At 38.5% G+C, this 576,716-nt stretch overlaps 3 protein-coding genes and 2 pseudogenes across 3 annotated transcripts; 3 read left to right on the forward strand and 2 right to left on the reverse strand.

Annotated features, from left to right (window-relative positions):
- The first annotated feature begins 31,798 nt into the window (after window positions 1–31,798).
- Window positions 31,799–326,257, forward strand: HS3ST5 (heparan sulfate-glucosamine 3-sulfotransferase 5). The gene is made up of 5 exons (XM_061131516.1): window positions 31,799–31,908; window positions 144,092–144,280; window positions 204,955–205,067; window positions 320,662–320,800; window positions 324,425–326,257. The coding sequence occupies exons 4-5, from the start codon at window positions 320,694–320,696 to the stop codon at window positions 325,353–325,355; spliced, it is 1,038 nt and encodes a 345-aa protein (XP_060987499.1). The 5' UTR covers window positions 31,799–31,908; window positions 144,092–144,280; window positions 204,955–205,067; window positions 320,662–320,693; the 3' UTR covers window positions 325,356–326,257.
- Window positions 326,258–398,602: 72,345 nt separating this feature from the next.
- On the forward strand, window positions 398,603–431,159 carry HDAC2 (histone deacetylase 2). The gene is made up of 14 exons (XM_061132022.1): window positions 398,603–398,867; window positions 409,960–410,072; window positions 411,195–411,312; window positions 413,375–413,449; window positions 413,953–414,091; window positions 416,302–416,443; window positions 419,940–420,032; window positions 420,114–420,222; window positions 425,349–425,489; window positions 425,719–425,827; window positions 426,468–426,598; window positions 427,319–427,474; window positions 430,003–430,060; window positions 430,781–431,159. Exons 1-14 carry the CDS (start codon window positions 398,816–398,818, stop codon window positions 430,809–430,811), a joined length of 1,467 nt encoding a protein of 488 aa, XP_060988005.1. The 5' UTR covers window positions 398,603–398,815; the 3' UTR covers window positions 430,812–431,159.
- LOC133048309 (large ribosomal subunit protein eL21-like) lies at window positions 423,534–425,340 on the forward strand (annotated as a pseudogene).
- A 70,772-nt stretch (window positions 431,160–501,931) lies between the features above and the next one.
- On the reverse strand, window positions 501,932–506,376 carry MARCKS (myristoylated alanine rich protein kinase C substrate). Its single transcript, XM_061132018.1, has 2 exons — window positions 505,853–506,376; window positions 501,932–504,039 (listed from the first exon to the last, which is right to left on the reverse strand). The coding sequence occupies exons 1-2, from the start codon at window positions 505,952–505,954 to the stop codon at window positions 503,140–503,142; spliced, it is 1,002 nt and encodes a 333-aa protein (XP_060988001.1). The 5' UTR covers window positions 505,955–506,376; the 3' UTR covers window positions 501,932–503,139.
- Window positions 506,377–537,633: 31,257 nt separating this feature from the next.
- LOC133048000 (cytochrome c oxidase subunit 7C, mitochondrial-like) lies at window positions 537,634–538,381 on the reverse strand (annotated as a pseudogene).
- Window positions 538,382–576,716: the final 38,335 nt, after the last annotated feature.

The raw sequence follows: 576,716 nt of genomic DNA on the forward strand, positions 1-576,716 counted from the left end.
TGTGTTGTGTTAGGCACTCAGTCATGTCCGACTCATTGTGAGCAGAGTAGACTGTATGGACCGCAGTCTACTCTGCCCATGGAATTCTCTAAGCAAGAATAGTGGAGTGGGTTGCCATTTCCTTCTCTGTGAATATGTGCTGGTAAAGAGCTCCTACCTACTCTGTCATTGCTTTCCTTAATTACACAATTACTACAAAACTAAACTGTAGCAAGCTACTGATTGCTTTTATATTTCTATTTATTTTTAAAGCAATATATGGCATTACATACAAGAACTTTTACTGATGCTGTAATTACCTAAATAATACATAACTGCAAAAAAATCTATAAAAGAATAATATGGAAGTTAACTTTGAAAAATAATGTATGGATCTAATGTGTTATATACCCCAAGAACTCTACCTTCCTCCCTAAAAGTAACTACTGTTAACAGTTGCATATTATTCAAGAAGTTTTCAGTGTATCTTATAAATATATGTATGACATACAAACATGATTTTGTCATATTGTAGCCTATTTCATTTGTCTTGACTTAATAACCTATGTTGGAGCTCTTTTCCTTTTTGGGGGGGGTGGTGTTATTTGCTATCAATTACTTCACGTCCCTTTTGTATGTAGTTGATGGAGATGGGCATGAAGCAGCAGGACAGCAGGCTGGTATCTCGGCTTAGAGAAATTTCACAAGTGAAATATCAGAAGTGGGCTGGGACAGCCATCCCTCCCTGGGGCCCATTGGTGTGGGGAGAAAGGGGAAGTTTAAGCTGGGCTTCAGGGAGTGGGGGACGAGGGGCACAGATAGAGGCAGGTGGCCTGGGAGAGATGGGGCACTGACTGTCCCAGCTGGAGCTCTTGGTATTGGGACACTCATATTCTCATTCTTTATTCTTTAATAGTTTGCCATGATACGGATACTCCACATGTTAGTTTTCCATTCTACAGTGAATAGACGTCAAGTTACTCTATGGGTTCCTTAACTTTTCTCTGAAGCACATATCATGTACTCCACCCGGTTACCTACTGGAAATCTCTGTTTAGATGCCTAACAAGGGATTCAGCTTCCCCATGTCCAAAATGAAGTGTACCGCCATCCTTCACATTGCTAATCCCTATGTACTCAGTGCTATTAAGAACATGAACCATGGACCAGCGATGGTCTGGGGATTATCTGAACTGGTCCATGAAATAAGTACAAAAACTCAGAGCAAGGGTTTGAAAATTTTCATAGCAGTTTGTCAAAGCGGGAACATCTAACTGCATGAGCATGCTTCTAGTAATTCATTTTTACTGCACATCACTGACTGAAAGGCAGACCTATTCAATGAGTCACGTAAGCCAGACATGTGAGCATCATCCTTCCTATTTCTCTAGGAACACATGGACAGATGAGCAGAAAAAGATTCCCAGAGCAAAGGGATTATTATGAAACTCTTGCTTTTAATGGGCCGTTTCCCATTAGGATTAAAAGATGATGATTTTCTTTAATCTCTTAAAATCACTCTCTTGATTCCACTATAAAACGACTATCCAACTATTATTACCCTATCTCTTTCCTCCCCTTTATAGTAACACTTTTGTTAAAAGATTTTGGGAAACACCATGATCCCTTCCATGATCCTGTTGGTTTTGATCACTGAAACACTGTAATTTTCCCCAACTCCTCTGTTGAAAGTCTTAACAGAAGTAAACAATGATGGCCTTATTTCTAAATCCACAGTTGAGTACTTATCTTCTTTGACCTCTGTGCAACATTTAATACCATGGACCAGCCTCTCCTTGATACCTAGTATGGCTGATGGTTTCAATTTCAAAACTGTGAAATAAGAGGTGAGGTCATCTGCCAATAGGTGTAGAAGATTTAAAAATTGCTCTTACAGAGATTAATAAAGGGCAATGTCTATAGAAAATTAAAAAAAAAAAAAAAACAACCAGGCAGTGTTGATGGCCTGGATCAGTCTAGAGATCACAAACATGGTGGAGCACCAACTGCTTCTTTCTTTAATTTTCTCTAATGATTGTAGCTCTGGTGTAGGGACAGAGAACATGGGTGGTTGAATTGATTCAGTTTGTCATTTTAAAGGTTTTTGATGGTGGCTGAATACCACTGAAGTGGATAAGAGCCCCTAAATAAAACATGTTGAAGGAGAAGCAAGGAGTACCAAAGACAAAAGTCCCAAACAACGTTGACATTTAAAGAGCTGAAAGAGAAGGTGCTTACTGGTGCTACCGAGGAAGAGTTGTAGCTAGATAAAAGGACAACATAAAAAAGTAAGGTTGAAAAATTAGAGAGTGTTTTAAAAGGTGTCTATCATCAATAGTAGCAACTATAAACATATTATGCAGGATGTGGCAAGAAAATATAGGATTGGAAGTGAAAATTAATGACATGCATGATTTTTATCAACAGAAGTTTCAGAAATACAGCAACAGCTTCTGCTGAATCAGACACAAACACTGCTTCTTGGAGCACTGGGACTTATACTAGTGGCCACGGTATTCCCAAAGCCATAAAATATATGACCACAATTAGTGGGCAGAAGCAAATCTCCCTGGAAAAATCCTTCTACGCACATTGCCATCCCTAAGGCCTTGAACTAAGAGTGTTATCTGTCATCATCTACTGTACTGCATAAACCACCCAGGCCCCTCTATGGAAGCCATGCAATCAAGACAAAACTCTCCTTACTCTGATGAAGAGAAAGATCAAACTAAAAAGCCGATACCTCATTTTAGCAGCACTCCCAAGCTCTGTCTGAATTGACTTCTATGCCTGGGCTGATTTTTCATAATGATTTTCTTCTCTCTTTACCAAGACTCATTCTTCCTGTCTTAAAAAAAAAAAAAGACACATGACACCAAAACCTTCTAAATCAATAAGAAAGCTATTGTTAGAAAAGATATCTTCTTTAGCGTTTTCTCTCATTTTCCATTTATATTTATTATTCTAAAGGGTATTCTAAGAGCATCCATGCTTTGACACGTGTGACATGTAAATTCCAGTCAATTTTTCCCACTAACAAGTCACTCAATGGAGAGGGAACAGTTTTCTCACCATTACACTTGAGTGATAAGGGTTTGAGAATTTGGAACTTCCTGATGTGTTAAAAACCCAAGAGAAGTCTTAGAACTACCCTACAACATCAAGGATCATTCAGAAAAGAGGAAAAATCTCCAGCTCCATCAGAAGTTACAGAAAGACAAATAAATGAAATTGAGGCCCAATAAGTCTGTGTGACATGCTCAAAACCATGAAATTCAAGAAGTGCAGAGTCTAGAATGTAAGTCTCCTGACTGTTCCACTGCTCTCCCATTGATAACAAAGATTATAATCTAAGACACTAGAACAATAATGACAAATATACTAATAATGACAAATATACTAATAGCATGCTTTTATCAATATTTTAGAAAAGTAGCCACATTTAAATACATGTGCACAATAAATATATGGTATTAAACATATGTGTCTACATAAATACAGAAGTATATGAGTGACAGTTACAGCTATGAGAAGGCCAACTCCTTCTTGACTTTGTAGCCACCATTACACGACATGTTAGAACTTGGCACCACTCCTCTTGATAAACATTTGTGTAATCATACTGTTGTTCATACCAGGATATGTCTTACATATTATATACTGTTTAGTTTCCCCTTTGATATTGATACATGAGGAAACTGAAGCCTGGGAAGTAAAACAGTCCTTCAAGTACATACTATCATTTGGTGACAGAGGCAGAGTAGGAATTATGCCCCTTTGCATCCCACCAGATGTTTCATGTTGCATTTCAGTTTCTCACCTCTCAAGTTGAAGAAGTAATCAAAAGTTGAGATATGTGCTTAAATATGAGGAAGGAAAGAACAGTTCCTTCAACAAAAAGGGTAGGTCCAGGAGAGTGTTCACAACTGGGGAGATGGAGTTTTGAGGGGGTGGAATAAGGAGACTATCCTGATGAGAAATGAACAGATAAGTATGGGGGTAAGATCAAATAAGCTGGTCTTTGAGTATTCATGAGTTCACAGGATCTGGGGGAGAATAATTTTTGAGAAGAGAATAAGTTAGTCATCTTTGGGAATTTTTTATTACTACTATCTACCAGGGTCAGGATCAAAGCAAAATAATGTGAAGAGAATTGCCTCCCATTACGTAAGACTGGGGCAGTTTCTTGAATTCCTCAGGGGAAAAATGTGATGAAAATAATGTCATTCTAACTCATGTTTTCCCTTGTGGTCAAACAAGTCATTATGATAAATAATCTCCCACCTTTTGTGCCCACATTATGTCTTTGAACAAGGCTTTCCTTTTTGTGCTGTTTTAGTCTCTTTTCTCAGATACATACTAATGTCCTAGGTTCAAATGACTGTCCTGAACTTCAACTGACTCTGGTCTGTAGGTGAGGCTGTGAGGTCTCTGCTAGATATCTATTTGACTTGTAATGATCAAAGAGCAATGAAATGCCTTCTGACAGCCTGCTTGAAGGATACTATTGCAAACAACATCATGTTTATGAAATATTTTTCACTAGAATGAAGAATATACATATATATATATATATATATATATATAATATATAAATCCAACAACCATCTTCCATGGTAGGGGCTGAGTATAAAAGATAAAAAACCTATGATCCTATTCTCAGTAACCAGACCTACAGAGCTTCCAATTTTATTCTGTTAATTTGCTTTAACCTTATCTCCATTGGTCAACCAGTAGAGGCTTTTTGGAAAGTATTACATCCAACTGAAAGCAAATAGGGATCTTGGGGACCATGTACTTACTCAGGCAGAACATCCTTATTTCCATCTTAAGAATTGCCTGTTTGTCTACTAAGAAAATCACCTCAGCATTAAATAACAGGAAGGTTAAAAAGGCAGCAACACTAGTAATCTCTCCATTGACAAAATTCTGCATACAACATTGTCTCCCACCAGTTAGCAATAATCATACCCTCTTCTGTGCTTCCATAGTACTTTGAACACATGTTAATTATACACTGTTTTACTTTGATTTATTAAAATTCATTTGTATAATTCTGTCCTATTAAACTATAAGGGCTTTAAGATAAGGAATTGCTTTGTGTATATCTATCATCCCCAACAGACATGAAAGTTCAAGTGCAGGTTTTGTGTCAATAAATAAATAAATAAATGAATTTCTATGGAAGCAATGCCTGAGGGTAGGGGAAAGGATCCTACAAATGTAAGTAAATGACATGGAATAGAAGGTAAGAAACCCAGAAGCAAAAAATGAGTCTGACTTTGCTGTCCACAAGCTCTATATCTGTCCATCTTTCAAGGGGTTCAGGTTCTCATGTGGCCTTCCTCATTCTAGAAGGAATACTTTTCCAGACACATGAAAATACCCCTTCTTGACTTGGGGAACAGAAACAAAACCCAGACCCTGTGTAGAAATCATAAGCTAGAGCGGGATCCAAAAGATGGCAGCTGATAAATTCTGTTCTCTAACAATAAAGAAGAAAATGCCCTTTCCTTGGACTCACCATGTCTTCAATAGGTGGAAATATAGCAAGCAGAGAGAGAAAGGAGGGGATTATTCTGGAGTATAGGATTTGCCTCAATCCTGAGCAGAGAGAAAATAGAAAGGCATTGGAAGTGAACATCAGGAAGCTGGACCGATCCTGACAACAGCATCCGGTGGGACCTCCCCTAGCTTGACAGCTAGTTAAGTGCTAATGAGAATCCTGGGAGTCCCCCCAAGTACCATTTGCAAGACTTCCAGGTCTGGCAAGACTTCTCTGCTCTCCATTTCTCAAGCTGAGCATCTTCATACCACAGACTTATTCACAAGGGCGGGTAACAGAGTGTTTGTAATATGGCTTAAAAACCCTAGATGAAAGCAACTTTCTAAAGACAAACCTGTGATGATATATCTATCCTCCTCAGGCTTCCTGTAACTTGCAGTGTTTCTTAAAACTCAGTTCTCTGGGTTGACCTTGCTTAGCTTGAATTATATTTTAGATAAGCCCATCTATTAATAATTTACTCATTTCTCATTTACATTATGTTATGTTTGTTTTCTTAAGGAAGTAAGAGTATTGATTTTAATTCCTATATCATGAAGCAAATTATTTCTGACCTCCGTATGTACAGAAGATATGCACTTAAGCTGCAACTCTTGCAAGCCATAAAATACCCTGCTGAATCATGAATATTAAAGCAAATAACTTACCAACTTGAGGCCAAGAGTGTATACTTCCATGAGAAAAAATGAGGACATTTAATTTTAGGTTAAAAAATTAATTGAATCATGTAGGAGTTGAAGAAAGTTTCAAGGGGAATATAAGACTTTATATTAAAAATCTAAATGTTATTGCCACAATTGTAATGATGTGAGAGAAAGCATATTTGGAGTTGTATCATTCCAATCTAATTAAAACAACTGTATTTTCCTCAGGAAGTGAGTTGCTTCTTTAGTGATCACTAATCATTACCTTCCTTTGCCAGAATATTAATTTTTCCTTTGTCTAGTCACCCCCTTGAGGTGTGTGAGATCATGGCTTTGGAATGACACTTCCCAAACACACATACACAAAATAATAAATATCTATGATTAAATCAAAATTTCTTAAAACTAATTGTTCTCAGTTCACCATAAAATTATCTTTTAAGACTTTCTATATATGATATTACTACTCTTTCCTTCCAAAATCCAAGATTTTTCTGAATTTTGAGAAATTGACCCAACCGGAAATGTTTAAGCTAGATGTGGAAAGAAATATTAGATGCATTCCTGGGGAAAAAGCAAGGAAAGATATAGTTGGGGAAAGGTTTCTCACCCCAGGTCTGTAAAAATAAAAATTACAGGATAATTACAGAGTTGATTTTCAATAGAGTTCAACTCTTAGCATTTATTTGACTCTTTGTTCATATTATGATGACACAAGACAAAGCATATTCAAAGTTGTAACATTCAGACATATATTGATTCCAGAAGAGCTCTTTAGGACTAGAATCTTCATTAACCTCACCACTGCTTCCTCTAGTGTTACACCACACTGCCCTCCACTTCTGTGTTCACCTCCTCTTATAGTCTATTCCAAACAATGTACCAAGTTGCTTATACATAATCATATTTCCAATTGTTTTCTTGTCTTCCCCAATAATACTGTAAACTCCATAAGCACATAGTGTATTTTTTCATGCATCCAAAAATTCAGTCCTATGTGTGCCTCTTTACATTCCTAGCTTCTACAAAGTGCCTGGTACATAGCAAGTGTTAAACAAGTTTATATTTATATTTAAATATATTTTACATAGCTAATACTTATAACTATCAATAGTTAATCCAAAATACACCTAAAAAATGATGTATAGTATTTATCTAGTACCTAAAGATGGTATTTGCATTTCAATAAGCAGATATTAAGAACACAATTTTGTTTTTGATCTTCTTTAATGAAATTACAATAGATGTTCAGAAGGGAAAGTAGTCTATTCCATGCAGTTTCCCAATAAATTAACACATAAAGGATCATCTAAACCTCTGGGCAGGTGGGAGGTATTATGGCTTCCCTCCTGCTTTAGCACTACTCAGCAACTGCAAAGTACAGTGAACATCAGAATATTAGGATTTGGGATTTCTTGGCATATTTCTCTAATGTTCAGTTTTACACATTCATCCAGTTGGTTGCTAAGGTAATTTCTGTGGTAGCAAATTGCTTTTATCATTATTTATATCTGCCATATAGTCATTACATTCTTATATCCTTAAAAAATTGAGATAAAGCATTGGTGAACATAATTCTAAATCTTATAGTTATTTAAAAAAACTTAATTTCATAGGTGTATGAGAAAAAAATCAATATGTAGTTAGGCACGCCATTAATTAAATGGGCTTCCCAGGTGGCATTAGTGGTAAAGAACCTGCCTGCCAACGCAGGAGACAATTCCTGGGTCAGGAAGATCCCTTGGAGGAGGGCATGGCAACCCACTCCATTATTCTTCTTGAAACAACTTAGCACACATGCACACCATTAATATTTAGACACAACAAGTTGTATTTTCCCAGTACCAAAACACTTGGCAAGATGGCTCATTTTATATTATCAATATTAAGGTTCTTTATTTCCTGGAGGTGAAACTATACAGAGAATTATGTTATAATCAATCAAGCAAGATAAGGAAAATATATTAAGTGTGGGCTGCAAAGGAAAATCTTTTATGTGCTTGTGATCCACCTCCACTTAGATTTATTGATATATAATAGATATCAAGTAACTCTAAATGGTTGTCTAGTGATAATAATTACGTTTTGGGGCCACATTTTATCAAGTTGATTCTATACATAAGGATTTTACTACCCAGAAGACAATGCTATAATGGGCTCTTCTCTTTTTAGCTAATGACAGTCTATTAAAAAGCATGATCAAAGCCTATGCACTTCTTGAAATTAGGTTAAAGACATCTTGCAACATTCACATTTCACATGTATTTAGAGTTTCAGTGATGGAATAATGTTTAGTAGTTGTTTTTCTTTCAATCTATCAAGTTTTCCAGATAAACACAACACTGACCTGAAGAAGTAAATTTCCCTACAATTTTTGTAATCTGTAATATCTTGTTCCATGTGTATATTTATGTCGGTTCTAACTTCCTATGTAGGCATAAAAGTTGATGTTCAGCAGTCTCTCTTCTATTCCTTGCATTGGATTCACAGTCCATGCCTCCACCAGCTTTTGCGTAATTAAACTTGGTATTCTTGACACTCTAGTAAAAGCCATTGAAAATGTGATGGTAACTTGTGTGTGGATGAAAAAATCTTATTTGTCACCATTTGTTATGCCAATTCAGCCATGACAAATGAACAGAAATGGAGTGTTCTCCATATTTCTAGTGTGACTCCCCTTCAGCCTGATGGTCTGAATTGCTGAGAGAGGGGCCCTGTGAAGAAAAGGCATGCATAAATGCTGGAAGACTTAACAGCACTTTGCAGTCTGGAGCCCAAATGGCCCTGATCTGACTCATCTCCATGTCAAACTTGTTTAGCATTTGGCTAATGGGTAATTTTGTTTTGACATGAGTCATTAAAACTTAAACGTGTTAAACTAAATATTGAAGCTCCACATAAACCTTTATTAAAAATCTAAAGTATATATTTGAATCCTTTTAAAAAGCACCTTAGTTAAATATAAAATAAATATACATAATAATCTCAAAGATTCCCAACTTTTCTCTTTTGAAGGTGTAGACTATTCTGGAGATACTGATGTTTTGCTTGCAATGAAAGGGAAATTATTATGAATTTGTCTCTTCAGAATGAGGTGATGTGAAAGGTCAGCCTTCAGCAGGTAAGCTAGAAATTTAGAGGATCTGGGGTCCAGAAACATCAGAGGGCAAATCTCTGTATTATCTGAGTAAATACTGCCTTTCTCATTAGGTCATTTAAAATTGAATAGAGGCAATTCCTTGGTGGTTCAGTGGTTAGGACTCAGCACTTCCACTGCTAGGAGCCAGGTTTGATCCCTGGTTAGATACTAAGGGGCTTCCCAGGTAGCTCAGATGGTAAAGAATCTGACTGCAATGCAGGAGACCAGAGTTCGATCCCTGGGTTGGGAAGATCTCCTGGAGAAGGAAATGGCAACCCACTCTAGTATTCTTGCCTGGAGAAGTCCAAAGACAGAGGAGCTTGGTGGGCTACAGCCCATGGGGTAGCAAAGAGTCAGACATGACTGAGTGACCAACACACACATGCACACTCTGGGAACTAAGATCCTACAAGCCATGAGCCAGGGCTGGAAAAACAAGTTTCTTTAAAAATTTAATAAATTAATAAAATTGAACAGAGAAACAGGAAAGCTAAAAGATAAAGTAGTGAGCTTTTTAAAGAAGTTTTTTTTTTTTTTAAATAGCTAAACATATTTTTCAGACATTACCAACATTTGCATTTGATGAACTAGACAGTAGTTACTAAAACTTAGGTTCAGCGTATATATTTCACTGGGCATTAAAGGTTAGAAACCAACTCTGAGTGGAGTCTTTCTTGGTCTAGCTAAAAAAACAGCATTTCAGTCTAGTCCAACAAGTCTTTCACCCAGAATAGGCATTTTGAAACTTCCAAATATTGTAAAAGACCACACCTTACTTTTTGCACTTTAGAAGAGTATATTATAGCTACTCTTGGAGACTTACAGTATTGAGATCAAAATTGTATCCCTTATAACCTGACCCTAACATGCCTCTCCTTTTGGATGGATTTCCTGGAAATGTCTCTGACTCAAATTTGGGAAGAGTAAAAGAGGTTTTTTTTTTTTTTTATGACAACCAAATGTTGAAGAAAGTTCAACAAATAAAGCTAACTGAACTATAAAAGACAATATTGGAATATTTGTACAGACAATAAAGTGAAAGTGTCAGTCACTAAATCGTGTCTGACTCTTTGCAATCCCATGGACAGTTGCCTGACAGGTTCCTCTGTTCATGGCATTCTTCAAGCAAGGATACTAGAGTGGGTTGACATTCCCTTCTCCAGGGGATCTTCCTGACCCAGGGATTGAACTTGGGTCTCCAGCATTGCAGGCAGATACTTTACCGTCTGAGCTACCTGGGAAGCCCTAAAAACCACTCCTAAAATAGTGCTTCAAGTTGTAATAAAATGAAATGCTCTCAGTCTTTATTTGGATACTGCATTAATATAGGAAATACAGGAATACTTGAATTTCTAATATGCACTAGTAACAAAAGGAGATAAAAGTAACCTCCTAATAATGTTCCCAAAGGCAGAATTGTGGTCCTTTGGTTATGAGCAGGAGATGGATGGGCTCTGGGATGAGCAGATGGAGTGCATCTCCTATGGACAGAAACTCTGTAACAACAGGGTAATTGGAGAGGCTAAGCCCTGGCCAGATCAGAGATAAAAGACCACATATTCCTCATTCTCAAAGTCAAGGAGACCTTCCCAAATAAAAAGTTCCTTCTAAGTGGAAAGGGGAGTAATATCCATCTACCCATAGTCCCCTTCGCTGGAATCCAATGAGGCTAAGAGATGTACATGCACACATGGGAGGTTCCTGAGATATACCAAATATAGTCTCAGAACCAGGCAAACCAAAATGATTGGTCAAAGGAAACCCAGAAGAAGAAATTCAGACTACCATGAGGGCATGACTCTATCTCTTGAGTCTACCGGCACATACAGTACTCTTTTTCCTCCTAATAAATACCTTGCTTTTTTCACTATTTTCCATCTTTGTGGGAATTCTCTTCTGAAAACCTAAAGGGCCAGGGCCTTGTCACTGTCACAGTCACCCAGTGGATAGGCTTCAGTGCTTACTGCCTTGGCCTGACCTCAGTCTCTGGCCAGGCACCAAAACCCGGCTTCAAGCTGCTGTGGGCCAAGACCACCTGAGACCAGTTAAAGCCATGGGCTCAGCAAGTGGAAGGGTGTGAAAGGATGAACCCGTTTCTCCCCTGACATCTGCTCAATTCTCTCCAGCAGAACTGATTATTTAAATGCCCTTCTGCACTAAATTGACCTTTTCCATGAATAGGTCAGCCAGGTGAAAGCTTCCAGATGTGACTTTCCATGGTTTCTAAGCCTCAGGAGGCCATTTACCTCTTCTATTACTACCATCTCTTCTATTAGATAGGACTCAATGTTAACAAGACACGTGGTGAGGAGCATTTTACTAATATATATAGATTCGACAAAACTACATGTTATCCAATAGGAAAAGCACTTCAAATGTGTTGTTTCCTTTCATTATATTATGATTAGATCATGAAAACAAACATCTCAGTGTTTGGGGACTAACATGGAGAAACTTATAAAGCTATTTCTGATAACTCACATAACCTAATACTCCTATAAAATGCCCTTCTTGGCCACTTTATTTTGAATATATTTTTAATGGCTCAAAAACATGTTGAATGACATATGCAAAAGACTTCAGGAAACTTGGACAGTTGAAAAAGCTCAATTATCTAACTGGGCTTTATCAGAGGGCCTTAAACCACTGAAAATAGGTTCTTCTATACCCACTACTTTCCTTAGGTTACCCTCCACACCCAAGACCAGACCCCATCTCATGCTTTGTGGCTCTTTTCCTAACAAATAGCACATGCTATCCCTCCGCCACAAGCAAGGGTTTGAAGATTTCCAATCCCCATCTTTTCATGTCTGAGACTCAGCTAACCTTATTAGATAAACTAAACTCAGCTGATATTTAAAGGCCTTCTCGGAATAACATGTATTTAACATTCCCCAACCTATTCTTTTTAATCTAACTCAGTGGCTACCTAAATCTGGACAGCTCCTCAAAAATACAGATTCTTAAACTCTAACCCAGCTTCCTATTCTGCAAGTCTAAGGAGAAATTCCCAAATGACATAGGGCAGCCATGTTTGGGAACCATTTGATCAGTTCACTAATGGTCACTGTGGGAAATGTGAGACCCTATAATGATTGGGACACTCTCTCCAGGCAAGAAAAAAATCCTCCATCTTTGGAAATACCTGGCCTGGGTTCAGATCGCCAGCCAGTCACCCATTTGTGGTATGGCCTCTTTGAGCCTCAGCTTTCTCGCTTAAAAAACAAGGAGGGAATGATACTTGCCCAGGTTGTTATGTGAATGAATGAGATAATTTTGCTGAAGATATCAATATGAGGCAAGAAAACAAAAATTGAAAGAAGGGAGATAAAACACATGGTAGTGCAGAAACGATGGTTAGGTAATATAGTCCTGGAAGAAGTAGTTAATTATACTGCTTTCCTTATGAGGAAATCATGTCCTTACACTCTCCTGGGTGTGGCATGGAATTATACTGGGTGGTACTTAAGAACTGAATGGAAAGTTGTCCCTTGTCTGCTGAAGCTTATGTTTTAGTGGGAACAAAGCTGAAAATATGCAGAGACAAGTGAGCAGTAAGTGAATAAGAGTGACTAGGCAGAGACTTTCAGCTGGATGGGAGAAGAGAACATCTCCCAAAAAGTGACATTTAGCCTGAAATCTGAAAGGCAAGAAGGAGCCAGTCATGAGAAGTTTGGAAGTAAGCATTCTCGGCCAGGTCACAGCTAGTAAAAAATGTTCTAAGATGACAAGCTTGGCACATTCAAGAAACAAGAAGAAGGCCAATGTGTCTGAGGCACGGTGATGACGAGGAAAGGGTAGGACAAGAGGTCAGAAAGGCAGGGGTGGTTAGAGCATCCAATGCTTTGTATTCCAGAGTCAAGCTTTGTATCCCAGATTTGATTCTAAGGATGCTGAGAAGCCCCTGGAAGGATTTTAATAAGAGAAGCATCATGGTTAGATACATGTTTTACCAGGATCAGCCTGGGATCTCAATGGAAAATGGATTTTAAGTAAGAATAGTACCAAGCATGGATGGATGATTCCCAAGATCAGCTTGGGCTGTCAGTGGAGAATGAATCTTATGAGTAAAAGAGTAAAAAGCAAGCACACCATTTAGGAAGCTGCTGCAAATAGTTCAGCCAAGAGGTAGAGGGAGACTGGGAGGCAACGATAATCCTGCAGAGAAGCAAATGGAGTTAAGACATGTTTTAGAAGCAACATCTATAGTTCTTGTGATAGAATGGAAATGGGATATGAGGTCAAGGAGAGGAACCAAGGAGAAACCAAGGCTTTGGGGCTTGAACCAGTGGGCAGGGGGACGGCTGGCAAAAAGAGGGGCAGATTCAAGAGCTCTCCTGGGATATTTCAGCTGTCATAAAATGAAGAACAAAAAGTAAGTTCATGAAAGTCATCCAGTGCTTGTTCTATCCTCAGAAAAGCAATCTCTGAAGTGAAATCCTAACCCTACAATACTTGAATCTTAGTAGATGGTTTTTTTCTAAGGAGTTTTTAAAATGCATTTTTACAATGCATTTATACAAAGAACAACTTTAAAAAATCCCCTCCTGGGTGAGATATACACAAACCATTAAATGTTGTGGCAAAGTATAAGTACATTTGAGTTAATCATCTAAATTAGAACTTGATTAACTTGTTGCTATGAGGTTAAGGGTGGGTAAACTTCCACTGGGTAAGCTATAGTGACAGTGTAATGTATGACAGTTTACGGTACACCAAGCACTGTTAAATGCTCGTTTTTCATTAACCCTATGAGAGAAATTTCATAACCATCTTTGTTTCACAAATTCACTAAAGTAAGTTCCCAACTGTCACAGAGCCTATAAAGGGGGAGCAGGGTTTAAATTTAGGCAGCCTGCGGCTCTTAAATTATGCTAGGAAATCAGCACTTCACACTAGATATTTCTTGACCTCCAGCTTCAGTGGAAAGAGTTAACAGCTCTACACTCCTGGCATTCCCTTGATAGAATTCTGTCCATGAACAACTAAAGATAAATGAGACCAAAGCCCTAGGTGTTTGAAAGCTATGATATAAGAAAAGATAATTAGATTGTTTATTTTATGAGTATGTTGCTTTAACACGTATCATGCAATAAAACCCCATTAATTCACACTTTACTAATCTCATTTTTATAGCTAACCAGCTAAATTATAGGTAATTAATATTAAGAAATACTATTCTTTCTTCAAAGAATTTCTTAGAATCTTGTTTGTAACCTAGAAAAATCTAGGGTTTTTTTTAAGTCATTTATTTTTGGTTCTACTAATTAAATTTATTATGTTACCAAAGTATCTTATACTTACAATGCAGTATGAAACAATCAAGGATTTTTGAGAAGTAGAGTTTTTACAAACTTAGTGTTATTACTTATTCATAACCACTTATATCTTAGCTTAAAATATCAACTTTCCTTGAGATTACTACAACTGCATGTCTTCCCAAATATTTTCTGAGGCCAGATTTCTCACTATTTTCCCTCATTATTCTCAATGAATGAGGTTTAAAGTGTTCACATTTATGGGACTACATACAAAAATTATAATAAACATAAATTTTCAAAATTATGCTATTTTTAATTTTGTGGAAACCGTTTAAAGAACTGAAGATGTAAATGATACAAATTTACAGTCCTTGATTCAGGGAGTAATCCTTCCCATGCTAATAGAAGAAGCCCGGAAGTGCCCTAGCCACTTAAGACTTTTAAACAGGTATTTCAAACACCACCAGTTTTTTGTCACTTATTTTTAGGAGGCAAATTTCTTGTGCTGAACAATAGGAAATGATGAATTGCAGTTTTAATTCAGGCCTATTTTTCATTTTTTAAAAAATGATAATTATAGGTTGGAGAACTCACTAAAACTTAACACAAGAAAAACAATGTTAATTTTTGAGAGGGAGAAAGACAGCTTGCCACAAAAGGCTAATATTTACTGCGAAGTTTCTACAGACAATCCCTATATTAAGTACTTCACATGAACTATCGCCTCTAACATTCACAATCATCTGCAAGATGCCTTCTATGATTATGGCCCGGCAGAGAAGAAAGTGGCATTCCAAGAGGTTACAATAATAAGGATGACACTGGTGTTGGAATCAAGCCCACCTCTTGATCACTCTGCTCTACAGATGCAGATCTGTGTCCTGAAAATGCCTAAGGAACATGATCAACACTTCATCTCTTTTCACCTCCCTGCAGCAGCAGTGGCCCTGGGTTATATTTACAGCCACTTGGTGGGAGGGGGCATGCTTAGCCAGTCCATGCCCTTGAGTAATAGAGAGTGTCAGACCACAGAGCTGAAGCCAGAGAGGACCGCTCCGGGACCACAGGGAAAGCTTTCGGTTCTGTCTAAACAGGCTATTCATTTCACTGCAGCAAAAACATCATCTAAACTCCTTGACAGACTTATTCCTTCTCTGACCTTGATTTTTTTCGGGAGAAACTTTAAAACAAAATCTTTAATATGTTCTTTTTTCTAAACTTTAAATCTACCAGAGGCATTATTATATGTTCATGACTAAGACTTCCCTACACACTAATCTCCTCTGTTCTCTTCCGCCTTCTCTTCGTCAATTTCTGTTTTCTTTTTTTCCCTCTGTTCCCTTCTTTCTTTGTATTTCTCACACTTGCCTCCATCTGTTTGGAAAAAGGAGGAGGGGAAGAAGGACAGAAAAGGGAAAGAAGAGGTGAAGTTGTAGTGAAGCCATCACGCTCAGTATTTATTTTCTACGTAGAGTATTTTTGCGCCCATATCAATTCCTGGATATTTGCTTCCTGGCTTTAAAAGTTTATCTTTATAATAAAATTCTTTAGAACCATACATTTTTATGTGGGTAACCTTCTTTACATTTTTTGTGCCTTAAGCAGAGAATGTGAATTCTTCTTTCTAGATGTGTGACTTACTCAATATGAGAATTAGGACAAGAAATAGCTTCTTACGTTTTCAGCTTCGTCATCTGTCAAGCAAGGAACAATACTTGTTTTGCAAACTGGACGAAGTTCATCTGTGAAGAAGAAATGAAACATCAAGAAGAATGTACTTAGAAAAAACTGATACTCAGGAAGTAGCTCTGACAGCATGATATTTCTGCTGCTTTCTCATTCTTTTCTCCCTTTCCTTTTTCCTCTCTTTTGCCTTTCTCATCTGCCATTTTAGCAATGCCTCGTTTATTTGACAGACCAAGGGATAAGATGTTCTTCTAGAAGTTAATGAGTTTTCTACCAAACTAAACCGTGGAAATTTATTTTTTTAGCTCTAATCATTTTAAATGGAAAATTTTCAAAACAAGATTATTCATATCCTGTTCCTTTAAACATAGCTTATTAAACACAATTTTTGTTTCCTTAATGATTCAGGACTACCATCACTATATATATGATGCCTCCCCCCAGTAAATCATTGTCATCCACCCCATGCTTCCACTAGTACTCAATTACTTGTTTTCGAACTGTGGTGCTGGAGAAGACTCTTGAAAGTCCCTTGGACAGCAAGGAGATCAAACCAGTCAATCCTAAAGGAAATCAACCCTGAATATTCACTAGAGGGAATAATGCTGAAGCTGAAGCTCCAATACTTTGGCCATCTGATGTGAAGAGCTGACTCACTGGAAAAGACCCTGATGCTGGGAAGGATTGAGGGCAGGAGGAGAAGGGGGTGACAGAGGATGAAATGGTTAGATGACATCACGGACTCAATGGACATGAGTTTGAGCAAACTCCAGGAGATAGTGAAGGACAGGGAAACCTGGCATGCTGCAGTCCATGGGATTGCAAAGAATCAGACACAACTTAGGGACTGAACAACAGCAATTACTTGTTCCTGATTCTATTGGTGCACATTTGTGTTCAATCACTTTATTCACCATTTAACTTGTGTTTTACTGTCTTTCACCCCAGGTAACTCTCAGTTCCTTGATGGCATGGACTATAACTCTATTTCCCAGTACCTAGTAGGATGGGTTATACAATCTACAACGTAGCCTGAGTTTAATAAGCACCATCTGAAGTTATAAAATTCAGTGATAACCCAAGAACCTATTCATCTCTGATACCAAAGGGAGGAAAAAGATAAGTCCCTCAAACCTGTTGTTTCTTATATATTTAACCTTCATAATAATTGAATATGAAGGTAACATTAGTATTTCTATTTTAGAAATTAAAACCCCGAGGCTCAGATAACACAAATACCTGCCCAGGATCACATAGCTACCAGCAGAAGAGCTATAACTAGCACCTGGACTTGTTTTATGCCAAAGACCAGCCACTTCCTGCCAAATGACATACACTCACTCAGACATGGAATCGACCACCCGCTTTTCACTATGAGATGAAATGCTTGGGCTTTCACAATGTTTCTTTCCCAACCTCAAAGTTACCTGTCACTTCTTTGGCAATTGCCTTCTTCTACCTGATTTTGTTGTTCTGGTTTGCAATCAGCATAGAAAATACCAACCATGCTTGTCAGACTTATTTAGCAATATGAATAAAGTATTCTTAATAACAACATAAGGAAAGGATGACAAATGGTATTCAAGCCGACTGCTTGACCCTGATGGCACAGTAGTAGCTGACCAGTGGGCTGGAGTAGCGAAGTCTGGCATAGTTAAGACAAGAGAAAGTGGTGCTATGCTTCCGGAGCCTGGGTAGTTTTCAATGAGTAAATTCCATGAAGGTTACTGTGTGGTCTTGGCACAATCTATCTAGATTTTCAGATGTATTTTTGATTACTTCTTTGTTCTTAGCTAGATTATGCATAGTTAAGAGGCTAGATAAATGACTTCTGGATAACTAAAATATTTATGATAGTTTTTTTCTTTCTCTTTCTTCTTACTTTGTGTTTCTTGACCAATGGTCTATGGGTTTAGGCCTTAAGTTTGACAGCATCATTCATAGCATCCACCAACTTTATCTAAGTCATTGAGAGAATGTAAACCTCTGGTACAGATTAGATAACCACAGTGAAGTGAGTTAACAAAAAAAAAAAAATGATTACAGTTGGCATAAGAGACTTTTTTCCCCAGAAATATTAAATGGGTAAAGATTTAAGTACACATGGCACCCTGACCCCCACTGGGCTACTCCATTACTGCATCACTCTTTCCATTGCCCACAAGAGCTGATGACATTTGTCAGCCTCCTTTGCTACTAAAAGTGAAAGTTGCTCAGTTGCATCCAACTCTGCAACCCCATGGACTGTAGCTCACCAGATTCCTCTGTCTATGGAATTCTCCAGGCAAGAATACTGGAATGGGTTGCCATTCCCTTCTCCAGGGGATCTTCCCAACTCATGGATCAAACCCAGGTCTCCTGCATTGCAGGTGGATTATTTGCCATCTGAACCACCAGGGGAAGCCTGTTTGCTACTGCTTCTGTCTTGGTTACCACCACTTGGAGTCCATATACAATCTATTGCTTGCTTTCCACTTCTCTCTTCCTCTTTTATTTCTTATCTTGTTAGATCCCTGTCATGTTGTGTGAGCTTACTGTCTCCTACATGTAAAGACTGACCTTTTATATACATTACCATCAAGTCAAAAGATGTTTTCCCTCCTGGTGGAAAATTAATCAATCACAGTTCATTTGCTATAACCTTCATGTCTTTGGCTCTTCTTAACTCACTCAAAATCCTCAAATGTCACAATTTCTTTCTTATAAGATACACGATTTTTTTCCTTTTGTATCTGACACCATTCTTGGTGCTTGAACATTACACTGGAAAACTGAGGCTATGCTATACTCTATAAAGCCCAGCTACTGAAAGTCACTTTTCTATCATCCTACACATGACAGTCAATGTGCACATCCATAACCCTTGCAGGGAGTATCCAGTTTAGGTTCAATTTCCAAGTGGCTAGCTCTAATAGTCCTCTATTCTCTCCTACTTTTCAACATACGTCTCTAAGAAGGGAAGACTGTCATCATTAGAGGGGTAACCTTGACTTTACTAGAAGTGATTCTCCTCAAATCATTTGCACAAAAAATTATTTAACCAATTCCTTGTGGTAACTGATGACAACACAGAGTGGGTTTTGGTCCTGATATTAACAAGTCCTGATAGCTAGGGGCTCAATTTGCTAGAGGATCATTCTAAAAATGGATTGCTTATGTTGATCACCACACAGAGACCCAATTTATCAAATGGTATCCTGAAGGATATCATTCTGTCATCATTCCAAGAACAGAGTTACCTGATTGCAACTTCAATTAAATAGAGTTGTGAAGGGAAGAAAAACAATAGAGAAATCACTTCTGGGAAGTAAGAAATGAAACAGGGTTTTATTGTTTTGTTGTTGTGGTAGTGGAAGATTCAGAGTTTTATCTACGTTTATCTATTAAAGAAAAGCAAGAGGAGAGGGCGAGATGGAAAATATAAGGGTGAGAGGAGGCTATTCATGATATAAAACTGTGTTGCCCCATATGGTGGTCACATGTGGCTTTGAGCACTTTAAATGCGGTTAATCTAAATTAAGATGTGCTATCCCTAGTGGCTCAGATGGTAAAGGATTTGCCTGCAATGAGGGAGACCCAGGTTTGATCCCTGGGTCAGGAAGATCCCCTGGAGAAGAGCATGGCAACCCACTCCAGTATTCTTAACTGGAGAATTCCATGAATAAGAGGAGCCTGACTGACTACAGTCCATGGGGTTGCAAGGAGTCAGACACGAATGAGCGACTAATGAGCACATAAGTGAAAACATACACATGGGATTTTTAAGATTTGATGTGAAACATAAGCATTAACATTTTTACATTAATAAACATAACCATTAATATTTTCTATACTGATTACATATTCAAAAGATAATATTTTGGACACAATTATTTAAATACATTATTAAAATTAATTTCACCTATTCCTTTTTACATTTTTAAATGGCTACTAGAACATGTAATACTACATATGTGCTTGCATTTGTGGCTCACATTATATCAGTTTTAGGCAACTTTGGTATAAGGTCTTATCTATTGGGATTGGGTTCAACCACATGAACAGAAAACTCCAAAATAACACAGGAGTATTCAAGATGGTGTGAAAGCTCTAACCAGTGTAACCAGATTCCAGCCAGCAAGAAGGAGAAAGAGACCCATTAAAGATACAAAGAAAACAATTTTATGGTTACCAAAGGGGAAGGCAGAGGGCTGGGGGAGGGGATAAATTGGGAGTTTGGGATTAACAGATACACTCTACTATATATAAAAGAGATAAACAAATAATAATAATAAAAAAAAATAATAATAATAATAAAAATTAAAAAAGAAAAAAAGAAAAAAAAAAAAAAGAGATAAACAATAATGACCTACTGTGTAGCATGGGAAACTATAATATATATACCTAAAAGTAACCTATAATGGAAAAGAATCTGAAAAGCACCTTTCAGATAATATATAACATATATAATATTATATTACATATATCATATATATATATATATAAAACTGAATCACTTTGCTATATACCAGAAACCAACACAACTTTGTATATCAACTATACTTCAATAAAGATACATTCCATGTGCCAACTTCTGAAAACATCTTCTACCATATTCTTTGATAAGTGAGAAGCCAAATTGGTCAAGATATAGGCACCTCTGTAAAAATTTGGGGGGAAAATTAACCACTGTGATCAAGTAACATTTTAGTCACACTGCTACCCACATAGACAAGAGAGGTTGGACAAGGCAGTCTCTATTTTTAACAGTCAAGTGTTCAACTAAAAATCAGGAGTTATTTTTAGGATGACCATTTGTCCCAGTTTGTCTGAAAGTCTATTTTATGTGTATTGTCCTGGCATGATTATTAATAGTTCCCCCTTTCTTTTTCTCAGGTGTCCTAGTTCAAGTGATAAATTATATGGCTACTCTTGTTATATTACCAAAAAAAAAAAAAGAGAGAGAGAGAGAGAAAGATGATGGCAGAGACAATTTAATCTCTGCCAGAGAAATCCTTCACAGGTGGATGCCTCCTCCAACCCACCTCACCAATATTCTGAAACCATTTTTGGAGGTTACTTGTGACTTTCATATTGACAAGTTAAAGGACTTTTCTTAAATATTCTCTTTTTATTGATTCACTCAACAAATATTTAGTGTGCCTCCATTTACCAAGCACTGTGCATTTGGGAGACATGGGGGTAATACAGAATTCAGTGCTATTAATTTCCCTACTATTAAACCCATCTCTTGAAACAGTGAAATAATAAGCATCTGAACTGTCAGAATAATCTGAATTCTGGACTACTGTTTCTCCCCTGGACATTTCTCTAAGTCTCTTTCTGTCTTTTTTTTGGATCTATTTTTGGATCTATGTTTTTGGATCTAAATAATTCTAGCCCATTGTTTCCCAAAATGTCTTTAATATAGCACTCGTTTTTCAAGAAAATTCCATAGTCAAATGATATTTGGAAGAGCAGTCTAATCAGAGCTTCATAATACAAATTAGCATATTAAAAACTCTGAGAACTACTACAATAGAAATTCTTATTTAACTTTTCTAATCTGAGCTGGTATTAACCTATTGAGAACTAATGCAATACGCCTTCTGTACTGTTTTTTTAGCCCCAGAAGTATGAGGCTATTACAAGAGAATCTGTCCATAGTTTCCCCTTCTACATTCAGCCTCCTGAAGCTCACACTTGTTCTCTACTTTTACCTCTACACAGATGACACCTAGGCAACCTTCTCCAGCCTTTGCCTCATTCCCCAGACTAAATGAGCATCTCTACTTGGGATTAAACATCATAATCTCAAACCTGACAATCTAAAATTAGCTTTGCTTTTTGTACTAAATCGAGCTGCAACCCCTCCACCCCATCCCACCCCCCTAACTCACATGTCAATGTTTTGATTCATACTACCTGTGGTAGACATTTTGTTTCCTGAACTGGTTGTTTTGGGGTTCTTTGGTTGTGTTTCATTTTGGTCTGATTTTGACAAGGGTAGGGTGAGGAGTTTGGAGGCAGGCTGAGCAGCCTTGCATCTGCATTCCTGCTTTTGAAAAAAGTTCCTTTGTGTGCAGAGCTGGTGAGAAGTTGTGCATAGTCAGTGGCTCCTGGTAGCCTAGGCTGGAGCATGTGATCTGGGCTCAGCTAGTCAGCCTCCCACTGGGGACTCTGAATTTGAATTTTTGGAACAGAGATGCAGGAATGGTTGTATAATTCATTCATGGTGTGAGGGGTGATATTAGCAGTGTTTCATGACAATAGTGGTTTTGCCCTGGTTACTGAGAAGATTCTGATGCATTCTATAGTTTGAGAACCCCTGTATCAGGTCTTTCTCATACATCCATTCTACCAGGAAGATTTACTAGTTATCCCACCCAAGACTAACTCTTCCTTTTCTGGAATCTTATAAACTTTAATATATGTATCAGTCATGCTGAAACTATGTTATGTTATTTTGCCATTATTTATGTAAGTATCTTATCTCTGTAACTAGTTTTTAAGCTTCTAGAAGGCAGACTGTAAGTCACCATGATTTACATAGGGTAATTAATAAATAAATGAATATTTGCCAGTGACAAATTAATTGCACTTGATACATAAACTTCTCCATTTTCTACAAAATAAAGTTTAAATTAGTTCACCTCTATTCAAGAGCTTCTAAAACAGTGGTTCTCAATTGTGCAATATGTTAAAATCACCTGCTAGAGAGCTATAACAAATATTTATCTTCAGCTCACAACTTCAGAGATCCCTTTAATTAATTTGGGGTACAGCAATCTGGTCATTATGATTTTTAAAAAAAATTCTTAAATGGTTCTATATTGCAGGTGAAATTGTAAAACATTATTGTGATATTCAAAGTGTGACCCAAGAACCATGGCAGCAGTTTACCTGGGAGTTTCTAAAGTGCATTTTAACAAGATTCCACAGTGATTCATATATACATTAAAGTATGAGAAGCACTTAGTCTACAGCAATGATGGCCAGTAGAAGTAAAATGCAAGCTACATATGTAATTTAAAATCTTCTAGAAGCTCTATCTAAAAAGCTTTTTCAATGGTAAAAGTAATTTAATAACATAAATTATGTAACCCTATGTATCTAAAAGGTTATCATTTCAACAATTAATGTAAAATTATTAATAAAATATTTACAAGCTCTTTTTGTTGTTGTTTTTGGCACTGAGACTTTGAAATTCAATATTTATTTTATACTCACAGACCAATCACATTTCAACAGCTTCATGGCCACATGCACTTTGCTTTCATTGTTCAGTTGCTCAGTCAAGTCTGACTCTTTGCAAGCCTGGCAACATGCCAGGTTACCCTGTCCTTCACTATCTCCCGGAGTTTGTTCAAACTCAGGTCCTCTGAGTCGGTGATGCCATCCAACCATCTCATCCTCTGTTACCCCCTTCACCTCAGTCTTTCCCAGCATCAGGGTCTTTTCCAATGCACTTGGCCACCACGTTGAACAGAGCAGATCTAGAGCTAATTAACCTTTCCCTCTTTAACATTAGCTATAGCTTTCCTTACAAAAAATTTTTGGTATAGTCAAAGGACCTTTTAATCAGCCAGTCAACTCACCAGTCACTTTCTGGTCTTTGCATTGGTACCCCCACTGCTCCCTGCAGTCTGGAGCCCTCCGCCCCCCCCACTTCTACTCGCTCATGGTCTATGTTCTATTTTTAAAGCTGGTCCAGGTCTACAGCTGTGTGCCAAAACCATCCTAAAATTGTCCCAGATTACAGTGGTTAGTTCCTGCTCTAGATTTCATAGGGTAAGAATTTATATTCTTATTTATTAAGGAAGATAATAAATGATGATTGCACAAAGCTAAACATGGAATGCCATTTGAATTAGAAAACATGCTGCCTTTCTTAATAAAAATAACATATAGGCCTCTAAAGATTGATATTGAAAACAGTTTCTCTGGTAGGAAAGAACCACCTTCCTAGGACTGTTAAATCAATCCACATAATTCCTCTTCTCCTAGGACAGTTTCATGAGTATCCTTGACTACTGTCTCCCACCCCACTACAGGAACTAAATGATGCTTTACCTTAAGTATTAAGTCAAGTGGAAGCAACAACTCTTCTGTTGACTGCTTCAAAACTTAACTGAAACAAAAATGGAGTATTCAAAAGACTTTATTAGTAGCCTCAAGGTAGTAAAAGCAAAAATATAGGAATGCAGTGAATTCTGACAGTCTCACTTGTAAGACAGTCTCACTTGTGTTATGTATAAGTGAGATTACCCCATTCACATGGGGCAAGGATGGGGGATCACGAGAGGTCTTGCCAGTTTCCTCCTTTCCTTGTACATTTTCTCTCTCCTGCTGCTGCTGCTGCTAAGTCACGTCAGTTGTGTCCGACTCTGTGCGACCCCATAGACGGCAGCCCACCAGGCTCCTCCATCCCTGGGATTCTCCAGGCAAGAACACTGGAGTGGGTTGCCATGTCCTTCTCCAATGCATGAAAGTGAAAAGTGAAAGTGAAGTCACTCAGTCGTGTCCAACTCTTCGCGACCCCATGGACTGTAGCCCACCAGGCTCCATGTCCTATGGGATTTCCCAGGCAAGAGTACTGGAGTGGGTCGCCATTGCCTTCTCCCCTTCTCTCTCCAGATGGTGACATATTTAGCCTACAGATCTAGCACTCTCTACACATCTTACTCCTGTTGGTCTAGAATTGCACTGTACAATACAATCACCATTAGCTACTTGTGGCTACTGAACACTTGAGATGTGAATAGTCCAAATTGAGATGAGCTGTATGCTTACAATGGGGGCTTCCCTGGTGGCACAGTAGTAAAGAATCTGCCTGCCAACACAGGAGACGCAGTTTTGATCCCTGAGTTGCGAAGATCCCCTGGAGTAGGAAACGGCAACCCACTCCAGTGTTCTTGCCTGGAAAATCCCATGGACAGAGAAGTCTGATAGGCTACAGTTAATGGGGTCTCAAAGAGTCAGAAACGACTGATCACACATCTGACTGGAAGTGCGCAATACACACCAGATTTTAAGACTCAGTACATGTATGAGCTACTATAAAAATTATAATAAATTTAATGACTTAAAACATTCATTTATTATCACACAGTCCTATAGTCCAGAAGTCCTGGTGCAGATGGCTCATCTGAGCCCTCTGCTTAGTCTCTTAAGGACAAAATCAAGGTGTCAGTAGCACTGCATTCTTCTCTAGGGGTTCTGCAGATGACTGCTTCCGAGATCACTCAGGTTGTTGGCTAAATTCAGTATTTTCTGGCTACAGGGCAAGGGTTTTGTTTCCTTTCTGGCTGTCAGCTAGTAGCTCACTGAGCTCCTAAAGGTCACCTTCACTCCTTGTCCCACTGACCCTGGCTTTGAATCTCTCTAAATTCTCTTTGTACCACATCTCTTCCACTCAGCCCCTGAGCAAATGCTCTACTTTTAAGAACTCATGTGATTAGGTTGAGCCCACTTAACACAATCCAGGATAATCTCCCCATTTTAAGGTCTGTACATTTAATTACATCTGCCAAGTCCATTTTACCAGGTAATGGAACATATTTACAGGTTCTAAGAATTAGGGTGTGGGAGCAATTCTTCCCATCACAGTGTAAAAAATAATGTAAAATGTAAAATATTTCACTAATAATTATATATTGATCATATGTCAAAGTTATAATATCAGATATATTAGGTTAAACAAAATATATTATTAAATTTTACTTGGTTTGTTCTACTTTTTAAATGAACTATAGAATATTTAAAATTGTACATGTAGCTCACATTTATGCTTTGCATGATACTTCTATTAGCCAGCACTGGTCTGGACCTAGAGAGAGTTAAATCCTCATTGTTTCTTTTTTTTTTTTTTCTCATTATTTCTAACATCAGATCTATGGACCCATTTCTTGAATAAGATATAGTTCCCTTATAATCAGCTGTGGCCTTATACTTTTAGGCCTCTGACTGTGCTAAACATTTCCTAACATAATAGAAAGCCAGAATTTTCATACAAGAGACATTCAAATACAGTGATGTAGCATGGAGATGTGGATGAAGAACAAGCTGGAATCAAGACTGCTTGGAGAAACATCAATATCCTTAGATATGCAAATGACACCACCTTTATGGCAGAAAGTAAAGAGGAATTAAAGAGTCTCTTGATGAAGGTGAAAAAGGAGAGTGAAAAAGCTGGCTTAAAACTCAACATTCAAAAAATGAAAATCATGGCATCCGGTCCCATCATTTCATGACAAACAGATGGGGAAACAATGGAAACAGGGAGAGACTTTATTTTCTTGGGCTCCAAAATCACTGTAGATGGTGACTTCAGCCATGAAATTAAAAGACGCTTGCTCGTTGGAAGAAAAACTATGACAAACCTTGACAGCATATTAAAAAACAGAGACATTACTTTACAGATCAATGTCCATCTAGTCAAAGCTACGGTTTTTCCAGTAGTCATGTATGGATGTGAGAGTTTGACCATAAAGAAGGCTGAGCACCGAAGAATTGATGTGTTTGAATTGTGGTGTTGGAGAAGACTCTTGAGAGTCCCTTGGACTACAAGGAGATCCAACCAGTTAATTCTAAAGGAAATCGGTCCTGAATATTCATTGGAAGGACTGATGCTAAAGCTGAACCTCCAATATTTTGGCTACCTGATGCGAAAAGCCTTGGCCAATACTTTGTACAAAGTATTTTTCCAATACTTTGGCCACTTAATGTGAAGACTCATTAGTAAAGACCCTGATGCTGGGAAAGAAAGAAGACAGGAGGAAAAGGGGAAGACAGAGGATGAGATGGTTAGATGGCATCATTGACTCAATGGACATGAGTTTGAGCAAGTCCTGGAAGATGGTGAAGGACAAGGAAGCCTGGAGTGCTGCAGTCCATGGGGTCACAAAGAGTTGGACACACCTGAGTGAACAACAACAACAAAAGATCTAAGACTGCACTGATGCAACAGACATGAACTTGGGCAAACTTTGGGAGATGGTGAGGGACAGGGAGGCCTGGTGTGCTGCAGTCCGCGGAGTCACAAGGAGTTGGACGTGACTGGGTGACTGACCAACAAATACCTGATAATCCTAGTTATTACTGAATCAGCCTATGAGAGCAGAGGCTTCTTTTATTCATCTTTTGGTTTTCAGTGATTGGCACAAAAAGCTCCTTTTCAATAAATGTTTACATAATCAACTGAATCTAAATGTCAGGGATTGGCTCATTTAAAAAAGAAAAGATATAGCTGGAAAACAAATCAAATATCCCCTAATAATGACAAACGTGTATACGTTTCTGAGAGGATGGCCTCTATTTGAAACTGTAAGCTGAAAAATATTTAATGGTTGCATCTTTATGAGACAAGAGCGTGTGATGATGCTCAGAAAAAAACAAAAAATTCTTCACCAAATGAACACTCTAATTGACCAAAGGTTTTCATTACTGTGCACTTTATTTGGCTTTGGTGACTAAATCAAACCAATGAATCTGCAACCATTTTCAAAACTGCATTTTAAAAAGATTTGTTGGCTGTACCTCTTTATCTGGTGTTTAGTTTTATTCATTTAATTTCACACAGGTCTAACATGTTTCTACTATTATTTGAGGAGCAGAAGAGCATCACATAGAGAAGGTTACATACCCTGATCTAATCCTCCAACCAGAGGCTAGGTAGAATCTTTTTTCCAGAGCATTCCTTCATAGTTTCTGGCGTTGTACCTGCTCCCAGCCCCAGGTATGATCTTGCCCAAGCTAGGCAAAATCACTGTGACAATCTCTTAGTCCGTCAGCTACAGAGCTGAGGGTTCTCTGAGGAGAAGGTAGGATTGCTGAGAAAGCACAGGCTGCTCCTTGTTCCTTTCCTGCCAGACATAAACCTGAAACAAGACAGATTCTGAGAAACCAGATTCATCTCACCCCATTGTCCTCCTCAGCAATCTTCCTGGCACAAAAGAAAGAATGAATACCAATAAAAAGATAATTTAAATAAACATTTTAAATAAAGTTGACTAATTGAAAAGACTGATAGACGGAGCGATGCATTCTTCAAAATCTATTGTCATGCCTTTGTAGACTTTATTGCTTATCAGCATTTTTCCCCTCAAGAAAAACAGAACAGCAACATTTGTTCAGAAAAAAGCAAACTGTGTTTCTTCCTTTCTTATTACTTTTATTGTTTGAGGTTTCTTTTAAACTATAATGTGCCATTGTGATTTTGAGATGGGGGAAAAACAATCGCTTGTCTTTCAAACATAAGAATGTGATTGTATGCCATTGTTGCCAACAATGAGCTAAAGAGGTTAATGGATCACATCTCTGGCAAACAGCCATCTTTCCTCCTGCTCAACATATTAAACAATATACATTTTGCTGTTGCTGCTGAGCTTATGATTTTGTCTGAGTAGTTGGTAAATAAGTTTACTTACGTTTAAGTTATCTCTTTCTGGAATTCAACAGCTTTGTCCTTCAAGCTGTATTATCCTGAAATTGAAAAAGTGCAGTTTGAGATCTGAGTTCACCACCTTGGGAAGTGGAGAGAGTGGGTGTGGGGAAGGTGGTGCGGTGGCAGTTGCAATGAGAATCTAGAAATATTGTGCCTTGTGAATTGCATCCAATCTTTCATTTTCAGATTGCCTAAATTAACTAAGTGAAATTACCATAATAAAAAAAGAATGGATCCTGGAGGAAGCACCACAATTCTTTCTAGTGTTGTTGCTAGTGATCATTCTAACAGACCTCTAATTAAATGGACTAGCTCTCTCCAGGATCCCAGGTTGACTCGATTCTGCATTCTGTGACTTTTACTTTTAAATAGACCAGCCCTTCTAAGCAACAACGCTGTGATTCCCGGCCTAAGGGACTTTTCCGTGTACTGCATTTGTAATATGGAATTAGTAAGAGAACTACTACCTCGAGAGAAAAAAAAGAAAAAACAAATTTTTTTTGTTTGCTTTTTAATGAAACTCCAGAGGGGAAAACTTTGTCCATGAGAAAGATATTAGTTTTCTGGGAAATGTTGGTTGGGTGGGGCTAGATGATGAGGGAGGGGACTGGAGTTAGAAAAGAAACAAACACATCAGTTTCCGATGAGATGGGATTTTTTTCAACCAGGTAGAGAGTACAGTAAAGAGCAGGTGGACTCCCCTGCCCACTGCTCTGCTGGGAGCAAGGGATAGGAGGGACGCTGACTGAATTGGGAAGGCTAGTGTGCCTCTCGGTTCGGGATTTGGAACCGGGAAAAAGGCAGAGCCCTGCTCTCCGCTTCCCAGCTAGGCGGTGATCGCCCCCTGTGACTCGGGAGGCATACAGCAGTCTGAGATCCGCCGCTGCCGCAGCCGCCCGACCTCGCACAGCCCCCAGCTCTCCCGCCTGGCCTGCGGGAAGCCTCACTCCAGTTCCCCGGACAGCTGTGTGCCCAAGCTCCAGGTCTAGGCCCCTCTAACCCCGGAGAGACCGGTCTCAGCTCCTCAGAGACTTCTGTGTCCCCGGGTTCTGCCACCCTGGTCACTTTCGGGGGTTCTTCAAGCTGTGCCGGGGAGCCCTGAGCGCCCACTCTGCCTCCCCAGCGCGCTCCTGGCCCACGGCTCCAGCGCCTGGGCGGGACACGCGGTGGCTCAGGACAGGACTGGGGCCTCGGGGTAAATCCTCTCCTCCCCCTTCTCCGCGTACGGCCCTGCCCTCTGCCTGCAGCGGGCGGCTCCCGTGCCTGCGCCCAGCTCTCGGCAGAAGACACCTGCGCTTCCTTCCCCACCCTTCTCCTCCGCCCTTTTCGCTGCGGTTTCTTCCCGGCCTCGGGGAGCTCGGGAGCGGCAGCTGAAGGAGGAGCAGGGGAGGAGGGAGAAGGCGAGGCGGAGTAAGGGCGCGGTGGGTGGGGAGAGAGCCGAGAGGGTGTGGACTGGCAGCCACTCTGCAGCTGGTCGCCGGGGACCCGATCCCTCCCGCGTGCCTGAGTGATGGAGGGGAAGACATTCGCTTAGACACACACATACGTGCGCACACAGCTGGGCACGTCTCCCGGAGGCAGTCGCCGGGGGCCGGGCGGCGGCCTGACAGCAGCAGCCGCGGGGAGCCGGGCGCCCACACAGCTTGGCCCCGGCGGCTCCAAGACCCGAGAAGGGAAGATCCCAGCCGCACTGACTGTCGCTCTTTTAGGCAGATCGGGAGGAAGCAGGCTGCCCGAGGACCTGTCACCGCGGACGCAGGAGGCTCTTCGCTCGGCGCTCAGAGTCCAGGGCCGCGCCGGTGCCGGCGTGGGGAGAGGAGGATGCTCACCTCCGCCCGCAGAGCGTCTGCGGGCCCCGGCTCTGCGCGGACTCCGGCTCCCGCGGCTGCCCCTGCTGTGCCCGCGCCGCGGGAGCGCGCCCTGTCGTACCTGCCTCCTGCCTCTCCGGGAAGTGCAGGAAACGCGCCCTAAACTCCACTACTTCTCCCGCCTCCTCCCCTTCCCGGCTCCCCGCCCCGGACCTCGCAGCCGCCGGCGTGTAGGACCCGCCCGCCTCTTACTCACGCGCGCACGCACTGCCCCGCTCGCTCGCTCCCATTCAAGCAGACTGGTTCTCGGTGCAGCCAAAGCCCCGGGCGTCCGAAACTACTGAACCAACTGCCGCCGGGACTGCGGGAGACGCCCGGTGGCCCGGCGCGACTCGCCGCTGGTCCCTGCGCCCCGGACGCTCGCCCGCGCCGCCGCCGCCGCCGGAGACCTTGGTGAGCAGGGCTTGCTGCCCGCCTCGCGCCAGGGAGGGGCTCTGGGGGCTGAAGGTTCGTAGATTAGTGGGGAATGGGAAGGGAGGAGGTCGCCACGGGGTGACCTGCTGTGATGCCAGCCAAAGCGCTTTGTGGGGCGCGGTTGTCTTGGGCACTGCCTGGAGGAGACTTTTGAGACATTCTCTGGGGCTTGGGGTTAAACGAGTGCCAGATGGAAAACGACAGGGATGATTCTCGGGGTAAATTGACAGTCACTGGTGTCAGTCTGTCTGTCTCCTTGAGCCGGGCGCAGCGCTCTGGGTTCTCTGCGAGGGAGGGAAGACCCGCGTTAACTGCCTTCAGCAGAGTTTGGGGGCCCGCACAGTCACTTCCTGGAGTGGCTGTGGGGCTGTCGCTCGGAGCGCGAGACGGCTCTGGGCGAGTGCGGAGCCGCCAGGAAGGAGGAGAGGGCAAGCAGCAGGCAGGCAAAGGCTCTGCGAACTTGCGGGTGGGGTGCGTTCTCCGCCCCGCAGGCCCCCAGCCCTCAAAGTACCTGTCCCCGCCCCAGGGCAGCCCCAGTTGACGCAGCCTTTCCCACCCACCCCCGACACACACACGCGCGCGCGCCCGCGCGCACACACATTCAGGAGGTGGATGCAATGGAGTGGGTGGGCATACCGTTGTTACTAAAAAGTGCGCGAGGTCGCTGTGGCTACTGACTGAAGCGCAGAGACTTCCGCTTCTGGGACTTGGGCGACCGCCTGCGTTTAGGGGAGGGGGAAGGAGCGCCCAGCCCCCTGCGGAGGCTCTACCTGACGGTTCCAGATACACAGAGAGCAAACCTCTGTCGCAACTCCGGAATCACTTCGCCTCGGCGGACTCCGCTCTCTGGCTTCCCTCTTTGAGTGCTTATGGGTGCCCACCCAAGGGAGCTGCCGCTCAGACCCCGGTCTCCTTAGTACTCACCCGGTGGGTCGGACTCTCTTTCTCTCTCTCTCTTTTTCCCTTCCTCTCCCTCTCCGCATACCAGCTTCTTCATGGAAAACATTGATCCCGTAAGGAGAGGTTTAATATTTGCAAAGTGCTTTATATCATATTACTTTGTGGATACATTTAATTGCACTGTAACTCTTCTCTGATTTATGTAAACTTGGTCGGATAAATAGCGAGCAGGGTCGGGTTGGGGGTGGGAGCAAGAGTGGGTGGGCGTTCTTTAACGGTGCTCTTTTCTAAACTGATTTGCTAGAAGTAATTTAAAGCTGGTGCTTCTGAAAGCTTTTTTTGCTCAGTAGTTTTGACATATTTCAGGGCTTTAGATAAATGTTTCCACAGTACAATTTATTTCAAGTATATTCAGCTTCTATTCCAAGAAAAAGTTGAAAATAATGAAAGGGATTACAAAGTTGAATATCAAAACTATTTGAATGTTTTTATTGGCATCAATTATGTTGTAGCAGGTTTTTTTTTAAGTTACCCTAGTGGTTCTTCCTGGTGAAGCTTTTAAAAGGAGAAATGAAAGCAATGCTACTTACCTCCAAGTGACTGAGCAGCAGGGTAGGTTTCTTTAGGAATGTGGAGTCATTCCCTAGTGAACTGATGAAGACAGAGGAAAACATTATAAGAAACATAATGATGGGAAAGAAACTGTGGCTTAAAACTAACTGCCTCCCATGCAGGGGGTCTTAACAGTGAACAACAACAGCAAACTGCTCTGGCCCCTTCTAGATTACTCTGGGTTATTTAAAAATACTCTTTCCTGGATTCATAACATATTTAGAAACATCATCAATAATGTAATGTTTTCAAATGGATGCCTAAAGCAGATTATATGGGAAATTACCAGCATACTCTTCAGAGTTTTGCAAAAGTACTAGGATCATGGTTTCTAGGTTAAGCCAGACCTCATGCTTACATTTTAATGTGGAAATTACTCCCTTTGACTTCTTTATGAGAAGTTGCTGCCCACAGAGAGTTGACTATGCCTGCATCATTGTTCTTACCATTTTGCAGGCATACGCAGATGTTTTTGAATGAATAATCTTCTTACTCACTGAATTTTCACTCATTCAAAAAGTATTTACTGAGCGCAGGAGTACACACACAAAGCTGAGCTGAGTGTTATTTTAAATAACACGGAAGAGTTTTCAGTGGAAGCAGGGTGCTTACTCCTACGCTGTGTGAAAAGAACAGTAGAACAGTGACTTACTTAAGGAAGCAGCATTTTGCCCAAAGTAGGTGGTCAATCATGAGTTGTTGACTCAAAAATCATATACGATGTTCACTAGCCAGCTTTGCTTTCACCGTAAATCCCAACATTATTCTTAACACACTGTGTCATTTAGCTGTGACTCAACTTCAGAGAATTGATGTTGACTTTAATCCTGTCACTCTTCGTCTGAATACTTTGGGGAAATAGAACTATCCATGCACCACTCTAGCTTTCCCTGTGTGATTTCTGTGGAGCAGTGCTGGATCTGCATATGTCATTAGTATTCATTTATAAGTAAATGCAAATGTTCCTGTTGCATTGAGAAAGCAAACCTGAATTCAGAGGATGCAACAAATTTTATGCTCCTTTTCTCATCCTTTTATTTTTATATTCTCAGAAACAGTAACATCTCTTATGAGTACAATTATATGTACAAGAGCAGATAAGAAAAATGGTTATTCAGGGTCCATTAGAAAGAGGGAAATGTGTTATGGAAATTTTAGTTGAGAAGAATTCTGACTCTTGTGGGAGGTCTGGTGAGGTAGTCTTTTATTTTAGAGATGCTCATTCATGAATGAAGTAACTTTCAAGGTCACTTCCTAGTAAAATGAGATAGCAATCCCTTAGTAAAAGGGACACTTGCTAAAATCGATACTAAAATCTCTGGGTATGAGCAGTAACACTAGTATGCCATTGAAATTATGTGAACACTTGCATATTTTATATGTGCATGATTTTTTAAATTTCTTTTTAGTACTTATTCAAATATTTCATATTCTGAGATTATTGCAATTAAATGAGTTCTTGATTGGTAATGGAATTATAGGGTTTTTTTGTTTTAAGTAAAGGTGAATAGTTTGAAAAGAGAGAACAGGTCAGGTAAAGAAATTATTATTCAAACCTCAGATTTATCTTCATTCAAGTTCTGTCCTTTTTTCACTGGGGAAGTGAAGTGACAGTTGCTTAGTCCCGTCCGACTCTTTGCAACTCCGTGGACTATACAGTCCATGGAATTCTCCAGGCCAGAATACTGGAGTGGTTAGCTGTTTCCTTCCCCAGGGTTTGCTGGGGAGGGGAACCTTAAAACCAAAATAAGCTATGATTTATTTCACTGATTTCACTATGACCTAAATTGTTACTATTGAGAAAAAATCCTACATTGCATTGTAATTTTTCTGTGAATTTAATACAGATTCTTTAAAACCAGCAAAAGTGTAACTTTTTCCTCCCCCTGAAATCCAATTCAACTGTTGACAAATTTTGTTCACTCTGGAATAGATATTTGTTTCTGGGGGTCATGACGTTATCCTAACCTTTGTAGCAGGAGTGCAATTAAAGGAAACTATTAAGACCTGCATTTGAAAATCACTGATCTAACTGAAAACCATTTCAGAGCAGCTAACATTTATCAAAAGTAGAAGTAAAAGATTATGTCTGGAGAATCTTATAATGTATAAAATCCATATAATGTATAGGCAGGATAAATGGACCTCTCTAAATCTCAAATTCAAGTTCCATTATCATGTCTTAATTCACATTTGGTACAGTGGGTTATTTTTCCTCTTCTTCAAAAGTTTTATGAAAGAAAACTCTGTCAATATTAAGAGATGGTTACAGAGTTTGTTTGACTTTAGGCCATTTTACCCATATATTGTGTGGGAAGTAGGTAAGTTACACACACACACACATATATATATACATGTGTACATGTATACATATAAAAGACATCTTTATATTTATGGATTTATTTATATTTAGGTATGTATCTACACTTTGTCTAAAAACTCTTTTTTAAAGATTTTTTTGATGTGGTCCATTTTTAAAGTCTTTATTGAATTTGTTAATGTTGCCTCTGTTTTATGTGTTTTGGTGTTTTGGTCAGGAGGCATGTGGGATCTTAGCTCCACAACCAGGAATTGAACCCACAACCCCCTGCATTAAGGGGAGGTCTTAACCACTGGACAAGTGACAAGTGAAGTTGCTCAGTCATGTGCGACTCTTTGCGATCCCATGGACTGTAGCCTGTCGGGCTCCTCCATCCATGGAATTTTTCCAGGCAAGAGTACTGGAGTGGGTTGCCATTTCCTTCTACAGGGGATCTTCCTGCCCCGGGGATTGAACCCAGGTCTTCCGCACTTCAAGCAGATGCTTTACCCTCTGAGCCACCTTGAAATCCCTTGTCTAATAACTTTGAACAATAGGAAGAGTCCTCTTGGTGGCATAAGTGGTTTGTGAAGTCAGCATTAGCTGGAAAATGGTACTTATTAAATGCTCAACTAGTCTTGATGTTAAAAATTGGGAGGGTACTAAACTTTTTTGAACAAGTTATTTAAAAAACCATATCATTAACTTTAGCATGTGCTTGACACTGTCCAAAGAACTTTGATAATGTAACTCAATTCTGGTAGCCCCCCTGCTCTCCCCAGAGAGAAAATAAGTAGATAAGGCAGGTTTTTCTTTTTATTATTATCGTCATTTAGCAGGTGAGGAAAGTGAGGCTCAGCAAGCCTAAATAGATGGCTAAAGCCCCACAGCTACTAAATGGCAGAGCTGGTATGCGGGCCAGGCAGTCCACTCTGCTGTGCTGCTGCTTCTGAACGGATAAGTTTGTTTGTTTGTTTGTTTGTTTCAGTTTTCTTAAACAGGGAACCAAAGAGGGGCCACGTTAAGTTGTAAAGCAAATGCATTCTAGCAACTGAGATTTATGACAGTTTTCAAGTTAGAGTGAGTTCTTAAGGAATTCATAAGGAAGGCGATTGGCATGAAAAGCAGAAATAACCTGAATTAGGGCAATGCTAGAGCGGTGCTATAGCTTAATGCAGTTTTTAATGGACTCAATAATTTTCTTAGGTTCAACTACTTTTTAAAATTAGGTAACTTAAGAACTGATGCCATATTTAAGTAGTTTTAATAGCTCAGAGGTTGTGATACTGAATGTTTTATGTTTCCTATAATATCCTTATAATATGGACTTTTTGCATAGAGGTCAGTGTTATGTGTTCTTATATGGTACTTGCCAAAGGAACAGAGTTTAATGTGAAGGTGTGAAATGAGACTTATTCTGCTCTGACCCATGTGTCATACAGTAAGCATCCAATTAATGTTTACTGCATGAACTAATGAAGGATTTTCTAGAAGTTGATAGTCCAGAAACTTTACATATCTTTATAATTGCATAGTTTTAAGATTGTGATTTAATATTATATAGACTTTTTTCTTTGTCATGGTGACTTCAGGGCATTATCATCTATGAGACCCTGGAATAACAATCTTTATAAGATTGAGTGACCTGAGATGAAGGAAGAGGGTGGGGAAGGAAAGTAAAATGATAAATTGATTAAAGTGTTTAAATTTAGAAGTTGACAAAAGGAAAACTGCCTCTAATTATACCTTTTATTTTTAAAAGGCAAATAAGACATAATTAATATTAAGTAATAGAATCTTTACAGTGCTAATGGAGTAGCACAACTCTCTTATCATAAATATTAACAATCTTACTATTTGAGTATAGTTTAGGGAACTATTTAGAAATGTATTAAAATGTCACTGTAATGCTCTTTGCCATAGCTAAATCAAGTCAATAAAAAAAATCACAGTAATTCTCAACGTGCTTAAGATAAATAAGGTGTTTATCACAGTATAAGTACAGTACTGGAGTCAGGCAGACCTGGCTGAATTAGAATCCCTGTTTCACGGCTTGTTGACTGTGGGATCTTGGACATTATTAACTAACCTTTCTAGTTCCTAGTAATCCGATCTATTATATGGTTATGGAAATAGCATTATAGATTTCTCTATATCTAGATTTGATAATATATGGAAAATGCCTTGCATATAGTGTCATGTACAGTGAAGATTCAGGAAGTCGTAACTGATGTCACTATTATGATCATCATCTTTAAATTACTGTAACATCATCAGCAGTGGTTAAACATAATGGGTACATGGTTCTCTCTTTATCTATCTATCAGTCTGTCTATGTGTGTGTGTGTGTGTCTGTGTGTATGTGTGTACTGAATTGGCTGTTCTCCAATTGCAAAGCATAGGTTCTGTGGATACTCTTATAGTTGAGAAAAGGATATGAATAGAAGAAATAAGTGTTTCAGACTTAAGCATTACTGGATATAAAGCACAGAAATGGAGAGGAAGCTTTTAGGATAGCTACTTCACAATATTTTTTTTGCAAGGTCCAGCTATGTATGCTCACACAATTCTTTGGAAGATATATCCTCTTATACAAATATAGTAAATGAGGAAGAGCGAAAGGTTTACTAAAAGCAACTGTTTATATTTATCTGTTTATACCTTATGAGTTGAAGTATTAGGATGCACACAGATTTCTTTCTTTTTTATACTTTTGTACCATTTTCATGGATTAAAGTAAAAAAGCTATTAAAGTAAAGTAAAAAAGCTATTTCCTAACTCTAATGATTAAATTTGAGTAACTCAATGTAAAAGTTTAATTTTATTCTTAGATTTTTTTTCTATAACTCATTAATTCCAGTAGCCAGTTGGCTATCCTCAGTTTATAAAGTTTCCACTTATTCCTCCATTTATTTTGTCCTAATGGATATACTTATTTACCTCTTTTTCTCTGTAGAAATAATAGATGATAATAGCTAATTGACATTTACTGATGTACCAGGCTTTGTACAGGTCTTAACACATTACTTTCCCACAATGCATTCAATGGAATATGTGTCATTAGTAGTTCCATTTCACAGATGAGGAAACTGAGGCCCAGAGATGTCCTCTAGCTAGAGGGGTGGAGCCATAACCTAAACCCATGCCATCTGGCCTAGAGCCCACACTTAGCCACACCAACAGACATCTGAGTAGCAATTAGCCCCTACACACCATCCCTGTATTTCTGGGCCTAGAAACCCATGCCTTCCTATTTCCTTGTGTTTTCCCTGCAACAAAAGAGGGATTTATCTTTGATAAAGGTTAATTTCCTGACTTTGTCTTATCACTCTATTTTCCTGTGTATGTATGTCACACTATTCTCCTATGTATGTACAGTGGACACGAGAGCAAAGAATGAAACTAGATTAATTTTTTGTAAACTATTGGATCTTTTTTCAGTAGATTTAAATTGATCGCCAAGATCCTGCTACATAGTTGCATTTATGCTTCCCATGCAGTGGTAGCGGATCACCAGTCCATGCTAGTAGAATTTCTACATCTGGTGAGTCAGCTGCCTGTGACCTGAACTTTTTAACTACCTCACTTCTTTCTGAGCTGAATGAAATAGAATGGGACTAAAGAGCCCTAGGAAGCTTGGAGAAGCAGAAGGCTCACCACAGGGAGCCCTGGGGTTCCTGAAGGATTACTCCCCCCTGAGAGTAGCTGGAGAAGGCCTGAGGACTGTTTCATGGGCCCCCTGACTGAGTGCCTCTCAAGGGGCAGGGTTTGTCCCCTTTTTCTCCATGGTACTTGGGACATGGTTTAATGGGGTAGACTCAGAGATTCTTCCTTCAGGCATCCAGAACCTGGAGAGCAGACCACTGAGGGATCCACAGAAGGAAGGATAGAAGGAGGAAGGCAGAGGCAGAAAACAGGGCAGATAAGGGAGATGTGAGGAGGTGAAAGGCCAGTAGGTGCCTCGGTAACCAGTGGGAGTAGTTAGTTTCATTTTATGTTTATTCAGGTATATTTACAATCCTTCATTCCCAAATCTAGCCTACGTATGCAGTACCCATGTAGCCCTGATATGACTCTTTAAAAGGAAGGACATTATTGCCTATTGTCCTGATCTGGCACACCATAACACTTTAATAAATATTAGCTATAATTATTATTGCTTGATTGCCTATAGACAGAATTACTTTTCTTAATCAGGTATTTATCTTATTCTCATACACCATATACTCTGAAATGGATGACTAGATAGTCAAAGGTTACTTGGCAGCATTTAGTTTTGGAATTTCTGAGTTCTGCAAATACTTGCATCTTTTGTATAACAGACACACAGCTCTGTACTTACCAACAGTGAGATCAAGAGTTCACGGATTTTCATACACCATTACTTTCTTAATGTTACCTCTTCTTGAATACTTTGTTATTTTGCTCTTCTGTACTGGCAGTGCCATCAAAAAAAGTGAGAAAACAGAAAAAAATCACAGTAGCAACACAGGTAACTTGAGATCATCTTGTATTTTTCCTTATCTTCCTCTAGTCTGTCACCTAGACATGACAGTCTGGCCTTTTGAACATCTACCTACCTACCAGCCCCAATTCAACTGCTTTAGTTGAGGCCATAAGAATTTCTCACCTGAATTACTAGCTTCCTTATTAGCTTTATATCTCCATCTTCCTCGGTGCTTCTAAAATTCTTTTCTCAGTGCAAACCTAATGATGTAATTCCCCTGCTTTATAGCCTGTAGCATCCTTTGTCAGCAGGATAAAGTTCAGGCTAGCTCAACCTTCAAAGCCCTTACTGTTTCAATGGCCCAGCCTGGAACTCATCTCCTATCACGTGCTATGTCTCTGCAAGTGAGCAATTCCAAACAAAGAATCTTTTAGGATTTGAAATAGCTCAACTGGAAATCCATCACCTCCACTAGCTTTGTTTAGTGATGCTTCCTAAGACCCACTTGGCTTTGCATTCCAGGATGTCTGGCTCCAGGTGAGTGATCATGCCATCGTGGTTATCTGGGTTATAAAGATCTTTTTTGTGTAGTTTTTCTGTGTATTCTTCCAACCTCTTCTTAATATCTTCTGCTTCTGTTAGGTCCATACTATTTCTGTCCTTTATTGTGGCCACCTTTGCATGAACTCTCCCCTTGGTATCTCTAATTTTCTTGAAGAGATCTTTAGTCTTCCCATTCTATTGTTGTCCTATATTTCTTTGCATTGATCACTGAGGAAGGCTTTCTTATCTCTCCTTGCTATTCTTTGGAACTCTGCATTCAAATATGTATATCTTTCCTTTTCTCCTTTGCCTTTAGCTTCTCTTCTTTTCACAGCTATTTGTAAGGCCTCCTCAGACAACCATTTTGTCCTTTTGCATTTCTTTTTCTTGGGGATGGTCTTGATATCTGCCTCCTATACAATGTCACAAACCTCCGTCCATAGTTCTTCAGGCACAGATGATGCTGTCAAAGTGCTGCACTCAATATGCCAGCAAACTGGAAAACTCAGCAGTGGCCACAGGACTGGAAAAGGTCAGTTTTCATTCCAATCCCAAAGAAAGGCAATGCCAAAGAATGCTCAAACTACCGCACAATTGCACTCATCTCACATGCTAGTAAAGTAATCCTCAAAATTCTCCAAGCCAGTCTTCAACAATATGTGAACCATGAACTTCCAGATGTTCAAGCTGGATTTAGAAAAGGCAGAGTAACCAGAGATCAAATTGCCAACACCCATTGGATCATCGAAAAAGCAAGAGAGTTCCAGAAAACATCTACTTCTGCTTTATTGACTATCCCAAAGCCTTTGACTATGTGGATCACAACAAGCTCTAGAAAATTCTTAAAGAGATGGGACTACCAGGCCACCTGACCTGCCTCTTGAGAAACCTATATGCAGGTCAGGAAGCAATGGTTAGAACTGGACATGGAACAAACTGGAACAGACTGGTTCCAAATTGGGAAAGGAGTACCTCAAGGCTGTATATTGTCACCCTGCTTATTTAACTTATATGCAGAGTACATCATGAGAAATGCTGGGCTGGAGGAAGCACAAGCTGGAATCAAGATTTCTGGGAGAAATATCAATAACTTCAGATACGCAGATGACACCACCCTTATGGCAGAAAGTGAAGAGGAACTAAAAAGCCTCTTGATGAAAGTGAAAGAGGAGAGTGAAAAAGTTGGTTTAAAGCTCAGCATTCAGAAAACGAAGATCCTCGCATCTGGTCCCATCATTTTATGGCAAATAGATGGGGAAACAGTGGAAACAGTGACATAATTTATTTTCTTGGGCTCCAAAACCACTGCAGATGGTGATTGCAGCCATGAAATTAAAAGACATTTGCTCCTTGGAAGAAAAGTTATGACCAACGTAGACAGCATATTAAAAAGCAGAGACATTACTTTGCCAACAAAGGTCCATCTAGTCAAAGCTATGGTTTTTCCAGTAGTCATGTATGGATGTGAGAATTTGACTATAAAGAAAGCTGACCGCTGAAGAATTGATGCTTCTGAACTGTGGTGTTGGAGAAGACTCTTGAGAGTCCCTTGGACTGCAAGGAGATGCAACCAGTCAATCCTAAAGGAAATCAGTCCCGAATATTCATTGGAAGGACTGATGCTGAAGCTGAAACTCCAATACTTTAGTCACCTGATGCGAAGAACTGACTCATTTGAAATGACCTTCATGCTGGGAAAGATTGAAGGCAGGAGGAGAAGGGGACAACAGAGGATGAGATGGTTGTATGGCATCACCGACTCAATGGACATGAGTTTGAGTAAACTCCAGGAGTTTGTGATGGACAGGGAGGCCTGGCGTGCTGTAGTCCATGGGGTCACAAAGAGTTGGACACGACTGAGCAACTGAACTGAACTGAAGCAAAGAATAGCTCACAAGTCCATGACTTTGCACATACCAGCCCCTCTGCTAAGAGGGTTCTCTGCTTGTCTAACTTCTTGTCTTCCTTACCACTTCTCTTGTTTTCTTACTCCTCTCCTTTGCAACTTACTCACCCCCACCTGAGCTAGGATGGGATAGTTTTCTGATCCTTTATTATGTATAGTACAGATCATAGTCTATAGAATTATTTGTTTATTTGTTAATGGCCCCCTAATGTATGCTGGGAGGTGTTGGGGGCAGGAGGAGAAGGGGACGACAGAGGATGAGATGGCTGGATGGCATCACCGACTCGATGGACATGAGTTTGAGTAAACTCCGGGAGCTGGTGATAGACAGGAAGGCCTGGCATGCTGCGATTCATGGGGTTGCAAAGAGTCGGACACGACTGAGCGACTGAACTGGACTGAACTGAATGCACGTATATACATACTCCTCCCAACCTCCACCAGTGCCTGGCCTGCACCGTCATCCCTCGCCCAACACAAAGCTGGTGTAGACATTCTGGTAGCTGTACATCTAGTACAGCCTTCCACATATACATAGTCTTTGTGCCAGGACTCTTTTGGTATTTAAAGTAGGCCTGAGGAGAAGGACACTTCTGTTGTTTGAGAAGAAAAGCAAGTGTGTTTTATAACCTAAGCTGGCAAAAGGGACCCTGATGTAGGAGAGAGTATAGGGCAGAGGAAGGAACTGGACATCTTTGTGTGTTGCCCTCTGGATGCTCATATGAGGAAACAAGGTCTGTGTTCTGCCCACCTCAGTCATCACCGGACCACAGGTGGATAGGATGCCTCTTTGTCCCTGCTGTCTAAACACTTGCCACCAAGTATCACTTGCCAGCTTCAAGCAGCTGGGGTGAGCAGCAGGAAACAATATCATGACCGTAGTTCTAGGTCGTCACTCCTGCATCCAGGCAGCTATTCACAAGCACCTGTTGTCGTCCAGGAGCATCACCTAACTGAGTCAGAAGACTGAGTTTGGCACATGCATGCATGGGTGCTAAGTTGCTTCAGTTGTGTTCAGCTGTTTGCTGCTCCATGGACTATAGCCCGCCAGGCTCCTCTGTCCATGAGATTCTCCAGGCAAGAATACTGGAGTGGGTTACCATCCCCTTCTCAAAGGGATCTTCCTGACCCTGGGATCAAACCTGGTTCTCCTGCATTGCAGGTGGATTCTTTACCATCTGAGCCACTAGGAAACACGAGTTTGGCACATGACAGGCTACCAAAGATGCAGTGAAATTGTGGTTGTAGGAGCCCATAAAAGTCAGAAACTTTGAGAGGTCCCGCACCTATCCATGTTTGTCTTATTGATTTTTTCCTTTGCATTCTTTTTAAGGATCTCAGTGACTATGCTATGTGTTCTGAGATGCTGATCAGTCAGAATTTTTAACATTTTGGTTTTTTAGAACTATCTGGAATAACACATTTTCTCAGTAAAGTAGGTTAACTTTTATTTCATGGAAAGGGAGAATTTATACCATTTCCATTGGACCTTGCATCTCTTACCCAAAAGAAGAGTTCTAGGAAAAGGAATACAAGTTAGTGTCTTTTGCCTGCTATATTTCAAAAATACATTTAAGTAGTTCTACTTTTTTATTATTAATATATTCCCATCTGGATAGCTTTTTTTTTTTTTCACCTGGGATGAACAAATTATTAATTCTATTGAAAAAATGTGCTGTATTCAGAAGAGTAGTTGCCAAATTTGTTGGGACCTATAACAAAATAATTAATTATCCAGCAACATGAGGACTATTGGAGTGTTGGATGTAAAACAGATGGTGGGAGAAGAAGGATGAGGCAGTCAGGATGCTGTGAGGGGTGTGATAAGTCTCTCAGGCTGTGTGGGGTAAAGCCACTTGTGTGCCAAGCCTCCCTCAGACTCCCTGCTGCACATATTTTTCCCCATTGATCCTTCCACCACTCCATCACTTCACTCCTTGAGACCCCGGCTTCCCTGCCCCCCTGCCACCACATTCATTTTAAATGTCAAGGGGAAGTAAGGGGAGGTGAGGGCCAAAGGTCTGCTCCCCTTAGACCCCGGACACAATGCCAGCATCTGTGGCAGCCCCAGCACCTATCCCATGGAGTAAGTTAGGCTGCCATTACCCTTGTCCTGACATTGCTTTTAGTCCTGCAGATGTAAAGCTTTAAAGAGTTTGAGGTTCATTTCAGAATCAGTTAAGATAAATGAATATTACAAATGAACGCAGTGCTTTTTTTTTGTTTGTTTGCAAATTTCAAAGACCTAACCTGAAGTCTAAACATTTCCTGGGAGAAAACCTGGTTGAATATCAGTGAAAAAATGCTTACAGGAAACTGTTACTACCCCCATCTCCCCCTGCCAACCTTTTCACAGTGATCTTCCCCTGTGTTGAATCCAGTTAGTGTGAATTGGAAGGTACATTTATACCAAGATCAACATTTGATGGTAGAGATTATAGTAACTCCCATGTTGATGCTTTTCTTATACGTTACCATCATGATGCATTTTTAACTCTGTGAAAGTCATAGTACTTGGTGGTGGGACAAAGGTGGTGACGTTTAGATTTCAGATATTAAAAAAAAAAAAACTAACTAACTACCAAGTTTTTCACTCTTGCACCAGAAAATACAGAATAATCTAGTTAATGTCTTCACAGGAAAGTTACTCATTCATTATAAAAGAGTGAGTTCCTGATTTGAGGAAGTAGGCAGTCACCTTGCCTACCCCACCCTCTCAATATCAGACCCATCTTTTATCATTTAAAGTAGAGCTCCCTAAAATAGATTACACTGACAAGTAGTAATTACTGACAGCTGCATTTAATTAGCAAAGCAGATTCCTGCTCATGACAATAAAGTATTATTACATGTTTAGCATTAGCACTGGCAGTAAAAGAGGTGACTTTGCTAACACAGAACTAGAAGACCTGTTTTCTTTACTTAAAAACACACAGAATTTGGCTGGAATTGAGCTTATGCTACGTGGGAGTGTCTATGGTTACAAAAAGAAAGAAAAACAGTAACTATAAAAGTGGGTTTTTTAACAGGCAGATTGTACAAAGAATAAGAAATAGTCCAGTGCCAAACATTGGCCCCCAGTGTGGAATTGTGTGTCATTTTTTGTGTATCTGTTTGTGTGTGTTTGTGGGGCAATCAGGGTAGGGGTTATGGAGGTGTTTGGGTGTCAGAGACAGAAACACAATTAACCCATGTAAATTAGTAATTTCTGGTTATATTGACACTCTTGCTCTCCCTCTCTCCCTCTGTCCTTCCTTCTCCTCCCTTCCTCTCTTTTTTCCTTCTTTCCTTTTTTTTGTACTTTACCGTATACACAGCTCCGGTGGGACTCCAAAATCACAATAGGTGGTCAGTATTTTGAGCAACATTACCACCTTCCTAACATCATCAATCTGCAGAGCAGAGAGCTACTACTAACTTTAAGAAGGGCTGTGAAGAACGCTCAAACTAGCAGTCCTTGACTTACATGACGTTTGCTATTTTCATTACTTAAGGGTTTCACTCGAGATATATAAACAGATAAGCTTATTGGGGCATTATCAGTAGAATGATAGTCCAAGAACCTAATGTATTTCCTCACACTCATAGAACCCAATTCAAAAATAGTTACTAGAGGTCTAAAAACATGAATCAAAAATTATGATGTTGCATGTCTGGAAGTTGTTTTCACCAAGAAAGCTTAGTGTGGTTTCAGGGTGCTGCTTTAAGTTATCTGGACAGCATTTATTTTTTGAGTTGTAAAAATAGACTCAGTATAAGATACTGCCATCTTGTAACTTGCCACTTATAAATGCTGTATTCATAAAAATCAACTTATGTATCCATGGCAATAAGAAGCAAGATGAATATGAATAAAGAAATCCTAAATTGATCCTCAAAAAAATTTCCATCATGAAACTGTTCAGCAGACTTGCTAAACTTCTTTTGTTTTTCGGTTTTTTCCCTCTCTCCCACTCACCCTCTAGTGGACATAAGCTAAAGAACAAGGGGCCTTCCCAGGCAAGAGCAAGGTAAACAATAGAGATTTCACAAAGGATGTGACCAACACATTAGTTTGGTACTTATCGTTATCTACAAGTATAATATGAGCTTCAACTATGTTCATGACCCCAAACTGGGCAGTGTACTATCTTCTTTCTCAAACACTGGTCATTCTAACAATTTTTTAGAAAAAAAATTCAGGAGCTTATCTGTATTTCAGGGAGATCTTAAAAAAAGTAAATTCTAAGAAACAGCATTCATATGGATGCTAAATATAAATATCTAAGCAGTTATTCAGTTAAAACCATTGGAGTTATTTTGAATATTAAAGTATGAAGCTTCACTAAATTTAAAATCCTACTGAGTCTTATAATATATTGGTATTTAAATTCTATTAAGAATAGAGTTTTATTTTTGTGCTTTAGAAACCAACCAACAATAGACAATTCTTCACTGGAAACATTTTATAGGATTCAAGGACATTGACTAAAAAGAAGTATTGTGATCATTGAAATTGGATATGTTTGACAACTCAATGTTTCAGCTATAAAACTTTCCAAAATTAGATCTGTAAAATTGGAAACTCTGCCACGCAACTGCTCTAATTACTGTGCTAGTTCATAAATTAGTACTGAGGAATAAAAGCTCAAATATTCTCTTTTAAGAATGTCTTTGATTCAATATTGTCATTGCTCAGAATTCCATTTTCAGTCATTAGATAAATACTTGTTGAAGGCCTACTGTGTATACAGAGATGAGCAAAACACAGTCCTCTGGCTTCAAAGAGTCGGGTGAGAAAGTAAACTTTTGCATTACAATTAAATAAAGGATTCATTTGTTTTCACATCTCACCTCCCACCACTAGAATGTGAAATCTACTGAAAGCAAGAATTTTTGTTTACCAATATACCCTACATATGCTAAAATATTGCCTGACATATATATAGTAAGTGCTCAATAAATACTTGTTGAATGAAATCATAGTTATATGGATTATTAAAGAAGAAGAGTAGAGAAACAGAGAAGAGAATTGGGAAGGAAAGGAGTAAGAAAGTACTTCCAGGAGGAAGTAAACCTTGAACTCAGTCTAGAAGCTCCAAATGGAAAATAATTTGAGCAAAGCTTACAGGGGCCACATATACTTGCAAAAAGCTGAGTAGGTTTGTTTTTTCTTTTTCTTTTCTTTTGTTTTCTTTTTGTTTTGAAACATGCCTTAACATTAGGTCAAAGAAACACTACTTTGGCAGTCAAAAATAGTAAGTTGAATCTTAGTTCAGTTCAATTCAGTTCAGTTCAGTTCATTTGCTCAGTCGTGTCCGACTCTTTGCGACCCCATGAATTGCAGCACGCCAGGCCTCTCTATCCATCACCAACTCCCAGAGTTTACTCAAACACAGGCCCATCTAGTCGGTGATGCCATCCAGCCATCTCATCCTCTGTCGTCCCCTTCTCCTCCTGCCCCCAGTCCCTCCCAGCATCAGGGTCTTTTCCAATGAGTCAACTCTTTGCATGAGGTGGCTAAAGTACTGGAGTTTCAGCTTCAGCATCAGTCCGTCCAGTGAACACCCAGGACTGATCTCCTTTAGGATGGACTGGTTGGATCTCCTTGCAGTCCAAGGGACTCTCAAGAGTCTTCTCCAACACCACAGTTCAAAAGCATCAATTCTTGCACTCAGCTTTCTTCACAGTCCAACTCTCACATCCATACATGACCACTGGAAAAACCATAGCCTTGACCAGACAGACCTTTGTTGGCAAAGTAATGTCTCTGCTTTTTAATATGCTTTCTAGGTTGGTCATAACTTTCCTTCCAAGGAGTAAGCATCTTTTAATTTCACAGTTGCAATCACCATCTGCAGTGGTTTTGGAGCCCCCCAAAATAAAGTCAGCCACTGTTTCCACTGTCTCCCCATCTATTTCCCATGAAGTGATGGGACCAGATGCCATGATCTTAGTTTTCTGAATGTTAAGCTGTAAGCCAACTTTTTCACTCTCTTTCACTTTCATCAAGAGACTTTTTAGTTCCTCTTCACTTTCTGCCATAAGGGTAGTGTCATCTGCATATCTGAGGTTATTGATATTTCTCCCAGCAATCTTGATTCCAGCTTGTGCTTCTTCCAGCCCAGCATTTCTCATGATGTACTCTGCATATAAGTTAAATAAGCAGGGTGACAATATACAGCCTTGACATACTCCTTTCCCTATTTGGAATCAGTCTGTTCTTCCATGTCCAGTTCTAACTGTTGCTTCCTGACCTGCATACAGGTTTCTCAAGAGGCAGGTCAGGTGGTCTGGTATTCCCATCTCTTTCAGAATTTTCCACAGTTTATTTTGATCCACACAGCCAAAGGCTTTGGCTCAGTCGATAAAGCAGAAATAGATGTTTTTCTGGAACTCTCTTGCTTTTTCAATGATCCAGTGGATGTTGGCAATTTGATCTCTGGTTCCTCTGCCTTTTCTGAAACCAGCTTGAACATCTGGAAGTTCTCGGTTCACGTATTGCTGAAGCCTGGCTTGGAGAATTTTGAGCATTACTTTACTAGCGTGTGAGATGAGTGCAATTGTGCAGTAGTTTGAGCATTCTTTGGGATTGCCTTTCGTTGGGATTGGAATGAAAATTGATCTTTTGCAGTCCTGTGGCCACTGCTGAGTTTTCCAAAGTTGTTGACATATTGATTCAGCACTTTCACAGCATCATCTTTCAGAATTTGAAATAGCTCAACTGGAATTCCATCACATCCACCAGCTTTGTTCATAGTGTTGCTTTCTAAGGCCCACTTGACTTCACATTCCAGGATGTCTGGCTCTAGGTGAGTGATCACACCATCGTGATTATCTGGGTCGTGAAGATCTTTTTTGTACAGTTCTTCTGTGTATTCTTGCCACCTCTTCTTAATATCTTCTGCTTCTGTTAGGTCCATACCATTTCTGTCCTGTATCAAACCCATCTTTGCCTGAAATTTTCCCTTGATATCTCTAATTTTCTTGAAGAGATCTCTAGTCTTTCTCATTCTGTTGTTTTCCTCTATTTCTTTGCATTGATTGCTGAGGAAGGCTTTCTTATCTCTCCTTGCTATTCGTTGGAACTCTGCATTCAAATGGGAATATCTTTCCTTTTTTCCTTTGCTTTTTGCTTCTCTTCTTTTCACAGCTATTTGTAAGGCCTTCTCAGATGACCATTTTGCCTTTTTTGCATTTCTTTTCCATGGGGATGGTCTTGATCCCTGTCTCCTATACAATGTCTTGATCCTCCGTCCATAGTTCATCAGGCTGTCTGTCTATCAGATCTAGTCCCTTAAATCTATTTCTCATTTCCACTGTATAGTCATAAGGGATTTGATTTAGGTCATACCTAAATGGTCTAGTGGTTTTCCCTACTTTCTTCAGTTTAAGTCTGAATTTGGCAATAAGGAGTTCATAATCCGAGCCACAGTCAGCTCCTGGTCTTGTTTTTGCTGACTATAAAGAATCTTAGGATTGAATCTTAGGATTGACAGTTGAATCTTGGGATGTAGCAAAACTCCTTGAGACACCTCTGTTCATCTATACGTGTGTTTCACATACATAAGAGCTATATCTAGACTCTGCCTTCCTTCTCTACAAACTTTTAATGAAACTATCCCCAAGTTCAACTTATGTTAACAAAGGAACAATACTTTCATCATGTTTCTATCCCACCATGTTTTTGAACCAGTTACCTAATTTTTATTAACATTTGTCTGTAATACACACTTTTAAACTGGAGCAGCCTTTGCCATAAAACCTAGGCCACTTTGTGGTTTAAATACATTCTCATTTTAACCCTTGATCAATTATGCCTAGATAACTAACCCCATCAAGGTGACCTGTAGAAACCACTTAGGTCTCTGTCCTAAGCTAAATACAGAGGAATTCCTACTACAGAGAAAGCATAAATCATCTGCCAAGGCTAAACCTAGCAGTCAGCTTATTCAGAAAGTGGGAGATTAGGCTGAAATAGTCACAGTTCATTTCCTACTGTAAGGCAATCCAAAGAGTTTTTAAAAAATGTTTGTTTAAATGTTTCTTTGTCAGATTATTAGCCTGGAACCTAGGATAAATATCTTCTGCATGTATAGCTATCATTTCCTAGTTTGACAGTATTTCACTGACCTGCCTTATGACTGAAGTCGTCTTATGCTTTAATGTCCCTTAAGTTGAGTGAGCCATATTATCAGCAATTGGAATCACTAGAAAGCATAAGAGTGGCAATTCCATAGACTGGTGTAAGTGAAAGGAAGCTATAATGGGGATTTGCTAGAGTCTGCAGTCCCGTTCCTGGTCCATCTAAATGTGGTTAACTTTGTTGGCTAAAAGTCTTCTTTCAGAACATCACAGTATGAAGAGGTTACTGCTAGACTTCATGCATCGTGGTTGGAGAAAGCAAAGGATTTAAAAACAAGTCAGTAACTAACAAGTGATAGCTAAAGTGCACAAAGATGTAGTTTACCATGAAAATACCCTGTTATTTTTAAGAGAATTTATTTTAATGGCAAATATCTGCAAAAAAAAAACTCAAGAGAATAAATCCTAGCCTACATAATGATTAAATAATTTGGGGGGAAGGGTGTTCATTTTTTAAAATTTGGAGTCAGTCAAATGCAAACTAATGCTGCATCAAAATGTTTTAGGTCCAAGAATTTTGTTCCATTGTACAGTGATTGAATGTCAAAAGCCATGTATAAATGATGAATAAAAGTGATGAGCTGAAACCATAAACCTGCCCATGTCAGAAACGACTAGTCCCTCCAGGGACAAGTTAGAAATGAGTTTTCAGAAGATATTCAGGGGAACACAGGTGTAACTCTCTTCACATGATGCAGAATCTTAGAAACTTTCCAGTTTTTTGGGTGCCCATGAGACATGACAGCCCTGTTGCCTAAAAGGGAATGAGAATGGGGAAGCATTTTCATGCAGTTACATTTGATGTGCAATAATGGCTATAGCAATGCAAAGTAACTCTTCTGTTAGATTGTGTTTATCTCGTACAGATTCCTTCATTTTTTCCTCCCCTTGAATCTCACACTCTCAGGAGTTAAGACTAGATACCAAGAAGTCAGTTCTGCCTCCACCTCCTCTCCATGACCTTCCCACCTTAAGTGTTCCTGCTGGAGACTTCTCAGGATCTTTGTTAAACTTTGCTTTCTGACTCAGCATCCCTCGACAACAACCTTATAGATTTCTTTGGCCCTTAAGTTAAAACTATCTTTTTCTTCAGCAAACCTTGTCCCAAGTTAGGATCCCAAAGTCTGAAACCAATACTCCCTAACCCACTCCAGGCACCATAGCTTTATACCCTTGGATAACTTTGTATACTTTAGCTATTCATTCATTGAGAAGGAAAAGTGTAAGTTAAATATATAGAAATAATAAGATTTGCATTGACAGAGTGGGCCCCGAATGCCACACTGTATTAGACCCTAACATGCACTGTGTTATTTTCATAATAACCCGATGAGGTAGGTTCCATATTCAACTTTTATAGATGAGGAATTGCAACTTAAGTTAAATTGCTCAAAGCTGAAAAGTTAGGAAGAGGTGAAGATGGGAACTGAACTCCTAACTTTCTGATTCCATAAATTCATAACTCCTGCTACCAGTCATAATACCCATTGTAGGTTTTTCTGAGCATAAAATTTGTTATACAGTACTATTAATATTCACCAACAGATTAATGAATTTTACCTGTATCTCCCTGCACAAGTTTAATAGTCATCCATACATGAGTCCTTAATACCTTGATAATTTTACATATCATTAAATATATATCAGATTGTTTACAAATGTTATTTTTCTCTAATGCCATTACAATCCTGATTTATTATTTTGTGCCTTCTAGGTAAAAGAGTTTCCCTTCATTCTAGTGTATGGCTTCTTATCAAGTGTGTTAGGAATGGGCTAGGTTGTGCTAAAGATCCCATCTCAATGGTTTCACACCTCAAAGACTCATGTCTGCCTCCCACCACGTGGCCTTTGCACTTTGGAGGGCTCTGCCCCAAGGAGACCCGTCGCAGCATCTATGGGGAACATTGCTGATCTTAAGGTACAGAGAAGAGACATCACTGTGGAAGGCATACTAGCTGGAAAAACTTCTCTCTGGAAGTGACACAAGTCAGCTGTATCTATTTTATTGATGAAACCATGTTCCTATGGCCAAGTCTGACATCACTGAGGCAAGAAAATATAGTTCTCTCCCAGAGAAGAGCAGCAAGTGTTTGGGAAGTTTAATAATGTCTATAATATTACATATGAATGCTCATTGTATCTCAAAATAGTGGTGTAGCTAATGTTTCTAGTCAGAGAAACCTTCAGAGTTGGGAAGTATTGATGGTAGGGCAGGAATTACGCTGCAAGAAATTTTCTCAAGGGCTGTTTTAGCGGCTTCTACAGAGATGACCTCCAGAATTCTTGTCCTTCACAAGTAGGTTTCTTCACATTTATTACTTTTGCTAAAATGGATTTGAGTCATTATCAAAAGGGAATTTACACGCTGCACTGTTGCCTTTTTGAATGTAGAGTATATATTTAGAATTTGGGATCACTTTCTCTGATGTCAGTCTGCAGCTGATTTTTTTTAGTGTGTTATGTGAGCAAATGTAGATTGTAACTATAAACACAGTGCAAGGGAAAAGCAGGCCCATCTGTCTCTTTCAAACTTGATTAGGGAAGGTTGTGTAGACAGTATTTTTAGCATGCTCTTAACGTTAAGGTTAAGTTGCTTTGAAGCCAGTTGACTACCATAGATTTATTCATTTTCAGGGTTAAAATAAAACAAATTGAAATATATACACATTCCCAAAGATGCATTATGTTACTCCTTTAAGACCACTTCTATTTTTCAGTTGCATGGGAAGTAATATTTGCAAGCATAGAGTGCTTTCCTCCACTGACTTTGGGGACAGAAATCTTGAAATAGCTCACAGTTCTGTTACTTGTAGTTAATACTGCTAACCAGAATTGAACATGCTACCAGGGAAAACTCTGTATACTACTAATACCAAGTACTGTATAAATGACAAAAGTTATACTAATCTAAATGGCATAGGGAAAAGTAAATTCCATACTGAATATAAGAAAAAAGTTGCTTTTCTGTTTGTTCTAAGTCTGATTTTAATAATTAATCTGAATGAATGTTCTATCAAGTCAACATGTTATTAAATTATTTAGTGATCAAATACCAGACTCGCCTTATTTTTCTCCACCTTCCATTACCATGGGAAACAGACAAATGCCAATTAGATAAATAGTCAGATTCTGGGTTAATTGAGAAAGACTCTGGGAAAAGCCATTAGTGGCTCTGATGAGGAAAAATTTTAAAGGACAAGAGAACAAGAAATTCTAGGTGGAGTTAGATTTATGAAACAAATAATTTTTGATATAGACAGATCAATAAACCCAAAGATTAGAATGTTTCAGTTATTATGCTGTGTACTTTATATTTTTAATCTTCACAGTGCTCCTGGGTGGGAGTGGTGGGTTCCACATGTGGGAAAAAAAAGAAGACACTTACAGCAAGCCATTGACTAACTGAAGTTTCAGTTAGAATATCAGTGAAACCAAAATTAATTAAATCCATTCATCTATCTGTTCTTTCAACAAATATTTATTGTTTTCTAGTGTTTTCTACCATTCTAAGTGCTGACCTGACAGTGGTGAACAAGAGGCAAAAACCCTGCTGTCCTGTGGGCCTGATGTTTCTACAGTATTCATGGTTTCTTATTTTTGTTTTTAGAATGTTATGAGTTTCCCCCCCCCCCTCCAAATAAAATATCATATGCCCTGCCCCATGGGTTCGATCCCTGGGTTGGGAAGATCCCCTGGAGAAGTAAATGGCAACCCACTCCAGTATTCTTGCCTGGAGAATCCCAAGGACGGAGGAGCCTGGCGGGCTACAGTCCATGGGGTCATAGAGAGTTGGGCAAGACTGAAGTGACTTAGCACTGCACTGCCCATACTCAGAGCAGATAAAAATAAAGCTGCTCTGTTTAAGGTGAGGATAAGGAGCTGGGAGCTTTACCCAATCAACACCTCCCTGCCTCCTTCCTCATTTCACATTTACCTTCTTAGAGAGTCCCTCCATCCTGAGATTACAACCAAAACAGGAGAGATGTCAGTGTGGGAAATGCAAATGGGTCCAGATGGTGAGGAAGTTGAAAGAGAAAGCTTATGATGTAATTGAATTAGTACTGGAGTGAGGTTATCAGAGAGTGGTGAGCAGGAGAAATTCGAGGGAAATAACAGAAGAAAGGAAAACTCCATAGAAGGCTATTTCGGTACTCTACCTGAACTAGTGAAATAGTAGTCAACCCTGAGTAGATTCAGAAGGATTCCGGAGATACTGTGAGTCAGCACTACATCTATTGTGATGCATTAGAGAGACATTGTAGATTTGAGAGCAGAATAGGGGTTTTAGGATCAGAGAATCCAGGTACATAGCCTGGCCTATGTACTTAACTTTATAACTTTGATCAAATTACAAATTTGACCTGAACCTCAATCTCCTTATCTGAAAAATGGGCATAATAAAACATAATTGTGAGAATTAAAGATAATGCATGTAAAATCCCATGAACAATGCAGTCACCTAAAAAGTACCATCCTATCACCACCAGTTTTTATGTTTTTCTAGGTACTGCCTTATGTGTATTTAAGAACAAGTCCTATTAATTATTATTATTATTATCATTACCATTTCTTCCTCTCTGGTCAAAGATTGGATGCAATAAAAAATTGATTGAATTTAGTGTGGTATCTATTATTATGAAGAAGGGTGAGAGAGAGACTATAAACTTGATTGGGATAAGGTAGAACCATTGGGAAGGAGAAAAGAATCAGGGACTTAAGATGTACTTACACACATATTCAAAGGAACTGAAGTATGTTCATAATAGCAACAAACTGGGAAAAACTTAAATGTCCTCAACAAGAACTGATGAAGTAAATTAAGTTGTACCTATAAAATGGAATACTAGTCAATCAAAAGAAAAAATGAAATAAGCAAGATGTATATTCTCCAGAAAATAACAGTAAGCTTTCCCACATTATATTCAGAGTACCCAAAGAGAAAAAAGAAATAGAATAAAAAATGAGAAAAGGATGTTGTTTTTTAACTAAGTCTTTTGAAGGGGCCTTCACAAAGCATCAACATGGTCATAGCTATGGATAGGCTTTGAACCAGCAGTGACAGCTGGTGACCAGAGGCTATACTACATATGAGTCAAATTTAGAGAAAACTTGAAGATGCAGATCATCCTCTTAAGCTATATTTGTCTGTGGAATCACTCCCAGCAGTAATGTTTTTGAACCCAAAGGAGATGAATTGATCTAAATCACAAGTGTTGCATAATGGTGCATGCAAATTAAATAATCCTAAAGAAATATATTACGTTTAAGAAAATTAAACAGATTGAGTTCTCAGTTTCTCTGTGAGCTTGGAGTATATAACATCTTCAGACACATACAAGGATCACATTTAAAAGAATCCACATAAACATGAAGTTAGATGCATATTTAAAATATATACTGTGGATGGTTATTGGTTTAGCTTTTTTTTTTTTTTTCCCTGCAAACAATTATAGCAAACCGAAACAAAAGCCTGCCGAGGTAATAGAAAATACCTAAATATTGTTTTACTTTGGGCTGATAGGAGCTGATAAAAGTGATGTTTTAGCCATTCTTGGGAAAGGATTGCGGATTTGTAAGAGCTAATAGGTATTGAGCACTTGCTGGGTCCAAGCATGGTGCTGAGTGATTTACATAATAGTTAATTCCCCATAACAACTTGATGAGGTAAGTGCTTCTATTTCCCCAAGTGGTTCATTTACTTGCTCGGGGTCCCACAAGTAGTAAAAGGTCAAGTGGGCATTTGAACCCAGGGCTGCTGACGCCAGAACTCTTATTAGTAGCCAAGATGCTGAATGCTCTAAGCTTAGGGTGTAACCTACAGGAGGGAAATGGAATAGAATCCAGTTAATGATATAAAAGCTACAGGAAAAGCAATTCAAGAGAATGAAGTTGAATATAGAAACAGGGAATAACGGTGTGCAGAGCCTCAGTGGGCTGAACCTATGACCTGTATTTTACTGTTGTAATTTTGCCCAGGCTAGTTTTTTATTATCAATTATTTCTTTAAACTCTGTTTAAGGAGTGTGAGAGATCCCTGGGAATAGGTGAGAGATGGAGGAAAAATAAAAATTTGACCAATCCAGTGATGAGGAAGAGACTGAAGCTGAGTTATATAGCATTGTTAGTAAGAGATTTTGGAAAATATATATAGTATGCTTTTGACTAGTATAGACCATGCAGTTTTCCTAATTGCTCACCTTGTATTATGGGCCAACCATGAAGTGGACAGCATGTAGTTCACTCCCCAGGATGGGGAGCCATGAATGGTGAGCTGTTAAATGGTGGAGATTAATGAGCCTTGGCAGGTCAGGGGAGGAGAGCTTGGATGGCATCTGCTTGCACGGCAGTGGGCTTAACTCTCGCCAGTTATATGTGTAAGAGCTGATAGTTCAGACTTACAAGTGGAGAAAAACTCAATCTAATAAAGTATTCTAATTCGAGTACGTGCATTAACAGTGACATTAATAAGGACATCTGATTTCCTGAAAATATCTTTTTGGTGTGTGTGTGTTTTAATATGTTTCGCTGATATGGAACTCAGATCACCAGCCACTCTATCTAATGTCAGCCCCTGACTTCTCCACATGCTTCAGCCCACCCATGGTCACCCATCATTAGTCTGCAGCTCCTTCATAGCTCTGAGGGCAGTTAGTGAATATTTCACCTGTGTTGGTGTTACCTTCCAATTTAAACAAGTTCTCTGAGAACATGCACCATGTCACTTTTGTTCCCAACTAAGTAGATGCCCAGTCTACCTCTAGAGGTCCCCAACGAATATCTGTTAAGTGAACAGATGGATGCATGACATCTTTCCCATTAAAACTGGAATAATTAACATGGTAATATACAAATCATATATCATATCCATAGATAATGCCCCAAACCTAGAGAAAGAATATTTTTCTTATTGTGATTTTTATGACTGTTACAGAATTCCTTTGCATTTCTGTTTGTACTTTCATTCTTAAGGGAGACTGCATGCTTCTGTGTACTTCAAGCATGTTGAAGTTTGCCCTTGTGAGTAATTCAGGAAGAGAAGTTAACCTGGGGGAGAAGAGGGTACTTCTACATGAGAACGTGACAGATCCTAAGGGCATTTGCCCCAAGATGGACCTATAGAGTTTACAAAAATGAGAAGAAAATTATTTACATTCTCATGATGTACTAGCTTTTACAGAGATATTTGGACATAAATTCCCCATTCTTACATTTTAAAGAAACTGAGAATCAGGAAAATTACTTGCACAAAGTCATCTCACTAATAATTAGAAAATTTCAGATATTAAGTCAGCTTTCTGAATCAAACTTCAGTGAGTTTCCCATTAAAACACAGTAGAATAATTTTCATTTATAAGGAAAATTGGGTTTTACTTCCCAAAGTAGCTAATATAATGTAATTGCTATGCAACAATTTCATTGCCTTAGAACTTAAAAAAACAACAAAAACCCCAACAACTCTATCACAGTATCATCTCTTTCTTATAGTCTAATATAAAACATGAACATATAAGATAATCTAAAAACATTTTATCTTACCTAAAATATAGAAAAAATTTATTATCTTTAAATCCTAGAAAGAAAAATTTGTGCTGATGATTTAATGAACTGGCCCATCTAGGAAACTTTATTTTTTTCTAGCAGCCTTAACTACAGAACACTCAAGTAATATTTATGGAGAATTTCCATTGGCCCAATAATGTAAGTATTTGGCATGTATAATGTGGATTATTCTTCCTCTGAGATCATCTGCCTTTATTAGGTTTTTTTTTTTTTTTTCTTTTTGAATCAAGTTGTCACTTTAATACTTTGGGATATATCTGGAATCTTCTCCCTACTCTGCTCTCTATTTTTTGCTCCCTTGGAATTAAAAAATCATCAGTTTGATTTCAGTGCTCATCTGATATGTGACAGAATAAACAATACTGGATGTGTTCCAGGCCCACATTACATTTAATGCCATCCCTTCTCCAACAGATGGCCAATGTGTGTTCGTTTTATGAGTGTCCTTAGAACGGGACTGCTTCCTGCATCATTGGTTTATTGCAACTGGTAGCGACATGGTTGGAAGAGTTACTTCCAAAAGCAGATGACATTATGGTATAATTTATACCAATAATTATATGTACATAGGCAAACTGCTAAAATACAAAAAATAATTTCTGTCATCTTAAGAAAAGGTGGAATTATGGAAGATCCTTGTTCTCCGATGGCCTGATTCACTTTATATAATAATAAGTTCAATGATTGTTGATAGAAAAAGTCACATGCCTGCTTCCATTTCTCTTAATGGCACTGCAGGGTTAGACTGCAACATGAATGAAAAGATGGTATATTTTCAAAGCCTTGGCAGCCTGTGGTGACCTTCAGGAGAAATGAAATGCTCTGCTAGCTAGAGAAACAATTGAGCTGAAATCAGTGAGGCGCAGAAAACTCAGAGATAGACTTCCCAAATTAAAAGCTGTTAGCAACAGCTCAGATAGGAAGAGGGAGAAAGGGATATTATTCTGCAAGGTGATTTTATACAAGGATTTAAAATTGGAAGAGAAAAAAAAGTTTTGTTAAGAGAAAAATTTATTTTTTGAATCTCCTAAAGAGTTTAGAGTCATATATTATCTAGACTACAGACATACCTAAGTCTATGACCTGTTGGATAGCATGCAGAAAAATAAAAGACCTATTCATAAAACAAGGCATGAAAGAATTAGTAGTAGTCATAAGATTTTGCAGTCAAATTGTTTTCTACGTACCTCTAAGTCACAAAACCGTCAGTGGATCACATATTTGTAGAATCCTCTGACATTTATTATGAAATACTAATACTAAGTATATTTAGTAAATCTATTGATGGTTAAGCTCTTCAGTTATTTGCAGTTGTTTTCTATTTTATGAAAATAATTGAATGGGACAAAAGGTTTCTTGTACCCTCTTCAAGAAACTAAAATGACCCCCTAGATATATGTCTAGGATACAGATCAGATAAAGCATAAAATTGAAAATATACCTCTTTCATATTTGTAAAAGCGAGTTGTAGTGGCCAATGAACAGAGAAATGTGCCATATTCTAATATTATGTGTGCAATTCCATTAAAATGCTTATACATGATGGTAAAATATGAAAGCTAAACATGCTCACATATTCTATACATGAGAATTTATATGCACAAATAAAAATGTTTTTATAGCCACAAATGCTCTATTGTTCATATATTCCCCAAGCCACATAGTGTAGTTATTAATTTTACATTAATATTTGTAGTTTTAATTACATTGGAACCAGAAGTAGTGGGGAAAGTCAGAGGTATAATAGCATTAATACTATCTTAATTTTAACCTTTCTTGAAAAAAATTACATTTCTAGAAAATCTTAAAACTCTCAGAAGATTCAATGTGGAATTCTTATTCATTTCTCTTCACAGTTAGTGACCTATATAAATCTATGCCAAGTCTTAATGTAAAACTTCTTAGTGCTCAACACAAATTTAAAAAAATGAATTTGTAAGCATTCATCTTCTGTTTATCTTTGAAGAAAACACATGTATATTAAAATTGAAAATGAAAAGGATACTCACAGAATTACTTTAGTTCTTCTTAATCTCTTTTGATCATATTCACTTGAAAATTTGCTGAAAACTTGGCCCTTTCTCTACAGAAAAAAAAAAAAGAGCATACACACAAAAATTTGTATTGAATTTCAGAGGATTTGCCAACTGTTTCTGTGAATCTCCAAGGACTCCTTGGGCCCATGAAAGCAAATAGAAAGCTCACTTTTTTTTTTTCCAGGAAATTACTCAAAATACTGTTATTCCCATTAAATTGAAAGGCATATGTATGGACATAAGCTTGCAAACTTGCTCTATATCTTACTGCAACAAGGGTAGCTTGCTGAATTGACCTATCTAATGTCAAAACAGGAATTAGTTCTACCTCTAAAGGCAGTGGTTGTCAAACTGTGCTCTCTTGACCTGCAACATCAGCGTCACCTGAGAACTTGATAAAAATGCATATTCCCAGGGCATCACCCCTGACATGCTGAATCAGAAACTTGGGGTAAAAATCCAACAAAATATTTTAAAGCCTTCCATGGGATTCTAATGCAAGGTAAAGGTTGTGAACCACTAATCTAGGGAATTTTCTTATTTCTAATTCCCATAGCCCAGCATCTATTTTAAATTACTTGATTGATACATAATTCACATACAATAAGATGCATTCATTATTAAGTGTGTATTTAGTGGGCTCTGACAAATCTGTGTATCTATTTAAACACCGCCACAATGAGGATATTGAGCATCTTTTCCATCTCCCTAGGAAGTTCCATGAACGTTTGCAGATAATTCCTGTCACTTTCTACTTTGTAAACTATTGATTTGATTTTTATCACTATTGATTAGTGGTGCCTGTTCTAAAACTTCATATAAGTGATATTGTACAATCTGTGTTGGCTCTACATAATTTGAAAAAATTACCCAGGTTGTTGTGAGTATTGTTAGCTTATTCCTATTTATTGCTGAGTAATATTCCATTGTCTTCAGTATTGTTGCCTGGAGAATCCCATGAACAGAGGAACCCAATGGGCTACAATTCCATAGGGTCACAAAGAATTAGACACAACTGAGCAAGCACACACTCTTCCATTGTATGAATATATCCCAATTGTTTATCCAGTCATCTATTTTGGACATTTGGGTTGTTTCCGGTTAAGGATTATTATGAATAAAAATGTTATGAACATTCTTTTTAAGTCTTTTTGTGGATGTTTTTATATTTTATGTGTAAATAAATACCTGGTATTGGAATTATCAGATGTTATGTATGTTTAACTTTTTTTAAGACTGCCAAACTGTTTTCCAGCATGATTGCACTCCCGTCAGAAACATGTGAGAGTTTCACGTGGTTCTATCACATTCCCGTCAAGAGTTAGCATTGCCTGTTTTTTGTCTTTTTTATTTTGTGTTTGCCCTGCTAATGACTGTCAAGTGGTCTCTCACTGTGGTTTTAAATTTAATTTCCTTAATGATTAATCTTGAACATGTTTTCATGTGTTTATTGGCTATATCTTTGATAAACTAGTCATTTTTAAGTGTGTTGATTTTCTTATTACTCAGTTTTAAGAATTTTTTTTTTTTTTTTTTGCTTCTAGATACAGGTATTTGTTGTTCAGTTCAGTTCAGTTCAGTCAGTCAGTTGTGTCTGACTCATGCAACCCCATGGACTGCAGCACGCCAGGCTTCCCTGTCCATCTCCAACTCCTGAAGCTTGCTCAAACTCATGTCCATCAAGTTGGTGATGCCATCCAACCATCTCATCCTCTGTCATCCTCTTCTTCTGCCTTCAGTCTTTCCTAGCATCAGGGTCTTTTCCAATGAGTCAGTTCTTTGCATCATGTACTACATGTACATGTAATTTGCATCATGTACATGTAATTTGTTGTTGCATGTACAAGAAATATATTTTTTCAATCTGTGGCTTGCCCTTTTATTTTCTAAATGATAGCTTTTGAAGACCAGAAGTTCTGATAAACTTTTGGTAAAGTTTTGGATAAAGTCCAATTTATTTATTTTATTTTCTTAATTTTATATTTATTGTGTCAATCTAAACAATAGTTACCTACCTCAATGGTCATATTCTATGTTTTATTGTAGAAGTTTCATAATTTTAGCTTTTAAATTTATAAATATTTTATATTTTAAATTTAGACCTAAATTCTAAATATGTTTGCATATGGTGTGAGGTAAAGATCAAGGTTCATTTTTTTTTTTTTCTATTTAGCTATCCAGTTGTTTCAGCACATTGTTGAAACCTCAAACAAGCATTTGTTTCTCATTTTTAAATAGTTTACATTAGTGTTCTTTGAAACATTTGAGACTTCATTATTTTTGGATTTTGGCAGAGATTCCATTTAGATAGCATTAGTTTGCAAATATATTAACAAGAAATCCAAATATTCTTAGGCATTTAGTATTAATCTGAATACTAGTTTGGCCCAAATTCAGCTAGAGGGAGGAAAAGACAAGAATACTCTATGTAGAACTCTATCTCATTGAAAAAGTAAATATAAAAGTAGCAGATTATATGTTAATGGAGGACATTACTCAGGTTGCAAAATTAAAACACTATAAACTTTCAAAGCAGAATGCCGAATTGAAAGTACAATGACTTAAATAATGAAATACCTAGTAAATCATTTATATAATAATTTATTTAGTTTTGATCATAGAAAAATAATTTATAGTTTTGTTTTTAATGTTTTAATAGAAACATAAGTTTATTTCTGAAAAATGGGTAATTATAAAAAAATCATAAAGAGTAATTTAAATAAATCATAATTCTTCCACTCAGAAGTTACCATATTGGTGTATGTTCTCCCAAATACATAATCACAAAGATCAAAATGGAAACATAGTCAAGAAATCACTGTTTTCCTTAATACATTGTAGGTCTCTTTATGTCTTAGTAAATGAATGTTAGAATTTTATAGGATTTTATTATTTGAAAGTTATACACCTTGGTTAACCACTTCCCTCAAAATAAACATATGAATTTTTTTATTGTTTTGTTTTTTGTTTTTATCATATGACCGTGCTGTGATTAACAACAGCCTGGTGTGTAAAATTTTGCATTCTTATCTTGCAGTGAGAAATCTGCCTCTACTATCTTCTAAATGGCAGTGTTTGCTTTAAAGAATAGAATTGGGAGTTCTGTTTCTTTGTTTATTTAATGTATTTATTCTTAAGTCTGAGCATTTAGTCTTGATGACTTTGGCTGTATCAGAATAATTCAACCTATTGGAACCTTTACAATCTGGAAGTGAACCAGAATGTTGCCAAACTTTCAAGGGCATTTTAAGGCTTTAAGTGAGTTTATATTTGTGGAAATACATGAAAAATGTACCAAACATTCCTATGATTGAAAACTGTGGGGAATATAATCATATCATTAAATAAACATATATGCAGCAAGTGTTTATTGTGTACAGGGCCCTACTTAGATGGAAGCAGGCTGGGGAAAAAGTACTTTTCCTGGGTGTCTAAGGAGGAGAAAAAACTGGTGATTAAATATGATGGTCTTTTCTATAAAAGGAATGTCAAAAGTTGTTGTCTTTTATAATACAACCAAATTTGAAAGCCTAAACTGTCATTTTAGGAAGAGTTCCTTACTCTAGAGTCATTAAGTAACTTACAGATAAGCTTAATTATTTATCTTTCACGAAAAAAAAAAATCTAAGAGTCCCAAACTTTTTTTGGTACAACTGCTTCTCTCTCATTATTGGTATATAGTAAAGGCAGATTTGTCATTCATTGATTAGCTATAAGAATGTTGTACTGAGTTCCCTAGAGGAGGTTGCCATCTTCCTGTGAATTTAAAACTTGAAAGATATTTTAGATGTAAGAATGTTAGTTTGCATTGAAATCTAAGTCTTCGATAAGCACTAAGACTAATATTTTTTCCCCACCATTCTATCACTGCTTTCTTGTCTAATTGTCATATATGAGAGGGAACAAGTTCACTGCTGTCTTCTATTGACTCATAAGTCTTGTTCTATGCCTGTTACCCTTGAGAACTTACTGAAAGGCATGTTCAAGTATAAATAAAGACCTTTTTCTTTAGATATATTTTATATTTATGAAATAAAAATTGGAGAAGAGCCCTGGCAGGTAATATTTAGTGCAAATAACTTTCTGCTCAAAATGTGAAATAATCTTGGCCCAAAGGGAAATGTAGTAGTATGTCTTTCAATGTTTTAGTCTTCTTATTAAAAAAAAAGTGTTTATCACAAAAAGCTCAGTTAATATTTTCAACCTGACATTACTGTTTAATTTATTACACTGGGTGATATTTTAGAGGGGGTGTATGGGTATGTTTTACTGACAAGTCATCCAAATAGTAAGAAGTTTTCACTTATTATTACTTAAATCTGTATCTTGGACAACTCTATTTGTATTTTAAGTGTATTACAAGTTTCAGTTATTTGAAACATATCACCCTTTTTGGAACTTCATGTCCTCTGGTACTCATACATACTCTGTAAAAGGGTTTCTTTAGTGTGGCCAAAGAAACCACTTTCAGTGGCGTCCCCTAGATTGCTGGTACAAAGCCAGCTTCCTTGGCCTTGTTATTGTTTGGTCACTAAGTTGTGTCCGACTCTTTTGCAACCCCATGGCCTATAGCACACCAGGTTTCTCTGTCCCTGGGATTTCCCAGGCAAGGATATTGGAGTGGGTTTCCATTTCCTTCTCTAGGGTATCTCCTGATCCAGGGATCAAACCTGGGTCTCCTGCATTGGCCGGTGGATTCTTTACCACTGAGCCACCTGGGAAACCTTCCATGGCCTTATCTTTCCTAAATCTGAATCTCTAAAGTGGGACTCTGCATTCCATGTTAACCACATCCCAGGTTAGCATGACACTTTACAGACCAATACGCTTTGTGGGATTGATTCTCATTTTGGCTTCCTGGATGCTTGTTAATATGATTCCTCATCTGAAGGGAAGATCATCCTTTTCTTGTTTCAACCTGCTTGACCCCCAGAACACCCAGTTATCAAGGACAGCTGTGTTCCAGTTCCCAGGGAGCAGGAATATCTCTACATACAGTTTAAGGTTTTGTTGGGATGCAGATGACTAGCAGGAGGCTCACCTCATCAACCTTTCTGTTCACTCACTTCTTCCCTGGGTCTTGCCTCCACATGGAACTGTGTGCTGGGGCAATTTGGAACCTCTGAGATGTTGCACTGAGCTACTCTAGTCAACAGGGAGAGAGCTATAACTTCCTATACTTATACTCAGATATTCATTGAGCCATCTAATTGGTGTGAAACTGGGCTATCTCCTGCTATGGGAGTTAAACAAGGACAAGAATACTAAGTCTAAAAGACTCCTGCTTCAAAGAGATTTTTTTTTTTAATTCAGTGTACTCTTAAGACATGCTTGTTAGTATATAAATTTTCAACTTAAAAATTTTAATAGGCTTTTATTATGATATTTTTTTCTACATTATTCTTGAAATAAAGAATACTCATTTCCTCTCAGTAAGCAATGTCAGTGTATAAAAAGTTCCTTTCCAAATTAATATATTCTTATCTGCTTTCTAAAGCAATCATTTCTAAACATTTGTTATATGACTCAACTCACTAAATCTTTGACTAAAATGAGTCTTAATACTGCACATTGACTAATAACTATAATTAGAGTAATATTATATATATTGTCATACTCTAAACCCCCTATCATTTTATTCAAAACCAATTTGAAAATGGTTAATAAGGATATCTTTGAAGTTAAATTTGAATTTGCTTCACATTGGTATTAATTAAAATAGTATTCTAAATTTTCTTGGATATGTATCTTTGCAGCCAAAGATGGAGAAGCTCTATACAGTCAGCAAAAACAAGACCAGGAGCTGACTGTGGCTCAGATCATGAACTCCTTATTGCCAAAGTCAGACTTAAATTGAAGAAAGTAGGGAAAACCACTAGACCATTCAGGTATGACCTAAATCAAATACCTTATGACTATACAGTGGAAGTGAGAAATAGATTTAAGGGACTAGATCTGATAGACAGAGAGCCTCACGAACTATGGACAGAGGTTCAAGACATTGTACAGGAGACAGGGATCAAGACCATCCCCATGGAAAAGAAATGCAAAAAGGCAAAATGGCTGTCTGAGGAGGCCTTACAAATAGCTGTGAAAAGAAGAGAAGCAAAAAGCAAAGGAAAAAAGGAAAGATATTCCCATTTGAATGCAGAGTTCCAAAGAATAGCAAGGAGAGATAAGAAAGCCTTCCTCAGCGATCAGTGCAAAGAAATAGAGGAAAACAACAGAATGGGAAAGACTAGAGATCTCTTCAAGAAAATTAGAGATACCAAAGGAACATTTCATGCAAAGATGGATTCAGTAAAGGACAGAAATGGTATGGACTTAACAGAAGCAGAAGATATTAAGAAGAGGTGGCAAGAATACACAGAAGAACTGTACAAAAAAGATCTTCACGACCCAGATAATCACGATGGTGTGATCACTCACCTAGAGCCAGACATCCTGGATGTGAAGTCAAGTGGGCCTTAGAAAGCATCAATACGAACAAAGCTAGTGGATGTGATGGAATTCCAGTTGAGCTATTTCAAATTCTGAAAGATGATGCTGTGAAAGTGCTGCACTCAATCTGCCAACAACTTTGGAAAACTCAGCAGTGGCCACAGGACTGGAAAAGGTCAGTTTTCATTCCAATCCCAAAGAAAGGCAATTGCAAAGAATGCTGCAACTTCCACATAATTGTACTCATCTCACACGCTAGTAAAGTAATGCTCAAAATTCTCCAAGCCAGGCTTCAGCAATACGTGAACCGTGAACTTCCAGATGTTCAAGCTGGTTTTAGAAAAGGCAGAGGAACCAGAGATCAAATTGCCAACATACACTGGATCATCAACAAAGCAAGAGAGTTCCAGAAAAACATCTATTTCTGCTTTATCGACTGAGCCAAAGCCTTTGGCTGTGTGGATCAAAATAAACTGTGGAAAATCCTGAAAGAGATGGGAATACCAGACCACCTGACCTGCCTCTTGAGAAACCTGTATGCAGGTCAGGAAGCAACAGTTAGAACTGGACATGGAACAACAGACTGGTTTCAAATAGGGAAAGGAGTATGTCAAGGCTGTATATTGTCACCCTGCTTATTTAACTTATGTGCAGAGTACATCATGATAAACCCTGGGCTGGATGAAGCACAAGCTGGAATCAAGATTGCTGGGAGAAATATCAATAACCTCAGCTATGCAAATGATACCACCCTTATGGCAGAAAGTGAAGAGGAACTAAAAAGCCTCTTGATGAAAGTGAAAGAGGAGAGTGAAAAAGTTGGTTTAAAGCTCAGTATTCAGAAAACGAAGATCATGGCATCTGGTCCCATCACTTCATGGGAAATAAATGGGGAAACAGTGGAAACAGTGGCTGACTTTATTTTGGGGGGCTCCAAAACCACTGTAGATGGTGATTACAGCCATGAAATTAAAAGACACTTACTCCTTGGAAGGAAAGTTATGACCAACCTAGATAGCATATTAAAAAGCAGAGAGATTACTTTGCCAACAAAGATCTGTCTAGTCAAGGCTGTGGTTTTCCCAGTGGTCATGTATGGATGTGAGAATTGGACAGTGAAGAAAGCTGAGCACCAAAGAATTGATGCTTTTGAACTGTGGTGTTGGAGAAGACTCTTGAGAGTCCCTTGGACAGCAAGGAGATCCAACGAGTCCATCCTAAAGGAGATCAGTCCTGGGTGTTCACTGGAAGGACTGATGCTGATGTTGAAACTCCAATACTTTGGCCACCTGATACGAAGAGTTGACTCATTGGAAAAGACCCTGATGCTGGGAGGGACTGGGGGCAAGAGGAGAAGGGGACAACAGAGGATGAGGTAGCTGGATGGCATCACCGACTTGATGGACATAAGTTTGAGTAAACTCCTGGAGTTGGTGATGGATAGGGAGGCCTGGCATGCTGTGATTCATGGGGTCGCAAAGAGGCAGACGCGACTGAGCAACTGACCTGAACTCAAACCCGCAATCATTTTATTCAAAACCAATTTGAAAATGGTCAATATGGATATCTTTGAAGTTAAGTTTGAATTCACTTCACATTGGTATTAATTAAAATAGTATTCTGAATTTTCTTGGATATGTTGCTATTAGTATTTCATTGTCTATTAAAAGGAAGCAAATTACATCTCACTAGTAAATGCCAATCCATCTGCTTTTTAAATTTAAATGCAAATTCTTTCCACCCCTTACCTTTACAAAGTAGAAATTGCATATGTTATGCATTGCTTTACACAGGCTTCATTACCAAAGTTACTTTTTATCACTATTCTCCAAAAACTTATTTTAGACCAGCATCAATGAATCCAATTTTTATCCTAGTTTCTATATTAAAATTTAATATAATGAAATTCTTAGACATTTATAAAAAGAGTTTTATCATAGTTCGTAGCAATCTCTTTGTAATTTAGCAGAGTACTATGTGAAAAAAAAAGTAAGGGTACTTGTGCTACACATGTTTCAAATGCAGCATCCTGTGTTAGTCTCATAAGAGAAAGAGAAATTATTTTTATATTATTCAACCACTGGTAGAATGAGTTATGACTCAGAGAATGTCCTTGTAGATCTACCCTAGTTAATCTCATGGACCATAGTATAATAAGGCTTTAAGAATCAAAGTTTCCTAAAGGAAATCAACCCTGAATATTCATTGGAAGTAATGTTGCTGAAGCTCCAATACTTTGGCCACCTGATCTGAAGAGCCAGCTCATTGGAAAAGACCCTGATGTTGGAAAAAGTTGAAGTCAAAGGAAAACGGAGTGGCAGCAGATGAGATAGTTAGATAGCATCACTGAATCGATGGACATGAATTTGAGCAAACTCTGGCAGATGGTGGAAGATAGAGAAGTCTGTCTTGCTGCAGTCCATGCAGTCACAAAGAGGCAGACACTATTTGGTGGCTGAACAACAATAACAAAATTAAAGTTTGAAATTTCCTCTCCATGTTCACAAAGTCAGGAAACTGTAGTTTGACAGCATGTGACTTTGAACCTTCTCTAGCAACGATAAAGGAAGCCCAGTCCACATGTTCACAAATGACTTGGGAGTTCTTGCCTGACAGGAAAGTAAAGCGATGTTCATGTTGTTCTTACTACTGCAGTTATGTGTATTTCCCCATGAGTCTCCTCTGGTTGCTGCTATCACCTATACTATTGTGATCAGAGCAGAGTTTTGAGAGGAATAGGAGATATTGAAATGAAAAATTGCCAAAGAAGTGATCTTATGTCATAATGTGTTTTCCTTAAATTTAGAGCTTTTATTTTCTTGATAACTGAGATATCTATTAAACTCACCGGGTTCCTGGATTATAAAGCATTTAATACCATTTTATTATATTTGGGTACCCAAATGCATGTGTGCATGCTCAGTTGTGTCCAACTCTGTAGCCCGCCAGACTCCTCTGTCCATGGGATTTTCCAGGCAAGAATGCTGGAGTGGGTTGCATTTACTTGATTGAACCCACGTCTCCTGTGTCTCCTGCATTGCAGGTGGATTCTTTACCACTTGAGCCATTGGGGAAGCCCAAAGGTTTGGAACTCCCACAGTGGGAGTCAAACCTGGGCCGCCCGGGTGAAACCCAGGAATCCTAACTGCTAGACCCAAGTAGAGTTTTTCAAATAATAGATATTTTTATAGCAACTATGTGCATTCATGCTCACTCAGTCTTGTCTTCTGACTCTTTGTGGCCCCATGGACTTCTGACTTTGTAGCCCACCAGGCTCCTCTGTCCCTGGGATTTTCCAGGCAAGAATACTGGAGTGGGTTGCCATTTCCTCCTCCAGGGGACCTTCCTGACCCAGGGATTGATCCCGTATCCCTTGTGGCTCCTGCATGAGCAGGCAGATTCTTTATCACTAAGCTACTTGGGAAGCCCATAGCAACTATATCTGTAACTAAAGGAACATTGTATGTGTTTTCTTTTTTTCCTAATCTGTGGAATGATGAGAATATTTTTAGTCTATTATCATATTGATGGATAACAATTTGCAGCTAGAATATAGCTGTTGAAACATTCTGTTGAAAAATTATTATAAACAATATCAGGCACTAAAGCACCAACATCTCTCAGTAATGTTGTAATACAAAATTGGTCCTGAGATGTATTCTAGGTTGAAATTTATACTGCTTATAATCTCATGATAAACTCTTTGCTTTTGAATAATCTGTATATCAATACTATTCATGAAAAGTTTTGTCTTAAACAGTCCCTGAATAAACCAAAATTAAAATATTAAAGAAAATTTAGACCCTTAAAGAAGAAAGGAGGACTTTCTTGAACATTTTTAATAGTCATAATTGTTCAAAAAATGTGTACAGACTAAAAGAGTCTCAAAATTTAAGGTACTTTCATGGAGACAGAATGCAATGCAAATTGCATAGGAACTGTGTGGCCTTGAGTGGGTCACTTGGACATCCTAAGCTGTTTATTTCTACTAATTTAAGAAGCCAACCAGCTGCTCTTTCCTTTCCAACATTACAGTCCACTGTATCATATAAACTCTGGTTCTCAAGATGTAATCTATGGACTCCCATGATCCCTGAATCGCTGTCAAGGAGTCTGTGAAATCAAAACGATTCACATAATAATATGAAGGTTTTGGGGTTTTTTTTTTTGTCCTTTTCATTATATGAATGGTGCAACAATCAATGGTGAGAAACACTTCTGAAACCTTAGGACAAATCACAGCAGCACCACCAAACTGATTATATTCTCCTCTGCCACACACTCACATTTGGAAGAGAGGGGAAGGGGGAGGAAGATGCAGCTTTCCTTAAGAATGGCCTTGATAAAGCAGTAAAAATTAATTAATTATATGAAATCTCAACTATTGAATATGATATTTTAAGTAGGCCATGTGATGAAATGGTAAGTATGCATTAAGCACTTCTGCATATCAGAGTATAAAGGTTGTCTTGAGAAAAAGCTCATGTGGATTGTATGAGTTGCTGAATAAACTAGCCACATTTTTCATGGAACATTTTTACTTGAAAGAATGGTGGACAAAATGCAGTTATTCATTCCTGGATATTTTCTCAAAAGTGAGCAAGGTAGGCTGTCATTTCAAGAACAACTGACAATCTTTTTTTGGCAGTGATAAAATTGTAGCTTTCAAAATAGAAGTACTAGAAAACATGTATACACCCCTATTATTTTGAGAGCTTCACAATAGGTAAAGACTTTTTGAATTAGATGGGTGGTAGATTTTTTTGATAGTGAAATGTGTCAACATTTGGAAGATACGTAGAGTTCAGAAGATTTTAATGTTTTCCAAGTGACTAGGGTTAAAATTTATCCTTGGTGAAAAGATCCATTCAAAGTGAAAGATGGAACTATTTTGATATGATAGAGTACAAAAGTTCACTGATACAGTTTCAGATTCTACAATGCAGCCAAACTTCAAGAAAATATTACTTGTCAAGTGTTGGTGTAGTATTAAAGAAAAATAACCATGATTATCTGAAAATGCTTCTGAATTAGTCTTTTCCAACACACATCTATGTGGAACGTGATATGTATGTTACAACAAAACAACATATTGGAGCATATTTAATGCAGAGGCATTTATGAGAATTCAGGAGTTTTCAGTTAGGCATTAAAGGGATTTGTAAAAATGTAAACCAGTAAATCCCTTTTTGTAATTTTTTGGAAAGTGCATTTATTTTCTTTATAAAATGTTATTTGTGTTAACATGTAATAGGTTTATTATTGGTATTTTTAAATGAATTAATAATTTTTAACATCACCTTTGATCCCTAATGTGGTAAATAGTGATAGATATCACCTATAAAAACTAAAGAATCTGAGACCTAAGAGATTGATAATTGTTAATATCATTAGGCTGGAGTGAGGGAAGCTATTCAAATCTAAAGTTAAAAGAGTGCTTTTTAGCCACTAGAGGGAGCTTTTATTTTATGTAAATGTATAGTGTAGAGGCATTAAGAATTTATATGAAAAATAAATGCAAAAATTCTAGACTCACAGCATTTAATATATAAAACACAGAACTTTGTGAGAGCCCCCAGCTCTTTGTGCTTTATTTCTGTGTAGCCCTTTAAACACATGGAAAGTTTTTTTTTATAGCCTTAAGTTTGTGTGTGACTAGTATGCTTAAGAAAATTATGTTTACATTAAAGTAGACATTTAAGAAAACATCATGAAGCCTTACTATATGACACCATATGATAAGGAGTCATTAATTCTTTTGTTCTATTTCTAATTGCTTCCATATAAATAGCAGGAGTTGATGTAGTTCTTTCTGCTTACTGACCTTTTAGTAATTGCTAGTTGAGTATAGGTCACTCTGAAATACTTCTGACATCTTGTATTTCTTCCAGAGACATGTGTATCAGTTACAGGGAAATGACAGTGCATATGAAATCAATGACTGAGTTCTGAATGATTTATTTCTTTTCTGCTCTAAGGTTCACGTAGAATCACACTGCTACTGCAGCCGATCATTCCTGTGGTTTTATGAACTCTCCCTCAATGACATCCATATTATTATAATAAAATTTATTATCTTTGCCTTCCTGAAGGCTTAGTATGGAGAACCACATCCTAATTCTTAAAAGATGGGTACAGAATCAATAGTTAAAGCTGTTAGATTACTTTTGCGGGTATTTTAGAAATAATTGCCTGCATTATTATTTGTATCTTAAAAATTATCTTAGGCAGTCAGTGTTATGGTAAAACTACAGCTTCGTACATCCAAATTTACAGCTGGTATATTTTTCTAGATTCTTTAGGATGTTTGTTCCTCGGTAACATGTGATGTGCCCTGATAAGGACAAAGATGAGAAAGTCCCCTACAAGAGAAATTGTTTTCTCTAAGTACTTTCTTCTCCGGACAGAACTTCTTGTGCTTTCTCAAAGCAGTGGTCCTTAACATGTTGAAATAAAAAAGAAAGAAAAGAAAACTTTTAAAATCAGATGAAAGCCATGATTCCTCTGCCCAGAAAAATATATAAGTACAATATGCTAAATTTTTCATGCAATTTTGAAGGTTTTCAGATTTCCTAAAGTTCACAAGAATTCCAATTGAGAATTCTTGTTTAAATCAATAAAAAACCAGTGAAGATAGAACATGGTAGGGTTTTTGTTTGTGGGGAAAAAGACAAGTATCTGGGATAAGTATGCATTAATCATCTTATTTATGTTGGAATCACTAAAAATATCTTTGGGCATCCTGAAATTCTTTTAGTAAAAGCCTCATAACCCATTTTTGTTAAAAATTTTATAAAAGCTAGAGCTGAAAACTTTGATTGAACTGAGGTCAGAATTGGTGAAACCTGCTAACTCCTCAATGCTGAAAGTCCATTCAACCTGCCAATTTTTTAAAATAAATTTGAGAAAGTGATGCATTTTAAAAAGCCTTATTGAGTCGATCTCAGTTTAAACAAATTAAACTTTCTTGAGTGATTTAGAGCACTGAATCTCCAGGAGCCAAATTGGTCTCAAGAATTCATCAGTAATAGCTACACAAGTTTACATCATATAAAATAAGCTAAGATTTTAACTATAGGCAGACCTAAATAATAACAATAATAGTATGTTGATCCATACTCAGCTTGTAACATTTTTACTCTTAATTGAGAAACGATTGGAATAATATATTTAAACTGCAAATAATATAGACATAAAATGATTACACTAAGTTATAAAGATTGAAGGACTAAAAATGCCCTCTAAGAATCCTATAGGAAAGAAAAAGATAAGAGAGATGGTTGGAAAATTGCTTTTGTTCAATAATTCCTGGCAGGTGTTGTAGTTGAAGCTTACCCGAAAATAGCATTTTCTTCTTCCAAGATAGATATTGTGCCCCAAATCCCTGCCCCCTAGAATTTTTTATAAGGAATTTTCATTATTCTACATTGCTTTTCAGATGCCTTAGCTTCTTTTAACCACACATCTATATATCTGAATTATTGTCATTGGTTTTATTTAAGTAGTAGGTGATTGATGGTTTAATTTTTCTTATGTGCTTCGGTATAGCTATAGTGAAGAAATAAAATTTGGTAAATTCTATCATTAATAAACTTAAGCATAACCTTCTCATAGTATTTCACATGTGCTATGTTCCAGTAATTATGAAATAATAATTTTCTATGACTTTCAGTAAGTCTAGATTATTCTTACCTGATTCTCCTTTTTGAAGGTTGTAGTGATTGAAGTGAGTGAGTTTTCTGTCTCTGTCATGATCTAATTGAGCCTAAGAATATATCTTTAGGGGCATCAAGGATGATCACATGTAAACTGAATGCATACCTCCTAGATACCTGAAGTATAGTTTGTAGTCTGCCCCTATGGCAAGAATAATTCCACACCTTCCTTAGTAACTTCAAATATTTGCCAATCTTGGAGAGAAAAGGAGCAGATAGTATGATCTGCTACTTGAACAAGTGTAGTGAGTCATCAGTGATGTTCAAAGGCAGCAAAGATCTAATGAATACATGCTGTAGTTTTAACACTGGAAATAACGTTTAATTATCCAAAAGGCTATTTTATCCTTAAAAAGCTTCTTTAAAGCCCTTGGTTGCCCTTTCATTCCTCTAAACTTGGCAGGTATATATATATATATTTTTTTTCCATTTATTTTTATTAGTTGGAGGCTAATTACTTTACATTATTGTAGTGGTTTTTGCCATACACTGACATGAATCAGCCATGGATTTACATGTGTTCCCCATCCCGATCCCCCCTCCCACCTCCCTCTCTACCCGATGCCTCTGGGTCTTCCCAGTGCACCAGCCGAGCACTTGTCTCATGCATCCAACCTGGGCTGGTGATCTGTTTCACCATAGATAATATACATGTTTCGATGCTGTTTTCTCAGAACATCCTACCCTTGCCTTCTCCCACAGAGTCCAAAAGTCTGTTCTGTACATCTGTGTCTCTTTTTCTGTTTTGCATATAGGGTCATCGTTACCATCTTTCTAAATTCCATATATATGCGTTAGTATACTGTATTGGTCTTTATCTTTCTGGCTTACTTCACTCTGTATAATGGGCTGCAGTTTTATCCATCTCATTAGAACTGATTCAAATGAATCCTTTTTAATGGCTGAGTAATATTCCATGGTTCGATCCTTGGCAGCTATATTTAATTGATGATGATGGCATATGGCAGGGCTGTTTGATGGTCATGGGAGACCAATCCTATTCTAAAGAGAAACTCATGAAGTAGCGAAGGGTTCAGCCGTGTGTCCAACCCCTCCAGGGGATGGATGATAAGATCTAAGGAAGAGTTTCCATGTTCCTGAAATTGAGTTCACATCAAGGAACCAAGCTCCAAGTGTAGATATTAGGAAACCAAAGATTTGCCATATTTGGGAGCGTGTGGAGTGGGGACGTCCTGGTGCTGCGACAATATGGAAGTTGCCACCCTTGCCATAGGAATGATCTATACAATCCCTTTCAGTTCTAAAGTTTAGATTATAAAATTTCATGCTTCAGCCTGCATTTACTTGTAACAGAGAAAGTTTATTTGCACTGCCTTATCCTCTTGAGTATCTTTCTTTTCGGTTCTTTCTACCTGGTAATGCCTATGGGTCACAGGTTCTTGCTGTTGACTCTGCACTTCACTTCAACAGAGGTGATTGTATTCAATATGTATTTGTATCTTCTCCCTACATACTTTTATGAGCAACATGCAAGTGGACTCTCATTGTGATAAAGATAAACTGTTACAGTGAAAAAAAATCTTTAGTAATATATATGTAAATTTTAGAAATGAAGTGAAATGAAAGTTGCTCAGTCATGCCCAATTCTTTGTGATCACCATGGACTGTAGCCTGCCAGGCTCCTCTGCCAATGGAATTCTCCAGGCAAGAATACTAGAGTGGGTTGCCATTTCCTTCTTCAGGGGTTCTTCCCAACCTAGGGATCAAACCTGGGTTTCCTGCATTGCAGGTAGATTCTTTACCGTCTGAGCCACCAGAGAAGCCCCTGTGAATTTTAGAAGTTCCTTGTTATTCATTTGATATGAATGTATTTATATTTCTTTCTATAGGTTACACTCATCATTGTGTTGATTAGAAATGTATGAATATATTTCAATTCTGAATTTAAAAGCAATATATGTACGTGGGTATACATTTCAACATATAGGCATATTAAGGGTTTTGTTTTTTTTTCTTTAGGATAAAGACAAATATAAAAATACTGTAAAATTCTCATTGAATCTGTTGCAGGATGTCTGACTTCCTCCATGAGGTGTCATTCTGTAAATGTTATTACTTAGTGGAATGAAGTATATTTGACATGGACCCATATTTACTTTTGAACTGTGGTGCTGGAGAAGACTCTTGAGAGTCCCTTGGACAACAAGGAGATCAGACCAGTCACTCCTAAAGGAAATCAGTCCTTCAATGCTGGAAGGACTGATGCTGAAGCTGAAGCTCCAATACTTCAGCCACCAGACATGAAGAGCCAACGCGTTGGAAAAGACCCTGATGCTGGGATAGACTGAGGGCAGGAGGAGAAGGGGACAACAGAGGATGAGGTGGTTGGATGAAATCATCGACTCAATGGAGATGAGTTTAAGCAAACTCTGGGAGATAGTGAAGGTCAGGGAAGCCTGGCATGCTGCAGTCCATAGGGTCACAAAGAGTCAGATGCCACTGAGTGACTGAACAACATATTTACTAACAGTTGAGTGAAACATAACAGGCTCTGCTGAGTAAAGATGTTAATGTAACAGAGTAGATTATGAAAAGTTAGATGAACTACTTTTAGTTTTACTCTCAAAAAACTATGTATAAGAAATTTAAATTTTGTGAGTGTATTTTATGTGCTGAGCAGAGTGGCAGCCACATGAAAAATATGTGACTGGCTCACTGGTGCTGCTGATTTTAGGGCTCATTCTGAGTGGTTAGTTACTTGCAGCATAGATTCACAATAGAAGCAACTTTGAATTGTAATAGAAGCTTGTGAGACATGCACATGGGACTGTTCAAATAATTAAACTCCCTTCCACTTTAGACAATCTTATTTGCCACTTGGTGCAGGTCTGAAGATTGTGCAAACTGTGAAGTCACTTGGTATGGTCTGGCAGCCCCTGAGCAATCATTTCAGCTTTGTCACAGTAGTCCTAGTTTATAGGGCTTCCCTGGTAGCTCAGACGGTAAAGCACCTGCCTGCAATGTGGGAAACCCGGGTTCGATCCCTGAGTCAGGAAGATCCTCTGGAGAAGGAAATGGCAACCCACTCCAGTACTCTTGCCTGGATGGAGGAACCTGGTGGGCTACAGTCCATGGGGTTGCAAAGAGTCGGACATGGCCGAGTGACTTCACTTTCACTTCACTTTCAGGGGGCGCTGCCCTTAAGAATAGGAAGTAGTTGCTCAGACATGAGTTCTAAGTAGTTCCTTTCCTTCTGTATATTTTCCATGCTTTTCCACTGCTGTTCTCAACACGGTTATCTCAGATATTCGGGTAGAAGTGGCTACAGGCTAAAGATGACCTTATTCTATAATAGTTTGATGTCTGATGCAGCACTAGCTAGATATATCAGCTTCCTATATATGGCCTTGAATGTGTGTTTCTACTTTAGGAGATGTTCTTCCTACCCGATATGTCTGCAAATGTAGCAATATTAAAAATTACAATAGTCAATACAGTTGTTCTCCACATTTGGCAAAATTCCTTTTGTCTTAAATCAAGTACTTAATCTCTTTTTGGAGAAGGGAACTTAAGTTTTTGAGGATTTATTCTGAGCCTGACATTGTGTTCGCCATAGATTCACTTTCACTTAAGAACTCATTTATTATTACTTTTTAGATAAAATTTTGTTGAATAATAAAAACATTATCAGATTTAATTAAGGGGCATTGGAAAAGCATTTCCATTTCTCCATTCCTCTTCTGTTAATACATTTTACCTATTCCCTTACACTTACCTATTCCCTTAAGTATATGCGTGTGTGTGTGAAAAGAAGAGAGGGAAAGAGAGAATGAAGTGTGACTGGGTACACAACTCCCTCAGAATAAAATCTTGTTCTTGGTTGTAATTAGTTCTGATTCCAGGTACTTGGGTTTGGAAAACGAGACTCTAGCACCTTATAAAATAGTATGCACATAATTATCTGTGTTCACCATTAGGATGTAAATAATTATCTGTGGGATTAAGCTTCCCTATCCAATAAGAGAACTGTAATCCTCAAATACACAGACATGCTCACCTTCAGGTCTTAGTTAAAATTGAGAGAAAAAGAAAGATAAATAGAAGAATCAGACAAATGATATTTGTAAAGATTTTCAAAAGCCCCTTTTATATATTTCAGTCAATATTACTGAAACATAATCAGTGACTTAATACTGCTTAATACTAAAAGTATTGATGAAGAAAGTACATCTCTTTAAATAGATTAGATGTGATGAAGAAGTTTATGACTTCACACTTAGCAAGATTAGTTTTAGGAGTTCAAAGGGACACCTCTAAAACCATTTTATCCAACTTTCTACTTACAGTCAGAATGCCTACTCTTCAGTCTGGCCAAACATGTAATGAGGCTCTGCCTAAAGACTAGAAATTTGTAATCTAGTGAAATAAAAGCATTGCATTGTTGGATAACTCTAATTCTGCAGTTTTTTCTGTGTTGCCTTCCATGTATCAGCTCTCTTTCCTCTAATGCTGTCTCCTGGACACAAGCAAACTTTGTCACATCTTTAGATTCAAAACTTCCTGCAACTGCCTCTCCTTCAGTTGTTTCTCTGTGATATGCTATTGAGACCCAGTAAAAGCCTGCTCCCCTTGAAGACTGCCATCTAGCTATTTTCCATCGCTTACAATCTGTCCTTGATTTAATGTCAAGTTTCTTGATAGAGATGTCTGCCTTTATTTTTCTTGCTTCCTCACTTTTAGTTCACTCCAGAAAGTGTCACAGACTAGTTTCTCCTTTGGTCTTAAATCTGCCTCTACGATGTTATTGATGATCTCCTGAGCACCAAATCCTGCGTATAATGGTCTTTCTGCAGCATCTAATCCTATTGATTCCTGAAGACTCTTTCCTCTTTTATGGGCCTAAAACTTCTTTCTCCTTCTTTTCTTCCTGGTTCTGACTGCTTCACCTCCAACTCCTTCAAGAGTTCACCTTTTGAAGGCTGGAGTGATTTTCTAAGGTAGCATCCTTCATCTTTTTACATACTACACATAATTACTAAGTAGTTTTATATGTTATGTTTTATGGCCCATATTCCAATGAGTCACAAAAATGTCACCAATCCGGATCTCTTTTCTAACTTCTGTAATTCAGTTTCCCCATAAACTGTTTTCATTTGGTACCTCCTCATTTCCCGCCTGTTTTACTATACCCATCTCCTGATTGGTCTTTATGTCCAATCCATGTTGTCAGTTAGTGAGGGTGAGCTTTTTGAAATGAGAATCAATCATTATTCTTGCCTTCAGGGAGTCTCCTTTGTCTAGCAAATACTTTTCAGACTCCTTAGTTTAGGGTATGAGGCTCTTCACAACTTGAGACTTCTCCAACCTCAGCTAAAGCCATTTTCCACCTTAAATTCTCAGCTGTAGCCCTAGAGAGCTCACTTCTGTTTCCTAGACACTTGGAACTCTCTCTCACATCTGAACCCTAGACCACTTCTGCCTGAAGCCCTCTTCCCCCCTCTCTATGCTATCTTCATTGGGCTGCTCCCCATCTATCTCAGAGATGCCACTCCACCTCCTACCTGTGGCTCGTTCTTCCCCAGAAGTCAGTTAAGAGCCTCTCCGGGATGTTTTTGGAGCCCCACTCCAGCTGTCTCTTTTAGCGCTTGGCACGCTGCGATTGTTCATGGACCTGTCTCTCTCCTCACCAGACCATGAACAGCTTGAACAAGGACTATGCTTTCTCATGTATGTATGTATGCTTTCCAATACTTTATAAAAATGACCTTGCACCTCAATTAGGGCCATATACATCATTCACTCAGTGAACTTTTGTGAATCTACTAAGCTCTGTAGTCAATGCTGAGGATATACTACTAAACAAGATGAGCTGGCCTTCATGAAACTTGTAAACAACGGCTTTATTCCTTTTGTGTGCTAAATCACTTCAGTTGCATCCGACTCTGCGACCCTATGGACCATAGCCCGCCAGGCTCCTCTGTCAGTGGAATTCTCCAGGCAAGAATACTGGAGTGGGTTGCCATGCCCTCCTCTAGGGGATCTTCCAGCTCAGGGATTGAACCCACATCTCCTGCATTGGCACACAGGTTCTTTACCACTAGTGCCACCTGGAAACCCCCTTTAAAGGGTCATTTTTCAATCTTGATCTTGCTGGAAGCCACATTAACTAGCCTTCTTGAGTGTGTCCTGTGCAGATTTGTTCTTTAGGACATACCTGGAGGTACTAGGTGTGCATTTAGTGCTACCTTTTGTCTCTTCATTCTCAGAGCAATTCTATGATATCAGGACTGTTATTCTCTTTTAACATGTGAAGAAACAGAAGCTTGCAGAATTTAAATCCTGGGTTTGTAAATGTCAAAGCAGTTTCAAACCCAGAGCCCAGAACTTTATGCTAAATCGATCAAGAGGCTGTTTGTATATTCACTGAAGTCACTGATAACAAATGTTGAATAAAAAAAGAGCTGAACTTTGAGCTGCCTGGGGCTGATATTACAGATCTCCTTCTTGGTGACACCAGACATTTATCAAACATTTCTATCAATCTCCCTACTAGGCAGCCCACCTTTCTTCATCCTGTCCTTAGGACATTATAGAAGGCTTATTAAATGCCATAGAGAAATCAGTGTCCACCTTATCCACACACTGCCTTTATCTGCAAATCCAGCACTCCCATCCAGTGGGGAAATGGGCCCAACACTAGACCTCATAAATATCTGTCCAATGAATGACTGACTTGACTTTCTTCCCTGTTCTTTCCATTCCACCCACTAACTTGCAGCTGCGTAAATGCTTAGTGCAATTACCCTTTAAGTCCTTAGGTGTGCTGCCTCAGTGGCAGTGTGCAAAGCTCTCTTCAGAGGTTGCATGGCTCGCTCCCACAAAATTATACAATTGTGTATCTGTTTGAATCAACCTGCTGCTTGCTCCAAAGAAGAGATCTCTGAAATCATACATTTCCCAACCATTATATTGAAGTGCTGAGTGGCAGGGCAGGTGGGGCTGAACCCAGCTTTGTTAAGACTTGTTTCATCTCCAGAGAGAAGCCTTATCAGTCAGCCTTGCCTTGGACAGTGGGTGGAGGAGGAGAGCCCATTTGACAGTGGACAGAAAAAGTTGCACCTGGAGAGAGACTTGAGTGTATCTGACTCTTCAAAATAAGACACAATTAGGTTCTAATTCCTTAATTTTTTTCTCATTTTTCACTTGCTGCTTGATAATATAATCAGTGGGAGGGACAGTGGGAATAATTTTTTAGGTAATTATTTAAACATAGTCTTGACAGTTTTTCTCCGTGAGGATTAATGGCTTCTCATTAAAAAAAAAAAAAAAAGATTAAAGAAATGAGTCACACAGCTCTTGTTAAAACAAAACAAAACTATCTCTTTTTTTTTTTCTTTTTTAGGCTACTATGACAGTACCAATACAAATGGCACCTATTAATTGTTAAGTTGTAATTTTAGAAATCAAAGTGCATTCCCAATGAGGCTATTTCAAAAGAAAAATTTAGCATCAACTCTGATATACCATCTGGTATTCAAATCACTTTGAAAAAAGTGTTCATAGTAATATGAATTCTCCTAGGACAAAGCTGGTGAGCAACAGGAGACTGTGGAATTAAACAACCTTGAAGAAACTAAAATCCCTTTGGCATTGCCTCTTTCTGTGTGATCTTCTCTGTCAGGAGTCCAATTTTAGTTTGATCTCAATCAGAGGGGCATAATTTATAGAAAAAATTTCAGAACGGGTGTTCTAGTTACTCTTTTTACCATTATATCTTTAAAGAAGCTCTGAATTCTCCCTTTAAATCTAACTGACTACTGATGATTCTGAAACTCCAAGAACAAACAATGGGTTGGATCCTTTGTCTTCTTCTGCTTATGCTATTGAGAACAACAGCCATCAAGTTTAAAGCAGGGCACACTTTTAACCGCTGATTCATATTGTGCTATTAGGTCTTTCGGAAGTCGTCTTTGGCATGTTAATTAGAATCTAAAAATGTAATGACAGTTAAAATTTATTAATTTTTTTTAATTGGAGTATAATTTCTCTATATTTATTTGATCATTTCAAACAGTCCACAAGTAAGAAACTTACAGAAAAAAACGCCATCTATAATTGTGCTGCGTTTCAGTGACTATCAAGGACAGAGAACTTATGTAATAAGTTGATGATGTAAACTTTTTGGCTCTTCACAGCTTATATAATTGTTGTTATAAAAAAAGGTATTACTTTTGTTTTCTATTTGAGGAACTCACTACTGTGTTACCCATGGTACATTTTTGCTTCATTAAGAATTTCAGTCAAGAGAGTTACTTGAATGTAAACTATTTGATTTCAAAGTTCATAAAGATATTTTGAAAACCTGAAAGTATATCTTGCTTGCTCTTTCTAACTTCAATTCTGTTCATCATTTAGGTGATGATACAAAGTATAAAATTTGTATTTGCAGAACATGTTTGGAAAGGAATTTAGCTGGTGAGTTCTAGAAAGTGTTGTTCTCAGAGTCTTCCCAAGAAGGAGATACCATTACAAGTATTAATGTCCTCAGCTAACAAACTGAAACACAGGTTAGGATTGACTTGAGGTCTTACCATCTGCCCTTGTGGCTCAGCTGGTAAAGAATCCGCCCACAATGCGGGAGACCTGGGTTCAATCCCTGGGTTGGGAAGATCCCCTGGAGAAAGAATTCCATGGACTGTATAGTCCATGCGATCACAAAGAGTCGGACATGACTGAGTGACTCTCACTTTCACTTTACCATCTGCAGAGTTATAAGGAAACCAGCCTTCTGGAGTTGTTTCTCTGCATCCTACCTAAAATGGGAACAAGATACTAAGCAAGGGAGAATGTTTGGTAAATTAGGTCCATCAGGGCTGGCTTACTGGCTGGGGGTGGGGGGACTTAAAAATAATAAGGAGGAAGACAATTGATGCAGTGTCTTTCCATTTTATGTCTTTAATTTAAAAATAAAAATATCTACAGTTTCTGTTCTTGTAGAACATAAAATGTCTTCATATTTCTTGGACTTATTGGCTGTACATTTTGCTGATTTGGAAGCAGCTGCAGTATTGCTTTTCCTACCCAAAAGAGAATTTATAAATAATACTGGTCAGTATCCAAAATGTGTGATTTTTTTAAACTGGTGACTGAATTGTCTTTAGGAAGTATATTTTTAGTGTAAAAACTACAATGCTGTATTATGGTAGTTCTATGAAATAGATTTTAAAATATGTATATTCCATACTGAAATGTATAAAATGATATTAAAAAGAGAAACTCAGTCAATGATTAAATATATTCATTCAACCCTTTAAATATTCCACCACCCAGCATTTACTGAGGACCTACTCTGTGTCGGGCACTGTTCCAATAAGGATATTTTGAATGTCTTCTCTGTTCCAGGAACTGTCCCAGGCATTTGGAGTACAAAATTCAAAATGTACAATCTGTTTTCTTAGGGAACTAAGGATCATACTATTGTGGGAAGAAGGGATGATCAGTTAGTAGCTGACTAGGTCGGGGAAAAGCCTCAAGGTTATGGGGCAATGGTCCCCATCACCATTGGACTGAAATATTTTATTTAACTTTTTAGTACAGATTACATCTAACATCCTGGTTGTTTTGGAGGATGGCTACAATAGACACAGGTAAGAGATTCTGGAACAGTGGGGATAGTTGTTGTTCAGTCGCTCAGTCATATCCAGCTCTTTGTGACCCTATGGACTATAGCATGCCAGGCTTCCCTGTCCTTCACCATCTTCTGGAGCTTGCTCAGACTCATGTCCATCAAGTCAGTGATGCCATCCAACCATCTCGTCCTCTGTCATCCCCTTCTCCTCCTGCCTTCATCTTTCCCAGCATCAGGGCCTTTTCTAATGAGTTGGCTCTTCACATCAGGTGGCCAAAGTATTGGGCCTTCAGCATCAGTCCTTCTAATGAATATTCAGGATTGATTTCCTTTGTGATTGACTGGCTTGATCTCCTTGCAGTCCAAGGGACTCAAGAGGCTTCTCCAACACCACAGTTCAAAAACATCAATTTTTTGGCTCTCAGCCTTCTTTATGGTCCAACTCTCACATCCATACACGACTACTGGAAAAACCACAGCTTTGACTATACAGACCCTTGTTGGCAAAGTAATGACTCTACTTTTTAATATGCTATCTAGGTTTGTCATAGTGTAAATACCTTCTCCTCCATGAAACCTCTAGTAATCTGTCCAGCCAAACATAACTATTTAGTCAAACTCACAATGCTTTTGTTCTTATGTCATATATCTATGTTTCTATATCTGTATGTCTCTATATCTGTCTGTCTGTCTCTGCATGGCAGCTCTGGGGTCTAAGGGCAAGTGTTCCAAGAGTCAGGAAATGGAAGATACCAGCCTTTTAAGTCCTCTTTCATTCGAGAAAGGCAAGATTTCAGAGAAGAATTTTTTTTCAAGCTGTCTTTAAAATGTACCTGTCAGCCTGGCTACCAGACAAATATACTTAGTGATATTTTTAGAACTACATTAAATTCCAAATGTTATATATATATAATAATATATATAATATATATATATTAGCAGTATATATAAAATATAATAAAATGTATGATTGCATTGATTTTCTGATTTGCACTATGGAGAAACACACACAATGAATTTTGCCACTCAATAATTGCCCTTTGGTTACCTCCCTTAAAGAGTATATTTTACTTCCCTTAAAGAGTATATTTTACAATACATTGTTAATAGAGGAAAAACCATTTTATCAGATGCTCTTTACCTGTTGCTTTTGCTGGTGTTGTACATTACCTCACAATATTTTCTTATAATTGTAGCAGATTAATTATGTGTAATCTATGTGTTATTTATTTATGGAAATAGCTATGGTAATTTCTGACTTTCTTAATAGATCAGGAGTAACTCATTTCTTCACATTAATAGTACATATGTGAGTGTATGTGTTTGTGTTAAAATAACATCTTCACATGTTACTAGTTTCAGTAGGATAAAATTTCAAGGATTATTCCCTCTGAAGCTTTTAGGTAGAAGATGAGAAACTGGGCAAAGGGGAAAATTTCATCTTACTGCAGTGTATCACACAATCAGGTACTTTATGGGGAATTTTATGTCTTCTACTAAAATAGCCAGCATTGGACGTTTTTAGAAATAGGATATTGGACTGATCAGATCATTGGTCAGTTCTGCTATGGTTATTTCTGTTTGCCTAAAGAGGGTGTTTTTTGCTTGATTTGAATACACGTTAGAAAATAGTCAATGTTCTTTGTTTAGATTTCTTGAATCATACCATGCTAGAAATGGCCATACTACAAGATTTCTTACTTGTCAAAGAGCTTCTTTTTCAAGTGTTATGGTAGGAGAATCATTTAATGGTGTGAGAAGAGATTCATAGTATGTTAATGGATAAAAACATTATAGAAAAAATATAAACTACAGTTCCTTTTTATATTATATACAGAAAGGAAAGGCTTTGGTAGTAGAGTTGTGGTTATGACCACAGTCTTTGGCGTAATTCAGAGGGTTCAGTTTCAAATCCTAGCTTCTCACCTTATTAAATATGTGACCTTTGAAACCTAGAGCAAATTACTAAACATCTCTGTGCCTTAATTTCCTCATTTTCACAATGGAGATAGTGGGTTCTTACACTAAAGATTATTTATATTATCTGTCTAAATTATTTATATATAATAGAGAACAGAGATCAGTACAGAGTAAGTACTCAATATTGTTAAAATGATACTGTTATTATTAATGCATAATATTAATAATGCTTACCTTGGATAATTTGGCTTACAAGTAATTTTTATTTCTTCTTTATAATTGTTTGTATTTTCTAGATTGTCTACAATTGCCATGAATAAAGGTTAAATTATTTTAAATAAGAGAATAAAAGGCTAATATTCTAATTTATATTAGAAATTTTTAAACACAACTCCAGCCGTCTTTAAGTCTTCTAAGCAGATACTACTCTACATGACTTTAGCTTTTATTTCGTTCTTCTTAATGGATTAAAATTGGAATATTACTGAGTTATTAAGATCTTAACAGTTCCACAGAAGTAAGGTTAGCAGACAAAAATGTAAGTAGCTTTTCATCTCAAAATATTATTTATAATAATAAATATTAAGACAGACTTTTTCACCCTTGATAATATACTTGTTTCGATGCTGTTCTCTCAAAACATCCCACCCTTGCCTTCTCCCACAGAGTCCAAGGGCCTGGTGCACTAGGAAGACCCAGAGGGATGGGGTGGGGAGGGAGGTGGGAGAGGGGATCAGGATGGGTAACACATGTAAATCCATGGCTAATTCATGTCAATGTATGGCAAAAACCACTACAATATTGTAAAGTAATTAGCCTCCAACTAATAAAAATAAATGGAAAAAAAAGACAGACTTTTTATCACTCATTAAAACTTTTTAAGTTTTTAAAGTTACTTTAAACAAAAGTGGATCACAAAAAAATGTGAAAAGCAAAATTATATGCTTGAAGGAAAAAGAATTTAGTAAGTCACTGCTTGTTAATTCAAGGTTAGTTCATAAAAAGAAAGAATAAAAACTGACAATTATATATCTAATTGGGAAGAAAATGAAGGCTTTTCCCACTAGAGCATAAATATGTCTATTTTCTTCTTTTTATTTTATTAAACAAATTAATCAATATAATAAGATATACTTCAATAATCATTCAGATCTTTACTCGACAATATATCTTACTTTGTAAAACTAGCTATGTATAAAAATGGTGTGCAAGTAGAATATTCTTGCACTTTAGAGAATGAGTCATATAATAATGTATATAGATGGGATTGGGAATACATGTAAATCCATGGCTGATTCATATCAATGTATGACAAAACCCACTGGAAAAAAAAATAATAATAAAAAAAAAAAAAAAAAAAAAGATTAATGAGCTACAGACCGACCAATTTGAATTTTAGTCTTATGGATATTTTCTTTCTCTTCCTCCCCCCAATTTAATTTTATCAAATTTAGTATCTTTTTCTCTAAAATATACTGTTCTACTCTGATCTGAATATACAATAATATACATATATGTGTATGTATATTCAGGTATTCATATACACTGACATATATACATATATGTGTGTATGTGTATGTGTGTGTATTGCAAAAAGACAGATTGAGGATATACTTTTTAGCTCTATAGCATACATTCATTCTGGCTATAAACTCTTAGCTTGTAGTAATTTTACTTCCCACAAATTATTATGGAAAATATTCTAAAGATTTGTAACAATGAATGTAAAGGAGTTTTAGCCCTTTTTTCCCCTAGCTCCTATATTCATAGACCCAGGCTTTTAGAAGCTGAGAGATTCAGTGCTTTTTGGCATGTAGTTAGGAAACCCACTGTAAAAATTATCACAGATTTTTCCAGGTCCAAGTTGTGACTAAGACTAGATCTTCCGTCTCAGGCTGGCTTCCTAATTCACAGCAAAATTCTTCAAAAGTGACTGATTTCACAACTGGTTTCTCAGTGTAAAAAAGGACACATTTAAAGAAAAAAAAAAACACTTTAAAAATATATGACTTGTGACAACTTTGCAGTTAGCACCAAAAATACTGCCCCTGTAAAATAGTGGTTCAACGTAGTACAAAAAGCCTTCAGGTCTGTGCACTGTGAATGGGTTTGTCAATGAAGAATACATTGTTAATGTGAAAAATGAAGCCAATATAGATTTGGTACTAAACTTTAAAATTCTTTAATGACTTTTAAGTTCTTCCTAGACAGTGGCTCGAATATTTTATTTTCTAAATAATGATATATGAACCCAGAGCCATTTTATTATCACTTTTAAAGTCACTTGATTATCACCTTTGTTTTGTTTTTCTTGACACTGAATGCTTAAGACCAGATTCTTGGTCAATGACAAGGCAGATATATAGTTACCACCCAATGATTAGACCTGTACAGAGATAGAAATAACCTCTAGCTGGTAGACTTGGCTGAGTCCTTCATTAGTTTTTCCAATCCCAGAGATACATGCAGTGTTATTTTAAAGAAGTTCTTTCTGTCTGTATTTTTTGCCTAAATACTCTACCCGCTGCTGAAAAAGATTTGAGGTTCTTTTAGGAGATATGTTATTTTTTGATACCCCGAAACAGTTTTTAAGAGCATTTCTCAATATAGGCAATGACTTTCACAACTTCTCTAGTTTCTTAGGTAGAAGACTTGGACAGCTCTTTAGGGGTTTGCAGGAAATACGTTTTTCTTCCCTACCTTTTTCTTTCCCTCTGAAATAGCATACTCAACGTGTAGGAAAGGAAGAGAACCCCACAGTCTGCATTGTGATCTCAGTCCTTTCTTTTTGTAACTGGATATAGAAGAAACACTTCCAAAACATTTTAATTTAAATGAATGTGTTGGAGTATAAACCAAAGATGATGCTTCTTTTGTGACATTAAAAATAATAATATCAAAGGCATCTTAGTTTATATATTACTCTAAAATTTTGAAAAGAAACTTTCCTGAATATAATCCTATTTGATTTTTCTCAGGTTCTAGATAGTGTTTGTATTGTTATTCCTACCTTGTAGATGAGAAAACTAAGCCTCTGAGAGGCCTTGCAGGTGGTGAATGTCAAACCAAGTCTAGAAATCATAGTAACCCTTAAGCCAAGGATACCACATATTATCTTGACGATGACTTTGGTTCTAAAGAAGTCACAGTGACAACTCAAAACTAGACTAGCAATTAGAAAAGGAAAATTAGGGCTGATATCTTAAACAAAGCCTAAAAACTGAAAAAAAAAAAAAAAAGACTGAAATCTGGAATTTAGTATTAAAACAGGATTTATCTGTATCAGCTCTGTGTAGCTTAAATAGGAAAGATTAATAATTTTCCTGTTGATACTACTTTAGGAGCAAATTAACAGCTTGGATTTGGGAGAAATAGATTTAAAAGTCCTGAAATTCTGGATACCGAAGTACAGAAGTTGTATTACTTTATGTAAAAAAAAAAAAGGTTTAGGAAATAAAGCTTTATACTTGAGGGATTTTTAGTTGAGAGATTATTTTTCTTGTGATTGCACATGAATAGTCTATGAGATTAGCTGTGCCAAATTCCATGGGTCTCTCTGTGCTCAGTGTTCCTTGGTTCTTGCCTTTAATAATAGGATCGAAGGGGATGAGAAAAGATAGGAACAGGAGGGAGGGAGATGGAGAGAGAGGCAAAGAAAGAAATCGAATCTGTGGAAACAGAACAGTTCCAGGTGCACCTCAGTGGGCCAAACAGAGCATTCAGTACAGTGTATTAACATGGGCTTGAATAATTCAAACTTTCAAACCGCAGGAAGAGGCTTTCCAGTGGGAGGAAAAGTCCCCATAATTAAAGCTTCCCTGGCACATGGAGGCAGCTGTATCCTCCGACAGACCGAGAAAATTGGACATGGCCTAATAGCCTAAGAGAACAGGGATGCTGGGGTGCAGCATTGTTAGAGAAGTGTTAGGTTTATTTTGGTGTTCTCCAATTATAAAGTCAATTCTCTCGATACCAGCTTCTTTTACATATTAATGGCCTAACCCTTGGCATATGGCAAGAATGCAGGATTCAACTCTGAGACTGCTTGAAAAATGGAATAGTGAGTTCAAAGATGCCAGTGGCAGCATATTACATTTTTGAAAGGTAGCTTTCAAAATAAACAAGAAGATGGGAATTTTTTTACATCAATATGCCAGTCATTTTAGAAAGAAAAATATTTCCTCACTTAATGTCTCCACACAAGGTGCTTAAGGGGTTCAAACTATTATGTGTATTTAATAGATATATGTATTCATACAGTTTCTGAATGTTGTCTTAAAGATTATTTCTGTATGTACATTCCATCCATAGCAAATTTAAACTACGACTTCAATTTACTCCTTTCAAGTGTTCAAAAATCTTACTTGATTTTTGTTGATCCAAGTGCCAAGTTTCCCCAGCACCTTGTTTTTTTGTAGAAGGTGCTGGTTTTTCCCCTCTGGTGCACTTCCTATTTGTAATTTCCTGCCATCTCCCAACGTCTTCAGCAAGGAGGCTAACTGTCACGCTTGTTTTCTGGGGCCTGAATGCAGCAAAGGGTGTATCTGAAATAAACAATTCAGTGTATTCCTGGAGGCTTCGCCAGACTGTGAAAAGCTAAAACATGTTGTGGTGTTCCCTCGGGGACTTCACAGCATGCCTAGGCTGAAGACAGTGGAAAAAGAGGGTAACCACAGTATCTTCTACTTCCCCTTCCCTTTACTGATTTCTGAGTTAAAAGCTTACCTCTCTCTTCACATTTGATTCCCCTCCCACCCCGACATCCAGAACATCAGTGCAGCCAGTGAGCTGTGTTCCAGGTGGCCGCAGGGGATGGGAAAATAGACACGGAAGGCAAGGAATCTGAAGGCTGCTGCTCCAGGGAGAAAAGAAGTTTATTTTTATCAGTCTCTTTAAAAGCTGGCCAAAAAGCGTCTCTGGCCTTTCAAAGGAATTCTATTACATTCAGGACAAGCTTTTAAAACTTTCATGATAAAACTGTCTTATACAGAACCATCATTCCAAGAGTTAGAGCTAACATTGTAAGGCTACACTGGCATACTTCATAAAGTCTAACTCATTTAAAATCATGTACTTTTAATTAAGGGGTCGTGTTACCCTTATTAGCACCCATATATGTTGTACTGCTGACTAAACATGCTGCTTTGTTGGTCAGTCGTGTCTGACTCTTTGCCAACTCATGGACTGTAGCCCACCAGGCTCCTCTGTCCATGGAATTCTGAAGGCAAGAATACTGGAGTGGGTTGCCATTCCCTTCTCCAGAGGATCTTTCTGACCCAGGGGTTGAACATGGGTCTCTCACATTGCAGGAAGATTCTTTACCATCTGAGCCACCAGGGAAGCCCAGCTGACTAAAGATGCAGTAAGATAAAATATGTGAAACACTGAGATATTTTGGAAGGGACCATTGAGACAAAGGTGTGATGTGTTATTAGGGAAATAGTCAGACATATCCCAGAGTACATTTCTTATTCTACATTCCCAATTAAATAATACCTGAACTCTCATTTTCATGCTCAAAATCTGTTCCTAACAAGAACTTTGCCAAACTTATTAGACTATTGCCTTAAAAAAGTAGAATGAGTGGCCTCCATGTGTAACCACAAATCCATTGACCGACGCTGTCACGTTTACAGATTGCATTGTTAGCCTGATGATGATGAGAGGGTTTATGACTTCATTACTTACTAGTTTTTATGATTCTTAAAGGCTCTGTCTATAGCTGAAAGTGCCCTACTTTGGTTTAATGGTAAATTGTGAATAAGCAGGTCAGATTATCTTCAAAGGCATACAAATGGAAACTGAATCTCTGAAGGCTCATCCAAAACGGAAGAGATGAGTGTAATATTTTTTCTGCCTTCAAAAATATCATACTTTTGAACTTGCTGAATGTCACTGTAATGAAATAAACTTTAGAGACACCATTTGCCTCGTAAAAGACAGAAAATTTTGGAAATAATTTCATAATTCAATATTCAGAAGACTCAGCTATAATCAACTATGTGATTGGGGCAAGTCTGATTTTGAGTCCCATTTTATTAACTGGCTTTGGATAACTGGTTCTGATCCCCCTTCCCAGTAGTATGTCCAGGGTTCCCTCCCCACTGCCTGATGGGAGGGGAGTCTACCTCCCAAATTTCAGCCTGTGGCCAGAATTCTCATTTTATCTATTGAAAGGCTCTATAATATAGCCCAGAGTGTCCTTTCAGACTCAGCTCACCATGTCCCTTTTAAGTCTTTTTTAACTCCATTGCCTGCCAAATGTTGGCCTATATGATCACCTGTGTCCTGAAATATAGCATCCTATTGTCCTCAGGAACAAGTAAAGAATCCTGAATCTGGCCTAAAAAGGCCCTTCCTTAAGTTGACGTTGGCCTGAGTCACCTCAACTTCCCACTCCATGCTCCAGTCACCCTGAACGACTTTCACCTTCCCACGTTCTTCATGATTTTTTTTTCCCTCTATGTGGAATACTTTTACCAACATCTTCCTGATCCTCTCTCTGTCTCTGTGTCTGTACTCTCTCTCTGTAACCCACACACATAACTGCAAGCATCCCTGTCCTGGAAAACCTCCCTCTCTTCAGGGTTCACGTAGATAGCGTCTCTCTGAGAAGCCCTCCTGGGCTGGTTTGGCTGCCTTTGTGGATCCTTCTCTGCTTCCCAGGCCATGGACTTCTGCTTTGGTCCTGTTTATCATTCTGGATTATAAGTGCCTTCCCTTTCCTGTTCTTTGTAGGAATTCTTTCCTTGCTGTTCCCTAAGCTATTTGAGGCTAGGGACCAGGGCTTATTTACCATAGTGTTCCTATTACTTGCCCTAGTGTCTGCTACATAATAGTTTCTCAGTAAGTATTTGTTGACTGGATCAGCAAACTAGAGCCAGTGCGTCCAAACTCTCTCCCAGCTTCTGAAAGCCTCTTCCACCCAGCAGACCATGGCCACCTGCAGAAGACAGTCCCTCTGTCTGATTCTCCTGCCCTGCCCCATCCCTTTGAGGTAAATCCCACCATACTGGATCATGTCCTGACTATAACAAGGGCATTCTCAGGAAGCACTGAGATGAGGACAGTCTTCAGGAGCCAATACAAATGTGGATGCTTCCAGAATGGAGAGCACCCTTTGTTGGTGTTTTCATCATTTAAATCTCACTGCAATTGCAATAAAAATATGGGACAGCTTTGTTATACTCCATCACTGCATAATCTACATTCCCAACTTTGTAAAACATACCGAGCACAGATTCCACCTATTTTTCCCTAAACAGAAAAAACAAGTTAAAGTTGAAATAGACTTCCACTGCAGAAGCCAACAGTGCAGTTTGCTGCTCTTCATGCCTCTTATCCTATGCTAAGAACAAGCACAATTTACAGGGCATTCCCTTAAGCAGTACTTTCACATTTCAGGATCATTTGCATATACATTCTTGCTTTAGTTCAACGCTGATAAACACCCAAGCACACACATCTAAACATTGACTGAAGGTACTGTGATCAAGGAATAATCCTGAAGTTTTAATATCCTTACATAGTTTCAGGTTTCTTTGCCTAATTCTTAACTTTTAAATAGATGATTTATTGTCATTAAAGTTCTCCAGTATTGATCAGCAAACCTATAGTGCAGTGCCTATTTCTCCAAATGGAATTGATGCAATAAAGTAGAAGCAGAATGAAAATAACATATTATTGTTGTCATGCTTGATTCTTTACTAAGCTTTGGAGTTTTTCCTGAGCGGTGAATTACTGATAACCTGATCTTGTTAGCTGCACTCTGTCATTTACTGTGGAGAACGCATTTCCATCTGTTTTCAAAAGGAATCTTTTGAGATCGGCATGTGTGCATGAAATTTTATGCGAAGAAAAAAATGTGTTTCCCTAGACTTGGTCTTTTTTCATGTAAATTCACTTAGAGGTTCTTATCACTCCCTGTTCATTTCATCTCTACCTCAACCTCAAGCATGTACTTTCTTCTCTACTCTCCCAGCCACCAGCCTTCAGCTTCTAGTGGAAATTGGTATTCAAGGAATCTGAATACACTGATGAACAATTAAAACCTTGGAGATTTGTAATAAGAGTTTATAGTCTTACACTTTATTGGATTTTTAAAAGAATACTGAAATATCACTGCTTTTTTAGTGAATGAAAAAGGCCTGACATTCCTCCCAAGTTGTTAAATTCATCTCAGTTTTCATTTTATTGCATTTTATTTTACTGTTAATTGGGGAGAATTTTTCTGTTCATCTGGACTCAGTTCCTATAAGACTGGTAAATCTGCAAGCAAGATTATACAAAAAACACCACCCTCCAGGCAGAGAAATTAGTAATAATGACAAGAAAAAGAATAACATTTTAAATGGCCTACACTCAAATTCAAGAGGTAAAAGAATTAAAAGAATTTCTATTGATTTTGATGTATTTTTTTATTATAGCATGGTGTTCATTTATGGAGCTATATAAATCTCATAAGAATAATTGAGGAGCACGTGTAAACCTGCTCCCTTGTCCCTTTTGGGTTTCTTCCCTCATGACTCAACCCAAATGTCAGGAAGCAGCTGTCACTCATGGGTGGCTGTGCTTAATCATCTATTGTTTCTCACACTAACCAAACCCCCAGAAGCCCATCCCAGGTGGCCTTTACCAAAAGTAAGAAATGAGAGCCATGGTCCTCTCTCATCAGGGATAATTAGGGTGACCTTTTCATGTTTAGGGAATTTTAAAATATATTTTAAAATATCAGAGTAAAACAAAGTCAGTCATCGTTTTTTCCTTTATAATTAAAACTATAACCTAGACAAGGCAGCCTTTAATGAAAGCATTTCTGCTCAGCAAGGGATATAGGAATACATCTCTGGAACTAAACCTTTTAAAACATCCTTGAATATCTGCATATGGCATTTCCTGAAGTCATTGAAATATCTATGTGTGTACTCAGGCATAGAGCTGTTTAGAATGAATTCCTTTATCAGGAACTGTTCCCTGCTTTCCTTTGCCTATGAAATGTTTTGTGTAACAAACATCATAACCCAGAAATGTATCTGTTTATTCAGCAGATGGAAGTGATAAATTTGCAACATGAAAAAAGAGAAGGGGAAAAAACTAAGACTTGCATTTATACAACAGAGTTTTATTATGTTAAAATTATTGTTACTGCTTATTTAACTGCTCTTATAAGCAACTTCATATTTCCTGTTGTGAAGAAGCAAAAGAAATGTAATTAATGTTCTTTTATCCAGCATGGTTTATTACTTATCCATCATTGGCAGTTAATACCCTGTTGATACTGTAATAATCAGGGAGAGCCACCACTGAATAGAATGAAAGAGAATTAAGATTTTTTTAGAAAATAAACATTTAATAATGTATCAGTCTTATTAGGGATAAAAGTGATTCTCCTAATATTTGAAACTTTCAGTTGAAAAACTATGACTCTTCTGGATTTCTTTATATCTTTCTGCTTCATTTTAAAACACAATGCCAAAAGCATTCTGATTATAGATTTTCCTTTAATGTAAAGGAGAGTCAGCCTGGTAAAGCTAACATGGGTCTGATGGTGTTCATTCTTTGCCAGATGCACCGTTCCCTTCTTTAGCTAGAGAGTTGTCCTCATGCAGCCAAAGGATCATAATGTCTTCCAACAGTGTCTAAAATAACCCCATTCTTCGAACATCATTCCATTTCATTATGTCCTTATATAAACAGAGGGATACAGGAGACAGCAAGTACTTCATCAAAGGTGAGTCAAGTGGATCAAGTAGAAAAGAGGGAACACATGCATGTGTTTGGAAAATAGGCCTTTTTGTGCCCATTAGACTCCAATCTTAGCTGTAGGAATTGCCCTGTATTTTATGAAATTTGGGCTATGGAGAGGAAACTTGAAAATGCAGGGCTGAGGTCATTTAATGTATTTCACCTGGAAATTTTCACCTGTCGGAGACTTGGGGTTTTTTTTTTTTTCTCCTTCTCTCTATTGTCACAACTTTTGGAGATTTAGCTATGGCAGATCATGGGCTAATTTACTCAAATGGAATTTGTACTAGTTCAGAAAGAGTGCTTTTTGCTTTTTAATAGCTGGTTAGTAGAGTACCCTTGCCTTGCATAAAACCCTAAGTTACCCCACTAATTAAGATGGCACCGAACACTTACTCTCTCACCATGCCAATATTTAAATGTGAGTTAATTTATTCAAATAATAAATACATACAGAACATTCTGTGTGCATGGCAGATGAAGTGTTATGAGCATATTCAGAGCAAGGCATTAATTAATCCTTAGCATGACTTAGCATTGTATTGTAGGGTGGCCAAGGGAATGAGGACCAGATAAGTCCACAGTTCTCACCCAGCTCTGTTAGTTGAAAAAGTCACTTAATATCTCTAGTCTTTGCTTTTGTAAAAGAACTAACATAGACATGATAGAGTCTTCAGTTTCCCAAACTTGCCTTCTGTATTTGTTACCTTTTCTTTCTTTTTGGCATCTACCAACCCTGTGAATTTTGATGAGCTAACAAAGAGTTTTCAGGAAATACTTTTCAGATGGTTATGGGATTATATCAAAAACCCTAGGGCGAGAGGCATGAGAACAAGAACAATGACCAACCTGAGTTTCTATCAACGCTGAAAACTGCTGCCTAAGCCAAAAACGTGAGGACTTTTCTCTGTCCCAGAAGTCAGCAAACTGTATATATAGCCTTTGGGTCAAAGACCTGTCACTAGTTTTTGTACTGCCTGGGACCATTTACACTTTTAAATGGTTGAAAAACATCAAAGAAGGATATATTGTGACACATGATAGCTATGTGATATTCAAATTTCAGTATTTGTAAGTAAAGTTTTACGGGAACATAGCCACCCTTGTTCCTTTATGGATTGTCTGTGGCTGATTTCATTCTACAATGGCAGAGTTGACTAGTTGCTACAAAGACCATATGGCCACTAAAATTATATTTACTCTCTGGCCTTTTATAGAAAAAGTTTGCTGGTACTCTGTTGTTCAGTCTCTCAGTCGTGTCTGAATCTTTGCCACCCCATGGACTGCACGCCCTGTCCTTCACTATCTCCCAGCTCAAACTAGTATCCATTGACTCGGTGATGCCATCCAACCATCTCATCCTCTGTCGCCCCTTCTCCTCCTGCCTTCAGTCTTTCCCAGGATCAGGGTCTTTTCCAATGAGTTGGCTCTTCACATCAAGTGGCCAAAGTATTGGAGCTTCAGCCTCAGCATCAGAACTTCCAATGAATATTCAGGACTGATCTCCTTTAGGACTGACTGGTTTGATCTCCTTGCAGTCCAAGGGACTCTCAAGAGTCTTCTCCAGCACCACAGTTCCAAAGCATCAATTCTTCAGTGCTCAGCCTTTTTTATTGTCCAGCTCTCACATCAGAACATGACTACTGGAAAAACCATAGCTTTGACTATATGGACCTTTGTAGGCAAAGTAATGTCTCTGCTTTTTAATACATTGTCTAGATTTGTCATTGCTTTTCTTCCAAGGAGCAAGCGTCTTTTAATTTCATTTGCCTACCCTACTCTATAAAATCCCTGACCTTCAGCCGGAAGCCCCCTGCCTGTCACATGCATTGATGCACATCCCCTGACTACAGTCTTATCATGTGAGTCAGTTAAATCATTCTCTTCTCACAGTTACTGTACATGTATTATAAGCATCATATATCTGCAGGAGGGTGTTAAAGTTTAGTAACATTATATAAAGCATGTAGGAGAATGCTTGGCACAGACAGACAGTGTTAGCTACTACTGTTGTTGTTTACATATATGTCTGTTCATTTAACAAATATATATATTATGCTTTTATTGCATGTAGTTGTGCAGTCAGGGAATCATTAGATGCTAAGGGACTTGAAGATAACTGGCACATTCCCAAACTTCAAGGAGCTTATACTCTAAAATGTACCTATTGAATAACAATACAAAGTAGAGTTGAGTCACAAACAATTGCAGATGAAGTATGATGAGACTTCAAAGCCAAGAGGAAAGGAAAGGTGAATTCAGGGGAAGCTTCTGCAGAAGAAAATATCTGAGCTTATCTTGCCCTTACTTTGCCACGACCACCCCTGAGGTCTTAGTCTGATCTTCGAATTGCCAACAATTGCATTCCTTTCCTAATCCCATTTGCATCCCCAACTACTACTTCCCATTTTGCTCCCTTTATTATTTATTATTACTCCAATTCAGGCAATGCCAAGGAACCTACAATCCATTGATCCCACCACCTTCTCACTGCTTTCACCCCATCACCTCTTTAATTCCCTCCTATCAGCTTAATTATGTGGTTCTTCATCAAAATTACTCCTTGACTTATACCCTCAATTCCATTGGTAACTAAATCCAACCCTCTGTCTATGCAGGATCCCTTGCAATCTAACATTTCTAGAGAAAAACATATACCATGATAATGCCCTCACTTTCAGTTCATGACCATTAACTGAAAGGGGTCATTAGCACTGCCCAGCAGCTGTGTTATATGTCCGTCATTCGTCCATCACCCTCTCTTCTTGGACCTCCGCACATCCTCTTTTTTGTCTCTGAACTGATCTCTTTCTTTCTTATTTCATTTAAGCAATAGTGATCAAAAGAGAACTTCTGAAGAGTCCATCAACAGAACCACCTGGCCCTAGCCTCTGTGCCCACATTATTGAGGTGACCCACCCATGCTCTTGTTGGTCACTGGACCACCTTCCCCCGTACTTACTCATGAATACTGCTCTACCAGTTTCTCCTCTTCACTCCATATCATCAGAATTACCCTTCTCTACAAGATCGCTCCCACAGTGTGCAAACCTATTATTTCTCCCATCTTTAATTTGACTTTTTCTTTGCCCTGCCTTCCCCTCCAGCTGCACCCCAGTTTTTCTGCTCCCCTTTAGAGCAGAACTTCTCTAAACAATCATCAGTACTCCGGCTCTGGTTCCTCTTCTCGCCTCTGATGGGCTGCCTTCCATCAGTCTTTCACCCTATTGCTCCCGGAAACTGCTCTTTCAGGGATCAGTTCTTTCACCAATACCTTCATGTTGCACATACCATGATTAATTTTTATACATCATCCAACTTGATGTTTTGGTCATTGCTAATTATTACAAACGAAGGATAAACACTATGTCTTTGTGATATTTTAGAGGAAATTTCTATCATGAATTGTATTAAGTGATGGCCTCTAAGAGTTCCTTCTGGTTCTAGGATTCTAGAATCAGAATCTAATAATAAACTGTTTTATGGAACTTTTTTTGTTTAAATACAGGACCTCAACCAAAATACATTGATTTAATTATTTCAATCTCCACTTTCTTTGTGATCTTTGGTAATTATTACAATTCATTTTTAGTAGCCTAATTAAATGCTGTTTGCATGGTTTCTTGACTTCATATCTAGGGATAAAATAGTATGATAAAATCATAGACGTAAAACTTTATAGAGTTGGAGTAAGCTTTAAAAATAACGCAGAATTCAGTGTTTGTAGGAAGAAATGCAAAGGTCTAGAAAGGCCAATGATTTGCCCAGGTTCACAGTGAATAGAACTTCCTTGAACTTTCGAGAACTGTCTGCTATACAGCGGCCTCTTGCCTATTTAATTTAAATGAATATTTCTGTGGCCTTTTTATTTCAAATATCTAATTTATTTCAGTACCAATGGAGCATATTCAATGACCAGGAGCATACATCAAATGGAACCAATATGAAATTTATAGTGCAGTCTGAAACTGCAATTTATTTTAGCAGTTTTTTCTTAACACAAAGATTTTAAAACGGACTTTTGAAAAAAAAGTTTCTTACATTTTTACTGAGAAGAAAATCAATAGAATCATAATGCATTCAAATAATAGTGTAGATAGAATATTTTCATTTCCAACAAACTAATTAAATTACTGATTTTATCATTATAACTTGGCTTTTATTAGCAAAATTGGCACAGTCTGCCGCATTAAGCTGCAATCAAGACGTGCATCTTCTTTTTTCTGGTTTACTAATTTGGATTACAAGAATCCTCAGCCTCATGTCAACTTTTCCTGACATCGTCTGCAGACCGTACTGGTGCCAGACAGCTGTGGTGTCACCGTACAAATCTGATTAGAACTCAAAAACTAAATAGTATCTAGTTATGCTAGATCAATATTAGAACTGGAAGAGGCAGTTTGAATATGAGCACAGTGTTTTCTCCTTCCTTCAGCTAACCATGGAGGCACAGATGATGGCCAAAAGTGACTGATTGCTGGGTAAATATTAAGTCCATTATCAAGCCAGTGAAAGGATATATGACAATCTGTGAGTCACTCTAGCCCTCTAGGTCTTGGTTTTATCATCTATAAACTAAGGGCATTGGACTCTATGATCTCAAAGGATCTTCTAGCCTAAAAGTATATTAATGAACCTGCAATAGCCCCTGGGGTGTACTGATAACCAGAAATTATATGGGCAGCTGCCAAACAGCACACATAGCTAAATGGACTCTTGTATATTTCATTATTATTTAATCTCCTTCTTCTTTCTAAGGTTTCCAGCCTTGCTCCTATCTCTGGAGAATTGAGTATATCGGGAATAAACTCAGCATGCCATATGGTGGGACTGAAGGAGAATATGGCTGTTAGTTTCTAAATACACTGAGTGCGGTGGTTCTTCAAATTTTATGGCTTAACCCTTTGGGAATTTGATGAAAATTATAAATTGTCCCTTCCCAAAAAATCGCACAACCACTCAGATTTGGTTTAATTTCAGAATGCTGATGTACTTCTCTAAAGCCATCTATGTCCCCTTTGAAATGTCTTTCTTTTGTGGGTGATATATGTGGTGAGTTTTTCATAACAGTATCATGATATGATAGAAAGCGCATGGGCTTTGGGATTAGACTTTAGAGCTTTGTTGCATGGAGTTCTGAGGTACTAGGTAAAATGGCTATCTCTGTGAGTCTATTTTCACCTATCAAATAAGAAGGTAACTCTTTTCTCACAAGATTTGGGTGACACCATGCTTCCTTTCAAAAGTGTGACTGGTTTATACATTAGGTAAAAGTTTAGGAAGAGCAGCTAATGAAATTTTAGAATCATAAACTGTTAAATGTCGAAAGGTAGTGTCTTATAGCCCATAAAATTCTTAACTCTTAGACCATAATTTCTGCAACTTGAGACACTGGAGAACTGGAGTGAGGCCTGAGGGGCATCTTCAGAGTCCCACCACCTCCTGTTTAGCATTTTCAGTGACCTAGTGTGGTCTACTCCTTGGAAGAAAAGTTATGACCAACCTAGACAACATCTTAAAAAGCAGAGACATTACTTTGCTAACAAAGGTCCATCTAGTTCAGGCTATGGTTTTTCCAGTAGTCACGTACGGATATGAGAGTTGGACTATAAAGAAAGCTAAGTGCCAAAAAATTGATGCTTTTGAACTGTGGTGTTGGAGAAGACTCTTGAGAGTCCCTTGGACTGCAGGGAGATCCAACCAGTCCATCCTAAAGGAAATCAGTCCTGAATATTCATTGGAAGGACTGATGCTGAAGCTGAAACTCCAATACTTTGGCCACCTGATGGGAATAACTGACTCATTGGAAAAGACCCTGATGCTGGGAAAGATTGAAGGCAGGAGGAGAAGGGGTGACAGAGGATGAGATGACTGGATGGCATCAGTGGCTCAGTGGACATGAGTTTGAGTAAGCTCCGGGAGTTGGTGATGAACAGGGAGGCCTGGCGTGCTGCAGTCCATGGGGTTGCAAAGAGTCAGACATGACTGAGTGACTGAACTGAACTGAACTGAACTTCTGTGGTCAGGTCTGTCACTGGTGTGGGACCTCATCCAGACCACACACTACCTTAAGCACCAGCTTAGTTTCTCTTACTCATTAAAACTCACACCACCCTTAATGCCCTACGCCCTCCTTATCTGAGTTAAAGTGTTAATAGTGGATAATAAAATATTCCTTACCACACCTCCAAGTTTTTAACCACTGCCTTCAGTACTTGTTGCCCAAAGAAGTGACTGATTGCATAACATGGCTCAAGTCCTCATTTCCAAATTACCCTTTGGCAAGCAACTCTCTTTAAGTTCCCCATAGTTCTTGCTTTGAGAAATGGAAAATGAGAATTGGTCAGAGCAGATTTCATACTGTTTCAGACATATCTTTTCATGTCTCAGCTACCCATGTAGTTGAGTTAGAATGAAAAGTGTTAAAGAAACAGTTTTAACTGTTGTTTATAAATATATTAGGGAAGTGCTCAGGGAATGTATACCGTTCCCATGCTTCCTATTTATTTTCTGTTCCTCTAAGTCATGAGAACCAGAGCAATTTTTTCTTAGAAACTGGGACAGATCTGATTAAGCATCTCTCTTATAATTTTATCTGTTAGTATTTCTTACTCCAAGAATAAGAATATATTCTATGTCATATCCTCCTTTAGAGAGTTGAGTGAGCCACACACCTGGATTGTAGAGGAGTGGAAAGCTACGTGCATGGTGGAATTGAAGGCTACCCAAGAACTCAGGATAGGGTGTGAGTGTCTGTACCAAGGGAACATACAAGGTCAAGGAATCAGGAAAGAGAGGTTCCCTGGACCAATCAGAGTGTCTGTGATTGAGGAAAATGGACGTTTATGATTGACTGCCCAGTGGAAAGCTCAGGACCCATATGTAGTTATAAACTTAATACTCTGTATCTGTACCCAGGGACATAGAATAAAGTTGTATAAATTGATATGTTTTTCTCTATTCCATAAATGTGTTCATAGAAACTTGTATCATGAGAACTAGAGGAAGGAAGTGCAGAAACACAAATTTTCCCAGGAAAGATGTCCAAGAAAGCCACATTTTCTGAAAGCTATGACCTGGAACTTGTGAAAGAGTATAGTGATGTTGTGAATATTGCACAAAAAAGAAACTGCATGTTCTACCTGGCTTCTGTTCCTCATGGCTCTGTCTCCCAGGCACTGGGGAATTCTAAAGTCTAAGTGGCCTGGCCTAATTGGCTGTTTGGTCCATCTTGTTCCCTGGATCTAGCAAGTTGTTCCTTTGATCAAACCCCTGCCTTATAAAACTAAATAAATAAGTAAATAGCTCATTTCCAGAAGCTAGACGTATATCTGCTACCCTGATTCTAAGAAAAGGGACTCTCTCTTGTCTTCTCTGAATCTATATCTCTGCTTTGTCCTGTGGGATCTGGTGTCTGCTTCACCATCCCTCACATCAAGGCCTAGAACCACTTTCTAACACCATACACAAAAATAAACTCAAAATGGATTAAAGATCTAAATGTAAGACCAGAAACTATAAAACTCCTAGAGGAGAACATAGGCAAAACACTCTCCGACATAAATCACAGCAGGATCCTCTATGACCCACCTCCCAGAATACTGGAAATAAAAGCAAAAATAAACAAATGGGACCTAATGAAACTTAAAAGCTTTTGCACAACAAAGGAAACTATAAGCAAGGTGAAAAGATAGCCCTCAGATTGGGAGAAAATAATAGCAAATGAAGCAACAGACAAAGGATTAATCTCAAAAATATACAAGCAACTCCTGCAGCTCAATTCCAAAAAAATAAATGACCCAGTCAAAAAATGGGCCAAAGAACTAAACAGACATTTCTCCAAAGAAGACATACAGATGGCTAAGAAACACATGAAAAGATGCTCAACATCACTCATTATCAGAGGAATGCAAATCAAAACCACAATGAGGTACCATTACACGCCAGTCAAGATGGCAGCTATCAATAAATGCTGGAGAGGGTGTAGAGAAAAGGGAACCCTCTTACACTGTTGGTGGGAATGCAAACTAATACAGCCACTATGGAGAACAGTGTGGAGATTCCTTAAAAAACTGGAAATAGAACTGCCATATGACCCAGCAATCCCACTCCTGGGCATACACACTGAGGAAACCAGATCTGAAAGAGACACATGCACCCCAATGTTCATCACAGCACTGTTTATAATAGCCAGGACATGGAAGCAACCTAGATGCCCATCAGCAGACGAATGGATAAGGAAGCTATGGTACATATACACCATGGAATATTACTCAGCCATTAAAAAGAATTCATTTGAATCAGTTCTAATGAGATGGATGAAACTGGAGCCCATTATACAGAGCGAAGTAAGCCAGAAAGATAAAGACCAATACAGTATACTAAGGCATATATATGGAATTTAAAAAGATGGTAATGATAACCCTATATGCAAAACAGAAAAAGAGACACAGATGTACAGAACAGACTTTTGGACTCTATGGGAGAAGGCGAGGGTGGGATATTCTGAGAGAATAACATGAAATAAGTATACTATCAAGGGTGAAACAGATCATCAGCCCAGGTTGGATGCATGAGACAAGTGTTCAGGGCTGGTGCACTGGGAAGACCCAGAGGGATTGGGTGGGGAGGGAGGTGGAAGGGGGGATCGGGATGGGGAACACATGTAAATCCATGGCTGATTCATGTCAGTCTATGGCAAAAATCACTACAATATTGTAAAGTAATTAGCCTCCAACTAATAAAAATAAGTGAAAAAAAAAAGGCCTAGAACCCCACCCGGAAGCCAGGGTGAATGAAAACTCTTCTCAATATCCTAATAGTAAGATTTTTAATTGCAAAATAACTTCATCATACTGACTCATTTTTTTAACATCCATTTTTATAGTTATTAAATTATCTACCAAAAACTTTTTAGTTATTTGAGTTTTTCCATGCTTATTATCACATTTGCCACACCTGAGATTTTGTGTCGAGACACACATGACGTGCTTTGAGCCTGTGCTCAGTCATTAAGTCACATCTGACTCTTTGCCACCCCACTGACTGTAGCCTGCCAGACTCCTCTGTCCATGGGATTCTCCAGGCAAGAGTACTGGAGTGGGTTGCCATTCCCTCCTCCAGCAGATCTTCCTGGCCCAGGGATCGAACCCACATCTCCTGTATGTCTTGTGTTAGCAGGCAGATTCTTTACTACTTGTTTAGAGGTAAGACAAAAAACATGCAGTAAAAAGTGGGAGCCACTGTTGTCTGCAAATATGAGAATGACAGATACCAACTTTTGTTAAGTTCAAGTTCTTATGAAATGCTCCCTAATTTTTAAGCCTTATCTCTGAATTCAACCATTTTTCCTTTAGGTAAATTTAGAGCATCAGCAAGCATGAGAGAAGGGATATTTCAGGCAAGGAAACTCACTGATACCCAGACATTAAACTATTGGCTTTCCCTACAGACAGTGCTGATGCTACCCACCTCTGAGCTGGCTTTCTGCCTTTGAAACTAACAATCTGAGCAATAAGGTAGAGCCCAAAGATTCACCTGTAACCTGTCCTCAAGGTACATATCAGAAAGTTCCCAGTATACCTTAGGAACTACCCGATGAGAATACTCAGTTTTCAATTTTGTTATTAATGTCAGGATACCAATAAGTAGCCTTCCTCCTCACTGGCTCCAATGTGGTATCAACATTGTCATTCCTGTTATATTTTCCTACCCAACTTTCTTTTTAGTTCTCCATGAGAATATCAAACCTTCAGTCACCTCCAGCCAGCACAGCACATATTTCTCAACCCTGTCTAAATGGGTAACCTTGCTTCTTTCTTCAAAAAGATCACATCTCCTTTATTTTCAGCCCTTTCCTCTGTAATGATTTCTTCAAGTTAGTAATGAAATATGGTTAAGCCTGGCATATGAGTAGGGAGGGAGAAGAAGTAGAATATGACCAGGGCTTCTGGATATGACAGTTGGTAGTTGACAAGGTCATTAACTGAAAGAATAGAAGATAGAAAGCCAATCTTAGAGTGGTGAGTTCAGATTGGGTTTCTTGAGTTTTTGGTACCCACGGGACAGTTGGGTAAAGGTGTCTCTCAAGCAATTGGATTGAAACTAGGTTGCAAGGGGCCTGCCATTGACATATAAATTATATATTATCCATAAGACTGAAAGAGATCACCTTGGGACACATGTATAATGAGAAGAAGAATGAACAAGAGATGGAATCCTGAAATACACCAAGACTGAGTGGGCAAAGAAGAGATGTCCTCCCCTGTCCCAAAGGTTAGATACATTCAGAAAGGACAGAAGAGAATCAGAAGAGAGGGATGTCATGGAAGTCAAGGAGTAGACGGAATAAGTAGCCAGTGGTGTTAACTGTATTTAATAAAAGGAGAATTGAAAACAGGTCATGAGATTTGGACTGATGGACATTGGTGACATTGGTCAGAGATATTCCAGAAGAGTCAGTCCTTTGTTACAACCAACTGACTCTTGATTTCTTAAAAAATTATCTCCTTTGGTTTTCCCATCATTCTCCTGCAGTGCAGCTGCTCCTCTATTCAATCATATCCATCAAAGTGAACTGATACATTCATACATGACCCAGACCTTCTCTGGCAGCTACCCTATGTTTCTGCTCCTCTCTGACAGCCAAGCTACTTGAAAGAAGTGTTTATGCATGCCACATCTGCTGTTTGGAATCCATTTGACTCATTAGCCCACTCCAGTTTGGCTTCTGCACCATTACCACCCCTGCTTTCTAGTAGAACTCTTTTGATATTAAGATCACCAGTGACTTCAAAGCAGCCAAACCCCGTGGACATTTTTAGGCCTGTTAGCAAAATTACACATCACCAACCCTTTCTCATTGGATGTTCTTTGGAAGGACTGATGCTGAAGCTGAAGCTCCATACTTTGGCCACCTGATGCGAAGAACTGACTCATTGGAAAAGACCCTGATGCTAGAGAAGATTGAAGGCAGGAGGAAAAGGGGACGACAGAGGATGAGATGGTTGGATGGCATCACTGACTTGATGGACATGAGTTTGAGCAAGCTCTGGAAATTGGTGATGGACAGAGAAGCCTGGCGTGCTACAGTCCATGGAGTCACAAAGAGTCGTACATGACTGACTGACTGAACTGAACTGAACCTTTTCTCTATTTTCATATATTCTCTTCTCTTGTTGTGACACCATATCCTTTAGGCATTCTTTCAACCTTATGTAAACAGTTCTTGTTTTGTATCCTTTACTGACTTTTCTTCTTCTACCCAAGTTCTCAGTGAGACGTTTTCCCTGGATTTTGTCCTAGATCCATTTATCCTTGTTTTCTGAACACTCCCCATAGGTGACCACATCTGTTACTGGACTTGAAATGTTTCCCATTGGCTGAAACTCAGATTTACAACACCAGCCCAGGCTTTTCAGTGAATATCTGATAAGTACACATCTATTGAATGGAATGAATATGAAAAACTCTTTCATATCTATAGGAAAAAGAAAGAAGGAAACAGAAATTCCACATTAGGAATCTGAAAAGAAAGGAAAGATGAAAATTGCTATAAACACATGAAAATATCTTCAGCCTCACTAGTAATACAATATAATAAAAAGTAATAATAATTACAAATGATAAACTTTATTCCACTGGGCAATATGAAGATGAATTATAATATTTTTTATAATGAGTAAGATTGAAGAAATGTTCCTATGTAACATTGAAGGGAGAATAATATGGTATACTCAAAGTATAATTTATAAATATGTATAAAAATGATTATACATGCCTTTTGATACAACATTACTACTTCCAGAAATGCATCCTGAAATAGTTCTATAACTGCATGATATGCAGACAGTGTTTTTAGAGTTTATAAAAACAAAGGTCCAGAAGCAATCTAAATGTCAGTCAATAAGGAATGAGTTAAATAAATTATGTGTTATCTATATATGAAGTTGTCATACATATAATGATGTGGCTCTATTTTTATTTTTAGAACAAAAGCAATACTATATTAAGTAAAAAATCAGTTTTCATAATAACATTCATATTATGATCTTTTTAAAAAAATTTTGTTTAGACATACCTAGAAAATAGTTTGGAAAGAGACCCAGTGAAAGATTGATAGTAAGTCTTTCAGGCTGTTATAATTGTAACACTTCATATTTTTCTTCATACTTTATGTATTTCAAATTCTTTCACTATACCATGTTATTAGCTTTTATCTCCTTAATTATAAAAAGCTGTCTTCTTTCAAATGAATATGGGTCTTCTTTTTCTGTTCTTAATTACCATTTTTGAAAAATTATACCTCAATAGCTTTATAAAATTGTGAGATATTTAAAGTATATATTGTGATGTTGTGGTATACATTGTGAAAGGATTCCCCTCATCTATTTAATTAACATATCCATCACCTCATATAGATATCTTTTGGAGGGGGGTGGAGTGGGAACATTTAAGCTCTGCTATCAGCAAATTTCAGTTACACAATACAGCATTATCAACTTTAATCACCATGTTTTATGCCAGATACTCAGACTTTATTTATCTTATGGAGGAAAATTTGTGTCCTTTCACAACCTCTCCTTCTTTACCCCACCCCCAAGCCCCTAGCAACCACAGTTTTACTTTCTGTTTCCATAAGTCTGACTTTTTTTTTTAAAAGATCCCACATATAAGTAGTACCATGCAATATTCATCTTTGTCTGGCTTACTTCACTTAGTTAATTACTGTTGACACTTGATGGCAATGTGATGGGGATGAATCCCTCTCTGAATCTGTTTTCCCTTATGACCAGTTTTGAGAGATGAGGGATTCTGGACCCCACACTCGTTCGTCCTTCCCTAGGGTGATCAGGGTGCTACCGACATAGTTATTCAGAAACACCTAAATGCAAGCTAATTTTCAGGTTTTATTAGCAAGCTTTTGGCACTTTTTTTTTCAGTTAGAAACTAGCGATAGAAACTTTAAAAGAAATGAGATTTCATCTAAAACAAGGTTGGCAGAAAGCTACCTGAAAATAACAAATTTAAAAGCTTTGAAGATTGGGAGATATGTTAGAAGTTCAAATAGCTTTTTTCTTATCTGGAGAATTGGATAATTCACTGTTTAACTAGCTAAGAAGAATTTTCCCCCCCAAATTTAATGAGGAAAGATAGTGTATAAAATAAGAGTTCAAAGCATATTGAGAATCTTTTTTTCCCAAGTCTTTTTATCTGTTTTTGAATATTAAGATGGAGGTTATAATTGTCTGAATGAAAGTAGTTAATGAAGATCTTGAAGTATTTTACTAAAAAGTATGTCTGACATTTTCAGGGCCCTAAAAGAAAATTTTAGTTATTAAATGTTGTCTACTAGAAAAAATAATTTCATTGTTTGAATATTTTGTAAAAATTTCAGTTACCGAGAATCCAACAGAGATGGTCAATTCCTCCTCCCCTGATTTCCAGACCTACACTGATGACAATTATACGAAAGCAAACTTATATAAGGAATTTAATGGAAATAATAGCAACCTGATATAATACTGCTATGTGTTTATTTAGATCTCCTATACTGTCTATATTTTCAAGAATACTACTAATAATATTCTGGTTTCTACTCATAGGGATAGCAAAATCTTCAATTATCAAAAAAGCTTTATTTTTATTTATTATATTTCTAAGGGAGAAAGGTATTTTTGATAGCATTTCTTTCACATAAAGTTATTCAGCATTTCTTTCACACAAAGTTATTCAACAAGAAGAGATTACTGAATCATTATCAATTAATCTAAGAATATAACAAATTCATAGGGCTTCCCCAGTGGTTTAGCAGCAAAGAGTCCACCTGCAGTGCAGGAGATGTGGGTTCAGTCACTGGGTCGGGAAGATCCCCTGGAGAAGGAAATGGCAACTTCCTCCAGTATTCTTGCCTGGGAAATCCCATGGACAGAGGAGCCTGGCAGGATACAGTCTATGAGGTCGCAAAGGAATTGGATACAACTGAGTAATTGAAAAAACAATGACATAATAGTTGATAGTCTCTCATGCAATCCAAGTAATTGAGTTTTTACATTCCTTTGACATTTATCTTTATTGTTAAGTAACATTGCTGTTTTGCTATTTCAGTCACTTTAAGGTATAGAGATATAAACAATATTATTGAAAATTTAATATATTTGCAGTATTTTAATTCTTTTCATTTAAAAGTGAGCGGAACTATGTTGGTACAACTTAATCAAAATACATGTTACAAAACAAAACATTTTTAAAAGACGATGACAGTGTTACTTAGATAAAAGAGAAAATAAATGAGTCTTAGAAAAAAATGTTATACTTTGATTTGTAGATCACATCTCATGAAAACATTCTTTAGGCTATCTGTGGCCTAAATATTTATAGAAATAGTCTGCAAAATAGGAGGATGCAGAATAGAGAAATTTTGCTGCTTTGGCTTCTTATAGGAATCTGTAATACATGACACCCACTTGGAATTTCATTGAAAGCAATACCTATTTTTCTGTTAATAGCAGAGAAATTATGCAAAGATGGGGCTATTGAGAAGAGGGAGGCCAGTAAACAGTAAGTTCCATGAGGTCAGAAACTTTGTCATTTTAGCATCATGCCTATATTGGGATCCTCAAGTCAGTTGAGTGAATATGGAGGCAGAAACTCTCCTGCAGGGTTTTGACAACAATGAACACATTGGGAAAGGGAAGTGGGAAGCTTGGTTCTGCTTGAGTATTCCAAAAAGTAAGTGTTGGAAGACATATCTAATGTAAGTGTATTAACAAATACTGAGCATTTGCATTTATGATTATAACAATAGAATATATTGTAAATAGATTTGGAAAAAAAAATGTCTGTTGTTAAGACATACATGTATGTTTTCCATGCTCTGTTTAAAATAAATATTTTCAAATTCTACTTCCTTCTTCTTGCTTTCTCTGCAAGTTATTACAAAGGTCAACTTCAGTCCTGTCCATATAGACTGACTATTGCCATTCTCTAGTTACTCACACCACACTTAAAAATAGAAGCATATGCTCAACCAGCTTCCCTGTCAGTCATTTAAAATTACCTTCCTGCCTGCTGGTAAACTAGAGATGCTCACTCTTCTGCCTGCTGTTAATTCTTCAACTTTTATGATTGCACCAGGTCCCCCAACTTCCGGTGGCAGCATCCCATCAGTTAGCCCCCTCTTCTTTATCCACAGTTGTTCCTTCTCAGCAATCTCCTTTCCCAATAACTGAACTTTTTTATCCTAAAAAAATAGCTTTCCTTTTATCCTGTTTTTGGCTGTCTCCCTCATTCCATTTACTGACCAATCACTTGAATAAGAGTCAACTCTGCTGAATTGCTCAGGTCGCTACTGTTACTGTTGTTAGCCTCATCATAACAATGGCCGTGTGGCGTCCTTTGCTTTCTCAGCTCCATCTCTCACTGCATCCAGAGTGAGCCATCTAAAATAGTAACGTGATTTTGTTCCTGGGCCAACCCACCAATTAGTGTAGGACATGACTCAGAGTACGTTTTTACCTTCAGATTAAAATAATGTAGAGTCTTATCACTTAGATTACTCTAAATTCTGGAAATGACAATAATGGCTATAGCTACTGAAATACTATAGTCTTTTCTTTAGACATGGAAGCCTGGCGTGCTGCAGTTCATGGGGTCACAGAGTCAGACACGACTATATGACTGAACTGACTTTCCCTATACTTGCCAAAGAACCCTACACATTCTAGTTATAATATCCTTTTCCATTAAAACCCTGCTAGTACCTTTTACTATCTGGCTATAGATATAGATTCTTTAAACCAGTATCTTACTATTCAATGAACAACTTGAAAGAATTTTAAGAAAATGCCTTACAATTATAATTATCTTAAGCATATTTCTTTTAAGTAAACAGAAAAATTTTAATCATTTCATAATTTTTGCACAGTAATTTTTATAATACTTATCTCTGGGGAAAATGTGTGTTAAACATTAGTTTCAAAAGATCTAAAACATTCATAAGTTTTTCATTACAGTTACATTAATTGAAATTGTATATAGTGTGATATATTTGAATAGATGATGTTAAGTTTGTCGCCAAATTATACTCAACTTTGCAATTTCCTCTGTTTTTTTAATGATAAAAGCTTTGTGTTGTGATATTAAAGTTATTAAAGTTCTTAGTATAAAAATACAACTCAATACATGTTAGTTATTTTTGTTACATGAATTGTCATAATTTACCTATATGTGGTGCTTTGGACTACTAATTAGGCTGTGTTCTTTTTTTTTTTTTTTCTTTTTTAATTTTTATTATTATTATTTTTTTTTCCCAGTGGGTTTTGTCATACATTGATATGAATCAGCCATGGATTTACATGTATTCCCAATCCCGATCCCCCCTCCCACCTCCCTCTCCACCCGATTCCTCTGGGTCTTCCCAGTGCACCAGGCCCGAGCACTTGTCTCGTGCATCCCACCTGGGCTGGTGATCTGTTTCACCATAGATAGTATACATGCTGTTCTTTTCAAATATCCCACCCTCACATTCTCCCACAAAGTTCAAAAGTCTGTTCTGTACATCTGTGTCTCTTTTTCTGTTCTGCATATAGGGTTATCGTTATCACCTTTCTAAATTCCATATACATGTGTCAGTATGCTGTAATGTTCTTTATCTTTCTGGCTTACTTCACTCTGTATAATGGGCTCCAGCTTCATCCATCTCATTAGGACTGGTTCAAATGAATTCTTTTTAATGGCTGAGTAATATTCCATGGTGTATATGTACCACAGCTTCCTTATCCATTCATCTGCTGATGGGCATCTAGGTTGCTTCCATGTCCTGGCTATTATAAACAGTGCTGCGATGAACATTGGGGTGCACGTGTCTCTTTCAGGTCTGGTTTCCTCAGTGTGTATGCCCAGAAGTGGGATTGCTGGGTCATATGGCAGTTCTATTTCCAGTTTTTTAAGAAATCTCCACACTGTAGGATATACAATGGAAAAAAGACAACCTCTTTAACAAGTGGTGCTGGGAAAACTGGTCAACCACTTGTAAAAGAATGAAACTAGAACACTTTCTAACACCATACACAAAAATAAACTCAAAATGGATTAAAGATCTAAATGTAAGACCAGAAACTATAAAACTCCTAGAGGAGAACATAGGCAAAACACTCTCCGACATAAATCAAAGCAAGATCCTCTATGACCCACCTCCCAGAATATTGGAAATAAAAGCAAAACTAAACAAATGGGACCTAATGAAACTTAAAAGCTTTTGCACTACAAAGGAAACTATAAGTAAGGTGAAAAGACAGCCCTCAGATTGGGAGAAAATAATAGCAAATGAAGAAACAGACAAAGGATTAATCTCAAAAATATACAAGCAACTCCTGCAGCTCAATTCCAGAAAAATAAATGACCCAATCAAAAAATGGGCCAAAGAACTAAACAGACATTTCTCCAAAGAAGACATACAGATGGCTAACAAACACATGAAAAGATGCTCAACATCACTCATTATTAGAGAAATGCAAATCAAAACCACAATGAGGTACCATTACACGCCAGTCAGGATGGCTGCTATCCAAAAGTCTACAAGCAATAAATGCTGGAGAGGGTGTGGAGAAAAGGGAACCCTCTTACACTGTTGGTGGGAATGCAAACTAGTACAGCCGCTAGGCTGTGTTCTTAAATATGTAATAATTCCTCTTGTTGACAACTGATTTTTGTATTTTTATCTTGACATATCACTAGCAAAAGTGAAGTCTAAATAAGAAGTTCCACTCTTAAAAAATGAAAACAGTTTATTAACTTAATTCTATTACCATCAGTTGCTTTTGTTAAATAGGAATTTTGGCTTGCTTTCTGAGATGTTTGGAGAAGCATGTGCATTCAGACTGATGCTCTAAATCATCCCTCAGACATATATCTATGTCTGTATCTACATCTGTTCTGTATCTTATCTAAATCTAGATCTCTATGTTTAGTGATTCCAGCAAAAAATGTCAAAAAATTTTAATGATATCCTTTTCAATAAATAAAGATATTGAAGTAGCGCAATGCTTTTTTAACTCGAGTGTTCAAAACCTTAACCACTAAAGTGCTATGTTGGCAGAAGAACAACTAAATGTTGTAAAAGACTACCCATTTCACAGTGTGTGGTATGCATGTCCTCTCTCTTACTTAAAAGAACCAGTCAGTCAACAAATTTTAATTGAATTTCTGCCATATACAAAACCAGATGATGTGGGTTGGCACAAAATACCGAGAGACGCATTAACACCAAGAGGCAGTTCTGTTTTGTGTAATCTAGTCTAGGACAGACATGATGGATATTCATAAAAAGTCACTGACATGATGTCACATGAGTATTAAAAGAATTATATAAATATTTATTAAATATAGTATATAGAAATAGAGATTGATGGAAAGGCAATGATATCACAAATTATAAACACAAAGACTTCTTCCCCCAAATCCTCTGTGAAATGATTAATTGCATATGTTTTTACTGGCTATGATAATCTAATCCTAATTAGATTCCTAATCATTGGTGATTACTAATTGGTTAATAGCATATAATAGTTCATCTACAAAGGGTATTAAGGAAGACCTGAGAAAACCAAGGCTAGTCTGAAGGTTCAAATCAACAATAACAACAATATTAATAGCTAACATTAACACAGTGTGATGTGGTATTTACATGGATTGTAAAGTAAGAAAATACTTTTATTATCTCCAGATGATAATCTAAGCCATTAAGGCTTTCCTTGTCCAAAGCCTCACTATAAATATTTGTTTCCTACATCTCCACTTTAGAACTCATATCTTACTATCCTTATTGTCTCTTTAATTTTAAATAACCAAGTGGCAGTTGGAGCCAAAGAACCTTATCAAATGGAAGTCAGCCTTGGTAGAACATATCAGAACTAGGAATATCAAAATTGGGGAAGTCCAGCAGTTAAAGGAATACAGCAAGAGGTCAGGGGAGCCACCAGTTTTTAAATTAGGGGGAAATTGCTGATCGGCAAGGATTGAGAACTAGGCAAGGGGACTGGGTGTAAAGGGCTTCAACTGGGGAAGGAGGCACTATGAAGGGGTGCCCGGCCCCCAAGTGTCCCCCACTGGTAAAGCCTAAGGACAGTCAGCTCACCACCATGCCCTGGGCCACAGCTGCAATGCCTTCCTCGTCTTCCTTTCTTTCCTTGCATCTCCTCCATCGCCCAAAGTCTTACACAGCACTGGACTGCCCCACTAGTGTTTGTCACCCTGCTTCTGATGGTGTGGAGTTAGTACTTTAAATGGAAATGTTTTTTAATCTAAATTCAAATGTCTATGAGAACTAGTTGGTACACAGAATCCCGTCAGGGAATCCTGAGTCTTCAAGAGCTGAAACAGGAGCAGAATTTTCATGTATTTTCCTCAGGGTCAAATCAAAGGAGGGCACACAAGGCTGAAAGAAGTTACCTCACGCACCATCTTTTATTTGTGAATAAGGAAAGGCAGTTGGGAGCCTCCACATTTCATGGCTCAGTTGTTAAATTTATTGGAAGATGGATTCAAGAACATTTGTATTTGGGTTTGAAGTCCATAATAACTTATTATGGAGATACACATATAAGGCATATACAAATAAAGGGGTTAAAGACAGACACAACATATAGACAGAAGGTACTGAGAATCCAGGACCTTGATAAAAAAAAAACAAAACACAGGATTGCCTCAACCAGGTTATTTCTATAAGTTTCCCATTATTGTTGTTTTTCAGTTGCTAAGTTGTGTCCAACTCTTTGGGACCCCATGGACTACAGGACTGCAGGCTTCCCTGTCCTTCACTGCATCCCAGAGTTTGCTCAAGCTCATGTTCATTAAGTTGGTGAAACCAACCAACCACCTCATCCTCTGTTGCCCTCTTCTCCTGCCCTCAATCTTTCCCAGCATCAGTCTTCTCCAATGAGTCAGCTCTTCCATCAGGTGGCCAAAGTATTGGAGCTTCAGCTTTAGCATCAATCCTTCCAATGAATATTCAGGGTTGATTTCCTCTAGGATTGACTGGTTTGATCTCCTTGCAGTCAAAGGGACTCTCAAGAGTCTTCTCTAGCACCACAATTTGAAAGCATCAGTTCTTCGGCGCTCAGCCTTCTTTGTAGGCCAACTCTCACATCCATACATGACTACTGGAAAAACCATCGCTTTGACTATATGGGCCTTTCTTGGCAAAGTAATGTCTCTGCTTTTTAATATATCATCTGGGTTTGTCATAGCTCTTCTTTCAAGGAGCAAGTTTCCAGTTAGTTTTAATAAATTCCTGAGTTTTGTTTAGCCTGTTACCTGATAGTAGTAGAGATATATGAGCCAGACTCGGTTGAAATCCTGCCTCTATTCCATCTCAGCTATGACTTTGAGTAAGTGACTTCAGTTCTCTGAGCCTTGAAGTCCTCATCTGGAAATTGGGGTGATAATAATAGTCACAGGGCTATTATATGGATAAGATGAATTATAGTATTTTTCCAAAGCTTAGAATAGTACCTAGTAGTTTGTAAGTATTTCTGAAATGTAGATGTTTTCAAATTTTTCTCTGTTTTCCTAGGTCAAAAACTTAAGATATGCCTGGATTCCTCCCCCTCCTCAGCCCATTGCCTGTATTCAGCAAACACTGCCAATTCTGCCTTCTAAACAGCACTTGACACCATCTGCTTCTCTCTCTGGAAGGGCAGCTGCCGCACTCAACATCTTTAACTTGACCTACGGTAGCCTTCTCCCTGGGCTGTTCCCTCAGCCTAGCACCCTTTCAATCTGAATCTCAATCACAATTGTGCACACTCAAATGTGCATGATCCTTATGAGTACATGATTTTCCAGAGCCCAATCGAACTCTGTTCTGAAACCATATTGAAACTGCTAGGATGGTAAAAAGTATAAACACACTCATTTGGAAGTTTGGGGTCTTCTGCATTGTCGCATCATCCTGTAGGGCAGAGACAGATGAGAACTTGGTCCTTGGTCCTCGCTGGTGGCCATGAGGCACCCACCACCGCAGGCTGCGCTGTTCTGTTCCACTCTGGCCACGCTTGGGTACAGAACTCGTTTCCCAGTTGCCTGTGGCCTCATCTGTCTCCTTGTAGAACATACTAATTTTCTTCCTGTACCGTTGCCTCCTCTCTGGGTAGACTTTCAAAGGGTACCTGTTTTCCAAGAAAGAAGCTCAAACCCTCTCTGCTCCCTTTTGCTTCTTCTCTTGTCCCTCTTCTCTTTTCTCTAGCCATTCTCCTCCTTGCAAAGAGGACTGCCCTTCTAGCTTTGTGTTTATTTCTAAAACAGTTTCCCTGGACCTCCACATTCTCTTCCTATTACCTACCTCACACAGTCTCTAAATTGCCCTAAGGCAATTTTGGATCAGAAAAGCCAGAGAAAACATTTCTATTTTTCACCTTACCATATTTCTTGCCTGAGGCAATGAGCAAAGGGTCTGCTGTCTGCTTAAATGAAGAAAAGGGAAAAGAATGACAAGGAGAAAAAAATAGATTTCTATCTGAAATATTGTCTCACTACACATTCAGTAGACAGAAGGCAAATAGACTGGCTGAAGACCTAAAACACTAATTAAATCACATCATCTTCCTGTATAAACATTTCTGGAGGCTTCTAATTGTGTTGAGCATCACATGTAAACTTCTGGACCTGATGTGCAAGTTTAGACATGTTACCACAAGCCCACAGCCCTCCCCACTCTTCTTCCTTGTCACTCCCTCCCCCATCCCCAGTGCTGGGCCATCTTAAACTTCTGCCTGTCATAAGACAAGACATGATGGCCCCTCAGATTTAAACTACACTGTTTGATAGTGTGTGCACTTAAGATCTGCCTACCCTGCTGCTGCTGCTATGTCGCTTCAGTCGTGACCGACTCTGTGCGACCCCATAGATGGCAGCCCACCAGGCTCCCCCCTCCCTGGGACTCTCCAGGCTAGAATGCTGGAGTGGGTTGCCATTTCTGCCTACCCTACCCAGCCCCAAAAGAAAGAAAACAAAAACCTGGGAGGAAGCAGCTGTTCCTGAAATCATTGTTGATCGATACAAAGTATATGTGGCTGTTGAGCACTTGAAATGCAACTAAACCGGATTGAAATGTACAATTTCAGATTTCTAAGATTTAGTACCAAAAAATATACATAAAACTTCTCATTAATAGCTTTTTACATTGAGCATCTATTGAAATGATAATAGTTTAGATATAGTGGATTAAATAAAATAGATTATTAAAATTAATTTCACCTTTTTTTTCTGTTTTTTTATGTTTCTACTGGAAAATTTTAAATTGCATATGTGGCTCACTTGCATTATATTTCTATTGAATCTGCTCTGGGTTGCAACTTTGATGGAAACCAACCTAAAATATGAAAGTTTATAAAGAAAGGACAGAGATTCTTCACCCACCCATCCTATCTTCTGAAGCTCCAAAGATGATGGTGCTTTGTCCTCAACCGCAGTCAAGATCAACTTTAAGTTGGAGTGAGATTATAGGTAGATTGCATTTTTACAAAAGAAAGTGTTCCTTTCCGTTTCTCAACATATTCTGTTCACAGGTCCCTAGCATTCTAAAATCTTGATTAAGAATTATAGGCATCCCTGCAATTATCCTCAATAATACAATTTTGTCTTGTAATCATCTAGAATTTATACTCATCTCCCTTCACAGCTGTTCAGGATACCGTAAGCAAATAGTGATAGCCCTGCTTTGATTCCCATGAATTCTACGTTCTCAGTCCTCTGTGTGTACAGATTCTCTTCTGCGGGTCACTGTAATTTCACAATTGGACAGTCAGTGGAGGGAGGAATGAAACCACCTTAACCCACGGGCTAATAAAAATCCTCAGAGAGCTAAACTTGTATGAAACTGATTCAGTGTATTAACTCTCAAGCCTCTGCAGATTGTCTGAGAAGCAGACACATAAGCAAGAATCTGCACGAAGGCATAGTGAGACTCACAGTGTTAGAGGAGAATATGTTTTCAAGAACAGTCTGAGAAATCCTTCTTATTTTACAAATAAAGGAAGAAGATCTGAAAGAGTTGAAGTATCAGTGAGGGCCAAGATGGGAATTAAAACCCATGACTCATTCAGTCAACAAATATTTGCTGAGCTTTTCACTGTGTGCTAGGACTCTTCTAGGTGTTACAACAGAAACCCTAGTTGTTTTAAAGTTTAAAGGAAATTTTTTGTCATCTAGCTGAGAAGTCTGGCTGGCTTCAGGCAACTCTTGACCAGTAGCTCAGAGGCATCTGAGAGGATGACTCTTTCCTTTGTTCTCAGGACCACTTCTTCAGTGTTGGCGCCATTTTGCAATCCTCTTCCATTACTATCACAACACAACAATTCAGCAGCTCCTGGGGTTATGTGCTTTCAGGTACACATCTAGCAGAAAAGAGAGTCCACTTTGCTCCTGGGTGTGTGTGTTAAGTTGGGCCCGACTCTTTGCAACCCTGTGGACTCTGGCCCACCGGGGGGGCTCCTCTGTATATATGATTCTCTAGGTGAGATTACTGGAGTGGGTTGCCATGCCCTTCTCCAGGGGAGTGATCTTCCTGACCCAGGGATCGAATCCGAGTCCTTTATGTCTCCTGCTTTAGCCAGCAGGTTCTTTACCACTAGTGCCACCTGGGAAGCCTCCCCCTGACAACACACCCCCTGCCACTTTGCTCCTAACATAGAAAAAGAAAGACCAACATGGAACCAATTCTTGCAGCTCTCGTTACCTGATATGGATCATGTATTCAACCCTTAATACATCTATTAATTCTATTAGTGTGGCTTGGAGATTGGATATGCTGACTGACTTAAGTCAATTGGGGGCCACTCCCAGAGTTAAGAATGGTTTCAAGTCTATCCAAAATACATGCTGTGAATTCTGAGGTACCAGATAGAATGGGAAAGTGGAAAAATAAATGCTGGAAAGCAACAAAAATTGTAAACACCCACGTGCTCACAGTTGAGAGCTTGTCATTACTCCAGTTGATCTTTACCCTCTGCTCCCTGGAGTCCCAGGAGTTCTCTAGCTGTGTCTCTGGAGTGTGAGGGCCTCTGCATCACAAGTGCTGATCTTAACTTCAGACTAGTCCTGTTTCTTCTGTTTTACATATTGGGCTTCTCTGTAAGATTTTATTTGAAGAGAGTGCTTCGCTGCTGAAAGGCATGTTTAAAGCCACTCCCCCACATCAATGCGACTGCAGTGGCAAAATTACCTATGTTTTATACTTTTTAGACATATCCCTACTGCCATAGGGCCTCCCCAGTGCTAACTGAGTGGAAACACAGAGGCATTTCTTGGAACACGAGTCTTATTGCTGCAGATTCCATTTCACAGGCTCCTTTCTCGTGCTCCTGATATTTTGCTATTAGTCAGCCCTTTCATAGACATTCTTTCCATTCCCTGCTCCATTTACTCACTCAAAACACTTAAGGAGATTAATCCTTTGTCTGTTTCTTCATTTGCTATTATTTTCTCCCAATCTGAGGGCTGTCTTTTCACCTTACTTATAGTTTCCTTTGTAGTGCAAAAGCTTTTAAGTTTCATTAGGTCCCATTTGTTTAGTTTTGCTTTTATTTCCAATATTCTGGGAGGTGGGTCATAGAGGATCTTGCTTTGATTTATGTCGGAGAGTGTTTTGCCTATGTTCTCCTCTAGGAGTTTTATAGTTTCTGGTCTTACATTTAGATCTTTAATCCATTTTGAGTTTATTTTTGTGTATGGTGTTAGAAAGTGTTCTAGTTTCATTCTTTTACAAGTGGTTGACCAGTTTTCCCAGCACCACTTGTTAAAGAGGTTGTCTTTTTTCCATTGTATATCCTTGCCTCCTTTGTCAAAGATAAGGTGTCCATAGGTTCGTGGATTTATCTCTGGGCTTTCTATTCTGTTCCATTGATCTATATTTCTGTCTTTGTGCCAGTACCATACTGTCTTGATGACTGTGGCTTTGTAGTAGAGTCTGAAGTCAGGCAGGTTGATTCCTCCAATTCCATTCTTCTTTCTCAAGATTACTTTGGCTATTCGAGGTTTTTTGTATTTCCATACAAATTGTGAAATTATTTGGTCTAGTTCTGTGAAAAATACCATTGGTAGCTTGATAGGGATTGCATTGAATCTATAGACTGCTTTGGGTAGAATAGCCATTTTGACAATATTAATTCTTCCAATCCATGAACACGGTATGTTTCTCCATCTGTTTGTGTCCTCTTTGATTTCTTTCATCAGTGTTTTATAGTTTTCTATGTATAGGTCCTTTGTTTCTTTAGGTAGATATACTCCTAAGTATTTTATTCTTTTTGTTGCAATGGTGAATGGTATTGTTTCCTTAATTTCTCTGTCTGTTTTTTCATTGTTAGTATATAGGAATGCAAGGGATTTCTGTGTGTTAATTTTATATCCTGCAACTTTACTATATTCATTGATTAGCTCTAGTAATTTCCTCAAAAATATACAAGCAACTCCTGAAGCTCAATTCCAGAAAAATAAATGACCCAATCAAAAAATGGGCCAAAGAACTAAACAGACATTTCTCCAAAGAAGACATACAGATGGCTAACAAACACATGAAAAGATGCTCAACATCACTCATTATTAGAGAAATGCAAATCAAAACCACAATGAGGTACCATTACACACCAGTCAGGATGGCTGCTATCCAAAAGTCTACAAGCAATAAATGCTGGAGAGGGTGTGGAGAAAAGGGAACCCTCTTACACTGTTGGTGGGAATGAAAACTAGTACAGCCGCTATGGAAAACAGTGTGGAGATTTCTTAAAAAACTGGAAATAGAACTTCCATATGAGCCAGCAATCCCACTTCTGGGCATACACACTGAGGAAACCAAATCTGAAAGAGACACGTGCACCCCAATGTTCATCGCAGCACTGTTTATAATAGCCAGGACATGGAAGCAACCTAGATGCCCATCAGCAGATGAATGGATAAGGAAGCTGTGGTACATATACACCATGGAATATTACTCAGCCATTAAAAAGAATTCATTTGAACCAGTCCTAATGAGATGGATGAAGCTGGAGCCCCTTATACAGAGTGAAGTAAGCCAGAAAGATAAAGAACATTACAGCATACTGACACATGTATATGGAATTTAGAAAGGTGATAACGATAACCCTATATGCAGAACAGAAAAAGAGACATAGAAATACAGAACAGACTTTTGAACTTTGTGGGAGAATGTGAGGGTGGGATATTTGAAAAGAACAGCATGTATACTATCTATGGTGAAACAGATCACCAGCCCAGGTGGGATGCATGAGACAAGTGCTCCGGCCTGGTGCACTGGGAAGACCCAGAGGAATCGGGTGGAGAGGGAGGTGGGAGGGGGGATCAGGATTCGGAATACATGTAAATCCATGGCTGATTCATATCAATGTATGACAAAACCCACTGGAAAAAAAAAATAATAATAATAAAAAAAAAAGATAAAAAAATAAAAAATAAAAAAAAAAAGATTAAAAAAAAAAAAAAAACACTTAAGGAAGATGTCTACTTTTCTAGTATTTTCAAATAGTCAACTTTAAGGTCATGACTAAGCAAATGAAATTCTTAACAGAGTGGGGCTGCAGGTGAGATCCAATAATGTAGACACTAAGCAACAGTAATATCGTTGTCCTTCCAGTAATCCACTTGCTTACCTGGACTGAAGTTATATCCTATACTTTGAAAATTAACTTTAAAGTAACAAAAAGTCAAACCACCACAAGAGAAGATAAAGTGTCCCTTACTTCATACAAAAGTTAGCAATATTTTTCTTATGGTCATGTACTTGGTGAATTCTACTCTTTCTCTGCTGAATTTTATCTCCTTTGTATTCTAGTCAATTAAATGTAAAATTGGAAAATATGTAAGATTTTATTGTTAGCTCTGAAAGGATTAAACTCTTAACATTGTATTTATTTGTATTCATTCTACTTCCATCCCATTTCATCGTAATGATGTGTTTGGTCTATAAAAATTTTATCCTTAAAATAAATGTTTGTTGAGAAACATTTAGGGAATTCAAAACATTTCCTAAAATTCAGCCTGAAACAATAAGTAATATTTGAATCATAAATTTTTGTGGAAGCTGGTATTATGTAATATTTCTTCACTTAAAATTTAGTGATAAGAATCAGTAAGGATACATAAAAATAGGTGACAATTAGAAATACTTTGACCTTCTAGTGACAGTTGGTAAAGAATATGCCTGCACTGCTGGAGACCTGGGTTCAATCCCTGGTCAGGAAGAACCCCTGGAGAAGGGAATGGCAAACCACTCCAGTATTCCTGCCTGGAGAATTCCATGGACAGAGAAGCCTGGCCGGCTATAGTCCATGGGGTCATGAAGATTCGGACACAAATGAACAACTAACACTTCAGTACTGGATATACTTCAGATTCATACTGATCTACTTTTATATTAGTTATCTTTGATTTTTATTTGATGCCACATTCTCCTCTGACTTCCCTGGAAACACATTCCAAGGGAAATGTGTATACATACAATTTGGGGAAGTGTTTGGGAATAGCAGCTATAAGGAACTGAGGGAAGCAAGACTGGACAGAGGGAGAAAGTCACCTGTGAGCTTTTACAGCAGAGACCCCAGGTTATCATGGGAGCTTACAACCTTAATGGGACCTCAGAATTGTCTTAAGCTGTGGCAAGAATCCCAGCCTTTGTATCCCATGTTGACTAATCACTGGATATAGACTGCCCCTGGGGAGAAGGCACACGGTGAGTAAGGCAGTTTCCTCCACCAAGCATGATGCCTGGGGAGGGATGCAGCAGTGAACTGCCTACACTCAGTGCTCTTGAACATTGGAGAAATGAATCCTTCAGTTCTGAGGAGGGGCATAACCCCCACCACCACCAGAGAGGAGCTTTGAGGTATGGAGCTAAAGAATGCCAAGGAGGTCTGCTCTGTATCTCATTTGCCACTCAAATTATTCATGTAACTTTGAATGCATGATTAAATAAAGTAAAAGACATTTGTTGATACAATGAAAGTACAAGTAATAGATAGTTGATAAAAGAAAACATGTAAGAGGTTCCCCAGGGTCTAAAAAGCTAATTATTGATTAGCATGTTTGCACTAAAAGAATATTTATAAAGAGTATAAACACAAGGCAATGAATTTCTAGAAGTTGATTTCTTTGTTATGTGATACATTTCTTAAGAAGGGAGAAAGGAAAGGAAATCACAGGAAAATTATTTCACTTATTTCATTGATTAAATGGTCATGCCTTGACCAGACTCTAAAAAGCTAGGTAGCAACCTTGTTATCATCAGGGACCACCAAAAGTATCACAGATGTTCTTCTCAGATAGCATATACACACAAGAAAAATCATACAAACAAATCAGCATAGATACAAGATTGAATAAACAATAACTTCAGCCTGAAAACTCTGCATTGGGAGCTGATAATATGTTACAGACAGTGTTAACTTTGCACAGTACTGAAATTCATACATGTTGAAACTGTGGAAGGTGAGCATTGTCTTAATAAGTTTCATTTTAATTATTGATACTTTTATTCACCTACAAATTTGCCACTCTTTTGAGAATTATTCAGTTGTCTAAATCATAGATTTTAGTCATTTTCTTTGTAAAAGGAGAATTTGTATGGTTTTCCTCAGACTGTTTGGTAAGTATCTGAATTATTTCCTGGGTGAATCTTGAACCTAACAGAACTTTCTGGAGCAAACTGTTAGTGCTTGCTTCTTATTTAGAGATGCATAGTTTTTATAGCAATCTTTATAATATTGTATTTTAGTCAAATGTTAGTTGCTCTTTCAACTATTCACTGTTGTTCCAAAAAGGATCACCATCTACATATATATGAATATATAATTGGTGGAGATCATATTTCATGTTATTGTTTAATGAAAAAAAAAACTAGTTTATCTTTTAAATTCAGTTATTAAAATAATTTTCTTTTGACTTCAAAAAAACAATAAAAGTAAAGTTTCTAACTCTGCTCAAACTCCAGGAGATAGTGAAGGACAGGGAAGTCTGGAGTGCTACAGTCCATGGAGTTGCAAAGGGTAGGACACAACTTAGTGACTGAACAACAATTCTGTTCAATGTTGTTTATGCTCACCAAGACTGATCTATCCAGTATACGTAACAGGAAAAAATATAATATGAAATAAAGGATAGAAATTGCAGTATGAAATATATCAATTTTCAAGGTCACTGGGGAAGTTGAATTCTAACTAGAAAACAAAATGCTTAACCCCAAGGAGTTTCTTAAATTAATTTAAACTATCAAACTTTTAAACATGAGTCAGCAACTTCTTTATAAAACATGTCCTGATATTTTGGAGTCAACAAATTTGTGGATTACAAACTATAGAAGCCCAGTTCTTTCTTGAAAAATCACATTTGTCAGTCATCCTTGTTTCTTTGATAAGACTCAGACCTCAATTTATTTTCCACTTTTCTTAAGTTCATCTCTCCTTCTTGGTTTATCACTCTTATTTCTCATGAAAATACATAGTTTTCTTGTTTTCATCACTAAAGAACAAGTAGAAAACAGCCTAACGTATCAGTGGCCTTTGGGTTAACTCTTATTGCCCAACTGGTGGTACCCCCAATTCAAACTGACACCACTAGAAAATTAGAGCCCTCTCCTCATGGTCCTTTGTGTTAAATTCATTAAAGCTTTAGAACTACTGTGTTGCAACAAGACTACCAAATGTAGAGAGTTCCCCACAGAAAGGTTCTTGCAAAGATGAGAAACAATAACCCACAGTTGAGTGAATTATCAATTCCAAGATGAAGGCTAAGGAAAAAAAAAATTAAGAAAGAGATGGATGAAAATTACTTAATTTCTGTTAAGAACTCTGCTTTTAAAAGAAAATTAGAAGAATTTTTTGTTTAAACTACTATTATTGTTCTTACTCCCATTACCACAGTAAATGAAACCAAGTTGTGATAGATTAGATTTTACTTTTTAATTCAAATTGTTGTTGGTTTGGGAGGGTGTTTTGGGGGGGGAAGAGGGTTCTGTATAGATAAGATAACAGGCTAAAAAAGAAATCCTCTCTCTTTGAAAATGCCGCTGCTACACAAGCAGAACAGAATACAACCTAGGTCCTTTTCAGTAACTACAAATTGGTTAATAGTCCCCAGCCTTATGTTCAGAAGTTGTGTAAAATCCAAACAAACTAGCCAATGTAAAACTTGATTTTTAGTGGGAAGGTGACTTTCTTAGGACTATTAAGACAACAAGAGGATAAGAGTTGGTTTCTTTTTTCTCTTAATAGAAGCACTGCTATAAAAACAGTGCTTAAACTATCATGAAAGCTCTTTACTTGCCTTAGCATAACAGGCTAGCAGACAAACTGTGCTATTGTCTCTTAAAGCTGGGATGAGTAGAAGAGCAAACCGTAATAGGTCTGCTTGGAACACTGTTGCTGAAATTCTCTTGATTGTACTTTAAGGTTTGCAGTATGTGTGTACAGTGCTTGATGGTTTACAAGCTCCACCTGTATCTATCACTGTTCACCACCGCCCCCCCCCCCAAAAAAAAATGCTGTGACTTAAGCAGAGATATCTGACAAATTCAAAACTTGTGTGACTCAGCCCTGCCTGCACGTTTTTAGTAATTCCACCCCTGCCCCCGCCTCACACACACCAGGTAATTTAGTTCATGGAATATTGTTCTGTGGCATGTTTCTTTTTGCCAGTAATCTTGAAAATAATCAGATGCTGGACAAGTCCTCTTTCTCAAAGTTATATTAAGATTTTTTATTAACAGAGGATATAATACAGCACATGTATCATGCTGCACACTGGTTATAGCCACTGAGAATCCCCAGGCTAGATCAGTTTGTAAAAATCCTATTCTATTTGCCTGCATACAAAGCCTGAAGATATGTGATATGTCATCATTTAAGCTGCATCTTCTAGGAGGTCATGAGATTTGACTGAAATATCTTTGCTGGGTCCTTTCCACAAACTCCTACCTTAGATGAGTAAAAACACGTAGTATTTTCCAGATTTGGCTCTACTGTGGCTAACCTCATTTGGACACCTATGTGTACAGTGATTACCTTGTCTGTCTATGATGTGGGCTTTTAGTGATGTGGCCAGAGCCTAGGATTCTGAGCATCTGCTCTTTGCTCCCTGATTGCTATTTGTTGGAGCAGTCTATCAAGTGTTGCTTCCCAGCAGTCCATTACTCTCCGTGGTGTACTCTGAAATTGTGCTTCTGTGTCCTTGCAAGACTGTGTTTATCCTCACAGTCTGTAGCTATCCCCCCCATCAGCTCGCCAAACCACGTCTGCTCAGTTGCCCTGGTACCATCTATTCGTCTCACCTGCGGGGCTCCGAGGTAACACTCTATGCTGGCAGGCAGGCTGCATACCAAGACATTATTGTTGATGATGACCTGACTTGCCATTTCATGGTGAGCCTTATTTACATCTACATGAGAAGAACCAGGTGGATTTTTCTAATTCATCCCTGTCTCAAAGCTGTGGGTTCGACCTAAACCCTCATTTTGTAAATTCAGAAACATGATGCTATTTTGGTGTTTTGCAGCCTCCAGAAAAGCATATTTGTCTTCTGAATCTAATTTTATTCTAATATTCATTCCTTGCAGCCGTTGGGCAAGTTGCTGCTTACAAGCATCAGCTAGCAATTTTGTATTGTAATCTCAAAACATAGATTGCCAATGCCTTTTCTATACAGCTCTATATAGCTTTTCTATTCTGAATAGACTCTAAAACCTAGATCCCACCTTGTGATTCACTGGTTGCATCGCTAGTAAAGAACTAGAATTCTATCAGATCACAGTTGATTCCCATGTAGTAAACAACATATGTTTCCAAATTTCACTACTGAATATAGGACATTATTTTGATCATGAGTATACCTCTACTTCCTTCTCTCAAAGTAACTTAGGATAGTGATGGAATGGCATGTAAAGTGCTCTTTCAAATATTTAATTTAAAAGATGTCTCCGTAATGATCACTTTGTTGAGTTTCCCAGCATGTGCATTCATGCCACTTTGGGAAGTTGCTAATCCATCATGGCTGGTAAGGAGCACAGCTTCTTTCTCCTTCCACAAAAGGAACTTGTAACAAAAACAGCTCTTTTTCAATTACTAATTGCTTGAGCAGTTAGCTGCTACTAACCTTGGAGCATAGCTAGGGGATATAGGTCAACTTTTATAGTGACTACAGACCAAACTTTGAATTTTGTAAAGAAAATACTGTGCCCCAACATTTCAACTAATGTTTGTAAATGTCTAAGTGATGTGCTAGACATTCTGATATTCACTGTCTTACTTAAGCCTGGGAAAAACCTATGACATATGTAGTTTTATCCATGGTATAAATCAAGTCAATGAGCCTTGGAATGGTTCAGTAACTGTCCAGATATGCAACTAATAAGTGATATAGTAAGTCCTATGTTTTCTTCCTTTCTCTTCACCACATTATGACTTTATTTCATACTAAACTTTTTGTACAAGATCATCACTGGCAGAAGCTGTGACCCACAGAAGCTGGTCTCAGAGAGGTGGTCTTATTAAAAAAACATGTAATTATTTTCTACCTACATGTTTTAAATCATGTGAGGAGAATTTAACTAAACTGGTAGGAATGTTTGTTAAAATCTCCTTTCCTTTTCTATCCATGATCCTTTATACCCTCACTTTCTCTGAGTCTTATTTAAAAGTCCTTCACAAAACACTCCACCACCCCTGATCTTCTGTAACTTTTCTGTCTTTTAACAAAGGACACTATTCTCCTAATCTTACCCTCTTACCTTTCTACCCACAATCCCAGTTCTCTTTCATTCTCAACATTCTTATTCGGCATCACAAAAGTCCAAAGAATCTACCACAAGGCAGTAGGAGAAACCTCACGGGAACATGCCGAGGGTAGATCAGGGGCTGACTCTAGTGGACAAAGCCAGTACCATCTTCACCAAGCAGAGGCATAGAACAAAGCTGAGAGTATGCATATAGTAACAGCTTTTCCCCAACAACAATAACAAACTGGAGACCTTCATAAGAAGGATCTTTTTAACAAATCCAATGCTTGCTTGGAAAAATAAGAATCATGCTCTGCTACTCCATTCCTTTTAAGTTTAGCAGCCCTGCTGCTGCTTGCCTTAGAACTCCCCATGATAATCAGTGAGTTATACTTCTAAAATGACTTTGTCCAGCTTCTGCTAGAATCTCTGCCCTAGTTCTCATACATGTCATCATAGCAAAAATATTTTGTCTAAGAAGTTAGCAAGAGAGGTATTTTCAAGTGTGCCTGCACGATTCCTACTGTGAATTCTCTCAGTAAAAAATGAAAGCCCAGCTCTGAAAACTACACGTTTGTATCAGTTAGTTATCGCAGAAGAAGCTGGACAACAAACAAGGACAAATTCTCAGCAGCATGTAATAATAAGCATGTGACTGGCTCATGATTTGTTGGTCATTTGGGATTGGCTAATTTAGGCTGCACTGGGTTGGGTATATGATGATCTCAGCTCTTTACTCATGTGACTGGGGATCAGCTGGGGATCAGGCTGAGTCCACAGAGGCAGCTTAGTTCTGCATGTCTCCCATCCTCCTGCTTCCTGTCCATGTTCTCAAGACAGTAGCAGAAGTGCTGGAGAGCAAACTCAATAGGGCAAGCATTGTTCAGGCCTTTGGTCAAACTGGGCTCTTTAATGTTTCATAGCCCAAAAAGTCCCATGAACAAACCCAAAGAAAAGGAGTAAGGAAAGAGATTACCCATTCTTATTAGGAAAAACTACAAGGCACATGACAATGAGCATGGATCTAGGAAGAGGTAAAGAGTTGGGAACACTGATAGAGTCTACTATAGTCGTTGATCTATTATTCTTGAGTATCATCCTATTAAAAGTTAAGTATGGTTTCTTCTGGTAGTGTCAGCTCTAGATGCAAGCACCTTTCACTCATTCATCCATTCATTCACTTGTTCACTTAACACATAATGTTGAATTCTTTAGACAAGTGCTGCTTAATAGAAATATGTTGAGTCATAGATGGATTTAAATTTTTTCTGGTAGCTACTTTTGAGAAGATAAAAAGCCACAGGTGACCAGTAGCTACCATATTAGACAATGAAGTTAAAGACTATATATTGAACTTAGTGCTGAGGATATGACACCTGCCCCATAGATCTTACAATTTTGAGAGAAAGGAGATTTAAACAGTGAGGCATTATATATCTTTCTGAGAAGCTCATATTTTAGTTTACATTTCTCAGATCTTGTCATACACCAGTGTACCAACTCCATTCCTTATGGTAATAGTTTTCTATTACACATTTCCATACAACCTCTCTAGCCTAGTTTGGTTAGAGATATTTCAACATGCCTTTTCAAAATCTCTTATGAAGAGCTATCACTGTACTCCAAAGTCTGGCAACAAAGGTGTGTTTTTTTTTCCAGAACCAATACAGTAAAGGGACATTATCTGAGATCTTATTACCAGGTGGATAAATTTTCACATTATAGCTTTACCTGATAAGAGTCCAAGATCCTTCATGATAGAAATGTTGAACAGAAAAGTTGAGTTTATCAGTGTTTATCTGCTAAAAAAAAAAAAAGGGTGGTTGTAAGAGAATGCATAATAATAGTAAATAAAAGAATGTTGCTTCAGAAGTAGTACAAAGAATAATAAAAGCAGAGAATGGAGAAAATAAGAAAAAAGGAAACAATAGTCTTTATCTCTTTTTTACCTGATTAAGCTTGTAAGTGCCTAAAAAGAAAGTTTTGCCTTCTCTGCGCTAAACTGTCTAAGCGAGATTTATCAAAAAGGGTGGTTTTTAGAAAGCAATTATTGTCCATTGAAATTGCAGATAAGGGTCTTGACAAGACTAGGGAGATAAGATATTTTCTTTGTAGTCTAAAAAATAAAAAACCTGATATTTCTTTAAATATGTAGGCATAGCTTATAAAACTGAAAAAGGTTTCTTTTAAATGCTGTGAATCACCCTGTGATTTCCTTTCTCTTTTTAAATCCTGTTCTGCTTATTGCATGCCTTTTCTTTGGTGATTCATTGCTTTGATTGTGTAACTCCTTGATATCAAAACCACTTTGGGGAAATGCCCTTGTGCTTCCTTGTTCCTCTGGCAACATGGCAGGTCCCAGTGCTGGCACTTGGATTATGCTCTCAGAGAACCCAGAGCTTCTTTGACTTTCATAACTTGTGTGATCGGTACTCACCTCCAAACAGCAAACAGTTTAGGTAGAGAAAAACATACTGGATTTTAAGCTCTGAGATGCTGTTTTTACAAGATATTACTAAAAACTGCAGTTATGGCTCTATGTTTTCATACAAGACACTTTAGAAAATGACTATAATTACATAGCGAAGAGAGTCCAGATTACATGGTGGGCATTTTTACACATTAAATTACAAAAATATATTTGCGCATCTACTCCAGTTTCTCATGAAGGATTTAAATCAGAACAGCAACATTGGTCTTGTGTTTAGCGACAAAAGATCATTTCAGGCATTTCAAATAATATTTTCCAGCACCAGTGGATACCCACCAAATATCTCCTTTCTGCTCTTCCTCCCCCAACACACAAACACACACACACACACACACATTTGACATTCTTGCTTCTCATAGTAAAATACTTTGAGTCATTTCCTTTTATTAAGATATTTTCAGATGGAGATTAAAAATAAATTGAAGAGTCAAGCAATAACATGAGAACTGACTTAAAACAGTTTAAGCTGAAGTCAGTGAGTATATTGTGTCCTCACAAATTACCTAAGAATCTTTATACCCCAATGGCTTAAAACAAAGAAGGCATACTATAAATCTTTATTAGATGAACAAGTGAATGAATGTTATCTATTTAACATTAAGAAGTTGTAGTGACTGTGGGTCTCCCTTTTTCTGGAAGCAAGTTCCTTCAAGCAGAAAGAAGGATCTATGAATTGGACAGCCTTTTGGATATAGCCATTAGCACTCTGTCTCTGTGTCATATTTCAAGGGCTAGAAGGAGTCCCACCAACTGCAGAAAGAGAGGCCAGGCCTAAATATAAGTGGAAAAATAGGGCCACAGTTCTCAACTCCTATTTTCAAACCATGGCTTCAGCCTCTTAAGTGTGGCCTGAACAGAGAAGTACAAGAATGGCGATGGAGGTCTAACCTTAATATGCTTTTTACTTATGCTCTATCCCTCTCTCCTAAGGAAACCCTATCTCAGTTTCAATTTTAAGATTACGGTCAGAGATACTCTGAATCTTCCTTTAGCAAAGCAAAACCCATTAACATTTTATTAGGGAAGTTCTTTTCCAGTCATCAGATAAACATAGGTCTATATTTAGGATGTGGGAGAATTTCACTCATTCAATAAATAATCATCAAGCATCTTCACTGAAAAAGATTGGTCTCCTTTCGTTAGACAAACTCTCAACATTTCTATTGGAGAAGGCAATGGCACCCCCACTCCAGTACTCTTGCCTGGAAAATCCCATGGACGGAGGAGCCTGGTAGGCTGTAGTCCATGGGGTCACTACGGGTTGGACACGACTGAGCGACTTCACTTTCCCTTTTCACTTTCATGCATTGGAGAAGGAAATGGAAACCCACTCCAGTGTTCTTGCCTGGAGAATCCCAGGGATGGGGGAGCCTGGTGGGCTGCCGTCTATGGGGTCGCACAGAGTCGGACATGACTGAAGCGACTTAGCAGCAGCAGCAGCAACATTTCTATGGTGTTCCCACTATCAGAATTATCATTTTAAAGTTAAGATATGTTTAAAGTAGAGGAATTGCTTAAAACTTAGAATTCTAAAATTCTCTATGTAAAGAAGTACCTTAGCAACACTTTTATTAAATGTTGATGTGCAGGTATACTGTTGCTCTTAGAAAGCTTCTATGCTGACAGCACTTATATTTGGTTTTGCTGCTTCCCTTTCTTCTACCTGCCTTTCATGTGAATTAATACTTCATCTGACTTGCATGCAGGATACAACAGTTTTCATTTGTTAGTGGAAAATCTCGACCTCTCTAGTGACCAGAAATGGGAGTCCAGATTAATGAACAAACTTTGGCTGTGGGGTAGGGGGGAGAGGGAGGAGGGAGAGAGAGAGAGGAACTTTTCCCAGAAATTTCGGAATCATAGACTTTTAGGCAGTCTAAGTGTTCAGAGGACATGCAGTCAATGATTTTCAGTTCAGGTTGAGTATTACAATCACCTGGAGATCTCCTGAGGCTCCATCTTCTCCAGACCAATTGAACCAACATCTTTGCTAACAGAAAGAACCTGGGGATGGGTATTTTCTTAAACCCTGCCTACTCTAAAGTGCAGCCAAGGTTTTCAAACAATTCCTTTAGTCCAGTTCTTTTCATATGGATAGACAAAATAAAAACCTGTCAGAAAGAAATGAAATATAATATTTCAGACCTTTTAGAGCCTGGATTAGAAATCACATTACCTAGCCCCAATCCAGAGCAATTTCCATAACAATGTAGTACTAATATCCTTTGTTAGTCTTGACTCATTTGAACTTTCCCCTGATAAAATCATAACAGGGGCATGGCAGGCACACAGTTGTTAGCAAGTGACCAGGCCCCTCCCCCAAGCTAGCAACCGTTAGCGAGCAACTGTCTACTAGCGACCGTTAGCAATCCCGCTCAGCCATTGGTCGGCATCGTAATAGGCCCCTCCCCCAAGCAAGTGACAGTTAGTGAACAAGGTTAGAGCAACTGTTTAGCATTGCCTGCTCAGCTATTGCTCGGCATCGGGCGGGTAGAGGAGGGGTGTCCGTCCACCAAGCTAGTGACTGTTAGTGAGCAAGGTTGCAAGGTTAGGGAGCAACCATTAGCAGTCCTGGCCTTCCCAGTGGAAGGCACTCAGTGGTAAAGAATCTGCCTGCCAGTGTGGGAGATGCTGGAGACACAGGAGATGCAGGTTCGATCTCTGGGTCAGGAAGATCCCCTGGAGAAGGAAACCGCTACCCAGTCCAGTATTCTTGCCTGGGAAATCCCATGGAGAGCGGGGCTACAGTCCATGGGGTTGCAGAGTTGGACCTGACTGAGCACTGCACATTAGCAGTCCTGCTCAGCCATTTGTTATCATCACAGCAGGGCCTTCTCCTCTCTCTCCCCTTCCTTTGTATTAAAAGGATCCTGAATTCAGACTGAAGGATGAATTTTAAAAATTAATCTTTATTTGATTATAGTTGCTTTACAGACGGCATTAATGGTAAAGATCCACCTGCCAATGCAAAAGAGGTAAGAGACATGGGTTCGATCCCTGGGTTGGGAAGATCTCCTGGAGGAGGGCAGGACACCCCACTCCAGTATTCTTGCGGGGAGAATCCCATGGACAGAGGAGCCTGGCGTTTACAGCCCATAGTGTTGCAGAGAGTCTGACGCGACTTCAGGGACTTAGCGCAGCACATAGTTGCTTTACAAAACCGTGTTAGTTTCTGCTCTACAGCAAAGCAAATCAGCTATATTTATACATATACCCCCCTTTTTTTGGATTTCCTTCCCATTTAGGTCTCCACAGAACATTGAGTGGGATTTTCTGAGCTATACAGTAGGTTCTCATTAGTTGTCTATTTTATACATAGTATCAATAGTGTATATAAGTCAATCCCAATATCCCAATTCATCCTACTACCCACCTTTGCTCACTGGTGTCAATACATTTGTTCTCTATGTGTTTGTGTCTATTTCTGGGAGATGGTTTTTTGAGATGCTAGTCTGCTATCGTCTCAGACTGCCAGCTGATTAAAGTCTTTATTCTTTGCCCCAACAATTCGTTTCCCAGTTTATTGGCCTGTGGTGCAGTGAGCAGAGTGAGCTTGGGCTCAGTAACAAAACTAGCAGAAGAAATCATGATTCTCAAATTTTTCTATCAAATGGCTGCTGCTGCTGCTGCTAAGTCACTTCAGTCGTGTCCGGCTCTGTGTGACCCCATAGACGGCAGCCCACCAGGCTCCCCCGTCCCTGGGATTCTCCAGGCAAGAACACTGGAGTGGGTTGCCATTTCCTTCTCCAATGCATGATGGGCATGAAGGCAGAACCCCACCATGCTGGATAAACACATGAATTTCCTACATTTCTTGGTACTGTTGGCTTCCTTGGCTTCTATCAAAAATAAGTTAGTCTTTGATTGTTGTGAAGAGTTTTTGAACCATATTTATAACTTTCATTTCATATAAGTCAAAAAGATATCTTCAATCACTTTAGCATATGTAGACCCATTTTTAAAGTCATCATACATATAAGAGTAGGTGTAACTCACTTCCTGAGAAACAGTCTGAGAGAAAACAGCACTGATAACATGGGCCCAGTTTGCAGTGTTGAAGATAGAGATAGTTAAACATTTTCCTGTTCTTTTGACATCTATCTCTTTTGTGTGTGTATATCTGTTGAACTCATCAAAGTCTAAAATATTTCAATTCAGCATAAAATTGCAGTACCAATTGTCATATGGCATATATTTTATCTTGTGCTGGGACGGGAAAGCATATCTAAATGCATCATGCCTATGCTCAGAAGTAATGCAAATCTTCTATCTTGCCACTGCCAGAAATAAATGAAAACGATAGTAGATAAAGGCTAGAAACATTTTTCTGTGTTGCACTGATGCAAAATTTTGTGTGTAGTGATCATCATCATGCATTAAGCATCCACTGTAAGCCAGACATTCTAGATGGGCAGAATATTGAAGGCATAATTTCTTCAACTCTCATTAATCAAAAACAAATAAACACAATTTAAAGTAGTTGAGAGTAAAGAATAAACACTGAAATTTTTTTTTTCTGTCTTTAAACTTTAATTCTTCTGTATCATAAAGGAGACTTAAGTGTATCTGTGTAAAATTACATGGAGCATCATTCATATCCCCTCTGCCTGCTGATTTATACCTTATTAAATTCCATATTTCTGAATCTAAATCCCCTGAATGGTATTTAGTGCTGCAGTTTTTACATGATTTTAATATCCATTTTAATTCTTTTTTTTTTCTTTTTTTTTTTTATTATTATTTATTTTTTTTTTTTCCAGTGGGTTTTGTCATACATTGATATGAATCAGCCATAGAATGGATTTACATGTATTCCCAATCCCGATCCCCCCTCCCACCTCCCTCTCCACCCGATTCCTCTGGGTCTTCCCAGTGCACCAGGCCGGAGCACTTGTCTCATGCATCCCACCTGGGCTGGTGATCTGTTTCACCATAGATAGTATACATGCTGTTCTTTTGAAATATCCCACCCTCACATTCTCCCACAAATTTCAAAAGTCTGTTCTGTATTTCTGTGTCTCTTTTTCTGTTTTGCATATAGGGTTATCGTTATCACCTTTCTAAATTCCATATATATGTGTTAGTATGCTGTAATGTTCTTTATCTTTCTGGCTTACTTCACTCTGTATAATGGGCTCCAGCTTCATCCATCTCATTAGGACTGGTTCAAATGAATTCTTTTTAACAGCTGAGTAATATTCCATGGTGTATATGTACCACAGCTTCCTTATCCATTCATCTGCTGATGGGCATCTAGGTTGCTTCCATGTCCTGGCTATTATAAACAGTGCTGCGATGAACATTGGGGTGCACGTGTCTCTTTCAGATCTGGTTTCCTCAGTGTGTATGCCCAGAAGTGGGATTGCTGGGTCATATGGCAGTTCTATTTCCAGTTTTTTAAGAAATCTCCACACTGTTTTCCATAGCGGCTGTACTAGTTTGCATTCCCACCAACAGTGTAAGAGGGTTCCCTTTTCTCCACACCCTCTCCAGCATTTATTGCTTGTAGACTTTTGGATAGCAGCCATCCTGACTGGCGTGTAATGGTACCTCATTGTGGTTTTGATTTGCATTTCTCTAATAATGAGTGATGTTGAGCATCTTTTCATGTGTTTGTTAGCCATCTGTATGTCTTCTTTGGAGAAATGTCTGTTTAGTTCTTTGGCCCATTTTTTGATTGGGTCATTTATTTTTCTGGAATTGAGCTTCAGGAGTTGCTTGTATATTTTTGAGATTAATCCTTTGTCTGTTGCTTCATTTGCTATTATTTTCTCCCAATCTGAGGGCTGTCTTTTCACCTTACTTATAGTTTCCTTTGTAGTGCAAAAGCTTTTAAGTTTCATTAGGTCCCATTTGTTTACCTAATGAAACTTAAAACACTGAAATTTTTAAAACACCTAAATAGATTATATGATTTATAAGCAGAACTATATACATTCACATAGTTTTTTTTAGCCTATTACAAGTCTCCACTAAAGACTTATTTACCTAATTAGATAATTGAACTGTGTCTATGCCTACACATGGTTGTTACCTTATGTGAATTGTGTATGAATTGTATCCATAGTGCACAGAATAGAGAAATTCATGAATAACAGGTGTTTTAATGATTGTTTTTGTTAAAAGCCTGCAGAAATGCCCATGTCAGAACCACAGAGTAAAGAAAGATCAGTGTATTAGAAGGAGCTGGCCCGACGGAGGTCCATAAGAAGGGTCACACTGCCCTGATGGAATTTACTGGTGCTCAGAATATGAGTCCCTGTATTACCAGTGTAAGAATTTGATTCAAGCAGGAGGTCTCATCCTGGTCAGAATCACAAGGACCTGAAGCACCTGAATGAGGTGATCAGTTCACAAATGGAGAGCCACTCCCCTACTGTGTCCAGAATGTTGCTGTCCTTTTTGTCTAGCCCCTCTTTCTGACCTAGCAGTCCCTGGGGGAGCTCATGAATAAATGTGGGTGGTTGTAAGGGATGTGCCAAGTAGACCCAAGGGAAGTGTGAGCAATCTGCTGAAGATGTGACTTCCAGTTTCCAGGAGAACAAAGGATCTCGATCTACACTGGCAGCCCATGATTCCTAGATTTTCTCTTCTTCATTCTCAAAGCTAGTGGTGATCAATCCATGTTTCATAGAACCCTAGGGTTCTGTGCAAGGATTATTTTTTGGGAGATGGATCCTCTTAAAAAGAGAGAATAAAACTTTAACTACTGCTCTCTCTACCCATTCTCTCCCTGTTAACAATACAATTTTAGCTTCTTCAGTCACTTTCCAGTCCTGTCTCCTGGTAATAACATTATTTCCCCTTAGTGGACTATTGGGAGTTCCCAAACTCCCTGTCACTCTTTTACTGAGATAATCACAGAACGTCAGTCATCTAGGGATAATCATAAGTCATAAGTAACTTTTACTTAATTCTCATCATATGGTATTATTTCCTCATTTCCTTAGGAAGTTTTCAAAATTGTAAGTGAGAATTTTACTCTTTACTATTAGGTACTGTTATTTGGTACTCTAGATCTTTGAGCCTGAGGTAGAGTAACAAAACTTTTTATATTTCAATGCAATATTGAGAGAAAAACATACATAAAATATATATAAATAGGCAAGCCTATATTCTTTTTTAGCTCTCTTAAACTCTTTACTCCATGTGTTTTCTAAAATGTCATTACTTGCGTTAGAGATAGCTATGACATCCATTGGCAATCTCATGCTCTTAAAGGAGTCAATTTTTAAAGAAATACAAAAAGTTTTGTACTATAATTATGGAACATATGTCAATTTTCATGCAAAAGGACTAACCCCATGTTGCCATTAGAAACAGAAGTTAACAAAACAGAAAAGTTTAGCCAGAGAAATATCATATACTTGAAAATCACTTTTTCCATTACACAGAAAAGAAGCATGTATAAAGAGGCAGAGTGTAAAGTCCTTTCTTCATGCAGTTCTGCTTATTTTTTATTTATATAAAGAGAAGCAAAATAAACAGTGCCACTTCAGCTTATCCCTTGGAGTTTAAGTTACCAGAGGAAAGAAATCATGACTTTATCCTGGTAGAATTTTCCTTGAAAAGCAGTTGAATATTAAATCATGAATCACTAGTTTCTTAAAATATTTTTTAATATCTTGGGTAAAAATTGTAAAATAGTCTGCTCTCTGATCTTTAAAACAATTATTTGTAGTCATTCTTAAGATGCAATTTGTGCAAGAGTGTTTCTTTTTTGACTTTCTCCTTCCCTTTTACAAAAAAAAAAAATTTAGACTCCCTAACATAGTCAATACTCTGAGAAAACCTGAAAATATTTATAACTGAACAACAAACTTATAGAAGCTCAAAGGCAATTACCTCTTGTATAAATATGCCTTAGGCAGATTTCAACTAGTTTTTAAGAAGCAGAAGTTTAAGCTTGCTCAAGAATTTTATTCATGCAACAAAATTTGCATTATCTACTCTTATTTCCTGCCCTCTTCTCCTCTGGTTCCTCTCACTTCTGTCTACCATTTTTAAACTTAGAAGCATTATCTGGCCACAACTACACAGTCAGAAGTCTTTGAGAAACATGTACCTGTGTCCTCTTGTTTAATTAAATGCTTACAGCCCCACTGTTTCTTTACCTTTAGACTCCAGTGCATGTTCTTATTTTAGATTACTCTAAGAAATCTCTCATTTAGGGTGGGATGTTTCAAAAGAACAGCATCGACACATGTATATTATCTAGGGTGAAACGGATCACCAGCCCAGGTTGGATGCATGAGACAAGTGCTCGGGGCTGGTGCACTGGGAAGACCCAGAGGGAGTGGGTAGAGAGGGAGGTGGGAGGGGGGATCGGGATGGGGAATACATGTAAAACCATGGCTGATTCATGTCAATGTATGGCAAAACCCACTACAATATTGTAAAGTAATTAGCCTCCAACTAATAAAAATAAATGAAAAAAAAAAAAGAAATCTCTCATTTAGGTAATATCAGTATACAACATAGGTTAACATTTCATCCTTACCTTGGGATATCTACAGTTCTTTTTTGCCCCTTTCAGGTAAATATCCAATAACTAGGAATTAATCTGTACTTGGGATAACCGTTTTCCAAACTAACTAGTCTTGGCTCAAAAAAGACTTTAGCTGTAAATTATCTGTTAAAAATTATTGAAGTTTTTGCTTATATTTTTCAAAGGTAAAAGATATCTAAAGATAAATATAAAATATTTGAGACCATAACAGTAAAAGTATAAAACATCATGTTTGAGTGTTTGTTTATGTTATTCAGGACTTATCTGAAGGTTTTCTGTGTCATTCAGAAAAGCAGTTCCTTTGTAACTAATCTATACAGATTGTATAGAATTTGGATCCAGAAACAAGTTTCCTCTTTCTTACTTCCACTTTTGACAGGAAAATAATATATTTCCCCTTGTCCATTTTTAAATCTTATCCTTTTAAGAGGGAATCGGAGTAGAAGAAATATCAGTATCAATAGAAGTGAATGCCTCTGAACCCCTACTAAGTTACGTACTGTTCTTCTGTATAGTACAAAGAAATAAGGCCTAAGGTTACTTATAAGTAATTCAAATAATAACACACAGGAAAAAATAATAACACAAGTGGTTCATGGTTCGAGTTATTGCAAGAACATTCATTCAACAACTATTGAGTTCTGAGAATGTGCTAGGCATTCTACTAAATGCAGGGTATTTTAAAAATGAAGATAATTGTGAACAAAAATGGTTGCTTTCCTCTAGGGAGATGAGGATAAAGAAACAGGGACTGAGTGATATAAGTGCTTATTCTTTATCCTAAGAAAAGTGAGAAGGCATTGAAGGCTTTTCAATGGAGGGTTGACATGACTGGTTGTGTCTATGTTTTGTTTTGTTTTTTTAAATCACCCAAACACCATGAGGAGAATTTAGTGGAGAATTTAAAAATAGAAGATGAGAGACAGAAAAAAGTCATGCACTGTTCCAGGCTATAGATGCAGTCTTAGAGGTGGTGGTGGTACTAGAGGAGAAAAGGAAAGGGTTGTTATTTCCTTCTCCACGGGATCTTCCTGACCCAGGGATCAAACCAGGTCTCCTGCATTGCAGGCAGATTCTTTACCATTTGAGCTATAGGGAAGTCCCAAACTCTTAGTCATGTCTGACTCTTTGCAACCCCATGGAATAGTCCATGGAATTCTCCAGGCCAGAATACTGGAGTGGGTAGCCTTTCCCTTCTCCAGGGGATCTTCCTAACCCAGAGACTGAACCCTGGTCTCCCTCATTGCAGACAGATTCTTTACCAGCTGAGCCACCAGGGAAGCCCAAAAAGGAAAGAGGAAGATAGAAAAAGGAGACAAAGTAAATAGATTTTGAAAAAAGTATTAAGAAATAAAATCAAAAGGATATGATAATCAGAGACTAGGGGGAAAACAAGAATTTAATCTACTCTGATTCCTTGTTTAAAGGTTGAAGGCCAGGCTTTTTGGCTTAATTGATGGCTTATGGTGCTGTTTACAAAAATAGAAAACACTGGAGAAAAGGTGTATTTGAGAGGAAGTTTTTATGAATCCACTTATGGAAAAATTCAGTTTGAGGAGCCTACAAGACATTTAGGTTGAGATGTCAAATATTCAGTTAGAAATAAAAGTCTGGCAATAGAAGAAAATGTTAAACTAAAGATTTGAGTCTTCATCAAATGATAGCATTATACACTTTGATGAGCTCTCTTATCAACATCTACAATGGAAAATAAGGTAATTTAGGATTCTCTCACTATGAATTAGAAAATTCTGGCAACATTTCATGGGAAAGAGGGCTGGATCATGAAAAGACGTAGAGAGAGAAATTAATGAAATGGCAGGAACAAAATAAAAATATAAATAAATAGATTGTAAAGATTTTGGTTACAAGTAAGATAAATACCAACTCAAACTACCTTAATCAAAAAAAAAAAAAAATGGAACCTATAAATTCACACATAACTGAAAGTTTCAGGGTATTCTACCTGCAAGCAGGGGTCTGTCCATGGGTGATACACCAAGATCAGAGCTCAGATTCTTTTTTTTTTTTTCAGTTATTTTTTTGGTGTTTACTTAAGTTCTGTCAAGTTCTCCTCTAATGATCCCAAGATGATTGCTAGTAGTGCCAGATGCTATATGTTCATATGCTCATGTCCAGCAAGAAAAAATCTTGTTTGTTTTTGCATAATAAGGCAATGAAAACCCCAGAATGGAGATCATTGAACTATTAAGATTGTATGCTTATCCCTAACATTGTAGGTAGAGGTTGAGATACACAGATTATTTTTAACTAATCCAGGTATACCTCTGGAGTGAAGATAAATCCTCTCACTAAACTTTTAACTCAAAGTATTAGGAAAGGGGGATAGGAAGCCTAGGTGTTACATTGTAAGAAGTCTTAAATACCAAGTTAAAGACCTTATTCTTAATTTAACATACCAAAAAGAGTTCTTGTATTTTGAACTGAAGCAAGATCCAGTGAAATTATTTCAAAGAATTAAGTCTTGAGGCAACTATAGTACATATGGCAATGTTTAAAACAAAAAAGAAATCTGTTAAAAGAGCCTACAGCAATACTTTAGGAAAGATAAAGTGAAAACCCAAACTGTGATTAAGTAAAAATGTTGATGAAAGGAAGACAGTAATGAAGTAATGGATATGACAGTATTTCAGATGAAGAATCCATAGGACTTAGCAAGATAGTAAGAATAAACTTTATGGTGCAACTTCAAAATCTTCCACTGAGATTGCGAATAAGGTGATAACTTTGGCACAGAGGCAAAAATGGAATCCTTTCTTTGACCATAATACTTGACCCTTTTCTTTTAGTCTTAGCTCTGAGCTAGGCTTTTCTTTCTTTCTTTTTTTAAAATAAATTTATTTATTTTAATTGGAGGCTAATTACTTTACAATATTGTAGTGGTTTTGTCATACATTGACATGAATCTGCCATGGGTGTACATGTGTCCCCCATCCTGAACCCCCCTCCCACATCCCTCCTCATCCCATCGTTCTGGGTCATCCCAGTGCACCAGCTCCAAGCACCTGTTCTTCTAGAAAAAGCAAGAGAATTCCAGAAAAACATCTATTTCTGCTTTGTTGACTATGCCAAAGCCTTTGACTGTGTGGATCACAGTAAGCTGTGGAAAATTCTGAAAGAGATGGGAATACCAGACCACCTGACCTGCCTCTTAAGAAACCTACATTCAGATCAGGAAGCAATAGTTAGAACTGGACATGGAAGAACAGACTGGTTCCAAATAGGTAAAGGAGTATGTCAAGGCTGTATATTGTCACCCTGCTTATTTAACTTATATGCAGAGTACATCATGAGAAACTCTGGGCTGGAAGAAGCACAAGCTGGAATCAAGATTTCTGGGAGAAATATCAATAACCTCAGATATGCAGATGACACCACACTTATGGCAGAAAGTGAAGAGGAACTAAAAAGCCTCTTGATGAAAGTGAAAGAAGAGAGTGAAAAAGTTGGCTTAAAGCTCAACATTCAGAAAATGAAGATCATGGCATCTGGTCCTATCACTTCATGGGAAATAGATGGGAAACAGTGGGAACAGTGTCAGACTTTATTTTCTTGGACTCCAAAATCAGTACAGATGGTGATTTCAGCCATGAAATTAAAAGACACTTACTCCTTGGAAGGAAAGTTATGACCAACATAGATAGCATATTTAAAAACAGAGACATTACTTTGCCAACAAAGGTCTGTCTAGTCAAGGCTATGGTTTTTCCAGTGATCATGTATGGATGTGAGAGTTGGACAGTGAAGAAAGCTGAGTGCCAAAGAATTGATGCTTTTGAACTGTGGTGTTGGAGAAGACTCTTGAGAGTCCCTTGGACTGCAAGGCGATCCAACCAGTCCATCCTAAAGGAGATCAGTCCTGGGTGTTCATTGGAAGGACTGATGTTGAAGCTGAAACTCCAATACTCTGGCCACCTCATGTGAAGAGTTGACTCATTGGAAAATACCCTGATGCTGGGAACGATTGGGGGCAGGAGGAGAAGGGGACGACAGAGGATGAGATGGCTGGATGGCATCACCAACTCAATGGACATTAGTTTGGGCAGACTCCAGGAGTTTGTGATGGACAGGGAGGCCTGACGTGCCGTGATTGGGGTCGCAAAGAGTCGGACACAACTGAGTGACTGAGCTGAACTGAACTGTGACCTATTACTCCCCACACGCACAACTTTCCAAGAAGGCAAGTTCCAAACTCAGAATGAAACCTGCCCTTCACTCCACTGAATGAGAACTTACAGATTACTTGCCTGCTTAGCAAATGTTTTTTATAGCATTTTGTCAACTTACAATGAGTGTTAGTAAGCAACAGAATACCCAGTGGTTTAAACAAGTACAATTTCAAAGGAAGAAGTTAGTAGTGTTGGTTCAGCTGCTTGTCAGTAACAGGGCTGATATCTTTGTATTTCTCTGGATTTTCCTATGTTTTATATCATTGTGACCAGATGACTGCTCTGTCTCCAAGTATTGTGGCCTCATTCAAGGCAAGCAACTGTGTGGTAAAGAGCAGAGGAACAGAAATCTTTCTATTTATCAATAAAGCAAATTACTGCCTGGTTTTCTTTCCCAGTGTACTTCTTATAGTTCATGGGCCAGAACGGGGTCACATGACCACTCTTAGCAGTAAGGGAGACCAGAATGAACATTTGATTTTTTGTTCTCTATTTTGTAAATCATAGCAAGAAAGTTGGGAATGTTTTCTGGGTGACCAAACAGTAATTCTACCATGAAAACCCATCATTCTACAGTGTGCTCTGTGCTTACATATGTATTACACTCTTATCTTGTATTTGACTTTGTATTTCTCCATACATGATGCCTTCTCTACCCTTTCGGACAATATCTGCATAATTAATTTCCAATTTCAAAAATGGATCTTTCACTCTCTTTTTCCATTAGCTACTACTATCATCTGTTTAACTCATGCAGTAAAGAAGCTGGAATTTTGGCTTCCCTAAGTAGGCAACATATATTGACTACAAAGGATATTATTTTTATTTATGTGGAATTATCTTGGGAAGCATTATCCATGTGTAGTAAAATATAGCAAAAGTACTAAATGATTCCATAGGGATTTAGTGAATGTATCATGTCTTATCTTTTATGAGGTGTGATAGAGTCTCGCAAAATAATATATTTTAAAAAGGCCTCATCAGCCTTGACTTAGAAAGAAAATTCAGCACCAAAATGTAGCACCTGCATATCATAAATTAGTAATTATATCACTTGATGCAGTGTTTAGAAAAATAGTCAATTAAAGCAGTATGAATTCAACCAGAATCCTCTGCAGGCAAGAGCATCATGCAATTCTGACTTCACAATGACATGAAATTTTAAATGACAACTGTGCTAAATCAGGGAGCAGCAAACCCAGGCCAAGTTTAAATTTAGTAACACTGCTAGTTTACTGAAAATAACCTTCTCCATAGCAGATTCTCCATGAATTTCAGGTGACCGACTACTTGTTTTTCTATTCTGTTCAGAGATCATCAGGAACCCAGAGGCTTCGGTGTTGTCTCCCCTTCTCAATGGCGTTTCTGGCGTCCACCTCAGGAGTCTCCTTAGCCAGCCTTGATACACTCGGAAATTAAACAGAGGATCCACTGCATATATTCTTGAAAATTTTCATCATATATGTTCCGAACTTACCAAATAAGCATAAGGATTTGAAGGTAAGAGAACTTTGGAAGTAACTCACATTCTTATGTAAATCTTAAATACATCAAAAAGTGCAAATTAAATCTATTTTTTAAAAATATACAAAAGTAAAGGAAATAATTGAATATAAGGAAAAATAGCTAGTTGTGTGTAGTTAGTTCTACAGCAAAAAAAAGAAATAAAATACAAAGTTTAAAAGTTTTATACATCATATAAATATAAATACAAGTATGGCACAGTGGTTATCTTGATATCTGAAATCAGTTTCACACAAAAAAGCATGGCATACAGTGGTTCTCAAATTTTAATATGCATAAGAGTTAAATGAGGGGAGAAGGAAGTTTTTAAAATGCTGATTCCTGGGCATATTTCACAGAAAGATTCACTATGGTCCAGCAATTTGCATTTTTTACAGCTACTCACTCTCAGATGATCCTGATGAAGATGGATCTTAGACCTTTAAGAAACAGAGAAATTAGCATTTAAAACAATGTACTTCTAATTTTCAAACTACATTAAAAGGGATTTTATATTGCTTGTTTCCTACTGGAAATAAGGAAAGCATACTTTAAATTAGTGCTAAATTAGTATTCCTTTTTTGACCCCCCCCCAAATTGAATTATTAATCCTTTCTAATATTCTTTTTTTTTTTTTTTCCAATTTAGTATGATGTGCTAATTCCCAGATGTTCCTATCTCTCCTTTAGAGTGACAGTCCTAGCATTGCTCTCTTCAGCTGTTTCTCTGTTCCACATAATGTTTTGGTTTATTCAGATGTTTATGGATCTAATTCTAAGAAATATCTAGATGATAATGAACCACTGCTGAGGCTGGCTAAATATTTCTTTCTTTTCTTTTTTTGAGGGTTTGTCTTTTTCTCTTCATTTTGAAAACTCAGCCTTAGAATTCAAAAGAACAGATCTGCGTAATATGCCTTTAGCTACTCTTTTTTCCTCTGCGGCTTAAACCTTAAAAAGTATTTGCTGTATTTATAACAGGGTACATGTATGTTTATTGCATATCACTTTATTTCTGTTTCTGTATTTCATTTAGCAACTTCATCTTTATTACTTGCAATTTTAAGTTTATAAAAGATTTGCTTTTTATTTCAGTAAAAGAAGTGATTGGTATGGACGTATTCAGACCTTAAATTGTGATGATTTTTTAAAGATTCAGTATGATATTTTTATAGTGAAGAATGAAGTTTTTAATCAAAATCCATTGAATTTCAGACTTACTGCTATTTTCTGTTAGTCTTTGTGTGAACTTATTCATATTGTATAGATTTTCTTTTCCATAAAATATCAAAAGGCAAGAATAAACTTTAATCAAAAAAAGTGTGCCCCTATAACTCAAGTTAGCTATGCATGTTATTTATTAATATCACACAAAGAAAATTAGTATAGTCATATGCATAAAATAAAGCAAAATAAAAGTTTAAAATATATATATAAAACTGAATCATCTCACTACACACCAAAAGCTGACACAACATTGTAAATTAACTATACTTCAATAAAATTTTTTTAATAATAAAATGAAATAAATTAATACTTAAAGTAACTAAAACAAAAGATTTGCAGAATTGTTTTAACTATAATGATGAATTTTCATGTACATTTTCTGTCAGAACTGTCCTCAATAATAAGATTGCCATCTGATGATAAAGTTCTAAAATTTGTAGTAAACAAGATGATAAAAATTCTTAAATATGTAGTACATAAGTTTAAGGTCAACAGAGTCTCCAATAAGATTTCATGAAGTTTTTAGTGTAGATCTTCTATAATACTTCTGTTTCAAAAAAATAGAAACTATTCTTTCACCCTTTTGTGGAGAAAGAATGGAATTATGTCTTCAAATGAGTCACATTCATTATCATTGGTGTATTTATCTTAAATTGTGACTCCGTAAAGAAAACTTACAATGTAATTTTAGGGAATCTTAGTGAAACAACCTCCATACTCGTGAAGTAAAATAGACAATAAGAGTAAATTACAGAAACTTTAGAGAAGCATAAAGTTTTAGAGCAAAAATGGAGCATTGAGATCTTCTAGCCTAGTCCCTTCGTGTACTGCCAAATTTACTGGTAAAAAGCTTAATACAAAAGAACAGTAAACATCAGTCTGGTCAGGTATGACTTATTAACAAGAAGAAACTAGGCAATATTTTGTAATATTTATTTCTTGTATGAGAAAATGAAGTTTGAAGAAGTGAAGAAAGTACCTGGGTACTTATAATTCAACTTGAAATCATGAATTATTTTAGTTGTCAGTAGATAATCTACCATGACATTAATCTAGAAATGAAAGTAGCAGATGTAGGTTTATTTCAGGCTGGCCTATCTGTATCTGGAAGTCTGATATTGAGAGAGAAAAAGAACTGAAAGAGGCATTGAGCTTTAGAACAGTAGAGCCATCTGAGACCATTCGGTATAGGAGAAAGGAGATTCAAATATATAAGAATCTCTGGGGAGTATTAGTGTTATTATGAAACAGTGTAGTAATGATATTTGTGAGATGTCCAGGATAATTAAAATGTGTTTATTATTCTCAGTTTAAGAAATTGGAAGGTCATTTAAATTTATGTAGCAAAAGTGAAGTTATTAATGTGGCAAAATACTCATATTGTAAATGGAAACAACAAATTATAAACCATGTTGTAATGTGGTTCTCATTTTTATTAAGAAATACTACAATGCATAGGAAGAAAATTGAAATGATCTGCATCATAACATTATTCATGGTTATGATCAATTGATGAAATTATGGTTGCTTTTTATTGCTCCTCAGGATTTATAAAACTTTTTCTAAAGTATATCATACTACAGTAATTTTAGCATATTTTTAAGGTCTGAGAGAATATTTAGTTATCTGGGAAGTTCACTTCTACAGAACTGTAAGATAGCCCTGCTAACGGTTCTCTAAAATAGCCTTTAAACAAGGTGCTTGCATCTTGTAGTATTAAGCTGATTTGAATGTGAGAATATTTACTTCCAATTAGGTCTAAATGAATTTTAGATGTAATTCTTACTTTGTGGAATATTGCAGAAGATAAATTTCTCAAGTTTTTCTTCTCACTAAACACTGAAATTTTTGAATTATGACATTAATTTCTTAAAATAGTCCCTATTTCTGTATCATGTAATTCCAATTTGTTTTCAAGAATTTTCTAACTATAATAGCTTGCTCCATTTGGAAGATAATTTTATATATTTGGTTACATTAGTGTTAATATGTCTTTGTTCTTTAAATCTCCAGTGTAACATACGGTTAGTCTTATTATTATTACTACCAGCTGCAGTTGGCCTATGATTTTGTTCATTCTGTTTGAATCCAAAGTAATTAGCTCTTTAGTTTAATGACAATATTTGTTAATGGGTTTTTAGGGCCAAATTCTGCTGTTAGAGAGTGGGTGGTATATTTAAAGATAGAATCTGGCCCTTATGTTTTAAGCATAAGCTGTGTAATTTAATTTCAAAATGATGGTTTAGAGAGTTTACAGTAGGAAAATGAAATCTGCATTTATCTGAAGTTTGTCAGTTTCAAGAAACAGAAATGAAAGTGAAAATTTATGTAAATGAACAGCAAACCTACTCTAAATTCTCCAATATAGCTATTCTATATATTGTGTCATTTCATGCATAGTTAGAATAAGAAATGAAATATGTCCTGCCACATGAGGGAAATTACCTAATGTCTGCTTGTAATTATCATTTCATATCTTATGAAATATTTTTGATCATTGTATTTTTTCCAGCTGTATAGAAATGTAATTGACATATAACATTGTGTAAGCTTAAGATGCACAATGTGATGATTTGATACTTTTATATAATACAGTTACCATGATACCATGATTACCATGATAAGGTTAGTTAGCACATTCATCACCTCACCTAAGTAAGAGGAGATATCTTAAATGTTCTCACCACACACATGAAAACTGATCATTGTATTTTTGAAAGACTCATGAAATGTGAAGAATGTTTGCTTGGGGTTCACTAGGATTCAAAGTCAGACTCAGTTTCCTGGTAGTGGACTGACCTTGGGAAAATATCTTTACCTCTCCCTGGGCCTGTTTTTTCTTCCTGAAGTGATGCCTTTGTACCAGATGATCCCAGTTGTCGCTCTAAAATAAGTCTGACTTGCTTTAAAAGAGTGTTATGGGGAAGATGCAGCTTCCTAGGTGGGTCAGTGATAAAAAAGCTGTCTGCCAAGGCAGGAGACACAGGAGACGTGAGTTCAATCCCTCAGTCAGGAAGAACCCATGGAGGAGGAAATGGCAACCCACTCCAGTATTCTTGCCTGGAAAATCCCATGGACAGAAGAGCCTGGAGGGTTACAGCCCATGAGGTTGCAAAGAGCTGGACACGACTAAGTGACTGAGCACGAGCATGATGAGGAAGGCACAGAGAAGGCAAGGAAAATGCAATGACTTGAGCTAAGTTAGTAAACAGATTATTAGGTCTGGGACAGGGAGGCCTGGTGTGCTGCAATTCATGGCGTTGCAAAGAGTCAGACATGACAGAGCAACTGAACTGAACTGAACTGAAAAGGTACTCTGGAGAACTTTCCTACAACGACTTGTTACTTTTATTCTGGAAAAGAGAGAGATTGGGAGAGTCTATGTAGAATAAGTTGTAGGTTACTCTGTTAGAAATTTACAAAGAAATCAATTTTGGCAAAACTTAACAACAAAGTGAAACCCACCTAGTAACAATTGAGATATTCAACAGTGAAATAGGGTGCCTTGAGAGATCGTGAATTCACCATCATTACAGGAAAAGAAAAGGGCTACCAAGGATTTTATGATCTGCGAAACTGGCTTCAAGGTGTAAAAGTTAGAGGCACATATTCTGGACATAGTAGAATTCAGCAAATATTGTTGAGCCCTTCTTGAAGCAACTATTAAAGGACAAACTCCATCAAACCAAGAGATTACTATAGACACTGCTGCAAAAGGATTGCTTATGAGCATGGAATGCATTTAATTCTAAAACAAATACGGAGTTTAGGGTGACACAAAATAGAGCAAAAAACTATAATGTCATATAGAACTAAAGTAACTGACAAAATTAGAAGGACACAGCAGAAAGAAATTGGTGCATAAAGTTAGTTGACCGCTTTATTTGCAATATCTATGAATCAGTAGATACTCTTTAAAGCTGACAAGTCATAAAAATATAAGCTAGAAAAAAGACATTAAGAAAAATCATATTAACACTCAACTTTAGGTGGCAAAGAATGAGAGGAGAAATGCTGCTTTTTCTATAGTTATAAATTAGAGGAAAATGTGTACTCTAATAAGTATTCTTAAGAAATTACATGCATATACTAAGCAAAGAAAACATCATAAATTGAAAGTCTTTTAAGACTTTAAAATCTTTGATAGAAGCTTGAAAATATTATGACAACATAGGTTGTCCTATCTTTCATATTGATAAATGGAAAGAAGCACGTGGATTTTTTTTTTAACAAAATATTTTCAGACTGGATCACAGTGCAGAACCAAATTCTATCTATACAGATAGCAGGATACAACAAAAGCAAAGTTTTTCAAAAATTTGAATGTGAAAGGATAGGTGGAGTAAAGGGGATGGACAGGCTGTTAAAGCAATAGTCTGGACAAGCAGTGAGAAGGGAAGTGGAAAGAGAAAGACATAGATGCAGTACATCTTTTGAAGGAAGAATTACCAAAACTTGAACTCTTAACTGGTTAGAGGGGATAATGAAGAAAACAAGGGCCTGGAGACTGACCCTATGTGTTAACGATAAATTGGATTTTTACTATAATACAACAGGGAGCAGATGGAAAGGTGAAGGTAGCAGAGTCACGCAATATCAATTGCTGGTGCTGGGTATTGAGATGAGTCACACTTCACCACACTACACAGAACCCTGCAAATTCCATAAGGAATCTCCTTTCAGAGCTTTATGGTCAGTCTACCATTATGGTAGTTGTTGGCACTTACTACTTTAAGATTGATAAAAATAACATTTTCTCTTCACTTTCACAATTACCCTTTGGATATTCAATTCAAACTTCTATTTCTCCTGATGTTTGATAGTTTTCTGATGGCATGTTTCTAATTGTTTGAAAACAATTGTGGCTAATGGGATTTTTGCTTCAATGAAATACATAGGATATCACAGTCTATCTGTCTATATCAGTAGATTTCAAGTCTTTTTGACACTGGATTGTGTAAAAATAGAAATTGCCTCACAACCCAGTACACATATCCAATTGTTTATCTAGTCCATTAAAATGATACTAAAAAAAATTTAAAGGTGTACTAGACAAATACAATCTAAAGAAATTAGGAAGTAGAATCTTAATATCAGAAACAGTGATGTTTAGGGTGAAAGGTATTAACTAAAACTAAAGAGAAGCTTTCTGTGAATGCTGATGTGTAATACATAATCAGCTCAGTTCAGTTCAGTCGCTCAGTCGTGTCCGACCCTTTGTGACCCCATGAATCGCAGCACGCCAGGCCTTCCTGTCCATCACCAACTCCTGGAGTCTACTCAAACTCATGTCCATCGAGTTGGTGATGCCATCCAGCCATCTCATCCTCTGTCATCCACTTCTCCTCCTGCCCCCAATCCCTCCCAGCATCAGGGTCTTTTCCAATGAGTCAACTCTTCACATGAGGTGGCCAAAGTACTGGAATTTCAGCTTCAGCATCAGTCCTTCCAATGCACACCCAGGACCAATCTCCTTTAGGATGGACTGGTTGGATCTCCTTGCAGTCCAAGGGACTCTCAAGAGTCTTCTCCAACACCACAGTTCAAAAGCATCAATTTTTCGGTGCTCAGCTTTCTTCACAGTCTAACTCTCATATCCATACATGACCACTGGAAAAACCATAGCCTTGACCAGACAGACCTTTTGTGGCAAGGTAATACATAATAAAGACATACAATTAGGAGTAAATAATGACTTTAAGCAAGGGCTACAATAAGAGTTTGTTCAGCAGACAAACTTCTAAAAATATCCCAAGAAATATCAATAGTCCATATTTTAGGTGCTGGACTAAAATGAAAGAATGTCACCTTCTATATTATAATGTAAAACATGTATACTGAAATTTATTTTCAAGAGAAAGTTTTGATATCAAAGATAATTAAAGCTACCTATTAACCAAGAATTAAGTACTTGATTATCTACCATTTTATTCATTTTCAACAAAAAGTGTTACAAGTTGCTTCTCTTTGTGAAAAGAAAGATAGCTTTCACTAAGACTGTAAATGTATACATTATACTTGTTTGATTTGAAGAAAAGTGGGATGTTTGAATTCCCCCCACCCCAACAGGTATTCTTAACAGCAGGGTATAATTTCAGAGTTTTTGCAGTCAAGAGGTTTCTGCTGAGCAAAAATTCTCATTCAATTTAGGAATGTAGATTATAATAATTTTCCTATCCTGCTCACAACAGGTTTCCTGGCTGCATTTTCCAGACTCCTAAGTTGAGTAGAAACAGCTAGGTAACTTCAGTTCCAGGTTAACACATCCTTTAAGCATAGTCCCATTAACTCAACTTAGTTATATTGCAAAGCCACTTAGCTTCTCAGTGAAATGGAATACAGTTGAATTGCTTTCCTACTGTAATACCTATTTATAATAAATGCAATAGTGATTTGTGATGGCAAACTTTGCAGAGCATGAAAAATTATGACGGGAAAAAAGCTTATTTTTTCTGACCTAAAATTTTAAAGAAATGCCATGTGTATGCCAGCATGTGACAGTCCTATTAAAACAAAAGGAGTAAAATATTCAAAAAAAATTTTAATAAGCTATTATATTTTAGAGTAGCATTTTTTTCTAGATGGCACAATTTTTCTAATTTGCATACGTTGTCTCCAATTTAGTTTCTTTCTCACTTGGCTTCTACTTCAACCATATGGCTCAAAATTTCCTTACTTTGAAAAAGTAAAGATTGCTCTATTAGAATCTTTTTTCTGCTAGTATTAGAATAATCATATCTGGAATAAATTCAAAGTAAATTATGTAAACCACATTATTGTAATGTAGGTTACTAAGATATTGGCCTCATCTTTCGAATATGAAAATTTTAGATGGCAGTTTTATCAAGTTGGATTAAGTCAAATAGATTTGATGGGTGTCAGAGTCACTACTTGACAACCATGAGCTCTTCTAACTTCATACAGATACTCAGGGAGTTCACTTTGCTCTTTCATTAATTGCTTTTCTTTAGTGAGTAAGGTACATGTGCACCATCCGATGACAGCTACATTTTCATCGTGCCTGCTCAACACTGCCAGATTCAGTGACTGATTTTTTTATAGCAGAAAAAGTAAATGTCCAGCCAAGTCCAATATGAACTTTGTCAGCTGTATTGGCTTGATGGGGTTTTTTTATGTGTAGCACTGAGATTTTAGCTGAAAATCAAGACCCATATCTAGATGCATTTTATTCTACTACAAACTATTTCTTCATTCATTCAACAAATATTTGGTAATAATGAGTGAGTACCAGGCCATCCTAGGACTTAAGATGCATCAATGAGCAAAATATGGCCTTCTCTTACAACATGTAGACTATAAAAAATAATTATAACAAGTGAATTATGTAGATTCATAGATGATGACTAGGTATAAAAGAAAGAAAACATAGACTAAAGGTAAAAAGAGGAGGGAATAATATAATAGGAGTGGGATCAGATCCAGTACTGTTTGTACCAGCTCTTCTGGCAAGTGTTTTCCTATGTTCATTTTTATTGTCTTAAGACCAGAATATGTGGACGTGGAAGGTGGTGTGTGTTAGTCGCTCAGTCATGTCCATGGAATTCTCCAGACAAGAATACTAGAGTGGGTTGGAGGATGGGGTCCATTATCAAGTGAACACTGCTCACATTTTTTTTTTGTATACCAATAAACTTCTATACATTGACATTCATACTTAAGATACCCACTTTAGAGTGCCCAAAGTATTCAACTGCATGTGTTTATTAATTTTTAGCTTTAGAGCTTGGTTTTATCATAAGTAGTCTAATTAAAAAGTTTTCTCCAAAGGATGCAGTGGAATTTCCAAAAAGGTCAAATAATGAATAAAATGTTACTTTAAATTTAAATTTCTTTCTTTTGTTCTGATAATTTATAATTCATAGAGTAACTTTAAATTATAGTATTAGTATAACCATATTCATCAGTACTGTTACACAGTGCCTAATTAGTTCAAGAAGACTCAAATGTGAAGTTAGAAAATGGTATTAATTTCTGGATTAATCTGGATTTTGAAAGTATCTAGTTTTGGACACTTTAGATTCTTTCTTGATTCCCAGAAAAATAAGGACTGAACTCCAAATTTGAGTCCATATTCTTTTTTAAAAACTCATTAGTCATTTCTAGTTTAGTTCATTTTGCGATGCCATTGTAAGAATTATTTTCATGTTGATGACCATGTACATCACTAGCTGCCAGAGCTATAGAATCAAAATCTGTTTGATCTGGAAGTGATCCCAGAAATTCTAGTCCAACTGCCTTTATTTTACAGGTGTGAAAACTGTGTCCCAAAGAGGATAAGTGATTTGTCCAGGTTAGATGGTGTATGTCGGTCTAGGAAGCCCATTAATAGTAGAACTAGTACAGGAATCTGTTCTTTAAAAATTCCAATCCATAAGTTTTTTTGATAATTCCCTTTACCTGAGATTTCTCAATGCTTATTATTAAAATACTGTTTCCTTTAAATTAGGGCTTCCCTTGTGGTTCAGCTGGTAAAGAATCTGTCTGCAATGGGGGAGACCTGGATTCAATCCCTGGGTTGGGAAGATCTCCTGGAGAAGGGAAAGGATACCCACTCTGGTATTCTGACCTGGAGAATTCCAGGGAGTTTATAGTCCATGGGGTCACAAAGAGTTGGACACAGCTGAGCGACTTTCACTTCACTTCCTTTGAATTAAGGGGAGTTTATCATATCTTTGAATTTCATGAAGTCATCTGATTAGTGAGTATGCCTAGACTCCAGAAATGGCCTGTTATTTGGTAACCTCTTCTGGAAAATCCCATGGACTGCAGAGCCTGGTAGGCTACTGTCCATGGGGTTGCAAAGAGTCGGACACTACTGAGCGACTTCACTTCACTTCACTTCACTTCAGCTCTATCAAAAGTTAACTTGTTTTTTAGAATGATTTTTTAAGATTTTTTTTCCTTTATAAATTAAATGATTTATGAGTCACAAAATTACTTACCTATTAATCACTATATATGGCAAAAGTGTAATATGACATTATTATTTTTCAGTAAATTGTGGAAGGAGACAGTCATATATAGTAAAGTGCTGAGTTTAGAAAACAGCTTAAGTAATATCTGGGCCCTGGGTTGTTCAGTCTTTAGAAAATGATGCAGAGTCATGTGAGAATTCTCTGAATCCTCATAAGGGAAAATTATGTAACTCACTGGAAAATAATGCCAGTAGATTTAATAGAGCAGAGAGGCAATATATTCAAAACACAAAGCAAAGTATGAAAAACTCTGTCTGCTAAGCCTAGGGAATTTCATATGCAAAAAAAATTAAACAATTAAAGCAATATCAATTAATTTTCTGAGACAGTTTTTAGTTTCAGCATTATAATACATCTTAAACTGCTATACATTTTGTTCTTGTAAATGGATTCTAAACTTGCCTGAAATGAAGGATATGACCATGGCTTTATATAATGATAAAACTGGTGTTTCTCATTGCACAGAATAGAATGTTCACATGTATTTCCAGGCATAACATTTATAAAACCAACATAATTTAAATTTTAAGTATATTAAAAAATATATATAGCATTAGGTACATGACTCTAAATGATTGATGAGAATGATTATGGAAAACAGCTGTAAATAACCACGGTCCAAAAGACTTAATGAGTACTTTGTGAACTTAGCAGCATTTTAATGGTTTTGTCTGATAGTGAATGAAGAAAATTCATCCAGTTTTTACTTCTGCTTTTGTACAGTTGTAAATCCTATAAGAGTACCAAGCTAAAACTTGGATCTTCTACCTGTTCCAATATCCATGACACAGTTCAATTATAGTATTCTATAATCAGTAAAAATTAATTGAAAATTATAATTTAAAACTACATCCAGTTCTTATTAATGTGATGACATTATTAGTATTCTAGCATTAGGAATTTTAGATTGTTTCTTATTTTTAAGGGATGTTTAAGAAAATACACAGCTAATATACTTCAGATTACTAATGGAAAAAGAAACTGTGAAAATAACTGATTGATTGAGTTCATTTTGTCAGAAACCCTTAGTAATATCCTTGGAAATTTCTCTTTTCCTCATCCCCCTCCCATAAATATTTATGGTTTAGAAAGCAGGAACATTTTTTGCATATTCTTTTTCCAAAAGTGCATTATTTTTTTCCATTTTTAATCACTTTATGGATGAATTGGTCTCTGATAGCCAAGGGAATTAGTGGGCCAGACTCCCCTTCTACGTAAACCTATGGGTCCAAGAACCTTCATTCGTCTCTTGGGCTGAGGAAATCGAACATACCTTTGCCTTTCACTGTCTTTTCACACATTATGTTAATTAGTAAGAATAAAGGTAATGTGATTGGGGATATGGTTTGACAGACAGTATCAGGTAATATAGCACCCAAATTAATATAAGCTAGAAATAGTGCCTTGGGGCACCACATTTATTGTGAATAAGTATTTGCATTTTATACATTTTTGTCTAGAGTTTAGAGTTGCATAATAAATCATACCATAGAAAGTAGAATTGTTTTCAAAATGGTAACAAAAAAATACCAAATGCAGTTTCTTCCCACAAAGAACTTTTAATCTATTTGGACAAGTAAAGCACAGAGGCATAAGAAGTCAGATGATACCAGAGTTAATAATAAATAAAAAATTTTTATATTTATTGACATTGCCATTATAAATTCTTTTTATATTTCATATATAAACAAATTCAGTGCACACAGAAGCTTAAACAAAAAAGTACAAGAGCATTTATTTGTTTTGTGTTGACAGCAGAACATATTTCCTAATGATTTGTACTGTGTACACAGGAAAGTTAGGTGCTTGACTCTTAACAGAGATCAAATGATACAGCCTAATGTTAGACCAAATCATGGCATTGCATTTCCCATTTTCTCACCATAGACTGTCTAAATCCCAGCTTGATCTTAGCTTGTCAGGAAATAACATCTTTCCTTCAAAATTTTGTATCTCCTAGGAAACTTAGGGGCCTTTCAACCAAGTTTTGTTCTTTCCAAAAGAACCAAAAATTTCAACACTGAGGTATTGTTTACTTTATGAAGAAATGTTTTTATACCAATATATGTTTGGCTAAATATCAAGGATATTTGTTACTGAAACTGGAACTGCTTAGTTGTTCAGGAAACAAACTGGATTATTTCAATTTTATTATGTAATTTGCGATTGAGAACTATCACTGTGGCAAGCAAAATCACCTAAGTACAGATCTTAACTTGATGAGTTTACGTCCCCATTAACCCATTTTAAGTTGAAATTATTCTAAGTAGGACATGTGTTTCAGACACCCGACCTACCACACGTCATAGCTTAGCCTCACTTACCTTAAACGTGCTCAAAATATTTACCTTAGCTTACAGCTGGAGAAAATCATCTAACACAAAGTCTATTTTATAATAAAGTGTTGAATGTTTCATGTAATGTGTTGAGTACTATACTGAAAGTGAAAAGCAGAATGGTTGTTTAGGTACAGGATGGTTGTTAGTGCATCAGTTGTTTACCATTGTGCTTATGTTGCTGACCAGGAGCTCACTGCCTCTGCCTGGCATCAAAAGAGAGTATCCTCGTATTGCTAGCCCCAGAAAAGATCGAAATTCAAAGCATGGTTTCTACTGAGTGCATATTACTGTTGCACCATTGTAAAGTCAAAAAATTGTAAGTTGTGGACCATCGATATGTACATAACTGAATGTTTATTAAAATCACACAGGAAGGTAACAAATATTTAGGCTAATTCTAAACTCATTTTGTTGTTCTTGTTGTTCAGTTACTAAGTCATGTACAGTTCATTGTAATATGAGGATAAAAGTAAGTCCCATTTTTTTTTTTCAGTTTAGTGGTAGAGCTGTCCATGACTGGATTTCCTGATAACATAACAGGAGTGGTAGAGAATAACACTTAAGAAGGTGAATTCTGGAATCATACTGCCCAAGTTCAGATCCCTAGTTCTGCTGCTTACTGTGTGATCTTGGACACTCTCAACTCACTGTCTCAACTTTCTCATATGTAAAATACAGATGGTAACACTGTCAACATCTTAGGGCTATTGGAATTAAAGGAAATGAGTCACATAAAATACTTTGTAAGGTTCAATAATTATAGGCTACTTACACTGCTACTATTCCACATGGCCTCTCTTGTTTTCTCAAAAATGAAATCTTATCATGCATCACTTTGATGTTCCTTCATTGTTGTTCCTTCACTGATGTTCCTGATTGTTCCTTCATTTTCATTGTTTCCATTAACTTGAAAATGAAGAAACTATATATAATTATATAACTATGTGTATATATGGCATATACATATACATAACTACACAGGAATTGCAAAAATCGTCAGGTAAGAGTGTTTAATGGAATGCTTTCATTCTCAGGATAATGATTGCCTTTAAGTCTGCAGCTTGGAACAGGATTTAAATGACAACCTAATGGCTTTGTCATCATAAACACATAAAGGGTGTGGCAAAACGTGTACATTTATGCATATGGGCATGGTTGGTAAGGCTTTGAGTTGAAATTGAACCCACCCAACAAGTTGTTTCATCAAAACAGTGCCTGGAAATGTTTTCATTTGATTGCATGGTGGTTAGCTTTCCCGCTAAACCCTGTAGAGAATGGAGCAGGTGGGCAGTCAGAAGAGTGTGGGGCGGGAGGTTCTATCCCTCCAGATTGTTGAGCAGCGAGAGTGAGTGGTGCTTAACTGACACCCAGCTGTCCATAGCTTTTAATCATCCAGAGAGCTTCCTTGAAGCAGCAGCTGCCTTAAGCACCACAGACCCAAAAGAAAAATAGAACTGCCCGAAGTAGCAAAGCTTCCCTCCCACCCACTACCACTCCGAGAGCTTATACCCACTCTGGGCGGCCATGAAATCGCTCTCCAGCTAAAACCATACAACCTTATGAATCTAGGAAAGGACTCTTCAGGAACACTGAACATTCATTTAAAAAAAAAAAAAGAAATGAAGAGTGGATGTTTCTGGACACTACTCAGGTTTTCTGAGTCAAACTAAAAAGTTCATCAGTAACCATTTTGGCTGAAGAGACTAGCTTGTTTGTGTACTTTAACTCATTCTCTAATTCTCTTCTGTCAGCTGGCTTAGATAAAGAAACAAAGGCTGTGAGATGAGAAGGTGAAATTGTGTCAAGTGTTCCACCATGTTGATGGTGGAAGCTTCCTTCTTGCAGAGATAAAATGTGTCATTGGATTACCTCCTGATCATCATCCGTGAAGGTCTGTTTACTTTTTGAGACCCATGGAGTATGAAAAAGAATAACAGTTTGTGTCGTCACCAAAAGTGCCTGCATTTGTAACGTGCTGGGTTCACTTCTGCATTGTGGCACTGGGCTCTGCCAGACGTTTGAAGAGACTGCTGCAGGTTAATAAGTTGCATGCCTGCATGCATGATTTGATTTACTCTGGGGCCTAGCCACTGCATTCACCTTTATTTGTTAACCTAGCAGAACATTATTTATTAATGAGTTCTTCATGCTTTATTAAGCCTAATGTCAAAACACCTCTGTGGGACCCTACTAGGCATGTTTTCTCTTTGTGATAATGCCTTCCAAAAGAAAATGAAAAATTATTCAGCAGTGCTCCAGTTAAAACCCAACAGACATCAGTTCAATTTCTCTTGAACCTGTCAAATGGTATTTCTCAGTCTTTGTGAAAGATGCAGTATGGAATTGAAATTTAAGAATGCCTTCTTTCAGATGCCAGTAATTGCAGTCCCCACAAAACAAAGCAAATCTTCTGTGGCCCCAGAAGACGGATTCTTCAGCAAGGCAACGCTAACAAGTTTAGCAGGAGGGGAAAAACAGAGTCAGCCTCTACAGTAGTAATGAGGAAGTATAGTTTATGTGGATATCATAGTAATTTGAGATTAGAAACAAAGTGAAATAGCTAAGAACATCTGAGTCACAAGCTGAATGGGCACAATTCTGCAGCGTGCTGAAACTTAGCAAGAGGTGCTGTTAGAAAAAGAGAATGAAACTCCCATGGCTAAGGAAGATAACCAGTGGGTGTGATAGCATGTAAAAGTCATGGACCTGTCAGCTGAGCTTTCTCCCAGCTTCCTGGAAAAGGAGTGGGATTCAATAGGGCCAAACATGTCATAGCAATGGGGAAATTAAGGCAAATGGATATCAGAGAGTAGATGAGTGCTGGCGTCATGGTATGAGACATCAGACACACTGGTCAGCCACTTGTAGGGAAATTCAAAAACAGAACCAGCTGGGGCTCAAGGCCCCAGGCAAGACTAGAGTTCTCTATCCTGAATTTCTTAACAGGAAGCTACTGAATAGAAACCAAGGTGTAAGAGGGAGGGAGTAGTTATTTTAGCTTAGTGGTCTGTGCGAGGACCCACCCCTACCACAGGACAGAGGAAGTCTACTGGTATCGAGATCCAACAGTCATGCTCAGTCCTTGTGTGAGGCTGTGTCTGCCTTTCCTGCTGTCGCTAAGTATCCCTGTACCCTGATCAGCTCACAGGCTGGGAGCTTTGATGATTTCTGCTCAGGGAGGGCTCAGATAATGGACTCAGATATAGTGTTAGTATCTGCAAAGATCGTCTTTTGTCCTACAATTTTACGCTCTTGCTCTCTAACTTTTGTAACTTAAAGAGGATATGGCACACAGCTCAGTTTTTAATTATGCCGATTTTGTAACTATCTTTTCTAATTACTTCTGACATGTAGTTAAGTATTAATTATTGAGCTTCTGTCATGTGCTAGACACTGTTGGGAATAAAAACGTGTCTCAGTGAAAAAAATTTCAAGAAACTTGTAGCAAAGGAAATAAGCATGTACATCTGTAATGATATTATTAGGTGAATTATCAAGGTCATGAAAGATGAGGAAAAGCTCAGACATTGTCACTGTTTGGAGGAGACCAACAAAGCATTACCACAGTGCAGTGTGGGATCCTGAATTGGATCTTGGACCAGAAATATACCTTACTGGAAAACTGGTGAAATCCAAATAAACTCTCCAGTTTAGTTATAAGTAATGTCTCAATGTTAACTCTTTCATTTTGAAAATTGTGCTATGGTTATATGAGACACTTATATTTAAGAGTCTATTATTTGATTCAAGGGTATAATGGGAACTCCTTGCAACATTTCTATAAGCCTAAATTCATTTCAAATTAGAAGTTTAAAAAATGACAAATCCTGTAATGAAGGCACAACTGAACACATTTAGATGTTCAAACTAGGAAAAAAAAATCATCTACTTCTAATTGATGAGATAAGGTAAAGTTTCATAAAGTATCAGCTGGACAGTCAAAAATAAAATAAGGGACATTTCGAGGAAGATAAAATAGGGTGGATAAAGACATGAATCAAGGTTGCTGGGAGAAATATCAATAACCTCAAATATGCAGATGATAGCACGCTTATGGCAGAAAGTGAAGAAGAACTAAAGAGCCTCTTGATGAAAGTAAAAGATGAGGGTGAAAAAGTTAGCTGAAAGCTCAACATTCAGAAAATAAAGATCATGGCATCTGGTCCCATCACTTCATAGCAGATAGATGGGGAAACAGTGGAAGCAGTGGCTGACTTTCTTTTGGGGGGCTCCAAAATCACTGCAGACGGTGACTGCAGCCATGAAATTAAAAGACACTTACTCCTTGGAAGGAAAGTTATGACCAACCTAGACAGCATACTAAAAAGCAGAGACATTACTTTGCCAACAAAGGTCCATCTAGTCAAGGCTATGGTTTTTCCAGTCGTCATCTATGGATGTGAGAGTTGGACTGTAAAGAAAGCTGAACACTGAAGAATTAATGCTTTTGAACTGTGGTGTTGGAGAAGACTCTTGAGAGACTGCAAGGAGATCCAACCAGTCCATCCTAAAGGAGATCAGTCCTGGGTGTTCACTGGAAGGACTGATGTTGAAGCTGAAACTCCAATCCTTTGGCCACCTGATGCAAAGAGCTGACTCATTGGAAAAGACCCTGATGTTGGGAAAGATTGAGGAGAAGGGGATGACAGAGGATGAGATGGTTGGATGGCATCACTGACTTAATGGACATGAGTTTGGGTAAACTCGGAGTTGGTAATGGACAGGGAGGCCTGGTGTGCTGTGGTTCATGGAGTCTCAAGGAGTCGGACACGACTGACTAAGCAACTGAACTGAACTGAAAGTCATAAAACCAGGAAAATGGAGGACCCTTCTGAAAAAGAACAGTAAGTAAAATGAAGAGCATTATGGTTCATGAGGAAGAATTTGGGATTTAGCTTATAGGCAAAGAGAGAGGCAGGAAGGTGTATGGAACCCGGAAAAAGATTCACAAGCAATTTGATTTGCTTGAGTTCACCATATGTGAACTAAGGCTAAATGAGGGACAGAGATGGATTGGAAGGTGATAGAGATAAAATTGTAAATGATTTTGAATGTTAGGCAAGGGTTTTATCTGTCTCTTTTATGCAACAAGATGTCCCTGTACATGTTTGAATTTATTCTCTATGAATCTCTAAGCAGTTTAAAGCTGGAATTGTGTCTTCTATTGAGATATCTAGGAATAGGTGTACAGAGGAGATATCCAAAATTGGAATTTTATGAAGAGAGGAAGCTGCAGAAAAAGTTTGAATCTGCAAGCCAGGAGATAAATACCTGAAAGTAACAATATATTACCTAGAATGAAGGTTACACTGACCTACTGTGGGAGCAAGTTAAGGGTGTTAGAAACACATGGCAATATATTTAGTTAACTGCTTCAGTTTGATGTTTGGGTAGAGATAAAATATATTTCTCTGATGAAATTGAAAAGGTAAACATGTCTAATTTAATTGGAAGACTATTAAAATGTTAAATAATATTGGAATTTCTCTATGCGTAAAAGCATTTTTGATCCAGTTAATGTACTTGTTAGCAGGAAATAATAAACTGCCACTGACACGTTTCCACTGACCTATGGTTTTTCCTACAAGAACTTATAGAATATGAATGTTGATGTCTTGCTTTTTGAGTTCAAGAAGAGTGATAAATTAGAGCGATGCTCATTACTCTGGAACAGTAAATGAGAAAAGAGCCATAAAACATCAACATCACCATGTATCCCTGAATATCCTAATTTAATGGCAGGAGCTCCCCAAGAAAAAATATATCAGGAGTTTGTAATATCTACTGAGACCATGACTACAACTACAGAAGGCCTAGCCTGTCCTCATTTGATATTGAATGGTTTGCCTTAGAAATGAACAGAGATCATTATGTCATTTTTGAGATTGCACCCAAGTATTGCATTTCAGACTCTTGTTGACTGTGAGGGCTACTCCATTTCTTCTAAGGAATTCTTGCCCTCAGTAGTAGATGTAATGGTAATCTGAATTAAATTTGCCCAGTCCAGTTCATTTTAGTTCACTGATTCCTGAAATGTCGATGTTCACTCTTACCATCTCCTGCTTGATCACTTCCAATTTACCTTGGCTCATGTACCTAACATTTCAGGTTCCTATGCACTATTGCTCTTTACAGCATTGGACTTTACTTCCATCACCAGTCACATCAACAACTAGGTGTTGTTTTTCACTTTGGCTCAGTCTCTTCATTATTTCTTGTGTTGTTGGAAGAGGGTGTTTGCTATGACCAGTGTGTTCTCTTGGCAAAACTCTGTTAGCCTTTGCCCTGCTTCATTTTGTACTCCAACGCCAAATTTGCCTATTACTCCAGGCATCTCTTGACTTCCTACTTTTGCATTCTAGTCCCCTATAATGAAAAGAACATCTTTTTTGGGTGTTAGTTCTAGAAGGTCTTGTAGGTCTTCATAGAACCATTCAACTTCAGCTTCTTCAGCATTACTGGTCAGGGCATAGACTTGGATTACTGTGATATTGAATGGTTTGCCTTGGAAACGAACAGAGGTCATTCTGCCATTTTTGAGACTGCGCCCAAGTAATGCATTTCAGACTCTTTTGTTGACTATGAGGGCTACTCCATTTCTTCTAAGGGATTCTTGCCTGCAGTAGTAGATATAATGGTCATCTGAAATAAATTTACCCATTCCAGTCCATTTTAATTCATTGATTCCTAAAATGTTGATGTTCACTCTTGCCATCTCCTATTTGACCACTTCTAATTTACCTTGATTCATGGACCTAACATTCCAGGTTCCTATGCATTATTGCTCTTTACAGCATCAGACTTTACATCCATCACCAGTCATATCCACAACTGGGTGTTGTGGCTTTGGCCTCATCTCTTCATTCTTTCTGGAGTTATTTCTCCACTCTTCTCCAGTAGTATATTGGGCACCTACTGTCCTGGGGAGTTCATCTTTCAGTGTCCTATCTTTTTGCCTTTTCATACTGTTCATGGGATTCTTAAGCAAGAATACTGAAGTGGTTTTCCATTTCCATCTCCAGTAGGCCACATTTTGTCAGAACTCTCCACCATGTCCCATCTGTCTTGGGTGTCCCTACACAGGTATGGCTCATAGTTCCTATGAGTTAGATAAGGCTGTGGTCCATGTGATCAGTTCAATTAGTTTTCTGGTTTCAAATTGGGAAAGGAGTACATCAAGGCTGTATATTGTCACCCTGCTTATTTAACTTATATGCAGAGCACATCATGCAAAATGCTGGGCTGGGTGAAGCAAAAGCTAGAATCAAGATTTCCAGGAGAGATATTAATAACGTCAGATATGCAAATGACACAACCCTTATGGAAGAAAGTGAAGAGGAACTAAAGAGCATCTTGATGAAGGTGAAAGAGGGGAGTGAAAAATCTGGCTTAAAACTCAACATTCAAAAAACTAAGATCATGGCATGCAGTCCCATCACTCCATGGCAAATAGATGGTGAAACAATGGAAACAGTGGCAAACTTTATTTTCTTGGGCTCCAAAATCACTGGGGATGGTGACTGCAGTCATGAAATTAAAAGTCACTGCAGTCATGAAATTAAAAGTCACTTCCTCCTTGGAAGAAAAGCTATGACAAACCTAGACAGCATATTAAAAAGCAGAGACATTACTTTACCAACAAAGGTCTGTCTAGTCAAAGCTATGGTTTTTCCAGTATTCATGTAGTGATGTGAGAGTTTGACAATAAAGAAAGCTGAGCCCCAAAGAATTTATGCTTTTGAACTGTGGTGTTGGAGAAGACTCTTGAGAGTCCCTTGGACAGCAAGGAGATCCAACCAGTCCATCCTAAAGGAGATCAGTCCTGGGTGTTCATTGGAAGCACTGATGCTGAAGCTGAAGCTTCAATACTTTGGCCACCTGATGCAAGGAACTGACTCATTGGGAAAGACCCTGGTACTGGGAAAGATTGAAGGTGAGAGGAGAAGGGGATGACGGAGAATGAGATGGTTGGATGGTATTACCAACTTGATGGCATGAGTTTGCACAAACTCTGAGAGTGGATGATGGACAGGGAAGGCTGGTGTGCTGCAGTACATGGGATCACAAAGAGTTGGACACAACTGAGCTACTGATCTGAACTGAACTTCATTATTTCTAGAGCTGTTTCTCCACTCTTCTCCAGTAGCATATTGGGCACCTTCTGACCCTGGGGAGTTCATCTTAAAGTGTCATATCTTTTTGCCTTGCCATAGTGTTCATGAAGTTCTCAAGGCAAGAATACTAAAGTGTTTGCTCTTCCCTTCTCCAGTGGACCATGTTTTGTCATAACTCTCTACCATGATCCACCCATCTTGGTTGGTCCTACATGGCATGGTCCATAGTTTCATTGAGTTAGACAAGGCTGTGATCCATGTGATCAGTTCGGTTAGTTTTCTGTTATTGTGGTTTTCATTCTATCGACTCTCTGAAGGATAAGAGGCTTGTGGACATTTCCTGATGCAAGGGACTGGCTGTGGTGGAATCTGAGTCTTGCTCTGATATGCAGGGCCATGCTCAGTAAATCTTTAATCCAATTTTCTGTTGATGATGGGGCTCTGTTCCCTCCCAGGCCAAACTATTGCCTGGTAATGGCAATCCCCTTCAAAAGGACTTCTGCCAGCATGCTGCAGCTCCCAGGACTGTTGTATTCAGTGCAGGCCACTGTTGGCCCACGCCTGTGCTGGAGTCTCCTGGGCACTCACAGGCAAGTCTGACCCTTTCTCTTGTGGGGTCACTGCTCCTTTCTCCTGGGTCCTGGTGCACACAAGGTTCTGTTTGTGCCCTCCAAGAGTCTGTTTCCCCAGTCCTGTGTAAGTCGTGTAATCAAATCCCACTGGCCTTCAAAGTCAAATCCCTGGGGCTTCTCAGTCCCTTTGCCAGAAGAAGCTCTGTCTATGTCTCCTGGAGGGGAGATTTTTTAACTCCCAGTCTAACTCCTGCTAAGTCCCAGTAAGCAAACACTTAACCTGCTAACAAGCAGAGACTCCATTAACACAAACCCTATTAATCAGAGATCAGTGAGAGTCAATTACAGGTGATATGCACAGCCATGTCTGAAATAACACATTCTGGTTGCCAGTTCTCACAAAATCACTGCAAAGTGTGACAATATGTCTTTATATCAGTTTCCCTTTGTTGTTGTTCAGTCACTAGGTCATGTCCAAATCTTTGCAGCCCCCATAGACTATAGCCCACCAGGCTCCTCTGTCCATGGGATTTCCCAGGCAAGTATACTAGAGTAGATTGTCATTTCCTTCTCCAGGTGATCTTCGTGACCCGGGTACCAAAAGTGTGTCTTCTGCATTGGCAGGTGAATTCTTTACCACTGAGCCACCAGAGAAGCATGTTTCCCTTAAGGCTGCAAAACGATGTGGGACACATAACATGTGCACATGGCACTTGAGTTTATTTTTTTCTCATTCCTTATGTTTTAGAAATTAGCAACCAACTTACATGGTCTTTAGACAATTCCAAAGGCTCTGAGAATTGAATCTATTAATATTTGGAATTTTATTTGATTCTTCTAGCTCAGTCTGTTATGCCAAGTCTTCTCTGTACCAGTTAGTGTCATAAATGGAAATAATTTTTTGGTCCTTTTTTATAACCCGGGAATTAATTAGTGAAAAAGTTTTAACACTTTTTTCTGACATATATAATCCCACTCGTCTTAGTAAATGAAGTCTTTATTTTAATGGAATACGGCATATATGTAGGAAGTTTATTCATGAGACTCATAAAAAATCCTAAAGTTAATAGAAAGGAAGATTATGCAGACAATGCATAAAATATTTGTATAATTTTATTTTTAATTTTACTATTATAGAGGCATTTCTAGAATGATTTCCAGGAAATCAATGGCATCCTAGAAATCAAATTTGCAGAAGACATGAAACTGAGGAATAACTCATAGCATGGAAGTTAGAACCAAGACTCAGAAAGATCTGTACTGGCTATATCAGTGGAACAAGTCTGGGGAAATAAAATGAAACGGAAAAGAAAAATGAAATGGTAGCAAAAGTAAAGTCCCATCCTCCAGTCAAAACTTTTAGAAGTCCATTGAGAGGAACTTGAAAGAAACACACATGAAAGATTCTGGGCATTCATTTAATTATGAGTTAGAGATGTAATGTAATTGGCTAAAAAAAACCTGATATGACCTTAGATTTGATTTGTAATAACATCTCCAGAACAAAGAGGATGATGGCCTTTTTTATACTATGCTGAACACAGGCACAGTCAGACCCAAAACATCGCATTAGGTTTTCAGAGCTGCCTTGTAGCTGGAACAGAGAAAAAGTGTGTTCAGAGTCGGGCCCCTAGAGCTGTAACAGAAGAAGGAGGACCCTGAAGGAGGTAAGAATGTTTAGCCGGAAGGAGACCAGGTATAGTAGGATAGAGTGAAAGTCTGGAAAACTGTCTTCCATACCTGAAGGCTGCCATGGGTATGGAGTATAGATAGGCATACAGCCGAACAAGGAGAAAAGGGTGGATGACTCTGGTGCGTAAGCCTTGCACAATTTAAGTCAGAGTTTTATTATAACTATAACTGAGATGCCTGGCAGGTAGCAAGTGGCCCCTGATTTGTCAAAAACCTATCACTGTGAGTACTGAGGGAGCGCTACCTAAAAGTGGCTGTTCTGAGTAACCATGGTGTCTGGTGGCTCTGAAAGGCACAGCTCTTGGTGCCTCCTAAGCCTCAATCAGAACTGAATAAAAGTGGCCCAAACCTTCACGGAGCACAGCACGTGTTCTTAGCAATACATCAGAGGTCTGTTTGCCTTTTGAAAATGTAGTGAAACACAGTTTAACTTTTACAGTAAGCCATTTAATGCAGCCTCACATAAGCCAGTTCCTGTTATGTTAGTTGGTATTCACGTTACTACTGCCTAAGCTGGAGAAGTGCTAATGGTTTTCTTGTCTATCATTTTCTCTGAAACCAGAGCAGCTGCTATAATGGAGAAAATAAGCTAAAATCCCTTAAGACATGAATTGTGATCACAGATTTTTTTAATGGTTTTTTGTTCTTGTAATTGAGGTCCAAGACTACAACAGGCTTTTGCTTTCAAATTATGCAATGAAAATGTGGAATATACCTAGAGGGGCACATAAATGAATGAAGCTACAAAATCACTTCTGCCTGTATGGAACTTTTATTTCCTAATTTCAGATTGTAATTACTACTACTAATGAATATTTTATCTAAACATTTTAGCAAATTTTCCATTTTATTTCATCTGATTCATTCACAATAAAATATTTACATATTTGTCACGGATGATGTATCTATCTTTCCACCTTGGCTTTTGCCAGAAAATCAGAGACTGTGAACAACCTGGACCTGATGTAAAATGCTATTAGAATGATAATGTTGGCCTTTTGTGGATGTTAAAGATACATTGAAAGTTCCCTTTATGCTATTACTAGAGAATTTTCTCTCTACAATCCCTTAAAAGGAGAAAAACTTGAACTTTATGCCTCTGCTCACCAACATGCACAGTCATTCATCTGCATTTGTACTTTCTCTCCATCCCTCTCCCTTCCATCTTTTCCTCTTGCCCTCCCCTTTCTCCTCCTGACTCCTAGTCAATCACCCAGGATATTTTGAAGTTATATTCATCAATTGATATAGATGATTTCTATCTTCAACCAACCTAATGCCAGTTCCTACTATAAAATTTTATTTCAGAATAAAGATTGAATAGGAACAAGTAATTTTCATCTTCCACTTAACAGCTTTCTTTTTATTAAAATGAATATCCAGAATTTGAATATCAAATTATTTATTCTAGGACTACTTAGTGAGTTGGCAAAATGAAAAGCAGAGCAAATACAGTATGGGAAAATGTAGGAAGAGGAAGCCTTTTAAAAGGGAGAAAATTGGGTCAGAAGGAGAAAGTATCTTGAAAATTATACTTAGGGAAAGTGTGTTTGAAAAGAAGGCTAAAAAACAGAAGATAGACAAGTTTTTTCTTTTTTTTCCAGTAATAAAAGGGGAACTGGAAATATATATTTTTGAAGCTTTAAAATATATAAACAATTCTCAAAGCAAAAACAGTACCAAAATTTAGCATATGTTTAATAAGACTGCTTGACTGAACTGTATTGACTGTGGAGAATGTGTGGTCTCACTGAAAATATAGAAGATAGGAAAAAACATTATACATTTTAATTTGGCAATAGTGAAGTGATTCTGAACATCTGTACAGCCCACTGACCCTCCTACCCACAACCCGACTTACTCTTACTGAGCTACCGTCTGCCATTAATTACAGGCTCCAGTAATTGCTCTGATCACTTAGGGATTTTAACCTTATCCTCCCTATTTGCCCTTAGCTAGAGCCATTGCATTCACTGCCCAGGAATATTTATTGAACTTATAATGTAGCTGTGTAACCACCATAGTTGAAAATTGAACATATAGTCCACAGCAATCTCTGATCTTTAAAAATAAAAATATATATATATCTTTTTGCATTGTGATTTACAACTTACAAAGCACTTCACATAAAACTGTATAAAGTGGTTAAAACAGGCATTATTGGCCCATTCTCAAAACTGAGAAAGCTAAAGCTCAGAGAAATTAGGAAAAATTCATCTGGAGTCACAGAATAAGTAAAGGAGGTTAAGCTGTTTATTTCCTACAATCCAAAGCTAAGAAACATATCTGTTCTTACCTTGATAAAGTGTGGAGTGGTCAGATTCAGAGTCACCCAGGCAATTTGAGAGCTCTTCCTGGTGGGAGGCAGCCTAGCTTGCACCGATCATTTCTTGAGTTTTTACAAGCCTTATGATTCTCAACACCACCCTCCCTGCACTAGCAAGCGTTTGGCCTTGATCTTTTTGATTATCACAGAGACTGAATGATGCCATTGACATTTAGTATACTGAGGAGTGAGAGACAATAATTGACTAGAAGAGTGCCCAGTGCCCATGATTAAAATGTTTCCAACCCAAAATATGAACAGCGTCCCTGCTGAAAAACACTTTTGCCATTAATTACTAATAGTTATTAATATTTTTAAAACTTGCTATTCATGACCTATAATTAATGATTGTCAGAATTCATCAAGAACTGACCATTGGGCCACACTCAGAAGCCTCCTGAAAACGTATGCACAGCCTTGGAATTTCCCCAGTTTTTGAGAGAAAATGTTATTGATGCCTCAGCAGTGTAGTTTTCAGTTGGTCAGGGTTTTCAGTTGCTGCTATTCCTTATTATATATTACTGTTAGCTTTAATTCATTGTTAAATTGATTTTGCTTATTATGGGCTAATTAATGCTGAAGTTAGCTAAATCAGCTTTTATTATTTTTGGCCTATAATGTATAGTAACTATACTTTATAGTGTAGTTTCAAGGGATTAGATTCAAATAGATTCAAGGCATTAGATCTGATAGGCAGAGTGCCTGAAGAACTATGGACAGAGGTTTGTGACATTGTACAAGAGGCATTGATCAAGACCATCCCCAAGAAAAAGAAGTGCAAAAAGGCAAAGTGGTTGTGTGAGGAGGGCTTACAAATAGCTGAGAAAAGAAGAGAAGCTAAAGGCAAAGGAGGAAAGGAAAGATATACACATTTGAATTCAGAGTTCCAAAAAATAGCAAGGAGAGATAAGCAAGCCTTCCTCAGTGATCAATGCAAAGAAATAGAAGAAAACAATAGAATGGGAAAGACTAGAGATCTCTTCAAGAAAATTAGAGATACCAAGGGAACATTTCATGCAAAGATGGGCACAATAAAGGACAGAAATGGTATGGACCTAAGAGAAGCAGAAGATGTTAAAAAGAGGTGGCAAGAATACACAGAAAAACTATACAGAAAAGATCTTCATGACCCAGAAAACCATGATGTCATGATCACTCACCTAGAGCCAGACATCCTGGAATGTGAAGTCAAGTGGGCCTTAGGAAGCATCACTACGAACAAAGCTAGAGGAGGTGATGGAATTCCAGTTGAGCTATTTCAAATCCTAAAAGATGATGCTATGAAAGTGCTGCACTCAATATGCCAGCAAATTTGGAAAACTCATCAGTGGCCATGGGACTGGAAAAGGTCAGTTTTCATTTCAATCCCAAAGACAGGCAATGCCAAAGAATGTTCACACTACCACACAATCGCACTCATATCACCTGCAAGCATATTAATGCTCAAAATTCTCCAAGTCAGGCTTCAACAGTCCGTGAACCATGAACTTCCAGATGTTCAAGCTGGTTTTAGAAAAGGTAGAGGAACCAGAAATCAACTTGCCAACATCCACTGGATCATTGAAAAAGCAAGCGAGTTCTAGAAAAACATCTACTTCTGTTTTATTGACTACACCAAAGCATTTGACTGTGTGGATAACACCAAACTGTGGAAAATTGTTCAAGAGATAGGAATACCAGACCACCTTACCTGACTCCTGAGAAATCTGTATGCAGTTTAAGAAGCAACAGTTAGAATTGTACATGGAACAACAGACTGGTTTCAAATAGGGAAAGGAGTACATCAAGGTTGTATATTGTCACCTGGCTTATTTAACTTATATCCAGAGTACATCATGTGAAATGCCAAGCTGGATGAAGCATAAACTGGTATCAAGATTGCCAGGAGAAATATGAATAACTTCAGATGAATAACTGCCACTCTATGGCAGAAAGTGAGAAGAACTAAAGAGCCTCTTGATGAAAGTGAAAGAGGAGAGTGAAAAACTTGGCTTAAAACTCAACATTCAAAAAACTAAGATCATGGCATGTGGTCCCATCACTTCATGACAAATAGGTGGAGAAACAATGGAAACAATGAGAGACTTTATTTTCTTGGGCTCCAAAATCACTGGGGATGGTGACTGCAGCCATAAAATTAAAAGACACTTGCTCTTTGTAAGAAAAGCTATGAAAAACCTAGACAGCATATTAAAAAGCAGACATTACTTTGCCAACATAGGTCTGTCTAGTCAAAGCTATGATTTTTCCAGTACTCATGTACGGATGTGAGAGTTTGACAATAAAGAAAGCTGAGCACCAAAGAATTGATGCCTTTGAACAGTGGTGTTGGAGAAACCTCTTGAGAGTCTCTGGGACTGCAAGTAGATCAAACCAGTCAATCCTAAAGGAAATCAGTTCTGAATATTCATTGGAAGGACTGATGCTGAAGCTGAAACTCCAATACTTTGGCCACCTGATGTGAAGAACTGACTCATTGGAAAAGACCCTGATGCTGGGAAAGATTGAAGGTGGGAGGAGACGGGGATGACAGAGGATGAGATGGTTGGGATGGCATCACCGACACAATGGACATGAGTTTGAGCAAGCTCCGGGAATTGGTGATGGACAGGGAAGCCTGGAGTGCTGCAGTCCATGGGGTCGCAAAGAGTCAGACACGACTGAGTGACTGAACTGAACTATACTTTAAGACATGCTATATATTGTGGATCAAAGATGGATTATTCATTCAACTTATTGCTAAAGTACATATATGTCAAACTTTCCTTCAGAAGTTGCACAGTACTGTATAGTGTAAAATGGAACCGCATAGCATATACAGTATAGAAGATTATATTTATACTAAAGTTTCTAAAGGTATAATATAGTAGTACCATATAGTATAATAGTAGTATCATATAATATGATATGGTATAATATTGTTATCACAAAGATTTTTTCCCATTTGAAAGTGGAAACAAGTGATGTAGATGAGTGATAGGGTCTTTTTTCTTACCAAAATGGCTGCCTACAAAAGTCAGTGAAAAATTGATGAAAGCCACTGAATTATAGTTCAGCATCACCTGACAAATCTCAGGTATTTGGATTCTTACTCAGAATTTTTGGCAATAAGCAGGAGGAGTGAGCCATGTTCATGTTACTGTCCTTTGGAGAGGCCCATGAGGCTGCTCTGATGCAGTTCTATGTACTTGTATATTTCTAATGAACTGTTTGGAAACCTGGTGGCAAAGATAGTATTGTTTTTATTTAAATATCAACCCATACCTTTGGTCTACAAGGAAAGATGTCCCATCCATAGTATTTATCACATTGCCTCTAGTTTTCTTGTTGACATTTTATGTTTTTAGCACTTTTTGTTAGGAAAATATTAAGAGAGAAACAATAACATGAAATTGGAGAATTATAAAAAAAAAAAAAAAAAGAGGCTCATACAGCTAAATTTTAAGATACTCTGAGGGACAAAGAAATAAAGCCACTGATGCCAGGTGAGATAAATTTGTGACATTGGAAATATGCAATGTGATTTACTTGGCTGGCCACTGTGTAGGAGAATAAATTCTATAATCTTGCCCAAACTTAAGGGAAACATGAATTGAATAGCAATCAATAACCTTATTGGAAAGGGCTGAATGTGATATACTATATCCTCCAGACTTTATACAGGAAAATTTCCCATTGATTATAGCACCAGACCCAAAGTGGAGTGAAGACTAGGTAATGTGTAACATACTTCACAAAATCCCTTTTATTTTTATGTTGCACCTTTCTCAAACTTGATGAGTTGGAAGTTCAGACTGAGCTATGTATAAAATGCTTTTCAGCATTTTTCAGGAGTAAATAAACTTTGTAGCTAATGTTTTTTTCTATGCATTTCCATTAATACTCTTTTGCTCTTCAGAAGTCAGACTGTGTTTGTTAACATTATGTTTAATAAAACTTCAATTACTCTTACTCGACTAATATTTTAAATTTATAACCACTTTAGTACCTTATTTTGTTTAACTCTCACAATGCTGCTATGTGATAAAAGAGGGCATTATTTTTCCTGTGTTTCGCAGCTGAGAATATTCAGAACTAGAGTCTTTGTGACTTGTTCTGTCATATATAGTGAGTAGTTGGCCATACTGGTGCCAGGTATCAGGGTTTACACATGGTAATATTTAGTTAATAAGAATTTTGTCATAGGAATTATTATAATTGACTATGATGGTTTCATTTCTGCTGAAATCTCATTGTATCCTTTTTTTTTATTACTGTGCAATATTATACACTGCTAAAATGCAATTTGTGTACTCCATTCAGGAAGTCACTACCTTACTAAAACTTTTTGAGTATCCACTTTGTGCATCAGGAGGAAAAAAGAGAAATGGGTAAAAGACTGCCCTCAAGGAGTACATAGTCCAGAAGGGAAAAGAAATAAACATATATGCTCACTATATACTATAACCATTTGTGATATAATAAAAAAAATATATTTGGTCGTTGCTCCCTCCACTCCCATTCTGACCAAAGCTGATAAAACCTTTGCTATTTCCTGACTAATAGGAATGTCTCACTGTCTGCTAATGAGATGACTTATGAGGACAGAGGGGCTTGGAAAAACCAACCAAATGATTAGAAGGCTAGAACTTTCAGCCCCATTCTTCAATGTCTAGGAATGGAGAGGGGCTGGAGAGAAGTCCAATTACCAGTGGCCAATAATTTAATCAAGTGTGCCTTTGATTAAATTGTATTAAATTGTATGAATCTTCAATTTAAAACTCTGAAATAATGAGCTTAAGAGAGCTTCTGGGTTGATGACCACAGTGATGTGCTGGGAGAATGGCATACCAGAGAGAGAGGGCATGGAAGGTCTGTACCACCCCACCACCCCTCGTACCTTACCCTGTCTATGCATCTCTTCTGTTCTACTGTTTCTAAGTTGTTGTTGTTGTTGTTCAATCACTCAGGCATGTCTGACTTTTTGTGGCCACATGGACTGCAGCACTCCAGGCTTCCCTTTCCTTCACCATCTCCTGGAGTTTGCTCAAACTCATGTCCATTGAATCAGTAATGCCGTCCAACCATTTCATCCTCTGTTGTCCTCTTCTCCTCTTGCCTTCAATATTTTCTAGCATCAGAGTCATTTCCAATGAGTCAGCTCTTCACATCAGGTGGCCAAAGAACTGGCACTTCAGCTTCAGCATCAGTCCTTCCAATGAATGTTCAGGACTGATTTCCTTTAGGATTGATTGGTTTGATCTCTTTGCTGTCCAAGGGACTCTCAAGTGTTTTCTCCAGTACCAGTTTGAAAGCATCAATTCTTTGGTGCTCTGCCTTCTTTGTGGTCCAACTCTCACATCCATACATGACTACTGGAGAAACCAAAGCCTTGACTAGACAGACCTCTGTTGGCAAATTGATGTCTCTGATTTTTAATATGCTGTCTAGGTTGGTCACAGCTTTTCTTCCAAGCGGCAAGCATCTTTTAATTTCATGGCTGCAGTCACCATCCCCAGTGATTTTGGAGCCCAAGAGAATAAAGTCTGTCACTGTTTCCATTGTTCCCATCTATTTGCCATGAAGTGGTGGGACCAGTTGCCATGATCTTAGTTTTCTGAATGTTGAGTTTTAAGCCAGCCTTTTCACTCTCCTCTTTTACCTTCATCTAGCTGCTCTTTAGTTCCTCTAAACTTTCTGTCATTAGGGTGGTGTCATCTACATATCTGAGTTTATTGATATTTCTCTTGGCAATCTTGATTCCAGCTAGTGCTTCATCCAGCCTGGCATTTCTCATGATGTACTCTGCATATAAGTTAAATAAGCAGGGTGACAATATACAGATTAATGTACTCCTTTCCCAATTTTGAACCAGTCCATTGTTCCATGTCTAGTTCTAACTGTTGCTTCTTGACCTGCATACAGATTTCTCAGGAGTCAGGTAAGGTGGTCTGGTATTTCCATCTCTTTCAGAATTTTCCACAGTTTGTTGTTATCCACACAGTCAAAGGCTTTAGCATAGTCAATGAAGCAGAAATAGATGTTTTTCTGGAATTCCCTTGCTTTCTCTATGACCCAGCAGATGTTGACAATTTGATCTCTGGTTCCTCTGCCTTTTCTAAATCCAGCTTGGACATCTGGAAGTTCTTGGTTCATGTACTGTTGAAGCCTAGCTTGAAGGATTTTGAGCATTACCTAGATAGCACTTGAAATGAGTGCAATTGTGCCATAGTTTGAACATTCTTTGGGCTTGACTTTCTTTGGGATTAGAATGAAAACTGACCTTTTCCAGTCCTGTGGCCACTGCTGAGTTTTCCAGATTTGCTAGCATATTGAGTGCAGCACTTTTACAGCATCATCTTTCAGGATGTGAAATAGCTCAACTGGAATTCCATCACCTCCACTAGCTTTGTTCATAGTAATGCTTCCTAAGGCCCACTTGACTTTGCACTCCAGAATATCTGGCTCTAGGTAAATGATCATTCCATCGTGGTTATCTTGACACTTCTTTAATACCTTCTGCTTCTGTTAGGTCCAAGTTGTATCCTTTATAATAATCTGATAAATGTAAGTATAGTGTTTTCCTGAGTTCTGTGAGTCACTCTAGTGAATATTGAACCTGGAGTGAAGTGATACTTAATATAAAAGGTCCTTTATAGCCAGGGATGACAGAAATATGGATAGTCTGGGGAACTGGGACTTGAGACTAGCATCTAAAGTAAAGACAATTTTGTTAAACTGAGCCCTTAATTTGGGGAGGGGAAAGGCAATGTCTGTGATAACTCTGGGTAGTTAACTGTCAAAATTCAGTTAAATTATAGTTGGTATCAGATAGTCAGAGAATTGATTATTGCTTATCAAATCCAAACACCAGTGCTCCATGTCCTCTGTAGAATGCTCTGAATGTGGCTCAAGGCATGTGGAGTATGGTACTCCCTAGGTCACTTTGCATTTATATGTCCACCAGTTGTTTTGTGTATTTATCAATAACTAGTAGTGTTTACCCCAAAACTGTCTGTGGTAATTGTATTTTATATAGTTATACACTTTAATCAAATATTTAGTAAACTTAGGACTATAAATGTGAAATTCAAGAGTAGATTCTGTAAAAATATAGCCAAATTTTTTGGAAAGACTTGGTAAGTTGCAAAAAAATTCTGTCAAAGTGGGCTTGGACAAGACCATTGTAAAAGATTGAAGAAAAAAATTAAATCTAGAAAGATTAAAAATAAAATGTATCTATTCCTAAAATACAAAATTACCCATGAAATTACTTCAGAATATACTTTTAGAATCATAAAAAGACTAATTGCATAAATATGAATTATAATATGAAATCTTTAAGTTTAAAAAATAAATCAAGAGATGTCTTCAGTCAAAATTCTTCACAAGTATCTTTAAAGTTTTACTTTAAAGAAATGAAATTTGAAGAGATGAAATGTGGGCATGACTTAGCAAGGAAGAAAATAAACACCAACCAACAGACCTATACTCAAAGAAAAGGCCTTGATCCTTCTTAGAAAGATGATTCATGTATTTTAGGTTAAAATGAAATGTATATAGTGTGTATTACTTGTCAGATTCCCTCCTTAGCCAACTTTTCAATTGGCCAACCAACCACCAGCTGATTACAAAGTGAGACAATTGACCACACCTCAACTCTTCCTTCAGTTTTTTGTTAAGACATTGAAGTTACCACCCATGAGCCTAAGAGTAATATCAAAATTTAGATTATTTGCAACACCACTTTGTCAGGAGTGACTTATGACTCCAGTTTTCATTTTCATTTATGGAGCGATAATTAAGCTCCTAATTAGTAGATTACTCTTAGATTTACTTTATAAGAAAAGCATAGCCCTTGAGTTTTCTTTCTTCCATTGCCTAAAAAATTTATGAAACAGTAGAGCTATCTGAATTTGCCAAAGTCAGCTTCATTACTCTGCCTCCAGGCCAGCTTCCCCCTCACTGTGTTAGACTGTTTAGAAATGTACTCTAGGCTTATGATTTCCTACTAGAGAATTTTGTGACCTTGATCATTAACCTATGCATGATCCTGAGAACCAGCTTGTTAGAATTTTTTTCCTATGCTTCAAATCTTAATCTTACCTGCTGCTGGTTTTAGACACCATTTGATTAATTTGTTCAAGTGTTCATTGTCTACTTGCTGTGTGCCAGGATCTCTCCAGGTGTGTGGAATGCAAAGATACACACCTTGATACCTCTTATATTTTAGAGGGCAGAGAGGAGAGTCAGAAAATATCAATAACCATAAAAGATAGTAAATTACCTAGTATAGCAGAAGGAACTACATATTATGGGGGAGGGGGACAGCAAGTTAAGAGGGATCAGGAGCATCAAAGATTGGGGTATGGTTTGCAATTTTAACCAGTATGGTCAAAATAGACTCACTAAGAAGGTGACATTTGGGTAAAGACTTGAAGTGAAGAATGTGACCCTATGGGAGAATATTCGAGACAGAGGGAAGAGCCATCACAGAGACCCTAAGGTGAGATGCCTAACATGTTTGAACAACAAGGAGAGAATGTGCTGGAATGAGGTCAGAGACATAATGATTGACAAGGCCAACCTGGCTGCCATGCTGAGAATGACCAGATGGGAGAGAGCAGTGTACACAGAATAGTAAAAAGCTATTGTGATAAATAGATAAGAGATGGTGATGTCTCAGTCCTGGGTGGTGGCAATAGTTGTGGTGAGGAGTGGTTATTTCTAGACATATTGAGATGGTAGACCCAACAAAATTTCTTTAGTATAGATAAAAAAAAGGAGTCAAGAATGACTCCAAGATTTTCTTTTACTTGAAAACTTGGAGAATAGAATTGAGATAGAGGAGATATTTCAAAGAGCAGCATTATGATGAAAGATCAAATTTAGTACTAGATGTATTGAGCTGAGATGTTTATCAGACATTTAAATGGAAATGTTGAGCCAGAAATTGCCTTCATGAATCTGAAGTCTAAGGAAAAGTCATCACATGTAGTTTGCTCAGCTCTGAGAGGAGGTGAAGATTAGCCAGCCTTCCTCAACTGGAATTTCAGAGAATTAAGCCTTCTTGACTTAAAGGTTTTTGTGTAATAAATCCTGTTCTCCTAGGTTTCTAGAACAGCATAGATTATATAACATCCTTGAAAGAGTTGAGAAATTGTCCCTTTGTGTCGTATGGTTTGGGTAAGGAAACCCAGATGAGAAAGATTGCTGGGTGCCTAAGGAAAATTAAGTTCTCTGTCTCTGTTTCATTCAAACTTTCTTAATCTTCATTCTTAAGATAATTGACACCTTAAGATATGTGTAGTCATTTTATAAAACTTTAAGTGGAATACTGTAAATCATTGATTCCCAAAATGTGCACATTTTTCATTGGCATTCATAAAAGAATGAAGGTGGTGGGAGATGATAGCTCAGGCATGTATGGTGTTGGGGAAAATTAATTAAAACAAAATCTTATACCAATACAAATATCCTCTCCACAAAAGCAATAGAAAGAGAAAACACTTTTATTACTGAATAAGCGTTAAATGTAAATGTGATGTGCATCATACATAGTCTAATAAGAGACTGCAAAGACAGAAAGAAATTGCATTCCCTCGTATAGGCAAGCAGATACAACCCATTATAGACACAATAACTAGTCCGCAAGTAAGAGGACTGACAGCATCGTTTGTCATATGTAGTTTATCCTAACTTTCCTAGTAATTGGAGTGCCTATTGGTGTTAGCTTATAGGCTTTATCCAAAAGAAAAATATACCTCATATCTTTATGACAATAGCTGGCTTTGCGAATTGGAGCAAGGCAACCCCTGAAGTTAGGCTCCTACCCTCTCATAGAAGAGGGTGAGAGGGATGCTGTCTTCCTTGGTTTTTGCTTTTCAGAAGAATGACTCCTAGATCCATGGGTCATAAAGCCAACAAAAGGCCTATCTAGTTTTCAAATGGATATATATACATTTTAAAGATAAGAAAAAATATTTACAATAAATTTTCTAAAGTAAATGCTCTAGGTATAAGAAGTTGGAGGTGGGAAATAGGGGAATATCTTCCCTAATTGTCAACAGGGAGGGAATAGTGTATTGGGTTAATTTTTATTTGTCCTTTTATGGTGGTGAGCTCTGGGTGTCAAATAAAGATCGTTTCTTTGCAATAGGACTTCTAAAGGCTTTTGATTTACTTGTGTGCATTATGAAATTTCAAAGGAGAAATGTGTTTGCAGCATTTCTCAAACGTGTTTGATCATGTTGTTGTTGTTCGATCTCTAAGTCGTGTCCAACTCTTTGCAACCCCATGAACTGCAGCATGTCAGGCCTCCCTGTCCATCACCAACTCCCAGAGCTTGCTCAAACTCATATCCATTGAGTCAGTGATGCCATCCAACCATCTCATCCTCTGTTGCCCCTTCTCCTCTTGCCCTCAATCTTTCTCAGCATCAGGGTCTTTTCCAGTGAGTCAACTCTTTGCATTAGGTGACCAAAATATTAGAACTTTTTAAATGGAGTGTCTCCTAGGACTGCCTCACACACTGGAAAATGCTGTGCTGACATAATGCAGATCTGACCAATACCAGAAACTGAGTGCTTTTATTTTGCGCTAATGGCTTAACCTGTGCTTGCATCCTTTATGGCCATGGTCACCAAAACTTAGGTCACTTTTGCACTTGAATTTTTAGTTTGTTGCTATTTTCTCCTGTTAATTTTGGTTCATGATATGCTATTTTTGTGTTCCTATTTATATGTTTGGCTAAAATATAAACTTTCTATATTCCCATTTTATTACTTTGGTAACAGTGGTATGAATATTTTATGATTTTAATACTTTTACCCCTTTCACTATTCCTTCATTTCTATTTCTGGACAGTTACCCTAATCTTGGAAGCATGTAGGTATCTATTTGAAATCATATGTGATATTTTAAGTCTGTAAAATGTTTGCTATTCTAAACTCATCCTTTTAAAGGCCAATTCACTGCTTGAGGGCATTAAACATCTGGGTAACTGCTCCTGAGAAATGAGAGTGTGGGTGTATGTCATAGACTGGTGTTTGGCTGTCCTCAGGCATAGGCCATCATGAGAATTAAGTGTACAGCCCATAATTACCTCATTCACACACTTACTTTCTTTTAAACAAAACTTACTAAGTTGAAGGTATTTTCATCAATCTCTAATTCCTCCTAAGTTTATTTCTAAATCTGTGTGATTTACAAAGCAAAGTCCACAATAAGTATAGAATGCTTCCAAATAAGCCCAATTATTTCTTTAATTTACTTAATTGCTCATTGAATTTTGTGCACTTACATTGCCATCCCAAATTTCTTCACACAGCCAACCCAGTCACCTGCTGTAGCAGCACTGCTGATGTGAGGGAAGGAAGGTGCTAATTGCACCTTAAACCTACCCCCTGCCTTTCTCCATTAACCCTGATTGTTCCATGAACTAGGGTAGATCACTTCCTTTCAACCAGAAACGGCTGGTTTTGGCTAGCTGGTGGTAGTTCTGCAACGTTCCTGATATCTACATCCTGCAGCTAAACTGATTTTGTCCTTTCAAAGCAACGACCACCAATAAAAGAACCTTGTACCTTTACTCCTTCACTCTTCAGAGGAACTTTTTTTCCAATTAGTCCTCTCCCCATCTCTTGTTTAATCTCAATTTTTCATTTAAAAAATTGCCAGGAATTTAGTCTCTCCTTTGTAATGATACCAACTCCCTTCTAAAAAAAAAATAAATGTGTATTTCAATACACCATTAAGCAAGTCAACAACTCCAAAACATATAGTAGCATGTTGTCATTGCACATTCTGGTATCCATATCCAGTGACTTTCATTTTATAGACTGACACTCAACTCCCTAGGAATTTGAGGTGTCTCTTTGTAGAACCCCAGTCTGGCAAAAAGGTGCTGGGAAAGATGCTAGTATTTGAGCTTTAGTCTAGGAAGAGAGGAAATTTTTTGAAAGGGCCACTCCCTCCCTCTTAGGCTTTGCCATTGGATTTGGGCAGTGCATTTTCATGTGACATTTTAAAGTAAAGAGTAAATACAAGAAATAATAAGCTGAAAGAAGTTACTTAAGGGATAGAATGTCTTATTCTCTCATTTAGTGGAAAGACTGATTGGGAAAGATCTTTATACTCTTTTTGTTATACCACCTCCACCCCAATTCACAAGCAAACAGAGGAGTTCCTAAGAACAAATTGGCCTGATCTAGGGAACTCGGAAACATTTCCTAACTGTGGAATTTGGTCGGTCCTGCGGAATTTCTGCCCAAGAGAAATAGGTTCACCTAAACCTGCCATGTCATTTAGACAACCATTCCTTAGTGGCTCTTTGAGGTTAATAATGACTTAAACTCTCACATGGGAAGTGGGGGGATGTGGGATGTAAATGTGAAGACTGTGTGTCCTTCTGACTTTCCTTTGAGCTTTCTATAGTATCCATTGCAGTGATTGTACTCACTTAACAGCATTCAGCTAGGAGCCAGCATTTAGAAAATGAGTGTATTCAAGTCTTTCTTCCATTCAAATGTCCAAATTCAGCCAATGGAAGAGTAAATATGTCAAAGTCAAATTCAATTAAAATTAGAATGTTGAGGGACTTCCCTGGCAGTCTGATGGTTAAAACTTCACCTTCCAGTGCTGGGAGCACGGGTTCAATCCCTGTCAGTGAGCTAAGATCCCACATGCCTTGCAGTCAAAAAACCAGAACATAAACACCAGAAACAATATGGTAGCAAATTAAGTAAAGACTTAAAAAAATAATAATAATAATAAATACAAATAATATTAGAGTTGATTTCTGAGTTATCCAAGCTCAAATGTGAACCTGTTCCTCTCAATATCATTCATCTTCCCCACAAAAGATAAACCCTATATACCTTTAAAAAAACATAACCCTTCTAAAATATGTAGTTAAGGTATCTAGTGACAGCATGGGTATTGTCCCTTTAATTTTTGTTCCTATATGTCAAATGAATTTTCAAGTTAGGAGATCAAAATGCTTAGATATAAAACAGCTATTCAGACACCACTGAGAACACTGGAGGTGGGATGCTGCCTTCCAGAAACAGCCTTCTGATTTATAGAAGAAATTACTTTAGACCAAAGAGATCTATAAGCATGATCTAAAGTTACTGACTCTTAATGTGAAGACACGTTTGGAGGACATTTCACCGTTAATAGTAGTATTGATTACTTAAGAATGAGTTGTCTCTTTGGGGTAATAATGATAGTTAACATTTATTGAATGCTTATGTGCCAGGCACTATCAGTATCAGTCAGTATCAGTTCAGTCCCTCAGTCCTGTCCGACTCTTTGCAACCCATGAACTATAGCACGCCAGGCCTCCCTGTGCATCACCAACTCCCGAAGTCCACCCAAACCCATGTCCATTGAGTCGGTGATGCCATCCAACCATCTCATCCTCTGTCATCCCCTTCTCCTCCTGCCCTCAATCTTTCCCAGCATCAGGGTCTTTTCAAATGAGTCAGCTCTTCGCATCAGGTGGCCAAAGGATTGGAGTTTCAGCTTCAGCATCAGTCCTTCCAATGAACACCCAGGACTGATCTCCTTTAGGTTGAACTGGTTGGATCTCCTTGCAGTCCAAGGGACTCTCAAGAGTCTTCTCCAACACCACAGTTCAAACGCATCAATTCTTCTGCGCTCAGCTTTCTTTATGGTCCAACTCTCACATCCATAGATGATGACTGGAAAAACCACAGCCTTGATTAGACGGACCTTTGTTAACAAAGTAATGTCTCTGCTTTTTAGTATGCTGTCTATGTTGGTCATAACTTTCCTTCCAAGGAGTAATTATCTTTTAACTTCATGGCTCCAGTCACCATCTGCATTGATTTTGGAGCCCAAAAAATTAGAGTCAGCCACCGTTTCCCCATCTATTTCCCATGAAGTGATGGGACCACATGCCATGATCTTTGTTTTCTGAATGTTGAGCTTTAAGCTAACTTTTTCACTCTCCTCTTTCACTTTCATCAACAGGCTCTTGAGTTCTTCTTCACTTTCTTCCATAAGTGTGGTGTCATCTGCATATCTGAGATTATTGATATTTCTCCCGGCAATCTTGATTCCAGCTTGTGCTTCCTCCAGCCCAGCATTTCTCATGAGGTACTCTGCATATAAGTTAAATAAGCAGGGTGACAATATACAGCCTTGACGTACTCCTTTTCCTGTTTGGAACCAGTCTGTTGTTCCATGTCCAGTTCTTACTGTTGCCTCCTGCATACAGGTTTCTCAAGAGGCAGGTCAGGTGGTCTGGTATTCCCATCTCTTGAAGAATTTTCCACAGTTTATTGTTATCCACACAGTCGAAGGCTTTGGCTTAGTCAATAAAGCAGAAATAGATGTTTTTCTGGAATTCTTTTGCTTTTTTGATGATCCAGCGGATTTTGGCAATTTGATCTCTGGTTCCTCTGCCTTTTCTAAAACCAGCTTGGACATCTGGAAGTTCACAGTTCATGTATTGCTGAAGCCTGGCTTGGAGAATTTTGAGCATTACTTTACTAGCGTGTGAGATGAATGCAATTGTGTGGTTGTTTGAGCATTCTTTGGCATTGCGTTTCTTTGGGATTGGAATGAAAACTGACCTTTTCCAGTCCTGTGGCCACTGCTGAGTTTTCCAAATTTGCTGGCATATTGAGTGCAGCACTTTCACAGAATCATCTTTTAGGATTTGAAATAGCTCAACTGGAATTCCATCACCTCCTCTAGCTTTGTTCGTAGTGATGCTTCCTAAGGCCCACTTGACTTCACATTCCAGAATGTCTGGCTCTAGGTGAGTGTGAGTGATCACACCATCATGATTATCTGGGTCACGAAGATCTTTTTTGTATAGTTCTTCTGTGTATTCTTGCCACCTCTTTTTAACATCTTCTGCTTCTCTTAGGTCCATACCATTTCTGTCCTTTATTGTACCCATCTTTGCACGAAATGTTCCCTTGGTGTCTCTAATTTTCTTGAAGAGCTCTCTAGTCTTTCCCATTCTATTTTTTTTCCTCTATTTCTTTTTGTTATACTAAGGGCTTTACCATACTATTTTATTTAACTCTCAAAAACCCTACAGTTTGGGTAGGTGCTATTATTTTCCCTATTATTTGAATAAGGAAATTATAACACAGAGAAGTTAATAAGGAAGTTATCCAAGATCACTGCCAGGGGACCAATCTAGTAGTGATGTGAGTCTACCCTCTTAAGCTCCATGTGGCATTACTTCACACATATGCTTGTACTACCTCCATTACATTCCCCAATACACCAAATTCTTTGTGTCCCACAAGGCTGTCCCCTGTACCTTTGCTCATCAGGTTCATTTTGTGACTTGCTACTTCATCTATGAAGACTTATCACACATACACATACACCACAATCTCACTGAACATGTGTATATATATATATATATATATATATATATATATATATTTCCCCTTTGCATATATGCTAAGTCACTTCAGTCATGTCCGACTCTGTGCAACCCTATCCCGCCAGGCCCCTCTGTCTATGGGATTCTCCAGGCAAGAATACTGGAACGGGTTGCCATGCCTTCCTTCAGGAGATCTTCCCAACTCAGGGATCAAATCCACATCCTACGTCTCCTGCATTGGCAGGCAAGTTCTTTACCATTAGCACCACCTGGGAACCCCATTTCTCCTTTAGCCATTACTGTGTTAAATTATCATCATTTTTATGCATATTCCCCCATCAAATATGGTGAAAGTGGGAAGCAGATAGTTTTTATTTTCCATGTCCCACACATCAATAAGTAATGGGAGCTTGCTGATTTAATATATTCCGTGAATGGGCAAACAGGGTCTTAACCAGTTAGTACTGTTCCATAAAGACTGCTGTGAAGTTAGCATGATAAAATCTGAAAATAAAAAAAAGAAGAAAAGCACATTCATGCTGCTATCAAGTTAAACCTTTTAAAAGAGGAGGAAAAAAACAAGACAATAATAGCCTTGTATGGAAACTATGAAGAAAAATAATGTTGTTATATAGCAAAGAAGTTCATGATAGAACTTCTTTAAGAGAAATTGTGGTACCATATATGATTTATTGATGTTGAAATGATTTATTTCTCTTTATAACTCTATGGTAAAAACTGTGACCTGATACTAATAGTTCCCAAATTATGTAATTCTGAAGTCTCTAGCTGAATAATCCGCAACTCTCCCTTCAGATTGCAGGCAGTCTCCTAAATTTTCGAAAATTTTGCTGCTGTGTGTTGCCCTTTTAATTGACGCTTTAAGATTATAAAATAGTAGGAATAGTAGGATCTCGGAGTTCAGTTTTGTATTTATCATTATACAACTACTTCAAAAGTCCAAGAAAGGAAAGAAATGATATGAAAGCAAGAAATAGATAGGCCAAAAAATGTAGAATGTACCATAAATAGACAGGCTTGTGTTATTGTTCCTTAACAGAGTGATACTGGGCAAGATATTAACCTCTCTGTGAGATAGTTTCCACATCTGTAAAAACGGGGTCATGATACATGTCTGTCTCTTAGGGTGATGAGGAGGATTAAGTGAGTTCATCTAAATAAAATGCTTAGAACAGTGTTGGCACATGAGTACATTATGAATACTTGCAGTGATCATCATCAAGTTATTTAGAAATCTATGTGCCTACATTAGATCAACAAAAATGCCTTCAAAAATTGTTATAATACTGTGCCTCCACTTACAGTGATACAAAAATAACCCTGTGAAAAATATTTCTCTGAGTTAAAACCCTTATCCAAAATAATATACATCATGTTATTTAATATTCATCATTTTTTGTCTTACCTAAAGATTACATGGCAGATTTAATTTTGAATTTAGTACCAGTAAAACTTTTCTCTCTCATAGAACAGATATCTGTTTCTATAAGGTTTTGAAAATTATAGACCACTTTTTGCCTTGAGGAAGAATTGGCCAAGAGAGTTAAAGGCTAGAACCTTCAGAAGAATCTGAAGTTTAAGTGCATACGTTGTCAAGATACATATGTTTTATAAGTGACCAAATGAAAATAGAGTTAAATTTTGTTCACGGAAATTAAGGAGTCTAATCAGGATGAATGCCTCAAGAATAGTCACTGGTACATAGAGTAGAGATGATCCAGGGGGACCACAGTGAACAGAGCCAAGATTTTCCTCAGAAAATAGACATCCAGAAACATATCAGAGTAACTGTGATGCCCCAGCTTCTGACACTGCACGGCATTGAGTGTGTGAGTATTTGGTGACACGGGCTGCATGCTGAGGGTTCTCCTCACTCAGCCTAGGGCCACCACAAATATAAAGACAAAGCCTCTTCCATTTAGTCAGCACCCATTGCTTTACTTTCAGAGCCTAGAAACTGCTTGTCTCAAGACTAACTCTCATAGAATTTGATTCTCATGTCATTTTTCTCTGTCTATAACACAGCATTTAGTTCAACATAAAATAAATACAGCTTGTAAGCAGCCTGTTTAAGTTATCTCTCTAATGAAACAAGGAGCCTATTTTCATATGTATAGCATTCTGTGTTAATAAGGCAGGATTGAGTGACAATAATGATCAATTTTAAGTACAGTTTTATTTTATGATGATTATCACCTTGTGATTGAGAATAATTTTGGGAGATGAAGCAAAAGAGAGGACACACAAGTACGTTGAATATACATTTTGAAATACTTTAAGAGGAAGAAAATATCAGGATATATGCAACGGGCTTCTTTTGTGAGTTCTTGGTATTTTCCTTTGTCCTATATTTTCCATATTTAATGTTATTAGGCCAACATTAAATCTGGACCAATAGCATTTGTCCACAGTTGAAGGCATTTTGTCTTGGGTCACAGCTGCAGTTTGAAGTTATTCAAGATGACCTTATACTCAAAGGGTAGCAATAAAGTGACCTTCACCCTCTAAGAATCTATTCAAACAACTAATATACACGTTTAGTGGAAAACAGGACAGATGGTAATATTAGCTACAGAGAAGTTCTTTGTCATTGCTGGCAACTAGTATTCAGCTCTAGTCTAGATAGTACATACGCTCCAAAAAGATATCTTCACAACAGCTATATTCTAAAAGACCAAAGAGCTTCATACATGGTTTTACATTAAGATGGCAAAGAACATTTAAGATCTTAGAATATTCAGAGACATCTGTATAGGACTGATCCAGAGAATTTGCTCAACTGGAAAAGGCTTATTTACATGAGAAGGATGCACATGCTGTCTGATGAGGATGCCATGGTGCACAGGTACATTAACTATCATCTGAACCCCTAATGAAATGACTGAAAATGGACTGTTTTAAAGGCACACACTTATAAGACAAAAACATGGGATAAGAGAAAATAGCAACAAGTCACTTAAACTAGCGAGCAGATGTAGACATGGAAACCCATTTAACAAACCCCAAATGGTGAGTCTTAAAACCAGCAGGGAGCAAGGTTTAGAAGCGATACCATTTTCCACCAAAGCATTCCCAAAATGTTCAAGTATTGACCTCACTGTTTATCCCTGGATTTGGAGAGAAAACATGAGCCTAAAAAGAAGAAGATTGATTAAGAGCAATTAGATACCCTCTAGATCCCCTCATTCACCCATATAGCTGGGAGACTGACATTTTACTCCATAATTAAGGCAAGCAGAGTTAGTGAACTTGGGAACATTGGAGAAAGGAAGAAGTATCACACGAAAAATAATGGGTTTAAGTGAGTTTACATGTGAAATGTTGAGCTTCACAGCTTCTTCCTCATTGGACTCTAAGAATCTTGACAATCAGAATCTTTCAGGGAAGATATTCAGAAAGTCTTTGGGGAATTTGATCAATCCAGAAATGAAGATCCAAATGATACAAAGTTCAGGGATTCCTTAGGGAAACTGCCTGGCCAGATCACCCTGGAGTAAAGAGTACAATGACCCGTTTCTTGCATGCTCACAAGCTCCTTATTCATAAGTATAAGTAGACAAAAGGTCAACACAAGTTTAAGGCAGGCATTTAATTTGACATACAGACCAAAACTGGAAAGTAATATTTTTAGGAAACACAGTCTATATGAACACATAAGGCAAGATTTTGTCTTAGTGGAACTAGAAGAGTGTGCTTTATAAAACAGGTGTATCTAGAGAGCCAAAGGAAAAAAAATGCCTAGAAATTAATATTATAATAGGAGAAATGAAAAACTAAATAAAAAATTTGGATGATAAAGTTGAAGCATTATCCCAGCAAGTAGAGCAAAAAGGTGAAAAGATGGAAAATAGGAGATTTTTAAAAAATTTCTAGTAAGGATTCTTTTTCTGAACAATAAGAATTCCCTAGTATGAGAAAAATTTTTAATGGAGGTGAAAAATATCAAAGGAATATTCTCAGAATTAAAGAATATGAGTTTCCCAACTATGGGGGCCACCAAGTGCCAAATACAATGAATAAAAATAAAACTACATTCATTAGGAGATTTTACAACTCTTGGGACAATGGAAAGACCTAGTTCCAGAGCAAAAATGAGAATTTCACAGATTAGAAAAAGTATCAGAATAGTATCAGAAATATTCTAACTTACATTACTCTTTCTCAAGACACCTTTGAAGGATAGAGTGCTGAAAATTGAACAAGATAATTATTAACTCAGTGGGAGTAAGAATTTGTGCAAAAAGGGACACACTCATAGTATACTACATGACTCAGCTGAGAATGGCACTATGTAACATTATGTATTAATGATAGTCATAATAATCAGTATTGATCTAACTATATTGAGAGAATGGGATGACAGAAAGGTTTATGTTATAAAAATAGTGAGGAAGTAAAAGAGAACTATGGAGAGGGAAATGGCAATTCACTCCAGTATTCTTTCCTGGAGAATTCCACCGACAGAAGACCTGGCGGCCTACAGTCCATGGAGTCACAAAGAGTCAGACATACTATCACTCACTCAAAAGAGACCTAAATAAAGCCTTCTCTTCCAAGAGGGAAGTTAATATTCAATGCCTAAAGTCAAGAATTCAAGCAAAGGTAATACAGGCATGATATTAATATTTTCAAAAATGGTAAAAATGCCAAAATATTCAGTTAGAAAAGTTGAAAGTTGTTGCTTCTAGGTAGCTGAAAATGGTGCTGGAGTGGGCAGGTAGCTGCTGCTTTGCCTACTCAGCCCCACAGCACTGTCTCTTTTTAAGATACATTCTTTTGTTCTCTTGAACAAAATAAAACCTGAATAAAAAAGAAAATACTAGCCTAGTCTTAGTTGTCTTGGAGTTTACACCCTAAAGAAGAAGATCAATGTGACACAATTACATAGATATGTAGCTAACTGCCAATTGTGCTAAATGTTGTGATTGAAATTTCTTGTTTAATTTCATGTAAACCCATATGAAAAGAGTGCTGGCTTAGTGTAGCAGGGGAATCAAGTAAATTTTCCATGAGAGAGTGACATGTTGGCGCCTTCTGTGGTAGATGGCAACTTGGCAAGCAAACAAATAAACTTCAAAGAGTAAGGAGCCCTCAAAATGGCTTCTTTGGGGCTGAGATAATTAACCACAGGATGCCAGTGGGAGCCTTGTGTTTAATGATAGGATGGGCCACAGTGACCACGTGAGGACCAGCATTCACCTGGAATAGTTTTTAAGCCAACTTTTTCACTTTCCTCCTTCACTTTCATCAAGAGGCTCTTTAGTTCTTCTTCACTTTCTGCCATAAGGGTGGTGTCATCTGCATAGCTGAGGTTATTGATATTTCTCCTGGCAATCTTGATTCCAGCTTGTGCTTCCTCCAGCCCAGCGTTTCTCATGATGTAGTCTGCATACAAGTTAAATAAGCAGGGTGACAATATACAGCCTTGACATACACCTTTTCCTGTTTGGAACCAGTCTGTTGTTCCATGTCCAGTTCTAACTATTTTCCTGACCTGCATACAGGTTTCTCAAGAGGCAGGTCAGGTGGTTTGGTATTCCCATCTCTTTTCAGAATTTTCCACAGTTTATTTTGATCCACACAGTCAAAGGCTTTGGCATAGTCAATAAAGCAGAAATAGATGTTTTTCTGGAACTCTCTTGCTTTTTCGATGATCCAACGGATGTTGGCAATTTGATCTCCTGGAATAACCTTTACTGTTTAATCAGTTCATGGGGACTAATGCTATTGGCTTTAGTAATATGAATAACCACCTGGAATCACAGACTGAGAGGGCCTGTAAGGACTTCAGAGCTCATGTATTCTTATCTTATCCTCTCCTTTTGTAGTGAAGAAAACTCAGAAGGTTCAGTAGTCTGCCCAAAGTGTCACAGATATTTTATGCTAGAGCCTAAGCAAGAAATCAGATCTCCAAGTTCCTTACCTGTAACTCTTCACCACAATTATAGAGAAATATGTAGCTTGGTCTTTTGAGCAACTGAAATCAAACTAAACTAATTATCACAGAATTACTGAAAAACTGAAGACTTTATTTTATTTGTTCAATAATGAAGGAAAATGTTGCAAAAGATACTATTTTTTCTATTTGAATTTTCCATTATTGTCTAAATTTAGTACCTGATAGCAACTTAAGGGTGATTAATCTCTTCTTTAAAAAATAAATAGTTTCTGTTAGTTTCATAATTAATTATGTAAAAATCTAGTGGTGATAACTTGTTACAATATTTCTAAGAAATGCCTATAAATTTTGCAATATGTATGACTTACATTCTTATTCTGTTTTAAGTAATCGCTTTGCATTTACAGTGGACACATTTTAATAATAGTTTTGTTGTTGTTGTTGTTCAGTCTCTAAGTCCATTCATGACTCTTAAGTCCATTCAGACTCTAAGTCCAGTCATGTCCAACTCTTTGCAACCCCCATGGATTGCAGTCTCCTCTATCCTCCACTGTCTCCCAGACTTTGCTCAAATTCATGTCCACTGAGTCAGTGATGCCATCCAACCATCTTATCCTGTGTCATCCCCTGCTCCTTTTGTCTTCAATCTTTCCCAGCCTCGGGGTCTTTTCTAATTAGTCAGCTCTTTGCATCAGGTGGCCAATGTGTTGGAACTTCATCTTCAGTATCAGTCCTTCCAACAAATAAATATTCAGAGTTGTTTTCCTTTAGGATTGACTGGTTTGATCTTCTTGCTGTGCAAGGGACTCTCAAAAGTCTTCTCCAGCACCACAATTTGAAAGCATCAGCTCTTCAGCACTCGGCCTTCTTTATGGTCTGACTTTCACATCCAAACATAACTATTGGAAAAACCATAGCTTTGACTATATGAACCTTTGTCAGCAGAGTGATGTCTCTGTTTTTTAATATGCTGTCTGGGTTTATCATAGCTTTCCCTCCAAGGAGCAAGTGTATTTTTAATCATATGTTAAACCCACTATTCTGTCTTAAAATGTGATTATGCTAATGAAACACAGAAACAAATATCTTTCTTCCAGAGGAACTTTGCAATTCAAGACAGCATTTACATCTCTCTGTCTCTGCCTCACACACACAGACACACACACACACAGACACACACACACACACACACTTCCCTGAGTTCCCTGAAGGAAGAACATTTATAAGTCAGGAGGTCTATTTTTGTCAAAATGGGATGCTCACACTGCTGCACCAGGGCTTTCTGATGTTTTGTCAGGTCCACAGTGGTCAGAGCTACATCAGCGTTTTGCGGTTTTGGTGCATTTCAAGATCCCATGTACTTGTACTCTTATTCAAGGTTTACTGCCATCCCAATAGGAAGCTTAATACAAGTTCAGAAAACAAGGCCAATGTAACTAAAAAGAGATTGTCATAGACTTCATTTTTCCCCTGTAGTAGGAAAGCTTTGTAATAACTAGCTCAGAATATGATTTCTGGTACTAAGATCCAACTGGAAAGTTCCAAGAAATATTTACAGTATCTTAAGGAATAATTGAGTCATGTTGACCCTCTGGTCACTGTCCACTCAGAACAAAGATTCTCAAAATTACATATTGGAAAAAGAAAGAAGCACATAGATGTGATGACCACTGGAAACTGTATTAGGCCACATGATACTTATAAAATTTCCCTTGGGTAATCAAGAGGTATCTATGGTTTGATAGATTTTGAACAACAATAATTTTTAAATGTATGTTTTGTGAAGTTCACCATGTTTTCAGGTCCCAGATAGAAATAGTGACTGAATTGTGTTCCCCTATAATTCATATTTTGCAGCCCCAGCATCCAGTGTGACTGTGTTTGAAGATAAGGCTTTTTAGGAGTTAATAAGGTTAAATGAGGATTTCCCAGGTGGCGTTAGTGGTAAAGAACTCTCCTGCCAATGCAGGAGACATAAGAGATGTGGGTTCAATCCCTAGGTCGGGAAGATCTCCTGGAGGAGGACATGGCAACCCACTCCAGTATTCTTGCTTGGAGAATCCCTTGGACAGAGGAGCCTCCTGGGTTACAGTCCATAGGGTTGCAGAGAGTCAGACATGACTGAAGCAACTTAGCACAAAGGTTAAGTAAGGTCATAAGGGTGGGGTCCTAATCCAATAGGATTAGTGGCTTTGTAAGAAGAGAAAGAGAGAGAGGTCTCTCCCCAGGTGCAGGTACCCTGAAAAGTCCATATGAGCATACAGTAAGAAGGTAGCCATCTGCAAGTCAGGAAGAGAGATCTCACCAGAGCTTGACTGTGCTGGCACTATGATCTCAAACTTGTAGCATCCAGAACAGTAAGAAAATAAATTTCTGTAGTTAAAGCCAACAATCTATGGCATTTTGTTATGGCTGCCAAAGCTAAGAAGTACCACCCAGATGAAATGGAGACACTGGAGTGCTATGGAGAAGTTCACATTAGGTAGAGTATATACCCCAAGACTAGAGTTAGAGCAGAATTTGGGTGAGACCAGGGATCAGAATAAAGACAAGACTGAGACAATAGATGGAGCAGTCATCAACTAAATAAGACTGAACCAGGATTTAGCATAGTAAGGAAGAGTTTAGGTTTGGGACTTAAACTAAGGCAACTTTTTTCTCTACCTTCTACATGGTGCAAGAGTTTAAGGTTACTTAACTACCACATTTTAATTCTGGTACTTCAGAACTAATCCTAAAGTGGAGATAATAATGCTTTATCACATAGCCATAGGGAAAAATGATTACTGTAAAATAATAATAAACAGGGCTCAGTGGGTAAAGAATCTGCCTGCACTGCAGGAGATGTGGATTCATTCCCTGGGTCGGGAAGATATCCTGAAGGAGGGGATGGCAACCCACTCCAGTATTCTTGCCTGGAGAATCCCATGGAGAGAGGAGAGACCTCAATTGAACAGAGTTGGGAGATCAGAGGGGGTGCTCTCATGCCTTGCAACCATAGCAGAGCCACAGGAAGAAGAAAATCTCCTTTTCTGACAAGGACTCAGCCCTCCCAACTTCCTTTTCTTCTTTGTATGAGCATTCTTGTTCCCCTGCTGTCAGGAGAACTTGTATGTGACTTGCGATGGTTGCAGACCCTGAGTTGCAGTTTTCTGCTGATCCTGAATAAACCCATCTTTGTTGCAGCCTATTAGTTTCAGGTCAACATTAGTATTTGGCACAGTGTCACAAAAGAGTCAGACACTACTGAGTGACTAAACAATAATAGGCACATTAACACCTCAGAGAACTGTAACCATGTATAGTAACCAAAGTCAGAGAAGTTGGAGTCTGAACTAGTCTACGTTCATTTTTCAAGCCCCAAATGTTAATTGCCGACTTACTATCTGCCAGGCTCTATTACAGGTGCTGGAGGTAAAGCAGTGAGCAAAACAAAAACAAAACAAAATCTACCTTCATGAAGCTTACATCCTAGAGAGACTTAGGAGTCTTAAGTCAAGACAAGATCCTGGGGTTGGTAGACTCCTAAGTCCCCAACCATGTCCCATATCCAAAAAGGTCTTGTTCTGGGCAACTCACACAGTCCTTGGGAATGGCTAAATATATGTTGTTGTTTTTTTAAAGTATGCTGTCAAGTAGCTTGTCACATATATGGTAAATTTTACTCATTTTTTAAGCATGCATGGAGGACTCGTTTGACATAGCATTTTCCATTACTCTTATTCTCTAAGAGCCTTGCTTTTCTTCATCTCTTTCCTCTAGAGAGACAGACTATAAAGACAGCTTTCTTATCCTAAAAAGAAGTATACCTTAATCTATCCATTGTCCCGTAATGATTAATTGATTTTCCTGAATCTTGTGTTGAAAATATTTTACCCTGAAAAAAGGAAAACATATCAAATTGGGAAGTTGACGCTTCACAGCAATACCCTTTTAAAGGGGTCCCTTCCTGTCACCAGCTCTGTTTCTTAGTATTTGTGGACATCTGTTTAGGACAATCTGGTAACCTCCTAGGGTCGGGGGTGGGGGGTGTTCTCACTTTTCCAGTTACCGTTCATCTCCCCCCCGCCCCACCTTGATTCTGAAGGCAACAAAAATGACTGGACTCTTGCTACATAAATAATTGCAGAGTAGATTTTGTTTGGATTGGGGGCCATTTGCCATGTTATCTGTTGTGGTTGTCATTTTATCATCCATTGTCAGGGGTGATCTGTAAATGGACTTGGTTATGATTCATAAACTGTTTTTCACATCTAAACATCCATTCTCCTAGACACATTTCTGCAGTAACAGTGTAACAAAATATGTTGTGCTTTTGTTGCTTTGGAAATATACCTTATTTTCATTTATTATTTTGAGGTAACCTGAGTTCATGCATATACAGTCCAAAATCAAAACAGCTAAAAGCAGTACTGGTATCAGCTGCCTATTGTTGTATGCTTAAATAAAAGAAAGGAAAAAGTAAGAGTTAACTGTTTTGGCAAAATGTCAATAATATGCAGTTGTGGTAAATAAATAACCTCTAGAAACAATGCTGAAAGCAAACTGGACTTATTCCAAAAATTTTTTTCATGTTTAAACAGTTTAGGGTTTCTTTTTTCCTTCCTATAGAAATGCATAAATGCATCAGTTTTGCCCAGATACAGAAAACTACTTACTTCAGTATATTTCCTTCTTTTGGTTTATCATGTGGATCATGGAAAAGCATGATTTTACAGAGTCTGTTGCTTTTAAATTAAGAATGTCAAATAAATGCAGCCTTTCAAAGAGCAAAAAGCTTTACCAAGAGTAGTTCTTCTATTACAAACTAGAACACCTCTCACAGGACTAACTCCTTTGTTAGTAAGATAAATTCTAAAAATGGATTTCAGAGTAAAGACTTCAGTGTTTGTTTTTATTCCTGTGAAACCAATAAAGTGCTGACAAAGAGAGCTATAATGTGCCACCATAGTTTAGAAATAAGGTACATTTCAGAGTGTTCTTTATTGCCTTTTGAGGGTTGAATATTGCTACCTTTAGCTACGCGCCCATACAACACGCTGTTTTACAAAACAGTAGCCTGGATGCTTAGCTCCCATTTGAGCCCCACCTGAATGTTATATACATTCCTTAAAAATGTCAGACATCTGGAGTGGTTATAATACTGTGTCATTATGATCCCACAGGTTTAAGTCTGAAATACACTCAACTTAAAAGAATAAAAGGATATGTTTTTCTGTTTCTTTTTATGCCATTCTATTTCCTATAAAATTGCAACCCTATTCAAAAGGGCTATTTGAAGTGTATTCTTTTAGATAATAACTGCAAACATTATTTTGATACATACTTCCTTGAATCTGAATGTGAACTTCACATTCAAACTATAATAGAATCACATTCCAGTTCTAAGGACAGCAGGGGAAATCGGTAGGAAAATATAGCATAACTTTCAAGCCCTAGTGAAATGCCTCCTTGGTTGTGAGATACACGTAGATGAGCACAGGTGACTGAAACAAGAAATGGGAAGGGAGTTTGTCACTAAATCACTGAGCAGAAGAAGCTTTAGAGCAGGATTCTCAACTCTGGGTGCACAAGGGAGTCCTCAGGATCCATACCAGTTCTTGAGAGTGACTAGCATCTAAGTTAAGACCATAGAGCAGATAGGTATGTAGGGCATAAAAATAAATTTATAACCCAGAGCCTTCCTCTGTGCCTTTTTAAAAACTTATAAATGTTCAACAATTATATCTTCCTTTGTTTTGGGAGGTGGCATGGGATGGGAATGTAGATGTTTTTTCATTTATCCTGGGCAGGCATCCACTAAATGCCCATACAACTCCATTTCTAGCTACAGCCCTTTAGCTTTAGTTGAAGGTGGCAAGCGTGTATGTTAACAGTCTGTGTGAATGCAAAACTCTTATGAAAAGCAAGACTGGCTCTTTCAGAAATGTTCTCTTGGTTCTGATTAAAAATCTGTTTCCACAAATGCTACAAGTGTCTTTTTCTTGCAACATATCCATTTATATTTTCAACAGCAGTTGTTGGTCTTTCTTTAAAAAGTTCTTCATTCAAGGGCCACATTGCAACCAAAGATCTTTTATGTATAATTTTGTAGATGATAGACATTTGAAATTACTGTGGCAGGTGTTTTCACATTGTTTCTGCTGATCTGATAAAAAAGCATAGTGCCAGAAAACAGCATGAAGAGCATAAATTCCTCAGAATCAATTTGAAGCACCCTTTTGAAATAAGAATTGCTATAAAGAAGCATTTTGGAATGAAGTAAGGATGGAGTGAACAGTCTTTGAGGTAAAAATACAGTTCTGTAAAACAAATGTATTTCTTTGATGGAGACTACATACACTGTGTTTTAATTTATTTATCATTATTACTGTTTTTAAGATTTTTTTCCGCCACCATCTACATTATGGCCCCAGGAAGCACAGAAGAGAGCCAGTAGGAACAACTCCATGTGTGTTTCTGGCAAACTGCTTCAATATATTTCATTGCAAGTCTTAGAATAAGAGTTTAATAAAGAGGTGAAGAAACACGGAAGGCTGAAGAATAAAAAATTCAGAGAAAAGAATCTCTTATACCTGATGGCCTATCAGTACCAGCATTAATCTGTAAAACCAGTGGCAGCTGTGTTAAGTAATTTATGTGGAAACAAAAATCATTTTTATATTACTTTTTCTGCAGACAATAACATTCCATAGGCTCATCACATTTTTAATCTTGACTTAAGGAAAGTCCTGCTATGGCAATTTTTAAAAGAAGAGTTCCACTTATATCTTTCCACGTAGCTCCTTGTCTTTCTTCTGTATCCTTCCCCCCATATCCACCCTCCCCAACCCAACTTCACCCACCCTCCCACTTCATAAAGTGGTTTATGAAATATGGAAGCAGTTCTGTCTTGCTGTTGTTCTGAGTATTCTTAATAAATGCCTCCTGTATTTCAGATGGAGAAGGCAATGGCACCCCACTCCAGTACTCTTGCCTGGAAAATCCCATGGATGGAGGAGCCTGGTAGGCTGCGGTCCATGGGGTCACTAAAAGTTGGACACGATTGAGCGACTTCACTTTCACTTTTCACTTTCACGCATTGGAGAAGGAAATGGCAACCCACTCCAGTGTTCTTGCCTGGAGAATCCCAGGGATGGGGGAGCCTGGTGGGCTGACGTCTATGGGGTCGCACAGAGTCGGACATGACTGAAGTGACTTAGCAGCAGCAGCAGTTATTTCAGAAGTGTCTGAGAAGGTCAACTAATACAATATCACTTTGATTGCTTATTTGAATTTTGGCTGAGGAGAACTCTGAACCAATTCCCTGAATTTGTCATAATCATAATTTAGTTATCCACAGCTGTGTCATTAAATTTAAGGCCTTTCAAGAGTATGTTTGTTTTTACAGCTCTTAATATCTAATAACAATGTCCAGAAGATGTCCTCTTCTCCATCTCCACTTTGCTGACTCACTAATGGGTACTGGTCTCAAATTTTCTTCTTTTATTTCCAGTTAAAGATTATACTAACAGAGCAACAGAAAAGCAAGACCTTCACCTTTTTCAGATATTATATATTAATCTTCATAAATCTTTTCTCCCCCTTTTCAGTCTACCATTTTATCATTAGAAGTCTGTATAGTAAACTGAAACCCAAAAATGGCATTTCAGAACTTAATATCCTTCAATGGCTATTATCCACCTTGCACTTTCATAATAGGGAAAGGTGATATGAGAAAATCTTGAAAATGTGAAACTTGTCCCAGCTAAATCAAATAATCAATGGAAACAATAACATTAAGATATATCAACTGAAATGAGTTAATATATTTTGGTAAAAGTGGTTATATTTAATAGTTTGTATTACCACCAAAAGGAAAAAAATCATTGCTTATATGTGAACTTTTCACTCAAATTATTCACTAATCTGTTTAACAAAGTGTTTGAGAGCATTGAGAATATTCCAAGCACTTGTCTAAGAAGTAGAGATTTACTGGTAAATAAGATAGACATAAGATAGATTACAGTAAATAAGCTTCATGGTGCTTACAGTCTGCAAATAAAGAGACAACAGCATCTGTATGACAGGGACTTGGATTGAAGAGAACAGGTTCTACAGGCTCTAGGGAAAGGACATCTCGGGAGCGAACAGTCAGAGAGATCTTCCTGAGGGAAGTGACATCCAAGCTGAGATTGAAAAGAAGAGGAGACATTAATCAAAGTGATTGTGATAGTGATCTAGGCAGAGGATAAAGAACCTAACGTAGTCAAGGAACTGGAAAAAGCCCTGGATGAATGAATGAGCAAGGGTACAGTGGAGTAGAGACAGATGAGCTTGGAGAGCAGCCAGGACCCCACCCTGGGGTCACAGTCAGAGGGACACAGGATGGGAGGCAGTTTGCTGACTGGAGGTACCTCTGGGTATCCAAGTGAGATTGCAATAGACGGAGCCTGAATTTCAAAAAAAAAAAATACAGGATTATTTGGCTTTGAAATTTATAATTTAGTAGATAACTATGAAGAAGTACGGAGAAGGCAATGGCTCCCCACTCCAGTACTCTTGCCTGGAAAATCCCATGGACGGAGGAGCCTGGTAGGCTGCAATCCATGGGGTCGCGGAGAGTCGGACATGACTGAGTGACTTCACTTTCACCTTTCACTTTCATGCATTGGAGAAGGAAATGGCAACCCACTCCAGTGTTCTTGCCTGGAGAATCCCAGGGACGGGGTCGCACAGAGTCGGACACGACTGAAGTGACTTAGCAGTAGCAGTAGCAATGAAGAAGTAGTTAAATTTCTTGAAGTTTCCTGGCTAGTTTTCCAGAAAATTCTTTAACTTCTCTCTTGCTACTTTTATTTCACTGGATTACTATATCTGTAGCTCTGTTTCTCAAAAAATTTCAGTATTCTGTGCTTAAAGCATTTTATTGATGAATTGAAGTTTTCCTTTCTAATTGCTCATCTTTAATTACTTTGCACTTTTTTCAACCATAAATTTATATAACTAAAAGTGTTGTGTCCTTTCATGAAGAAGTACAAAAATAGAAAATATAACAGTCTCTAGTGTTACTCCGAGAGTCAATTCCGTGGAAGTTTAATTCCCCATGCTTGTCAAAAGTTGTTAAAACAGTGCTTGCCTTTTTTGAATATAAAATGTGGGCAGACATGTACTAATATATCAAAAAATGACACTTTGTCAAAGAGGGCTTTCATGAGAAATGTTCTGAATAAAATGTCTTCTTTTTAAAAGAACCCAACCTGTTTAACATTCCAAAGCAAACACAAAAGAACACAAAATGCTTGAACTTACTGCCAGTCACAACAGTCAGCTTCATTTACTCTTTAATACTTTTTTTTTATATTCCAAAAATTGTTCCCCAAAAACTATCAGTTTTATTCCATGATAACCCTGGTTTGAAGTAAAATAAAAGTAGCTCTGACCCTCCTCAAAATGGATTCTTTTCAGAATTACTAGCACTTCTAATAGTATAAAGATGATATGGTTGGCTATGTCTACCGTTAGACTCAGTGTAATTATGTATGAAGCAACAATTCCCTTATCTATTAGGAACACTTGCTGCAGCGAACTGCATTTCACTGTCTGGCAGATGAAATACTGAATTAAAATCTCAAACTAGTTTCTCAAGTTTTTTTCCCCCAGTCATTTGAAAATCTTTTAGCCTAGGGGAAAATGGTAGCCAGAAAATAATGGGAAACAGATGGTGTTTAAAGGTTTGAGCAAGATGAACAAAGCAGATGTGTTAATATCTTCCTGGTCCTCAAATTGTCCCTCTCCATTGTGATTACTTTGAGACAGTTCTAATCCTTTGAACCTCTGAGGATGTTCAGAGTTAAGATAATGGTTGATAGTTGAAATGTTAAATGGTAAATCAATACATAATTGTCTCTGATCACAATCTCATATTATCTTATCTAAACAGGATAGATGTTTTTTGCATGTTACCTACGTTCTTTGCAGAGATGCACCCAAATCTAGCTCTTGAGTAATAATATCTATTATTCATTGTTTAGGGAACCAGAGAGAAGGACTGAAAGAAATAGAAGCAGATGCCAGTTGAGATAATTGAGATACAGTTTAACTTGAAGGAATATTGGAACGCCACATAATAGTATTAGTGTGAAAAGATGAGAAATATTCTATACAATTTTATTTGATGTGTAAGCTGAGTCAGATTTTATAGCCTGCTCTGAATTAAATTCCTAAAAGGTCAGGGTGAGGGAGAAGGATGCAGATGGCTTAAACTAATGTTAGAGAATTGTAGAAACATATTCCCTCCCCCAACTATAAGCATTCATTGGAGAACAGAAGGCCCAGGTTTTAATAAAATATTAGAAAAGTCTGCATATATTGCTATGAGAATATATTAACATTGGGAACAACTGATGTATTTTTGCTTAGGAAGTTAATTATATGTCATATATATAAAAGAAACATCAATGGCATATCAATATTTGATTCTACTGTGTTAGCCATGCCAGAGACCCCCTCAGTCATACCTAATATAAGTGGCTCACTATGGCTTCACAACTGAAACCAACAAAAGATGCAGACTGATTCTGATTTCTTTTGTATCAAAATCTTACAGCACTTTTTGAGCTATTTTATAAATTAATTTCAAAATAGATGAGGCAGTAACACTGAGGTTTAGCTAATTATGTTTACATTAAATATAAGCATTTAGAATAACCATTTTAATTAATACAAGACTTGGGCAACTAATCACTAAAAATGGAATTGGTAACTTGAGATTTATCACTCTAAAACCACTTGCATCACATTTTTAATGAATTCTTTCCTCTACTTCAGTGGAAGATAAAATATTTCTCCCCAAAGTGGCTGCTAATAAAAGATAACCCTTTCTTGGGTCAAGGTTGTCAATTTGATATTGAATCAGAGCAAAAATGTATACTTACGTGCAAAAGTATAGTTACTGTTTGCTAAACCATTTTCAACTTGACTTATATTTTAGTTCTATAAATGCCTAAGAAAATCCCTGATAATTGTAGTAAAATTTATTACTGAAAAAGAAAATGGATATATTTTGGTGTTTGTTTGTTTTTTACCATTTTTATAGATGAAACTCTGATGAAGAAAATTTAAATAATTTTGTGATTTAATTTTTAATTAAAATGGTATATAACAATTTCCATTGCAGTTGGATGTGAGGAATAACACTTTGAATAGCTTCAGTTTGTAAATATTTATACTTCAAAGTTTATATTTGTAAGAATATACAAATGTATTGATATAATCAAATTTGTATATAAAAATGTATATTTAAACAAATCATTAGCTAATTCTTTTTCTTACATTTCAGTCTTTATTTTTCCTTTAATTATAGTTGATTTATAATATTATTGGAGAGGGAAATGGCAACCCACTCCAGTATTCTTGCCTGGAAAATCCCATGGACTGAGGAGCCTGGCAGGCTACAGTCCATGGGGTCGCAAAGAGTCAAACACAGCTGAGCAACTAATACTTTATAATATTATATTAGTTTCAGGAATATAACATAGTGATTCAATATTTTTATAGATCATACTCCATTTAAGGTTATAGTAAAATATTGGCTATATTCTCTGTGCTGTACAATGTATCCTTGTACCATTATTTTATACCTAGTAATTTGCACCTCTTAATCTACCCCCTTCTTGACCCTTTCCCACTAGTAACCACTAGTTTTCTATATCCATAAGTCTGTGTCTGCTTTGCTATATTCATTCATTTTATTTATTTATATTACACATATAAGTGATATCACACAGTATTTATCTTTCTCTGTCTCACTTATTTCACTAAGCATGGATCGACTGCTAGGTCAATCCATGTTATTGCAAATGGCAAATTTTCATTCTTTTTTGTGGTTGAGTAATATTTCATTGTGTGTGTGTGTGTGTGTGTGTGTGTGTGTGTGTGTGTACCACATCTTCTTTATCCATCCGTCTGCTGATGAACACTTAGATTGCTTTTGTATCCTGGCTACTATAAATATATAATGCTGCTATAAACATTAGGGTGCATATATCTTTCCAAATTAGCATTTTTGTCTTCTTCATTTATATATCCAGTAATGGAACTGCTGGATCATGTGGAAGTTCTATTTTTAGTTTTTTGGGGGAGCCTCCCTAATGTTTTCCATAATGGCTGTACAGTTTACATTCCACCAACAGTTTAGGGTTCCCTTTTCTCCACATTGGCTGGTTCTTTCAGTACAATATAACTATCATTTAGCACATTTACCCTGATACATGGTAAGTGCTTAATAAATGTTTGTAAATTGAGTGAATAAATATATTGATATATTTTGGAAAACATCTTTTAGGACTTCCCTAGTGGTCCAGTGATTAAGACTCTGCACTTCCAATGTAGTGCACATAGGTTCAATCCCTGGTTGGGAAACTAGGATCCTACATGCCGTGCAGTGCAGCCAAAAAAAAAATCTACAAGATTCTCTTTTAAATTAGTTTATTGTTATATCTTGCCTTCTTCTTTCACCTACTCAGTTAGAATAACAGATAAAGCTGAAGTGCATCTACTTACATCTTTGAAGGCAGTATGTTTTTCCTATTATCTATTGCTTTTCTGTGTTCTGGAATTAGTACAAATGTTAAGAATCTAAAAGAGAGCAGGGCCTTTACTGACTGAGACGGGGTGATTTAAATGCAAGCTAGCTCATTTTGTTCCTTGTACTAAGTACCTGCAATTACTGATTGTTGCATTTTTCTTCCATTGTGAAAACTGAGCTAATTGAAGGTGCTTCCCTTAGGGGACGAACTCTACAGTGTAACAAATGTTGAGTGCCCTCTTGAGTTTAGCATGTTAATTATTCATAATTATAATGATTTCTGTTTATTTGGGAACTTTAGAAATCTGGTTTATCAAACAAATTTAGAAGCAGCGTAGTTGAGGTTTTGTTTTGTTTTATATTAAGATCTCAGCAGGTGTTTGAACATACAAAGAAGTTCTCATGAGCAATGAAGCCAGTTTTGTTTTTTTGCTTTTTTGCTAATAAATGGATACTAGTGATGTGTGCCATGTCCTTAAATAGCTGAATGAACTTTTTTCTACTCACTTTCTGGTTTCTCCAGAACTATTTGGGTGATATTTGGATTGTGAAGGGAAACATTGACAAGGATTCACGTAGAAAACTGGAAATAATGTATGAAAGTGTGTTAATCAGAGAACTAGAGTAGATTTGGTAGCTGGCTACTAGCCAAGTATATAAAATTTTAAAGTCAAAAAATAAATAAATAAATAAATAAAATTTTAAAGTCTCCCTTTCCTTGAAAGAGGGCTGTGTGTGTGTTTGCTTTGCACTCTAAGTATATTTGCATCCAATGGACCCACATAAAAGATGGATATTCTGGCTATTTTGGACTGAAATAATCTATGTCTACTATTACCAAATACATATTAGTGATAATGATGTATTAGGACTGGGCTCCTACAATCTATTTAAACTTCATACTTATTCTCAATAATAGCCTGAAATGACAATGAACTATTGCTTTTTAAAGAGGAGTTTGGTATCACAAGTCTGTTTCATTGCAATCTTTTTCATTTTCCCATCACTTTCTTTTTTCATTTTTCCAATACAACACTTTAGAGCCAACATGTACTCTGCATGTCTACTCAGGTCTCCTGGTAATCTATCAATATATCCAGCTTAGGAAGAAGCAGCAATTGCTTAATATATTCAAGTAGCAGCAATGGTAAGAATGATTGATGCCTAATCATCATATGGTTGTAAGAAGATCAGTTGAGATATACAATATATAACATTTTTTAAAAGAGTACATTTAACCACCCTCAACCTAAATCCAAAGCAGCCAGATCAGAAACAAGAACATTAAGTGAAAGTACATGTGGGTAGCCCCCAATTTACAAGTCCAGCTCTGATCAAAGAGAACTAGCAATTGCATATTCCAGGGTCAGACTCAAATACAAGCTCTGTTCTTCATCAGTAAATCATTTAATAAAAACACTGGAAGTACTGTTTTTAAAAAATGAAATGTTCTGATCATACCTAATATGCTTCTTCCAACACCAAGTTTTTAACCATCGCTAAGGAGCAGAGAGAGAAAAAAGATTAACTGGAAGATCACTCTGCCTCTGTCTCTACCCTCAGGTACTAACAGAGTGAGGGACAGGCCAAAAGCACAGCAGTAGGTGTGGAGAGGCCATGGAATATCCACCCGCCAGATAATCATCGCTGGAGTAACTGGAAGCATCTGAATGTAGGTATGTGTACCCAGGGCTTCTGCTTGCTCCTACAATCCGTTGGCTAGCTTTCCCATCCATGTTATACACCTGCTGTCTCATCAGCCTTTTGAAAGTACTACTTGGCAGGGCTTGTATGTTCACATATATGCACACAGCCACTCAGAAAAGCGGGGTGGCTCTTCAGGAGGAGGTCCTGTCTCCTCTCTAGGCTTTTAAAACATTCTACAAAATGACTTTCAGCTGCCTCCTGATTCTGTATTCTCAGCGTTCCCATATAGAAACCTTTCTCACTGACACTGAGCCTTGGTTCCTGAGCACAAAAGGCCTTTGTCTTTGCTTATCCCACTATCTGAAATAACTTCCCCCACATCCTCTCTGCTGGTTTTAATTCTGTTTTCTAGGACCTAAGTCAACTCTTACCTACATGGGAACATCTTGATGATTCCCCATCGCAATTATTTCCTTCCTTTCAAACACCTGTAGGCCTAGAAGTCATACCTCTCCTCTGGCTTACAACTTGTATCATGTATTGCTGTTTCTTTCTTCGTGTAATTATTCTCTGTACTCAGTGTAGCTGTTTGTTTCTGGAGAGGCAAAATCTGTTGCATTTTGTACCAGAGACCAGGACTCGGGGAAATGGACTTATAGAGAGCTACTGTGATGGAGTTCAGTTCATTCAGTTCAGTCGCTCAGTCCTGTCCGACTCTTTGTGACCCCATGAATCACAGCACGCCAGGCCTCCCTGTCCATCACCAACTCCCGGAGTTTACTCAAACTCATGCCCATCGAGTCGGTGATGCCATCCAGCCATCTCATCTTCTGTCGTCCCCTTCTCCTCCTGCCTCCAATCCCTCCCAGCATCAGGGTCTTTTCCAATGAGTCAACTCTTCACATGAGGTGGCCAAAGTACTGGAGTTTCAGCTTCAGCATGAGTCCTTCCAATGAACACCCAGGACTGATCTCCTTTAGGATGGACTGGTTGGATCTCCTTGCAGTCCAAGGGACTTTCAAGAGTCTTCTCCAACACCACAGTTCAAAAGCATCAATTCTTCGGTGCTCAGCTTTCTTCACAGTCCAACTCTCACATCCTGTGATGGAGTAAGGTGACAAAAAGTAGTAGTCAAGAGCCCAGACTGCCTGAGCTTGAGTTCCTGCTCAGCCAAATCCTCACTGTGTGACCTTGGCAAGATTTAAAAAAAAAAAAGAAACTTTCTATGGCTTCATTTTCTCATCTCCAAAATAGAAATAATAGTAATACACCCATCTCCTTAAGTTGTAAAGTTTCAATGACCTAATAAAGAAAATCTTAGAATAGTGTCTAATACATGTCAAACACTCAAAAAAGCATTACTTACTTATTAGTATATACAATAATAGTTCATATCATTTAATCTCTCAATAATACTAGCAGATAGATGGCATAATTCATATTCTAAAAACTGGAAACCTTGTGACCCTTAGCAGTCAGGTTACTACCTAAAATTGAGGGAAGAGGTTTGATGAGAACCAAGTGTTAGATCCTAAACCCTTGGCTGTTTTTACTTTCCACCTGTTTCACACAGGTGCCTGGTGACTAGTTCATATTGATAATATGAAATTTATTCTTCTCTATTCTTATAGTTTAAGCCATATTCTACTCAACAAGTTTGTCTAGTCCAAGACACTGAAGAAGAAAGATGAAGAAAATGTGAAGTGGTTATTCCTACTCTAGGATGTTTTACAATTTAGATGATTCAAATGATGAAAGAAAGCAGAAACATCTAACACATTTTTTTAACTTTTCGTCTCTAGATTCCCTATAAAACTGGCTCTTCCATGGTCCCTCCCTCACCCCATGTAATAATGTAGGTTGGATATGGTATCATTGTCTTCAAAAATAACACTTTGGGGTTTGGTGGAATGTGCTACTTAAGAGTAAACTATAAAATTTGTGAATTTTAAAATTGTTTTATTCTAATTGAAATTATTTTGGAGAATTTACACAGAGCTCTGTTAAACTTGGCAGATTAGCCCCTCTTGGAATCTCTCTATTTTCTAGGAAATTATCAAAAATCTTGTTCTTCTCACTGCCAAAATTCCTTGGCGGCTGTTACTTCATTTGTGCTATAGCACTTAGCTCTGTGCTAGGATGTGGTGGATGATTGATAAATCCTGGTTAAGTTGAATCTTGTCACCCTACTGACAAGAAAGCTAAAGTTCAGAGAGTTTAACATATTGTAAAAATCACACAGCTGGCAAGGAAGAATTTCCAACACAAGTCTGATGAACCTAGTAAATGATAGTGTAGTAATGGTGGTGAAGCAAGGGCTCAGTTCAGAGTTGTGAGGCAGGGACTATGTTTTGACACCAAATCTCAGACACATCATAAAAACCTCTTCATGCCTCGGTTTGCTCATCCCATGACACTGTTAGGAGGATCAAAATATTTGAAATGATCACTGACATTATAGACATATAGTTACAGATCTGGTAAAGATAAACACTGAAACAGTGGAGAAATCCCCAATTGATTTGAAATTTCTAGTGGGTGATGGGAGGAAGGTAAAAACACTGAAAGGAAGCAAAGACCGAGCATGAAGAAATAACCATGCGTGTGGAGGGACTCTGGGAGCAGATTTAGAAAAGATGGCTCTGGTACCAATGCTGACCCAATGCTGTTCAGTTACCAGTTACCAAGTGGCAATTGTTGTTTTAGTTCTAAGTCATGTCCGACTCTTTTGCAACCTCATGGGCTGTAACCCACCAGGCTCCTCTGTGCATAGGATTTCCCAGGCAAGGATACTGGAGTGGGTTGCCATTTCCTTTTCCAGGAGCTCTTCCAAATCCAGATATTGAACCCATGTCTCCTGCATTAGCAGAAGTTTCTTTACCACTGAGCCACCAGAGAAGCCCTCCAAGTGGCAGTTATCATGTCCTAAAATGTGGATATAATGGCCATAATCACTAAAGTAAGAACTAGACATCCATATGCAACAGTCTGATTTCTAGTGGCTCTGTGGCAAGCTTCTTCTTTGGAGGATTAAGAGTAATACTGTCCTTAAAATGGAAGCTTCAAAAAGTAAGTGCCCAGCTCCCAAAGTACCTAAAGCATCCTACAGGCCTCAATGGGATCCTGTCTGCCGCTTCTTGAAACAATCCCTTCAAAAGATTATCAGAGGAATTATGGCACTCAAGTTGTACCTGATGTCTGGTTTTGACCTTGAAGATGTTTAAGGAAGTAAATGTATTTGATGAGTTATTAAACATGTGCTTCAGTTACTATGATAATAGAAACAGCTCAGTCTTAGAAGACTGAGGTGCCTTCCATTTCTGAACATTTAATTGCATGCCTGCTGAGTTCAGACAACAAGTCATTAATCTCACATAATACATTTATTTAGATTTAAGAAAGTTACCCACATTTTGTTCTATTATTTTGTTTATATGCTATGTTCCAGAAAGCATCTGCCAGGTTTTTTTTTTATTGCATTTTAACAGGTTAAAATGCAGAACAGCTAACCTAGCTGATACTTTGAATAGTATTCAAGAAGTCAAAGAGAAATTAATAAACCACTTTCATAAGTTGTCTTTTGTGAAAGCCTTCCTAGAGGAGACTTCCAAGATTATTGCTGATATGAAAAAGCTATGATGATAGCTTTCAGTTTAGAAACTATTCAGTTTCATCTGGCCAGTATCAACTGTCAAGTATTACTAAAACTCTAGGCCTATGATGATAACATATTGAACTTTTCTGTAATATCCTTAATGTTTAGCATTATTGTTAATTGTTAAGCATCTTGATGATAGAATGGGTAAAGATAATGATTTCAATAATATAGCAACAAATAGCTAATTTGGGGAATATTTTTAAGGTCTTAAGTTATGAAAGTATTTCATAAACTATAAGTCACCATAAGAATATTATTTTAAAAACAATTACTCATAATTCCAAATTATGTTTTTCTGAAAAGTACCAGAATATAACAGAGAAAAGTTTTTCTACCTCCATTACTTAAAAAATATTCATACACATGGTTTCCTCAATACATAGTAGGATGGTACTCATTTCAGAGAAGACATGTGAATTATATTACCTTCCATTCATAGAGAGCCTACTCTATGCTAGACACTTTAAAATAGATTACTCTCAGTCTTCAGAATGTCCTTGCAAGGACATTTTTTTCCACCATATATCCTTATATAATTGAAAGTTCAGAGAAGTTGATAAAGAGATTAATAAATTAGTAAATGCAAGCTCAAATCTTTTAGACTCCTGTTAGGGAAGCCAGTTGACTCCATAATAGATCAGAGGTAATTAAAAAGAAAATTCTGAAGACAAAATAATAATAATAGCTACCATTTATTGATGTGCCAAGTATTGGGCTATGTGCCCTAGGAACTTTAAATTCATCATACTAATAACCAGCTCAAAAGAGTTCAATCATCTCAGATTTTTCAAACTAAGTGGATATTTTTTGAAGTTATTTTTTAGTTCAAATGTAGTTGAAATACAATGTCATATTAACTTCAGGCTTACTATGTGGTGATTTGACACCTGCAAATATTATGAAATGATCACCACAGTAAGTCTAGTAACCATCTGTCCCCAAAACTATCATTATTGACCACATTCCTTATGCTGTATATTGTATCCGCATAGCTTATTTATTAACTGGAGGTATGTACCTCTTAATCCTCTTTATCTATTTTACCCATTTCTATCGCCTTGCATTCTGGCAACCCAATGGGTGTATCTAAGAATCTTCTTTCATTTTGTTTTGTTGTGCTTGTTTGTTTTGTTTTTTTAGATTCCACGTGTAAGTAAAATCTTATGGTAATTGTCTTTCTCTGTCTTGCTTATTTTACTTTACCATAAAACCCTCCAGATCAACCCATGTTATCACAAATAGCAAGATTTCTTCTTTTTTTAATTGCTGGGTGATATTCCATTGTGTGTGTGTGTGTGTGTCTGTGTGTGTGTGTGTCTATGCAGCATCTTTATTCATTCATCTGTTGATGGATACTTAAGTTACTTCCATATTTGGCTGTTGTAAATAATGCTGCCATGAATATTGGTGTGCATATATTTTTTCACATTAGTGTTTTTGTTTTCTTCAGGTAAATATCCAGAAGTAAAACTGCTAGGTCATATTGCAGTTCTGTTTTTAGTTTTCTGAGGAACCTCCATACTCTTTTTCCATAGTGGCTGCACCAATTTACATTCCCACCGACAGAGAACAAGTGCTTCCTTTTCTCCACATCCTCAGCAACACTTAATATGTGTTGTCTTTTTTGGTAATAACCATACTGGCAGGTGTGAAGTGGCATCTCGATGGTTTTAATTTGCATTTTCCTGATGTTTAGTGATATTGAGCATCTTTTCATGTGTCTGTTGGTCATCTGTATGTCTTCTTTAGAAAAATGTCTATCTGGGTTCTCTGCTCATTTTTCAATTGGGCTGTTTTTTTTATTTTTGTTGTATAATTTCTTTGTATATTTTGGATATTAACCTCTTATCAAATGTATCATTTGCAAATATCTTCTCCCATTCAGTAGGATGCCTTTTCACTTTGATAGTTTCCTTCACTGTGTGAAAGGTTTGTAGTTTGATATGGTCTCGTTTGTTCATTTTGGCTTTTGTTGCCCTTGCCTTAGGGAAAATAATCTAAAAAAAGATATTTTTAAAACCAGTGTCAAAGAGGGTACTCCCTATGTTTTTCTCTAGGAGTTTTATGTTTTCAGTGCTTGCATTTAAGTTTTTAACTTATTTTGAGTTTATTTTTGGGTATAGTATGAGAAAGTTGTCCAGTTTGATTCTTTCATGCAGCCATTCAGTTCTCCCAATGCCATTTATTGAAGAGGCTATCTTTTCTCCTTTGTCAAAATTGATTGACTACATGAGTATGGACTTATTTCTGGACTCTCTATTCTGTTCCATTGATCTATGCATCTTTTTGTGCCAGCACTACACTACTTTGATTATAGTAGCTTTGTAGTATAGTTTGAAATTAGGGCACATGAAATCGCCAGCTTTATTCTTCTTTCTCAAGATTGCTTTGATTATTTGGAGTCTTTTATGTTTCCATACAAAATTTATGATTATTTGTTCTAGTTCTGTGAAAAATGCCTTAGTACTTTGATAGGGATTGCATTTAATCTATAGATGGCCTTGGGGAGTATGGTGATTTTAACAATATTAATTCTTTTAGTCCATAAACATGGTGTACCTTTCTGTTTGTGTTGTCTTCAACTTCTTTGACCATTTTCTTGTAGCTTTCAGAGTACAAGTCTTTTACCTCTTTGGAGAGATTTATTCCTAGATGTTTTATGCTTTTTGATGCAATTGTAAATGGGATTGTTTTCTTAATTTCTCTTTCTGGTAGTTCATTTTAATGTGTAAAAGTGCAAAAAAATCTGTATATTAATTTGTATCATGCCATTTTACTGAATTCATGTATTAGTTCTAATAGTTTTTTTGTGGCATCTTTAGGATTTTCTATACATACTATTATGTCATCTGCAAACAGTGACAGTTTTACTTCTTCCTTTCCAATTTGGGTTCCTTTTATTTCAAATAAATTGAATTTTAATATTACCATTTGCCTTGTGAGAAATTTGAGGTTCAAGACATTGAATTACTGACTCAAGACAGCACCCTTGCTAAGTAGCAGAACCAAGCTGACAACTCAGGTCTTGTCAAGTTCCAAAACCCATGATCTTTCTATAGACTTCCCTTGTGGGTTTCCCTTGTGGCTCAGCTGGTAAAGAATCTGCCTGCAATGTGGGAGACCTGGGTTTGATCCCTGGGTTGGGAAATCCCCTGGAGCATGGAAAGACTACCCACTCCAGTATTCTGGACTAGAGAAGTCCATGGACTGAGTAATCCATGGAGTCACAAAGAGTTGGATACAACTGAGCGAATTACACTTTCGTTTTTTCTACAGACTATTATAAACTACAATATATGTCTGATTTGTATTTGAGGTTATAGGCTGCTGCATTTATCTTTTTCCTCTGAATTTACTCTTCAAGCAATTTTATTTTTGTTTGGAAGTTACTGAGCTTCTGTTAGTAAGAGATCGCCAGAAAATTAGTACTAATTCAATAACTATGCACTAGTCTGTGTTTATTCTAATAGTGCTCATGTTTACATTAAAGTCAGAGTTAACATTAAATATCTCATGTGCCCAGCTTATATTTTATAATCTAGAATTTCACGAAGAACTGAAGAATTGAAACATCTAATAAATTCAGGGAAACTGCCTTATTTACATAAGTTGGTATGCTGGAATACTACAAGTTACAACACAACTGGATAGCTTTCATCCTAATCTTGCAAGAAGCCTAGAACAGTATTGTACATTCACTTGTTAAACAAATGTCTATTGGTTGCCAACTATTTTTATAAGTTTGTGCTAGGGAGATTAGCAGGTAATAAGAACTCTAATGCCCCCTAACCTGAAAAAGCTTTATGAAGTAATCAGAGAGAAAAGACATGATTACTATTAAGCATCCAAACTGAGGTTAAGTAATATTGCAACAGTGAAATAAGTCATATTAAACACCAAAGAATGAATGGTTCAGTTTCATGGCTTGAGGTGCTGACTGCGGGTTAAAGTGGGGGAAAAAAAAAAGCCTTTCTGAAGGAAAGCTACTGGTTAGGGAGAGAGGATGGATGGCGCTGGCTGGGCAGGTGCTTGTGATGGAGGTGCCCAGCCAGCAAATACCTTTATTATCCTGAAGGTTTTTTCATGGAAACTGGAAAAGATGAGATTGGAAAAGGAAGTGAGGCCTGATACCCAAAAGTCTTCTATTCTAACTGAAGACACTGGCCTTTGGCCTCCAGGGAATGGGGAGTCATTGAAAAATTTTGAGCTGGGGAATGATGTAATTAAAATAGTGCCTTACAAAAGATTAATTTGGCAGGATTGGTGGAAAGAGAACAAGAGTAAAGAAGCTACTACAATAATTCAGGTCTTAGGTGATGAGGTTCTGGACAGAATGACAGTGGGACTAGAAGGAGAGAAATAAATGGAAGAGATCATGCAAAAAATAACAACATAAAAGGAGATAGCTAGATATGGGAGACAAAGGCACAAAATTAACTTAAAGTTCTGTTTGGGAACTTTTATTAAGTGCATAAAATACATTGTATATTACATACAATATTCACGATCTAAGATGTCATTGGATTCAAGGAAGATCTTGCTTTTACTCAGTGTAGCATTTCCTTGAGCAAAATCTACAGTGAAGTCCTGCTTTCTAAGAGATAGTAAATAAAATTGTAAAAATGCCTGAGAGAATAGTTCTAACTATGCATCATCATCATCATCATAATAGCCACAGTTACAGAATGGAGGTAAAAATTAGATGATGAAAGAATATTTAGCAAAGCAATGATATTTAATTTATCTCCAAAGTTCCAGTTTATTGGTTTAGCTAATTTTCTACCAAAGTGACTTCTAAAACAGTGAATTGATTGTCTAGAGTACATTGTTTTAATAAATTATCAATATGATTCTCTAGTAATTTGGGGTTTATTTGGTGCCTCCTCTAAGGATTAATTCCACTGTCTTCAAAATGTTTTTGTATAATAATTATTTTACTGTACAAATGGAAAAATCAAGCCATAGTGAAAGTAAGTTCAAATGATTCATCCAAGGTGATGTGAGAACAGAAAAATCTATCTTTCCTGTGGATTCAGTGGACTATGTAGGTAAAATGAAACTAGAAAGAAATCAATATTTTTTTTCAGTTGTTTATGTTGAATAAAAATACCCAGTGCCAAGCAAATGCAACATTCTTCCTTAGAATGAATACACACATACACACAGACACACAGACACACACACACACACACATACACTCTGTTGCCTTGTATATATATATCAATTACTTCAAAAAGCAAGTGTCATTTTAATATTACTTAGACACTGTTTTTAGTGCATCAAGTAAAACTTATTGTGGGTTCTAATATTAAGTCATTCCCCACTTAGCATTGTTAAGAATATTTATGATCTAGTATAGAACAAAACATATTGTTATCCATTTTCCTCAGCTTTGTTATAAAAGCATTCTCCAGTTGTTTTCTAGAGACGGATGTTGTCAAAGTTTGATGGTAATTTATGTTGTCAGTCCATTAAGTTGATTTTATGGCAGCCAACACAACTATTGTCCATTTACGAGAAACCCGAGGACCATGCTAGGTCCTGGCGAAGGCCGTTTGATACCTGCCCTCTCATATGGCTGACCTTGAGGGGAGTTGAGTTTGGTAATTTATGACAAACACCATCTAGGAAGACCTATTTGCAAGATTCACTGTCATTTAGTGCTAAATGATCATTGCTGAGTCCAGAGACAATCTGAGCTCCTGACAGAGCAATCCCATAAAAAATATTACCTACCCACCCAGGTGTCCTTTCCAATTATCTGGAGTAGAAATTAATACTTTTAAAAGCTGCTAGTTTTTGAAAGGTTATTACAATTTATTCCAGTGGTTTCTTTTGCACATTATGATGAATTAGTTTATTACGCCATTATTTTCCATGTCAGCTTTTTAGAAGATTGAACCATAATGTTGAAACATTAGTGTGAATGGCAAACATACTATTTTACAGCTGAGTGATATATTTCTTTGAGAAAAATGTGTTCAGTTTTTAATAACAGGTAATTTTATGTTTATGTTCCCTAATGCTGTTGTCAGGCATTATTTATTTCTGTTTGGTAAGAAGTAGAGAACTTTCTTTTAAAATGTTAATGGTGGTTTAGGCAGATTTTAGAGTCATAGTAAGAATATATTACTTAAAAGTAGAAAATATAAATTGTAAGTGTTTTTCCCTGAAAGCTAATATTTTCTAAGGTTTTCTTGACACCAGTTTAATGTATGATTACTCTCAGGGAGAGTAATACTGCTGTCTCAATTTTTCTCTAAATGTAGTGGATGGGGAGGTGGATTTTTTTCTTTGTTTTTCTAAGGTTCTAAAAAGTTCCAAGTTTTTCTTTAGCAAGAAAGCTTTTATCCTAAATGAGTTGTAGTTTCATAAATCATTTACAGGTACTTTGTAAATAATATTAATTAGTATTTTAATTGAGTTTTTTTCAGTCATTCTTCTCTATTATTGTCTACTAAAATTATAAAGAAGTATAGGTTATTTCCTATTTACCAGGTATTAAAAAAAATACTCATTTTGCCTCTATATGACAAAGATTGATTAGATATATTCTAAAGAGTACTCACTGTGCTCTACTTTTATTCATATAGCAAATATTTGGGGATCCTTGTTACGCCCGGCATTATAAACTATGTGCAGTTGAGACAGAACCAGAGCAACATTTGAGAAATGGATTCTTTATTTCTGTTACAATTATTTTTATTCCTACAGTTTAAAAAATACAACTCCACAAATTCTGAGTCTTGAGTAAACTGAGCTTATAAACAAATTTGGTAACACTTTGGAAGCTTTACATTTGCTACCTCCAATCCCACAAATGCTTGCCAAACGAAATAGTATTTTTTGTATCTCATCAAACACATTTGTTTCTTTAGCAAACTTTTCAATATTGAGGTATTTGTTTTTGTTGATATGACTGAAACAAATGTTAGTTTAAGTAGAATTAAGATTTATAACATTCCATAAATTTTTCTGAGTGTGCTAGAGAATTTCTTGATAACGTAGAGTCTGATAGCAGGAGTGTTAAAGTTTCATTATTCCAGGGAGTGTAATTGTATTGAAGTATGGTATACATACAGGAAAAATGCACACTAATAAGTATACAGCTCAATGCTTGGTCACAAAGTGAGCAGGTCTGTGTAACAGTTTTCAAATCAAAAGACAAAAGTCACCAGTATTCCAGCAAACCCCATGTCTCCTTCCATCTACCACCTCCCACCCCAGCTCCAATAACCATTCTTCTGAATTGTGACATCTTGGATTATACTAGGCTCTCTTTTGAACTTCATATAAATAAAATCATGATAAAATTACAGCCTCTTTTGCTCAGTATAATGTTTTCAAGGTTCATCCACTTGGTTGTATGTAGTTGTACTTCATTATCACTGCCACGTGGTGTATTTCCTCATTTAAATATACCATATTTTATTTACCCAGCCTACATTGATCACTAGATTGATTACAGCTTAGGATGATTGCCAAAAAATGCTTGTATGAACATTAACATATTTATCACTTGATGAAAAGTGAAAGCATTTCTGTTAAAACTATCTTAGAAGTTGAATAGCTGCATCTCAAGATAGGTATTGGTCCAGCCTTCATAGGTGCTGTCAACCAGAGTGCTGATAATCTCTTACACTTACTATTTTCCTTTGGACCCCAAGCTTAAAAACAATTGGAGAGAATTGGAGCAAATAATTTCTACATTTCTTTCAGGCCAAGAATTCTGTAACTCAGTACTTGTTTACAGTGGCGAGCACTGGCATCAATTTCAACAAAAGGCAAATCATGAGAATTTGCTATTTGGTTTTTCATTTTATTTCTCTATTTGCATTTGCATCTGGATTTGACTGTTAATGAACCTGAGCATTCACATTTTATGCTAAATAATGAGATTACACTAATTGCTATAGAAGAGCTGGAAAGTTTTCTGGTTTACTCAATCATATTTTTTCATGTAACACAATACTTTTTGCCAGGCTAATGGTAATAACTAGCTAAATGCAAAACAGTCTCTCCCTTCAATATTCCCGGTTATTTTCACTGGAGTAAATCAGAGATTGTAGGTATACATCTCTTTTGCTATTTTACACAAAACAAGTATTCAGTACATTTTTGTTGAACACGTCCATTTTGTTGAATTGGGTTTTGGAGGGGAGGAGGACTTTGGGGGTTTCATAGAATCCTGGTTCTGCCAACTGAATTTGGCCAAATTATTAATCTCCCTTAGTCTTATTTTCTGCATCTGCAATGTGGAGAAATAATAAACCTTGTCTCATGGATCACTGTAAGAACAAGTAATGTAGCATGTGTGAAACACTTCACACAGTGCCTGCACGTGATACCCAATAAATACCAGGTGGTGTTATTGTTGTCTTTTTAATTTTAAGATGGGTATTCTTCCAACCTCTGTCTAAAATAGTGAAGATTCCATTGTTCATACTTTGTGTATAGGCAGATATGCTATAAAGTCAATCAGAACCTGACAGATTTTATTCTTCTTCCACAAATGTGTATTGAGTATCTACTGTGTGCTATGTACTATGCAAGACCTGACTAATTCACTGTAATCAGTCCAGACACTGCCCTGCATACAGAGCTGATCTGCTTGCAAGTCCTTACATAGTGAATGTGTGGTGGGACGAGGCGTGAAGGGGAAGTCCAGACACGATGGATTCCAGAGAAGGGGCCCTTCACTCCAGGAAGACTTCATGGAATAAGTGACAGGTCAGCTAATAATTGACAGATGCATAAGAGTTAACCAGCTAAGGGAAGGTAGGGAATGTACAGGAGCTAGGGCATACTGGCAGAGGAAACAACATGACCAGACTGGAAGATTTTTCAGGAAGACTGAAATTTAGCAGGCTAGGTATGAGGACAAGAAAATGAAATGTGTTTAGAAGAAAGAGGTGAGGCTAAAAAGGCAAGGAAGGGCCAATCCATTAAGACCACCTGATACGAAGAGCAGACTCATACTCCAATACTTTGGCCACCTGATGCAAAAGTGAAAGTGAAAGTTGCTCAGTCATATCTGACTCTTTGCAACCCCATCGACTATACAGTCCATGGAATTCTTCAGGCCAAAATATTGGAGTGGATAACCTTTGCCTTCTCCAGGGGATCTTCCCAACCCAGGGATATAACCCAGGTCTCCCGCATTGCAAGTGGATTCTTTACCAGCTGAGCCACAAGGGAAGCCCAAGAATCCTGGCGTTGGTAGCCTATCCCTTTTCCAGCAGATCTTTCCAACCCAGGAATCGAACTAGGGTCTCCTGCATTGCAGGCGGATTCTTTACCAACTGAGCTATCAGTTGGGAAAGCTATCTTTTCTTATTGGAAAAGACCCTGATTCTGGGAAAGATAGAAGGCAGGAGGACAAGAGGATGACAGAGGATGAGATGGTTGGATGGCATCACTGATTCAATGGACATGAGTTTGGACAATCTCCAGAAGATGTGACGCATAGGGAAGCCTGGTGTGCTGCAGCCCATGGGGTCACAGAGTCAAACATGACTGAGCAACTAAACAGCAACAATTGAATGGTTTTAAATGTGAGTATCTTGATCAGATTTGTATATTAGAAAGACCATTGTTGGTACAGAGTGAAGACTGGATTAGGTGTGAACAAGACAGGAGGCAGGAAGACAAGATAGGAGGTTGGGACAGTAAAAAGGGTGGGAGGTACCAGCAATCTAGATTTAGGTCTCAACAGTGAAGATGGGGAGAGGAGGATGGATAGAAAGTAGCTCACATCTAGGATGGCACCCATAGTCCTGGCATAGACAATGGGATGGACAGTCATAGTAATCCCTGAAGGAAGAAAACAGAAGGAAGAGGAGGTGGAAGTGGAAGATGGATGCATTCCAGTGGGGCTTGTTTGGTTTGAAGTGCCTGTGTTTATCTAAGGTGCAGACCAGTAAGTGTTGAATAAATAACATGTATTCAGGAGAGAAATCTTAGACGAAGATGTAAATAACATGCTTATTGCAGCAGCCATGTACATAGGACAGGTTGCTTAAGCAGAGTTGAGGGTGAGCAGATGAGACCTAAAACAGTGCCCTGAGGAAAAGGCATAGTTATGATATAGCTGGAAGAAGAGGCGCCTTAACTCTGAGAGGGAATGGCCACAGAGGTGGTAGGAAAATGTAGATTGTGGTTATCGTGCTGGCCAATGGGATAAAATGCTCTCGGAAGAAAAGAATGAATGGCCAGTGCTGGCTGGTGCTGCCAAGTGTGGAATGAGCTGGATATTGAGACATGTAACCACTAGATCGGGTGACAAGAAAATTTGTGGAAACTTCACTAAGAAGAGGTTGTCTTTGAGCAAGTTGAAAAGCAAATAATAAATGGAAACATAACAAAGATTTAATGACATTTGAGGTAAATGTGATGACTAAATAGCATGTTATATAACTAAGTTAGTAAGGTAATTACTCTGAGATCTGTTAAATACATATTTAAAACTTAAATACAATAACTACAAAATACCTACCACTTTAATCATGCTTTATTTTTCCAAAATGGGTTTTCATAACTGGTGTAATATATACCTTTGAATCATAAAAATGTTCTTTAGAAGAATATAGATAAATATATTAATCAAATTGTTAGAAACTCGCCTCTTGATGGAACTCAGCTAAGAATTCTCAAGTAACAGGAATGGGGTGAAGGAGAACATTCCTTTTAGAGAAATTCCTTTTGGAGACTTTTTTGTTAATGTTGGAAAGGATAGCAGGTGGAAAAAGAGCAAAGAGGAATTCTAATAACAAGGAAGCTTCCTGTCCTTTGTTGTTGTTCAGCCACTAAGTCGTATCTGACTCTTGCAACCCCATGTACTGTACCACACCAAGCTTCCCTGTCCTTTGCTATCTCTCAGAGTTTGCTCAGATTCATGTCTATTGAGTCAGTGATACTATCTAACCATCTCATCCTCTGCCACCCTCTTCTCCTTTCGGCTTCAATTTTTCCCAGCATCAGGGTCTTTTCCAATGAGTCAGCTCTTCACATCAGGTGGCCAAATTATTGGAGCTTCAGCTTCAGCATCAGTCCTTCCAATGACTATTTGGGGTTAATTTCCTTTAGGATTGACTGGTTTGATCCCCTTGCAGTCCAAGGAACTCTCAAGAGTCTCCACCATCACAGTTCAGAAGCATCAATTCTTGGGTGCTCAAACTTCTTTATGGTCCAACTCTCACATCTGTACATGACACAGAAAACCATAGCTTTGACTACATGGACCTTTGTTGGCAAAGTGATATCTCTGCTTTGTTACATGCTATCTAGTTTGGTCATGGCTTTTCTTCCAAGGAGCAACTGTCTTTTAACTTCATGGCTGCAGTCATGGTCTGCAGTGATTTTGGAACCCAAGAAAATAAATTCTGTCACTGCTTCCAATTTTTCCTCATCTATTTGTCAGGAAGTGATGGGACTGGATACCATGATCTTAGTTTTTTGAATGCTGAGTTTTAAGCCAGCTTTTCATTCTTCTCTTTTACCCTCATCAAGAGGCTCTTTAAGTTCCTCCTGCTTTCTGCCATTAGGATGGTATCATCTGTGTATCTGAAGTTGTTGATATTTCTGCCAGCAATCTTGATTCCAGCTTGTGATTCATCCCAGCCCAGCATTTCACATTATGTATTCTGAATATAAGTTAAATAAGCAGAGTGATAGTATAGAGCCTTGACAAACTCCTTTCTCAATTTTGAACCAGTCCACTGTTCCATGCCCAGTTCTAACTGTTGCTTCTTGACCTGCATACAGGTTTCTCAAGAAACAAGTAAGATGGTCTGGTATTCCCATCTCTTTAAGAATTTTCCACAGTTTGTTGTAATCCACACAATCAAAGGCTTTAACGTGGTCAATGAAGCATATGTTTTTCTGGAATTCCTTTGCTTTCTCTATGATCCAACAGATGTTGGCAATTTGATCTCTGGTTCCTCTGTCTTTTCTAAACATGGCTTGGACACCTGGAAATTCTTGATTCATGTACTGCTGAAGCCTAGCTTGAAGGATTTTGAGCAAAACCTTACTAGCGTGCTAAATGAGCATGATTATATGATAATTTGTACATTCTTCAGTACTGTCCTTCTGCTGATTTTTCCAAATTTCCTGGCATATTGAGTGCTGCACTTTCACAGCATCTTTTAGGATTTGAAATAGCTTAGCTGGAATTCCATCACCTCCACTAGCTTTGCTCATAGTGATGCTTCCTAAGGCCCACTTGACTTGGCACTCCAGGGTGTATGGCTCTAGGTGAGTGACCACACCATCATGGTTATCCAGGTCATTAAGACCTTTTTTGTATAGTTCTTGTTTGTATTCTTGCCACCTCTTTTTAATGTCTTCTGCTCCTGTTAGACACTTACCATTTCTGTCCTCTATTCTGCCCGTACTTGCATAAAATATTCCCTTGATATCTCCAATTTTCTTAAATAGATCTCTAGTTTTTTCCATTCTATTATTTTCCCATTTCTATTATTTCTATTATTACTTCTTTGCACTGTTCACTTAATAAGGTCTTCTTTTCTCTTCTTTCTATTCTCTGGAACTCTGCACTCAGATAGGTATATTTTTCTCTTTCTCCCCTGCTTTTTCTCTTTTCTTTCCTTAGCTATGTGTAAAGCCTTCTCAGACAACCACATTTGCCTTCTTGCATTTCTTTTTCTTTGAGGTAGTTTGGCCACTGACTCCTATACAGTGTTGCAAACCTCTGTCCATAGTTCTTCAGGCTGTCTGTCTACCAGATCCAATCTCTTTAATCTATTTATCACCTCCAGTGTATAATCATAAGGGATTTGATTTAGGTCATACCTGAATGGCCTAGTGGTTTTCCCTACTTTCTTCAATTTATGCCTGAATTTTGCAATAAGGAGCTGATGATCTGAGCCACAGTCAGCTCCAAGTATTGTTTTTGCTGACTATATAGAGCTTCTCCATCTTTGGCTGCAGAGAATATGATCAATCTGATTTTGGTATTGACCATTTGGTGATGTCCATGTATAAAGTTGTCTCTTGTGTTGTTGGAAAAGGGTGTTTGCTATGACCAGTGTATTGTCAGCGTGTTCTCCTGACAAAACTGTTAGCCTTTGCCTTGCTTCATTTTGTACTCCAAGGCCAAACTTTCCTGTTACTCCAGGTATCTCTTGACTTCCTACTTTTTCATTCCAATCACCTGTGAAGAAAAGTACATCTTTTGGGGGTGTTAGTCCTAGAAGTTTTGTAGGTCTTCATAGAACTGTTCAACTCCAGCTTCTTCAGCATCAGTGGTTGGGGCATAGACTTGGATTGCTGTGATGTTGAATGGTTTGCCTTGGAAATGAACTGAGATCATTCAGTTGTTTTTGAGATTGCACTCAAGTACTGCATTTCAACTCTGTTTTTGACCAAGAAGACTACTCCATTTCTTCTAAGGGATTCTTGCCCACAGTAGTAGATATAATGGTCATCTGAATTAAATTCACCCATTCCAGTCCATTTTAGTTCACTGCTTCCTAAGACATCAGTGTTCACTCTTACCATCTCATGCTTGACCATGTCAAGGTCCTGCTTGATTCATGGACCTAACAGTCCAGGTTTCTATGCAGTATTATTCTTTTTAGCATTGAACTTTACTTTCACCACCAGACACATCCACAACTGAGCATGGTTTCTCCTTTGGCCTAGTAGCTTCATTCTTCCTGGAGCTATTAGTAATTGTCCTCTGCTCTACCCCAGTAGCATATTGGACACATACTGATGTGGGGGACTCATCCTTTAGTGTCATATCTTTTTGCCTTTTCATTCTGATCATGGAGTTCTCGAGACAAGAATACTGGAGTCATTTGCCATTCACCCCTCCAGTGGAACCACGTTTTGTCGGAACTCTCCACTATGACCCATCTGTCTTATGCACAGCATGGCTCATAGCTTCATTGAGTTATGCAAGCCCCTTCGCAGTGACAGGGCTGTGATCCATGTCCTTTCATTTACATATATGCAGAGTCAATCTCAGGGAGAGAATAAACTCCTTGGAGGAAAATTCAGTGATTCATTGTTGTGAGTTAAGAGGACACTTGTTATAAATCGTAAGCCAGAGAAACAAGTTCTGCTTCCCCTGCCCTGTTCCACTGTTGAAAATTAATTTTCCTCAGGGTTTTTTTTCCTGGTGGCTGTTATTTACAGTATCATCCACCCAGACCACTCTTTCATTTCCACCAGAAGCTCCTGTTGGGGAACCAAGGTTAAAGCATAGCAAATTAGTTTTGGAGTGTGTAGGAAGGCTATGTGAAAGCACTGCTTCCAATTCATCTATAAATGTGGGATGTGTTTATCCTCACATTTTGCATCAGGTGCAAGCCCAGTTTAATGTGTGAGATTTGTGTTTAAAAGTGATGGGGAGGGAGGGGGGAGGGGGGATCAGAATGGGGAACACATGTAAATCCATGGCTGATTCATGTCAATGTATGGCAAAAACCACTACAATATTGTAAAGTAATTAGTCTCCAACTAATAAAAATAAATGGAAAAAATAAATGAATTTTAAAAAGTGATTTGAAAAGGATCATTTTTGGGGAATTTTTCCTTTTAAAAATATGTAAAGTCACGTAGGTGGATAGTATGGCTCCTTTCATGGACAGGGCATGTTCCCACAGTTGCTTCAGTGTTCAAGAGCAGAGCTGAGGATCTGGTTGCTCCATGGAGCTGTTGGTCTGTGGCAGGGCTATGCAGGGTACCCCCTCACCCTCGTCTTCCACCTCCTGAGTGAGCACCCCTGCTCTGGGCATGGGACATTCTGTTCTTACTTTATCTCCAGCAAAGCCCTGAGGTTGACACTCCAATTATATTCACTTTACTGAAAGGAAAATTCAGCACTTGAGAAATTAAGTAGTTTGTCCAAGTACACAACTAATAAATAACAAGACCTGGGTTCAATCCCAGGTTTTTCCACAATGACATAATGGAAATGAAGAGTGATGTGCTTGCTTTGTTAGTTTTTGGTTTTGGTTTTTTTGGCTTTTTGCTTTCTTTCCAAGTTATGAATGGAGAACAGAAAACGAATATTGTGTTCTAACACAGGCTTCACTTTTCTTTTTTTCTCCTTTCTTTCAATATTCTTTCTTTTCCTTTATTCTATATGTCTATTTATATTTTATTACTTATCTCTGTTTAGTTCACTCACTCAGTTGTGTCCGACTCTTTGCAACCCCATGAACCACAGCACGCCAGGCCTTCCTGTCCATCACCAACTACTGGAGTCCACCCAAACCCACATCCATTGAGTCGGTGATGTCTTCCAACCATCTCATCATCCCCTTCTCCTCCTGCCCTCAATCTTTCCCAGCATCAGGGTCTTTTCAAATGAGTCAGTTCTCTGCATCAGGTGGCCAAAGTATTGGAGTTTCAGCTTCAACATCAGTCCTTCCAATGAACACCCAGGACTGATCTTCTTTAGGATGGACTGGTTGGATCTCCTTGCAGTCCAAGGGACTCTCAAGAGTCTTTTCCAATACCACAGTTCAAAAACATCAATTCTTTGGCACTCAGCTTTCTTCACAGTCCAACTCTCACATCCATACATGACCACTGGAAAAGCCATAGCCTAGACTAGACGGACCTTTGTTGACAAAGTGATGTCTCTGCTTTTTAATATTCTGTCTAGGTTGGTCATTACTTTCCTTCCAAGGAGTAAGTGCCTTTTAATTTCATGGCTGAAATCACCATCTGCAGTAATTTTGGAGCCCAGAAAAATAAAGTCGGCCACTGTTTCCACTGTTTCCCCATCTATTTGCCATGAAATGATGGGACTGGATGCCATGATCTTAGTTTTCTAAATGTTGAGCTTTAAGCCAACTTTTTCACTTATCTCTGTAGACCACTTAAAATTGAGGAAGAAGAGAGATATTTTATTAAGAGAGAAAGAGATATATCAAAATTTAGTACCATAATCAAACAGGATATTTAATTGAGTCAAACACATTTATGTTAAGCATGAGATATTATTCCACAAAATAATTAGCATAAAGTTATTCAACAAATGCTTCTTTAAAAAAAAAGAAAGTTTATTTTATTTTTATTAGTTATTTGGCTGCTCCAGTTCTTAGTTGCAATATGTGAAATCTGGGTCCCTGACCAGGGATTGAACCTGGGCCCTCTACATTCGGAACACAGTCTTAGCCACCAGACTACCAGGAAAGTCCTAACAAATACTTCTTGAGCACCTATTACTTATACATATAGGGCTCTCCTGTGTGCTGGGTCAAAGGTAGTACACAAACCAGATGGCAGATGGCCTGCCTTCCTGGAGCTGACATTCTAGGTGGGAGTTGAGGATGAAGAAGGTAGACAATAAACACATGTATAACAAGGAGAGTTGTGAAACAGAAGGCAAAGTCAAGTAGAAAGGGAGTGCCAAGGGGATGGGAGGAGAGGGATCGTCAGAGAAGACATGTGATGGAAGACAGTCAGGGAAGATGCTTTAGATGAGTTAAAGGTTGATGGAAACCACAGGGAGCAAACCCTGGGATGCACTGCATCTCAGGAAGAGGAAGCCTGACCAGCAAACCCAGAGTCAGGGACTTGTCAAGTGTTTTGTGTGTTCCTACCTCTGCCTTCTTCCAGGCCAGGAGGCCAGGTGACCAAACTGAATATGTTAGGGGAATGGAGAATGGCTAGGGAGCTACTGAATCAGACAAACATGGTAATAGGGCAGATGCTCTGACGTCATAGGTCCTATAGGCCATGTAAGAACTTTATTCAAATCTAATAAGCAAATCACATTTAGAGTAAATATTGCTTTAATAATGTCCAACCCAAGTTTTATGAGTTTACTCCTCTTTTAGGTTTCCTTTCTGTTAATAAATAGATTCAGTTGGATGATTTGTCTTGAAGCCAAGGAGAGCAGGATCAGAAAATAAGCAAGCTGCCACTCCCCTCTCCTTCCCCAGGGCAGGCTGCAATAAAAGATCACCGATTTCTCTGGTCTCACTGCAAAAGATCAGAGCTCACCTGAGATGAACCACTCCTGGCATATAGCCTTTCACTCGCAGATTTTTCCATCTCTGCTCCCTCACCCACTGCCATTTATTAACACCCTGAAGTTCAGGAACCAAGTCTCCAGCAGCTGAATTTTCTTCTGCTTCTGCCCACTTGCTTGACCTAGGAAATAAAACCTACTGTCATCCTCTGTGCTCCTTACTGAACCCCCTCCTGACCCCATGTGCATTCAATCCACTTGAGTCTCCTAGGTAATTCCTTCCTGCTCACTCTTGCCCACTTGAAGGGACCTGTACAGCAAAAATCTGAAGGTAAAATAATCTTGACCTTTCTGAGTCATGGATTTCCATCTACAAAATGGACCTGATCTTTCCCAGCCAGGAGAATTGTTATATGAGGTAGTAGCTATTAATAAAGTGATTGTGGCTTTCCAGGTGAGTCCTGGATCTAATAGGAGAAAAAGGAAGGCAAAAAGATGATACCAGGAACTTAAAATAGAAGAAACAGGGATGAAAATTCCTTACATTTTTGTACTAGTGTCATAGTCTTACCATACTGCCACTTCTGAGTCCAGAAGAGTTAACTAGAGTGAGGTAACACAAAATATGTTAGTTCAGGACCAAAGCTTCATATCTCCATCAATATGGTGTGATTGGGGTCTGCCTCATTGAAAACATGAATATGAAAGTGGGCATCAGGCAATTCCTGCCCTTAAAGAGAGGCCAGAAGGAAAAGAATATAAATGAAGATACAGAGACAACATTTGGAAAATTAGGAGGTATAACAGAATTCCAATAGAATACATAAATAATCCAACCTCTTGTCACTTAATAGGGGATTGTTGAGCATTATTCTGTTAGCTATGCTAAGGCAGAGCAGACTCGGTGTCAGGGTCTCACATACCCCACCAGCACAGGACATACAAGAGGCTACGTATCAGCTGTAAGTTCTCTGAGGAAGTCTCGACTAAACAACAGAGGCCACTCTGAATGGCAGCAATCATGTTACCACTAACACAGACATGGGGTGATAAAGGGGTGTTTTGATGGACAAGTTAAACAGAGAGACTGGGAATATTCAAGTACATGTGTAGGGCCTCAACCATTCGCTGGGATCAAGACTTCAACTCTTTGTAGGGTCAAGAGGGACCAGAGGATTTGGAAGAGACTAGGACTAACGCGGGCAAACTAAGAGTGTGGAAATTATTAACCAGGTCTTAAGGCAAATTCAGTTAGCAAAATTGAGATCCAATAAATCAAGACAAGGTAGCAAAAGTTACATGATGCCAATCCTGTGACCCTGCATCCCTTCCAGCTGAGGTGGGCCCTGACTGGTGCCTGCGTCTGGAAGGTTAGGCCACAGGAAAAAGAGGCAGAGAACCGAACTAGGGCGCACCCCGTCATCTGAAAAGTTCTTAGCAAAATCCATGGAGCCTCTGGATTTTCTTACCCTGCGAGATGAAATTCTGAGAAAATGAGAAAAGTCAATCTGTAAAGTTGTTTGGGAGTTTCAAATTCTTTATATATACCAATTCTTGCTTAGCTCATATAATTACAGAATTATTTTTAATTATCTAAAGTCTCATCTCCAACTGAATTTTAGTGAATTATGTCCTGAAAACCTTTAAAATTCTGGAGTCACAAGTAAGGACATTTAGAATGCAGGTGTGTTAATAATAGTTAATGAAGCCTAAGAGTGGTGTGTGCTGTGGATATTTGAGTACACTGAGAGAAACACAATTGTGAGCTTGCAAAGATGGGTTTTTTTCCTTTAAAAATAGAAAAAAAAAATGTGTGCTAATATTGAAAATTAAGACTAACATTATCTTTTGAATAAATCAAGGAGCATAAATGGGAACTTGCCAATTTACAATTAACTCAGACACAGAATAGGAGACAAGAGGAGAGCGGAACGTCGTTGAGTTGGAAAAGAACGACCTTATCAAAACTGGCACAAGAACTTATGTTTTCATACTTTAATTTACAGTTTGCAAAGTGTTGATATAATTTTCTACATTTTATATAATTTGATTGTAAGTGTCTTCTTTCAGAGGAGTTTTGAGGATATTGGAATTTATTGGGCAAATGCTTATTCAAAAGCAAATGGTTATTTGTCTGCCTGTTGGCTTCCAGAGAGAGCTTGTGCTGGTTCATTTAGGCAACTGGAATCCTGTCCACCAGAAAGCTAATCAACAAGATGGCTAGTTACATTTATGAGTATTTCTTTTAGAGGCATTTGGTTTCAATCCCACAGATGGTAGCTGCAGTCCATTAGTCTCTGAGCCAAGCTTTTCCATGTCCTGTTGTACTTAGCAAGATTGCTATTGGAGCAACACAATTATTCCAAATTCAGTGAGAATCATCGGGGCTAAAACAACGCTATGTCATAGCAATTTAATCCCAGCTCACCTTCCCCTTTACTGAATAAACAATTGAACACCTGCTGAATTCTTTTCCACATAATGAGAACATCTGAGCAACAAAGATCAAAGAAAAGTGACATTTGATCTTAAGGCCAATACAGTGGAACCCCATTATAGAGCAGATTTTATTACATGGTCTCAGATAGCCATTCTGTGAGGCAAATCATGCTGCCCAGAATAGACAAAACCCCCAAATCCTGACTCAGTATGGTGAGTTTATAAGCCTGTACCTCATCAGGAGCATTTTCAGTGTTTGATTCAATCAAAATTAGCCTTCATTTGAATGACTTGAAAAATGATCATTTAAAGTTTACAGGAGCAAGGAAATAGTTGTTTTCTGGTTTTTAATAATGGTTTACACAAGCAGTAAAATATGTGAGATGAAAAGTTATTAAGGATGTTTATCTTCCCCGTTATACTAGAATTCCCACTTTCAAGAATAAGCAAAACACTTTGAGTTTTGAAAATGTCCAAAACACAAGTTTTCCAATGTAATTCACAGAAAACACCTTGACTGTTCCTTCTGGGTTTTTTCTTGATGCTTATAATGGATAAATAAATATGACCATCAATAACAATGCTTTCTTGTAGGATTTTATTGTAACTACTGAGTATATCTCCTGCAGTCAGGTTTTACCTCCTTATCTAAGCCTTTTAAAAAATACATATTGTGAATTACAAAATCCAGTCCCCCTCACCTTCTCCCACCATACCCAAATAATTTATGAACCCTCATATTCTTCACAAAATCTCTGAAGAATGAAAATGAAGTAGGGCTTTCCCCTCCAGTCCTCCATATTAATGTCTAATTGCAACAGCATGCTACATTCTCTACTCTGTACTTGTGTATTTTCCTATATATGAAATAAATACTTAACTTGATGTACTTAGTCAAAAGGACAGCCAGGTCTATATATGTTTGCTTATGAGATTGCCCATCTTAAAAATTTTTAAGAGGCAAACCCTGAACAACCATTGTTTCATACTATGTCAGACTGGAGCCTGATGGTTCTTGTTGGTATTTTATGTTTATGGCTGTGTAGACTTAGGCTGTGTGACATCTAGATATGTGTGCATATTACAACAGTCTCCATGGGACATCCAAAACAGTTCAACAGATTGGAAGTGTTGTTAAATTAATTCTATTCAGGTGGTAATAGTGAGCAAAGGACTAGTTTTCAACAAAAATACTTCATGGCAGCCAAGAAAAACATAATTATCCATTCCTTATTCCCTATTGAATACAAATTCTCATGTCTAAACACTAAGCCAAGAGTACCAGAGCATCCTCTTGGCAAAAATGGTCATTTGTCATTTAGCTAACATGTTCATCTCACCAGCATAGGGCAGCCTATCAGTTTCTTCTTGATACTGGATGACGCAGAATTACCAAGAGTTTTTGTTCTTCCTGTTGTTTAGTCGTTAAGTCATGTCTGACTCTTTGAGACCACATGGAATATAGCCCACGAGGCTCCACAGTCCATGGGATTTTCCAGGCAATAATACTGGAGTGGTTTGCCATTTCCTTCTTCGGGGGATCTTCCTGACTAGGTATAATAGTACTTTAATTCATTCAAGACTATCTTTCAGTAGCTGATAAAAATGAAAAACTTTATGTGTTTTGTACTTTTTTACATATAATTTCAGAGGGTGTGATATACCCCAGATTCAAAATTTCTGCTGACCTAAGAGTTTATAATATCTAGAAAAATTACTTTGATCATTGGAACTGAAATTTCAAATTATTCTAGAGATGATGCATATATTTGTTCTTTTATAAAATATATGGAATCATTCTGAAATCCTGATTTCATGCATTGGGATAAAGGAGGATATATTTGCTATACCAAAGAGATCCCAAACAACAGATGCTTACATATAATAGAAGTTCATTTCTCACTTTCCTGACTATTTGGAGTGATCAGTTCAGGTTAGAAGGGTGGTTCTGCTCCATTAGATTATTCCAAAACCCAGGTTCCTTCCATGTTGTTTTCCATCATCTTCATCATGGTTGAAGCTGCCAGTGCTCCCACCAATGGAAGAGCAGACATAAAGGGCAATCAATTTTCCTTTAAATAAATGATGTGGAAGTAGCACACAACACTCAGCTCATATGCTATTAGTGAGAATTCAGTCATATGACCACATCCAGTGGCAAGGAAGGCTGGACGCATAGTCTGTGGTGGTCCCCATCCAAGTGTGTGCCTCTGGGTGGCCAGATAGCCAGGAGCTCTTGAAGTCCCACCCAGTCTTTGCATCCAGTCGTGTACCACCTTTCCCATCAGGAGCAGAGATGGCTCCCAATGTGAAATGGTTTACATTTTGTCACCTGTAAACAGTCAATTTGTCTGGCTCTACCCATCTTCCTTCAGTACATAATGTTGGTGGAGGAATAGGACAGCTACAATAAAAGCATTCCTTTAGAAAAGAAATCAAAGGAAATCGATTCCAGTGCCAAAATTCTGATGATCAGGAATTTCTGGGACTCTCTACCCTACCTGGGGACCTGTCCCCTTGAGTAGGCCCTCTGGGAGGTTCTTCTTTGTCCAGTATTCTCCTTAGTCATATCCAAGGTGAGATAGAAAGAATACCTTCTTTGGGGCCTAATTTGAGACTGGATGATCACAGGCTTTTATGGGCCAGACTTCTGCTTTCCTAGCAATGAGTCTCTCAAAATTTAATCAGGTTAGACTAGTCTCTGCTGTAAAAATAAAGCCGATTACATTCTTGCTTTGTTTTAAAATTCCAGTCCCCTTTAATGGCAATCACAGATGATCCTCTCCAACATCCTACTTTGCTGTCTTTGTAATCAATCATCAGAACAAGGCTACCACAGACAGTTTCATGTAGATCTATCATTTAAAGAGAAGAGGCATATGTAGAAGCAGAAGCAACTGGATCAGGTTATTTCTGTGAATATTAATGGAAATGCTGAAGGCAATCTTATTTCCAGATCAGACTAATTTTGTCTGTTAAAAATGATGAGGCTTTGGAACCATTTTGTTAGCCCATCTCCAATAGCAATTCACTTCAGTGCAACCTGAAGAAGACGTATCTGCCTTTCAGCTGCCCGTTGATTTAGAGGCATTGAGGCACAATGGTAACAACTCTTTTAAAGTCACTTTCCACAAATTTGTTAAATTCAGCCGTGGTGCATACAACTCTACAGTCAGATATAGCCAGCCCAGAGCAGAAGATCATGAATTGGTGGCAGATAACCCCTTTCCTTCCATGGTAGAGCCTTCCCATGGCACACTCACACATGCATGCCCTCTCACAAGCAATTCCCCAGATGGCCAAGACTGAACTCCTACTTCTGCATCTGCTGTATGTGTTGGCTTTGGTGCCCCTCACCCTTCCTGATTCACTTCCCTGGTCCATCCCACCCAGCTTCTGCCTTAAACCAGGACCCAGAGAGTCCAGGCTTACTGCTGGAATCATTCCAGATGACACTTGAGATGAAACTGGAAGCATACTGAGAGGTTTTGAGAAGAGATTTTCTGTAATAAAGAAACTCTGTTTCTGAAAAGATGATGAAAATCTATACAAGGTGTTGTTTTGTTTTGCTTTGGTGAGGCAATCTTTGAGCCATGTGTGAGAAAGGACTGGCATGTGCTGTGGGGACCAACGTAGAAGTACAAAGCCACACCTTGAATCTGGAACTTGAAGCAATATGGAGAAAACCCAGAACAAAAGCTGTATAAAAAATATGAGGTCAGGTTCAAAGCCAAGAGTCTCAGGGTAAACCATGAGGAATACTAAAAAGTGAGGGTCCAGTCAGGGACAAAAACCAACAAGGCAGAGAGGAGCTGGGGTGGAGAAGTAGGCGAGTGAGAATGATTTCCAAGAGCATCAGTCGAGCATATTTGAGGGGCTCAGGCTCTATGGGCACAGGTGTGCCTTCACCTGCTAATGGCTCCTGCTGGTCGGGTCCTAAGTAACAGCAGAGCAGTGAGCCAGGGAGACACAGACATCTACAGAATAGCTCTTATATGCCAGGCACTCTCAGAGGATCTACAAAGTTTGCTCATTTAATTCTAGCCATACAACTTTAAGTAAATATCAACTGAACACTTTGCAGATGAGGAAACGGAAACATAGTTCAGATCACACAGCCAGTGAGTGTCAGGACTTAGTGCCCAGATCTACCGATGCCAGAGGCTTTGCATTTGTCACCTAGCAGAGGTGAGAACATGTTTAAAAAGATCCGTGAATTTTCTGGGCACAGTCAATTTCTGTTTCTCTGCTTTTGTCCTATAGACATAATGGGGTAAAAGCTATCTCTGAGCAAGCATTTCTCTCATTAAATGGGCGTGTTTGGTTAGACTGTAGGAATCTTAATATAATTTAATTTTTACTCTTTAAACTAGACCATCCTGTATTTTATCAAAGATAGTCCAAAGGCTGAAACAGACTTTTCTCTGTGATGTAAGCAAAAGACTTCATCAGTCTTTGATTTTCTGAAATTTCAATCTGTGAGCAATGACTGGTGGGGGATTCAGTTAATAATGTAATCATTTCATTAAATGTATTGGTCTTAGGTTATCCAATTGCATCCTGCCAATGTTTGGGAACACAGCATGCTTGCCTTGGTATAGTCCAAATCAGAACAAAAGTCTTTCAGCCTAAAAATACAGAACAGCAGTTTTCCTGATACTCAAATCATCAGTCTTGTCAGGAGCAGTTACCCGCCAGTCAGTTCAGGCATAGAGTGGAGGTGCTGAGCACACTGCCCCTGGGAATGCCTCAAGTGAGTCTGCATTGCCTGCCAAACTCTAGTATTGAAATAGCAACAGAACTATGTACCTAATCACCCCTTATTCTGCCATGTCCGTGAGCAGAGCACCTCAGAGTAACACAAATCTCAAAGAAGAATGGAGCAATGACTGTACACAGTGATCTCTCACTGAATACAACATGGGTGTTGTTAACAATGATAATCACTATTTTTCCACCAGACAGTTATGTACTGCTTATGATGTGCTGGGTATTGTTCTATGTTCTTTATGGATATCAACTCATTTAACTTTTACAACAGTTGCATGAAGGCGGAACTGTTATTATGCCAATGTTAGAGATAAGAAACTAAGGCATAAACTAGTTAAGTAACTTATGCAAAGCCACAGACCTAGTGAAAAGCAATTCCTATAAGCTCCTTGTTGGAAGGGTAATGATGATAAGGCAGGTATGATAATGAGTGACAAGTACTTTGAGATTAGTGAAGGGAGAAGAGAGAGCTTAGTAACCTCACATGTGTTACCTACACCATTTTAAGTCACTATACTGCTCCCTGTAGTCACCATCTTGTATCTCACCTACTTCAAAAAACCTGAAAAATTTTCTCTGTGAATATATTTAGGTGAGGGATCTGTGATAATGAAATAGGAAATGATGAGTAAGATGGAAGAATAACTTTTACCTAAAAAGAGCCCAAAGGCAATGTTTCCCTTCAGTGGAGCACTTGTCCCATCCCCCTGCTTACCTCCCATAGATAGACAGACTTCTAGGAAAGCCTGACATGGTATTATTCCTTGCATAGAGTTTATAAGACTAGATCAATTAAATATGGTTATTTTAGCCCTTCTTCTGAGACTTTGAAATAGTTTTATTATACTGAACACTTTCCTGTAATGGCATTTACTAGTCTGTGATTTTCCTATAAGGCAAAAATGATTATCATGCTTTTTGGTGATATAATTATTCATCTTGACAGTCACATTTCCAAAATTGCCACATTTAAATTCAATTTGGCTCACAAGTTTTACATTTCCCCCAACTACCTTCACAGTTACCACCCCCTCCTTCCTGCCTGCCTTCCTCATCTCCCAGGACACAGGTGCCTGCCTGTCCACATTCAGAGTTTCCTTGTGGAATTCGTTTTTAATGAAAAAGACAGAGAAAGAAGGTTGATGGCATTCCTTCTCTGATATTACTTCATTTTACTAATTCCTTTCATTGGTTTGCCAGACCCAAACTGTAGTTCCTGTTTGAATGAGGCTTGTTTGAGACTTTTTAAACCCTAATCCCAATTGTACAATGTCTATAAAATGACGTGTTTCCCACGTCCTCTTCTGAGGACTCCATACAAAGCAGGGAAATGGTCACATTTGAAATAACTAGGCAATGATGTTCCGAATCAAAATGCTTAATACATAAGAATGATGGAGAAAGAAAGGCAGTTGAAGAACGTTAAAGGATAGGGGTCTCATTTGCGAGAGAGAAAAAGAAGAGACAATACGGAAACCAAGAAATACCATGTGTATTACTGACGACCAGATGAAGGGGATGAAGGGGGAAAGTGGGATGAAAAGTGAAGCAGGGAAGTATTCATTTTATTCAGATTATGTGAGGATCTAAGAACCAATTGATTCCTCGGGCAGTCATCGGCATGGTGAGCCTGGGTACAAAGCAGCAGATGAACAGGCGTCTTCGGGCACAGAGATGGCAGAGCATGAGGCGCTGAGTACCCTGGCTGCCCTACCCGTGATCACCCGACAAGAGCTAGCCGGCAGGAAGGTCAGACTCACCTCCTCTGCCTCACCTTCCGAATATCCTCTGCTGCCTTGTCATATTCCAGCTGAGTTTCATGCATTTGGTGTTGTACATATTGTTAAAATGAAAATTAAAACCGTCAGACTTGGGCGGCCGGGGTACATTTATAATTTATCACCTTCCTTTATAGTTAAAAAGAACAACCAGGGAAATGCAGCTTAGCTCTCACTCACAAACTCTCAGCACTGCGTGAAGCATGCTTGGGCCTCGTAGGACAGATATACTGCACACATTTAGCATATTTATTTCTCCCCTTATGGAACTTTTTCTTATCCTTGGTATGCTTAGCTTTAAATATATTCAGAGGCTATAAATATTACATGGAATTTTGAGATCTGAAAAATAACTTCTTCATCACTGATTTACTGATAGGCTGCAAAGAACAAGTTTAGTATCTATATTTACATGATAAAAATGTTCAGTTAATACACCAGACTGTTTTTAGCCATCCATGACAGTGCTATGATTACATTTTGATCCTTGAGTGAAAAAGGAGAAAAGCGAAGCAATTTAGAATGATCCCAGGTTTCTGTCATCAATTGCTGGTTAAACAGAAATTCACTGAGGTTGGGGAGGTAGGAAGAGATGCTGGTTCCCAGCAGTAAAGTTGTTGAGTACATTTTAATGAAGGTGTGAAGCCAGGTACCCACTTCCTTGTCCTTCTGATATTAGAATCATGTATAGCATATATTTTCAAAAGCTCATTTTGGTCCTCATATGCATACAAATAATAGCTACCACTTATTACTTGATTTGCTCACCTTATCTTATTTAATCCTTATAAGAACCATGTGGGTATTTTTCTCGATTTTACAAATGAGAAAATTGAAACCGAGACATTAAATAACTTACTCAAAAACCACACTGCTGATAAACGCAAAGAGTTGTCTGGTTCCAAAACCCTTGTCTGTTGCACATTTGTAAAATAGAAGATATGCCTTTTTTTTTTTTTTTTTTTTACATGAGTCACACTTCTCCCTGGTGACTCAATCCCAGAGTAGCTCTCTCAAAGCTCCTCTGTCCAAGATGCTCTTCCCTAGGCCCTTGGAGTGATCTGAACTTGCTACTAGTGCCCTGGGTCAGGTGCTCAGCCATGGTGAGAGTGGAGTGGAATCAGTAACATCCAATGCCTTCTAAAGCTTCAGTTTTACAAATGAATCTTAGAACATTGTAACAAGTGAGGGTAGGCCGACCTTGGAGATGTTCTAATGCATCTCAAACATCACAAATTCTAGCCAGTCACACACCACCTTCATTTCAGCTGACCCATCCATCACTTTTACAATTATTTAATACATCGTTTAAATAAACTCTTTAATATTAAATGCATTTATTATAAAAGGAACTTTTACATCACTATTTGAAATGGAAAACCAGTGCACTTTCCATAAATTGAAGTGAGCCATAAAAAATACAGACAAAGCAAAGTAATGTTATTAAATCCTAGCCAGATATGGCCAAAATCCTTTGAAACTGATAGCCAGAGTTTTCTTGTGCTGCATAATTGAAATTGTTTGGGGATATTAAAGACATTGTGGCATCAAACTAAGACTTTTCTCCTTGAATAAACAGGAGGATTAAAAAAGGAATTAGAGGGAAATAACTCTTACCCCAGGTTGTTCAATGTTATTTAATGCCAAGTCCCTGTGTATGGATTACAGTCATCTCTAGCATAACCAGTAGTCTGTATTCATCACTTGGAAAATTCAAGTTTTGTCTATTTCCCACATTTTACCAAAAAAGAAACCAAGATCCAGAAAGGTAAAATGATTTTCCACTGGCACTTAGTGGATGTTCAGTGAATGCATAAATGAACTATTTGGACATATTTGAGGCCTCCTCTGCCTTCCTTGACCATTTTTTCCCCTTTATCCCCCATGCTATTGGAATGAGTTAAAATTCTGAGCTCATCATGGACTCTTCCAACTGCTTTTCCAACTTGCTTCAGTCTCCTCACCCATATTTGCCTGAGACTGGCTGAGATTAAGCGGTTATGATAATGCATCCCAGATGACCTCGCTGTTCAACAGCAAAGCTCAGAGATAGTTGAAAACAAAGCTGAAACAAAATCATTGCAGTAAAGATGAAAGAAGAGTGGGGACAAGATTTGGGCAACATGGCAAAGATATTCCTCTAAAACGGAAGGATGCTGCTCCTGGCAGAGCATGCTCCCCGCTGCCATTTCTGTGGTGCACACAGCCTGGCTCTGCAGTCCAGGAGTGGAGTCTGCAGAAATGTTTCCTTTAGCTCAGCTAGTAAAGAATCTGCCTGCAATGCAGGAGACCCCAGTTCGATTCCAGGGTCAGGAAGATCCTCTGGAGAGGGGATAGGCTACCCAATCCAGCATTCATGGGCTTCCCTAGTGGCTCAGAAAATAAAGAACCCACCTACAATGCAGGAGACCTGGGTTGGGACGATCTCCTGGAGGAGGGCATGGCAGCCCACTCCAGTGCTCTTGCCTGGGTAATCCCGACCGACAGAGGAGCCTGGTGGGCTACAAAGAGTCGGACATGACTGAGCAACTAAGCCCACACTGTACATTTACCAGAAGAGCACTATAGGTGGGTTATACCCAAAGGGCTTTGAAGGGTGGCATTTTCAGTCATTTGATCTCATAAATTAGCTAAGAAAGAAGTTAAAGTACATGTAGTATGCTTGGTCACTCAGTCACGTCCCAACTCTTTGCAACCCCATGGACTATAGTCAGCCAAACTGCTCTGTCCATGAGATTATCCCGGCAAGAATTCTGAAGTCGGGCTGTTTCCTTCTCCAGGGATCTTCCTGACCCAGCGATCAAACCCGTGTCTCCTGCATTGCCGTGTGAATTCTTTACCTCTGAGCCACCTGGGAAGCCCCCGAGTACATGTAAGATGTTCCTAAATGGTTACCTGCTCATTCCAGTCCAGTTTCTCCTGATTCTGGCTTCTGTTTTTAAGTCTCACCTGACTTCTCCTGATGTCATGACCTTCTGCCTTCCCCAAAATCCCATCATTTTAAGCAGCAGCAACCCTAACAGCAATTACAGACAAGATCTCATTAACCCAAATACCTTGCTTCTAACTGTGCCAAGTCACCTTTCTTGGAGAACAAAGGAAATCTGAAAAATGAACTTGTGAAGAGCATATTCTTTTTTAAGCTCAAATTCAGTAGTTAAAACCAGTATACCTCTCACTTCGTGAAGCTGGTGACTCTCTCCTAGCCCCAATACCTAGGAACTACTCTGCATTATAATACTCAGTAAGTACTTGTCGAATGAATGAATGAGTGTACATGTGCACATATAATGGGCTCAGGAATCAGATGTGGGTGTTTATTCTGCTACTTCCACTTACTAGTGGTGTGACTTTAGGCAAGATACCCAGCTCTCTGAGCCTCTATTTTCTCATCTATACAAATGCTACTGCTCTTTTTAGTATTAGAGATAACATATGCAGTGCATCTGGCACAGTACCTGGTCCATAGGAGGAATTTAATAAATGGTAGCTAAGTGCATCTGTACTCTGTCCTTATTATTTGGGGGTATTAAAGAAGTCCAGGGCTTCTCTGATAGCTCAGCAGGTAAAGAATCTGCCTACAATGCAGGAGAGGAGACATGGGTTCGATCACTGGGTCAGGAAGATACCCCGGAAGAGGATATGGCAACCCAGTCTAGTATTCTTGCCTGAAAAATTCCATGGACAGAGGAACCTGGCATACTATGGTCTATTGGCTTGCAAAGAGTCAGACACAACTGAGTGACTAAGCACATATAAAGAAGCCTAAAACTGCTTTTTCCCTCAAAGATCCAACTATCATTTTAGTCAGTGTCACCAGCAGGAAGTAATGCTGGATGCCAAAGGGGACATTAACAGCGAGGAGTGGGAAACATGGGGGAGATAAAAGAGGAAGAAAAGAATTGACTATAAAAGGTAGACAAAGAACAGAAGCCAAGCAGAGAGCAGAGTCAGAGTGACTTGATGACAGTACCTGCCTCATTAGGAGCTGGGACAGAAGGACTTACCTTTCTCACCTCTCCTTTCATTAGAGCATCCTCTCAGCCTACAGGAGAGGCAGAGTTTGGAGATTCTGAGTGCTCACCTGGAAAAAGTCCTAACATTTCCTGCCAGTGTTTTTACTCTCACTCTTTTGTATGCCCAACTTAATAATTTATTAGTTGCTTACTCTAGCAATTTAGCAGAGATTTATGGAGCAATACCAAGTCCAAAACCCAGTTGTTGGCACCTCAGCAGTGAGATACTAAACATATTAGATCTCGAACTATAGCAGATCTTGTCTGTGTATCATCCATAGGTGTGTATTTCTTTTATCACTTTAACTGAAACAAGTGGCTTTCTCATATGCAATATGATGATTTCCTAGTATCCAAGAGTTAAAACTAGCATACTGTTAACTTTTTACTTCAAAATTGTGAAGGAGATACATGAGAAGAAAGGGAGAAATGAGAATTGTTTTCATTAAGATATTTCATCAAAATATCTTTCCCAGATAACCTATTCACAAAGAGATAATTCTCAGGTTTCTACTTGGATACTGCCGTTATCCAAAAAGTCATAGAAATAAGATTGCTACAATACATTATATTGTCATATTCACATACCTATTTAAAAGAAAAAATACTTTGGTGATAGTTCCTCAGCAGAATACATTATGTTCTCTGAATGAATAAGATTAAGAAGGCAAAATATCGAAGAATGATGTTCTTTCCAAAAGTAATTCTTCATAAAAACACCAAGACTTTTGGCACTCCATAAATATCATTTTTATAACTATTATAATTAAAACAACCAAACTGAAAAAAGATGTTGAGCCCAGTATGAAAAACATCCCCATGCCTTCCTCTCTGAAGGTGTCCAGAATGATTGGAAGTACTAGGATTATGCAAATGAAATGAGGAATTGTCTATAGTGACCTCCTCTTGAACTAAACAAAGCTTTTAAATTGCCATAAATTTCTTGAATTGTATTCTCAAGTGAGTCAGTGCCAAAACCATAAAATAAGGGCAGTACATGACAGTCGCCACCAACCAAATAAACTGGCTCCTTCAGGAGAAGCTGAAGGATGTCAAGGTAATGCCTAATTCAGTTCATTATAATAATCGTGTGTGCATGCTCAGTTGCTCGGTCATGTCTGACTCTTTTATAACCCCATGGACTGTAGCCCACCAGACTCCTCTGTCCATGGAATTTCCCAGGCAAGAATACTGGATTGGGTTGTCATTTCCTCCTCCAGGGGATCTTCCCAACCCAGGGTTTGAACCCAGGTCTCCTGCACTGGCAGGCAGCTTCTTTACTGATGTACCACCTGGGAAACCCTCATTATAACGATATATGTAAACTTATGTGTAGGAGGTGCTGTGAGAGATACAAGGGGAATGCAGTGCATTTCCTGTCCTTAGAGATTGATAGTCTAATGAGCTAGACAGACAATTATTCTAACAATTGTAAGGCAAAGTAAGATTCATTCATTCATTCAATATGCATCAAGTATCTATTATGTGTCAGTCTCTATTCTAGATGCTGGAAATAAAGCAAAGAACAAATATCTCTGCCTCCATGGTATAAGGACTGATATGGAGAAAAACAAAGCAGAGAAGGGGGATGCAGTGTTGGCTCAAGTGATAAATAAGGTGTCTGGGGGAGTCTTCACGAAGAAGGCGGCATTTGAATAAAGACCCAGATGGCTCAGTGTTAAAGAACCCACCTGCCAATGCAGGAGATGCAGATGGCTTGGGTTTGATCCCTGGATCAGGAAGATCCCCTGGAAAAGAAAATGGTAACCCACTCCAGTATTCTTGCCTGGAGAATTACATGGACAGAGGAGCCTGGTGGGCTACAGTCCATGGGTTTGAAAAGAGTTGGACAGGACTTAGCAACTGAGCACTCACGAGGGTGCACGCATGAAGAAAGTAAAGGGGTACTTTACTGGGAGATCAGGGAAGATCATTCTAGCAGGGGAAGAGCAGGGCGAAGGAAAGAGTCTGTGAGGAAGGTAGGCAGATGTGTGTAATGCTCAGCCTGAGCAAGGAGCGGTGGGAGAGAGTGAGAGCAGGTGGGGTGTACTGGCATCTGCCCGGCTCTGACAGCCCAGGCTCTGGGTCCCTTACCTCCCTAACAGACCCTGCTGCTTCTTTCTGCCCTTAGTATCCCATCCATTTCTACACTTTTCCCTGTGCGAGAAGGGCTTTGGTCATCCTGTCCCTGACTCTGGGGCACAGTCCCTCTCCACAGCTTACCTATGTATATTCCTACCTGGCTTAACTTTTCTGACATTTTTTTTTTCTTTTTTTTTTTTTTTATTATTAATATTTTTTTTTCCAGTGGGTTTTGTCATACATTGATATGAATCAGCCATGGATTTACATGTATTCCCAATCCCGATCCCCCCTCCCACCTCCCTCTCCACCCGATTCCTCTGGGTCTTCCCAGTGCACCAGGCCGGAGCACTTGTCTCGTGCATCCCACCTGGGCTGGTGATCTGTTTCACCATAGATAGTATACATGCTGTTCTTTTGAAATATCCCACCCTCACATTTTCCCACAAAGTTCAAAAGTCTGTTCTGTATTTCTGTGTCTCTTTTTCTGCTCTGCATATAGGGTTATCGTTATCACCTTTCTAAATTCCATATACATGTGTCAGTATGCTGTAATGTTCTTTATCTTTCTGGCTTACTTCACTCTGTATAAGGGGCTCCAGCTTCATCCATCTCATTAGGACTGGTTCAAATGAATTCTTTTTAACAGCTGAGTAATATTCCATGGTGTATATGTACCACAGCTTCCTTATCCATTCATCTGCTGATAGGCATCTAGGTTGCTTCCATGTCCTGGCTATTATAAACAGTGCTGCGATGAACATTGGGGTGCACGTGTCTCTTTCAGATCTGGTTTCCTCAGTGTGTATGCCCAGAAGTGGGATTGCTGGGTCATATGGCAGTTCTATTTCCAGTTTTTTAAGAAATCTCCACACTGTTTTCCATAGCGGCTGTACTAGTTTGCATTCCCACCAACAGTGTAAGAGGGTTCCCTTTTCTCCACACCCTCTCCAGCATTTATTGCTTGTAGACTTTTGGATAGCAGCCATCCTGACTGGCATGTAATGGTACCTCATTGTGGTTTTGATTTGCATTTCTCTAATAATGAGTGATGTTGAGCATCTTTTCATGTGTTTGTTAGCCACATGAAAAGATTTTCTGACATTTTTTAAAAAATCAAATGAATAGGTTATCTCTCAGGATAGCATCTGAATCACAATCCAGTCTAGAATCTGAGTCCTGTGAATAATGCTGCAAATGATGGAAGGAACAGAAGGGGTGCAGACAGGCTTGCAGTCAGCGCATAGGAGAAACATGAGAGAAGTTTCCTCAGGGGCTCTGAAGAAACAGCCCATGACGCCCTCCCAGTCTTTACCCCTTGGCCAGATGGGTCTTATCTGTCACACCCCTTCCGCCCTGTTTCTGCAGCCTAACCATCACTTATACAGGAAACTCATCAGTCACTGAGTTCATGCATGGACAGGATCCCTTCCCTGTGGGTTTCTGAGTTTTCTTGTCCTGTCCAGCCCTTATATCTTTGATATCTTTTCACCAGGATGGTTTACCTGAGAGTAAGCACAGATAACAGAGGGGTATGCAGTGACTGTGATGTCAGCTTAAAGGGAACCTGAATGGGTGCAAAAATTTTGATATTGGAGGGAAAGAAAGATTGACAGAGAATATGGAGAAAGGGAAATGTGTCCAGGGCATATGTAAGGAGACACACCCCAAGCCCTGCATAGAAGCAGCGGTTTCCAATATCCCTGACTGCTGGTTAGAGTCACCTGAGGATCTTTCGAAACCTACTGCTCAGTTCCCAGTTAAAGAAGAACCTCTGGAGTGAAGCCCGGGCTGGTATTTCCTTGATGACTCTGCCATGCTTCCAGGGCCAAAGGCCACTGACTGGAGCTGCAACAAAGACCTGTTCTCTGCTGATCCTACCTTCCTGCAGCTGTATGCAGAGGACCTGCCTGCCTGGGAAGGACTCCTTCCTGGGCCTCCCTCCCACTTTTGGGGCCTCCCAAACTGGGCTCCACCCAGACAGCCCTATATGGGGGAGGGAAAGGGATGGCTAAGTGATCCAGGGTTTGCATAAGACCCTTGGGTCAGAGCTTGGATCCAGGTCAGCAGTGCAGCCTTGGGCAAGTTACTTAACCTCTCCTGGCCTCGGTTCCTTTACTTGTAAACAGATAATAATAATAACACCCACCTCAGGTGCTTATGCTGATTCCACGAAGTCTAAGTGTAAATTTCCTCATGCAGAGCCCAGCACACAGTAGACGGCTGCTATTTGATGTCAGTCATACATGTCAACCTGGCATGTACAGCCCGGCATGTACCCAGATTCTGGCTTCAAGGTGTGACAGTTTCTTGATTCATTGCATCTTCAAACTTGAACTGTTTTTAATTTCTCTCTTCTTCTCTCTTCTCCATGGTGTCCTTCACATCCCCATCTTGTTCCCTCTGCCTGGCCTAGCCTCTCTCTGTCCTTCATTCAGCCTGCATGATTCCTTTGCATCCTTGAGATTCATCTCATGATCATCCCCGTGAAACTCCCTTCGCCCCTTGCCAGGCAACTCACTTCCTCAGTGCCCCTGAGATGCCCTCTACTATCTCTAGCTCTGCTTTTATCACAGTGTGTTATAACTATCTATGTGCGTACCCCTCGCCCCCACTAGAACTGAGCTCCTCAAAGTACTTTATCTTGTTTATTTGGTGCTTAAGACAATGTCCAGTATACCACAAGTACTCAATATATTTTGAGTGACATAATTGCTCTAAAATATATTTTCTGGTGGCCTGTTAAGATAGACACTCCTGTCTTCCCACCCTAAAATTTCTATCATTGGAATCATTTTCTTGGGTTAAGTTACAAAAATACCACCAAATGGACAGAAACCTAGTTAAAATGTACCTGTGTTTACACATACAACACATAGATACAGGATAGAACAGAGGAGCAAGGACTGTCCTCTGCAGACAACCCCATCCTGTCACTTGGCCTCAGTGTCTTCAGATGAACAGTGGAGTCCTGGGCTAGAGAGGCTCTCAAGTTTCCTCCACTTCAAAAACCCCAAGAATCTAGGCTCAGAGCTTGGGCAGGTTCAGAGAAGCTGACTCTGAGGGAGGAAGATGGAGGAATGGACAGGTCCATGGAGACCAGAACCAGCATCATAATCTGATGGGCAGAAGACTGAATGGGAAATGATGCAATCTGTGTGGGAAGAATAATCCAGAAGGAGCAGGTCTTGATGCAGGGCCAGAGGACCCTAGAGGAGGGGCTGAGAAACGGAATAAGAAATGGGGATACATAGGAGGAGGAGGAGGCCACTGGGGAGCAAGCACAGTGAAAGGGCTCAGGGGAGAGAAATGAAACTGGAGGGTTGGTTGGAGATTCAGTTGACAAGAGCATAATGTGGATAAGAGAACAGTGAGGATGTCACATAAGGTACAGTCTACCTAGCCCTGAAAATCTCCCAGAAGAAAGTCAAAAGTCAAGTCCTCCAAATTCAGAGTGGCCTGAAAGGGAGTCTTTGCCTCAGGTGGTGAATGAGACAAGGGCCCAAAGGTCCAGTGATTAGCCCATCTTTCAGAACTACTACACCCAGCCTTGGTTCACAGGAGACATATGCATGTACTTTGGTGCAGGAGCTGTTTAATATTTACTGCACCTGAAACTATTCATAAGTCTGCTTTCTCCACTGTCCTGGCCAGAACTTCATTTAAATTAGGGCAGGCCACCTCCATTGCTTCAGGCTGTGGAAACTGCGCTGTTTCTGTTGCTCTTATATTACAGGTGGACAGCATGGAAAAAGCTGTTTGTAACTACTAGCACATTTTTGGAAAATGCCTGCCCTGCTGGTATTTGGCTGAATTTTGAACAGCTATCTAACTATGCTGGCTAGCCAGCTGCTGTGAGAATGAGAGGGTGATCTTTATTTGTTTCCAACATTTATATAAAATAACAAGATATGGCAAACTTAACAGTAAACCCTATAAACAAATTAGCATCAAAAATTGATATGGATGTTTGAAAACAAAATTACATTTGCCAATAAATTTTAATTTGTTGCAGCAGGAACGTGATTAAAAAAAAAAGAAGGGTATTTTTCCAAAGTTTTACTGGGAATTCATAACATCATGCAAATATACTGTTTACAAATCAACTGTCTATACCATGCCATGCACATTATGGTCACTGCATGGTCCTTATTTTTCTCATTCTCTCCTTAAAGTGAAAGTTGCTCGGTCAGGTCTGACTCTTTGCAATCCCATGTCCATGGAATTCTCCAGGCCAGAATACTGGAGTGGGTAGCCTTTCCCTTCTCCAGGGGATCTTCCCATCCCAGGGATCCAACCAAGTCTCCCACATTGCAGGAGGTCTATTTACCAGCTGAGCCACAAGGGAAGCCCAAGAATACTGGAGTGGGTAACCTATCCCTTCTCCAGTGCATCTTCCCAACCCAGGAATCCAACCGGAGTCTCCTGCATTGCAGCCAGATTCTTTACCAAGTGAACTATCAGGGAAGCCCCATTCTCTCTTTTGGCAACAGTTAATAGACTGGTGTCTGAGAATGCTTCCCTGAGGATATAAGCTATGAGACTATTAAAAAGGTGAATCATTCAATAATCTATGAGATTATTGAAAAAGGCAATAGGAAATTTAAGACCTAGGATGCAAAATACTTATAAAATAAAACATAGAAAATTTAAGATGAGGGATAAAACACACTATACTGTAGTGGGAAAGGAATTTCCAAATGGAAGCCATACCACAGTCACACACTTGGCATTTAGTTGGAGGGTGCACTGGGATATTGAATACTTACAGGATTAAGGCCAAGCTGGTGGCGAACACTGGTGGGGAGCTATAATAGTCAGAAAGAGAAAGAGAGAGAGAAAAGGGGCAAACGTTTTTCTTACAGATGAAATTTCACTTAAAATTGGAATTTACTTAAATAGTTCATATGTATGTGTATATGTGAATAGAAAGTGAATTGATAAAGAATTTTGGTTCAGTTCAGTTCAGTTCAGTCGCTCAGTTGTGTCCGACTCTTTGCGACACCATGAACCACAGCACGCGAGGCCTCCCTGTCCATCACTAACTCCCGGAGTTTACTCAAACTCATGCCCATCGAGTCGGTGACGCCATCCAGCCATCTCATTCTCTGTCGTCCCCTTCTCCTCCTGCCCCCAATCCCTCCCAGCATCAGGGTCTTTTCCAATGAGTCAACTCTTCACATGAGGTGGCCAAAGTACTGGAGTATCAGCTTCAGCATCAGTCCTTCCAATGAACACCCAGGACTGATCTCCTGTAGGATGGACTGGTTGGATCTCCTTGCAGTCCAAGGGACTCTCGAGAGTCTTCTCCAACACCACAGTTCAAAAGCATCAATTTTTCAGTGCTCAGCTTTCTTTATAGTCCAACTCTCACATCCATACATGACCACTGGAAAAACCATAGCCCTGACCAGACAGACCTTTGTTGGCAAAGTAATGTCTCTGCTTTTTAATATGCTATCTAGGTTGGTCATAACTTTACTTCCAAGGAGTAAGTGTCTTTTAATTTCATGGCTGCAGTCACCATCCACAGTGGTTTTGGAGCCCAAAAACATAAAGTCTGACACTGTTTCCACTGTCTCCCCATCTATTTACCATGAAGTGATGGGACCAGATGCCCTCATCTTAGTTTTCTGAGTGTTGAGCTTTAAGCTAACTTTTTCACTCTCCTCTTTCACGTTCATCAAGAGGCTTTTTAGTTCCTCTTCACTTTCTGCCATAAGGGTGGTGTCATCTGCATATCTGAAGTTATTGATATTTCTCCTGGCAATCTTAATTCCAGCTTGTGCTTCTTCCAGCCCAGCTTTTCTCAGGCATATAAGTTAAATGCATGCATATAAGTTAAATAAGCAGGGTGACAATATACACAAATCTTAAAATAAAATATTCAAGTCTAAGAAGTCAGCTTCCTGAAAGACGTTTAAAGAAATATGTTTTCAATTTCAGTTTAGCTCCCCCTAGTTTCTAATCATTCTATAAAAACTGTGGTCCCTAAGAAGTTTAAGAACATTTTCGCTCCATACGACACACTCTTTTTTTTTTTTTTTTTTTTATTAGTTGGAGGCTAATTACTTCACAACATTTCAGTGGGTTTTGTCATACATTGATATGAATCAGCCATAGAGTTACATGCATTCCCCATCCCGATCCCCCCTCCCACCTCCCTCTCCACCCGATTCCTCTGGGTCTTCCCAGTGCACCAGGCCGGAGCACTTGTCTCGTGCATCCCACCTGGGCTGGTGATCTGTTTCACCATAGATAATATACATGCTGTTCTTTTGAAACATCTCACCCTCACCTCCCACAGAATTCAAAAGTCTGTTCTGTACTTCTGTGTCTCTTTTTCTGTTTTGCATATAGGGTTATCATTACCATTTTCTAAATTCCATATATATGTGTTAGTATGCTGTAATGTTATTTATCTTTCTGGCTTAATTCACTCTGTATAATGGGCTCCAGTTTCATCCATCTCATTAGGACTGGTTCAAATGAATTCTTTTTAACAGCTGAGTAATATTCCATGGTGTATATGTACCACAGCTTCCTTATCCATTCATCTGCTGATAGGCATCTAGGTTGCTTCCATGTCCTGGCTATTATAAACCGTGCTGCGATGAACATTGGGGTGCACCTATCTCTTTCAGATCTGGTTTCCTCAGTGTGTATGCCCAGAAGTGGGATTGCTTGGGTCATATGGCAGTTCTATTTCCAATTTTTTAAGAAATCTCCACACTGTTTTCCATAGTGGCTGTACTAGTTTGCATTCCCACCAACAGTGTAAGAGGGTTCCCTTTTCTCCACACCCTCTCCAGCATTTATTGCTTGTAGACTTTTGGATAGCAGCCATCCTGACTGGCATGTAATGGTACCTCATTGTGGTTTTGATTTGCATTTCTCCGATAATGAGTGATGTTGAGCATCTTTTCATGTGTTTGTTAGCCATCTATATGTCTTCTTTGGAGAAATGTCTGTTTACTTCTTTGGCCCATTTTTTGATTGGGTCATTTATTTTTCTGGAATTGAGCTTCAAGAGTTGCTTGTATATTTTTGAGATTAATCCTTTGTCTGTTTCTTCATTTGCTATTATTTTCTCCCAATCTGAGGGCTGTCTTTTCACCTTACTTATAGTTTCCTTTGTAGTGCAAAAGCTTTTAAGTTTCATTAGGTCCCATTTGTTTAGTTTTGCTTTTATTTCCAATATTCTGGGAGGTGGGTCATAGAGGATCTTGCTTTGATTTATGTCGGAGAGTGTTTTGCCTATGTTCTCCTGTAAGAGTTTTATAGTTTCTGGTCTTACATTTAGATCTTTAATCCATTTTGAGTTTATTTTTGTGTATGGTGTTAGAAAGTGTTCTAGTTTCATTCTTTTACAAGTGGTTGACCAGTTTTCCCAGCACCACTTGTTAAAGAGGTTGTCTTTTTTCCATTGTATATCCTTGCCTCCTTTGTCAAAGATAAGGTGTCCATAGGTTCGTGGATTTATCTCTGGGCTTTCTATTCTGTTCCATTGATCTATATTTCTGTCTTTGTGCCAGTACCATACTGTCTTGATGACTGTGGCTTTGTAGTAGAGTCTGAAGTCAGGCAGGTTGATTCCTCCAATTCCATTCTTCTTTCTCAAGATTACTTTGGCTATTCGAGGTTTTTTGTATTTCCATACAAATTGTGAAATTATTTGTTCTAGTTCTGTGAAAAATACCGTTGGTAGCTTGATAGGGATTGCATTAAATCTATAGATTGCTTTGGGTAGAATAGCCATTTTGACAATATTGATTCTTCCAATCCATGAACACGGTATGTTTCTCCATCTGTTTGTGTCCTCTTTGATTTCTTTCATCAGTGTTTTATAGTTTTCTATGTATAGGTCTTTTGTTTCTTTAGGTAGATATACTCCTAAGTATTTTATTCTTTTTGTTGCAATGGTGAATGGTATTGTTCCCTTAATTTCTCTTTCTGTTTTTTCATTGTTAGTATATAGGAATGCAAGGGATTTCTGTGTGTTAATTTTATATCCTGCAACTTTACTATATTCATTGATTAGCTCTAGTAATTTTCTGGTAGAGTCTTTAGGGTTTTCTATGTAGAGGATCATGTCGTCTGCAAACAGTGAGAGTTTCACTTCTTTTCCTATGTGGATTCCTTTTACTTCTTTTTCTGCTCTGATTGCTGTGGCCAAAACTTCCAACACTATGTTGAATAGTAGTGGTGAGAGTGGGCATCCTTGTCTTGTTCCTGATTTCAGGGGAAATGCTTTCAATTTTTCACCATTGAGGGTGATGCTTGCTGTGGGTTTGTCATATATAGCTTTTATTATGTTGAGGTATGTTCCTTCTATTCCTGCTTTCTGGAGAGTTTTAATCATAAATGAGTGTTGAATTTTGTCAAAGGCTTTCTCTGCATCTATTGAGATAATCATATGGTTTTTATCTTTCAGTTTGTTAATGTGGTGTACTACATTGATTGATTTGCAGATATTAAAGAATCCTTGCATTCCTGGGATAAAGCCCACTTGGTCATGGTGTATGATTTTTTTAATATGTTGTTGGATTCTGTTTGCTAGAATTTTGTTAAGGATTTTTGCATCTATGTTCATCAGTGATATTGGCCTGTAGTTTTCTTTTTTTGTGGCATCTTTGTCTGGTTTTGGAATTACAGTGATGGTGGCCTCATAGAATGAGTTTGGAAGTTTACCTTCATCTGCAATTTTCTGGAAGAGTTTGAGTAAGATAGGTGTTAGCTCTTCTCTAAATTTTTGGTAGAATTCAGCTCTGAAGCCATCTGGTCCTGGGCTTTTGTTTGCTGGAAGAGTTTTGATTACAGTTTCGATTTCCTTGCTTGTGATGGGTCTGTTAGGATCTTCTATTTCTTCCTGGTTCAGTTTTGGAAAGTTATACTTTTCTAAGATATTGTCCATTTCATCCAAGTTGTCCATTTTATTGGCATAGAGCTGCTGGTAGTAGTCTCTTATGATCCTTTGTATTTCAGTGTTGTCTGTTGTGATCTCTCCATTTTCATTTCTAATTTTGTTAATTTGGTTCTTCTCTCTTTGTTTCTTAATGAGTCTTGCTAATGGTTTGTCAATTTTGTTTATTTTTTCAAAAAACCAGCTTTTAGCTTTGTTGATTTTTGCTATGGTCTCTTTAGTTTCTTTTGCATTTATTTCTGCTCTAATTTTTAAGATTTCTTTTCTTCTACTAACCCTGGAGTTCTTCATTTCTTCCTTCTCTAATTGCTTTAGGTGTAGAGTTAGGTTATTTATTTGGCTTTTTTCTTGTTTCTTGATGTAAGCCTGTAATGCTATGAACCTTCTCCTTAGCACTGCTTTTACAGTGTCCCATAGGTTTTGGGTTGTTGTGTTTTCATTTTCATTCATTTCTATACATATTTTGATTTCTTTTTTGATTTCTTCTATGATTTGTTGGTTATTCAGAAGCGTGTTATTTAGCCTCCATATGTTTGAATTTTTAACAATTTTTTTCCTGTAATTGAGATCTAATCTTACTGCACTGTGGTCAGAAAAGATGGCTGGAATGATTTCAATTTTTTTGAATTTTCCAAGACCAGATTTATGGCCCAGGATGTGATCTATTCTGGAGAAGGTTCCGTGTGCACTTGAGAAAAAGGTGAAGTTGATTGTTTTGGGGTGAAATGTCCTATAGATATCAATTAGGTCTAGCTGGTCCATTGTGTCATTTAATGTTTGTGTTTCCTTGTTAATTTTCCGTTTAGTTGATCTATCCATAGTTGTGAGTGGGGTATTAAAGTCTCCCACTATTATTGTGTTACTATTAATTTCCTCTTTCATACTCGTTAGCATTTGCCGTACATATTGCGGTGCTCCTATGTTAGGTGCATATATATTTATAATTGTTGTATCTTCTTCTTGGATTGATCCTTTGATCATTATGTAGTGTCCTTCTTTGTCTCTTTTCACATCCTTTATTTGAAAGTCTATTTTATCTGATATGAGTATTGCAACTCCTGCTTTCTTTTGGTCTCCGTTTGCGTGAAATATTTTTTTCCAGCCCTTCACTTTTAGTCTGTATGTGTCTCTTGTTTTGAGGTGGGTCTCTTGTAGACAGCATATATAGGGGTCTTGTTTTTGTATCCATCAGCCAATCTTTGTCTTTTGGTTGGGGCATTCAACCCATTTACATTTAAGGTAATTATTGATAGGTGTGGTCCCGTTGCCATTTACTTTGTTGTTTTGGGTTCACGTTTATACAACCTTTCTGCATTTCCTGTCTAGAGAAGATTCTTTAGCATTTGTTGAAGAGCTGGTTTGGTGGTGCTGAATTCTCTCAGCTTTTGCTTGGCTGTAAAGCTTTTGAATTCTCCTTCATATCTGAATGAGATCCTTGCTGGATACAGTAATCTAGGTTGTAGGTTATTCTCTTTCATTACTTTCAGTATGTCCTGCCATTCCCTTCTGGCCTGGAGGGTTTCTATTGATAGATCAGCTGTTATCCTTATGGGAATCCCTTTGTGTGTTATTTGTTGTTTCTCCCTTGCTGCTTTTAGTATTTATTCTTTGTGTTTGATCTTTGTTAATTTGATTAATATGTGTCTTGGGGTGTTTCGCCTTGGGTTTATCCTGTTTGGAACTCTCTGGGTTTCTTGGACTTGGGTGGCTATTTCCTTCCCCATTTTAGGGAAGTTTTCAGCTATTATCTCCTCGAGTATTTTCTCATGGCCTTTCTTTCTGTCTTCTTCTTCTGGGACTCCTATGATTCGAATGTTGGGGCATTTCACATTGTCCCAGAGGTCCCTGAGGTTGTCCTCATTTCTTTTGATCCTTTTTTCTTTTTTCCTCTCTGCTTCATTTATTTCCACCATTTTATCTTCTACCTCACTTATCCTATCTTCTGTCTCCGTTATTCTACTCTTGGTTCCCTCCAGAGTGTTTTTGATCTCATTCATTACATTATTCATTTTTAATTGACTCTTTTTTATTTCTTCTAGGTCTTTATTAAACATTTCTTGCATCTTTTCAATCTTTGTCTCCAGGCTATTTATCTGTAACTCCACTTTGTTTTCAAGATTTTGGATCATTTTTATTATCATTATTCTAAATTCTTTTTCAGGTAGATTCCCTATCTCCTCCTCTTTTGTTTGACTTGGTGGGCATTTTTCATGTTCCTTTACCTGTTGGGTATTTCTTTGCCTTTTCATCTTGTTTAGATTGCTGTGTCTGGAATAGGGCTTCTCTCTTTTTTTTTTTTTTGTAAGGTTATAGTGTATTGAAAATGAAAATTAAAGAGTAGTAGAGGAGTACTAGAGGACTTTAAAAGAAATAAGAGAAAAAGAAAAATAGAAAATAGAAGAGAAAAAGAAAAAAAAAAAGAAGAAAAAGAAAGAAAAAAAATTTTTTCCTAATTAAAAAAATCGTAAAAATCTCTTTTTGAAGACAATGGGCTGCTTTTCTGGGTGCCTGATGACCTCAGCTAGCGATCAGAAGTTGTTTTGTGAAGTTTGCTCTGCGTTCAGTTATTCTTTTGATGAATTTGTAGGAGAGAAAGTGGTCTCCCCGTCCTACTCCTCCGCCATCTTGGCTCCTCCCTCGACACACTCTTTTAAAACTGTCTTTTAAGAGCGGTTATATTACTCTCTATTTTTATAGTTGAAAAATTATTGTCAAAGGAGGGAGACTACTTTAAATTTTTTTGCTTCCTGGATATATAGGGAAAGTAGCTAACTTTTTTTATAGTTTACTTTTGCAACATTTTAAGAACAGAACTTTTATTTGCTATTTTGTTTCCTATTTTTTGAATTCTCTCCTCAAATATGGTCTACTTAAATTGCCTTTACCTACTTCTCTTTGACAATCTATGTAGTAGATATTTGCATTAGATTGCTCCTGAAATGTATGACAATTGGAACATTAAAGTAGTTTCCACCCCATTTCCAAAATTATACATCCAAATTTGATGCATGTGTAGAGTCATGCATTCTCTGGTAATATTGCCCAATTTTTCCTGTGAAACATTTGTGTGCTGAGGTAGATTTTTCTGTAGGCTAGCAATTACATAGGTAATTTTAGAAATGCATTTGGAAAATTTGGTCATAATGTGAAATAAGCTCTTTTTTCCTTGTGAAATGCTTTTAATAATAACTGAAAGTTACCTTCCTCTCTCACTTCATAAAACTACCCCAGTGCTGTCCAGTAGAACACTTTAGGGTGATGAAAATCTACATATGTGATATGGAACTTCTAGTTACATTGAGCACATGAAATGTCCTTAGTTGATCTGAGGAACTGAATTCTTAATTTTAAATGTTCATGATAATTTTATTTTACTCATTTTTATTGAAGTATAGTTGATTTACAATACATATTAGTTTCAGATACACAACATAGTAATTCAATATTTTTATAGATTATATGCCATTTAAAGATATTACAAGATAATGGCTTAATTTCCCTGTGCTATAGAACATATCCTTGTTATTTACTTTGTGCATAGTAGTTTGTATCTCTCATATGATCCAGCAATTCCACTGCTGGGGTATAGATCCAAAGAAAACTAAAACACTAATTTAAAAAGATGTGTGTGCCTCAAGTGTTAGTAAGAGTGCTATTTACACTAGGCAAGGCATGGAGGCAAACTAGACATCCGTCAACAGATGAATAAACAAAGCAGATGTGGGGTACATATGCAACTGAATATACTCAGACTTAAAAATAATGAAATTCTGTCATTTGTGACAGTGTGAATGGACCTAGGGACTATTATGCTTAGTGAAATAAGTCAGGCAGAGAACGACAAATACTGTATGTTATTCCTTATAAATGGAACCTAAAAAATAAATGAATGTAAATAACAAAACAGATACAGATTATATGTAGAAAACAAACTAGTGGTTAGCAATGGGGAGAGGAAAGGAGGGACGGGCAAGATACAGGAAGAGAATTAAAAGGCTGTGATTATTTTAAATTTAAAGAGCCATGTGTGATCAGTGGCTACCCTATTAATAGCACAGAATAAACAGGTGTGGATTGTTTCCTGTATACATTTTTCCACTGAGAACTAACCTTTGTGCACCCTCAACTTTCTCATTAGCAAAATGAGAGTGTTGACCATGTGGTTTCTAAATGTTCTTTGCAGCTCAAACTTGTCTGACTCTCTATCCCAAAACATCACACTCTTTACACCCGGCTTTAATTCTATAATAGCCTAAACTTCAAATATAATACTGTGAACCTTTAGTAGCATCAGTGAAAATGACCCTGTACACTTGAATTTCATACAGAATCTTTGCTAATCAGTCACTGTTATCACAACCACTTTTTACACAAATCACAGAAAAAAATTTTTTTTTCCTAAAACTGCCTTTGCACAATTGCAACTACATCAAAAGCCGACACTGGCGAAACATCCTCCTGTGAGGCTCACCTAACTCTCCCACGTCCCTTCGCTCCCCGCCAGAGAACTTCTTTTTCAGTGACATCACTGATCCCTACAATAGCAATTAAAACACTTCTTCCTCTGCTAGATGCTAAGATTCTTGTTGCAGGGGGCTTGTCGCAGCTGTCTACATCTCCAGCTCCTGGAGGACTGCCTTGCCAGTAATGAGACCAATATACCAATGATGATAGTTAACATTTACCAAGAGCTTGCTGTGTCCAGACGTTGTACTAAGGGATTTATATTCTCATTTGCCCTCACAAAATCTAGGCGGTAAATACTGTTACAATCTCAGTTTAATAAATGTATGATAAATGAAAAAGAATCAAGTCAGAAACTTGGCTTTTTCTTTTCCTGGAGTTGGCCTTGCTCATTATAGACAAAAAGAATTTCTCAACAGCCTTTTCTACAATGACAAGGTCTTAGCAGCAGTTTTTCTTCATTGCAGAATGTAATGTGAGTACCTAATATTTGTAGCAACCAAGGGTTGAAAGAGCAATGCTTGGGAGCTATAAAGCGCCCAGATTCACTCACTGACATTCACATCAGACTGAAGCTAATTGCTTACTCTATTTTCCTGCACTTTTTACTCTCCAGCAGTTGTATTAATCATTCAGGGTGCTGCTACAGTCTTGGTTTGGTTCTTTTCAGTTAAATGGTGTGATAAAAATGCAAGTTTGTGATCTACAGGTTTCTTTCTTGTTATTGTTTAATCTCCTGGCAGTTTAGTATATTGACTATGGAGCAGTTTTTATTTTTCATGAAAACCTATATTGGGAGCACAGGCATAATTGGCTTCTCTTTAAGGTTCCCCCTACTGGAGTGCAAACTCCATGGGGGCAGGGATTTGGTCTGGCTTGTTCATCTCTCCATGTATCTGGAGCCCTTAGAATAGTGCCTGACATAATATAAGCACTTGGTCACCATTTATTAGATGAATGATAACCAAAATTTGAAGTATTCACAGGGTTGCACTATGTTCCTCTATCCCATTTTGTGGGGCAGAGGGGTTAAAATTTTGCCCCCTTTGAAAAATATTTTGCTATTTATATATAATACTAAGAAACATGGAATAAAAAGGCATGCACACAAAACTTGATGTGTTTTTTAAATTCTTAAAATATTATTTAGCTATATTAAGATGTGATTGAAGAATATTTCCAGTGCTCAACCTGGAGTGGCGGGAGGTGTGGTATCAGAATTATCTAGAAGAGCTATTCAATGCTGCTGCTAAGTCACTTCAGTCGTGTCCGACTCTGTGCAACCCCATAGACGGCAGTCCACCAGGCTCCCCCATCCCTGGGATTCTCCAGGCAAGAACACTGGAGTGGGTTGCCATTTCCTTCTCCAATGTGTGAAAGTGAAAAGTGAGAGTGAAATCGCTCAATCGTGACCGACTCTTAGCAACCACATGGACCACAGTCTACCAGGCTCCTCCATCTATGGGATTTTCCAGGCAAGAGTACTGGAGTGTGGTGCTATTGCCTTCTCCGTATTCAATGCTACAGAGGCTCAAATACATCAAACTAGTGAATATAACAAAAAAGAAGCAGAATCACAGATATAGAGAACAAACTGTAGTGGTTACCAGTGGGGAGAGGAAAGGAGGGAGGGACAAGGGTGTGTGTGTGTGTGTGTGTGTTCAATTGCTCAGTCATGTCTGATTCTTTGCAACCCCGTGGACTGTAGCCCTCCAGGCTCTTCCATCCATGGGATTCTCCAGGCAAGAATACTGGAGTGGGTTGCCATTTTTTCCTCCAGGAGCTCTTCCTGACCCAGGGATTGAACCCATGTCTCTTGTATCTCCTACATGGGCAGGTGGATTCTTCACCACAAGCATTATCTGGGAAGATGGCATGGGTGTGACAGTAGAGGGCAATTAAGAAGTATAAACTATTGTGGATAAAATAAGCTACAAGGATATAATGTACCACACAGGGAATGTAGCCAATATTTTATAACTATAAATCTAAAAATTTATTTTCTTACAGAGAATCCTAGGTAACCTTTTTTCTTTTAAGTCAACTTTATTTGTGTTTTGGTCAAGGTTCTCTAGAGAAACAGAGCCAACAGGTGGTAGGTGTATAGAGAGAAATTTATTTTAAGGAATTCGCTCACACAGTTGTGGGGGCTAGCAAGTTGAAGTCTGCAGGGCAGGCTGGAACTTGCAGCAAGAACAGATGTTGCAGTCTTGATCAAAATGCAGTCTGGAGGCAGAATTCCTTCCTCTTCTAGGAACTTCAGTCTTTTCTCTTCAGGCATTCAACTGACTGCATGAGGTCCACCACGTTATTGGACAATTTGCTTTACTTGAAGTCTACTAATTTGAATGTTAATCACATCTAAGAAAATAGCTTCACAACATCATCTAGACTGATGTTTGAATGAACAGCTGTGCCATAGCCTATTCAGTTCATTTCAGTCATTAGTCATGTCTGACTCTTTGTGACCCCATGGACTTCAGCATGCCAGGATTCCCTGTCCATCACCAACTCCTGAAGCTTGCTCAGGTTCATGTCCATCAAGTCGGTGATGCCATCCAACTATCTCCTCCTCTCACTTCCTCTTCTCCTCCTGCCTTCAATCTTTTCCAGCATCAGGGTCTTTTCAAATGAGTCAGTTCTTCTCATCAGGTGGCCAAAGTATTGGAGTATCAACGTCAGCATCAGCCCTTCCAATGAATATTCAGGACTGATTTCCTTTAGGATTGACTGGTTGGATCTCCTTGCACTCCAAGGGACTCTCAAGAGTCTTCTCCAACACCACAGTTCAGAAGCATCAATTCTTCAGCACTCAGCTTTCTGTGTAGTCCAACTCTCACATTCATACATGACCACTGGAAAAACCATAGCTTTGACTAGACACACCTTTGTTGGCAAAGTAATGTCTCTGCTCTTTAATATGCTGTCTAAGTTTGCCATAGCTTTTTTCCCAAGGATCAAGCATCTTTTAATTTCATGACTGCAGTCACCATCTGCAGTGATTTTGGAGCCCAAGAAAATAAAGTCAGCCACTGTTTCCATTGTTTCCCCATCTATTTGCCATGAAGTGATGGGACCGCATACCATGATCTTAGTTTTTTGAATGTTGAGTTTTAAGGCAAGTTTTTCACTCTCCTCTTTCACTTTCATCAAGAGGCTCTTTAGTTTCTTCTTCACTTTCTGCCATAAGGGTGGTGTCATCTGCATATCTGAGGTTATTGATATTTCTCCCAGCAATCTTGTTGCCAGCTTGTGCTTCATCCAGCCCAGTGTTTCGTATGATATACTCTGCATATAAGTTAGATAAGCAGAGTGACGATATTCAGCCTTGACATACTCCTTTTCCTATTTGGAACCAGTCTGTTGTTCCATGTCCAGTTATAACTGTTGCTTCTTGACTTGCGTATATATTTCTCAAGAGGCAGGTAAGGTGGTCTGGTATTCCCATCTCTTTAAGAATTTACCATTTCTGGCACAATAAAGGACAGAAATGGTACGGACCTAACAGAAACTGAATATATTTAAGAAGAAGTGGCAAGAATACACAGAAGAACAATACGAAAAAGATCATCACGCAGATAACAACAATGGCGTGATCACTCACCTAAAGCCAGACATCCTGGAATGTGAAGTCAAGTGGGCCTTAGGAAGCATCACTATGAACAAAGCTAGTGGAGGTGATGGAATTCCAGTTGAGCTATTTCAAATCCTAAAAGATGATGCTGTGAAAGTGCTGCACTCAATATGCCAGTTTGGAAAACTCAGCAGTGGCCACAGGACTGGAAAAGGTCCGTTTTCATTCCAATCCTAAAGAAAGGCAATACCAAAGAATGTTCAGACTACCACACAGTTGCACTCATCTCACATGCTAGCCAAGTAATGGTCAAAATTCTCCAAGCCAGGCTTCAACAGTACATGAACCGTGAACTTCCAGATGTTCAAGCTGTATTTAGAAAAGGTAAAGGAACCAGAGATCAAATTGCCAATATCCATTCAATCATCAAAAAAGCAAGAGAGCTCCAGAAAAACATCTACTTCTGCTTTATTGACCACGCCAAAGCCTTTGACTGTGTAGATCACAGCCTATTAAAGTTGACACATAAAATTAATAACAATGAAATACAATTTACATAATAAAATGAACCCACATTAAGTATACAGAGTTTTGAAAATGTTTCATTTCAGTATCTATTACCTCACTCAGGATAAAGCACATTTCCTTCACCCCAGAAAGCCATCTCCTGTGTTTTTGCAACCATTGATCTGTTTCTATTACTATGGATCAGTTTTGTCTGTCCTAGAATTTTCCACAAATTGAGTTATATAATATGTACTATTTGTGCCTGGCTTCTTTTTGTTTTTTACTATGATATTTAAAATACACATGACATAAAATTTACCATCTTCACTACTTTTAATTGTGCAGTTTTGTGGCATTAGGTACATTCACATTGTTGTACAGCCATCACCACCATCCACCTCTAGAACTTTCTCATCTTTCCCAGCTAAAACTCTGTACCCATTAAACACTAACTCCTCATTCTCCCCTCTTCCTAGTCCCTGGAAGCTGCCATGCTACTTTCGGTTTCTGTAAATTTAGGTGCCACATATAAATGGAATCTAGGTACCTCCTGTAACTGGAATCATATATTTGCCATGTGACTGGCTTATCTGACTTATCATAATGTCCTCTAGGCTTCCCAGGTGGTGCAGTGGTAAAGAATCCACTTGCCAATGAAGGAGACACAAGAGACGAGACAAGGGTTCAATCCCCTGAAGAAGGAAATGACAACCCACTCCAGTTCTCTTGCCTGGAAAATTCCATGGACGGAGGAGCCTGGCGGGCTACAGTCCATGGGCTCGCAAAGAGTCAGACACGACTGAGCACACACATGCACACACACAATATCCTCTAGGTTCAGCCACATAATGTGTCAGAATATCCTTCCCTTTTATGACTGAATGATAACTTATTGTATGTATATATTGCAGTTTGTTATCTATTCATCTGCCTGTGTACACTTGTGTGCCTGGATTTTTTCATTTAGCATGTTGCTTTGAGAATGACCCATTTAGTTGCTTATATCATAGTTGTTTCCCAATAATTTTGATGGTTTTCAAATGCTGCTAACCAAATAAACGCTAGAATCAACCTTTCTTCCATCCATCCTTTTTTTCCTCTGGATCATTGTTAGCCAGCCAGATTATTGTGTCTCTCAATGGTAAGACATTTCTGTCACTCTCAGGGCATGTTCCTTGCCAAGGACAAGGAATGGACTGTGGTAATAATTTACAGTTGTATAGCACTGATCATTGACAGCACTTATTTTCATGCCTTGTGTCATATCGTCCTCATAATAACCCTGTGATTTATCATTATCCTTACCTTACCGAAGTGAAAGACTGAGCCATGAAGGATTAAGTAGTGATGTGCCCAAGGTTGCCAAGTGGCAGAACTGTCGTTTGAACCCAGTTCTTCTGGCCTGGGTTCAGTGCTCACTGCTGCCTCTCTGTCTAATTGAAGGTAGAGCAAGGAAGCCTCCCATCACAAAGGTTAACTAACCCACCAGCCTAGCAGGGTGCCTGAAATTCCTGAAGTAAATTGGTGTCTTTGATCCCTGCAGGTCCTTCAGTTCTCTAGAAATCTCTTAAAATGGAATGTCTGAGGGATGAGTTTCATTTACATCATGTTCACCCAATAGAAATCAGTTCCTGATAATAAAAGCTGTGGCCCTTTATTTAACCTGTGCTACATCTCTGACTCTCTGCTAGTCTCCTGCAGTCAGGAGATACCTCACTGAATTCTCAGAATAATCCTGGGAGATGGATATTGTCAGCCTCATATGACAGATGAATAAACGAGCCCCAGAATGCTTGGATGACTTCCCCAAATTTACATAGCAAGTAGCTAGAGAAATTTGTATTTTAATCCCAAATCTGCCTAGCTGTATAAAAGTGCCTTTAATCACTATAGTATACTACGCCTTACATGACCCTCTTCTAATAAGACCAGAACAGGAGGGATGAGAGATAGGGACACTCCCAACAGAAGTAGCTGGAAAAAGGAGTGAAATGGAAATTTTGCCTGTTTGTCTGGGGCTGGCCTGAATTACTATTTATGAGTGACTCATTATGAAAAACTTATAAAGGCTCTCTGATTTATTTTCTTCTTACTTTTTTTTTAAAAACATCTCCCTCTACACTAAATTCTTTGCTTGTCCAGAATGTGTATCTGGCACTTTTTTCTTGGTGTATCCAGGGAGTGTTCTGGAAATGTTGTTTATTACTAAATGCCCTAAGGAACTAATGATATTAATCGTGGTAAAGAAAGAACAAGAATATAAGATCCAAGCTGTTCTTTGATTAAAGTTTCTTAGGTAGAATTTTACCTCAGCGCTTTGTTGTTTTAATGGTCTCCTATGGGTATTTTCTGAAATTTCTCCAAGGACTCTGTCTCCTAGTTCTTTGTAACAGTGCCTGTCAGCTTCCATGCTGCATGTGTTTTATTTCAAAAGAAAACTGTGTTATTTGCCTATTTCTGCATTTTAGTATATCAAACAATGCCAAGTAGGCTATGGTGTATTGACAAGGAGTCAGCAGGAAAGGAAAGTCATGTAGTCATCAAGTTGATATATTTGAGGCTGTGCAGTCATTTCAGCCTTGCATCCACAAAGTACTCTCTCTGCACTGTGGGAATCGATTAATCAGAAGCAGCTCAATTTAGGGTCCCATTTCTGCTGTTTATTGTGTTAGTACCTTAAATGGGAATATGTAGTATAAGGTTCCATTATTGAAATAAAATTCTACCTAATAATCAGTTTCTTGAGAATCACCTTTGGTAGATGATGCCAGACAGACAGTGCCTTTTAATCTTAACCAGTTTCATGAAATGGTAGAAAACTGGCTTTCTGGAATGTAGCTTTTTGCTGAATCCAAATCAAATTTTATGTTTAAATCTATTTTTGATACATCGTCCTAAAATTTAATCTTCTCACTTTTAAATGACCTTTAGAATGCACCTTTAAAACTGTGTGCATTAAGAAGGGCCTTTCTATTGAAAGACATAAATTTTTCAAGTTGTATATACTGTTCTCAGTTGAGGGGCACCCGTTAGCTTGCTCTTGATATGTGGTACTAGAAAAGCTAAAATACTAATTCTTTCTGAATATATTTCAACTTCAGCAGTGTTTTGTATTTTTATTTTTTTAATTTTTATTTTGTGTGTGTGTGTTTTGTATTTTTAAAGGGAAAGAAAATAAAGTAATTTAATTCATTGTTACATTTTAAAAATTTCAGTAGAATATCACATTTTCCAGAGAAAAATCAATTACATTTTATTTACTTTCTCCCGACAGAGTTAAGTGCCAATCTCAGATATATAAGCTTATATCCTGGCTGCCTCTCTTGAGAAAATTCTAGCAAAAGTAGCCAACCTAGCAAATTGCTTCTTGCCACACAACTGGAATCACCCCAAAGAACATGTTTTGAAATATTGCATCTTCCTTGCTCATTTTATAGGACATTTTCCATACTACCATCGAGCAATTTTCTAGACAGACATATGCAAAATGATCCAAAACAATGTAAATCTGAAAATCAATAGTTGATTGTTAATAATATGGACCCTTTAACTTCTGAAGGAGGAGATACATTTCAATTCCATTGTCTCTTTTTATTTATTTATTTATTTTTTGCATTTATTTTTTATTAGTTGGAGGCTAATTACTTTACAATATTGTAGTGGTTTTTGCCATACATTGACATGAATCAGCCATGGATTTACATGTGTTCCCCATCCCGAACCCCCCTTCCACCTCCCTCCCCATCCCATCCCTCTGGGTCTTCCCAGTGGACCAACCCTGAGCACTTGTCTCATGCATCCAACCTGGGCTGGTGATCTATTTCACCCTTGATAGCATACTTGTTTCAATGCTATTCTCTCAGAACATCCCACCTTCGCCTTCTCCCACAGAGTCCAAAAGTCTGTTCTTTACATCTGTGTCTCTTTTGCTGTCTCGCATATAGGGTCATCATTACCATCTTTTTAAATTCCATATATATGCATTAGTATACTGTATTGGTCTTTATCTTTCTGGCTTACTTCACTCTGTATAATGGGCTCCAGTTTCATCCATCTCATTAGAACTGATTCAAATGAATTCTTTTTAATGTTTAAGTAACATTCCATTGTGTATATGTACCATAGCTTCCTTATCCATTCATCTGCTGATGGGCATCTAGGTTGCTTCCATGTCTTGGCTATTATAAACAGTGCTGCGATGAACATTGGGGTGCACGTGTCTCTTTCTGATCTGGTTTCCTCGGTATGTATGCCCAGGAGTGGGATTGCTGGGTCATATGGCAGTTCTATTTCCAGTTTTTTAAGAAATCTCCACACTGTTCTCCATAGTGGCTGTACTAGTTTGCATTCCCACCAACAGTGTAAGAGGGTTCCCTTTTCTCCACACCCTCCCCAGCATTTATTGCTTGTAGACTTTGGATAGCAGCCATCAAATGTACCAAAAAAGAAGGATAATACAGTTAAATACTTTGTGTTGTTTCTCCCCCATTATCAGGATTTAGTTTTCATCAGCAAGTACCACTAGACTTAAAAAAAGAGGGGATAGCTGATTTTGAACAGTTCTGGTTACCAAACAACTGAGCCATAGTAGTGGAAAAATATAAGCCAGAATATTTTCAAAACTCATTAACCCAGACTTCATTATATTAGTCTTGTTGTGTGTGTGTGGGCGCAGCGACTGTGTAAGATTAGTTGAAGTGATGGAAGACTAAGGACTAGAGACTGAGAGAAATGAAATTGATGACTCAACAACCAGAGCTTTCGGCCCGGCCCAGCCAGCATCCTTGATGTCACCTGCACTCTGGGTTTCTCCTTCCCCCCAAGCTGGAGGCAGCTGTCGCTGTGCTGGGGTCTCTGGGGCTGGGACCGTCAGAGGTGGCCAGCCCTAGTTGCACAATCAAGAAGGACAGAGTATAAAGTGTTAGGTCCTCAGTGGCAAAGTCAGTCAGAGAGAGAGCCGAACAAAAAAGCAGGGACAGCAATTGGAAAACTCAAAGCTGGGGAGTTCAGAGAGCCTTCCAGGGGTGACTTGAAGCCAGAAGAGGCAGCCTTTCATGGCAAGTTCCCTCTTCCTGAGAGGAAACTGCTAGGGACACAGCCAGGGTTCACCTCCACTTCAGAAAGTGGATGTGGTGGTGACCACAGTAAAGATAAGAAGGGAGGCAGCTGCTATCCTTCCATAATACTTGAAAACGGAAATCCAGGGAGCAGCAAATTCTCCCTGGTGCATCCTAGTGGTTCACATGGTTGTAAAATCTTGAAGAGAGGAAAAAAAGGTTTGGGGGACACCAAATATCAACAAATGCAAAAAGTTACTGAACTTCCAAAGGAAAAATTTATATTTGGAAGTAAATGTGTTCCTTACAAATTACATGTGAGTAAGGGTCCATGACCAAGAAAAGACCTATTTCTCTAGAGAAATGAGGGTTGGATTTCTGAGCTATGTGTGAGGAAGGTCAAAGCCATACATTAGCATGCCAAATGGTGTAGTGCACCTATATGCTGGTGGTAAAACGTTAATTGTGCTCAAAAATTAATTTAGTTGGAGAGGAGAACTTGTGCTAGTTAGAAACAAAAAATGAAATTTTAATGTCCGTTTCAAAATTTTGGATTTGATAATTGGACAACTATTAATTGATTTTTATTTTCCTCTTCTTGACACCTTTTGAAAAAAAATTTCCCTTGGGTATAAACCTTGTTCTATTCACTTTTTTAAATATTTTCACTTTTAAATCTTTCATTGCTTTTGGTTATTCAAAACTCTACATTGAAGGAACATCAACTCACTTGACTTTAGCTCAGTTTTCTCATCTCTACCATTAAAGTCTTAGGCTAGAATGTTTCTGAGATCTCTTCCAATTTGTAATTGTGAGTATGGGCAGTGTCAAAAAAATTAAAAATTCTGTACAAAACCACTTGACACTGAAATAGGGAAAAAGTGTTTTCACTTGCTTAATGACTCAGTTTCTAAAATTAGATATCCTCACATTGAGAGTTCAGTGAATCAGATGTTACAATCTTGTGTGAATGATGATAAGATTATAACCTGTGAGTCATCCCTGTTTCTTTACTTCTGTGACCCACACCTTATTGTTCAACACACACGCCTGCAAAAGTGGAAAATGTGTAGGTGGTGGAGGCCCACCTGATGGTACGTATGATAATATTCTTATAACATGTTAACAAAAGTGTAATTTAAATATCCTAGGTGATTTTCTTTTCCTTCCAAGCTCATGTTAACAAAGATTATCATGAGTTTAAAAGGGAAAATAATGAAAATCAAGCACATAGAGCTAAAGACATTACAAATATCTAATGCCACAGTCATTTCATACTAAATATGATTGACCATCATATTGAAAACTAAACATAAGCTACCATCCTACTGAAAAATCTCAGAGACTGTTTTCAACTGGATTTAATAAATGCATGCTTTCTCTCTCGCTCCTCAGAATACCCTCCCCAGGACTTGTGAACCATAAACCCACTTTATAAAGTTGGAGATTGCATTGTTCACAGCTATGTCCCAGACCCAGACAATCTTCCCAAAGGCAGGGGCTCTCTAAATGTGTGATGTATGACAGAAAGTTTTTGTGAAATGGTGAAATGTTTAAGCACAACCCCAAAGGTCAGGATGGCCTGGATCCTGCTAAAGTGACTCCTGAAGGCTCCAGATGGGGCTTTCCAGGTGGCACTGATAGTAAAGAACCCGCCTAACAATACAGCAGACATAAGAGATGTAGATTCAATCCCTGGGTTTGGGAAGATCCTTGGAAGAGGGCACAGCAACCCACTCCAGTATTCTTGCCTGGAGTATCCCATGGACAGAGGAGCCTGATGGGCTACAGCCCATGGGGTCTCAGAGAATCAGACACGACTGAAGCGACCAAGGCACGATTCTAAGGGCCGGTGAGACGTTCTGGAAACTGTCGGTAGCAAGGCTAGCTAAGGAGGGTGGCAGAGGATCCCAGCTGGACCCTTCTTTTAGCATTGCACAAACTGGGCTCATCCTTGGGGATAGGGGCTGGTGGCCGGACTGGTCCAGGGGAGAACCCTCACGTCTTTAAGAAGGGAAGCAAGGACAGAGAAAGCAGCCAGCCTTGGCATCTAGTCCCCAGGCTGGGCCCAAGACTAGATCCCAACTGAGAAGAAGATAGGATAAGCTTTCAGAACTAAGATTTAAAGTTAGCAAACTTTTTTTTTTTTTTTTTTGCCAGCTGACTTCTTATTTTCCACCTTCAAAATGTTATTTTTAACATTTGCTGAAAATAAACAAATATACAGGTAAATGGGGTCACAAAGAGTCGACCCAGCTGAGTAACCAATGCTTTCACAGGTAAATAATAACTTTTTAAAAATAAGCATTTGGTTTCTTTCCAAAGATGGTGACAGAGATCTTTAAGGAATGCTACTATAATTAAACCAAATATTGGAGATAGCCTAAATATTTAAATATAGTGCTTGGTTTATTAAAAAAGGTGAAATAACCATACACTAATACTATTGTTGTTTAGCCGCGAGGTCATGTTGGACTTTTTGCAACCTCGTAGACTGTAGCCCTGGAGAAGGAAATGGCAACCCACTCCAGTGTTCTTGCCTGGAGAATCCCAGGGATGGGGTCGCACAGAGTCGGACACGACTGAAGTGACTTAGCAGCAGTAGCAGACTGTAGCCTGCCAGACTTCTCTGTGCATGGAATTTACCAAGCAAGAATACTGGAGTGGGTAGCCATTTCCTTCTGCAGGGTATCTTCCTGACTCAAGGATGAAACCAGTGTCTCCTGCACTGGCAGGCGGATTCTTTACCACTGAGCTACCAGGGAAGCCCACACTAATACTATACAGCTATTTAAAATTATTTGTAAATCTTCTTTAACATGTTAACATGTTATTAAGTGAAAAAAATAAGGTAATAAGTAACTAGTATTGCATTTTTATAGGAAGAAAATTTAGTTTATTTACAAAGAAAATAGTTTAGAAAGATATAAGCCAAGATGTTACCAATAGTTTTTGTTTCATAATTAAATTATATATATATATATATATATTTTTTTTTTTTTTGCTTACCTGGAACTCTTAATTTTTCTGTAATGAACATGTATTACTTTTTAAATCAAAATAAGGAAAAAAAAAGTAAAAGCACCAACAGTAAATTGTTCTTGATGCACAGATTACAGAAAGGTATCTGAGTGAAACGGATCATGTCTTTGTAAGACCTTAGCGGCAGCCCACTGGGGTGTGTGTCTGTGTTTGCTGGAGTGAGCGTTACCACAGAAGCCTCCAATACAGAGCTTTCCGTTTGTGTTGTAGCTGAAAACTTAGAACACTGTTATGCGATACATAAACCGTAGGTCAGAGCAGTAATACAAAAATAAGAGCAGTTTTCCTTCCAGAAATCCAACTTAATTTAAAGTGACTGAATTCCGATTTATAAGCCCAAGGTACATTAGAGTTTGAATGCTTTTTGTTTCCTTTCAAATTTACATTAATATTTGGCTCAAGACTCATAGGGAAGCAATTCAGCACCAGAGGTGCAGCTTTTCTTCCAGAATGCTAAAATCAGTTTAGCTGTTTGGATTGTAGTAAATGGTGAGCTGTAGTCTCAGATGCCAAGTCTTCCTCCAATTATAGATGTCCACTACTGGGATTTCTCAGGCGAGACACTGTGAGAAACTTTCCTGTTGAATTCTTGGAATTTAAATCCTGAAGAAGAACTAAATGCTCCTCAAAGAAGAAAGTTTCTACCCTCAGCTATAAATTTATAAAACCAGCTTAATCATTGCTGATCTCTTTAAAGAACATTTTGTTATTTTAGATCTAAGAGTATTCCTTTTCCTGTGTTAAATTTGACTCCTAGACGCTTTCCTGAAAAGCAATTTAGTAGTTTGCATGTGACTTACTAGAAAGATTTTCAAGATATGGCTTATAAATCATTAATGTGCCATCAGTTTCTAAAATAATCTTCCAGTTGAACTACAAAAAAAAAGAAAAAAGAGATTTAAATGTAATCACATAAAAAGGTAGTTTTTTTCCTGTGAGATGAATCCATTGTCTACTTATAGCACACACACACACACACACACACACACAAATTAACATTTCAAAAATGTAAAGAAGGTGTCACATAATTTTAAAGTTAGGTATGAAAGGCATCAAAACATGGTTGAAAGAATACAGATACTGAAATCACAGAAAGTTTATTTCAAGTCCTATTCTAGTCAATCATTTTTATTTTTTAAATGTTCAGCCAAATTATTGTATCTCCCTGAGCTTCAGGGTCTCCTGTTTAAAAGGATAATAACCCCTATGCAGCAGATTTATAAAAATTAGGGAAAAAAGGATGTTAAGTCCCTGTCATAATCACTAACAAATACTAAGTATGTAATAAATGCTAGCTGGGGGCTTGTTTGTTATCTCTTGTTTCACTACACTGTAAGCTCATTGTGAGCAGAACTATATTCTCTTTTGACTCTCAACATTTTAACACAATTCCTCTCTCCTAGTAGTTGCTCAATAAACATTTGTTGAATTAATTAATGGAGTAATATAATATTCTGCAAGGACTGAGGGTTCCTACTCAGGATTGTGACCTTATTGGAATATAATATTCTAGCTTATGCCAAATTTCCGATTCCTCTTAAATTTTGATTTTGTTATCAAAATTTCTCTAAATCTTTTGTATTCACTTTTCTAGAAGCCGGAGTATATTTCCACGTCCAGTGTTTCCTATTTTCATTGCTATTTTTTTCCCCACGTTTTCCGTTACTTCCTTTACCTTAAGCAATTCTTAGTGAGACAATTTAATTCTAATTTACATTTCTCTCTGCCTCTTCAGCTTTTGAAAAACCAGAATGTTGCTTTTGAAAGGTCATTTTATTTTCTGGATAAGTCAAGAATTTGTCAGATTCTGCCATTTAATCACAACAAATTTTCTTATAGAAGTATAGTTGACTTACAATGTTGTATTAGTTTCAGGTGTACAACATAGTAATTCTGTTGTAGTTTTTTTTTTTCTGGTATTTTTTTTTTACCAATTGTATTCCATTATAGGTTGATACAAGATATTGAGTATAAATCCCTGTATTATACAGTAAATCCTGGTTACATATTTATTTTATGTATAGTGGGTGTATGTTAGTCACTCAGTCATGTCCAACTCTTAGTGACCCCATGGACTGTAGCATGTCAGGCTCCTCTGTCCATTAAATTCTCCAGGCAAAAATACTGCAGTGCTGCCATTTCCTTCTCCAGGGGATATTCCTGACCCAGGGAGTGACCCTGGGTCGCCTGCATTCCAGGCAGACTGTTTACCACCTGAGCCACCAGGGAAGCCCTTTATGTATAGTAGTTTGTTTCTATTAATCCCACACCCCTAATTTGGCTCTCTCCCCCATACCTTTCCCTTTTGGTAACCATAAGTTTCTTTTCTATATCTGTGAGTCTGTTTCGATTTTGTGTAGATCCACTTGTATTATTTTGTAGACTCCACATGTGAGTGATATCATACAGTATTTGTCTTTCTCTGTCTGACATTATGGGCTTCCCCAGTGGCTCAGCAGTAAAGCATCTGCCTGCAATACAGGAGCCTCAGGAGATGCGAATTTTATCCCTGGGGTGGGAAAATCCCCTGGAGGAGGGCATGGCAACCCACTCCAGTATCCTTGCCTGGAGAACCCCCATGGACAGAGGAGCCTGGTGGGCCACAGTCCATGGGATCACAAAGAGTTGGCCATGACGGAAGGAACTTGGCAAGCACACACACACATGTCTGACTTTATCTCACTAAGCGTAATATTCTCTAGGTCCATCCACATTGCTGCAAATGGCAATATCTTATCGTTTTCATGGCTGAGTAATATTCCATTATATTTGTCTTAATCCAATCATTTGTGAATGGGCACTTGGGTTGCTTCCATGTGTTGGCTTTTGTAAACAGTACTGTAATGAACACTAGGATGCATGAAACCTTTTGAATTAAGATTTTTGTTTTTCCTGCATATATTCCCAGGAGTGGAATTGCTAGATCATATGGTAGTTCTATTTTTAGTTTTTTAAGGAACCTCCATACTGTTTTCCACAGTGGCGGCACCAATTTACATTCCCACCAACAGTGTAGGGAGTTATTTTTTCTCTGCATCCTCTACAACATGTGCTCTTTGTAGACTTTTTGATGATAGCCATTCTGACAGGTATGAGTGATAAGTATCTCACTGTGGTTTTGATTTGCATTTCTGTAATAATTAGCAGTGTTGAACATCTTTTCATTTGCCTGATAACCATCTGTGTAACTTCTTCGGAAAAAAGTCTATTCAAGTCTTCTGCCTCTTTTTTGATTGGGTTGTTTGTTTTCTTGCTGTTGAGTTATGTGAGTTGTTTGTATATTTTGGGTATTGACTCCTTGTTGGTTGCATCATTTGCAAATATTTTCTCCACTCAGTAACTTTTTTTGTTTGTTTTGTGATGGTTTCCTTTGCTGTATAAAAGCTTTTAAGTTTATTTAGGTCCCATTTGTTTATTTTTCCTTGTATTTCTTTTGCCTTGGAAAACTGATTCAAGCAAATATTACTATGATTTATGTCAAAGAGTGTTTCGCCTATGTTCTCTTCTAGTTTGCTAGTTTCGTGTCTTACTTTTAAACCATGTAAACTCAAAACCATTTTGAGTTTGTTGTTGTATGTGGTCGGAGGGAATGTTCTAATTTCATTGTTTTACGTATAGTTGTCCAGCTTCCCCAGCATCACTTGTTAAAGAGACCGTCTTTTCTCCATTGTATATGCCTGCCTCCTTTGTTGTAGATTAATTGGCCATAGGTCCATGAATTTATTTCTGGTCTCCCTACAGAACAAACTTTTTGACATGTTGAAATGGGTAAAGCCTCCCAGTGGTGGTCTGACCACCATGCCAGTTTTACCACCTGTTAGGAAGGCATTTGACTGATACATCCAGATAAGGTCACTTCTCTACTCCTCCATTTGCCTTCCCTCAGAGACACGCATTCTACTTTTCACTTTAGTGTGTGGACATCCTTTCCTGTTCCTTGATAATCTGTCATTCCCTTCAGTGTATGTGTTCCTTTTGAACAAGGTGAACTGTATCAGTTAGGACAGTATATATTATGCTTTATTTATAAACAACCCACAAATCTAAGTGGTTTAAAATGAATTTTTTTCTCTCTTAAGATCCATGCTCACCATGGGTTGGCACTCCTCTGTTCCATTGGGCCTCAGTTTAGTACCAGGCAAACAGACAAGACACTACCTGGAACAACAGCTACTGTAGCAAAAAGAGAAAGCTCTGTGACACATCTCACACTAACTCTTAAAGCTTTCACTTCGAAGCAGCATGTGTCATTTCTGCTCATATTTCAATGACCAGGGTAAGCTTTATATCATCCTGTCTTAAAAGGGAATGGGTCAGTACCCTCCTACCCTCTGTCTAAAAGAACTAGAAATTACTGGTAAAGAGATTAATACCTGAGATATATAACTTTCTACCTTTCTGTCTTTCACTTTAGTGTATGGTTAATAAGGTAGGCGAACTTGAAATTTTAAAATATGAAAGTAAATATGAGGTTCCACAGGTGGGATAGGATGCATAACCAAAATGAATTGGTAGAAAGATATAAAAAACAGGAACCAGTGGTCAAGATAATAGTAAATAGTGGTAATAGCCCCATACAATTGCTTTATTATTTTTATTCAGATTGTTTTTAATACAGTTAACTCGCATCCTTAAGAAATCAACTGTTTGAGAACAGTCTGCTAGAAAGAACATCAAACTCTTAAGACAAAACACAAATTTGCACTCCTGTTTTTTTTCTGTATGTCCTGCCTAACTATAAATCAACTTCTTTCTCTATATCATTTTTTCCACTGAAAATTGTGCCTACCTCTTTTGATATATGGGCATGGCTAAGTCAGCACAAAGTGTATACTTGCCTTCTTAGACCTTCAACAGTACCTAAAGGTCATCTGCCTTGAAGACAGGTTAAGTCTGGTCATAATACTGAAACCACAACTAGAGGAGTAAAAGAGTTCTCCTTGCCACAGAGGGAAGGCCCTGTGAATGTTAATGTCAGCATTAATTCCCTCTATGACCTGAGGCAAATCACTTAATTGCTAGCTGTCTTCCTTTTCTAGTCCAAGGATAATATTAACATACTCCTCTAGGTCTTTGTGAGGCATAATATATAGAATTGATTGCAAAGGCATTTTCAGAATATGAGACACTGTAGAGACATTCAATGTGCTCTGAATTCCCATTCTTGCCAGCAGTTCCCCATCGTAGACGTAACTGTCTGGCCAGAGAGAGAAACGTCTGAGACCAGGCATAGTTCTATAGCGCAGAGATGTCACTTTCTGAATTCCAAGTAGCAGAGTCAGGGATCTGTGTTGTGGTTTATATCTGGGCTAATGAATGTACTGATATTCCTCCTTTCTTCAGGCTTTTTTTTTTTCTAGTTTCTATCCTAACCACTTGTCAGAGGAGATAAAATTCAAGTTAGTCCTCTTTTGCCAAATATATTATCTCTAGGAAAAAGTTAGACTGGAGACCTGGTTATAAGTAATGCTGTGCTTTGGGTTTAGAGTGATGATGTGTTTATTTGGCGTTTAATTGTTTGCAAAGTGCTTTCATAGCACATATAATCTTACTTGAGCCTTATCTTAACCACTCTGTGAGATGGGCACCATCCTATATTACAGAAAAGGAGAATGAAGCCCAAAAGATTCAGTCCATTGCCCAAAGTCACCATAAGAATATATAAGCTCAAACCCAGATTTTCTGATTCCATATGGAATTAATCTTTTATTCCATTGTTCCAGGCTGCCTCTGTGCTTTTAGCAGAGATAGGTGACACCCGTCTATAAACCATAATCAGGTGGAACTAAGAAAGGGTAGGAAAAGGGGGATTTATTGAACAAGTGGGGAGGGACTTATCATTTAAAGCCAATTACAATATTCTTTTGCTCAGAAACTAAAAGGAACTAACAGTCACTGTAAGATTAATCTTAATATTTTGATGAATTAACATTAGTTTGGTTAACTAGTCAGTTTTTCTCTACCAGAGCATTCAACCAGAATGAGGAGAGGGGAGATATTTTTAATTTCCAGTAAAAATGATGACTTTATTTCTTAATGATGGTATTAGCCAATGACTCAGCTCCATCTTCCCCTTAAAAAATAGAAATAAGGAGAGTTGATTTTCATTCATTCATTATGCATTCATTTGCTACTATTTGCCAAGAAGTTTTAGTCTAATGGATAGTGAAAGTGGAAGAAAATAAGAAAACAGATAAAGAGAAAATAAGAAAACAATGGATGGTACCAAACCCAGAAGGAAAGGTCGATAAAACTGCTTGAAAGAGGCAGCCATTAAGTTGAAGTAAGCAGTTAGTTAACCTCGTGATGGGAGAGTTGGTCGGGTCAGTGGGGGCGGAAATGGAGTTGTGGCTATCAGAGCAGAAGTTTAAGTAGCTCTGCATGGTAAGAGGGTGGCGGAGGAGGAGGGAAGTAGGCTAAGATGGGCTAGAGAGGGGAGCAAATGTTCAACCGTGAAATACCTGAACAGCTTGCTAAGAAATTTCAACTTTGTGCTTAATACTGTTGGAACCAGTGATGGATCTGACCAAATTAGAAAGGTCTGTGGTGCAGATGGGTTAAGGAACTTGGTAGGTCTGTCAGCCGACTTGGAAACATTCAAAAACGTTGTCAGTGAAATCCAAGCAAGAAACAACCAAGAGAGGTTATGGTCTTTGCTGCGTATCATTTAGCTCATCCATGGGCAAATCAGAGACTAGAACTCATGTCCTAATTCCTAGGCTGCTGTTGTTTTCCCATCCCACAGTGCTTTCCTACCTTCGGCATTTTCTTTCTTTAGAAAATTCTATTCCTTTTGGAATGTGTGCTAGGATGCTAGAATGTTTTTTTAGGTAATCTCATTCTCTGCTAGAACTAAATATTTATCATGGTGATGTTAAGGTTCAGACACTTCTCACTGGCAATTCCATCAATGTGATACTATTTGGTTTTCTTCTGAGAATACTAAAGCTATTTTTACTTCTGTGGGTAAAAGTAAAGATGCCCTAAGTTTCTCCAGCTAAATGCTTCAAACTTTAAGCTTTGAGTTTTCTTTATATTTTAGTTTGGAGAATAAAGTAAAGCAGTTATTTTATTTTATTCTTTAGTATCAAAAAATAGTGGCTCATTGTTAATGAGAATTGTAGGGCTGGTTCAACTGCAGTGATAAGTTCAGAGCATAAAAGATCATATATCAACATGACCTCACTAACCTTCTCTGTACTAAATGACAAACTGCTAGAAATAGCCTTTGGATCAGGTCACGGATACACTAAAATACTTACCCTTCACCACAGAACTCTGTTGAACTCTATCTATCATTTACCACCTTCGATCACAGAAGCCTGCTTCAAGGCTAAACAGAATTTCAAACAAAGTATAAAAGGAGAGATAACTACCTTTGAATAGTTCAACATCTGATTTGATTGAGCATCTCTTTGAACTTTTGAAATAATGTGGGGAAAGATCACAACAGTTCCACTATGGTTTTTGCATTTATAGAAGGATTGTGCTATAAGGGGAAGAACAGGATTTTAGAGTCAGTGGATTCTTCCTGGTGTCTCTACCTCACTTTCCTGTCCCATAAGAGGTTAACATTTTATCTTTGCTATCATGATGGTATTATTCTTTTCTTAGCAGCAGAACCAGTCTCAGCTAATAGTGAATTGGTTAAGCTTTTTATGAGAATAGTGTGATTCAACTGAGGGGTTCTACAATTGCCAGTTTCATGTTATACACACTTATTGCACATACTTCATCCCCATCTTCAAGTAAATGCCATTATTCCTTGTTTTGAATGTGTCTGTAAGTGACTGTCTTCAGGGAAATGATTATACATTTTATCATTCTAATATTCATGTGTTATTTTCATGTATTTTTCATGTGTGAGAGAAATAAATATTTATTTAGGAAGGCATGGAATCCTTAAACAAGTTGGTGTAAATGTTTGTTGCTCAGTCGTATTTGACTCTTTATGTGACCCCATGGGCTCTAGCCCACCAGGTTCCTCTGTTCATGGGATTCTCCAGCAAGAATACTGGTGTGGGTTGCCATTCCCTTCTCCAGGGGATCTTTGCAACCCAGGGCTCGAACCCATGTTTCCCACATTGCAGGCAGATTCTTTACTGCCTGAGTCATCGGGGAAGCCTGTCAATGGGTAATTATGAGATCTCACATTATACACAGCATTTATGCATTTGACTTTCAGACAGGCACTGTGACTAACTGGAGCAACAAATGGAACCATATAGACACCATCCTCACATTTACAAAGCTTACAAGGTAATAGCAAAGATGATTGGCTGCATAAATGAATGATCTTTGTTTTCACATAATCTTTTAACACAAAAAGAGTATATTTTCCTAGGGCAGAGCTAAATTACAATGAAAGAACTAATTAATAGAATTTTATTTTATTTTTTTCTGTACACACTGAATACTTTTATTGTTTTAAACCAGCAACAAAAAGAACTGTCTCATAGTTTTAAATTTAGCTTCCTCCCTAAAGTTTTTGCCATCCCCTTAATGTTAACCACTAATTTATATATTATACTATGATTGATTCAGTCAAGAAAAGCAAAAATCAAAGCACAAATATTGTACCAGTCAGAAAAACACATGTATCACAACAAAATAGACTTATTACCTTCACACAATCAGATTTTTAAAAAGCAATCTTCTAAGTAAGAAAATGTGTAACTTTATACAATGCCAAATGATACATTGAAAGTTTACAGCATTGCTGTTTGTGCAGCCCATGATATAGGAGATCAATTTATTATGGAGTTTCATTGCATCTTCAACAGTTAAGCCTTTGAATGTTCTCACTGGACCTTCAACAGCTAAGCCTCTACTGAAAAGCTTTTAAGAGTTTATGTCATTACCATCAAAGAAACTTCAGTAACATTCTATTTTGTAAATCAGAAAGGGGAATGATTATTCCTTGGCTCATGGCTAACACAACAGCATGATGGATAAGGTAGAATGTGAACATTGTTGTTAGGCATGGAGGAAAGGAAAGTCCCAGGGAGGTAAGTAACATTCCTAACTCCATAGAAAATCCATCAATGGGTCAAACTATTCATAGAGAACCTGCTATGTCCTTGGTACTGTAGTGATTTAAAGAACTATACATTGTTTCTACCATCAAGATTATTCCATTCTAATCTGAGAAGTCAAACTAATGCATAAGCAAAAAATGCAGAGACAGCCCCAAACCGTTCACCACTGCAGTGGGAGAACAAAAATTAAAATACAGGTGCCTCCAGGCATAAGTTGTTCATTTGAGATACATGTTATTGTCATCAACCCAGTCCCAGAATCAACAGGATAAAGGTGGGTGCTGCCACTGCCTGGACTGTTTTCTAATAATGCCAACTTTGGCCAGAACTATCGCAAGTCCCAGGGATGCTATTTTCATACTACTTCCAAGGACAAGTAAATGATCACATGAAAAAGACATTGGCTTGCCCAAATCTTCCTTCCACCAAGTTGACTCTGTAGTGGAATTTAGTATGTAAGAATTAGTCATAAAACTTCATTGAAAGAGTATATGCAGACTCCATTCTGATGGAGCCATGCAGACAGTAAGTGAATAATGGAAGGAATGAGTTTAGGTACTGATACATGCTATAAAGAAAGGTTTTTTTTCTTTTTACCAGCAATGTAACATAACAACCTTAGGTTTGATTGGATAGGGCCATTGAAGCCTTATTAAAAGAGGTGACATCTGAATTGAGACATCAATAAAGAGAAGACAGTTATCCAATCAATGAAGTGGAGGAAGATCAATTCAAGCAAAAGAAAAGGCCCTGAAGTAGGATCAGATTGTTTACTTTGTGAAACAGAAGACAAAAGAGAGGAGAAGGTCTGCATGACTAAAGTAAACAGAAAGAGGAGTTGTAGAAAGTGAGATGGAAAAGTAGACATGTCCAATGATATACATTTTTATAGCCTATAGTAGAGCCTGGAATTTTTACTTTTGAAGTGGAGAGATTTTTGAAGACGGTAAGTCAGGAAGTAGTTAAATCTAAGCTTCACTTTCGAAAACAATCCCTAAGTCTGTAAGTAGTAGAAAGTGAAGACAGGGATGTTATATCCTACATCCAGGTGAGTGATGAAGGGGAAACTGGACTGAGCCTTAACAGTAGAAATGAGAGAAGTCACTGGACTCGGGACATAGAAAAATTACTTGTACATTTGGAAGTAGCATGTGAATGAAAAAAAGTGCAATTAAGACTTCTACATGTTGTTCCTGAGCTGAGTTAATGCTCTTGCCATTAGGGTGGTCCCTGAAAAGTTAAGAGGGAAGGGATCTAGGGCTCAGTAGAAGAGATTAGTTTTGGCTAATTAGAGATTGGCTCACAGACAGTTCATCCACTACATGTGGAAGGCAGGATGCATATGCATTGAGTTGCAATAGCAATGAAAGCAGATTAGAGAAATGGTGGGGAGATGCTGTATTACCCTAACTGTAATCAGTTTTCTATGAAGAAATAAGCACTCAGTTCAGTTCAGTTGCTCAGCCGTGTCCGACTCTTTGCGACCCCATGAATCGCAGCACGCCAGGCCTCCCTGTCCATCACCAACTCCCAGAGTTTACTCAAACTCATGCCCATCGAGTCGGTGATGCCATCCAGCCATCTCATCCTCTGTCGTCCCCTTCTCCTCCTGCCCCCAATCCCTCCCAGCATCAGGGTCTTTTCCAATGAGTCAACTCTTCGCATGAGGTGGCCAAAGTACTGGAGTTTCAGCTTCAACATCAGTCCTTCCAATGAACACCCAGGACTGATCTCCTTTAGGATGGACTGCTTGGATCTCCTTGCAGTCCAAGGGACTCTCGAGAGTCTTCTCCAACACCACAGTTCAAAAGCATCAATTCTTCAGCACTCAGTTTTCTTTATAGTCCAACTCTTACATCCATACATGACCACTGGAAAAACCATAGCCTTGACCAGACGGACCTTTGTTGGGAAAGTAATGTCTCTGCTTTTTAATGCTTCTAGGTTGGTCATAACTTTCCTTCCAAGGAGTAAGCGTCTTTTAATTTCATGGCTGCAGTCACCATCTGCAGTGATTTTGGAGCCCAAAAAAATAAAAGTCTGACACTGTTTCCACTGTCTCCCCATCTATTTCCCATGAAGTGATGGGACGAGATGCCATGATCTTAGTTTTCTGAATGTTGAGCTTTAAGCCAACTTTTTCACTCTCCTCTTTCACTTTCATCAAGAGGCTCTTTAGTTCCTCTTCACTTTCTGCCATAAAGGTGCTGTCATATGCATATCTGGGGTTATTGATTTTTCTCCCAGCAATCTTGATTCCAGCTTGTGCTTCCTCCAGCCCAGGGTTTCTCATGATGTACTCTGCATATGAGTTAAATGAGCAGGGTGACAATGTACAGCCTTGCCGTACTCCTTTCCCCTTGGGAACCAGTCTGTCTCCATGTCCCGCTCTCACCGCGGCTCCCTGCCCCGCACGCAGGTCTCTCAGGAGGCGGGGCAGGCGGTCTGCACTAGCGGAGAGTAGACTGAGGGAAGGCGGTGTCGAGCTCTGAGGAAAGCTAAGGTGAGAGATAATCACCTTGAAAGGGAGAAAGTGAATTTGTGAAAGAGAGACTGTGCTAAGATTGACTGGAAATATCAAGAGGTCAATTTGATTTGTCATCATATTTGAAGGGAGGCCAGTTAGCAAGGGTGTGTAATTGTTCCAGTGATCAGCTCTGCGGTGCCGGCCAGCAGCATGTAGATCATTGGGTTTAACTGTGGGTATTACTTTGCGATTGCTGCTCCAACATACCACAAAAAACACAAAATTATTATCTTATTTTGCTTGAGGTACAAAAATGGATCAAAATGGGTCAAAAATGGGTCTCATTGGGATAAACTTGAGATGTCCACAAGACTGCATGCCTTCTGGAGACTCCAGGGGAGAACCCATTTTCTTTGCCTTTTCCAGCTTCTAGAGTACATTCCTTGGCACACTGCTCCCTTCCATCTTTAAAGCCAACATCCAGCGGGTCTGTTTCTCATGCTCCCAACTCTTTGCTTCTCCCTCTCTGCCTCGGTATGCCCACCCAGATAATGCAGGATGAGCCTCCATCTCAAGTTCCACTATTAGCAGCATTCAATCCATCTGCAACTTTGCCATACACTCTAACATATTCACACCTTCAGGAATTAGGTTGTAGACATCTTTGAGGAGCCATTATTCCACCTAACACTGTATCAGTCTGTTTAGGCTGCCATTATAAAGAACCATAGACTGAATGGCTTAAACAACAGAAATTTACTTCTCACAGTGCTGGAAGCTGAAAGTCTGAGGTCAGGGTGCCAGCATGGTCAGTTTCTGGTGAGAACAATCTTCCTGGCTTACAAACAACTGCCTTCTCACTGTGTTTTCATGTGGCAGATTCAGAGAAAAAGAGAGAAAGCAACAGAGTGGAGTAGAAGGTAGGGAGCTTTGATGTTTCTAATAAAAACACTGATCTGTGGGTTCAGGGCCCCACCCTTATGACCACATTTATCCTTAATTACCTCCTTATAGGCACTGTCTCCAATATAGTCATATTGGGATCAGAACTTCAAAGCATGAATTTTGTATGAGGGGAACACAATTCAGTCTATCACATACTCCATGGTTGGATTTTTGACAGGTGAAGTATAATGAATAAAAGGGAGGTGGTGAGAAACTTGAGTGTTTTCAAGGAATAGTTATAGAGCTGAACCATAGAATCCAAACTGTAAGTATAGAGTGAGAGTGTGAGAACGATGGTTAGAAGGACTCAAAATTGTAATTTCTGGTAATGATGGATCTCAGTAAGTTCAGGAAGTTTCTGGAGTAAGAAGACTAGAATCAGTAGAAGAATAGGAGGTGATGGTTAGAGGTCAGGAGATTTTTAAATGGGGTTTCAGAGGCTTGGGGTTACTGGAAATAGCAAGATTTAAGAGTTTTGAAACTGAAGAACACAAACTAATAACAAGTCATTTTCCTCCAAAGTAAGTCAGATACCTACTGTTGACCTCACAGAGATAGTATGGTTCCAGGGTCTTTTTTTTGTTTTGTTTTAAGAATGAGTGCAATGTATCCATTTTGAAAAGTTTGCCATTCTGTTCCTAGTCCCTTGACCTGTCTGGAGGAAGGCCTTCCTCCAGCCTGAGCTGGGTGAGGTTGAGGAGAGATGTGCATGGACATGGATTTCTATCACCCAGGGAATCAGGACCCAGAAGACATATGTTCTGTGTGGGGAGGATATCCAGTCTATTCAGGGGCTAGTAAATGACTTAGAAAATTATGTGTAACTGACCCCACTAAAGTTGGCAGTGTTATTTGGGATGTCTTCTATGGTACCTAGGGAACATTTTGTACCTAATTTGCTAAGGATATTTCTATTTTGAACTTAAAACTGTTTCATGCTTTATTTTGCAATACAAATATGGGTCATCTCATTGCAGTGTTTGTTCATTGAAAGATTCTCTCTAGTGTACTGTGCCCAGAAAGCATTGAATTAGTTCTGCTCTGTCGAAATCAGTACAAAATTGTCTGAGGAGTGCACAGCTTCCATGTCACATTATTAAAATATTATTTTCTTCCAGGTCTATGCATATAATTTTTTTCTAAAGCATTATAAAATGACAGCTTAGTGAAAACAAGAGGCCAGGTCTGCATGTTCTCTGTAATTGGAGGGTGAATATGAGTTGGATGAGAAATCTACTGGATAAAATTAGAGAATAAATGGAATGGTACATTATGTGTTCTGAGGTCAATAATTAATTAAATGTAATTACTGCAATCATATTATTAGAAAATAAAGACTTGCCTTGTGCCTTTGGAGAGAGTTTAGAAACAAGTTTTTGACTGTTTAACTAGTTAGAAACTAGTAAACATCATGCATCTTTTAAATATATTACTAAAATCACAGATACCAGTACATTATGGAATATACAAATACAAGTTTCAGTTTTAAAAAAACGTGATTATTTTCACGACACTTCTAATAGGCTCACGTCTCATCCTAACTCATGCCCTTTTTTCATTCTCTCATATCCACCCACCCTTCCTCCTTTCCTCCAGCTTTTCAATTTTCTGAACATCCTATGAAGTCCAGCTTTTTCCATAGAGATTTGTTTGACCCCAAGACCCCCACACTGCTCATTTCTGGCTTCCCTTTGACCTGGGGTTAGTACCACTGTTCCCAAGTCAAATTGTCTCTGTTGACTAGTCTTAACATTTTACAATTTAACGTCCATAAGGACAAATTAAATCCTACAAAACCATCCTGGCCCTGGGCACAGAGCCAGGCTCAAAAGCATGTTTATTGATTCAGTGAATAACTGATGCATGCCTCAACTCCCACCCTGTCTCAGCCACTCCAACCGCCAGCTTGAGATTACTTAGTGATGTCTGTGTGACAGGGCAGGGGAAAAAGCAGTGTATAGACTCTAGGCCACAGTTTCAGGTTTCATAAACAATTGTATTTACTTTTAGAGTAGTAAATATTAAAGTAGTCTAGTGGAAAAACAAGCCAGCTATCCAATAAGCACTTAGCTAGCAAGAGGTCATTATGTAACATAGTAAATGTTCTATATGTGTGTGGGTACACATGTAAATGGTATCACTATAGCATACTGTTTCCAAGTCCCTGCCCTCAAGAAGCTGATAATAATTCTGGCTTGATGAAAGACATTGCGTGTTGAGAGAAATTTTTGCTTATGCTTTCTATAATTCCTACTAAAATGTAAACATCATGAGGGCTTAGAATCCTGACTATGTATTGTTCACTGTTGTAGCCTTAACAACTAACAGAAAACCTGTACCCAGTATTCACTAAGTACAGTTAAGTTAATGCCAGATTTCTCTTTAACATACAAGAGACTGGGGGTGAGAGGAAGAGCAGTCAGTACTGTCTAAGACTGCAAAGGCAGCACACGCAGCTCTAACCCAATGTATTATCAAAATTACTGAATCAGCTGCAGCCTTGGATGCTTTCCTCAGAGAGAAGGGAGCTAAAGGTCCAGAGATATCCGGTAAAACCAGGAATCAAGACCTGGATGACAAGGGAGGGGAAGAGAGGTATACCACAGTGGGAGAGTTGATGCCCATTTGAACCAAGTCACAATTAGGCTGGCCCTGGATTTTTTCCAGGGAAGTCTATTTAATCCCTGGACTTCCCTCATGGCTCAGACAGTAAAAACTCTGCCTTGCGATGCAGGAGACCCAGGTTTGATACCTGGGTCTGATCCCTGGGTCGGGAAGATCCCCTGGAGAAGGGAATGACTACCCACTCCAGTATTCTTGCCCGGAGAATTCCATGGACAGAGGAGCCTGGTGGGCTTCAATCCATGGGATCGCAAAGAATTGGACATAACTGAGTAACTAACATACACACATACATTTAATCCCTGGTTCCCCTAGACAGGCAGGTGGAGGTGAGCTTCCTCCATCAAAACTGGCTCCTGAACAGGAGTCAGAGTGGATCTATAGGTACAGCCTCTAGAGGATTCCACTCTGAGTCAAAGAAGGAGCCCTTAATGATCAGCAATTTCATCTCTTGGTGTGAGAAAGTAACATTTACATACAGACAGACAGACATCTTCCACTTAAACATCTAATAGATAAAAGGACCAGTTCACTTAGGAGACAGGTACAGGAATACAGTATACATGATTAGTAGCTTTAATGAAGTATAATTGACATATAATAAACTGCACACATTTTAAGTGTACAATTAGATGTTTCAGTGTATGCCTATACCTGTGAAGGGGCTTCCCTGGTAGCTCAGCAGTAAAGAGTCCGCCTACCAATGCGGGAGACCCGGGTTTGACCCCTGGGTCGGGAAGATCCTCTGAAGAAGGAAATGGCAACCCACTCCAGTATTCTTGCTGGAGAATTCCATGGACAGAGGAGCCTAATGGGATGCAGTCTATGGGGTCACCAAAGAGTCAGACAGGACTTAGCTACTAAAACAACAACAACATCACAGTCAAGAAAGTGAATATACCCAGCGTGCACTGCCACCCCCCCAAAATATATATATATGTGTGTATATATATCCTCCTGTGTCTTTGTGATCCCTTTGTGCCATTTACCTCTCAGCTGCAAATGCATTGCCCGCTAGATGAAAATGAACGTGTCCGTAGAGGACGCTGGAGAGGTGTCACAGAGGGAAAAGGGTTTGCTTCTCTGTTCTGCTGCATGCTGTGGGCAGGCTTCTACAGCACGTGCAAGGCCAGCCTTCCACAGTGCCTAACAGCCACGTGGCCAGAAGCTTCCCCCAGTGCTCCCTCCGGCACTTTCATAGCCGAGTCCTGCAGTGAGACGTTTCTGGGGAAGAGATCCCCGGCACTGTACACGATGGAGCTCTGGCAAGCTGCACCAGCACTCCACTATAGCAACTCGCTTTGTTATCCAGTGAGCCAAAAATGCGCCCTTTCCAAGAAGGTCCGTGTCTCAACCTGGAGGAGGGGAGGTGGCAGTGGGCCTTTACTCAGATGCTCTGTCTCAGCATTTGCAGTGATATGCGCTTGATCGGAGCCAAGAGATAGAGAAGCGGATAGAGATAGCTGCTCTACCTCGCTGTTGCTATAGAGCCCTCCTTAACCTCTTACTAGCCTACTCTTGGTTATTCCAATCTGCTGGTATAATTAATAATTCTGGGCATTAAACTCTCTCTGTCTGAATTACTGTGCTCTTTCCTTCTCTTGATTAGACCCAGACTGAGTATCAGTCTATCTTTCCTGTATATACATGTCTATACCTTCCTGTATATCTATATGTCTATTATCCTCCTAACCACTCCATTTCACTACTCCTCCCTCAACCCGGGCAAATACTGATCTGCTTTCTGTCACTATAGATTAGAATTCATTTTCTAGAATTCTGTATAGGAACCCAAAGATTTTCTCATATGTTTTCTTCTGTAAATTTTGTAATTTTAGATTGTACATTAGGTCTGAGATCCATTTTAAGTTAATATTTGTATATGGTGCAAGATATGGAGCCAAGTTCTTTTTTGAATATAGATATCCAGTTGTTCCAGCTGAAAAATGATTTTTTTTTTACTTACTGAAAAAATGATTATTTTGTCCAGTAAATTGCTTTGTACCTTTGTCAAAAAGCAGTTGTCCATATACATGTGGGTTTATTTCCAGACTCTTCTGTTCTATTGATCTATTTGCCCATCCTTATACCAATGCCACACTGAATTAACATAGCCCTAGGATGAGCCTTGAAATCAGGTATTATTAATCCTCCAACTTGGTTCTTATTTTTCACATTTGCTTTGGTTACTGTAAGCATTGTGAATTTTGGTATAAATTTTAGAATTCCCTTGGAAATTTCTACCCAAACAAAGCATACTGAGATTTTGTTTGGGATTAGGTTGAATTCATAAATCAATTTAAGGAGAATTGGAAGCTTCACAATATTGGGTTTTCCACTGTGAACAAGGTATACCTCCTCATTTGTTACTGAGTCCACTTTAATTTTCTTCTGCATTATAATTTTGGTATATAGGTTTGCGTATCTTTTGTCAAGTTTATTTTCTAAATATTCCATGAGTTTGGTATTATAATGGCATTGAATTTTTTATTGATCATTGCTAGTATAAAGAAATACAATGGATTTTTATAAGTTGAACTTGTGTTCTGCAACCTAAATTCACTTATTCTAGTAGCCTTTTTATAAATTCCATCAATCTTCCTCTGCAGATAATCATGTCATCTGCAAAAAAAGACAGTTTTACCTCTACCTTTTCAATCTGTCTCTTCTTTTCTTGCCTAATTGGAATGGCCAGATTCCTATACAGTGATGAATAGAAATGGTGAGGACAGACATCCTTGTCTTGTTCTTGATTTGGGGGTAAGGAGAAAGCATTAAATATTTCATCATAAACTATAATGTTAGCTGAAGATTTTTCATAGATAAACTTTATCAGGTTGAGAAAATTCCCTTCAGTTCCTTATTTGCTGAGAGTTTGCATCAGAAACAGACATTGGAGTTTTTCAAAATGCCTTTATAGCATCTACTGAGGTAATCATATGTGTTTTCTTTTTTAGTCTATTAATATGTAGTTATATTATTTGATTTTCAAATGTTAAACCAATCTATAATTCTTGGGATAAACCTCATTTGGTTGTGATGCATTTTTAAAATGTTTTTCCATTTTTCTTCTCAAAAAGGCAGGAATTGAAATTCATGGGAAGAAGAAAAAAAAAAAAACTAGGAAAATATAACATTTCCTTCTTAATTCAGTACTCAATTTTAGTCAGTAATTTGAGCATTAGGGAAGATTATAACCTATGTTTGCTTCTCATTACCTCTCAATATAATTTCTAACACAAGTATTTTTGTACAATTTCTAGGATGTGTTTAATAGAATTATTTTTAATATGCCATCTGTTGGTCTTATTTTAACACGACTAACAGAGACTAAGATTTGGTAACACACATAACCTTATAGAATTTATATCTTACTTGGTAACTTTTCTCCAACAGAAATAATGTTAAGTAGTTTTCCCTTATTATTTTCTAGAAATAAATGATTGTATAGTTTCTCAGAACCTTATCTTGATTTACAGTTTTTACATTGTATTTGACATTTTGTCATTACCATGAACAACTGAATTCTTCTATAAGCTTCAGTTGTATTCAGGCATAAACTGCAAGTCTGACTGGCAAGGAATTTTTGTCAAAAGAGAAATGTTTACTCCATCCTGAATATTCTCCTGTATTATTTGGACACCACTTCCAGGCAGTCATTTTACCTGTAGCCATCACAAGTCAGGACATCATTTTTAATATTTTTTATTTATTTATTTTTTATTTTATTTTATTTATTTATTTATTCATTGGAGGGGGGCATGCCATGTGGCAGGCAAGATCCTAGTTCCTGACCAGGGATGTGCGCCTTGCAATGAGAGCACAAAGTCTTAACCACTGGACAACCAGGGAAATCCCAGGACATCACTTTTACATACTGCATACAAGAGGGAGTTCTAGATGATATGTTAAAAAGTATGGATATCTATCTAATATATTAGTTTTACTCTGTGCTGTTATTTATAGAAAATACAAATACAACATATAATGAGTGGTGAGGAGTACATGTCTTTCATTTAAGTCTTTTTATTTTTGTTGTTTATTCAACTGAAAGAGAATTTAAGGAATGCTAGCTCAACACAGAGTTCTTAATAGTATTTCTTAATTTGTTATCCCTCTACTAACTGATGGTGTTTTATCATTTTATTTGATAGGTCTATTTTAACAGAGAGATGGCTACTCTTAGATTAGTCATATGATGAATGATAATGTAATTTGTTTCATTCAAGTAGAGAGAGTTCTTGCATTTCTGGGAATCCCATTATCCTTAAAACTTTGCCCTATTTTCATCTTTTCTTGAAATTATCTCCTTAGCTTAATTACAAGTGTAGTGTTTTCCCACAAGCAATGTAATATCTACTTACCCTAAACACTCCAAAGTCAAGAAAATTTAATGTTAAGTAAAATTGATTCATTCTGTTTGGATCGAAAGCAACATTACAGCTTACTGGTTAATCAATGTAAATTTTGCTAATGTCAGAAGGAATCAAGTCCATTGTAAAATAACATGTGTGCAACCTATTTAATGAAACTGTATCTTCCATGAACTGTTAATTTGACCTCACTGATTTAGTTTTGTGAGACAAAAAGGAATATTTCATCAAAATATTCTACTTGTTTTGCATGAAATGTGTCCAGATAATGAAAGAGTGTGTGCTATATTGTGTAGAAACATTTGTTGACATAGCAAACTGCCTGAGCTATTTGTGTCAAAAGCTGATCAGCTAGTGATTATAACAAATGTATAGAGTTCATCCTAAGCAAAATCAGAACAATAATGATCAAACCAATGGGTCAACACTCTTCACCAAATTTAATTCTTGAAAGTTGTTTCTAAGCTGACAGCAATACTTCTCCACAGGGGGGGTAGTATGTTATTGTGGTTCCATTTCCTGATTGAATGAATATGAATAAAAAATATAAGCAATATTATATCATAATAGCAAAGATACAGCAAATATAAATTTTGTTCAGAAAATGATGCTGCCCTTTGAATACTACAGAACAAATGGACTAATTATGAATCCCTCAAGGAGGTTAAAAGTCATACTTCACAGTACCAAACAGTACGACTCTACTATGTGGTAACTAACCCAAAGTAGGGTCGTGTCTAAGACAAGCTTTAGTTAAAATTTTACTAAAATTTATTTGGCTTAAAATTTAGGAGGACATTTGAGAAATTTTGTGGCTTTGTCAACTCTCCTAAAGCTATCCATTGACATTTAGGGGTCTGCTTTCTTTTTCCTAATGTATTTTCCCCTTTGCTAAGTAAAAGTTTTCATTCGTCATTATTTTGTTGACCTCAAAATCAAAATCATTGGTCTCAACATAACGAGCCACATAATGAGCTATGAGAGTGGTTTATTCTTCACTGAGGCCACAAAAAAAAATTCACCAGGTCATCATCACAATCTTTTTTTTCCCCTTTTTCCATAGAGCTTTGAAAGTGCTCTTAGGAAATGCAAAGATAAGTGGTATTCCTGAGCACAAGTACTTGCTCCAAAATCTATCCAGGTTTTAAGTGAATGGATAAAGGGTGTCCAAAACTTAAGTTTTAATTAAGCCTGAATTGAGGAGCATGATATTCAAGCCACAAGAAGGAGTCTTGTGACATACATTTAGTCTTTGGGTAACCTGAACCAAAGGTATTCTTCTTTTCCTTTGCGTTTTGTCCCATATACTATTTATTTAAAACTTTCTAAGGAGAAGTAAAAAAAAAAAATCAGATCAGCCTTCAGGAAGCTGCATTAACTTTTCAAGACAACCACCTGCATATTTCATGCCTAACAGATAGCTGAACAAAACCTAGTGAAGTGCCAGAATAAAATCAGCTATGCCCATGTGGTGCCAAAAGTAGTTTTTGAGATGAGGTTAAGTGTAGGATTCTGCAAGGTCCAAGAGAGTCTAGGAAACTAGGGCTGGTCGTGGAAAACCTCAAAACTGAATAGATTTGAAAAAAATACAAAGAACAAGATGGCTGCTGGGGACCTGAACAGGGGTACAAAGTACCACTGATATAAACACATACTGATTCTTAGAAAATGTGAATTTGTCTCTCTGGAAATACAACTTTAACCTATAATTAGTCAAGAGGTATGAAAGGTCTTTTGGGAAATCTGAATGCACATAGTCCCCTAGCTCTTGGTATTTTTATCTATACCACACAGTCTAGGTAGCAGAGGAAATGAGTTCAATTCCAAGCTCTGTCACTTGCGTGTCATAGGATTTTTATAGCTTATAAAAATCCCGGTGGTTTAAACACTTTCAAAATGAAAGTCAATACTTTTCCCTTTTGGATCTCAGGATCATTTTAGGTATCAAACGAGATACAATATATGTAGGAGTGCTTTGAAAATTAGAGTGCTAGATAAGATGTTATGAATATAGTCAATCAACAAGTAAGGAATTGCTGACTGTTTTTCAAATTCAGCTGAACTCTTAAGAGCTGTGGTTCTCAAAGTTCAACCATTTGTAGTCAGTTTCCATAAGTTTTCCCATATCTTACCACCTATACTATTATTTACTTAATATTTTTTCAATAAATTAGCTCACATTTTTTTCTTTTGTGTGTACTGAAATCTCATCCTAAAAGTAATATTCATAAAATCAGAGGCTGAAGTGATTCTTATATAATTGTAATACATATTAAATGTATACTTATTAAAATTCTTTAAAGTTCTCTATATCATGCTTCAGTAAATATTGCTAAAGAAGAGTGCCTTAAAATTCAGGCAAGTAGTTGAAACTGAACAGAGTCAGAAATGGAAGACATCAAAGGTTTTGGCAATTATTTTATCCTTTTTCAGATATAATCACTCTTCTCCCAAAATGTGCACTACTGCTTTTTAACTTTAGAGGACTTGAAATTTTATTATAAAATGCCTTTACAATAACTAAAGTCACCTGGAACTATGGAGTCCCAAGAAAAACATGTGTTTGGGGCTTTAAAAACCTGTCTTGCTCCAGTAGCTTCTGTTTACCAGGGCAAATACACACTGGCACATGCTGCAGTTGAGGAAGGGGGACTTTTCTGAAATGCATGTTTGTGAAGCCAGATTTTAAATTTCTTATACAGTCAGAGCTGTAGCTTAACATGTTGGCATTATGATATAATTTTAATGATAGTATTTGAAACAAGGCTATATTGTGTGACTTTTTGGCATAAGCATTCAATCCAATAAATTGAGCATTCTAAAAGGAGAAACAAAGACCATGTAAATCCCTTCAGACCAGAGTGCCTCACTCTTGCTTCCTAGGGCATAATTATTGCCATCAAGGTTTATTACCACTTTTCAAGTTTCCCAGATCTGCCCCCTCCTCCATCACTGCAAGATTCTTCCTAGGCACCTAAGGCAGATGGGACCTATCACGGTCATGTCCAAAACACCTGGAATACCACTTCTCTTGCTCTGAAGGTTTGTGATGGAGAGATGAATAGCAACAGGAGCCTCCAGACCTACAGATTTGCTCCCACTTAAGCACTGAAAGTAGAAATTCTAGGACCAGTCTATGTTCCGGAATGCCAAAGTCCTAAGGTAGAATGGACTGTGTGCAACTATTCCTAAGTCAGGAGTTCAATGACATACACCAGAATGATTAGGCAGAAGAGGAGATGCTATAGTAAATACATAGTCTTCTTTACTGATGTTATTTTTGTATCCTTTTGATACACCTAGAGACTCAAAATCACCAAGATGGGGACTCCATGTGCATCATTCATCAAGTTGATTTTACCACATAATCTTTTTTTTAAGGAGTAACTGAGGAGACTAGTGTCTCAGGGGGCACTGCTCTTAAAAGATAATCTTGCTGTTTGTGGATAAGATAAAATATAATGCAATATAATATAGGAGGTTAGCTTTCCATGTATTTTAAAAATGTTACTTTTGTGCTTTGGAATTGCCCTAGATAACTAAGTTGTCAACTTTTGTAAATCTTTGTTTATTCAGCTTAGTAACTTCTTTGTGATTTCTAAATAATATGAGAATATGATCATTATTTAAAAATCTGAATAACTGCAGTAAATAAAGTAAATATTACACTTAATTGAGACTGCAAAATGCTGCAGAGGTTGCCACTCTCACATGGCACCAGACCTTACTGAATTTTCATGACAGCTTAAAGAAAAGAAAGAAAAAGAATTCACTTTCAAAACGTAGAGAAAACACTTTTGGCCAGTTGCTAGTAACCCTGAACGTGATTTTGTTTATAGAAAGGCACAGATTAACTGTTTTCAATCCAAGTGCTATGACTCTTAGCTAGCACTTTAAATTTAAACAAATCTTATTTTCCTTCTTGTCTGGGAGACCTTACCTACAAAGTGATAAGGCCTGTGATGACTCTCTGGCATGATGTCAACTTTAGAATCATACACTGTATATGTTTTGAAATTAAATATTTCTTTCTCCCATTGACTCTTGACCCCCTTAGAACAACTATCGCCTTCTTCAAACACTTTCACTAAGTAAAAAGTCAATTGGCCGTAAGCGGTGATGAAGAAGTGTCATGTGATTAATGCTACAGTTTAGGCTGTTGTGATTAGTCACAGGAAAAACAGTTAAACTTCCTCCCCAAGAAACATGGTATGTTAACAGCAAATGGCCTGCCTGAGCCTGATAGAAATAAAGAGTTGGGCAGTGTTAAAAGCTGCCTATTGATTTGTGCCCTGACTGAAAGCCATGTGTTGATGTAAATGAAAATGTGTCAAGAGTTGATATTGATTTTTTTTTAAGTCAGACCATCTCTGGGGAAATACTGCTAGCCATACCACTGCTCTTGTCTATGAGTGAAATAAGGTTCCTTTCCACAAGACTACACATGTCCAGACATCAAATTTTCCTCTTTAACTGAGGTGTGGTAGGATGCTAGTCCATCATCTGCAATCTCTGCTGGGGGAAAAAAATGGCCCAGAGTCTCTATATCCAGGAATAAAATGAAAAAGAATATTAAGTTTAAGAGGGACTTGTATGTGGAAAGAAGTAGATCCATGCCACCTACCTACCAACTGGCCTGCCATATATGGGTCACAACACACACATACACATAGGCTAGAAATTTCCAGCCCATGTGTTCAGGAAAAATGATTTCAGAAAGATGTTTATTTTTAGAAAATCCTATTCAAAGATAACCATAACGTAATATAGAAGGTGAAATACATTAGAATATAAACCACAAAGTTGGGGCCTTTCTTCTTCAGCCTGTAGGAGACTAGCCACATTTTCCCATCTTAGCAGTAATTTTCTGAGTTGTGCTTTATTCATAGGCCAGAGTGCTTGTAAATATTGATGAACAATTTAAGAAAAGGCCAACAGTCATAGCAATCATAAAGCTTTGGGTCAAACCTGTGGGGTTTTCAGCTGCCTAAGTAAGGCTGCACTTCACGATTCAGCTGGAATAAGGGATGGACTTTAATATTGGACAATTAGAATGGAAAATTAGTATGGAAAAGGAGAGAGGTCATCACCTGCCAATATAGGTGGATTATTTGGAATCATCTATTGGGATTAGAGAAATCCCTAATAAACTAATAAGCGAAAGGGTCATTCCCTCCATGGTAGTTTAGAGAGCTAAATCCACTTAGCTTGATTCGTTGGCGTTAGGCACAGGCACATGATAAAAACTCCACATTTCAAGTTGATTAGCTTTTTGTTGATTACTTAATGACCTTTGAGATAGTCTAGATTTTATAATCTATACTTTGCCCTTATAATCTATATGACTTTGCCCTTGAGGTTAAATAAGAAGACAATGATCTGAAATATACCTTATGGAAATGGAAATAATTATGATGAGATAATTCTGTACTGCATTAAAATTTAGGAATGTATAGCAAAAGCTGATCTATAGCTCTCAGAGCTTATGGCTGATCCTCCAGAGTTTCCCTGAGGAGGTTACAAGAGCACCCTTTCTTGCAGGCTGGGAAACCAGTGCAGACCCAGAGATGTTTGCCTATGGTGGTTCTAGACCAGCTCTTGACTGTTCTGCCAACTGCCATTCCTTGTATTGTTGGCTTGTATTGTTATTTATCTTAGGATACATGTTGATTAAGTATCTCCAACAGGATAGTAAGTTTAATAAAGTCAGAGATCATGCACTATAGTTCATTGTGTTATCAGCAATGCATGACAGTTTAAGGGGAAAAAATCTATAAACACACATATATACATAAATATACACAGATGCATGTAAAAGTGAAAGTCGCTCAGTTGTGTCCAATTTTTTGCAACCCCATAGACTATACAGTCCATGGAATTATCCAAGCCAGAATACTGGAGTGGGTAGCCTTTTCCTTCTCCAGGGGATCTTTCCAACCCAGGGATCAAACCCAGGTCTCCCATAATGCAGGTGGATTCTTTACCACCCGAGCTATCAAGGAAGCCTAGCTTCCTGTGTATGCAAATATATATTGTGTATGCAAATATATATTAAATATATATATATTTAAATGCAAGGTGAGTTAGTCAGACCTATGACATTGAGTTACTTAGCCACTTTTCACCCTGAAATAAAAAAAAAACACATACCCCCCAATGAATTTACACAGTTATTTATTCTAGGATAAGCTCAAATCAACTCAGAAAATATTATTCAGAATGAAAAATGCTTCTCTTTTCTTCTCATGGTTTATTCAGCTGCTTAATATATACATTCATTAAGTAATTCCTAGAGGCATTTCTCTCATGCTCAAGCATATAAGTATCATTTTCAAATATATTTATACTTAAGACAATGAAATGAAATGATTTGAGAGTAGCCATAAAGTCTGGAAACATGGATAATATTAATTTATAATCTATATGTAATATAATAACAACAAATCATTATACATTTGCTTATGTTTCCTGATTTAGCAGTCACCCAGAATTTTCAAATATGTGTCTAAAGGTATGCATTTAACAAATTAATTGATCTGATTTTTGACTTAAGTTATCAAATTGTACAGTTTTGTGTGGTTGTTAAGTTTCAAGAAAAAAGTTTTAGTGCAAGAATTGTCACAACCCAAATCTTCCAGGTTAAGATTATAGTAACTTTATCTACTACCCTGAATATTTTAGTATGCTCTTCACTTGCTTAGTAAAAATCTGAGTCAGAAAGTATATGTTAATATTTAATTCCCGTCCTTTCCTTTCACAGCCTGTCTTGCTTTTCCTAGACTAGCAAAAGTGGCAGACAAGTAAATGTTGTACAGAAGTTACGCATTTGTCTTTTGTTTGTAGGAAAGAAATAGAAAAAAACTGCACATGTATGAACCTCAAAATAAGAATGAATTGTTTGACAGCCCACAAAATTTTGTTGCTGCTTTTCTTTTTTGTTCATTGGAGATGAAGTTAGTTTACAATCTATATTTCAAATTTTAGTGAAGAATTAAAAGCCTGAAGTGGGAAACAGATAAGAATGAGAATGTATACTATGATAAAAAGAAAAAGAAAGGGAAATAGGGATAGTTTTTCTTCCCTTTTCCATCTCCCACACTTCCCCATAAAACACTTCTGGTTACTTCAAAGGATATTTTCCAGAGCACAAAATACACTTCAAGGATAGTTCTGTGGAATTTTCAGATATCAATGCCACAACATTTGATGAGGATAGAAACAAGTAAGAAATAATGTAATGCAATTCTTCATAATTGGAACATATCTGAAAGTGTCTGGAAACAAACATGAATCCAATATACTATATAAAGGATGCTAAATATCTACTTTTTCCTTTTCTAGTAATAATGCTTTGTATCATAATTATAATTTAATGTTACTGGGAAGAAATTTTTAAATAATTTTGGCATTTTGTATGCCTGGGAACAATAAATCAAATATATCCTAATATATAATAAAAGATACCTTTTCTCTTAAGTATATCTACACAGGACCAAGCCTTTCATAGATTTCTTTAACAGGTAATATATTAGTATTCACAACTTAAAATTTTATTCTGTATATTCTGTTGCATAGAGTTAAGCAATCTAATATACAATTCCATATATACCTATATGTCTATGTCTACAGAGGTATATTTACTTCATATCAATAAATAATGAACTACTGATATGATAGAATAATTCAGGTGATAAAAAAATGTTTCAATATTTTCACTTTTATTACTCAGAAAGAAAAGTAATCATAAAACTAAATGAAGTTCTTTTTTCCCCTTTTATTACACCAAAGAAATTGAGTTCAGTGAAGCACATTATGCCTTTCTCTATCAGGTGCATATTTACATTTGCATTTCTAAATTATTTATCATAAATACATTTTTAACTCTAGCATACCTTAAAATAATAAAGTTCCATTTTCAGGCTTTATACAAACATGCAAATGTTAAGTTACTAAGGAATATACTTTAAATTACAGAGCATTTTTATTCATAATTCTATTACCCTGCTGTGATACTCAGGTCTCCCAACAATTTTGGAATGTTAGGGAGCCCCCTAGTGGCACCTGTATTTCTAATAAATTCACAAACTAAAGAATAAAATTAGTTGTTTCCTTTGTTTTGTTTTACTAATTACTTGGACCAGTTTTGGCACTTAAACATATTTTGTTGAATTTTTTCTCTCAGTTTTTAAAAACTAGTAGATTTCCTTTCATGTTCCACAAATGTTGAGTATGTTTCTGACATCAAAAATATAATCATAATAATTCTTATCTCCAGTTATTCAAATGTCCAATTACTAAAATCTCTTTTCATTCTTTCTCATCTTGTGACCTTTCCTGTCATCTCAGAAACCATCTGAAGACTGACCATGAAAAACATTTTCATGGGGAACAAAATTTCTATATTAAATGGTAAAGACATACATCTACCCAAATAGATATTAGTTTTAAGACTATTTTAGTACAGAAGCATTATCTGTATTCTACTTCCATTTAGCCAAAGGAAGACATATGAAATACAGAGACTGTGCTATCACTGGGATAGCCATATAACATGTTTAGAACTTTCTAACATTACTTTTAAATATAGTAAAGATTTGGTGATAGCTGAAGCATGATGTCCCCTTGGGTCAAGTGAGTGATTTGCAGGTGTTCTGATGCTTTTCCAACCAGCTCCCCACAAAGCCTCTATCCTGGCCTGGGATGATCCTACTTAATAGGTAAGAAAAGGCTTTCTGGGGGATTACAGCATGTCCACAGAATCTAAAAGGATGAGGTGAAATCAGTTTAAGAAATGGTGGAGGAGAGCATTCCTCACAGTGAGAACAAATTAAATCGGAATGTAGAGGTGAAAATAGCATGACTTTGCCTTGGAACCCTTACTGTAAACGGTCAATATCACTGAAACACTGAATAAGAGGTAGGAACATAGGAGACATATCCAGGAAGGCAGCAGGGCCAGCCAGACTATGGAAGGCTTTGGGAGCTACGCCAAGGGGTTTGAATTCATCTTGAACACCAGTGGAAAGTCTGGCGAGACAGGAAGATTTAGGTTTTAAGGAGTGAGTCTAGGAACAAAATAGAGGATAAATTTGAAGGAGAATAAGATCCAAATCAGAGTGAAGATCTGGTCCAGGCAGGAAAGGATGAGAGCAATAGAACAAGTCATAAAAGTGCCTCTGCAGTACAGTGAGGTCGTTTCTGGGCCACTGATGCCCTGGGTGATGGTGGAAGTAACTGAGGTCTGAGAAGAGGCCCTGGCACATGCTGCCTCAACTCAGCACCCTGTCAGTTTTGTCTTTTTGGTTATTTACGCCCTGCTCTTGGTCATACTACCACCTCCCTCCCTCTTTCTGAAAGGGAGCTCATGTGAGCATCCCACAGCCTTCAGCCCTGAAGAACCTTTACTGGTTCTTCATAAAGTATTGGTTTTTTCAGAAGTGGTTCTTTCAGTACTGGTTCTTTGGAAAGACATGGGTCATGTAGCCTAAATCTTAGTGCTTTGGAGGGTGTAAAGCATAGAGGAGGAGAACTGGGTAGGAGTGAGGATCACAGGATGTACAGAATGATTAGATGCTAGACTCTGGGCGTAAGGACTGGGGAGAAGCCCAGAATGACTCCTGGGCTTCTGGAATGGTGACCACTAAGACAGAAGAACTAATCACTGGTTTGTAGATCCAATAAGAGACAAGGAACAAAGTGGACTGCATTAGTTTTCTAGGCCGTGTAAAAAACTCCTACAAACTTTAGCAGCGTCCAACAACACATCATTCCTTTGGGTCAGGATCCTGGGCACAGCTTAGCTAGTCTCTTCCCCTCAGGGTCCCATAAGGCTGCAACCAAGGTGTCAGCCAGAAACATGTGTGACTCCTTGTTTGTGCCGCTGTGGACTACATTCAGTTTCTCTCAGCAGAGAGCCCATAGCAACTTCCTTCTTCAAAGCCACGTACAGAGATCTAAAGCAAGCTCGCTATAAGACACAGTCTTATATAATGTAACAAAATCACAGAAGTGATACCCCATCATCTCTGACATATTCTAAGGGTTAGATGCAAGTCGTAGGTCTTACCCATGTTCAAGGGGAGGCAATTATCTAAAGGTATGAACATCAGGGGCCATGGATCATGAGTGCTACCCTAACTGCCCACTACATGAGCCTTTTAATAAGGTTTTAAAACGTGAAACTTCTGGTTATCTTTACTTTCAACTGTCAATTCAAAGAGATTCCATTATATTGTAACTTGGACCATTATCACACTAACTTAGGACTATTAGAATATTTGTCTGGAAAATATCTACTATGGGGTGGAGGGGGAAGGAAGAGCTCAGTTCTTTCTGATCTTCATTATCCATTCAAGAAAGGTTACATTATAATTTTTTTTATAAAAGTTTCTTCTTCAGAGTCTTAAATGTCTCTGAGAAATCTTTTCATCATTCCAATTATAAAAGAGCAAAATCTAAGAATATTTCATACTAAATGACAATGCAATAAAAACAATGGATTGTTGCTAGTTGCTTTCCTGTCCACTGTGAGGTTTCATTTGACATAAATATTTAGGGAAATATTAGAACTGGCTTTAAATCCTTCCCTTGAGCATCTCTTGTTGACCACTACCACCCCCCCCAAAAAAATGAGAATTTTGAAAACTAGAGACAATCGTAAAACATCATGTATTATATCCAGCCTTTTTCCAAGTCCTAATGACCTTTTCTTCAAAATACCTGTTCTACTCACTCCTTTTTCTCCATTCACACAACCTATACTCCAGGGCAAGCTGTAAGTACCTCATGTCTGGATAAATCAGCATTAGGGCACTAATGCCTACTGTCCTCAACTGTAGTATTTCCTCCTGACTCTGTTGGTCCTATTCAAGGTCAAATGTTTTTCTACATAAACAGCTTTTAACAAATAGTTAACTTTTTCAGTCTTTTGCGCTGCTGCTCTATTTCCTATTCTACCATCTATACACACCCACATCAGGCTTTTTAGAAGATCTATCAGCTCATATATATTCCATTCAATCTCACTTCCATTCTTTAGTACAAACCATATTTTCCTTCTCCACTAATTCCCTCCTACACAAGGTTCCTACACAAGGCAAGCTTTGTGTCTGTTTCCTCACCTCTGCTCATATTATACTTGGATTATCCATGCCCCTTGTCATCATCATGCATGCCCTAAGTCACAACGAACAGACACTGAAGGATGGAGAACCCAGGAAAAGAATGAAAAGAAAGCCAGATTCTATATATATATATATAAAACAGAAGAGGAGAAAGATAAACAAACCTGTAACAAGACTCAGAAGATAGAAGAGAAGGCAGAGCCAGAAGCCTGGAAGAAGGTGGGTGTAATGAGCACTAATGTTATCACATCCCAGAAGTTAAAACCAATCCATAGAGCCAGGTTTGGTTGCTTAGCCTCAACAAATATAAATATCAAGGGGTAAGATAAGCAGAGAAGGGCAGACAGAAAGCATCCAAGGAAAAAAAACCCCAGAGGGCAAGAGAGGTCATGTGTGAGGATCTGCTCAGGCATTATAGGGACAGGTAGGTAATCAAAACAGGCCAGCAGGTGCATATTCACCTGTGTGATGAGAGAAGAGCTTGATAAGAAAGACAGCACTCTGCCTGAGACCTTGGTTCTCCCATGACGCAGTGGACTTTTATCCAGGGAGCTAGATACATGTGGAGGATTGTGAAGGATCGTGGTCTTTAAAGCCAGTCAGTCTTGGGTTCAAATCCCTCTTCTACCATTTGTTGGCTATGTGACTGTGGACCAGTTATTGACATTACCCCAACCTGATCTATAAAATGTGGATAATGGTATCAACCTCATGGTGTCATAAGGATTAAATATGATTACATACATATGAAATGCCTGACATCTCACAAGTAGACACATACTTATTGACTTTTATCATGATTTTTATTTTTCCATCTGCTAAAACTAAAATGGCTATCCAGTCATCCCTGAGAGCTGCATGACCTTCTCTAAGCTCTTGTGATCTGTAGAGTCTGTCTCAGTCTCTGTTGCGCACTGATCACAAAAAATTCTGTGGGTTTGCACAGTTTCAGTTTGTTGTTTAGTCAGTAAGTCATGTCTGACTCTTTGTGACCCCATAGACTGCAGCACATCAGGCTTTCCTGTCCTTCACTGTCTCCTGGAGTTTGCTAAAACAAATGTTCATAGAATTGGTGATACCATCCAACCATCTCATTCTCTGTCATCCCCTTCTCCTCCTACACCCAGTCTTTCCCAGCATCAGGGTCTTTTCCAATGAGTCAGCTCTTTGCATCAGGTGGTCAAATTATTAGAGCTTCATTTTCAGCATCAGTCTTTCCAATGATTATTCAGGGTTGATCTCCTTTAAGATTGACTGGTTTGATCTCCTTGCTGTCCAAGGGACTCTCAACAGTCTTCTCCAGCATCACAATTCAAAACATCAATTCTTTGGCACTCAGGCTTCTTTATGGTCCGACTCTCACATCCATACATGACTACTGGAAAAACCGTAGCTTTGACTATACACTTTTTTGTTGTCAAAGTGATATCTCTTCTTTTTAATACACTGTCTAGGTTTGTCATAGCTTTTCTTCCAAGGAGCAAGTGTCTTTTAATTTCATGGCTGCAGTCACCATCCGCAGTGATTTTGGAGCCTGAGAAAATAAAGTCTGCCACTGTTTCCACTGTTTCCCCATCTATTTGCCATGAAGTGATGGGACTGGATGCCATTTCTGAATGTTGAATTTTAAGCCAGCTTTTTCACCCTCCTCTTTCACCCTCATCAAATTTTAGGTTATGTAAACTAATTGCCCCAATGATATCATGAATTTTGAGGGGAAAGTCTTCCCATTGCTGATCCCGTCATAAACTCAGCTGGCACTTGCTATTACAGTACATTTCAAGGCCCTACTTCATTCATTTCTTCAACAAATTTTCTTGAGTACCCACTAGGTGTGATGCGTGAAAGTGAAAGTGTTAGTCTCTCAGTTGTGTCCGACTCTCTGTGACCCCATGGACTATAGCCCACCAGGCTCCTCTGTCCATGGAATTCTCCAGGCAAGAATACTGGAGTGGGTTGGCATTCCCTTCTCCAGGGGATCTCCCCAACCCAGGGATCGAACCTGGGTCTCCTGCATTGCAGGCAGATTCTTTACCAATCTGAGCCACCAGGGAAGCTCTGTTACAGTGCATTTCAAGGCCCCATTTTATTCACTTCTTCAGTAAATATTTCTTGAGCACCCTACTAGGTGTGATGCATAGGGATGCAAAACCAAAAAATAACAACAGCTTGGCTTCCTGGAGCAAGGCATGGATACCACTCAAGTAAGAGTGTGTGAATTTCAAAAATGGAAGGGCCTAAGAGATTATCTGGCCAGCTCTTTAATTTTATAAAGCTGTAATAGTGGATTTAAGAGATGACTCTGGCTTTTAATTTCTTCATGACTAATCTTTTGGGGAGTAGGCTATTGAATCGTGTCATTTTTTTAAATTTCCAAAGAGAAAATTCCAGGGTGTTTTTAACTGAGAAAGAAATCAGAACTGAATGGTTTTACAACCTGCCATGTCTTTGTGAAACTGAGTCCACTTCTCTCAGAGAACATTGCCAGCAAATGTGCATGGCACAACCTCCTGCAAATCTTTACCAGAAAATTGATAAAAGTTCTCTCTGGTGGCTGTGCTCTGGTCTCATTGCTTCTTCCCCAGCATGAAAAAAGAAAAAAAAAAAAAAAATCTGTCATAGAAACAAAGGTAATTCAGACAGAAAGCAAAGATGTTTTCTACTTTCTTTGTCAGGGAAGGCCAAGATGGTGGTTTCCTCTGATGGTCATTCCAGACCATTGCTTCATACATTTGAAAAGACACATCTAAGCATTTATATAAAGAAATCCACTTGAATCAACAGTTTGAGACTATCATCTGAAGACTCAATGGCTTTAAATAAACTGTTTGCTCAACACCCTTCAATACTTGATCCACAAACTTATCTCAAGATTAGAAGACCAAGGTGAAGATTAACATCTCTAGTTCCAGAACACTAATAGGACATGATTTATTAATCCTACTAGAAAGTCTTAATTAGACACTGGAGCACTGCTTGTTTCATTGTTAAAAACTACCTAATCTCAAAAGAACTGAAAACTAAATAAAGACTAAGATAGAAAGCAGTGTTATAATTAGGCCCCTGAAATGAAAGCAATACTTTTCCCACATGCAGAGAAGAGTATTTCTCACTTGTTTCTCCTAAATAACTCAGTATTAGCACTTACAATGAAAGTTTGATATAAACATTCTTGAAATAGCTAGACATGTGGATATTGAAGAAACAGGAGACTATGATTCAACAAAATTCCACTAAGGCAGTTTTGTTGTGAGTTTTAGCTGCAGCTCTGTTAGTCCCATCCATGTTAATTAGCTAGATGACTTCATTATGATTCTCTTCTTGTTCATTTATTAGGTTCTTTCTATTAAGAAACACTAATTTTTAACACAAGGATTTCATAACACAAGTCTACATATTTTAAAACTGCTTCATTTCATTGGCAGTTTTTTCAATCTACCCGTTATACCCAAAAAGGAAGCAGGGGTGATTGGAGGAGCAAGGCAGCAGCATAAGGGGATGGTAGACATTTCCTCAAGTTTCCTCAAGCTTAAAGGGTGAAACATAGCAAACCCACAATAATGTGTGTGACGAACAGGCTTTCCCAAAATGTGTAATGTTCTAAATTGTGTTTTCATTAGTAGGTTCAGGATACGAACAGAAAAGAAGAAAAGAGGGGAGGGAGAGAATTTTGGAGATATTCACCTATTGTTTCAAAATAAGTCCCCTTGCTAAAATAGAGGTGGGGAAAATATTGTTGGCATTTTACATACAATTAGTCACAAAGTATACTAATAAGCCAGATTGTCAAATTGTGTCAGTCACATCTAAATAACAAGCAAATTGCCTTACACAGATGGAAAATGCATGAGATGCATAGATCTCCTGTGTAAACAACCTCAATTAAGATTTATTAATTTTGCTCTATTTATCTTTTCTATTTTAAATCATAGCCTGCATTCTTTTCAACTTCTTAAAAAATCATTAATGCCTAAATTCATATTTAGAAGTCTTCAAGCTTTTCTAAGTCTCCTAATCTTTATCAGGAGTCAGGAGGATTTCAGCTGCACAGAATTCCCAGGAAAAGGTCAGTTGCTCTCTCCTCATCCCTGGAGTTTCAGAAATGAAGCAGGAGCAACCCCAATATCAAGTTTTGGGGGAGCCATTTTAATAATGGTTTAGTTGTTGTTATATTGGATAAAACTATTTAAAAAGAAAAGCTGTTTTCTTTCCACATATACTAAACCCCCAAAATTGTGTTTTGAAGAGAATATTCTGAAGAATAAAACATTAGCTGGTGAGGCTAAAATCATGAGGTTGATGGCTTCCCTCTGTTCACTGGCCACAAATAATACCTCTTATCCCAGGTATAATGAATGTGTGCTCTTATTCACAAATGATAATGGGAAATAATAGAAGCAAGCATAATATTTGGAAATAATATAGAAAACAGTCAGCTCTTACACTCCTGGTATGATGTGTGGCCAGTTTTAGTTCACTTCCCTAAGTGTTACATTGCAAATCATAATACCTAGTAAATTTGCTTTGAGGATTTTGTGATGTTATATATGGGGGAGAAGTACTCTGTAAAATATCAAGCAACAGATATATGTACAAAAGAGACCAGAACAAGAAGGAAGGGGGAAGACGGAAGGGAGAATCAATGAAATCCATCACTGCTATTTTGAAAATTGCTGAAAGCTCATACTCTCCTCTGCCCAGGTAAAGGGTCACAAGATAAATAAATGCTAACCAACTTGGAGGGAGTTTACCTGAATATGAGGGGAAAGTGTAATTTACTCTTGTATATCCACATATGCCTAGATGCCATTGCCAGGAAAACTATTGAATGAATAACTTCACAGTTAGCTAATAAGAATATTTCAAAGATAGCTCCCCCTTGTTTCCCACATTTCCTTCCTCTTTCTGCATGGCAGAGTAAAAATCATACTACTCTGCAAATCACAAGATATGTTGTGTAGCTTGAGTTCCCTGGGTGTGCTTTGCATTGGTCATATTCACTGGGCCAATGTTTAATGACCCCGGAAGCAGCAGGTCCTGCCCTGAGCACAAGAGGTAGAGTATACTTCACACTGGGCTTCCATCTAGCAGGGATCACTCAGCTTCCCCATCCAGGACTCCTGCACCTACAAGAAAGGGGAAATGGGCATGGCGCTGTCTCCAGTCTCTTCCAGTTCTGATGTCTATTTTTCTGTCTGCAGATTTTCATTCTTCATTCTCATCCAAAGACTCAGAAAATCTTCATGCTAATCTTTACCTAGTCATTAAATTATAAAATAGTTATATGAAATATATATACAAATATTTGAATATCTATAATATATATACACATATACATGTATTTAACCTATAACTTATTTCCTAAATAGCATTACTCTATTCATGTATGCAGCACACTTTGAGAGTCTTTGAGGAAAGTCATGCTACTTGTGGAGGCATATGCAGATTGTTTTTATATGTGCAGATATATTAAATAGTCCCTATCCTTTAAGTACTTGTAATAGAAGAAACAAAAGACTTTCACAAATAATTACACGTCAGAATCCTTTCTTTAGGAAAAAAAATGCTTTCAGTTGATGCGATCAGAGAATGTTTCTTATAGGCTGTGGAGCTAACATGAACTGGAGGAAGGGATAGGATTTTGAGAAGCAACATGGAAGGAGAGATGGTCATATAAGAAATAGTAAGGGCAGAGCAAAAGACTAAGAATAGAATTTCTGAAAAAGTACTGACCATGATGGACACTTCACGTGTGAGACATGAGAGATGAGGCTGTTAAAGGAGATTGAAGTCAAGTGTGAATCACGATGCCAAATGCAGGTGCTGTGACTTTATGTCCTTGGCTAGCACTGTCTTGAGAGTATAATGCAAGCCATAATACATAATTTTAGATGTAAGTGGCCTCATTAAAAAGTTAAAAAGAAACAAGTGAATTAATTTTTGTGATATATTTCCTTTTACCCAGTATAGGCAACATATCATTTCTTTTCAGCATATGACCAATATAATCAATATAAAGCATTTTAATTAAATAGTTTACATTCTCTTTTTCATACTATCTTTCAAATCTGTGGGTATTTAACACTTTCAGCAACGCTGTGCTAATGGCTAGTGACCACTGACTGCTATATCGGACAGAGCAGCTTTAGGCTGTGGACAGACACTGCTGGGTTTTGAGGTAGAGAGTGGTTCAATAAAGGCAATTTTTAGACAGCAGAATGACATTTTGTTATGTAGGTGTGTATCAGATTGTGAGGATATTATGGACACAAGACAGGGAGATGATGCTATGGAAATAATTGGGGCTTTGAAATAATTGGGGATGGACTGTAGTGGTTGACTCATGTATTATAGAAAGTGTGAAAGTGTTAGTCACTCAGTCATGTCCAACTCTGTGCGACCCCGTGGACTGTAGCCCACAGGCTCCTCTGGCCACAGAATTCTCCAGGCAAGAACACTGGGCGGGGGGGGGGGTTTGCCATTTCTCCCTCCAGGGGGTCTTCCTGAGCCAGGGATGGAACCCAGGTCTCTCACACTGTAGTCAGATTCTTTACCATCTGAGCCACCAGGGAAGCCATGTATTACAGAAGTTTAGAGAAATCCCAAGTCTGCACAATCCAATTTGAAGGAGAAAGTAATGAGCAATGTGCCAGTTCATACAGTTAAAGGAAAAGGAGAACTATTTGTTTTATCAACCGATAATCTTGCTTATCTCACCGGATTAAAATCTCAATTCCACAAATATCTACAAGTGAACTATTCCAGGCTTTGAGTGGGTAGTTATAAATGTAAAAATGTGAACAGTTGTTGTTAATGTAACTTAACATTATTGGAAAAGCAGGCATTTACACAACAGAGAGAAAAACGTGATTTTGAATCCTTTAGAAACACAGAAGAGGGAATATACAATTCTGCCTGGAAGAATCTAGAAATTGTTCTTGGAGGAAGTTATCTCAGAACTGAATACTGAAGAATAAGCTCAGTTTCTACAAGTGGACATAGAGAAAGGACATCATGGGTAGAAGGATGGGCATGAAGGAAATTAGCAAGGTATTTGGCGTGTTTTGCAAACTAGATATTGGCCAAATTTAGGGTCTATATGGACATATCATAAGAAAGGAAGTTGAAAGGTGAATAAGGAGAAATTAGGGTAAGGGCAGGTCAACACCTAGTTAAATAAACAGTGTTGCACTTTGTTGCAGAGAGCAGGAAAAGAGGCCCACTTAGAGAGGTGAACATTGGGGAACATGGCTTCAGCTTGAGAAAAAGACACAGAGGGGTTGACTTCTGAGACAGCCATATGAAGATAGTAGCTTGTACATTATAACCCAGAGTACTGACTCGGTGTGAGATATAATGATCTACCTTTCCACTGAAAAGTATCCAACATTTCACTAAATTGACCTTTTCTTGCCAATAGCAAACTCTTGTATTATCCTCTCTGTTCAAAGTTTGCGCATAAGAGCTGACATTGTCAGAGGTACAATTTGTCTCTTGAAGGCAAGCCTTCCCAATTTGGCACTCAGTATTCTATGAGAAGAAAGCTACAGAGAGAAATCACTACTGATTTTTTGTTTTCCTTAATTTACAGATGGTGGGGAAATATACCTGTGTTGGTTTTCTAGTGCTGCATAATAAATGACTGCAAATAGCACAACCTAGCACTCAAACCTAACTATTAGCTCACAGTTCTGTAGGTCAGAAGTCCAGGTGGCCTCAGCTGGATTCTCTCTGGAGAGTCTCACAAGACTGAAATCAAGCTGTCAGCTTAACTGGAATCTTACCTAGAGACTCTGGGGAAGAATCTGCTTTCAAGGACATTCTGTGGTTGACAGAATCTAGTTCTTTGTGGTTGTAGGAATGATGTTCCCATGTTTCTGGCCAGAGGTCATTGTCAGTTCCCAGAAGTTGCTCTCCAAGTCCTTGCACCTTGAGCTCTTGACAGTATGTCAAATCCGTCTCTTGCTTGGAACCTCTCTAATTATCCCTTCTGCTATCTGCTGGAGAAAATACCCAGCTTTTAAAGAGTTCCTCTGATTAGATTAGACCTGCCTGGGTGGTCTCTTTATCTTAAGGTCAACTGATTAGCAACCTTAATTACAATCTGAAAAATCATTTTGCTCTGTCACATAAAATAATTGCAGGAGGAACACCAGGGGCAAAGGTCATGGGGGAAATGAAGAGTTCTTCCACACCCACTATGCCCTTACTATCATATCAAAATACATTTCAAATGGAACTATTTCATTTTTCCTTGGAAGTTGAAAGAAGCTTTTGCCACTTTACAAGAAGAAACAAAGAAAATTCCCTTGTCTATAAAAGGACAAATGTTGTCCTAGCTGAGTGACTAGTTAGATAGATAGGAAAGAAATTTATATGAGTCTAAGGGAAAAAGAATAGAAGAGACTTTCATTTCTGGTTATGTGGTCAAATAAGTTCCCTCTATTAACTCGCTACTGAAATAACTAAAATGTATGGTGAAGTAACTGAACTATATGTCTGTCTCTATAAGTATATATTAATCTGTGAAGCCACTTGAAAGAAAGGAATCAGTGGAGCCCAGAAATGAAATAAAATGAGGAACGATTAGGAAGTAAGTTCCAAGTGAAAATAACTCTCAGAATTTCTGCCACACCTTAGAATACTTTAGCTTTTACTTTGATGATTATGTGGGCTTAGCTTTGAGAAAAAGCATGGGAACTGGTCAGTGCAAGAAATCTAATAAGAGACACTCACGAAAATAGTACTCTAGAAGCCTATACTGTTATTGTAAGAATGAATTAGAAACAGACCCTAATTTCCACAAGGAAATCAATTCTGGCACAGAGTAAGAGGGCAAAATTCCCTGAGGACTCATAATCACAAATTGGTCCTACCTTGAGTTTGACATTCTAATTCATGCTACAGATGTGGTCCAAAAAACCTCAAGCATTATCCCAGAGGATCATGGTACCTTCATGCAACTAGCGGAAGAAAATCTGTAACTCCTTTGAAAGACTCAGCTTAAACCCAAGCTTCCTGCTAAATGGGAAGGAAATCTAAAAAAGAGTAGCTATATGTATATGTATAAATGTCATGTACATGTGTAACTGCCACTTTGCTGTATAGCAGAAACTACACAACATGGTAAAGCAACTAAAATATAATTTAAAAAATCATGTTTTTTATGAGATGATCACCTTACTACTCAGTTTGTGTTTGGATCAGATAGTGTCTGTTTGTAGTAGAAGACATACAGGGATATGTATTGCATTATTCCTGATAATGGAGAAGAATTGAAAGCAAACTTAGATGTCTAATAGTTAAATGTGTACTGCACATATTTGTAAAATTGCTTTATTTAAAAAAAAAAACAGTCTTTCTGGGTTAAATAAGGTTCCTTAGAAAATGAACAATTCAGAGTGAAGAAACACAGAACAAGTAAGGAAATAAGACAACTATGAGTAAAACAGAAACAAAAAAACCTCAACAGTCTCATTTAATGGAAATTTTGATGATATCGATAAATAAACACAAATCTAAACAAGCAATGTTTGATAAAGCAGTAATAACAAAAGTAAAATCTAACTTAGGAGGGGCCGGGGAATCCCCTTAGAATGACTATCCTGACTCAAAATGTACATATGACTGGGAGGAGGTGATTAAAGTTAATGTCCTAAATTCATAATTGGCATAATGATTGTTATCCTCAAGAATTATTCAATTAATTGGTTTATTTCCTCTTTTCCTGTCCTTGATGAACGTGTTGTCATCCTTCTCATCCTATCAGGATATTTTTCTGGGAAGAATGGATGACTCAAACAGAGAGAGACAGAAAGGATATCAACACTTATTAATTCCAGATTACTTTAGACCTTTTTTTCTTCCAAGCTCTATACTTTGACAAAAATCACTGTGGAACTCTCAAAATCTATAGCACCCAAGGACTAGATTTGTACTAATGAGTGAGCATCTAGTCCTGGTTCTAAAATGAATGCCAAATCTTCATAGAAAGAGGATGAATTTTCCCACAAATACTTAAGTCAATACAGCGAGATTCTATCTTGAACTCTGCCAGTCATTAGCTAAGTGGACCTAGTACTAAACAACCAGGCACTTGCTTCCTCATTTAGAGAATAGAGAATAAAATAGTTATATCATATCTTTTCTGTGAAAAATCCAATAAAATAATGTTTAATCTAGAGCTTTAAAAACTGCAAAGTGCTACACAAATAGATAGTAACCTTATGAACACTGTGTTTTCATGATGAAGTGGAAATCTCTCTCTAAAGTTTTTAGGAGGTTGTACCTATATCAATTCACTTAAATTTTACGTTAAACATGTTGAATTTTATGAGTTCAGCTTTGAGATTGTGCATTCACATTTCTGTGTCAACAGTCTGCTAAAGGTTTAATTCTTCACTTTTGTGGCATTGGGGTATTTTTTATATACATCATTTCTTGATCCTAACCAAAAATAAAACAAAATTTGTGAGGTAAGAAATTGGATTTAAAAGTTGGGGGAATCGGGTGGAGAGGGAGGTGGGAGCAGGGATCGGGATGGGGAATACGTGTAAATCCATGGCTGATTCATATCAATGTATGACAAAACCCACTGAAATGTTATGAAGTGATTGGCCTCCAACTAATAAAAAAAATAAAATAAAAAAATAAAAAATTTAAAAAATTTAAAAAAAAAAGTTGACTTTTTGTCTGTTAGTTAATACTACACTTGATTTTGCAATAAATACACTCAAGTGTTACCGAGTGTGACAAATAAAACTGATTACTATCAAACTGACTGATCACTATCAAGCTGATATACAAGGCAGAAGGAAGGGCTTATTCAGTTAACTTGACCTCTTTAATGTCTTGAGACTAAATTACTGGAAAGATCTGTTTGAACCATGTATCTTCATTTAATCACTGTATTATTATTACCTCCCCAACTCACACTTTTCTGTATAAATATATGATTAGAGGAGGAGAGATTCTGCTTCTGAACTTGCCAAGCAGGACAAGTTTACTAAACTCCAGCATCTATTTAATAAAGCAAAAAGAAACTTTAGGAAGGAAAAGATACCACCCTTCTTCTATAAACATTAGTTACATATACCAATGAGATACTGAGATTAAGAGTGATTGGTTTTTCATGCCAAAATAATATTCAATTCCTATCTCTTTCCTTAAAATATCAGTCTACTAAATGAGACCCCTGAAACAGAAACAGAATCAACTGGCTCCTTTTAAGTTGAGTAATTACAAATGCAAAATGAGTATCCTCCTGCAGACAGAGAGCCAGAGGACTACTCAAGCTAAAGCAATAACGGTTGCTGTGATAAATTATGTATGCACGATATCAGAAGCTGAATGGAGGGAAGAAATGGAGAACCCGTTTGAAATTTTGGAATTTGCTCAAAGCTGCTCCTGCAATAACTCCCAGGAGGATAAGCCCTCAGCACGGAGCAGTAATAAACTCCACAGTTGTGTATAATTTATCAACTTTTTTCGTTTTCATTTCTAATGTTGACTCTTCATGGTTAACTGAAGAAACAGATAAATAGCTTCCTTAGCCATTTGATAGAGCAATTATGAGTATACTAACTGATACATTTTCTGCTTAGTCTAACAAATGGTTTTCCTTTTCCCCTTAATCTACACTGGCATCTCTACATTCGACTTGACACGTGCAGGATACCACTTCCCATGCCTTTGTTCTTGAGCCCCTCTTCATTGTTTCTTTCTCATTACAGCTCTCTTGCATGATCATTTTAACAGAAGAAAAGAGAATTCTTTACAACAATTTTCCTCAGCTTCCCTTGGTTAATTTTTTTCAAAATGTGACTCCTGTGGGCTCCCTGACAGTCTGGCAAATTGAAAGCTAATCAGTAGAATCTTTCTTAAGTGTCAGTTTCTTTTCAAAGAAATTTCATGTCTTGAATGAGAGGATCACTTTTCACAGTATTAGGCAGTAGAATGTGATGCAGCCATCTTGAAAGAGTTCAAGACTATTTAAAATGAAACTTAGACGCTGATATTTACCTCAGGCACTAATTCCACCCCCCCACCACCACCACTGCAGTTGTCCTCACTTCCTTACTGTTAATGTTTCATGATAAGATCACTTATTTATTGCTAATCTGATGGAATCCCTTAGTGTATGTGTTTAGACCCAGAAGGGATTGTTAAACTCATCTTTTGCAAGCCCTTTGTTTCTTGGGAGGAAAAATCAGAAGAACAGGGAGGGTAAGTAACTAACCCAAAAATCACAAAGCAGGTGAGCAATATGGTTTGAGCTTCCTGTTTTGTTTTACTTTAAAGGGAGCAGCGAGGGGAGGAGACATTTTTTGCCATCCAATAAGAGCAGATTCTGTAGTTCTGGGTCTCTGTTTTCTCATCTGCATGATCAGGATGATAATACTGCCCTTTTCACTTCACAGGATTTCCTCCCACTTATCTGTTGTAATGGATTCCCTCTGCTGGAGCGTGTGTGTGTGTGTGTGTGTGTGTGTGTGTGACCACATTATTCTTGTGTGTCACACACTAAATCTAGGGACATTGTACTTAGGCTTGTAAGGCTTTGTATATAGCTACCTTGTTTCTGAAGGAAGACACAATTCCCAGGGTTGGGTACCCAAGAAAAAGATGGGCCTCAGGGAGGACCACAGAACTGAGAGAAATAAAGGGAAGTGGAATCCCAATGCTGTAACAAGATGTGAAGGACTGTGTTCCTACGTGATGGTGTTAAGACAGTGTCTCTCTAAAAGCCAAGTGCCTGGAAAAAGGAGGCACCACTGTAAAGAGCCACAGCTTACACACAAGTAATCCATTCTCTGAAGGCCTGAGGGTCTGGTGGCAGGACTGTACACATAATTTGTGGGCCCTACTGCAAAATGAAAGTAGACTTCCTGTTCAAAAATTATTAAGAATTTCAAGACAAAAAAAAGAGAATAATTTCAAGACAGTGACAGCAGAAAATTAATTCAAGCATTGGGCCCTTCTGGACACAGAGCCCTGCAAATACACAGGTCACACGCCCAAGAGGTAGCCCGGTCTAGTGGCAAATCGTTCCCTTGACAAACTGTGGTCTAAACATCCCCAACAAAGTCTTCACTTGAAGGACATCTTGAAGAGAAGAGTCTTGTTAAGAGAAGACTGGTGTATTTTAGAGAGTAGTCTGACTGTGGCTACTTGGGTCGAAGGCAAGGACCATCCAAGAGGAGTGGGTCTTAGGGCCAAGAGATGAGACTCTGAGGTTCAGTAGACCCTCTTCCTGTGAGGATTTCTTCCTTCACTGTCAGTTCAAGAGGATCAGAGCTTGTGTGTAAGGAAAGATACAGTTTCCTTGCACTTGTAAAAGATTTGACTTTGAATACAGGAAGATGATGAGAGGAATGAAGCAGGATATGGGCCCCCACATCATTCCTGGCATCTTCAGTCCCTGGCACGTGGCAGGGACTGAGCAAACATTTGTTGATGAATGGTAATGTAGGCAGTTATCTTGAGGTCAGAATTTGGTAGAGCCCTTCTGGTCCTGAAAGAAAGATCTGCAATTCAGGAAAAAAAAAAAAAAAAAAAAGGAGTCTCAGGTAATAAAAAGAGCAGTGCTTTGAAGCACATTCAGTTCAGTTCAGTTGCTCAGTCGTGTCCAACTCTTTGCGACCCCATGGACTGCAGTACACCAGGATTCCCCGTCCATCACCAACTCCAGGAGTTTAGTCGAACTCATGTCCATTGAGTTGGTGATGCCATCCAACCATCTCATCCTCTGTCATCCCCTTCTCCTCCCACCTTCAATCTTTCCCAGTATCAGGGTCTTTTCAAATGAGTCAGTTCTTCACAGCAGGTGACCAAAGTACTGTAGTTTCAGCTTCAGCATCAGTCCTTCCAATGAATATTCAGGACCGATTTCCTTTAGGATTGACTGATTGGATCTCCTTGCAGTCCAAGGGACTCTCAAGAGTCTTTTCCAACACCACAGTTCAAAAGCATCAAGTCTTTGGTGCTCAGCTTTCTTTATGGTCCAACTCTCACATCCATACATGACTACTGGAAAAACCATAGCTTTGACTAGATGGACTTTTGTTGGCAAAGTAATGTATCTGCTTTTTAATATGCTGTCTAGGTTGGTCATAGCTTTTCTTCCAAGAAGCAAGCATCTTTTAATTTCATGGCTGCAGTCACCATCTGCCATGATTTTAGAGCCCAGGAAAATAAACACGTTAATAATACCATTATTTAAGAAAATGTTAGCCTGCCCAAGAATGAAGGCTTTTAGAATCATCTTGAATGCAAACCAATTATAAATTATTTTACAGATTTATTAAATACTTGGGAGGTTTTTTGAAGATGTGTAGTTGTACTTTTGTTATCAATGCTAAGAGAACCAGCACTGCATTCTTTCTTCTTAAGCTCTGTTATTTAAAGAACATAGCAGCGGATGCAGAGACAAACTGGAAGGAGGCACAGAAAGCTGAGGAGAAAAGACCTAGAAAAGTGAAAATAGAAAAAAGGGATTACTGGGGCCTCCAAATGAATATAGGCCTCTTTAGAAAGGGAGGAGAATGGAGGAGGAGGCTAAAAAAGGAAGGGGAGGAGATGGATAGGTACAGTCTCCTTTTCCCTGACAGCTCTTGGCAGCATACAACACACTCAGTGGGTACTCAGAAAACATGTGATTAATGAATTCATAAAAGGGAAAATGAATGGGACATAATTAGTAGTGTGCAACCTGCTCTTGGGGAGAGGGGATGGTCTGTAGTGTTTGTCAGTATCAGTTGTGTAAATCCTCTCTCCGTGGCTAAGTTTAAACTATCCACATGAATTCACTAAGTGTGGAATTAGGAAGAGACCTAGTTGCACAGAGATACTATTGCACAGTAGTATCTCCACTGTATAATAAACTTAACTTCAAGAGCACAGGTAATAGTAAAAATAGTACAATAATTAGGAAATAATGTTTTTTATATTTATTGCCTTTGTTTCTTAATTTCTTTAACTGTGAATTTCTGTGATGTAGTTCTTAATCAAGGCTTTAACAACTGGCTTGCAAAGTGTGAGCCAGCTCCAGCCCTCCAATGGGTGGGCATCATCAGATGCTGCCACTATACATGTTGTATAAAAAGAACTTTCTCCATTTTTTTTTAAAAAGAATTGAGAAAAGAAAAGTAAAATAGGAGACAGGACCAGAAATCTCCTTAGAAAATTTTCTCATTTGCCACTTTTCCAATTTTTTTTTTGATACCTAAGTCATCAGAATGTACAAGTTGAATGTTTAAGAAAAGATAAATGATATATCTATTTCTACTAATAAACTCTATTATAACATTTTCAACAGTAAATGAACTTAATAGGGAGGTGGAGCTGTAGAGTATTAAAAAGCTCAAAACTAGCAGTTAGCAACTCCAGGCTTAATAGTTTGAGGCTTTGAGCAGATCATTTCACTTCCTGAGACCCAAGAATGCTCACTCTCCCACTTATATCACAAGACTTTGTGTGAATTCAGGTGGGGATCTTCTAGCATCCTGAAATGTTGATAATCTGCCACTTACTCTCAAATGATTTGATAAAAATAATACATGTTTCTATAAAGAAAGATAAAGCAAATGTCAAAATTTAACAACTGGTAAATCTACATGAAGGATTTGTAAGCACTCAAAACTCTTTTTCAAAACAAAAAAGTGGGGGAAATTAGGTTATTATAGGCATATATGAACCTGCAAAGTACTATACAAAGATAAACTACTATTACCTACTTAAAGAGATGTGGTATCTAGATACCGTAGCTGTTAAGATAGAGTTCATTCCATCTAGCTGATTCAGTTGTTTAGTAGTTATTTGCAGAGTATCAATGACCCTTAAAGTGCTGGTGATACAATAATGAACAAGGCACAGTCATTCATCTCATGGAAGTTACATTCTGGTTAGAGGGACACACAATACACAAGCAATTAAAGTTGGGTTTCAATAGAATTTAAAAAAGGATGCTGTTGTGACACACAGAAGGAACCTGTAAGCCAGCCTTCCCAAGGAGCCTAAGATCCAAAAGATAGGAATTGATCTAAGACCTGGAGAGAAGTCAGCATCAGTATATGTGGCTAATGCTTATTGAGTATTTTGCCGTGCCAAACAGTGTTCTAATTACTCTCCATACTCCTGTGCCCCCCACAGAAGTTCTCTGGGGCTATCATTATCCCACTGGGACACTATTGGTTGGTGCCCCAGACCCGATAGTGGGGTCACTGGTAGGAGGCACAGCTGCTGTTTTCAGGCTCTGGAAACCTCCTGTGGAAAGGCCCTGATGCAAACCTGGCCATGATCTATTCAAAAGAACTGCAAGCTGTTTTGTATGCTGAAGTTTGCACATGCCCATACTGGGGAGAGGTCATGTTGGTGAGGAATTGTGGTGGAAAAGGTAAAAGGCCTTTAAAACTCTGTGGATAATAGGGACCCATTAGAGTATTAAGCCTGAAGGTGATATGATCAAATTTCTGTTTGGAGAGACTGTTCTGTCTTCAATATGGAGAATAAATTGAGACAGAAACAAAACTAATAGTGGGGAGACCAGTTAGGAGCCTATAAAATCTGAGAGAGAGTGTGGCCTGTGCCAAGGCAGTCACAGATGACAATGTGAAGTAGGTAGATCCTAATAGTACTTTGGAGATAGAATTTTACTGGTGGGATAGAGCCAAGGATGATGGATTTCAAGGTTTCTGGGCTGGGCAATCCTGTCGGCAGATGAGGCCCCACTCACTGAGTAGGGCTGTGTGGAGAAGAGCAGGGGGAGGAAAGATGAGACAGGGTGATAATGAGAGGACAATAAACAGATCTAACCAAGATCTTACAGAGAACAGAACATGAGAGTCTGAACTGAGTGACAGAACCAGCTCTTTTGATCATCTACTATAAAATCTTTCAAAAGGAGAGTCCGTTTTTGAATTATTGGGAAAATAAGTGGAGTTCCTATGATTCTGGTTGGTTTTAATCATAAACAGTTTACTGAATATGAAAAATACTTTGTGAACTATAAAAATATTACCTTCTTTATCATCATTATTTATTAATATTTTTCTTCCTTTTATTAGATTGAAGCCGCGTAAGTAGCCCTTTTTATTTACCCCTTCATAAAAGCATTTGCCTCTTTTGGTTTTCACCTTCTCATCTTCTACTTCAAGATACAATGGAAGGAAATTTGGGGTGAGTTGAAAGTGCATTTATCTGCTCTCATCAGTCAGTAAACAAGCATTTATTAAGAGTCTCCCAGTGGTGATCATTTCTAAATGTATAGAAATATCAAGTCACTGTGTTGTGCATTACGAACAACATAGTGTTGCAGGTCAATTATGCTTCAAAAAATAAGTATACACACAAACTCATGGAAAGAGAGATCAGATTTGTGGTACCAGAGGCAGGGGTTGTATGTAAGGGGCAGGAATTGGATGAAGAGGGTCAAAAGGTACAAACTTCCAGTTATAACATAAATAAGTACTAGGGGTATAGTGTACAACATGATAAATGTAACTAATACTGTTGTACATTATATATGAAAGTTGTTGCATTCTCATCACAAGGAAAAAATAGTTTTTCTTTTATTTTGTATCTGTGAGATGATGGGTGGTCACTAAATATACTGTGATAATCATTTCATGATGGATGTCAGGCAAATCATTATGTTGTACACCTTAAACTTATGCTATGCTCTATGTCAATTACATCTCAATAAAGCAGGAAGAAAATTTTAATAAAAAACCAAGCAAAAAAAGGAGCCTCTCAGGTGAGCATGCAAAGCTGAGGGAGAGACACTGCAATCAAGGGGTCATGTTCTTTGAGATCAGAGAATTTTGAATTTAAATCCTCCTGTATTTACCAGCCATATGCCCTTGGGTAAATAATTTGTTCATCTCTCTGCTCAGTTTCCATCAGAAAAAAATAGAATGAATAATACTTCACAGGCCTGTTGTATTACATGAGATAATAAATGTGAAAGAAACACAGAGATTAGGGCTCAATAAATGTTGTTCCTTGGACTTAAGGACACAGCAAGGGGAGAGGGTGGGCAGAATTGAGAGTAGCACGGACATATCTACACGACCACGTGTGAACAGGTAGCTGGTGGGAAGTATAGCCTAGGGAGCTCCGCTGGTGCTCTGAGAGGATGCGATGGGGTGTGGGAGGAAGTTCAAGAGGGAGGGGATATATGTATACATATCCCTGGTGACTTAGTGGTAAAGAATCCGCCTGCCAATGCAGGAGACAGGGGTTCAATCCCTGATTCCAGAAGATCCCCTGGAGAGGGAAATGGCAATCCACTCCAGTATTCTTACCTGGAGAACCCCATGGACAAAGAAGCCTGGCATGCTACAGTCTATGGGGTAGCAAAGAGTCGGACATAACTCAGTGACAGAATACACACAAACAGAGCTGATTAACTTCGCTGTACGGCAGAAGCTAACACAACACTGTGGAAAAATTATACTCCAAGAAAGTGAATTAATAAAAAAATACAACTTAATAAAAAGAAAGAATAAATGTGGTTCCTGTCCACCCCATAAGGCTGTTGCCCCGAATAAATGAACTAATACTCCAAAGACAGTTAAAATTTCCTTGAAATAATTCTAGTCTATAAGTTCAGTCGTTTTTAATGAACTTTACTGCTGTTGTTTTTGTTACCATTTTTACTAGCACCAGGGGCTTGCGGTAACTGTGTCTACGAGCCTTTGAACACCACTTGAGCGTATCTTTATTATTACTTTTTTTGAATTCCCTTATTTCTTTGTGTGAGCTTGGGAATCATTTCCTTCTTTGCTTAGTGCTGCTTTGGAGAAACAGCCAGATGTCTCTACAATTTGTCATTTCTGGCCACATACTCTGTTATTTAGGTACTCTTCTTTGTTCAGCTAAGATACCATGTCTATTAAACCATTTGCAGTCTGAAGAAACTATAATTGTGATGTTCTTGGCATGCAAAATGAAAGACACTGGGAGATTGAAAACTGGAGATAAAGAAGTGCTTAAATGTCACTGTAGGTCTTTAACTTTTTTTTTTTTAATAAAAAGAGATAATAAATTTTTTAAAACTTTAATTTTATATAAATTGCCTATTACCAGTGTGAGTGCTCTGATGAAAGATTATTAAACTATCCATTAAGCTGGCATACAGAGCCAAAGGAAAGGGACTTAGGGGATTGGAGAAGCAGTTAACCTTCTCCCCAGTTTAATGGCATTGTCTGTAAGGATCAGGTGGCACATCTTCTCTCTGGCTTGTACTCCTGGACCAAGACCTGCAGCTCCCAGCTTTTAAGACTCCATCATGGCACAGGCTTGAGCACTTCATGATATCATAGAAAACCACAGAGGCATCTTGAATGTTAAATGTACTAAGTATCTGGTTTTTCTTGAACATGGTTTATTCTGAGGCTGCTCTGATACTCTTAGCACATAATCTGAGTGATTACAAAACAGATGGAGAAGGAAATGGCAACCCACTCCAGTATTCTTACCTGGAAAATCCCATGGACAGAGGAGCCTGGCGGGCTACAGTCCATGGGGTTGCAAAAGAGTCAGACACAACTTATCAACTAGACAACAACAACAATGGGTGCTACACTTAGGTAGCAGAGGAGGCCAAGTGACCCCAGACTCCTTCCAAGTTGCTCCTCTGTGCGAGGCTAGTGACCTTTGTTGAGGCCACAGGCAAGCACATTTCACCTTTGCTTTTCTCACCTCTCCCATTTGTAGCCATCCCTCTTCAACCATCTCATAGCTTTTACCCTGTCATACCATTTATAAGCACACAGTAAATTCGTTTACACTAAGCTACAATAACACATGGGCTTCCGCAGTGGCTCAGCAGTAAGGAATCCTCCTGTAATGCAGGAGCCACAGGAGACACAGATTCGATCCCTGGGTCTGCACAGATTCGATCCCTGGAAGAGGGCATGGCAACCCACTCCACAGTAATTCCATGGACAGAGGAGCCTGGTGGGCTACAGTCCACAGGGTCACAAGGAGTCAGACATGACTGAAGGGACTTGGCACGCACGCACGCACAATGACACATAATCCCTTATGTGAGTCTGGCCTTTGTGTAGTGATGTCACCTGTAGAAAACTTATTTCATTCTCATTATAGCCCGAAGGAGTGGGGAAGTTAGAAACTGGTCTCGTTTTGTTGTTGTTGTTGTTCACTTGCCCAGTCATGTCTGACTCTTTGCGACCCCACGGACTGCAGCAGGCCAGGCCTCCCTGTCCCTCACCATCTCTCGGAGTTTGCCCAAGTTCATGTTCATTGCATCAGTGATGCCATCCAGCCATCTCATCCTCTGACACCCTCTTCTCCTTCTGTCCTCAGTCTTTGCCAGCATTAGGTGCTTTTTCAATGAGTCGTCTGTTTACATCAGATGACCAAAATACTGGAGCTTCAGCTTCAGCATCAGTCCTTTCAGTGAAGATACAGGGTTGATCTCCCTTAAGACTGACTGGTTTGATCTCCTTGCTGTCCAAGGGACCCTCAGGAGTCTGTCTTCTCCAGCACCACAGTTCGAAGGCATCAGTTCTTTGGCGTTCTACCTTCTTTACAGTCCAGCTCCCACAACCATACATGACCACTGGGAAGACTACAGCCTTGACTATACGGACATTTGTCAGCAGAGTAATGTCTCTGCTTTTCAACACAGTCTAGGTTTTTTTGTCTCTTTCCTGCCAAGAAGGAGTTGTTGTCTGATCTCATGGCTGCCGTCACCATCCGCAGTGATTTTGGAGTCCAAGAAGAGAAAATCTGTCACTGCTTCCACCTTTTCCCTTTCTGTTTGCCATGCAGTAATGGGGCTGGACGCCATGACTTGGTTTTCTTTAGTATTTAGTCTTAAGACAGCTCTTTCACTCTCCTCCTTCACCCTTATCAAGAGGCTCTTTAACTCCTTTTCGCTTTCTGCCATTAGAGTGGTACCATCCACATATCGGAGGTTGATGTTTCTCCCACCTATCTTGATTCCAGTTTGTGACTCATCCAGCCTGGCATTTCTCCTGATGTGCTCAGAGGACAGGTTAAACAAACAGGGTGACGGCAGACAGCCGTGTCCTGCTCCTTTCTCGATCTCGAACCAGTCAGTTGTTCCATGCAGGGTTCTAACTGTTGCCTCTTGACCCACATACAGATTTCTCAGGAGACAGGTAAGCTGGTCTGGTATTCCCATCTTTCTAAGAGCTTTCCACAGTTTGTCATGTCCACACAGTGAAAGACTTTAGCATAGTTGATGGAACAGAGATAGATGTTTTTTTTCTGAAATTCTCATTTTATAGAGAAGGAACAAAGGTTCAGGGAATATGAGCAGCCACTAGAGTCTCACTCAGGGGAGAACTTAACCAGGAGACTTGAGCACAGGTTTCTTTCCGCCACCCAGTTCCACATATTACCGCAGTATTTGCATTTTGACAGGAATCAGAGTCCTGTGCTGAAAGCAGGTAACCACTTAACTGAGGGCTTCAGACATCAACCCAGAGAGAGAAAACTGATTTTTTCAGTGAAGCCCTGAGTTATGCAACATAAGTTACTGCCTTTGCCTCCACATTGCCTGTCCGTTGTGTGATCACAGGCAAGTTACAGAAAATTGTCTGTGCTTCACTTCTCCTGTTTATGAAATGGAAATAGCTGTATCTGCCTCATAGGATTTTTCTGACAATTTCCTGAAATACCACCTGGATGATATTCTTGTCACATAGCAGGTCTCATCAAACCTCATCTGCTCTTCCCCTTTGCTTCCCCATTTTGCCAACATACAAGGCAGGCCACGCAAAGCCAGAACCCTGAGCTCACCCAGGCCCTGCAAAGACCCTTCTGAACACCTCCTCTTCACTTGTGCCCTCAGCCCTTTCTCCTGTCCCCTCAGTTCCTGTGTCCAGCCACACCAACCTTTCTTCCCTTCTCATTATTTTTCCTCCACACTACATGCTGGGTCCTCCGGCTGAAGCCCACCTCCTTGCCCTCCTGCCCTCCTCTCTCCTCATACTCCAGGTATAAGCCAAGTCCCCTCTTTAGGAAGGACTGAAGTAGCTTCCCCCTGTTGTCCTTCCTCACTGCACTTTTCCTTTCCTTCTGTTATTACAGTCTGAAGGTACTTGCGACTCCTACATTTACTGGTGTGGTTTCTCTCTTCTCCACTAGACTGTCACCTCCCATGTTGGCCACGGCCTCCCGGGCACCCAGGGCAGAATGTAGCTCATAAGTTGTTTCCAATAAATATTTGTGGACTGTGTGTTGGATGAATGTTTCTTTTCCCTCTCCCTCTTGGGATGCCCTCCTACAGCCTCCTCACCACGTCATGCACTTCCTCAAAGGCACATACCTGAACATTCCCTCCATTTTCCCCAACATTTATTCATACATTATTGTGAGTGAGGTGTTTCATGATTCCTTAATCACATTACTAATTTTCCAAGGGCTAAGACTCATTCAAGATCTTTTTTGGAATTCCCCATAAACCTGGTAGAAAAGCTGGGAAGGCTATCAGTGCTCAGTATTTCTTGATGAATGAATAAATCAAGCAGTCAATCCAGGTATAATCCTTTTGCACAAAGAAAATGTTCACTTAGCAAATACAGAGAGACTATTGCAGCAAAACAGTTTCTCACCATGACACATTGCCGTAGCCCTCTTCTGGGGTTACTATTTTGAGTTTCAGTGAGAAGCAAACAATCTTATCTTGAAAAGGGAATTGGATTTATTTTTAATAAGAAAGCCTGAATTGGAAGCTTGAATTTTTCCCCAAAATTTAATAACAGCACTGATAAAGCCTTACTCTCCTCAGCCAGCCCTGTTTCAGATATAAGAAAACAAAGCTTCCATGTAAGCTCCTGTCTTGGTGTTAGAGCAAGACCTGTAAGACCAACCATATTTAAATTCACTGAGAGCTGTGAGGGGGTCACGTAGCAGGGGCTTCTAGTCTGAGCATGATTTTAGAATCTGTCACTCCAACCCAGGTCTGGGCAGAGGCAATGAAGGGAAACATCAAGTTACTTGGAGCCACTGCCCCCAAACATTTGAGGTCCTGACAGTTCCCACTGATAACCTCAGTAAGTAAAGACATAGCTTCTTAAATTTTTTTTTATTTAAAAAAAAATTTTGGCTGTACCACTCAGCCTGTGGGGTCCCAGTTTCCCAACCAGGGATCGAACCTGCACCCCTTGCATTGGAAACACAGAGTCCTGACTGGACTGCCAGGGAAGTCCCAAGACATAGCTTTTGATCTCACCCTCTTCCTCCTTTCACAACTAAAACAAAACAAAAAACATGTTAGTAAAACATGTCATTGTTATGCCCCAAATGATAACTTACTGAGGGAGGATCCCAATTTCCACATTCATCCCACTATACCAAAATAGAAGCTTCAGTTCCCTGGTTGCCCTGCTGCTCAACCTCAGGTTGTTCAGTTGCTCATTTTATCAATATTTTTGAATGATTAACAACAACAACTATATATATATATATATATAGTTATATAGTTATATATATAATATTATATATATATATAATGATTTTTGCATTTTAATTTACTTTGACAATTGCCCAGCAAGTCCTTCTAGTTAGTATCTTGCCTCTAGTTTAGTTTTGATCTTAAAACACAGGCCAAGAGAAGGAAAGTAAGTTTTGCCAAAATACCTGTTGTACCATGAACACTGTTGAGGTTGATGCGGCATCTGTTCTTTGTGTGACATCACTCAATCCCTGTATTCCCACCCCTACAGGGCTTTGTGACAGTCCACAGAGCCAGTAAGAGATGACTTCTGATGAGTCCCCTTCTATCCCCGTCTCTCAGGCTGCAGGAGTCCTGAAGGTTGATGGAGGGCCATGCTATTCAAACAGCAGGCGTGGCTGAGACAGAAGCTCCTGGTGCTGGGAAGCCTTGCCGTTGGAAGTCTCCTGTATCTAGTCGCCAGAGTTGGGAGCTTGGATAGGTAGGTGATTAAACACATACTCAATGCCCATGTGACTTTACATGTCTCTTGATTTAAACTTCCTTAGGACATAATTTTAAATCTATCCATTTGTTTTCCTCTCTCAACATTCCCAAGAAACATATTTTTCTGCAGCATTGATTTTGATTTATTGAGCCTTTCAAAGAAAGAGATCCAAGTTGCTCAAACCAAGGTGTTCATCAAGATTCATTTGTATTCTGTGTGTGTTGGTGTTTGTTTTCAGAGAAGGGATAAAGCCTTGTACAGTAAAAATGTCATTTACTAGAGCTCTATGTGCATCTGGATGTTGACCTCTAGCCATAGCAAAATAGTGATGATGTATTTATGTATCTACATTTTGATATTTATAAGTGGACAATTAATGTGCTACCAAGAGAGTCAAAATTATGTATGAACCTGTAAAGGAGCTCATCAAATTTGGAATCCATTGCCCTGGAAAGATGGCTGCAGGCTTGGGGAGTTTTAACTATGTTAATTAGCTCTGGTTTCTAGGAACTGAACATACTGGACAAGGAGGCTGTCACTCAGAGTAATTCAATTCCCAGAAAGCAATGGAAAATCCATGGAGAGGAAATTTACAGAGCTAGGGTTTGGCTCTAAATAAGTCAACATTGAAAGGCACCAGACCTGCGGAAGTCCCAGCAATGTCAGCTGGCTTCACATTGAATGCTTCTGGATTGTCCCACTTCTGGAATGATTGGAAAGAACACAGAAGTTAATTTCTGAAATGTGAAGCTTCCTTCTTTGCCCTTTAAAATTAATTCTTGCACTTAAAAGACAATTCAGTTCCCATTTCATGTCCAACTCTTTGCGACCCCATGGACTTCTCTAGACCAGAATACTGGAGTGGGTAGCCTTTCCCTTTTCCAGAGGATCTTCCCAACCCAGGGATCGAACCCAAGTCTCCTGCATGGCAGGCAGATTCTTTACCAGCTGAGCCACAAAGGAAACCCTATGAAAGTGCAGCTATGCATTAAAATGAAAACATCTTCCTGACAATTTTTCTTCCCTATAGATCTTATCACACAAATATTTAACAAGTAATATAATAATGGTTTTTTCCTTCAGCCAGTGTTAATTTTGATTGATAAAATGAGCCCTTTGATGTTTTTCAATTCAAAATTCCTGAGTAAACTTCCTATTCACTAGTTGCTAACCATGGGAAATGATATAGCCCAGAGCTTATCACTGACTCCTAGAGTAGTGCTTGTTGTTAGTGAAAAGCCTTGACGGGGTGCCATTGTCCTGTGTCCATAATGGAACTTTTATATCAAGTTCTTCCTAATATTTTAATTTTTTTCTAATCATTTGCTTTTAATAATTGATCTAATGATCATTAGCACGTTAGTTATGTAGTTGATAACTTTTCATTTTTAACCTGGTCTCTAGTCTCTAATGAGGTAGCTTTTATAAGGACTTGGATTGCTTTGCTTTCCCAAAACCTCTCACTTGCGAGTCTGAGCAGAAACTGGCACATGTTGACATAAGTTTATCCTTAGAAACTGAAAAGCCTGCTCTCTTGGTAAGGGGCTGAACTCAGTTACTTCTACTGTCCTTTCCAATCCTAAAATTTCTGATTTTTCAGTCTGGGTTCCATGCCTGCTCTCTAGGAATCAGAAATAATATGATATCTTCTCTTATCTTGAATAAAGGAATCCAAAAAGCAATCGTTCGGTGGGGAATGAGCTCCCAAGATAGAAGGTAAATAAAGGAAAGAAGGAAAATGGCCTTTTCTAGATGTAGGAAAATTTCTTTCCAGCTCAAACAAGGCAGAGAGTGTTTCAGGCTCTCTCAACCTGGGTTCTATGAGAGAATCAAGTCCTACAGGAAAACATTTAATTGACCATTTCCTTACTTCTCCCAAGGACAGCATCATTCAAGATGCCTGGGAGAAAAGTCCATCTATTACATTCAATGGATGGCTTACGGAATTTGGATTTAATTCTCAACTAGAGCCCAGCAAGACCTAAAACATGAATTTGTAACATCCCAATCAATGTCACAATTAAAAACATTCTTTGAGTATATATGTATTGCTACTTTTATATCTTCCACTTAGAGCTCTAGCATATCAACCCTATTAACAGATCTATAAAAACAAAATTCATTTTCTCTAAAATATTAGCTGATAAACCATGTTTTGAATAGTGTGCTATATGTTCATGCTTTACACAATGAGCAAAAGTTGTTTATAAAATTATAAAAAAAACTCACTGAAAAATAAAATATGTTCATAAGCATTAAAACAGAGAGCTGCTTCAACAGCACAGTTGAAGCCCCTTCCCCTCAGTTCTGCAGAATGCCTTGGTATAACCTTAAGGTTTCTCCCTTCTCCTTTTAATTGTAAACATTACAGAAAATAAAAAAGATTCAGTGGGGTCTCTTGGGAAAAGCAAGAGACAGCCTCATTGCCCTACAGAGAGGAGGACATCAACTCCAAATTATTATGGTAACAAGAAGCTTCAGTTGGAGGAATTGGTTTAACAGCCATTTTGACTAACATTATACCCTTTAATAAGAAAGTGAAAATGCCTTCTCAAGTAAACTCAGGAAAATTATAATGAATTTCAGTTCAATTCTAGACTATCCCCAAAAGGAAATTCAATTTACTAACCATATAAATTGGCCACACCAAATTACATAGCCACTCCAGTCTAATATTGTGATTGTTACCACACCTTTCTCTCTGAAAAAAAGCAGCAGTGGTTGTTCCTTGCTTAGGGCAATGTTGAAGTGGAAATCCTCTTTTCTGGCTTCATCCAATGCCTGCCTTCCTTCACAAATTTGAGTCCCTGATTTAAGTGCACTTGGCAATGAGGACCTCAGGTTTCTGGGGCTGCCAAGGACTTGTTGATTTCTGATCCCAGGTGTGATAGGTGATATACAGCACTTGCTGATTGCATTGGATTTGCTCCTACATTCAGCAAAGTAAAAACACAAGCCTGACCTTTTTAGAAAGAAAGAGAGAGAGAGGCAGAAGAAATATGTACTCTGCTAGCTGTCCCCAGGGCCAAAGGCAGAAATTCTCATAGAATGTAAAGCCCAGGAAGTGCCAAGATTGGAATTTTGCAGGTTGATGACGCAAATAGTCAAGGGCAGAAACTGGGACCTCTTTTCAGAGTCTATCTCAAAGATTTTCAGAGTCATTGAGAGCAGCTGAGCTGTAATAAAATAATACCACAGGAAACCCACAGGACGTGGCCTCCTAGCTGCCCTTTAGCCCCCCAGCTGATGATTCTCATCTTCTATCTTTCATATTTTCTAAATGATGGTAACTGGTGAGCTGTTAAAAGGCTATTAGTATGGTTGGTGTCACTTGTCTGTCTTGTATTGTGAATGTCAGTACACGCTGTAGTCAATTAAGTGCTTGCTGAATACAAATTTTAAGAAGCACTAATAAAAATATCCCATCAATTATGTGTGTTCCATTTAATACAGGGTTGCTTAAAATAAAATTTCCCAAACATATGTTGATTATAGATTGCAGCAGGCAGGGAACAGTGGTTTTATTTATGCATTTAAAGTCTTGCTCTGACTGGAGAACCAGAGAAATGAGAAGTTAGTTGCAATGAGCTCCTTAGAGTGTCTCTCTGTTGCTTACAGGCTACAACCCATCTGCCCCATCGAAGGCCGATTCGGAGCCCGTGGCCAGGCTGAATTCCCCCTGCGCGCCCTACAGTTTAAGCGTGGCCTGCTGCACGAGTTCCGGAAGGGCAACTCTTCCAAGGAGCAGGTACACCTTCAGGACCTGGTCCAGCAACTTCCCAAGGCCATTATCATTGGAGTGAGGAAAGGAGGCACCAGGGCCCTGCTTGAGATGCTGAACCTCCATCCCGCAGTGGTCAAAGCCTCTCAAGAAATCCACTTTTTTGACAATGATGAGAATTATGCCAAGGGCATTGAGTGGTATAGGAAAAAGATGCCTTTTTCCTACCCTCAGCAAATCACAATTGAAAAGAGTCCAGCATATTTTATCACGGAGGAGGTTCCGGAAAGGATTTACAAGATGAACTCATCCATCAAGTTGTTGATCATTGTCAGGGAGCCAACCACAAGAGCTATTTCTGATTACACTCAGGTGCTAGAGGGGAAAGAGAGGAAGAATAAAACTTATTACAAGTTTGAGAAGCTGGCCATAGACCCTAATACCTGCGAAGTGAACACGAAATACAAGGCAGTAAGAACCAGCATCTACACCAAACATCTGGAAAGGTGGTTGAAGTACTTTCCAATTGAGCAATTCCACATTGTTGATGGAGATCGCCTCATCACGGAACCCCTACCAGAACTTCAACTTGTGGAGAAGTTCCTAAATCTTCCCCCAAGGATAAGTCAATACAATTTGTATTTCAATGCTACCAGAGGGTTTTACTGCTTGCGATTTAACATTATCTTTAACAAGTGCCTGGCGGGCAGCAAGGGGCGCATTCATCCAGAGGTGGACCCCTCTGTCATTACCAAATTGCGCAAATTCTTTCACCCTTTCAATCAAAAATTTTACCAGATCACTGGGAGGACATTGAACTGGCCCTAAAATAATACATCATACAACACTGTGTGTTGTGCCTGGAGACAGACAGTGTCTCTTCTAGATTAAAATATGCACTTTTCCTAGACACAACTGTCCACGTCATTTTTCCATGTATACTTGTACATATGCAGTGTGTGACCAAATATAAGATCAGCTCTTTTTCTACTGAAAATTTACAAAATCAAAACAAAACAAAGCACCAATTTGCAGTCTACATAGTTGCATCTTTTATGCTATTTACAAAAAGAAGAGGTGGTGATACTGGGAAAAAGTGACTTCAACTATTCTCAAAGAGTTAGTCTTCCTTTGAGTCAGGATTTGTCGCCTGCCATTTTCATAGATTTAAGCCAAAAGATGAACATGTGAAAATGTACCAATGGCTGTGAAGTTTCAGGAAGTAGAGGATTCAGTTATGCATACTTTTCTAAGGGAAAGCTGACTCTTTAATTCAGTTGCTGAATTGATGCCATGAAAACAGAAAATACTATTTTCTTATTATTTAAAAGAATGTCTTAGCTCATAAAATGGACATCATTCCAAAGTTCCCATGGTGATTTTGCACTATTGTTTTCTCGTATGGACCATGGTGTCACTTGTAGCATGTCAATCACACGTCGGAAAGTTGAGTCCTTTGGCTTCCATGTTCTATGTCAACAAAGAGAAATGTCATGTACATATTGTATATAGTTGTATATACTGCTTTCACACTAAGTAATTCTATTTTGTAAACTGAATATGGCTATTTAATTTATTGTGGAAATTAAATTTATTGTGGTATTTAAAAAATGGAATGGATTAAAATTACTCTATGTGCAATTTTTTTTTACTCATTTGTCTTACATGCCCCTTGCTGGCTCCCAAAGTCAAAGCTGTTTATGTACACACAAGAGCACTTGGAAAGATGCCCTTCTCCATTGAGTTTCTGTACCCTTATGACAATGCAGTTATGAAGTGAGGTTGACTATATTTTAAAAAATATCTCAGCCATCCAGAAATCTAGTATAAAAGCCACCACAAAGAGCAGTAGTGCTTCTCTGCTACAACTTTTAACAATTAAAAAAATTGCTTCTGGTGCTGGGAGACAGACAAGAAATACTTTAACATAATCAAAGCATAGAAGAATCACAGTTTTATTTGAACCCAGTCAGACCAATAGAGAAATTAAATTAGATTAGAAAATTTGTGTAGCCTCTATACTGAAAGCTGCCAAAGCTTCAAAAATAAATACGAACTCTCAGAGCTCCCTCTTTAAGATAAAACTGCATCAGCCTGCTCAAAAATGATCAAATTACATAGTGTTGCTATTACTAACATAAACATATGGCTCCGATTTCCATCCAGAGAAGTTAATGCTAAATTGGGTCCTTGCTAACATCAGATACCCTGTCTTATGCTTAAATATAATGCAGAAAACCTTGGAAAGAGGTATCAACCAAAAAAAGAGAGAGAAAGAGATGGATTTTTCACAATCATGGTTGCTTATCCAGTGGAAGATATTTGAAGGAGTTTTGTTCACATTGACAGTGCCTAATAAATTACAATGGATTCCTTTTTGATTGTACTAAGTGTTGATTTGCTCCATGAATTGTTCATCCTGTCCAGTAATTTGATGGTGAACTTTTCTAAATAAATAGCCCTTTCCCCGTCAGTGTTGATATATACTTTTCTCAAGCTACAGCCTTGGTAATCATCTGTACCATTTCAATTAGCAGTGATGTTGTTTTCTCAGCATGGAATAGGCATGACACCAGCACACACTGACAGTCCAGCTTCCCACTCACTGTTCAGTGACTCTGAAAAGAGAGTCTTGTGTCTGAATGTCAGTCACTCTCCTTTAAGGGGTGAATGAAATCAAATATAAGGAACATAGCATCAGATTTCCCTATGCCTCAACTCCCAGCTAACCATCAGAATAAACTGTGTTAATACCACACTCCAGATAATCACACATTATCATTAATTTTATTATAACTCTTCCCAGAGCACTATATAGTTCATACAGTTTTTTTTTGTTGTTTTTTTTTATTAGTTGGAGGCTAATTACTTCACAACATTTCAGTGGGTTTTGTCATACATTGATATGAATCAGCCATGGATTTACACGTATTCCCCATCCCGATCCCCGCTCCCACCTCCTTCTCCACCCGATTCCTCTGGGTCTTCCCAGTGCACCAGGCCGGAGCACTTGTCTCATGCATCCCACCTGGGCTGGTGATCTGTTTCACCATAGATAGTATACATGCTGTTCTTTTGAAATTATACCAGTATGTCAAAGTATGCCCCACTGGAACACTGATATTTCAAAAACTCAGCCTAGGTGTTCCATCAGTAAAATAGGAAAATGGCATTCTTTTCCTGAACTCACAGAAATTTTTTAAAGTAAGGAATAGAAATTTTTCAGTGACAATCTTTTATAGTCCAAATTTGTCCCCAGCTTTGGTGCTGCTACCGACAGTGTATATCAGAGTTGATTATAAGATTCTATTTGACTTGAGCTGACTTTTATAATTTGTTGTTTTTAGCTCAGGAAGCAAGTATTTCTTCATCACACACAGGAAAAAAAGTGCTGCAATTTCCAGTTGTTAAATAACTGAGAATTGTTTTAAACCTGGGAGCCTCATCGCAGAGATCTAAAACAGGAGACTTGGCCTAGAAGGATGTTTTTAGAGGCAGGTTTCATTTCAGTAAAAAAAAAAAGAGAGAGAGAGAGAGAGAGAGAGAGAAACAGCCAGAGCCACTGCTGATTGAACTAGGTAGAAATAAAAATCCTATGACTTAAGAGCACATTTCCACTGGAGGCTTCAAACCTCCATGTTTAAGAAAATGCTTCCTGTTGTCATCAAACTGGCAACCAACCTCTCGGGACATCTACAGCTCATTACAATAGATCTACTAGGATTCTCTTTAATAAGTTATTCCTTTTATATTATGAAAACTTTGCATTTCTTCTGGAGGCTTGGTGGCACCATACAGTTTTGTAAAACAATTCAAACTGCAAAGAGGAAAAAAACTGTTTAAACAATGGTGAAGTCTCTGCTGGATTATAAAGTTAAAACTACATCATTTTGGAAGCCAGGGAATTCCAATTATAATTGTACAAACGGGAACAAGAGTCCCAAGGGAGTGAGAGAGACCAGAGAACAGAGAGAAAAAGAGACATGCAAACCCTTAGACAGACATCAAATTCCTGAAAATCATCTTACAAAACCCCTCAGCTGCTGAAGGCACTAATTTTTTTCTACTCATTGCACTGTAGTATAGAAAAAAATCTAAGACATCGGAGTCTTTAGCTAATCTATGATAAAACAAATCATGTAAACCCATCATAAACCCCTCTGATCTTAGATTTGGTACCTTTTATGGTGATGGACCAGTTTGCCAGAATGCTAAAACTGATGGAGCCTCATGAGAGCACTGCTTGGGGTCCTGCCCTTGGAATGAGGGCCCTCCTGGAGGACAAGCTCCAGGACCAGTGGAGGACTCCTGGGATGCTACTAAGGGAAGGTAAGAGCCAAGGACAAGTGCAGCCCAAGTTTCAACCCTGCCAGTAAGATTGTGCTCTGTCCAATTAGCAGCCTACTAAATTGGATTGCTTTCATAAGCCTAATTTGAGAATTTTCCAGGAATGGAGAATTTCAAATGATCATAAGTACTGTCTTCCTGCTGAAACCATTTGTACTCTTTTTGCACACTCAGCAGCCATGTTCTACTTAGGAGAACCGACTATAGTCTTAAGCAAAAAAGAAAACTTTGCTGAGAACATTCTCCCTAAAAATAACTAAATACAGCAGAAATCTTAGCAATTTGGGCTAGCAAGGTGAAATTATAGGATATTTTAAAGCAAATTCATGGTACTTCCCCAAAGTGCCAAACTATACTAACAATGCATTGATAAATAAATATCTAATGGCACTTGATTTACAAATAAAAGCCTCTTAATTGGCATATTTTTTTTCCTAACTTGGTGTTACTTCCAAGTATTTCAAAAGTCTGTTCTCTTAAGTATTGTAGGTTACTCAGGCCTCCTATCATCTGTTTATCAATTTTTATAACAAGCCTTTCTTTTACAGCTAGTGCAAGGATGAAATTTACACCAAAAAAAAAAAAAAGATCATTTGTTAAAGTCCTAATAAATGACGCCTTATGACACATCTTACAAAAACAATTTCCTTATGTTTTATTCTTTTAAAGATTTCTTTCCAATTACATTTTATCGTGGCTTTAAGGAATAAGAGTGCTATTTCATGGTGATTAGGAGTGGATTGGGGCAGAGAAAAGGCAGAACTGAACTGAGAGCAATATGCATTTGCCATAGAAAGCACTTGATTGGTATTCCAAGAATAACTGTCTGTTATTTAAAGGCAGCTGAGTTGAAAGGCAATAGTCTTTCAATCATATCAAGGAGGCAGCCGCATGCGTGGTACTTATCAGGCTAGTTCCATCACTTCTGAATTTGCAAACCGTATCAGTCTACCAGGTTTCGGGGAGCTGTTGGTGAAAGAGTTCACTGTTCCTAAACATACACGCCATCCCCCTTTAAAAACAGTCCACCAAGAAGGTGAGTCACTCCCAGAAGATTAGTAACATCATTTCAAAGAGCTGGCTCACCTTCAGCCCTTCTAAATGCACACAACTTTGCTTTGCTTTGCATTACCTTTTCTTTAATGGCACCAGGGAACAATCATTAAGACCAACTAGCAAAACTGTCTGTTTCTTTGGTAAGGCCATGCTGATGGCATCCTTCACCTCTGGCTCATTTTTTCCAGGATGGAGGCAAAGGTGTTCTTTCAAAGACAGGTCTCCCTGGATATGCTGACCGTGGAAGAGTCATACTCTTTGTCACCGAGCTTCTGGCTGTAGGTTCACCCATCCATCAGAAGATGCAGGAAGGAGAAGAAAACGGAGCACAACATTCTCCCGCAAGTAAGATACTGTTGCGCTTTCAGAAGTGTTTAAGAAATATCTTTGTTTCATTGAAAACAAAGAATATAAGCTAAATGTAAGTGAAACAGGCAAGTCAATTCATCCCTTTGGGCTTGAGCTTTCTATTAAATAAAACAGGAGCATCAGATTAGGGGATGGTTAAGCTCTTTGAGGATAACATCGTACCATCAGATGAAAATGATTATTGGAGCAGGGTGTTTGCCAGTGAATGAAACAGAGCTGAGGGCATGAAGGTGGAGAGGAAGGAGGGGGTTAGACTCAATGTGTTCAGCTGTTTCTATGGGTAGGATCTCTCCCAAAAGTTCTATGTCTATGATTTGTCTTTAAGGGAGTCTTCACCACAGTTCTCTAGCAACTGAATTTGCTTTCAATTCAACCTTGTTCTTGGTTTTGGCTTGCTTTTTACCTGTCACTCATGCATTAATTAACTTCTGTTACCTAACAGACCACCTCCAAAACATCCTAATTAGCTCACAATTCTATTGCATATCTGGGCAGTCCTGGTCTACTCCAGCTTACCTCCACACTGCTGGCCTTCCTCATGCACCTGAGGTTTCCAGCAGCTCACCTGGTGACTGGATGGTCTAAGGTGACCTCTCTTAAATGTTGGTGGCTTGTGCTATTGATTGATTGGTGCTACTTGCCACTGCTAGCTATTGGCTTGATGACAAAGATGCCTGGGTCACATGTATCTCATCACTCAATAGATTCACTTGGACATCTTCATGGTAGTCAAAGAGCTATTTAAAGAATAGCAAGAGAGGGTAAATCCCAGTGTGCAAGCATCTTTCAAGCATCTGTTTACATCCTGTTTGTTATTTCTCATTGGCCAAACCATGTCACGTGGTCAAACCATGAGTCAGCGTGGGAGGGGATGCCACAAAAGTGTGGCTGTAGGAAAGAGATGATTGTGGCCATTTCTGCAGATACAGACCACACCTCTCAACCATGATCTTGCCATGATGAAAATTACTATAATTATAGTAACAATTCACTAGACAAATCTATCTTCCTCCATTCCTAAAGAAACATAATGATAATAATAAGGATGGCAGTCAGAATAATGCCCTCCTTCCAAAGATATATATTAGTACATCCTCATCTCAGGAATCTGTGAAAATGTTACCTTATATGGCAAAAGGGACTTTGTAGATGTAATGAAGTAAAGGACTTCGAGATGGGGAGAGTTTCCTGGATTATCTGGATGGGCCCAGTGTAACCAAGGAGGCCTCAAAGGTAGAAGAGAGAGAGAAGAGGACAGTTGGAGAAATGCTGATAATGGAAAAATGGGTTTAGATTTTGGGGACCTTCAGAGAGACCTGCACTGCTGGCTTTGAAGGTGAAGGGAGGCAGCCACAAGCCAAGGGATATAGGCAGCTTGAAGAAGCTGGAAAAGGCAAGGAAGCAGTTTCCTGTGGAGTCTCCAGAAGACACAGCCATGGCAACATCTTAATTTTAGCCCAGGGAAACTTACGCTGGACTTTGATATGATAGAAATATGAGAGAATATGTTTTCGTCATTTTAAGTCACTAGGTTTGTGGTAAGTTGTTATAATAGCCTTAGAAAATGAATGCAGGAAATCAGGGAAACCAGAATGCTCACCAAATGCTGGAGTATTTGACCAGCTCATCCTCCTCCAGCATCACAGGGGCAATAGCCGACAGTCACCAAGGGCATTTCATCAAAGCAGAGCAAGCAGAAGTCCTGAAGCATAGGATCCCCAAAAATTCCCAAAAGTGAATGCAGGCAGGGGGACCCTCAAGGAGACAATTCCATGGTCCTAGAAACACCTAGCAAGTCTCATTTCTTCTGAGACACCTCCACTGAAACCCTTCAGGTAAGAAACAATTTAATGGTAAATTGCAGATAAGTTTACAGCAAGGTCTAGATTATGCGACATTTAAAAATATCTTTAACATTGCGATGTTCACACTGAAAAGAGAAAACATTTTGTCTTCTTACAAGTCCACAAAATCTAGCCTGGATCCAGAATATCTGAAGTTTTCAAAGTTCAGAGCCAGGAGCCTTTTTTCTTTTCTTTACTTTCTTAGTTGCTGCACATTCCTGTGGCGTGCAGGGTCAGTGATTGAGGCTCACAGGCTTAGTTGCCCCCTCGGCTTGTGGAATCTTAGTTCCCTGACCAGGGATTAAAGCTGAGTCCTCAGCATTGGAAGGCAGATTCTTAACTACTGGACCACCAAGAAGTCCCAAGGAGCCTCATTTTAGATTGGTCCCAAGAACTCATCCAAACAACCTTGAAAATTCTCCTGTGGGTACAACAAAGACCTGAGATTCTTTCTTCTGACCTTAATGAAATTCAGAGGCATTTATTGATCACCTAATATGTTCCTAGCTTTTGAAAGATCTATCAATTACTAAAGGTCACTAGGAAAGCCAGTTAGAGGTGTGACTAGAATACAGCCTTCCAGAGTTCCAGCCCAGGGCCACTTGTCAAGAAAAGTCTCTAAATGGTTCTATTTATTAATTATGTCTGCCTACTTCCTAAAAAGATTTGTGGTAGCAATTTTATAATTAAAATTTGTTTCTAATCTCTTTCTAATCTTGTCTTTTTGGCTGCATTTCAACCCCCTTGTACTTAATCAACTTTGAATAGTAACATGTATTGAATCTGTATAAAAATATGAATTAGCTTTAAAATTAAAATGTACATACACTTATTACACATGTAATATGTATGGATATATTTGTATTTGTAAGCCTATTGAAAGAGGCTAGTGATAACGGTTCATTATGGGGCTAATTAAAACCATTCTTTTGTTAGTGATTACCTGTCAAATTTGCTGCCTTAAAAAAATTACATTTCAAAGGAGTCACAGTCCAGTCAAAGTGAAGACACATAAAGAAAGGAAAATTCAGTACATTAATATTTCAAAAGCACATTAACCAATCTGAAAACAAACATTTTCATAAAAGAACACAGTTTGCCTAGTTAAAGTGTCACTACATACAGTATAAGTTTCAATGTCAAAAAAATATATGTCTATTTATCTTGCTAATTCAAGGATATTGATGGTGCTCACGTGGGAAATATTATACATGACACCATTTTGTACTTGTGCATGTGGACACCTGTGTGTTTATGTGCGTGCACGTATGTGGTTCTTGATAATTGTATAACAGTGTCTCATCCTCATGTGATTATCACATTACTTTTCAGATTGGTTATCACAAGTCTTCCATCTTGGTATTGTGTCAGGTTTTTCTGAGAGCACAGTAAATATTAGTGATGAAAATAATTATATAATAACATTATATTAATAATGAAAGAGTGATTCATTCAATCCACAAACGTTAACTGAACACCTATCACTAGATTCTGAGTTATTTTTCATTATTTTTAAACTTAAAGATAAATTTAACAACAATGTGTGTAACTTGGTATTATTATCTGCATCGATTGTGTTTGAGGTACTAATTGTTAAATCATTTGAAATTAGTAAGTACACACACCCAAGCTCTGAGAGCATGGAATTGTTAAGTCTCTCTGGGAAACATCACTGAAAATAAAAGTTTTTTGAGGTGAAGGGCCAGAACCATCATGATAGAACACCCCAAGGCTTCATTTTGCACTTGTACCCACCTCATGGGAAAGATTGTAAAAGGACCAGCCAGCCAATCCACTGAGCGTTACCTGACCCACAGACTGACCAGCTGACTGACCAGTCACACAGACCCTTAATGTGGATGGAGTTTGTTGAAATCCGTCAAACTGGTTACTATGTGATTGTCCTCAAAAAAGTTACTTAATCTAATTTCTCCTCCAGACAATATCTTTGAAATATTTGGAGAAAAAACTTAACAAATCTTGATGTGGAATTGCTTCTTTTTCCATCTCTTTGGCTGGTTCATAGCCGCCATGGGCCCCAGCCCCTGCAACTTGTTCTCAGAGCTTTCCGGGGTCCTTGAGAACTCCTTGGCCCCGCTCACACACAGCCAGCCAGCACCCCAGGGCACTGTCAGACGTGGCTGACTGTCAGCCCCACTGCTGATCCTGCTGGGCACGGCGGCTCGCCAGCTGGTACTGTTATCACCTCCACATCCCCAGAGACCTGTGGTGATGTGTGTATGGGTGTGGGGGGGGGAGAGGCAGGGGGTCAGGAGGAATCCAGTCTCTCCTTACATTACACTCCCTTTTAAAAAGTTCCAAAGTCATCCTATGGAGATATCAAAAAAACATCCCTTTCCACTCTGTGTTCAGAATCTACTCTCTCCATAAGGCCAGACTAGGGTGGAAGCCAGATCTGGGTAACAGATACTATGATAAACTCAGCATCTTGTGATAGGTGTTCAATAACACTTTGTGGATTGAATGAACAAATGATTCTTTCATTATGACGCTGGAGACTTTACCACTGGGTTAAGCTTGTCTGCCTGTCTCTTACTTCCCTTAGAATGGAATCTCTGCCAGAAAATTCTGAGGTCCTTTATTCAAAAAGATCTCTGGTGGCCAGCCCACCATACATCCAGACATGTTCCCCAGCAGTGAATGTAGTGCACAGTACAGACTTTTACTGAACTCCTGAATGCCCATTATACTTCTCATGCACTCTAAGATACAAATGCTAAGAACCAAGAGTTTGCTTGATCCACTACAAAGGCCTTTTCATGCCAGGAACCAGCATGACAGTTGAAATCACTTCTCTCTCTTATACTTCATAATATCTGACAGTGAGGCAGCAGATGTCAACTTCTGTTTATATGAGTCCTGGTCTCTCAATAACAAGGATCCTTACATTTTCTCTATTAAACCGTTACATTTTACACAATTTAGCATGAATTAAAATTTTGAATTTCAAAAATAATGATGGGAACAATAAACTAGTTGCCACTTTCATCACAGTAAACCATGGGAGTAAAGGTGAACAGCTTAATTCACTAGTGATATAGAGGTAGAGCTCATTTTTGTCATTTTAAATTGCATTTGACTCTTCTTTTTTTTTTCATTTATTTTTATTAGTTGGAGGCTAATTCCTTTACAATATTGTAGTGGTTTTTGTCATACATTGACATGAATCAGCCATGGGTGTACATGTGTTCCCCATCCCGATCCCCCCTCCCGCCTCCCTCCCCATCCCATCCCTCTGGGTCTTCCCGGTGCACCAGCCCTGAGCACTTGTCTCATGCATCCAACCTGGGCTGGTGATCTGTTTCACCCTTGATAGTGTACTTGTTTCAGTGCTATTCTCTCAGAACATCCCACCCTCGGCTTCTCCCACAGTGACTCTTACTTCTTTTGCATGTTAACACATCTTAGCCCGAGAATGTGCACACAATACAGTGGACTCAAAGAGAAGTAAACTGTTCAGGGGCCACAAAGACCCTGGGAAGAAAACAGGAATCTAGGTACATAAAGTAACTCTGTGGCCACAGAGTAGGAGAAAACCCACTTTTATTTGCTTTGAGACGTTTAGGAAATCATTATTAGATATTAATTAGAGAATGATTAATGCTAATTACTTGATGACGGCTCTGTATGTCCAAATGAAATAACCAGAGCATGGAATGATCCACTTACTTCTACTCTGATACTGGACGTGCCTGCAAATTGACATTGTCATGCTGTGGGTCTAGCTGATGACTGTGTCTCCGTTGATTGGTTATGTCATACAGACACAGGCATGTCTTTCAGGGACGTACTTTGACGCATGAATGAATTTGGATGGCTCAGCAAGGGGAGAGGCAGCAGCTGTAAATACAGGAAAAGGCTTGACCTGAATACTCACCTGTCAGTAGAGTTACACCTGTCAGGGCACGGTGGGAATATGGTTAACATCCACCTTCCAGGCTGCTTATTTCAGTATACACAGGTAATTCTGGCAGAGACTCAGAAGAAATGTTTATGTCAATTCCTACCCCCCATATTGCAGATAAGCAGCCCAGGTGGGGAGCCATTAATTCTTTATTCTAAAATGTAGATGTTGACATTATTGTCTTAGTAAATGCAGTATCATTAAGAAAACAGTGTCCTTGTTTAACATTTCTTCTCATTGTAAGCAACTTTAGAGCAAATATTGTTATCAACCCCTCCTGATCCATTGAAGGTCCCAGAAAATGATTTAAAAATTTTTTTTCAAATGAAAAAAAAAAAGTAACTATTTATTTAAATATCAAGAATCTTGAACATTCATTATGAAAATACCTTTTGACACACAACACCACTCAGAGCCCACCACATATGGACAATCGTAAATACATTCATCTAGTCGAGGGCCTGTCATGATGGGTGCAAGGAGGGCCATTGGCTCCAAGCCTCACACTGGTGAAGAGGTCACAGTTAGCCTGGTGACATTACCTTCTAATGAGATTAGACCGCTGTTCCTGAAAAACTCTGTCGTATCTTATTTTTTGACATATTTTGTCAATACCACCAAAATCTCGGAAAATGGTGGTAGGTCCCTTGAACTATGAGAGGCAACAATCTCATACATTTGGACCTGAACTCATGCACAACATGATCAGCAGGATGGATGGGGCGTCCCTTTAGTGTGTTCGCTTTGCTTATCCTTGTCAGTTTGGTTGAGAAACAATACCAGAATCCACAGGTCTGTAAGAAAATGCACTTTCAAGAAGGGCAGATGCTAGCAGGGAGAAAAAGTACAGGAACACTAATCCATATTCCCATGGAAATGCTCTGGTTTCAATATTCCTTTTGAAAAAACGTAGCTTCTCTAGTAAGTTGGTCACACTCCAAGAGGAATTAAGCTTGAAAGATAACAGAACTTCAAAAGCCAAATCGAAAAGACCAGACCCGAGGCTGTGAAGGGCATTCAGAAGAGAGAAGAGTTTTAACTCAGATTTCAAAGCATGTCCTCCCTCCTCTTTGAAAGTTTCTGAAACTCTCAGAGTTGCTGAAGATTTTCCCACCTGAGACATCGTTCATCAGAAAACCATGAAATAACAACAACAACAAAAATCTCTCCAGGTAGAATAAGAGGAAAGTGTGAATTCAAGTAAGTTGCTGCTCATTCTGCCTGTTCTTGAGCCTAACAGGTCATCTCCAAGAAAATTGCTTGGGTGTTACTCATCTCACTGCAAATTAGCAGGACGCACATTCTACCATCAGTGGGATGGAGGCCCCAAACACGTGGTGCCCAGCAGAAAGCATAGGTCTTGGCAGGTTGCCAGAAAGGTGACTCCATGACCTGTTCGCCAGGGATGGTCAAAAACCAGAAGGAAAAAAATAGGCAGCAGGAATAAAAGGTGTAAATCCACATCTCAACACTTATATTCCTGCCTTTTTCATGCTACTTCCTTTACCCAGAATCCTCTGTGGTTCTGCATATACCTGGGTAGCCTTTACTGACCCTTCATGGCTCAATTTCAGGCCCGGTGGCAGGCACAGAAACGTGAGGGTGCACGATGCTGGATGCCCGCCCTCTGGGAGCTGTGTGTCAGCCTCACAAGTGGGCACGATGAACAATGCACAAGGAAAGCAGTTATCTTAAGCTCACTGCTTGGCACAAGAAATGAACCAGCACACAATACAGGATACCTACCCCGGAGGAGCCGAGGGCAGGTTGAGTACAGAGGACAGGGAGCTTGATGGTGCATCATGCAAAGTGCCTACCCGTAGTGGTTGAGTGCCAGGCTCTGTACTGGACCCAAAAAGCACAGCAGTGCAGAAGGAAGTGAGCGAAATGTGCAAAACTCAGCAGTGGCCACGGGACTGCAAAAGGTCAGTTTTCATTCCAATCCCAAAGAAAGGCAATGCCAAAGAATGCTCAAACTACCACACAGCTGCATTCATCTCACAGGCCAGCAAAGTAATGCTCAAAATTCTCCAAGCTAGGTTTCAACAGTATGTGAACTGAGAACTTCTAGATGTTCAAGCTGCATTTAGAAAAAGCAGAGGAACCAGAGATCAAATTGCCAACATCTGTTGGATCATAGAAAAAGCAAGAGAATTCCAGAAAAAACAGTTACTTCTGCTTCATTGGGACTATGCTAAAGACTTTGACTATATGGATCACAACAAACTGGAAAATTCTTAAAGAGATGGGAATACCAGGCCACCTTACCTGCCTCCTGAGAAATCTGTATGCAGGTCAAGAAGCAAAGGTTAGGACCAGACATGGAACAACAAACTGGATCCAAACTGGGAAAGGAGAACGTCAAAGCTGTTTATTATCACCTTGATTATTTAACTTATATGCAGAGTTGCTGCAGCTGCTGCTAAGTCACTTCAGTCGTGTCTGACTCTGTGCGACCCCATAGATGGCAGCCCACCAGGCTCCGCCGTCCCTGGGATTCTCCAGGCAAGAACACTGGAGTGGGTTGCCATTTCCTTCTCCAATGCATGAAAGTGAAAAGTGAAAGTGAAGTCACTCAGTTGTGTCTGACTCTTCTCGACCACACGGACTGTAGCCCACCAGGCTCCTCCGACCATGGGATTTTCTAGGCAAGAGTACTGGAGTGGGGTGCCATTGCCTTCTCCCATATGCAGAGTACATCATGCAAAATGCCAGGCTTTGATGAAGCACCAGCTGGAATCAAGATTGCAACCTCAGATATGCCAATGACATATTGGCAGAAAGTGAAAAGGAATTAAAGAGACTCTTGATGAAAGTCAAAGAGGAGAGTGAAAAAGCTGGCTTAATACTCAACAGTCGAAAAACTAAAATCATGGCATCTGGTTCCATCACTTCATGGCAAATAGATGGGGAAATAATGGAAACAGCAAGAGACTTTATTTTCTTGGGCTCTAAAATCACTGCATGTGGTGACTGCAGGCATGAAATTAAAAGATGCTTGCTCCTTGGAGGGCTTCCCTGGTAGCTCAAATGGTAAAGCAACTGCCTACAATGCAGGAGACCCGGGTTCAATCCCTGGGTCAGGAAGATCCCCTAGAGAAGGAAATGGCAACCCACTGAAGTATTCTTGCCTGGAAAATCCCATGGACTGAGGATCCTGGTAGGCTACAGTCCATGGGGTCGCAAAGAGTAGGACATGATTGAGCAATGTCACTTCACTTCACCTCCTTGGAAGAAAAGCTATGACAAACCTAGACAGCATATTAAAAAGCAGAGACATTACTTTACCAACAAAGGTCTATCTAGTCAAAGCTACGGTTTTTCCAGTAGTCATGTATGGATGTGAGAGTTGGACCATAAAGAAAGCTGAGCACCGAATAATTGATGCTTTTGAACTGTGATGTTGGAGAAGACTCTTGAGAGTCCCTTGAACTGCAAGGAGATCAAACCAGTCAATCCTGAAGGAAATCAATCCTGAATATTCATTGGAAGGACTGATGCTGAAGCTGAAGCTACAATACTTTGGCCACCTGATGCAAAGAAATGATTCATTGGAAAAGACCCTGATGTGGGGAAAGATTGAAGGCGGGAGGAGAAGGGGACGACAGAGGATGAGATGGTTTGAAGGCATCACCAACTCGATGGATGTGAATTTGAGCAAGCTCCGGGAGTTGGTGATGGACAGGGAATCCTGGTGTGCTGCAGTCCATGGGGTCGCAAAGAGTTGGACATGACTGAGCGATTGAACTGAATTGAGAGTGAGCAAGAGTCCAGACTCAGTACTGGACATGAGGAACAGAGCAGTGCACAGTCCAAGGTTCCAGCTCATTGCAGATGTGCACCAGGCTTCATGTGGTCAATAGGCGTGTGGTGCACTGTGCAATGTGCAATAATGCAGCTAATTTCCTTGAACCCCTTGGCCTGCTAATTACTTCTGTACCCCTCTTTATACCCTGAAAATAAACATCACTTTTGAGTAAAATATTTACAGTGTTTATTTCCCCCATGGACAATAAACATATTGAAGGCATCAGTTAGACTTTGTTTGTGTTCATATTCCCAACACTGAGCACAGTGACCTCAAAAACCCCAAACCACCACCAGCAGCGATAACATAGATATGTGTGGCACTTGACCAAATTACTAAAGTTCTGCTCAAAACAAAATGTCAATGAACTTATAGAGAAATACTTTGTTTGCTGTATTATACTTAGTATTTTGCATCAGTGTTCATGAGTGAGTCTGTTCTTCAATATTCTTCCCTTGTACTATCTTTAAATGGTTTTTGTATCAATGTCAAACTTGTTTCATAAAAAAAAAAAAAAGTGAGAAAGTTCTGCTTCCCATTCCATGTTCTAGAACAGGTGTCTGCACATTTTTTTCTATAATGGGTTGATAGTAAATGGTAGCAAATATTTTAGGCAATGTGGTCCCTATGGTCTCTGTTGCCACTACAGTCGTCCTTCGGTATCTTCAGGGAATTGGTTTCAGGATCCCCACAGAGACCAGAATCCAATGATGCTCAAGTCCCTTATATAAAATGGCATGGACCAGTTATACTCCAACCTGTATCCATGCATCTGCATCCATGGATACAAGGGGCTGTGTGTACTCAACTTTGCTGGAAAGCAGCCATAAACAATAAGGAAACAAGTGGGAGTGACTGTGTTCCAATTGAACTTTAGGTGTTCCAATTAGTAACAGGTGGCAGACAGATTTAATCTCTGGGCCTTGGTTTGTGGATTTTTGATCTGGAATACTTTATATGGCAAGAGGGCCAAGTGGTCTTGGTGGTTTGGGAATGTCCCTGTACTTCATCTTAGTGAAAAAGACACTGGTGTTTCCCACTAAATAAGATCACAAGATGTTATGGGTTCATCTTGCATCTTCTTTGCCTCAGTTCTGGAATGACCCACTTCTCCAAGGAGCCAGTACCTTACTGTTTTAGGTATAGAGGCTTTATAGTATGTTTAAGGTCTGGTAGAGTTAATTTCCCTTTGCAGCTATACTTTTATCATATTTTGTGACCAGATCTCTCCTGGTTCAGCCAACTACAGAAAAACAGAGACTAGGAGGGTACATGACCCAGAAGCAAACTTTCTCACAGAGACAGGGTCTGAGAGGAAGAAGCCCAGGCCCACAGGCCAAATGTGAGCACTAGTAACTTGAGTATGCAATATTGTGACCACGGGTCACATGTCCTTGATCTTGTCGGAGGATGAGAGTTAACACCAGTGATATCAGGAAAGGTCTGGCAGCAGTGGATCCAGGTGCAAAGGCAATCAGATCCACTCATGTTGGGTAAAAGCAAGTAGCAAGGATCTGCTCCAGGCAGGTTTTCTATCCTTACAGAGGAAGGTTGCCTGGCATGGACAAGGCAGGGCCCTAACTATAGAATTCAGAAGCTCAAGGTCCCTCCAACAGAGGGAGGAAGTAAGATACCCTTGGCAGAGCTGCCAGGAATCCAAGAAGAAAACTGAGACCCCAAAATAAGGCCCAAGCTGAGTTACCGAAACTGGAGCACAGGACAGAACTGGACAAGGAGTAAGTGGGGTTTAGGCTAAACTCCAGGTGTCAACCTGGTGCTCCTAAGCTCCTCCTGTTCAATGTCCCAGTTAGTCACAGAGCCTGCAGGTGGGGTGTTACTCTAGCTTTGAAGGAAGGAGAGAAAACTTGGAAATCATCAAGATTAGACACAAGACAAGTCTTTGGGGTTGTCCTTAGTTAGTCATGACCTTGGCTGGGCCACTTTGCCTCTGGTCTACCAAGGGAATTGAATGAGATTGTATCTAAGGCAACTTCTAAGAGTCAGCTGACACCCAATTAAAAGCAATGGAGGGACTTGCCTGGTGGTCCAGTGGTTAAGACTCCATGCTTCCGCTGTTGTGGGGGTTTGATTGCCGGGAGAATCCCATGGACGGAGGAGTCTAGCAGGCTACAGTCCATGAGGTCACAAAGAGTTGAACGCAACTCCACTTTCACTTTTGGGGAACTAAGATCCCACATGCCTCATGGCATGGCCAAAAAAAAGAAACTAACAGGAACAATAAGACTCATGTTTCACCAACACATCTGATGTGCCACACATGATTTACATATTTACATACATTAAAGGGAAAGAAACCAATGTTTTTTGTTACCTACCAATGATGCAAATATTTAACAACCAACTCTCTTCAGGGGAGAAAAAAAGCTCTGATTTATATCATTTCCCAATATCTGAGGTACAAATATTCCCACTATGGTTTCAAGTTATCACCATGTAGTTGCTGAATTCAGGGTTGGGAAGAAATGTGCAGTGAAACACCGTCATATAGTGTTTTGATCCTACAGATGCAATAGAGTCAAATAGGCTCAGAATATAAATAATAATAAAATGTAATGAACTGATTAGAAAGTGATATTATGAGTATATGTGTGTTACATTTGTTTTTAATATAATTTATTTATATAAGTATATGTAGTTTTCAACAATGACTATGTTGAACAACTGGCTCTCAAAATTTCTGACAATTTATCAATCAGTCCTTGTTAACTGATAAGCAGGCCAGCTGCAGCATACTACTGATTATGACTTACTGTCTACTAGAGGCCATGACTGTCACGGTAGTTCTATTGTTTCATTAATCCTCATTGTGACTTTCTGAAATAGGAATTGTTTTTCTGATGAATAAAAGGATCTCAGAAAGGTTAAATAACCTACCTGGGACCACACAGCTGCTATGGTTATGTGACCTTCACCCTCCAAATCCCCAAATTCTACTATCTCATGCTATCTCTCATAGAGCAACATTTTTATTTTAAATGGTTTTATTCTTTAAGAGAGTAGATTAAGTTCCATGTAAAGCCAAAGCCTTCTGATTTCAGTGAGTGTGTGAACACTGATGTGTGTTTGAGGTCACTGCCACTGAATCAGTTTGGTGTCAGAAAGTGCCATTAAGCTACATAAGATGTCATTGTGAGGCGGGACTTGACTGTAGTTTTCTAGATAAGCAGACAGTAGAGCACCCCTCACCCGGAAATAAGTCTTCCACCCAGAAACACTGGGCATCACCCCAATCTCTCCTCTCATTTTCCTTTCTTTTCCCTAAAGTAATTCCAACTCAATAAAGCTAATTCCTTTTTAATCAAGTCAATATTTTGTACAATGAACCTCAAGGTGAGTATCCAATAATATTTCGACTATTGTTTTCAACAAATTCACAACATTTCTTATAGTTGTAATTTTTGTGATTCAGTTATTGTTTCTTCTTACCACATAACATGTTCTTTTTCATAAGCAGCATCACTGTAAAGTTACAATGAAAAAAATGTTTTTTAATTAATAATACACTTTCTCTAAAATAGAAAGAAGAAAGAGCTTACAGAAAAAAATATATATTTTATGATTCAAAAAAAGAAATACTTTTAGGGCATATTTAGACCTCTATACAATCTACCTAAAAGGATCAAAGGCAGTTGTTCACAATCAGGAGTGACCAGTCTCACCAGGAGAAAGACACCAGAATTGACTCCACTGAACAATATATTTTATTTCCAATACTGGCACTCTTATGAAAAATCATTTTGCCTATCACTGATTGGTTAAGTTATTCTCTATTGTTACAGACTAATTTTACGTCTTGGAATAAATATATTACTTTTAATTACAGCATCAATTTAAGATGTTATTTTTCCCTCATGTTTGCTTCAGGAACACACAGGAAACTCAAAAGAACGATGTGCAGCCCAGAAGCCAGATCTGATATCAAATGTTTCCTCTTATCGTCACGGTTCTTGCTTTTCTGTCCCCTATTGCCAGTTATAATCTTCTTTCTCGGGTGCTCTCATTTTCCCCTCTTCATTCTCTCCTGGCACTCACTAAGGGAGTAGATGAAAAAGAGAAAGGAGAGTGGGTATGTACCCAGAGCCTGGCATGAGTGTAAATATGAGAGGAACCAAGAGATGAAGAGGATGCCTGGTGCAAGGGCCAGGGCTGTTCCTCTGTACCCATCTCATTCTTCATGCTTTAATACAAGGGTTTTGGGCATTGAAATAGAGGGCATGGTGGAGAGATGGAGTGAGGAAAAGACTTTTTTCCTCTTTAGATATATAAATAGAGATATAGAATAGAATAACAGAGCAGATTGGGACAGGAGTATCTTAATACACCTCATCTGCTTCTCTTTTTTCTTCAGGATTAAACCAAAGGTTCAAATAAACTGAATGTGGTCCTGCAAACTTATTCTATCTTGGTGTCATTAGTCCTATGGGGAAGGGCATGAGATTGTACTAGACCAGAGTGTCACCCAGGAAAAAGAGGACTGATGATGCATGGTGAAGAGAGATCTTCCATTTTATTTAGTGTAACTTTATCTTAAAAAGATAAGACTATATTTACTGATTTAAAGATGGAGTTCAGGAATGATTGTCCAAAAAAACATTTTTAGTACAATGCTGAGGGGATTGGTTGCCATTAAGCATATTAATAATGTTCCTTCCTGATCAATAATAATAATGCCACTAATGATAAGTTAAAATAATTGTCACTCACGTTGATTGAAGGTTTATTATGTGACAAGCACTGTTTTAAAGACTTTACATGTACTAATTCATCTCACAACAAACCTATGCAATAGGAATTATTATTATCCTCTAATCTTTACAGTAAACTGAAGTACAAAAAGACTAATGATTTATCCAATAATTTATTATTATTCGAAAGATAAATTCCAAATTCCTTAGATTTCCAATCAAGGCCCTCCATGACGTAGCCCCAAGCGCTTTTTTTAAAATTAGGTCCCAACAGTACTCATCAGAATCTGCCACATCTTCTCCTTCTTCACAATAGACATTCCCACTGCTGTCCCACCCAAGAGATCTTCTTCCTTGCCCTTTGCCTACGTGTATCTTCCCATCACACAAAACTGCTGTAGTGTCCATTGTCAACTGGCATGAGATTTTACTGGACCAGGGTATCACCCAGGAAAAAGAGGACTAATGATGGATGGTTTCATGGAGACATCCCTGACCATTCTCACCCAATGACTCACAGTCCACTCTCGCCAATCCTTCCCAGTAGTTCCTTGTGTCTTATTGTCTTATATTGTCATTCAAATGTCCACATCAAAGTCTTCTTCCTCTAACTCCAATTCTGCTGCTGCTGCTGCTGCTAAGTCACAATTCTAACTTGGTATAAACCATGTCTCCACAATGCCTAGCACAGTTCTGAATATATAGTTATCTTCAGTGTCTTTTTTGTTAATGTATCCCATAGTTTGAAAGTGAACGTGTCCTCAGTCCTGTCCCACTCTTTGCGATCCATAAACGTAGACTGACTACCAGGTTCTTCTGTCCATGGAATTCTTCAGGCAAGAATACTGGAGTGGGTAGACATTCCCTTCTCCAGGGGATCTTCCCAACCCAGGGATCAAACCTGGATCTCCCACATTGCAGGCATATTCTTTACCATCTGAGCCACCAGGGAAGCCCATCCTATGGCTTATGCAGAGGTTCTTTCTTTCATCAGAAACGCAATTTTTTCCTGGACCCACACCTCACATATTTTCAGCATGAAAAATGTTTATAGATCTAAAGATTGCATCCATTCTGGTGAAAAGAACTGACAAGATTTATCTGTTAATCAGGATATTTGCTACCCCAAACTCATACTTTTTTTACTCTATTTTCATATGCTACAAGAAAATAGAATGTTAGAAAAAAATTTCCCACATAAACAAATAGTGGAAAATAACACCAAAAAAATTCACAACTTAGGCAAAAAACAAATGGTTGAAAGTAAATGATTTTTCTTTTAGTCATGTACAAGACCAAAGATGAGGCAGATATAAAAGAAGTAGAGGGCCATGCACTACTGGAGTTCTTTTTTAAATAATTGCATAGACCCTTGTAAGCCTCCTGGTGGCTCAGACAGTAAGGAATCCACCTGCAATGCAGGAGACCCAGGTTGAATCCCTGGGTCAGGAAGATCCCCTGGAGAAGGAAGTGGCAATCCACTCCAGTATTCTTGCCTGTAGAATCCCATGGACAGAGGAGCCTGGGCTACAACCCTTGGGGTCACAAAGAGTCAGACACAACTGAGCAGCTAACACTTTCAGAGGGCCTTGTGGAAAGAAGATTACATAAGGTAAAATGAGGGGAAAAAAGAATTTTTAAATGGCAGGTGAATTTGGAAGTTTGGAAAAGTTTTCAGGACAGTCATTCACAGCTTTTTAAGTGTATTTAAATGAGGAGGAAACTGACAAAGCTGAATTGTTTGAGAAAACTTGCCCAAAGCAGACAAAAAGCAGATGGAAGGATAATGCCAGTGAACACACTGCATGCTACTTAACTCCAGTTTGGTGATGGACCATTACACTAAAGATGAGAAAGAAAATGAGTTTAACTCGAAAGAAATAAACAAGCTAGCTACTTTTAACATACTCTGCCTGATTTTATTGCAAAGCGCTCTTTAGAGGATCGGAAATGCATCAACTCCTGCAAGCAGGTAGTGTAAACCATCTCTGTGTCCCTTCCAAGGCTCGTTTGCTCATAAAACAAAAGAATTAACTAGATTGAAGCATCAACATTTGTTAGTAATGTTGTCAGAATTAGTGCTAACTTATTTTTAGAAGCCCTGATTGGCCAAATTCTTAGCACAGCGCTTAAACACCAAGGTGATTCAATTGGAATGGTATAAGGCAAGAATTCAGGAGAAATTCTTGAGGATGTGAAATTAGGTAACAATAAAAAGTGAACATTTCATGCAAAGATGGGCTCAATAAGGACAGAAATGGTAGGGACCTAACAGAAGCAGAAGATATTAAGAAGAGGTGGCAAGAATACACAGAAGAACAATACAAAAAAGATCTTCATGACCCAGATAATCACGATGGTGTGATCACTCACCTAGAGCCAGACATCCTGGAATGTAAAGTCAAGTGGACCTTAGGAAGCATCACTACGAACAAAGCTAGTGGAGGTGATGAAATTCCAGTTGAGCTATTTCAAATCCTAAAAGATGATGCTATGAAAGTGCTGCACTCAATATGCCAGCAAATTTGGAAAACTCAGCAGTGGCCACAGGACTGCAAAAGGTCAGTTTTCATTCCAATCCCAAATAAAGACAATGCCAAAGAATGCTCAGACTACTGCACAATTGCACTCATCTCACACGCTAGTAAAGTAATGCTCAAAATTCTCCAAGCCAGGCTTCTGCAATACGTGAACTGTAAACTTCCAGATGTTCAAGTTGGTTTTAGAAAAGGCAGAGGAACCAGAGATCAAATTGCCAACATCTGCTGTATCATCAAGAAAGCAAGAAAGTTCCAGAAAAGCATCTATTTCTGCTTTATTGACTATGTCAAAGCCTTTGACTGTGTGGATAACAATCAACTGTGGAAAATTCTGAAAGAAATGGGAATACCAGACCACCTGACCTGCCTCTTGAGAAACCTGTAAGCAGGTCAGGAAGCAACAGCTAGAACTGGATGCGGAACAACAGACTGATTCCAAATAGGAAAAGGAGTATGTCAAGCCCATATATTGTCACCCAGCTCATTTAACTTATACACAGAATACATCATGAGAAACGCTGGGCTAGAGGAAGCACAAGCTAGAATCAAGTTTTCTGGGAGAAATATTAATAACCTCAGATATGCAGATGACACCACACTTATGGCAGAAAGTGAAGAAGAACTAAAGAGCCTCTTGATGAATGTGAAAGAGGAGAGTGAAAACGTTGGCTTAAAGCTCAACATTCAGAAAACTAAGATAATGGCATCCAGTCTCATCACTCCATGGCAAATAGATGGGGAAACTGGAAACAATGGCTGACTTTATTTTGGGGGGCTCCAAAATCACTGCAGATGGTGATTGCAGCCATGAAATTAAAAGATGCTTACTCTTGGAAGGAAAGTTATGGCCAACCTAGACAGCATATTAAAAAGCAGAGACATTACTTTACAACAAAGGTCCGTCTAGTCAAGGCTATGGTTTTTCCAGTAGTCATGTATGGATGTGCAAGTTGGGACTATAAAGAAAGCTGAGCGCCAAAGAATTGATGCTTTTGAACTGTGGTGTTGGAGAAGACTCTTGAGAGTCCCTTGGACTGTAAAGAGATCCAACAAATCCATCCTAAAGGAGATCAGTCCTGGGTGTTCATTGGAAGGACTGATGCTGAAGCTGAAACTCCAATCGTTTGGCCACCTGATGCAAAGAGCTGACTCATTTGAAAAGACCCTAATGCTGGGAAAGATTGAGGGCAGTAGGAGAAGGGGATGACAGAGGATGAGATGGTTGGATGGCATCACCGACTCAATGGACATTAGTTTGAGTGGACTCCGGGAGTTGGTGATAAACAGGGAGGCCTAGCGTGCTGTGGTTCATGGGGTCACAAAGAGTCAGACACGACTGAGTGACTGAACTGAACTGAAAAAGGCCTGGGAATGCTCTGGATTCAGAAAACTGTGGACTGGCTAGTTTAACTTCTGTCCTGAAATAAGAGTCCAGGCTTAATTTTAGAAGCCAATTGGGAATACTCATGGACAAAGCTTCTCTTCATTAGGATGAATGAACCTGGTTGCAGGAAAATATGGCCACTCTCTCTAACAGAAGTAATAAGAGCTATCGTTTGAAGATATAAGAGCTGAGGAGGACAAAAGGAAAAGTCAACATCCTAATTAGATTGCCTCAAAGGGTATGAGAGCATTTCACGCTCACAGTAAAAGCTGTAAAGGGCAAAGTCAGAGAAATGCTAGCAATGGCCTGCCAGCACTGATTCTATCACCTCAGATTCTTAGAAGTTTCGGGGGCAGAAAGCTACATGTGAAATTGTGATGAACTAAGGAGTCGTTTTTATTAAATATAAATAATAGATTACAACTTGCCTTAAAACATGTTCCAATATGATATTAAGAACCATGACTGAGAAATGAAAATTCTATCCAATATGAAACTTGGTAATTCAGGGCCTATGTCTCAACCACACCTCCCTCTGGAGAAGGATGAGCAGACAAAAGCATATATCTAGGAACTTCTGAATAAAAATAAATGCACTGTATTTCTTGTCATAGACTTTAACTCCAAAAACAAACAAACAGAAAAATACATTTGGCTCTGAACAAAAGATCTGGCCAATTTGGTCCAAAGTTCTATCAGTCATAGGAATGCTCCTAGGCAGCTGAGTTAGTGACCTTTTAATGTACTGACTCTCCATTTAGGTGTCAGGATTTTATTCAAGGGCATAAATGACTTCTTAAGAAAGTAGATTCTTTGATGGAGGTAGTAACTTTTATTTCCTAGAGTTTGAAGCAGCATTCACTACTCTAGATTTGCACCATCATCAAACATTTACTGAGGAGACAAAACCCAAAAGCATATATTTAAATAACAAAGGGGCATAAACTATGTACCAAATGAGTGCTCAGGACAATAAATGCCACAAGAAGAGGTAAGAGTGGTCTGAAAAGGTCAAGAGAAGTTTCACAGAAAATGAAGTGAGCTTGAAAGTACTCGAAGAATTGGATGAATAAGGAAGAAGAACGCAGACATCCAGGGATATAGAAGTTGGAATTCATCTGGTCTGTGTTATTTGACTACAGTGCATTATCCATGTACTAGACATAATGAAAAATAAATCTGGAAAGATAATTAAAAGCAAAATGATATAGTTTCTTGAATGCCCAGTTTTTGAACTCAGTCTGTAGATAAAAGGATTGTTGATGATTTAGAAAGTTTGAAGAGATATCTGTGAACAAGATGGCCACTGGATAAAATTTGTGCTATTATTGCCTGCTCCCCGATGAATGAAAAAAGAACTTTCTGCTGCCAAGGCAGAGCACCTCGGCAAGGACTAGGGCACAACTAAATTCTAAACGACTTATTTAAAAGTAACACTGTGAGAGCACACACCTCAGGTACTTTTAAAGTGTGTATTGTAGCGGACATGTACCCAGTTAAGTAAGTGGGTTCATGGATTATGTTATCTAATTTAAGCCAAACTCACCCTCATGAGTGAATATCATGAGTGAATACATGATTTATAAAAATAAATCATTATAAAAGTAGAAAGATGTCTAAGTAACAATATTGTTACTCACAATCTCAGCAACTTCCTATTGAGCACAAAAGGCCAGGCATAAGGAGGATATGCTATTTGACTTCAGTCATATAAAGTTTAACACAAATAAAACTCAACTATGGTGTCAGAGGTCAGGCTAGTGGCTATCCTTGGCAATGGTGGGGGTGGTATAGTGACCGGGAGAAGGTATAAAGGGAGCTTTGGAGGCACTGGTCATGTTCTATTTCCTGCTCCTAATTCAAGTTACACAGTACACACCTGTGTTCACTTTGTGAAAATTCATCAAGCTGGACACTCATGATTTGCCTTTTCTCCCTGCATGTTATCTTTAAATTAAAAAGTTCAGTTGCAATGACTTTTTTAAAAGTAAGATGTTTGATAATAAGGGCTCAAAAAGTACGTGGACAAATTTCTGTAATTTGTAATAAAACTGCTTTTGTACTATTAAAAACAATTTTGAAAAATTATTGTTTTGCTCAATTTTACCTCATCTGAAATTTTATTTACAAGGTATAAAATATTAGATAAATAGTGCATGATTTAATTTAATCAAATATAAGAATATGCATAGTGAGGAGTTTATTGATGGGGATATGAATTATCAGTAGCATTAGGGATGAGAAAAGGAAAGAAGAGTCATTAGTGGCTCCCAGGTTTCAGAGTGGGCTCTGAAAGGCTGATAATATCCTTTACCAAGAGATAACCCAGGAAGACAACAGCTGTGGAGAATATGCAGACATTTAGCACCTAAAAATTCATTTATTATTATTTTCTGAAGCCACACAAAGAAGAGTCACACCTAATGGGAAATCTTAACTAATTAATGTTATACACTTAAGGTTACACTATAAATATCATTTGCTTTTGAAAGATGGTCTAAGAAAAATTATTCTGAAATCAAGTGCTGTATTTTTATATGTGTGGGGAAAAGTACAGAGTATTTTATTATCAGGTCTAAGAAGAGGGCAGTGTAATTAATTATCAATTACATTCTTAAAACTGGGCTTCTTTTAAAACATAAAAGTCAAAGAAACGCATTCATGTTTAATTGAGGCTTTAAGAATATGTTATAAATTAGCATCATGAAAATGTTATTAAGATAAAATCATTTGCATTGCCCACAAAAGACCCCATTCTCAGTAATGTGCATCAAGTGTATTGTCTCTAATAAGACTTTGCCCTTACTAAGCTTTTTTATTTTTTAATCTGAAAGGCTTTCATTTCTTTGCAAACATTTATCCCATGTGCCTCATGAGGCTAATTCTCTGAGAGATTAAACCACAAAACGATGCCTGCCTTTTCCTCAGGTCACACTGTGATCGACTGAGGGGCATGGGCAGTAAGGAGCAACCCACGCTCAGGCGTTTCAGGCGTGTCCGACTTTTTGCGACCCCACGGACTGTAGCCCGCCAGGCTCCTCTGTCCATGAGATGCTCCTGGCAAGAATACTGGAGTGGATTGCCACTTCCTTCTCCGGGGGATCTTCCCAACCCAGTGATCGTTCTCCTGCGTCTTCTGCATGGGAGGTGGATTCTCTACTGCTGGGCCACCGAGGAAGCCCAGGCTAGACTTAATGGTGCCCCACATTGCTCCCTTTACTCCAGTAAAAAATTATTCTACAAAGCTACGAAAGGCTATGGGAGCACCTAAAATGTGTTGGAGGACAAGAAAAATATCCCCAAAGAAGTAAGGAGCCTATGGGTGGCAGAAAGAGAAAAGTAGCTCCAGCCTTGAAAGGATAATGCTCCACCATCATCTCTCCCTCTTTCTGAAGTATTTTCTTTGAATTACGTGCATTCTCTACAACTGATTAACATTTCCCTTCATGTTTTTTCCTTTCCTTCACTTCCTTCTTTGTTTTCTCCATAGTCATTCACTGATTGCTGACCACAGGTGGGTACAGTGCTGGCATTAAGGACACCAACATAAATAGGGCATGGTTCCTGCCCTCAAGAAGATCACAGTTTAGTAAGGAACTTTAGTCAAGGAAATATATGAATTTTATATGTTTTTGTCCATAAAGCATTAGGACTCTTTAGTTTGATCAAGAAATTACCAGTATTTTTGCTTTGAAATCTTAAAACACTGATAGACTGGCTTCTTGACTGTTCTTTTAGGGATATAGGTAAATCCCCTTCACAAAGGGCTGAAAGGCAAGTGAAGTTTGCTCTACCTATGGATGATGTATTTTGAAGGCTGGGAGTGATTTTTAATATAGCTATTTTTCGTGATACTGCTGCACACAATAAATTTTTCAGAGTGCCATACTAACACCCCAGGCTCAGAGGTTGCCGTTGTTGTTCAGTCAGTCATGTCCAACTCTTGGTGACCCCTTGGTGCAGCACACCAGGCTTCCCTGTCCTTCACCATCTCCCAGAGTTTGCTCAAACTCATGCTATCTAACCATCTCATCATCTGCCACCCCTTTCTCCTTTTACCCTCAATCTTTCCCAGCATCAGGGTCTTTTCCAATGAGTTGGCTCTTTGTATCAGGTGGCCAAAGTATTGGAGCTTCACCTTCAGTGTCAGTACTTCCAATGAATATTCAGGGTTAATTTCGTTTAGGATTGACTGATTTGATCTCCTTGTGGTCCAAGGGCCTCTCAAGAGTCTTCTCCAGCACTCCAATTTGAAAGAATCAATTCTTTGGCACTCAGCCTTCTTTATGGTCCAACTCTCACATCCATACGTGACTACTGGAACAACTGTAGCTTTGACTAGACGGACCTTTGTCAGCATAATGATGTCTCTGCTTCTTAATACGCTGTCTAGGCGTGTCACAGCTTTTCTTCCAAGGAGCAAGTGTCTTGAATTATTTAACTTTAAAAATCCGCATTATTTTTCTCCCCTCCCTCACACTTTTTTGTCATTCTAAGACTGTTTCGGATAACAAATCACAGGCACAAGCAAGCATGCTTTCCATCTAATGGGCACTGCAGTGTTCCTATGATTTTCCTCCTTATTTTTCAGCTAGCTATTAAAGTTGAGAGGTCTGAACTTCCCTGCATGGGCCAGAGATTTCTGGGAGATTCACATCACACTGGGGTCTGGGGTCCAGAGCTGCAGATTTCTTAATGCAGAAACCACCCTGCTGTTTGCAAGATCCAAGGCTTATGTTGAAATGAAATGGATAAGTGAACTTCAGCCAGTGCACCTGAGTGTCCTCCCTCAGGGCGCTATGGTGTATAAAGTGCTTTGATGTGGTTGCGAGAATGGGGCACTCCCTGGGATGTTTCTGCTGCCCAGCATGGCGTAAGTATCTTCCAGTGACATAGGCAAATGAAAGAAAACCACAGTCATTGTGCAGATGAAGCAGATTTTTGCCTGGTGACCTGCTGTAAAATGTAACCAGAGCTTTCCTTTAATGGACTGAAAATCCAAACCAATTAGAAAACTGACCCAAACCATAGTTCAGTTCAGACTACGAGAGAAGCCACTGTCTTTAATGTGCTTCACCTCTCCCCTGAAATAAGCCCTGGTGCTTTCAAAAAGGTTAAAATTATGCTCAGGCAGCAAAACTATAAATGGCTTTGCCTTTAAAGGAGCAGACTTCAAAATGATATTTTGAATCCTTACCCTCTGCAAGATTGAAACCACAGAACATTGGAGAAATGTGGCTGCTAATTTTCAGGCAAAAGATCTGCAGACATAGGGAAAGAGAATCTTTAATAAATTTATACTTATTAAAATAATAATAAGAGTTTCAGGTGCTTTTCATAGACTTATTCAGGAGGACAGCACAAATCCCCTTATGTCCATGCACAGAAGGAAGCAGTCTGCATGTCCCAGGAGGAGACGCATGGATATCAAGGGACTGGCCATAAATTCCAGAGCCTGGAAAATCAAACTGAAGGTAGACTGTGTGCACACAGCAGGGACAGTAACTCTGTGATCTTACAGATCTTCCTCAACTTACAGTGGGGTTAAGCTCCATCAAACCCATCATAAGTTGAAAATACTTTAAGGGGCTCCCTGGTGATCCAATGGTTAAGAGTCCACACTTGCACTGCAGTTTTGATCCCTAGCTAGGAAAGTTCTGCAGGTCATGAGGTGTGGTCAAAAAATAAAAAGAAAATATTGTAAGCCAGAAGTACACTTTAATACATCTAACCTACCTAACATTATAGCCTAGCCTAGTCTACCTTAAATGTGCTCAGAACACTTACATTAACCTACAGTTTGGGCTAAATCATCTAACACAAAATCTATTTTATGACAAAATGTTGACTAACTCGTGTCATTTATTGAATACCATACAGAAAGTGAAAAACAGAATGGCTTTATGGGAACAGAATGGCCTTAAGTGTATTGGCTCTTCACCTTCAGGACCTCATGGACCACGAGGAGCCACCGCTCATTGCCACCGCCCAGCATCAAGAGAGAGTATCATAATGCATATCAGTAGCCCAGTAAAAGGTCAATATTCACAGTTCCAAGTGTGATTTCTACTGAATGCATATCACTTTCAAACCAAGTAAAGTTGAAAAATCATAAACCAGACCGTAAGTCAGTTGGGGACTGTCTGTCTGTACACAGTAACACTGCGAAGGAATTAGTTTTGAAAAAAATAGCGATAGACCAAATTAACCAAAATATTGCTTTCTTCAGCTGAATCATCTGCCACCCCATCTGGTTATATATGAAAGTCCTGAGCAGACAGACAAGAAAAAGTACAGAAACTTCTCAAATCATGTGTGGAAAGAAAATATAAGAATACCTAAGGTAGGCTACAAGCCAGTGGACTTTTTGTGCTGTGGAGATGAGAAACAGGAGGGGCAGAAATGCATCAAACACTTGGTGGGCCTGTTATTAACAGATTGTCTCACAGCTCCAAATCCACTCTTCTTCGCCCTGCCTTGTGATACTGGGGTGGGTCCCTGTAAACATTATCTTCACTGCTGGCCGGATTATTTAAGGCTTTGCCAATAGAGGGCACTAGAGAGAATCTTCTCTGCCAGACCCAGAGGCCAGGACTTTTCTTTTTCAGGTGGGACTTTTCCACTCAGCAGTTGGTGGATTTGGCTCACTGTGGTCAACCTACACCTTCCAGCAAGGTTCTCCAGCATCAATGGGCCACATGTACCCTCTCCTCAGAGGTTCTGAAGTTCAGCCTGGGGTTGAGGGAGAAGCTTCCTCTAAGTTTTTAGTTCTTTCTTTTCCACTCTATTTCTGCCTAGAGATAGATGCTGCTTTACCTCTTGGAGCCCTTCTTCACTCCTTTTAGTTAACTACCTGTTGTACATTAACAGTTCTTCATGTTAAATTTCCCTTTTCAAATTATTGATGTGATTTCTACCTCTATGAGATCTCCATGGAGATAAAGTCTCCAAGGGTTACCATGGTCCAGGGTCTGGTACTTGGCTTTGCAGATCTGGAAACTCAAAGAATATGGGGAATTTAGAAGTGTACTTTAATTTCAATCCCCTACTCACATTTCAATCCCCTACTTGCATTTCAATCCTGGTTCTACCACTTCCTAGTTTTGTAATCAAGAGCAACTTGTATAAATAACAACTCTACTTCAGGCAATGATTCATTCCTTCAATATATATGTTTATGGAGAATCCTACCATGTATTGGGTACTACTGTAGTCATTAAGGATACTGACAAAATCCCCTGCCCTCAAGGAGCTTATGTTTGGTAGGGCAAGACTGGCAATAGATAAAAGCAGTATATGAAATACATTGTATAGTGTTGGGTGCACACTCAGTCGTTTCCAACTCTTTGCAACCCTTTGGATTGTAGCCTGCCAGGCTCCTCTGTCCATGGGATTTTTCAATCAAGAATACTGAAATGGATTGCCATTTTCCTCCAACAGGGGACCTTCCCAACCCAGAGATTGAACCCAAATCTCCCGTGTCTCCTGCATTGCTGGCAGATTGTTTTTACACGCTAAGCCATCAGGAAAAGTCCAACATGCATGGATATGGGAAAGGGAAGGGGACAGAAAGCATTGGGAAGTTGAAAGTTTAGAATGATTGGAAGGAAAACTTCTCTGTGAATTTAACATTTGAGTCAATATCTGAAGGAGATGAGAGAATAACTGGGGGTAAGTATTCTAGGTTAAGGATTGTTCAAGTGTTGCTTCAAGGCTTTATGAAGGACCTCCCTGGTGGTCCAGTGGTTAAGACAATGCCTTCCAATGCAGTGGGTGCAGATTTGATCCCTGGTCAGGGAAATAAGATGCCATGTGCCTCACAGTCAAAAAACCAAAACATAAAACAGAAACAATAATGTAACAAATTCAGTAAAGACTTTAAAAATGATCCACATCCAAAGAGAAAAGTCTTTAAAAAAAATTTCATGGTATATTACTCAGCCATTAAAAAGAATTCATTTGAACCAGTCCTAATGAGATGGATGAAGCTGGAGCCCCTTATACAGAGTGAAGTAAGCCAGAAAGATAAAGAACATTACAGCATACTGACACATGTATATGGAATTTAGAAAGGTGATAACGATGACCCTATTTGCAGAACAGAAAAAGAGACACAGAAATACAGAACAGACTTTTGAACTTTGTGGGAGAATGTGAGGGTGGGATGTTTCAAAAGAACAGCATGTATGCTATCTATGGTGAAACAGATCACCAGCCCAGGTGGGATGCATGAGACAAGTGCTCCGGCCTGGTGCACTGGGAAGACCCAGAGGAATCGGGTGGAGAGGGAGGTGGGAGGGGGGATCGGGATTGGGAATACATGTAAATCCATGGCTGATTCATATCAATGTATGACAAAACCCACTGGAAAAAAATAATAATAATAATAATAATAATTTAAAAAAAAAAACAAAGTTAAAAAAAAAAAAAAAAGATATGTAGCTTTTCCAGACAGCCTTCCTTTACTAAGAAATGTATGTTTAAGTTTCCTTCATCTCCCTGTGTGACTAGTTAGTGCATTTCTTCTTACTGCTGAATAATATCCCACTGTCTGGATGGACCACTGTTTATTTATCCATGAACATAATAAAAGGACATTTTTGTTAAAAAAAAAAAAAAATTTCATGGATCAGATTGGCTGGAGTAGAGTGAGTGAGAAATAAGAAACTCCAGGAAACAAGATCAGAAAGGCAATATGGAGTAAGACTGTGAAAACATGGAAGCACTTAATCCATGCCTGACACACACTCCCTAAATGGTGACTATAATAGTTACCCTTGGGAGTGAGCTCCTAAAAGTGAGACAAGCCCTCAGAGTAGGAATTGCATCCTATTCACTCTGAGTCTCTAGCACCTAGAGTCGTGCCCAGCATAAGGAAAGTGCTGAATGAACGATGAACAAATTATTTACTCTAATTACACACACGGGACTGCTATGTGAGGTCAGAACATGAAGTTATTAATTTATAACATGTGGTACACCTCTCTAATGTACTAATTATGTTAGTTGGCTATCTAGGGCACTTCCTACCAGATATCAAGGTAGTTAGGTAGCATAATTAATCAAGAGAATACTGCTTAATAAGCGTGGAATAAGGTCAAAGAAAGCTGGGGAGCCTTCAGGGATGTTACTTGCAATCCTGTCTTCCCTGCTCTGGCAGTTTTACTTATCAGAAGATATGCCAGGCTAGTAAATTGGATCAGGGTAGAAATAGGAATAAGCACATGAGAGGGATCTATCCAAGACTCATCCCTTCTCCCCACCCCACAGATCCTGGCTAACCAATAGCCAGAGGGAAACTGATTCAAGGGGTTCTAGGCCCCATTCCAGTCCCCAAAAGTGACTAACAATTGATCTAAACCAATCACAGTAATCCCAAACCCCTTGAAGGGATTTAGGTAAAAAGCATATGATACCATTTTGACTAAGATAGGAGGAGCGGATTTTGAGGGGTGGGGTGGAGTGGAACTTCTGGAAAAGTTTTTTTCACTCTTAAACAGGTTTGCATGAGAAGAAGCCTACTTATCTGCTTCTAATACAGCTGTGTACAGAGGTAACACTCGGGCCGTTAGCTCCCTTGTATCTGTGTGTGCGGACAAACCTAGGGGTTAAAAGTCAATATGCTGAGGATGGCAAGACAAGAAAATGAAAAGAGCCTGGGTCCTTGTTCACATTCAGTTCAGTTCAGTCACTCAGTCGTGTCCGACTCTTTGCGACACCATGAACCACAGCACGCGAGGCCTCCCTGTCCATCACCAACTCCAAGAGTCTACTCAAACCCATCTCCATTGAGTCAGTGACACCATCCAACCATCTCATCCTCAGCCATCCCCTTCTCCTCCCGCCTTCAATCATTCCCAGCATCAGGGTTTTTTCAAATGAGTCAGCTCTTTGCATCAGGTGGCCAAAGGATTGGAGTTTCAGCTTCAGCATCAGTCCTTCCAATGAACACTCAGGACTGATCTTCTTTAGGATGGACTGGTTGGATCTCCTTGCAGTCCAAGGGACTCTCAAGAGTCTTCTCCAACACCACAGTTCAAAAGCATCAATTCTTCTGCACTCAGCTTTCTTTATAGTCCAACTCTCACATCCATACATGACCACTGGAAAAACCATAGCTTTGACTAGATGGACCTTTGCTGACAAAGTAATGTCTCTGCTTTTTAACATGCTATCTAGGTTGGTCATAACTTTCCTTCCAAGGAGTAAGTGTCTTTTAATTTCATGGCTACAGTCACCATCTGCAGTGATTTTGGAGCCCAAAAATTAAAGTTTCCACTGTTTCCCCATCTATTTGCCATAAGGTGATGGGACCAGATGCCATGATCTTAGTTTTCTGAATGTTGGGCTTTAAGCCAACTTTTTCACTCTCCTCTTTCACTTTCATTAAGAGGCTCTTTAGTTCTTCTTCACTTTCTGCCATAAGTGTGATGTCATCAGCATATCTGAGGTTATTGATATTTCTCCCAGAAATCTTGAGTCCAGCTTGTGCTTCCTCCAGCCCAGCGTTTCTCATGATGTACTCTGCATATGAGTTAAATAAGCAGGGTGACAATATACAGCCTTGATGTACTCCTTTTCCTATTTGGAACCAGTCTGTTGTTCCATGTCCAGTTCTAACTGTTGCTTCCTGACAGGGAACTGACTGTGGCTCAGATCATGAACTCCTTATTGCCAAATTCAGACTTAAATTGAAGAAAGTAAGGAAAACCACTAGACCATTCAGGTATGAACTAAATGAAATCCCTTATGATTACATAGTGGAAGTGAGAAATAGATTCAAGGGACTAGATCTGATACACAGAGTGCCTGATGAACTATGGATGGAGGTTCATGACATTGTACAGGAGACAGAGATCAAGACCATCCCCATGGAAAAGATATGCAAAGAAGCAAAATGGCTGTCTGAGGAAGCCCTACAAATAGCTGTGAAAAGAAGAGAAGCAAAAAGCAAAGGAGAAAAGGAAAGATATACCCATTTGAACACAGAGTTCCAAAGACTAGCAAGGAGAGATAAGAAAGCCTTCCTCAGTGGTCAGTGCAAAGAGATAGAGGAAAACAATAGAATGGGAAAGACTAGAGATCTCTTTAAGAAAATCAGAGATACCAAGGGAACATTTCATGCAAAGATGGGCTCAATAAAGGACAGAAATGGTAGGGACCTAACAGAAGCAGAAGATATTAAGAAGAGGTGGCAAGAGTACACAGAAGAACTATACAAAAAGGATCTTCACAACCCAAATAATCACGATGGTGTGATCACTCACTTAGAGCCAGACATCCTGGAACGTGAAGTCAAGTGGACCTTAGGAAGCATCACTACAAACAAAGCTAGTGGAGGTGATGGAATTCCAGTTGAGCTATTTCAAATCCTAAAAGATAATGCTGTGAAAGTGCTGCACTCAATATGCCAGCAAATTTGGAAAACTCAGCAGTGGCCACAGGACTGCAAAAGGTCAGTTTTCATTCCAATCCCAAAGAAAGGCAATGCCAAATAATGCTCAGACTACCACACAATTGCACTCATCTCACACGCTGGTAAAGTAATGCTCAAAATTCTCCAAGCCAGACTTCTGCAATACGTGAACCGTGAACTTCCAGATGTTCAAGTTGGCTTTAGAAAAGGCAGAGGAACCAGAGATCAAATTGCCAACATCCGCTGGATCATTGAAAAAGCAAGAGAGTTCCAGAAAAACATCTATTTCTGCTTTATTGACTATGCCAAAGCCTTTGACTGTATGGAACACAATAAACTGTGGAAAATTCTGAAAGAGATGGGAATACCAGAACACCTGACCTGCCTCTTGAGAAATCTGTATGCAGGTCAGGAAGCAACAATTTGTTCGCATTACTGAGTTTCTAATTAATCAACCTGGAAATGTTTTTATCTGAAACTCTCTGTATTATATGAAGTGGTAAATTTGCTCATGTTTAAAGCAATTTTTTTTGTATCTTATATCAGTTTGTAGGGTTACAATAATAATATACCAGAGACTAGGTGCTTAAACAATTGAAATTTATTTTCTCACAGTTCTGGAAGCTAGAAAACCAAGATCAAGATGTTGACAGATTTGGTGTCTCTTGAGGCCTCTCTCCTTAGCTTGTATTTGATCACCTTTTTGCTGTGTCCTTATGTAGTCCTTCCTCTGTGAGTACATACCTGGAATCTCTTCCTCTTCTAATAAAAATAAAGGCCATATTGGATTAAGGCTTTATCCTTATGACCTTAGTTAGCTTTAATTACCTCTTTAAAGGTCCTATCTCCAAATTCATATGTGATTCATATATCCACATATCACTGTAACTGTTTATAACAGATCTCCTCTTATAGATAATCTACTATCTTTTTAGGTGATTGTACAAATTTCAGAATGTCAGTGCAAACCAATTCTTACAACATCCTCTAACAGTGATTATAGGTTAGCCATCAGATTTTCAGTTTGCATAATATATGCAGATGGTTAAACTAGATAAATTTTAAAGGTCCTCCCAACTCTGAAATTCTATGAGTACATTTGTTTATTGTTAATATTTTTAAATTGTAATTATTTATATGAAATACAACTTGAATTACTTTCAGCCTTGAGGAACACAAATATCTTTTTTTTAAATGTAGCTGAAAATGATTTAAGTCACATCAGATGAAGAGAAATCTAGAAATAGAGAAGCTGTAGAGTTAAGTTTAAAAAGATGATTAATAAATTAACAGGGCCAAGATTTTTTTCATCATTCCAACCTGCCAGTTCTCAAATGTTTCAGCACTTCCCCCATGGTCATGAAATGACTGCAGCAGTCCCTGGTATCACATCACCACACAGCACCTCCACATACAGGACAAGGAAAAGGGAAACATCTTTGCTTCCTTCCTTTTTTTTTTTTTTTTTTAAGGAATAAAGAACTCATTTCATAAAACTTCATTATTAAGCTTCTCATTGGTCAGACTTTTGTCATGTACTAACTATAATTGGTAAGTACATGGCATTACTATAATCGGTAAGTACAAAGACAAATGAGAGATAGGTCTAAACCAATTATGAGTCTTCCTTGGGGTCAGCTTTCTCTGAAGCATTTGCTTCTTGGAAAAGAGTTGACCAAACCAAGGTTCCTTTAGCAAGGATGAAGGATGGGGACATCAGTTGTTTACAGATAGAACAACCACATTATTAAAATCCCAAATCAGGCCTGATTGTGGACATGAATATTTGATATTGAGATTGCCCTGGGAAACCTGAAAGACCAGAGATGCTGACTACACTTGTTCCCCCTGCAGTTACCTAGACACATCAGAAGGTACTGATGGAAATTCTTAGCTATATTCAGTACCTCAAAAATCCTAGGAGAAAAGTTTGCACAAACTAGCTAAAAATTTTAAATTTTTTGAAACTGACTGAAATTCTATAAGGTCAGTACATTAAGGATTGTTCTCTCATGCAAATCAGAAGCTCATGTTGAACGTTAAATATATAGTGAAGTAATAAAACTTTTCAGTAAATTAATAACTAAATATACATATTTGAAAGACTCTTATAAAAAGGAATCCATGGAGGAAAAATAATTTTTAGATATTTAAATAATTATTTTAAAGTAATTTTTAAAGAAATTTTAAGAATAATTTTAAAAGTCATTGGTGGAATAGAACATGAGAAATCTTTGATGCTTAAACCATTCCCTTCCTCAAGGAAAGGTAAAGGCTGTCAGCTCTTCATGACTCAGGAATGCTGTCCTCTCTAAAGAATTGTTTACAGACATTAAGCCATTCGATCTTAGTCTATGCTATGTCTGAGAGTTATCTTTTACACTGACCATATGCTCAAAAATTACTCTCTTTCCATATCATTAACTCATGACACCACCAGGATTTCTTGAATATGTAAAATGCATTACTTAATCTAAGTGGGATGTAATAATAGGCACCCTGTTATCATTTTTCTTGTAAGAAAAAGACCAACCAACAAGGAGTATTTAAATTAAATTCTATCAACAAAATATATTTATTTGGTATCAGAGCCTTATTTGATATCAGAGACATTACTACTAGCCGATATAATTACCGTCTGCTAGTAGTAATTTATTAAATAGGGCTAGTGGTAAAGAACCGGCCTGCCAACGCAGGAGACATAAGAGACCTGGGTTTGATCCCTGGGTCAGGAAGATCTCCTTGAGGAAGAAATGGCAGCCCACTCCAATATTCTTGCCTGGAGAATCCTATGGACAGAGGAGCCTGGCGGGCTACAGTCCCGAGGGTTGCGAAGAGTCAGACACAACTGAAGCAACTAAGCATGTACCAAGGAGAATAAACAATGAAAATTATGAACATTTTGAGTCCATCCATTTTTACTTTTCAATAGTGAGAACTATATTGAATAATTTTAAAAAGAATATTAAGCAAAGTCAGAGAGTGATGATGAAAGATGATTACATGACTCTTGAACATTAGATGGTCAAAGGAATCAGTGATTCTAGAAGTACTGTCTGACAAGAAGAATAAAGCAGAGCATAAACTGTCAGGTGTTTTGAAATATGACTGGGTGGGACAAAAGCAGTTGGCTAGAAAGAGAATGCACTGAGATGTCATCAACAACCAGCCTTGTGCCTTTTTATTAGACTGATACCTTATCCTGCTTGGCAGCTTAAAGGTACAATTAGCCTTCGTAAGAATCATCTACAGGGAAGACATTGATCTCAGATTGTTGGAAGACATCCTGGGAAGAATTTTATATATATATGTATCTTAATCTAAGTGGGTTGTAATAATAGGTACCCTGTTATTTTTCTTACTAGAAAAAGACCAATCAACAAGGAGTATATAAATTAAATTCTATCAACAAAATTTACTTGACCTCAGAGATTTAAATGTAAATATATAAGATTTATATATATATTTAAGTATCTGATATATATAAATATATAATAAATCAAATATATATATATATATATTTAAGTGAATGACCATGACTTGCATTCATACCCTGGTAAAGTGGACAATGAGTAAGGAATATATCTGATACTCCACATCAGACAGGAGGAGCACTGTCCAAAGGAACCTTTTGGTACAAAGACTCAAGCTAAGTAAAATGAGTCTGGTTATTAGGAATATCTAAATGGGATTTTAAGGGAACCCTCTTACACTGTTGGTGGGAATGCAAACTAGTACAGCCACTATGGAGAACAGTGTGGAGATTCCTTAAAAAACTGGAAATAGAACTGCCATACGACTCAGCAATCTTCTGGGCATACACACCAAGGAAACCAGATCTGAAAGAGACATGTGCACCCCAATGTTCATCGCAGCACTGTTTACAATAGCCAGGACATGGAAGCAACCTAGATGTCCATCAGCAGACGAATGGATAAGGAAGCTGTGGTACATATACACCATGGAATATTACTCAGCCATTAAAAAGAATTCATTTGAATCAGTTCTAATGAGATGGATGAAACTGGAGCCCATTATACAGACTGAAGTAAGCCAGAAAGATAAAGACCAATACAGTATACTAACGCATATATATGTAATTTAAAAAGATGGTAACAATAACCCTATATGCAAAACAGAAAAAGAGACACAGATGTACAGAACAGACTTTTGGACTCTGCAGGAGAAGCCGAAGGTGGGATGATCTGAGAGAATAGCATTGAAACAAGTATACTATCAAGGGTGAAACAGATCACCAGCCCAGGTTGGATGCATGAGACAAGTGCTCAGGGCTGGTGCACTGGGAAGACCCAGAGGGATGGGATGGGGAGGGAGGCAGGAGGGGGGATCTGGATGGGGAACACATGTAAATCCATGGCTGATTCATGTCAATATATGGCAAAAACCACTAGAGTATTGTAAAGTAATTAGCCTCCAGCTAATAAAAATAAATGGAAAAAAAAAAGAGGAGCCAGAAGAGCGTCAAGGCTCAAGTGTCGGGAAGAATAAACCGAAGAGCAGGTCTCAATCCAAGATTGCTTGGGAGTCCTCGAGGTTAGTCTCATCCTTGCTGCAGTGCTCCACAATTTACAGAGTACCGACATTTCCCCGGACGCCTTCTCTATTTTCTTTTCCTATGAACTGGCGTCTTTACTCTCTAGTCTGTGATTCTCTTCTCCGTCTTGAGTGTATGCTCATTCCTAACCATGGCTCATGTATGGTTTTATCTCACCCTTGATCTACCTCCCTCCCTTTCACTTTCTCTCTCCATTGTTAACACTTTATTCTCTTGGAACATCCTGCTTGAAATGCCCAAGAGAGACCATCTGATTGGCTTGGAGGCCCGGTCACTAACTAGTTCATACGCTGATTGGCATCTTTAGTAGAACAACTAAATCAGGAGAACTCAGTCAGAAGACACTCCTGTAGGTAGCTGCTGCTATCAGGTTTGCGGATCTTCAGTGATTCAGTAAATTGAACAATAATTCCGTATCTATTTTATGTGATGTAATCATACTCTACACTTCTTTCAGTTTAAAAGTAAAGTTAGCAATTATGAGAGATACTTCTCAAATGTACTGAAGTTGTTCTTTTTTCACTATTTCACTTTATTCTGTATTTATTTTTGGTTGTATTATGCTTTGTTGTGGCACACAGGGCTCTTCATTGATGCATCTGGGTTTCCTCTAGTTCCGGTGAGCAGGGGGCTTCTCATTGCTGTGGCTTCTCTTGTTGTAGAGCATGGGCTCAAAAGGGTGCAAACTTCAGTAGTTGTGGCTCCCGAGCTCTAGAGCATGGGTTCAGTAGTTGTGGCACATGGGCTTGGTTTCCCCCTGGCACATGGGATCTTCCTGGACCAGAAACCAAACCTGTGTCCCCTGCATTGACAGATTCTTAACCACCGGGCCATGAGGGAAGTCCCTGGAGTTGTTCTTGATGCAACTGGTTTCTTGTATCAACTCAATTCTAAAAGATTTAGATCCATGGGAATCTATCATCTTCATTGTCGTTGTTGTTCTTGCTGTTCAGTAGCTCAGTTGTGTCCGACTCTTTGCGACCCCAAGGACTGCAGCACACCAGGCTTCCCTGTCCATCACCAATTCCCAGAGCTTGCTCAAACTCATGTCCATCAAACTGACGATGCCATTCAACCATCTCATCCTCTGTTGTCCCCTTCTCCTCCTGCCTTCAGTATTTCCCAGTGTCAGGGTCTTTTCTAAAGAGTAGGCTCTTTGCTAACTCCCATGAAATAAACTCCCTTAGATATCCATAAATCATGACTATCCACTCTTGTTAATAAATTCTGTAAAGACATATCAAAATAAAGGGCAGTTTATTATTTATTGTTTAAAATGAAGCCTCCTGGAACCAGAGGGACATTGTGAGGATCACTGTCAGATTTTGTAAAATGCCTTTGGCTTTTCAGTGGATAGGTACTATATATGATAATAAAAGAAATAGAAATCATATTCTTTAAGCACCCTGACACTGAGTTCATCTTTGTCTTAAAAAATAAGACAGTTCATCTTTAAGCCTTATGGGGACACTGAATTCAATTTGTTCTGAGAATGCCAAGCCTGATGAAAAAAGATGCTCATTATAAAAGCACTTTCTCCAGTTCCTGTTCTGTTCAATATGTGTTGCCCTTAACTTTGGTTTATATTGAAGAGTTGAGCATCATTTGTGAAAGCATAATGGTAATAATTGGAATCTGCACCTTATAAAAATATTACAGTGATATAGGAGGAACATTTTTAGAATAAGGCATCACAAACTTTGCAAATGTGCTCACCTAGCATTCATGTGCTCATGCAATTATATATACATATATATGAGAGAGAGACAAAACAAGAAAAGGAGCTATGGAGTAAGACTTTTAAGACTAATGCTATGATCATACCTGTATGTGGGTTGTGCTCATATTGCTTTACAAATCACCTTTGAATACCTGTTTCCTTTGGTTCTCACTAGAAACCTTGGAGCTGGGTGAGAAGATGAGGCTTGTCTAGCTCTCTGGCCCTGGGCACTATAAGATTCAAAGGCAGTCAGACTTTTCAGAGGACAACAGAGTTTGGTGGGTGGGATGTCAGGTGCACCAACAGTTTCCTGCTGGAGACAAAAGGACAGACCCCACGAAAGCCAGAAAGCCACTGAACCTGAAGCAGCGTTCCCTGTCGGGTCCCAAAGGAGATTTCCAATCGCTTTTCCTTTAAACATCTAGGTTAGGGCTTCCCTGGTGGTAAGGAAACCACCGCCAATGCAGGAGACACAGGAGACGGGGGTTCAATCCCTGGATCAGGAAGATCCCTGGAGGAGGAAATGGCACTCCAGTATTCTTGCCTGGAGAATCCCATGGACAGAGGAGCCTGGCGGGCCACAGTCCTTGGGGTCGCAAAAGAGTTGGGCACGACTGAGCAACTGTGGACACACACACACACACACACACACACACATACATCTAGGTTTGAGTAAGGGGAAGGACACATTGGGATGCAGTGAGATTTGAAGGAGGTGTCTCATTGAAATTATTCCTTCCTAAGCAATTTTTAGGAGCCATCGGGGACTAAGTAACACAAGCCCTAAGAGATAGTAAGGTACAAGTGAAGAGTCTTTCAAAATCCAAAATTCATGCAAAGGCTCCTGTAGTCAGGCCTCTGTGACTCACATGTCTAATGTGCTATTAACTCTCTATAAACAAACAAACTGTTTTGATAGAATCATAACCCAGAATCAAGCCACTGTCTCCAGGGGAGCTGCCCTAAGCCTGCCTCTGCAGATTCTCTGATCAGCCCCTGCCTCATATGAAATGATCACTCTTTTCTAGTTTTTCTTGAAATCTCACTTTTCAGAAATGCCAGGCTGTCTCAGATGCAGCAGCCTAGCAGCTTTCCCCCTATAGAAAACTCCACCTTGTCACTCTGCCATCTCTAAATCTAATTTAGAATTGCTTTTCTGGTTTTTACAACTCTTCATCGGCTTGCTCCTCCCTCCCTTTCCAAATTCATTTCTCCTTCTCTTCATCAATCTGTCACCATCAGCCCCACCCCCTCACTCCACTTCTTGGCTTTTCAGGCAGTTACTGTTTGAATGAGAAGATTGAAAATCTCATATATCATTTTTGAGAAGTCTCACAGGGGCGTACTGCAAATCTTCCCTCACACCCGAGGAAGAGAGAGAAAGCACAACACCTAAAAATGAGTCTCTAAAGAGAGAATAGTCCTAAAATAGAGCGCAATAATAAATGGATGCTGCTGTGCTTTCTTACAAAACAAAACTCACAGTGAAACTTCCCTTTTGTAGTTGAGCTACTATCAAAGGGCTCAATTTTGGAAATATTCCACAAATTGCTAAGTTCCCTTTAAAAAAATAAAGTCCACGCGACTGGAGCTGTTGCAACAAATCTGCAGCTGAAACAGCTGCAAACACAAAGCCCCACCCTCATGTGGTACTGACACTGCCCTGGTCCATGCTACACCACCTCACAGACTTGGCACTCCAAACATCTGTTAGAAGGCACATTTCTGATGCTGCTTGCACTCACATTCCTTCCTTCCACGAGCTTGACAGATGGATGAATTCCTAATGGCCCCAGGTGACAGTCACAGGGTTGTAACAACCACCTCCTTCTTAGCAAACACTGCTTGCCCCTCCAGGCAGCAAAACTGAGATAATGGTAGAGGGATGGATAGTGACATAAATTGGGGATCTAGGCTCAAAACCCAACTTGTCTGCTGGCAGGAACACCCGGCAATAGTGTCTTCATCCTGCCATGCTCACGTGCTTCGAGTGACAACAGGCAATGAAACACAAAGGAGGAGAAAGATATGCCCCCAACTACGTCCAACGGTGGCCAAGTGTTTTGTTTGAACCACCTTGTGGCTGATGGAGATTGAACTGCAAGCTTCCTGGAAGACTGCCTACCACCCTGTTAGGGTCTTTGCTGATCATCCCCAGGGGTCTTTTGTCTTTGGAATGCAATGAAAAGTAAGTCTCAGAAAGGAAGGTAGTATAAAGAAGTATAAGGAAGGTAGGTAGGTAGTATAGAGGAAGAAGGAAGGTAGTATAAAGGAAGGTAGTATAGAGAAATTCAGGCTATGTCAGAAGAGCGTGGATGGATATGCTCTGTTAGTAGGCTTCCATTTCACTCCGCAACAGGAAGGAAAAGAGATGCAACTCCTAGAAAAAGAAAACATGAAAACTGCTGCCAACGAAAAGAATTTTTACTACCAAGTCACGCAGACTGGGGTCTCCACTTACAGATGGTGATTAACATAGACTATGGACTAAGCTGTGTGGATGCATACAGACCAGAAGTCTCTGTGTCCTTACGTGGACTCTGAGCTTCTTTCCTCATGCCCTTTTCTTACACTCTCGTGTTCCAATCTTGCTTTCTGCTCTAAGTTGGCATAAGATTCAAGTTTCTAAGGGTGTCAGGCTGTGAGTATAGAACTGATTCCATTCTAATTTTATTTTTGTATATAACATGTAATGTAGAATGAAGTACATTTGTGTCATCTTTGAAACACGCTATGAAGAATATTCTTCTAGTGAAGCATCTACTTCCTATAGCTTTGTGACCTCTGACATGACAATAGAAAGTGATCCGTTTCTATTTGCATTAAAATTTATCCATAGTCTTGGCATGTCCCTTTTTGGAATCTGTCAATACTCTTGTCTTTTCTACTATCAAACCCACTGATGAAAAGTTTGCCTGTGATTCAGTTTAACAGCTTCTCTGATAATGGATGTGCCCTCTACTCCACCTTTTCCCCTCTTGCCAACTGCTATCCTGTCTCATGTTTGACTTTTCATACATACTCCCTATTCTAACATTTCTATTTGCTTTCTTCCCTCTTTTATTTCCTCGCTAATTCTCTGGAGGGGATGAGATTCTATCACTGTTATTGCTATTTTCTTTTTTCTATCTAAATACTGGAAAAGTGGAGCTGAAATATATGAAAAATGATGACCAGTTCTATACATATCAAAGGGTGAGAAGTGGAAGCTGGTCCAGGAATCCTAATAGATTGTGTCCATTTGTCATGAACCACATATGATAGGGGCAGGATGCAAAAACCAGTGCCCTTATTTTTCAACTCTGTGCCTGGAGAGGGAAAGGGTGGAGCCCACAGGAGCCCACAGGAGCCCACAGCTCCTCTTCTCCACCTGTAACCAGAGAGCAAAGCCTGGCAGGCAGGAAGCCAGCAATCAGCAGCAGTGGGCTGAGAACGGCCTCAGCCCACTTCCTTCCCAGAAGGAAGGAGGAGGGTCTCTCCAGCCAACAGCTGAGGAGCAGGACTCTTAAAGCCAGTGTTGTCTTTACTGAAAGAGCAGAGGGCAGGGTTTCCCAGACACTGGTGAGTAGGAAAATCAGGTCAACTGCTAACAAATTCAGATCCCCAGTGCCACCTCCAAAGTCTCAGGGCCTGGGATTTTTTTTTTTTAATCATCATTGACGGTGATTCTGACGCTGTTCTACCACGTACAAGTGAGTGTGAGCTCAGCTTCACTCAACTCTTTGCGGCCGGATGGACTGCAGCCTGCCAAGCTGCTCTGTCCATGGGACTCTCAAGGCAAAAATGTTGGAGTGCGCTGCCATTTCCTAGATCAGGGAATCTTCCCAGCCCAGAAATCGAACTTGCATCTCCTGTGTCTCCTGCATTGGCAGGCAGATTCCTTACCACTGTGCCATCTGGGAAGCCCCAGCTGTGCCAGGAACCACACTTTAAAAATCCCTGGCTGGGGTGCAGCACCGCTGACTTTAAAATAGCAAGAGTATGACGGTTATGCGAGTGGTAGGACTATTTCTCTTAGAGATTGGACTTTCTTTTGAGCCTTTAAAAAATTTACCCATGAAATTAAATTATTTAGGGACTATTTAACTAAGACACTTCCATATTCTGATATTCTAATATCTCATCAGGCAATGTGTCCTAATTTGGGGCATTCTAAATATGATCCTCATAAATTGTACAATACAGAGAATATAGCCAGTATTTTGTTAAGAACTGTAAGTGGAATAAAATCTTACAGACCAGAAGTCTCTGTGTCCTTATGTGGACTCTTTTGGGGCTTCTTTCCTCTTGCTCTTTTCTTATACTCTCATTTTCACAAATTTTTCCTGAAATATTGTGAATCACTATATTATAACCTGTGAGTGAGTGAAAGTTGCCCAGTCGTGTCTGACTCTTAGAGACTCCATGGACTGTATAGTCCATGGAATTCTCCAGGCCAGAATACTGGAGTGGGTAGCCTATCCCTTCTTGACTGACCGGTGTCGGATCTTCCCAACCCAGGAATCGAACCAGGGTCTCCTGTACTACAGGTGTATTCTTTACCAACTGAGCTACCAGGGAAGCCCATTATAACCTGTAACTTATACAAAAATATAAAAATACCTATTTTTCCAAAATATTGTGAATCACTAAATTATAACCTGTAACTTACATACTATAAAAATATAAAAATAAAAAAAAATAAAAAATAAAAAAAATAAAAATAAATAATAAATAAAAATAAATAGATGTGATCCTCATCTTAGAAAGAACTATCATCTTTGCTGTTGCAACAGTTATTTATATTTGTTGCTATTTTGTTCTTGAAATAAAGAAAAGCTCACATAACGACAAATATCCAATTCCTACTTCTCTCAGAAATAAAATAATCCTGACCATCATTGAGCCTAAGCTATGCCAAGCCTGCCTGGGAGCCGCTGGTCAGAAGGCCTGAACCTGACCTGGAAGGAATAATTGTTCTCCCAGAGGCCAGCTGTATCCATTGCCATTTCGCACACGGGTTCTGACGCTCAGGAATGCTGTGCCCTGGTGGTTCTTCATTGGCGTCCATTCTAATCATTGCTTCATAGTGGGCCACAGGGTGTCATTGTGAAGATGGGCTTCACCACAGCACAAAAGCACCATTTTACGATGCACATTTTTGCAGTCAGATGGAGGATTTGAGTGGCACAAGATACAGTAACTGCTGGAGGCCAGAGCAGTAAACCTAGAGAAATAAATCAAAAGAAAAGAGTTGTGGAGGAGTAAATTTAACCATATGCATTAGATTGGCAACATTTCTTAGTTCTTCTTGGTAGAATTCTCAGACTTTGTCTAAAGAAGACAGTGCTACTGCCTTCCTCCAAAATTCATATTCTGCTATTGTCTGCAGGTCAAGGTGAAAGTTAGCTTTGAAAGAATCAGCTATAAATCTAATAAGTGGCAGAGAAACAGATAGTTTTTTTTTTTTTAATGGAAAAGTGATTTCTTTTAGACAGACTGCGAAAATGTGCTGACCTTAAATCACCAGTTACAGGGTAATACTCGAGATATGCAAGACGACTATTGAATTCTAAGACTATTTTCAGAACTATAAATACAGTTTTTTTTCTTTTTTTCTTCAAAGCTTTAAACTGAATTATCACTAAATTAACACGTCATTGAGAGGTCTAAGCAAACTGGAGCCTTATACCCTGGTTATGTAAGCATTAAAAAGTCAACTACAGCGTCTCTTCACGCTTTCTGTCTTTCTGGTAGGCATTTCAACACTGTTGTCTTATGTTGCATCTCCCTCTGCTGCCCACACCCTCAGTAGCAATGGCAGAGCTAGACAATCGGTGGATAGGGAGGGAAGTAGTGAGTCTAATATGAGGAATCAGACTGGGAGGAAATTAGTGTTTTCCTCGTGGTAATCAGAGAATTAGTATATTTCTTATGGTTGCCACAGATGCTGAGCCGGGGCTGATATTCTCTTTTATCTTCAAATCCTCTCCCTAAGCACATGCAGACTATTTAACGACAACAGTAACCCTGTGTACTGAGCACTGGCCAGGAAAAGTTGAATGGCATTGATTTCAAAGGTGAAGTGGTCCGAAAGATACAACGAGGAGTTTAAGCCCCATGTTTCTGGACTGTGGGAGAAATAGCAACCTCTTCCAGAGATTACATGAAAAATAGACCTGGAGGGAATAGTGAAAGATGGAATTTAAGGCAAGAAGGTCGTTGAGAGTGTAAGAAAGCTAGTTACGTACCTATTATGGTAACACGAGACAAATGCTTAGACAAATAAGCCCCAAATTTTCAGTGGCTAGTTTTCTCGCATCCAGGTTAACAGTCTAATGCAGACATTCTGTGTTGGCTACAACTTTCCCTATGGAGTAGCTCAGAGACCTAAGCTCCTTCCATCTTGTGACTCTGCCAACCCCTACAAGCTGCAGAATCTTTCCTATCTGAGCCGGAGTAAGAAAGCAGGGAAGGCATGGATTCTTTTTAAAAGCCCATCTGGGAGGTGCCATAAAACGCTTCCTCATCCCACTGGTGAGAACTAGTCAAGTACCCACCTCTGGACGTAGGAAGGGCTAGAGGATGCCGCTCCTGCCAGCAGTGGCCTCCCAGTGACTTCTCTGCCCTAAAGTTGGGGAGCGGCTGTCCTCGTTTCTCCCACCGCTGCTGCAGGAACCTCTTCGTCTCTTCTTACAATTATGGGTGCTTCTCACAATTCTGTTCCAGGCCTCGTCTCTTCTCTGCACATTCTTCCCCAGCGATATCATCATGGCTCTGATTGATTTTCAGCTACTTGCTGCTAACTCCCAGATCTTCACCTCCAGCTATTCACTCACAACTCAAAACCCTTCAGGACTCTCATAACCTTGGGATTAATGTGCACTGTAACTATAGTTATCTGTTTACCCTTTTGCCTGCAGCTCCCTGCTTTTCCTGAAGAACTAGAGCCATGGATCAAAAATGATTTCTGAGCATCTAAAGTCATCACTATAATCAATTTCATTTTATTACCAGGGTTTTTAAAGCTGTGGATCATGACCCATTATTGGGACTAGAATTAATTTGGGAAGTTACAACTAGTTTTTCAAGAATGAAACATGGAATAGAATGGAACAGAAATAGCCAAAGGCTTCCCCCCTCCCCAAAAAATAATAGTAAGTATTGCTTTAAGATTTTTTGTTTTGGGACTTCCCTGGTTGTCCAGTGGTTAAGACTCCATGTTTCCAATACAGTGGGTATGGGTTCAATCTCTGGTCTGGGAACTAAGGTTCTCACATGCTGTGTAGTGCAGCCAAAAAAAGAAAAAAATAATTAGAAAAAACCTTTTGTTTTGGTGTTAATGCATTGGGTCATAAAAAAAAATGTATTTATTTATGTAGCATAAGTCATTGACATAATTGAATACCTACTGGATTATACCACTATTTCTTCCAGAGAACCCCCAAACTGTAAGAAGGAGGATCAGGAATTCAGTTATTTGAGTTTAATCACAAGCTCCCACGCTTATTAGCTGTGTTTTATGGGACAATTTCTCTACTTCGAAATTCTCTTGTCTGTAAAATGAGTATAAAAACAGTACCTCCTCATGGACCTATTGTGAAGATTAAATGAATTAATACAGTTATTGCTGGACATAGGTGAGTACTTTCCACCTATTAACTATTCTTAAACAATGAAATATCTAAATACTCTATTAAGATACCAAATTGTGGAAATAAATGAGGATATCCACATAGAGGCATACTATCTGTAATGCAGAAATGGACAAACGTATTAGATCATTTCACCTTTTTTATGAGGTGATGAGCATGGAAAATGAGAGTGCTGTCTGGAACCACAGCTAAAGGGAACAAGCCAGTCTGGCTGGAGAGGACTGGCCAGATGTGATGGTGACTCTGGACCAGGACAAATGACAATTTTAAGGCCTAAAGGGATCAGGATCTCTACACTTGATCCAGTCTCAGCACAAGATGAGAAATTCTAGACTGTAAACCAAGATTCATCTCTTTCCCAAGGTCAGTTACCAGTTCTGGGTGGGCTTGTAATCAAGGTTGGCCAAGGAGACTGGCAAGAGGGATTTACACCCCAAGGTGCTTTTCTATCATCTACTCAATGAGAAAAAGGAAGCCCATTACCCAAGTTGATGCCAGCTGCAGGAAGGGGCATCTCTGTGATGACAGAAAAAGTGATCTAAGGAACCTAGTCTCTGACAAAGTGGCTGAGGTGCTGAATCAACCCGCAGCTGTCCTTCTAGACTCTCTGTTAGGGAGATAATAAATGTTTTTACTGTTTAAGCCATTTTGAGTGATGATTTCAATTATATTCAGCCCAAGTATCTAACTGATTCAGTGTCTGGTTCTATTTTGTAGATTTTTCAACACTATAATTTATAGAATAATACTGTACCATGAAATGCAAAGTATTACACACAACTTCAGCAATCAGTGTTATGGGCCACAGAATACAAACAATCATAAGTGCTAACATTTGGAGTTTCAAGTTCTTTTGAGATTTTTCATTAACCCTTCCATGACAAAAGTTGCTACTAACTGACTGTTTAACTCATTGCACCTCATTTAGATTTTTCTGTTTTTCGGTGGATTTGATGCACTTTCAAAAGTCTGGATAATTTCAGAATTTAAACTGCTGTAAGCCACGTGCCACCCTTCTGTGTAACTGCTTCTTTCGGTGCCTGTGGGAAACTCTGTCATGGAAATTCCATATCCACTGTAGAAAGACTTAAGTTCATGGAACTTAATGCCTGTGAGGATATAAGGACCTTCTGCCCTCTCGATGGCCCCTGACCATATTGTACTTCCTCTGACCATCTTGAAAGTGTCAAAAGCTTACAGCTACTGCAGATAGTAAAAGGCCAGGACAGGCACGTGGAGCATCTTCCTAAGCTGTTCATTGCTCTCCCAACTCTTCTTCAGGCTGCTGCCTGACATCATCCTCTAAATGCACTGGCAGAAATGGAAGATGCATCCAAGGAGTGAGCGGCCTGGAAACTCCTGAAACCCCCTTAACTGCCACATGTCAAAGCCTTTCACACGTGACAGAGGATGGGAGACGGGTTTCAGCGCCTGCACCTGCCGCTGCAGGTGAGTGTGCACCAGAGGGGAAGAGAGGTTGGAACAGTAACGGAGCAGTTTTTGAAGCAGAGGTCACACTGTCTCTACACTGGTAGGGAAGTTTGGATGACAAGTAGTAGCAAATACCCATCTGCAGCCCTGCAATTCCTCTCCTTGTCTCTGTCACTCGAGGCAGCCCATCCGGAAACAGTCCACCAAAGCACAAGCAGACTCACTAGAATGACAAACTCCTTCTTACAAATTCCTCCTGTTGTGTTTGTTGGTTTGTTTTTGGTTTTGCTATTAGAAGGAGCTGAAGAGTTTTGGCTGCTGACCACTGGACTCTACTTACCCATTAATTATTAATCCATTATACTCCACTCCTGACTCATTGCTTTGAATTTAGCATCCACAGAGTAACTTCCCTTAGAGAAGAGTGACCAGGACAGGATGGGTTCTGGGATTCCCTCAAGAGCACCTCTGAATTCCCATCACTTCAAGGTCCAGAGGGTCTGATTCCCTACCAGTCCCAAAGGCTAGTTCCAAATTCCTATGTGTGATGCTTCTTGCAGGAAAAACTGTTACTTATGTTATAGCAGACCAATGGCTTTGGGTACTGTTAATAACAGTTTCAGTCCCTACATATGAAGCCATCATTATATTTGAGTTTACTGCCTTCATTTTAGGAGACTTAATGGGATTGCTTATACAAAGACAAAGCTTAAAACCATCCATTGTTTTCAGAATAGTTTGAGGTCACCTGAAATCTGTGACAGATGCTAAACATAGGATTTAAGGATTGTAGAAAATAATAAACACTGTATAATTAGTCAGATCCTTCCCTCAAAACAGAACAAAACAAACAAAAAAAGGTGAGAGAGAGATGGACAGTTTTCATTAGAAGGAGAAAGGAAATCTAGGTTGGGGGTCTCTTATGGGATGATTTAATATGGAAGAACCAATTACCAGCAGTGCTTTTTTAGGCCATAGCATTTGTAGCTATTTGTATGGAGCAAATCATCTGTATAGAGTTAAAGGAAATAGACTGTATGCACAGTTGGGAGTAAGCTGACCCAGGTATTTGTTGTTGTTCAGACACTAAGTTGTGTCCAACTCTTTGCAACCCATGGACTGCAGCACACCGGGCTTACCTGTACTTCACTATCTCTCAGCGTTTGCTCAAACTCATGTCCATTGTGTCAATGATGCCATCCAACCATCTCATCCTCTGTCTCCCCCTTCTCCTCCTGCCCTCAATCTTTCCCAGCATCAGGGAAAAGCATCATTTCCAGTAAGTCTTCACATCAGGTGGCCAAAGTATTGGAGCTTCAGTATCAGTCCTTCCAATGAATGTTCAGGGTTGATTTTCTTTAGGATTGACTGGTTTGATCTCCTTGGAGTCCAAAGGACTCTCAAGAGTCTTCTCCAGCACCACAGTTCAAAAGCATCAATTCTTCGGCGCTCGATCTTCTTTATGCTCCAACTCTCATATCATTACATGACTACTGGAAAAACCATAGCTTTGACTAAACAGACCTTTATCATCAAAGTTATGTCTGCTTTTTAATATGCTTTCTAGGTTGGGCATAGCTTTCTTCCCAAGGAGCAAGCATGTTTTAATTGCATGGCTGCAGTCACTGTCTGTAGTGCTTTTGGAGCCCAAGAAAGTAAAATCTGTCACTGCTTCCATGTTTTCCCCTTCTATTTGCCATGAAGTGATAGGACTGGATGTCATGATCTTCATTTTTTGAATGATGAGTTTTAAGCCAGCTTTTCCACTCTCCTCTTTCAATCTCATCAAGAGGCTCTTTGGTTCCTCTTCACTTCTGCCATTAGAGTGGTATATCTGAGGTTGTTTACATTTCTGCTGGAAATCTTGATTCCAGCTTGTAAGTCATCTAGTCTGGCATTTCGCATTATGTACTCTGCGTATAAGTTAAATAAGCAGGGTGACAACATAAAGCCTTGACAAACTCCTTTCTCAATTTTGAACCAGTCTGTTGTACCATGTCTGGTTCTAATTGTTGCTTCTTGACATGTGTATTGATGTCTCAGGAGACAGGCAAGGTGATCTGGTATTCCCATCCCTTTAAGAATTTTCCATAGTTTGTTGTGAGCCACAAGGTCAAAAGCTTTAGCATAGTCAATGAAGCAGAAGTAGATGTTTTTCTGGAATTCTCTTGCTTTCTCTATCATCCAGTGTATGTTGGCAATTTGATCTCTGGTTTTTCTGCCTTGCCTAAATCCAGCTTGTACATCTGGAAGTTCTCGATTCATGTACTATCAAAGCCTAGCTTGAAGGATTTTGAGCATGACCTTGCTAGCAATTGTGAAATGAGTGCAATTGTGTGGTAGTTTGAACATTCTTTGGCATTGCCCTTCTTTGGGATTGGAATGAAAACTTAACTTTTCCAGTCCTGTGGGCACTGCTGAGTTTTCCAAATTCGCTGGTATATTGAGTGCAGCACTTTAACAGCATCATTTTTTAGGATTTGAAATAGCTGGAACTCCATCACCTCCACTAGCTTTGTTTGTAGTAATACTTCATAAGGCCCACTTCATTTCCCACTCCAGGATGTCTGACTCTAGGTGAGTGACCACACCATCATGGTTATCTTTTTTGTATAGTTCTGTGTATTCTTGCCACCTCTTCTTCTTAATCTCTTCTGTTTCTGTTAGGTCCTTGCCATTTCTCTCCTTTATTGTGCCCATCATTGCATGAAATGTTCCCTTGGTATCTCTGATTTTCTTGAAGAGATCTCTAGTCGTTCCCATTCTACTGTCTGCTCTATTTCTTTGCATTGTTCACATAAGGCTTTCTTATCTCTCCTTGCTATTCTCTGGAACTCTGCATTCAGCTGGGTATATCTTTCCCTTTCTCTCTTGCCTTTCACTTCTCTTCTTTTCTCAGCTATTTGTAAGCCCTCCTCAGACAACCACTTTGCATTCTTGGATTTCTTTTTCTTGGGGATGGTTTTGGTCACTGCCTCCTGTACGTGACAAACCTCCATCCATAGTTCTTCAGACACTCTGTCTACCAGATCTAACCCCTTGAATCTATTCACTGGTATAGTGTTCTGGGTACAGTATGTGGCTGATGCTAGAGACTCTTCTCACTGGGCACTCAAGGACCTGTTACTGAAAGCTCGACCTCTGTACATCAGTGCCGAGTCAAATCCTGGAGACAGGAGTCTTGAGTGAAGCAGAAAAGGATAGTTTTATTGGTTTGGAGTTAAAGGGAGACACATCAGGCTTCTTCTGCCTTGAAGGACTATGTGTCCCAAAATTTAATGAGGGTTTTTATAACAGTGGGCCAAAGGTGGGGTCTCTGGCAAGATTAGGGTGTGGGCAGGGCTTGCCTGCCCTTAATCTGTACCAGCAGTCTCCAAATCTTGATGAGCTTCTTTGCTCCATTTAACCTTGTCTCAGGTAGTTTCTTGGCTGCTCCTCCCTTGATTAGCAACTGTTTAAATCTACCTCTTAGAACTCTGGAAGGCCATCATGGCTGGGGTTTTGCCTACTAGAAATGGGGCCAGAACAGCCTCCATGCCTGGGAACCCACAGAGCCCCACTCAGTTTCAGGCCCAATTGCAGGAATAGTAGAAACAGCAGCAAAGGGGCTGCTTCACCAGCTATCAGACTTCTTCATTTCCTATGGTAGCTTCGGCCCCTGTGGATGAAGCACCCTCAGTATTCTTAAATTCATCACAATGGGCATCCTGGAAAGATCAAACGATAAGGGGAATAGGAGTCCTTTAAAAGCATCATTCTTATCCCACAGCCATGAATTGAAACATGTTCCTATTACAAGCAAGTGTAACAGGTATATACGTTTGAGTACATGCTTCTTTTCCACTTAAAAGATATAACTGGCGAACAACAAACTGCATATGTTTGAAGTACACAATCTGATGAATTTCAACCAGTGAAAATCATCATAAACAAAATAAGAAACCTATCCATCACTTCCAAAAGTCTCCTTTTGCCCTTTTGTAATCCTCCCCTGTCTTCTGCTCCTCCCCAATGCTTCTTTCATCTCCAGGCAACCACTGATCTGCTTTCTGTTACTATAGATCAGTTTGCATTTTCTAGAATTTTATATACTTGGAATTATACACTATGCATTTATTTTTGTCTGGCTTCTTTCACTCATTGTAATGATTCTGCAATTCATTCATGGTGTTTCATAGTGATGGATTGGAGAAGGAAATGGCAACCCACTCCAGTACTCTTGCTTGGAAAATCCCATGGACAGAGGAGCCTGGTAGGCTACAGTCCATGGGGTCGCAAATATATCAATAGGTCATTACTTTTTAAACACTGAATAGTATTCCTTTGCATAGATGCCCTACAATTTGTTTATCCATTTACTTGTTAATGGACACTTAACGTTGTTTCAAGTTTTGGGCTATTGAAAATGAAGCTGTTTTAAATATTCATGTACAAATCTTGGTATGAGCATATTCTTTTATTTCTTTTTGATAAATGGTGTGCTTAGTCGCTCTTTGCAACCCCACAGACTGTGGCCCAGCAGGTTCTTCTGTCCATGGGGATTCTCCAAGCAAGAATACTGGAGTCGGTTGCCACGCCCTCCTCCAGGGGATCATCCCAACCCAGGGATCAAACCCAGGTCTCCCACATTGCAAGTGGATTCTTTACTGTCTGAGCCACCAGGGAGGCCTGGTCTTTGATAAACATTTAGGTGTGGAATAGCTGGATAATATGATAGATAATTTAATACGTTAAAAAGTTTAACTTTTAAAAGAAACTGCCAAACTGTTTTCCAAAGTGACCTTATCATTTTATATTCTCACACCTTTGCAACATGGTAGAGACAGTCTTTTTCATTTTAGCCATTCTAATGGGTGTGCAGTGGTAGCTCATTGTGATTTTGATGTACATTTCCTTAATGCTTAATGAGATTGAACATTTTTTTATGTTCTTGACATCTGTATATCTTTATAGGTGAAATGCCTGTTTAGATATTTTGCCCACTTGTAATATACATATACATATGATACTCTCTAATTAAAAATAGACGTTTTGACTAAGTCACTGAGGTAGATTATTACTTCCTTCAGCTCCTCATCTTGACAACTACTAAATACCTTACAAATAGGATATTTGAAAAGTGTTAGTCCATTTGAAGAGTAGAACATAGAGACTAGAGTCTGACTCCAAAGGTTTCCACTGCCTTAGAAATCTCATAGCATGAAACTTAGATAGTCTTAGAGCAGAGGAGTGGAAGTAGTCAATTGTTAGAATGCCTAAATCCTAGGACCAGAGTATAAAAATGGCATCCAAGAGGAACGGAAGACTAAGGAGATTACAGTCAACCACTGCTTGTAAGTGGTTCTGGGATTGAGGGCAAGGTGGGATCTTTTTTGGGGGGCTGCATTCTCCTCATTGCCTGACGGGCTTACAGGGATGTACCACCTTTCACCTGGATATCTGTGTTGGATGGCAGCAAGAGTCACGAGAAAAGACAGGGCCGCCAGCAAACCCACTGGATGCTAAGAACAGAGCTCCCGAGAATTCCCATCTTAAGAGCGTCTCCAGGGGCTGACAACTAAACAGACAGGGCACAAAAAGTGGAAGGGATGTCACAGCTGGGGGAAAAAAGGGCTTCTACTGAGTAGGCATAGAGGTGTGGCCCAGTGCGGCAGACAGCATTTTCCAAAAATGGCTGCCAACACTTTCAATCCCTAGTGTTTCCTTTAATGTGGCCCTGACATTCCACCCATCAAGCAGTGAGCTCTATACCCCCTTGCCTTGAATTGGGGTACACTTTTGTAACCACTTTATCCACGAAAGTGCTGTAGAAGTGAAGTTATATGACTTGTGATGCACAATCACCAAAAATGTCATGTTCTTTGATTTTGTTATCCTAGCATGTTCATTCATAGAACTCAGCCACTATGCTCTAAGAAACACTAAGCAACCACATGGAGAGTCTCAAAGTATCTCCCCTCAACTAACTTACTATTTACAAGAGGAAAAATAAAAAAACTATACAATGGAGAAACCTGTGGACACCATCTTAACCTAGTGATCAAAGTTAACATGACCAATGATGAGGAAAATGGGTATCATGTGTCTCCTAATGCAATGTACTAAGGACACATCACTGCAGTGGCATTTCTGTAAAAAATTCAATCTAATAGTGAGAAATATCAGATAAACACAAGGAGAAAGGCATTCTACAAATTAGTTGGTCTGTATGCCTCAAAAAATGGGAAAATCAAGAAACACAATGAAAGGCTGAGGAACTCTTACAGATTAGAGGGGACTGAAGAGACATCACAGCTACACTCAACACACGATCTTGGATTAGCTCTTAAACTGGGTGGGGAGGGGGAAATAGCTATAAAGATATTATTGGGAAAGTTGTGGAAATATTAACATAGGCTCTGGGTTAGATAATGGTATTATACAAATATTAAATCTCCTAATTCTTATAAATCTACTCTGACCATATTAGGGAATATCTTAGTTCTCAGGAAATCATACTGAAATGTTTTTAACCTACTTTTAAATGTTTCAGGAAGGAAAAGTGTATGTGAATAACTGGCAAACAGGGCAAGCAGTGTACAGAACTCTCTAGTCCTATCCTTGCAACTTATTCTGAAAGTTAAAAATTATGTCAAAGTTAATAGCTCTCCCTAAGCCCCTAAAAGAAAAGGAGGTAAGTTTTCATGGGATAGGGCTGACTTGGGCACCAGCAACACTTGCTCCTAAAGATCCTCTGAATCCAGCGATGCTCATGGGATGGTTGCACTTTGGCTGATCTTCGGAAAATGGGAATACAGTACAGAGGGATGTCACGGATTCTAGACAGGGGCTTGGACCAGCAAGTGCTGCTTTGTAGCAGAGGGTGGTCAGGCCAGGCAAACTCTTCTGTGACACCTTGTGGCAATAAAGAGCTACTGCAGACGTCACTGCTGTCTATTTGCCAGGAATCATCTTTGAACTTGGTCATCTCTCAGAGTTCTTGGACAATCTGGGAGGAAAAACATTAAGAGGGGAAACTATGCTTCCTGTTAAATACGGTAATGTGAGTTTTCAAACTACAAAGTGTAAGAATAAGAGATGTAACAGCATTTGTATCCTGAGCTTACAGAGTGATGCCAAGCATTCTTCCTTAGCTTGATACGTTCCTGCACAACAATTGTGTCAAAAATGATACACATGTTATGAGAAGATGGTGAAAATACAACCAGATGAGTTTGCACAAAAGGAGAAAGTGCAACTGCCAAACAGAGTTATGTAACAGTCTTTTACAGAATATATGTTCTTAAAAAGCTATGAGTAATTTATAGTTTGATAATTGAAACCATATTTTCATTGCACAGAAGCATTTAAAAGAATATCATAGAATAATACTTTGATATGTGAGAACATGCAAACTTTTTAGTTCAATACAAATTTTCAGTCTTCTAAAACATTCATCATTCCTTAAAGTGCAGTATTCCTGCAAAGTTGGATGCTTAGATAGGCAGATGGAGACAGAGAGTGAAGTAGCTCAGTTGTGTCCGATTCTTTTGTGAACCCATGAACTGTAGTCTACCAGGCTCTTCCATCCATGGGATTTCCCAGGCAAGAACTGGAGTGGGTTGCCATTTCCTTCTTCAGGGGATCTTCCTGACCCAGGTATCGAACCCAGGTGTCCCGCACTGCAGGCAGACTCTTTACCATCTGAGGCACCAGGGCAGAGGCTAGTGACAAATCATGCAAGCTTGAGAGCAGAAATTTTATGTTTTAAAATAATGGGCCAGATGATAGGAAATAAATGTATATATAGATATTTAAATAATTTTCTTCATGCATTATCAAGGCTGTTATGGTTTTAAGTGACAGAGATCCAAATCAACTTAGTTTAAGCAAAAAAAATGAGAATTTATTGGTCTACAATACTAGGGAGTCCAGAGGTAGTTGTAACTTTTAGGCATGGCTAGATACAGAGGTTCAAATCTTTCCTATCTATTGATATCTATCCAGCCATTATCCATTCATCCATCTCTCTAGCTATCTACCTGTCTATCAATCATCTATCATTTTCTAATTCCCTCTGTATTTCTCTCAGTTGCTCTTTGTACAAACAGCCTTCTCCTTAAGGCCAGGGAAGACATCCAAGAGTAGATAAAATAAGTCTCTCAATTTGCTTTATCAGCAATGTCTGGAAGAATGCTCTGGTCCAACTGGGATCATAAGCACATGCCTGGGACGGGAGAAGGGAGGCAAGGTGATTAACAACCCTTCCAGGATCGTGATCCAAGGCGGGGGTCGGAGGGCAGAGTAGGATGTTATAAGGTGCAGTTCTCCTATAAGAACCAGAAGAAAGAAAGAAAAAGGTGGTAGGCAGACAAAAACCAGAGCTATAGTTTCCCCTATACTTCATAAAGCCATAGTTTTATAATTTAATTCTAATGACCCTAATCATAGACAACTATATATCAAAAGATTTTTAAGGTAAATGTTGGACAAAAACATAAAAATCCATTATAGATATGAAGAAAGCTCTGTTTTGTGAGTCAAAGCTTTTTTAAAAAATCTAAATAGAGGTTTGTGTAAACAAATATTATTCATGAAATGGTTTTGCATTTATTTATACAGAAATTTATTGTATTATTAAGAAAATAAAGACAAATTTAAAACTGTATGCATTATAAAGCAGTATATAAACACTCAGCTTCTCTTTTTGTTTTATAGTGTATGTTCTTACTTGCTTACAGAGATACAGATGCATTTAAAAGTAGAGGAGTATATATGACAGAATGTAAGCAAGGGACATCTCAACTGGAAAGAGATGGATGATAGGTGATTTTTTAAAAATGCAGTCTATGTATATATTTTATCTTATAAAACTCAAATTCTATATAAAATTTTACACATAAACTGTGACTTGCAAGTAACCCCGTTAGTTTCATAATGGTGGCAACAGGAAGGTGTCAGCCCCACTACCTTACCTAGTTAACTTAGACTTAACGATTTGCAATAAGAAAACTTTGGCCAAAAGTCGCAGTGGCTTGCAAAGAGCTGCTGGAAAATAGGGCTTCCCTTGTGGCTCAGCTGGTAAAGAATCTGCCTGCTATGCGGGAGGCTTGAGTTCAATCCTTGGGTTGGGAAGATCCCCTGGAGAACAGGAAGGCTACACACTCCAGGATTCTGTCCTGGAGAATTCCATAGACTGTATAATCCAAGCAGGAAAAGAGATACCAAGTATTGGTGATGTTTCCCAATGTGTGGATTTTGGGTCACCTATATCAGAATCGTTTTTGAGGAGTTTGCTAAAATGCAGATTCGCTGATCTTATTCCAGAGTTTCTGATTCAGAAGTTTAGGCAGTGGGCCAAAGAACTGGCATTTTCAGTAAGTTCCTCAGGGGATTTTTATGCACACCGGAGCATGAGAACACCTGTTTCAGAGATCATAATGAACAGTGTACGAGGCAAGTGATGACTGCACTGCCAAGAGGGGACCACGGTGCATCCCATGGCCTTTATGTTCTCGCTGTTATCAATAGCACAGTTCTTCTGTCTAATATTTCAACTAGGAACATTAATCAGAAAATTGAAAAGTTTCAATCAAAACATTCTTTGATTTGAAAAATAGAATAATTTTACTACATATAAGGCTCAACATTTTCTTCCCAGTAGGATATATTCCAAATTTTTAGGAATCAAAATTCATAAAATCTACAAAAATTCACATTATAGAAACCATTCCAGCATCATATCTATGTTGTCAGCAAGGTAGTATTGAGAGTATAGATAGTACTGAAAGAAGTGGAAAAGGAAAGGAAAGAGGGAGGAAGAAGGAAAAGGGAAGGAAAGAAAAATTCATTAGAATTTTGCTAGGCACCAACTAAATACCAAGGCAAGCACTTTTATAATCAGAAAACTCCATCAGGATTGTTTTCCCGGGACTTCCTTGGCGGTCCAGCGGTTAAGAGTCCATGCGTCCAGTGCAAGGTTCACAGGTTCCATCCCTTGTTGGGGAACTAAGACCCCACTGCCACGAGGCCAGAAAATATTTGTTTTCTAAATGATTTAAAATATGATTTTATTATACCAAAGTTGAATTTGCAGATTAACTTTTAGGGGATCGACAATTTTAGGTGTTTCTTATCACCTTAAAACGTTAGTAGAAATCATTCCAGTCATCTTTTATGACCACAGTGCAGTAACATTAGATCTCAATTACAGGAAAAAAATTGTTAAAAATTCAAACATATGGAGGCTAAATAACACGCTTCTGAATAACCAACAAATCATAGAAGAAATAAAAAAAGAAATCAAAATACGTATAGAAATGAATGAAAATGAAAACACAACAACCCAAAACCTATGGGACACTGTAAAAGCAGTGCTAAGGGGAAGGTTCATAGCATTACAGGCTTACATCAAGAAACAAGAAAAAAGTCAGATAAATAACCTAACTCTACACCCAAAGCAATTAGAGAAGGAAGAAATGAAGAACCCCAGGGTTAGCAGAAGGAAAGAAATCTTAAAAATCAGGGCAGAAATAAATGCAACAGAAACTAAAGAGACCATAGCAAAAATCAACAAAGCTAAAAGCTGGTTTTTTGAGAAAATAAACAAAATTGACAAACCATTAGCAAGACTCATTAAGAAACAAAGAGAGAAGAACCAAATTAACAAAATTAGAAATGAAAATGGAGAAATCACAACAGACAACACTGAAATACAAAGGATCATAAGAGACTACTACCAGCAGCTCTATGCCAATAAAATGGACAACTTGGATGAAATGGACAAATTCTTAGAAAAGTATAACTTTCCAAAACTGAACCAGGAAGAAATAGAAGATCTTAACAAACCCATCACAAGCAAGGAAATCGAAACTGTAATCAAAAATCTTCCAGCAAACAAAAGCCCAGGACCAGATGGCTTCAGAGCTGAATTCTACCAAAAATTTAGAGAAGAGCTAACACCTATCTTACTCAAACTCTTCCAGAAAATTGCAGATGAAGGTAAACTTCCAAACTCATTCTATGAGGCCACCATCACCCTAATTCCAAAACCAGACAAAGATGCCACAAAAAAAGAAAACTACAGGCCGATAACACTGATGAACATAGATGCAAAAATCCTTAACAAAATTCTAGCAAACAGAATCCAACAACATATTAAAAAAATCATACACCATGACCAAGTGGGCTTTATCCCAGGAATGCAAGGATTCTTTAATATCTGCAAATCAATCAATGTAATACACCACATTAACAAATTGAAAGATAAAAACCATATGATTATCTCAATAGATGCAGAGAAAGCCTTTGACAAAATTCAACACTCATTTATGATTAAAACTCTCCAGAAAGCAGGAATAGAAGGAACATACCTCAACATAATAAAAGCTATATATGACAAACCCACAGCAAGCATTACCCTCAATGGTGAAAAATTGAAAGCATTTCCCCTGAAATCAGGAACAAGACAAGGATGCCCACTCTCACCACTACTATTCAACATAGTGTTGGAAGTTTTGGCCACAGCAATCAGAGCAGAAAAAGAAGTAAAAGGAATCCACATAGGAAAAGAAGAAGTGAAACTCTCGCTGTTTGCAGATGACATGATTCTCTACATAGAAAACCCTAAAGACTCTTCCAGAAAATTACTAGAGCTAATCAATGAATATAGTAAAATTGCAGGATATAAAATTAACACACAAAAATCCCTTGCATTCCTATATACTAACAATGAAAAAACAGAAAGAGAAATTAAGGAAACAATACCATTCACCATTGCAACAAAAAGAATAAAATACTTAGGAGTATATCTACCTAAAGAAACAAAAGACCTATACATAGAAAACTATAAACACTGATGAAAGAAATCAAAGAGGACACAAACAGATGGAGAAACATACCGTGTTCATGGATTGGAAGAATCAATATTGTCAAAATGGCTATTCTACCCAAAGCAATCTATAGATTCAATGCAATCCCTATCAAGCTACCAACAGTATTTTTCACAGAACTAGAACAAAGAATTTCACAATTTGTATGGAAATACAAAAAACCTCGAATAGCCAAAGTAATCTTGAGAAAGAAGAATGGAACTGGAGGAATCAACCTGCCTGACTTTAGATTCTACTACAAAGCCACAGTCATCAAGACAGTATGGTACTGGCACAAAGACAGAAATATAGATCAATGGAACAGAATAGAAAGCCCAGAGATAAATCCACGAACCTATGGACATCTTATCTTTGACAAAGGAGGCAAGGATATTCAATGGAAAAAAGACAACCTCTTTAACAAGTGGTGCTGGGAAAACTGGTCAACCACTTGTAAAAGAATGAAACTAGAACACTTTCTAACACCATACACAAAAATAAACTCAAAATGGATTAAAGATCTAAATGTAAGACCAGAAACTATAAAACTCCTAGAGGAGAACATAGGCAAAACACTCTCCGACATAAATCACAGCAGGATCCTCTATGACCCACCTCCCAGAATATTGGGAATAAAAGCAAAACTAATCAAATGGGACCTAATGAAACTTAAAAGCTTTTGCACTACAAAGGAAACTATAAGTAAGGTGAGAAGACAGCCCTCAGATTGGGAGAAAATAATAGCAAATGAAGCAACAGACAAAGGATTAATCTCAAAAATATACAAGCAACTCTTGAAGCTCAATTCCAGAAAAATAAATGACCCAATCAAAAAATAGGCCAAAGAACTAAACAGACATTTCTCCAAAGAAGACATACAGATGGCTAACAAACACATGAAAAGATGCTCAACATCACTCATTATCAGAGAAATGCAAATCAAAACCACAATGAGGTACCATTACACGCCAGTCAGGATGGCTGCTATCCAAAAGTCTACAAGCAATAAATGCTGGAGAGGGTGTGGAGAAAAGGGAACCCTCTTACACTGTTGGTGGGAATGCAAACTAGTACAGCCACTATGGAAAACAGTGTGGAGATTTCTTAAAAAATTGGACATAGAACTGCCATATGACCCAGCAATCCCACTTCTGGGCATACACACTGAGGAAACCAGATCTGAAAGAGACACGTGCACCCCAATGTTCATCGCAGCACTGTTTATAATAGCCAGGACATGGAAGCAACCTAGATGCCCATCAGCAGATGAATGGATAAGGAAGCTCTGGTACATATACACCATGGAATATTACTCAGCTGTTAAAAAGAATTCATTTGAATCAGTTCTAATGAGATGGATGAAACTGGAGCCCATTATACAGAATGAAGTAAGCCAGAAAGATAAAGAACATTACAGCATACTAACACATATATATGGAATCTAGAAAGATGGTAACGATAACCCTATATGCAAAACAGAAAAAGAGACACAGAAGTACAGGACAGACTTTTGAACTCTGTGGGAGAAGGTGAGGGTGGGATGTTTCGAAAGAACAGCATGTATATTATCTATGGTGAAACAGATCACCAGCCCAGGTGGGATGCATGAGACAAGTGCTTGGGCCTGGTGCACTGGGAAGACCCAGAGGAATCGGGTGGAGAGGGAGGTGGGAGGGGGGATCTGGATGGGGAATGCGTGTAACTCTATGGCTGATTCATATCAATGTATGACAAAACCCACTGAAATGTTGTGAAGTAATTAGCCTCCAACTAATAAAAAATTAAAAAAAAAAAAAAAATATATATATATATATATAAAACGTTAGAATGACAATTAAATGAAGAAATAAAAGGTAAACAATTAACCATTTCAACCCTACCTAGTCAATAAGTGTACACAGTAACGGAGTGGAAAGCAGTGAATAATAAAGGAAATAATGGAAAAGCTTTGTTTCACTGAATAAGATGAGTTAAGCTAAATTCTGATAAATGTTTATTATGAATAGACTTAATAATTTTCCACTGGAAGTAGCAGAAATCTTTATTGGCTGCTATAAGTAGTTCTGAAGTATAGGGATAACAGAGACACTGCTGGCTTGCTTCTAGACAGCCGTGATTAAATAGGATGTAACCTATTAAATAGGATTATTTCTAAAGAAACAACGTAAATACCTTGACTTAAAAATACCTTATTGCTAAAAGGTGCTAACCATTATCTGAGCCTTCTGCAAGTCATAGTAGTAATATTAAAGATCACTGATCATAGACCATAATAATAAATATAACAATAAATAATGAGCTTAAAATAGTGCAAGAAGTACCAAAATGTGTCAAAGAAACATGAAGTGAGCAAATGGTATCCGGGAAAAAAAAAATAATGACAACAACCTTGCTTCATGCAGGGTTGCCACAAACTTTCAATTTGTAAAAAAAAAAAAAAGAAAGGAAAAACAGTATCTGCAAAGCACAGTAAAATGAGGTACACCTGTACTTGGAAATACCATGTAGATATTGATCTTCAGTTGGATATAAAATATCTATAGGTTCACAGTATAAGAGAATATTTCTCATTGTTAACAATGTTTTGGTGTTATATGGTTATGAATTGGGAAGCATGAGATTTTATCCCTTCTTTCAAGCTTACAAATGAAGCTGTCACAGTTTCATGGACTCTAACTGAAGTCAAGAGACTCCTGAATCAGAGACACAGTACTTTATTGCTCACAGAACAGCGAGCAGCATGAGCATCAACATACTTGCATCATTCCTCTTGCTCCCAAGCCCCACAGGGGAATATGTAATGGACCCAGATGACATCTGTACATAAGAGTGGGTTGCTGCAAAAGAGGAATTCAAGACCAAGTCCAGGCTTCTTGAAGAAGCAGTGGCAAGCCAGTCTCCCCTACCCTGAGAGCAGGCAGTCACACAATAGTCATGTTATGGTGACCCTGACCTACAGTTGTCTGTGTGACCAGCTACAGAAACTGCTCAGTCTCGGGAGATGGAGAAGCCTCACAATCTGGTATGCTCAGCAAGGACATGCAAGGACACTCAGGGTCATGGCAGACCTGCCTCTTTCCACAACCCACCCTACATGTTCTTGGCAGAACTGCAATTTTCATCTGGATACATTCTGTTGACCACTCTGATTAATCTGACAAAGGTGTCATTCAATTTGTCTCATACAGCATTTAATTAAGGCACTGTCACCAACAGCCTGGTAGCAGAGTGAGGCCAATCTGTAGTGCTGACCTCAATCATGCCCCCCAGGTTTCTGAAATCCCATAAACCATTGAAGTCTACCTTAGAAAGCCAGCAGCTCTCTCCTCACGGCTCCGATTTGACCTCTCTACTTGGTCTGAGGCATTAATCCAGGTGCTTCTGGATTAATCCCTTAGTTAATTAAGGGACAGTTCAGAATCTGCCATCTATGGCAATTCTCTAACAACTCTGGCCAGTGAGTTAAGACTACTTTCTAAGGCTCAGGCAGCATTGCTGATCACTTTAGCTAAATTTAGGGATACATTTCTAACCACCTTTTCTAAGTAATTGACTCACATCATTGGGATTACCAATCACAGAGTGCACTAAATGAGTCAGTTATCCCTCTGAGAAGTCCTTCCAAGTAACTAAGGATGGCCATGTTTCAGAGAGATCTCCATCATCATCTGAGTCTCTTATGACTACCCCTGGGTACACATTATTATGATCTTGGAAGTGGAAAAATTAATGTGTGGCTTCCATAGAAGAAGGACAGTTCGGGGGGTGAACAGGGTGTCCCCTGAGAGGAAGTGTGGCTTACAATTGTTGGGGCTCCCCAGCGGAACCAACAGAAGTCTAGGAGCACAGATGGACAGCGCCTCCAGCATGGTGAGAAAGTTCCCACACCTGGAGGAAAGTTGCAACAATCCAGACACTGCTCAGGCATCTGTCTTTACATCCACTTTTCATCCTGAAACCCCCTCCTCGATTGCTCCTCATTAGCAGGCAATACAACAGAGGGCCATTTAATTCCCAGGAAATTAGTAGCAAACATATCAATCAGTTTAACATACTGAGATATGAGAGAGGAAGAATTAAGATACAAATACAGAGTGATTAGGTGATACTAGCAGGCAGATTTCCTTAGCAACTGTGAGTATAGAATTTTACTAGAAAATTTGCACAAGTAGATGGAGTGCATCAAAGTAATACTATGTTTTGAGGGTTATGGGCAAAGTCATACTCAACAAGCTAACAGAGCTGACTCAAAAGGTTTCATGTAACTGAATCATTTAGTAGATAAGCTATAACTCAAAAACATATTTTTAATGAATATGAGTGATTTTAAATTTTTTTACACAAATACACAGTTCAAATAGCATCCATTGATTTGGTACTAATATTTAGATTTATGAGTTATAGTTTATACTACTATGTAAAAATAGGCGCCAAGATTACAAGGAGATCAGAATACAGCTTGAGGCTGTTTCAGTTTGTGACAACATCCTACTGTTAAGTCACCATACATTACCTTCTGTATTACCTTATGGAATTGCTACATAGAATTCAACACTAAGCAATCTAAATTTCCTTAGGGTAGAAACAAGCTTATATGAATAATTTTATAGTAACTGAAAATTAAACTATCTGCTGCAGTTAACAGCAGAGTTTAATTTTCAGTGTAAGTTGAGGCAATCAGTTTCTAGACAGTCATGTTTCTAAATAATCCATTTATGTTTAACAGATCATTCAACTGAAGAATCTCAAAGTACCGAACATCTTCAAGACTGAAAAAAAAACATAAGACCATGTAGACAGAGCACGAAATACAGAAAAACAGTTTTAAAAAAGGAAAATCCTCATTTATGCATGCTGTGAATTATCCCTGCACTCAATTTGTTTCCTTCTACTGATTATTGTCTAAACTCCCCTTTTTCTAATGGTAAAAAGGTTTGAGAGAAAGGAGTTGGAATATGGAAATGAACTTGTCAATAGGTTTCAATGACCTGATTCCAGATTTAGCTTTAACAAACTAAAGCTCACTATGGATGTTTAGGCACATTATTGTCATGGCCATAATTATTGGTAGACCAAACTCCTTCTCTAATACCAGTTTCTAGGGGCAAAATAATTTGCTCCATTGATTTAAAATTATTAAATAATAGGGTGGAGGTCAAGATGGCAGAATAGAAAGACATGGAGCTCACCTCCTCCCACAAATACATCAAAATTCTGTGGAATAATTCTCACATAATACCTACTGGATGTGTGCCATATGCTCAGTTGTGTCCAACCCTTTGTGACTCTGTCCATGAAATTTTCCAGGCCGGTATACTGGAGCAGTTTGCCATCTCTTTCTCCAGGGCATCTTTCCTGACCCAGAAATCAAGCTATGGCTCTTGTGTCTCCTGCACTGCAAGTGAATTCTTTACCCACTGAGCTATTGGGGAAGTCTCCTGGACTGCAATGAGATCAAACCAGTCAATCCTAAAGGAAATCAACCCTGAATATTCACTGGAAGAACTGATACTGAAGCTGAAGCTCCAATACTTTGGCCACCTGATCTGAAGAGCAGACACTTTCTCTTTAGAAAAGACCCTGATGCAGGGAAAGATTGAAGGCCAAAGGAGAAGGGGGTGGCAGAGGATGAGACGGTTAGAGAGCATCACTGACTAAATGGACATGAATTTGAGCAAACTCTAGAAGATAGGGAAGGACAGAGGAGCCTTGTGGGCTACAGTCCACGTGGTCACAAAGAGTCAGAGACTGAACAACAGCAATACCTACTAAATTCTGGCAAATCTCATACAACCAAAATCACTGGGTTGAGAGATCCAACCCAATGCAAGAAAGATCATTAGATCATTACATAACCAGGAAGGATGAAAGGGAAAAAAAAAAACAATCAGGATGGGCCTGCACCCCTGGAAGGGAGCTATGAAAGATGCAAGGTTCTCTCACCCTGAAACCCCCGTCACCAGACTGAAAAGGAGCCTCAGAGGCTTAGAGGAGAGCACTGCAGCTAGACTGTAGCAGGCAAAACAGACAGACACCAGCACACAGGGTCCTGGCCACTTCCTACACTCCTCAGCCCAAGAGCACGTCTGCTAGTGTCCATGGGAGCTGGATGCTAAAACTCAGGCTTCAGTGGACAGACCCAGGAAAAGACTGGGGTTGGCTGTGTGGAGACAGACTGAAGGGGCTGGAGCGTGGTCCAAGCTGCAACTGGGGGATGTAAGCAGGACCCAGCCCAGGTCTGCTGTAGGAGCCCCATTAATTGGAAGAATTAATATTGAAAAAATGGCCATACTACCCAAAGCAATCTACAGATTTAATGAGATCTCTATCAACTTACCAATGACATTTTTCACAGAGCTGGAAAAAAAACCCTAAAATTTATATGGAACCATTTAAAAAATACAAAAACAAATAAACAGAATTGCCAAAGCAATCCTGAAGAAAAAGAATAAAGCTGGAGGAATAACCTTCCCAAACTTCAGACATACTACAAAGCTACAGTATCAAAACAGTATGGTATTGGCACAAAAACAGACATATGTTATCAATGGAACAGAATAGAGAGCCCAAAATAAACCCACACACCTGTGGTCAAGTAATCTCCAACAAAGGTGGCAAGAATATACACAACAGAGAAAAGACTCTCTTCAGCAAGTGGTGTTGGGAAAGCTGGACAGCCACACATAAATTAATGAAGTTAGAACACTTCCTCAAACCACACACAAAAGTAAACTCAAAATGGCTTAAAGATTTAAATATAAGACATAACAATATAAAACTCCTAGAAGAGTACACAGGCAAAATATTCTCTGATATGAACTGTAGCAATATTTTCTTAGGTCAGTCTCCCAAGGTAATAGAAATAAAAGCAAAAATAAACAAATGGGACCTAATTAAACTTATATGCTTTTGTGCAGCAAAGGAAATGAAGTGAAAAGACAACACACAGACTGGGAGAAAATATTTGCAAAGGCTGCAACCAACAAGGGCTTAATTTCCAAGATATACAAACAGCTTATACAACTCAATAACAAAAAATAGGCAGAAGACCTAAATAAACATTTCTCTGAAGACATACAGATGGCCAATAGGCACATGGAAAGATGCTCAACATTGTTAACTACTACAGAATTGCAAATGAAAACTAAAATGAGGTATCACCTCACACTGGTCAGAATGGCCATCATTAAAAAGTCTACAAATAACAAATGCTGGAGAGAGTGTGGAGAAAGCAGAATCCTCCCACACTGTTGGTGGGAATGTAAATTGGTGCAGCCACTGTGGAAAACAGTATGAATTCCTTAAAAAAACTAAAAATAGACTTGCCATATGATTCAGCAAGCCCACTCCTGGGCATATATCTGGAAATACCATAATTTGAAAAGATACATGTACCCCAATATTCATTGCAGCAATATTTACAATAGCCAAGACATGGAAGCAACCTAAATGCCCATCAGCAGATGAATGGATAAAGAGATGTGCTACATACACACACACACACACCACACAATGGAGTATTTCTGAGACATAAGAAAGTGAAATAATGCTACTTGCAGCAACATGGATGAATGTAGAGATGATCATACTAAGTGAAATAAACTGAAAGAGGACAAATACTATATATATCACTTATATGTGGAATCTAAAATATGATACCAATGAACTTATTTACAAAACAGAAACAGATTCACAGACATAGAATACAAACTTACAGTTACTAAAGGGGAAAGAAGATGGGACAGGGATAAATTGGGAGTTTGGAATTAGCAGATACAAATTACTATATATAAAATAGATAAACAACAAAGTCCTACTGTATGGCACAGGGAACTATATTTAATATCTTAAACAGCCTAAATGAAAAGGAAAATTAAAAAGTATACATATATAAGCTTTAAAAGTATATACATATATACGTGTATACACTTTGCTGTACACCAGAAACTAACACATTGTAAATCAACTATACATCAATTAAAAATTAAAAATAGATAAAGTTATTAAAAAATAGTTAATATAACAAGTTCCTAGGCCAATCAAAATGTGTAAATATATGTCTAGGCTCTTTTCACATGTTCAAAGGTAGGTTCCATGGATGCCAACGATAATAATTATTACTAGTATTATGACAATAATCCTAATACTCCCTCGTATTCACATAGTTCTTCATTGTTTAAAAACTATTCTGGGGACTTACCTAGGGGTCCAGTGATTAAGAATCTGCCTTGTGTGCAGGGCAAGTGCAGGGGACACAGGTTCAATCTCTGGTCGGGAAATGAAGATCCCACATGCCATGGAGCAACTAAGCCCAAACACCATGACTACTGAGCCTGAGCACCATGACTACTGAGCCCAAGCACCACAACTACTGAGTCTGTGTGTTACAACTAAGACCCAAGGCAGCCAAATAAACAAATATTTTTTTAAAAATCTATTCTGTATTAATTTTCTTATTTGAGGTACTCTATATTCATATGAGGAATTACCCTCCAAGTAATACTGCCCCATTTTACAGATGAGGCAATTTAGACAATCGAATGACTTATGCATACAGATATACTTACCTGCAAGCCAAACATAGTCTCTCCTCTCATGACACTGTTCTAATGAGAAGTTCAGAGAAGTTGTAGACAACTGCAATATGGTGCGTGTTGAGCTAAAAGGGTACAAGTCACAACCACCAAGTGAGGGGCAGAAAAAACAGACTGGAGGTTTGGGAAGAAGTCAAGTCAAGGAAGTCTTCCAGAAGTAAACAAAGTCTCATTTCAGTTTCTACTCTCCTGGCTCTGAGAATATTCAGTTCAGTTCAGTTCAGTTGCTCAGTCGTGTCAGACTGTTTGCGACCCCATGAATCGCAGCACGCCAGGCCTCCCTGTCCATCACCAACCCCCGGAGATTATTCAAACTCATGTTCATCGAGTCGGCAATGCCAGCCAGCCATCTCATCCTCTGTCATCCCCTTCTCCTCCTGCCCCCAATCCCTCCCAGCATCAGGGTCTTTTCCGATGAGTCAACTCTTCGCATGAGGTGGCCAAAGTACTGGAGTTTCAGCTTCAGCATCAGTCCTTCCAATGAACACCCAGGACTGATCTCCTTTAGGATGGACTGGTTGGATCTCCTTGCAGTCTAAGGGACTCTCAAGAGTCTTCTCCAACACCACAGTGCAAAAGCATCAATTTTTCGGTGCTCAGCTTTCTTCACAGTCCAACTCTAACATCCATACATGACCACTGGAAAAACCATAGCCTTGACTAGATGGACCTTTGTTGGCAAAGTAATGTCTTTGCTTTTTAATATGTTGTCTAGGTTGGTCATAACTTTCCTTCCAAAGAGTAAGCGTCTTTTAATTTCATGGCTGCAATCAACATCTGCAGTGATTTTGGAGCCCAAAAAAATAAAGTCAGCCACTGTTTCCACCGTTTCCCCATCTATTTCCTATGAAGTGATGGGACCAGATGCCATGATCTTAGTTTTCTGAATGTTGAGCTTTAAACCAACTTTTTCACTCTCCTCTTTCACTTTCATCAAGAGGCTTTTTAGTTCCTCTTCACTTTCTGCCATAGGGTGGTGTCATCTGCATATCTGAGGTTATTGATATTTCTCCTGGCAATCTTGAGTCCAGCTTATGCTTCTTCCAGCCCAGCGTTTCTCATGATGTACTCTGCACATAAGTTAAATATTAGTTTGTACTAAATTAACTTATTTTGTTTTCAGAATATACCAAACTGATTTGGGGCTTGATACCATAAAAGCTGTAAAATAGTATCGTGTAATTTTTAACCTCTAAAGTCAAAGTTTCTCACTCTGATTCTTGTACCAACTGTTTCCCTTACCTGGGTGCTTGCTAAAAACATGGACTTAGGTAGAGGGGGATTGAGGCTACCTTGGATTTATTTTTTCTAAATTTCTTGGGGGTGAGGTCCAGGAAAATTGCTGCTTTAAGTATGAACTACCTGGAGATTTTGAAGTCAAATATTTAATAGCAAAATAAAAAGGATAATTTTGGTACTGGTTCCCAATGATTCCTGCTTCATTAAGGACTTTTTTTGTTTGTTTTTGATAGCGATGGGAGAGAATGTGTATTTGGGGAAACCTACAAATGGTAAATGGGCTTCCCAGATGGCTCAATGGTAAAGAATTCGCCTGCCAATGTAGGAGACCAGAGTTCCAACCCTGGATCAGGAAGATTCTCCTTGAAAAGGAAATGGCAACCTGCTCCAATCTTCTTGCCCAGAAAATCCCATGGACAGAGGAGCTGGGGGGCGGGGAGGACAGTCCACGGGATTGGAAATAGTCAGACAGGGCTGAGTGACCGAGTCTGCACCTATAAACGGTTAATGGTTTATAGGGAATATGAGTTTTGGGAATAAGAATTTTACCTATGAACTGTCAGCATCCCCCACCCCAACCCCAGTCACCTACAAGGTGGGTGGCTTAGAGTAGGTAAAGGCTCCATGTTTGATGACTTGTTGAATACAGGGGCAAAAGGTATTTATAACTTCCCAAAGTTCTTAAAGTCCTTTCTCTGAACTTTATGCTGCAATCCTCCAGTGCCCAGCCAGCAGAAGCAGTCATAAGGGAGTAGCTAGGATGTGTGGACTTTGGAGAAAGGCTGAAATCAAACCCCAGACCATCAACCTTGGAGAGAACCAAGTGCGTTTCTCTCCATTTATAAAGAAGAACTAGAAACAATACTTACACCACAGCTTACTCCCAGTTGTTGGGAGTCTCAATCGAGTTAACACATATCTATTATAGACACCAATGAAATACATCATAAATGCAAATACTTAGAACCCTAACATATAAATGCATGCCATAACTGCCTGTTTAAAGCCAGGTAGTACTCTTTGCTCTTTAAAGTCTGCAATAGGTCCCCTTAACAGGGGGGACCTCCTCCGAGCGATTATCAGCAGAAAATGAAAAAAATAAATGAAATGTACGACGACCCAGTACAGGGATCGCGGGTTGCAGCTGGGCGGGTTCGAGAAGGTCGAAGGGGTGGGATAGTGGTCGCTCTGCGCCCGGCTCGGAGCACGTGGTCCGGCCCGGCGAGAGCTTCGCGACAGAGGGGGAGGGGAGCGGCGTGGGACTTCGCGGAGGGGGTCCAGGCGGCCCGGGCTACGGTTGGGAAGGCGCCGACCGCGCAGGCTCAGGATAGGCGCAACCACTGCGCGAAGATCCGAAGGGGGGAGCGTACACCCGGCTCCACGCTCCCTTTACCTACCTAATCGCTCCGTAAAGCGAAAGCCTGCTCTTTTTTAAAACAAATCCTTTTACGACCGTGTTGGGTAGCCGTCCTGTGCAAGTTGCTCACCATAAGAAAGCCTCTTTTCCCAAACTGAGGAAGCCTCTTGCCCCCTCCTCCCCCGTGGAGTTGTAGTGGACGCGCCCCACCTCCCCTCGGCCTCCGGAGGTGGTTTGGCGGCCCCCTCCCCCTCCCCAGTGTCGCGAGTTGGCGCCGCTGCCGCCCCCTGGTCCGCGCTCTCGGCCCTTCGGCCGGGCGGTACCCAGCCCTCCCGGCACCCCCCTCCTCTCCTCCCTCCGGCCTGCCCTTCCCCACGGGACTGCCACCCTCCACCTTCGCCCCAGCCCTCTTCTCTCCCCGCCGGAGCCGCGGAGGCAGCAGTAGCAGCAGCAGCAAGAGGAGGAGCCGGAGGCGGCGGTGGCCCGGGAGCCCATGGCGTACAGTCAAGGAGGCGGCAAGAAGAAAGTCTGCTACTACTATGATGGTGAGACGCCGGGCAGACGAGAGGGTGGGCGGCCCAGGGCTGTGGCGCCGGGCCCGGAGCCCCGTCGGCTCTGCGGCCGCCGTTGCGAGTGGTCGCGCCGGGTGCTGAGGGGTCAGGAGGAGGGACCAACGTTTGGCAGCATCTTAACCCATTCCCGACCCGACGCCGTCCGGCAGCCTCCGCGGGGAGCTAAGCCGACGCCCCACTGTTCCCTCCGGCCTCTCTCGCTCCGGCAATGCGGTCCGCCGCCGGCCGACCCTGACTTGGTGCTCGTGCGAAGGGGATGGTCCTCCCTCGCGCCTGTCCCGCCGCTCGTGGGAGGGAGGTTTTGGGGGTCCCCTGCTCCGGCCGCCTGCACCCGATTTCTCCCCGCGGGCCCAAACAGCTACCCCGGCCCAGACTGCAGACAAAGCCCCACGGCCCCGAGAGCTCCGCCCCTCCAGCCCCCATCCCTCCCCTCCCCGCCTCTCCCCTCCTCTGTGTCCCCGGCTGGCCCGAGCGTCTCCTTTTCTCTGCCGCCGGCCTCACCCCGGACCCCTCGACCGGGTTGGGTGCTGGAGAGTGGCCCCTGGGGGTGGGGGCCCACGTCCGCCTCGAGGCTTGTTCGCACCCCTCTTTTGCGTGGGCTCCATCCGTCTCCTTTGTTTGCCGGGTTCTCTGAGCGCCACTTTCTCAGCATTCAAATGAAAGGGCTTCACTTCCTCAATAAAAATGAGGGTTTTCGAGTTTGAGGTAGTCAGTCTTCACGGGAAATGCGACGGTGGTGGGGCAACGTGCTGTCGCTGTTGCTGCTTGTGTTGTAGATCAGCCTCAATGGGTCCTGGCTTGCCTCTCTGAGAGGCCGTTACCACCCACTTCTTTGTTGCTCTTTGTTCGATCAGGAAATACACCCTGCTTTGGAGGTGTAGGACCGATAGCTTTGGCATCTGGCTTGCGAAAACTGTTTCTAGGTGGTGGGAGTCCTGGTGTTGGAAAACTTTGAGGAGTAGGGCAGAAAGTACTAAGTAATCAGATAAGCTTGAGCTCATGGAACAGTAAATTATAAAAATCAAATAATTTCGTTTTAGAGGTTCTGACCTCATTTGCAGTTTGAGCAGTAAGTCTTTTTGAATCCCGTTTCCTGTGCTAGTCTAAATTACACTAAAAGAAGTGGTTACCTTTTTTATAGTTTGCACGAAGACGTTAACTTGGTAAATAGTTTAGTTAGGTTACTCTCCAGAGAAGAAATTCTAAAATTTAACAAAGAAGCTAGGTTCAGGGACCTGAAACGTCCATCTGATTTGTGTGAAGTAATAAAAATTTTGGAAGCTGTTTCCTACATTCAGTGTATCATAAACCATAAAATCTTAGACTGATGGAAAGGTCTTAAGAGGACTAGGTCAGAATAAATCTAGACTTTAATTTTAAAATGGCCATATCATGTCTCTTTAGTTAGCAAGCATGAATAATTTTCATGCCTGTTTATATAAAATAACCACCTGTGTCATTTGTGGAAAAATCTAAAATCTTACAGAAGAAATCTAAGTATTAAATATCAATAGCCATGTTTTTAAAGTATTCTTTGAGAAGACTGCATGTATATGTGATACAAATTGATTTGAAATTATGCCATCATGGAGGGGTGGAGATGGGAGTAGATTTTAATTTTAATGTAAATTACTGAAGTTTCTTAGAGTTAATTTTTTAAGAGTTCGTGCATATTTTGGGTCACTGGCCTTGACTTGGGTTCCATGACCAAATTGAAAAGTAAATACCCATGTGTGTAAGTTAATTTTTTAAATGATATTGTTTCTAAGGTTTAGAGATGTGTTAGCAGGGCTTGGTTGGGGTAGAGAAGAAAGGTTTTAAAAGGTTAGAGTAATTGGTGCTAAGACTCTGCCTGCAGCTGTTAGTTGCTCTTGACAGTAATAGGCTCTGATGAAGTGAGCTGCTTGAAACTTCTTGCCACCAGGCTTGAACTGCAGAACCAGAGGGTACACTCAAATAGCAGTTTATCAACAGCTGTTCTTTTCTTGGGCCCATTTACAATGAGCCTTCATTAAGGGAATGGGAGCAAGTATTGATCCCAAGGGCAGGATGCAGACTTGATAGGAAGAGTAATCTTTGTGACTTAGTCAGTACTTTATAGTGGACCATTCAGCTGCTTCATCCGATGGCCAGCAGCAGGTGTATAATTGAGTGTTTAGATGTTTCTGGTTAGGTTATCTGTCTTTTGTCTATGGCTGTTCCTTGACTAATTTTTAGAATGGAATATGTAATTGCTTACATTGGGAATATGCTTTGGGTTCTTTTTGTGGGGGTGGGCTAATAAAATATTTTGCACAGGTTATTAAATTGAATAGGTATCATGCTAATTCTTGGTAGGTGATAGTATGTTAAGCTGTGCATAGTTAATTCCAAAAGCTTAGATTTCATCACCAGAAAAACCCTATTTTGTCAGCTTATAAAGATAGTGATAGTAGTTTTGTTTTTTTCTTTTTTTAATTGTGAGGAAAGAGTTTGTGTGTCAGAGAACTGAGTCTAAGATAGACAAACATCCAGTATTCCTTGCCAGGGGAAGTCCCGTGGACAGAGGAGCCTGGCAGGCTACAGTTCATGGGGTCCCTCGGACACCACTTGGCAACTAAACAACATCAGTGTCAAAAATAATAGTGTCAGTGTCAGTAATCTATGAAACTAGAATAGCTGTTTTTAACTTGTTGTAAAGGAAGTAGAAGTAAGAAAGATCAAGAGGGAAGCAGTGAGGTATAGCAAATTCTGTGGAACCATAGGGATCCTACCTTTAGGCTTACTGGGACCATTAGGCCTACTGTTGGTGACACAGAATGTCTAGCAAATGAAAGGGACTTGTAAAGACATACGTTCTTTTCTCTGTTCACATTACAGTCCTCAGTATCATACCGTTTAGATCACTGGAATGAGAGTTTCAAGGCATTGATGGATGAAATATCCTTAGACCTTTGAGGGAAAGTAAGAGAAGTTTGGGGCTTCCCCACTGGCTCATGGGTAAAAAATCCGCCTGCAATGCAGGAGCCGCAGGAGATGCAGGTTTGATCCCTGGGTGGGGAAGATCCCCTGGAGAAAGCAAAAGCAGCCCACTGTAGTATTCTTGCCTGGAGAACCCCATGGACAGAGGAGGCTGGCAAGCCGCAGTCCGTAGGGTCGCCAAGACTCGGACATGACTGAAGCAACCACACGCACAAGAGAAATTTTTACTTTTGCAGCTTTTGACTCACGACTCGTTTCCTAAATCTTGATCATCTAGTATATACTGCAAGATTGTTGATAATCTATAAGACGATCTAGTTATATCCCTTCTGGCTTTAAAATAATGTGATTTCTAGGAATTCCCTGGTTGTCAAGTGGTCACGGTTTTGAGCTTTCCCTGCAAGGGGCATGGGTTCAATCCCTGGTCAGGGAACTAAGATCCCACATGCCTCATGGCAAAAGAGAAAAAAATAAAATGATGTGATTTCTGTACTTTAATTAGCAAGCCAAGCTGCGTTAGGCTCTGATTAAATACATACATCAGTAATACTGTGTCAAGAAATGTTAACTGTAGTTTGTTTTAAATTAGCTTAAGGCCAATTACCTTTAGTGTCTGTTTTATTGTATATAGAATATATTAATAATAAGGTTGTATATCACAGTTTATATGATTATATGCATTGCTCTGTGTTGTATTTTTCCCTTCTCTGAGAGGGTTCATCATACTATTTGGAGAAAAGTGATTCAGAGAAAAGCACTCAACACTGCACAAAGATAGACTATGAAAGTTACCAATATCAGGTCTCCCGGTATACACCGAGTCTCCTGCAGCACATTATAAAGAATTCCGCTTGGCAGTCAACTATCGGCAGATTTCCTTAGATTTTATTTATAACAGTGATGCCAGAGCCTTTTGCTGCTGCTGCTTAGCCGCTCAGCCATGTCCGACTCTGTGCAACCGTATGGACTGCAGCCTGCCAGACTCCTCTGTTCATGGGATTCTCTAGGCAGGAGTATTGGAGTGGGTTGCCATGCCCTCCTCCAAGGGATCTTCCCCACCCAGGGATCAAACCCGGGTCTCCTGTATTGCAGGCAGATTCTTTACCGCTGAGCCACCAGGGAAGGCCAAGCCTTTTGCTAGGTAGTCTTATATCTGCATGGGTTCTTAGATATAGTATAAACATTATTATCCATAAAATAGGTAATCTTTTCTTTGGAGGCAAATCTGGATACTGAATTATAGCAGCAGTTCATAAATACCAGTGGTTTTATTGCACATCATTTATTTAAACATAGCAGAACATAAGACTGAGATTTTCTTATACTTAAATTCTCTTCCCCAAGATTTTTGTTTTCCCATTTACTTCCTTCAGCTTTCACCTTAACAGAGAAGCTTTTCCCTTTTACCTTAATCCCTGTTACTGTTTTTCTCCCTATCAATTACACCTAATTTTTGTCTTTCTTCCTGCTGTAATATAAACTTCATGAGGATAAAATCTGTTTTGCCGCTGTCTATACTTCTGCCAGCCTTGATAAAGATACAGGGCTTTTTGCATTATTGGTGAGTAAACGATAGATACCTTATACGTTTACAGCTGGAACCCTTTTATACATTCTAATTCTCACAGCCACTCAAGTTACAGACAGGCAGGGTGAGTGGCATTTTGTTTATTTTCTCCATGAAAATAGGTTTGTGTATCTGACTCAGCTTACCATCTATCCTTTTCTACATAGTCTAGTTTTAATGTCCAAGGAGAGAGCAACACCTGGTACCTAAAAAGATTTTTCTTTTTTCCTTTGGTGACACAAATGTGGAACTATTGCCACTGCTGGTGTAAAAAAAGAAAAGGTTTCTCTGCTACCAAAAAAAGTATTAGTAATTATTTCTTTCCCTTAACAAAAACTTTAAATGCTTGTGTTGACAAATCCTTAAAGAAACTGTTGCAATTGGGGAGAAAGGTTAATTATCTCTTTGGAAATGATAATAGCATTGAAAGGTGGATGAGATCAGATTTAAAGTTCAGGTGTTGGGCTGATGTCAATTTTGAGTTCAGACATATTAAATGGAGTTAAAGTCCTTAGTCTGTGTTGTGTAGACAAAAGATTGAAATCCTAAGAAGAAAATATAAGACTATGTTAGAAATAGATACTGGAGAGGGTGTGGAAAAAAGGGAACCCTCCTACACTGTTGATTGAAATGTAAATTGATACAGCCACTATGGAGAACAGTATTGAGGTTTTCCTTAAAAATCTAAAAATGGAGCTACCGTATGATCCAGCAACCCCACTCCTAGGCATATATCTCAAGAAGATTCCCTAGAGGAGGAAATGGCACCCCACTCCAGTATTCTTGCCAGGAGAATCCCATGGACAGAGGAGCCTGGCAGGCTATAGTCAATAGGGTCACAAAAAGTCAGACATGATTGAGCAGAGAGGCATATATCTGGAGAAAACTAACTTGAAAAGATACATGTACCCCAGTGTTTATTGCAGCACTGTTTACTGTCGTCAAGACATGGAAGTAGCCTAACTGTCCACCAACAAAGGAGTGGTTAAAGAAGATGTGCGCGCGCACGCGCACACACACACACACCCACACACACACAGTAATAATGGAATATTACTCAATCATAAAAAGAATGAAATAATGCCATTTGCAGCAACATGGATGGACTTAGAGATAATCATACTAAGTGAAAGGTAAGTCAGAGAAAGACAAATGTGATACCGTTTGTATGTGGAACCTAAAAAGATAATATAAATGAATTTATGTACAAAACAGATTCAGACTTAGGAAACAAATTTATGGCTACCAGAAGGGAAAGGTGGGAGGGAGGGATAAATTAGGAGTTTGTGATTAACATATACAAACTATTGTATATAAAATAGATAATCTGTGTAGTACTATATGGCACAGGGAACTCTGCTCAATATCCTGTAGTAACCTATATGGGAAAAGAGTGTGAAAAAGGATATATGTATAAGTATACTTGAATCACTTTTCCGTACACTTGAAACTAACACGACATTGTAAATCAACTATACTCCAATATAAATATTTTTAATTAAAAATGTTTTTAAGAAGGAAAAGTAGGACAGTGTTAGATAGTAAGTGAGGGGACCTTGGTAGGGTAAATTTAGACAAGGGAAGCCCCTGAAGACATAGAATGGGCCAGCCTCCTTAAAAGAGTTTTCTTTCATAAGACACTGCAGACTTCAAAGGCCGCATAGTTAGGAAAGACCTGGTGCAGTTAACAGAGAGGCAGCTGAGGGGAAGACATGAGGAAACTACAGGGTTAGGCCAGGTAGTAAAGGGCCGGACCACCCAAGACTTTGTGGTTAGAGATGTGGACTTTATTCAGGAAGCAGAAAACCACTGAAGTTTTCTTAAGTGTCTGGAAAGTGGAGAAAGGGTGGGAAAGAGTGATAGAATGTAAGACTGAAAGTAAGAATTGAGTATATATATTGGTCCACATACAAGGTAATGAATGCAACTGATAGACATGCACATTTTTAAGAGAGATTTTAGGAGTAAAACTGATAGAATCTGTTGATTGGGTTGGAAATGGAGTTGGGACTTGGTGATCACTAAATAAAAGATGGCTCCTAAATTGCTGAATTTTGAGCAGGTAGGTGCCTTATTCCTGAGAGAAGAGGGTTTAGAGCAGCACTGTTGATTCACTTACTTACTCAAGCACCCGCCTGGCACACAGTAGGCTGTTGATGTGTTGGATGAATGAGTGAACTTAAGAGACTTGATAAATCAAGGTTGGTGTAGGAGTGGCTGTGGGGTTGTATGAAATCCAGGAAAGGGGTATCATGGAAACCAAGACTGAGTATTTCAAGAAGTAGCCCGTGTGTTAAAGTCATCAGTGGTCTATCTAGTCTGTGGAAGACAAAAATAGTTTTTTCTTGAATCATGTTTTAGTCAACTTTTCTCTGGGCATAAAGGTTAATTTCATAGTCTTGAAATCCAAAATTATCCAAAAAGTGAAAAAAAAGTCTTACAACTCATTTGCAATCAAAAGCTTAACTTGAATTAATATTTGCCATCTTTTTTATCATCCACTTATTTTGAATATTTACACATTTGCTGCAGAAATATTAATGTTTGCTTACAGAATATGGCCCAGACTTAAGGTTGTCACATAATATATGGCAGATACATCATATTACATTTATAAAATCAAGTATATCTAGTCTGGAGAACTTTAAAGAAAAGAGATTGTAGACCTTAGTAGAAGTGAAGTGAAGTCGCTCAGTTGTGTCCGACTCTTTGTGACCCCATGAACCTGTAGCTGACCAGGCTCCTCGGTCCATGGGATTTTCCAGGCGTGAATACTGGAGTGGGTTGCAGTTTCCTTCTCCAGGGGATCTTCCGACCCAGGGATCGAACCCGGGTCAACCGCATTGTAGGCAGACGCTTTACCATCTGAGCTACCAGGGAAGCCCTATTCTGGGAGCTTCTTGAAAAGTGAGCAGTTTTGAAAATTTTGCAGGTAATATCTAAATCTTTTTGGTAATTACTTCACATTGACAAAGTTTGTTGTATTCAAGGAACCACTTCAAGCTAATTTTTCTGAATACTTATTTCACTGGTAAAGCAAAATGAAAATCAGGGTAACATTTTAAATGCCCAAATTACATTGCGTCCTTGCTCAGTTGTGTCTGACTCTTTGTGACCACATGGTCTGTAACCTGCCAGGCTCGTCTTTCCGTGGAATTTTTCAGACAAAAATATTGGGATCGGTTGCCATTTCCTAGTCTAGGAGATCGTCCCGACTCAGGGATTGAACACATGTTTCCTGCGTTGCTACTGCACCACCTGGGAAGCCCCCAAATTATGTGATCGACCATTTAAATTAGGTGAATGAAATCCATAGGTTTTTGCAACTAAGGAAAGCTATTTTATCTTTATGGAAAAGTGGATGTCTGCGAAGCAGCCATGTAGAGAATTTTGTGATAGGGGATTAAGCAGTTCTTCTAGCACTCCCTTACATTTTGGAAGAATTCTTCATAAACCAAACAGCAGTTGTCTGTAGCTTGGCTGCCTTTGTGGACCTGTGTCATTTACGTAGGATACATATTCTTGGTAGAACTGGGCCCCCAAAGTATAGCCAAGAAACTTGCTGAAAGCTGTGTGTATTCATATAAAATTTGAGGACCCTGTTGGTAGATAGGTAGTTTTTTTTATGTTCATTTTCTTTAAATGTTTGTATTCCATTTTATGTCCTTTTCTTGTCAGCCTTCCCCCACCATTTCTTTCCAGTAACTGTAAATGCCATTACTTTCCCAGTAGCTACTACTTAAGAAGATTGGCAGAGTTGCTCTGCCCAAGTTTGAATCTAGCTCTTCTACTTGCTAGCCATGTGACTTTCACAATATCACCTGACTTGTTTACATCTCTCCATCTTCACTTTAATAAAATAGGAACAGTAGTAATATTAATAATACCTACATCATAGGGTTGCTGAAAAGATTAACAGATAATGCACATGAAGTGCTTAGAACAGTGCCTTCTCAGATGCTCTGAATAAATGCTAATTGCTGCTAACATCTTTTTTTTCAAGCACTCTTGCTGAGAAATTGCAGCTATACTTTCCTTCTGTAGATTATTGTTGTCTTTCTCATTATTCAGTTTAGTTCAGTCGCTCAGTCATGTCCGACTCTTTGCGACCCCATGGACTGCAGCATATCAGGCCTCCCTGTTCACCACCAACTCCCGGAGTTTACTCAGACTCATGTCCGTTGAGTCGGTGATGCCATCCGACCATCTCATCCTTGTCGTCCCCTTCTCCCGCCTTCAATCTTTTCCAGCATCAGGGTCTTTTCAAATGAGTCAGTTCTTCGCATCAGGTGGCCCAAGTGTTGGAGTTTCAGCTTCAACATCAGTCCTTCCAATGAATATTCGGGACTGATTTTCTATTGGATGGACTGGTTAGATCTCCTTGCAGTCCAAGGGACTCTCAAGAGTCTTTTCCAACACTGCAGTTCAAAAGCATCAATTCTTTGGCACTCAGCTTTCTTTATAGTCCAGCTCTCACATCCATATATGACTATTAGAAAAACCATAGCTTTGACGCGACAGACCTTTGTTGGCAAAGTAATGTCTCTGCTTTTTAATATGCTGTCTAGATTGGTCATAACTTTTCTTCCAAGGAGCAAGCATCTTTTAATTATTAGATTAGTTGATAGCTTTTTATTGAATTCTCAGTATGTACATAACTTGAGTATTTGATATTAAGATATTAGAGACATTTCATCTTGATAATTTTTACACAGAGAAGATGGAAGTTATGTGAAGACTGTGTGTGCTCAGTTGCTCGATTGTGTCCAACTCTTTGTGATCCCATGGACTGTAACCCACCAGGCTCCTCTGTCCATGGAATTTTTCAGGCAAGAATACTGGAGTGGGTTGCCATTTCCTACTCCAAGGGATCTTCCTGACCCAGGGATCGAACCTGCATCCCTTGCGTCTCTTGCATTGACAGGTGGATTCTTTACCACTGTACCACCTGGGAAGCTGAAGAATCTTTATTCTTATTCTTGTTATCTCCTTTGGTAGGGATGATAACTTAGAAATAACCTTCCTTGCATTAACTTAGGCCCGTGATACTTTGTAAATCTAGTGGTCTTTCCATATCTAAGAATTCATTGAGACCAGGCTGCTTTCAAGGAACTTTACGTGTATTGTCATGATGTAAAGCAGAGCTTTACAGCTAGGAAGTTAGTTTCCTGTACTCTCATAGCCTCTGAACTGTGATAAATGCAGAACCGTGTCCCCATAGCTCTGCTTTGCTACTTGTCTGTATTATCTTAGCTTTATTGTTGGCACAGATTAAGAAAGGTTGACCATGTGTATATATGAATTGTTTTCAGAGGAAAGCTTGTTTTGAAGATGAAGAGTTAAGTAAAGATGCAGCACCAACAAAATCAGTTAGTAGTAGTATTAGAAACAAGTATGTTATAATGTTATAAAAGTGAATGTTCATCCTGGACTACTATTAAAAAATATGGAAGAGAGAAGCAGAAGTTTTTGAATTCCAGTTTTCATTAAACAAACCAGAAAAAGTGTATTTAGGCAGGATTTTGAAAGATATTTTTGATCTAGAAGGGGAGTAAAGATCATTCTTTATCTCTAGTTTTTATTATATGAACCCATATTTAAGATGAGTTCAAACCATTGCAATCAGATTGGCTCAAATTTTAGACTTGGTTATTTAAAAACTAGAATTAGTACTGAAAGTAATGTCTAATAAACATTGTTGTAAAAATTGCCCATTGCATTAGAATAATCGTGTATATTTAAGTGACATCCTTAACACTTTTTATTATAGAAACACTGGCTCTTTACCTACCTAAAAGTGTTAATTTTATTGGAATTTGGTATGCAAAAATCTGGGATTTTGGTGTTATTTAAAGTAAACCTTATATGTAAATCGTTAAGACCTGGAATATGAGCTAGCATAAAAAGATAAGAATTATAACTTTTTAATCATGAAGAATGAGGCAAAATACTCTCATTAGCCTGAAAAATGTAGTAAGTATGACATAACAAAACTTCATTTAGGATCCCAGGTTCAGTTACCAAAATTCCTTATTGACCAATATGGATGTATAAAACATTCCAGCCGTGGTAATACCAACTATACAGGATTTGAGGACGCCAGTGAATCATCTAAGAAGCAATATTTGCTATAAAACTTCTAAGTCATACTCGTGTAACTCCTTATTTACCTTACACATCTGAATTTGCCATGGAATACTGAAAGCAGGTGTCACTTTAAGGAACAGTAACTCCTTTTTGTAACTTGAGTAAAGAGTATTTTATTTATGCTAATCCCAAACTTCTGGTAAACTAAAAATCAGAAAAGCTTGCTTGCCTTAATGTTTGAACAAACATAATGTATTGATGGGGTCCTCAGTGTGTAGAAGCATGCATAGTATCTTGGTTTTCTAATAGTTTGAGAGTTGCAAAATTTAATATCATTATTTAATATTTTAAATAAAGCTTATCTTATTTAGATGACATCTGATGGTGAACAATAAATAGTTCATGAAGATTCTCTTGTCTGTATTGTTCATTTTGTCTTTCCTTTTTTAGGTGATATTGGAAATTATTATTATGGACAGGGTCATCCCATGAAACCTCATAGGATCCGCATGACCCATAACTTGCTGCTAAATTATGGCTTATATAGAAAAATGGAAATATATGTGAGTATACCTTTTGGTAAATATTCAGTTTTCCTTGTTTTTTACCATTGCTTTGAAACTTTGTTTTCAAATTTGGAGGGCATTTAGCAGATGAGAAGGACTGGAGGAAACAGAAAGTCCTCTTTTTTGTTTCAGTTTTCAGAGAGAACTTGAGAGTGTGGGAGCTGTGGCCTCCTTTTTCCCTTCTTCCTTCAACCATTTAAAAAAAACAATCTCCCTCCCCCAGGTTATCCCATAACTAGAGACCAACTCAATTTAGCATACTAAATATTTTTGTTAAAATAATTACTGACCTGTCTATGCTGCTGAAGAGTTGATCTGGAACTCTTACAAAAGAATTAGGTAGAAAATTAATCATACAAATATTTGTTGGCATAAGAAACACTGTATTAGTAAGCATGCAAAGTGTCTGTTGTGCAGAAAAGAAACGAATGTAGATAAACAGATATAAGATGCAATAGTTCCTGTCTATTGGGGGAGAATAGGACAGCTTGGAGCAGTGAACAGTGTTGGGCAATATATGTAAGCTTCTTTCTTTGAGATTATAGACATTTAGAGAAGAGGAGTTGAATAGGACTTGCATTCAGGAAGCCTTGTGGAAGAAGGGTGTCATAAATGAAGTGAACTTCCTAGAAACAAGGATGACTAGGATAGTCAAAGGAAAAGGGAGAGAAATCATGAACTAATAGAGAATGAGTCTCATTTTACCTGGATGAGTCTCAACCTTCCTGAAAATTAATGGTCAGTGATGAAATTACTGGCTATAGAGCAGAAGGTTTATGGTAGAAAATGTTAGAAAGTAGAGTTTATGCACATGTGTTTGTCTTTAGAAGGATTGACCCATTTCCACGACTGAAGTGACTAAAAGAAAAGGAATGATTAATTCATAGTTGGTGTTAGACCTGTGTAATCCTTTTTAAAGGAATATTGTTTTTGAAATTGAATACTGCTTTCTAAAACACACATATAGAAATTTGGATTTGCTTTAAAATTTATCTGTTTTATTCCGGCAGACCTAGTTCTTTTGAGAGTAGTGGTAGGGGACATTGTATACTTTGTGTTTGGTAACCCTGATCTAACCAGTTGTAATTCCACAATTCTGACATTTATTTTTCTTCACAGAGGCCCCATAAAGCCACTGCTGAAGAAATGACAAAATACCACAGTGATGAGTACATCAAATTTCTACGTTCAATAAGACCAGATAACATGTCTGAGTATAGTAAGCAGATGCAGAGATGTACGTTTCTATGTTAAAAGTATATATTAGTAGTGATAAGTATAAATAAGTACTTTAAGAACTTGTAATTAGAATTATCTAAATCTAGATATTTCCCTGATCTAATTATTTTAATTATTTATTGATTTTAAAAACTCCACATGACAATATTAAAGCTGCTTTAAAAAAAAAACAAAAACAGCCTACCTGAAGCTTATTGGTCTGCCAAACTGCCAAAGAGCTATTTGGATGTTCTTTGCTCTTTGTTTTGGTTCCGTGTTAACTTTGAGATAGTGGATGTTGGTAGGGAAACCTCACTCCCCTGCTTTTAAAAACATGACTGTACTTTGGCCTTAGTCTGGTGTGTATATTTCTTGTCTTCTATTTGTGTGCTTTAATCCAGACTATTCCAGAAAGTTCGAAAACGCAAAACTTGAATTTGCCTCTTGTAGGCAGCTGTTTACATTGCATTTACAACTATCTGCTGGTGCTGCTAAGTCACTTCAGTCTTGTCCAACTCTGTGCAACCCCATAGATGGCAGCCCACCAGGCTCCCCCATCCCTGGGATTCTCCAGGCAAGAGTACTGGAGTGGGTTGCCATTGCCTTCTCCGTTACAACTATCTACTTTCAACTTAATACAACTTAATTCAACTTAATATAGCTATCATTGTATTAAGTATTATGAGTAATCAGAGATGATTTAAATATATGGGAGGATATTCCATTGGTTGTACGAAAATACCGTATAAGGGATTTGAGCATCCCCAGAGTTTGGTGTCATCAGGGTCCTAAAAATAATACCTTGTTAATACCAAGGAACAATTGTATGTATATCTGTATTTCCCTTTGTTGTATCAATGAAGCTTTCGATTCTCTTCTATACAGTGTTCTCTTTTGTACATATTTTATTATTAGAGATTGAATGCAAGAAGATTGAGTGCAAGATGTCTTTCTAAAATGACTAGAACAATGTCTTTTAAAGCTTGATACTGGAGTTCATTCTGATGTTTTTATTGATAGACTTCAGTAACGATTTTGTTAAAAGAAAACAGTATTGTTTGTTCAGTAACACTAAATTAAGTATAGTTGCTAGACATCTTATAAATTCATAGAATTTGATGTACGTTTTGATTATCTCATTTGATTCAATAAAATGTTGTATTACAAATGTTAATAAATATTATTTGCCCTTGTTTTTTCAGTGGGGATTTAGGCTTAGATTAAGTCATAGTTAGCCCTAAGGTAAAATGAATTAACAGGATTGGTTTTAAATTTACCTAATACTGAATTGTATTAAGATAATGGTCATATCTGAATAGCAGGAAGCTAAAATGTATACATTAAAATAAATTAAGGATGTGCAAAGCTATACAAAGTAATGACCCTTTTTCTTGAAGAGGATATAAATTGAGGGGTGAGGAGAACTGAGAATGGGTTGTTCGATCTATGTCCATTTCATCCTCTCAGTACTAAGAAGCTAAATATGTTGTGATGTGCTGTATATCTATACGCATGTGTTGTCTCCTTGTGCATTAAGTATCTCTTTCATCTGTATCTTGGCTGTCATGAGTTTAATTAATTCTTAACATCTTTCAAGATTAACACTAACCATGGACGTGGGCAACCAACTGTTATATTTTTTTGGTAATCAGTACATTTCTAAAGTTATGGATGTTCTATGTACTTAGAGGAGTTTTAAAGAATGTAAATCATAAAGCAATTGAAGTTAAATTTAAACTTTTTAGAATTTTGATTAATTTACTGTTGAATATTTAAGGAGAAATGCCTAGGAAACTTAACCTCATATTTTAACTAAATAACACCAAATACCTCTTCTATTTTGATAGCTATTTGTTTAAAAAGCAGATATTTTCCACAAATAATCATGTTAAGAATTGGTGGTGGTATTTCAGATAATAACACTTTAACTGCCTTGGATAAAATTGCAAACTTTACCACTATAATATGTATGTCTTATGATTGCATCAAACGAACATTATTTTTAGGATATAGTTTTTGTAAGAAAAGGCTTTCATTAATTCACAGAATGGATTGAAATTAATGAAATCCATCTTCCACAGTTAATGTTGGAGAGGACTGTCCAGTGTTTGATGGACTTTTTGAGTTTTGTCAGCTTTCAACTGGTGGCTCAGTTGGTAAGTGTCTTGATTTCGTCAAATTTAAAAGTTGATTTAAACTTGTGTGTATTTTTTGAGATATTTGTTTGAAACAAGCTTTAATAGTGGCTGATTTTAATAACAAAAGTAGTATGTGTATAGTATGTTTATAGCTGTTTAGTTACTGTTGTTTTCAATGGCGCCCCCCCCCACCCAGTTTTGTGATCATGATGTCGCAAACTTTCTTTATTTGCAGCTTTTTACTTCAGTTGCATTTTCACTTAGAGACTTCTTTTTCCTCCCTTTCTTCTAGCTACTATTGTCGCTACCGCTTTCCAACTATGTGCTCTTATTTAACCAGATCACAGCTACAGGAAAATAGTTATCTGAAGAGAAGCTGTTAGTGCCCTTGACAGTGATCGTTTTACGATTTTATACTCATTTGCTTATGCGTGACATCCTCTTTCCTCTAGGGCTTTTGTCTAGTTACACTAACTTTTAATTTTGAACATTTAAAAGTTTCTCCTATCTTTATTTGTTAGCTGGTGCTGTGAAGTTAAACCGACAACAAACTGACATGGCTGTTAACTGGGCTGGAGGATTACATCATGCTAAGAAATCAGAAGCATCAGGATTCTGTTATGTTAATGATATTGTGCTTGCCATCCTTGAATTACTAAAGTAAGATCATTGTGTTTGACATTTTTCCTGTAAAAATTCATTACAAAAAAATTCCTGTAAAAATTTTCCTGTTTTAATTCATAATAAAAACCTGTGCCTTTTTAAAAACATGAACAATGGGTTGAAAATAGTTAATAAATCATGTACAGATTCATTCTAAACCATTGTAAAAATGTAGAAAATTTGGCTAGTTCTTGGATTATTAAGAATGAGAAGTGAATATAAATGTCTGAGAGTTTATTAAGTACCTTTCTAAAAGTATTAGAAGTAGCTTGACAGTTTAGATTGGAGATGTAGTTTTAAAAACTATTGGAAAAAATGACGTGACCCTAGAAGTTTGTGTTTTAACATTTTGTAAGTTTTAACTTTTCAAGAAAAAAATTTGAAACCTGTGTTGAAATTTGTTTACCTTTTGAATGTGGCCAGTTCACTGCCTCGCTCCCTCTTAGAGTGGGGTTTTGTTCTCTATTAATGGATATAATTATCTCTAAATTGCTAAAGGAATCAGTTTTAAAGTTTTCCTTGACTGCCAGTTGGAGAGAAAGATCTATAGAGGTATTTGTGATTTGGGAGATTTACAGAGTTAGATTTTTTTTTTAAACTCTCATTAGATAACACGTCTTAGCCAATTCTACTTCAGATTGTAACAAATTGGTATTTTTCTCAAATTGAAAATGTTCTTGCCTGAAGTTATTCCATGCATACTATTTATAAAGGCTGATTTTTCAGTCACTTAAAATTTGGTATTGACTCAATAAACAACTGAGCTATGTTACTTGACTAATAGAGAGCCAAGGAAAACCACTTGAAATCATTTGCCTTGTTTTAACTCACTGTTGGTGTTGGTTCCTGTGTCTTCATCTCAGAGCAGTAGTTCTTGCCCACATGCTGGTAGTCTTAACAAGCTTAGTTTGGTTTCTCAGGACACGTTTCTTCAACTGGTACAAACTTGATTTAATTAACAGCAAACAGCTTTTGAGCCATTCAGACACTTTGTAGACGCTATGTGAAAGTGAAATGAAAGTCACTCAGTCATGTCCAACTCTTTGCAACCCCATGGACTACAGTCCATGGAATTCTCCAGGCCAGAATACCAGAGTGGGTAGCTGTTTCCGTCTCCAGGGGATCTTCCCAACCCAGGGATCGAACCCAGGTCTCCCACATTGCAGGCGGATTCTTTACAAACTGGGCTATGAGGGAAGCCCATTCACGCTATTTTTATTTTATTATTTAAAGAAAGTCTATGATGAGACGTTATTTTCTAAGTTTCTGAATGTTGCTTTCCTGTGAGTTGAGGATATTCTTGTGAAGGCTTGGTCTTGTTTTGTCAGCCTGTATGTATCACATTCTTCTAACATGGCTGTGGTAGTACTGTAAAATGAATAATAGTACCATGCCATCTAATTCCATAAATACCATCACTTCCTTCTGCCTTGAAAGGATGATATGAGGCATTCACTTTCTTCATTTCTTGTTTTGACATGAGTCATCACTAATATAAGATGTCCAGTATGATGATACGTGTGACTCTTAAAAGGCATTTGGATTCTGCTGTGATTGGTTGTTCTCCAAGCAGCGCTGTCAAATAATGGGAAGCTTGTGGTTTCTGTCACAGAGATTCAGCTGAAACGAGAAAGAAGCCATAGACAATAGTGAACAAACAAGCGTGGCCATGTTTCATTACCGCTTTACTTATAGACATTGACATTTAAATTTCATATAATTGTCACATCATGAAATTCATGTTTTGATTATATTTTTCAGTCATTTAAAAATGTAAAAAAAAAAATGTTCTCAAAGATTGTACAGAAGCCATTGTCCACATTTGAACTGTGTCAAACCCTATTTTATAATACTAAAGATTTACTAGAGAGATGCGAGATGCTTTACAGTAGCAATTGTAACTAAGGTGCAATCTTCAATTATAAATATTTAGAAACATACACTATGTTTTCAAAGCAGAATAAGAGATTTCAGAAAGTAAATACATTTTCTTACCTAGATGTAAAGGGTGTAAAGAAATTTATAAGCTCTGAGGTTCAAACTCTGACTTGAGGATGGTCTTTTTGAATAGTCTCTTAGGCTATAAATAAAGAAAAGAAAGGGGATTAAACATTCTGGAATGCGGGAGCTCAAAAATAGGTTTCCTGAATCCATGGTAGTTCTTCCTGTCTTAAGACCTTTTTGAAAACTTACGGCTTTGTTTTCAGGTACCATCAGAGAGTCTTATATATTGATATTGATATCCATCATGGTGATGGTGTTGAGGAGGCTTTTTATACAACAGATCGTGTGATGACTGTATCGTTCCATAAATATGGGGAGTACTTTCCTGGAACAGGAGACTTACGGGTAAGATTGAATTCTGTCTGAATAAATGTTATGAGATGAACCTAGAGGAGGTTAGTAATCTTACACCTGAACTCCTATTTCTCTGGATCATTAATTTGAAGCTTATATGAAGGATTAAGTCATTTTTATGTGCTTAATGTTGTTGTAATTCACTTTTTTGCTGATTATCAGCAAAAATTCAATAACTTTAAGGGCTTTCTTTTGCTGAGCTTTTTCTTTGGTTGAATGAATACTTTTGAACATCCACAAAGCATGAAGCAGTTTTCTTGATGTTAAGTTTGAATCTTCAAAACCTACTTGATTGTAGCCTATATTGCAATTGAATATAAAGCTTGGTGGGATAAAATAATTGACTTGAGTCTTTTTAAGGTTTTTGTATTGCCCTCCTTTTATGATTGGTCTTTAACTACTCAGACTTTAATCTCTGTTTTTCCTTAGGCTTCCCTCCCTCCCCCCTCATCTCTATCTGCCAACTCCCTCGCAGTTTAGGGAGAAAAAGAATATCACAGCTTATCCTGCCTGCCTGTTTATATTAAGCACATTTATTTCTATTATATTTCTGTTATCTTCTTTCATTTAGTGCTTTGAAGTCCCCCCCCCACCTTTTTTTTTCTTTTTGCTTCACTAGAGGTTTTGTTTTTTGAACCAAACGACAAGCACTTTGAAGTTTATTCAAAAATTTATACAGCTGCTTTTAATTTAGCTGTATTATATGGGAGATTTCTTTTAACATGGCATTCAACATTAGTCCTAAACTATTATGTTAAGGTAAGTTTTAAGTGTGTGGTATGTTGTTATGTTAGAGTTTAACAACCAAAAGTTCAGAGTGGGCTTAAAGTAGTCTTCAAATATATGATTTAATTATTTGATCATAAAGTTGTGTTCTTTCAGTAAGAGTTCAGATGGTGAAACTTTTCTTTTCCTGTAAGTGGGTAGGAGGGTCATTTATTTCATTTATTTCAGTTTAAATTATGTGGCTTTTAAAATAATTTCTATTTTCAGTTCTTTCTTGCCATGTTAGCCTCTTCAGTGCCTTTCCCCACTTGGTTTTATCTTACAGACCAGTGATTCCCAGTGATCCTTAAACTAGCAGAGTCAGTTATACCTGAGAACTTAGTAGCACATATTCTCAGGCTCCAGAAACTGAAGGATTCTATTCTGCACACTAAAATTCAAGAACCACCGCTCTAAACCAGTAGAATTTGTTTGTGTATAACCGTTGCTTTCTGATGTTAAGCAAAAACTTGCCCAGCTTTAATTAAAGCTTAAAGTAATAAGTGTCTTGCAGTGTAATTTTAATTAATCTCAGAAATGGCAGACTCACTCTGTTTAATTTCTGACAGTATACTTAGAATTGTTTGAAGTTGTTGGAAGATACTGGAAAATGTGTGTTTTAGAGACTGAAAATGACTTTCAACATCTCTTTCCCTCTCAAGATTTTATACTCCTATGAAATGTCACATTTCTTTTCCCTTTAGATATTAAAAGATATCCCCAAGTTTCAGAAACTAAAATCAGTTTCCTACATTGTATGTGTTGTTGTATTTGGACTTTCATGAAGCTCAAGTATTGTATAATTTAATAAACATTACCTTTTCTACCTGAGAATTCACTCTAAATCAGAAAAGAAGTCTACTGTGAGCTTAGATCATTGTTAAAACTATGCTTGCATTATTATTAGATCAGTAGTCTAAATGGAAGAAAAAAAACAAGGGTGTGATAAAGTAGCAGTTATGGAGGGTATAAAACTTGGTCAAGTAAGGGCCGCAGTTCTGTACTGTGAGTGAGAAGTGCTTTTAATTCGCCTTTAACTCGAGTGAGAAGTGCTCACCACCTTGCTATATTCTGAAATCTTAGTGTCAGTGTATATTCCAACTGTGTTTTTTTACTGTAGAAGTCTCAGGATTTACAGCATTTTAGTTTGTGCATATGTGTTTAGTTTGTATTTAGTTACATAAAAATTTACATTCTCTTAAGAAAAATTGTGGGAGTGGGTGTGTAATTTCATGCTTTTTCATTGAAAGTTGGATCATAATAACTAATATTGAAGGGTAAACTATGCTCTTTAAAAAATGGATTCAAGCTGAGATTCTTCCATGAGAAAAAAGGGAATAACATGTATTTGTATTAGTAATCCTAAAGGTTCATATATATTGAGGCATACAATTGACCCTTGAAAAACAAGGGGATCAGGGATGCTGACTCTCCTGCAATTGAAAATCTGCATATGACTGACTCCCCGAAGCATAAATACTAATAGCCTTCATGATAACATAAATGGCCAATTAACATATTTTGTATATGTATATCTACATATATTTTATGCATTCATGACATACCTTTTTCTTTATTTTCAAAAATATTTCTATACTGCAGTTCATGTGCAAGTTTTTCATGCTCTTTCAAATCTCCAGAAAAATTTTCTAATACATTTATTGGAAAAAAAATCTGCATAAAAGTGGACCCACCATTCAAACCCTTGTTGTGTAAAACAGGTCAATTGTAATTTAAAACACATGAGAAATGTCTCTACCATCTCTTCTAAAAATATACAGTTGACTCTTGAACAACACAGGTTTTGAACTTCTGTGGGACTTTTTTCACTTAGTAAGTACTTCAGGGCTACACAACTCACAGTTAATTGAATCCACAGAGGCAGAACTGTGAATATGGAGGACAGACTGTAATGTTAAACTCAAGTTTTCAACTATGCTGGCGTCTATACCCCAGTGTTGTTCAAAGATCAGCTGTTCATAGTGTGTGTGTGTACATATGTACACATATACATAAACATAGATTTACACTTGCATAAATTGTAGTTAATAAAATAAGTATATATGTTTTGTGTGTGTGTGACTGGAACTCATCTGTTTTGTGTGTGTGTGACTGGAACTCAGTTTGTCTCCCTTGCTTCTTTTGGGAAGGATTAATGCCTTGAGTGATACTTTTTTAACAAGTAGAAACAAAATTTATTTCAAGCCCAGTTCAATAAGACAGATTTCAGTGTTTTAGTCTGTAGCTGTTAAAACTTCAAGAAAGTCTTCCAAGTATTAATCAGCTCGTGCCAGACTGTGAGCCCCAAGAAGGGTTTTGCATTAGAGACAACGCAGGACAAGCCTGTCCCGTAGGGTTCTTGGCTCAGAGGTTGTGTTTCCTACAGTTTGGTAAATTTGTCTTGTGTATTTTGTTTATGACAAATTTCTTGAGTTAATGTAATATTTAATTTCAAACTGCCCTTAACTATGTTAAATTTCTTTCCTCCCCAAAATAATCATTACAGATTAACTGGAATTGGTTCTTTTCAGCTTTATAAATATCCATAAATGTTGAAATATGTACTTATTCTGTATTATTTCCTCTCTCAGCCTATAAGATGAATTCAGAATTGGGTTTGTTACCTACTCTTTTCATCTTTTAAAAATATTTTAATAATTAAACATGTCAAACTTTTTATTATGATACATTCTCTAAGATCTACTTACACTATGTATTTTAGGATATTGGTGCAGGAAAAGGCAAATACTATGCTGTCAATTTTCCAATGAGAGATGGTATAGATGATGAATCATATGGCCAGATATTTAAGCCTGTAAGTATTATTATTTTTAAAAATGAAAAGGAATTCTAAAATGTTGTTTAGCGATACTAACATTTGTTACCTTGCACACAGATTATTTCAAAAGTGATGGAGATGTATCAGCCTAGCGCTGTGGTTCTGCAGTGCGGTGCAGACTCACTGTCTGGTGATAGGCTCGGTTGCTTCAATCTGACAGTTAAAGGTAAGCAATTTGAAGGGTGATACTCCAGAAAAAAAATTTTTCTCTTCCTAAGAACTTCCCATAAAAATTGTCATTTTTTTACCTGCTACTTAACACGGAACCAAGTGTGTTTTATATTTTTTGTGGGTTTTTGGTATATGTATGTGTGTATTTTGAATTGATTTATATAATTACAGTTAATCTAGTTTCAGTAAATTAGGTCTTTTATTTTGTCAAATTTATATATACATTTTTTTACGTGAGCAGTTTTATAAGACTTGTTGCTGTCCCAACCAAGGCAGTGATTTTCTTCTTTTTTTTAAACTTGTATTTGTTTATTTATTTATTCTGGTTTTATTAAGATGTAGTTGACATGCAGCTGTGTGTAAGCTTGAGGTGCACATTATAATTTGACTTCAACAGCATGATTTCAGCATCCTGAAATGGTTAATTAACACAGAAGGTTTAATGAACATTCATCATCTCCTGTAGTTAAAACATTAAAGAAATAGATTGAAAATGTATATATTTTTCTGTGTGATGAGAACTGTTAGAATTACTGTCTTTAACAGCTTTCATTTATAACATACAACGGTGTTAATTATCTCCATCATGTTGTACATTTTATCCCTAATACTTATTTATCTTTTAATTAGAAGTTTGTATCTTTTGATTATCTTCATCTAATCCCCTCCCCACCTCTGGTAATCACAAATCTGATCTCTTTTTCTGTCAGTTTGTTTGTTGTTTGTTTTTGAAGTATAATTGACCTGCACCATTATAGTAGTTAGTTTCTGGTCCACAGCATTGTAATTTGATAATATGTACATTTCCAGATGATAACCATGATAAGTCTAGTTGTCATTAATCATCATGCAAAGATATTATTTTGCTATTGACTATATTTCCAACACTATATATTTCATACCTGTGTCTCATTTATATTGTACCTTTTAATCTCCTTCATCTGTTTCTCTCCCTCTGGCAACTATCTTATTTGTTTTCTATGACTATTTCTGTTTATTTATATTTGTTCATTTGTTTTTTAGATTCCACATATTACACTTAGCATAATTTTCAACATTTTTGGTTGATTCTTTTGGTGCTTACCTTTCTTAAGACAATATGCAAGCTTTTTAAATTTTTTTTGGCCATGCCATGTAGCTTGTGGGATCGTAGTTCCCCAACCAGGGATTGAACTCAGGCCCTCAGCAGTGCAAGCCCAAGAGTTCTAACCACTGGACGAGCAGGGAATTCTGCAAGCTGTGTTCTTATTTTTAACTTAATTTTAACCTTGTATATTCAGTTTCCATTGTGAAAGAGAAGGGAGTCACCACTTTGTCCCTAACACATGCATTTACCCTTCCAGTATCCCATTTTTGCAGTTTAAATCTAGACCACAATTTTAGTCATGGTAGTCATTGTTGATGGCATCATCAAAAACATTAAAGCATGGTTCAGCTTACTCAATTTTCCTTTTGCATAACTTATTTTTCTATGCAATTTTGTCATTTCCTTAGTTTTCTCCTTACTCATTAATAAATGAAGGTGGATCAGGTGTTCTATCAGTTTTACCTTCTTGAAGAACAGCCTTCTGACCTGTTCCTGTTTGGGTGAATTTCCTCTGTAGATCTGTTAGAATGGTGAGCTATTCTTTGCTTTTAAGTGTTAAAATCAATGTGATAGAGGTCCAGACCAAAGTAAAGATCACCATTATGGAATGAGCTGATAGGGTGTAAGAGTAAATCTGAAAATTTATTTTATAAGTTCTTAAAATTTATGGTATGTAGGTTAGTAGTGATTAATCATGGATATTGTACAGGATTTTGGAGTTGTTTTCCTTGTGAACTTTTAGGTAACAAGTTCATGTTCTGCTTGAATTCTCTCATAAAAGGTGAAGAATTCTCAGGTAGAACTTTTTCCAGTACTACTATTGGCTTAAATGGAAATCAATAACTAAATTTAGATTTTAAAGACTATTTTATTTAATGTTAGGATAGTTCCTGTGCCAGGCAGCATTAGAATTATGATATAATCAATCTATTCTGCTTATGTTAGGTTGAATGATTTGAAATTATCTGTTTCCTCAAAAATGGATATGATCTTCTTAAAATCTATCTAATGTACTCAAAATGTGCATTAATCTGTCAATTTTCTTGCCTTAACTTTTTGAAAGTTCTTAATGCCTTTGTATGTAAAAGTAATAGCTTTCATAACTACAAGTACAACATTTACTCTTACTATAAATCTACATTATATTTCAACTGACTGATAGAATGTAAGTTGTATAAAGCATATAAAGGTATTTGCAATCCCAAAGCTTAAACTTGATTCCAAGCTTTTTCCAGTGCCAGCTTCAATTCAGATTTCTCAGGTCTGCTAAAGTCAGTTTACCTCTTGTCAGTCTCCTTTCTATCTTCATTTATATTATTACCATTGTATGTTCTCCATTCTTCATTTTTATAAGTTTTAGCCTTTAAAAAAATCCCTTTATAATCATTTTTGTCAGGCTTTGAGATGAAAGAAAAGGCAATGTCCTTTTTTAGCCAGCTTTCTTTACTTAGAAGTCTTTAAGTTAATTTTTTGTTTGTTTCATCTTTAAAAATACCCAAATGGCTTTCCCCTATTATAAGAAGCATGCAGTTTTGTAATTGCAGTAATAAAAATTGGATTGTGGATCATATAATGTGACTGTTGAAGAATACTTCATGAAAATGCCCACAGTATAGTTACATGAAGAAAACATTAAGCTTTTAAAAATTAGAAAGAATTGGAAGGGAATATTAAAAAAAACTGTCTTTGAGACACGTGCACCCCAGTGTTCATCGCAGCACTGTTTATAATAGCCAGGACATGGAAGCAACCTAGATGCCCATCAGCAGATGAATGGATAAGGAAGCTGTGGTACATATACACCATGGAATATTACTCAGCCGTTAAAAAGAATTCATTTGAATCAGTCCTAATGAGATGGATGAAACTGGAGCCCATTATACAGAGTGAAGTAAGCCAGAAAGATAAAGAACATTACAGCATACTAACACATATATATGGAATTTAGAAAGATGGTAACGATAACCCTATATGCAAAACAGAAAAAGAGACACAGAAGTACAGAACAGACTTTTGAACTCTGTGGGAGAAGGTGAGGGTGGGATGTTTCAAAAGAACAGCATGTATACTATCTATGGTGAAACAGATCACCAGCCCAGGTGGGATGCATGAGACAAGTGCTCGGGCCTGGTGCACTGGGAAGACCCAGAGGAATCGGGTGGAGAGGGAGGTGGGAGGGGGGATCGGGATGGGGAATACGTGTAAATCTATGGCTGATTCATATCAATGTATGACAAAACCCACTGAAATGTTGTGAAGTAATTAGCCTCCAACTAATAACAAATAAATAAATAATAAAAAAACTGTCTTTGGATGATGAGACTTCACTGGTAGTTCAGTGGTAAAGAATCTGCCTGTCAATGCAGGAGACTCATGGGTTCGATCCTTAAACTGGGAAGATTCCCTAGAGTAGGAAAGGGCAACCCACTCCAGTATTCTTGCCGTGGAAATCCCATGGACAGGGAGCCTGGTGAGCTACAGTCCATGAAGTTGCAAAGAGTAGGACATGACTTAGCAACTGAATACAACAGCAGCATCTTCAGATGATAGAATTTTAGGTAGTTTTTTTCTTTGTACTTATTTTTATTTTTCCAAATATTCAGCATGTATCAGTTTCTTCTGTAATTGAAGGATTTTGTTCTTGCTTTAAAGGTTGAGTTATGTTCCTGAATGATGATAATATAAGAAATTACTAGTGACTCATAATGATTACTGAATTATGACATCTAAAGGAAATATTTTGTTTTTATGTTAGGTTTACTTTATATTTAAATTTCTATACAAAGAAATTGGTTAAAGTTGTTTTTAATAGTAATAATTTTAGATAAGAAAAGTGGCTTTTTTCCGGCCGGAACTGCCATCTTCCAGTAATTCGCCAAAATGACCAACACAAAGGGAAAGAAGAGGGGCACCCGCTACATGTTCTCTAGGCCTTTTAGAAAACATGGAGTTGTTCCTTTGGCCACATACATGCGAATCTACAAGAAGGGTGATATTGTAGATACCAAGGGGATGGGTACTGTTCAAAAAGTAATGCCCCACAAATGTTTCCATGGCAAAACTGGGAGAGTCTACAGTGTTACCCAACATGCTGTTGGCATCATTGTAGACAAACAAGGTCAAGATTCTTAGAGAATTAATGTGCGTGTTGAGCATATTAAGCACTCTTAAGAGCCGAGATAGCTTCCTAAAATGTGTGAAGGAAAATGATCAGAAAAAGAAGGAAGCCAAAGAGAAAGGGACTTGGGTTCAGCTGAAGCGCCAGCCTGCTCTACCCAGGGAAGCACACTTTGTGAGGACCAGTGGAAAGGAACCTGAACTGTTGGAGCCCATTCCCTATGAATTCATGGCCTGAAGGGTGTAAAAATAAAGACCTGGACTGTACAAATATTTCTGTTAATTGAGTAGAGGTGTTGTGTCCAAATTCAGTGGGTGATGTCTTTTCAAATTTAGTGTTTTTTCTTCCTTAAAGATGTAAGATAGTTTGTTGTTCAGTATGCTCCATTTTTTAATAAACTGCCAGATATTATTTTTAAAAAAAGAAAAGTGTCCATAATACCACTATCTAAAATAACCTATAACTAAACCTGTGTAGTCTTACATAATTTTTTTGTTCATGTCTGTGGAGGAAAGTGGTAACAAAACATCAGTTTCTATTAGCTTGTACTTAATGTTTCATTGTAACCTCACTTATTTTTCCCCCCAGGTAACCTTATAAGAACATAGTATCTTCATATCACATTAATAAAAATGTGCTATATTTTAATCTTAATATAGTTGTATATTTGACTTTTCCATCAAGGATGCTTGTTAACATAGCCAGTTATGTCTTAATGAGTTTTGTATATTGTGTAAAAGGTGTTTGATGAAAGTTTTAGACTAGAAATTTTCTTAAAACTTTTACATATTATTTGTTTTTTAAATATTTAGAAAAGCCATTTTGGTTGAGTAAAATTTTGTTTTCTTTTTAAATTTTTCTTTTCCAGCTGTTACAGTGTGTAAATATATTGTTACCTAAATCTTCTTTGTCTTAGGTCATGCTAAATGTGTAGAAGTTGTAAAAACTTTCAATTTACCATTACTGATGCTTGGGGGAGGTGGATACACAATCCGCAATGTTGCTCGGTGTTGGACATATGAGACTGCAGTTGCCCTTGACTGTGAGATTCCCAATGGTAAGTGTTCTTATTATGATGTCTTTATTGGATGAACTGTCTGTATGTAGAAAAAAATGGTTAGGTCATTAGAGTTGATTCCAAAACTATGTAAATAGGAGAGCAGTCACTAAATTCATTTTGTATTCACTTTTAAATATTTTCTCTGGAAATATTTTACAACTTGAGTCTGGATTTTATGTATGGATTGAGCTTTTAATATGTAACTTTATTTCATTATTTTTAATAGAATTGCCATATAATGATTATTTTGAGTATTTTGGACCGGACTTCAAACTGCATATTAGTCCTTCAAACATGACAAACCAGAACACTCCAGAATATATGGAAAAGATAAAGTAAGACGTCATCAACTTGATTTGATTAACATTATTAATGTAACTTTTGAAGCTTTTAGAAGGTCATGTGCAGTAGGTCAGTTTAACTTTATACATAAGGTATTCCCTTTTGTCAAAAGTATTTGAAACCTTAAGACTTGGTTTCTTTAATTTTATAAAATAATGGAAAATGTATAATAGGATTCATAGCTCAAAAATATTTCCATTTTCTGTTAAAATGGATTTTTTTTTTTTTTTTTTTTGAAAAAGACACTATAAGTTGTATATTTTCTTGCTTTACATGAAAGTGAAATTTATTTTCATTGAAACATTTGATAGACCTTTCTCTAAGCAATAGAGTTTGGAGAGACATTGTTAGTACACAGGCCTGGGTTTGTGCCCTCTCTTACCACACACTAGCTCCATGACATTTGGCAAGTTATTTGCCTTTGTGCTTATATTTCCTCATCCTTGAAATAGGGGATGAAATTTAGTATCTACCTTGTAAATTTTGAGAATTAAACAGGTTAATAATAGGTAAAGTATCAGTACCCAGTAAATGTTACTATTTTAATTCTTAGGTTAAGCTAGATAAAAGATGCAACTTTTAAGAACTTGAAAGAAAACATTTTTTTCTAATAACTATTCATGTTGTATTTAGACAGCGTTTATTTGAAAATTTACGCATGTTGCCTCATGCACCTGGTGTCCAGATGCAAGCTATTCCAGAAGATGCAGTTCATGAAGATAGTGGAGATGAAGATGGAGAAGATCCAGACAAGAGAATTTCTAGTAAGATAGTCCTTTGATGTGTATTCTGTTACATTTTTCTGCTTTATTAAAAGAACACTACAGACTGGAGGTTTTGGTTGCCCAAGAACCTCACCTGTTTTCATGAGTACACTGTTAATACTGTCTTTGTTTTCATCATTTTTTTAATCTTATGTAGATTTAATTTCCTTTGTCTCAGAGCCTGATTTGAGTGTCAGCAATTTCAGTTTCTGCAAATTACCCACTTATGTGTAGAGTGAGTTGAATAACATTAAGCACCTTCTGTTTGATTCTACAATCTAATTCCACTTAATATGATTTATAGGCTTTTAGCCTAATAGTATGCTATTATGGTATAGACATTCTAACATAATTGATGTAAATGATATTTCTTATTTTCTCTTTTTCCCCCTCTCAGCTCTGTAATAAAAGGTTACTTTTTATTTAAAGATATCACTCCTACTTCCTATCACAAAAGCAATATTTTTTCCTCTAAAGTTGTTTTTTTTTTTTTTAATGAGAACCTCTAATGTTCTTCATATTCCTTTGAATTATTTCTTCCTAGATTAAAGCTAAATTTTTAATGTTTAGCAAGCCATGCATTCAGTTATAATCTTAAAATCTATTATCCTTACTTTTAAATATGACTGGCTAGTTCTTCTATAGAGCAGTGCACTTAACATTTGTAAAACCTATGACCGCCTTTGTCAAAATTTTATTAAAAATCTTTTAATGTGTCAGTTCGAGCATCAGACAAACGAATAGCTTGTGATGAAGAGTTCTCAGATTCTGAGGATGAAGGAGAAGGTGGTCGTAGAAATGTGACTGATCATAAGAAAGGAGCAAAAAAAGCTAGAATCGAAGAAGACAAGAAGGAAACAGAGGACAAAAAAGCAGGTCAGATTTATTTTTTGATAGATGTTTTAATTGTAAGTTTTTGAAAGTGAGCAACAAGGTAATTTTTATGAGATCCTGAAATACTTACACAAGTACCAGAAATAGGTGAGTGTGCTAAATAAATAAATAGGTGACTTTTTTTTCCCCCATGTAAGTAAACTTTTAATTAAAGCTCTCTAAATGTTATTAGTCACATTTGCTTTTATAATACAGGAAACTCTCTTCTTGGCAAAATAGGCTTAAAATATTGAACAGTCAGTCCACTGTGATCTAGATTGAGTAAGAGAGCGAACAAAGTGGTTATAGACCCATATGTAGCCCATGAGCAGAGCTGAAATTCTAAGTTAATTTGTAACTGCCTATAAGTTTATTTGATGAGAATAAAACATAAAAGAAGACTAACATTATATAACCTTAGACCAGTTTCACCATTTTGAAAAGGCTCAGAGAACAGACTTTGTTATTATTTGAAAGAAACATAAAAGCTGTGGAAAGATGGGAAGGGATTTGAGAGCTGGATTAGGAGGAGATAATACTTTCTGATGTCTTAACTTTAAAAATGTGTCTTGTCTGTTGAGACAAATGTGTCAATTTGTCTGTTGAGAAATAGATGATTTAGGGCATTGAATTTGCTTTCAGAATGTGTTTTCTTTTATCTCAGTTTCCAGAGCATTTATACATACCTCAGTCATTTTATTAACACATTATATTATAGCACCTCATTAGGAACTTTACATATCTCCCTGCTAGATTGAGCTGCTCTTGGCTAGAGAATGCAGTATCTTAAATACTTGAATTCTTGTACTTGGTGCATTTCCTGCTGGATACCTGCTACCTATATGCAGGTAACGGTGATGAGCACAGGTTTTAGTTGACCTGTTAATTTTGACACTGTAGCATGTGGAAAACAGATTCAGAGGTACTGGGCCAACATCCTTCTTCTATCATATTGAAGTTACATGAGTAAGTGGCCCTCATGTTCTTTTTTCACTTACTAGAGAGTTAGGAATCTGTAGCATGTCTGCACATCTAGTTCTGTTTTGTTTGTGGATTGACTCCACTATATATACTGTCATTTTACAATTTTAACTTCCCGATGTATTACAATGATGGCTCCAGTCTGCTCTTGTGTACTGATTGACATCCAGAAATTCCAGCTATGATTGAGGTAAGAAGGACTTAACTTAGCTGTAGGATTTTTCTAGTACTTTTCTTTTCTCTGTCAGTTTGTCTTTTCTGGATTTTTTGTTTGTTTGTCTTCCTTTCTGGCATTTATCCTTGCTTTTTAAATTTTTATCTTTCTATGCTTTTTCTTCCAAATGGGAAAGTGGGTGCACTGGAGTGCTTATCTTTCATTGCTGTTTTAGCTGAAAATGAGAGTGCCTTTTGATCTGGCTTTAATGGCCTGTTGGTGGATTAATCTCACAGTATTTAGTTCCTAAATACTTCTGTTGCTGATAATAATTGATACTTAAATTTTTTAGTTTAATAATGAAATTCTTCTTATAGTATCTTGCATTCTTAAAAGTCTATATAGTTCAGAACCTGAAGTTAGGAATATTTTTTTGCTCTTCGCCCCTCCCCAAACCCCACTTGGCACTTTTGTTTACATATCTAAAATTAAGCCAGAAGCCAAAACAAATGTCATAATAAACATGTTGCTATATGTTTGTATTATAATCAGTGCCTTACAACTTTGGTTCATTGGCTTATCTAAAGAAAAAATTTAGCACATTTTGGCTAATTTGTTTCAATGATCTTGAGTGGATAGTGTTACTCTTACTATTTTCTTAATTTTTATTAAAATGGTAAAGTTCTGATACTTACATAGTGAGGGTTTAAAATCGAATGGCTGTGTATATCTATGGCCGAGTCCCTTCACAGTTCATCTGAAACTGTCACAACATTGTTAATCAGCTATGCCCCAATACAAAATAAAAAGTTTAGAAAAGTAGGGTACTAGCCTAACCATTATTAAAAAAGAAAAAAAACTATTGGTTATATAAGCAGTAGAATTTAGCTTCTGTTTTGTCTCTGACCTCCTCTGATTCTGTCCCCTTGTCACAAAACTCCAGCCAAATTGGTCTTGCAGTTTTTCCTTCCAACCTAATTCCTTTTTGCCTCAAAGTCCTTTTGAGTTTTCCATCTGTTCAAGGTACTTCTTCCCTTTTCCCACTCAAAAGAGATTTGTTTTTCAGAATGCCTTTCAAAGGTCACTTGTCATAGCCTTTCCTGATCTACCACGGTGTTACGCGCATGTCTGTTGGCTGAACTTCATGGTGCATATCCTGCCTGTAATGCTGTGATCCCACAGGGGAGAGCCCCCAAAGGCAGGACTGTGATGTTGCATTGATACCTTGAACCTCTGTTTACTACATCTTCAGAAGCTTAGTTAGTTGTTGATTTCATGAACCATAATATTGTATATGGCAGTTTTTTATATTTTAAGTAAGATATATTTTAAAATAAAATATATACATTTTATATTTCAAAATAGGTGTTAATCTCTTCCCAATTTTTGTTTTTAGATGTTAAGGAGGAAGATAAATCCAAGGATAATAGTGGTGAAAAAACAGATACCAAAGGGTAAGCTGTATTCTTTTTCTAGTAATTTTTATATGCTATAAAAATAATGAGCATGTTTACTGGGGTTGGGGTGAGTATACATATATTCTTTGAGAAGTACTGAACTGAACCTGGAATATCATCAGTAGGTTGTTATGAGATGCTCTGAATTTTTGTATGGTATGTAAGGCAATATATATGTATCTTAACCATTAGCTTATATTTCATTTACTTGCTCAGTTTTCATTTAGGTAGCATGCCTTAAAAAAATTACAAAAGCTAGTAATAGTGTTGTAACTGAATGTATTAAAATAGATCAGTTTATATTCTTGAACATAATTTATCTAAGCCTTGTTTTGCTATTAACTTTTATATAGACACTCATCATCTTTCATGGTGCTCTTATTTCTATATACATGATTTTTTTGGTGTTGTAAGACAGGTAAATTTAAGAATCTGGACTGGACTAGTATAACATTTTTTAAAAGACCATAATTGAGCTTTGTATTGTCAGAAAGCATGTAGATGCTTGGCCACACATAGTTTTGTGTTAGCCTTCACAGAATGACTTGGAATAGGTTGTAAAACCACTCAAAAGGTCACGGCGGTGAGCGCTCCAGAAACTCAAGGCACCACCAGCTTACTTGTTTCTTGACGGGAACCATAGGACTGATCTATCGGTCACTGCGTTTAAACTGAGATTGTACAGTTTTTAATATTTCATATTGCCTCTTTTAACAGAGCCAAATCAGAACAGCTCAGCAATCCTTGAATTTGAGTCTCACCACTTTGAGAAACCATAAAAAAGTGAGCAAATATTGGGAAGAAAAATGTTTTTTCTTTTTGAAGACTTCTGGCTTCATTTTATACTACTTTGGCATGGACTGTATTTATTTTCAAAATGGCTTTTTTTGTTTTGTTTTTGTTTTTCTTGGCAAGTTTTATTGTGAGTTTTCTAATTATGAAGCAAAATTTCTTTTCTCCACCATGCTTTACGTGATAGTATTTAAAATTGATGTGTTATTATGTCAAAAAACTGATCTATTAAAGAAGTAATTGGCCTTTCTGAGCTGATTTTTCCATCTTTTGTAATTATCTTTATTAAAAAATTGTACTTCGATTGTCTTTTGTCTGTTTATTACAACATGGAGTCTAATTTCATAGGCTAGTAACGTGACCGTTTCTGTAGAAAAATAGAATACCCAAAAGGTGAAAGATACTGATTACAACTTCAAAGACATCCATAAACTGTTTCTTCAGGAAATTACTGTGTTTACAGTAATTATCATTTCTTACTCTAATAGGTCTTCTACCATCTTGTCCTCTATAGGTTAACCAGCCAATATTGGTGAAGATTAATATCTCATAATCAGAATTTATCTCTTAGATTAATGATACAAGCTATGCATTTGAGATATAGGAATTAGCTTTGAGCTGAACCAAAGATTCCCAAAAACTGGTAATCGAGATTCTGAGTTGAAAGAAGAAATCTATAATCAGAAAAGGAAACTATAGTTTCCATACTGAGTTCTGTGGGACTCTTTTGCCAACCCCTACTATATACCAAGTAGACAAAGAATTGTATGGTGTGTTTGAACAAAACTTTCCTGTGTTTATGTCAAGGCTAAAATAAAACCTGCTGTTTAGACAAAACCTGGTTCTTGTACTGCATATACATGGTACCCAGGTTCCACTATTACACCCAGGCTTCCAAACGAAGGAAACAAACACTTAAAAGTCATTTATCATTAATTTATTGAGTGTCTCCCCACTTGAAGGCTTTGAGCATGCAACTGAACATAATGGGAAAATGTCTGCTCCCCAGCTTACACTTTAGTGGTAGGAAGCAGACAAACGGGGTAATTTCTGCTACTAAGATATGCAAAGGAGAAAGCTAAAACTTTTAGAAACTTGCCAAAATCAATGAAATCTTTTTGCTGGGCCAAATTGATTATTTTGAGGTAAAAATTTAGACAGTAGATCAGTCAAAAATATTTCTCTAAAAGCTCCTGTTAATAAATACTTCAGCATTTACAAAAGCACCTGGACTTTTGTAATGAGCAGCCATTCTCTCACCTGTATTTTAACAGATATTTCACTTTTGCCATGTTGGTTTCAACTCTGTTTTTCTTTAAATAAATTTATACAGAAGAGGTCGAAGCCCTCTTTATCCAGTTTGTCATTTGATTCCCTTACGACTCTTCAGAAATAACCATACCTTATGCCTGTTTTCATTCTTGCTGCATATCTGTCAGCATTCAAACCCTTGTGATTTTAGGAATTATGGAATTCAGTTCTTCACTTATGAAATAGTTACATAACATTTAGTGTTCATGAAACACACAATGGTATTGCACATGTACTTATGTAACTTGCTTCTTTACATTTTGATTAACCCTGTTGAACAAGTACAACTCATTTTAACTGCTCTGTATTAAGGTCATGCCAAAAATTTGTTTCAATAGTGTAGTGAGCCTCCTTGGTTACATTAGGTTTTGTTTTACTATTTACAAATAGAAGCGTCTATATAAAGCTAAAGCCTCGAGAGAATAATATGAAACATGAAAGTTCAGCAAGGTGACTTGGTACAACATTAGTACAGAGAAAATAGCAACTGGTAATATACAAAAACACAGCCAGATTTGTCAGAAAAAGTAAGGTCCCATTTACAAGAGCAGTAACAAAAATTCTTATAAATAAAAGTATAAATAAGCTATGGTTCTGGCATATGGTGAAAAAGATCATAAAATGTCAAGATAAATACCCTAATACATTTGGAACAATATTGGATTAAAAAAATAATTCAGATTGATGAAGGCAAGAGATTATTCCTTGAGTGGTATTGGGATAATGGGCAATAAAATGGATAAAAAGAAGTTGTATGCTTTCCACAAGAAGAGTCAGATTAGCTGGATGATTAATTTTATCAAAAGCATTTTCTGCATCTATTGAGGTAATCAATTTTCAATTTTTTAATGTGTATTTTTTTAAATTAATTTTTAATTAAAAATGTAAACAATCTGGTCAAAGGGGTGGAAATTTTACACATCCTTCTAGCTTTCATTTCCTTTTTTTCAAATTATCTTTTGTGATGACTTGCAGATTCATGCACTTCAGTGTTTCTGGGACAATAGTGACTATCTTAGTTCCATTTCTTCCCTGGAAATGGAAGATTTGCCTTGTGGCTAAAAGTCCTAACAAAGTCTTCTGGGAGAATCATGGTCCTGATAGGGGTAATCACTATCATTTCAGTTTTTAAAATGGCACTTTAAAACAGACCTCAACTTGACAGGGAGGTGGTGGGGGCGGGGTGGAGAAGCTCTTTACTGAGGGAAGATACTGCTGTATGCTCAATTTTTCTCATTTCCTTTTGGCATGGATGAAAGCTTCCAAATTCCACAGGTACTATAAGGTAGTTAATAACAATGCTACCAGCATTCTGTCAATAGGAGATGCTTTGAAGTTCTTAGAGTGGAGTAATTTACCTTCATCTTCTGATTGATGTGGCTTCAGTAAAATTACTACTGAAGCTTCCCTGATACTGGGATTCATAACATTTCTTTTTGTATTATGATATAAATGACATGGATTTTCAAGGTTTTAAGTGAAAACTTCAATTTGTATGCTATCACAAGTAATAACTTTTGATAGTTTAAGATCCTTTTTTCTTCACAATCTTGTGCAAGTTACTAACTTCTCTGTGTCTTAATTGCTTAACTTAAAATGAGGAAAATAATAGTAGTCCTCACCTCATTAAGGTTGTTGAAGATTGAGTTGGTACAGTTAATGCTGTTAACTACTACTGTTGTTATGTCAGGTAAACGGAGATAGATGGGACCAGAATTGTGAGGGAAGTCTTAAATCTTCAAGTGTTATTTAGACATCAAATGAATTACTCTAAGCCTTGTGTTTGAGTTTGAGTTTGATGCCTACTAGTAAAATAGTAGGCCATGGTGGATAGGGAAACAATCTTTTGAGAACTAGTTTCAGCAAGGCTATTAACATTTGGTAAATTTAGGGGGATCTTAGTGTCCCTGCAATTCACTGGATGGTAATCTGTCAAGCAAAATGGTTGTGAATGGATTATAGAAAAAATGAAACTATTTGTTATTGTCTGTTTACGTGAGTAGCAATGTTAATATGAAGAAATAATCCTCAGAAGGGTTACAACATAAAGAAGCTTCTCAACAGTTGCTGCATTTTCTCCAACTTGCCACAAGATGGCAGATGTTCCATTGTTTAATTTTTATTTTTTCTATTTTTTTGTGCATTTTCTCATGCAGTGGCTTGGTGGTCCGTTGAACAAGCTGAGGAACACTCGTTAACAAGTTCTTTTGAATGCAGTGTTGGACTCGATACCATTTGAATTAAGCTACAGTGTAGTTTACTGATTGGGATTTTTCTTTAGGTAGAACAATTATAATACTAATTCCTGAGCTTTACGTCCATAAAACAGTAGAGTGTATCTGGTAGTAAATGTTATTTGTGACTTTTCTAGTCAAAAGGAGAATGGAAATGAATATCAGAGCTGGAGTAGTTTTCTGTTTTGGTTGGGAATGGAAGCATTAAGATACACAATGGAAAAGGAGAATTGAAATTTGATTCTAAGAATTGTAGTTCAGTATAGTGAAGTTCATATGCAGGGCCATTGGACTGCATGTGAAGTAGTTCCACAGCATTTGTTACTAAACTAAGTACCTAACCTCTTTGATCTTTGAAATTAGGAAACTGAAGTGTTACGATTAGGATGTTAGTTAATCCTGGTGGAGTAAATTATAAAGGAGAACTGAATACTTGATTAAGTTGTTATTTGCTCTTAAGAATGTTTACTCCAAATGTTGATAAAATATGTACATGTACATTTATTTCTAAAATAACATGAATAGTAAAATTCTGGATTGGTAAATTTTTTTTCCAGGCCCACCTTGTAACCAATGGTATGTGTTTGAGAGTGAGTTCAACAAAGTAATGATTGAAATCTAAGACTGATCTCTCAAGTTATGAATTTTGGTTCTATTGGTAAATCAGAAGCTTCTGGCTTCTCTCATGTATTCTTTAACTTAGTTATCTTTTTTGTTTCTTCAGAAATCAGTATTTCAAGGGTGACCTTCCTATACGGTCTGATATGCAGGTAAAGTTTTTCAGTAAATAAATACCAACGAAAGGTCGCTGTGTTCTGGCAACTAGTAAACTGTTTGACTTGAGAGACAAGTGTTTTTTTTGCCTTTTTTAATTGCATTTTTACTGTGTCCCTAGGTGAGAATCACTTCAAAAATATCCTTATTCTGTATTCTAGCCAGAAAGTTCAAACATGGGTCACCTCTGGTTGACTTCTAGGTGGGACTGAGGTGTTAAGGGTACCCTAGTGTGTTGCTTTGGTAGGTAACAGCCTTCCAGGTACAAGAAAGCAAGACCTACATCTCATCAGCCCTTCAGAAGTGGTCTGAAATGGGCTGAACTCTAATTTTCGTAGGGTCCACCTGATGTGGACCTACAGTATCTTCCAGGAAAAGATTTTTCTCTACAATCTGAAGTTCAAACTATTACTAGCTATCCTCTTCCCCATGAATCAGTTGCAAATCTCTTTTTGGTGAATTTGAAAAAATATATTATTTTTAGACATATTTAGTTGTATAATGTTTACATGTACTAGGCTTACGTGCAATTTCTGTGCTATTCCTTTTAGATGGTGAGTACATTTTGGAAATCTGGAAATCTCAAATTAACATCTGAGATATCTTTAAGTAAATGGTAAAGCATTGGGGTTTCTTAATGACTCAATGCCATCGCATTTCTAGAGTTAGAAAACATCTTAAGTTCATTTTATCTCCGATCTATTTCTAAATATGATGGGCAATAAATCTGAACTCCCAGATATGCATCACAGATCCTAAAGTTATTTAATGGTGAACAGCCTCATCTGTAGCTTTTTTTGTGCTTCTTACTTGGCCTGTTCAAAGCACCGTCACCACTTAGAGCAGCAGCAGGTAAAGAACAGTGCACTAGAAATCAGAAATGTGGAGTTAGCCCCAGCTTTACGTTATTTATTGAAGAGCTTTGCTTTGGCTTCACATTTAAATCGCTATGCCTCAGTTTACTAATCTGTGAAACTGGTCAGGTAACAGCTGACAAATACCATGCTTTTCCATCATGTCTCTTCTTTTACTTGGGTAGATACTACAAGTTGATCTTTGTTTTCTGGCCTTAAAATCCTCAACCCAGATAGCCACTACAGTTAACCAGAGATGGCATTAACTATGAAATGCTTTTGCCATCTCTGGCTGAAAGATCTTTCAAGTCCAAAATTAACAGTATGTCTTTTTAAATAATAGGTAGGCAATATATTTATTGGTTATTGAATATAATAACTTACTAGCAATTCTAACAGCAGTCTTTCCCTCATACCTAAACATTTACCCATCGAGGTTAATTTTTTTAAATTTTATGTCAGTTCACTATACCAAAAATTGCTATTGGAAAAATATAAAAGTCACAAAAACAAGGGCTTCCCTGGTGGCTCAGTGGTAGAGAATCTGCCTGCCAATGCGGGAGACATGGGTTCGATCCCTGACCTGGGGAGATCCCGTGTGCTGCGGAGTGCAAGCCTGTGCGCCTCAACTATTGAGCCTGTGACCTAGAGCCCAGGAGATGCAGCGTGCCAGTTACTGAGACCTGCGCGCCCTCGAGCCTGTGCTCCGTGACAAAAGGGGCCACCTCGATCAGAAGCCCGAGCTCCGCAGCTAGAGAGCAACCCCCACTTGCCTCAGCTAGAGAAAAGCCTGTGCAGCAATGAAGACCCAGCACAAACTAATTTTTTTAAAAAGTCACAATTTATGCCCCACTCCACCCCCAAAAAATGTTACAGAGACCAAAGATTGCCTGTGCCAGAGTCTAATCATGAGAGAAAAGCCACAATGTAATTTGAACATGAAAAGTTTTATATAATTATTAATTATAACAAGATTGGAGTAATGAAGGATTCTCTAGTGAAAAATAAGGAGACTGTTAAAGAAGGGGAAAAAAGGTAAAAACAGGTATAAGGAGAGGCCATTGTCCCTGAGAGTGTCCCAAGATGAGCCCACCACCTGACCCAAGACAGAGACCCAGATTCTGAAGAGGACACATCTATGGCTCTCTGGCTCACAGAGAAGTCACTGCGGATTGCATGGATGGAACTTGCTGGAAATCCACCCTCCAACAGTTGCTAGAAATTCTCCTTCTAAGGTGGTGGGGAGATGCTGCTGTCCATTGTGTGATGGGTCCAAGTGCCAGAGAATTGACTGGTGATGCAGGAGCCAGGTGCCAGAGAAGCCATTCACACTGCAAGAACCTGTGGGGAAGATCATAGTGGGACCAGAGAAGCTCTCCACCTCCAGCACCTTTTATTAACAGCTTGGCATTGTGCCGGCTGGCAAAGTAGAAGTGTTTAAAAATCAACTCTAGTATTGTGGTGCAGGCAATAAAGTATCTATTTGGAACTGAGGGGGAATAAACTCATAACTGGCCTGATCTTCTTCCCAAAGGACCCTGGCACAAGCTATTCTTTGTAATGGAGTAGTAACAAAACTTGTTTTAGAACACTTGCTGAAGCCAGGTAACATTGGAGTAGCTGTAACTACTTAATGCTTAGTAAAGCTGTATAAGGTAGTATAAAGATGACTACTTACTATTTTTGTGGCCTTGGACAAGTTTCCCAAGCTCTGAGCCTCTGTTTCCTCATTTATAAAATGGAAATAATATTAATTTGAGATAGATATAAAGGTTAAATATATAGGAGATTGTCTCTGGCCCTTCTTAAAACCACTAATATATTTTTTTGCTTCTCAGATTCTCAATCATGTCCCACTCTGCAACCCCATGGACTGTCGCCTGCCTGGCTCCTCTGTCCTTGGGATTCAGCAAGTAAGAATACTGGAGTAGGGTGCCATGTCCTCCTCCAAGGGATTTCTTGCCTTAGGGATTGAACCCACATCTCATATCTTCTGCATTGGCATGTGGATTCTTTATCACTAGCGCCACCTGGAAAGCCCAATAATATATAAAAAGGAGCAAAAACTAAGTCCAAAAGGAGAATGGAAGTGGATACCACAGCAGGAAAAGAAAAATGATCATTTTGAAAAGTTAGGGAAAGTGGTGACCGGAACCAACTCCTACAAGGATAAAAGTCAGGAAGCAGTGAACTCCAGAAAGGCTTAGAATGGGAAGCATCACTGAAAGCTGAATGAGAATGAAAATGGGAAGACTGTGATGTCTTCAAGAGGATCAGCTTGATATCCCTAGCCTGAGAAGCCCAACAGGCACCCCTGCCCTCCACCCCAACAGAAGAGGTTTGCCCTCTACAAAAGCTGGGCCAGACTGGCTCTGGGCTCAGAAACAGAAGACCTGAAGTGACACCCTGAGAAAGTAAAAGCCTTAATGCTGAACTGTGAGACCCACTGTGTCTCGGTATAGATCTCCTCATGCTCATAATCCTTGGAGAGCATTGAGCTTGTTAGATTTTTATTTGTAGATTCATGTATTTCAGCAAATTTGAAAAGGCCAACAAAACTGACAGTTGCAGCTCGGCTGACTAAGAGAAAGAGAATGCATAAATAACTAAAATCAACAATGTAAGTGCAGACATTGGTAACAAACTTACAGAAATAAAGAGGATTATAAGAGAATACTATGAAGAATCATATGCCAACAGTTTAGTAAACTAGAAGGTATAGAGAAATTCCTAGAAATACACAAATTATCAAATCTGACTTAGAAAGTCTCAATAGATATAGCAAATAAAGGGGATTGAATCGGTTCAACAACAACAACAACCCAACCTCCCTACAAAGAAAAATCCAGGACCAGATGACTTCACTGGCAAATTCCACCAAACATTTAAAGAAGAATTAATGCCAATACTTCTCAAACTCTTCCCGAAAAATAGAAGAGGAAGGAGCACACTATCTCATTCTTTGAAACTAGTATTTCCCTGATACCAAAGCCAGATGAAGATACAAGAAAAAACTACAGACAAATTTATATATGTGTGTGTGTGTGTGTGTGTTATATATATTATATAATTATATATTAGTCTGTATTACGTGCATAGTGCTTAATGGGTATGAAATTTCCTTTGGAGGTGATGAAAATGTTCTAGAACTAGATAGAATTGATGGTTGTACAACATTGCAAATGCACTAAATGCCGCTAAATTGTTTGCTTTAAAATGCTCAATTCTATGTTAGGTGAATTTTGCCTCCAAAAAAAAAAAAATGTACATGTTTCTGTTAGGCTCTCTTCTAAATATTTCTTGTAGCGTTCACAGTACTGGCCCTAAATCTAATCTAATCTACCTTCTAGTTTCATGAAAGAGGCAGCATTAGATAAGCCAACAAGTAAACAGTTATGTGGTTATGATTGTGGTCAGTGCTATATACAACAGAAAAAGGTGTGGCATAAAAAGAATATGAGGAAACTGAGTTATATTGGAAAGTGAGGGATAGAGGTTCTCAGGAACGTCTATCTAAGACAGTAACTTTTCAGTTGGGAGCTAAAGAATGATTAGGAGGGACTTACCTGGGGGTCCAGCGGTGAAGAACCTGCCTCCGAAGGCAGGGGAAGCAGGCTCGATCACTAGCCAGGGAACTACGATGCCACATGCTGCAGGGCAACTAAGCCCTTGTACCACAGCGAGAGGAGCCTGCATGTGGCAAGGAAGAGCAGCCAAAAAAAAGAAAAAAGGAAGAAACAACTTTGTAAATCAACTATACTTCGTATAAAATGAAAATTAAATTGAATTTAAAAATAAATAAAGAATGAATAGGAAGTGTCCTAGTGAGGAGTTGGGTATTACAGACTCCCGACAGAGAAGGCAGCATGCCTGGTGTCCTGCGGCAGAAAAGAGCTCGTACATGTGAGAAATGGAAAGAGCGGCCCAGCTCAGGCCCGGTGAGTGCCCTGAGTGACCTCAGTCAGCGCCGTTCAGTCTGCTCAGACTCCGACAATCCACTTCAAGGCTCCTGGAGGTGTGGGTAATTTCCTTGACTCTGCCCTGTCTAATAATTTTTCAAATCAATCTTTTTTCAGAAAGAGAAGGTAAAGAAAAGGAAGAAGGGACGCAAAAGATCAAAATTGGAGTCTTATCTCTGCCACTATTAGTACCTAATTTAAGGTAAGTTATTTACTATCATTATTCCATAATTAATCAATTCATTGGCTAATTAATTATTTTGTGGGGGGGAAAAAGGTGTCCTGTGGTCAGTAAATTAGAGAAATGTGTGTCAATTGGCTGGACACTTTCTGATCTTTGACTATATTCCTCTTTCCATTTCCCATATTCAATCCATTGGCCTTTGTTTCTTCCTTCATAATAGCTTTCACTTGTGTCTATTTAAAAAGCATACATTAACATTATATACTAGGCATTTTAAAAACTATAATTTAGTCCTCACAAGAATTATATATGTTATTTCACATTCATTTTCTAAGTAGAGAAACTGAGGTTTAGAGAGGTTGGGTATCTTGCTTGGGGTCACAGAGCTCGTAAGTGATTGGGCTCTGATTCAAAGCCAGTCCTCTTTAACTCTGAAGGCCGTGGTTTTCCCGGGAGCACGGGCTGTTTTCTTTCATCCTACTGCCGTAACTTCATTTTCCCTATGAACAGCAGCAATAGCCTCCTGGTTTGCCTTACTGCCCTCCATTCTCTTTCTGCTTCAACCCACCCTCTACCCTGCCACCAGGTTAATTTCTCTTAAACACATATGCCCCCAAAATCAAGGTCCCAGAAAACTTTTGATTGAATCTGGCAGAGGAGAGAGCTGAGGTTCCATTGGCTTCATAGAACTTTAGCGGAAGGGAAAATTTTTCTGCACCCATTAAAATTTTCAGAGAAAAAAAGATGATAAATTATTAGAAGAAAATGAGACAGTTAAACCCTTCCAGAGTACTTGAAGACAAGCCCTCAGGTCCAGTGGGATCCGGAGAGGCATGGACGTGCTGGGGGGACGAGCTGTGGTCTGGGTGTCGCCTGCTCTCTCCTCTGTTCCCCTCCCCACCAAGGGGAGGTGGGTCCCTCTCCATCGCACAGGAGACCTGGTCTGGGAAACCTACCAACAATCCAGGATGGAAACTGCAAAAGGAAACTGATGTTTTGATTAAGCAAATATTTGAAATTATTTCATTCCAAAGAAAAATATCCCAATTAAAGTGCCAAGCATTGAGTATTCACAAACAGAAAACAGATGCAACATGTGTTCAGTTTGAAACTGACTTGGGAATAACTCTCCCAAAACTGAATGTGGACGTATTTACACAATATAATTCATAACAGAGCTCTGGAAGGGTTTCTAAGAGGAGACAAAGGAGTACTATACACACATTTAGCTATCCCTGGAGTATGGGCATGTACCAAATGTAATAAATATATGTCCGCTATTTAGCTCTGCAATTTCCACATGTTTTCTAAATGACTGCATTACTGATTACATAAGACACTGGAATCTTTTTAAAAATATGTATAATGGTAATGTTTTTAGAACCAAATTATAAGAATAATTAACTGTTGGAATTTTTTTTTTTTTTCTACTTCTCAAGTTCAATGCTATCCTAAGAAAAAAATTCTTCCTGATTTGGAAAATGAACTTGCAGCCAAGATTTACTTTCTCTTAGGAAGGAAACTTCAATACAGATTTTTCATCTTTTGATCCTCTTAGGAAAATGAGGTTTATCACTCTTCAGAAAACAAAATTCTTGATGTTTTCTTGCATTCCTTTTACATAAACATGGAAGTGTTTTTGAAGTGCAAAAACAGAATCATAGTTTTTTTTAGATGGCTAACTTTTAGCCAACCTTCCATCCAAGTGAATCAAAAAGTTTTAAATCCATAAAATACTCCCACATGTTTCCAACTAGAAAGATGATGGTGGATACCAAATTGTAACCTTTTACAGTCAATATGTCTCAGTACTTTGCATGTATTTTTTTGTTTTGTTATTTTTGTTTCAACAAATGACAGTTCTCACATTTTGAAAGTGTGGTTTCAGCAACAGTTCTCACATTCAAAATAAATTTATATAGACTCTATTCAACAAATGTATATTGAGTACTCCCAAGTATGAAAAAGTATACTGTGCTGTTAGCTTTCCATTTGGATTTGACTTTTATATTGGTTCATTTATGTGTTAATTTTATTGACTGATTCTTAATTTTTTTAGTTTTATAAATTAAAAAAAAATTTAATGTGATATATTTTGCATCCAGTGAAATTTTAAATTATCAATCCTATTAAAAGGGTGGAAGAAGATTAAATATAAGTAAAATTAGATATATATAGCATATAGTAAGCATATGGTGTCAGGGCTTCCGTGGTGGCTCAGATGGTAAAGAACCAGCCTGCAATGTGGGAGACTTTGGTTCAATCCCTGGGTTGGGAAGATCCCCTGGAGGAGGGCATGGCAACCCACTCCAGTATTCTTGCCTGGAGAATCCCCATGGACAGAGGAGCCTGGCGGGCTACAGTCCATGGGGTAGCAAAGAGTCGGACACGACTGAGCGACTAAGCACACATGGTGTAAGACTTGCAATATAAACTTGTGTGGACATCTAAGATAGTAACCTCATTGGCCCTAGTGGCTCCTCCCCTACTTTCTCTCCTCCCTGTTCACACTTTGCTGGATCTCTTTTCCATTCTGTCGCACAGTAGGCATGCCTCTAATTGTTTAGATTGAGTCCATTCTCTACCCTGGGCTTACTCATTTGAATTGCTTTGGTTAATAGAAGCAGTCAGTAGTTGCTAGCTCCAAGACTAGGCCTCAAAAGATTTTTCTGTTTTATCTCTTGTGTTCCTCCCATCCCTGGGCAGGACATGCCCAGGGCTAGCAACAGGTCCCAGAAGTAGGAATTTAGAGAGTGAGTTGCCCCAGGCAACTTGTCAAACAGCCTAGAGCCGAGCTCCCAGTTCCCTAGTACCTGGAGCCCAGCTCATATCTGCTATGTTACTTTTCAGGACTGTCACAACAAAGTACCACAGACCAGGCTGTGTAAACAACGTAAACTTATTTTCCCACAGTTCTAGGGGCTGGAAGTCTGCAATCAGGGGCTGGTAGGGTTGGTTTCTTCCGGCCTCTCCTCTGGCCTTTTAGATGAGTCTTCAAGGTGACATGGTGTTCTCTATGTATGTCTATGTCCAAATCTCCTCTTCTTGTTAGGCCACCAACGGAATTGGAATAGGGCCTGCCATAATGACCTAATTTTAACTTGATTTATTCTTTAACGGCACTGACTCCAAATACAGTCACATTCTGAGGTACTAGGGGTTAGCATTTCAAACTATGAAGTTTTGGAGGACACGGTTCAGCCCATAACGTTGGCCAAACTTAGTCTAGATCAAGCAGCCCAACAGACTCAGGTGCTATAATAATAGATTAGCATTTTAAGGCACTAAGTTTTGAAGTAGTTTGTAACAAAACATTAACTAACCAATACAAATTCTATAAAAAAAGTATTTACATAGTTATAGGTGATGAGATTTTGAGTCATTTAAAAATATTTTCTTTAAGAGCAACACTACATATTCTTTTAAACTAGTGTTTTTGACTATAAAGTAATACTTTTCCATTATTTTAAAAACAGAAAATGTAGTAATATATAAAATATAGAAACAAATATCTAGGGACTTCCGTGGTGGTCCAGTGGTCAAGACTCTATGCTCCCAATGCAGGAGGCACAGGTTGGACCCTGGTTGGGGAACTGAGATCCTGCAAGATATGCAGATCAGCCAAATATATATATACATATCACTTAAAAGGTGTCCCTCCCCTCTGCCAACCTGAGAGGAAATTATTTTCCTATTTATAAACATACATTCTTACATATTTTTCCACTAACAGTCATACATATTTTTATCAAAACAGGTATTCTATCATACATACTTTAAACTGCTTTGTTTAATAAAAAATTTTTTCCAAGGATAACATTGTTAATAAATATAGAGCCCTATCATAATTTTAATGACTACATAGTATACCATTTTATCAATTTCCATAATTTATTTACTAACTTCTTGTTGACTGTTATATAAATTGTACTTGGAGAAGGAAACAATGACCCACTCCAGTATTCTTGCCTGGAGAATCCCATGGACAGAGGAGCCTGGCAGGCTACAGTCCATGGAGTCGCAAGATTCAGGCACAACTTAGCGACTAAACCACCACATAAATTATACTCATTTTTCATGATTTTCATTTTTCCACTAAAAAGAAAAAAACGTAACATTTCTTTCTAAAATCCTCTGGGATTGAAAACACAGGATACATGTAGAGTCTATTATTGCTAACTCTAGCTTATTGTAAGATTTAGTTTCTGCCAGTTTTACGTAGATTTCTGCCAACTTTACCCTGGTGTAAAGGTAAGTGGATTGAAATGAGAGTTATCATAACAAAAAAGGAGGGGATATACGGAGACACATGACTGGCTCCCTTGGCTGTGCCGCAGAAAGTAAGAACATTGTAAAGCAGCCACACCCTTGCCGCTGCTGTTCAGTCACTCAGCCATGTCCAGCTCTTTTCGATCCAATGGACTGCAGCCCGCCAGGCTTCTCTGTCCATGGGATTTCCCAGGCAAGAATACTAGAGTGGGTTGCCATTTCCTCCCCCAACTATACTCCAATAAAAATTAACTTTAAAAAAGAATGATGGTTTTTTTAAACAAGAGCTGATGGTTTCATTTTATGAAGCATTAATCCAATCAGAATCTCCTCAGTTACCTACAAAGTGTGTGATGCTGGCCTCTGCACTCCAGAAATCAAGCAGACACAAATGTGGCTTCAAATATCTTCCTACCTAGCAGGAGGGACAGACAGGGAGGTGTACAGTTGACCCTGAGGAATCACCACCTTAAGTCCACAAGGTTGCATATGGAATGAGGAAGTAAGTTAGGAAGAAAGTAAATGTAAATTTAGGAAAGAAGTATGTTTTCTAATGTTATAATTGATAAAATATACTTCTTAAGAACACTTCTTTTCTTTCTTTAAAAAAATTTTTTTTTAGGTGTTTGGCTGTGCCAGGTCTTAGGTGCAGCACTCAAGATCTTTGATCTTTATTGTGGCATTTGAACTCTTAGTTATGGCATGTGGGATCTAGTTCCCTGACCAGGGATCCAACCTGGGCCCCCTGCATTGGGAGTGCAGGCTTAGCCACTGGACCACCAGGGAAGTCCCTGCTTTTCTTCTTGGTTGTTGTTTCTGAATAAGAGAAAAATAAAATTATAGTTTCCCTAACATCTTGGAAGAAAAGTTATGACCAACCTAGATAGCATATTAAAAAGCAGAGACATTACTTTGCCAACAAAGGTCCATCTGGTCAAGGCTATGGTTTTTCCAGTGGTCATATATGGATGTGAAGAAAGCTGAGCACCGAAAAATTGATGCTTTTGCACTGTGGTGTTGGAGAAGACTCTTGAGAGTCCCTTGGACTGCAAGGAGATCCAACCATCCTGAAGGAGATCAGTCCTGGGTGTTCATTGGAAGGACTGATGCTGAAGCTGAAACTCCAATACTTTGGCCACCTCATGTGAAGAGTTGACTCATTGGAAAAGACTCTGATGCTGGGAGGGATTGAGGGCAGGAGGAGAAGGGGACGACAGAGGATGAGATGGCTGGATGGCATCACTGACTTGATGGGCATGAGTTTGAGTAAACTCCGGGAGTTGGTGGTGGACAGGGGGGCCTGGCGTGCTGCGATTCATGGGGTCACAAAGAGTCAAACACGACTTAGCAACTGAGCTGAACTGAACATCTGGATAAATTTAACAAGCCTCTATCTCTCTAGGGAAGATCCTCCCAGGTGGTTATTTTCTTCGAAGTTCTAGGGCGGTTCCTTTGTCCCTGGAGCTCTGGCCAGCCACCTGTTAGCTGTGGTTCTGGTTTCTCGCCTGCCGCCTGCCACTCCATCTCATCAGCCTGGCCACAAGAGGAGGTCAGCCCTGATCGGACAAGCACCCTTCCACTTCTGACCCCACGAAGGTGCCTGGTGGTGCTAAGCTGTTGGTGCCATTTGTCCCTCCTTGGTGGTGACTGGGCAGCAGAGAATCTACTTCTGGAGAATGTGGTGGTGATGTGCTTGCAGGGTTTCTCCTCCAGGAAGCAAGGTGCGCATTGTGTAAGTAATGTTCCTCACAGAAGTGTTTTTCTCTGCTAAGTCAGGAGCTCCCTTGGAGGGAACATTATTTTTATCTAAACACACTGTTTGAATTTAGGTTAGTGTGATACAGAAATGGCACAAAAGCCGTGCCAGCCTACTTTCTTCACTTCTGTCAGTAAATTTAGAAAGCACAGATTCGTGTAGCCATATTGAGCTTTATTTCATTTAATGCTTTTAGCAATGCTTTATGTTTTTAATATCTGGATTCTCAGGGAAAAATATGCCATCTGATCATGTAAATGGCAAATGTATTTACTGTAAACTTACTTGCTTTGGATACACTTTGTCAAAAGTCTGGGATTGCATAGTGATGAGACTGGGGACCAACAGGTGTACGTGTATTCAATCAAGATGAAAAGGTCTGGGTCAAGGAGGAGATTAGATTTTATACTAAAGGATTTGTTAACAGAGGAAATATGAGAAGTAGAAGATAAGGCTAAACTCATTATAACAACAATAATAATAGCAACATTAATGATAATCACAGCAACTATAGTTTATTGAAAGGTTCCTATTGCCAAGCATCAACCTAAGCATGTCATATGCTTACATTGTTTCTTCTCCACAGCATTATAGAGATCAATATTATTATTATCATTATTATTTCCATTTTTCAGATCAGGAGATTGAGGCACAAAGTGATTAAGTGACTTGATCATCACCTTAAAGGTAAGAAGCTACAGAACTGGGATTTTTACCGATCTTGGGCTTTGAATTACAGCAGTATACAACTTGCGATCATCTTTCACTGTTCTGTACTGTGCAAGTTATTATTATCCATACTTCTGTAATAACTATAAACACTGAAGCAGAGAGAAAATTGCTCATGTCTTCTTGAGAAACACTATTGCAGGGAGCTAAGACCCAGGCCTCGCAATGGGCTGCATTATACCTACTATAGTCATTGCCAAATATCCTTGTCTAGATCTTTCTAAACACAAAATAAAATAGTACTTTTCAGGAATTGCTTTGGCACCTTTGCACGAAGTTTCCCACTGACAAATGCACTGTTCATGCGGAGGACACCCTCCACAACGTAGGTCCTGGGCTGTCCTGGGTGGTCTGCTTGCAGTAGTTTCTCTCTGGCTGTCTCTTAGAATCATTAATAATGACTTTACCATCCATGCTTTCTACACAAATAAACCCCACCCTTCCTCCTAGGCCCACTCCTCAGTCTCTGTTCCTCCTTAGCTCACCTCCATCCACTTCATTCCAAGGAAGTCCCCGGTCCTGGCTGTGGCCTCATCCACCTGTGCTCCCGCCTCCTGGAGAACAATGTCACTGTCAGTCCTCAGATGACCCAGGCGGTGATCCTGGCAGCCAGGCTGCTAAGGGAAAGAGGAAAAACGATGCACTGCCCCTCTCTCACCTGCTCTTTCAGGTCAACAGAAGCTGCCTTCTCGGGAGCACAGCAAGATACCCAACCAGTCGTGAGACAGGTGTCGTTTCTTTACAGATTTAACAAAACTTCAGAGTGATGAATAGCTTCGACATGTCTTACCGATGTCATGTCCAACAGTTATCTATAGCCACATTGACTCTTACAAGCTGTGAATCTAACAGCATTTGGGGTAGGCGTTGCATGGCCCAGTAAATAAATTCATCTCAGCCCTCCTCATTAAGGCCATTGAGGTCTATTATACCTTGTGTTTTCAGCGACTGCAGAGAAGTCTTTGAAATTTTATTGTAATTTGTCCTGTGAATCTGGGCAGCAATCAACACTAAGTACAGAAAAGGAACAAACTGCTGATACACACAGACAACATGGATAAACCTCAACACCTTTATTCTTGAAAGAAGGTATATAAAACAACTACATATTCTGTGATTCTACTTATATGAAATTCTAGAAATGGCAAAACTATAGCAATAAAAAGACCAGAGGTTGTCTCTGGCCAGAGTTTGGAGGAGGGGGCTGACTTCAAAGGAAGGACAAAAGGAAAATTTCCAGGATGACAGACATGTTTTTATATTAGTATCTTATGGTGGTGACTATAAGACTGTACAATTTCAACATTCATCAACTATACATATAAAATGGGTGAATTTTATTATGTGTAAATTATACCTCAATACAAGTGGAATAAAACAAAGTAGCTTTAAAGACAATGTGATAGGAATAAGCATTATGAAAATCGAGAGGAAGGGGTCTGTTTAGATGTCTCTAAAGGAAGATTGGTTTGAACACCCAGACATGTCATAGAGGCTTCTAGTTTAGTTCTGTGGGTCTCCCACTGCAGAGTTTGTAAAATTCACTGCATTGGGTTGTATTTAAAAACCATGTTTCTGTGGATCACTTTTTGGATAATTTAAGGTATTTTCAAGAGTACCTTTGACTACACACAACACGTGCGTTTCCTGTTCACTTCAGGTCTCAGCAGGCTAGAAGACGCAGTTCCACAGTCATAGTGCTGGGATGGAGCAGCTGGGATGGATTTTAAGGTCAGGATCTAAGGCTGGACAGACAGCTTTCAAAAGGGAAAGCTGCCCTCTCCACCCATTCCCAAGGCTCCCTCCCAAAGCGAGCTGTATTTCGTTCATCATAACTGGCTACCACATCAGTTCTGATGTTCACACTGTTGCTTCAGATACACAACTCCAGCCATTGTTAGCTTCCAAGAGGGAGGTGTTTGCAGAGCTGGCCTCATAACTACTTATGTTGGTGTCAGCTTCTCCTGGCATCACCTTGATCAGGGCTGTCACGTTCCCCCAACACATAAGGTGGAGGTGAACAGCTTGCAGCTATGCGATCACCGAGGCCTCACTTTTATCTCAGCAGGATTCTTTGTTAACTTCTCTGAATGTCGACTTGGTCTCTTGAAAATGGAATGTTAACCATTCACCGCTTCCCTAAGTGTCAGCCAACCCACATTAACGTTCTCTTCTGATTCCAGGCCTTTGCACGTACTGTCCCTCTGCCGGGCCAACTCCTCAGCATCCTTCAAGACTCCACTCATATCCCCTGCTCCACAGGGGCAGGGAGGCAGCTCTCCCTGCTGCTTGCCACCCTCCTCCTCTGCAGTTGGGCTGAAGAGCCCCTCCTGGGGTTCCCCAGTGCCTGGGTTTCTGCCTGCGCAGTGAGGACACTCATCTGCATCCTTATTGGTCTCCCCACCTGGCTCTGTGTACCCTAAACTCAGAGATGCAGAGATGACAGCTACTTTTCTTCTAAGGCTTATTATGACTTGTCAGAGTCTGGAAAATTTGTGTTAAATAGTAGAGGAACCAAATATCATCCCTCTAGGGCTTCAAGTGAAATAATGGATGTAAAGCATAAAACCGAACACCTGACACACAGCAGACACAGTAGACAGTATTCGTCTTTCATTTCACTCCCCTAACTCCTCCAAATCCCGCTTTTGTCTGACTCTGTCCCTCAGTGGGAGAAGTGATTCAATGGAATCCAACAGAGTGATCCCTCCCTGCAAGGAATGATGGGATTTGGTTGGGAAATGTATATTTCTGGAATCATTTCAAACTGAACTAGTTTTAAGAGGATATAGGTTCATCAATGAGGACGTTTTATAGAGTGACAAATGATGACCCCACTTCCTGGGAATATATATAGGAAATTAGCTTGTACATTAATTAGGTGATAATTGCATTTTGGTGTGATCTGAAACTCTATAATAAACACGTTATTGAAAACTGATAATTGCAAATCATAACGATAATAGTAGATGTTTAAATTTACTGTGAATATTATTAAGCCTATTCAGAACATGGCAAAGAAATATTTTAAAGTACAAATTCAGTTCTAGAAGTTAAACTTTTTTACCATTAAAATTAGTTACATATCAATGGGTGGCACAGATTTGATCAGGTGATAAGGACTATTTTGGCCACTAGAGGGAGCTCATACTTTAAAAAATGTTTGGAGCAGCCACATTGTGCCACCAGCTGCCAATGTGGGTTTTAAAATTAGTAATGATGCTGCCCTGAATTTTCCTTTCTTTTTTTTTCTTTTTTGCAGCTTCTTTCATTACTAACATTCCAAAGGGATGGATAAGTGACAAAAATTGTAAATCAATATGAATATATTAGAAATGTTTTCTAGCAATGTTCAAAAGGGTAATCTCTGATGGCACATAAAGTTACAGATATAAATTACTTTCTCTTTTTTCCCAGAACATAAACTGTTTTTTGAAAGGTACTTTCTTTTAAATATGACATTTATTCAAAAGTGAAAGTTTTAGAATTATTTGTTTTCGTTTTTTTCATGGATGGGAGAATTGGTATCATAATTTTACTATTTCACATTTAATACGTGTTTGAAATATATAGTGTTTCAGGGTCATATGAACCTCTGGAATGTCTCCTAAAACTAGTTTTGCCCTCTTCCTACTACCACACCAAGTGCAAGCTTATTCTCCGCAGATGGTCATAATACTTTTTTATTGGCCTCCTCACCTTCACAGACCATTCCTGCCTAGTATCTCCCAAATGCAACTGACTGTATGTATACACTGCTCTCAGACTAGTTTTCCTGAAATTAGTTTTTTATCACACACCTTTCTGCTCAGAAACCCATAGTAATTCCCTATTTCTATAAAACAAAGCCACAATTCCTTCTTGGCATTCAAGATCCAATTCAATATCACCTCCTCTTCAGACCCACCAGTTTCAGGCTGGATTAATCCTCTCTTTTTCCCAAGTTCTCATGGCGCTTTTTCTCTGTGAAAGTGGAAGTGTCAGTCGATTAGTCATGTCCAACTCTTTGCAACCCCATGGATTGTAGGCTGCCAAGCTACTCTGTCTATAGAATTCTCCAGGCAAGAATACTGGAGTGGGTATCCATTCTCTTCTCCAGGGGATCTTCCCAACTCTGGGATCAAGCCTGGGTCTCCTGCATTATAGGCAGATTCTTTACTGTCTGTGCCACCAGGGAAGTATTGACCTTTATTTTATGGTTCCTGGTGAGCATGTCTAGTGTAACATCCAAGAGCAACTTCTCTAAAGGTATGAGTCCTTGCTCTGACCAGACCGCAAGATTTGCCTTAGCAAATATTGAAGCCAAAGTTCTGCCTAAGAGGACCAGACTGGGGAGACTTTCAGAGGCAGCATGGATAGAACCTGGTGTTCTATTGCTATCAAGCCATCACACAATTATTGGTTTTAAGTAACAATTTGTTATTATCTCTCAAGATTCTGGAGATTGTCTAAACCCAGCTGGATAATTCTTGCTTGATGTCTCAAGTATGTTTACAGTCAGATAGTGGCTGGGCTGGAGTCATTTGAATGCTCAACCAGGCTGGACATCCAAGATGACTTCCTCACTTACGTGTCTGCCATCCAGGCTGAGAGGACTGAAATCTCTAGGGGCTCACCAAGCATTTTGTTCTCTTCATGTAGTTCCTCCATGTGAACCACATAGGATTCCTCACAGCATGGTGGTCTCAGATTAGACTTCTTGCATGGTGGCTGACTTTTCCATGAATGGGCATTGCAAAAACCCTAGTAGAAGCAGCAAGGCTTCTTGGACGTCACATGGGATCACTTCCTCCACAGTGCCAATCCAGACTCAGTGTGGGAGGGGACTGCGCAGGAGCACTGTACTGGCAGGAGTGGTTGTTAAGGGGCCATCTGTGGAGACCAGCTACCTCACCTGCCAACATTTTCAATATGGAAATCACCTGAAGATAGGCCAGTCAGAAGAACTGGAGAAGATCAGAGTGATGAAAACTTAATTGCAAGACAAAAGCGAGGGTCAGTCAATATTGTTTAGTACGTCCATAAATCCTTTTACATTCGTCCCATCTTGAGGTGGGGGTTGTTTCCTCCCTCCAAAACTGGACTGGCTTTTCTGACTGGACTGGCTTTTCTGACTGTGATGCTATGTAAGTTCCAAGGCAAGTTCAAAAAAGGCAGTCACGATATTTCTAACTTGCCTGTTGGAATACATGCTCTTGTTACCTTCAACTTCTATATAAGCAACCTCCCTTCCTGAGGCTGCCATGTTGTGAGGAAGCCCAATCTAGTTCACATGGGATATTGTAGATATTGTCATTCATTTACTGTCATTATTTAGATGTCATATAAAGTGCACGCTGGGAATTCCTGATATCCTCTCTCTGGAGGGATGTTTAAATTCTCAGATGCTTAAGAGAGGGTCACAGGAGTTGGATAGAGAAATGATTTTGTAACCCTAAAGACCTTCTTAAGACAAAACTGAAAGCTGAATTAAGACTTGGCATGGGCAAAAATAAAGTTACAGCAGGTAGGATACAGAATATCCATCAAATAACTTTGGACCGGCTGCTTTTTCCCTCCTATTTTAGGCTAAGTGTTTAGTGTACTGTTCTTTCCTTTAGTTCACCCTTTGAAACTCTTTTTTTTTTCTTTTCTGTTTGTTTTTGAACTTTTGTATTGAGATATAGCTAATTAACAATGCTGTGATATTTTCAGTTGAACAGCAAAGGGACTCAGCCACACATAGACATGTATCCATTCTCCCCCCAAACCCCACTCCTATCCAGGCTGCTACATAACATTGAGCAGAGTTCCCTGTGCTATACAAAATGTCCTTGTTGATTATCCATTTTAAATATAGCAGTGTGTACATGATCATCCCAAATGCCCTCATTATCCCTTCCCTCTGACAACCATAAGTTTATTTTCTAAGTCTGTGAGTCTCTTTCCATTTTGTAAGTTTATTTGTATCATTTCTTTTTATATTTTACATATAAGTTAATTCATGAGTTATTTATTCTTCTCTGTCTGACTTACTTCTCTCAGTATGACATTCTCTAGGTCCGTCTATGTTACTTCTGATGGCATTATCTCATTCTTTTTAATGGCTGAATAATATTCCGTTGTATATATGAACCACATCTTCTTTATCCAATCCTCTGTCGATGGACATTAAGTTGCTTCCATGTCTTGGCTATTGTAAACAGTGCTGCCCAAACATTGGGGTGCACCTATCCTTTTGGATATTCTCTAGATATATATCCAGGAGTGGGATTGCAGGGTCATATGGTAGCTTTGCTCTTAGCTTTTTAGGGAACCTCCATACTGCTCTCCATAGTGGCTGTAAGAATTTACATTCCCACCAATAGTGTAGGAAGGTTCCCTTCTCTCCACACCCTCTCCAGAATTTATTGTTTGTGGGTTTTTTTGATGACAGTTATTCTGGCTGGTGTAAGGTGATATCTCTTTGTAGTTTTTATTTGCATTTCTTGATTAATTAGTGGAGTTGAACATCTTTTTATGTGCCCATTGGCCATCTGTGTGTCTTCTTTGGAGAAGTGTCTATTTAGGTCTGCTGCCCATTTTTTGAGTGGGTTATTTGTTTTGATGATGTTAAGCATCATGAGCTGTTTGTATATTTTGCAAGCTAATCGCTTATGGGTCACATCATTTGCAAATATTTCCTCCCAATCTGTGGGTTGTGCTTTTGTTCTGTTTATTGTTTCCGTTGCTGAGCAAAAACTTTTGAGTTTGAGTAGGTCCTATTTGTTTCTTTTTGTTTTTATTTCCAATTTCCTGGGAGATGGGTCTAAAAAGATGTTGCCATGATTTATGTCAGAGTGTTCTGCCTATGTTTTCCTCTAGGAGATTTGTAGTGTCCAGTCTCACATTTAGCTCTTTAATCTATTTTGTGAAACTCTTTCTTTCTTTAAAGATCATTTCACTTACAAGTTAAAGACTTGCCATGGGCACCGTAAGTGTGAAAAGCCTGAAAGGAAACCGTTTGGGCATGTTTGGGGGAGTTGTGGATGGAGGGACAGTAGCGTCCAGGTCCCACACGGACTCCTTTAGTCCTTCCGCTCTGCTACCTGTCGGACTGCAGCTCTGCAGCACAGTCGGACATTCCCAGAAAAGTAGTAACAGACAAGCATCCAGCTATCTTTGAGAAGGAAAGAAGATGACATCGTTAGAGAAAAGAAGATGGGAAGACTTCTGATCAAGAAGATGAGATAGTTAGAAAAAAAAAAGAAAAAGTCTCGAACCCCTGGTCACGCTTTCAGGCTTCCCAGTGGAAACTTGGTACTTCAGATAAACAAAGGCATTGGCAGGAAGGAAGCTGAAGCTCAGAGGAGGGGGCTGGAAGGCCCACTCAACTAGCAGGGACAATTGGAAGAGAAGCCTAGGCCCGGAATCCCTGGGTCTCTTCTTCAACAACTTTTGGGTCCCTCTTTCAGAAACAAGGCTCCTGGGGATACCCTCTGGCCTGGGAGATGTGGGAGACTCTGAAGCTGCCCAGAGAGCAATAAATGCAGGTTTTTGCGCTTATAACTGGAAATAAGTGGGCAGCACTAGAAGCAATAGGGTTGAGTATATGAGGGACCTTCTTGCCAAACCCATTCCCAGACTTCCTAACTCTCTAGGAACAGAAGAGAGAATGCCTTGGCCGGTTTGCTGTCATTCAATCAGTGGAGTCGGGGCCCCTACAAGTGTTCATTCTGAGAAAACAAATGCACAAGAGAAAAGGATGAAAAGCCAGCTAGGCAACTCCAAAGGAATCAGCAGCTAAGCTCATGGGCAACCCCCTTCGGTGCAGGAAATAAGAAGATCGAAGCGAGGTCATTTGTTTTGGAGGAGGGGGAGGGGCAATAGTGTAAACCTGCAATTAAGTCAGAGCTCCAGATTTGGGTAGGGGAGGAGCGGCCTGCCGGCACGGATAGTAGGACAACCAGCCTGCCTGCAGAGCAGTGGCCAAGTCCCTTAGGGTCATTACAAAACTAACACAAGATCATCACCAAGAGTGACTTTTTCTGGGAAGTTGCCCCAGGAAGGAGGGGTGGGGGCACTGGAAGGTAATGAGAGTTCCTAGGAGGACTTTTGTGATCCACTCAGAATACGTTTGCAAATTCCTAGATGCATTCAATGAGTTACCTTTTCAGGAAAATGCCTTTCACTCAATAGATCGTACTGACGTTTTGGAGTCACTTCTTCAGTATGCACTTTTCCTTTACGGCCTTTGATCATCAACTCCCTGCGTGATGTTACTTTGGGGTGAACAATAGATAACAAGAACTTTCTCATGGACTGTCTTGCTCAACATGTGTTTCTGGAGACAGCTTGAGGAGCTTTGGTGTATGAAAGAATATCAGAATGGCCCATCACACAGCATTCTGTACCAAAAAAAAAAAAAAAAAAAGAATGAGTTTAGGTATTGCAGAGAAAAGAGGGCATAGATCAAGAATCCAGAAAGGTCAGTGGCTCACAGTCTTTCAACAAATAGAGATTCCTTCACTCTTGGGTGGTATTTCCCACTCTTTTACAAAAGGTGGTACCTTTCTTTTGACTTAACTCGTTCTGTTCATGTTTTCCAGAACTCCAAAGGCAGAATTCATTAACTTAAAGGTTGGGGTGGGGAGAGCAAATGCTCAGATTTAAAAAAAAAAAAATCTCTCCTAAGGACTTTTTCAGTGGATCCAGCTGCTCTCACCTGATAAGTGCTATCTTTTCTGACAATCTCTACTCTGGGTTATGACAAGTCACACCAGCCCTGTGAGCTCACATGTCACGTAGAGGGAAATGTGGGGACACCTTGGTGCAACAATGGACCCAGGATGGCAAAGCAAAGGGCGTGGGCAGCTGGCCACATTAATCAGATGATTTTATTTATTTATTTTTATTAGTTGGAGGCTAATTACTTCACAACATTTCAGTGGGTTTTGTCATACATTGATATGAATCAGCCATAGATTTACACGTATTCCCCATCCCGATCCCCCCTCCCACCTCCCTCTCCACCCGATTCCTATGGATCTTCCCAGTGCACCAGGCCCGAGCACTTGTCTCATGCATCCCACCTGGGCTGGTGATCTGTTTCACCATAGATAGTATACATGCTGTTCTTTTGAAACATCCCACCCTCACCTTCTCCCACAGAGTTCAAAAGTCTGTTCTGTACTTCTGTGTCTCTTTTTCTGTTTTGCATATAGGGTTATCGTTACCATCTTTCTAAATTCCATATATATGTGTTAGTATGCTGTAATGTTCTTTATCTTTCTGGCTTACTTCACTCTGTATAATGGGCTCCAGTTTCATCCATCTCATTAGGACTGATTCAAATGAATTCTTTTTAACGGCTGAGTAATATTCCATGGTGTATATGTACCACAGCTTCCTTATCCATTCATCTGCTGATGGGCATCTAGGTTGCTTCCATGTCCTGGCTATTATAAACAGTGCTGCGATGAACACTGGGGTGCACGTGTCTCTTTCAGATCTGGTTTCCTCAGTGTGTATGCCCAGAGTGGGATTGCTGGGTCATATGGCAGTTCTATTTCCAGCTTTTTAAGAAATCTCCACACTGTTTTCCATAGCGGCTGTACTAGTTTGCATTCCCACCAACAGTGTAAGAGGGTTCCCTTTTCTCCACACCCTCTCCAGCATTTATTGCTTGTAGACTTTTGGATAGCAGCCATCCTGACTGGCGTGTAATGGTACCTCATTGTGGTTTTGATTTGCATTTCTCTAATAATGAGTGATGTTGAGCATCTTTTCATGTGTTTGTTAGCCATCTGTATGTCTTCTTTGGAGAAATGTCTGTTTAGTTCCTTGGCCCATTTTTTGTTTGGGTCATTTATTTTTCTGGAATTGAGCTGCAGGAGTTGCTTGTATATTTTTGAGATTAATCCTTTGTCTGTTTCTTCATTTGCTATTATTTTCTCCCAATCTGAGGGCTGTCTTTTCACCTTACTTATAGTTTCCTTTGTAGTGCAAAAGCTTTTAAGTTTCATTAGGTCCCATTTGTTTAGTTTTGCTTTTATTTCCAATATTCTGGGAGGTGGGTCATAGAGGATCTTGCTGTGATTTATGTCGGAGAGTGTTTTGCCTATGTTCTCCTCTAGGAGTTTTATAGTTTCTGGTCTTACATTTAGATCTTTAATCCATTTTGAGTTTATTTTTGTGTGTGGTGTTAGAAAGTGTTCTAGTTTCATTCTTTTACAAGTGGTTGACCAGTTTTCCCAGCACCACTTGTTAAAGAGGTTGTCTTTTTTCCATTGTATATCCTTGCCTCCTTTGTCAAAGATAAGGTGTCCATAGGTTCGTGGATTTATCTCTGGGCTTTCTATTCTGTTCCATTGATCTACATTTCTGTCTTTGTGCCAGTACCATACTGTCTTGATGACTGTGGCTTTGTAGTAGAGTCTGAAGTCAGGCAGGTTGATTCCTCCAGTTCCATTCTTCTTTCTCAAGATTACTTTGGCTATTCGAGGTTTTTTGTATTTCCATACAAATTGTGAAATTCTTTGTTCTAGTTCTGTGAAAAATACCGTTGGTAGCTTGATAGGGGTTGCATTGAATCTATAGATTGCTTTGGGTAGAATAGCCATTTTGACAATATTGATTCTTCCAATCCATGAACACGGTATGTTTCTCCATCTGTTTGTGTCCTCTTTGATTTCTTTCATCAGTGTTTTATAGTTTTCTATGTATAGGTCTTTTGTTTCTTTAGGTAGATATACTCCTAAGTATTTTATTCTTTTTGTTGCAATGGTGAATGGTATTGTTTCCTTAATTTCTCTTTCTGTTTTTTCATTGTTAGTATATAGGAATACAAGGATTTCTGTGTGTTAATTTTATATCCTGCAACTTTACTATATTCATTGATTAGCTCTAGTAATTTTCTGGAAGAGTCTTTAGGGTTTTCTATGTAGAGGATCATGTCATCTGCAAACAGTGAGAGTTTCACTTCTTCTTTTCCTATGTGGATTCCTTTTACTTCTTTTTCTGCTCTGATTGCTGTGGCCACAATAATAGTGGGAGACTTTAATACCCCACTCACAACTATGGATAGATCAACTAAACAGAAAATTAACAAGGAAACACAAACCTTAAATGACACAATGGACCAGATAGACCTAATTGATATCTATAGGACATTTCACCCCAAAACAATCAACTTCACCTTTTTCTCAAGTGCACACGGAACCTTCTCCAGAATAGATCACATCCTGGGCCATAAATCTGATCTTGGAAAATTCAAAAAAATTGAAATCATTCCAGTCATCTTTTCTGACCACAGTGCAGTAAAATTAGATCTCAATTACAGGAAGAAAATTGTTAAAAATTCAAACATATGGAGGCTAAATAACACGCTTCTGAATAACCAACAAATCATAGAAGAAATCAAAAAAGAAATCAAAATATGTATAGAAATGAATGAAAATTAAAACACAACAACCCAAAACCTATGGGACACTGTAAAAGCAGTGCTAAGGGGAAGGTTCATAGCATTACAGGCTTACATCAAGAAACAAGAAAAAAGCCAAATAAATAACCTAACTCTACACCTAAAGCAATTAGAGAAGGAAGAAATTAAGAACCCCAGGGTTAGCAGAAGGAAAGAAATCTTAAAAATCAGGGCAGAAATAAATGCAATAGAAACTAAAGAGACCATAGCAAAAATCAACAAAGCTAAAAGCTGGTTTTTTGAAAAAATAAACAAAATTGACAAACCATTAGCAAGACTCATTAAGAAACAGAGAAGAACCAAATTAACAAAATTAGAAATGAAAATGGAGAAATCACAACAGACAACACTGAAATACAAAGGATCATAAGAGACTACTACCAGCAGCTCTATGCCAATAAAATGGACAACTTGGATGAAATGGACAAATTCTTAGAAAAGTATAACTTTCCAAAACTGAACCAGGAAGAAATAGAAGATCTTAACAAACCCATCACAAGCAAGGAAATCGAAACTGTCATCAAAAATCTTCCAGCAAACAAAAGCCCAGGACCAGATGGCTTCAGAGCTGAATTCTACCAAAAATTTAGAGAAGAGCTAACACCTATCTTACTCAAACTCTTCCAGAAAATTGCAGATGAAGGTAAGCTTCCAAACTCATTCTATGAGGCCACCATCACCCTAATTCCAAAACCAGACAAAGATGCCACAAAAAAAGAAAACTACAGGCCAATATCACTGATGAACATAGATGCAAAAATCCTTAACAAAATTCTAGCAAACAGAATCCAACAACATATTAAAAAAATCATACACCATGACCAAGTGGGCTTTAGCCCAGGAATGCAAGGATTCTTTAATATCCGCAAATCAATCAATGTAATACACCACATTAACAAATTGAAAGATAATCAGATGATTTTATATCCTGGGGAAATGTACAGGCTGCTTCTGGGTCTAAGATGCAACAGGACATTTCTCTGCAGGCTCCTGGCACATGCCACAGAAAGGGCCCTGACCTGGGCTGGCTGTTCTTAACATTTTCCTTTACATTTTTTTTTTTTTCCCACTTGATACTCTCACTTGAACTTTTTCTCTGGAAACAATCAGCGGGTGAAGATTCATCCTAGAGGTCAGTGAGGAGTCACTAGACACAACTGGATTCTCACACCAGTAGAAATGTGTATTTTATTTTATTTTACAGCATCATGCAGCTCGAAGGATCTTAATTCCCCCACCAGGGATTGAACCTGCATTCTCTGCAGTCCAAGTGGGGAGCCCTAAGGCCTGAACCACCAGGGAAGTCCCAGGAATGTGTCTTAAATGGAATGCCCTGAAATGATTCATGGGGAATCCAGTGAACTATTTGTGGTACAGGCCTTTGGTGCATAGATGTTGGTCCAGGCAGTGCTTTTTCAAAGTGGTAGAAGTTACAACTGAAATTTAAGACAATTTAAGATCTATTTATAAAACGGAAATATATATATATATATCTACATATATATTCATATCTAACACAGCTGCATAAGAAAGATGCAGTTTTAACGTGTCAAATGTGACTGCTTTTCCCTCTCCAATGTAATAATAAAACATTCCTCTTTCTCCCCTGCAACTTTTCTATTTTTGTTTGTGTGCTTAAAGCAGATAGTCTAAAGAAGTTGTAACTATTGCCCTGTGATTGGCTTACAAGAAGCTGAGAAATGAAGAGTTCACTGTTATGGTTATTTAAGTATAACAGCTGCAACAATAAAAATGCCTATATTTGACTGCATTGGAATCTCGTAAAATGTCCATTTAAGTTACCCAAATTCAACCATTAGTAATAAGGGCTGATAACTGCCTTCTGGTCATCTCAGTAGCAGATTATTTGGACTGAACTTCCAACAGAAGAGTGACTCTTCATCTGGGCTCAACCAGCAGTGTTGTGTTCTAATGTTGTACGAGAAGATCACTTCATGTGACATACTTAGAGCTTGTATGGTGGAAGGAGATTTTGAGACCCGTTTTAACTTTTCACTGTTTCTATCGTACACATGTATGATGTGTTTCCACCTGGATACATGATGGTGTTCCCGTGAGGACTGATGGAGACAGGCAACCACGAGACAGTCCTCTCCATGTGCTCTCACTCTTAATGCTTTGACCTGAAAATTAGAATTAGGAGCATTAATATCAGGGAAATGGAAGTCATATGAGAATATGACATTCTCATATTATTGGAGAAAAATCTAAGCAGAGAGCTTTATTATTAAAATCAAGCAATATTATTAGAAAAAAAAATATTTTCCTGCTTTTTTTTATTTCAAGTAGAACATCTGTCTGAAAACTGAGATCTTCTGCAGCCATCTTGCTGGGATTCAGATGTGAGAAGGGATTTTTGCTCTCAGTTGAAACCCATCACAGCCCAACACCACTCCTGTGCTCAGGACAAATAAGTGACTGAGCTTGGTTTCGTTTTAAATCATAGTTACGATGGAGTGTTTGATGGGGGTGTTTGAGCAGGGACTGGGACTAAGCCTGCTTGGCTCATGAGGCCTGATGTTTTTCCTGACTGAGGTGCTATGATTGAATTTATTTGTTTTTATGACTGCAGGCTTATTTCCTGGTTTTTCAGATTTAAAGAAACTATTTGAAATAATAAACTTCCTTTTTCTCTTGTGATTGAATCTATGGTGGTAATAAAAAAAAATAAAATAAAGAACAGCTGTGCAGAGGGGTAACCATGACTCCAAAACTTCTAGCCAACTTTGGTTAACAACAAAGGACTGAAATGCAAAAAGTGAAGATCTTTTTGGGAGCCAGCATTCTGGTCAGCTTCATCCTAACCCTTGTGGTATTCTTGATGTTGCATGCTTGGGAAAAGGCAGTGAATCACAGGGTTTTAATCCTGGAGACTTGGGAGCTGAGAAAAGCATTATGGTAGAATTTCCTTTTTGCTACCTGGTCTCATTTATTGGTAAATCTGAACCCCACCATCAATCCCTCTTTTCCTCTCTCCAGGTATATATACCTACTCAACTCCCTAATGAAAATAAACTCTTCAACAGCAGACCTCATCCTAGACAAAAGCAGAAGGGAGCTGAACACAGACTTAAGGAAAGTATATAGATTCCTTGTCTTCTACAGGGAGAGAGAAAGTACAGAAAAATAAACATTTTTATTTTTTAATATAAATACACAATTTGACCTCTGTTTAGTGCTGTGCATTATTATTATTATACTGGAACTGAAGTCTCAAGAACAAGCTTCTGGAGTGCTATTCTGGTCTGCATGTTTGATTCTGTCAAAAGTGTTTGGGAATTGAAATTCTGTCTTATTTCCCCACTAAACTCATAGTGGTTATGCGTGATTTTCTGAAACTGAGCAGAGCCAATTTCTGATGTCTGCATTGACACAGGGCTGAGGAGATTGTTGAAATGGTTGTACCTTGGGAAAACTTTATAAGAAAAATGGTGTATGAGAAATGTTTGATGAAAGAAAAGGACAGACAGGTGAAGAAGAGAGGCCACGGGGAGTTTGGAAGGGAGCAGAGAGCTTGGTATTGCAGGATTGGGTGTTGAGTGACGGGCAGGGATGAGTGGAACCAACTGGCTAGAACTGAGACCTCTGTCGAGTTAAACAAAGGGTTGCAATGGAAGTGGCGTTTGGTATGAACCTTAAACTAATGGTTATGAGCTCTGATTTAAAGAAGTAGGTTAGCAACTTGGATTCATGAAATGATTAAATGTTAGCTGTTGGTAAACTTCTCAGTGAGGTGCTATATTTGAAATGGATAACCGAGGACCTACTGTATGGCACATGGAACTCAGCTTGATGTTATGTGGCAGTCTGGATGGGAGGGGAGTTTGGAGGAGAATAGATACATGTATATGTATGTTTTAGTCCCTTGACTGTCTGTCTAAAACTATCATATTTTTTGTTAATTGGCTATACCCTAATACAAAATTAAAAAATAAAAAATAAATTCTAAGTGAGGGATGATGTCATGAAAAATAGGCATGAGAAAGATTATTCTTAATCCCTATGGGAGAATCTGGAGGAATGCAATGTAGAAAAGGTTGAATAATCTACAGTGGGGCCTAAAGGGCCATGACTTGAGTCAGGTGTGTAGCAAGAGAACAGATCAAAGTATTGTATGTGAAGGAAAGAATTACTGTGAGAGAGTGACTCCAGGATTAGAGATGAGGCTAAGAAACATTGTGGTTGAAGGGAAACCCAAGGTAAAGTAACGCCACCAATGACAATGGAGGAAGTGGAAAGAAAGAGGAATTGCTGCAGTAAAAAGAATGATCACTGGGTGTACAGTATGGCATGTAACAACTTCTTGAGAGGTTAAGTTAGCAGAAAGTTGTCATACATAAAACATTTTGTTGATGTCTAAATGGCCATGTTTAAGTTTTATGTTGTTATTATTGTTGTTAAGTTAACCAATCGTGTCTGAATCTTTGAGACCCCATTGACTGCAGCACACCAGGCCTCCCTGACCCTACCCATCTCCCTAACTTTGCCCAAGTTCGTGTTCATTGCATTGGTGATGCCATCCAGCCATCTCATCCTCAGCCTTCTTCTCCTTCTGCCCTCAATCTTTCCCAGCATCAGGGACTTTCCCAATGAGTCGGCTGTTCACATCAGGTGACCAAAATACTACAGTTTCAGTTTCAGCATCAGTTCTTAAGATTGATTGGTTTGATTTCCTTGCTATCCAGGGACTTTCAGGAGTCTTCACCACAGCTTGAAGGCATCAATTCTTTGGCGTTCTGCCTTCTTTATAGTCCATCTCTCACAACCGTATGTGACCATTGGGAAGACCATAGCCTTGACTATACAGACCTTTGTCGGCAAAGTGATGTCTCTTTTTTCAACACACACTGTCTAGGTTTGTCATCACTTTTCTGCCAAGAAGCAATCATCTTCTGATTTTGTGGCTGCAGTCACTGTCCACAGTAGTTTTAGAGCCCAAGAAGAGGAAATCTGTCACTACTTCCACCTTTTCTCCTTCTATTTGCCATGCAGTAATGGGGCCGGATGTCATGATCTTAGATTTTTTTAATATTTAGTTTTAACCTGGCTCTTTCACTCTCCTCCTTCACCCTTATCAAGAGGCTCTTTAGTTCCTCTTCACTTTCTGCCATTAGAGTGGTATCACCTGCATATGTGAGATTGTTGATGTTTCTCCGCCTATCTTGATTCCAGCTTGTAACTTGTCCAGCCTGGCATTTCTCATGATGTGCTCAGCATATAGGTTAAACAAACAGGGTGACAGGAGACAGCCCCGATGTACTGCTTTCTTAGTCCTGGACCAATCATTGTTCCATGCAGGGTTTTAACTGTTGCTTCTTGACCCACATACAGGTTTCTCAGGAGACAGGTAAGATGGTCTGGTATTCCCATCTCGTTAAGAGCTTTCCAAAGTTTGTCATGATCCACACAAAGGCCTTAGCTTAGTCAATGAAACAGACATAGGTGTTTTTTTGGAATTCCCTTGCTTTCTCTATGATCCAGCAAATGTTGGCAATTTGATCTCTGGTTCCTTTGCCTTTTCTACCAGTTGATGTCTGCAAGTTCTTGCTTCACATAATTCTGAAGCCTAGTATACAAGATTTTAAGTATGACCTTACTAGCATGGGCAATGAATGCAATTGTCTGATGGTTAGCACATTCTTTGGTACTACCTTTCTTGGGAACTGGGATGAGGATTGACCTTTGCTAGTCCTGTGGCCACTGCTGAGTCTTTCAGATTTGTGGACATATTGAGTGCAACACTTTGATATCATCAACCTTTAGGGTTTTGAATAGCTCTACTGGAATTCCATCACATCCACTTGTTTTATTAACAGCAGTGCTTTTTAAGGCCCACTTGACTTCACACTCCAGAATACCTAGCTCTGGGTGACTGACCACACCATCGTAGTTACTCGATTCATTAAGATTACTTTGATAATGTAAAAGACTTCTCAGAAAGATGTTTATTTTGATCTTCACCTTACTGACAGCAGTTTGGCTCACAAATGTGTCTTTTAGCAGCTGGTGATTTCTTCCAAAGAATCACTTCCTTGGCTCTGGGAAGGCACACTTTAAGAAGTGCAAGAGCTGGGATATGAGGGCACAAGAAGCAGAGTAGATGAACAGTGACAAGGGGAGATTAAAACAAAAAGAAAGTGAATGTATGTACCATGTCAGGAGATCTTGGTTGTGCTTAATGGGTTCTGGAAAATCACTGATGGTTTTTTAAGCCAAAGGGTGATATGGTCAAGTGCATGTTAGAAAAACCCAACTGGCAGCAGTTAGGACTGGAGATTAAAGAAGAGGAGATCTTACAAGTGAGACCACTGCCTGCAAGGGAATTATTTAAATAATGAATAGAAATCCTATTTGCTAGAAAATATTAGTTATGAAGATGCTGATATTGGGACAACTAAATGACTTGGGCTGAATTTCCATTATTTTTAGACTTAACAGTATTTTGGTATCCAAGCTATACTACAGAGGGTCATTGGATAGCTAGAGGTTGAAAAGGAGAAGAGGAGACTTTCCTGGTGGTCCAGTGGTTAAGAATCTGCCTTGCAATGCAGGTGATGTGGGTTTGATCCCTGGTTGGGAAACTAAGCTGCCACATGCCATGGAGCAACTACTGAAGCCCCATGAGCCACAACTAGAGTCTGTGCAACACAAGGAAAGTAGTCACATGACACGACGAATATCCCAAGTGCAGGAACTAAGAATATTCTTAGGATAGTTATGTATATAGAAAGAGAATTGATTTACTCAGCTGTGGGGGGCTAACTAAACAAGCCCAGGGTCCACGGGATAAGCAGTTAGGAAGGGATAGTAACTAGCCAGCTCAAGTTCATGGATTTCCAATTCATTATTCTGAGAGAAAATTATATCAAACTGTTGCCTCAACTTTTGATAGGAAGAAACCGGTGACAATTTCTTATTATTCTCAACTTTTTTTTATTGTCAACTGTTTTTAAATAAGAAAATGAATGTAAGGCCTTCCCTGGTGGCTCAGTGGTGAGAAGTCTGCCTGCCAATGCAAGAGGCACAGATTCTATCCCTGGTCCGGAAGGATCCCACACGCCGCAAAGCAGCTAAGCCCATGCCCTACAGTTGGTGAGCCTGTGCTCTTCATCGAGAGAAGCCACCGCAATGAGAAGCCTGCACGCTGCAGCCAGAGGGCAGCCCCCACTCTCCACAACTAGGGAAAGTTCTCATCAGCAACACAGACCTGGCACAGCCAAAAATAAATACATAAAAATTTTTTTAAAAAGAAAATGAATGTGAAATACCAAGTCAGGCAGCATATTAAAGATTTCAAAGACCAAGACAATGTAAATGAGGAGCTAGATCATATGAAATTGCTGGAAGAAAAAAGAGGAGAGAACAAAGAGAAAGGAGGAAAAAGGCGAGGAAGGCACTTAGGCTGGTGTTTGCTGGAGTAGACATCCAGTTAGACTTAGCAATACTGCCACCCTCCAGTGGTTTGGACTTTTTATTAAAGAGTTTCAACTATGACATGCAATCCTTAACTTACATTGCTAAAGTAATTTATTCTTTCAATAGGTATCTATTGAGCATCTACTATATGCCAGACGTATGGCATATGTAAGAACTAGGGAAATAGCAGTGAGCCAAGGAAGACTTGTTGTGGCTGTTTCTTTTACCATATATTTTCTCAAGCCTGTGCATAATGAAGTAGGAATATATACATGGAATGTAAGATATATTTTCATCCTAAGATAAAATCAGAAGATTAAAGAAATTTTAATCTGATGCTTAAATATTTCTCTGATGCTTCTATGTTTTTATTTTCATAGAAGGAAGTTATGATTATTACCCGTTTAGACACTTCCAGTCAGACATTACATGGTTTGTCCAAAGTGATGCTTGTCCAATTTTTTAAAAACTTAATATAGATAACAAACAAAAAAATCCAATAAAACTATGATTTTCCCAATGTTAAAATTTGATCATTAATAATTTCCCTTTGGTCTTCAGGAATTAAATTTGTTTAAAGGTTTATAATTATCTTATAAGAGTCCTTGTCTTTTAAAGTATTTACATATGAAATAATGTGATACTTGGAATTTTCTTGAAAATAATCTGGAGAAGAGAAAGTACATGAATGTATAGATGAAATAGGATTATGGAGTTGACAATTATGTTGAAATAGGAATAAGAGTTGATAATTATGAAAGCTAGGTGACAAGTACATTGTTGTAGATGTTCAGTTGCTCAGTTGTGTCTGACTCTTTGCGACCCCATGGACTGCAGCACGCCAGGCTTCCCTGTCCTTCACTATCTCCCGGGTTTGCTCAAACTCATGTCCATTGAGTCAATGATGCCATCCAACCATCATCATCCTCTGTGGCATTCCTTATACTATTTTGTCTACTCTATATATATTTGAAACTTTCCATAATAAAACACTTTTTAAACTATCATATGATATATAGAATAATATATCTAAATATATATGCATATATGGCATGTAATACATAATATATCTAATATAAAATATATAAACTATTATATGACTTTCTTGAGTGCTTAGAATCAGAATGTGAATGACAGATGAATTCAACCCACAGAATAAGAATTCTGCCACAACAGTCCTTCAACAGTATTTTCAACCCTCTGAGTGAAATGCCAATGAGATTTCATGAGTCAAATCAACAGTCTTTATAACAATATTTTATGTGTACTAGCCTTGAGGGTCATGTTCTTGAAAAGTATTAGATAACTAAGAGAAGGAAAGAAAAACGTGTAACATCTCAGTTGTTTAATAATTTGGAAGGAAAATAAACAAAAGTGTTTTTAGAGCCAACTTGAACATTTGGTATCCATGGAGAAATGAAAACCCTCTGAACTGAGACTGTAGATACAAGGCAAACAATACTACTTACCGACTGGGGAGCCAAGGCTGAGCAATCACGCGGCGGTGTGGTAAGTGGGCTCAGAACCGGTGTGTGTTCAAGCCATGTGTTTAATACAAGTATTTATGTTGAGTGATTCCATAAACATGGAGTTTATGAAGAACTGGGGCTTATAAGAGTGTTTACATAATAACAAATACCTGATGGAAAGTTTAACTTATAATCAATTTTGGTGTTTCTGAACATCTGAACTTCAGGTACTTTGCGGTACTTCTGTTCTGGTGTTCACTGGATACCTATACTGCCCCAGGCCCCACTCTGGGAACCAGAAAGCCCAGAAGCAAAATGAGCAAGTTCTTGTCTTCATGAAGCTTATATTCTAATGGAAAAAAGATGATCAACATAATAGAAGTTAGAGATGTATGCGTTGAGGAACAAAATAAACAGGACTGAGCAGGAAGTGCAGGAGTGGGCAGGTGGAGGGGGGAACATTTGTCATTTTTATAAAGAGAGCTTGGAAAAGGGTTTGGCTAAGGAGACTTATGATTCTGTCAAAACGCAGACCTCCGGGGACAGAATGCCACACAGAGGACAGTGAGTCCCAGGCACAGAGATAACAGCATCCCTGAGGTGCTAGAGGACACCAAGGAGCGGAGTGAGCAGGGGAAAGAGATGGAAGCGAGGTGGTCAGACCAGGAAAGAGGTCTGAAAGTTCTCTCCACCGCCCCTGGGACCTCAGCAGCAGCAAAGACTGCTTGTTAAAGTGGTCGGGGTGAGTGGAAATTGATCAAGTCCCTGGCAACCGCCTTAGTCCCTGATGAGACCACTGGAAAGAGGCTAGAAGGCTGAGGTGGAGCCTGTCAGCTCAGCAGCGAGAGGCTGTCCAGGCAGCCTACTCCCCACAGCTGAGCTTGAGGTCTTTCTGGAAGCTCACATATGTTCAGACACAAGCAGAGCCTCCTTTCAATAAATAAAATATCCAGGTTTCTCATGGTCATGGAAAGAGAAAGAAAGAGGAAAAGAAGAAAAAAAATCCAGACTTTTTCTTTTTATTTATTCATTGGAAGGACTGATGCTGAAGCTCCAATACTTTGGCCACCTCATGCGAAGAGTCAACTCATTGGAAAAGACCCTGATTCTGGGAAAGATTGAAGGTAGGAGGAGAAGGGGATGACAAAAGATGAGATGGTTGGATGGCATCATTGATTCGATAGACATGAGTTTGAGCAAACTCCGGGAGATGGTGAAGGACAGGACAGCCAGGCATGGTACAGTCCCTGGGATCACAGGCTTAGTGACTGAACGACAATGACAGTTCACACTTAGGGTTTTACCCCTCCTTTGGCTAAGCCCTGCTATAAGCTTAGAAGCCTCCAGGGAATGAGGTGGGCAAGCCTAGCTGGCTTTTCTCTCCTTAGTACCCTTCTCTCAATTACTGAGTGTAGCCTGAAGGGAAAAGGGGTTAGAAGGAGGAAGTTCCCATCCAATGTGGAGTGGGGGCCTCCCTGCCCAGTGACTGTCTCAGAGGTGGGGCTGATAGGGGCTGATAGCTTAGTGTCAGATTCCTGGCCTTGGAGGAGAGAATTTCAATCCAGGGCCAGAGACAAGGCTTGATCACTCAGAGGTTTTGTGTAGCAGAGTTTTACTCCAGTGAAAAAGGGATAGAGAAAACTTCTGACATAGACACCAGAAGGGGGCAGAGAGTGCCCCACTCACTAGTTTGGGTGGGGCTTTGTATACTTTTTCAATTGGTTACTAACAATAGGAAGGTCTTACCAGACCCACTCCCACAACTTGAGTCTTAAGATAACAAGGTTGGTCAGAAGGCTCCTGTTAAGGAGAAGCAAGTCCTGTTGTTACATAATCATAAGTATAGAGCTTAAGGTAAAACACACCCTGGAGCAAGATGGGTGAGGAGAAGGAGGCACTCCCCTCTGCACGAAATTTAATGAGGCACCCCTAAAGTGCAGTAATCAGGGTAAAAATAATATCTTAGTGGAATTCTATAAAAAATAGAAATTAATGCAAAAAACCTAAGACGAATGAGCTATCCCACCCTTCATAGCTGGTCTAGGACAGGAGTTATAGGCACCTGTGGCGTTGCTCTGCAGCTTTGAACCATTGAGGCAGCAGAGAGTTGCACTGAACACCACGCTTTCTACCCATGTGTGCGCCTGCAGCCCACAAATCTACCAGACCTGCCATTCAGCACCTCTGTGACCAAGTCCTTCCTCACCTTGCCAACCTGGTGTGCCTCTCACTCTTCCAGATCCAACTCAAGGGTCCTCTGCTTCATGAAACCTTGTAGACAAGTGTTTGTGTCCCTCCAAAATTCCTGTGTTGAAATCCTAGCTCCTGAGAAGGTGGAATCTTTGACAGGCGATTAGATCATGAGAGCAGAGCCCTCACGAATGAGATTAGCACTTCTATAAGAAGAGACGCCAGCAAGCTTTCTTTTTCACCTCCACCAAGTGAGGAAACCATTAAGCCTCTCACCAGAACCCAATCCACTGGTGCTCTGACTTCCCAGCCTGCAGAACCAAGAAAATATCAATTTCTGTTGTTTTAAGTCATGCAGTCTATGGTATTTTTGTTATTGCAGCTTGCACTGACTAAGACAGTGACCCAGCCTTTCCCCTTTCCTCAGAAATTATTAATCCTTCCATTGCATCACCCTCATATCTCACTCACCCTGATTTTGCATCTCTTCAGTAAACCATGACATCCTCTGGATCACAAAAACCTTTCTTCCACCTCTTCAAGACCCTGCAGAATATCTGGAGCATAGTAGATACCTGGAATTTTCTCTCAACAATGTATTTGGACATTGTTATGTTTTTTTACAACCGTCTAATCTCTTGTTTTACTGATGTACCATACATAGTTTGTTAAACAGTCTCCTAGAGGTGTTTAAGTTTTTCTAATCTTTTGCTAGAAAAATCATGCTGCAATGACTTTTGTTATGTTGACATCACTTTGCACATGAATAGAGTATTTGATCAACAATTCAGAGACAAGGAAGAATCACATTTGAGGTTTTGTTCAAGTTTTATGTTTTGCTGAAACATCATAAACTTTTGAATTCTCACTGTGTAGCACACCCTTTAGTATTTTTCTTTCTTCTTCTGCATATGTCTGACTCATAGAACTAATTATTTAAATCCTTAAATAGCTTTGATAGATACAAACAAGTTGAATGTCAATGGCATCTGTCCCTTCATCCAATTGTTTTTTGGTGAGGACACACAGTGAAGCTCAGCATAAAATTAATGAAGAAAGAAAAGAAGAGAAAACACAAAGCCACGACTCTAAGGCATTTACTGTTGAGTGGCTCTTCTGGGACTGATCAACTACATAGAGCTTTCTGAGTATTACTTTGCAGATTTAAGGAAATAGAAGCACATGAAAACAATTACACAGGAAAAAATCAAGGAAAGTTAAGAGAATTTTTAGAATAACAAAATGAAGCAAAAACATAGGTTTAGAAACGTCTTTGAAATTCAAATAGATTTCTTGAATTATTTTGGAATAGCTGAGGGCTGATGGGAAGAACCACACATCTCAGACACAAATCTGCCTTCCAATTCACTGCTGTTTTGTAAGAGATAGTTTGTGTGTGTATGTTTACAAAATACAATGTTCAAAAACAAAAAGTCAGGCCAACCATTTATAAACAAATCTTCCTAAATTCCAAGAATTTTCTGACAAAGTATGTCAACTCAGAATGTCAAAGACCAAGTTAATTAGCTGAAGGCTGACCTCAGAGGATACTTATTAGGCCAAGTGTTTCCAACTGCACACTGCAAAGTGATGGAAATGGAAGCCTGAACACCCTTGTTCTGCACTCCTCCGGGTGTTCACCCTCAGCAGGCTCCTCAAAAATGCAACTGTAGCAGATATAACCTCTCATTTAGGGGTCGTTATGTGAAGAGTTGACTCATTGGAAAAGACCCTGATGCTGCGTGGGGTTGGGGGCAGGAGGAGAAGGGGACGACAGAGGATAAGATGGCTAGATGGCATCACTGACTCGATGGGCATGAGTTTGAGTAAACTCCAGGAGTTAGTGATGGACAGAGAGGCCTGGCGTGCTACAACTCATGGGGTCACAAAGAGTCGGACACGACTGAGCGACTGAACTGAACTGAACTGACTGATAGACCTTTCTCCAGTCTCAGGCCACAGATGGACTGCTGAGTTCCACCCAGAAGAAAAATTTCTGCTGGAAGCAGCACTTGCTCTCCTGGCCCTCAGGTGAATGAACATGGTCCAGTAGGCTCACACCATCCTCCTAACCTTGGGCCTTCACTGTGAGCCACGTGACACATGCTTAGGGTGCCTAAGATGTGTAATGCCTCAGCTTGGGCTAAGATGGGAGCCTCTTTGCAGGTGAGCACTTCCCTCAGTCACTTCCTGGCACCCCTGGACTGGGACCCTTTCCCTGGATAGAAACAAAATATATTCCTGCCTTCTTCCTGTTATCCTTTTCATTTTCCTCTTTCACTTTGTTTTTCTGTGATCTCTAACTCCAGCCCTCTCCTGTCTGATACACTAAGGCACATGCCCCCCAAGGAATGTTATGTCATTGCTAGAAGGGTTAGTTCCTATCATCTTTCCTCCCATCCTAAACCAAAAGAAGCTCATGCTGTTGCAAAAAAAAAAAAAAAAATCTAAAGCTTGCATAGTCATAGAGACAGTCTAAAATGACATATGAGACACTTAAGCAGAGGTTACCTATTGGATGGGTGTAGAAACTGGACAATTTGGGGACAAAGATGGGAAGGATACTTTTTTTTTCCATTTATTTTTATTAGTTGGAGGCTAATTACTTTATAATATTGTAGTGGTTTTTGCCATACAGTGACATGAATCAGCCATGGATTTACATGTATTCCCCATCCTGAACCCCCCTCCCGTCTCCCTCTCCATCCCATCTCCCTCTCCATCCCATCCCTCTGGGTCTTCCCAGTGCACCAGCCCTGAGCACTTGTCTCATGCATCCAACCTGGGCTGGTGATCTGTTTCACCCTTGATAGTATACTTGTTTCAATGCTATTCTGGAAGGATACTTTTTGTTGCATATTCTTTTGAACTTCTAGTTTTTGAGCGATATACATTATCTAGTCAACGAAAGTATAATACAAAAATAAGTAAGAAATATATCTAGAAAAAAATTACTTCTTGCTACTCAGATCTCACTTTTCCATAGAGAAAATAATATAATAGGTCTATTTTGTTTTATGTATATTAGTTTTGACAAATAAGTTTTTCTTTTTACTGAAATGGCCATAAATATGAATTGTACTGTATCTGCATTATAGAATAAGGCAATAAATTTTTTAAAATGTCACTTTAACTTTCCTTTCTTACTCCATCCAGTGTGTAATAAAAATTTCTCGAGTGAAATGTTAACGTTTGTAAAGTGCTTTCAAGTTCGCAGAGTCCTTCACATGCTCTGTCTAATCACGACATTCACAGAAGCAGTCTGGCACAATTCTTTACTTTGCAGCTGAGGAAATGAGTTCTGACTTGTTCAAGGCCACAGAGCAAGCCAGTGGCAGAACTAGGATTTGAATCCAGTTCTCCTGGCTCTGAATGGTGCCTTAATGTTTCCTCTAATTTCAGGGGAAAATTCATACATGGAAAATTTAAATTCAGCTTGAAAGACAAGAAAGGAAAATGAAAAACTTAAATAACTACCCTATTGACACCACCATCATAACTCAAACACGCTGTATTTTGCACTTCACTGTTTCCATTTCTCTACTCCTAGGTCTCCAGTGTGTTGCCCAGGAATGCTTGACACCATCTTAGAATCCGAAGTGGGCATATGTATAGTGTCTCCTGATTTTGAAAGAAGTTAAGAGCAGAGAGCTGAAAATAGTTGGTCTGAATGGGAAATGAAAATCAAATATTCTCTAATTCTAAAGGGTGCTATGAACAAGGATTAGTACTGTAAGATGCAAGACATGCTATATAGCACTCTGAAAAAATATGATGCCTACATATTTAGTTTAAGGGAAAATGGTTAAGTTGGATTTTTATGTGTGTAACATATTATGAAAAAATGTGAAGAAAGGAGAATTTCACCGATGTTGAAATTTATGGGTTTTTTTTCACTCCCACAAGCAATTACCATTTTAGCAGAAACTGGAGAAAACTAAACATTTATTTATATCATTTAGCTGTTCCATTTTGTCTTGTCATCATCTTTTGGTTGAATACAACTGAGTTTTAAATGAGAAAGTCTTAACAATCTAACTGCAGGGATTAAACACACACGCATACATGTGCTATCATTCCACAGTGTAGTTGTTTAAGGATTTTGGAATCAGGACACCTTGCTCAAGCTCTGTCCTGATACTTCCTACCTAGGAGACTTTGGGCAACTAACTCAAGCTCTCTGAAGACTCACTTCCTATCTTAGAATTATATGACAATCAAGTAAGATGATAATTTAAAGCTAAAGTATACTTCTTGAAACACTGCACTGATTTGTTCACGCACACATTCAACTAATACTTACCAGGTCCTGTTATGTGCAGGCCTCGAACCCAGCCCCGGAGAGACAGCAGTGACCAGAACAGCAACCTCAGCCCCAGGGAGTTTACCTTCTCTGAAGGGAGACAGGAAATAACAAGGTAAGTGCCGCTGAAAAGAAGAAATAGAGAGAGAGGAGAGAATGTCAGGGGTACAATTTTAAGTACAGTGACTAGGGAAGACTATGCTAAGAAAGAATGGCTTTCCTAAATATTAGTTGTTATTATTATTATCATAATCATTATCTACATTATCTACATTATCATTATTCTACATTCACTTATCCCATTTGCAAGTCTTTGTGAGCAGATGGATGAATTTGACACTGTTGGTGGCAAACAGAAGATAATCAGACACACACTGTCACCGCAACCACATCGTCCCACTTCTCTGCAAATAATTTAATGTCCTAGAATTGTTCTGTGGCCCCCTTGTGATTAAACACCTGTTTTACATGCAATTTTATAATACATCTGGTGTCAAGGTTATAATAATGTTATGATATAAACTTGATATGATATATGATATGAACTTGTCAAAATAAATGTAGAGTAGATCTGTCTCAGTGGTGCTGGGAAAACTGGTCAACCACTTGTAAAAGAATGAAACTAGAACACTTTCTAACACCATACACAAAAATAAACTCAAAATGGATTAAAGATCTAAATGTAAGACCAGAAACTATAAAACTCCTAGAGGAGAACATAGGCAAAACACTCTCCGACATAAATCACAGCAAGATCCTCTATGACCCACCTCCCAGAATATTGGAAATAAAAGCAAAACTAAACAAATGGGACCTATTGAAACTTAAAAGCTTTTGCACTACAAAGGAAACTATAAGTAAGGTGAAAAGACAGCCCTCAGATTGGGAGAAAATAATAGCAAATGAAGAAACAGACAAAGGATTAATCTCAAAAATATACAAGCAACTCCTGCAGCTCAATTCCAGAAAAATAAATGACCCAATCAAAAAATGGGCCAAAGAACTAAACAGACATTTCTCCAAAGAAGACATACAGATGGCTGACAAACACATGAAAAGATGCTCAACATCACTCATTATCAGAGAAATGCAAATCAAAACCACAATGAGGTACCATTACACGCCAGTCAGGGTGGCTGCTATCCAAAAGTCTACAAGCAATAAATGCTGGAGAGGGTGTGGAGAAAAGGGAACCCTCTTACACTGTTGGTGGGAATGCAAACTAGTACAGCCGCTATGGAAAACAGTGTGGAGATTTCTTAAAAAACTGGAAATAGAACTGCCATATGACCCAGCAATCCCACTTCTGGGCATACACACTGAGGAAACCAGATCTGAAAGAGACACGTGCACCCCAATGTTCATCGCAGCACTGTTTATAATAGCCAGGACATGGAAGCAACCTAGATGCCCATCAGCAGATGAATGGATAAGGAAGCTGTGGTACATATACACCATGGAATATTACTCAGCCATTAAAAAGAATTCATTTGAATCAGTCCTAATGAGATGGATGAAGCTGGAGCCCATTATACAGAGTGAAGTAAGCCAGAAAGATAAAGAACATTACAGCATACTAACACATATATATGGAATTTAGAAAGATGGTAACGATAACCCTATATGCAAAACAGAAAAAGAGACACAGAAATACAGAACAGACTTTTGAACTCTGTGGGAGAAGGCGAGGGTGGGATGTTTCGAGAGGAATCGGGTGGAGAGGTAGGTGGGAGCGGGGATTGGGATGGGGAAGACGTGTAAATCCATGGCTGATTCATATCAATGTATGACAAAACCCACTGAAATGTTGTGAAGTAATTAGCCTCCAACTAATAAAAAAATTAAAAAAAAAAAAAAAAGTGCTTTCTGCCATGTGGTCTGTCCATTTTTATTTTCCTCAACTTGGCAAAGTCACTTGCTCCCAGTCTAAGCCTCTCTTTGAAGCAGCTGTCCCATCTGGAGCAAACAAGGGTCAGCATCTGAGGTCAAAACATAGGGAATAGGTGTTCTATTAATTTGCAGAAAAAAATAGAATCCTTATCCAGATCCCTTTTATTATGCTGATCCCACTTAGCTTTTCCCTGTCGTTTCTCACTTTCTTATACTTCTCTTTCTACCTTTTCCCTTCTTCACTACCTTTCTTCTCTCAGAGTCCTGCTTTTCATCCTCTCTTCTTTCCTGTTTTAGCCCTCTTCTCATTGTGAGCCATTTAAAGTCTAGAGAGCAGTTTGCCATGGAGTGAGAACATCTTAGACTCGAATGCACGACAGGACAGGAATCTCCCCAGTTCCCAGGCCCCTGTTACCCTGGGCAGTTTGAGTCATCTGCAGGCTTTGCCTAAATCTCTCATCACAGGGAAGAAGAAATAGCGCCATGCACCAGCTGTGTGGTCCCAGGGAACTCAACCTCTCCAATCTCAGCTTCTTCAGCTAACACAACTATACTTTCTGGTTAAAGCTTGATTTACAAGTTAGAAATAATATTTGAAAGGTACTTGGTCCCTTGGCATTGCAATGCAACTGCTGAGTGATGTACATGAATGAAGCTTAGAAGGATTGTGATCTACTCATTTCAAATTCCAGTAAATATATGAAGAACATTTTTAAGGGCCTGGCATAGTCTAGGCACTAAATAATAAGAATTATTATTATCTTACTTGGCACCATCCTCAGTAGTTTTGTCTTTGAGCCTGGTCCTTCTTTTCTGTTCTTTGTGGTATGTCTGTTCTTCTCTAAGAGGGGCTTTATTTTTCTCAGTTTCTTTGCATGTTCCTGAAGCAGCAGGTCCTTTCTTTCCAAGTCTAAAGACCCTGGCTTAGGCCTGGGCACGTGTCAGCTGAGCATTGTCTTTCACAGCGAGGCGTTGGCAGTGCCAGGGCAGGAACGGGGGGCTCCTTGACTGCGGGAGTGAGGCCCCTTCCCTCACTGCACCATATGGCCTCTGAGCACCGCATTTGATTTTCATTTAATTGAAATTCTTGTAGTAAACCACGACAATAGCATTAGCAGTAACCAGCTCTTTTAATTGTCAAAATAATCCTTGTCTATTTTTGTGCAGATGTTGTCTTGCGCCCAGGGCAGCTGTGAGTGTGTGAATGCCTCATCAGTGATTGCGGACACTGCCCAAATGGTGATCAGCATGGAAACCTTACAAAATTACCAACAGACTACCACTTCTGTCTGCCAGCACTTTCAGTGCCAGCCAGCCTTGGGGCTTGTTTTGTTTTGTTTGTTTTTTTGTTTTTTTCTGCTGGAGTAGGTTGTGATTTAGAATGAGTGTTTGTGGCCCGTAAATGAAAATATAGGCTCACACCCAATTAACTAGCTTTGACGAATCAGAAGTTTCATACATAGTTTATTTGCAAGAATGAACAACAACCTAGAAAACTAGAGATCTTTTTCTCCCTTCCTTTCCCTTAATAACCTAGGACAAATGTAATAAAACTCTGTCTTTCCCCCTCTGTCTTCATATGCTATATGTTGTAAGGAATACCAAAGAAGTAAGTTATACTTCCTATCCTCCAAGGGTAGATATAAGAAGGTTGAATCACAAATGACTGTGGTTTGAATCATTTACCAGGATATAAATATATTAAGCTGAAAGTGTCTATTCACATGTGACTCTATCTCTTTTGACGTCCAAAGGATGCGAGTGACATAACATCTGTTAGATGCATTTCCTCCAGTACAGAAGTGAATGTCTTTGTCTTATTCTTGCTTGGGTTACATACTCATCCAATTTCCCCCAATGCCTCCTGCAACTCTCCCTCAATGACTTCTCTTGTCTATACTTTACAGGATCTCCAAAGAATCTCTGCTTCTGTGAGGCCACCTAAACTATGATCCCATAAAATTAAAATGATGAGATGGAAAACCGCAGAAAGCACCACACACCTGTCAGCTGAGGGGAGCTTTGCGCTGCCAAAGCGGCCCAGGCCTGGGCTTCTGCCACGTGATTCCCTGCCCGCCTTCTACCCAGAGGGGACTGCTCATTTTTAAAAATAGGTTTAACCCAGTTGTACCCTCTAATGTACTCTGTACTATCTCCTTCCTGTGGGTGCACTTTTCAACTGTTACAAGAAGTTCAGTCCCTTGTGAAGCATGAATTTGTCAAGATTTAGATCAGTTTTGTTATCTCTGTTGATTTTAACCAAATGGTGTTTCTGATATATTATACGAGTTTAGAGTTAGTAGATCTCATTTCATCTCAACACTATAGAGTTTGGAAAGTGTCCTAGAAGCCAGTAAGAAACCAAGCTTCTGCAGAACTGTGGGCAGGTACTTTCACCTCTGTTTTCTTATGTGTCACCAGGGCACTACTATGGCCATACAGGTCTGTGTCATACAAGTTCAAGGAGACTGTTCACATCGTGACTGAACGACAAAGCAGTCTGTCTGTGACAGGAAGATAGGTGAGCAAATTAAATGATCTTTCAATCCCCTTTGAGCTAAAATTTAATCATTGTGACAAGGTGGTATTCCAACTTTTCTCTAGATTTTCTTCACATTTACTTTTTAAAATATCATTTTTTTTTTTTAACCAATGCTTTCAAACATATATTCTGGACTAAATTTGGTTTAGAAAATAGTTTTAAGTTTTGTACTATTTTCTGTAAAAGAATGAAATAGTAAATATTAAAAATTTTAACGTTTTAAAACTTTACAGATTCCACAAAACCCAAAAACGTAATAAAAATAGCTTGCCATGGAGATCTTCTACACAATGATTTCAGCTGAGATTGTTAATAAATTAAATGGATTATTAGGTGTTTAACACTGTTGCTTTCCACTATAATTTGAATGGAATATAGCTGGGCCTGAAACATCACCATAGACACTTTGCTCTAAAGCAAACCTCCCTATCTGTATCATTGGTCTTGGAATCTAATCAAGGGAGCTTAGGTACTGAATTGCTGATCAAACTCCCTTGATGTACTGATTCACCCTGTTAAGCAGCCCTAATAGTGTCAGAATCCAGTTCTTTTCCTATAGGTAGTAATATGTTTACATCAAATTGCTACACTCCATATCCAATTAGAAGGACCCAGAAAAGCTTCAAAGTTTATTAATACCTTGTTAAATGACATCAATTTCTGCTTTATTGACTACGCCAAAGCCTTTGACTGTGTGGATCACAATAAACTCTGGAAAATCCTTCAAGAGATGGGAATACCAGACCACCTGACCTGCCTCTTGAGAAACCTGTATGCAGGTCAGGAAGCAACAGTTAGAACTGGGCATAGAACAACAGACTGGTTCCAAATAGGAAAAGGAGTACGTCAAGGCTGTATATTGTCACCCTGCTTATTTAACTTCTATGCAGAGTACATCATGAGAAACACTGGGATGGAGGAAGCACAAGCTGGAATCAAGATTGCCAGGAGAAATATCAATAACCTCAGATATGCAGATGACACCACCTTTATGGCAGATAGTGAAGAGGAACTAAAAAGCCTCTTGATGAAAGTGAAAGAGGAGAGTGAAAAAGTTGGCTTAAAGCTCAACATTCAGAAAACTAAGATCATGGTATCTGGTCCCATCACCTCATGGGAAATAGATGGGGAGACAGTAGAAACAGTGTCAGACTTTATTTTTGGGGGCTCCAAAATCACTGCAGATGGTGATTGCAGCCATGAAATTCAAAGACGCTTAGTCCTTGGAAGGAAAGTTATGATCAACTTAGATAGCATATTAAAAAGCAGAGACATTACTTTGCCAACAAAGGTTCATCTGGTCAAGGCTATGGTTTTTCCAGTGGTCATGTATGGATGTGAGAGTTGGACTGTGAAGAAAGCTGAGTACCGAAAAATTGATGCTTTTGAACTGTGGTATTGGAGAAGACTCTTGAGAATCCCTTGGACTGCAAGGAGATCCAACCAGTCCATCCTGAAGGAGATCAGTCCTGGGTGTTTATTGGAAGGACTGATGCTGAAGCTGAAACTCCAGTACTTTGGCCACCTCATGCGAAGAGTTGACTCATTGGAAAAGACCTTGATGCTGCGAGGGATTGAGGGCAGAAGGAGAAGGGGACTACAGAGGGTGAGATGGCTGAATGGCATCACTGACTCAATGGGCGTGGGTTTGGGTTGACTCTGGGAGTTTTTGATGGACAGGGAGGCCTGGTGTGCTGCGATTCATGGGGTTGCAAAGAGTCGGACACGACTGAGCAACTGAACTGAAATGAAATGAAATGACATCAGGCAGCTTTGCTTTGTAATTTCCAATTCAGCAAGATCTTACAGTGAAATGTACAGGAAGTCTACAAACTTGAAGCCTAGCCTTTCCCGCTATAAATTAAACCTGTTTCCTTATAGGTATAAGCAAAATACTTAATGATCACTCTTCTCTTTCACTATCCTTTCACAGCATTCAAGACTCTTTCGTCTTGTTTCCTTATAGGTATAAGCAAAATACTTAATGATCACTCTCCTCTTTCACTATCCTTTCACAGCATTCAAGACTCTTTCGTCTTATTTTTTTCACCTCTAGAAAAGGATATTTAAAAAAAAAAAAAACAAAAAACTTTCACCATTTTAAGGACTCACCTGGAAACCAAACCTAACATAAAAACTGAGTAGAGAATTCCCCATGATATCTCAGTGCTTGCTCCGTACCAGGCACTGTTTGTAATATTGTACTATTACATATGTTATTACCTCATCTAATCCTCACAACAACCCTAAGAGGTAATTCCATTATTGTTATTTTATAGGTGAGAAACCTAAGTAGGTTACCCCAGATCATGTCATTAGAATTCAGCAGAGCAGAACCTGCTCTTAACCACTGATCCCCACTCCCCATCCCGCTTTGAGCTTACTTGTTTGGTAGCCAAATTTCTAAACACTGACGATGCATGTAACTTATTGCCTTCAGAACACTCTTCTGGTAAGCAATGTTATTACAAGTTTATTATAGTGTTATTACAAGCTTGCTAACAGAACACACTGATCATCAGTGAAAAAAAAAAATGATGCTCTAAGTGTGCCCAGCCTGGCGCTGGCTCCTCCCAGACTGCTCCCACCCTGGTTTTTTTGTTTGATTGTCTGTTTTGCAGATGGTGTCTTTGATATTCCTTTTTTGTGTTGAATACATTGAATTTCACTTTAACTCTGAGATACTGTCTGTGCAGCATTTTTAAGGGAACTAAAATATAGAGATTGCATAGAAAGGAGACTAGAATTGGTAGGCGAAAAGTAAAAAAGAAAATCGATAAAATTACAACATAAACAAAATATAGTGTTCTGAATTTTCCATAAGATAGGCTAAAAAACTTCCTCAGAAACAATTTTTTATATGTCATTCTTATTCAACCATTACATGGCACAAATGTATATTTTCAGATAATTGGGGCAAAGCTAAGGACTTCAAAATGATAAAAGCCTAAACAAACTGGAGCCATAGTTTGAAGGCTAAAACCATATTTTCAGTAAGTCTAAATGTTAGTGTTTAAACTGCCCAGGGATGTCTTTGCCCTTTGAATTGAGAGTCACTGCACGCCAGTGGCCTCTTTGTGTCACTGGTGAGCTTTCCAAGGCCCCATTCTACCTCATCTCTTGAACGTGTTTCCACTCAAGTGTCACAGACATTCTCGCAAAGGCCACTGGAGATCATGGCTTTTATCACAGAGAATCTTTTCCCAAGAAGTGTAGTATTCAGGATGAAAAGAATGCTCCTGGCTAATTTAGGTTGCTTAGAAAGCTGAAACAGATAAAGGAATCGCCTCTAAAAATCACCACCACACTGTAATATAATCAGGAACTGGGTGAACTCAACAATAGAAGGAAGTTGAATAGGCTGACCTTTCCCAAGTTGTTTTTAAACTGACATGTGAGTGGAAGTTACTGGTGTGGTTTAGTTGCAGCTTCTGTTTTCCTAAGAAATTTGGAATTTGAGCAGGGAAGTAGCCTTGTTCTTTAGACATAGAACAAGAAAGAATACACCCATCTTTCTGGGGTGTGGGGAGAGTAGAGGTTATTATTGTAGCTGGGATCCATTTCCCCAAAAGATACAAATAAGATTATCAACCAGTATCTTAAACAAGAAGTACTATTTATCTCTTACTACTGACCCGCATAGTTCTACACATTGGTAGAGCCTGAGGGGAACAAGGTTTCACAAGGAGTGTCAGAGTATACTGAGTTAATAAAGGGTCTCGTCGCTTAAGAAGTTTTTACAGTTTAACTCAAAATTGTGCATTTTAAACATATTTGAAAGTGTTTAACTTTCTTCCATCATCATTTGTCATTCTAAAAGTTGTATCTGTAGTGTCTACATAAATTATGATTCCCAAGTTTTCTAACATGGTGCCAGAATACTGTGTAGGTAGTATATTGTGCTGTCTTTTCATGTAAATATATTAGCAAGTCACCAAAAAGTAGGAGCTGTTGTTAAACCATGTGTTTAGAGTTGAATATAAAAAATGCGGTCATTTGACCCATGCCTCAGTGTTGTAAATGGACTTACCCAATTTACGCTTATCAGTCAAATAAAACCTTGGCAATACATTTCTAATAACCAACACTAGAAGCTGAGCCCCAGTCAGTCATTCCTTGGATTGTACCTGCACCCAGAATAATCCTGTGTTTGCAATCTTTGACTTCAAACCAAAAATCAAGTTGTCTTCTCCTTGTCTAACTTCACTGCCCTTATTCCCATTCTGGGTCCTTTCCATCTGCTCATTTCTCATTGTCTCCCATTTCTACTGAATTCCTGTCTAGGATGGCAGGGCCCATCACTTTTATACCTCTCACACCAGGGTTCTTCCACATTCTTTTGTCTTTCTCCCATACCTGTCCCGTCCATTGTCAACTGTGGATCAGCTCATTATTTGTTTTCTCTGTGTCTGAGTCAGTGGAGAAAAATCTCATTGCTGTTGATGGCAGGATTGCAAGCGCAGATATTTTTTGACCTGGCTCATCTTCTTGTTCTTGCTTCTCTTACTCATTTCCTACAGAAATGCTGCCGAACTTTTTCATTCTCTCTAAGCCTTCCCTCTCTGAAAAACTCATATTCAAGGGACGACCTTGCCTCCTCTTTCACATAAAAAACAGAAACCATTAGGATTGACCCATCTCGATTTCTTCTCACTATAATTTATGAATATTTTCAGGCCTCTTTTCACCCTTCAAGCACTAGCATAAAAGCTACTCTGAATCATTCTTTCTCAGTACAAACTGTCAGTTCTGTTTTCTGAGCTCCAATAATGTTATGAATATAAATACTATGAAAGTGATGGATTTTTAGGAATATATCTTAAATTTCCTGCTGTCTATTAAATATACCTAATAAGATAACAATTCATATTTTAAGGCAAGACAGGAAAAGTTTAAACATCTGGCCCTTTGGACCTCCTTCCTCCCTTCTAGGATGCATCATCGCAGTCACTCAGTCATGTCTGACTCTTTGTGACCCCATGGACTGTATCCGGCCAGGCTCCTCTGTCCATGGGATTCTTCAGGCAAAAATACTGGAGTGGGTTGCCATCAGGCATCTGTATTATGCATAAACTGGATCTGTCCAATGGCAGAGATGCCTGCTCAACCATGAAGATCAAATTTTCTCCTCCTGGTGCCAGCCCTGCCACTCCTTAAAAGGTGACCTTCTTTTCTCAATCCTGTAAAGGGTCATGATGACCTACTACTTGCCTTGTGTATGCAGATGCATGCGTGTATGCTAAGTCACTTCAGTCGTGTCTGACTCTTTGCCACCCGATAGACTGCAGCCCACCAGGCTCCTCTGTCCATGGGATTCTCCAGGCAAGAATACTGGAGTGGGTTGCCATGTCCTCCTCCAAGAGATCTTCCTGACACAGGGATCAGCCCCACGTCTCATATCTCCTGCGTTGGCAGGTGGGTTCTTTACCACTAGTGCCACCTGGGAAGCCCGTGCATGTATATACTTTTGGTGAATTTTATGTACAATGCCAAAATATTATTTCCCTTAAAGATAGCAACTGCTAGAGAGCAGACTAGGTCAGATGACCTGGGGAGATATTAGGCCTTACCTAACAGAAGTTCTTAGCTTAAATTCTTACTTATGTCCTTATTAATATTACTTCCTATATTACTTGTATTCTGCTTATTTATGAAATTATTGTTTCTTGTACTACCAGATGTGTGACTGAGCTGCTGATAAAATGAATGATGATTAGATAACTTGAAATAATTGACAAAGCGTATAGTTTTATGAGATCAATGACCGTGTTAATGAAACTTGAGGCATGGGAAGAAGCAACAAAAGAGAAACATTTCCTGAACCATAACAGACATAGTAAGTTAAGACAAATATTCCAGAGGCTTTTGGCTACTGTTAACAAAACCTAGTTCAGTAATAGCACATTACCTGTCAATGAATCCCTCAGCTGACCTGGGAATGAGCAACGTGGGACAAGTTGGTCATGAAATGCCTCCCAAATCCTCATTTAAGTTAAGGCTGAAAAGGGGGGATTATAAGAATGTTGCCCACTATCAAGTTCTATTAAGAATTCACTGCAGATGCTGACCTACAATACACCCTGAAATGAATTCAGGGTGAAGATCTGAGCATTTTGTGCTCTGGGAAAACTGACAGAACTGGCCCTCAGATAGTCAGAGATTTTCAGGAGAAAACTTTGTGAACTCAGTTTCTTGCATCTTCCCGTATGTAGAAAAGCTCTAAAGTCATTAACTAAGATCTCTATTCCTCACAAGGAGCAAGATGTGTGATTGATTACATGCATTTGCCCCTTCTCTAAAATCACGAACATACTGGCCTCTCCCCCTACCTTTTTGGAATAGTCCTTTGAGCTATCAGAAAGACTGTTTCCTGGGTTATAATCCTCAGGTTGGCTTAAATAAAATTTTCCATTTCTTTCTGAATTGACTATTGATTGTTTCATCACGTATCTTTAGGAAATGTAGCCTGTAATAATTATTATGTTATCATTTTTATAGCTTAACATTTTAAAATAAATAATACCTTCATATTATAAAACATTCAAAAGGTAAAAAGAGAAATCACTGAACATTCTTCCTCTGGGTCTAGCTATCCAGTTTCTTGTGTATTCTCTAAAGATGTTCCTGGGTGCATGTAAACAATTAAGTATTCTCCTTCATCCACACTTTTTACATTGACAGTAGTATCATATTATATACACAGTTATATACCCATTAATTAACAGTGCATACCAGAAATTATTCCAGATCAGTATATAAAGTATTGCTTTCTCTCTTTTTGGTAGATTAAAGATGGCCACAAGTTCTTTGCCATACTTTTACTTAAGAGAAAGAGGCTATTTCCTTTGCTTTGAATCTGGCCTGGCCTTATCACTCATTTTGTCAATAAAATGAGGTAGAAGTGATCATTTCTAAGGCTGACCGTTAAAGAGAGCTGCAGCTTTATGCCCTGGCCACACTCCCTCTTGGAAGCTAGCCGTCTTGCTGGAAGAAGCCCAAGCCATAAGGAGAGGACACATGGAGAAGAGCTAATGCTAATACACTATGATCAACAGTCTAAGCTGACTTTCAGTCCAACAACCAGCACCAACTGCCAGCCATCTGAGTGAGCCATTTTGGACAATACAGCCTCATTGAGTCTCCAGATGTCTGCAACCCCAGTTCATATCACATAGAACAGAACTTCCCCAGCTAAGCATGGTCACCTATCGAATTTTGAGAAGAAATCAATAATTGTTATTGTTTTAAGCCACTATGTTTTAGGGTGGTTTGTGAATAGCAATAAATAACCCACAAGCCGTAGTATCCCATCATGTATATACACCCCCACTTTACTCAACATTTATCGATGGACATTCAGATTGTTTCTACTCTTGCTACCTTTTTGCCACTACAAACAATGCTACAATTAACAATAATGTATATATGTCATTTTATATGTATGGATATAATTGTGGGATGAATTCCTAAAAGTAGAATTGCTGGATACAAGGAAGTATGTGTCTATAGTTTTGATAGATATTATAAATTGTTATGATCAGAGATTTTGCTGACTTACACTTCTATCAAAAATGTAATAGCAAAGAAACTTTGTATTTTGGTACAAGTTAATCACTAATGGGATGCTGCCTTTAAGCTCAAATTATACATGCATGATGGCCCTTCTTTGGGAAACCTGCCCCTCTGATAATGAACATTAAGCTAAAATGCCTTTGTGTAGCTCACAACAAATATCCTGACAGGCTCACCTGGGAATGGCTGTAGTAAAGACTAAACTAGCACATCCCCCTCCAGAGTCTGACCAGAACCAGGACTTTGCCTACTCCCTTTGGATCAGATGGTAAAGAATCTGTCCACAGTGTAAGAGACCCAGGATCGATTCCTGGGTTGGGAAGATCCCCTGGAGAGGGGAATCGCAAACCACTCCAGTATTCTTGCCTGGAGAATTCTGTGGACAGAGCAGACTGGTGGGCTACAGTCCATGGGGTGGCAAGCAGTCGGACACAACTGAGAAACTAAAACTTTCAGTTTTCATATAAAAGAAGCCTGAACTCTAACTCTGGGAAAAAGTGTTCTTTGGAATTCTCGTCTACCATCTTCTCAGTCTGCTGGCTGAGTCGCTATTCCTTGCTCCAACAACCTGACTCTTGATTGATTAGCCTGTCATGCAGCAAGTAGTACAAGCTTGGACTCAATAATACTTGAAAATTCTCCCATAACTCTCAATAACACTGTGTTATCAGACTTTTTGATTTTTTCTAATCTAATAGATAGGAAATGGTATAATTTTAATTTGTAGTTCTAAGTGAAGTTGAATATATTTTAATATATTTCAGAGCCATTTATATTTTATGTGAAGTGAAAGGTCCATCCATGTCCTTTGCTCAGATTCTATCAGGATTTTTTTTTAATTTATAAAAACTCTTCAGGGAATTTAGTACTTTATTTATAATAGAAGCTGTAAATATTTTCTCCCCAATTTGTCCTCTTTCTTTTGACTTTGCTTAGAGTAGCTCTTGTTATGTATAGCTTTTTTTTTATGGGTCAAATCATCAGAATGGGGTCTTTCCCATTCTAAGAGTTTGAAATTGTTCCTTGGATTCTTCTTCATATTTTGATTTTAATTCTTTCTTTCATTTAAATCTTCTCTAAAGCATGAATCTAAATTTGTTTTCCAGATGACTTTCTGTTGTATTTCCTAATCTTTGTACAAGTCTTCCTTGTAGCTCTTGATCTCCTCAAGGGCAGGAACCTTGACTCTTTATGGATATGTCCTAAAAGCCTAGCACAATGGCTCATCTGTAAGAGACTCTTGGTAAGTACTGATAACCATATGAAAGAAATTTTCATCCAGCCCTAGTTCCACAGATAAAACCACTCTTTTTGACATTATCTGGGCAGAGTTTGTTGAGAAAGAACAAATATGCTACTTAAAAAAAATTATTTTAAACAATGCATTTTTAAGAAGTCTTTATTGAATTCATTATAATATTGCTTCTGTTGTTTATGGCCCTGAGGCATGTGGCATCTTAGCTCCCCAACCAAGGATTGCATCTGCACCCCCTGCATTGGAAAGTGAAGTCTTAACCACTGGTCTGCCAAGGATGTCCCTGGATGCTATATTTTGAACAAGCACATTGGATATTGTAGGACTCAAGTCTCAGTGATGTAGGCATACTTCAGTCTCGTTTTTATCTGGATATACAGTATTGCTCCATGTCCTTGGTGATAGGTTCCAGGACCACTGAAGATACCAAAATCCCTGAGATCCTTAAGTCCCTTATATAAAGTGTCACAATATTGGCTTATAACTTACTCACATCCTCCCATATACTTATCTCTATGTTACTTATATAATGTAAATGCTACATAAATAGTTGACTATAAGGCCAATTCGAGTTTTGCTTTTTGTAACTTCCTGGAATTTTTTTCTGAGTATTTTCTATCTGTGGTTGGTTGAATCTAAGGATGTGAAACCCACAGATACAGGACGGCTGACTGTATTTCCTATCTATTAGGTATAACTGCTCTTTCTCTTGATGCTAATTATTAACTTAATACCTCAAATGCCAAAGTCTTATTTATTACCTTGCACACAGACCTCTTTTTTAAAAAAATATTTATTTATTTAAATTTATTTATTTTTGGCAGCACCAGGCCTTCATTGCTTTGCATGGGTTATCTCTAGTCGTGGCAAGCAGGGGCTACTCTCTAGTTGTGGTGCATGGGCTGCTCATTGTCGAGGCTTCTTTTGTTGCAGAGCACAGGCTCTAGGCACATGGGCTTCAATAGTTGTGGCTCATAGGCTCTCAAGCAAGGGCTCAGTAATTGTGGTACACGGGCTTAGTTGCTCGGTAGTGTGTGGGATCTTCCCAGACCACGTATTGAACCTGTGTCCCATGCATTGGCAGGTGGATTCTTATCCACTGTACCACCAGGGAAGTCCAGATACAGACCTCTAATAGAAGTCTGGAATGTTGGTGGGTAGGAAGGTACTTTATCACAATAATTTTAATGTTTCTTCACCCTGGTTACATAATCTCCCAACTCCTTGGTAGCGGTATAACTTTATAGAGAAATTAAGAAAAGTAAGGGAAAAAAAACACCCTGATATAAACCTCTTAAAAAAAGATGTGAAATATGTTTTAAACATTCTATAAACAATATGTAAGATATTCAAACAAGGGAAATGTGATGCTTCTATTGCTTGTTTTGGGTGCTGCATCTATTCTTGCAAGGAATGTCATGGTCTTAAATTCTCTACCTCAGCAGACACTTCTGCACCTGCAAATCACCTTCAAATTTACCTAATTATCAAAACTTTTTACCACCTGGTCTCCACTCTAGACTTCCAAGTGATTAACATTTTTAATGGTTCCTTGTAATTGCTCTGATATAATGTATGCAAGCACATGTGCATTCAAAAATATTCTTCCTTCCTTCTTTTCATTCCTGTGTGTTTTGGTCAGCAGAGGAAATGTTTTAGGAATGAAGATATAATGAGAAATTTGAGAAACCACTGATATCACTTGTGATGAGCTGTGGTTGAGGGGAACCCAGAAGGATGACAAGAGTAGTTCTTTCTTTCTAAGTATGGCCAAATAATGATTAATGCATTTACTTAATTCCCCTTAAATGAATCAAGTACCTCTCTTCCATGGATAAACTGTATTATATACTGTCTTTTCCTTGTGTTTCTCAAAAGACTACAATAAAAACATTCTCCTTAGAGGTTTAATTGGTTTAACTTTTTTTTTCTGCTGCTTTTTGTGTTAGTTATACACACTTCACATAGTGGTTGAACATGTAAGAAAGATATATCTTTATCTTTGATGACTTGATGACATGACTATCGCTATAGCAGACTGTATTTATTCAGAAGAGCTTCCCAGGTGGCTCAGTGATAAAGAATCTGCCTGCAATGCAGGAAACCCCCTGAGTGCAGGCGACATGGATTTGATTCCTAGGTCTGGAAGATCAACCTGGAGAAGGAAGTGACAACCCAGTGCAGTATTCTTGCCTGAGAAATCCCATGGACAGAGGAGCCTGGGTGGTGGGCTGCAATCCATGGGGTCCCAAAGAGTCAGACATGATTTAGCAACTAAACAACAATAATTTATTCAGAAACTATGAAGTTGTCTATTTGAAATTACCTCTAGTAAGATTTTTTAAAATACAACAGATCCATTTGTCAAGCTGTGATACTCCCCACCCCTCACCCTCCACCTCTGCCTCAGCCAAGTGAAAAAAAAAAGTGGAATTCTTATGAAGTTCAGTAGGTTCCCAATAGGGTAATGCCCTAGGAAAATAACAAATGTTAGGTTGCAAAAATAATTGTGGTTTTGTTGAACTTTGACGTTTGATATTGGAATACATTCTTAAATATATTTTAATGTGCATTTCTCTCTCTCTATTTTTTTTTTTTTTTGCTAATGACATTACTTGCTGTGTATTTTATATTTATTTTAGACTAGGGAAATGATGTTGGACAAAAAGCAAATTCAAACAATTTTCTTATTTGAGTTAAAAATGGGTCATAAAGCAGCGGAGACAACTCGCAACGTCAACAACACATTTGGCCCAGGAACTGCTAATGAATGTACAACACAGTGGTGGTTTAAGAAGTTTTGCAAAGGAGATGAGAGCCTTGAAGATGAGAAGCATAGTAGCTGGCCATAGGAAGCTGACAAGATCAATTGAGAGGATCATTGAAGCTGATCTTCTTAGAACTACATGAGAAATTGCCAAAGAACTCAACCTCAACCATTCTATGGTTATTCAGCATTTGAAGCAAATTGGAAAGATGAGAAAGCTCGACAAGTGGGTGCCTCATGAGCTGACAGAAAATAAAAAAAATCATCATTTCGAAGTGTCATTTTCTCTTATTCTACGCAATAGCAATGAACCATTTCTTGATTGTTTTATGACATACAATAAAAGGTGGATTTTATATGCAACCAGCAACAACCAGCTCAGTGGTTAGACAGAGAAGAAGCCTCAAAGCACTTCCCAAAACCAAACTTGCACCAAAAAAAAGTTCTACCACTTCTTCAAGCATCTCGACAACTTTTTGCAAGGAAAATGCTTCCATAACCAGCAGGAGACAGAAAATGTTTAGAGTTTGTCGAATCCCAAAGTACAGATTTTTACACCACAAAAATAAACTAATCCATTTCTCATGGGCAAAAAATGTGTTGATTATAATGGTTCCTCTTTTGATTAATAAGGACATGTTTGAGCCTAGTTATAATGATTTAAAATTCACGTTCTGAAATCACAGTTACGTTTGCACCAACCTAATAGAGTCTGATATATCTATCTCAAATGGTTTTACTGAATTATGTCCTGGTGATTTTGGAATTTTGATCATTGATGTGGCTAATATATCAATAAAAGTGGGGAAAATGTTAGTCGCTCATTTGTGTCTGACTCTGCGACCCCATGGACTGTAGCCCACCAGGCTTCTCTGTCTGTGGAATTCTCCAGGCAAGAATACTGAAGCGGATTGACATTCCCTCCTCCAGAGGATCGTCCCCACCCAATGACTAGACCTGGGTTATAACTAATTAATGAGGCTAATTATATCATTAATTAATGTGGCTAAAATATAGCATTAAATGATATAATTTTCTATAATATACAATAATGGTGCTTACTATATGACTTTTGTGTTTATATCCATTTATAATACATCAAAGCATAACTCCAGGTTCCTTGAAGAACACTGCTTAACAAAGAGCAATGAAAACTGAGGAGCTGATGGAAATTCTGACTTTACTTCCACCTTCTTCCTCTACCACTGCTCTTACCATCCACAAGACATTGTTCATGACCTCAATTTGGAGTCATCTTTTACTCAGGAATATTGTGTCTATACCAGGTATTTAGTGCTTTAAGATGGAGAAAATTGCTTTGACACTTCTCCCACCAAGAAGTTGTGTCCGTGTCCTTCTTTCCTAGAGTCTGGATACACTCGGTGACTGTTTTATCTGAAACAGAATAGCAGGAGTGAGTTGTGCCAGTTTCTGAGACGAGGCTGTAAAAGACTGGCCGCTTCCACGCCATGCCTCTTGGGGAGTATCTTGGATCTTCACCTCAGGGAGGAGTCAGCTGCTGTGCAAGAAGCCTGACGATACTGACCCAGCCATGGGTGAAGAGTACCTGCTAAGTCTTTGCTGGTCCAGCCATCCCAGCCTGGGCACCAAGACCGGTAGTCAAGGAGCTGTGTTAGGCCTCCTAATCCCAGCAAACACGCCAAGAAGAAAAATGAAGATCCCAGACATATGGCCTCAGTCTAGCCATCCCAGCAGCTCCCAGCTATTCAAGAAACCCCAGCTGTGGCCACAAACATCATGTATCAGACTCACAAGCTGTCCCTGCTGTGCTGGCTGTCATCCCTGACCCACAGAATCATAGGCATCATGGATATGGTAAGAGTTTCACAGGTGTGTATATATTTGTGTATATCAAATTTTGCTCTTTAAAAATAGATGGTTTATTATTTATCAGTTATATAGCAAAAAAAGCTATTGGAAAAGAAAAAATTTAGATTATTGTTGTTATATAACACTGAGTTTTCAGGTGGTTTGTGATCTGATAATAGATAAAATGAATATGCATCTTCTATATTTTATGTTTGGGGTTTCCCTGGTGGCTCAGTTGGTAGAGTCTGCCTGCAGTGCGGGAGACCTGGCTTCAATCACTGGGTCAGGAAGATCCCCTGGAGAAGGAAATGGCAACCCACTCCAGCATCCTTGTCTGGAGAATTCCCCAGACAGAGGAACCTGGTGGGCTACAGTTCATGGGGTCACAAAGAGTCAGACATGAGTGAGTGACTAACACTTTTATTTAGTAAAATTAAAAATATAAACATAAACAACATATAAACTTAAAAGGTATATCAAATAGTTTTTTAAAATAATATTCAATTTGTTCCAATGTCTATGTGATTAAGACTGTAAGATCATTGAATTTTTGACTTAGAAGAAATCATATTATGGATTTGTAGTAGTGTTGGTATTGGTTTTAAGATGAGTGACTTTCCCACCAGAACAGATTTGAGGCATGCAGTATATTCCCTTGTATGTTTCCAGATCCCAGTCCTTTCACTAGACCACAGTAGGTATTTAACAGTTGTTTACTAAAATAAGAAATGAAGTATGAGATAAATACTTAAGTAGAAAACTCTCCTTTTGTTTTAATATCTTTATCTTGGACATCCTAAAACATGTTGCAAAGAGCTGCCATGCGCCAGCAGAGTATATCTGAGGTATTCAATATTAAACCAAAAATTCAGATACATGAGAACAGTGAACACTGATCAATACCTCCTAAATGCCAGACATTAGAGTTGGTGCATTCCTTCCTACTAATTGACATTCTTTTTATTCTCAATTTTACACACAAGAACAGTGAGGCTCAGAAAATTAATATACCTAATATTGCAAAAAGTTTTCATGTGACTTCAGCACCTAAGTGCCTAATAATGCTTCATTCTTAAACTTTTTTACACAATAACATTATTTACTAAATAAATTAACATAAAATATCAATAAATTATTTTCTAAATAAAATAACACAATTTGACCACATTGATCACAAAGAATGGGACCTAAAGAACTCAAAAGCTAGGAAAGTCAGTAATCTTTATTCTGCCCATTTCTTCTTTATTGTAGGCCAGATTTGTGTGATGGTTATTATAACTGCCTGTTATGAAAGACTAATCAATGGTTAAAACCAAATTAAAGATTATCATACGAAGAATTTTCAGAGAAATCAACTTCTGATAAAAAAAAAATCTTCCTTTAACCAAATCTTAAACCTCATTCTATCATTGTTCTCTATAATCTTAAGAAGGATTCAGAAGATACGATAGTATATTCCGAAGACTTCGGGTAGCAAATGAAGGGGGTGAAAAATTAAAACTAGAGGGGAAGTTTTGTTTAAAATGTTTAATATTAATAGTAGTGAGCACATTCAGATTTATGATTTATAAAATATTTGTATGCTTGCTATTTATTATTAATTTAGTATACATATATAAATTTCTGTATGAATTATATATATCTAACTTGTAAATATAGTCTTGATAACAAAATTGGTATACAGGTCAATAAGAAATTAGGGAGGAAGCATGCTTTATGAGGAAGCATGCTTTTTGGAGTAGGATGTGGCAACCCACTCCAATATTCTTGCCTGGACAGAGGACCCTGGTGGGCTACAGTCTGTGGGGCCGCAAAGAGTTGGACACGACTGAATAACTGAGCACATGCTTTACAAACAGCTAGTTTTAATGAGTCCTCTTGATCTAAACAAAATAGTATCAAAACTCTTCATTTTCTCAATAAATATGTTATTCTGTGTTTTAAGTTATGGCAGAAATGTTTCATAAGAACTATTCACTTTCTATTATTGTGACTGTATTTTTGTTATTAATTGTACTGGTTCTTCATCCACTAAACATTAATAAGCATGAAGAATCATTATGCTTTATATAAGAATGTTGAAAAATGTAGATTTTCTTAAGAGAGATGAATGACAACTTTCACTATAGTCTTGAAAATAAAACAAATGCTAGTATTTGTATATTTTTTGTTTATTTTAATATCTTTTATTTTTTGGCCACATAGTACAGTATGTGGGATCTTAAGTTCCCCAATCAGGGCTCAAACCCACTTCCCCTGTATAGAAAGTGCTGAGCCTTAACCACCGATCACCAGGGGAGTCCTGTGTTTGTTTTAAATAAATACATCATTGGAATGCTCATACATTTCATTTTTGGATCAAATGGAATTTTAAATTTAGAAGGTATGTACCAATATAGTTTTTAAAATTATAATTAAAAATTTTTATTCTCATTCCAGAATATCTACCAATAGTTTATGTTTTTAAAATATCAAGACATGTATGATAAAAAGAAAATCAGACATTTATTTGTACTAGTGTATTTCAATACTTGAACTATATATTGCCCCAGAGGTGGAAGGAAAATAACATTGTTAAGATAATTAATTTTTCTAGTTAAAAATCAATATTTTATAACATGACCTAACCAAGTCCATATGCTTTCTTTCTTTATAATTTCATTGTGTTCTCTAATCTATAAAAATGTTATATATTTTAAATTATCTATAGACTCATCCAGTGCTTGCCAATTTTTAAAAAGCACTAAAATAAGTAACTCTACCTTATGGTCACTTAAATTCAACTTTCTCAAACTTCTTTATAAAAGCAACCAGTTAATCTTGCTATAAGAGCCTCTGGGCTCTACAGTGAGTATAGTTTTTCTTTAAAAATTGCCAATTTCATTGACCCATACTCCATCACAGAAGTTTTAGTATTTTGCCAGGGAAATTAGTAATGCCTACTGACCAATATGTTCTATTTAGTGTACCACTTCATCAAGTGCTAACATGTATGCCTCTACGACTAGTGACTGCTGAGTCTCCTCATGCCAGACATTTTTCTTACTACGTGGAGTAAGGTGTTAAGTTGATAGATTTTGATGACATTTAAAATGATTACTCAGCAATAATTATTGGGTAAAAGATAAAAACTGCAATGTCTCCTGTTTCTTTGAAATTGTATAAACAGAAGCCTTCTTGACATGACACCTCAACTAAAATTTAGTAAGGGATGTTCCAACACTTAAATATGTAAATCCATTTAGTTTGAGTAAAGTAAATATCAAGTTACATTTATTTTTTAAGCACAATCCCCAGTATCTTAATAAAATTTAAACTGATTTCATTTATTGGTTCTGTAACTTTAAAAGATAATCTACCATGGTCCATTGGAGCATCATTTACATTGTTTATATCAAATAAGTTTAAATCTATGAACGTATAATGATACTAAACAATAAATACTATCATTGGTCATCTTTGGAGGATATTAGAGAACCAAAGCATTATTCTGAAAATCAGTAATTAGAGGGAAAAAATCAAACATTTATTCTGCCTTTCCATAAAGAAATGTGCCTCAGGACAACCAAATGGTTGATGAAGGAAAGTTTCTTTTTATATAATTAGCTGCTCAAATAGTAGAAAAGGGAAAGACAATAAGAATAATGCCATTTTATCACTCTAAATTAATTAATGGATTTAAGCAAAGATAAATTACTTCAAAAATCACAAAAAGAGAAACAATGAGGCAGGTTGCCTTCTGATAGACATGCACACTGTTGCCTATGACGTGGTCAAGCCTCTTGATCTATTGATCAATTTATAGAATCTGAATCTGATCAAGCCTCTTGATCTATTGATCAATTTATAGAAAATACAAGAAATACAGAAAAGATGAAGGAATATATTAAATGACAATAAGAGGTGCAGTTGGCAAAACTCACACTGTGGAAATTATAGAACAAACAACTCAGTTTCTTGAACCTGAATCTGATCAAGCCTCTTGATCTATTGATCAATTTATAGAAAATACAAGAAATACAGAAAAGATGAAGGAATATATTAAATGACAATAAGAGGTGCAGTTGGCAAAACTCACACTGTGGAAATTATAGAACAAACAACTCAGTTTCTTGCACAAATAAATTATAAGGAAAATAAACAGAGATGGATAAATTCGGACATAACATTACATGGTATTTTTAGACATTTTTTATTTATGGCTGACAATATTTTTAATTTTATTTATTTATGGGTGACAATATTTTAAACTTTTAGTTATTTATTTATGGCTGCACTGGGTCTTTGCTGCTGTGTACAGGCTTTCCCTAGTTGTGGAGAATGGGGGCTGTTCTCTTGTTGCTCTGCACAGGCTTCTCCTTGTGTTGGCTTCTCTTGTTGCGGAGTACAGGCTCAGTAGTTGTGGCTCACAGGCTCTAAAGCACGGGTTCAGTATCAGTAGCCCATGGGCTTAGTTCTGGCATGTGAAATATTTCTAGACTGGAGACTGAATCCATGTCCCCTGCATTGGCAGGATTCCCAACAACTGAACCACCAGGGTAGTCCTTAGATGATATCTTTTTTTTTTTTTTAAACTATTTGTGTTTTAGAGATTCTTCCTGTTGCTTTTATTCAGTCGATCAGTTGTGTCTGACTCTTTGTGACCCCATGGACTGCAGCACGCCAGGCCTCCCTGTCCCTTGCCATCTCCTGGAGTTTGCCCAAATTCATGTTCATTGCGTTGGTGATGCTGTCCAGCCAGCACATCCTGTGACGCCCTCTTATCCTTCTGCCCTCAATCTTTCCCATAATCAGGGACTTTTCCAATGAGTCATCCGTTCACATCAGATGACCAAAATGGAGCTTCAACTTCAGCATCAGTTCTTCCAGTGAACATTCAGGATTGATATCCCTTAAGATTAACTGGTTTTACCTCCCTGCTGTCCAAGGAACCCTCAAGAATCCTCTCCAGCACCACAGTTTGATGGCATCAATTCTTTGGCATTCTGCCTTCTTTATGGTCCAGCTTTCAAAACTGTATGTGGCCGTTGGGAAGACCATAGCCTTGAATATATAGACCTTTGTCGGCAAAGTAACATCTCTGTTTTTCAACACACTGTCTAAGTTTGTCATCACTTTCCTGCCAAGGAGCAATCATCTTCTGATTTCATGGCTGCAGTCACTATCCACAGTAATTTTAGAGCCCAAGAAGAGGAAATCCGTCACTGCTTCCACCTTTTACCCTTCTATTTGCCATGCAGTAATGGGGCCGGATGTCATGATCTTAGTTTTTTTAATATTTAGTTTTAAGCTGGCTCTTTCACTTTTCTCCTTCACCCTCATCAAGAGGCTGTTTAGTCCCTCTTTGCTTTCTGCCATTAGAGTGGGATCATCTGCATATCTAAGGTTGTTGATGTTTTTCCTGCATATCTTGATTCCAGCTTGTAACTTGTCCAGCCTGGCATGTCTTGTGATGTGCTCAGCGTACAGGTTAAACCAACAGGGTGACAGCAGACAGCCCTGTCACACTCTTTTCTCGACCTTGAACCAATCAGTTGTTCCATACAGGGTTCTAACTGTTGCTCCTTGACCTGCATACAGGTTTCTCAGGAGACAGATAAGATGGTCTGGTATTCCTGTCACTCTAAGAGCTTTTCACAGTCTGTCATGATCCACATAGTCAAAGGCTTTAGCATAGTCGATAAAACAGATAGATGTTTTTCAGAAATTCCCTTCCTTTCTCTATAATGCAGCGAATGTTGGCAATTTGATCTCTAGTTCCTTTTCCTTTTCTAAACCCAGGTTGGACATCTGGAAGTTCTTGATTCATGTAATGCTGAAGTCTAGCATGGAAAATTTTAAGCATGACCTTTCTAGCATGGAGATGACTGCAATTGTCCAATGGCTAGCACGTTCTTTGGTACTACCCTTCTTGGGAATTGGGGTGAAGATTGGCCTTTTTCAGTCCTATGACCACTGCTGGGTCTTCCAGATTTGCTAACATAATGAATGTAAAACCTTGATGGCATCATCCTTTAGGGATTTGAATAATTCTGCTGGAATTTCATCGCATGTACTAGCTTTATTAACAGCAGTGCTTCTTAAGGCTCACTTGAATTTGCACTCCAGAATGTCAAGATATTTCCTATTAACTCATTAATAAAGATTTAAGATAGAGATATAACCTATTTTTCTAATTTTTAAACTGTTGTTTCTCTTTTCTAGGGTAATATCAATAATAAAAACCTCAAGCTAGAAACCAGTCTCTCTTTCTTGAAGGAAGAGAAAAAGTAATCATGTAGAATTCTTTACATCCTGACCTAAGGACAGACAGCCTTTCCATTCTTACTCTGGAGTCCTGTATTAGTTTGCTAGGGCTGCAATAACAAATAGTAGACTGGGTTGGCTTTAACAGTAGACATTTATTTTCTCACAGTTCGGGAGACTAGAAGTCCAAAATCAAGGTGCTGACAGGTCTGGAGTCTTCTGAAGGAGATCTGCAAATCTCCTTGTTTTGCTAATGGTCACCTTTTTCTTGTGTCCTCACATGATCTTTTTCTCTAAACACACGTGTTCTGGGTATCTCTCTGCATGTCCAATTTTTTTCTTCCTGTAAGCACATTAGTCACATTAAATTAGGGCTGACCCTAACACCCTTATTTGAACTTAATCACCTCTTTAAGATTCTGTCTCTAGTAAGTCACATTCTAAGTCATATTCAACATGAATTTTGCAGGGATGATTCAGCTGATAACAAGGCCTTTCAAAATCTCACCATGTTCGTTTGTAATATCAATGCCATGTGCGCGTGTGCTAAGTCACTTCAGTTGTGTCTGGCTCTGCAATGCTATGGACTGCAGCCTGCCAGGCTCCTCTGTCCATGGGATTCTCCAGGCAAGAGTACTGGAGTGGGTTGCCATTTCCTCCTCCAGGGGATCTTCCTGACCCAGGGATCAAACCCACATTTCTTATGTGGCATTGTGCATTGGCATGCAGGTTCTTTATCACGAGTACCACCTGGGAAGCCATATTAACTGCTTAAAATGGTTTGAAATCTAGAAAAAACTTGTGTTGATGCAAAAGCTAAGCCCTTGAAGTTCGTGCAATTAATTACAACGCTACACTTTGCAAATAGTCTGTAGCCAAACATTTCTAATCATTGACTCTCGCACCCTGATTCTCCAGACATGTGCCCTCCAATATGGCAGCCACATGTGGCTAGTGAACACTTGGAATGACTGGTCCAAATTGAGACGTCAGTCTAAATTACTGAATTTCAAAGTGTTATTAACGGAAAAACAAGTCAACTAAGTAATTTTTGTATTGATTACATGTGCAAATATTTTGGATATGTAGATTATTAATTTAATGTTTCTTATTTTTTATAATTATGGTTACTAAAAAAGTTTAAAATGACATTGTGGCTAGAATTATATTTTATTGGTTAGGGCTTTCCCAAATGCAGGTATGTATCATCTGAATTAAGACTTGCTTTGAGTCTTAGACTTCCAATTTATAATTCATCAAAAATCCCTTCTCTTTTCGCATCCCCACTAATTTAACCAGGGACAGAATTCTAGCACTTTATCCAGTCCTTAACACATATTTCAAACCTAAGAGACACTTGCCATTTGTTGGGAAGACAATCTGTAATGCTAACTTAACAAATTCAACTGAAATGTATTTATTGAAATTCCAAGTGATGAGTAATCCTATTGCCTTTCATCTTTCCCCTGAGAGAAAAAAAGTAGTTGACAAATATACTCTCATTTCTCACTTACTAGTAGTACTAAAAAGTCTTATATTCTAATTTCACCAAAACACTAGAACCGAGATTATCAGGGTTTCTAAAAATTTTAAAGTGATTATTTTATGTACATACAGCTGCTAGATCCTATGGTGGAATGTGCTTTGGTTTGTTTTTAAAATGTTGATGAGTTGAGAGGAAAAACTATAGATAGTATTTGAAGATCAAGAATTTATCACTTTTTCAGGAACATAAAATATGGTTAACATTCACACCTTTTAGAAGTATTTATTTTCCATTTTTAAAATAGCATTGTTGTGTGTAATTTAAAGGAGTGCTAGAACTTGAATCCCCAACAGGGACTGGTACATTTACAGACTGAAAGCATTTTAAAATTCCTATTTGCTATACCTTGGTTTAAGCACTTTCATATAGCTGGAAAGTGGACAGGGGGAAAAAATGCTCAATTTGCACAGTGAATGATTAAAGGAAAGATAAAAGCTAATAGCCCTGTTACTTAACCAACTTTTTAATTTTCAAAGCTAATTGGTCTATGTTAAACTACGTGCCCCTCCCAGTTGGATCTACCTGATATATAGAAAAAGCAAAAAGGAACCCTTCCTCCAAATCCTTAACCTTAATTGCAAATTTTATTGTTTATATTCATATAAGGGGAAATGTAAATAAATTGTTTCTCAACTACATTAAGTTCTATCATTTTTTGACTTGTGAGCATTATAACTCACTTTCAATGGATATAATTTTATATCCTAAGTATGATGTCAAGCATACCTTCTAAATTCCTTAAACTGAATAAGTTATACTTACCATCAACACTTAAGATGTAAAATTTTTCTCTAAAACTTGCATTTTATAGTTAAGTCTGTAAAAAATCCTATTTTAGCAAGCTTGATTATATCAACTGTTAAAACTTTATTTTACAAGCAATAGGAATTGGATCAAATAATTATTATAATCCAGAGGAATTATTTTATAACCATAGCAAATGCCATTATACACACTGCCAATACAGATTTAATAGACAATACTGAACTGTACAAGAGTTATTTATTTTTCCTTAATCTCAAAGCTATTTTAGTAATACAAAAAGCCATATTAACATTTCTCCATTAGAAAACAATGTGATGTACAAAACTTTGGATGAAAAGATATATGTCAAATTTCACTTAATCATTTGGTGGAAAATCCACCACTCCATCGATACCACCCAAAGTGTTTTAGGCAATGATTAAAATCAAAGTAAGCATCTTATTAAACTCCAGCTGTTAAAAAAAAAAACAGACCTAGCAATATAGTTGGCTACATATTTTTGACTACTCAGGGTTACTTTTTAAAATCCATTTTTTTCTGAGTCCTACCGCATACCAAGTGCTGTACTTTTGTCCAAGTAGGTATTTGAGGAAAAGTTGGTAAGGTAGAAGACCCCATAAAGCAGTCCTTTGGTTACCATATTTGACTTTTAAACATCCTCCAAGATCAAGGAACCCCAACTAAAAGTACACACTCTTCCAAGTGTTATTTGATTTTATTAGTGGGGAGGGTGTTGGTAAAGAGGTCATGAACTATTATTTATAATCCACTATGCAAATTAAAAGCACATATCAGAAACTAATTTGTTATTTTTCTAATGAGTTTAAGATTTGGCATTCAGTTATTACCAACGTGGTTCACCCTACAAGGCACACTGCTCAAAAACAGCAAAGCAGGTATGCATAAATGCTTTTCTTTGCATTTAGTGAAGTAATATTTGATACCCATATTTATCTTAAAATTCAGTTGTTTAAGGTCCAGTGAAGAAAATAAATCCAGTTATGGGGTGGTAAAGAGCAAAGAAGGTTAACTAGTAAATTATTACTATACAAAGAAATTTTATTCTCTATCTTTTCCTTTGAATAACAAGATACTAACACACTATTTTCATTAAAAAAAAAAAAAAAACGCTTGCAACTATTGAACTGAGGCAAGTACAAAGGCCCATAAACCAACAGTATCGTCCATTCATCACCATTACTTCTTTACATTAAACTTGTTCTCCTAAAGTATAATGCATACTCTAAGCTATAACTTGGAAATTAGCCAAGCACTAAGCAATTACATTGGCAGGTAATACACCATCAGTTTTTAAAACACTTCCAGTCACTTCTCATGACCCACCTCCAGTTTGAATTGAATATATTCTCAGTATAAATTTGTTTTGGGATCTGCATGACAAAAAAAATGTAGTTTTATGACATTTTCACATAAGACATTTAAATAGTCTTCAGTTCATACCACTTTTGTTTTAAATGATTCATCCTGACATGCTATATATAACTACAATAAAAATAACTTCAATTTTTAAAGAAAACTAAATGCAGATAAATGTTAACAGATTTAACATGGAATGTTGTAAGATATTCCTGTACGGAATCTGATACTAATGGTTATAAATTTCCAAGTTTGAAAAACTTCAGATTAAAAACCACAAGAAAATTTACTCTTGATGGCATGCAAGATCTTTTTCAAAATGAAACCAGGACCTCAAAGTCTCAGTATTTTATCAGAACATAAAGAAACACAACAAATTTGTACATTTTATTCACATTTATTTTTCGCTTTTAGTGTGCTCACAGAAAATTAGAACACCTTAAGCAGGAGTTTAATAGCAATTTTTGTAAGCAAAGTTACATTCCATCTCTAAGTCAAATTGGTCAAAGCTTCTCCAGTATTTACAAAACATGATAGACAAGATGCTACACAAAACCATTGCATCTGAAGATTTTTTCCTTATTCTCAAAGACGACTGGAAAAGAAAGCATTGTCTGCTGTAATCAAAAACATACCACAGTATAAACAGTAACCATTCCACTTATCACAGCTTGGTTGAGTTTAAAATTTGTGTTTAAAAGGTCCAAGATGACTGCAGTTTTACAAAAATGGGCAGGGTGGAAAGTTGCAAACTTCATGTGCTTCTGGATATCAAGATTTGTTTTTATACAATAGTCACAGTTAAAAACACCCTGCTGGTAATACATAATTACACTTTATTAAGGTCATAAACCAGCAATAAACAATAAAGCCTATACAACTTGTAGTTCTACTTAATCACTGACTGGTACAGCTAACATGAGATAAGTGAAAAGTTCCTATGGTTTAAATGAACTCCTAAGACTATGATCTTTTTAAAAATCTGGGTATCGGTGTTTTTTTTTTTTTCTTTCCTTCTTAGTCAAGACTTGTAGTGTTGTAAACCTGCCTCACAAAATACATCGTAATAACTTTTCTTAAAAAAAAAAAAAAAAAAGACTAAGTCTTTACACTATCATTTCTAGTGGTACATTATCTTGGCAATGCTATGCACCACTTAAATTTCTCCATGGTGGACCCTATCACTTCATCTGATATCCCTTTTTGACCCACCCATCTCCTTCATATATGGGCATGTCCATAGATTGACAAAGAAAGTTTACAATTTTGAATAAAGATGCAAAGTATGCAAAAAACATTAATACTGATGCAAAAAATAAAAATAAAAGAGAGACAAGGCAGAGGAAGGTATTTAAGCTCTCCTCGACCTGTTGGAATGGTGGTAACAGAATGATCTGAGATGGGATCTGTGGGGAGTGGGTTAAAAACAAAATTTGTTGTTTAAAAAAAAGTAAAATAAAAAAAGACATCTTTAAAATCAATCCCTGGTTGTAGACAAGTTCTCCAAAACCAGTACCTGGCACCACTCCAACAAACAAACCGGGGGGAGAAAAGTTCTTCGATTATCTCAAAAAATCTTGCCCTTTTACTCGGCTGCCTCCGCTGGGGGCGCTTCTGGACTGCACTCGGGCTGGGCCTCCTGTGAGGGGGCTGCGCAGGCTGACGACGCCGGGGCGGCCGCCGCCTCCTCCGCGGGGGCCGCCTCCTGCTCTGGGGGCACGCCGGGCCCGGCGGCCGAGGGCGCCTCGCAGCCGGCCGCGCTGGCCCCGGCCTCTTCTGCCTTCTCCTCGGCCTTGCTGGGCTCCTCGACTGCCTTCGCCTCCTCGCTGGCGGGCGGCTTCTCGGGCGCGACGGCAGCCTCCTCGGGCTTGGCCTCCTGCGGGTCGCCCCCCGCCGCCCCCTCCTCGCCCGCGGCCGCCTCCTCGCCCGGCGCCGCTGCCGGCTCCCCGGGGGCCGCACCCGCCTCGCCGGCGGCCGCAGCGGCGCCCCCAGAGGCCTCGTCCTTGCCGCCTTCGGCGGAGGCGCCGGCGGCCCCTTCGGCCTCACCGCCCTCTCCTGCCTCCTTCTTGTTCTTCTTGAAGGAGAAGCCGCTCAGCTTGAAAGACTTCTTGAAGGAAAAGCGCTTCTTTTTTTTTTTCGGGGTCTCGTTGCTGGGCGAGGGCGTGGCCCCGTCCTCAGCCTTCGGCGAAGACGTCGAGGAGGCGGCAGAGGCGGCCTCCCCCTCGGCGGCCGTGGGTGAGCCGGGCTCGGCGGCCTCGCCCTCCACGGGGGCTTCCTTCTCCGCGGGGCTGGCCCCGGCGTCGGGGGCAGCAGCGGCCGGCTCATCCTTCTCGGCCGCGGCGGGCGACGCCGCCCCGCTCCCGGCGGCCGCGGGCTCCTCCTTGTCGGCAGCCGGGGCGCTGCCGTTGGCCTGCAGCTCCTCCTTGGCGCCGGGCTCGGCGGCCGCGGGAGAAGCGTCGCCGTTTACCTTCACGTGGCCATTTTCCTGCGGGGCAGAGAAAGCGGGAGGTCACTGAGGGGGCCCGAGCCTGTCATCCCCGCCCCCACTTCTGGACCGGGAGGGTCCACCGTCCCTCCGGGGCCCTCAGGTTTTGCGGATCCTCTCCCTTGTGGGGAGGCGGGGTTGGATGCCCAGACGAGAGTTCCTCGAAGACCTGAGGGCAGTGGTGTTTGGGGTGCCTAAAGGCACTGCGGGGGCCTCGACCAAGCAACAAATTCCAAGGCCTTAAGAGGGCCGAGTCTGAACGTGGAAAGCAAAGGGTAACCCATTCCAACCTTCGCCTCACGGGCTTTAGGATAAGAGTCATGTAATAAATGATACACCAAACGCCCGTTGGAAGGAGACACAGAACCAGAGCCAGTGATCTGTGCCTAGGTTACACGTCCCCCTTTCTCCCTAATAAAGGCCTCTTGAAAACACCAAGAACTCCCAGGGGGGATCCCAGCGTTCCAGCCCGAAGCGCCTGGACTGCGCGCGCAAAGGCTCTACGCCCCAAAGACCTGGGGTCGGCAGGGGGCGCTGCGCCTCCACCAGCCGAGCTTGGCGCAGGCAGGCGCGGAGGGGCGGGGCCGCCGGGCCACCCCGCCCTGCCCGGACGGGCCCTGCCCGCTGGCCGAGGCGCCCCCGAGCCCGGATAGCGCAGCCCAGAGTCCGCAAACAAAGCTCAGGTGGCATCCTGGTCGGCATAAAACCAACGAGACAGGGGGAAAACCATTATTTCAGAGGTCTTGTCTCTGCTTCCACGCCCACCTTTGCCTATGATTCTGCGAAGCCCGGGCGCGCCCCGGCGGCTCATTTTGCATTTTTAACGGGTTCAAAGCCTCTTGGCAGAGCCTGCCTTTCCTATTAGGTTAGGGCAGGCGAAGCAACACGGCCTCTGCTCTAGGAAAAGAGGCGTGGTGGTTGCCCGGTGTTTGTGAAGCAGCCACCCTTGGCCGACCTCTCGCGCCCACCCAACTGTGGCCATCTGCCTGGGTTCGGGCAGCGCGGGGCAGCCCCCGCAGTGGTCCAGGCGCCACGCACACCAACAATCTCGACTGAAACACACGAACTGCCTCCTGTTGACCATCTGGACAGGTTCTTCAAGGACCCACAGTCTTCCCACCCTAGGGAGACCATTTAAAAGTCAGATGGGTGTGTAATTCCACAGACAACTACGAATAAAGACTTAGAACAGTGAGAAAAGCCCATCGAAAGGTAGTGAAACCTGCCCACCTCCAGCCAGCCAGCAACCTTTCCAAGAACCCAGGTCACGCCACCTCGGTATACAATAAGACAGCTCTCCTTCCCTCCTCAGCCTTTCTTCACCGCCATCCCTACTGCGCTCCCCCCCACCCCCAACCTTCTCTACACCCCCCCCCCCCAACACAATCACACCAGTTCAGAAATCCTGAAGGCGACCCAGTCTCGACAACAAACACGAGAGCCACCCAAACACCTTTGTGCCCACCAAGCACAAATGCAACCTGGTTGGGGGTGGGGGTGTGGGGTAGCACCTAGCTAGTAAGGTTCTGCCAAGCTCCAAACACGCCATTTTAAACGATTTATCACTTCTTTCCTCCCGTCTACACAAGAATTCGCCAGGATTCTCTGGGAACCATTACTTTGGGAGTCAGGGGAGACCCCACCTATGAGAAATTGACAATTTGGCTATCGCTTTCCATTCAACTTTCGGGCTGGAATCTGGCCACGCTTCTCTCCGCCGAATGCGCCTCGGGCATGACCAAGGAGGGAAGGGGAAGCGCCGGGACTAGAGAAAGACACCAAATAAATGACCAGAACCACAGGTAGAATTTACCTGCCCATTCGCTTTAGAAGGCGACGAGGCCACAGCCGCCTCCCCGGGCCTCTCCGTGGTGGCTTCTCCCTTCGCGGCGGTCTTGGAGAACTGGGCACCCATGCTGGCTTCTTCAACAAAGAAACTCAACAGATCCAAGGGGGGAACAAAGAGCTTCGGGTTGGTGTAACGACGGGGCAAGCGGCAGCAGCGGCGGCAGCAGCAGCGGCGGCAGCAGCAGCACACACACCGGAGGGAGGGGGGAGTGGGGGTGGTGAAGAGGACAGAACAGAACCGATTAAATACACGCCGGATAAAAAAATTTTAGTCGTAGAGATCAAAAAGCAGCAGCGCAGGAGGGAGGGGAAAAGGGTGGAAAAGTCGAGCACAAAAAAAGGAGCCCAAGTGTAGTTTTTTAAAAAAAAGAAGTAATAAAAAAATCCCAGATTTGTAGCCGCACTGTAGACAAGAGGAAAATGGAGAAATCTCCCTGGTTGCTAATAAGATGCGGGGTCCAACGCCCAAGTGCACAGATGAATGGGCTCGCGGGCGCTGACGCGGCCCCCGCGCTCGCCGGCCAATCCGCGCGCCGCACACAAAGCAGGGGGCGGGGCCTGCGCGCCCGGCGAACAATGGAGCCGCGCTTTGCAAACGGTTTGAAAATCAGCCTCAGACCGAGAATTAATGTCCTCCAAATAAATAAATCAATTAAAAAATACATGCCTTTCGCCTCCCTCTGCTTGAAAATAATAATGCAGTACTGGATTGGCTTGCTTTGTTTGTAATTAATTAACGCGGGGGGAGGGTACTTGTGGATGAGGGCGGAGAAAGCGTTAACTTGACTCGCTTTGGCTGTAGTCGGTCTATAACCGTGTCTGTCTCCTTCCACTCCCTCCCCTCCCCCATCTTTCCGTGTGTTTATGTGTCTGTGTGTGTATGTACGCAAGTTTTTAAGACAATGGTTGAGATTTGGGTGCAGCATGCTTTCTGTGTCTATTCCATATAGGTTTTACAGATCTTGCACAGGGTTTGTTCTTCTAACTGTTGCAAATGTGAAATCGCCCCAAATCGAAAGGTATTTAAACCAAGAAGATCGAATTTCATCAAAAGAGATCGCGAGTTAGAATTAGGTCTGTAGGCCAGATGTGGAAAATGCAAAACCAGCAAGCAGACGAAGCCACACTCCCTTCTCTATCCCACACTGACATGAAATAAAATATTTCGAGATTGGCCTCTGCGCTCAACAACCCTCGCCCCTCCCCCATCCCCTATTAGTGATTCCTCCCCCCCCAACACACACACACACAACAATATAAAGTGAGAATCATGAACAAAAGGTCGAAAAGGCTTGCATTTTATCACTGTATGAAATGACGGTTTTCCTCTATGGTGAAATGAGACACAGTCTAGAGTGTGCGAATCCATATTTACAGTTGGGATGAGATTCGCGTCGCTATGAATCTTTTTCAGTCTACTGCAAGGATCAGATGGACTCTTTTTCTGAACGTGTGTGAATGTGCAAGCAAGCGAGTGGGCTCCTAGAAGGAAGGGAGGCAGCAGCAATGAAATTCTGAACAACCGGATTGATTATTACAATTTCTAAGGAGAAATTACATATTGAGAAATAGCAAGAAGATCCCTGAACGCTCCAAGCCTAACTTGGGTTAGAGAAAAAGCTTCTATAAGGAAACCCAGGGTATCTCCAACTGCACCTCTTGTCGCGGAAATACCAGACGCTATTTGTGCGTGAAAGACAGCGCGCTAATTTAAATAATGGAGGGGGAGAAGGTAGGGGCAAAAATCAAGGATACATACACTTATACATATTCTTATAAGCATTCTCCTACCACCTACATTTTTGCTCCCAAAGTTTTCACTCGTGTCCAAATCAGACTACCTTTTTTCGTTTACATTTAGTGATCCTGAAAAGAATGACCTTTCGTTTATGGAGGTGAGAAGCAGTCGAAAGAATGGTTCATTTCTCCTGGTGCTGGCTCTGAATTCTCAAACAGTTTTATTTTTCTGCTCATTGTAGGGAAATGGGTCACACTCTAGAGTGAAAAAGACGGTTGGTTCAAGCCAATAACTCTTTGTGCAAGTATTGCTTTGAAAGTCACCAAGTTGCAGATCTTTACAAGCTTAGTCTTCTCACTGTCCACTTCTTCAGATGCATCATTATTCCATCACGAAGTCATACTCCCCAGAGCCGACGTTAAGGCGTTTCCGTCGAGGTGTATCTTGCCAAACATGTTATCACCCTTAAGGGAGCCCGCTGGCCTGGCCCAGGACCCCAGCCGCCGCGATGGATACGAATCCCTTGTAATAGCGGAGTTCCAACTCGAAAAGCAAACTGGTTGATTCAAAAACCACCATCCAGGCGATTCTCAATAGCTCTTTTAAACCGTTGATATCCACCCACCCCCAACGTGAATCATGCCCCTTTCTTCTGCATCCCCCTCCTGGTTAAACTTGGGGTGATTGCTAGCTAGCTGTCGGATTTTTTCCAGACGTGTTCTTAGCCCTCCATTTGGGGGCTGCTTTTATTGCTCCTTTGTTACCAGGCTGCCGTGTAGCTTTCCCCCCTTTTCTTTCTCGATTGCCTATTTGCCTAGTATCGGCCTGTCTCCTTGACAACGGCCGGGGACGATTCGGAGCCCAGGGCGGGGGGAGGGGGAAGGGGCGGAGCCAACGAGAGGGTGGGCAGGGAGGTGGTAGAAGGGAAAGAGATGCAGAGCGAGAGACAGGGAGACAGACAGCGAAGCAGATGGCCGCGCGAGGGGGCGGGGCCCGGGCGGGGCGTGGGGGGACCCCGAGCGTTGCGAGCGCGACGGAGCCAATCAATTCCCTCAGCTGCATCGGGGCTAGAAAACAAGTGTAAACACGTAGATTCCCTCGCCGAGAGCAGTCGGGTAGTTTAGTGTAGAAAAACGTTTTCTTTAAATAGGAAAGCGCATTTTTAGCGCAGGTTGGAAAGCCGCAGGCCCTTGTCACTGGCAGGGGGAGGCAGTTTGCGGGACGCTGCCGGAGGTGGCGGTTGCTGAGGGCTGCGCCAGGGTCTCCTCAGACTCCCCCGGCGTCGGGCCAGACGAGGGGTGGGGGTGGGGGGGAAGCCCGGAATGCTCGAGGGGGTGAAGGCGGAGGACGGGTGAGGAAGGAAGGGCTGGGAAATGGGAAGAGGTCGCTCTGTCTCGGAAACTACATAATGGCTGGGAAGGACTGCCAAACAAGACTGAAACCGGTAGGAAGTTGTACAATGTAAGTACACAGTTCCTCAGGAGTTCGGTGTTCACACACCCAGAGCTAAATGTTTCAAATCCACCTCTAAGTAAAAAAAAAAAAAAAAAAGATAATTTATGTAAATAAGACTAAGGAACCCAAGTGGTCAGAGTGAAAATGTAAAACTGGTAACCAACTCACCAGGAGTACAAATTCTTATTTGCATTTTTAAACCACACACTAGGATATTTCTAAGATGTTAACGATCTGTATATAGTTTTCTCTAGAAGAATGCTTTATTTTATTTAAGATATCTGAAAGTTATTTTTTTCCCTTATGTTATCAGTAGAAGGAATTTTTAAAGATGGTCCCACAGATTCTTGAGGGACTACTGTATGCTGCACATACTGATGTAGGCCTTGTTTTCCCATCAGTGAACAAGAGAGACGAAGTTCCTGGCCTCAAGGTGCTCACTTCCCACGCCGTCCCCCCACCACCTACCCCCCACCCTCCGCTGCTTGCAGGTTCTTAGTTCCTCACAACGTATTGAACCCTTGCTTCCTTGGTCCCCTAGTGGAAGGGCAGAGCCCTAACCACTGGTTTTGTTGTTGTTGAGTTGCTAAATCATTTCCAACTCTTTGGGAGCCTATGGACTGCGGAATGCCAGGCTTCCCTGTCCTTCACTATTTCCCTGAGTTTGCTCAGACTCATGTCCATTGTGTCTGGTGATGCCATCCAAGCATCTCATCCTCTGTAGGCCACTTCTCCTCCTGCCCTCAATATTTCCCAGCATCAGGGTCTTTTCCAGTGAGTCAGTTCTTCACATCAGGTGGCCAAAGTATCAGAGCTTCAGCTTCAGCATCAGTCCTTCCAATGAATATTCAGGGTTTATTTCCTTTAGGATTGACTGGTTTGATCTTCTTGCTGTCCAAGAGACTTTCAAGAGTCTTCCCCGGCACCACAGTCCGAAAGCATTAATCCTTTGGCACTCAGCCTTCTTTATAGTCTGACTGTGTACCGCCAGCCAAGGAATTCCCAAGGAGCTTGCATTTTAGTAGATAGTCTGCTTTAGAGGAAGTGGATTATCTAGTTTCATCTCTTCTCTTAGCAGATGAAGAAACAGTCCCAGATATTGTCAGTTGGTAGAACCAGGAATAGAGCTCACCATCTTGATGATTACAAGTCTCCAGCTTCTTCCACTACTTCTGGTGCTTACCTTCTTTTGATGGCACAGATTTATTGGTAGGCTGCTTATTCATTCCCAAATGACTTAATTCAGCTCCTGCTGAGTACCTGGAAGGTGCTAGACATCAGCTGACACCCCTGACACCAGGGAAGAGGATGAACATGTCTGTTCTCACTTGTAACTTCCACTTCACATTATTATCTCTTAAAACTTCTTAGAATATGAAGAAAAAGAACAAAGGATGGGATTATTTGTGGTTAAAAAAAAATAAAATAGATGAGGGCCACTTTCTAGATTACAAATTATACCTTTTTCATTTGACATTCATTCAGCATTCATTCAACATTCATTCATTCAGAAAATACAAGATCCCACTGTATTTATAGTGTTATGCTCTGTTTTTCATCTTAGATTTTATATTATCTGAACTTTAATTCCACATAAGTTGATTAGTTTGGAGTATGGCATGGAGCAAAGCAGACACAGCTTCTCATTCATTCAGTAGGTATTTTTTGAGTTCCTATCATGTGCTAGGCATGTGAAACATATCAGTGAACAAAAGAGACAAGAAATCTTTATGGAGCTTACATTTTAGACTAGGGAGAAAAACAAAATTTAACAAGTATAAGTAAGCAGTTTATCTTTTTTACCTTTTCATACTGTTCATTGGGTTCTTGAAGCAAGAATACTGGAATGGTTTGCCATTCCCTTCTCCAGTGAAAGAGAAGAGTGAAAAAGCTAGGTTGATACTTAACATTCAAAAAACTAAGATCATGGCAGCCTGTCCTATCACTTCATGGCAAATAGATGGGGGGGCGGGGGGAGTGGAAACAGTGACACATTTGATTTTCTTGGACTTCAAAATCACTGCAGATGGTGACTGCAGTCATGAAATTAAAAGACACTTGCTCCTTGGAAGAAAAGCTATGACAACCCTAGACAGTGTTACTAAAAAGCGGAGACATCACTTTGCCAACAAAAGTCTACACAGTCAAAGCTAGGTTTTTTTTACAGTAGTCATGTACAGATGTGACAGTTGGATCATAAAGAAGGCTGGGCACTGAAGAATTGATACCTTCGAATTGTGATGCTATAAAGTACTCTTGAGAGTCCCTTGGACAGCATGGACATCAAACCAGTCAATCCTAAAAGAAATCAACTTGAATATTCATTGGAAGGACTGAGGCTGAAGCTCCAATTCTCTGGTCACCTGATGGGAAGAGCTGACTCATTGGAAAAGACCCTAATACTGGGAAAGACTGAGGGCAGGAAGAGAAGAGGGAGACAGGATGAGATTGTTGGATGTCATCACCAACATTGTTGGATGGCATCAGTGAGCAAACTGGGAGGTAGTGAAGGACAGGGGAGCCTGATGCACCGCAGTCCATGGTGTTGCAAAGAGTTGGACATGACTTAGCAACTGAACAATAACAAGCAGATTATATGGAATACTAGCAGTACATTAAGTACTGGGAAAGGGGTGGGTCTGGAACAAAGTAAGGGAGATGTGAGTGCAGGGTTGAAATTCTATATAGGAGGGCAGGAAAGGCCTTGCTCACTGAGAAGATAAACTTTGAGCAGATTTGAAGAAGTGAGGGAATTGATAAGGTGCTTTTAACCTAACAAGAGAAGTAAAAATTGAATAAAAAGATCACAAATAGGTAAGTAGTTATAAATAATCACATGTGCCCTGAAGGGAAATTTGGGTTCTATAAGATAGTTTAGTTAAGAGGTTTTAAGAAGGCCACTTTAAAGTAGGAAACCTAAAGAGGAAGCCTAAAGTATAAGTAGGTTTTAGCCTGGTAAAGAGGTGGATGGTTGTGTTCACATGAAGGAAAGCCCCTGAGGAGGGAAGAGTTCAAATGGATTTGGGGGGAAGGTCAAGAGATTGGTTTGGACATGTTTTTGGATGCCTGTAAAATATCCTAGTGGAAGAATTAAATGTGCAGATGTAAGAGTCTGGAGCTCAGAGTTTGGTTTGGAATGTAAATAGAGATATGTGATCATTCCATATGTAAATACTTTCTGAAGCCAAGTCAAGAAAGTACACCAAGAGAGTGCAGAAGCACATCCCAAATACCTTCTGCCTTAAGAGGCTGGGTAGATATTTGTCAATTATACCTTAATAAAGCATAGGATAATATAACAATAACAAAGTAATAAAAAAAAATCATTGAGCAGTAAAAACAAAAAAAGTATGAGGCTGGGTAGAAACGCTAGCTGGCAAAGAAGACTGAGAAGGAACCTCTAAGGAGGAGACAGAAAACCAGAAGAGTGTGGGGTCTTGAAAATCAGTGACGACAGTGTCTCAGGGAGTGGTTAGTTTTGTCATATGCTGTTGAGAAGTCAAATAAAGACTGAAAAGTTTCCATTGGTTGTTGCTGGTTACAGAACAGTATTCTGTATGCAGAATATAGAAGTTACTAGTTACGGGCTGCAGAGCAGTTTTTATCTTATGTTGAAAGTGGAATCCAGATTTAGTATGTTGAAGAGTCAATGGGAGGTAAAGAAGATGACAATATAAATAGTCCCTTCTTTATGAAGTTTGACTGGGTAGAGGGTGTAGATAGACAGGGCAGGAGCTGAAAAGGGATGATAGAATATTTTTTGTTTGGATTTGGGTTGTCTTGGATGGAAGATAATAGGGCAAAGTTGACTGCTCTGAAAATTAATCCAGTAAAAGGGAAATATAACCGATATCACATTGAAAAGGAATAATGAATGGAATGAGGCCCCTAAGAATGCAGGAGGGGATGGAGATGTAGGGCACGTGCTGAGACTGAATTTTGAAAGACTCTGCTCCTTTCCTGTGCCAGGGAAAGAAGAGGATGGTCAAGACTGACTCCCAGGAAGATGAGAGAGTTTCCTTCTGATGGTTTCTACTTGCCTTTGAAATTCATCAGCTAAGGGTGAAGAAGAGAAGTTTGAGTTTGATTATGTTACAGAAGGTAGGAAATAGTAATTGGGAAGCACAGGATTGAGACTTTTGGGTATAGTAAGATTTTAAAGCAATAATGAGTGCCCATTTGATGTTGATAAATCCCGATGTTGATTACTCAGTATACCAGTGTTTCTCTCTTGGTATAAACTCTTTAAAAAAAAATTACTTAATTTTGGCTGTGCTAGGTCTTTGTTGTTGCATGCAGACTTTCCCTAGTTGCAACGAGCACGGGCTACTCTAGTTGTGGCGAGTGGGCTTCTCATTGTGGTGGCTTCTTTTATTGCAGAGCATAGGCTCTAGGGCGTGTGGGTTTCAGTAGTTGACACTCCTGCACTCAAGAGCGCAGGCTCAATAATTGTGGCACACGGGCTTAGCTGCTCTGCGGCATGTGGGATCTTCCTAGATCAGGGATCAAACCTCTGTCTCCTGCATTGGCATTCTTTACCACTGAGCCACCAGGGAAGCCCTCATATAAACTCTTAACTGAATAGTCATATTACAATCCTCTTTAAGATTACCAGCTATTCACTTTCCTAGCTTATACCCAATTTTTTAAAAGTGTAGTTGATTTACAATTTTGTGTCACTTAACTGCTCTACAGCAAAGTGAGTCTGTTATACACACACACACACACACACACACACACATACACGCACACACACACAGTCTTTTTCATATTCTTTTTTGTATGGTTTATCACAGGATATTGAATATAGTTTCCTGTGCTGTATAGTGTAGCACCTTGTTGTTTATCCATTCTATATATACCCGTTTGCATCTGCTAATGTCAAATTCACAATGCAACCCTGTCCAACCTAGCCACCCCCTGGGAAAACACAAGTCTATTCTCTGTGTCCCTGATTCTGTTTCTGTTTCATAGATAGGTTCATTTGTGTCATATTTTAGATTACGCATATAAGTGATATCATGTGGTATTTGTCTTTCTGACTGACTTAGTATGATATTTTCTAGACGCATCCATGTTGCTGCAAATGACATTATTTCATTCTTTTTATGGTTGAATAGTATTCCATTGTATATATGTACCACATCATTATCCATTCATCTGTTGATGGACATTTATGTTGTTTCCATGTCTTGGCCTTTGTGACTAGTGCTGCTACTAATTGTATTATGTCTATACCATCAGTATCTGCACAAAAATCTAGGTTAAACTGACTGCTTTTATACAGCTCTGTTTCAGTTAATCCTGTATGGTTTTGTACAGATATGTATAAACAGAATGGAGTAGGGAAGAGAACCTACTAGGCGCCAGGTACTGTACTGTGTCAGCTTGTGCTAGGCTTCTATCTCACCCTTACAGCAGACCTATGGACTTGAATAATTATCCCCGTTTTACAGATTTGGAAATTGATGTTCAGTAAGATTTGGAAAGTGAAATTCAAGTACTGTGTTTACCATTGTCTGTTGTGGGCGATCTGATTTTAGGAATCTAACAAAATTTCAAATGATAGTAATAGCACAGTAGAATCTCACAGTAGGGGCTTCGTTAATTTTTTAATAGGTACCATGTACTGAAACTTTAAACTTTGCTTTAGTGTTCTTTATTAACTATCCAATAACACTCAAATAAATTCTTTCATGGTTGGGAAATATCAGCGTTACTGGTTATCTGATCTGAAGACTCAAGGATTAACACACCTACAAAAGGAATGAAGTTTCTGGAATGTTAGATCCCCTCCAGATACTAAGATGATTACTACAAAACCCCTGGAAGCTTGCGTATGTTTCTGATTACTGCTCTTCAGGCATATTGATTAACTTAGCAAGATTTTTTATATTTGAAAAACTTACCAAAGGATAAGATACATTCTAGGTGATAGAAAGATTTAAAACAAAAAAAAGGGAAGAAAACAAAATATTAAAGAAAGAAGTTTTTGCCAGAAATTTTGAATCAAAGCTTATCTCCAGTAGCATTTCCTAGAAGTTGCAGTATTTACCCTCCAAGGGACAGGCTGAAAACTTTCCATGTCAGCTTTTGAAAGACCTGAGTTAGAAGGGAGAGATAAATAGGCAAGTAAATAAAGAAAAGTAATCAAAGTTAACATTAAAAGGATCAGGTTCCTAGTCTTACAGAGTTATCTAATTAACTAGTTAGCCAGAAGGGACAGTAGAAAATTCACATGGAAAAAAGTTGACTCTTCAGTGTGATAGCATAGGAACCATGCAGAGGTTAGTTTTTCATTGTTATTTTAAAGACATAAATACTTTCCGATATTAAAAAGTAGATTCAACCCCTGGCTAGAATGAGATACTTAAACTATTCTATGGCTCAAGAAATTAAATTATAAAATTATATTAAATATTTTTATTACAAATAATAATGACATCTTTAAAAAATGATATGTTAACCTTTAGAAATCACTTGTTGCAATCAATAAATTGACAAGTTTTGTTAAGCTACCGCTAAACCAGACCCTGTAAGACCCCTTCCATGTAATGGACATGTCCGTGTCTTCAGTGTTCTGTTGGACTTTGTGATGGAATGGTTGGGAGGGATGCTGATGTTCATTTGCTCAACTGGTATTTATTCAGCTTCTACTTGACACCAGGTGCTGGGTAATAGTACTTTGCCTATGATAGCTCACTAAATCCCCAGAGGTTATGTAATATGCTCAAATTTTTGCTGCTTATGTGTTCTGGGCTGGATTGGGTTGTGAATCCAGCTCTTGGTGGTTCCAAAGCTTCTGGCACTGTTTCCCTGGATACTGTGCTGTCTTAGAGTTAGAATTTTATGGGATGTTTCCAGTTCTCCTGGAAGTTATAAAAATGCCCAAGAGACACTAAAAATTAACCAAAAGGCATTCAAGTTCATTTATGCATTGTGAGAGAAATACTTAGGGCTGGGTATAAAATGAGAGTTAGTATTCAAAAAATCACACACACACACAAACACACACACTCAGAATCTGACAGATCAGATTCTTGAACCTGGCACCATCCTGAGAAACTTTATCCATAATATAGTTATTGCAGAGTAGATATTGGTATAATTAAATTAAAACATGGTTAAGTTGCACTCAGAACTTACCTTTATCTTTTCTGGAGACAAAAATGTGAGTCTGGCTGAGGGCAGAGTGAAGCCATTGGAGTGTAGGTAAAATAGAGTGTAGAACTTAAGAGAGGAAGTTACTGTTGGGAAGGAAATCAAGATATGAGATGTGTCTGGGAGCTGAGACCAGAGATGAGAAGGTGCAGACCTTCACAGCACCACTGTGGGAAGACTGTGAGCATTTCTGGGAAGGAAGAAAATTGCAACAGAGAATGTAGGGGTGATAAGAATGGGGTATTCTTCCATTAAGTCTGCAATTGAAATTTGATGTACATTTTGGTTGTATGTGCTGCGTCTCTCAGTCATGTCTGACTGTTTGCAATCCCATGGACTGTGGCCCCCCACCAGGCTCCTCTGTCCATGGAATTTTCCAGGCGAGAATACTGGAATGGGTTGCCATTTCCTCCTCCAGGGAATCTTCCTGACCCAGGGATCCTACCTATGTGTCATGTGTCTCCTGCATTGGCAGGCAGATTCTTTACCATTGTGTCACCTGGAAAGCCTCTTTGGTTGCACAGTAGGTTTTAAAATGTAAAGCAGTATTACATATATTTCATTTAATACTCACAGTAAATTCAGGCATCAGTTAATTTCCAGTTATAAGAGAGCTGAATAATTTGCCTGAAGTCCTACTTAATGGCTGCTCACACCAGCCAGTATCTTGTGGTCGGCTGGGACAGGCAGGGACTGTCTCAATGGCCCTTCTTGCTGTCTCTGCCCTTGGGTAGCATTTTTCTACTCCCATTCCACCTTAATAACTTAATAAAAATAGAGTCATGCCACATTTCAATTGATTTTGAGTTTTATTCTTATCGCTTCAAATATTACTTCTATGCTAGTGATGTTAAAATCAGAAATTCCTGTCCTAACTGCTATCCCACATTCCAGATCTGTATTTTCTGCTATATCATTATTGATCTGGGCATTGCTGTGGGTATTTCTCACCACTCCCTAAAACTCAGGTTATCATTTTCCCACCTAAACCAGCATCACATTATGAAAGGATTTCTGTAGTTTTCTTGAAGACATTTTTGACTCATTCCTCTCCTTCACTTTCCAGGATAAGAATAGAACCATATGTAAGACCTTCTTCAAGATTCAGTATGACCAAAGTAGTATACTACCAATTAGAATTAAAAACTAAAACTACTGGTTCCGTGTTATGTATGTATGTTATGTATGTATGTATGGCTGAGTCCCTTTCCTGTTCACCTGAAGTTATCACAACATTGTAACTGGCTATACCACAATACAAAATAAAAAGTTAAAAAAAAACCTGAAACAAACTAACCATCTAAAACAAAACCTGAAGCTATTAGGTGTTTGGTCAGCCCATAAACTTCTCTCTCCATCTCTACTATCTTTCTTTCACATTTTGGACACAGTTTTCCTATGGTGACTATTCTCGCTTTAAAATTACTATTCATTAGACTTTAAAAGATATAAAAATAATTCAGTAACAAGGAAAGTACTGCGATTTTCATTGTATAATTTATTGAAACTCAGAATACTCCATAGATCATCTTTCTCAGTTATGTTGATTTTTTTTTCCTTTCAAACATCTTTCATATTTTCTCAATACGTGATAAAACTGAAGTCAAGATTTTTAATGCATCTGCCTAAATTTCCTCATTGCTGGTTTCTCCCCTTTGTAGGGCAGTCTATTCCACAAAGACATTTTTGACTCATTCCTCTCCTTCACTTTCCAGGCTAAGAATAGAACCATATGTAAGACCTTCTTCAAGATTCAGTATGACCAAAGTAGTCTACTACCAATTAGAATTAAAAACTCCTTCTACCTCCATTGATCAAAAACTTTCAGTTACCCAGGATCTAAGCCTCCCTGCATGACTTCCAAAATACTTTATAATCTGCTGCAAATCTCTAGGCAGAGGATAGTTTGAGAGCCAATTTATTAAACTCTTCTCTGTAATTGTTTCATCTGCCTTCTGGCAAAGAACTAGTAATTATGAGTTTTTAGCAGAGCCCCATTAAATATTCTTTGTGGAGAGAAGGTTGAAGAACTTCTTTAAGGTATCTCATAATTTAAATCAATTTAGGAAGCAGTTCTCCATTGGCTTCTCTTTTTAGGGGTGAAAAAGGAGCAGAATTCAAGGGGATGGTAGACTGATCTCTCTTTTTGATGAAGAGAGTCCTGACTTTGAACTTCTTATGCCCTTTTCTAGTCTCATACATTTGACCCAACCACAAGAACAGTTACACCAGAAGGGGCAAAATGTCCCCCTAAGAGAGAGAGAAGAGAAAACAGCAGCTAAAAAAAAAATCATAGACTTTGCCTTCTGATTTTGTGGACAACAACAGTTTTTCCTTCTTCATGAAAAAATTTTTTACATCTGTAACATTTCTTTTTCTCACACTGACACTTAATTTCCTTGGCTGGATCTTTTTTTTTTTTTTTTTATGCATTGTTTTTTAAATGTCCTAAGTACTTTTAGTGAATTTAAACTACACAATGTCCATTAATTGACTAAAACAGGTAATAATTCTCCCTGTATTCTTTTTTTAAAATTAATTAATTTATTTTAATTGGAGGCTAATTACTTTACAATATTGTAGTGGTTTTTGCGATACATTGACATGAATCGGCCATGGGTGTACCTGTGTCCCCCATCCTGAACCCCCTCTCACCTCCCTCCCCATCCCATCCCTCGGGGTCATCCCAGTGCACCAGCCCTGAGCACCCTGCCTCATGCATCCAACCTGGAGTGGCGATCTGTTTCACATATGATAATATACATGTTTCAATGCTATTCTCTCAAATCATCCCACCCTCACCTTCTCCCACAGAGTCCAAAAGACTGTTCTTTACATCTGTGTCTCTTTTGCTGTCTTGCATATAGGGTCATCGTTACCATCTTTCTAAATTCCATATATATGTGTTAGTATACTGTATTAATGTTTTTCTTTCTGACTTATTTCACTCTGTATAATAGGCTCCAGTTTCATCCGCTTCATTAGAACTGATTCAAATGCAGTCTTTTTAGTGGCTGAATAATATTCCATTGTGTATACATACCAGAGCTTTCTTATCCATTCATCTGCCAATGGACATCTAGGTTGCTTCTATGTCCTGGCTTTTGTAAACAGTGCTGCAATGAACATTGGGGTACACATGTCTCTTTCAATTCTGGTTTCCTTGGTGTGTATGCCCAGCAGTGGGGTTGCTGGGTTGTATGGCAATTCTATTTCCAGTTTTTTAAGGAATCTCCACACTTCTCCATAGTGGCTGTACTAGTTTGCATTCCCACCAGCAGTGTAAGAGGGTTCCTTTTTTTCTACCCTCTCCAGCATTTATTGTTTGTAAACTTTTTGATAGTAGCCATTCTGACTGGTGTGAGATGGTACCTCATTGTGGTTTTGATTTGCATTTCTCTGATAATGAGTGATGTTGAGCATCTTTTCATGTTTGTTATCATCAGTGTGTCTTCTTTGGAGAAATGTCTGTTTAGTTCTTTGGCCCATTTTTTGATTAGGTCGTTTATTTTTCTGGAATTGAGCTGCAGGAGCTGCGTATATATTTTTGAGATTAATTCTTTGTCAATTGCTTCATTTACTATTATTTTCTCCCATTCTAAAAGCTGTCTTTTCTCTCCCTATATTCTATTTGTATTCTTTTCATTTTTTAGATGGCAAAAAAAATATGTGCAATTTTGAGTTGACAAAATTCATGTTGTTATAATGTGGTGTCTTGAGAGTATCTTATAATAAACAAAAAACAATGATTACATTTTAGACATCTGTTTTTTGATAATAATTTGATATTTATTTGATTTATTCAATTTAATGGGAGAAAACAGTGAAAAATTATTTGACACCAGATAGGTAAACATATTATTATGTCTGTATTTTTCAACTTAATTCTTTTTTTAAGTCCTTAATGAGTCTTTATAATGACTCCATGAAATACATTAAGATGTAGATCATGCCACTGTATAAATATATATGTTACATCACAGATTTATATTTGAATTATATATCACATGTAACTATTATAGTGTGTGACAATGCATGGGGTAAAATAGGAAGTCGAGAACATTGATTTCCATTGCCACTCTATCCACACTTATAGAAACAAGCAACTATCCTTTGAAATGATCACTTTATCAGAACACCCATCAGACAAATGCCAATCTTCAGATCAATTTGGGGAACACTCCTCTTTGGTTGGGCCTAATGAACCACACAAGAAACTGCTTCAATACTTTATAATTGTGTTTTATGATGATAATTAATATTATTATAAATTGTATTACCCACTTTGATCACTCACTTTAATAATACAAACACATTCTAGGTACATGAAAATGTGTTCAATTAACTTTTAAAGTATAATTTTATTCATTGTGCTTTCTTCAGTTCAATTCGGTTCAGTCGCTCAGTCATGTCCGACTCTTTGCAACCCCATGAATCCCAGCACACCAGGCCTCCCTGTCCATCACCAACTCCTGGAGTCTACCCAAACCCATGTCCATTGAGTCGGTGATGCCATCCAACCATCTCATCCTCTGTCATCCCCTTCCCCTCCTGCCCTCAATTTTTTCCAGCATCAGGGTTTTTTCAAATGAGTCAGCTCTTCGCATGAGGTGGCCAAAGGATTGGAGTTTCAGCTTCAACATCAGTTCTTCCAATGAACACCCAGGACTGATCTCCTTTAGGATGGACTGGTTGGATCTCCCTGCAGTCCAAGGGACTCTCAAGAGTCTTCTCCAAAACCACAGTTCAAAAGATCCATTCTTCAGCACTCAGCTTTCTTTATAGTCCAACTCTCACATCCATACATGACCACTGGAAAAAGCATAACCTTGACTAGACGGACCTTCGTTGGCAAAGTAATGTCTCTGCTTTTTAATATGCTGTCTAGGTTGGTCATAACTTTCCTTCCAAGGAGTAAGCGTCTTTTAATTTCATGGTTGCAGTCACCATCTGCAGTGATTTTGGAGCCCCCCAAAATAAAGTCAGCCACTTTTTCCACTGTTTTTCCCCATCTAATTGCCATGAAGTGATGGGACCAGATGCCATGATCTTAGTTTTCTAAATGTTGAGCTTAAAGCCAACTTTTTCACTCTCCTCTTTCACTTTCATCAAGAGGCTCTTTAGTTCTTCACTTTCTGCCATAAGGGTGGTATCATCTGCATATCTGAGGTTACTGATATTTCTCCCAGCAATCTTGATTCCAGCTTGTGCTTCATCCAGCCCAGCGTTTTTCATGATGTACTCTGCATATAAATTAAATCAGCAGGGTGACAATACACAGCCTTGACTTACTCCTTTTCCTATTTGGAACCACTCTGTTGTTCCATGTCCACTTCTAACTGTTGCTTCCTTACCTGCATACAGATTTCTCAAGAGGCAGGTCTGGTGGTCTGTTATTCCCATCTCTTTAAGAATTTTCCAGTTTATTGTGATCCACACAGTCAAAGGCTTTGGCATAGTCAATAAAGCAGAAATAGATGTCTTTTTGGAACTCTTTTGCTTTTTTGATGATCCAGCGGATGTTGGCAATTTAATCTCTGATTCCTCTGCCTTTTCTAAAGCCAACTTGAACATCTGGAAGTTCACGGTTCACATATTGCTGAAATCTGGCTTGGAGAATTTTGAGCATTACTATACTAGCGTGTGAGATGAGTGCAATTGTGCGGTAGTTTGAGCATTCTTTGGCATTGCCTTTCTTTGGGATTGGAATGAAAACGGACCTTTTCCAGTCCTGTGGCCACTGCTGAGTTTTCCAAATTTGCTGACATATTGAGTGCAGCACTTTCACAGCATCATCTTTTAGGATTTGAAACAGCTCAACTGGAATTCCATCATCTCCACTAGCTTTGTTTGTAGTGAGATTCCTGAGGCCCACTTGACTTCACATTCCAGGATGTCTGGCTCTTGGTGAGTGTGAGTGATCACACTATTGTGACTGGGTTGTATAGATCTTTTTTGTACAGTTCGTCTGTATATTCTTGCCACCTTTTCTTAATATATTTTGGTTGTCTCTAAAATTAATACTTGTCTTCAGACAGTATGCCACTCTTGGGGTGAACTCACTGTGGTATAATGGAAATGCAGTATTTCAGGACATGGGTTCAGTTTCAGGTGCAATCAATTGGTAGCTATGTAATGACCTTCAACAGTTGACAGGTTCTCTGAGCCCTTTGCAAGATAGGGATAAAAATTTGTAACTTAAAGAGTTGTTGGAACAACGGACTGGTTGGTTCCAGATAGGAAATGGACTACATCAAGGCTGTATATTGTCACCCTGCTTATTTAACTTATATGCAGAGTACATCATGAGAAACACTTGGCTGGATGAAGCACAAGCTGGAATCAAGATTTCTGGGAGAAATATCAATAACCTCAGTTATGCAAAGGACACCACCATCATGGCAGAAAGTGAAGAAGAACTAAAGAGCCTCTTGATGAAAGTGAAAGAGGAGAGTGAAAAAGTTGGCTTAAAGCCCAACATTCAGAAAACAAAGATCATGGTATCTGGTCTCATCACTTCATAGCAAATAGATGGAGAAACTGTGGAAACAGTGGCTGACTTTATTTTGGGGGGCTCCAAAATCACTGCAGATGGTGACTGCAACCATGGAATTAAAAGACGCTTACTCCTTGGAAGAAAAGTTATGACCAACCTAGACAGCATATTAAAAAGCAGAAACATTACTTTGCCAACAAAGGTCTGTCTAGTCAATGCTGTGGTTTTTCCAGGGGTCATGTATGGATGTGAGAGTTGGACTATAAAGAAAGCTGAGTGCTGAAGAATTGATGCTTTTGCACTGTGGTTTTGGAGAAGACTCTTGAGAGTCCCTTGGACTGCAAGGAGATCCAACCAGTCCATCCTAAAGGAGATCAGTCCTGGGTGTTCATTGGAAGAACTGATGTTGAAGCTGAAACTCCAATCCTTTGGCCACCTCATGCGAAGAGCTGACTCATTTGAAAAAACCCTGATGCTGGAAAAAATTGAGGGCAGGAGGGGAAGGGGATGACAGAGGATGAGATGGTTGGATGGCATCACCAACTCAGTGGACATGGGTTTGGGTAGACTCCGGGAGTTCGTGATGGACAGGGAGGCCTGGTGTGCTGGGGTTCATGGGATTGCAAAGAGTCGGACACAACTGAACGACTGAACTGAAAGAGTTGTTTATGTATTATTGTTGTTTTAAGTTGTACTTTGTAAGAGGTTTTCTGTTTGCATGGGAATGAAAATAGGCAGGAGATAAGAGGAATCTACTGAGATAGTACATGTAATAGTCTGGGACTTAGTACGAGATACATGGTAAATGTGGGGATTCTTTTTCATCTTGAAATAAGGGGAATCACAGAGCTGTTAGTAAGAACTTTTTTAAGTAAGGACTTTCAGTGAACCCATATCTTCACTTTTCCCTTGTGCAGAATTCCTGAAGGAATTCTGAGAGAAGCTGACTTCAGAGAATAGAGAAGGTTCTGGAAGGCAATAGAATTGGTAGTTGTCTTTTTCTTCCAGCAATTCGGCTGCTCTCATGAGGGAGGTGAGATTTATTTCTCAATTAATATTAATTTTAATTAGCATTTATACTTTTACATGATTAGGCAAATACTGTATCTCCACATTTTTCTTTTTTTTTATAACTATCTTTTCTTAATCTGAACTTTTCCTGAAATAACCTGCAAACCAGCGCTGTTTAATGTAAGTCAGCTTTTTGGCCTGTTCTCTGGGACATCTCTTTATCTGAGACTTAGCTGGGAGAGACAGCAGAGAGATGCCAGAATAAATAGCAATTTGAAAAATTCGCATTAGATTTTTTTTAATCCCACCCTTCTCATAGAAAGTACAGGTACAGTAATGCGTTTATTCAGGTTCTCTCTCTCTCTTTTTTCCCTTAGTGCTAATTAAATATCTTGTTATCAGCAATATCTTAATAATTTATTTATGTCCTGGGATTTTCTTGGCAGTATGTTGTTATCCATATGCAAATTGAATTTCTGCAGTTTTTGCTTTTTCCTCCATTTTTGAGAAAATATTAAAAAGAGATAATTTATAAGAAACTATGGTCTTTGCTATGATTATCATCATCATCATGATTTCAAAATCTGAAACATGTATACCAGGAGGTAGGAAGCATCATACATTCTCTCTGGTGTAGCAGTTAAGAATTTTACAATCACATAAAATTAGCTTTGGGTCCAGGCTCTGTGAGACAAACACTGGTATCATTTCAACAATAGGATAGATACCAAGGCATGGAAAGCTTGATGTGATTTTGCTTAGATCACTCCCAAAATAAGCAGCAAAAGTGCTCCAGGGGCCTAGAAACTGAGTTTAAAAATGCTCTTTCCCTTCCAGAGCAAGAACTTTGAACTTCATGGAAGATTGGACATCAGGTTCAAATTGTGTTCTTGCTATGCAGAGCCCCCAGTGTCATGTGATTCAGAGTTGATGTCTGCCCCAGAGCATCACTGCCCTAGAGCATCATGTGGCAGTGGTACCTCTCCGGAGTTATTGCATCCTCATGGGAAAATTACAGGCTTTTATTAATAGATCATGCCTATATCCAAGGACAGCTTTAAAGGTTGGATTTGTGTATATAGTCCTCCCTTAGTATATGCCTGGGTTTGTATCCAGGACCAGCCTTGGATATCAAAATCCCTTGAGGCTGAAGTTCCACAGTCTGCCCTCCTGTATCTGAGGATTCCTCATCTGTGGACTCAGCCAACTGCAGATCTTCAACTTCGTATGTGATCCCTGGTTGGTTAAATTCATGGATGGGGAATGCACATGAATACCTGAGAGCCAACTGTCATTGTTGTTCAGTTGCTAAGTTGTGTTGCAACCCCATGGACTGCAGCACGCCAGGCTTCCCTGTCCATCACTATCTTCTAGAGTTTGCTCAGACTTACGTCCGTCGAGTCGATGATATCATCTAACCATCTCATCCTCTGTCATCCCCTTCTCCTCCTGCCCTCAGTCTTTCCCAGCATTAGGATCTTTTCCAGTGTGTTGGTTTTTCCCATCAGGTAGCCAAAGTATTGGAGCTTCAGCTTCTGCTTCAGCATCAGCCCTTCCAATGAATATTCAGTGTTGATTTCCTTTAGGATTGATTGGTTTGATCTCCTTGCAGTCCAAGGGACTCTCGAGTCTTCTCCAGCCCTGTAGTTCGAAAGCATCAGTTCTTCAGCACTCAACCTTTATGAAGTTCAGCTCTCACATTTGAACATGACTACTGTAAAAACCATAGCTTTGAATATACGGACATTTGTCAGCAAGGTGATGTCTCTGCTTTTTAATATTCTGTCTAGGTTGGTCATAGCTTTTCTTCCAAGGAGCAAGCCTCTTTTAATTTCATGGCTGCAGTTATTATCTACAGAGATTTTGGAGCCCAAGAAAATAAAATCTGCCACTGTTTCCAGTTTTCCTCATCTATTTGCCATGAATTGATGGGACTGGATGCCATAATCTTAGTTTTTTGAATGTTGTGTTTTAAGCCATTCTTTCCACTCTATCTTTCATCTTCATCAAGACTCTTTAGTTCCTTTTTTCTTTCTGCTGTTAAGAGTGATATCATCTGCATATCTGAGGTTGTTGATATTTTTCTTGGCAGTCTTGATTCCAGCTTGTGATTCATTCAACCTAGCATTTCATATGATGTACTCTGCATATAAGTTAAGAAAGCAGGGTGCAATATACAGCCTTAATGTACTCCTTTCCCAACTTGGAACCAGTCGGTTGTTCCATGTCCAGTTCTAACTGTTGTTTCTAGATCTGCATACAGGTTTTTCAGAAGTCAGGCAAGGTGGTTTGGTATTCCCATCTCTTTAAGAATTTTCCAGTTTGTTGTGATTCACACAGTCAAAGGCTTTAGCATAGTCAATGAAGCAGAATACTTGAGAGCCAACTTTAGGATTGTATTAATATATTCATTGAAAAGAACAGGTATAAGCAGACTCACAGTTCAACATTTTACTCTTATAAAATTTTCAGTGCTTTTGTATTAGCCTGACCTTTATAAAAACTAGAGCTATTTAGATAAATATGAAAAATAAGGAAAAGAAATGAGTGAGTAACAAAACATAGCTCTAGACTTAAGACTTTGTAACTCTGCTAGTCTATTACCTGACCAAATAGTTCTGTATAAGGTGGGAGCTATGTTAATAAAAATATTACGCATTGCTAATTCTGTTTTTTTTCATAAAAATTTTTAATGAGAAAAGGTATATGTTCATATTGCAATTTTTGAAATGGGATAGGAGAATATAAAGTAACTGAAAAAAATTCCCTTTCACTTTTCCTTCTTTTAGGAATTCCTTTACTCTCTGTTAGTTGCTTGTAATATTTCTTTTTGAGTATTTTCCTATTCATTTTCATGCACACAGACCAATATTTACATGAGTTTTACAAATGGAATGAATGAAATTATTTTCTATAATCTGTTCTATTATGTGACTTTTTAAAACTTCATATCTTCAAGAATGCCCTTAAGAGTCCATATAGAAAAACCTCATTCTTTTCAAGAGGCATTGTGTTTCATAGTTCATATGGAAGTATTAAAATGTATTTAGTCATTCTATTTGTGAATATTTAAGTTGTTTTAAATTTGTCTCTATAATATCATTGGCTTCCCTGGTGGATCAGATGGTAAAGAATCTGCCTGCAATGCAGAAGACCCAGGTTCGATTCCTGGGTCAGGAAGATCCCCTGGAGAAGGGAATGGCTACCCATTCCAGTATTCTTGCCTGGAGAATTCCATGGACAGAGATGCCTGGCAGGCTACAGTCCTTGGGGTCGCAAAGAGTTGGACATGACTGAGCAACATTAAAATATATATATATATATATATTTGTCCACATCTGTAAGTATTTCTGTATTAATTAATTAATAGAATTAATATTGTTTATCAAAGGTTATGATTAGTTGTCATAATCTTTAACATATTAGTGAAGTGAAGTGAAGTCGCTCAGTCATGTCTGACTCTTTGTGACCCCATGGACTGTAGCCTACAAGGGTCCTCAGTCCATGGGATTTTCCAGGCAAGAATACTGGAGTGGGTTGCCATTTCCTTCTCCAGGAACATATTAGTAGATGTTGCCAAATTGACCTATGAAAATGTTTCAGTTGTTTGTTTTCAGATGTATAGTGATAAAAATGCCTGTTTCCCCATTCCATTGTCAAAACTGCTTAACACCAGTTGTTTGATTTTTTTCTTATATAATGAGAAATTGCTCATAAGATTAGTCACTTTTCATATTCTTTGATCACTTTTTCTCTTGCTCATTATTCTTTTACCTTATTATAGTGGATTGTTTGTTATTGATTTGAAGGAGACTTTTGTTCTCTACATAGCAAATATTTTCTTCCCGTCTGTCTTCTCTTATAACTTTTTATGTTGTTTTTTTCCCTTATGTCTTCTGGGTTTTCTGTCTTGTTTAGAAAGGACTTTGTTGCCTTAAAAATATACATGTATTCTCCTGTATTTCCTTCCAATTTGCTTAAATTCAACTAGTTAATATTTGCCTAAGTTCAGCTAGTTAGTAACAGAATATTTGCCTAAGTTCAACTAGTTAATAACAGAATAAAGATTAGAATCCAAGTCTTCTGACTGGTGTTACCCCACCATAAGGCAGCTTCTTCTTCATGCCCATTCTTGGTGCTATCTCTCTCTGTTTTTAAACCTACCTTCGTGTTGAATAATGCATCTAATTGAAGGAAATACAGCATAAGCTCATAAATCTCTGAATCTTAAGAAATTGGAACAGTAGACTCTTATAAGTTTAAAATTTCTCAAATTCAAGTAATACTTAGGTTGAGAGAAGTTTGGAATTTATTTTTAACCTAATATTGCTTTAAAGGCCTCACATAAGTGAAACCTCAGCAAAACTTCTTAAATATTTGTCTCAAACTTCACATACAGAATAAAACTATAAAATGTCATCACATTCATAAAATTGAGAGACACTATAATTAAGCTTAGCATTTGTCTTGCATTTAGTGTTGTTGCAACACAGAATTGTTTGATCACCATCAACATTTGACAAAAAGGTGAAGTTTTAGCAATTATTGGTACAGTGTGACTCTATCATCAAGTGCTTTGACACTAGAATAAATCTGCAAATTTCAATAAATAAATATGATACTAGGGATCTCTTATCAAAAACTTATATGGAAGTAGATTCTGACTTAATGTTGCATCCTAACAGTTTCTACAGGTGGCTAGTCAAGAAGCAAGCCTGATGCATTGTTTGTGTCCCTTCATTATACAAAGATCTCCAGCACTTTCTCTAGAATAAGCAGGTGTGTATACTAATTCCATATCATAAAAAGAAGAACTCTGAAAGATTTAACTACCTTTGTATCATTTTTCCCTATTTTTAAACACAGGACCTCAAGTAAAATGCAGTTATGCCTGTTATATTAGAACAAATATAACAGTAAAAATTTGAAGGGTGTAGTGTAGTCAGCATATTTAAATGTTGATCCAGTCAAAAACAGATTTGGTGGTGGCTTAGTTGCTTAATTGTGTCTGATTCTTGCGAACTCATGGACTGTAGCCCACCAGGCTCCTCTGTCCATGGAATTCTTCAGGCAAGGATTGGAGTGGGTTGCCATATCCTTCTCCAAAGAATCTTCTTGATCCAGAGGTTGAACCTAGGTCTCCGGCATTTAGGTGGGTCTCCTGCATTGTAAGCAGATTTCTTACTGATTGAGCCACCAGGGAAGCCCAAAAACAGATTTAGTAGATAATATAAATGCGACTTGTTCTAAATACAGAAAGGTTAGAAAGACCTTGTCTGAAAGAATCAAAGATGAGAGGAACCAGGTTGCCCAGATTGGAGGCCAGTTGAAGAAGTGAAGATCACAAAATAGAAAAAATATGGTTTGTCTTGACTTAGAGGTACCTGAATTTCTAGTCCTTTTGGAGACAGTCATCACATACTGGAGAAGATTTGGGTATCTTCTTGAAGCCATCTGTGAGAAGGATTCTGACATCCTTGTTTTGCAACGGGGTTACTCTTACCTTAATAATGAGCCAGTTATGAACCTTCCATAATACCTGTTGTACAGAAGCCAAGGGAGTGTCCCACGAGTAAATTATGGGACTTAAATAAGTATTGCATTTTAGTGAAATCCTTATATCACTATACAGGGGTCTCACAAAGTATTGTGACTCCTGCTTTTGGTTCTGTGGGTCTTCTCTGGTGAAATTGATAATGGGAAGTCATGGTGCAGAAGGTGATCCAGTACATTAAATGCCATTTATGCTGTTTTGGTGTCTTTAATCTAGGTACTCTTGGCAGGAAATTTATTATTTTTAAAAATGAAGTATTTCATTTTGAAAGTGAAAATGTTTACAATAATTGTGTGTCAGCTTCAATATCTCTCCTATGTGTTCTTTGTTCTCATTGCTTTTCATGCGAAACCCTCAAGCTCAATCAGGCAAACCTCCACTCTTTCATGAGGCAACCACACATGGAATTCTCGAGAACACTTATTACCTGATACCTGATAGACAGCAGTTGCAGATAGCTCTCTCAGGATACCAGTGTCCCAGCTTTTCACTAAAGAATTGATGCTTTGTTGGCTGTCCCATGGTTTCTCTCCTGAAGAACATTTGGAAGGGAGCTTTGCCTATGTAACTTGCCTGGTTGGCAATTTTGTTTCTTTCCTAGCCAAGAAGCAAGGGGTTCATCAAACCAAATTTGAACCTTCAGCTCCACTTGAAAAATCATGGTGGTTGGTGTAAGAATCAGCAAAGTCTTTGAAGTTCTCTAGCATGCAAGACAAATTATAATTTGCTTCTTAGCTGAAATGTAAGTTTCCTTGTGTGTTGTTTCGTATCCTTAGCACAGAGTTCCCAGACTTGTATAACCATCATCATGGGTATTTTTATATTAAAATTATACACTATGTTTCTTCTTTCTCTCACTAGTTATGTTTCATCCTTTATTTGAATAATTAGGCCCAGAGAATACAAATTTAGTCTTGAGTTGAAGAAATTAAAGTTACACAAAAATTGAGATTATTGAGAAAGAAGCGTTTTATTATCCTACTGCAGAAGCGTTTTATTATCCTCATGCTGTATTTTTATACCCAGTAGAGCACCAGCAATGGAGTTTAATGTAATCAAATATGATAGAAGTTCACTAAAAACATGAATCTTCTATTCAGTTCAGTTCAGTCGCTCAGTCGTGTCCGACTCTTTGTGACCCCATGAACCGCAGCACGCCAGTCCTCCCTGTCCATCACCAACTCACGGAGTTCACCCAAACCCATGTCCATTGAGTCGGTGATGCCATCCAACCATCTCATCCTGCATAGTCCTCTTCTCCTCCTGCCCCCAATCTTACCCAGCATCGGGGTCTTTTCCAGTGAGTCAGCTCTTTGCATGAGGTGGCCAAAGTATTGGAGTTTCAGCTTCAACATCAGTCCTTCCAATGAACACTCAGGAGTGATCTTCTTTACGATGGACTGGTTGGATCTCCTTGCAGTCCCAAGGGACTCTCAAGGGTCTTCTCCAACACCACAGTTCAAAAGCATCAATTCTTCAGCACTCAGCTTTCTTTATAGTCCAACTCTCACATCCATACATGACCACTGGAAAAATAGACATTACCAATTAATGGAAATGGATATTCCATTGAAAGTTACTATAAAATATTGGCTATATTCTCTGTGCTGTATAATATATTCTTGTAGCTTATTTGGTTTATAATAGTAGTTTGTGCTTCTTAATCCTGTATCTTCCCCATCTTGCTTCTCTCTCCCCACTGGTGACCAGTTTGTTCTGTGTATCTGTCAGACTGTTTCTGTTTTATTATATTCATTCATTTGTTTTATTTCTTTGGATTCCACATATAGGTAATAGTGTATTATTCTTACTCTGTCTGATACATTTCACTGGGTGTGGTACCCTCCAGGTCCATCTATGTTGTTGCAGATGCAGAATTCATCCTTTTTTATGGCTGAGTGATATTCCATTAGGCATGCATGTGTGTGTGTGTGTGTGTGTGTGTGTGTGTGTGTGTGTGTGTTTGTATACCGCATCTTCATTACCCATTCACCTGTTGATGCATTCTTGGATTGCTCCATGTCTTTGCTGTTGTGGATAATGCTGCTGTGGGCATGGGGTGCATGTATCTTTTTGAATTAGCACTTTCTTTTTCTTCAGATATATGCCCAGGGTTGGGACTGCTGGTTGTATGGCTGCCTATTTTCAATTTTTTGAGGAGCCTTCATGCTCTTTTCCGTGGGGCTGTACCAATTTGCCTTCTCACTAACAGTATACAGGGATTCCCTTTCTCCACATCCTTGTGAGCACTTGTTGTTTGTGGTCATTTTATGGTGTCCATTCTGACAAGCATGGGGTGATATCTTGCTGTGGTTTTTGATTTGCATTTCTCTAATGGTTGGTGGTATTCAGCATCTTTTCAGATGCCCATTGGCTGTTTACATATCTTCTTTGGAAAAATATTTATTCAGGTTTTCTGTCAGGTACTGCTTTTTTGCAGTTCTTCTTGCTCATAGCTTTTATTGTCTGGTGGGTCCCCAGGATTTCTTTCCACTCTACTGTTGGTTAAGTTTGTGCATCTCAAATGCCCCAAGTCAGGGAACCTTCTGGCAGGTCAGTCACTACCCATAGAGTATGTCTGTTGGACCAAGCTCTAGCACCAGGTTAGCACCAGCATGGAGATTGATGGTTGTCCTGGTTTAATAGTTGTTCCGGACTCTGCCCCAAGCAGATGTGACCAAGGGATTGCTGTCATGTGATGTCTCCATTTGAGAAACTTCTCAATGTGTTGTATGGACACATTTGGCACCAGTGCAACTGGCAGAAGAAAATAATCATTCCAGGAGAATGACCTTTGAGGTCACTTCTATCTCTAAGAGTCTCTGACTAATTCTAATGAGATTTAATTCTGAATGAGGTTCGGTTAGTATATGTTGGATGATTGCTGCATGCCAGGTGTTCTTCCATACACTGTCTCATTTATGTCTTGTAACAAGCTAGGGAATTGTTTTTACCTTCATTCATTGAATCTAAGATGCTACTCATTATAAACCAAACCATTATTTTATGTACCATTAAGATTGAAAGAATATTACCAGTTAAATTTTGACACAATATTCTCTTATTCCTTAGCATTTGATTGAACTGTGTATATCAAAACAGCTTTCTTACTTATATAGACATAGTTTCTTATTACATATCATTTGTTATGCATTGAAAAGAAAATATAGTAAAATAAATTAGTTAAGGTGTCCTGGAAAAAATAAAGATGGGTATTCAATAAATCAGTCAATACATATTTATTTAGTGCTTCTGAGTTTAAAGATTTTAAAGTGCTGCTATGAGACTTTTCTGTGATGACAATGGAGCCTCCTAGAACCTGGAAGTGATGGCATTCTCACTGCACCAGATAGTGGATCATTCTTTAGTGAGAGTTAGCTAACCAACCCCTCCCCTCTATCATTGATCACTAACCTCACTCACTAAAGCATTGACTTCTTGTTATATTCACAGAAAATAGAACCCATGAGGTGCTCATGAACTTTTAAGTTGAAGTACCATTATTGAAATTCATGCAATGTGATATGACAGTGTGTGATCTACAGATGAAATTGAGATGACTTCTGTGAGGTTAAGAAAAACTGTAAGTTAAATATGAGCATGTGTGGTGAGAACTGCCTCTCTCCTGATTGCCCTGCTGTCTCTAAGTGCTCTTGTGCTCTTTCTAAGCCTAGTATTGCCCTCGCTGGTTGGCCTGTGGTAACTTACCCTGTGGGAGTTTTCTTCCAGAGCACAGTCTTCTATACCAAGAGTCAGCAACTTTTTTATGAAAAGATTCTGATATATTAGTTTCCTAAGCTGCCACTGAACATACAACTAAACAACAGAAATTCATTTCTGTTCGTGTTTGAAAACAACAGAAATTAATTCTCTCATGGTTTTGGAAGCCCTGAGGAAGAAACTGTGCCTCTTTTCGAGTTTCTGGTGATTGCTGGCGATCGTTGGTGTTCCTGGGCTAGTAAATGCCTCACTCCAGTCTCAACTTCTGTCTCCACAAGATTCCTTCCGTGTATCTCTGTGTCTTTTCTTCTAATAAGGACACGAGTCGCTGATTTAGGGTCTCTGCATGAGCGAGCTATTCTAATATGACTTCATCTTAATTTCGTCTTACTAAGACCCTATTTCCTCATTAGATGCATTGTGAGGGTTCAGGTTGATATGAATTTATGAGAGATTCTGTTTCTGTTGAACCCATTATTGAGGACCAACTTTGTTGTCACACAAGAGCAGCCATAGATAATAAACAAATGAGTGGGCTGTGTCCCAATAACATTTACTTTATAGACACTGAAATTTGAATTATATATAATTTTCACATATCCTGAAACATTGTTCTTTTGATTTTTAATGCAACAATTCAAAAGACATTTTGTTGGCTATATAAAAACAGGTAGGGGGTGGGGATAGCCAAATTTGACCCACATGCCATAGTTCGCCAACATCTGATATATAGTATTGGCTAGCAGACAGAGGTAACAATAGGGTAATTTTTCTCCCTTCTGCTATTAAACAAAAGAACCAAATTCTGAGAAAATCTGTTTGTGATTTACATCAAGCAATTTTTGTTAGATAGCTTCATGTTTCAGCAGAGAGGAAACCAGACTGATCAACAATGATGCCTGTTTGGCAGCATCATTCCCTGTGTGCTTGCCAAAATTTTGGTGAGGATTTTGCTGTCAAGATTAAGAGGTGATGCAGGCTTAAATGAAGAACATGACCTGGAGTCTTTACATTGAAGGATTAGAGCATTTCCCTCATGGACTCATAATACTGTTAATGCCAAATGTTTGAGTATGCTTCTGAGGTGATTTTAAATTGAAAGCATTTTGTGATTCAGTACTACATGGCATTCTGGTGAGATGTTGTCAGTCCCTAGATACTCATTCAAGGCCAGATATTAGATAATACTCTGCACATCTGAACAGACTTTATCTTCTAATGCTAAGAGTTGTTAAGTCATTTGGGGGCAAAAATAATCTAAACATTCGGGTTTATCATGCATATTTTTTCTAGTAAGATTTATGTAGTAAAAATGTGTTTAGGCTGTTATTAAAGGTTGTGATTATCTATCTACTTTTTCTAATTACAAAACCAATACCTGATCTTTGTAGAAATTAAATTAATGCCTGAAATTAATACTATATAAAGTGAAAGTTTCCCATAATCCCCATTACCAGACAGGATTTTTGAAGAGATGTTGGTAGTTGTTTTTCCAAAAATTTCCACCCCATGTTATTATGGAAAGCAAATGAAAAAATACACTGAATAGATATTTTGTATGTTTTAAAGAGAATTGGGGACAAATTTTATGAACATAAAGTCAAAGTATTCTTAGATGTAAATACCTAATTACACATTAAACTCATTGTATGCTGATAATAAGATATGAAAAAGTCCTATTTCCTGATCTTAAGACATATATCTTTGGCTTTGTTTTGTTCCCAAAAAGTAAAGAATGACCCAGTGTAACTAATAACTTTCATATACATGTACATGAGGAAGTCCTGTTATCTGGACATTTATTCTGTCTGGAGTTCAGTGGTGGATATTTTCTCTCTACTACAGAGAGAATAAACAGATACCCAACTTATTTGATGACATCAACATTTTAATGAGGTTTTCCCATCCATAAAGCATATTAGCAAACATTTTATCTGGCTGGGAATTGAGAAAATCCTGTGAGCTTCAATTTGGTGTAGGGAAGAGTTGATTGCCAGGATCTCAAGTGGATTTCAGTGATAACTGGTGTGGTTTATGCACTAGCAGCCTGGAACAGAATGGCTGACTTACCATCATTTCTAGATGACATGGAAATCTTGTATACACAAGTAGATAGATAATTCTCCACTTGTACACAAAAGTGGGTAGATAATCTTAACACTTAACAGCATGCCTGCAAGATGCCAACATACTCTTATTACTAGTGTCATATGGGCTTTGGGACCAGACAGACCTGGGCATGAATCCTAACAGTATTGTTTTTATCTGCGGGGAGCCGTAAGTTACTTAAACTGAGTTTTGGTTTTCTTATCTACAAACTGGGTATAAATAGTACCCACTTTGTAGGAGTGTTGTAAAGATTAGTGCTATTGTGAGTAAAGCACTGAGCCAGTGTCTCACATTTAGGAGGCGCACAAATAATTTCTTTTTTATTGCTGCTATTTGAGACATCTTTAGATGATTGAATCCAACCCTCTTATTTAACAGAAGAAGAAACTGGATTCAGAGGGCTTATTGCTCTTAGGTTGCTTAGGTAGTTGGTGGCAGAACAAAAAAAGATAATTTTGACATACTGATCCTTTTTCAGTTTTCTTTCCATTATTCATCTGTTTATTCTTTAGTCACCATTTATTATGTACCCCTTAAGTTCCAGGTATTGTGCTGAACCTTGAGAATATAAAGGAGAATAACATATAGAATGTGTTGGAAAGCTTACAGTCTAGTGGAAAACAAATGCATAAACATATAAATTATTGGTAAGTTTTTTAGAGGCTATAATGGAATGGTTTTATACATGTTTATAAAAAATGGTTAAGATAGTGGTCTAACTCAGCTTTGGGGAACCATTAAGGCTTCATAGTGGCAGCATGATATTTGAGTTTAGCCTTGAAGTATGTTTTGAAGATTGCATGGCAGTTATGTGTGTGTATATGTGTGTGTTTAAGAGAGGATTGGTGGTTGGAAGTGGCATTTTAGGTAAAAGAAATAGCCTGTGCAAAAGTGATGGAAGTGTTATATTGTGGCATATTCATGACAGCTTTGATAGCTTGATGTGGTTTGAGTTGTGGGAAGAGGTGAGACCTGAGTATGTAACACAGCATTTCTTATTCTACTGAAATGCTGTCATGCATTGTCTGGTAGCTGGTGTACTAACAAGAATTAAGTGTATGTAAGGGGATAAATGAACATCTGTGAACTGGTTTGAGAAACTGCTTACCGTTTATAGCACTGGTCCAACTTCAAAATAATTGGATGGAAATAAATGTTTGGAACCCAAATTGTACAAAGAAACTCCTTATAATGGTTGATTTACACATAGTAGGTGCTGAATAAATACTGACTAAATATACAGTAGTCCAGTTATTATAGAGTTACTTTTGATATGAAACTTTAGGATAACATAATAATGTATACAGTTCCATAGAGTACAATAAAACTGGATTGACAATATTGACATATATTACAATTATGGGTCTTTGGTTATTAATTACCATTACAATCTGATTAATGTTATTCAGCTCATTTTCTTGAGACTTAATCAAAATAAATTTGATTTTTGATGGTTACTAATTTGGGTAAGGGGAATAGTCTGTACTGTTATAACTATGTATCATTATTTCATTACATTATATCTCCATGTCCAGTTGAAATTATGTATCATGTGGTTTCCCTGGTAGCTTAGACATATAAAGAATCTGTCTGCATTGTGGGAGACCTGGGTTCGATCTCTGGGTTGGGAAGATCCCCTGGAGAAAGGAATGTCTACCCAATCCAGTAGAATGCCTGGAGAATTCCATGAACAGAGGAGTCTGGTGAGCTTTAGTCCATGGGATTGCAGAGTCGGACACAACTGAGTGACTAATGCTTTTTTCTTTCCCTCAGTCTTTTACTACCTTTATCTATTCCCTGTTTTTTATTTTGTGGAGGTGACTTACAGACTTTTTTTGGGGGGGTATGTGTGTGATTAAAAAGTCCCACCATGTGTCTCTTTTCAGTGTAATCTAAATTATACCATCTTTAGAAAACAGTTCGTTTTCAGTCTACTGCTCTAGACTTGATATCCTAACATAACCATATTTCCACATTCCTTTTTATTTTGTTGATTCCATGATTTGTTATATTTCTTCTTGGTTTTTCACGGAGTTTTCACTGGGGCATGTTTATTGTGTTGCCGGGTATGTTTATTTATTCAGAAAATCTTACAACTTTGTGGTATAATTCTGAATATGATCTGATTATAGATACTTTAGGCTTTGTTTTGTTGAAAAGGATTTCTTATTTACATTCACTAATGTATATTAGTCAAGATCACCCACAATTCAAGAATAAGAATATCTAGACAGGCTAGAGGGAGCTCCTCAGAACTTTGCTGTTCGAGGGGCACAGGGAGGTGAGGAGTGGGCAAAGAGGGTGATGTAAAATGTCAGTGTCAGGGTATAGTCAAAGAAATGTCAGGGGGTCTCTGATAACATTTTTGCAATTGGTTTTATTTTTTTAAGGATTTATGCTGTAAGTTTATTTATAAACGTCTAGGATTCTGAGTTCAAGAGATTGATCCTTTTTTCAAAGAGATTGCACCTCTTAAAATGCTCTTCATATCTGCCTTGTGGATTATTTTTTAAGCAGTTGGTGTCTTATTATTAACATAAAGAAAGGTGCAGCAAATCCAGACCCAAAGTATAAAGTCATCATAGCTGGTAACCTCCACTTGTTTTCCACTGAAAATGGTATATTCTTCCCTGGAGCCTCCTCATTGTGCCTCCTACAGACCACAGAGGTTGTGAACCTCTAGATGCTCTGTCCCAAAATAGCCTGTTGGAATTTCTGTGAAAGGCACAGAAGCTGAAGGTGGAAGCACACCAAGCACTCCTTTCCTCAAGACTTTGTTCCCCTGTATTGCAGTTGGTTTTAAAAAACTTAATCAAATTATTGTTTACTTCCTGGGTAATCTTTAGGGATTCTGAAGGATTTAAATCCTTTAAAGGATTTGCTTGGTCCCAATGGCTCAGTCAGTAAAGAATCTGCCTGCTTTGCAGAAGACCTGGGTTGGCTCCCTGGGTCAGGAAGATCCCCTAGAGAAGGGAATGGCAACCCACTGCAGTGTTCTTGCATGGAGAACTCCATGGACAGAGGAGCCTGGTGATCTACAGTCTGTGGGTCGCAGAGTTGAACACGACTGAGCAACGAACACTGACACACTTGGTTCCATTAGTTGAGTGATTTTTTTCAATTAAAATGATAACTGCTCACAAATACAGTGTTTTAAAGTCTTGGAGGTATTTTGAGCATAGGAATAATTATTCCTTGAACAAGTCACTGAAGAGAAGTTTCTAGAAATTTCTGTAGCTATGGCAACCATTTTAGGCAAAGGCATCAGTTATCTTTTGCTACATAAAAAACCATTCTAAAGTCTACTTGTTTAAGAAAACAACGTTTATTCCTTCTCCTGTTTTGGTGGGCTGGCCTGATGAAGGTTGGAAGGTTTAGGATGGCCTCACTCACATGGCGGAGACTTGGCTGGATGATGTGGGATGATTGAAATGCCTGAGGCCTTTCTCCACGTGGCATCATCCAGCAGGCTATCCGTTCTGGACTTGTTCATAAGATCCTAGAAGGAGAAGAACAAACACCCCGGTGAGCCTTTTTCAAATGTCTGTTGTGTCATGTTTTCTAATATCCCATTGGCCAAAGAAGATCACACAGCGAAGCCCAGATTCTCCCTTCTTGATGGCAGAGACGGCAAAAGGGGCTTGCATAGAGGGCTTAGAGAAGTTTGTGATCATTTTGAAATTGATCTCAGCCAGTTACCATAGAAATTATTCTACGTGTTTGTTAAGAGGCTGTAACAGTGAGCACAGCTGTCTTTGGCTTCAAAAATTACTACATTCGCATGCAGTATTTGCCGCAAGCTAAGTCTGCAAAACTTAAAAAAGAAACAAAACAGTTATCAATTTATAAGGCATATAAAATTTTAAAATACCAGTTTTAAATTCTTCTGAATTTAAGAAGGAAAATAAAATCCACTAACATTTCTATATTGCTTTTCATTTTACAAAGTACATTCACATATATTGCTTTTAAAAAAATATTTCAAGCCTCTTGGAGAAGTATTAGATCATTATCCTCATTTCATAGGTGTAGACTGATGCCTATACATGTTAAGAATCTAACTGAGAATCAGTTAACTAGTAAGAAAGGTGGGTTTTGCGCTTAGTTCTTTTGGTAGCCTTGTCTCCAAGCTGTACCCAGGAGTCCCTGGGGGTGCCCCATTGATCATTTAATGCAACAAAGTACAAATAAAAGTAGTTAGTAGTCATCTCTGTAAGTTTAAGCCATACCACATATATATATATACACACACACACATATATATATATATATATATCTCATGCTCTCATTCAATGAAAAGTCTGAAGATTTTTTTTTAAGGAAAAATATGTATATAAATGATACTCTCACTAACAACTTAGTGAATTCATTTTCTGTCTGTTTCATTTCTGCAGACTGTTAATATATATTCAGTTATTTCCATATTACACTTACATGTTTGCTGAATTTCACAAATTTTTCTGGATCCTAAATATTAACAGTTTCTATATCCATTTTACTGTAAGAAACTGTTTTATATACACACATATACTGAAATTATGCATATATATGTATGTATGCATATATGTCCGTATGTGTAAATAAATATCACCTTATGTCTTTTATTTCACTCTGCACAGACATGGTTTTCCAACAGAACTTATAGACTTTCCACGCATTCAGTGTATAGCCCCAGAGACAAGCCTGTTCCCAAAGATTTTTAAGTGAGAGATCAACATTCCTTAAGCCTGTATTTACACACAGTATAATACCTTACTTACTTGATGGGAGGTTCAGATGAGGTAATATAGGTAAAAATCATTTGTAAATGCTTAAAAGCTATAGAAACATGAGCTATTAATATGAACTTGCCTTAAGGAAATACCATTAAGAGGAGCCAACATAATTATTTTAAATTCTTAATTACTGGATTTACACAAATTCAAGGATTTTTGGAACTGCTCTCTGTACCTTTCCTATTTCTTTAGGCTCACTGACAAGAAATATCCCAGGTCTGGGAATAATCATAACTGCTTGTGACTGTACTGAGCCAGGGACTTAGTCTAGCAGTGAAATTTTATGGTTAACTTCTCTTCCCCATCGCTGGGCCTCAGCCCCCGAAAGAATGGAGAGGGCCTGCAGAATCTCCTCAGGGGTCTGTTTGAGAGGCAATTAACATTCCTACCTGACCACTCTTCCCTTCACACTGCGCGGTACTTAGACCCTTCCTCACCCTTGATCTGGATTCTTTTAGTGAGTCCTAATTATATTCATGGCCTGGCTTTCAGGCTGAAGTAAACTTTATAGCCAATTTATGGGCTATTTTCAAAGAAATTTCGTAGTGTTTTACAGGGACTTTATTTACTTTCAGAAGACTTCATCAAGGTATTCATTATAAAGAACCATATAGGTTTGCTTTTCTACTCTCTTCCTTCACACTGCAGCCTCTACGGGAAATTACCTTGCAGGCAGAGGCTTCACGCAGTGAAGAGATGTCTCCCTATTCAGTGGAAGTAATTTCTGTCTTATGTGTTACTTTGACTGTCATAACATTCTCAGGCATGAACTTCACTCTCTTGATTAATATTTATAACCTCCTCTTTAGGCACCTGTAATGTCAGTGCCTGTGGGGGTGGGAAGCTTAGTACATAGAGGGTGGAAGAGTTGATACAGTTAATAGTTAAAGAGACTGGGGTCGTCAAAAGGTCCCACTATCAAAGGAAGCCCTGGGACTAGTTCTGGCTGCTGTAAGTATTCCTAATTGGAGGTGCCATGACACACCGGACTTGGGGCAGGAGATCCCAGCCCTTTGCTACTATGTTTGCTTGCTGCTGGTGTTCTCTGTGACTTTGGGCAATTCCCTTATGTTTGAAACCTTTATTTCTGCAACTGTAACATGAAAAGTATCTAGATGGGGCTTATTATCAATAGAACAAGTGGTGTGTCTGCGTAGCCGCTCTCAAGGCCTCCTGCTCTCATAAAGGTTAAGGCTAGAGTGTTTTCCTCCCCCTGGAGTGAAGAGATTTCCTGGAGCAGTGTAGAATTACAGGCACTGGAAAGGCATGTCTGTATCTATCACTCCATGGGCTCTCAGATACTGCCCATTTCTGGAATGACACAACTATGTCACACACCTCTAGTAGATCATGATGCAAGATCTGGGCAAACTTAAAGATTAAGGAAACACAAGGGGATGGAGTGTCTGTTGGATAGATAACTGCTCATGAGTCGTTTATGTAAACTTTTCTAATCTTTGTCATTGACATAGCGGGTGATATTCCCAGGTGACTCAGTGGTAAAGAAAGTAAGCGAAAGTGAAGTCGCTCAGCCGTGTCTTATTCTTTGTGACCCCGTGACCTGTAGCCTGCACCAGGTTTCTCCATCCGTGAGATAGGCAAGAGTGCCGGAGTGGGTTGCCATTTCCTTCTCCAGGGGATCTTCCTGACCCAAGGATCGAACCCAGGTCTCCTGCCCTGCAGGCAGACACTTTACCCTCTGAGCCACCCACCTGCTAATGTAGGAGACGCGGGCTTGATCCCTAGGCTGGAAAGATCTCTGTGGAGAAGGAAATGGCAACCCACTCTAGTATTCTTGCCTGGGAAATCCCATGGACAGAGGAGCTTGGCGGCCTACACGTCCATGGAGTTGCAAAGAGTTGGACACAGCTTAGTGACTAAACAACAACAACAGTTTGATAAATTACCTTGTTTTTTGTGTTCATTTTCATTATTCATTATTTAGTTAATTCATAGTTACTCAGTCAGCATATATTCTTGGAGAACCCAGTATGTCTGAGACACCATAGAATGCAATCCTAATTTGGGGGTTCAGGTCTAATGCTCCATGAATTTTTTTTCTGATACTCTCAGTTGCAGATAATCTTTCTTTGCTCTGGTTTTCTGCTTTCTAACTTTAATATAGTACTTACCATGTAATGATACATATTAATGTTATTTGCATACACGTTTCTTTCCAATACATAATTCTTATGTATAATTAAACACCTAAACTGCCTGCTACATCCCCTTGTGCTTCACAGATAAATATGTAATGGGAAACATAGAAAAACAGAAATAGTATAAAACAATATATGATGTTATATGGGGATATGGTGCTACATGCAATATTAATAAATGCTCAGGGAATTAAGAGAAGGTAAATTGATGAGCAGAGAAAGATAGTTGGAAGAAGTTAAGGTGGAAACAGTCAGAGATGGGGTGAAGGCAATCCAAGTAGAGGAACGGCATTAACAACTGACCCATGTATGGAAACCATACATCTTTGGGGAGTCGGGGGACGTGATAGACAGTAGCCCATAGGGGATAGGATGTTGCAGTTGCCAAGCTTAGGCAATCAGATTCTTCTGAGAGCAAAGGCTACTACTCAGATATTTTTAAGCAAGTGATCTTTTCCTTTTGAAAAGATCAGAGAGGTGTTTTAGAAAGATTCCTCAGGTAGTGGTATCCAAGGTAGTGAGACCACCTGGAACCAGGGGAATTAGACGAGTTAGTTATGAGTGCAGGAGTGCGTGAGAGTATGTGAGCGCCTGGGCACAGATGTAAAGGCATGAGGCAGTGAGATTAGAGAAGGAGAGTGGGCTCCACAGAGTGTGAAGCAGGGATCAAAAGGACAACTGTGATCGAGGATAAGGACAAGGGTGGAATAAAAGCTAACTACAAAGTCTTGTGTTTGAAAACAGTCATACCATTTATAAAAATTTATAAAAATCAGAAAATAATTTTAGAGGGAAAATAATGCATTCAGCTCTAGACATTTCAGCTTGAGAAACGATTAGACTGTGTGGATGCAGAGATCATGGGAGTTAAGCAGCTTGTTCGAAGCTCAGGACTGGAGCTTAGGAGGGAGGTCAAGGGTTAGGAAGTAGATGTAGATGAGATAGTTGTCTAGCTACTTGTCTTTGTTATAAGCTCCTTGATGGCAGGACCAAGTCCTACTTGCTTTTGTTGTCTACCTGGCACGTAGTAGGCATTTTGTGAATCATTTTTCTTAAAATCCATGTGGTCATAGGGAACTCTGTGCTCCCAGTGCCTGCGATTGAGGTACAAAGAAAGCATGTAAATGTGAAAGGCCCAGAGCAGTGAAATTCTCAGGAAACAGTCTCCAGCTTTCTGTCTCCTAGGAAATGTTTTATTAGTGCAAGTTACCAAGGTAAAATTTTTATTTGATTTAAATATAAAATAACTTGAAAGGCTTTCAGCCAGTTACAGTTTGGATCCCTCAGTTAATTAGTATTTTGTACTTGCTGACTTCTCAGGTTCCTTAAAATTATCAGAAATCTATGTTTCTCTAAGTAAGACGGGAAAAAAAACCCCACTTAGATAAATCTACTAATCCTTGAAATGTCAAAAGTCCATTATAGCAAACATCTGCCCACCCCCCGCCCCCATGTTTCCTCAATAATTCATCCAGCGCTGAGAAATGACTACTGAGCCTCGAGAAGGGGCACTTTTGGTTTCAGCTTTTGTAGCTTCTTAATCTGCTTCTCCCCTCCCAGCCTAGGAGAGCTCAAGCCATGCATCTTCCAAGCATGGAGGGAAGAAATCAGCTCCCCCAGCTCCCCCAGTTCTCAGAGGTGCTGGACTGATGCCTGGTCGCCCCTGGAGACTTGTGCGGCCGCCAGTGCGGCTGCGTTCCTAGTTACATGGTGACCAAGAAGAGTCCCTTTCTATGCACTGATTTCTTAGCCCGTAGACACCGAGGCACCAGGATGTTGTGGGGATTGGGAGGCCCTCTTCCCTATAAATACGTCCTCAGAGTTGCCCCTCCTCCTTGTGCTTGTCCAGCCTCCAGTTTACGCCATAACACAGCAAAGAGACAGCAGCTGTCCTTTCTGTCTTCAAGAGAGAGACACTCACCCCCGCTGAAGTGCAGAGAAAGGAAGGAGGATAGCAGAGTAGAGAAGGGCCTTCTTTTGGTGGCAGAGCCCTGGATTGGGACACAACAGGAGGTCTACTCCTTCTGGCTCTGAGATACTTGACAAGTCACTCTACCACTTCCTCTTCACAAAATGAGCAACTCTAACTAGATAATCTCTAAAGCCTATTTCCTCTCCTAATATTCTAGTTTTTAAAAATTTTATGGGATGAAAGAAAATAAGCATTCCAAGTTAGCCTTGTCATAATCCCACTGGATTACTGGGCAGTGCCTGTTCTGCAGATAAACACTTCTTTATGCTTTTTAAAGTACTTTGGGCAGAAGTAAGTAAAGCAAAAGTAAAGTTCAGAGGATGAAATTGATCCTGACGATTCTATTAAATTCAGGGAACTACAGCCTTGAAGTAGTGTTCATAAACTGGCCAGAACTTGAGTTCTGGGGAGGTAACCACTTCCAGGCTGAGTTTCTGATTTATACTGGCCTTGAACAAGCAAGGGCTCCCAGCATGAAGGACTGTGATACAGCAAGGAGGTAAACTGTCTTTGGATTAAACTGCTCCATCTAGCTTTGCTTCTGGTTGTTAGGGGGTGTGCTGCCAGGGAGCAGTGGGGTCTGTGTAGATACTTGGCAAGGGATGGCATCTATAGGGTCATGTGTGAAATTCCATAATATCCCCAGGCAGTTTAATTCTGTGGTAGAACGAACTTGAATAATTAAACAAAGTGAAGATTTGACAACACTATACTTGTGGTACAACACAGCTGTGATTCTGTGAGCTCAGCCGAGAGGAGTCGGGGGCATCTGTCATAGCAAAAGCATGCTTTGTAACAAACAACAACTTAGCAGACATCCAAAATCCTACAGAACAGAGGCTACAGAGTATATGGTCTCTCAGGAGTGAAAGGGTTGTGGTGTCTGTTGGGAGATGTTAAAGGGATAGTTGATGATGTTTGCTGGGTCACCAGCATCTTTTGAAATGAAACTGTGCCAGAGGAGAGTCAATACACCTTCCTTTCCTTTTATAAACACTTTTACAGACTTGTTTATAGATGATCAGTAAGTAAACTGCTGCAGGGAGGAAAGATCCCTCTTTGGAACAACTAAAAGTTTGATACCGTTTTTGTTTATCTGTGATAATCCTAAAGATAGGAAAAGACTACAGACTATTACATGTAGCAGAAGTTTGTACCTGTGAAACGATTTCTTCCCTGCCGCCTTTTCTTGTTGGGTAAGGCTTTTTAAAAAATAAAAAGTTTCTTAAGAAGTAACTGATTTTTCTGATGCTCGACCATGAGATCACTATCCCCAAAGGATTCTGTTTTATCTTATCCGGAATGTGATGGCTCTTTGTGTTCCCAAAGAGTACAGGGGATGCTTCCCATTAGGTATTTGCTCCCCAGTCACATTTATTCCTAAGAAGCCACTTGTACAGGTGAGAACTGGAGTGTGTTAAGCATCAGAATAATTCTACTGCTTGGTATTTCCACAGAGCAGAAATTATCTTGGAGCTTAATGTTTAATACCTTTGGACTGTGGGGTTCAGTTTCATAAATAGATCAGCATATGAGTCTAAAAATCAGTCATGTTATTTGCATATTTTGACTTCAGAAACCTCCAAGAATAATTTACTGTCATACTTTTGTTTTGTGATTAACATAACTGCAGTGACAGTTTTTTCAAAAAATCAATTTATGTCAAAATTCAACTTTTTCTCACTTTTAACATAGGCAATGCATGTAGTTTGAGATCACAATAAAATGAAATGACATATTTCAGATTTTATGGAAGATGTGTGAAAACAAATATGAAGCATTGATTTTTTAAAAGCTCTCTATAGTCTTTCTTTGTATCTGGACTGTCATGACATTGATTTTTTTCTCCTTCTATTTGTTTTTCCCTTCTTGACTCCCTGACTCCTCTTTCGGAGACATTCCCCCATTTATGGAATGAGGTTCCAGTGTGAGTCCACATTCTCTTCCTTGCACCGTTTCTTTACTGCGCAGTATCATTCTCCTGGTTTGGTGACTGCAGCACCATCCAAACATCTGTCCATCTCTCCAGTTCCTCCTCCGTCAGATTTCCTGCCTCTGCTGCATAACAGCTGCCTGACAGGCCAGTCTACACAGTCCAAGTTGTTTTCCACAGAAAGTTCTTCACTTTACTCAGTTACTATAGTTGGCTGCCCCCCTTAAAATGCTTGGCTGTTCTCACTTAGTGGATCCAGAACTCTGGCCTTTTGGTGTCCCTGACAGCACCCTCCCATTCTTAGTTCTCTCACACCTAGATATTTTTTCTTGGTCTCCTGGTCTGAGCTTTCTCAACTTTGATCACTGCAAAAATGTTTCAGAACAAAAACTTCTTTTCTCTCTGTTATATTTGCAGCCCACCTTGCTTCAAAATCTTTCATCAGATGTTTCTCATCTTTACCTTGATCTTTGATTTAGCCATACATAATTTTTAGGGCAAAGCTCCCAGATTCCCACTACTTAAGTATCTTCATTGTGCTGCTTGTATCTTTTCTATAAAGCCTTGCCTACTGTTGGACACATTCCTTCCACAGGTTTACTTGCAGATGTGTTAAACATCTTTTCCTCTGTTCCGGAATGTACTCCTTCCTTGTCTTTGCCAAACCGGCACCTCGGCTGGGTAGTGGCTTAGAGCGTGGGTGCTGGGGCCAGATTGCCTGGGTTCCAATCAAGCTCCGCCATTTACTAGCTGATCCATGTTGTAGAGGACACTTAATCTCTTTCAGCTCCTGTTTCTTCATACATAACATGGGAGTAATAACAACAGGCCTACTTAATAAGGCTTACTACTTAATAAGGTGAGGAGTTTACGCACATGAAGTGCTTAAAATGGGTCTTAATAGGGTGAGCACTACCCCAATGTTCATCGCAGCACTGTTTATAATAGCCAGGACATGGAAGCAACCTAGATGCCCATCAGCAGATGAATGGATAAGGAAGCTGTGGTACATATACACCATGGAATATTACTCAGCCATTAAAAAGAATTCATTTGAACCAGTCCTAATGAGATGGATGAAGCTGGAGCCCCTTATACAGAGTGAAGTAAGCCAGAAAGATTAAGAACATTACAGCATACTGACACATGTATATGGAATTTAGAAAGGTGATAATGATAACCCTATATGCAGAACAGAAAAAGAGACACAGAAATACAGAACAGACTTTTGAACTTTGTGGGAGAATGTGAGGGTGGGATATTTCAAAAGAACAGCATGTATACTATCTATGGTGAAACAGATCACCAGCCCAGGTGGGATGCATGAGACAAGTGCTCCGGCCTGGTGCACTGGGAAGACCCAGAGGAATCGGGTGGAGAGGGAGGTGGGAGGGGGGATCGGGATTGGGAATACATGTAAATCCATGGCTGATTCATATCAATGTATGACAAAACCCACTGGAAAAAAAAAAAAAAATAGGGTGAGCACTGTTTATGTGTTCAGTCTTATCACTCACCCGCATTCAGTGTTTCATTGCACTTTATAGTCTAAGGTTGCATATGTTTCCCTAATCCATTTTGTTTTCATCCTCTGAGGATCAAACACAAGATTCTGTACATCAGAGTGACTCAACAAATATTTGTTGAAATAATCTAGACAGTGTTGGGAGACAGCTGAATTCCTTAGATTTGGAACTTGACTTTTAGTTGTCTGAGAACGGAACAGTCATATGTCAGTGTCATATGTAATATGACATATTGTGTACATTTAATCTTTTCTTCAATTTTCAAAAGTATGTAAATATATATATGTAAATATATACATAAATTATACACGTATGGTGATGGTGGTTTTAGTTGCTAAGTTTCACCTGTAAGAGGGTCTGATGTATGGTAAATGCTCAAAATATATTGTTTTAAATATTCGAATAAATGAATGAATGAAGTGAATTGTCAGATTTCTCCAGATTCAACTTAGGAACCTCTTAGGTCACAATGAAATAATACATTTTTAAGCTAAAAATAATTTTTATTATTAGTAATAATAGTATATATAATATAGACATTATATATATGTATAATATGCATACATACAAAATGTAGTATATGTGATTAAGTATATATATTATAAAACTATATATATAGGGCTTCCCTGGTGGCTGAGTCTGTAAAGAATCAGCCTGCAATGCAGGAATCCCAAGTTTGATCCCTGAGTCAGGAAGATCCCCAGGAGAAGTAAATGACTACCTGCTCCAGTATTCTTGCCTGGGAAATCCCATGGACAGTGGAGCCTGGTAGGCTACCATCCATGGGGTTGCAAAGAGTCAGACGCAAATTAGCAACTAAACCACCACCACCATGTGTATATAATTTATGTATATATTTACATATATATATTTATATACTTTTGAAAATTGAAAAAAAGATATTATGTACATAATCCCATAACCAAAAATATCTATTTAGTGTATAATTCTTTCAGATATTTTCCTGTACATGTAAGTATAGATTTGTAAAACTAAAATTGGATCATACTGTACTTAATATTTTATAAACTATGATTTTATTTAAAACTGTAGTGTGAACTATAGATGTCTACTGTATAATGGGCACCAAAATTGGATTAATCAGGTCATCAAGCTTTTGTTTTTCTCTTTTGCCTTTACATTTACCCTTTTAGTCCCACTTTCTTACACTTATGGTGCCTACTTTGAAACAGTGTAATTTAAAACGCAGTTTCCAAGGCATAGGGAGGTGAGGTAGGTCTAACTTATACTAGAACATAATTAGCATTTCAGAAAATATACTGAATAAGTTTGTTTTACTCTACAACTTTGATTTTCCTTTTACAATTATTTTTTAATAATTTTATTTTACATGAATCTATAGCTGAATTTCCCATTGATTTTAGAACAAACACTGAAATTAAAGATTTAATAATAAAGTGTAAATGTGATACACACCTAGATAGATATTTTCAGGAGATCAAAAGCATTTTTTCTTTTTTCGATCCAACATCTATACAGTTCAGCTATACTGGGGGCCTCACCGCTAGCTCTCTGTCCCTCTCAGCAAGTGTCAAGAAAGACCAAGGACACTGTTACTTTTTCCAGATTCCGTTTTTGTTTACAAAGGACTCTCCATTTTAAAGTGTAATGTCAAAATGGCTAAGCAGAAGGGCACCAAAATTGACAGAAAAATGCCTATGATTTAACCAAGAAGCCACATTTACATTGTAAATGAGATAAAGTAATAGAAAAATGTGCTGGATCAAGACGATAGTTTGGGCCACGCTAATGAAATCCTCGGATGGTAACTCCTTCAGTGAGCGTGCTCCTTTGCCTGGTCTTGTGAGTCGATCTGGGAGAGCCACAGCTCTGTGCTGGGAACCAGGAAGTGTCAAGTTGTCTGTAAACTATCTTTGCCTTCACAAATATTTACCAGCCACCACCCTCTTCTCCTCATTGCTACAGAGGTGAAAAAAACAAGGGGAAAAACAATTGAGAAAGGAACATGAGTCAGGTTTATGAGATATGAGAGATAAGGAATTATCCTTATTAAGGGGCTAGTTAACTGGATTTTTAAAAAATTTTATTTTAAAGCAGTAAGATTTTTGACTCTCCTGATTCTGTCAAACAACATAGCAAGTAAATGTTTAATAAAAACTCAAGGTGTAAGGAATAAATCTTAGGTAGAATCTATAAGTGAAAGGTACATAAATATCTGATTTACTAGTTTAGCTGAGTTTCAAGTCTGGAGGTTAAGAGAATAGAAGGAGGGGGAAAAGTAATAATTACATTATATTAAGACTTATCAATATAATCAGTTATGATAGATATAAGTAATATTTAATGAAATACCAAAGGTAACCAGTCTTGCAGAAACAATTTTTATAAGATCCCTATACTAAACTATGCCTTTAAACAAAAATTACAGTGTATATACCAATCAGAGTGCCCTTGTAAAACTTTGAGTTATTATTTGTGGCATGTTTTCTTAGTCCATTGGTTAATGTGCTCAAGTCAGAGGTATTTATTATTCCAAAGGTTTTGTAAAATGAGTTTTTGGTAATGTCTCTATAGCTACTGGTGGAAAAGTACATTTTTGTGATAGTAAATTTTATTTTCTTAGAGTTTGTGTTCTAAATATGTAATGTCTGAAGAAAATGACAATCTGAAAGTACAGTGCTGCTTCAGCTGGTCAGTTTCATTTCTCCCTCCCTTTAAATCTGTCTTTCACTTACGAAACACCAACAGAATGGACTGACTTCAAAAGTGTTTATTTACTTTATAAAGAAACTGATTTTCCAACAGACTTCTGATATATCAAAAGGTCCTCGGGAATCAAACCTTATCTCTCTTTTTTCTTTCTCCCTGCCCTACTCTGTTTGGTAAAACTTGTAAATTGTTTCATTGACCTTGAACATTTTGTTCACATCCTTTGAAGAAAGGCAGAGATACAAAATAATGTTTTTGAAAGTACTGTGTTGCAAAAGAAAAAGTGCCTGTTAGTCCATGTCCTGGATAATAATACTTCTTAGGCTTCTAATTTGGGAATGTACAAATAACCAGAATATTAAATCTGGGTGGAGTTTTAATGATAACTTCAAAATCCTTTGATTTACTAGAAATAAAAGGGATTTTAGAGACCACTAAGTTCTGCTCTGAACCAAAACAAAATATCAGACATTTTTTTATTATAAATATAATATGTTTAGTGCAAAGATTTGTGAAAAATAACAAATTTATGTGAACTCTGTCTAGCATAAAATATAAGACATTGTCCTGATCAGTATGTGTTTTAGTATTGTGTGTTTTTTCAACTTGATGTAAATGGGGATCATAATTAAGTGCCACTCGCAGTGTTTTAAGTTCTGATTGTTCCATACCTTGCCAACACTTGATATTGATGAACTTTAAAATTTTGCTTTTCTGGTGTATGGAAATGGTATTTGTGATATTATTTTGCATTTCCATGATAATTAATAAGATTGAATATCTTTTTGTACTTTTTGGATGCCTGTTTTTATGTTGGGTTATTTATATTCTTCTTAAAATATATAGAAAATTTTCATGAATCTTGCATAACAATTCTTTGTCAGTTATGTTTTACAAATGTGTTTTCTCAGACTTAGGTTTTCACATCCTTTGTCCTACATATTATGGGGGTCTTATCCAAAATCTGCAAAGCAAATTAACTTAGTATGCAAAATTATTATATATTTACGTAAACATATAGCCATCACCTAGATCAACATATAAAACATCTCCGGAACTGCAGTAAAATCCCTTTATACCTTGTCTCTAGTTAATGTTACTGCACTCCCCATGCTCAGGCTTCCCTGGTGGCCATATGTAAAGAATTTGCCTGCAGTGTGGGAGAGCTGGGTTCGATTCCTGGGTCGGGAAGCTCCTCTGGAGAAGGGAATGGCAACTCACTCTACTATTCTTACCTGGAAAATCCCATGGACAGAGGACCCTGGCAGGCTACAGTCCATGGGGTTGCAAAGAGACAGACATGACTGAGCGACTGTCCCTTTCACTTTTGGCCAATGCTCACAGTATTCTGTTCTCTACCACTCTAGATCGATTTTTCCTGTTTTGAAATCTTAATGAATGTTTTGTACAATTCAACAGTCATATAATTGTATCATACAATAATCATACAAAATGTATTATTTTATTTTTTTAACATATTATTTTATAACTGGCTTTCTTCATCCAGTAGTATTCTATGAGCAAGACATTGTATGTAAAAATATTGTTCTTTCTCATTGCTATGTACTGTTCTACTGTGTTACCACTTTACAATTTTCCATTCCACAGTTGATGCACATATGGGTTCTTGTGTTAGTCTATTAAACGTTTCTGCTATAAGCATTCCTGTACTTACCCTTTGATAGACAGTAGCCCTTGCTGTCCTTGGATTTATAGCCATGCGTGGAATTTTGGGGCATAGCTGTATGTATGCTTGACTTCAGTAGATATAGCCAGAATATTTGGCAAAGTGGTTACATTGATGTTTACTTGGAGTAACAGTATGTGAGTTTCAGTTGCTTTATGTCCTCATCAATATTTGGTATGGTCATTCCTTGAATTTTAGTCACATTTTATCAGACTGGTCTATATGCAATCATCTCATAGGTTTAATCTAGTAGATTCCATTTTCTCTTTAATTTTCATTCTCTTGGTGACTAATGATGTTGAAAAACCTTTTGTAGGCTTCATGACTATTCATAAATTTCTTTTTGTGAAGTGCTGCTGTCTGTTGCTCTTTTTTTTTGGATTGTCAGTCGTTCTGATTTTGATTCATATTTCTTTATCTATTATGAATTCAAGTCCACTATTATTAGACGTGTAGTTTCTTCTGGTTTATTACTTGCCCTTTCATCTCTACATGTTATCTTTTGATAAACAGAAATTCTTAGTTTTAATAAAGTCTAATTTATAAATTTTTTTATGGTTGATGCTTTTTAATGAAATCCAGTTTGTAAATTTTAAAAAGTTATAATATTTAACATTTGGTGTCAATATTGACATGATTGTAAAATTTTGTTCAGAGCTAAGCTAAACAGTATACTTTAAATACATTTCCTTTCTTGTACAATCTTTTGGTTTTTTTTTTTCTTTTGCTGATTTTTTTTGTGTGTGTATCTATTACTAATTAAGCCTCAGACTTCTCAACAAAGCTATAAAATTTATTTCATTATGTTCAATTTAAGTAATATGTATATTTCACTTTTTCTTTTAAAAATCTTCCCTTTCAGCCTGATTTCTAAGTCTCCATACTAAGCAGTGATTGTCTGCTAACCAAGTTAATCTACAATGGGCATGAGGAAAGAGAAGTTAACCTCTGATGTTAATTCACTGAGATTTTGGGAGGGGTTATATATTACTGTAACATAACTTACCCTGTACTGACTGTAAATAATATTCCTTTGCTGAAAATAACTGCTTTGTTGCAAGCTGAACTTCAGCCAGCCCATGCTTTGCCCCTTCTGTCAATCTAGGAAGTCCTTTGATCTCTTCATTTTCTTGCATCCTTGTTTTTTTGAATCTCAAGTCTTCATTTTTCTTATTTTACTCCATTGTTTTGGTGGCACATATTCTTCAGTAGCTTCCTTATAAAAACTTGTGGAAAGTAAAGTTTTTGAGACCCTAAATGTTGAAATATGTCACACTAGATATGATTTATAACTTGGCTGAATTCAGGTATTTATGTTAGCAATATTTCCCCTTCAAAATTTAGAAGACAGTTCTTTAATTACTTGCTGAAAGTGTTATTATTTGAAGTCCACTGACATTTTAACATACCTGTTTTCCTTTCTAGAAGTTTTCAGAATCTTCTCTTTGTCTTGAGTGCTCTGAAATTTCAGAGTGATATGCCTTGGTATACTTTTGTGCTTTGTAATTGAATCTGGAAACCCATGTACATTAGTTCTGGAAGTTTTCTTATATTGTTTCTTCATTAATGTTTTCCCTACCATTTTCTCTGAGCTCTTTTCAGAATTCCTATCATTCAGATCCTGGATCTCCTTGATTGATCTTCTAATTATTTTATCTTTTCTCTACCATTTTCAAACCCTTTATCTTTCTCTTCTTTTTTTTTTTTTTGGAGATTTTCTTAATTTTATCCTCCAACCTTTCTCTTGGTTTTGCTTTTCATATGTATTTTAAAATTTCCAAATCTCTTTTATGTTCTCTGAAGGTTGTCATCCTCCCTTTCTTCCTTCCCTATTTTTTCCTTCCTTCCTTCTTTCTTTCCTCCTTCTCTCTCTATATTTTTAATCCTTTTATTGTTGTTCTGTTCCCTGTATTTTTTCCCTGTGTGCTTATTTATTTTGCTGTTGTTAGAGATTTTAATCAAATGTCTAAGAATCCTTGACTCTTCATTCATATTATGAATGAGTCACTAAAAAGCTAACTGGAATGTCTGGGAACATGGGGTTCACCATGATAATTTTTGTTGTAGAATTCTGGTAGGTTCTATACAGCACATTTATTTAAGAACATTTATTTGGCTAAGATGAAATAAAAAGTAAGAATGGATTTTATATTTAAACAATGCTTTCTTAGCATCTACTGAAATCATCATGTATTCTTTAACCTTTAATTTGTTAATGTAGTTTCCGAATGGTAGGGTTTCTAACAGTAGTGTTTCAGAATGGCTTTGTTGTCTTTCTTCAAGGAGAAGCTAAAAGTTTCTCCTTTTTAAGGAAGGGGAAACCGGGGTGGGAAGGCTGACAGTGCTGTCCATGCTGCCAGTGTTTAGGTCTGGGTTTGCCCTGTCTTTGCGCTATGCAATGCAGAAGTTAAGATTTTACTTTTCAAAACAAGGATTTGATGTAGGAAGACTGTGGCATATTTTAAGGAGTCAACTAAGTTTGTTATTCTTCGACTTTCTGTGTTTTGTATAGTTTTTGCTTTATCAAAGCCCAAATGGAATTAAATCTCCTTACTAGCATGACATCTAAGGTATTTGGTTTGACATCATTTTAAGGGTAAGGAAAGGTATTTATAAAATGTTTTTTCAGTGAGCTCCTCATCTGTGGTTTAGCTACTTTCCTTACCACAGCATAGCTTTCCACCTACTCTTTATCGTCACATGGCAATCAAAAGACCAACACTCTTTTTCCTTCTGCAATATTTTACTCTTTCACATACTTCCCCAAAGAAGAAGGAAGAGTGAGGCCTGTTCTAATCATTAGCATCAGTTGCAAAAGAGTGTCTGAGTTCCCTGAAATGCCAAGGAATATTCAGCTAGGATTTTTCCTTAAGCTAAGAAATTTTATGCAGAAGTCTTAGAAATTATTGGTATATTGAAAAAATGAAAAGCAGCCTAAAGGTATCATGGAAGAGACTTAGGTCTGGGAACCAAGCCAGGAAGTGTTAGGCTCACTTCTCACTCACTAGCAAGTCACTAGCCTCTCTAAGCCCTCGTTTCTTTGTTCATGAAATAAGAAGGCTTGACTTCCCTAGATTGTCTCTGTGGTCTTTTGGGACTCTAACATTCTTTCTTACTCAGAACAATAGCAACTCTAGGAAATATTCAGTAAATGGACTTGTGCAGTTTATTGCTTAATTAATGTAAACTTCATTAATGTTACAATATTTCAGAATTAAATATTTTTTCTTTTTTTGTTATGAACATGCTTGTTTTTAAATATATGAAATAGAAGGCTTACTGAGGAACCATAAAATATTCAGAGTAGGCAGAGTAATATCCCCAACCTAAGATGTCCCATGTCCTAATCCCTGAAATTTGTTAATGAGTTACCTTCTGTGACAAAAAGACTTTGCAGATATGATTACATTAGGGATTTATGTAGAGGTGGAGAGGTTATTCTGGATTACCCAGGTGGGTAAATCTAATCACAAGGGTCCTTATATGTTAAAGAGGGAATTCATAGAATGTTGGATCTGGAGTGCACCATAAATATAATCTAATGAAGTCTAGCACTCTCTTTTCACAAGAGAAGAAATTGTAACCCGTTGAGATTAGAACTGTGAGTTTATCTATAATCATTGAGCTAAATTCCACTACACTATAGTCTTTCCAATTGAAAGTGCTAGGACATGAAACTGTTTAATAAATACCTCAGTGTGAACTATGAAGGAGTATGAAATTCAAATGCATCTTGTATGAGTCAACTCATTCTCACTTGAGAAGCAGCTTAACAGAGTGCATCTGATCTAGGCTATGTAGGAGATTGCCTTTATGCAAACCCGATCTCTAGTACTTGACCCAGCAGTGTGACCCTTGACAAGTTATTTAAGCTTTCTATGCTTGTATTTCCTTGTCTGTAAAATGGAGATGGTAACACCACTAACTCATAGAGTTGTGAAAAAGTGAAAGTTAGTTGCTCAGTCGTATCCAGCTCTTGGATCCAGCGATCCCATGGACTGTAGCCTGCCAGTCTCCTCTGTCTATGGAATTCTCCAGGCAAGAATCCTGGAGTGGGTAGCCATTGCCTTCTCCAGGGGATCGTCCTAACCCAGGGATCGAACACAGGTTTCTGCATTGTAGGCAGATTATTTACTAGGTTGTCAAAAGAGTTAAATATATTAATAACTGTAAGGCTCGTAGAACAAGGCCTGGACCATATTTAACACTAAATAATTATGAGAAATTACTGTTACGAGCAGCAGGCTTTATAATAAAGACATACTATTTCAGTTAACAAAAAAGATATTTCTTAACATTTAAAAAATTTTAATTATTAATACTAATATTTGTTCCTGCTGTGGTTTTTAGCCACCTCCTGTGGTGAAGTCATGAACACATAACCCTCAAACAAGGGCTGAATGTTCTGGTAAGGCTGAAAGTCTTGTCTTCTTCCATGCCCCCAGACATTTTGTAGACAGTGAGCACATGACTGTCATGAGTGCTCTTGCTAATTAAAGTCTCATTAATACCAAAGAACTGTACAGTGACTGGTTCTGTACTGTCGTTTCTGCAAGCTGCATTGTTTGAAGAACAAAGCAGCTGATGTCTGTTTCGTTTCTTTCATAATGCTGACCATGGGTATCTGATAGAATTGCTTAGGTTGGCAAACTTTGTGAGCAGAAGTGCTAGATCTGTATGCATCTTCAAGAATGAGGCAGTTCAAAGCTAAAGTGAGCTGGGAAAGAAACAGGAAGTGAAAAAGTAGAACGGAAAGACATAGGTAGATAGAGGAAGAAAAAAGAGGAAGGAAGAAAGAAAGAGCCATGAAAGGACAGGAAAGATAAATGAAAACACTTAAATGGAGAAGAGACTTTTAAGAGGCAGTTTGGGCAAACAGGAGACTGTTTTATATGAAGTGTTTCTGATGCCTAAACCTGTCTTCTCAAACTTTAATGTGCATTAGAATCACCTGGAGGACTTGTTAAACTAGTTTCCTGGATCCCATTGGCAGATTCTGATCCAGGAGCTCAAAGTGGAGCACAGTAATGCAGATTCTAACAAGCCCAAAGGTGGTACTGATGCTGTTTGTCTGTGGACACAGAACCTTTGCATTAAACCATATTCACAAAAAATAAATAGCTTTTAGTATATTTTTAAGCTATATTTTATATACAGTAAATAGCACAGATATTGATGTTCTTGGTTTCCTAATGTAAGTTGCACCCTACTAGGTCATAAAAAGATCTGTCTGTTCCCATATACTGTCTCTTCAAGGATACCAGTAGATTCTTTTTCTTTTGAATGAAGTCCTAGTGGCCTGATGTTATTTTCCATCAGAATGATATAATGAACTTCTGTAAGGTTTTTAGCTTTTTAAAGAACAACATGTATATCTATAATATGGAATTGAATGCCAAAGAACTAGAAATACTTATATTACTATGATTACACCTGGAATTCTCCTGGTCTCACATAAACTATTGCCTATTTTCTATCTCTTATTTATGATCCCATTTGAAAGGAGGTTATTTTGTTGTGTTATATTGAATTCTCCTCCCATTCTTTGGATTAGCAATTTACAGGATTTCAGTAATAAGTAATCTGAGATGTTGGGCAAGGAAACTGTTGAGTTGAAATTCTTGAGTGTGTTTCTTGAACTTCATGTGCATCTAAATCTCTAGGAATCTTGTTAAAAATGCGTTTTCTGATTCAGGGGGTCAGATGTTGGGTTCTAAGTTTCACTTGTGTAACAAGCTTCCAAATGACATTGATGCTGGCAATTTACAGCTCACATTTTCAGTAGTAAGGCCGTGTATGGTGTGTGAAGGTGGTTCTCAGACTTTAGCGAGTATCAGAATCAGTGGAAGCCTTGTTAGAACACAGATTTTTGGCTTTTAACCTGAGTGTCAGAGTTAATGGGAGTGGGACCTAAGAATTTACATTTCTAAGTTGCCAGATGATACTGGGGAAAGTGCAGGGGAACACACTTTGACAACCACTAATTTATTAACCAACCTCTTCATCTTGCTGATACTCATAGACTTGTCAGAAATTTATACTGCTGACTACGATTGCCCTCAGATGTCTCTGATAAAGTCACCAGTGGTCTCTTCATTGACAAATCCAATGGACTTCTCTCAGTCTTACCTGGCTTCTCAGTGGCTTCTGACTTGCTACTCTGCTCTCGATACCCCCATCTCTCTTGGTTACTATAGCAGTATTTTCTTTGTTTCCTTACTTCTGTAACTCAGACTGTATTCTGTCTCAGATTCCTGTAAAAGTTTCTCTTTAATCTACCCCATGCTCTAATCTCAAAAGTCTGCCTGATGTCAGCCTCTTATCATGTTACCTTAGACCACGTCAGGGCTCGTCTAACCAATCTCTCTGCCTCGAATCTCTAAGCCTCTCTTCCCACTTCTACCAGAGATCTTTCTAAAATACAAGGGTGGGGATATTTATTACTGTGCTTAAAATACTTTAGTAGCTTCCCATTTGTTCCCATTGGATATATTCGAAACTCTTTAGCTTGGCTAATGTGGCTCTCTACAATCTAGTCCTTATCTGTTCTTTCCACTTATATCATGCCTACTTTGGAATCTTGGTTGAGTTCAGTTCAGTTGCTCAGTCATATCCGACACTCTGTGACCCCGTGAACTGCAGCACTACAGGCCTCCCTGTCCATCACCAACTCCTGGAGTTTACTCAAACTCGTGTCCATTGAGTGGGTGATGCCATCCAACCATCTCATCCTCTGTCGGCCCCTTCTCTTCCTGCCTTCAATCTTTCCCAACAACAGAGACTTTTCTAATGAGTCAGTTCTTCACCTCAGGTGGCCAAAGTATTATAGTTTCAGCTTCCACATCAGTCCTTCTAGTGAATATTCAGGACTGATTTCCTTTAGGATGGACTGGTTGGATCTCCTTGCAGTCCAGGGGACTCTCAGGAGTCTTCAACACCACAGTTTAAAATCATCAGTTCTTCAGTGCTCAGCTTTCTTTATAGTTCAACTCTCATATCCATACACAACTACTGGAAAAACCATAGCCTTGACTAGACAGATCTTTGTTGGCAAAGTAATGTCTCTGCTTTTTAATATGCTATGTTGCTCATAACTTTTTTTTAAATTTCATAGCTGCAGTCACCATCTGCAGTGATTTTGGAGCCCAAAAAAATAGTCTGCCACTGTTTCCACTATTTCCCCATCTGTTTGCCATGAAGTGATGGGACCAGATGCCATGATCTTAGTTTTCTGAATGTTGAGCTTTAAGCCAACTTTTTTACTCTCCTCTTTCACTTTCATCAAGAGGCTCTTCAGTTCTTCTTCACTTTCTGCCATAAGGGTGGTGTCATCTGCATATCTGAGGTAGTTGATATTTCTCCCAGCAATCTTGACTCCAGCTTGTGCTTCCTCCAGCCCAGCGTTTCTCATGATGTACTCTACATATAAGTTAAATAAGCAGGGTGACAATATACAGCCTTGACTTACTCCTTTTCCTATTTGGAACCACTCTGTTGTTCCATGTCCAGTTCTAACTGTTGCTTCCTGACCTGCATACAGATTTCTCAGAAGGCAGGTCAGGTGGTCTGGTATTCCCATCTCTTTCAGAATTTTCCACAATTTATTGTGATCCACACAGTCAAAGGCTTTGGCATAGTCAATAAAGCAGAAGTAGGTGTTTTTCTGGAACTCTCTTGCTTTTTTGGTGATCCAACGGATGTTGGCAATTTAATCTCTGGTTCCTCTGCCTTTTCTAAAACCAGCTTGCACATCTGGAAGTTCACGGTTCAAGTACTGTTGAAGCCTGGCTTGGAGAATTTTGAGCATTACTTTACTAGTGTGTGAGATGAGTGCAATTGTGTGGTTGTTTGAGCATTCGTTGGCATTGCCTTTCTTTAGGATTGGAATGAAAACTGACCTTTTCCAGTCCTATGGCCACTGTTGAGTTTTCCAAATTTGCTGACATATTGAGTGCAGCACTTTCACAGCATCATCTTTTAGGATTTGAAATAGCTTAACTGGAATTCCATCACCTCCACTACTTTGTTTGCAGTGATGCTTCCTAAGGCCCACTTGACTTCACATTCCATGATGTCCGGCTCTAGGTGAGTGATCACACCATTGTGATTATCTGGGTTGTGAAGATCTTTTTTTGTATAGTTCTTCTGTGTATTCTTGCCACCTCTTCTTAATATCTTCTGCTTCTGTTAGGTCCCTACCATTTCTGTCCTTTATTGTGCCCATCTTTGCATGAAATGTTCCCTTGGTATCTCTAATTTTCTTGAAGAGCTCTTTAGTCTTTCCCATTCTTTTGTTTTCCTCTATTTCTTTGCACTGAGGAAGGCTTTCTTACCTCTCCTTGCTATTCTTTGGAATCTTAGTAGACAGACTTAAAAACAATGAATTTCAGTAAGAGGCTGTGTGATTTCATGCCTCCTCATCTCTGTTCATATTCCATTCTCTTCCAAGAATTCCCTCCTTCCCATATTTGTTTAGCCAGCAGACATCTTCTCAACTTTCATATGTCCCTCCTCTTTGAACTCTTGATGACCACCCCAGGAAGTAGTGACCACTTTTTTCTTGTAGACACACATTATAATGACATCAGCTATACTTTATTGTACTTAGTTTGTATGTCTGATTCTCTTTATCAGATTATCAAGCTCTTGAGAACAAAATTATTATTTTTTCAACTCAGACTTTATTTTCTTGGGCTCCAAAATCACTGCAGATGGTAACTGTAGTCATGAAATTAAAAGATGCTTGTCCCTTGGAAGAAAAGCTATGACCAACTTAGACAGCATATTAAAAAGCAGAGACATTACTTTGTCGATAAAGGTTCATCTAGTCAAAACTATGGCTTTTCCAGTAATCATGTATGACTGTGAGAGTTGGACCATAAAGAAAGCTGAGCACCGAAGAATTGATGCTTTTGAACTGTGATGTTGGAGAAGACTCTTGAGAGTCCTTTGGACTGCAAGGAGATACAACCAGTTAATCCTAAAGGAAATCAGTCCTGAATATTCACTGAACGAGACTGATGCTGAAGCTGAAGCTCTAATACTTTGGCTCCCTGATGTGAAGAACTGACTCGTTGGAAAAGACCCTGATGCTGGGAAAGATTGAAGGCAGGAGGAGAAGGGGACATCAGTGGATGAGATGGTTGGATGGCATCACTGACATGACGGACATGAGTTTTTGCAAGCTTTGGGAGTTGATAATGGGCAGGGAGGCCTGGAGTGCTGCAGTCCATGGGTCACCAAGAATTGGACATGACTGAGCAACTGAACTGACATGTTTCTTGTTTGTTTTCTGAACAAATGGATGAATAACAGATTGAGGAAGCAGTGACCGATAAAGACGTTGGGTGACTGTAGTAGCATATTAAGTCTGCTATAACAAATTACCATAAATTTGGTGGCTTAAAACAACAGAACATTAGTCTATTGTAGTCCTGGAGGCCAGAAGTCTCAAATCAAGGTGCTAGTAGGGCCACACACTCTCTGGAGGCTTTAGGAGAGGTTGCTTCCTCTCTCTTTCCAGATGCTGGGGGCTGTAGCTTTTCCTTGGATTGTGGCTGAGTCACTTCATCCCATCTCCATTTTCCCTTTTTCTCTTCTTTCTCTTCTGAGGATGTTTGTCTTTACCTTTGGGGCCAACGTGGGTAATCTAGGATGATCTCATCTTGAGATTAACTTAGTTTCATCTGCAAAGCATCTTTTTTCAAATAAGTTCACAGTCACAAGTTCTGGTGGTAAACACACGGACATAGCCTGTTGGGGGCCACTCTTCAACCCATCTCAGTGACTATGGGAAAAATAAGGATGGTATTCATAAACAGAAATAGGAAGGAGGCAGAAACTCCTCTTCTGCCCTCTGAATCCCATTTAATAACAATGAATAGAAGGTGGTGGGCATGCACTCTCTTTTTCTAGTTTTCTTTAAACTGGTTATCACCCACAGACAAATACTTCTTTAAAAAAAAAAGACACGTGTATGTGTGCATATGTTTTAGGAGGCATGGGTCAAGCACTAATATTCTCCTTTCTGACTAAATTATACCAAATCCTCCTTAAACTTCAAAAGAATAAAATAAAAAAACAACAAAAAGCACAAGGATCTCATCTATTAGTCTTTAAAAAGTAGCACTTTCTGAACTGATTTTTGTTTTCTTTCACTTTACATTTGTCCTGGAAGAAAAGAAACTGTTTCATTTTTTTGTTTGTTTGGTTTTAATAGTACCAGGCCTTCTTCACCGATTAGACTCTTAAATACTTTTGATGAAAATATAAATTTGTATTGGATGAGATCAAGGAAAGAAGTAAGGTTGGGATAAGCAGCTATGGAAATTGTGGGGGTGGGAGACTGGGCAAAGGCTTGGGAATGCTGGTCCAGATTCCAGCCTCAGCACTTACTCTGCAGTTTGCACATGATACCCCAGCACTGAAGCCAGGGTTTCCAGAGCAAACAGCTTTCATTTCCATTAGTGACTGACTTACAGCCGCCAAGATCGAACCTTTTCCTCTGACTTTGCAATTGGAGGTCGAGGACTTTCTCATCTAGTCTACAGATACGGGAGAGCTCAGGAAAAGTGGGGAAAACAGAAAAATACAGGATGAAGAATCTATAGAGCTACATTTCCCTTTATTTTTCCACAAGACAGGAGAACAGCACAGGATACTGTAATTTGTCAAATCCCCAAACAAAACAAAACAGGTCTGTTGTTAATACTGACAAACGGTCACAGCTGCAGAAAAGTTTCCACATGAAATCTTTCAGTCCTAAATAGTCGTTTTGCAGTTTTATAATTGCTTTTCCAGGGTTCTTTTTCCCCTCAGTGTTTATTCATGTTAACTGTTTGTTCCATGTTGCAAGGGCCCTCCTGTTAGATAGATTTCTGACAGTGCTGCTTTCCATACAGTAGTTTTTGAATATTCTATTCAGTTTCGTCAGTATATATATATCATTTCAGTTGGCACAATAACCTTAGCAATGAATGTTTTAATTACATAGAAGAACTACTGTTGTACTCCCTCACTGTACCCCCATTCTCAGCATTTGGGTGATACAGCCCCCCACCCCCACCCTCAGAAGCTTGTGGTTAACTGTTGTGCCACAAATTAATGCAGTGAAGCTTGAAACCCAGGTTGTCATGCAGCTCAAATGTAGGCCAGGTGTTGAGACTTTTCCAAGTTTTTGACTATATTTTGGTTAAGTTAAATTTTCTTAGCTGGCTTGAATTGCTGTAAAAGTGAGAAAGCCAGGCTGAAAGAACTGGTGTTTGATCATTTAAGGCTGAAATTTAAACCTCAAGTAAAACAGAATCCAAAACTGATTCAAAACAGAAAGAAGAAAGTTTTATGTGACTTTGCTGTGATGGAAACTGATGAGTTACACATTTTTACTGTTGATTTTTAGCTTGTCTTCCTCTTTTACCAGAATATATTTATCTCTTCAGGAGTAATACCATGTTACAATAAAACCACTTTCATTTTAACTGCATTTGTGATACTTGGACACATAGAGGTTGATGTTTAATTTTGCACTGACAAGAAAGAGTTTCCAAAGAATGGTGTATCAGCTTGTGAGATAAATGTTTAATCCTTGTAAGAGAAAAGGAATCTCTGGGCCTTTGTAAAACACTTTACCAGCACAGAAATAATTTGAATATAAGTAATTATAAAATCAAAATGACAGAGTATTAGTATCTAAAAGCAGAGTCCAAAGTTCTTTACTTGGAAAATTTTATAGACATTCAGAATTATTCAATATAAATTAAAGTAATAAACATTTAACTTAAATATCAGATAACTTTAATAATACTTTTTACAATGTGTTCACTTATTCAGATGAACTTTTATCTGCATTTGTAAGATATTACTGTATTTGTATTTGTATACAGATTTTCTAAAGATACACTATTTACATACATTTAAGCTATAATTTTACATATTTTATGGTACAGTTAAAGAAGGGAAAATAAACATATAAAAATGAAAATTAAATGTTTTATTCATTTTTAGATATAATGTATTACAAATAGCTTCCCAGGTGGTGCAGTGGTAAAGAATCTGCCTGTCTATGCAGGAGATACAAGACGTTCAGGTTCGATCCTTGGGTCGGGAAGATTCCCTGGAGTAGGAAATAGCAACCCACTCCAGTATTCTTGCCTGGGAAATTCCATGGACAGAGGAACATGGCAGGCTATAGTCCATGGGATTGGAAAGAGTTGGACATGACTGAGCACACATAAATACACACACACACCATATTATAGGTTCATGGCCAAAAATTAAGGAAATACAGAAAACTCAATAAGACAAGAAATCACTTCTAACTCTACCACTTAATAATAACCATTGTTAAAATTTTTAGGATTACTTTTAACATTTTCGCATATATGTTATCTTTTAAAAAAATAAGTCAGGATTAACTAATGTGTCAATGCTGCTGGAACAACTGAGCATCCATATAGAGGAAAACAAATGAGCTTTGATCCATATCTCACTAAATTAATTGAGATGGATTGTAGACTAAACTTAAAACTGAAAACTGGGAACATAAAGCTTCAAGAAGACTAAAAGGAGTCTATGTTCTTGGGACAAAAATTTCATGGGGAAAAAAACCACAAAGACCACTAACCACAGGAGACATAATGTTTAATTGAATTGTGCAAATTTTGTTTGCTTGTTAGAGGTCATCATTCAGATATGACCAGACAAACCATGAACTGGGAAAAAAATATTCTCAGCACATAGGTATGACAAAATACTCACGTTTACATCCAGAATATATAAAGAACCCCCAAAATCAATAATAAAATAATACTATACAGTAACTATTGCTGTGTAACAAATGACTAAAGTGAGCTGAAAGCAACCAACATTTATTATTTCATACTTTCTGAGGATCGTGAATATGGGGGCAAATTAGCTGGGTGGTTCTAACTGAGTATTGCTTATGAGGCTGCAATTAAAGTATTAGTTGGGACTGTAGTCAGCTGAAGGTCTGATTGGAGCTGGAGGATTCATTTTCAAGAGATGACTCATGTGGCTTCTAGCAAAAGACCTTAGCTCTTTTGCCACATCGACTTTTTTATAGGTTGCCTTAATGTCCTTCTGATATGGCACCTGTCTTCTCCCAGAGTGACCAATCAAAGAGAAAGAGCAAGGAGAAAGTCACCATGCCTTTTATGTTCTAATTTAGACATCCATACCATCAGTTCCACCATAATCTATCTATTAGAAGCAGTAATAATTGGACAGTAAATCTGGACTTAAGATTTAAGAAGTTAGGCTTCACTTTTGAATGGAGGAGTATCAAATTTAAATCACTACAGACACATAACAAAAGAAGATACATATAAATGAGCAGTAAGTATAGGGACAAAAGTGGTCAGCTTCATTAATCCTTGAAAAGAAAGTGAAAGTGAAGTCGCTCAGCCGTGTCCAACTCTTTGCGACCCCATGGACTGTAGCCTACCAGGCTTCTCAGTCCATGGGATTTTCCAGGCAAGAGTACTGGAGTGGGTTGCCATTCCCTTCTCCGGGGAATCTTCCCGACCCAGAGATCGAACCTGGGTCTCCTACATTGTAGGCAGACACTTTACCCTCTGAGCCACTAGGGAAGCCCCTCATTAATTGTTAGATAAATGCAAATTAAAACCACTATAAAATACTATTCCAACCCACTAGGGGCTAAAATTAAAAAGATTGGCAACACCAAATATTGGAGAGGATGCAGAACAACTGGAGCTCTCATCATTGCTGGCATGAGTGTAAAATAGTCACATACTTTGGTGAATTTCCTAGTGGTGTCTTATAAAGTTTACACTTAACTCATTCCACTTGTAATAGTTTCCTGAGAGAAGTAAAATATATGTCCACAAAACGCATTAGGCATGGGAATATTAAGTTTATTCATAAACACTTAAAACTAGAAACAGCCCAATGTCTGTTAACAGGGAGAAGGAAAAACAAATTTACACAGTGGAATTCTTACAAAATGTGTATTTATACAATAAATATTACTTAGCAATACAAAAGAATGGACTCCTAATATGAATTTCAAAGTGTAACTATATAATGTAATTAATTATTAAGCAGAAGCAGCTAGACATGAAAGAATAAATATTGTATGATTCCATTTATATGAAATCCAAGAACTGACAAAGCTAATCTATAGAGATAGAAATAAGGAAATTCTTGCCTAGTGACAATGGAGGAAAGGAATTGATTGGAAATGGGCAGGATAGAATCTTAGGGGGTGGATGGAAATGCCCTATTTCTTGTCTTGGATGATAGTTAAAATAGTGTATGCAATTTCCAAAACTCATAAAACTGAACACCCAAGATCTGTGCATTTTTTTTGTATTAATAATTTTGTAATAAAAAAATGAAGATGTTTTATTTACTGCTCTTTTGACTAAAATTACATTGTGTTATTCTATTTCCTTTATATTACTTTTTGAGAAAGTGTTGGGTGGCTACAAATTGTTTCAGGATATTGACACCATGGAAATATAAGTATGATATGTATAAAATTATATATCATGATATGAATATACCAATATTGAATCTATAAATATTAAGATTAATCTCACATTTTATAATAAGCATGAGTAAATTTTCTTATATCTCTAAGTATCTTGTTTTGAAGGTTAATGGTCTTTCATCATTAGATGTTCCTTATTGAATCTTTCCCTCTTCCTTTCCTTCATTTCTCCTTCCCTGCCTGCCTGCCTGCCTCCCTTCCTTCCTACTTCCTCCTCCTCATCCTTCTTCTCTTTCTCTCCCACTTTGTGTGTGTGTGTGGTTTTTTTTGGGGGGGGGCATGCCACATGGCTTGTAGGATCTTAGTTCCCCGACTAGGGATTGAACCTGACCCACGACTGAAAGCCCAGAGTCCTAACCACTAGGCAAACAGGGAACTCCCCACTTTGTGCATTTTACCTAACTTTTAATTTAAAAATACTTCAATTCTATAGAGAAATAAGATGAATGATGAATATCATGAAATCTGTATACCTTTCACCTGGATTCACCAATTTTTAACGTTTTGCAGCATTTGCATTGTGTGTGTATGTGTGTGTGTGTGTAAGCACATACACTTTCTTAAGTTGCAGAGGTTACTTCAGCATGTGAAAAATTCTGCAAAATCACAATAAAGTGATTACTCTTAAGAAATTTAATATGATGCAATAATATTGATTATAGAGTGCTTACTCAAATATTCCAAATGAGTCCCAAACTTCCCTTTATACTTTTTGCTGTTGTTGTTTCGGGATCCAAAGATAATGCATTTAGTTCTTTCCTTAGTTGCCTTTAATCTATTCTAGAACAATCTACCTTTTTTTATTTGACATAACATTGATATTCTGAAGGATCTAAAATGATTGTCTTATAGAATGTTCCTTAGCCTAGATTTTTCTGATTAATTCCTCATAATTAGGTTCAAGTTAAACATTTTTTGCAAAAATACTATGAGTTATATGTATCATGTGTTGCATTATATAATGTCACTGTGTACCTTTACTGGTGAAGTTAAGCTTGATCCCTTGGCTAAGATATTTTCACCAGATCGCTCTCTCTTTGAAACTAAACAATAATCTGTATGATGATCATATGAATATCATGTCCTCTAATAAGTGATAGTTTTAACATTTATTAGTGATCCAAACCTGAGACTCAGTTATTACAGTGACGGTTAGAAAATGGAGGTTGTTCTAGTTCTGTCCTGTTTTTTACACTTTTTAGCTGCATTCTTTGGCATAATAATGCTTATCTCTTTCTTCCTTCTATATTTTAGTACCACAGATTCTTTCTAAACAATTGTTTTATTTAATGTGTTATAATCTCCTTTGGACATTTTAGAGTTCAAATTGCCCTGAATTGGGCCAGTGGAGAATAGAGGTAATAATTTTAAATTGTTTTAGATTGTTTTAGGCCATTCTAGGCCTCCCCAAAATTTGTTCATAGATTTTCTTTTTTTCTTGTTTTTTAAAGCTTTATTATGATTTTTTATTTTTTTTTTTGGCCGTGCTGGGTCTTCATTGCCTGACAGGGGCTTCCTCTAGTCCCAGTGAGTGGGGGCTGCTCTTTGTGGTGGTGCATCATGGCCTCTCGTGGTGGTGGCTTCTCCTGTTGCAGAGCACAGGCTCCAGGAGTACTGGCTTAAGCAGTTATGGCGCGTGGGCTCAGTCGTTGCACCCCCTGGGCTCTAGAGTGCAGATCCAGTGGTTGTGTTGCATGGGCTTAGATGCTGTGCAGCACGTGGAATCTTCCCGGACCAGGGGTCAAACCCTTGTCCCCAGCATTAGCAGGCAGATTCTTATCCACTGTGTCCCCCACAGAGAGCAGGGACTACTCTGTAGCTGAGTGCTCTGGCTTCTCGTCACGGTGGCTTCTCTTGTTGTAGAGCATCGGCTCTGCGGCGCACAGCCTTCAGTAGTTGCAGCACTTTGGGCTCAGTAATCGCGACTTCGGGGCTGTAGAGCATTGGCTCAATAGTTGTGGCACATGGGCTTGGTTGCTTTGTGGCGTGTGGGATCTTCCTGGATCAGGGATTGAACCCTTGTATCCTGCATTGACAGGTGGATTCTTTACCACTGAGCCACCAGGCAAGCTCCTTGTTACCTACTTTTGGTATTTTTCTTGAAAATCAACAAGTTTTTTATTTTGTTACCTTTGTTTTTAATGTCATTTGTTTAATGGTAAGTTTGTGTAGTTTTTCAGTTTTAGTAATATCTATGTTTAACAACTGGCTCATATTTCTTGCCAAAGTTTAACAATTGGTTGTTAGAACAGGTACAAACCAACTTCAGTGCCCGATTCCACTGTCTATTACCTACCAGTCAAGGTCCGAGCCTAACTTTTGGATTCAGTATTAATTAAATATCAATAAAATTATACTTAAAACCAGATTGAAAAAATCTTAGCATATTTTTTCCCCAGAGAAATCACTTCGTCAGCCAAATCAATTTCCTTCCCTCTTCTCCTTCTATGTTTGAAGCTCTTAGTTTAGTAGTGTCAAAAAGCATTAAACTATCTTCAATTTACTGGACTGGAAAGTTGTTAAGAACTTCAGGTAATATGTGAAGGAGAAATGAAAGACCATTTAGGGACAAGAGGCCCTCGTATATCATCCTGTCCAGATATTCTGCTCTTTATTCTGCCCAGCTTCCATCCCTTTTAGAATCAGCTCCCCTTTCCTGGTAAATGTGCTTCCCTCATCTCAGCTAAGGACCTTGCTCCTTCCCATAGTTTGTTCCTGGGCATTTTTGAACTGAATCTGGAAGAGTGGTTCAGCTCTTCTCTGGAGGCCAAGTATGATGAACCATGGGAGAAGCTGGCAGAAGTCGTGTCACCAGACTTCCCCTCTAGTCTCAGTTCTCTCAGCACCACTGCAAGGCACTGCCCCGTGTGCTCCGTGCGTCTCATGCTCTGAGGGTGCACCTCCTTAAAGTGAGATGAAGAGACGAGGGTTGAGCCCCTGATTGCAAGGCCCTAAACACTGATTCTTAAGAAGATAACCATAATCTGATTCAGTTTAGATCGACTTCATTAAGTGCTATCCTTGTGCAAAGAAACAGTTTATATGCTGGGGGCAAAGGAGGAGAGTCATATTTTTACCTTAAAGGATCTAGTGTCGTAGGTGAGAAGCGTGTGTAATCAAATACATATAAATAAATGGCATGTCTTACTACTTATCTATACAGTGAACACTTAGCAGCCATTTAAAATGATAATCAATATGTACATACATTTGTGAAATACTACATAACTACTAAATCACATCTCTGAAGAGTATTGCTAGAGGAAAGAATCATTTTATGCTCACACACACATGTAGAATATAAATATATTCTACATTTATACATATGCATATATACATATACACGTACGTATATACAAAGCATGCATGTGTGCTATATTGCATGTCCGACTCTTTGTGACTCTATGGACTATAGCCTGCCAGGCTCCTCTGTCCTTGGAATTCTCCAGGCAAGAATACTGGAGTGAGTTGCTATGCCCTCTTCTAGGGAATCTTCCAGACTCAGGGATCAAACTTGCATCTCTTCTATCTCCTGCATTGGCAGGTGGGTTCTTTACCACTAGTGCCACCTGGGAAGACCACTCAAAGCTTATATATGTGTATAACTAAAATTTAAAAACATACATAATGGGGTGACTCCAGTTTTATTTTTTAAAATATATATACATAGGAAAAGGAAAGAAGGAAATACTATAAAATGAGGAGTAGATGGTGGATTGTAAATGACCTGACTTCAACATTTTTTTCTGTTTTCACAATTTTCAAAATTTTCAGAGCGAGACTAATGTGACTGACCTCAGTACTCAAAATATTTTATTGTTGAAAATATTGTTCAGTTACTGTAAGTCTTTATATAGTGTATAAATCTTCTGGGATTAATACAAAATACCAAAGACTAGGTGGCTTAAACCCAGAAATTCATTTGTCACAGTTCTGGAGTTGGAAGTCCAAAATCCAGGTGTCAGCAAGTTTGGTGTCTCCTGTGGCTTCTTTCCATGGCTTGCAGACCACCGTTTCTTGCTGTGTCTTTCCTCTCTGTGGTCACACGCCTTGTGTCTCTTCCTTATTTTATAGGGACCCTAGTCTGTTGGGTTAGGACCCCACTCAGAAGACCTCATTTAACCTTAATTACTTCCTTAAAGGCCGTCTCTCCAAATGGAATAACATCAGGGTTAGAGCTTCAACCTATTGAATTTCAGGAGAACACAAATCAGTCTATAACATATGATTTCTAAAATGAACTGAAACTCAAAAAATTGATTCAAGATAAAACAATGAGAGTTCTCAAAGTAAAAGAAATTTTCATCTAGCTTATTTTAACTTGTGATTATTTTTAACATCTTTGTAGACTTGAAAATTAGTGTCTAGCTTCTAAATAAATGTTTCCGTCTCCATTTGCCACATCTACTACCCAAGTATTTTCTTAATTATATTGTTGTCTGATTATGTGAGTACCAGTGATATTATTGTTAAAATACTCCATACTTTAAAATATGAGTTTATGTTTGAAACTTTTTTTTAATTTCAACACTTCAATTTTCTAAATTGAAATTTCACAACCAGGTAAATTGTCTTCCAATTGACTTGATTTAATTACGTTATAATCAATGAAATTTTACATTTAGACCTATGGAAATTCAGTCCTAAATATAATAAGAATTTAGAAAACTTATTTTACCTGGCTTCTCAGTATAGATGGTGACCTGATGGTGACCAGTTTCTCCAAGATAAATGTGCCTGCACACTAATAAACGTATGTGTATATATACATGTGAAGTGTGAAAGTGAAAGTTGCTCAGTTGTGTCCGACTCTTTGTGACCCCATGAATTATAGAGTCCATGGAATTCTCCAGGCCAGAATACTGGAGTGGGTAGCCATTCCCTTCTCCAGGGGATCTTCCCAACCCAGGGATCGAACCCAGGTCTCCCGCATTGCAGGTGGATTTTTCACCAGCTGAGCCACAAGGGAAGCCCATAGATAAAGCACATATTTTTCTCTGATTTAAAAATAACATATGTATGGGACTTCCCTGCTGGTCCAGTGGTTAGGACTCTGGGCTTCAACTGAAGGGGTCATGGGTTCTATCCCTGGTCTGGGAGCTAAGATCCTGCAGGCTGCCCAGCCTGGCCAAAAGTAAAAATAAATTAAAAAAATTTTGTTCAGTGTAGAGATTTTAGAAAAAAACAGAAAAGCACAAAGAAGAAAAGCATACACTTTATCCTAATATCCAGAGATATCTGATGTTATTGTTTTGCTATGTATTTTTTCCTGGCCTTCAAGATGGCATCTAACAATTCCCACCTCCTAACAGTCACATCCTTGTGTAGCCTCCTTCCCTGTGGAATCAGACTAATCAGTGTGAGCATTAAAATCACTTGAAAGTGACTGTGTGTGAATTCTGAGACTATACCATTAAAGAAACCACAGCTGCTGTTTTGTTCTCTTGGGAATCCAGCCACCATGTTTGGAGATACTCAGGCATCCCTAGAGAGGCCCCGGGTGGGAGGAACTGAGCCCTCCCTCCAACAGCTGACATCAACTTGCCAGCCACATGAGTGAGCCACCTTGGCAGTGGCTCCTCCAACCCTGATCAGACAGTCAGATAACTATAGTCCTGGCTAACATGTGCTTGCAGCCTCATGGGAGAACCTAGGTAAGAACTGCAAACTCTGCTCCTCTCAAATTCCTGACCTATAAAAAGTGTGAGAGATAATAAGTGAGTTTTGTTTCTAAGCCTTTAAGTTTTAGCATGATTCATTATACAGTAGATAAGTAGTAGAATATTCTTCTAGTTTTCTATTATATTTATTTTTTTCATTCAACAAGTATTCATTGAACACTTGCTACATGTCAGTGTTGACCCAGAGAAACAGAAAACAAGGGAATATATATATATATATATATATATATATATGTGTGTGTGTGTGTGTGTATACATGTATAAGATGTGTGTGTGTGTATTTATTATGAAAAAATGACCTACATATGCTCTCATAGTGGTCACTAGCAATACAGGCAGAAGTCCACAATACAGGCAGGCAGGAAGGAGAGGTCATGAGCAGGTTGGAGCCCTGTGAGCACAGGCTGAAGCTTGTCTGTAGGCAACAGGCACTCAGGAAGGAAGATCTGGGGGAAGGGAGAGGAATTGGACAGCCAGCTGCTGTTTTGAAGTCTTTTAGCTCAGTGAAGTCGTAAGTTTTCTTTTAAAGGCCTTCCAACTGATGAAGCCAGGTCCCCTAGGGGTAATCTCTCTTTGGATTAATTTGAAGTCAGCTGACTTGGGACTTTAATTGTATTTGCAAAATCCCTTCATAGAAGCACCTAGCTTAGTGTTGATTGAAAAACTGAGAGAGAGAGCAAGAGCCAAGAGAAAGAGAGAGAGGAAGGAAGAGAGGTTTTTATTATGAGGAATTGGCTTACATAATTATGGAGGCTGGGGAGCTCTGTGATTTATACTGTCTATGAGCAGGAGACCCATAATTTAGGCTGAATCTGAAGTTCTGAGAACCAGGGGAGCAGATGGTATAAAGCCCAGTCTAAGGGCTAGAGAAGATGAGATGAAGTGTCCCAGCTCAATCACTAAGGCAGGAAAAAGGGGCGATTCCTCTATCCTCTGCCTTTGGCCCTCAATGGATTGGATGATGCCCACCCACACTGGGGAGTGTAATCAACTTTACTGAGTCTGTTAATTGAAATGCTGCTCTCATCCAGAAACTACCCTCAGATACATACCTGAAATAATGTTTAATTTAGGCAGCCTATAGCTAGGCAAGTTGACACATAAAATTAACCATCACAGCTGGTTTCTCTGGGCTTCCCTTGTGGCTCAGTAGTAAAGAATCCGCCTGTAATGCAGGAGACCCAGGTTCAATCCTTGGGTTGGGAAGATCCCCTGGAGGAGGATATGGTAACCCATTCCAATATTCTTGCCTAGAGCCTCCCATGGACAGAGGAGTCTTGCAGGCCATAGTGCACAGGGTCACAAAGAGTCAGACGTGACTAAAGTGACTTGAGCATGCACGCACAGCTGGTTTCTCCATATTATCACAAACCTGTTGCTAGCTAACATGCTACTAGTTGACTAATTTTGTTTATTCAGATTCATATAACATGAACCAGTACATAATACCATAGATCAGGTCTGTGTGTTTAATCTGTGACACATATAGTTTTTTAGAATGGTTTATAGAAATGATCATGCTGTTTTGTATACTGATTAATATATTTAAGTCATCAATACAGAGCTATAATAACTAACTTAAATCATCCTTAAAAATTAAACATTGTTCAAAGAAAGCAGTTTACATTGTTTATTATCTGTAGATTAATATTGTGTCTTGCTTTTGGAGTGAGATTTTCTTCCCATTTTCAAAATATTTTCACATCCGTATCTTCCATGATTTCCACAGCATCCCTGAAGGTCAGCAGGGCAGTATACTAATATAAGACTTATAAGGTACAAGGGTAAGGCAAACTGTTTCTCTCTTAAGGAGTTGTCAGTCTTGTAGGGGAGAATAATATGTAAGCAGATAGCTCTAAGAGAAGATTTGATGTAACAAGTCAGGTTATGACTAGCAGACAGGGATGGATTTGGGAAACATGATGGCAGGAGAATCGGATTGAGCAAAGTTATAGAATATGCCTAAAATTCTTCACCTAGAGGGCATATAACCATGTTCTTGGCACAGGTTTGCAATGAAAAGTTGGGCCAGTGGTAAGTCATGAACATAAGTAACAAAAGAAATATTTGAGTCTGTCTCAAATAATGTTTCTTTGCAACTAAGCAGAGAAGATATTATTTTACCCTGTGGGGAATAAAGCTTTTTGGAAAACGTTAACCCTTCTAATTGGAGAAGGAAATGGCAACCCACTCCAGTATTCTTACCTGGAGAATTCGTAGGCAGAGGAGCCTCGTGGGCTGCAGTCCATGGGGTCACAGAGAGTCGGATGTGATGGAGTGACTAACACACAATCCTTCTAATGTCTTCATTAAACTATGAGTTTCTGTGTCTGAGAATTTTCATTGGGATTATTAATGACATTGAGTAACATTTGATTTGGGAGAGGACTGAGATCTTTTAGTATTTGAAATATACTTATGATTATGTCCATTACTGAAATCTTTTAGTATTTGAAAACCTGTGAGGCTGAACACAAGTGGAGCAGGACCAGAGAGAAAATAATAATGGCAGGAGTGTGGAAACCTTTCTGCTTTCTGACCAAGCTGAGGATGAGGCCTGAAAATGAATTCCTGGCCCTGGAGTGGCTGACACTACCAACATGCCTCTGGTGGAACCACAGTGCCTGGTCCTGGGACTCATCGTGCAAGCACTACCAGATAAGAGAGTGCATTTCTTCCAGCAGGGTAAAACTGTGTCCACTGATTGTAGTCAGTGGAGCCTCCCATCAACAGGAGCGATAAATAGGCAAGCTCTGTCCTCTCTGTGGCAGGGGGATGAAACTAGTGATCATTTACTTTACATATTTATCTTTTAAGAGGCACTTTTTTTCCTCCAATTGTAGCTAAATACTATTATCAGTAAGTCAGGGTACTCTTGTCACAATATGCTAGAAACCTTTCACTTAGCATGGTGGTTTCTCTACTGCTATTCTAAGGTGTTTGATGGGCACAGTTTGAGCAACATCACTGTTTTCTTAGACTGTGCTCAGGACTAATCCCATCAAATCAATGCATGTATATATGTATATACATATGTATATGTGTGTATGAATGTATTAATATGTATATGAAATTCCATTACAGTAAAACTGGTTAGGTTGTAGATCTCTATAGGATGAAACTGTTCTGACAGCTTGCTTATTTCAAGTACTCTTTCCTTTAATATCTTAACCTCCCATAAACTTAGACTTTCTTAGATCTCAAAATACATAAAAGGTTATTTCTAATATCTGAAAAAAATAGTTATTCTTTAAACTATTAATATTCAAAGAAAACCATGAGGGAAATATTCAGAACTCTGTCCTTTTTTTATATAAGTGAGTGAGTGAAAGTCTCTGTTGTGTCAGACTCTTTGTAACCCCATGGACTGTACAGTCCATGGAATTCTCCAGGCCAGAATACTGGAGTGGGTAGCCATTCCCTTCTCCAGGGGATCTTCCCAACTCAGGGATCGAACCCAGGTCTCCCGCATTGCTGGGAACCACCAGGGAAGTCTTTATATATATATATAAAAGTACATATATATATATATATATATATATATATATATATATATATATATATATAGGACTTGAATAATAAATATAGGTAATTGTACAATAGAATTCAACTAGATGAATCAAGAAAGAAACCTTTTATTTCATGTGTGTGTTACCTTAATTTAGATTTTTGAAACCCTTAATTAACTTCAATTCAGTAACGTGAAATTGTAAGGAACCATCGTTTGCTTTCTTAGGATTTCTCTACAAGAAGAAAGACAAATCATAGAAATCGGCAGGCTGCATGGTGATCCAGTTGAGAAAAGAATGTGACTGCATCATACTTCTGCTAAGAGTCTGTGAGTAGCTCTAAAATTCAAACAAGAAAAAGCAGCTCATTTCAAAGACTTTAAAAGGCAACAGAATAATTGCAAGATTTTTCTTAGGGTCAATGTAGATTAACATCAGTATGTCATATTTTCCCAGTTAAATCTGCACAACCACTTAATTGTAATTGTCATCAATGACTCTAAGGCCCTGTAACATTGTCAATCATAAAAGGGATTAAAGCAGCAGTTTTTACTCTGTTTGCTAAAGTAGGAAATCTATTAGAAAATATTAGAAAGATTATCAGCTACTAAGTTTCAAACAGAAAGGGATTTCTTTTGAGTCCCTCTGAGGTCTTCATTATTTAGACGTTATTGTTCCTCTAACTTTAGAAAATCACTGCCTTAACTTTCCATTTTGTTTAAGTCTAGGTATTGCTACTTCTAAAATGAATTGCAGTAGCTAAAGGCTTAATCTATTTAGGAATTACTAGAACCATTTCCTGAAATACTGAAAAAATTAAAAGTTTCAAAATAAGAGTCTTGTGGATTTAATCATCTTTCTGCTCCCAGATTAATTATACATGTAGTCAGGATCAAATAATCATGTATATATTATTTGTATTTTGTTTGTTTGTTTTTACCATTATCAGTGCTAATTCACTCAACAAGGGACATCCCAAATGTGTGGAAAAAGAGCCAGATATCCCATTCTAGATTTGGTGTGGATGACAGGATTTTGGTTTTTTTTTTTTGGATGACAGGTTTGACAGGAAGAATATGATTTACAGATTGAAGAATAGAATATCAAAGTGAGTAGACA

This window comes from Dama dama, chromosome 28 (assembly GCF_033118175.1).
Source record: "Dama dama isolate Ldn47 chromosome 28, ASM3311817v1, whole genome shotgun sequence".
Taxonomy (NCBI): Eukaryota; Metazoa; Chordata; class Mammalia; order Artiodactyla; family Cervidae; genus Dama; species Dama dama.

Excerpts from the sequence above, each read along its gene's own strand:
- MARCKS (XM_061132018.1), bottom strand. The coding sequence starts at position 505,954 with ATGGGTGCCCAGTTCTCCAAGACCGCCGCGAAGGGAGAAGCCACCACG. Across the intron at positions 504,040-505,852 it reads CTTCTAAAGCGAATGGGCAG|GAAAATGGCCACGTGAAGGT; the intron begins GTAAATTCTACC and ends TCTGCCCCGCAG.
- HDAC2 (XM_061132022.1), top strand. The coding sequence starts at position 398,816 with ATGGCGTACAGTCAAGGAGGCGGCAAGAAGAAAGTCTGCTACTACTAT. Across the intron at positions 410,073-411,194 it reads ATAGAAAAATGGAAATATAT|AGGCCCCATAAAGCCACTGC; the intron begins GTGAGTATACCT and ends TTTTCTTCACAG. Across the intron at positions 427,475-430,002 it reads AACAGAGGACAAAAAAGCAG|ATGTTAAGGAGGAAGATAAA; the intron begins GTCAGATTTATT and ends TTTTGTTTTTAG.
- HS3ST5 (XM_061131516.1), top strand. The coding sequence starts at position 320,694 with ATGCTATTCAAACAGCAGGCGTGGCTGAGACAGAAGCTCCTGGTGCTG. Across the intron at positions 320,801-324,424 it reads AGAGTTGGGAGCTTGGATAG|GCTACAACCCATCTGCCCCA; the intron begins GTAGGTGATTAA and ends TGTTGCTTACAG.